Raw genomic sequence first — 442,686 nt, 5'->3', positions numbered from 1 at the left:
TTATGCATGTACTTAGGTACATCCCAGATTGGATACTAAAGTACGCTTGTCAGTCCCTAGTATATGGTACACATGTACCCAGGGCATAGGTACCCCAGAGGTCTCCCAAGGGCTGCAGCATGTATTATGTGCCCCATGAGAGACCATTCAAAATGGAACTACCGGCTGCCATTGCAGCCTGTTTAAGTGGGTGCATGCATTGCTTACTTAAGATATAGGTTTACAATATCTAAGGGTCACTGCACTTAAAAACTATAAGTCACCCTTATAGCAGACCTTTACAATCCTGAGGGCAGGATGCTTGGTTCTAAGTGAGCGGGTGCCCTGCATGAGCAGGACACCCCTGTAGCCTACGGAGTCCATTCTCCCGGGTTGTCAGTGAAGCAGCCATATACTTAAATAGAGGGGCATTACGCGTACGCGTAATGAACATCTCGTAAACGGCTTCAACCAACCCTATTGTGTTTGGTGTCAAACATGTTGAAATCATACCCCCACACCTGTAACCGGTGTGGGAGGTATGATTCCACCCACCTGGAAGGCCTTTGTGGGGCCCTCAGTGTTCCTTGTACCAGCCTTCTAGCTACGAACAGCACAAAACTGTTTCTGCCGACCAGAGACACATTTCTGCCCTCCTGCTGCTGAACAAACTCGAGCAGGCAGAACAATAGGCATCCTGTCACAGGCAGGTGTGACCAACTCCCAGACAGGATTTAGAGTATTAGGGCTGGGTGGATGCACTTGCCAGCACCTGAAAACCTGCCGGAGGAGCACATTTTGTATTCCTGTGCATAGTCCAGTCAAACCAGTCCTGGGAGCCGTGGGCTCCCGCTCTGGCGCGAAACTGGACAAAGGACGTGGGAGTAACCTCCCCCTGTCCAACCCTCCCTTGGGAGGGTCCCCTGAATCTTTCCTACCCTCTTCTGTGGGTACTTAAGGGCTTACCTGGTTGCAGGACCTTAGATTCGTCGAGGACAAAATTCAGAATAGAAACCACTGCACTTCGACTATCTGGGCACTCTGGACTTCGCTGCACTTCGTTTAGGCCTGGCTTCATCTCCCTTCCAGTCTGTTGCATCGTCTGTGCCTGTGTAGGCTCCAGGAACCTTCCAAGGCCTGTGAAGCATCAAGGACAACCAAAATTATCTCTCTCGGAGTGAAGGAGTCTATTTACTGTCATTTCTTTGCTAAAGTATTGTGTGCTTTATGTCTATCTCCATGTAGGAGATACTGTAACCTACTAGTTAGTGTTATATAATATATATTTTTTATAACTACTGTGTGGTTCTCTTTTCATTCAACCTATACTATAAGATTGCATTCTGGTAAAACAGACTGCTTTACACTCCTTCAAGACTAAGCCTGAAGGCTGCTCTCCGCAGCTACCACTTAGATAGCTTTCTAAGGTTGTCTGAGACCTCTTAAATCACCATAAGGGTTGTCTGGATTGGTGCAAGGTGCCTATTCGCATTAGTGGAGATCATATACCAGGCCTGCCTCTCACAAGGGTCAACATTGATTTGCAAATGGCAGTATCCAAACTGAGGTGGCATGGTAAGCAATATAAAGATGAACTGGGATGCAGCCTGAGTATTTACCGGTGGCTGAGATTATTTCAAGCATTCTATTAATCTCTTTTTTGTATTTTTTAGTGTGTCATCCAAAGTGAAGTGGGTATGCCCAGACATGGGTCCTGTGCACACTGTGTCACTGGAAGCAAGCTATACCTGGCTGATGAACCCTAACCAGGGTGAAACCAGCCCTGGGCTTCTTGTGTTCCGGTTCAGAAGGACCTGGCCTGGCTATTCAGGCTGGACTGTTCCTGCTGGAGCCAGGTCAAGACTGATTTGCATATGGGCAAGGCCAAACTGAGGTGGCATGCTGTGCAAAATAACAATGGATAGGGATGAGGCCCGAGTAATTACCAGTGGCTGCAATTAATTCAAGCATTCCATTTATCTCTTTTTTGTATACTCCAGAGGAGATCATGGCTCTGCTGAATATGTTTAACACTGTACTCAGAAATATTGAATGAATCTGTCCCAGGTGTTGGTCGAGTATCCTGACCTGGCACCGAGTCAGATGGAGTCACAGGAGCAGGGACTTCCATATGTTCCTCCAATCGTAATCCAATACCATGTAAGGTGAAGCCATCGGTTATGGGGACTTGCTTCTCGACCAGTGATGATGAGATTCATGTCGTCTTTTAATGTGTTTTTCTAGAAGATTTGGAAGAAGGTGGCGACTCTGGGGACTGCAACATTGGGCGACTTACAGCATCCACCTTGTTCCTCACGCACTCTGGCCATAAAGAATAAGAAGCCAATATGTTTGAGTTCTTTGCAGTGCATCTTCTGGCACCGAGTCAGATGGAGTCACAGGAGCAGGGACCTCCATATGTTCCTTCAATTGTGATCCAATGCCATGTATGGTGAAGCCATCGGTCATGGGGACTTGCTTCTCAACCTGTGATGATGAGATTCATGTAGTCTTTTAGTGTGTTCTCCTAGAATATTTGGAAGAAGGTGGAGACTCTGGGGACTTCAACATTGGGCGACTTACAGCATCCACCTTGTTCCTCACGCACTCTGGCCATAAAGAATGGGAAGCCAATATATGCTTTACAGTGCATCTTCTGGCACAATGCAAAGGTACCAATGTCATGTTCAGATCCTAGCACCAAAGACAAATGTCAGACTCCAGTCACACAAATCAAATCAGAAGTGTGCTTAACAAAATAACCCAGGTTGGAGTTGTGATACTGCGATGAACAATAGGTAAATGCCTTATCCTGAAGGTTACTCGCTTACCTCAGAGCAACAGTGCAGCTAGATAAAGGACAAGACTGACGTGAGTAGGCTCCTTCCCAACCACACTCGCTGGACAAGTATAAATGGTGTATTACACCATATGATAGAGATATCTTGCCGCAAATTCCTTATCTTTGAATTTCCCAGGCGTCAAACTGGATCCGGAAGATTTTTCTTCGAGCAATATCCCTGCGCGCCGGTAGGTGGCGTTGGTCAGCTTGATATGACGTCATCTGCACCACAGTGACATCTGCGTCACCCATGTAAACTTGTATGTAGACTTTCTATGCTGGGAGCGTGGAGCCATGAAGTGCACTGACATTGGTCCTAAAAAGTCCCAATTGTCTAGATGAAGTTTACATTTTAACACCATGAATAAATATAGATTGTTAGTTTTTTTATTATTTATTGATGAACTTCACATTTTTCTTTTTTGCTTGTGATGGTACTAATGCATTAAATGGATGCATTTAGGCGGATTCTAAAACATCAAGAGGAAATAATGTCAGCAAAAACATAAAAGTTAGTCAACATTTGTTTACTGGTCTATGTGTAAATATTTTAGCAATTGTTTTACATATGTCATTTTGTATCATTGATGCATGCCCACTATTGTAATGATCTTTATTAATCAAACAATAAAGTATTCTTCTACCACTGACATTGGTGTAGTTTGAACAATTTGGGTCCTGACATGAGAAACCTGTCTGTAGTGAGGGGAGGATGGGCGGGTCGGTAAGGAATCTGCGACTAGATCATGTCTCTACCAAATAAGGCGCTACTGAAGGTAAGTAATTTGTCCATCTCATAGAGACATCTAGCCGCAGATTCCTTACCTTCGAATAGATACCCAAGCAATGCCATCCCCTCCAGGAGGGACTGCAGACAAGTTTAGGCCAGGAAATCTTGCAGGACAAAGCAGTCAAAAAAGCTGTCCGTGCAGACTTGACTGTCTAGACAGTAGTGCTTGGTCAATGTGTGCAGGGATGCCCAAGCTGCTGCCTGACAAATGTCAAGGAAGAATGGAACTCCACGTTGCAACACCGAGGTAGCAGCTTTAGCTGTGGTAGAATGACCCCTTAGGCCTTCATGCGTATGCTTTTTGGCCAGAGCATAGTACATTTTGATGCAGAGGACAACCCATCACAAGATAGTTCTCTTCTGTAAAGCAAGACCTTTCTTCATGCCAACATACCACACGAAGAGTTGATCATCCACCTGAAACTCTTTAGTGCTGTCAAGTTAGAATGACCACGCTTTTTTTGGGTCCAGATGGTGGAGTCGCTCCTCTTCTTTAGAGGGGTGCGGAGGAGCGTAGAAAGTGGGCAAGGTGACAGATTGCCCCACATAGAATGGTGTGACCACTTTCGGGAGGAAAGAGGCCCTAGTGCAAAGCACCACTTTGTCAAGAAATACTGTCAGGTAAGGAGGCCTGGATGACAAAGCCTGCAATTCGCTCACCCTCCTGGCAGATGTGATTGCCACTAAAAAGGCTGTTTTGATGGTAAGCAGCTGAAGTGGGCAGTTGTGCAGAGGTTCAAATGGAGCACACATAAGGAAGGTAAGAACCAAATTTAGGTCCCACCGAGGAAAAATGAAAGGGGAAGGTGGGAACATTTGTACAAGGCGTTTGAGGGATCTATTTGCAATAGGAGATTAAAACAATGGGCCAAGAGACACAGGTCCTCTTGGCCCACCCTGTTTGTTGCAGTACCACATGGCGGTGGTGTTGTCAATTAACACTTGAACCCACTTTCCCTTGATTGAAGGAAGAAAGGCTTTCAATGCCAAATGAAATGCTCGGAGCTCCAGTAATTTTAATGTGGAGTCCTTATTCTGCAGGATACCAGAGTTCTCTGATCTCCACCTCTGCCAGATAGCCCCCCCGTCCCAGGTTTGGCAATCTGTCATTTCCGCGCGATCTGGTTGGAGAAGGGAGAGGGGTCTGCCTCTGACCCAATCACAGTTGATTAGCCACCACTGCAGGTCCTGTGCAGTTGCCTCCGAGATCTGGACAATGTCAGAGAGATTCCCCTGATGCTGTGCCCACTGGAACTTTAAGTCCCACCACAGAGCTCTCATATGCCATCTGGCATGTGTCACTAGCAGAAAGCAGTAGGCCTTGAGGCCCAGCAGCCTCAGTCATTCTCACTGAAATCCAGGATAGAGGCTGAAATACCTGTATCATAGATCCAATGAAAGCGAGCATCTGAAAGATCAGGTGTGACTTCGGCATGTTGACAGTGAACCTCATTGAATGCAAGAGGTTTGCTGTAGTCTGGAGGTGGGAGACGCCGGTCTGGGGAGAGCCCGCCTTCAACACCCAGTTGTCAAGATAGGGGAAGACTGGCACCCCTGATCTGCCCAGATGAGCTGCGACAACGACATCACCTTGTTGAACACCCGAGGGGCGCAGGTAAGGCAAAAGGGGAGCACGGTGAATTAAAAAAGCTCATGGCTTAAAGAAAACTGCTGGTAGCGCCGATGAGGAGGCAGGATCCGAATGTGAAAATAGGCATCCTGCAAGTCCAACGGTAACATTCAGTCTTCTTTTTGAGGAAGTAGTTGAGGGCTCACAGATGTAGAATAGGACAAAGGCTTTTGTCCTTTTAGGGACCAAAAAGTAGTGGAAATAACAACCACAGCCTACTTCTTTCTTCGGAACCCTCTCCATGGCTCATTTGGCCAAGACAGTCATGACTTCCTTCTAAAACAAAATGAGGTGATCCTCCGTCAGCCAGTCATAAGTTGGAGGCATGGAGGGAGAGATAGTTTCGAAGGGGAGGGAGTAGCCCCTTCGGACTATCTCGCAGACCCACCTGTCCGAAGTGATGATCTGCAATTGGTCGAGGTGATGGCTAATCCTGCCCCAACAGGCCACCCGTAATCTGCAAGGACTGGACTGTAAATGTAAATGTAAATGTATAGGCATTTATATAGCGCACTACTTACCCGGAGGGTCCCAAGGCGCTTCGACCGCTGCGAAACCCTGCCTGGCTTCTCTGAGAGATGGTCCCTTAATGGGTATCTCCAGGGTGGGACCAGGCATCCCCGGTGGTCTGGTGGGGTCGTTAGTGAAGATGAGGCAAGCTAATGCCCAGAGTTGCCGAGTGTGAACGCTGATCAGAGTGGGCACCGAGGCGAGAGAATTATCGAGTCCGCTGACCCTGGTCCAGAAACCTGCCGCGCCGGGATTCGAACCCTGGTCCCGGGCCGTCCTCTGCTCTCGGGTCTGCCGTTTGGAGACTGAGGCTGTAGAGAGTGTGGGGGATTTGTAGCCATAAATGGGGTGAAAGGCAGACGGATGACATGTGGCCACTGAGAAGCCCAAGACTTGGCCATAGTCTGTGAGTCTTTAAGTGCTCCAGCGCCATATCGGTCTGGTCTCCAAGGAGACGAGTGCCATCAAAGGGCATGTCTATGAGAGAGGCCTTGACAGCCCCTGAAAAGCCAGAAGTTCTTAACTAGGAGTGGCGTTGAATAGCCACGTCGATTAAATCACTCTGCCCAGTGAGTCGGTTGTGTCGAGACCACAAGAATGGTGAACTTTGGTGCATCTCTCCCATTGATACTGCCTGGAAGAGGATGGCCGAGGCATCCTCCTGGACCTGGGACAGCCCTTGCACAACCGTTTCCCACAGCAAGTGGAAGTGACGGCCCAATAGCCACGCGGTATTCACCAACCGTAATGCAAAACTTGCGGAAGAAAAACATTTCTTACCCCAAATGTCCATCTTCTTGGATTCCCTGTCCAGGGGTGCGGAAGGGAACGCACTGTGGTAGGTAGAGGCTTGGACCACCAAGTTCTTGGTGGTAGGGTGACTTGTAAGGATATTTGGGTCGCCAGGAGCAGCGTGCGATTATCCTAGAGGAGTCCCAGTGCTAGGCTTGGACTAGGTTTCCTGTAGGATTTTAGTTAAGGCCTCAATGAAGGGTTCCGCTGAGAAGACACTTGGCTGCATGACCTCTGTCAAGAAATTTGTCTTGACTGACACAGAAAGGAGCTGAAAGTCCAGGACCTCAGCTGCCCTTTGCACCTCCATAGCATATGATGCTCCCTCCTCCATAGCCAGGGCAGCGGGAGAAAGCAGGGTAGAAGCTGGAGAGGTATCCAGTCCGCTGATCTCACCCAATTCTTTATACCAATCCATGTTTTGATAAGGCTGGTCTTGTAAAGGGTCCAGCGACTCCTCCCAATCTTCCTCCTTTCCTAGCCCTTTTAGAATAAGGCTGAGGAACCGACCTAAGACCTAAGAGTTTTGTAGGAGCTGGTATCAGCCTCAGTAGTCGCTGATCCGGCTTTGGGTCATTGGGAATGAGAATGGGGCTGGCACCGCCGTGGGGCGCCGGTGGTGTCAGAAGTTTCTATGTCGGGGCCCACAAAGGTTGCAATGGCACAACCAGTGTCAGTCGGGATCCATTCGTGCCAGGGCAAAAGCAGTCAGCGTGGAACCCGATGGAACTCCCTCTGAGCCTCCGGGTCCCGAAGGTGGGCCAGCAGGGTGAAGCCACCGGAATATGAGGTACATCGCATAATAACATTCTTTGAGCTGAGAGGGGGTCGCTCCAGCTCTCAGGAAGGCGAGGAAGTGTAGAGCAGACCCAGGGCGCTGGTTCAGAGGAACGAAGCCTAGAACACTGATACGGATGGGGAGAAGTCTTCGTCTTCTTAAGTTTTTTGTGCTTCTTACACAACCAACTCACCGATTTAGATTGGGAGGATGAAAATGTAGGATTTCCAGAGCAATGCTCGGACCTTCCTCTCGACCATAAACAAGACCTCTGAGTAGAACGATGTGGTGCTGAGTACCGGGCCGCAAGCAGCTTTAGGACCTCTCCCTCAAAGCTTTCAGAGCCATGGCCTGGCATTTGGAGCACGACTTTGTGGTTGCACTCCAGGCACTAGAGAAAAAACAGGTGTGGGTCTGTCACCGACATTGCGCTGTGACAGGCAATGCATGGCTAGAAACCAGAAGTCTTCTTGGACATGAGGAAAAACTACACACCAAAAAAGGGGTTGACAAAATGTCGAGAAACGCCTGTCAAAAAGTGACAGAGGGTGGTTCTCTTCACGGATCTGCACTGGATGGCACGGAAAGAAAAGAAATGACATCAGCTCACTGAGGTGGTTCCTATATAGGTGACGCAGACATCACAACTGCGCTGACGAGGCCAGCGCGTTACAGGGAGCCGACCTACGCCAACTACAGGCAAGCAGGGGTAATGCTCGAAGAAAAATCTTCCTGATTTAGTCTGACGCCTGGGAATTTCAAAGGTAAGGAATCTGCGGCCAGATGTCTCTATCAGATGACATATTACACTATTGACATCCTTGCCCCGGATTAAGGTCCCTTGAGGTGCCTTAGCGATAAGGGAACCTAATTCATTCAAATTAACGTGTGATAATGGGGAGTTGCATAGCTATTGATAAATGGTTAGGTCTACTTCAAGTATGTTTGCAACTATCACAAATCAACCCTGACTCATAGCAACTCTTAGTAAGCATAAAATGGAAAGGCTTCTTGAGTTGGATAGCAACCCCTCTAGAGCCTCTAGTGAACCACGCATGGAAAATGCATCGGTACTCACAGTTCTAAAAAAGTGCATTGTATGCCTAATGGGTGGGTCTGTTGTAACATTAGTACCTTGAAGAGAGAATCAATAGCAAATTGCAAAACATCACCCCTCTTGATCCTGTTGTTAAGCCCCTTAACATTCTGGGATATTATTCTGAACCTGTGAGGGTCATTAGTCATCCTGCTTGTCGAAATAGGTTATTTAACAATAATAGCATTTAATTGTTGAAGGTGGTAAGTATCCACCTCAAGTAATAATCACAGTCCTTGTCAGGATGAACCACTAAAGGCACTAAATACACTTACGATCAACCTTCTGGTAGCTATGGCACAGACCAGACAGGCTTAACTTAGAAGCAATGTTTCTGTAGTACTAAAACAATAGTAAAGTTAAAATGCAATTAGAAACAATTGAATACAATTTAATAAATAGAATGACACAAAAATGTCAAAATAAGGGAAACCAGAGATATCAATTTTTAAGTAAAAAAATCACTGAGAAGCACATATGCCAAGGATATTCAATGGTTACAGTAGATCGGGAAATAGGCGCAATTTGATGCTGACAGCAATGGAGCGCAAAGTGGATACACCAACCAGGTTTGTCCTAGTCACAAATGTTACCTTCTAACTTTAGTCCTTTAAGTCCCAATCTACTACACAAGTACATTTCTTAAGTACCATAGGATCTCAGGGGAGGCACTTATCAGTTGCCACTGATCAGCAAGGCAGTTGTAGGAAAGGCCTCTTGTAGCTTGTTGCTTCCCTGTGTATTGAAAAGGTCAGCCTTATGACCCTTGGAGTCCACTTCTTTATCCTGAGTACAAGTAGGAGAGCACATCTAGTCTCCCAGGCTCTTCTCAGGTCTCCAACAGCAGGTTCAGTCTTCCAATGTTCTGAGGGTAAGAGGTGTGTATGTGTGGGGAGTGTACTATAGTACTCCTAGTGTCTTCACCCAACAAACACTAAAATCTAGTTTGTGACACGTCCTGTACCCACAACAACCTCAGAGATAGACGTCTAGTAGAACAAAAGTGGAGTTTTCAGCAACCAGACAGTAGATACACATGAATTGTTTTGAATTGTTTCACTCCTTTGAAGTGCGCCCCAAATGTCATATGTAAACCCAACACATTTTTAAAATAGGCTTTGACACTGTAATGTCAAAAAGATGCCCACTGTGATTGCAGCCTGCTAGGTGGGGGGGAACAAAATAGGGGCCATGCCGAAGTGTCAGGTACCATTTGCTTGTGACAGAGGAAGCTTCATTGAAATGTGCCCCAGGTGTCCAATGAAAAAACCCAGCACACCGGCCAGGCAGGATGTGACATTCAAAGAGGACTTGCCACTTTACTGTCAACAAGGATCCTCACAGCCCCACCCTTCATTTCTGTCATGTTCAGATGGGCAATGTCTGCCCATTGAGGTAAGCCTATTGTTTTGGTTCTGGGAGCACGTTGCAACTTCATTCATGCCTATTCAAATGCTAAATACTGGCTGACAGATGTTGGAGGGAAACATGCAGCTTTAGCTTCCAGGTACTTCTGCAGGGAAAAGGTCACTTTCTGAGAGTCATCTTTCCAAAATATTTATTAGAAATATGACTTCACCATCAAATTGAGCTTATAATAAATATTTCAAAAACTCTAAAAATTAAGGCAGACCCAAAGTAGCAGCAGCAAATAAGAGACAGGCACTCCTCCAATTGGGGTAGTGTTTCTGGACTCATGGTGCAATATCAGTTTGGGCTGGACTGTTCCCATGATGAGCTGGGTGAAGACTGATTTGCATATGGCTGGGTCCAAACTGGGGTGGCATACTGAGCAAAAGAACAATGTATTCAACACAGGTCTCTTGCCTGGGGGTGAGTGGTTGAAATGTTTCAGCACTACGTCCATCATCTTGTTGTGTTTGCAATATCATCTTCTAGCAGGCTGAGAAGAAGCAGAAGGCAAGTGAGCTGGCAATGTACTAAGATACAGGTTTTGCTGAAGTTATCAAGCAGTGGAAACCTCACCTTACAATCCTGGATCACTTTGGAGCAGTGCAGGTTCAGGTTGTAGGGGACAAAAATTCTCACCATTTGGTCCTGGATCGCCTTTGCAGGTTAAGGGATTGAGGTGTTTGACCAGTACAGGATTATCTATATATATGAAAACGAAAGTATGTCTGTCTGTCTGTTTGTCCTTTATGCATTACTACACCATTCATCCGTTCGCCATGAAACTTTGGGAAGTTGTTGAGTACACTCCCGCGAAGGTTTCTGGCATACAATTTTTTTTTAAATATCGCCCCCCAGGGCCCTCATAATCTTTTGAATACTGATGTAGGCACAAGACGGAAAAACAAACAATCGTTTATCCACAAGCACTCAAATAAATAAATAGAATTAAAACAGCACTCATCCGATCGCCAGGAAACTTTGGGAAGTTGTTGAGTACACTCCCGCGAAGGTTTCTGGCATAAAAATGTTTTAAATATCGGCCCCCCAGGGTCCTCATAATCTTTCGAATACTGATGTACACACCAGACGAAAAAACAAAAAATAGTGTATCCACAAGCACTCGAATAAATAAATAGAATTAAAACGACACTTTGAAATGTTTTCCATATTAAAATGAATACGTTTCAATAAAAATGACACAATGTAAATTGAATGTTATCATGACGAGTTTCCTTGAATTTCCTTTCTTCGGAGATCGCAGCGACGGGTAAGCTAGTGATATATAAAAGAGGGCCTGTGCCACAAACTCCCTTAGCTAGTGTTCATGGTGCCAGAAAACAAAGCCACACACCGGCTAGCAGTCCTTCTTATAGATAGGAAACAATCCAAACAGTTGCGAGGGATAGCCGGTGATCTGCAGCCACTCTTCACCAGTACACTGTGGCAGCACTTTTCCCAGTGTGGCGCTTGCCCCTCTCCAACACAGTGTTCGTAAGCCTTCTTCCCTCTTCCAGCAAAGTCAATTTGTCCTCTATCGCCATTTAACACCCACATACCTTCAAATTCCCTCATTTCACAACCCACACCGGTGTCCCCACCACATCCTCACTATATCTTACTGCTCCATTCTCTGCAGGAAGTGCCACCCTGAAGGTGAAGGCTGGGAAACTTAAGCAATTTGTCCTGACATGTAGTTTCAAAATAGGCATGACTTTGTGTGGGAAGATCTTCTCTCCATCACTGGCTTAGTACTCATGTGCAGCAATCTGACGAATCTTGCTCATAGATCTATTGGAGCAAAAACATGTTTCACATACATTGAAAGTGAGAGTTGTGTGCAAAAGGAAAACCATCAAATGTACATGCATATAAGAATTCTCCATTACCATAATATAGACTTAATCACCTACAAAGGCAGGCAGGCAGCTTTTGCAAACCTGGCAGCTACTTGCCCTAATAAAATCTTTATATTGATTGACTTTTGTGTTGATGATGGAATGATAAGTAGAAGCATATCCGAAAGCACCTCCCAGGACTGTAAAACCATTAAAAAAGAGAGCTGGTCCTATATTTTACTGATATGGGCAGTCTAGCAAGAGGGTCATTATGGTTATTTGGAGACGGCTTAGTTGCAGAGTGAATGTATAAAACCCTAACTGGCTCTCGAGTAGCTCAGCCTTCTCCTGAAACCGTGGTTGGTGCCCTCTACTGTTTAGAGTGCCTCTTATTTACCACATAGCACATCTGTATGACCCCAGACAATGGTGTCTGCTTAACTGAATCAGATAGAATTGAGCAATGTGTGAATCATGGACAGTAGGACGCATCAGATTGTGACCATCCAGCTGGAATCACCCACATCTAAACTATGTGAGCCTGCTTTTGAGCAGCCCTCAGGTAGTGTTGTCATTTGCAGACAGGGAGAGCTTTAAAGCTTAAAATGTTCTCTTCCATATGTTCCAGACCATATAAATATCTGGGCTTCCGTTGACGATGTAAGTGCTGCCTCTTTCAATTATGTACCAGACCCTAGCAGTGTCATGGGTGCATATGCTGCTGTAGGTTAAGTTACTCTTTTGCATACCCTCTGCATTCAGAAATCAGTATCATCCAACAACTGAGACAAGTATTACTTTTATGTAACATTATTGAGCTGTTTTCTTTGAACTAGCAATGCTTGTTAGTTTCTTTGAGGTTGTAAGTAGCAATGCTTATTTGTTTCTGGATAGTCGTCGAATTATCATACCACATGTTCGAGGCTGACTCACGTTCCAAGGCAGATAGAAACGTCTTTTATTGTACACGTGCATAAAGAGGCTACGACAAGACTGGAACTATAATAACAAAGTCCTCGCATGCAGAGACGCTTCGCTTCGTGTTTTGGCGTAATCACGAGCATTTCTCCTCTGCTGATCAAGACCCGCCTGGATTTCCTATCTTCCTCCTGCTGGCTTTCCTGAACTCCCGGTCCTTCCCGCTCCTGCTGGCTTTCCTGAACTCCTGGTCCTTCCCGCTCCCGCTGGCTTTCCTGACTGGTCCTCCCTGCTCCCGCTGGCTTTCCCGAACTCCCGGTCCCCAGAATCGGATCCCTCTTACCTGACCTCGTCTTTTCCACCGAATTGCCGAGCAATTCCAACGCCTTCTTGGATTCTATTACAGGACCGGAGGCTTCAGATTATGCTTCTCAATCTTTACTGCATAAAACACAGCAGCCAATGAAAATGGATATTTTCACAAAAAACAGTAAAAAAACTTCATTTCCCATGAGTACACATGAGCATAGGCACGCCCCCATAGTCCATAAGAACCCCTTGCGTGCTCCCATCATCCTCTTTCTTTGCTGATCACAAGTCAGAGTTAAGTGCACCTCCCCTCGGGTCCCCTCAACCTGTTTGTGGTTTGGGATATTGTTTGGGGTTTTTCTATTGCTGTGATTTGATGCTATTGCGGGATCTCCCGCTTATGATTGAGATCTTATTGCGTTACCATTTTGTTATTGTTATTAGTGCTTTTTGTTCAAATTGCACTCTCTGACTTAGTCCATTCTAATCTCGCTTTGTTTTCGCTGTGGAGCGTGTGCTTTACGCGCTTATACAGACGGTCTTTGACCGGCAAGGTCCCGTCGCGCTTTTCAGTGGAGCCCGTTACCGGCTGCCTGAGGGCGCGCATGGGCTCCCCTGATACGCCCTGACGTTTAGACCGGGTGGCTCTCGGTCGACGCGCGCGTCCAAATCGCTGACCAAATTGGGCTATTTTTGGAAGGTTTTTGGTCGCTTTTGGGCTGCGCGCCTCGGCGCGATACCCTAGCTTACAGGAACGCACGTGCTCACACGTTCCACACACAGACGTGCTCCTTGTTAGATCGCCAGAGATTTTGGTTGGAAAATAGTGGTGGCCCAGGGTGTGCACACGCTCAGGAGATCTAAGGGCCGGGGTCACTGACCTACTTGACTACAGCTTTGCTGAGGGGGTTTGGGTAACGTTGCCGGACTGTTAGTTTGTACTAGTGTGCTTTGGGCTGACCCCCCCCATTACCCCCCTAGTGTGAGACATTCCAGAGTGTTCTCCCTCGTACCGCAAGGTGTATTCCCGCACCATGGAGGATTGGGTACGGTACCCAGATGAAGAAAATGCCGATTGGGAGGAGATTGTTGAAGGACAGCAAGAAGCTGTCTTGGAAGACAATATTGTGGAAGCGCTGGATGCCTCGGTCCAAGCTTCAGTGAACCGAGCCATGGAGACGAAGGTCCCTCAGACAGTGCAACAGGCACTTGCGGTGGCCCTACGCCCTCTACGGAAACAACTAGAGGGTTTTGCGAAACGCCACGGATACACTAAAAAGAGAAAAGGGAAGCAAGCAGCCTTTTCTTCTGCCGCCGCAGGTTCGGCCGACCAGCAATGGCCGCATACGCAGTCTTTGGCTTCCCTGCCGACGAAAGGGCCATCGGACCAGCCCCATGCCAGTGATAAGGCGAGAACCAAAAGATCGGCACCGACGGACACCGATACCACCACAACCAATACCGATACCGACACGGACACCGACACCTCGGTGGAGCAACCTCCCCCTCCGAAAAAGGCTAAGGTTGTCCCTATAACGGCGGAGGACAAGGTTGCCAAAACCTTCAACTTTGACCCTTCGGATATAGTACATCCGCCGTCTTCAGACTGGGTACCGCCGCAAGAAGTTTCCGAATATCTTCATGAGAACCTCAGGAAAAGCTTCGACAGGGAAGTCCGTAACAGGTTGAGGTCGGAATGCCCACGCCCAGATATCCCGGATGGTGTGGCTGACACTCCGGAGATAGACGCCAGCATGCTAACTTTCTTGAGGAAATTTTCGAAGGACCCCAAACGGGGATTGGACCGGGCTTGGCGAGGATGCCAAGATAAGATGCTCGATGTTGTGGGGCCTCAAATCTTGGAGATGGCCCTGGTGGCCAAAGAAGGGGTGACTCCTGTGAATCCGGACGTCTTGGCTGGCTGGGCTCAGCGCGCTATTTTCTTGGTGGGCAAACTGCGCGATCTCTTCCGAGAGGCGCAAGTCCTTGTTATTAAGGATGCACAGTAATCTGACTGATCTTGCCGAAGCTGAGCCAGACCCTCTGGCAGGGTTTTTTTTGTTCGGAGACCTCTTCGTCAAGGACGTCACTAAATACGTAGGGACCTTCACCACCTTGGACAAGGCACAAAGTGGAATTAAGCGAGCCCTAAATCAAGGGGTTTTCAACAGGGCCGGGCGAGGCGGGGGTCGCTCGTCAGGCCGAGGTTTCCAGCAAGGCTCCCAAAGAGGAGACTTTGGTCACGGTCGTGGAGAGTGGGACTCCACCCGCGGTGGCACCTTCTACCCATCCAGGAGGAGGTTCAACAAAGGACGTTTCCAGTCGGGAAACAACAGAGCGAACTTCAAATCAAACCAGAATACCGGTGAGTGTAACAGATGTCTCTCTACTTCCATTGGGGGGGCGCACACAGCACTGTCTACCACAGTGGCATTTCTTGACTCAGGACGCTTGGGTGCTGCAGACCATTCAGGGGTTTCAGCTGGAGTTCTACTCTCGCCCAGCGCAAGCGTTCCCCCCTCCACCTCTCCATTTTTCCCAACTAGATCACAATTTCATAGACGAAGAGGTAGCAGACTTGCTGAAGAAAGGCGCCATTGCTCGGTGTCTGAGAGGCCCTCGCGGTTTCTTCAGCAATGTCTTTATTGTTCAGAAGAAAGGAGGTGGCAACAGGTTAGTGCTCAACCTCAAAGAGTTCAATCAGTACCTGACGTACAACCATTTCAAAATGGAAGGTATTCATTTGTTAGCAGATTTATTACAAGAAAACGATTGGTTGGTCCGTCTGGACCTCAAAGATGCATATCTTTCTATACCGATTTTTCCTCCACACCGCAAGTTCCTGCAGTTTCTCTGGAACGGCCACTGCTACGAATATTTGGCCCTTCCTTTCGGTCTCTCCTCGGCTCCCTGGTGCTTCACCAAAGTGATGAAACCGGTGGTAGCCTATCTCAGAGAAAGAGGAGTGCGACTGATCATTTACCTGGACGATATTCTGATCATGGCGCAAGATCAGTTCGTCCTACAGCAGCAGTTGACCATGACTACTTCGCTGCTCCAGGACTTAGGGTTTGTGATAAATCTAAAGAAGTTAGTTATGGTCCCGACACAGATGATAGAATTCCTGGGATTCACGATCAACTCTCAGACAGCACAACTGTGTCTGCCCCAAGCAAAATTGAGGGATTTGAAGAAGGAGATTGTGAAACTACTGGACAGGCTAGTGGTCACGCTGAGAGCGTTGGCCAGAGTAGTGGGGATATTGACATCATCTATTCAAGCGATATTCCCGGGACCCCTGCATTACAGGGCCCTTCAGCGACTGAAGATCAAGCATCTTCAGAAGGGACTCTCGTACACGGACTCGGTTCCCCTTTCGGAGGAGGTCCGTACCGAGCTTCAGTGGTGGCTAGGCCACGTGGACGCCTGGAACGGCAGGGCGATCTTCGGATCACAACCAGAAGTGGTAATAGAGTTAGACGCCAGCAGGTGGGGCTGGGGCGCGCGTTGTGGAGAGGTTTCCACAGGCAGCAGATGGCCGACGCAAGAGCTCGAACTTCACATAAATTGTTTAGAACTACTAGCAGGGTCGTTTGCGATTCGCACGTTATCCCCGAGGCAGACATCGTGTTGCATTCTCCTCCGTCTGGACAACGTGTCAGCGGTGAGATATATGAACAAGTTGGGCGGCACGAGGTCGTCTCTTCTAGTCCAAATAGCCAAAGACTTTTGGCACTATTGCCTCCAGAATCAAATCTCGGTAATTGCAGAATACATCCCAGGTCAGGCCGATCAAGTGGCGGACTGGAATTCCAGACATTTGAGGGATTACAGCAATTGGAAGCTGCTTCCCCAGGTATTTCACTGGCTACAGGCGGTTTGGGGTCCTTTTCAGACGGACCTGTTTGCCTCCAGATTGACTTATCAGATTCCCCGGTTCTTCAGCTGGAGACCGGACCCGATGGCGGCAGCGACCAATGCCTTTCTGCAGGATTGGTCTCAAGGGATTCAGTATGCCTTTCTCCCGTTCTTGTTGATTCCCAGAGTGATGACTCAAGTGATCAGACAACAGGTGGAAATAGTCATGGTGACTCCGTGGTGGACGTCGCAGGCATGGTTTCCCATGTTGTTACAGTGGAGTCACGATCGTCCACGGTTACTACCGGACTTGAAATGGTTGTTGCAGGGCCCTCGTCAGGAGCAACATCCGTTGCTGTTGGAGGGCAGGCTGTCACTGATGGCATGGAGGATTTCCGGGAACAGTGGCAGTTGCCGGGAGTTTCGAGCAACACTGCTGAGTTCATCAGGCAGGCATGGGCACCTTCCACCAGGAAACGTTATTCCGCAGCCTGGAAGAACTGGGTGGATTGGTGCGTGGGACGACATCTGGATCCCGTGGGGGCAGAGCTACCCCAAGTTTTGAATTTTCTGTCGGAGAAAGCTGCCGACGGTTTAGCGTACCGTTCGGTCAATAATTTTCTTTCCGCTATCTCGGCGGGGCATGCTCAGGTTGTCGGGAAACCGGTAGGCATGCACCCGTTGGTTTGGAAGTTATTGAAAGGAATCAGGGTGGCTAATCATCCCAAACCCAAGTATACCGGGTTATGGGACGTTTCTTTAGAGATCTCATTATTTAACAGATGGCCGACCAATGCTCTTCTGTCTAGAAAACAATTGTCGGCGAAATTGGCCATGTTGCTATGCTTATCGTCTTGCAGAAGGTCTTCAGACGTGAGAGCACTCGACGTAACAGGTAGAGTGTTTACCCCAGAAGGGGTTTCTTTCCATATTACAGGTCGCTCTAAAACATTGTCCCGACATATTTCTTTAAATTCTTTCCCTGATAATGAAAAATTATGTGTGGTCCAATGCTTGAAGGTTTACGAGGAATGCACTAAGGCCTTGTGGCTGAACTCAGTTGTTGATTACGATACAAAAGCCCTTTAAGCCGGTGGCAGCTGCCACTATTGCCAGATGGCTTCGCTTCATTATGAAAGAAGCCAGTGTTGATACACAGATCTTTGGTGCTCATTCAGTGAGAGGCGCTATGGCGTCAAAATCATATGGTTTGGGTTCTACTATCCAAGATATAATGCGTTGTGCAGATTGGTCTTCTGAATCAACGTTTAAAACGTTTTATTATAAGCCGGTGGGAGATATTACTTCAGTGGTATTTAATCAGCGTTAAACTAGCATAATCTGAAGCCTCCAGTCCTGTAATAGAATCAAAAATTTGCTAGCATTCGCGACAAGAATTTTCAATTCTATTAAGGACACGGAGGCGAGGATTATCCCACCCGGCTTAATGTATAGTATGTAATAAGCTTGCCCACCCTATTATCCAGTGATTACGGTGGTGTTATTCCTTTCTTTCACAATCTGATAAGAAGTCGGATTGAACGACGTCGAATGTCAGGATGTTGACCTACAGATGTTCTTCCACGTTGGAGGAGTTGTGACTGTTCAAGTTTTCGTTGGACTTGTTTCGCCTCAAAGAAAGAGGATGATGGGAGCACGCAAGGGGTTCTTATGGACTATGGGGGCGTGCCTATGCTCATGTGTAAATGAAGTTTATTTACTGTTTTTTGTGAAAAAATCCATTTTAATTTGGCTGCTGCGTTTTATGCAGTAAAGATTGAGAAGCATAATCCTCGCCTCTGTGTCCTTAATAGAATTGAAAATTCTTGTCGCGAATGCTAGCAAATTTTTGATTCAGTTCCCTTCGTCCTGTTTCCGGTTGGGCTTAGCGCACAGACTTCCGCTCCCTGAAAAAACAGTAAGAAAGAGTTACTTAGCAACGAACAATAACACCATCGAGCATTGGTAAAGACAAATTTGAATTATTGAATCTAGTACAACAAGGACATTTAGTTTGCTGTAAATTCTGCGAGAAAGGTTCTAAATGCAAAAACAATGTTTAGGCATCTTTTAATATTTTTATGAAACACAGTGTTTGATCAAAAAGCTCAAGGTAAATGCACCAGTGACTAAAACTGCCATAGAAGGAGTTGATGTACCAGTTGGAGTTAGTGCATTTAAGAAACTGGTAGTTTAGCGCAGACTACTTATGTACAGGAGAATGTGCATTAGTGTTTAGACTTGAAATTCCTCAAGAAAGGATATTTGTATGTTTTCTCTTGTTTTATTCTCATTACATTATAGAACCCATTTAAGGATCACCAATTACAATTGCAAGGTAGGACTTATTCAATGCATGTTTTTTTTAGTTATAACTCTCACTAATGACTAACCATTGTTCATATAGAACCCTTAACGTTCTTTGCTAATTTGATCTTGTGTTGTCTCTCAAGGTAACAATTTGAACCAAACATCTGGCAATTGTAGAAGTGTGTGAAAGGGCTTTCACAGAGATGGTATGTCAAAATAATGTTTAATAATAAGTGATGTTATGATTTTTAAGGTAATCCCTATTCACGTAAGCCTTTGTTAATTCAGTGACGAAACATTAGAGAGTCTGCAGTCATCCAGAAGCCCTGAACACTTTAAGAGAAAACTTTGCTGACATCTCAGGAAGAGATCCAGTGTTTGTCTTGTTTTCTCGGTCCACTTCCACTTTCCCTTGGGGATTAACCACCTTAGTCAAGTGATTACTTCCTTGCTAAGTGGTTAGTTCACGAAGGAGTTGGGAGTTTGCGTCGCCAAGAAGGAAACAACAGGAACCTCGTGAGCACTCGCATAACAAGCAGATGAGAGTGGAGTGACTCAGCTAAAGGTAAAACTGACCATGTTCATTACTGTTTGCGCACATTGATGCTCATTAAAGCATGGGGTTCTTGATTTTTTTTTGGGGGGAGGGGGGTCCGTTGATGCATGTACTGTGTGGACACATTGATGTTTGTTACTGGGGCGGTTGATGGTTGATTTCAGCAGTCACTGATGCTAATTATGGAATGCACTGGACAATCCTGGTGCCACAGATGCTCCTTGCTTGGGGCCCTGATGCATTTACTCTATGAGGCCATTGACCCTTGCTACTGCCTAAGGCTGACAAAACTAGTTACAGTCCATTGTTGGTAAATGCCACTGATTCTTGGTACAGCCTAGGACCACTAATACTCACTACTGGCTGGGGTCTTTAATGATGGTTACTGGTTATGGCCATTGATTGTCATGTCTAAGGTCATTGATGATTGTTACCGCCTGGATGTTTGGTACAGCCTCTGGACGCTCATAATTGCCTGGCCCATTGATGCTCATTACTGTGTGCTGCCACTGGCGCTTGATTGACGCTGGTGCGCGTAATGATTGTTGCAGTTTGGCGGCAGGGATGCATATAACTTTCAGGGATTTTTGTTTTTTTGTTTTTTTTGGAAAACCTTTATTTTAGCATTCAATAAAAATACAAGCATGGGCCTACAACCGCAGGGGCCGGCCGCTAAACAAATTAAGACCGCCAATATCACAGTACGACACAGCTCATCAGCCGACAACCCTGAGGTCCGGCAGCGATTCTGGATAAAACTTGTATTAGAATGCACAACTGGATCCCAGGATGAGACAGAGGTTCCATTTTATATTATATAAGAAGGATCGGGTGCCATACAATCAAACAGAAGAATGCGGGGGACAGGGCAAGAGACAGGATATGCAAGTAATAACTGCTATAATGGAGCATTGGCGCCAAAGCATATGGATCGGTACAAACGGCAACACAATATACATTCAATGTTGCGCGCCAGTTCTCAGGGCCTGCCCACCCGGGAATCAGGATATCATAAAAGAATAAGCACTAGATACAAGTACACGATAAGAATCCGAATGATTCGTAGCTATACTAATCCTTTAAGGAAGAGAAAGGGAAGGAAGAAAAAGGCCATAGAAATAAAAAAAGCAAAATAAAAAACCCTTTCCAGCCCCCCACCCTGCACCCCTGCAAATGGCTACAGCCTGACCCCACTAGCAGCGTGCCTGTCACCCCTAATAACTAAAACCCTAAAAGTAGGAAAAAGAATGGAGGAGGGCTTATCCGTTTGGGCTCCCAGCCCCTTAGTCCTCCCGCCAGAAACAGACACCCCCTATCACTAAAAGACAAACTTATGACAACACTTATAGAAAAATTAGGGGGTACCGTGATACACCGCCCAGCCTCCTAGATCAAACAGTTGCAGGTCAAACACTCGTGGAAGCCACTCCAACCCTTCCCGACCTAGTTGATCTTAACTTGGCCCTTCCGAACCAGCACACGAACCCCCCCCCAGCGAGACCCAAAGGCACACAAAGAAGTGGTAAAGGAGAAGGGAGTCATCAAGAAGCAATCCATGGCAACTCGTAGGCAGTGAGTCCACAAGAACTGCAAACGCTGAAAAACTCTCCCTCCTAGATGAACAGTCCCAAAGTATCTTGCACCGGATTCGTAAAATCACCAAGAAAGGAGAAAACGACCACAAAATGAATGGGAAGTCACAAACAAAAGTCTCCGGGAGGGGAACGCCTTTCGATATCTCCAAAGTCGATAGTGGTGGAAGGTTCGGCAATACACTGACGGCCTCGGGAACACCGTCTTCCAGGGCACCATCCGATGGTTTCAATACTGGTTTCCTCATGGGGTTCTCGCACGGAGTCAAAATGGCTGCGGTTTGAATGGCTGCAGATTGCTGTTCCAACAATAAGGCTGGGTCCGGTTCCACCAGGAGCATCTCAGATAGGCGCGTGTCCAATTTGCTCAATAAGCGGTACAAAAGGGGTTGGTGATGGACGGAGCTTCTGAATCAATCAGACACTCACACCCAGTCAAGATATCTGGGTTTAATCCATCACCGTTCTTTAGCCCACTCTGCCACCCCAGTTCAGACATGGCTATATGCAAATCAGTCTGATCGCCATAAGTGTGGCAGAGTATACTCAGACGTGAGTCCCTTGCTCACTTTGCCACTGGATTCAAGCAAGCCGGGCTGAAGAAGGCTGGAATGCCAGAAACCGGTCTCAGGATGCTTGTTTCCAGTCCAGGGAAGACATTGCTTGGCAGTTCGGGCTGCACTGTTCCCATGAGGCACAGGGTCAGACTGATTTGCATATAGCCATGTCTGAACTGGGGTGGCTGAGTGAACTAAAGAATGGTGATGGATTAAACCCAGATCAGTTGACTGGGGGTGAGTGTTTGATTTGTTCAAACGCTCCGTCCATCATCCCCTTTTGTATCGCTTTGTTCGCCCTAAGTGGGGCAGGTTATGCTCAGACGTGAGTCCCTTGTTCACTTGGCCACTGGATTCAAGATAGCCTGGCTGATGAGGATTATGAATCCGAAACTGGTCCCAGGATGCTTGTTTCCGGTCCATGGAAGACATTGCTTGGCAGATCGGGCTGCACTGTTCCCATGAGGCACAGGGTCAGACTGATTTGCATATAGCCATGTCTGAACTGGGGTGGCTGAGTGAACTAAAGAATGGTGATGGATTAAACCCAGATCAGTTGACTGGGGGTGAGTGTTTGATTTGTTCAAACGCTCCGTCCATCATCCCCTTTTGTATCAATTTGCTCAATAAGACATCCACATATGAGCGAAACACCCAAATTTCTGCCAGTATTGACCTCAGCGATGGCTCATGCACCGTTCGATCCATAGTCTCATGCCCGACACCAATCACAATCACCTCCCCGGGTGAATCTGGCATCCTCGGGGGGGGGGGGACAAACAGGATCACGAACGTGCAGATGCGGAGGGTGACCAGTTTTTATTCGCAGCCACGGACAACCCGGTTAAGGCCGCAGGCCAGAGACCCCGACCCACCGAACCCCAGCGGGCCCAATACCCGGTCCGCGGGACGGGGCCCCCCACCCGCAGCAAACAGCAAGCAGAATCACACCTCCATCGATGCCGAGCAATAGAAACATTCGCCGCCAAATTCGAGCTTAAACAAAGCCTCCAATCCGATTGACCAAACCCAGCCTGGGTCTCAGGGTCGATGTTGTTGCACTGCAGCCCGGCTGTGAAAGTACTCGAGGCCCCGGCTTCACCGCTGGAGTAGGCCGCAAACTTCAACTCGATGGAACTTCGTCAAACAAGCCGATAAAAGTTTCCGGATTTCACCATCGGGGTGCGGAACAGTTCATGCACACAGAGACTAGGCGTAAAATCAGGATGATGTACAGGATATTGAGGCGGGTTACGGAGGTCGGCGGAGCCGGGAGCCTAAGCAGCCATCTTGTTTGCTGACGTAGCTCCTCCTCACTATCAGGGATTCTTGATCTTCATCGCTACTTGGTACCACTGGTGCATTAATTGTGGGACCATTGATCCTTGTTACAGCCCAAGGCCCTTAATGCTCATTAAGGCACAAGACAATTGGTGATCTTGATATCTACTGCCATTAACACAAGTCACTGCCAGGGGCTATTTCTGCACATGGCTATCTGGAATTAGACAGGACCTCAAAAATGTCAGAAGCTTTGACTACGGGAGCCGTGAATACCCAGTATTAGTTTTGAAAGTAAAGTATTTTGCCTTTCTCTCCAATTAAAACAAATATATGACATAATTATACCTCAGCACCACCCACTAGTTTGAGATCTGGCAGGGCGGTATCATTGTACCTTGCAGTATGCCATTTCATCTTACTTCACCGCCTTCGTATCCCAGGAGATTTGCATCAAACTAATGTCTATATCCCAGTTATTGGCTTATACTGACTGAGCCAATCATAATTACTGCAGTAAGAAAGCATGCATTTTGATTGTTAGATTTTTCGCTAAGTGGGGACTTTTGCACCACTGGTCATGCTCAGATAAGCTAAGATTAAGTAAGTTGTCCTGATTTTTTCAGTACATACTAAGCAGAATGAGTTGATTATTGCAAACTATTTTGCTTCACGGAACAGTCCTTGACCTCTGTCAGCTAATAAAGTCTTTGCACTTGCATGATCCTCCACTTATTGGAAGAATTGCTTCTTCAATATTACCACCATGTATGTATCACTGGTGATTTTTGGCCTATGAGCAAACCTGATTGTACGGTTTGTACTTGCCGACTTGAATCTTTTTGTAAGCTTGTAGAAAGTTCATATGCATTGCTAGTAACGTTTTTCATACCACAGGGTACTACTTACAGTTTACGTCTTTTCTGGCTTTACAAATTGTTGTACTGTTGCAGCTGCATGAGTGAATTTGTTTGTACCACATGACTAACTGAAATATTGCATTATGCAACCGGACAAGGCATTGATTTGTCATCTGCAATGCTTCTGCATAGTATGGTAAATATTCTTCTCTTTATGGCTGTAACTCACTCCCACTTTTATGTAGAAGGATGTTCAATTATTGACGCTGTCTTTCCAGGTGTGTGAAATTTCCTCCTGTTGATGGTGCACATCTGTACTGCATTGAACCAAAACAAATGTCAACAAAAAGAGCTGAAGAGGAAAATCAGAAAACTGTACAGTTAAATATTATATTCATTAACAAATATCTTTGGTGTCCAATGAGCCATACCTGTATGCAGATTTTTGTATTTTTATATCATAATTGGTTTCAAAGTGTGCTATCATGCAAAGACTGTAAAGGAACCAATTGTTAACTTATCATCCAAGTAATTGATCTTTTTAAACATGTAGCTTTGGGAATGATATAGTGAATGCTTGTTATTATACTTGTACCCACATTCTCTTGTAGATATTGAGTGGTCCCTTGGAGTTCAACGGTTCATATGACTCACTGGAGCCACTGATGCATGTACTGCCTGTAACCACTGAGGCATATGTCTGAGATAATTGGTGTATATACTACTTCAGGCGATGATGGCATTTCTACCCGGCACTATTGATGCTTTGCCTGGGATATAGATGGATAGTGCTGTCAGAAGGTACTGAAACATACTACTCTCTTTGAATATTACAGACACACAGTCTCAATACATAATTACGAATGCACATCAATCTGTAAGGTCCTCCGGATCATAGTATAACAAAATTCTACCATGTAATCTGGTGCTCTCCAGGCAAAGATCCTACTGCCACCTTGGAGGAAACACACTCTAAAGAGAAACTTTACTGTGGGGAAGTGTGGCTCACTGGTTAGAGGAGGCAGACCTGGAAGCAGAGGTCAGGCCGGGACCAGGGTTCAATTCCCGGCTCGGCAGGGTCTTGAGTCCTAATAATGTCCATTGACTTGACAATTCTCGCTCCGGTGCATACTCGACTCACGGGTTCACACTCTGCGACTCTGGGCAGTATCTTGCTTAATCTCCACAACGGCCCCTCGCGGCGGGATGCCTGGCTTTCACCTTGCGGATACCCTGCCGGGGTTATCTCATAGAGGAATACAAGGACGGGTTCCCTAAGCAAGCGCTTAGAAACCGCTCGGTGATTTGCGCTATATAAATTCCTATACATTTACATTTACATTCTCTGTAGAGATACACATGTAGTAGTAACAATATGAGACCCAACCTTAAGTGGAAATAACCAATACATTAATTGGCACATTTCCCTACACATATTTTAACCTTGTCAGGCTGACCATTGAATAAAATTTTCTTTATGGTACAGTCCTTTGACAATTTTAATATCACATATTTTTTCACATCACTGTCACAAAAATCCAGCTTCGCAGTAATCTGGCGTTATAGCACACCAGGGAGGCACCCGGCTTCTCCTGGTGGGCCCGATGATGAAGCATGTCACCACCCAGGGTGGTGAGTGAGGGTTTCTAATAAATCCCTAGTGATTTCCAATGTGAATTCTACAGGAATATTTTCATCTCTGATTTTGTGCTAATTTCCTTCTTTTTGACACTCTCTTGTTGTTTTACTGAGATACACATGTATACACAAATGCCGAGACACACCAAAAGCAGTCCATACTGTTTACAGGGCAGTGACCATATTAGTAATCACATGTGGTTCGATGCTCCTCGGAACTATAGGCTTATCAAGGCTTGCATCGACCATTTGCCGTGATACTGCACGGGTAGACAGCGACTACTTACCGCTCTTCCCAGGGCCAATTTACATTTTCTGCATGCCTGGGGGAATAAGCCTTCTCTTCTTATTTTCATTATTCTTGAAGGATCTCCAGGACACGGGTAATACGCATACATCTCAAGTGCATATTCTGCATACCGGGCGACAGGAGCCTGAGGTACTATTTACTTGCTGCACGGAGGACCCTCTTGGACTTGGGCGAACATATACAGGTGTACTAGAGTCAGCCTTTTGACCGCACCTATAGACTAATTGCGAGTGCACGATATCTCAGTGCGGTTGTTTGAATCAGCTACACGATTGCTCCAGCAGGATAGGCGGGGTATCGCCTTGCCTCAAATGGGAGCTATTCAGATTTTCTATTTGCTCGTTACATGGTGAGCTAGATCACATCCGAGCCAGTCCGACTGACTCGGTCGTTGCATTCCGACCGACGGACTACGATGTTCGCGGTCGGAATGCAAACCATGTGGTTATTCCGAATCAGTTCCAACTGGCCCTCAGAGTATTCCTGTCAGTCGGAACTGGATCGTACACCCCAATGGGCAGCGTTTCCGACGGAGGGATTACGATGCCGATTTCCAACAGCCTTTCCGAGTCGGTCTTTCCGACAAGAAAAGGCTTTCAGGAAGTGACTTTAGGATCCCCGGCAGGGCCACCTAGGCCCAGGTTGATGGCCGAGGGGGTACCCAAGAGACCTCCCTGTGAAACCCTGCACTGTGTGGCAGGCACTGTGGGGTGCCTGCAACAGGGAGCAGGGTTTTTGGCAAAAAAAAACATTTCCCCTTAGGAGCCTATGTCACAGCCTGTTGTCGGGCAGAACATGAGCTTCCATAGGGAACAACTGGACTTCGACCGAACAGTGTTCGGTCTCATTGCAATTCGTCGGTCAGTTCCGATTTCCAAGACGGTGTCGATCGGAGGTTTTCTGACCGACATTGTAATGAGGCCCATAGTGTCTAGGGTCATAGATTCAAGTTCTGCATAAGGTCACTGATGTGTATATTATCTGCACTTTGTATCTATATTCAATTAAAGACTATTGATGCATATATTCTATAAGATCATTATTGCTGGTTCTGCCCCTCGGAGGTATTTTGCCTGAGGTGATATATTTTGTACATGTGATGCACATCTATATAAGCAACTGTAATTTGGAAATTTTGTATTTGTGTCTATTTCTGTATTGAAATAGTGTTCTTTTGTGGTCACTGAATCTGCATACAGAACAACTGTGGCAGATATAAAAGCTGTGCATTTGTTGAAACAATGCCAATGTTCTGATGACAGAGTAGGTCATTTAGATTCAGTTTTTTAGATTTAGCGAATATACAGATTTCTGGCTCAAGCGTTTCTAATACGTACGGTTATGTATATGTGTCACGGTCAGAATAATCTTTATGCTCAGATTTGGAAAACATTTAAAAAATAGGATCAATAGCGTGACTACCTGCACTCCCCCTAATCTTTCTTCTTCTCTCTCACATTTGCATTTTCCACTTTTCTAAGCTTTGAATCGAAGTTTTGGTATTTGTACTTCAAATTTTGTGTTTTTTGTCCTCCTGAAATTCACCTCAATTATTTCTTCCTTCCATGTAAACTGAATAAAATAGTATTGGAAAAAACTGTGCTAACAATCTCTACTCAATATTTACAGAGGACATTCAGAGGCTATACCATTTCTTGGAATCTTAGGGGCTACTCAAGATGACACAAAAAGAATTCTCTTTAAAAGCACGTTCTAATCATGCACCAGTGGACACTCCATTGAATCGCCCCACCCTGTACCAAAAAAAGACTCAGTGGTCTCCTCACATGATCCTTTTAGCCTGAGAGACTGTAACTAATGCAACTGAACATTTTTAGGTCCCACCTAGACAGCGCCTGCGCTGTCTCTTAGAGACATGCTATATTCAGCAAATGTGTATTCAACAAGCCCAACACTTCCGGTTGGTTAGTTGGCCTGCCTTTCTAAATTCCTTTACTTTGGTTGGTCAATGCTGTCCATCTGTCCTGCCTTTGTATGCTTGGTTCCCTCCCATCGGACATCACCATTTGTTTTTTTTGGTTGGCCATCTGTTGCCTCCTCGCTCGCACACCCTCCCTCCCGTCATTGTTGCCGTCCTTCCTGCGCTGCTGCTGACGTAAAGCACAGTATTTTGGTAACTTTACCAACAGTAACGCATTGTATTTATTGCTTGCTCTGGCATACCCCACCCTTCTGCACAACACAGCACTGACTTTTGTGTCACATACGGCATGCCGCGCTTTAGCTTTAAACATCTAAATCTAAAGAGCGGTTTGCCGCCATTGCTACAAAAGTCAATCAATAAACAAGCATGCAATAGGTCTCACATTTGTAAGAGTTGGAGCTATTGGCATTGTAAATGACAATGCCTTTTATTTGTGTGTTTTGAAAACCTGCATGTGGTGCGTAAGCATGCACTTTGTACTTCTAGTCCTTGCTTATGAGAAGCAAGGCTGGCACTAAGATACGCAGTTACTTCCAGCCTTACTTCTCGTTAGCAACAACTATAAGTACAAAGTGGGTGTTTATTCACCGCTTGGAGGTTTTCAAAACACATAAATAAAAGGCATTGTCATGTACAATGCCAACAGCTCAAACTCTCACAAATGCGGGGCCTAATGCAATGCATATGATAGTTTTTTCCTTCTGTCAAGAGAATGAGCAGAGAGGGGTCGAGTGAAGACACCGGAAAGGCAGGTGAGAGGCGTTAAGAAACAAGCATGGGGTGGGGGGAAAGTAATTAAAACAAGCAGCGCCATGGCCAGGAAAAGGGCGAAAGAAAAGTATTGCTTTTATTTAATAGGAAATTTAGTTAGCTGTCGCATGTAGCTGGTGTTTCACACACTGAATTGGACACGCTGGCAGATATTTCATAATGACATGCACACTTATATTGAAAATAACACTACAGACAGGAGGTGGTGTTGGGGGGAGAATGTGAAGTTAAAGCAGCGCTGTGGCATGGAGAGGGGGAAAGGAAATAAACATGCTGAAATGCAGTGATCCTATTTCATTATTAAGTCACTTACTTTAGCATCTAGCTGCCGCCCTTTGTTTTTGACATGCTGTGGGTGTCCGTTATGCATCCGAATGTGGCTGTGCAGCAGGGAGAGTGCGTTCTGGCTTAAACACTCAAGAAATGCTTAGGACCGGAAATGAGTCCTCAGGCAGGTAAGTAAGCCTGGGGTTTCTGAGAGAGAGTGATAAGCTGTGATGGAGCCATGGCTGCTTGTCCTGAGCAGCGAGGCCCTCTACTTGCTGCAGGCAAGAGAGCACTGATATGTTGAAAAATAAACAATAAACAGAGTGTAGGAGATGCGGCGGAATGAAAGTTTTTACATGTGTGCGTACTCGTCTCCCGCTTTTTTCTATCTCTTCCCTGCACCTGTATTTCTCCTTCCACTTTTTTTTAGGTTTTGACTAGCAAATGCATGCGTACGAAGTACGCATGCGCTAGGAAAAATCTTATGATCTGTGTGTGGAGTCGGGTCTACGCCCCCTCCTCCCATTGGCTAGCTCCATAAATGGAGGCTAGCCATTGGGAAAGGGCTCTGTCCGTCAATCTCGGACCAGATTCGGGGGCGTTCCCGAGAATTTTTGGCTTTTGGCGACGTCGCGCTACGTCAGCCAAAAGCCCTCGGGAACGCCCCCGAATCTGGTCCGCCATTGACGTGTTTGTGCGGCGACCGGCTCCTCGTCCAGCACGGCATGAAGGTGGTGGGCTGCGCCCGCAGCGTGGACAAAATAGAGGTAAATGATCATCACGCATCGCATTTATTTGCAAACCTCCAGTCTCATCACGGGGCTCGTCTCCCTGTGCTTACGTTTTCGAGGAAATGGGGGACGCGGGAGGTCACCTGTCTCTGAACAAAGTGAAACCGCTCTCGGCTTCACTTTTCCCCGTCGCGGCTCTTTAACCACATTTTCCATTCACGGTGCGCACGGGTTTTCTGCCAGAGTTCGCTGACCTTTGCTGTTAGGGTTCACGTGATTTTTCTTTTTCTCCTAGCTAGGGATCAAAGGGGGTCAGAGAGCTTCGCACCCTGTCCACGATTGATCCATATGATGTGTCGGGATTCACGCAGGCTTTTCCTGTGCGAGTCACATGTTTTTTTCCCTCAAAGGATTTTCTCGGTAGGGTTCACCGCCTCTCGCTGTCAGGGTACAAAGCAGTTTCCTGCCAGGTTCGCACAAACACAAAGAGATCCGATCTGCTCCATTATGCATGCAATCCGCCCCCTTTTATTTCTTTTTTTTAATATCAAAACAAGTGTTTTAGTTGATCCGCGAAGGGAAGTTTATTTGAGATGCCCTCATTAGAGTCGTGTATATACATATGCTTAGTCAACATCGGGGTAAGCTGAGAGGACAGGAGCCCCCGTAAAACTGAAGGGGTGGGCGTCCGGGCTTCAGACGAGGAAGGGCGCACCTGATCCCGCGGGCACAGCCACGTTTGGTGCTCCCTGTTGGCACTTGGCGTCACTTATGTTTCCTTCTGTGCCCTCTACTGTGCTTTTGGGATGGCAGTTTAGCTTCTTCCCTGAGGTGCTTAGCTGTTTAATTATTTCGATAATTGCTAAACGTTAAAAACACGCATTTACGGCTAAATTAAAGCTATTGCTTGCTAAACTCTGTCTGAAAAAATAACTTCAACCATAAATATAGTGTGCATCGCTTTTGGCAACCTTAGCTAGAGTAGGGTTGCTACCTCTAACTTTTGAGACGAGGTTTTAGAGCAGTTTTAATTGTTGTTTGGTTCAGATTAGAGAAACCGAGGAGCAGGTAGAAGTAATTTGTTACGTTTCTTTGCAGTTTGATAACGTGCTGAACTGTTGCTTTAATGGCCACCAGCGTAGAATGGCGTACAAAAGGGTAATAGAACAGAGGAGGTGCAGCCCCGGCGCACCCCTATTCTGAAATACTGACTTAGTCACTCATGCAATCACTTGCATCAACAATCTGAAGGGTTCAGTCTGGGGGAGTTTTCTCAAATGAATGTCCAATGTTTCTATATGTTATTTCTATAGCACAAAGTAAGCCAAAAGCCAGCGGAGCATTGTGCATTGAAAGAAAGGTGATGGAAACGTGAGAGTGACTGTAAAAGTCAGGAGTTACATAATAGTGAAAATAAAATTAGCGGGGCTCAGTTGCTATTAGTTTTCTTTCATGTGGACCTCTGCAAATATTACATAGAAGCAAACATTCTATAGGTTTCTTGGCTCAATGGAAAATGTGTTGCGATGTTTTTGACACGCAGTGAAATCGTTTTATTTTTTTCCCCATGCCGCCCTCAGAATGTGATATTTCTGAACTGCCACTTTCTGTTTACTCGTGTCTGCTGTTCAAGTAGGGAGCAGTGCAATACACAGAAAATAAATCTGATAAAAACATGAATGTCTGCACTCCGATACATGGCTATATGTCACTCTCCATGTACAGGGGATGCTGCACAAATCACGTATAACCGCTGCGCTGCAGAACTTAAGTGATAAATCGATGTGTATTGTGTCACATACAATCAAGTGTTTGCTTTATCCACGAGGAGGAAAAATCCGCTGGAGAATACATGGCGGAAATGCACGTTCGCTGCTTTTCACTGTACCTTTTTCACCATAAGGAAATATTTCCCCTGTGGGTTAATCCATTCTAATTCACATGTAAGAAATACGGTGAGGCGGTTAAGTCAGGGGTGTAGCTTAAGATGGGGCGGGGGGCGAGAGGGGGGGTTACACCCTCCCTAATATAATGTATCTCCTAATAGAATGGTAGGGGTGCTTTCAGTCGGGTAGGTTGAGAATGAGATGCCAGTTGGATTTCAGCAGGAATTTCTACATACCCACAGACAAAAACGCATAGGCACTCCAGTTTTGAAAGTCTTCAAAAATGGACGCCTCTCACTTTTTGTCATATAATTTATTTAAAAATTTTATAACGGCAAGATTGTCAGAAAATTTGAATCCCCCACTCAATGGAACGGGGAAGGGGACATGCGCGCGGGCTTGGACTCTTCCCACAGGCAGGCAGCGGAAGGATGGAGGGATGGACACGTGAGCTGATGAATGGATGGATGAACGGCGCATGCTTTGATAGATGAGTGGCAGGAAGAATGAGCGGATGGGTGAGTGGGTGGGAGGATGAGCGGATGAATAAGTGGGTGGGAGGATAAGCGGATGAATAAGTGGGTGGAAGGATGAACGGAAGGATGAGTGGGTGGAAGGATGAGTGGGTGGAAGGATGAGTAGGTGGAAGGATGAACGGATGGATGAGTGGGTGGATGGATGAGTGGGTGGAAGGATGAGTGGGTGGAAGGATGAGTAGGTGGATGGATGAGTAGGTGGATGGATGAGTGGGTGGAAGGATGAGCGGATGGATGAGTAGGTGGAAGGATGAGCGGATGGATGCGTGGGTGGAAGGATGAGCGGATGGATGAGTGAGAGGATGGATGAGCGGGTGGAAGGATGAGCAGATTGATGAGTGGGCGGATGGATGTGTGAGCGGATGGATGAGTAGGTGGAAGGATGAGTGGATGGATGAGTAGGTGGAAGGATGACTGGATGGATGAGTGGGTGGATGGATGAGGTGGTGGAAGATGAGCGGATGGATGAGTAGGTGGAAGGATGAGCCGATGGATGAGTGGGCGGATGGATGAGTGGGCGGATGGATGAGTAGGTTGAAGGATGAGCGGATGGATGAGTGGATGGATGGATGAGTAGGTGGAAGGATGAGTGGATGGATGAGTAGGTGGAAGGATGAGCAGGCGGATGGGTGGGTGGAAGGATGAGCATATGGATGAGTGAGAGGATGGATGAGCGGGTGGAAGGATGAGCAGATTGATGAGTGGGCGGATGGATGTGTGAGCGGATGGATGAATAGGTGGAAGGATGAGTGGATGGATGAGTAGGTGGGCAGCTGGAGGGAGGGACGAGGGAGCGGATGTATGATGAGGTCGGCGGGCGCCTGCTTTGATAGATGAGTGGGTACCAGAATGGACAAGTGGGCAGCTGGGTGGGTGAATGAAGAGATTGGCAAGTGCATGCGTAGATAGATGAGCGGGTGGATCAGTGGCTGGGTGTTCAGATGGGTTAGATGAGTGGTTGAATTTGCTATTGTAAATGACAATGCCATTTATTTATGTTAAAAAAAAACAAATAAAAATAATGTCAAGAGCAATGCCAATAGCTCTAACTTTAACAAAGGCAAAACCATTGCATTGTAAATGCTTGTTTTACTTGCAGTACTTACATTTCTTACACTCGATTTTTTGTGTATTCATTAATGCACTGCATGGTGCGCTGTTAAAAGAAAAGAAAATAAATGATACATTAATTTATGTGAGATTTGTTAATGCGCACCATGGGGGTTGCTGTTGGGAAAAAAAGGAATGATTTACAAGTTAATTTAAGCAATATTGATAAATGCATAAAGTAACTATATAAAAAAAACTAGCAGAACACCAGTGGTGGGGTGCCTGGGAGCAGCGTGGGAGCGAAGAGAGCTGCGTTACGTCCCGCTCACATCCTCACATGTGGAGGAGCCAACACTGCTTCTGCTTCTTGTGCCGTGATCTTAAAAAAAGGCAAGCCGCGGAGAATGAAAGGCGCGTACTGCCATTGTGAAACTGAAAGCGACTGAAAACAAACACAAGAAGCGGCTGCCACTCCTGAAGCGCAAGTGCGGGGCTGGTTGAAAAAAACATGGTTAATTAAAATCCATGGGGGAGGGGACACAAGTCTAAGGCACTGCTTTAAAGAGGCAGTGGTGTGTCAGATGGGTATAAAAGAAGCGGCTGCCATTGCTATGCGCTCACATAGCATGTTGTGCTGCTTCTGCAAGACATTAAGTAAACGCCTCTGCTAAACTATTAATGAAGCTACAGAGTAAGGACACATTTAAGAGGGGCTGTCCTTATGGAAGGTAACAACAGGAGAGAGGGAGGTACTAAGGAGGGACTACTTAACCTATTGACAAATCAAAAGCCATCGTTTACAAAGGACAGGAAGAGGCGCCAATTGTAAAGATGGGCGAAACATAGGCAGTGTTTAATGCCCATATCCTGAATACTACTAATAAAGGGGTGTCCCAGTATCGTGCAAAACCAGGGGAATATCAACAATATGTGGACAGTGGTTCTGCGATGGGGTAAGAAATGTCTTTAAGGAAATAACTTTGTCTTCTCAAATGTAGGACCATCAATCAATAATACACACAACACAGTAGACAATATCACTGTGGGGTCTTCATCAGGACTGTAAACCAAGAGTATATATGGCCTGTCTGAAAAATTCTCAGGGAGCTGTGTATCTCGACAAATAGTTCAACACACGCTTGGAAGGAAAATGTTGATGAATCTGATAGCAGCATGGAGGGGTTGCTGCTTATATAGGGCGCCACACCACCACTTCTGGACCGGTGCAGAATCACTGGAGAACCACATGACACCATCTACTGGCACATTGAAGCACTGCTGCCAATATGTACAGACCCAGTCAGTCATCTGAGGAAATTCTTAAAGAGAGTAATCTAGTGTAAGCTAGAATATAAAACAGAAAGCGCGTTACTGAACATAAATAACTTGTTTGTCTCCATTATAAGTAACCCAAATCAGAAGCAGAAAGAGGAGAAGCCTTCACACCCTGATACCCATCAGTTTGAATGCAGGACCTCTGAGGCAATACAGGGGGCAGGCCATGACAAAGACTATTCCTGCACTTCAGAGTATACTGCTATCTCCATAATTCCCAAACTATCTAATTAGAGAATCCACAGATTGTGAGACAGAGTAAAAGGTTTTCTGCACATCTAAACAAATCCCTGCTACATCCTCCAACACTGTGTTTATTTTCACACAAAGCCCTAAGGAATGCTAGCAATACACAATGCAAGTCTTGTGGGCTATCTCAGTCCATTTTGTACAGCATTCTTTCAGTGGCAATCCAAGAGTAATTCCACTTACTCACTCTACTAGCACACATTATCATCTAATATGTATATATATATATATATATATATATATATATATATATATATATATATATATATATATATACATATATATATATGTTATGCTAATGTAGCTAAGGACACGGCTGCATAAGTATTTTTTTAACTCTTTTTATTAGGTCTATACTCATCACATAGTACAAGGCATTGTTACATCTTTGATCAAGGTACATAAACGGTAGTTACAAAGTGCACCGCTCTTGAGTTGGAGACGGGATACCATCCCGGCCACAAAAGGCTTAGACAGAACTTAAGATGGGTGCAACCTTTAGGCCATTCCCCCATAGAAAAGAACAGGGAAAAAGGTCTGTTTAGCGATGTGGGATAAAAACACATGCTGCCACCACTACCAAGCGCACATCATTCAAATCTATTATACTACATACTGGTTATCCTTGTTACTCCCTTCCAGCTCAGTCATCCGATTCAGGCAGAGCTAGGGGTGTTTATACCTGTGGTTGAGATATCCTTACCTACCCAGGCCATTTCCATTAATATGGTTAGTAAATTGAGGCGTGTTTCATATTATAGGCGATTTCACTACTCACATTTTAATTTGTAGGGACTTCAAAGCTGTGTCCAATATCAAGTCTCGACTAGGATTGATAGGATACTGCCACGGCCAGCTTAAACATTGGTGATGCTTCCCACCGCCATTGACCTGCTTCTTCACCGATTTCTCCACTTCCATCCTCCAAAGCTTGCCCTCCCTCCCAAGTAATTTTACTTGTTTCATAGCGCTACTCATAACCCAGTAGAGTGTCCGAGCCCTTCACGTCACATGCATAATATAGAGACAATTAATCCTATTATCTATAAATCAGTATATAGGAATGTCATATAAGATAAAAAAAGGACTCCAATGTGTAGTATTCATTGATCCTCCGTACGCCATTGTAATTTTAATGAGTGCTTAGCCTGGAGAAGCATGAGCTCGGATTTAAAAGTAACACACTGGATGGAGTTGGCTGTACCCATAAGGATGATATCAAGAAAAAGTAATTAAAATAATTTAGCACCGGATTAACAAAACTAGCCGTGGCTCTAGGAGGGTGAAGTATGGTGGACTTTATCGGTAATCTTCCCCAATCGCACTGATAGCTGTGCTCTGTCCTCGCAGCTATGTGCAGGTATGATCAGATCCTCTTTCGTCTGTCAGTGCGTAGTCTCCACTCACAGATGTCATACATGAAAGAAAAGGGGGGACAGTCCGGTACGTATTTTGGAGGAGTGATGTAGCACATCGTCACCAAACAAAATCATCTGCTTAACTAATGCCCATAAACGGCTCACCCAGGTAAGTATAAATGTTTGTTTCCTGTTACTTCTCTAAGGAGGCTTGTGGGAATGTGCACGTGCATACAAACATGTGGATGTTCCACTGCAGAGAATGGTGTGGCGGAAAGTATACCAAGCATACTTGCAAATTACCTTGAAATGCTACATAGTACTTTTAAGCACACTGAATTATGGTTATTGTATTGGTTATCGTATTTAATGCCTTGAGATATACTTGGAGATGCTCAGTACAAACACAGCGTTACACGGGGGAACGATCATACTGGACTGCTGTTAAACCTGCTACTGGAAGGACAGCACCACATGTTTCACAAATTTCTGCCTGGGTGCTCATATGCTCTCCAGCATGTTGTCCCCCCACTGTGCAACTGTGAACGGACTGTAACAGTGAGCTACTGTCTCGGCGACATTATCTCTGTACAACTTGAACTGAAAGAGACAACGGACTAAGTATCAGAACCCAGTAGACTTTGCAGAAGCAAAACGGACGGTGATCCCAATGCCCGCCTACCGGTGCCGCCGCGCTCTCACAGAGCAACGTCACCAATAGGGGGAAAGGGGAATGGGAGAAAAGAGAGGAGACACTTCTTCTTCAGCTACCACCCTCGTGCTGCTCTCAGGAATCTTCTATGTGGATGTTATTGACTGCCAAGTGGGCGCCTAATACACAGAAGGGAATAAAAACAAATACTACACATGCGGACTGCTTATGTTAGACTCTATTGATTCTCAGTTGGACCTTTTCCCTACCAGCAGTAGCAGACGTCTAAGCCTCTCTTGTATATTTACTGTATTGTCGGTATGAGGATGCTCAATCTGAGATAGTGGAGTATTCCTGCAACTAAGAGAAGCTAACATGAGTTGTGTTCAACTAAACATTTCTATCACCAAAGATAACGACTATTTCTAAATATACCTTCTATCCCAAATTGTATAAACGATAGTTTAACACAATGTAGTTGTTTTAGATTGGTCGTAGTGTCCTCCTGATAAATTCTTGTCTTTGGCCAGTGCTTGATAATCCTCTGTGCAGATGCGCGCAAAAAGGTACCAGGGAGGGAAAAGAGGAAGGTAAGAAAAGGGGTAAGCGCAAGAGAGGGTTCAGCAGTACTACTTAGCAAAAGGTAGGAAGCGTTCTGCTAACTGGCATTAGATACTTTTGTAGTTAGCGTTACTGTCTTGGAAGAGTCTTACTTGAAAGAGGATAGTTGTTCCAAAATTTGTTCACTCCTAGTTGAAGCGCCGCAGGATGTGATGTGAATGCTCGTTAATGGATGCAGTCGAACTCTGAGGAGGATAGAGCTAAACGCAGGATACTTGAATCCATAGGAGAAACTGAGAAGGTACTCAGAATTTAACCACCTGGTCTGGAGAACTCTGTAACTTCGGACGAACTGACAAGGAGAGAAATATCTCTCTGGAATAGGAGGCAAGACCGAACTCTTGGCAACGTCGTTGTCACGTCTGCTCCGGCTCCACAGGATCAGGGTGATGCTCAATGGGGTCCACCCCCTGACTTCCCCACACTCTGACTAATAAAGCACACAGAGCATAGAGGTAATCAAGTGAGGGAAGGGAAAGGGTAGGATCTGTGGTGGAAAGGGATTACCTGAAACAACAAAAAACATAACATAAATACAGTATGATAATCCGGTCTACTCTCGGTTTGGTCTCGCTAGAATCCTGAATATACCTTTATAGGTTTCTCCCAAGAGGCTTTTCCCAATTGCTCTCATAAGATACCTCTCTTACGGTTATTGGAACAACACCGCCTGAAAGAAACAATACAACTCCAAGGAACAAACTTGAGATAAGCAGCACTCAAATCCTTATTCCATCATACTCACATTCATTCCCCAAGTTTCCCAAAACAAAAATAGGACAAAAAAGCAAATATCCAAATGGCAAAAAACGTTTCTTGCTCAGCCGAGTGGAAAAGAAACACCAATGCCCGCCGCAGCCGCGAAGACCAGGAAATGTTCTTGCTCAGCCGAGCGGAACACTACAGATAGCCCGCCGCAGCCGCGAGCGGGTTCGAAGAATCAACAGGTCGCGTTTTCCAACAGTAACACGAAGAATCAAGGGGGCTCCACTTACCAACAGTGCGGCTGTTAGTAAAGTTACCGGGCAATCCAGAAACACGTACAACGCGATTGCGTTGCTACGTGATTTTTATGATGGTTGGATACTCCCTCCCAGAAGGCCTTCTGGGTGATGTAGTCCAGGACATAACTGTTCTATGTAGGCGCCATTTGCAGATTCAATCCCTGACAGTCGTCACAACTAACTGAATCTACAAACGGGAATCTTCTTAATCCCTAACTGCAACTCTAATTACTCAACCAAAAGCTGTTCTCTCCTTAGCAGAGGAGAAACAGTAGAAGCGTGCATACTCTTAATGAACTTCAGTTGAAGTGCGCAGTGGAGACCGCGCGCACTTCCCTTAACCACTAGACTGTACAGGTGCTCACTAAGTGTTCAGATAACAGCGACTAATATAGCGGCCATCTTGTAATGTCCACTTGCCTACCCTAAATCATACCAAAGATTAACCAAACTTGGTTTAACAATGACTCTTGCCTTTTTCAATGTACTGAATGGATTCTGACTCATTACTGTGGCAACCGTGTATTTCCTGACAGTACCCCCCTCTCAAAGACCGATTTATCGGTTCAGGTTTGAGAGGGTGTTGTGAATGAACTCGTCTTTTTAATTGAGGGGCATGAACATTATCAGCAGGATCCCATGATCTATCCTCAGGACCATACCCCTTCCAATCAATCAAGTAGAAAAGTTTTCCTCTAGTGAGTTTAGAAGCTAAAATTCCTTTAACTATAAATTCAGGATGCCCATTGATCTCAAGAGGTTCCGGGGCGTTTGATACTCTAACATGTGGTGCAGCTTTTTTCAAAAGGGAAACATGAAAGACAGGATGGATACCTAACTTGGGTGGCAATTTCAGTTTCACAGTGACGGGTTCCAAAATGTGTTCAATAACATAGGGGCCAACAAAGCGGGGTTGAAATTTTCGATTACCCTTTATATGCACATTGCGAGAGGGTAACCAAACCTGATCTCCCACTTGATACTCTGGTGCTGGTTTTCGATGTCTGTCTGCATATCTTTTATAGTTTATTTTAGCCTTAGTTAAATTAGATTCTGCAGATTTATGAAGAGTCACATCTTTCATTAAATCTCCCACTGCCAGTACTTCTAATTCTTCCTGTGTGTGAAAAGGGTTAAGATGGCGACCGAAATTCAAATAAAAAGGAGAGTAACCTGTGGATACACTTTTTGCGTTATTAAATGCGAATTCAACCATCCACAATAATTCTGACCATTTCCCACCCCGATCCATGAGGAACAAACGAAGATACTGCTCTAACTCTAGATTTATCCTCTCTGTTTGGCCATCAGTCTCGGGATGATAACTGGTAGAATATCTAGCCTCTACTCCTACTCCATGTAAGAAGGCCTTCCAAAAGTGGGACACAAACTGAGATCCCCAATCTTAAATTACTATTTTGGGAACTCCATGCAATTTCACAATGTGCTCACTAAATAATTTTGCCAATTCTTTTGCTGAAAGGACCCCAATTAGTGGAACAAAATGACTCATTTTTGTGAAGGTATCTACAAAAACCAAGATAGTATTGTATCCAAGGCTCAGAGACAACTCCACGATTAGATCCATCGTCACTGTATGCCAGGGATGGGGTGGAGTGGGCAAGGGTTGTAACATCTCATGTGAGGCCTGTCGACTGGGTTTACTTCGAGCACACAATTCACAGGTCTGGACATATGGGCCACCAAAAATAACGCTGCACCAAATCTAAGGTCTTAGAGATTCCCTTATGTCTAGCTAAAGCTTGATCATGACACACATGAAGCGCCTTTTCTTGCACAATTTTAGTAGGAAGATACAAAGCTTCTTTATAATAGGGTAACTGATCTTGTATTTTTCTTTCTGCTCCTTGAGAGGACCAATGCGTCATTTCTTCAGGAGTTAGACAACCACGAACTTCATCTTGGAAATTTCCAAATGAAATGGTACCAATGATTTTGGATTCTGGAATTATTGGATGTGGTACCACTGGATGTTCACACTCGTCAGTTTGTAACCGGGACAAGGTATTCCCTTTTCCATTCTTGTTTCCTGGCCGATATGGAATAACAAAATCGAAATCAGCGAAATATAGCGACCAGCGCAATTGTCTTACAGTGAGAGTTTTCTCTGTCTTCAAAAATTGAAGGATTTTATGATCAGAGAATACTGTAACAGTATGTTTGGCTCCCAATAAATAATGTCTCCAATCTTCAAATGCATGTTTAACTGCCATAAGTTCTTTTTAACCTATAGTGTAATTGATCACCGCTGGACTCGATTTCCGAGATCTATATGCGACTGGATGCAACTGCTCCGTATTCCGATGTCGCTGTGAAAGTACCCCTCCAATGGCTTGATCGGAAGCATCCCCGTCCACAAAGAAGGGTTCATTGGGATCGGCATGGAACAAGATTGGGGCTGAAGTAAAGCTTTTCTTCAGGCATGTAAACGCTTGTTCAGCTTCTGATGTCCGTTGAAATTTCACTCCTTTCTTTAGTAAACGAGTGATGGGAACAATCAATTCTGAAAATCCTTTAATAAACCGCCGATAGAAATGCGAATCCAAGGAATCTCTGAATCTGGTTGACATCTTTTGGGGAATCCAACTCTCCACTGCTTGCACTTTTCCAGGATCCATAGTTATGCCTTGTGAAGATAAGATGAATCCCAAAAATTTCACACTGGTAGAATTGAAAACGCATTTCTCAAGTTGGACGAAGAGTCGTGAGTACCAAGACGTTCTAGCACCGTCCTAACATGACCAGGGTGGTCTTGAGGATCTTTAGAATAGATTAATATGTCATCCAAATAAATGACAGCAATCTTGTCAATCAAGTCCCCCATTACATCATTGATGAAATGCTGGAATACTGCGGGAGCATTGCAGAGCCCAATAGGCATCACTCTATATTCAAACAAGCCGAACTTCGTTCTGAAGGCTGTTTTCCATTCATGACTCTTCTTCATGTGCATCAAATGGTAAGCCCAGCGCAAATCTAGTTTGGTAAAAATACGGGCCTCCTTTACTTGATCCAACAAAACTGTGACCCTGTTCAATGCTCGATAGTCTATGCAAGTTCTTAGAGTTCCTTCTTTCTTTGAAATGAACAATAACGGAGATGAGACAGGAGATTGTGAGGGTCTTATAAATCCATTCGCCAGGTAATGATCTAGATATTCCTTAAGATGATGGTTTTCAGCTTCTGTTAGAGCGTAGATTCTGCTACATGGAAGGACCGCTCCTGGTTCCAAGGCTATTACACAATCATAAGAACGATGTGGCGGTAAATGCTCTGCTTCTTGCTCACTAAACACCTCTTTAAAATCTTGATATTCCATTGGAATTTCCATTGACTCAATCACCCCAATTGACTATCCTCCAAAAGATAACAGCGAAGCTTGTGAAGGTTCTGGAATCTCATCTGTAGGACGATAGCAATGTTCCAAACAAAAGGTAGATTGCATCTTCAATGTTTGATTCTCCCAATCGATGGTAGGATTATGAATCGCTAACCAAGGCAACCCCAAAATGAGTTGGAATTGGGGTGCATCGATCAAATTTAATTGTAGAATTTCTCGATGACCATCAGACTGAATTAGCTCCAAAGGTTCTGTTTGACTAGTGATCGGACCGGAAGACAAATTAGTACCATCTACTGCTCTAACTGGTTCACTTCTTTCCTTCTGGATAGCTTGGACTCCAATTCGTTGAGCATATTTGATGTCACAGAAATTTCCCGTAGCTCCTGAGGCTAACATTATGGTCACTCCAAAGATGGTTTGATTTCGAAACTTAAGGGTCATATGCAGAATCAAATGAGGAGCCAACGTCTGTAGGGTGTTAATGATCAAGTGAGAATCTGAGATCGTCTTTTCTTCTTTTGCCATCAGAGCGACACCTTTTACTGATGGTTCAAGGCGTTTCCCTTCACCGGGGTCTTTGGTCGTTTAGGACATTCTTTCACGAAATGTCCTGGTGATCCACAATATAAACATAACTTTTTCAACCTACCCTGTTCCTTTTCTTCTTTACTCACGGACGGCTCCAATTTGCATTGGTTCTACCTCGGAATTGGATCCAGCAACTTTTCCTCCTGATTTAATTATATCAAAGTGAGGAAAACTCATCTTAAATTCTTTTTTCTTTTCACTCTTCCGTTCCGAGCAGCGAAAATCAATTTCTAAAACTAAATCCACTATAGCTGAGAGCTCAGTAGGACAGTTGGGGATTTGTGCCAAAGTATCTTTGATCTCATCTCGTAGTCCGCGATAAAAGAGGGCTGCCCTCTTTTCCTCCTACCAGTTAGTTTCAACAATCAGTTTGTTAAATTGAGTTAAGTAAGAAATTAGGTCACAAGAACCTTGACGAAGCTCTAGCAATTCGTTATCAGTGGCCTGGGATATCCTTCTTCTATCAAAAATTCTGAGAAACTCGGTTTTAAATAAATCAAAATCATAAAGGAAAGGATAATCTCGGGATACCAATGGCATCGCCCATTTAGCCGCATCTCCCCCAAAATAGGACAAAACAAATGCTACTCGGGACTGGGCATCCAGAAATAAGGTGGGACGGCACATAAAATGCAACGAACATTGAGTCAAAAATATTTGGGCCTTCTGAGGATCTCCTTGAAACCTTTCGGGGGGCGCTAGAGGTATTAATGGTGATACCGAATGAATTACCTGTGCTACTGTTCTGGGATCAGTCTCTGGTGAGGTTTTAACTGAAGTGTAGGAAGTGGCAGCAGGGTCTCCCATGGCCAACCCATCAACCCTTTGTGGCAACAAGATGGTTTCCTGACGTGAAGCTATTAATTCTTGTTTTACATTTTTATTTTCTTCCCTGACTGCCCCAATCTCTCTTCGAGTTCCTACTAGCATGTCACCTAATTATTTTAGATTAAATCCCTCTGCCATTCTGCCTGGGCGAAGTAGTTTCGTGGGCACTTCAAACTGTCAGAACACAGTAGACTTCACAGAAGCAGAACGGACGTTGATCCCAATGCCCGCCCACCGGTCCCGCGCGCTCTCACACAGCAACGTCACCAATAGGGAGGAAAGGGGAAATGGGAGAAAAGAGAAGAGACACTCCTTCAGCTACCACCCTCGTGCTGCTCTCAGGAGTCTTCTATGTGGATGTTCCTGACTGCCAAGTGGGTGCCTAATACACAGAAGGGAATAAAACAAATACTACACATGCGGACTGCTTATGTTAGACTCTATTGATTCTCAGTTGGACCTTTTCCCTACCAGCAGTAGCAGAAGTCTAAGCCTCTCTTCTATATTTATTGTATTGTCGGTATGAGGATTCTCAATCTGAGATAGTGGAGTATTCCTGCAACTAAGAGAAGCTAACATGAGTTGTGTTCAACTAAACATTTCTATCACCTAAGATAACGACTATTTCTAAATATACCTTCTATCCCAAATTGTATAAACGATAGTTAAACACAATGTAGTTCTTTTAGATTGGTCGTAGTGTCCTCCTGATGAATTCTTGTCTTTGGCCAGTGCTTGATAATCCTCTGTGCAGATGCGCGCAAAGGTACCACGGAGGGAAAAGCGGAAGGTAAGTAAAGGGGTAAGCGCAAGAGAGGGTTCAGCAGAACTACTTAGCAACAGGTAGGCAGCGTTCTTCTAACTGGCATTAGATACTTTTATAGTTAGCGCTACTGTCTTGGAAGAGTCTTACTTGAAAGAGGATAGTTGTTCCAAAACTTGTTCACTCCTAGTTGAAGCGACGCAGGACGTGAAGTGAATGCTCGTTAATGGATGCAGTCGAACTCTGAGGAGGATAGCGCTAAACGCAGGATACTTGAATCCGTAGGAGAAACAGAGTAGGTACTCGGAATTTCACCACCTGGTCTGGAGAACTCTGGAACTTCGGACAAACTGACGGGGAGAAAAATATCTCGCTGGAATAGGAGGCGAGACGGAACTCTCCGCAACGTCGTCACAACTAACTGAATCTACAAACGGGAATCTTCTTAATCCCTAACTGCAACTCTAATTACTCAAACAAAAGCTGTTCTCTCCTTAGCTGAGGAGAAACCGTAGAAGCGTGCGTACTCTTAACGAACTTCAGTTGAAGTGCGCAGTGGAGACCGCATGCACTTCCCTTGACCACTAGACTGTACAGGTGCTCACTAAGTGTTCAGATAACAGCGACTAATATAGCGGCAATCTTGTAATGTCCACTTGCCTACTCTAAATCATACCAAAGATTAACCAAACTTGGTTTAACAATGACTCTTGCCTTTTTCAATGTATTGCATTGAGTTGGACTCATTACTGTGGCAACCGTGTATTTCCTGACACTAAGCAGTAACAGACTGCAGTGACCCTGACCAGTCCTCAAGGCTGAAACCAGCTGTGGCCGGAGGAGAAGAAACTGAACCCCGAATGGAAACGATGTTTGGGGGGGGTCGAGTTTAACCCCGCCCCAACACCCACCCCTGTGTATGTCAGGGGAACGGAGATGTGCGTCTGTCCTAAGCAAGATCTCTGGAGGCGCCCCAACGGACCTGAAAATGGCGGCCTGCTCTCCTACTGTCGGATTTTACTCTATTACACTCACCCACTAGGGGACTTACGGACCACTGGCTCTTCCCTCATGCCGCACGTCTGCATAACCTTCAATTTGTCATAGATAATAATTAGAACTAACTGTTTTGGAACAGCACAGTCTTAACCTCCTTGCTTGAACACAAGATGGCCGCCACAGTGAACCTCACCACAATGTACTTCTACTCATGGACAATAAAACAACTGGTCATCGACCAGACCTTGATCATAGCCCTCATCCGACCTGGATCCTGCTCACCCATCAGGACATTTTCGCTGTGAACTTTTCCTCGACCGTCGAGACCTTGCTACCTGACCGATACCTGGTGGAGGACCCCGATAGCCAAATAAATAAATAAATAGGGGAGATGGGCTGTGGATTCCCTCTTCGGCCGTCACCTACCCAGCCAGTCATTGGGCAGACCTACTTCGTCTTGCCTGCCATTTTCTTCCACCTCCCCTTTTTTCCCGACCTCTTACCCCTCTCCGCACAATTTTTTTCTCGTCTTACCAGACCCTGATCATAGCCCTCATCCGACATTGATCAGAACCCCTATCCTGCTCACCCATCAGGACATTTATTCTGTGATCCTGGCCTCGACTGGTGAGACCTAGTTTTTTGACCGTTGCCCGGTGGAGCTACCTCGATAGCTATAGGGGAGATGGACTGTGGACCCCCTCCACGGCCGTCACCTACCCAGCCGGTCATTGGACAGACTTTCCTTTGTCTCTCCTGCCATTACCTTCCTCCTTCCCCCTACACCCCTACACCCCTACACCCCTCCCCCTTACCGCTCTATTTTTCCTTCCTCTATGCTCCTTTAATGTTTTTCGTATAACTGATGTAACCGGTAACTGTTATAACGGTGTAATAATGTGAAACCTAATGTAAAGCGCTCCGATACCCACGGTTCCAGCCAGCGCTATATAAAACTCATTAAATAAATAAATAAATTAGCTTTAAACAGCATAACAACTACCAACACTGAATAGCAGTATTGAATATGAGCTAAGGATATACAAGGCTGCTACTGTCACTATCTGTTAATATTTCATCAACATGCCGGTGTCAAAATTGAAATACCAACTGAACTACTGCCAGAATATGGCATGGTGATGCTGCAGATCTTATTAATGGTCAAATATGCCTGGGTTCTTATAATATAAAATCAGTGCCCTACTATCACAGTATGATGTACGCACCCTGATGCAGCGTGCCAAATAACCATGGAAACTAATTAAATTAATGATTGCCCTTTTCGAATTCATCAGCCTGTTGATTGAGCTGCTCAGAAATAATTTTCATGATGTCAGTTTCTAGATTACCCCTGAGAAGCCGTCATTATTAAAATGACGTTTCCACAATTACTCTAAAGCACACATTAATGCTAGTTTCCTTTTACCAAGCAGGAAGATGCACCAAGCGGCTCGTGTCTGCCCACCTTCAATTTTGTACCAAGCACACATACATGCCCTAGAAAATGCCTATGCGGGTCAGCACTTAGAAGCACACACCTACACAAGCGCCTCAACAACCGGTAGTAGTGGGGTTTTTAAATGTATGTTTGCATCTTTTTTTTATAGCACAAACTTATCGCTTACATGAACACCAGATTCCATTACACAGAGTCACATTCATTTTCAGGCCCCGATTTGCCCAGAGTGACAGCATGTTATATAGAAGTTTAAATCCGGACACTTGCTCAACTTCTTTTCACTCTATGGAGACAACGCTTCCTATCTTCTCCACAGGTGCAAAAGCAAGCAGTGGCATATGGCTGGGGCCAGACTTCTGCACAATTATAGCTGCTAAATCTCACTTCAACTATGAGGAGTACAGTGCTTCAGAAGAAGAGACATACATTGAAAGCCAAACTGCAGCCTTCATGTGTTCTGTACTTTGTTGTAAAGCATTAACTTAATATGTAGTTCTTCTTGTTTAACTAAATGACTGCACTACATTCCAGCTGAATTGTTTTATACGTTCTTGTTGAGTGCAAAATTGTTCACAAGACGAAGGGTGTGTTTTCTGTATTAAGGGGGGTGGAGGTTAGGCCTTTCATTAACGTCAGAATCCTCTTGAGTCACCTTCTTGCTTCTGTGGCTGTTTATGGAAATGTCAGCAACCCCAGCTCAGTTCATTAAGATGTTATGATCGAAAGGCTGCCTGATTAATAATGTTTTTTAAGGGGGGGGTTGGGGGGGGTGGCCAACAGACAAGCCAACAGCCGAGCAAGATGGCCGCTCACTAGAGCAGCTCTGGCAAAATGCGCCCATTAATTGTATAAATCCATAAAAGTATCCGGTGATACTCGAGCAGCAGTAGCTGCAACCGGAACCTGTTGGGATCACTTTCAGAGAGAAAATGGGCAAATCGAGCGCTGAGATCAGTTCAAGTTCGCTAGAGGGAGGCCAAGCAGTTAGGACCAAAATGTGGAGGAGGGGCGCCCACAAGGCCAGCTTACGGCGGGTGAGTGAAGACGGAAAGTGGTGAGACTCTGCAGTGCGATGACCCCGACCGTCAGATAAAGCCAGGACCCGAATCGAGAGCGGGTGAGCACACAGAGGTGGGGGCTGCTCGGGGATACGCGCATAAGGACAGAGTGCGATCCACAGTGAGAAGGGTGATCGCAATTGAACAACGTTGGGCCGAGGCTGTGGGGTAACAAGGTGCGCATGGAAGTTGCCTGGCGGCCTCCTCGCTCGCAAAACATGACTGCAGCTTGCCCATAAGTGAGGAATGTCACCTGTTAAAAGGGGGAAATAACCTCAAGGCACTAGAAAAATGGTACAACGAGCAGACAAGCCAGGAAGACTCAACCCATACCGCTGATTTCCTAACGCGGGCGCACGTAATGCGGTCCCAAGGGACAGAAGTAAACTGTGATGCATAAGGTGCTGTCGAGGCAACTAAACTCTGCTGTGGTTGAACGATCCCCTCCTCTAATCTTGGGAAGTAAGCAGTGCCACAAGGGGGAGAAATCCACAGCAACACGGCCACAAGTGGGACAGATTCGACACGGCCTGGGGAGCTGGGGAATCGAGAGGCAGCGATATACGCTTGGCATTACGCGAAGGAGAAGGTGGAGAGACAAAGGGGACTCTAGAACCCCCAGAAGCAGTTCTGTAGGAAATAGAGAGCAGACATAGGCCATAATCGACACATCTACAATCACAGACGCGTGAAGGTGCCACACGGACATAGGCATTGCCATAGTACGCAAATCGAGGTACACCAGTGAAACCCGACAGGCCAACGAGGGCGGAAAGCTCCGGGCAGGCGGCGGAGAGTAGCTGGGACAGCAGCACCGCCCAGATGGACTTGAGGCTCACCAAGTTCCAAGATGGCAGGAGGGAGGAGTGGCAAAGAGGTAATGCAAACTAAATTAGAAAAATACGCCTGGCAGAAAGGAGCTGGAGCACATGAGAAAGAGGCTGCCGAAACGCTAGCAAAAATGCAAGCGCCAGATGGGCAATCAGAGCTGACATTGCAGGATTTTATGACAGTAATTACCACGGTAAGAACGTTGTTGGAGAACCGAATGAACTGTGTCTCAACCAAAGTTTCTTAGATCAGGGCGGACAGGAGGAACATGAACACTAGAATTAAAGAAGTAGAATCCACAACAAGTTTCCTAGTTAAAGACACATCAGCCTTCAAGAAGCAAGTAAGTGACGTCCAGACCAGAAACGACAAAACTGAAACATTGCTGGATGAGTACAAAGGGAGGTCCAGAAGGAACAATGTACAAATCCTTGGAGTGCCGGAGCGCTCAGAAGGGCAAGCAATTGACCTTTTTGTTGAGGAGTTGGTCAGGAAATACCCACAACCCAAAAGTTTGTCAATTTTTTTTACTATTGAGCGGGCGCACAGGGTGCCAGGAGGCAGACCAAAACCAGGAGCAGTCCTAGACCAATATTGGCTCGAGTATTTAACTATCGAGACCGAGACGTCGTAATGCAAATGCCCGAACGGCACAGGCAGTTGATTTCGACATCAGTAAAGTCAAATTCTTTCCCGACTTTACGCTCAAAGTACAGCGTCAACGGTGCAGCTTCCTCGACGTGAAAAGAGCCCTATGAGAGAAAGAAGTAAAATATGCACTGATCTTCCCGGCCAAACTGCATGTGGAGGCAGAAGGGAAAGTATGGTTCTTCAGCAGCCCAGAGGAAACTTGGGACTGGCTGGAAGGATGGCGTACTGTGAAGAAAAAGAATCAAGTAAACCAACGGAATAGATCGGGACAATCAAGAGCAGAGTAAGGGGGCTGCGTCTGGAGAAGACCACTTGGAAGAGGATAGACATGACTAATTGGGTAGGACTTTTGACCATTACAGAGGATGATATACTAAAGTTTCCCTTTTCGAACTTATTACAGCTCTAGTCCCCAGTAGAGTGTAAGCATAGATAAACCTGTGGAATCAAGAGAGACTGTCCCCGAGAAGATATCATGGGTGAAACGCAACGACCCGACAGTCAAGGTTCCAAACGTCTGGTAATTGTTATAATGTTCACAACAAAATGATTGTAAGCAGGCACAGGGCTGGGCCACGCACCAATAGTTCAGGGGTAGGTGAAAGGCACTCTGCAGAGTTGGGGAGTCGGGTGGTTTTAGACCAGTCATGTGGGGGGGGGCAATGTTTGATGGGGGTGGGATTTCATGTCAACCATCCTACTTAAGGCATTGACGGAATGGGACAGTTTACAACCCAAATCACATCGAGACGGGAAGGGGACAGGGGAAAATTTGTTGAATACTGTATATAGTTTAGATGATACAGAGATGAGACTTTTGACAGGGATTGGTAAGATTTTAGCATGTTGAGCCAGGATGCAAGCGCTAGAGGGTATTGGACTGACGGTGGTAGTTAAAGATCCAGTGAGACTGGAAAGGGATCTCCTGATGAGACAAGGTACCAACACTAATAGAAATGGGTCCACGACTACAACAGAGTCTTAAGCTACTGTCCTGGAACGTGAATGGTCTGGGCAACAAGATAAAGAGAGGCATTGTGTATTAATATGTAAAGCGCCAATCCCCAGATGTAATTTTACTCCAGGAGACACATCTCACTGGGAATGCATGTGGGGCAATGACCAGGTGCGGTTATAAACTGGTGGCACATTCAGCTCAGGATCCCGGGGGAGGGGGGTATGGGAATCATGGTGCGGAAAAACTTTCCGATGACGATTGTTCGCGTAAGAACAGATAACCTGGGCAGATTTGTGGTGATCTCTGGGAGGGCCGCATATTGAACCTGGTATCTGTGTATGTGCCGCCTGGCCTCCAGGCCCTAGCTCTTAAGGACCTGGGCAACCTCTTACTAGCACTACCAGAGGGTGGGCTCCTTATACAGGGTGACTTCAACTCAGTCATCTCGGGTCAACTAGATTGCTGACCATCAAGGGAGATTGCTGACCCTCGATGGCTTCGCAAGATTCTGTGAATGCTTCCTGTCACCTCCCAAAGAACTGTAGTCCAGGCATTGATCACCTCTCGCCTGGACTATGGTAATGTTCTTTATTTGGGTGCATGCCAGGAGGTTTTAAGAAAGCTTCAGGTTGTGCAGAACTCCGCGGCTCGTATCCTCTGCCATGTTCCGAGAAGTGCCTCCATTTCCCAGTCCCTCCTTGACTTACACTGGCTTAGGCTCACTAGTAGAATCAAGTTCAAAGCTCTCCGTTATATTTTTAAAATAAAACTAGGATTCGCGCCATCTTATCTTCAAGAACTTGTTCATCCTTATGTTCCAGCTCGTACTCTCCGTTCTTCCACTCACTGTGACTACGTAATCCCTTGATTCAAACTAGTGAGAATGGGTGGTCATTCCTTTTTAGGTCTCGCCTCTCAATGCGCATGTGCATGGAGCAGAGCGAGACCTGTGGCTTTAAACAGACTTTACCCAACTGGCGATTTGGTGCTGTGCCCGTGCGGTTTTAGGTCAATGCGCAAGCGCATTGACCTAAAATGCGAGTGCACAGCATCAAATCGCCAGCCATCTGTTGCCCAGCTTGGTGCCGCTCCACCCCCTGCGGCATCAAAGGCTTTCACGGCCGGCCGGCCGTGCTTTCAGTTTCATGGCCGGCCGGCCGTGTGAAGAGCATTTCAAAGGCCGCTCTCCCTGCTCCTCCCCCAGCTGCGGCCGAGACGCATTTCTCCTCCCTCCTCCCCCCTCCCCATGCACCCTCAGTGGGCTGAAGAATTCCTAATCCTCCCATTGGTTTAAAAAAAAAAAAAAACTCTGCTCACACATTTACTCGATGTTCCGCTTGTTATTTTGGGTGGGACTCTTACCTTTTCAGAGTTTCAATATATTAACAGGAGTAAAAGGGTTTCAAGGGACTTCTGTAAAGTGAAAAGCTACACCGCGTTGTATTCCCATTTACCTTTGTATTACTTTTCGATTGGAGCTCAGTTTTTTTGCTGCTCAAAATGCACAATTTACAGAGGAACCGTTCTGTGACAAATATAAGCATTTTATCACTGTCAAATTTGCACCGGGCACAACACTCCTCAGTCAGTCTCACTGATGATTCCTAATCCAGAGAGACTGGCCAATCACACTCCCCTTTTCAATGTTTTTGCAAGAGTGAAACTATCACACTTCGGATCGCTCTCAGCCGACTTTACGACAAAGAAATGGAAGGAAGGCAGTCGCCATATAAAAATCTGCACAAGACTACAAGTTTTAATTTTGTGGCTTCTTAAATCTTCACATTGTTGCGTTCAAGCATCTCATCCAAGAGTTAAATACAAAATATGTAAGTCAAACATTTCTAGTGCCGCTGTCAATTACAACTCAATTACTCCGGTCTCCACCAAATGTGGTTAGCAAAATAACTCGGTTTGTGAAATACAAAAAAAGATGTTCTGTTGAAAATGCTTATATTTAGAAACTACGCAGTTTGTTATAATTACCACGTTATGAGTTATACTCCACCCTTAGTACTACAATTCCATCATGGCTGCTCGATTTTCAGATACGAAATAATGAACTTCCTCTCTCGCAGCCAACAACTGTGAATCCCAGCATCGCACTTTCGTTATAAAGTGGCCATTTTTCAGCAGTGCGATGTCTACATACAGAAGGACAACGTGAGATACAATTCCTTGTTATGCTACGTTTATATAACTGTGCTATTTCAGAATCCAATGCACATTTAATGAGAAAATTAGGAATACGGATTTACAAAAAAATACCAATTATAAGTGAATAAAAACAAGTATATATTTTGTGACAATTCAAAATGTTATTTCGTTAGTCCTACTCATGAAATATTTTTGCTAGACAGTGCAGAAGTAATATGCTGGCTGCTCAGAACAAAAGCTGTTCTTGTCTAATACGGCTGCCAGGCGCCGAGCCGATGCTTTTGGCTTTTTGGTGGGGTATTCTAACTAAAGCTGGAAACGTCAAAACAGGGGCGTCGGGATGACCTGGTTCGATGCTGGCAGAGTGCTTTCTGTCTCAAGGAGATTAGCGTACATCCACCTGTCTTGGCACCAGTAGTGTTCAGTTTTAAGCTGCTGCTCAAAGATTACTTGAAGGTGAGGATGATTTTATTTATTTATTTATTGGGGCTACGTCACAAGGATGCTGTTGGTTGAAACTGGATACATGTTGCCGGTCGGTTGGATCAGTTGAAAGGATACTACTTTCACTGTTATTTATTGTGGGTGCTCTGTGGGCACTCATTTCCTATTAGGTCTCGTTTGGTGGCTTGCTGCGGGACAGGCTTCCTCATATTACACACAAAGTTTTACTCTTTAGCATTCGCCGCGCGCCATTCTTTATGTCAGCACCGCTCTGCTTTCACTTTCCAATGTCTTCTGCGCACTGTTTATTGACTGCTCTAGCTTTCGTGGTGCGCCTATTTTTATTTCGGGGCGGCGCTGCTTTCACTTTCCGTTATGTCTGCGCACTGTTATTGACTTCTCTAGCATTTGCAGAGTGCCTTTCTTTATTTCAGCATGGCTCCACTTTCACTTTACTTTTTGTCTGTGCACAGTTTTTTAGGTCTCGCCTCTCAATGCGCATGCACATTGAGCGAGACTATAGGGGCTTAAATAAGGTTTACCTACACTGGCGATTGACTGGCGATTTGATGCTGTGCCCGTGCGCTTTTAGGTCAATGCGCAAGCGGATTGACCTAAAATGCGCGTGCACATCATCAAATCGCCATCTGTTCCCCAGCAGCACTCCTCCCACACCTTTGAAGTGAGGCTTAGCTTCACTTCAAAGGCACCTGCTGCTTCACACTACGGCCCGTGTCTCTCCCCCATCGCCGCTCTCCCGGCTCCGCCCCCTGCAGCGGCCGTGTCGCATTTCTCCTCCCCCCTGCCCACAGCAATGCCCTCCGTCTTGTTCGTCTTGTGTGCAAACTTCTTATCTTTTGCCTTTTGAAAGTATCATGTAAAATAATTATTTTCACAATGTTTTCAGAGTACGTTTCAAAACCCTCAAATTTAATTAGCTGCTTAGATAGCCGTTCAATTTAGCTCTTTTTAAAAAGCGCGCATGACACTTCTTTGCTTACTTTCTGAATCTGCTACTTAGCCAGCACCTCCCCTCTCTCTCACGGACGCCAGGCCGTGTTATTTTGCTCGCATTTCTCCTCCCCCTCCCCAGCCGCCAGCACCTCCCCTCTCTCTCACGGCCGCCAGGAAGTGTTATTTTTTCAGCCTCCCCTTTTTCATTTCTCTCTCCTACCTTCGCCCATTTCTCCCAATCACTCTCTTCTCTCACTCTCATACCTCGATGTCAGTCTCTACTTTCCCGCTCCATTCCTCTCTAAATGTAAACAGAGACCCTCCCACACACACACACCACCACAGTGCCCGAACCTCCAATGCTCGTCGCATTTCTCCTCCCCCTCCCCACCCGCCAGCACCTCCCCTCTCTCTCACGGCCGCCAGGCCGTGTTATTTTTTCAGCCTCCCCTTTTTTTTTTTAAATATATTTTTATTGCAGAGTTATAAACAGCAGGAAAAAAGTAATCAGCCAGTACATTTGTGGGCCCCTCCCACTAGTAACAGTTCACAATTGTACACAGCCATTCAGCCCGCATCCCGGAGGCCGGGCGGCATATCAGATCGCTCCGGAGGAGCACAACACAGTGTACGTCCCATTGGGACCCTGGCGAAAGGTCGTTTTAAGTATCTGCTTTTACCCCCCCACCCGCAACAACAGTCCCGTCAGCCAACTCCGAGGTATCAACGTAATCGCCCCCATCGGGGCCTGCTCTAGGCTATTCGGGCCTTCGTGCCAGGCCGTTCCAACCACTCAATCCGCCCGCCACTCAATACCCCCAGTCCCAGTAGATCCAGGCCTCCACCAGCAACCCTCCAACGGCTTCCGGCCCTCCCCAACCCCCCCTACAACTAACCCCCCCAACGCCCCCCCCCCCCTGGCAACTGCTAAGGTGCGTGCTTCGCTCTACTGAACTGGATGGTTCCACTACAGTGCGTGATGTCATACTCCTGTGTTCGCCCCGCGGTGTCCAGCGGCTTAGTCCTCGCCGTCTTCATCCTCAACCAAAGCATCCCGCAGAGCCTGTACCACTAACTCCCACGCACGCGCTGCATCCAGAGCCTTCTCATTCCCCAACTTCACTGCTTGCTTCATCCGGAGCACACTCTCGCAGTCAGACCATCGCAGCAACTCATTCTTCCACCTACGCAGTGAGGGACCCCCCCTGGCCTTCCAGTGCCACGATATTTCCCTTTGAGCCAATATCAGACCCAGATCTATAAATTTACTGGTCACCTTGGTGTGCTTAGTATGTGGGAACCAGAGCAATAGACACGTCGCCATGTCAAAGTCTACCTCCCTGTCAGTCACTTCATTCAGGAGGTCCCCTACCTCCGCCCAATAAGTTCCCAGTTGCGGACACCCCCAAAACAAGTGGTCCATGTCCGCCCCTAGGGACGAGCACCGGGGGCAACAGGCATCCGGCACCCTAAAGTGCCGCTGTAGTTTTTCTGGAGTTAGGTAGGCCCTATGGAGCACATAAAAATGGACCTGCTGAAAGCGCGCATTCCTAGTGCCCTTCCACGTGCGTCGCAGGATATGGCCCCATGCCGTATCCGGTATGGGCCGGCCAACGCTCTCCTCCCACTTAGCCTTGAGCCCATGGAGTGGTTCCAGCCCATCGTTCAGCATCCTGTTGTGGAGGCACGTCACAGCTTTGAATGTACCAGCCGCCATCACCACATATTGGCATGCCATAGTCGTCGCGGGTTCCAGGAGCCCCTCCTTCCAGTGCTTTTGCACGGCAGCCACTATAGCCGCGTGCAGTAGGAAGCCCCCTTCAGGCAGTCCGAACTGGTCCCGGAGCACGTCGAACAGTGCCAACGCCCCATCTATATACAAGTCACCCACCACCTGCAACCCCGCGTCCTCCCAATCCATCAGCGGGGACCAGTCCCCTCCGTGCGGCAAAGCTGTCAACATCCCGATCGGGATCTCCGGGGCATAAGGCCGCGATGCTCTCGCTCTCCGAAGGCTCCTCTGCCAGCACAGCCGGAGCGTCCGCTCCTCCATGGTGAGGGCCCGTAATTCGAGCCGTTGCTGCATAATGATGTACGACAGCACGTGGCGCTGTATCCCCCGACCCCGGTCTTCCTCCGGCCCCCGGAACACCCTGGCTACATTCTGCGTCAGGACCTGCAACTGCGCCGCTAAGTAATATAGCTCAAGATCGGGTACAGCCATGCCCCCCTCCAGCTTGGGGCAAAGGAGCGTGCTCAAGGCTACCCTGCGACGACCATGCCCCCACAGAAAGCCAATAATCATTGACCGCAGGTCCCTAAACACCCCCTGGGGAATCCAAACCGGTAGCGTTCGGAAATAATAAAGGAAGCGCGGGAGCGCCACCATTTTCAACAATGCTATCCTGCCCAGGACTGTCAGCGGTAGGGTCGACCAGAAAGACAAGCTACCCCGCAGTGACCGGACACAACGGCCAATGTTGCCCTCCAGGAGGTCGGCGGCCGAGTGGTAGATGCGGACACCCAAGTAGACGATGCAAGAGGGCTCCCACGTCACACCCAGGTCGCTGCTAGGGGCTGGCGATCCCGCTCTCAGCGGAAACACGCAGGTCTTTGCCCAATTGAGCCTAAGGCCCGACAATCGGCCGAACTCGGACAGCAGAGCCATCGCTCCGACCAATGCCCCCGAGGTGTCTGCTAGGTACAGGAGCAGGTCATCCGCATAAAGCGATATATAACGCCATTGCCCATCCCCCACTACTCCCGCGTAACGGTCGCCGGACCTCGCATGGACCGCCAAGGGTTCCATCGCCAGGGCAAACAATAGAGGGGAGAGAGAGCATCCCTGTCGTGTTCCCCTGCCCACCGGATACGCGGCGGATACCAGGCCGCCCAATCGTACCCTCGCCGTCGCCGAGTTATACAAGACCCTCGTCCACCTCCTAAACCCATCGCCCATGCCAAACCGCTCCAGCACTCCATCCAGGAAAGGCCATTCCAAACTATCGAAGGCCTTCTCAATATCCACGGACAGTACCGCTGGCGACCCCTCCCCTTCCAAGATGGCGTCCATTATTCCCACTAGGCGGCGGATATTCATCGCCGTGCTCCTCGTGGGTATAAACCCGGCCTGGTCCCTGTGCACCAGGCCCGTCATGTGCGGGGCCAGTCTAGTGGCTAGGATGCGACTCAGGATCTTGTAATCCACCGTCAGCATGGACAGTGGGCGATAAGACCTCACGTCTGCGGCATCCCGGCCAGGCTTGAGGAGTGGTACTATCAAGGCCTCCCGCATGGAGGCAGGCAACACCCCCTTCTCGAAGGCCTCCGTATATACCACCAGCAGCCTGGGCGCCAGAGCGTCTACATAGTGCTGATAGAACTCGATTGGGAGTCCGTCCACCCCTGGTGTCTTGTTACGGGCCATATGTTTGATAGCCACTCGAATTTCCGTTAGCGTGATCGGGCTACCCAGGTCCTTCGCGTCGCCCTCGTCCAAGACCGAAAGCGGCCTCTCCCCCAGGTACTCCACGATGTCCTGCACCCCCACTCCCAGCTGACTCCGGTACAATTCCTCATAGTAACCCCGAAAGCGGTCCACTACAGCTGCCTGAGAGTACACCATCTCTCCCTGTGCGTCAATAATGCTGAGGATCGGGCAACCCCTAAGTTCCGGGCTAGCTAATCTGGCCAAGAGGGTACCCACCTTGTCCCTTTCTGCGTGCGCCCTAATCATGTACTGCCTGTAATCATAGCATCTCAAACGTTCCGTCTCCGCGGCTACCACTTCCTTCGCGTCCAGTAACTGGGCCTGTAAATCTGGCCTAGTTGGCCTGCGGCGTTCCAGGTCCCTCAAAGTCTCCTCCGCTTTCATTAGGTCATTCAGCACAGTCGTTCGAGCATTCGAGAACCTACCCAGGCACACCCCTCTCACCACCACTTTCATTGCATCCCATTCAACAGACCTGCTCGTCGCCGTTCCGTCGTTCACACCGAAATAACTATCAATGCCCTGCCGGACCGCATCGTCGAACACAGAATCCTCTAGCGTCTCCGGCCGAAGCCGCCATGTTGGAATTACTGAGCGCTCCCTCTGCCATTGAATATGCACCAACAGGGGGTTATGATCAGATATCGTCCTAGCAAGGTACTCAGCATGGGTGATCAATGGTGCAAGGGAGCCCCCACAAAGCAACGAATCAATCCTAACATGTAAATCATGTAAGGCAGAATAAAAGGAGTAATCCCTGGTTCCCCTGTGCCTCTCCCTCCAGACATCCAGCAACCCCCACCGTTCTTGCCAGTCCTTCCTGTGCGCGGCCAGCCTGCGCACAGGAGAGTCTACTAGGGGGGGATGGGACCTATCCAGAGCCACATCCGTAATTGAATTGAAGTCCCCCCCTAATACTATCGGACCCGCCAGGAAAGAGGCCAAGGACCCCGAGAGGCCATCAAAGTATCGGCCTTGGTCAGTGTTAGGTGCATAAACACAACATAAAACCACATCCCGTCCATACAGTCTCCCCTCCACCGCTACAAACCTGCCATCCGGATCTATTACCTGATTCAGGACCTGGAAGGGGATCCCCGCCCTCACCCAGATCAAGACCCCCCTGGCATACGCTGAATAAGTGGTGCCAAAAACCTGGCCCCGCCATCTTTTCTGCAAGGCAGCGCACTCTTTTTTAGTGAGGTGAGTCTCCTGGAGCATAGCTATCTGAACCCCCCTGCGTACCAGGTATGCATGCACTTTGTGACGTTTCACCATAGTCCGCAGCCCCCGGACATTCCACGTTAGGCATTTCAAATTAGGTAATGTCCCCATTCCAAGTCCGTGCAGTCCAATTCACACTCCAACGGTCCATGACCCCCCCAATGCAGTTGCCCCCCCCCCAACAACCCCAAAACTGAAACATTCCCCAACCCCCACTCCCCAGGACAGAGCATACGAACCCAATGGCCGCCCCCATCCAAACCTTGAACCAACTGCTCGCACACTTACCCTGTGGTCTCCACCACAGTCGGCCTTAAGGGCCTAGGGGGGGTGAGTCGCCGCCGACCCCAGCCAGCGGAGCCCGCGTCCGCCCTTCATCCCCTCAGATACACTCCGCTCCCCCACCCGGCAACCCGCCCTCCAGCAACAGGATATCACCCTACCATGAAGTCCCGATCAATACCAAAGTCTGTCTTAGCCGCAGATAATATTATCCGAAGTCTGTGGGGTCACTGTCGGCCCCTTCTGGCTCTCTGCCTCCGAAAGTTCCTCTCCTGTTCTGCTGCCCTCTCCTCCCGAGTCCGTTTCGGCTCGTTCACTATTCTGTTGCGACCCTGTAATGGCCGCCGTCGCCGCGAGTGCGTCCCTCTTCTCCGCCGCCATTTGGGCCTCCCGCTTCTCCCGCTGGCGCCTGTTGCGGGACCTGATACGTTGTGACTGCCGCACCCGGGGCTGCTTGGGCTGGTCTCGCCTACTTTGGTGTGTCCTGTCCGTCCCCGCTCTGTACAACTCAAGCCAGTGCCAAACTTCGTCCGGAGTATGGAAAAAGTGTGTGGTGCCATCCATGATAATCCGCAGCTTGGCCGGGTAGAGCAAGGAGTACTGAATGCCTTCCTCCCTGAGCTCCTTCTTCACAGCAAGGAACGATGCCCTGTCCTTCTGGACCGCCTGCGTGTAGTCCGGAAATATCGTCACCTTGCTGTTCTCCACCCCGTAAGGGCCCGACATCCTGGCCCGCTGGATGAGAAGGTCTCGGTCTTTGTAATGGAGGAGCCGCACCACCATTGGACGGGGGGGGCGGCCAAGCCCCGGCGGGCGAGCGGGCACCCGGTGGGCTCGCTCCAGAGTGAAAAATGGAGTAAGCCCCTCCGGCGCCACCACAGTGCGGAACCAGTTCTCCATGTAGGCCACCGCATCCTCCCCCTCAATCCGTTCCGGCAGGCCTACGACCCGCACGTTGTTCCGCCTATTGCGGCCTTCGGCATCCTCCGCCCTCCGTTCCAGAGTATCCAGCCGGGCCAAAATGTCTGTAATCCTGTGCTCCGCGGTCACCACCGAGGGCTTCAGGTCCAGCAACAGTTGGTCATGATCCTTGACCCGATCCGCCAGCTTCGCGTGATCCGCACGTAGCAGCCCCAGGCCCGTGGCCACTTGGGCAATGTCGTTATGTAACGCCTCCTTGGTGGAGGTGATCGCCTCAAGGATGGCATCCAAGCGCCGGTTCAGCCGCTGTTCTTGGTCAAGCTCCGGGGAGGGACTCTCACTCAACCGGGTCGATGTCGCCGAGTCCCCTTCGCGGCTCCCGGGTGTCGGCCCTCCGATCGCCGCCATGTCAGGGCGCTGCGTCACAAGTCCGGCCACCCTTTCTGTGGGGCGCTCTCGTGGGCCCGTGCCGAGCACCGGGCACCAGGCAGCACAATGTCACCGCCAATGGTCTCAGGAGCAATGACCAGGCGGATGAGCTCCGGTCCGTCACCCCCACTAGTCCGGTGGGGGGAGGATGAGTCACGGGACGGCGGCCGACGAGGGCCCCGGGTCCCCTGGGTGAATCGGGCAGCGTCCCCCGGTCTCAAGGCTTCGCGCCGCCAACCCCAGTGCGTCGGGCAGTCGGGTGCAGGGTCCCTCTCTGCTTGGCGACAGCCGGACTCAGGGCTGTAGTTCGGGACCAACCGATCTCCTCGCCGCCATTTTCTTCACACCCTGGTCTACACCTCGGCCGCCTCTTCCTCGATCTCCTCGGGGCCAGCAGTCCCCCAGCAATTAACCGATTATGTCCAGCTGTCCCCCTACACTTCAGAGGGCAGGAACGTCTTCTCCGGGTCGCCTGGGGTCCCGAAAAACAGGAGAATTAGCGGGAATCCGCGCGGAGCTACGAGCTCACGCCGCCATCCCGATCGGCGTCCAAGCCACGCCCCCTTTTCAGCCTCCCCTTTTTCATTAATTTCTCTCTCCTAGCTTCGAGCTGCTTAGATAGCCGTTCAATTTTGCTCTTTTTAAAAAGCGCGCATGAAAACTTGTTTGCTTACTTTCTGAATCTGCTACTTAGCCAGCACCTCCCCTCTCTCTCACGGACGCCAGGCCGTGTTATTTTGCTCGCATTTCTCCTCCCCCTCCCCAGCCGCCAGCACCTCCCCTTTCTCTCATGGCCGCTAGGCCAAGTTATTTTTTCATCCTCCCCTTTTTCATTTCTCTCTCCTAGCTTCGCCCATTTCTCCCAATCACTCTCTTCTCTCACTCTCATACCTTGCTGTCAGTCTCTACCTTCCCGCACCATTCCTCTCTAAATGTAAACAGAGACCCTCCCACACACACACCACCGCCACAGTGCCCGAACCTCCAATGCTCGTCGCATTACTCCTCCCCCTCCCCAGGCGCCAGCACCTCCCCTCTCTCTCACGGCCGCCAGGCCGTGTTTTTTTTTTCTGCCTCCCCTTTTACATTCATTTCTCTCTCCTAGCTTCGCCCATTTCGCCCATTTCTCCCAATCACTCTCTTCTCTCACTCTCATACCTCGCTGTCAGTCTCTACTTTCCCGCTCCATTCCTCTCTAAATGTAAACAGAGACCCTCCCACACACACCACCGCCACAGTGCCCGAACCTCCAATGCTCGCAGCCTCCATGGTCCAAACACACCAAGCAAATCTAGAGGAGGGAGGTTTTAGTTTGAATGACTAAGTGCTGTGGCAGCACCCTCTCTTTAGTGTTGCATTCCAAATGCTATAGGTGTCACATTCGCGAAAGTTATAACTATTGGCATTGTAAATGACAAAGCTATCAATTTAGCTGTTTTAAAAACCAACAAATAAATAAAATATTTGTCATTTACAAGACCAATAGCTCCAACTTTTCTAATGCGAGACCTATTGCATTTCCAATGCTTGTTCTACCTAGGTCCTAAGATGTGGAATTCGCTACCTACTTTTCTGAAAAATGCCTACACCTACTCTAGCTTCTGGAAGAACCTTAAGACATGGCTTTTCTCGCAGTAAACTCAGTCGGTCTCCTCCTTCAGGTTGTCCCTTGGCGCCGGGAAACCCTACTTGGTAGCTGCGCGCATTATAAATTGAATGAATAAACAAAAAAAATAAATACCATCTACTCGTACACAAATCTACAACTTCCTGGGAGCGATGGGTTGGTTGACACTTAGGGGGTGCTCCATCCTATGGAGAAACAGTATACATTCTACTCCGGAGCCCACCGCAGCATACCTCGAATAGATTATATCATAACACCGGCAGACCAGCTAGACCAGATCAAAGAGTTAAGCCACCTAGCAAGGGGCATATCAGACCACTCTCCAATTTGGGCTCTGATAGAGGTGGGAGAGCTGCGGGCGGGAAGGGTAGCCCCAGTAAACCCATGGTTTCTTAGGAGCCCCCTGAATAGGGAAAAAAATCATAAAGGAGACAACTTTATTTCAGGGAAAATGTAGAATCAGTGGATTCAGCACAAACACTTGAGGAGGCATTCAAAGTAGTTATTAGCGGCCACGCCATTTCCCTGATCGTAGGAACCGGGAAACAAAAGCAGGCGCGCTAATCAAACTAGAAACAGAAATACTATAATTGGAAAAACAACTCCTGGAAACGCCTACAGACGAAACTAGACACACCTTAAAAATCAAGACCAATGAATATTCTGCTCTAGTGATGGATGCAGCAAAATCACAATACAGGGCAACTCTTAGTAGAATCTACGAAGTCTGAGACAAAGCCGTGAAACTGTTGGCCTGGCTGGATAGGAGAGAACAAGCCAACAGACTAGTGGTAGAACTAATAGACGATTCTAGCAAACGCCTTACCTAACCACAAGAGATTGCGGAAGAATTTGGAGCATACTACAGCCAACTCTAAAAGTCCCATAACCCTCAACAGTGGAAGAAGCAATCTCCTTATTGTCTGACATGCCCCTGTCCGCACACTCCGAAGACTATTGTTCAAGTCTAGAAAAAGACCTAACAAACTTAAGAGGTAGAGAGAGCAATTAGAAAGCAGCAAGTGGGAAAGGCATCTGCCCCAAATGGCTTGCCTATTGAGCTGTTTCCGGTACAAAAGGGGGTGGTGATGGACGGAGCATCTGAATCAATCAAACACTCACACCCAGTCAAAAGATCTGGGTTTAATCCATCACCGTTCTTTAGCCCACTCTGCCACCCCAGTTCAGACATGGCTATATGCAAATCAGTCTGACCCTGTGCCTCATGGGAACAGTCCAGCCCGAACTGCCAAGCCATGCCTTCCCTGGACCGGAAACAAGCTTCCGAGGACCGGTTTCTGGCATTCCAGCCGTCTTCAGCCTGGCTTGCGTAAATCCAGTGGCAAAGTGAGCAAGGGACTCACGTCTGAGCATACCCTGCCACACAATGGCGGCCAAAAGCGGTACAAAAGGGGGTGGTGATGGACGGAGCATATGAATCAATCAAACACTCACACCCAGTCAAAAGATCTGGGTTTAATCCATCACCGTTCTTTAGCCCACTCTGCCACCCCAGTTCAGACATGGCTATATGCAAATCAGTCTGACCCTGTGCCTCATGGGAACAGTCCAGCCCGAACTGCCAAGCTGTTTAAGCTAGCTCCCAGCAAGGTGGCGCCCTACCTAATAACAATTTTACAAGAGAGTAGAAAGAAAGGATCTCTCCCTATAGCCCAGAGACTGGCCATTATAGTAGTTATTCACAAAAGTGGGAAGCCTAAGAATAAATGCTCCTCATACAGACCAATATCGTTGCTCAATGCAGAAGCCAAAATCCTCGCTAAAATACTGCCCACCCTCTTGCTTCAGGTCATACCTAAATTGGTGCACCCGGATCAATCCAGTTTTATCACAGCCAGAAACACGGCTCTTAATCTACGGCAGTTGCACGGGGTGATGGCACGAGCATATACAATATGTGAAGACACAGTGGTGGTATCCCTTGATGCAGCCATGGCATTCGACACGATCGAATGGCCCTACATATTCTCCGTTCTAAAGAAATTCGGACCCGAATTTTTAAGTTGGGTCCAATTACTGTACAGGGACCCACTGCTCACGTAGTCATAAATAACCGGAAGTTTCCAGTGTTTACCCTCGGGAGGGGAACGAGACAGGGGTGCCCCCTCTCACTGTTGCTCTTTGCCTTGATGTTAGAGCTATTGGTGATGTGGATAAGGAGGGACCCAATCATGAGGGGGCTGAAGTGGGCTGAGGAATGGGAAGACAGCATAAAGCCATATTTGGATGACATTCTGTTATACATGGCATCACCCAAGACCTCACTGAACAAAGCTTTGCATATTTTTAACAACTTTGGGAAATATTCGGGGTACACAATAAATTGGGCAAAATCAGTCATCTTTGTTCTCAATGGAAAGCTTCCCTCCATGCCCAGAGGGACGATTATCAAGGAAGCATTAGAGGGATTCAAAAAAATTGAAAACTATGTCACAAGAGACCCGACGAAATTCTATGAGCAAAATCTCCTACCACAGCTACAAAGACTTAGAAGCGACGTTCATCACTGGAAATCACTCCCACTGTCCCTGCTGGGGAGAGCAGCGCTTTTTAAAATGATGTCCCTGCAGCGATTTCTGTACGCCCTGCAGAACTCCCCAAATCTAGTAAAAGCAGAATATTTTAAAGCCATAGCAGCCGCCCAAAGAGAACTTATTTGGGAAGGGAAACCACCTAGGATATCAACTCTAAAGCTCATATGGGGGTGGTATGAGTGGAGTTGATCTTCCAGACATTAAACGATATTATTGGGCGGCGCAACTCGCGATTAATCGAAGTCAACATAGACCCCCAGGTGACCCTGAACACCAGATGGATAGGTGGTTACTACCGGAGGGAGATTTTAGAAGAGTACTTTACTCCAAACCCACTGAATTGAAACTGTCAGGCCCCACAATGTATGCGGGCCAGATATGGCGGACAGCCACATACAGCTTGGGCTGGGAGGACAGGGTTATGCAATTTACCCCACTATGGGACGCAGACATATTATGTAATTTAAGGAACACTAAGGGGTTCGACCGGTGGGACTCAATTGACATCTCTAAGGTATGGGATTTATGGAAGGCGGGAGAAGTGGTGGCTTTCACCCAGCTACAAACTGAATACAACCTTGCAAAAACAGAATACTTTAGGTACTTACAGGTCAAGCATGCACTGCAAGCAGCTATTACAAAAAGGGAAACACTCCTGGAGTCCTCCCCTCTGGAGGATAGGATTTTAGATGGCTACATGCCGGTAAATCCATCTCACAGTTCTACCAGAAGTTGACCAACAACATGACTGACCCTCTCACCCAGCTTCGAGCTAGCTTGGAGCAAGTGTAGCAGAAATGGAGGAGGAAGACTGGCTAGAGGCAATCGCCTCCCCCAGAGAGATTACTATCTCCTCCAAGTTGAGTCTGGTGCAGCTTAAGGTACTCCATAGGATGCATCTTGCGGGTTCGGCGTTGGTAAAGATGGGTTACAGAACTGATTCAGGGTGCAGGAGACGCTGCGGGCAAGAGGGTACTTTTATACATGTGATTTGGAATTGTCCACACATACAAAGTTACTGGGCTACACTTAGTTGAAATGCATGGAAGAAGTGATGGGGGACAAGTTAGAAAACAGTATAAAGATGTACCTCCTAAATATATGGGGTCCAAGTGATTTAAATCCTAAGGAAAGAATATGGGAGGTATTGGGACAGATCATAGCCAAACGTAACATGGCAAAATTGTGGGGGCCCAGGAAACACCGCTGCTACAAGAATGGGAGAAGGATATGGACTGGTGCATGGTGACAGAAAAGACAATATATGAATCCAGAGGATGCCCCAAGAAGTTGTTACAGATTTGGGAGAAATTGAATTAATGTAGAGGAGGAATCTGTGAGCCCCCCGCAGATGGAGCTGGAGATGGACCCGGGGTAACTCACGATGAAATATGCCGAACATGGAATTGGCAAAGAGTGTGAATGATTTGGATCTTGTGTTACAGCGTAGCAATAAGACTGCATCCCTGAACATTAATGTTTGTATAGTGGTTAAACTGTGTAAACCTGATTTGCATATGGCTGGGTCTAAATTGGGGTGGCATGGTGAGCAAACAAACTATAGATTTAACCCAGATCTATTGACTGGGGGTGAATGTATGATTCATTCAGCATTCCGTCCATCATTTGCTAGCATAGTATTTTTCGCCATATGTGGGATGGGTATGCCCAGACGTGGGTCCCTTGCAGACTGTGCCACTGGATTCAAGCTAGCCTGGCTGATGAAGGGTGACATACCCTGAAACCAGTCCCAGGATGCTTGTTTCCGGTCCAGGGAGGACCTGGCTTGGCAGTTCGGTCTGGACTGTTCCCACGAGGCATAGGGTCAAGACTGATTTGCATATGGCTGGGTCTAAACTGGGGTGGCAGGGCGAGCAAAAGAATGATGGATTTAACCCAGATCTCTTGACTGGGGGTGAATGTATGATTCATTCAGCATTCTATCCATCATTTGTTTGCGTAGCATTAAACTGTGTAAACCTGTCATCAATAGAAAGATTAATAAATGTTTTTTCTTATAATCTGAAATAAGCAGTAGCTTAATGTTAATAAATAGTGGCAGTGGCATGTGTGTGGCTTCGGTGTTAAGAGTTGCCAGCTTTGGCCCTTACGCCACAGACTGCCTCTTTCCACATCACAGCGCTGTACAAATAAAGTGCCTTTTATTCTGTGCTCAAAGGCGATGGTCCTGTGTAATTTAACACCTTAACCGTTAAAAAACACGTAACTGTATTTAGGCACAGAAGATACAGTGCTTCCATTCATTCCACACGTATGAAACACCCTGCGATGTGCACATGATCGCCTTGTCGCCTCATTCCTCAGTTGTGAGCGCTTAACACGCTAATAATATGTGCATTCAGCAGTTATTAGTGTACCGTAGTAGGTTTTCCATAACCGAGTGCAGGTTCGAGCTTCACTGGGACGGGGAAGACGCCGGGCAGCCCAGGCGCGCTGCAGCTGGGCCTGGACGAGATCACGAGAATAACCAGGGTGCACGCGACGTTGAGACAACACGGAAATGACCCAACGGCTTCCGCGCCTCTCCAGCGGACCTTACGTAAAAGCGTACTCTGTATTTTCTTTATTTTGGAAAGGCTTTGCTTGTTTTTACGGTCTTGCGGAGTGTCAATGACTTGGGCCGCTATGAGCGGTTTTAAAGAGCCTCACAGAAGTTAATAAAGGAGTCGGGAGTCCAGATGCCTTTGTTCCGTCGCGCTCATTCATGAAAGCCTCTGAATTTTGCAGCAGTTTGTATATAAGGCGCAGACTTGACCCGAAATTATCTGGTCACTTTACACATCCATTTTGCGTGGGCACACGAGATTACGTGGTTTACCGAGAGTCGAAATATGTTGAGTCAGCACCGAGACTCGAACCGGGTTCCCCTCACTAGTTAATTTCATGAAATAATTAAATGTTTACGGTGACTTCGGCACTGAAGCGATTGTAGAACAGGGAGTGAGCCTGACAAAGTCTGCACTACCGCAAAGGTAATTATTTACCTGTAGCTTCCGGTTGGCGCCTGCGCCGTCGGTCAGCGGTTGCCGTTGCGCCAAATCTCTCAGAGGGCTCAGGTAGCCCGGCTGCTGTGGGATGAAATTCCCGCAAGCGCCAATGGGGCAGCTCAGCGAGTCGTGAACAGCTCCATGGGTAGAGCAGCTGGTACAGTACTCCACTCCATAGGTAAAGAGCAGAGTAGGCGTTTTGTTCCATGGTAAAATACGTTTATGGGGAGCTGTTCTGCGAGTGATGTTGTGGGTCGCACAAGCCAGAGCAGGGGGCGAGGCCTGGTTAAGTAGGACATATTGCCGAGGATGAAGCAAAGATATGGAGCTTTCTCCAACCGACGGAACACCAGCAGAGGGGCGGAGACCCGAGATGCCCCTCCCTAGAGGAAATTCCAGCCCTGCCCAGGAATCACAGCAACTTCTCCAAAGTGCACTAAAGCAGCAGCTGCGAGAGCAGAAACTGTCACATCTCCCGTCACAGTCTTACAACCTTAACTGCGATCAATGGAAGGCTGCAAACAGCTGCTGAGACTCTGCGTCCTGTTACTCCTTCAGCCCTTTGGGGGGCAAGCAGGTAAACGCTGTGGCTGTAGAGAGCGAGGGGCTACAGTTTGTGCAGGGCGTGGGAGTCAGGTTGCTTTATTTATCAGAGAAGCCTGCTTTCAGTGTTGGCATTGGGAAATAGACTTTGATAATCAATAATGGGAGTCAAGGTTTGGCAGAGGACAGGGGGTGGCGTCAGTGGGTGCGGAGTCTGGCAGTTAAATTATAAATGTTCATGTTTTTTAGAACTGGAAAATATGGTGCAAAGAATTTGGCTACAAGGACAAATGTGACCGTAAATCTGTTCAGCTTAATTGTTTTCAGAAGAGGCGGCATGTTAAAATATCTACTGGGTTAAGACATTTGCTGCATAGATCTTTGTGTGTCTAGCGAATTTCAGGGGAGGATAATAATGGTAAGATTACATTGTTGGCAATTAATTGCAGCGGCTGGAGTGATCTGTGTTTTGTCTAGTCTCAGTTTTGACTCATACAGTAGCATATAGGGTTAATGTTGCTGCGGCAAAGCACATTGTGTAACCTGCAGATCACAGATTTGTATTTTATGAAGATAGGTAAATGGTTTACTGCTTGAGCAGTTTGTTCATACTATGGGTTACAGATGTGAAGGGCCCTGAGCTAGGCTACTATCCACTATATCAGTAGCCAAATAAACAGATATGTTGTAAGGAAACATAAATACACATCAGTGCAGAGTCCTGATGAACTAGCTACATATTAATTAATTAATTAATTAATTCCCCTTCACTCATTTCGCTTTTTCTTTGATTAAAAACTGTTTTCTTTTATAATCCTCTTTCAAAAAAAAACTTTTTTACTCATTATACCAGTACTTTCATCTACAATTTCTTTACAGTGATAACTTTTTAATCACATTGAAAAAAGTATACGTTTCACAAGTAGTTCTTGATACTCTGATACATACAGTCACAGCCAACACATGCTTTGCGGCTCACCAACCTCTTCTTTAGGACTGGCTTGTATGGGAAGATATATCAACCAGTCTTGAAAATTCAGGAGCTGTTGTCACAATCCCTGGGTATGGTAAAACTGTTCTATGTGGGACAGCTAGGTCCAATGCAGACAAGTTGTTCTGGCACTGTTTTGGAGATGGCAAGGCAGTATTTGAAATATGTCTTGAAGGCCATAATGGATAGAAAGTGCTCCTTCTTTAGCTTTGGCCTGGTTAGCTGGACGCTCTCAGTGGTATATCAGGGAGGGGGTTCTCCAACTGGGCCGCTGCCACTCTCAATCTGACTTTTTGTTTTTCTCCTGCATTTGCTGCATCTGAAGACATGTTGCTCCGGAGTCCTTTTTGAATAAAAATATCCTGTATGGTCTTCAAGATTCTGACTGTATCCTGCTGATGTGTGTGTGTGTGTGTGTGTGTATGTGTTTCCTATATTTGTTTATTGGGTTACTGCTTGACACAGAAACTGCTTTGTTACTTTCAGTTCATAAGTTGCAGTCCTTCTAATATCATACAGTGTTATTGTTTTTTTTTCTCAATCTGTTATTATTTTCAGTTTGCAAAGAAAAGTCCCTTTGGATAGTAAAAACGTTTTGCTGGTACAGATAACCCTTACCCCAACCACTGTATTACGATTTAAATCCTAATTTAATGTTTCTCCCGACTATGCACTCAACATATGTCTACAAGTATAGACGATATGTGACTGCCACACCATATAGCTCTCATTGTCTTACATAACATTTATTATACATTGATTTACCCACTTGTATGATTTATTGTCTCTCTCTCTCTCTCTCTCTCTCTCTCTGACACTCTACACTGAAATAAGTAGCACTATAAAATAAATAAATTAGTAAATGCATTTAAAATAATTATTTTTGTAATTACTCTTAGTCAGAATCAGCTGGCATTCTTGAAGTAGAAGCACATCTCTTACATGGGGGGGGGGTGAGTTCAACAAAGTTATAAACCTGCCTCCAAACAGTTGTATCTCTTAAGTACTTGTAAATTTATATATTGCACAAATGCAGAGGCACGTCCAAATCTGTGTAACAGGCATTGACCACCATAGTAGGAAAGAGGAAGTCAATAAGTCGATCTTAATTTCCTTCCTTGTGTCCTTTCTACCATTTCAAAAATTCCAATACATAAGAAACATGCAGCAGACACGTGTTTATGCCGAAAGGACTTACTCAAGGCTGCAAATAATTATAGTATATATGAAAATAATTTGTGATATAACCATTCCGATTACAAAAGGTAAAACTATCACAAACATAATAGCCCAAGATATTGGACTTATGTTCATTCATTACCAAAAAACAACCCAAGTATAGCACCATGATGAAAAGAGGCTACTGGATAATATATTGTAACCACTGGTCAACAAGATATTGTTGCATATATACTACAATGTAGATTTTCCTAAGAAGTTATGACGGAAAGTCTTAATTTTATCAAAGACATGGAGGCGAGTATTATGCCTTTCTTATCTTGCTTCATTTTCCTTAGCAGCCAAGATAAGTAAAAACTACAGTTCCCGGAGGGCCCAGAGAAGCTAACTGGCCAATGTGAACATAAACAGAAAGACACATCACACCCAATCATAGAGCATCAGTCAGGATAACGTCACCATCTGACTGCGAACATTCCTCTTTTCACTGGCGAGCAGCTCAGATATAGTCAATAAACAGAGGAGAAATCGAAATCACAATAGCAAGGGCTAAAATCCAGGTGCAAAATTCTTGACCAACATCCAACCAGGGTTGACGAACTGTGGGAAACTCAGCAGAAGGCTTGAAACCAGAAAGAGAGGCATCCAGGCGAAGCTGAAGGTGTTCTTGTAAAGGATCCGTTCCATCATGAGGATGCAGGAGGCAATGCTGGAGCCTCTAGAGGGAGGAAGAAACACAAGTTAAGAGTGTTGCAGCGGTATAATAATCGCCTCCGTGTCTTTAATAAAATTAAGACTTTCCGTCACAAGTTCGTAGGAAAATCTACATTTTATGACAAGACCGGAGGCTCCTATCATGCTTGTTTAAAGCATATAAATTACTAAAGAAGCAGCAGTAACAACAGGTTTGCAGTAAAACATACACAACAATTGTCATTAGACCAATCTGCTGACCTCAGAATGTCCTCCAGGCGAGAACCCGCCCAAAAAGCTTTGGAAGCCATGGCTCCCCTGGCGAAATGAGCTCAGAAAACGGAGACGTCAGTGCCTGCAATGGACATAACCCAGCGGGCTAGAGTAGCAGAGGAAACGGGGCGGTGGAGTTTACGAAAAGAAATTAGCAGTTGGGAGTGCAAGGACATTCTGAGTTCAGAAGTTCTTTGTTCGTACACCTTGAGGCATTGAACAACACATAGCTTTGGGTGGTAAGGGAAGTAGGGATAAGAAACAGAATTCAGATTTGTCTTTGTTCTCCTATTAATGTGGAACATAACACCTGTAGGGGAGAACTGTCTGGAAGAGATGTCCAGGGCTTTAACATCTGAAACACGTTTTATGGAGACAAGGCAAAGTAACATTGTAAGTTTAGCTGATAACTCAAACTATCTCTCTAAATGTTATCTGGCCAATCAGAAAGCAACTTAAGAACAACATTAACGTCCCATAAATTAGAATACTTAGCCAACGGAGGTTTGGAAAACCAAACTCCTCTCAGTAGACGGCAGATCAACGGATGAACGCCCACGGGTTTGCCATCGATGGGGGAATGGTTGAGAGAAATGGCAGTTCTGTACAAATTGACTGTCTTGTAAGACTTACCTGCACTGGCTTCAGAGGCCAAAATGTTTACCACAAAATTCAAAGGGGCTGAAAAGGGATCGATATGTTTCTCCATACACCAGCTTGCCCATAAAGACCAAGCGGATCTGTAGGCTTTGGAGGTCCCGGGGACCCAGGCTTTGCTGATCAAGAGAGAAGCCTCTTGTGAAAGGAGGATGTCAGGAGGGACAGGCTGGAAACCTTCCAAGCCGACAGGACTAAAGAATTGTCCAGAATGAGACTGTGAGGAAGACCTTGAGGGTTCAGCACTAAATCCTCGTGGGATGGTTGAAGAACCGGAAAAACTGTTGCCATCCCCAGGAGTGATGGGAACCAAATCTGAGATTGCCAGAAGGGAACCACAATGACCAAGGACGTCGATTGGCGACGTACCTGGGAAAGAACCCTGTTGATCATGAGGAAAGGAGGTAATTCATTGTTGAGGTGAAGGGACCAATCCTGCAGGAAAGTATCCGTAGCCAGGGCGGAAGGGTCTGGTCGCCAACTGAAGAAACAAGGTAATTGAGTGTTGAAGCGAGAAGCAAAGAGATCTATAGAAAAGGGACCCCATTTTTGAGATAGGGATTGGAAGACGGATGGCAGAAGCTTCCAGTCGCTGGAGTCTCGCAGAAAGCGAGAATGCCAATCTGCCACGAATTGAGATCCCCCGTGAGATATTCCGCTGTCAGGGATAGTTTGTTCGACAGACAATACTCCCACTGGCTCTTTGCCAATTCTGCAAGCGGTTTGGATTTTGTGCCACCGAGATGGTTGATGTAGGGGACCGCAGAAACATTGTCCATCTGTTTTTGGAGATGCTTTGAATTGCAACGTATCCTGCCAGCATCTCTAAACAATTGATGTGCAATTTCGACTCCTCGCAAGACCATTTACTGCCAGTCGATTTTGGACCACAGAGGGCGCCCCAACCCGACAGGCTGGCATCTGATTCTAACACAAGATCTGGGGCCGAAGCAAAGATAGTTCGCCTATTCCAAGCATCTAAATGGTCGATCCACCACTGAAGCTTGTCGCAAGACTCCTGATCCAGTGCGATAACATCGCTGTAGGCCAAGCCTTGGCGCAGATGTCTGATTTTTAAACATTGCAGAGCCCGATAGTGGAGAGGGCCGGGAAAGATGGCTTGAATAGAAGCAGAAAGAAGACTGACAATCCGTGCAAGAGTTCTGAGGGAAAATTGGGAGGTCTGAAGCACATGAGAAATATCTGATTTGATGGTCGAGACCTTTGACTGAGGGTGTAAGAGAGAAGCCGAGGGGGAAACCACTAGGAAACCCAAGAACTCTATTTGCTGGGTAGGCAGAAGAACTGACTTCTCGTGATTGAGAATAAAATCCAGATCCAGAAGCAGGGACTGAGTGGTTTCCAGATTGGACAGAAGGAGCTGTTTGTGCGAGTTCATGACCAAGATGTCGTCCAAGTATATGATGAGTCCGATCCCGAGGGAACGAAGGAAAGCCACCACAGGTCTCATGATTTTTGTAAAGCACCAAGGTCCTGAAGAGAGACCAAAAGGAAGAGAGGTCAACGATAGGTCACGCCCAGCTATTGGAACTGCAGAAACTTGGTATGAGCCGGGTGAATAGGGACGGTAAGATATGCATCCTGCAAGTCCAGGCGAATCATCCAATCGTGGGGACGAAGGGTATCTCTCAGATGCAGGATAGTCTCCATTCTGAAGTGACGATAGACCACAAACTAGTTGAACCACTTCAGATTTATCATGGGCCGCATCTTTTTGTTCTTTTTCTTAACCAGGAAAATAGAACTGAGGAACCCTGTCGGATCGAAAGGAGCCACTTGTATGGCCTGCATTTGAAGAAGACATTGCACTTCTAGAGAAATGAGGTGAGACATTTTGGTCGAGAAGACCAGAGGAGGAGGGAACACAGTTTGGGAATGCAGCACATAAAGCTCTATAAGTAAAATTTGAAATGTATTTAGTACCCAAGGATCGGCGCTGATAGTTAGCGATTTTGGAAGAAACAGTTTTAAACGTCCTCCTACTGGGGGAGGAGGAGTAAGACGTACCTTGTTGATTGTTGTTGTTGCAGAAGTTTTTCTGACCTTGACCCCTGTAATCACGTCTTCTTTGTGGGTAGAACTGAGGCTTGTAGTCCTTGGAACCAGAATTGTAGGAACCTCTGGAGCCTTGATTGTGGTAGGGGCGGCCGGAAGAGCAACTCCTACCTCTGCCAGCCCTTCCAAAAACCAGAGGGTAAAAACTTTCTTTTTATTTTTTTTATATTTCTTTTTATTAAGACAAGGCATCAAGAAAGACATTGTTGCATTTTGCAGAAGAGGGTCTGCAACAACTTCAACATATGATACAGAAAATATTGGTCGGGGGGGCATGGAACACCAATATCAGGCAGATTAACATGTAAGGGTCATGGGGAAAGAGGAGTATCAAAAACAACAGTTGCAGGTGGTACACAAATATTTCCTCTGTATTGGGTCCAGGGTCCCCAGATATTATTCCACTTTCTAGGGCGACCCCGTGCCAGATAAACAGTTTTTTCACGGAACATACACCAATCCATACTTTCTTTTCACCCTTCTAGCGTAGGTGGGCTGGCCGCTCCCCACTGTTGTGTTATGTTCCGCTTTGTAATCATGGCCCCTAGAGTGACCCATCGAGTTTGTGCAGTGTTCAGGTCTGTCGGCTCCCAAATATTCAATAAACATCTCCTAGCTTCCGGTAAAAGACCCACACCCGGTACTTCCTGCATGACGTTATGGACACTGCTCCAGTAGTCTATCATGTATCGGTATTCCCACAGGATATGAAGAAACGTCCCCAACTGGCCGCAACCACGCTTACACAGACCATCTTCCGTTAAACCCATTTTAATCAGACGCGGACCAGTGACATAGACCCTGTGCAGTATTTTCAATTGAACGAGCCTCAATCTCGCCGGGATCACAACTTCCCTAGGGGAAGAAACTGCTGATTGCCATTCCTTGTCATCAATTTCGATACCCTCCTGCGTCCACTTACCCCTTAAGTCTACTAAGAGATCTGCTCTATGGTTTATCAATTTTTTTATAAATGAGAGAAATGGTGCTATCGGGTAGATGCCCATCCAGTATTCGATCCTCTAATAGGGACGCTTCCGGTATCTCTTACCCCATCTGAGAACACCGACCTCAAGGCATGTTGCACCTGTGCCTAGCGAAAGTACTCCGTCCCACTCAGTTCATATTCGGTTTGTAGTTCAGTTAACAATTTAACTCTTCCCTTCTCCCAAACATTCCCCACAGTGGTAATCCCTATCAAATCCCATCGATCAAAGCCCTTCGAGTTCCACAACCTGCCCAGCTTATCAGATCCAAATAGCGGGGTAGCCATAGCCAGACGGTCTTTCCATCCCAGTGAACAGAGAGTGTCGTAATCCTATGCGCACCGCAACTCTAGTAGGTCACGTTAAACCTTTCTCTATAGTTTTGGTGTACAGCGCTCTACTGTAATCACCGCCAGGGAGCAGCCATTTATCCATTGCATAACCCAGATCCATATTGGACCCATAGGTACCATGATTTATAGCTCCCAGCTGTGAAGCCCAGTAGAATCTCTTAATATCTGGGAGCGCAATACCTCCGTGGTACCATGGGAGCGTCAACTTGGCTAACGCTATACGCGGTCTGCCTTCCCAAAGTAGGCTGCGCTGCAGTCCCTCTACTTCTCGAAAATAGCTAGATGGTACCACATCTAAGGTATTCATGGCTGCCTCCGAACTCTGAGTCAAACATTGTGAGGGTGCTCCCCCAGGGATTCCTTTTTCAGGGACAACATAGGCCTGAAGGGAAAGGTGGCGGGCTTGCCATTGTGCACAGAGACAGGTTTGTTTGTAGGACATCAGAGGGTGGCATCTCTGATTGTGAAAGCTTAAAGTTCAGCCTACAAATCACCCCGAACAAATCTGCTTCGGGCATCTTGGTATATCGACCCCGGGCAGTCCAGGTGAATTTGCGGGTTCCCTAATAGAGACCACCATTCCTCTTGTCTCAGCAGCCTCTAACTATATCTTACTGGGGGACTTAAAGTTTCATTTCGAGGATCCTGGCGATAAGATGGCAACGGAGATCAGGCTCGACCTCAAATCGCTTGAGCTGACCCTAAAAAACAGACGCCACTCACATTAAGGGACACCTTCTAGACCCTATATTCACAAACATTGCACATTTAGAATGTAGCACCCCCCTGCCGCTGCCCTGGTCCGACCACTTTCTGGTCCCGTTTATTTGGCAAACCAATACGGAGTCTCCTTCTATCCCGACATCACGCTCACTAGAGAGAGCATGGTCCAAACTCCCGACAGAGAGCTGGACCCTCAGACTGGAGCAGACAGCCCCCCCCCCCGACCCAGACCCCATAGAGGCGGACAAAAACTTCTCCAAGTGGTTGACCAACTCTCTGGACGATGCCCTTCCCCGGAGAAGAATAGGAAAGAAGAGTAGTGTATTCAAATCACCTTGGTATACACCGGAACTCAGAGGCCTAAGGAAAACCGGCAAAAAATTGGAACGCACTTGGAGGAAAGACTGGGCCTCTCACTCTAAAGCAGACTATCTGGCTGCGATAAGGACTTATAAGGCCTCTTTGAAAATGGCCCAAGTTTCTTATTATGAGGAGAAAATTAGAACCTCCTCCAACTCGTCGAGAGAAACTTTCCGGATAGTGAAATACCTCCTTAAAATACCTAATCCCCCGGCCATGCAGGATGTGGCTGGAGTTAGATGTAATTAATTAGCGGCCTTCTTTGAAAATAAAATCCAAAACATATTAAGTACCTTACCACAAAGCTATGTGGCTTTTGACCCTGTTCGATCGATTTCTCACAGTTCTCCCCCCCTCCTTGATGCCTTTTCTTCGGTGTCCAGGGAGGAATTCCAAAAAACTCTTACTTCCTTGAAAGTGGCTCCCCTTGCGATCCTGCGCCGATGTACATCCTGAAACGAGCTTCAACTGTTATCTCACCATTTGCTACGGACCTACTTAATGCCTCATTTGCTCAGGGAATAGTCCCCCCCGCCCCCCGCTCCCCCAGCTGGAAGCAAGCCATGGTAAAGGCTCTATTAAAACAACCAGAGCTGGATCCCTTATAACTGGCCAATTTCCGGCCAATCTCCTTGCTACCAGGCCTCAGCAAGATTGCTGAGAAAATTGCTAAACAGCAGCTATCTTCCCACCTGGAATCCAATGGGCTCTTATGCAACTCCCAAACGGGATTTCGCCCAGGTCAGGGCACTGAGTCCGCCCTGATAGCTGTGGTCGAGGAGGCAAGGTGCATCTTGGATTCAGGAGGATCAGCGCCGGTGATCATCCTTGAACTGAGTGCAGCCTTCGATACGGTAGACCACAGGATCCTAATCCAACGCTTGACCAGGCTGGGAGTCACTGGAACGGCGCTGCTATGGCTGACATCCTTCTTGAGTGACCGAACCTTCCAGGTATGGGAAGGCAATGTACGCTCTAAACCAACCCCCCTCCACTGTGGGGTCCCTCGGGGCTCTTCGTTGAGCCCTACTCTGTTTAACGTTTATATGGCCCCTTTGGAGGAGGTGGTTACTCCGTTTGGAATTAGAGTGGTCACTTACGCAGACGACACCCAACTAGTCGTCTCACTTTCCCAAGAGAAGCACTGCACGGAAAATCTCTACTTGTGCCTCTCAGAAATATATTCATGGATGAGCAGATCGCGACTCAGGCTGAATGGAGCAAAGACAGAGCTTATGCTCCTAGGTCATCATATAACATCTGTACCCAGCGCCATCTGGCCCGCCTGCCTGGGGGACCTTCCTACCCCTAAGAACGAACTAAAAAGTCTGGGGGTCTGGCTAGAGCAAGACCTGTCATTTAAGACCCATGCAAAAAAAACAGCGGGCATCTGCTTCGGCCTACTTCGATCTGTCCGGAAGATTCTCCCTCTCTTACCAGCCCACTCAAGAAAGCTGCTTGTCCAAGGGCTAATCTTGTCTAGATTAGATTTTAGCAATGCCCTCTTTCTAGCTGCCCCAGCAACCACCATTAACACCCTTCAACGTGTCCAGAACTCAGCGGCCAGGCTGCTTACTGGCACTTCCCCATGAACCTCAGCCAAACCCGCTCTCAGAGCTCTCCACTGGCTGCCAAATCGGGAGAGGATTAAATTCAAGTCCTATTGTATCGTTCATAAGGCATTACAGGGGAAGGGTCCCCCCATCTTAGGGAGTCTTGTCTATTCCTACAAGGCCACCAGGACTCTTCGCTCTGCTCATGGAAACCTAGCCAAAGTTCAGAGAGTTAAGAAGGCCCGAACAGGGGGACGCCACTTTTCTGTCAATGCGGCTACCCTGTGGAACGCTCTCCCTGTTAGACTCCGCACTGAAACTAGCTATCCTAGGTTTCGAAAGCTTCTTAAACTTTTCTGTTCCCCCAAGACTCCTAAGGCTTTTGTTCTCTCCTCAGTTGTTCTCTGTTCTATAGCGCTGGGACGCTCCCAGGCAGCCATGCGCTTTATAAATCTAATTTAATTTCATTCATTCATTTCATAAAGAAATCTGGGTAGGGACATCATTTTAAAAAGGGCCGCCCGTCCTAATAGGGACAATGGAAGTTTCTTCCAGCCAGATACATCGATTTTCAGCCGAGTCAATAGAGGAAGGAGATTCATGTCATATCGGAGTATGGGATCCATTGAAACATAAATCCAAAGATATTTAAACCCTTCCTGAGCGATCTGAATGGGACAATTACGAGGCAGGACAGGGGTATCACCACACAATTCATAGATAGGATTTTGCCCAATTTATTACCAATCCTGAATTCCTACCATACGAAACCAAGACATCGCAAACAACATTAAGGGATTTCCTGGAAGAAGTCAAATTAAGCAATATATCGTCAGCATATAATGAGATACGATCTTCAAACTGCGGGGACCAACGAATACCCTTTATCGAGGGCTCCCAACGAATTCAGGCCCCTAGGGGCTCAAGAGCCAACGAAAACAAAAGGGGGGAAAGCGGGCACCCCTGTCTAGTGCCCCGCCCAAGACAAAATGGCGCCGAGACATGATTGTTCACAACAATCTGCGCAAGAGGCTCGGGTATAACAAGCGCACCCAGTTAATAAACTCAGGACCGAAACCGAATTTAGCCAATACAGCCCAGAGATATGGCCATATTATGTCCGGTTCTCGCAGTGTATGCACCCTGGTTAGAACCTCGTGCAACCGCCTTTGGCTCAATGCCGTATTCCTATGTGGGATAAATCCAGATGGATCAGGATGTACTAAATTACTTATGACCTTGACCAACCTATTAGACAACACTTTAGCCAATATCTTGGGTTCCGAATTCAGCATTGAAATCGGTCTATAAGAAGCGCAATTGGATCTCGGCTTCCCCTCCTTAGGTATCACTACTATCGTGGCCACTCTCTGGTCTCGGGGCAACACCCCACATTCTCGAGCTTCCAATAACATGTCCTTCAAATAGGGGGCAATCTTATCTGGTCTAAGTTTATACAACTCGATCGGGAGACCATTGGGACCCATTGCTTTCCCAGAGTTCAAAGAGCGCACTGCCAAGGCAATCTCATTAGCGGTAACTTTACCATCCATGAGGTCACGATCCTCCTCCTCCAAACATGGAAGTTGAATATCCCTCAATATTAGGCGCAAATCTTCCTCCGGTCTATCTGAGACAGAAGTGTAAACTGTACGAAAATGATCCGCAAAACCATCTATTATCCCTTGTGGGTCAGTAACATAAGTCCCTTCCTTCGTCTCAATCTCAGGAACCACCCGATCCGCTCTGTCCTTCCTATCCAACCAAGCAATCGGTTTACCGGCCTTGTCCCCAACATCATAAAGACGCCCTTGCTGTTCTCGGCTCAAGGCTTTAGCACTGTCTGTGACCAGCGTCCTGTACTCAAGCTGCTTAAGTTGCAAAACATGTAACCTAGACCGGGTTACTTCCTATTCTATTTCCATTTCGATGTTTGCTATCTCTGATTCAACTCTGACCACTTCTTTCTCTTTCTGTCTGTTGACTCCCGCGAACAGGGACAAAGCTTGACCCCTAATCACCATCTTAAAAGCCTTCCACAGCGAAATTGACGAGGAGACCGATCCCTCATTCTCCTGAAAATAGTGCTCCAACGTTTGTAACAGTTCCTTACGAATTTTAGGATTACGCAAGTGTCACGGGTTAATGGGGGTGATGCTACCACCTGAACCTAAGGTCATCTCAAATTTGAACCAGAGCGGCGAGTGATCAGAAATGCCTCTAGCTAGATGTTTCACTTCAGTAATATACGACGCCTGGGCCGCCGATACTAGGGCATAGTCGATTCGAGAGAGGCTACTATGGGCACCAGAGTGGAAGGTATACTGTCGCTGAGTAGGATGAAACAATCTCCAGCTATCCACCAGACCCAGAGTCTCTAAAAAGTCAGGTAGCCATTTCTGTGTCCATCCCACATCCTTGGGCGGAAACCTATCCATGGTGCCGGAAACCACAGCATTGAAATCCCCGCCCAGAATCAACAAACCACTAGGGAGGTCTAAAACAATCTTACCCAAGTCAATATAGGTAGTGGCTTGCAGGCCCGGGGCGACATAAATAGAGACCAAGGAGAGGGTGTATCCCTCCCAACGTCCCAACACTGTTCTATATCGACCCCTCTCGTCTGCAATTACGGAGTCAACTACAAATGGGAGAAAGTTACTAAGAAGTATCCCAACTCCCCGGGACCCCGAAGTTAATCCGGCATGCGCAACCATCCGTTAGCCTTTCCTGTGCATCGCCTTACATGCATTTCCTACCAAGTGCGTTTCCTGGAGTAGGACAACATCCGGAGAATGTCTTTTAAGGAATTGCAGGACCACACTGCACTTGATTTTATCGCCCAACCCATTCACATTCAAACTCAAAACTCGCAACCTCCTACCCCCATCACAAAACATAAAGAAGGACCTACCCCCCTCCAATCCTCGCAACATCAATAAGCAATCTCTGAATACGATGCCTTGGAAAAACACAAAGAACATGAAAACAGAACAAAAAATAAACACCCCACCTCTCCCTCCCACCAAACCTCCCGTTTTGCACTACCCCCCCTCCCTGCACCCCTGCTTACGACTCTCAAGCCTCCCCAACTTGCAGTGTGCCTGTCGCCCCCACATCTAAGCTAAACTACCAAAAAAGATAAATCTGAGGAGGGGAGAGACCCACCAATAGCCTACTGACCCCCCATATTTAACTGTATTAAAATCTTTTTATCGAAAGAATACAGAAGTAGTCCGTCCCCAATTGCTCCCCGGTTCCCACAGCCATAGTACTTATTCTTGGTTGTGCGAGTCCCCTTCTTCATCTCCACTCTGTCTCTGGGGTTCATGCTGAGCAGTTAAAGTGTCCAACCAGTCTGCTGCGACCTCCGGCTCATCAAAGAAATTAACTTTCTCATTCTGTTCAATTCTCAGCTTGGCCGGGTATAGCATGGCGTACTTGAGTCCCTGGTCACGAAGCTTTCGTTTAACTCCCATAAAGCCCATTCTCTGCTTCCGGACTGCTTGTGTGAAGTCCGGAAAAAAACTGATGGATGAGTTTTCGTACTTCAAAGGGCCCCCAGATCTGGAAGCCTGGAGGACCGCATCTCTGTCCCTAAAATTAAATATTCTCGGTCGAGGCGGGGCACCGACACGCGGTCAACATTCGTGAACTCTGTGCGCTGTAAAGAAATTGCTAAGGCCTTTGGGCTTCAGATGATTAAGTACAAAATCCTTGACAAAGAGATCCGCGGCCTGCCGCTCTGCCTTTTCCGGTACCCCAATAAGACATACGTTGTTCCTCCGGGCTCGTCCTTCAAAATCCTCCAATCTACGGATAGCCAGATCATTTGAGATCTGTAAATTCCGAACCTCCGATTGCAGTTCGGTTACATCGTCAGTGAGACTAGCAGTCTTGATGTCAAGTGATTTAACTTTCTCACTTGTCTTCGTGAGGTCTGTCCGAATCAAATTTACCTCAATTGATACAGTGTCCAATTTATGAGCCAGGGTTTCCATCTGTTGTCCGAGAGAGGACTTGATACCATCAATGGCGACCATCACGTCTTGTAGCGCCAGCTCCGCTTCCAGCACAGAGGTTTCTTTCGCTCCTTCTTGCGACTTTCCGAGTCCACCAGGCGACCCTTTAGTCTGTGCATATCGGTCCATGTTGTTAGTTTGGGTATACCTTCCGCCTCTAGTGTACTTCAGTTGTCGCTTATCTCCCTCCGGTTTAGCCGCCATTGTGGGACAACATTCGTCGTTCGATTTGAGGTGGAAGCGATGGATAGCCTTTGTATTTGGACCAATATCCTACTACCGACTCATTAGGAATGCCCGGCAGCCATCCGCATCTCCATGCTGTCGGCAAAGGGCTTAAGCCTCGGCGCACTGACTGGTGCGACACGCAGCAAAAACCTTCAATCTCGATTCCACAATTCTGCACTCTGTTAAAGCGCATTCATAGTAGGACCCTCTGCCATCGATCAGGGTATCAGCTATTCGGGAGTGGGTCTCAGTGAGGTATCAGGGAGTTCCAAGCGAGATCGAAAGTGAAACCAAATTCAGAGTTGCGAGGCCGAGCCAGTCACTTCCGGTCTTCAGAGCCGCTGTTGTCGCATTACAACTCGGGCACAGCGCCAACTCAATCACCGGGATTCCAAGAGACACAGGCCTCAAACTGTCCGGACCTCCAACTCTGGTCCCCGGGGCACACTCGGGACACGGTTTTCAGCATTCAACACTCCTTCGGTTCCGCTGCAAGAAGCACTCCACAGTAAACAGGATAAACAACAGGATATATTTGGGGGGCTACGAGGGTCTCGGGAGCCCTAAGCTCACGCGGCCATCTTGGATGTGCACGAAGCTCCTCCCTCAGGAAAAACTTTCTTGATAAATTGCTGAGCCTTGTCCAAGGAGGCGAAAGTAGACACAAACCTGCTGAGGTCTTTGACAAGCGAATCCCAAAAAGAAGGCCTTTGGCTTTTATTCTGGGGCCTTGAGGGGCCAAATTAGCCAATTTGGGATCAAGTTTAATAAGAAGGCACTTGTGGCATTTGTGTGTGATAGCGGCATTGGCGTTTCCGAGCAGACAGAACCCAGTTAGAAATGTCATCCGCCTACGGACCCACCACATCGAGTAACTTGTCCTGACAGGTGGACCAAGCCTTGTCCACCCCCCTGCGTGGGTCCTTGCCGAACTTAGAGAAAAAAGTGAGCAAGGGCTGATCAATGGAAGGAACCATGGTAACCTTCTCTGCCAAAGAGGGTTTAGGGCATTCAGACTTTAACCTCCACCTAACTGCCAAGTCCAAAGGCAGACAAAGTCTGGCCGAAATATATTCGCCAACATGGGGGGCAGGAAACCATTCAGTGGAATTATTGTGGCGAATGGTGGAAGGATCAAACATAGGCACACCTTCAGAATCCATAACGGGTTCAAAAGAAAAGTAGTCTGACCTGGATTTCTTACAAGGAGTGGAAGGAGGGTCAGAGACATCAAACAGGTCAAAAAGGTAATCAGCGTCACCCATGTCGTCGTCAGTGTACAAAATAGTGGAAATAACCAATTTCTTGGGAACCTCTGTATGCTTCATTTTAATTTTGTATTTGCCATCTGAACCTGTTAACCCCTCCTTAACAGGAGGCCTGGGAGGCGCATAGTTCTCAATCAAGGGCAAGGAAACCTCACCATCCAAGTGTGACGCCTTATTGGAAGAATGTAAAGCAGCAGAGGAAACCACCTTTCTTCTTCTGCTATCCCCCGCAGACTGGGCAAGTGCTTTGGACAGTAGACTTAACATGGAGTTCTCCATGCCTTTAGACAGGCGCTTCATAGAAGTCTCAACCGCAGTTTCTACCGAATTAGTAATGAATTTATTTAGAGAGAGGGAGACAGAGAGAGAGAGAGAGGGGGTGGAGGGAGGGAGACAGAGAGAGAGAGAGAGAGAGAGAGAGAGAGAGAGAGAGAGAGAGAGAGAGAGATGTGTGTATGCTGGGTCTGGTAGCTCAGTGGACGAAGGTGTCTGCTGCAGGAACCTGTGTTCAACCTCATGGTCACAGTTATTTTTGCTGCTCTAGCCCCGCCCCTCCCCCCACTGACCCCGCCCCCACAGGTGCAGCCCTCCGACATAAACGACACTGTAAATTTGGCCCCCGAGAGAAAGTTTGTGAGGACCCATGATCTATAGTTTCACCATTGTAGTTTGACATAGTAATGACACATCTGTGACACCGAGAAGTCCAAAATCCGCCACCAAGATTGTGAACAACGGAAAGGTTCAAAGAAGATTATTTCCATAACATGCTATACTGGCAAAGTGTAGAATAACCACATCTTACCTAGAAACACTAGTAGAGCACGTCGTAATTTCAGAGTCAGTATACTCAAACTATCTCAATCACTTTGGCAATTAAAACCTAGTGTGTATTTCGATATATAGGTCCAAATGAATGTACAATATATGCTGTCATAAAAAGAGAATGGTACCTTACAATCGCAATACGAACATTCCAAAGTACATCTACTAAGTAACCTATTAATCCAGAACACCTATCATGACCACTCACTCCAATATCAATTTGCATGACGCGCATATACAGTCAAATTTTTAACCCAATATTAAATTAAGACTTTGAATAGTCACTAATTAAATGGAGTATCCAAATATGGAATGATACATGTAATCACACCCCCGGGGACCGCAGTCAGCTGAAAAGCAGCTGGGAACTGAAAAAACAACTATTATAGAACTATTATCCCAAAGGAGGGGGGGTCCATAAACGAAGGAACAGCAATCCGCACACTCCCTCCAGATCTCGCCGCCACTTCCCGCGTCGCCAGCCCGGCGTCCCAGACGCCGTCCTCTCTCGGGCAAACACCGTCGTCCTCGGGGGTAATGCCGGGCTCTGAAGCAGTACAAAAGAGGGTGGTGATGGACGGAGCATCTGAACCAATCAAACACTCACACCCAGTCAACAGATCTGGGTTTGATCCATCACTGTTCTTTAGCCCACTCTGCCACCCCAGTTCAGACATGGCCATATGCAAATCAGTCTGACCCTGTGCCTCATGGGAACAGTCCAGCCCGAACTGCCAAGCCATGCCTTCCCTGGACCGGATTCAAGCTTCCTAGGACCGGTTTCTGGCATTACAGACGTCTTCAGCCAGGCTTGCTTGAATCCAGTGGCAAAGTGAGCAAGGGACTCCCGTCTGATCATACCCTGCCAAACGTATGGCGAACAAAGCGGTACAAAAGAGGGTGGTGATGGACGGAGCATCTGAACCAATCAAACACTCACACCCAGTCAACAGATCTGGGTTTGATCCATCACCGTTCTTTAGCCCACTCTGCCACCCCAGTTCAGACATGGCCATATGCAAATCAATCTGACCCTGTGCCTCATGGGAACAGTCCAGCCCCTCTGAAATTAACATACATACATACATTTGCACTTGTAAATAGATATACACACAATACTAAAACACCGATTCTTGATTATTTTCCTATAGAATCAGAAAATTGTCCTACGTGATACATCGTGCCCTGAGGAAGACCTCACATATAATAAGTGGTCCATATTCCATCGAGGTCGGAACGCGTTGGCATTAAGTATAGAGTATCAGAGCGAAAGATTTTTGGATTGAAAATGCTAAAATTAATGCAGTGGAGCTAGATCACTCAGCTCATTTACCTCTAAGAAAGCTCTGAACTCTACAAGGACCAAAATAGTAAAAATTACCAAGAGAAATTGACTCTAACTCTGGTAGTTCAGTAGGACTCTGACCTGAGAATCTGCAATAGGGTCATGTTTTTTGTTTCTTATTGTATTGTTTGTTTGTTTTTATAAATGAAATGTAATCACATTTGATGTTTGTCTATATGTATAAATTTGCACTTACGTGTTGTTGAGAGAGCAAGATACTTTGTATATATTGTTGAGAGAGCAAGATACTTTGTAAATATCCTTGTGCAAAAATTAAGACATGAAATGTCTAGGTATCCCATGTATATAGAGTGCAAACAAGCTTACCCTAAGAGAAATAATGGAATAAAGAAAACAAAAAAGTAATAAAAATTACAGAGTCAATAAAAGGGACTTCTGTGCTCAAAAATAAGCGTGTATGATCAATGGTGTCAGAGGTAAAACTTTTGTTAAAATTTGTTGACTAGATTCTGGCCTCTGATTTCCTTAACTGAATCACGCCCCTTCAGTTGATATCCACTTATGTAAGTGTAGCACCCTGCACTAATCCAGACCTCCCATATGATGATTTTTGTGGTCTTAGGCAACCTTAGAAAGCTTTCCAAGTGCTAGCTGTGGAGAGCAGCCTTCAGGCTTTTTTTCCAGAAGGAGCGTAAAGCAGCTTATTTGACCAGTACCTAATCTTATGGTATAGGTTAAGCGACAAAGAATCACACCGTATAGTCCTAAAAATATATATTTATTATAAATACTCACAGACAAATTGCAATATCTCCTGCCTGGAGATATAAACACAATGCCTTCTCTGCTCAATTTTGCCGTCAATCTTGCCTACCTGCACAGCGGGACGCTGCTGAAAGCCGCGGAGGAACTGCTGGACGGTTGAGGATTCCGAGGGCACGCCGCGTAGCCTCTGTCACCGGCCACACACTGTGGAGGACTGCTACCCCCAGAATGCATCACTTTCCACACAGCTGCCCTGAGTGCCGCGAGTAAGGGGGAGGCGGGGTCATTGCGCTTGCGCTTATAGCGCTGCCTCTCACCCCGCGGTGCGGGACGAAGCCCGGACCAAGGACGGGCCAGTCAGAGGCTGGAGGAGGCTGGGCCACGGTATTTACATTTGCATGGTAACATCTAGCCGTACCACTGTTGATCTCCGTATACATTGTGATTTTCCACTCAGTTGACTATTGTTAGACTGTATATTTGTAAGCAGCTTCCCCACAGGAACTTGGTTATATCTGAGAATATACCAACTTGCCTCAGAGTCAAAACATTGAAAGTGATTGAGGATGAGCAAGCAAAAACCCCTTACGGGGCAGGGGGTAGTTGGGACCCTCGATGCTTTTTTGCAAAGGGCTGAGTCGGTCCTAAGGTATGAAATCATCCTAACTAAGCGTAGGCTATTACTCGAGCCACAAGTTGGTTCCCTGAACCCATTAATTCACCACTCAGAAGTATTAGCTCCTCCGCCAACGGGACGCCCTAAAGCCTGACCCACCTAAACATGCCTCATTGCTGACACCGCCCCACGGGGAGGATACTATGCCGACACCCTCAGCCCCACCTGTGACTGCCTGGGAAGCACCTAACCAAGCTATAATAAATAATCCCAATGTTCAAACGAGAGGCCAAAAAATGAAGATCAGCCAGGGCAAAGGATTAGTGCCCCCATCAAAATAAAAAAGACGTGGGCAGGGACTGAACACCCATAAAAATACGCATTACAGGCAAAATAATATAGGGACAGAGCCAGAAAACCCAAGAGAGCATAGGGGCCACCCTTGTAATGGGGGAAACACCCAATACGATCCAGCCAGTCATCTGGGAAAAACTGGAGGGTATCTTTTCAACCCTAATTAGACCAGTGTTAACTAAGTTAGCTGCTATAGAAGAAAGGCTTCAGAGCCTTGAAGGGACCATCAAACGCTCATTGGAATACCCACATCCATCTGTACAGATATCGCGCGAGTCTGAGTTCACTCCCAATAACCCTCTGTGTTTCCATGACCCGAGCATCCAGCATAACACATATGTAGTTAATACCGCCCCGGCAGCGAGGCCTACAGTTACTTCTGAACGTGAAGTAGTTCGAATGGCTCCCAGCATATAATCCACCAACCTCCCACAGAGATTGGTGGAGTAAGCCGCAGTGAAGGGATTCCTGCGTGCCCCTCTACTCGGATGATTCAGGTAAATTCTATCAGGCCACAGACCAAGGAGCAAACTAGGGGGCTCAATGGGAGTCAGAAAGACGACTATCTATCAGAGCCGACCTTTTTACATCTCCCACCAGAGGCTACACCTCATACTTTTGTTCTAACTAACATACCATACCCTCTCTACAACAGGGAGCTTTTGAACATTCGTCCTTCCTGAAAAACAAGGCACTACACGCACTCGCTATCAAGACGGTCCATACTAATGCTCTATTCTCAGAGTTTAAGATGGCTCGCCAAATTCCCTGGGTAGGCAATGCATCCAAAATCATAGCAGGGCATGGTATTGTGAGTACCTTTAGATCCCCGCAACTGGTCAGAAGTATTCTTGAACTGTCCAGGCGCCATATGGCTAGAAAAGGGGGGATGTGTGTGGTTCTTCTAGGCATTTTTTACCAACCTTCTTTATGGTCTGAGCAGGCCCTTGTATCTGATACCAACAGTAGTATCCCTTATTACAGATAGGGCATCCCAACTTTTAATTCCTTTGACCCTCTCTATAATTTAGACGGGTTAGATTGACTGGTGTCAACTTCAGGTAGCATCGAAGGCATGAGGGAGCTACAATATAGTAGTTCCATGGAGATTACTCAACATATGGGCTCCCTGTGGAATGTGAAATTAACTAGGGCCCCAACCCCTAAATATCTAGAGGGATGCACAAACCACCTTCTTCAGGACAACAATAATTTTTATCTCTCTAGAAAGGTATGTAATATTCACCAGCTTTTTCTTATCTTTATTTGAGTGAGTGACACTATTGACAATCAAATAGCCAGGTCATTGTGAACGTGAAACTCCTTTTTGTATTTTATTTTGGTGAACACATGGTTGCGTGAGGCCTGACCTTATAATGCCAGTTAGGATCATACTTGATTGTTACAAGGATATTTCATAGATATGTTTTCCTTCCAACTGCAAACACAAGGAACACGTAGGACGCAGAGACAAGTATTACGAGAATACACCACAACAGAGGAAAATGAAATTGGTGTTGTGATTAACATCTAGTGACATTTGGAGGGATGGTCAGTCCCCAGCAGCACAGCTCGGGATCAGAATTTTAAACATAGGATTCTCTTAATGCTTCTCGGCCATCAAATTGGTAGAATACCGATAGACCTACCGGAACAATGCTTTAGAGGAGTGTAGGACGTTGTATCTATGAAATATCTTTGTAACAATCATGTATGATCCTAACTGGCGTTAGGAGGTCAGACCTCAAACATCCATGTGAACACCAAAATAAAATACGAAAGAGTTTCACGTTCACAATGACCTGGCTGTTTGGTGGTGTATCTCACTCAAACAACAAAAAGCTGGTGAATATTACATGCCTGACTAGAGAGATACAATTATTGTTGTCCTGAAGTAGGTGGTTCCCTGTTGTTGTTACATTTGAGGAACAACAAACTATTTTTTAAAAAGTGTTCAGATATTTTAAACAGTTGATTCCTTCAAATTACCTAGCGTTTTGAATGATAAATATGTATATCTTGTTTTTGATGTCTCTCTCTATATAAGATTTTAATAATATCTGTAGAATGTATCCTTTTAAATATTTGTATTAAGATGATTTTTACAATTGTATAATTTGTTTTATGAAATGTTCTATCAAAACGATTTTGTATAATTGCCTCTTGGGTCCTTTTAAGACTGACAGTGAGAAGTATTTGGTTGTGAAGACCGTGGAGTGTGACTTGTCCGATTGTTAATTTCTCTAAGAGTTCCCCTTTTGTTGATACAGTGCAGTATAAGGAACCCTGTTTCTTGGAGTAGTGGGGCCGCTCTCCTGTTTCTGGGAGAGAGTCAACAAGCCTTGGAAATGGCAAGTCGGCACAATTCACAGGGGTAATGCTCCAAGGACAAAAACAACAGTTGATGGACAGAATGCAGAACAATGTCATACATTCACCCCAAATACAGAGTTCTGGGCCTAAATCCATTGTTTTTTTGCACTCCACACCACCCCAGTTCAGACATGGCCATATGCAAATCAGCCTTGACCCTGTGCCTCATGGGAACAGTCCAGCCCGAATTGCCAAGCCATGTCTTTCCTGGACCGGAATCAAGCATCCTAGGACCGGTTTCTGGCTATCAGCCGTCTTCAGCCAGGGTAGCTTGACTCCAGTAATGCTCAAAGGATACTTGCTTCAAACTTGCTGTGAAGACAGTGCAGACCTCAAGGGAGTTGCAGAACCACCACCTGTGTTGCTGAACCTTTGGGAGTCCGTAGGAGCTCAGGAACAGCAGACCGGTCAGCTTTGTTGCAGTGCCTACAGATGCAGGGGAGTGACTCTTTCGCTCCAAGGGAGATTCCTTCATGTGTCTTGGATGTCCACAGGCCTTGGGAAGACCCTGTATGGAGCACAGCACACAGACTTTACAGAATATAGCAGGTCGACGAGCCCAGGAGCAACAGGAGTCTTCCCAGTTGCAGCTTCGGGTCCCAAAGTGAAGTCCAGTGAGGTCCTGAGTGCCCAGACGGTTGAAGTTGAAGTGGTTTTGGATCTGAATCTTGTGCCACGACGAATCTATGGAATCCACCTACAGGTAAGCCCTTACATACCCTAAGGAAAAGCTTGGGACGATTCAGTGGTACCTCTCAGTAGAGGGGCTGGACAGTGTATAGGGTACTCGATGTCCCCTGTCCAGTTTCACGCCAGAGCAGGATCCAGAGCAGGAGTTGCCTCCCTGAACTGGTTTCAACTGGGTTATGCAAGGATGGCACCAAATGTGCCCTTTAAAGCAGTCTAGTAGCGCTGACAAGCGCTTTCACCGTGTCCCAATACACTAAGTCCTGTCTGGGAGGTGGTCACACCTCCCCTGACAGTAAACCTATTGTCCTGCCTTTCCCTGCTCGAGCTTGGCTCAGCAGCAGGAGGGCCGAATCGTGTCTCTGTTCGGCAGTAGCCATAATTTGCTGTTCAGATTCAGAAGACTGGTACCGGGAGTAGAGAGGGCCTTCTGGAGGAGCTTTACAGTGCATGGAATCATACCTCCCACACCTTTTACAGTGTAGGGGTATGATTCCAACATGTTTGATACCAAACACGACCGGGTTTGTTATAGCCAGTTTAGAGCTACCCATTGCGTTATGACGCTTGCCACTCTATGTATCATAATGCCTGATGCACTTACAACCCAGGAGAATGGACTCCTATGGTCGTCGGGGTGTCCTGCTCTTGCAGGGGCACCCTCACACTTTTAAACGAGCACCCCGCCTTCAGGATTGAAAGGCCTGCCTTAGGGTTGACTTATAGGTTTTAAGTGCAGTGACCTCAGATATAAGGAAACTTCTATCTGTCGTAAGTGGTGCTAGCACCAGGTTATGCAGGCTGCAATGGCAGGCCTGTTGTCACAATCTGAGTTGTCTCTCATGGGTGGCATAATACGTGCTTTAGCCCATGGGAGACCCCTAGTGTACCTATGTCCTGGGTACCTTAGTACCATATACTAGGGACTTACAAGGGTACACCAGTAGCCAATCTGAAGTGTACCTAAGTACTCACCATAACTGATTAGGGAATAAGCACCGAGACTGGGGTCCTCATTAGCAGGATCCCAGAAAGACTAGTCAGTAAAACCTAATGACTCCAGCAAAAAGTAGGGGTGACCATGAAAGCAGATCCTACTTTCCTACAAGCAGGTTTCCACAGTATTCTCCAAAAATCGCATGCCCTTAACCTGTTTGGTCTCTCCAGTGACTGTTGAGCAACTCGCTCGCCAATATCCCATTCAGTGGGCGAACACGTCCATACCTTATTTAGGAGTCCAACTCCTCCCTACAGTAAAAGCAACCGCGTCTCTTAATCACCATACCTTACTCCGGCAAATAAATCGGGATCTGCCCCAATAGAGGCAGTATCAGCTGTCCTGGCTAGGTAATAGCTGCCCTAAAGATGACTTCCTTCCCAAAATGCTATTTCTGTTCAAAACTCTCCCAATAGAGCCTCCAACGGGCATGATACTGTCTCTGCAAGAAGAAATAAACTTCTTTGTCTGGGGCACACGCAAGACCCCAAATGAAAACAACCAGTGTTACAGACCTCCAGGTGAGGGGGTCTGGGCATTCGAAATCTCCTACATTCTTGCGAGGTGGCCAAACTCTCCTATATATGTTGGAGTGGACCAGGGAGGAATCAAAGAAACCTTGGCTGATCTTGGACATAGGGTTCACAGGCTTACACATTTGGAAGATCCAGTTTCTCTGCAATTCACAGCTCCCATGGGGTCTGAATTCTTCAGCGATTACTAAGGCCATGCTTGGGTGTGGGAGCTGGTGGCATCGGCAGAGGTTTATTGTCGATTCCCTCCTCTTTAACACCACTATTCAACAACACCGATTTTACTCAGGGACTTGACCAAAGAGCGTATCTGCTTTGGCAACTTGCTGGGTGCCGCTCTATCTGTCCTTAAGAGAGCCCTCTCCCCTTCGACCAGCTGCGTAAATACTATGCGCTGCCAGGGGGGAAGATCTGGGGGGCTTGGAATAGTTATTGCGGCGAATTATGTACACCCCCGGTGCGGCACAGGGAAGGAGAAGCACAGGTATCCCCATGATTCCAAATGTTATACATACTGTATTTTATGATTCTGTATGTAAGACAAACTAAACCTCACGATGATGTCAATTGTTGATCATATAACAACATCAAAAGAGTGACCCAAGTGCTACAATGATTTTATCATAAAGCCACTTAGAGCGAAGTATATTCCCAGTGGGAAAACACAAGTGAGAGAAAACACAAGTAAAAAAACTTTATTTTGAAGAAGAACCCTCACTCACCACCTAGTGGTGACATGCTTCATCATAGGGTCCCCACTGGGGAGACCGAATGTCCCCCCAGTGTGCTACAACGCCTGATATACAGCGGAGCTGGTTTTTTGGAACAAAGAGGAAGTGTGGTGACAGTGAATCTAAAAAGTAACAGCAGTACCCTAAACAATTTTATTAAATGGTCTGCTGTTACCATTAAAAACAAGTGAAAAGGACACCAAGTGGTCTTACAATTTAAACCACCCGCCATTGGTTTAGCGTGTTTTTCTTTTTTAAACAGCACAGGATTGGGCAAGGGCGGCCGCATGTCCCGCCTTTGCAACGCCCATTCCCGGCCTTGTCCAGCACGCGTAGCAGCGCGCGTTCGCCTCGCTGCCGCGCTCCCTCGCCCCCGCTCCTCTGTGGTGCGCACGCTGCCATAATCTTATCAGGGCCCGGCTCTCCTTTCCCACAGAACCCTCTAGGGGAAGCGAGCACAGACCTTGACTAACTTTAACGAAGGAGCTACAGTCGCCCCTAGACCGGACTCATATTCTACTCTTTCTGAAAATGCACACTTGCCTAAATGCAAGACGAAACACCAGAACGCAAGAAAACCTGAACAAAAGCAGTATTTGGCATAAAATGGTGGCTTGAAATCTCCGCTCTCCATGCTATCAGCAGCTTCTTATACACCGACCTCCACTATCTAAAGCCAACCATACACATCCTTTCACAATCAACACCCCAAAACATAAAACAACCCACATCGTTCCAAAGTGCTACCCACTTCTCTGCACCTTAACAGGACAAATTCAGTGCCACTCCTATTCTATCTTCCCTATTTCAATTGCAACCATCACATATCCAAGTTGCACCCGATCCCTTTTCTACTGTGATCATCAAATCGGTACCATTTGTGATCCTCGCTAACTCAGCCTCCACCCACAAAGCTGTCCTCGTTGATTTTGAACCCAATGTGCATTACCCCAACGTGCCCAAACTTCACAAGAAACTGCAAGTCCAACAATCACCTCTTATTTACAGAGCACCAAAGAATGGACTAGACATATGGGGGCGCAGGCCCAGGGCTCTCTCATGCCTAAGAGTTCACAATTCATTGTCTGCTGCATAGTACCAGCTTGCACCCACCATGTATATGGACGTAACTCCAGCCAGGTAGATCGGGGCGGCACTAAGCAGCGGGGGTGGTGGTCTTAAACACACATACCCTGACTGCCGCCTTCTTCCGTAAAGCCGCCATGTTGGCCCCTCGGACACTCCCGGTTGGTCAACACACCAGCAAGGACCTCTTGGCCGAATCCACTCTGACTGCAGGGAGTGCCCGCGTTCACTCAAGCTCTACTGGGCGGGGGAAATATAAGATAACACGTATATTATGAGGAAGAAGGGTTCCGGTCGGGCGGTGACTCCACTCAACAGCCCCTAGCAATCTGGAAGGGCTTTTTTTGAGACGCCGACCCCCTTTTCGTCCTCCTTCCTATCAATGACGCGAGGGCCTCAACGGCAGAGCCTTGCGCGCATGCCCAGATGAGCGGTGCAGTTTCCAATAGGGGTAGGTAAGGGTATTGTGCAGAGGGCCTCGAGTCCGACACACATGCGCTTCTGCTCTGTTTCCATTGACCTAGCGCTTGCGCGCTCCAAAACTGTGAAAGAGGGTGAATACAAAAAATGGCGATCATGGGCGGAGCAATGTGACGTCACGATGCCCGTGAAAGTGGGGCTGACACCTGGTGGCATTGCAGTAGCATTTCTGGCCTACACTTGTTTTCCACTCACTTCATCAAGATTTCAAAACAATTAAATACCACAAAACATGGAAATGCCAATTTCTTACTCCCTTAATGAGTTAATTCCACAGAACTTCCTTCATTTCACACGAGCCACTAAACTAAGATAACAGTGGGTGTTTTATTTCAACTGTACCTTGACAAACATTAAAAAGCATTTGCAATGCAATAGGTTTCGCATTATAAAAGTTTGAGCTGTTGGCATTGCTAATAATAATGCAACACTAGAAGCTCAAAGATTCAGTAATGTGAGACCTATTGCATTGCAAATGTTTTTATTTTTTATTTTATTTATATAGCACGAACTTGATTGAAAGCAACTAAATCAAACATCAAAAGAGCCATAGGGCAGAGATTAGATTCTGATGTGTAGTTCATAAGATATATATATATATATATATATATATATATATATATATATATATATATATATATATATATATATATATATATTAAATGTGATCAACAACAAGAAGACTACATCAAGGGTCAATATGGACACTTTAAAAATGACTGATGTTTATTGGTCCATTTGTATTTATTAATTGTCCGTTTAAATGCAAAATGTGCATTGCCTACATTTAAAACATCGTAATCACGCATTTAATTTGTTTTCCGTCTCTCAATGCCCGGACTGTATCATTTAAAAAAATGTCTTCTTTTTCTCAAGTTTCAAGTTCCAATTGTGTTATGAGCCGTTCCTATTTCTACACTCTCATAATCCTGGAAGGGGGGGGGGGGGTGGCTCCGTCCTTGTCCTTGTCCTTGTCCACGTTGGTGCCAGTGTTCCTGAAAATCCCTGTTTCTAGAGCAGGAAGCTCTGTAAAAAGGCATTTGGTTACGGTGTGCTCACGTCAGTCACATCCTGCTCAGATCACTAAAGCATGAAAATGCTTTGAATGCAAAACAGAATTCCTTAGCAAATATATTCGGCCCCACACAGTCTCTTTTATCCCACTTAGAAACAAACATTTGCAATGCAATAGGTCTAGCATCATTCAAGTTTGAGATTTTGGTGTTGCATTATTTAGCAATGCCAATAGCTCAAACTTTAATAATGCGAGACCTATTGCATTGCAAATGTTTGTTAGAATTGGCCCCAAAACATCTGAAATGGGAATAAAACGAGAAGGTTGAGGGAATATTCATGAAAGGTTAGTACAAATAGAAAGGATTGTGATCTCTTTACACCCTTGCTAATAGAGAGACGCTTCAGGGACAATTCACAAACTCATTTAAGATTATGAAAAAGAATACTGGCACACTTTTTTACACACTACAAAATGCTTTTATGAAAAGGGCTTAAAATATTTGTGAGATGATATTAAGGCAATGACATACTGGTACCACACCCATGAAAACCACGTTTGGAACCCCTTCTATGGCTCACAGTGGATGTAGAAAGGGATGTTGTTCAAAGTCCTCTTAACTGTCCACAATGCCTACTTTTTTATTTGAAAAAACTAGCCCCGTACTATCTTCCAAGCAGGCTCCATTTTCAGCAACGTCACACTTCATCTATTGAACCTTCAGACAAATGAAGCACAGAGGAATGTTCTTTGGAATCCGCGGCCTGAGGTTGTGCGGTGCACTGAACCCTGCGCGGTTTAGGATCATCTACAGTCGGGGCCACTGGAATTATGCGGCTGGGGAGGGACAAATTATGTGCCAGGGTTGAGTAAATTATGCGGCAAGAAAAGGCAAATTATGGGACATTATGCTGCAAATTTTGTGATTGTATTACTTCATTATTTTGTCATTTTTACACTTAACACTGGGAATAAATTGCACATCATTAGTACTAGTTTAACACCCACATAAAGCAACAAGCTACAAAAAAGTGACCAGTCAACCTTTGCAAAGGACCTTCCACTGCACAGCAACAAGTGTCGCTGTGTTTTTCCTAACTTTCGAACCGTTTGAACTAGAAACACTTTTTTTTGTTAAAATCTGCAGATTATGCAGCAGATGATGGCAAATCTACAATTATGAGAAAATCACTGTGGCTGCACAATCGCATAATTCCAGTGGCCCTGCCTACAGTCATACATGTGGGAGAGGTGATCAAAGAGTATCGGACAGGAGCTATCCGTTCACTGACTGAACTTCAACTTCCCGATCAGCTCTTCTTCCAGACGTTTAGCTCGTGTTCATCACTTTGAAGGGTCCATTATTAGTACTATGTACAGCCCTGTAACACATTAGCAAAATTAATATCTACATAAACTGAACAATATTGTAAAAAACAACATGCACATGTAACATATGTCACGTGGGTCTTTGATCTTATGGTCAATTGTACAACATTAGGGTTATTTGTATGGTTGTCAAATCGTATTGCGTGTTTGTCTTTATCCATTAATTCCTGAGAACCAGTTTCAGAATCTCTCCTAACTGGTAGATATTTAAGGAAGGACTTACATTCTAATTTTTCATAATTCAATATTACAATCTGTGCTTTTAGAATTTCTCGATCACACCCTTACTGTTTGTTATTAAACTGGCTATACCTTTGCACCCTGGTGGTAACATTAGGGCTTTTTTCCAACTTTTTTTTATTTTATGCTTTTATTTTTATTAGCGGTGAAAGTGAAAGCCATATATGTTTTGGTAACCTGCTTAAAAGTGTTTATTGAAAAAAATCTGGTGTATCATTGTGACGCAGTGGATTAGAAGTACTTTTCTTTTCATAAAGTGTTTGGGTGTTTATTTGGTTTTTAAGATCTGTTGCATTAATGTGAGAATATTACTCCTCTCAAAGCCTGTTATAACTGTTCCAGCAGATACTTTTACTCCCTTGCTGGAGCATAATTCCCCCAGAGTTTCTCCTATTTTTGACATTGATTCTACCAATTTTCTTACTGGCCCTGGTGTAAAAAGTTTTCCTTCTTGGAAGTTTACTGCTATTGAGAGGAACCTAGATAATTCACATTGTTTTGACACTATACTCTATTGTGACATGTTATGCTCAAGGGCTGTGGAATTCCTATAGCCCTACGCCCAGGACATATTAGTTGGGGTCAAGTGCAACAAGTTTTCACGTGTAATTTGTCCTTGAGACAAGTAGGTCCAACGCCCTTCTGCACAAAGCCTTTGGCCGGCAGTTTGCAGTACCACGTTATGGATCACGGAAGGGCACTGTCTGCAGTTAAGATAATATTTTTGTCCATATGTTAATGCTGTTCAAACTTGTATTTATGGTCCATTGATTGAAAGCCTTTATTATTAGGGTGAGCACTCTAAGTAAATGTAAGCTCTGACTACTACTGACATTGATTCCAGTATAAAAATGTGTACACAAGTTATCAAAGTCTAGCAATGTGAGGCTATGTATAATGCTCCCAGAACACTCTCTGATTTGATGCATATATTTGCAGAATCTTAAAAACAAGATTGATGATTCTTTGCTTAAAAAAAAATGTTCATAAAAAAATGAAAGCACGGAAAAAAAAGATTTAGCTAAACTACTGTAAAATTTCAGGTACCATTTCTTTGCAGCAGAATTTAGTAACATATGTTGATGCATGGAAGTATTTCCCAAAAATATTGATAATGGAAAATCAGTGTAACCATTTTCAATAAGATTATGGGAAACACAAATAAGCACTGGCAAAGCCAGTAGGTCCGAAATCTGTGGTCATCTTTTTAGTTTTGTGAACGTGTGACTTGTTTTTGCATGGTCTTTGTAAAATCTTGTTGGTGTGGGAGCTGGCGAGCCCTTACCATTATAACAAACATTGGCAAAAGCAAAAAAAGTTTTTGGTTTAACAGTAGTTACTGGCACTGAACAAAACTACTTTGTGTGCCGATACACTCCTTATGAAAGAGCAGAATGCTGTCACTCACAGGGAAGCCAGCTGATACAGAGAGAGAGAGACACAGAATTTTAATAAACGCAAAAGGTCATGGTCAACGCCAGACCAAATAATGGGCCAGATTATTACAGAAAGTCTCAAAAGTGCTCCCATGGGTTATGTCCTTGCATTAAGTGCAGCTAAACGGCTTTCATGTATTTCCAAAAGTTTACAGAAATAGGACAAGAAATAGTACTCCTAGAAAAAATAAATGTGAACTGCATTTTAGCATGAGCAAATATGCATGTGTAGATTTACTGATGCGAAAATCTTGAGTGTTTGCAAGTTCACTTTCCTTCCTACCTTTTACATCTGCCATTGTCAGGAGTAAATTTCCAACATTTCTCAGTATGTGAAAAGATTAGAGAAGAGTTGTTGAAAACCCTTAAAACATAAAAGTTAGTAGGTTTGCACAGACTCAAAAGGTCATTCTAACCGTGGAACTATTCCTTACCACTATCTTCAGCCCAAGTATGTAGATCTGTGGAAAAGTGGCAACGTAAGGGGATTACAAGTATTAAAACACTATGGTATGAGCCCTGGTATAATCAGAGAGGCTACATGATAGTTCTTCTATAATGAGATTGCTGCCTTAGTTTGTCTCCGCACTACATGACACCAAAGGGAAAAGTGGATTTTGTTACAAGATTAGAAGATTTATCAAGCAACCTGCCCCATGGACTAGTAGATATTTTATCAAATTCCACACCCCTGTATGCGGTTAAGAGACTTGGACGAGTAATACCTTTCATGTAAATGGCTATCAATCTTATTGTGTTCCCCCTTTACCCTCCCTGGCTTGCCGTTCCAAACGGGGGATTGGGGTGCTTATCTCTTTGCAGGTTAAGTACATTAAAATCACAGTATTACAATCAACTCCCTTGTATCAGATCTTATTTACCTTACAAGATGGTTTAATATTCCTCCTGATCAATTATTATTTTTTCTTTTTCTCTAATTTTCCTATTGACCTGCTTTTGAATCTGGAGAGTTCCATATCCAAATTTTTTAGATAACCGCTCCGCCAGTGTAATTATTGTATGACTGGGTGATTTTAATGTAACTAAATGCCCTTTTTCTGGAGACACTGTATGTGGCATAAGGGTTGGCATGATGAAGATCTTTCCAATTTTATGCACAATCCCTCTGGAGATGTTTTTTTTTGTTTTGTTAAATTTGTACTTTATTGCACATTCAATGTAAGCACACAGCACTCATCGCCTACAACCCGGAGGCCGGCGGCAACAGTAAATAGCGTCCAGCACAGTGTTCAGTAGCATCATACACAGCCTTAGTGCCAGCATCCCGGAGGTCTGGCGGCGCATAAAGAAAAAGCGTCCTACATGAATAGCACTGCCGTGTAGTAAGAATGGAGTGGATAATCCGTGCAACGGTGCTCAGGACCACAGAGTAATGTGCAAATGCAATGCAGCTGGTGAGACTGTGCAGAAGAAGTCCTGAAACCATTGAAACAAGTTTCCTAAAGAAAAGCACAATAAACCACATCCCAACAAACCCCCTACCCCCCCAAACAACCAGCCTACCCGTACCTGTGTCCACCCACCCACCTGCCATATCTGTAGAGTCTGAAAGGTAACAGTGCGCCTACGATCAAAGAACCCATAGGCCCGGAGTGCAAATAATCCCACTAAGACAGCCACAAAGTACCACCCTCCCTATGTAACCTCCCCAGGGACACCCCCCCCCCCCCACACATCACAGCCAACAGCAACAATGGACCAGGCGGCCACCTCACAAAATAGAACAGTCAAACGTGTAGTATGTCCATCTCTGCCGCCTCCACCCCTCCCTCCTGTATCTCATCCAGCTCCTCCGCCTCAGGCTCTGACTCTCCGCCCCCCTTGGCACACCGATATTCCCTATATAGCCCCCAGAAATTCTTAGGGCGACTCTTCGGGGGGAGCAGTTCATTATACACCTCCGACTGCGTGCAGCAGTACAGCAAATCCGTCTCCCAGCGCCTCTTAGTAGTAATTGGCCCCCTCATCCTGCACAGCGCAACCAGGCGCTTGGCAGTCAGCAGCGCAATATCCGCCAAGCGCCGCACTGCCACCGGCAGTGGCTTAGAAAAACCCAGCAGCGCCAGTGCCAGGCACGGCAGGATCTCCGTTCCCAACATCACGCTAAGGTCCGAGAATACCCCCTGCCAGAATGTATGGATACTAGGGCAAGTCCAGGACATGTGTAAGAAATCAGCCGAGGGACAGTGGCACCGCTCGCATTCCGCCGAATCCCTCAGTCCGTGCCTATGCAATCTTTCCGGTGTGTAATAGACCCGCTGCAGATACTTAAAATGTATCAAACGATGTCTGCTATTAATTGAAATCTTCCTAGTGTTCGTGCAACAGTAGTGCCACATTTCATCCGAGACCGTCAACTGGAGATCACACTGCCAAGCCAATCTAGCCTTGGAGAGCGGGTGCTGTTTGTGCCGGTCCCCCAATTTCTTAAGATTCGTAACCAGCTTACTGGACGATGGGTTCTTGATAACGTATGATAGCTCCGGCACCTCCTGCGGCTCCGACATGTCCGGGCACAGCAACACCTGTAGCGCCCTACGGACCCTATGATATTGGAAACTGTGCAGCAGTGTCTTCCCAGGACGGGATTGTAGGACCTGATGCAGCGTCTTTACCGTGCCGTTCAAGAAGAAATCCCCCATCTTCTCTATGCCCAAGTCCCGTAACGCTTTAAGAACCCCCTTCTCTGTCAGTGGGGCCAACCACACCGCCCATTCCACACGCATGAGGGGTGAATACAGCAGCTCGCTATCCCGGGAGCGGACTAGTTCATGCCAGGCGTGGTTCGTAGCCGCAATGGAGTCTAAATTTCCAACCCTACGATCAACAGGGCTGCATATTGTGGCCGGGAGAGGAATGGGATCCGCGAAGAGGCGCTCAAGTTTCACGTGCGGAATGCCAGGGTCCCCATGGATCCAAGTGTGTAGATGAGCCCCCTGCGCTATTCTATAGTACCCCTCTAGATCTGGAGCCCCCAAGCCCCCTCGTTCATAGGGGAGCATTAGAGTCTGCCATTGGACCCTCGGTTGTTTGCCCCCCCACGCAAGCCTGATGAGCGTCTGCGTGAGCTGCCGGAAAAAAGCCTTGGAAAGCACCACGGGGATATTAGCGAAGAGAAAGAGGAACCTGGGGAGGACCACCATCTTCATTATCGCTATTCTGCCCATCAGGGACAGCGGAAGCCTGCACCACACCTCCACATCATCCACCAGTCTAGAGTACGCGACACCATAGTTCTCACGCCCCAGTATCTCAGGATCAGTGTGGACACGGATCCCCAGATAGCGGATAGAATCCGTGGTCCACTGCAGTGGGTATTCCGAGTCAAACGGGAGGGTCACCGGGGTCAGGGGCAACGCCACAGACTTGTTCCAGTTGACCCGCAAACCAGACAGGGCTCCAAACCTCACAACTTCCCGCAAGACAGACGCCAAGTTCTCCTCTGGTTCACGAACATATAACAGGGTATCGTCAGCGTATGTCGATATGCCGATCTGATAGGTAGGAAAGTTGATCCCTTCAAACCCATGGTATTCCCTAATAGCGCAAGCCAGCGGTTCCGCCACTAAAGCGTACAGAAGCGGGGAGAGGGGGCAACCCTGTCGGGTGCCTCTGCTGATCTCAATCGGGGCAGTGACAGAGTTCCCTATCTTCAAGCGCGCAGTCGGTTTATAGTACAAGGCCCCTAGCATCTGTAAAAAAAGGTTCGCCCAGCCCATACTTACGCAGAACCCTCAGCATAAACGGCCACTCCACTGAGTCAAAGGCTTTTTCCATGTCCAGGAAAATAGCAACAGCCTTGTTCTCCTGCCGGACATGCTGAATGGTGCCTAGCACCGTACGGATGTTATACGTCAAGTTCCTAGCGGGGACAAACCCAGCCTGCTCCGGAGCAACCAAATCTGGGACAAGCAGAGCCAGACGCGCAGCCAGGACTTTTGCGTACAGTTTGGCGTCTACATTAATCAGGGAGAGCGGCCTATACGAGCCACACTCGTTGGGGGGTTTCCCCGGCTTCGGGATTGTAATGAGAAGTGCCTCCCTCATAGATTTCGGCATACTACCCTGTTGGCAACTGTCATCAAAAAGCAGCATCAAGTGTGGCATGAGTTTGTCTTGGAAAGCCTTATAAAAGGCCACCGTAAGCCCATCAGCCCCCGGAGCGCTACCTGACCTCATTCCCTCTAGCGCCTCCGAAATCTCCTCTTTCTGAAACGGTGCCATAAGAAATTCTCTCTGCCAATTGGCTAGGAAGGGCATCTTAATGTAGCTCAGGTAGTCGTCTATTTCCTCCTCTAGGTGACCTGACCGTGATTTGTACAGTTCGGTATAATAAGCATGAAATTCCGTCAGTACATCCCTTTCCTCCGTGACCACCTCCCCACCAGATGTTAGTAATTCTTCAATCACCAATGGCGGTCTACTATTACGCATCAGTTTAGCCAACAGGGAACCAGGGCGATCCCTTTCCCCGTAGGTGCGTGCCGTGGCATACTTCCCCATATGTTGTATCTCCCTATCCGCCTCATCATGGAATTCCGCCAGAAGGGATTTAAGCCTCTCATTCGTGTCAGTGTCCTCTGCACCCCCCGTTTGTCGCTCCAGATCAGATATCTGTGTTTCCAAGTATTTCAATCGCTGCCTGATAGCTTTGAGCACCCCTGAGTGTTTGGCCATTGTCATCCCACGTATGTACACCTTGAACGCATCCCAAAGAACCTGGATACTATCCACTGACCCCACATTAGTCGTGAAGTAAGTGTCTATATCTTCAGCTAATTCCCCTCTGAAAGCCTCATCCAGGAGGGAATATGGGGGGAACCTCCAAGTGAACGGGGGAATTCTCCTAGCCGGGGCCTCTAGCAGCATAAGCAGTGGTGAATGGTCAGATAACGTGCGGGGCAATACTACACATCCCTTCACTGAGTTAACGAGGGAGCGGGAGGCAAACCAATAATCAATTCTCGTGTGTATGTTATGATAGGCTGAGTAATGAGTGAAACCCCCCTTCCCCGGGTGTCTATGACTCCATACATCCAACAAATCAAGCTTCACCAACTCCGCCTGCATAAGTAACGCCGAGGCCGCCGGGCATTTGGAGGCGCCAGCCGACCTGTCCAGCTCTGGTTTCAGCACAAAATTGAAATCGCCCCCCCACAGCAACCTGGAACCCTCATACTGTCTACATAGGTCCGCTAGCGAGGTATAAAAGGAAGGGGTATCGTAATTAGGGCCATACACATTCACAACCAACAAATCGTGGCCTTTCTCCACACAACGGGCAATGGTGTATCAACCCTCCGGGTCCACAACAATCTTGTGAAGTTTCAATTGCGATTTGGGATTAGCCCGCGTAAGCACTCCCCTTGCATGTGTAGTAAACCCTGCAGCAATACAATCACCCCCAAGACCCCTGGATAACAGCATAGGACTAGATAGAGGCAAGTGGGTCTCCTGGAGTAGTGCAAGGTCAACCCGATGGCGCTGTAAGTATGCCAGTACCTTCCAAAGTTTACGAAAATCATTCAACCCCCTCACATTCCAAGTTAGCATTCTGATAGAGTTGGGGCCACTCTCCGGCCCTAAAACCTCAACGTCCACCATTGCAGAGTAATGTGTCAGAAGCAGTACCTGAAATATCCGGATTTCCGTGGGAGCGAGCGGCCAGTCTTCTACGATGCTAATTTCCAGATTCCCAAACACCCCTGCACCCGGATTGCTCCAAGCCCAGGAATGGAAGGGAAAGGGGAAGTGGATAACAAACAACAAAGAGAGTCTTCCACACTGGTGTCTTCGTAACTACCTCTGGAATGAGTAGCTGGGGAACACCTGCAACAGGGAGCAGAACATTACTAACGTTCTAACACTACGTGAGTAATCACACTCTCACTCACTCAACTCTCTCTTCACTCATACCTGGTTAACGTGTGGAGTTAGCTTCTCTCTTACTGAGTCCAAATAAGTTCATATGATGGTTGGAGACTCTTGTTGCTTGTGTAGTGTGGCGGAAATGGTGATACGAAGAATAGAGGTGGTAGACAACAGTATTACCATATGCATATAATAAATACTCTCATTTACTTGTAGAACCACAGAAGCTGACTGAAACTCTCAAAAGTCTTTTTCAGGAAAACTCTGAATGTGCCAAAGCCGTGATAGTTCTGCACAAGAAATCGGGCTTCACTTCTGACTGGAAAACTCTGATGCAGACGAATGAACCAACTGGCACAGGGCAAGGAAAGCACCAACAAAGTCTAAATAAATGGAATGTTCTTACCGCAATATGAGGATATGCGGGAAGGTATTTGCCCACTGGGATGAAACTCTGACGAGGAACTCTGACAGAACAAGTCCGCACTGCCGAACACTGGCACACAGCAATTGACTTTCACTCCGGAATGCAGAAATCTAACGGGAATGGAACGTAAACACGCTCCCAAGGTTCCGAAATATAGTCTCTGTAATTTCCGACTGGAAAGGGGGTAAAACTAGGAAAATACGCGGTGAATTGACCGGAGCCAAAATCAGGGCGTCGAACTGCTGGAAAGGGACAGTTGAAGTGCGCCACATAGAACGTGCGGGATTAGGAAATGGCGGACTGCTGGAAAAGGCTAGAACGCTAACCTTATCAAATGGTAGCACAAACCGGAGGCGTACTATGCCTCAATCAAACAGTGGTCATGGGCTAATTTCTGAAGGGAACCCCAGAGTGGAAACAGCCGCCAAACAGGAAATCTTCCCCTAGCTGCAGGGACAGACGGAGGTCTCTTAATGGGGGCCGGCATGGTCCTGACAGTACCCCCTACCAAAGCCCCCTCCCTGGGTTTTTGGGGATGAATCTTGTGGAATTCGGTGACCAGTCTTGGGGCATGAACATTACAGCTGGGTTCCCATGACCTTTCCTCGGGGCCATAACCCTTCTAGTCCACTAGGTAAAAGATTTTCCCTCTCTTGAGCTTGGAGTCTAGGATTCTTTTAACCTCGAATTCTTCAGAACTCTGAACTTGAACTGGAGCTGGTGGTTGGACACGCCTGAAGTTTGGTGGGTTTCTCTTAATCAGTGACACATGAAACGTTGGATGGATCTTCAAGGACTTTGACCCTGACACTCACCGGATTAATCATTCGAACCACAGGGTAGGGACCTACAAACCTAGGTTGGAACTTTCGATTCCTTCTCAACCGCATATGTCGAGTGGAAATCCACACCTTTTCTCAAGATTCATACATGGGACTCTCTTTTCTTTTCTTATCTGCCTGCACCTTGTAAGCATCCTTGGCTTTCTTGAGGTTGGAAGAGGCTTCCTGATAGGATTTCTGTAACTCTTGTATCACCTCCTCCGCTGCAGGGACCTCAACGTCTACCCGACCCACTAGCATATTGGGATGCCGACCTGAGTTCAAGTAGAATGGGGAAAACCCAGTAGAAGAATGGACTGCATTGTTGTACGCGAACTCTGCTGTACTCAACAAAGAGGGCCATTCCCCCTCCTGATCCATCAAATATAGCCAGAGATATTGTTCTAAGTCCTGGTTCACTCGTTCAGTCTGTCCATCCGTTTCTGGGTGGAAACTGGTGGACAAACGAGAGTCGACTCCCAGACCCTTTAGAAAAGCCTTCCAAAATCGAGAAACAAATTGAGGTCCTCGATCTGAAATAACCACTTTTGGAACACCATGCAGTTTAACAATGTGTTCTACAAATAGGGTAGCTAACTGAGACGCTGTGGGGAGAGACTTCAAGGGGACAAAAACAAATCCACCACCACCCAAATGACTGAATACCCCTGGCTGGAAGGCAGGTCTACTATGAAGTCCATGGAGACTGAGTGCCAGGGGGACGGGGCTACAGGTAGCGGCATTAAAATGCCCTGCGGGGACTGCCTCAAACTCTTGCCCTTAACACACGGCTCACAAGTGGCGATGTACTGCCTCACCTGAGCGTCCATGCCTGGCCAGATGAAGGTTCTCTTGATTAATTCCAGAGTCTTCTTTGCTCCTCTATGGCCTGCTAATGGGTGGTCATGAAAATGCTGAATGACTTCATTTTGCAATTCCTCACCGGGAACAAACATCTTTTCTTGCCAGAAGGGTCTTTCGTTTCTCACACTGCGATCTGGACCTTCTGATTCCCAATTAGAAAATTCAGCCTTGGCAAACTCTTCCTTAATTCGGGTCTCCAAATCGTCTTCAACTGCAATGGCTACTATCTTTTCCTCTGGAATGATAAACCCTTCCACTTTGGTTTTGGCTTCTTCTCCCATACTCAAACGTGAAAGAGCATCCGCTTTTCCATTGGAGGACCCGGGCTTGTAAGTGAGGACAAAATCATAATCTGCAAAGAAGAGCGACCAGCGCAGTTGCCTGGGGGTTAGCGTGCGAGCTGACTTGAGAAACTGTAAATTTCGATGATCGGTAAAGACGGTGACCACATGTTTCGCTCCCAACAAATAGTGTCTCCACACCTTGAAGGTCTCCTTGACTGCCAAAAGCTCTTTATCAGCGATGGAGTAGTTGATCTCTGCTGGAGTAAGTTTTCGAGAATGGTATGCCACCGGGGGAAGTTGTCCGGTGTCCTTCTGGCGCTGCGACAGGATCCCTCCTATGGCCAAATTGGATGCGTCAGCTTCAATGAAGAAGGGTTCACTCAAATTAGGGTGTTGTAGCACTGGAGCTGTCACAAATGCTTCCTTTAGCTGCTGAAAAGCCTCCTCCGATTCACGCTCCCAGACGAATCGTACATCTTTCTTTAGAGGACGGGTAATTGGGCTCACCTTCTCCGAGAAATTCAGAAGGAAACGCCTATAAAAATTGGCGAATCCCAAAAAACTTTGAATCTCCTTCACGGATCTTGGTGCTGGCCATGACTTGATTGCCTGCAACTTAGAGTCATTCATGGATACTCCTTCCGGGGACAAAACAAAACCCAAGAATTCCACTCTGGAGGAATGAAAGACACATTTCTCAAGTTTGACAAACAGATGGTTCTCCAGCAGACGTTTCAAGATGGCTCGTACATGATGAACGTGTTCCTCTAAACTGTTGGAATAAATAAGGATGTCATTGATGTAGACCACCGCAAAGCGGTCCAGGCACTCTCGAAGCACGTCGTTTACAAAATGCTGGAAAGCAGCGGGGGCGTTACAAAGCCCAAAGGGCATCACTTGGTATTCATACAAACCAAACCTGGTTCGAAAGGTAGTTTTCCACTCCTCTCCTTCGGCCATGCGCACCAAATGATAGGCCCCTCGTAAATCCAATTTAGTGTACACACACGCATTCTTGACCTGATCTAGAAGTTCCGAAATGAGGGGCAGTGGATAACGGTTCTTCTTGGTGGCCAAGTTCAAGGCCCGATAGTCAATGCAAGTTCTCAAGGTCCCATCCTTCTTGGGAATGAAGAAGAGGGGCGAGGACACTGGAGACTGAGAGGGGCGGATGAACCCATTGGCTAGGTTTTGTTCAATATAGTCCTTCAAATGGAGGTTCTCAGGTTCCGACAGAGCGTAGATTCTGCTGCAGGGTAAGGACACCCCAGGCTCCAATTCTATCCGACAATCATATTCTCGATGAGGTGGCAATTTTTTAGCTTCTTTCTCATTGAATACCTCCTTCAGATCCTGATATTCTTCTTGAATCTCTGGAGCCTCCAACGCACACACCATTTGAACCTGATTGGCCAGATTTTGCGACAACGTGGAACTTGTGTTCCCTGGCGCTGGCTGGAAACAATGCTCTAAACAAAAGCCTGAATTCATTTCTACTGAACGTCGCGACCAATCTATCCGAGGATTATGCTCGGTGAGCCAGGGCAACCCCAGTATGAGTTGGAACTGAGGAGCATCGATGAGATTGAATCTAATGAAACTTCGGTGCTCACCGGGACCCACCACAGTCATCAATTCAGTATCAAAAGCGATTGGTCCCGACGACAACTGGGTGCCATCCACTGCTCGCACTGGTTCTGGTCTTGACTTCTTTTCGAATTGTATTCCAATTGATTTGGCAAACTGGATGTCGCAGAAGTTCCCAGTAGCCCCCGAATCAACCATCACAGCAACTTCCTCCATCTGAGTTTTTCCAAATTCTATCTTACACAGCAGATTCAGATGCGGGGCTGCGGATTGCAGAGTATTAGCTAAAAGTTGTGGCTTGGGAGTTGGCTCTTCACTCGCTCCCACCAGTGCAACTCCGTCTACTGGTGGAGCCGATCTTTTACCCACGTGCTGGCCTTTGATCTCTTCGGACATTCCTTGACAAAATGGCCCGACTGACCACAATACATACACAATCGACCTTGACGTCTCTTTTCTCTCTCCTCTTGAGTAAGAGGGCCTCGAATCGTTCCCACCTGCATCGGCTCTTCCTGACTTTGACTTTCATGGTTTTTAGCTACCTCCGGCCGAGACCGATCAAATCGTGGCGGAAGAGTACGGACATCCTTTCTACGTTCACTTCGCCTTTCTGCAAGCCGCTGATCAATCTGCAGTACTAGATCTATGAGTTCCGATACATCTGTGGGTCTTTTGGGAATCTGGGCCAGACCATCCTTCAACTCATCTTTTAGGCCTCGGTAGAAAATGGCCGCCCGCTTAGCCTCGGGCCAACTCGTCTCAACGATCAATTTATTAAATTGTGCCAAATAAGCCACCAAGTCTCGATTCCCTTGCTTCAATTCTAATAGTTCATTGTCGGTGGTCTGTGAGACGTTTCTTCGGTCAAAGATTCGCAAAAACTCAGCTTTGAATTCTTCAAATTTATACAACACTGGATCGTTGCTTGCCACCAAAGGCAAAGACCACGCTGCAGCATCTCCGCTCAGGTAGGACAGCACAAAAGCCACTTTAGACTGATCCTCCTTAAACAGAATGGGCTTACAAAGGAAGTGTAAAGAACACTGAGTCAGGAAGATTTGAGCCTTGTGGGGATCTCCCTGAAATCTCTCGGGTGGGGCCAACGGAATGGTAGGGGACATTGCGTGCACCACCTGTGCGGTAAACTCCGTAGAGGAGGAGGAGGAAGGAGCGGGACCAAAGGCAGATGATTTCATACTCCCAAAGTTGGGGCGCGGGCTTTCTGCCAGCTCATCTAATCTCTGACGCAAATAACTAGCCTCCTGGTTAGATTTCCTAACTTCCTCCCTAGTCTCGCTCAACTGTTTCTGTAGTCCCTCTAACACGGAAGCCAAAGCTTAGACATCCAATCCTTCGGCCATCTCGCCCAGACGGAAGATAATTGAGGCACTTCAATCTGTCAGAAGCAGTACCTGAAATATCCGGATTTCCGTGGGAGCGAGCGGCCAGTCTTCTACGATGCTAATTTCCAGATTCCCAAACACCCCTGCACCCGGATTGCTCCAAGCCCAGGAATGGAAGGGAAAGGGGAAGTGGATAACAAACAACAAAGAGAGTCTTCCACACTGGTGTCTTCGTAACTACCTCTGGAATGAGTAGCTGGGGAACACCTGCAACAGGGAGCAGAACATTACTAACGTTCTAACACTACGTGGGTAATCACACTCTCACTCACTCAACTCTCTCTTCACTCATACCTGGTTAACGTGTGGAGTTAGCTTCTCTCTTACTGAGTCCAAATAAGTTCATATGATGGTTGGAGACTCTTGTTGCTTGTGTAGTGTGGCGGAAATGGTGATACGAAGAATAGAGGTGGTAGACAACAGTATTACCATATGCATATAATAAATACTCTCATTTACTTGTAGAACCACAGAAGCTGACTGAAACTCTCAAAAGTCTTTTTCAGGAAAACTCTGAATGTGCCAAAGCCGTGATAGTTCTGCACAAGAAATCGGGCTTCACTTCTGACTGGAAAACTCTGATGCAGACGAATGAACCAACTGGCACAGGGCAAGGAAAGCACCAACAAAGTCTAAATAAATGGAATGTTCTTACCGCAATATGAGGATATGCGGGAAGGTATTTGCCCACTGGGATGAAACTCTGACGAGGAACTCTGACAGAACAAGTCCGCACTGCCGAACACTGGCACACGGCAATTGACTTTCACTCCGGAATGCAGAAATCTAACGGGAATGGAACGTAAACACGCTCCCAAGGTTCCGAAATATAGTCTCTGGAATTTCCGACTGGAAAAGGGGCAAAACTAGGAAAATACGCGGTGAATTGACCGGAGCCAAAATCAGGGCGTCGAACTGCTGGAAAGGGACAGTTGAAGTGCGCCACATAGAACGTGCTGGATTAGGAAATGGCGGACTGCTGGAAAAGGCTAGAACGCTAACCTTATCAAATGGTGGCACAAACCGGAGGCGTACTACGCCTCAATCAAACAGTGGTCATGGGCTAATTTCTGAAGGGAACCCCAGAGTGGAAACAGCCGCCAAACAGGAAATCTTCCCCTAGCTGCAGGGATAGACGGAGGTCTCTTAATGGGGGCCGGCATGGTCCTGACATAATGAGTGAAGCAAATTTGCACAGGTGGCACAGCAGACACAGTCCTGTAGTAGGCCGAACAAAACCCTCCCCCCAACAGTCCCCACTTAGCGTATGCAACATGTTCAACAAAAGAAGAAGAAAACAACCACCCACCCACCCACAGCCGACCATCCCCAACCCGGTCAGACAGGTCCCGCCACCACCCACCATCCCCCCCCCCGAAACCACCAACTGACTCTACAGACCCAAGGGGCCCTCAAAAGAGCCAAAAGCCGAAAGCGCAGGGGCAGAGGTTCCCAGCCAGACAACAGTACGATTGAGTCTAGGACCTTAAACCTCAGCTACTCCTCCACCCCGCCACCCACCAGCATTCGGCGCACTCACCAGCTCAAATCCTCACCATCAAAAAATGTAACTCCCGCACGCGGGAAGGCCCCCCCCCCCCCCCCCCCCCCCCCCCCCCCAAAGCAACCGGCAGTCCGTAGAGCGTGCTGCCACCAAACCCACAGTACAATCATATTAGTGCAGTGAGCTACTGGGAAGATCTCACCCCAAAAGTGTGACACAGTGGGCGCACATCGTCTGTACAAAAGTCAGTAATTCGGTAGGGCCCAGTCGACCCAGAAAGGAGACCATACACTCGTTTACTCCTGGCCGTCCATGTTAGAAGCAGCATCAGCGTCCTCTCGGCGACTCCTCGGACTGTTGCGTTGTTCCTTGGCCCACTCCTTCAGGGATTTTTTCAGTTCCGCAGGGTCAGTGAAGAAGTGCGAATTTCCCTGCCTGTTAATTCGGAGCCGCGCAGGGTACAACATGGCATAGTCCAGCCCAAGGTCTCTCAATTGTTTCTTATACGGGGCGAAGCGCTTCCTTTCCTCCTGCACTCTCGCCATGAAGTCCGGATAGAGGGAGATGTTCATGCCCTCGAATTGCAGATCTCCTTTCTCCCGCGCCAGCCGAAGCGCCAGGTCCCTGTCACGATAGTTCAAGAGCTTCGCAATAATCGGTCGCGGTGGGAGTCCTGGTTGCGGCTTCGGCCCCAGAGTGCGATGAGCCCTCTCAACGATAAACATAGGGGAGAAGACCTCCTCCCCTAACCGGGTCCGAAGTAGCTTCTCCACGAACAGCTCCATTTTACCAGTGTTGGTGGACTCCGCCACCCCAGTAATGCGAACGTTGGAGCGCCGCGAGCGTGCCTCCAAGTCCTCTGTCTTGTCTTGAATGACTTGGAGTAGCCTTCGGAACTGCTTTCGATCTTTATCCCATTCTGTCTGGGCCTCCTCCGCCTCCGTTAGCCGCCTTACCGCCATATCCAGCCGTTCAGCATGCTTATCGACTCTCTCGGACATGCGGTCCATCCGGTATGTCAATGCATCAATTTTAGTGCCAATCGCCGCCATACTGTCTTGCAAGCCTTTCTCCATCGTCACCAACATTTCGCGAATGTCCGCACACAGTGAGCTTTCGGAGGCAGTAGGTCGCGGCGAGGCGTCCGGGGCCGGTCCTTCAGCACCCTTCGCTTTCCGCTGATCAAACGTTAGTTTGGGCTGGGTTTTGTCGCCCTTCCCCATAGCGTTCCTGGTAGTCATCCAGTCGAGGCGCCCAACCGCCAGCAATACACCACCAGCAGATGTTAGGAAGGTAGATAGGAGGCACTGAGGCAGCAGGCTCCAAGAGACAAGGTGTTGTGCAGCAAAAAATGATTCCAAGATGGCGGCCGATCACGCTGCAGTACGAGTAGGCCCAGTCGCCAGAAAGGTACACCGTCAAGCTCTCCCCTGCAACCACACCACACCAAAGCCGGGCAGATGGGCCACCACCACTCCAGAACACCTCACACTCACAATCCGACAGTCTTCTGTAAGTGGCGCGGGGTCCAGGGACAGGCTGATAGAGCGATCTCCCAGCAGGTCGGCGGCCAGCCAGAAACTTCCTTCAGGGGCCCGTAGCACCGCTAACACCAGCACCTCTGCTCTCTCCGAAGCTGCACAAACGAATGCCTGTTCACCACTACGTTGCTCGGAAACAGGGCGTAATATCACCAGGCAGGACCAGTTGCTCGGCTGCAGGGTACGTTGACCGGTCCCACTTCAGCACATCAAACCGCACGTAGCGTGACGCAGCACGGTCAGCCTCTCAGGATAGACCGTGGATTACGGCCTGGTCCGCCGCGGCACCGTCCACCAAGCAGCAATGCACCACCACACCGGATTTCGACCGGGGAAAGGCCCTCCGCCAGGCCGGAGCGTAGGTAGAGAGTCCGCCACAACTTTTAGAGCTAGTTAGGCGCCAGAAGGATGAGTTTGACGGAGTTTAACGGGGCTCAGGCGAGGAGCTCCGCGCTCACACGTCTTTCATGGACGCCGGCAAGCTCCGCCCCCCTCCCTTCTGGAGATGTTTTAAAATCACATCATTGTTAAATATAATTTATTTAATTTGGATTTTGTTAAAGATCGGGCAGTCCAACCACTAACCTAATTGGAGGGCTGACAGGTCATTGATTGAGTTCATTCTTTTTTCTTCCCATCTAGCGCATTTACTGTTGAGTCAGTTATCCTGCCTTCCATTAGCGGGCATAATCCTGTTATTATCTGCATATTGTGTCCAGAGTGCTATGATAATTTATCCCTTTCTATCCCTCCCACCTGCCTTTCCCGATACCCTACTGTATTGTTGCAACAAAGGGGCTACGGCTGAAGTGGAGAAATATAAACTTGGACAAATTCTTTGCAGATATGGTCAACTCTGATAGAGAGCGTGTGATGTGCTTTCTCTGAGGTATCAGACCCAAACTCCATATTCGAAAGTTTTAACAATCTCTGCGCCTCACTATATAGCCTGATGTCTGAAGAAAGTAATACCATGGAAGTTCCCCTCCACATAGATGGTTCAGCTGAGACTGTTCTGTTGCCTTAAAGGGATTGAAGCAAGTCCTTCAGGTTGCCCCTAGAACCTTAGAAGCCATTAGGTATGCAAGGTGGGTTTACAGGTTTACAGGCTGACCCTCGAGGCAAGAAGAAAGTAAATCAGAGAGATGGCATGGGAAGATCTGCAGCTTACTGCTAAATCTAGATACTTGAAGGCATTTTGGGATGTCATTGGCAGTGGTTGCTCCATCTCTCTACGATTTTCAGCTCTGCTGATTATAGCTTTCCAAGTAATCCTCCTTGCAAGGCAAATTATGCTGCCTACCTTGGAACAGTTGCTGCTTTCACCATGACACAACTTGATGTGTCTGAGGTAAATTTTGCTATTTTAAATAGCAGCCCAGTGCCCAGAGGTGGCAATTGATGTTTTCAAATGTAGTGTACCATTCTGGTCCCCCATATCGACAAATCTGTTTTGGGCCATTCCCTTTGCGAGATTACCTAACCATTGGAGGTGTTCCACCATTGTCCCTGTATTTTAGAAGGGCGACAGGGGAAACCCTGCAGGGTACCGCTCGATCTCACTTCTGAATACCTCTGTTAAAATCTTGGGTAGGGTGATTCTCCAAAAGTTAGAGGAGTCGGCGGAAGACAAAGGGTTCTTGTCAGAGGTACAATATGGTTTTCGCCATGGTGTGGGCACAATCAACAGTCCCTCAACCTGCTCCTGATCACTGGGAAGTATGTAAGGGCCAGGGGTGGTGTCCTGCACCTGGCCTTTAGGAACTTATCTAGTGCTTTTGACCTTGTGGACCGGGGTAGGTTGTGGGCTTCGATGACCGATGCCAGGGTTGACAAAGGCATAATCAAACTTCTAAAACGCATGCATTGGGACAGTTCAGCACAGTTTTCATATAGCCTCTCTGGGGACTGTACTTCTAATTTTAAGGTTACCAAGGGGGGTGGGGGGCGCTAGAGGGCGCCGGGCAAGATGGCCGCACGCGAGTGAGGCTCCGCCAAGACCATTCAAAATCCGCACATTTATCCTGAATTGCCCAGCGCCTTCGCCCTGTACTCTGGCTGAGCTTGCCCCGCTGCCATCGGGGGCTCCCTGGGGCGTTTTGTTCCTCGACTGAGGCTGAGCTGCGCGCGCCCGGAGCTGGACTGTCCTGTGCCGGGATACCGACAGCGAAACTTCGGCGATAGCGGAGGAGCCATCCCGCTACAACCCGGGCCCTTGACACCGCTGCTGACTGCGGGAGTGGCGCTTTGGAAGCGACGCCCTGTACCTGCGGAGGCGGAGTAGCGGCGGTGCCTGCGGGATCTCCCCGGAGCGGCACCAGAACATCGGGCGGCCTGGACTCCGCCCTGCTGGTCTCGGTGAGTGGGGCGGGGCGCTACGCAAGCCCGGGGCTGCGGAGGTGGCGCCGGGCCGCGCTAGGCCGCGCCGTGCGAGCTGGAGCTGGGGGGGCAGGAGGAAAGGGCCTGCTGTGAGTCGTAGTGGCTGGGCCGGACATTTGGAGCAGCGGGACCACGATCTGGGCTGCCGGGGTGCAGTCTCCTTACCACGCACAATTGAATGAGAGGCCTGGGTGCACTGGGAGTTGCGGGCCTGCCGAGCGCCCGCCATTTTGAGACCTCTTCCCTCCTGGCTGCTGGACATTGAGCTCTGGTGATCGGCGCATCTCTAGTGCTAGTAATCCTGCACGTCGGCGCTGCCGGGGAGGGGACACGGGAACTGTGGCCCTGTCAACGTGGCCACTTCACTACTTTGGGATCTGTCGCGTCCCTGCCCTTAACTGCACTGTGTGGCTGCTTGGAGAGCGGTTTGGTGCGCTTTTCACGCCGGGTGTGGTGGACCAGCCTGGACTAGGTTGGAGGTGTCTGCGGGGCCTGGGCCTACTCCACCGTGAGGGGCAACTGGTGGGTGCTCTGCAACGGAGTTGGGAGCCTTGTCTGGAGTGACTGCTCTGCATAGCTGTGCCTTAATCTGTGCTTCACTAGCTCGCCAACATGGGCAGGCCGGAGAGAAACCAACCTAAAATCACCTTCGAGGCGAAAAAGACTGCGCTTATGTCCTCCCAGGCACCCACCGACTCTGACCAGGGGGGGGCTGTCGGGGGTACCCCAAATCTGGAGTCTACACTGGTGGCTATGCAGAAGACTCTTCAGTCCATTGAAGGCACCATGGAGTGAGTGAATCACCGCCTCGACCAAATGGCGACACAATTTGACCGCCAAAACGAGCGGATGGGAGAGGTGGAGCAGCGGGTTTCCGCCACGGAAGATGGCCTGGCCACGGTCTCGTCTAAAGTTTTCAGTATGGAAAGAGTGCTGGCGGTCATACAAGCGAAGAATGAGGATTTAGAAGGGAGGTCCAGAAGGAACAACGTTCGTGTCACGGGCTTGCCGGAATCCACGAATGTAGGGCGTATGGAGGATTACATGGAACGCATGCTCATCGACATCTTTGGGGCTGACCAACTGTCTCGTGTCTTTATAGTGGAGCGTGCACATCGATCCCTGGCTAAGAAGCCTCCGCCGGGGGCGCCGCCGCGACCAATCGTGGCTAGGATCCTAAACTACAGGGACCGGGATACTATTCTAAGGCTCGCCAGGGAAAAGGGCTCCATAGAATACCAGGGTAACAAACTTGAGTTTTATCCCGACTTCACCATGGCGGTGCAGACTGCACGTAAAGAATTTGCTGTGGTGAAACAGCTATTGAGAACTGAGGACATAGCTTATGCCATGTTATATCCAGCACGCCTTCGGATTGGGCCTCCTTCGGATAACAAGATTTTCTCTTCACCCAAGGCGGCCATGGACTACGCTAAAAAACTGAAAAAACGTGCTAATGGACGTCGTGATGGAGATGAGGAGAGGCAGGACGAGGTTGCCTGAACTGCTTTGCGCTGCTGGCTGCGGTAGGGGTGAAACTGTGGAGTACTGCACTGGGTCGCCTCCACTATTGCACATTTATTGTTTGCTGTCAGCCATCCAGGCGTTTTAGTGCCTGTCCCACTTTGTACTGCTGCTATGTATACTATGGGGGGGAGAGTGCTCTGGTCAGCGCTGACACTGCTAATGTCGACATATTCCTATAGTTAGGGCTCTTTTCCATTTGAACTTAGATGGACACGGGCTGGTGGAACTTTGCGCGCCTATGCGCTGGTCACGGTGGACATTCTTGGCCTCAGGCGCTGCTCTATTGGTTGTGTGCACCTTCAGGGGCGCCCAGTGCAATGTGCTGTTCTTAGATTGCTAACATGTTTATTGCTTTGACCACGGGTATGGGGTAGAGGGGTTGGGGTTGTTGTTAACGGCAATGGTCTGCGCTCTCTTCAGTTCTGGCGAGAGTGGTGTGCCACTACGCCCCCAGACATGGGAGATCCCCAAATACGGTTGTTTGCATTGTTGGGGGTTGCAAAGGGGGGGGGACACGGGGCGGCTTTGGCAAATTGGGAGTGCTGAAGTGGATGGCAGGATGGGGGAAGGGCTGTTAGGGTCTGTTGGGGGGTTGTTTCTTTTCCTGGTCAAGGGGAAGGAGTCTGAGAAGTCTATGGGCTGTGAATGGGGCTTCAGGTGGAGGTTTGGGAACTGTTACAGTGAAACTCATGTTGCTACCAGGTCGATGAGAGTTGAGGGCTGGTCTAGTGGGTGGGGGCTGGCGAAGAAGAATTTACTTTTGGGCTGCTTGAAACTTTGGCGATATGGATAGGAGGGGTACTCTCACTTGTGTTACATGGAATGTGCGGGGACTCAACAAGCCGCAGAAGACTCGTCAAATGCTTGCCTTTTTGAACAGACATGGTGCACAGGTGGTGTTTCTACAAGAAACGCACCTTAAGGGTAAGGCGGCTGAAATGGTGGGCAAACAGTGGGCGGGGGTAAGACTGGCTACGGCATACTCTTCCTATGCCCGTGGGGTGATGGTTCTGATAAAAAAGAATGTACCGTTTGAAGTGATTCACAAGGAGATTGACCAGGATGGCAGATATATCATAGTACAGGGTAAACTGTGTGGTACGTTGATCACTCTTCTAAATGTTTATGGCCCTAATGTAGACGAGCCTGATTTCTTCGTTGCACTCTGGAACAAACTTTATAGCCTTCCACCATCGGCTATTCTCTGCGGGGGGGGACTGGAATGTCACGTTGGATTCCGAATTGGACAGGAAACATGACCGACCCTATGAGCTCAAAAGAGAGGCGGATGCGGTGTGTGAAGGTATGAGTGGGCTGCAACTGCTGGATGTTTGGCGATTGCGGAATCCTGGCAGGCGGGCGGGAACATGTTACACATCGGCACATGATACATGGTCGAGATTAGACTACTGGTTGCTGACCCGTGATGTGAGTGGATGGGTGCTGGGTACCGAACATCTGCCCCGCACGATTTCCGACCATGCCCCTGTTACACTGAAGCTGCAGATACCAACGCATACCCCTGCTCCATTTACTTGGCGACTCTCCCCTGGGGTGTTGACTGACCAGGTGTTGTGTGAACGTCTGAGGCAGATAGTTGAGGAATTTTTTGTGAATAATGTGGGCTCTGTTGACAATATGAGCACGTTGTGGGAGGCCTTTAAGGTAACAGATAGACGTGCATGTATTGGGCTGAGGTCCGGGGTGCTCACGTCCATCAGGGACTCTATGTCCAGGCTCGAAAGAGAATTGTCGGTTCTGGAGCGCCGTCTGGAGGAGGGGGCGGAAGTCGCGTTACTAGCGGACGTTAGAGCAAAGGTCACGGAATATAATGGCTTGGCCGACCAAGAGGTAAAATTCCTGTCCAAACGAGCTACAGCCAGATATTATGGAGAAGGGGGCAGGCCGGGAAGGGGGCTTGCTGATCGGATTAGGGAACCCTGGGCACGTCACTGCACGGTATTGGAGATTGAGGATCAGGGGGTTGTGGTGACTAAAACGGATGGTATACTCGCCTGCTTTTCGAAACATTATGCGCAGCTCTATGAGCACAGGGAAACGGCGGAAGAGGAGGAAGTGAATCGATACTTGGAGGATGTGGCACTGGTATGGCTTTCCAGGGGCCAACAGGAATTCCTAATGCATCATGTTACTGAGGCGGAGTTTAGGGATGCAATCGCAGCTCTCCCGAATGGGAAAGCGGCTGGCACGGATGGCTTGCCCGCCGAATTCTATAAAACATATGCAGATTTGCTGATTCCGCAATTGGCAATGGTCTTGGAAGAAGCTTTTGAGTGCGGACGGCTTCCAGAGACTATGAGGGAGGCGCTATTGGTGGCACTACCTAAGCCGGGGAAACCTCTGAACAGGTGCGATTCGTACCGTCCCCTATCACTCATGAACACTGATGTAAAAATAATTGCCAAAGTGTTAGCCACGAGACTGCAGTTACTTCTACCGGTTATGGTACTGCCAGATCAATCGGGATTTATCCCCCTCAGGTCCACCACTCACAACCTGAGGACGCTGTTTGCTGTCCTACACCTCCTTAAGCCAGAACTGGCCGCGGCGGCAGTCATGTTTGATGCCGCCAAGGCCTTTGATTCAGTAGCATGGAAGTATATGCTGGCCGTTCTCCATCGGATGGGGGTACCTTTCTTTTTCACGTCACTGATTGCCCTGTTGTATACTGCACCCACGGCAAGAGTTAGGGTCAACGGTCATGTCTCCTCCTCCTTTCCGATTCAGAGGGGGACGAGGCAGGGCTGCCCTCTCTCGCCCCTGCTTTTTGCCATCATGATGGAGCCGTTGGCCTGTATCTTACGGCAGAAGTATGCCGAAGCAGCATTGAAGTTCCCTCTTAGATCGTTGGCTGTGTCAATGTATGCTGACGACATGGTCCTATATGTCAGGGACCCGGCACTCCACCTAGAAAACATACTCCGAGAGTTCATTAAATTTGGCCGTCACTCCGGACTGACCATAAATTGGGACAAGTCTGTAGTGTTGCCTCTCACGGATGCTACACACCGGGTTCCATTGGAATTCCCGCTGGAATGGGCGACGGAATCGGTTCGATACCTGGGCGTCTGGGTACATAGGGATTGTCAGGAAGTCATACGGGCCAACTATGGCGTTGCCGTTTCCAACTTGGAAGACCAGGTGGCGCGATGGTCTCGTCTCCCACTGACCCTGGCGGATCGCGTGTCCTTGATAAAAATGGTAGTGCTGCCGAAATTTCTTTATCTTTTTACGAACATTCCAGTCCAGCTGAGATCACATTTCTTTGCAAAGCTGAGATCCCTTTTGATATCTCTCACCTGGGCCGGCAAGAAGCCACGGGTGACTTGGGAGGTGCTGATCAAGCCATATGACCTGGGAGGGTTCGCCCTGCCGGATATGAGGCTTTATTATCTTTGCGCGCAAGCACACTTTGCGAGTTACTGGATGAATGCTCCACCGTACACCCCGCACGTAGCACTGGAGGCAAGTGCGGTTCTGCCGTATCCATTGAGGGCCATGATTGTCAACAAGCACTTGGTGTTTGAGAAGGGGGAGATTGATACTGTGCGACTCACGGCGACTGCATGGGAAAGCCTGGGTAGACGAGCTGACAGGTTGCCGCTATACGCTCCGGCTATGCCACTACTTTATCACTCAGATGTCTCCGTGTCGGGCGAGACTGGAGGGTTACAGATCCTGCGGGAGGCTGGGCTGCAAACTATGGGGGACCTGTTTCCAGGGGCATCGTTTCTCTCCTCTCAGGAGATGACAGCCCGCTCGACGAATGCTACTATGTCCACCTTTGTATATGTCAGGCTTCGGGCTGCCGTGCGTGATTTATACCCGACGTATCCGGAGGAGCCGCTGGCCCTCCGGGCCCTACAATTGCTCTACACGGCCAAGGACAGGACTAAATTACTATCCAAACTATATAAAGCTGCGCAGGAAGATGAGGGAGGGGGTGCGGCCCTGGCTAGGGCACGGTGGGATAGGAGTCTCCCGGAACCATTGAGTCATGACGAATGGACTGAATGCTGTGCTATGACTGGGGGATATGTGATCAACAGCAATTTCCGCCTGCATTATAAATTTCTACAACAGTGGTATTATACGCCGGTTCAACTGGTTCGATATGGACTCCGGTCCACTGCTCAATGTGTCCGGTGTGGAGCTGAGGACGCTGACTTTGTGCACCTGGCCTGGGGATGCTCGCGTGTCTATGACTTCTGGAAAGAGGTGACTGAAAGGCTGACTGTCATGGCGTCGACTGAAGTGAAGCTGGATGTGCGCCTGTGTCTTTTGGGTATTGCTTCTGGTGTGGCTGCGCCGTCGCGACGGCTGGTGGTACTGGCGCTTCAATTGGCTAAAAGGAGGGTTGCTATGGGATGGGGAGGGAGGAGAGCGCCTGATGTGCAACTGTGGCTGAATGATATGGCCTACTGCAGGGACCAACTGAACTGTTATTATGAGGAATTACCTGCGGCATCTCGCCCAAGGGACGTGTGGGCTCCGTTTACACTTTATATGCTGTCTTTAGCTGACACTGACAGCGAAAGGAGTGCGGCTGATGCACTGTCAGAAGGAGAGGATGGAGCTGCCTGAGAAGTTCCTGTGTGAGGGTAATATGATTGAACTATGACTTGTGTAGGGTATTCGCGCAGCGGGCCTAACAGGGGGATTGAAGTGGGTTGCAAGATTGGCGTGGCATGACTGCCTTGCAGAGCCTCGCGACGGCTTCATAATGGCTACAGGTTATGGGTGAAGGTTCCCTACCCCGGGGTTGCTCTACTAGACATCTATTGATTTGGCTGCCTCTTTCACACTATGCCTACAGGACTTGGACTACACACTGAAACCAAGATCAGGAGGGAGGGGGGGGGTTGGGATTTGTTGATGTTTACTTTTATTTGAGAAAAACTGAAAATTAGGCCGAGATCACATGGGGGCGATACGGCCACAATCTACGGGTGTGCTATGAACATTGCATCTGGATCAACTGTGGTGCCTTCGTGAGCTGTAACTTTCTGGTTCCTGCATGTGTGCTGCTGGCGTACATTGTAAAGCTCATATGACTCGTATGGTACACTGATTGCGGCCGGCCCTAGCAGTGGGTTGTAGGCACACCGCTGTGTATATGAATAATGTGCAATAAAGGTCTTCCAAAAAAAAAGGTTACCAAGGGGGTGAGAAAGGGATGCATTTGGGCCCCTTTTCTATTTCTTTTTTACATTAATTTTCTGGAGGGGTTTTTACAATCAAATGTTAAAGATTTGCCTAACGTCGGAGATAGGTTTGTGCCAGTGTTAATAAACGCTGATGATGCAGTGCTGTTGTCTCGTCTTGCTAATGGGTTGCAACTTTTATTGAATGCTTTTATGACCAATTTAGGCATAAAGGTCAATCATGCCAAATCTTTTACTACAACCTGTGGCCCCAGGAACACCCGCTCACGCAGATTTGTAATGGATGAGACCACTATTGTGAAAGTTTTCAATTGTAATTATTTGGGGATCCTAATATAAGTCCATTTTAACTGGGACATGTTATTGGCTCAAAGGGCGCTCAAAATTGTTAATGTGATTGATGCAATTTTCTTGTTAGCCAGAAAACTCAAACGCAAACCAATAAGGGACTTAACTTCTTTATATAAAACCAAGTGTCAATCTTTTGGCACCTATTGGGCAGGTGTGTGGGGGTATATACATTCTATCCGTTTACAAACTGTAGGAATACATTTCTTTTCATAATATTGCAGTTCCTTTTTTATTTTTTATTTTTTTTTATTCATCATCATCAAACATAAAGCATTTCATCTTTCATATTATTTCCGTCAGTTTATGGATCACAATCTTAAATGAGTAGGAAAAAAAAAAAGGATACATACAATATATCTCTTCATAATAAAATGAGAAACTAAACAAATTATCCACTTGCTATTAGACTACAGAAAAGGTGAAAGAGAGAATAAAGGGGAAATTATACACTTCTTTAGTCATTTTCCAACTTTTGTTTCCAATCAATTATAGGAGCCCATAACCTATTCCCCAGTTGCTTTATCTTCCGACCCTTTTTATCGTACATCGCTTTTTCTAATACATATATCGCTAACAACCGCGATAACCATTGTTGAAATGTTGGCGGATTTTCGTCTTTCCACATTGTTGCGACACATAACCGGCTTAATGCCATTGCTAAATATATGAATTCATATTCAGGTATTTCTACATCATCCCTAGTGACCCCTAGAACCATTACTTCGTTTGTTATATTGATTTTAATCCCTAGTTCTCGATCAAGGAATTTCTCTATTGAGCTTTTAAATAAGTCTAGGGCAGGACATGCCGCAAACATATGTATAGTGTCTGCCTGTGAAGCTTGGCATCTAGGGCAGACAATCCCCGTTGTTCCGCCCCATTGAGCGATTCTGTGCGGTGTATAGTAGAGCTCAAACAGGGTCTTGTATTGCTGAGCTTGTAAGTTGGTTACTTTTAGCACTGAGTTTAATAGTTGAAATGATTTTTCGACTTCATTGCCAGTTAGGTTTAGCTTAGTATTCCATTTCAATACAACTCTTCCGCAGTCATTCTCCTTGAGCTGATTCAATTCCCCGTAGATCTGGGATATCGAGCACCCCTTTTTATCTCTTAAAAATTCCATGATTTCCTCTCTCTTATAATTAATATCCCCTCCCTGTTTTTTTGTCAAGGCTGATCTGATTTGTAAATACTTGAAAAAGTCTCTACGATCTAAGTTATATAGCTGCTGTAAATACTCAAATGTCATAAGGCCTGTCGTATCTATGAGATCGCCAATAGTTTTTACACCCAATGTGTCCCATTTCTTCATTACTTGATCATGGAATATCGTTGGTAAAAGTTGCTTCTTAAATAAAGGCGTATAGTAATTCATTCTCCCCATTTTTATTTTCTTCCTAAGGGCAGACCAAATTGATATTGCTGATCCAATGTAAGGAGCCACTTGTTAGATCCCTTGATTAATAACTCATATGTGTCAGGGATACTATCCCCCCCTCTCCATTGGTCCTCCATATTCCCCCCCACTAACCCTCTGAAGTACTGCAGGACAGCCGCCCAGTAGTAAGCCTTGAAGTCTGGGAGCGCAAGGCCTCCTCGTTCCCTTGGTAATGACAGGAATTTTAGTGCTCGCCGTGTATTGCCCTTGGCCCATATAAAGCGGTTTACAACTCCCTCTATTTCACCGAACCATTTGTTGTTAAATTTCAGCGGAATGGTTCGAAACAGATATAGTATCTTAGGCAGAAATATCATTTTTATTAAATTGCAGCAGCCTATTATTGTTAAATGCAGATTATTTAATCTGTCTAGATCCTTTTTGGCCTTTTTAATCAGCGGTCCCAAGTTCATTTCGACTATCTTAGAGAGATCTGAGGTTATCGTTATACCTAGATAAGCTGCAGATTCCGTTATTCTTTGATCTGCCATAGTTATTTTTTTATTAATTACAATTTGAGTTTTGCTTTGATTTAGTTTATAACCCGACAGTGCCCCATATAAATTTGCTTCTCTTTCTTTTTCCAATATTGCTGTAGCCGGCTCAGCAGATGTTACAGCCAAATCGTCAGCATACCCTAAAATTTTAGTTTCGAATCCATTCAGCAAGATTGGTTTAATATTCACATTTGACTCTAACTTTCTGATGAAAGCATCTATGTAGAAGGCGAAGAGCAACGGGGAGCAGGGGCACCCTTGTCTTGTTCCTCGTCCAATATTTATAATCCCACTCTGTTCTCCCATTATCCTGAGTCTTATCGTCGGGTCTTTATATAGGGCACTTAACGCTTTGATGCAGACATCGCCAATGTTTGCCTTAGCCAATGCCGTCCAAAGGAAGCCCCACGAGACCCTATCAAATGCTTTTTCGGCATCTAGCAATATTAAAGCCATAGGGTCTCGTGAGGCTGCCGCCCCATCAAACATCGTGCACACTCTCCTAATGTGATCTGCCGTGCCTCTACCCGGGATGAACCCGTGTTGTCTAGGGGATATAATTTTGCCTATGACTGAACTTAATCTGTTGGCCAAGATCTTAGAATAAACCTTTGTATCACTGTTCATCAGGCTTATAGGCCTATAGGACCCAGGTTCTGTTGGAGGTTTATTTTTTTTCGGGAATACCACCATTGTTGCCTCCCCCCAAGACTCTGGAGGTGTTGCTCCTTTCTGTATTGACCCCATAAGCTGATAGAGATCCTCTGCAAAGCTGGGTAAGAAAATTTTGTAAAATTCCAGCGGGATAAGATCAGGGCCCACAACTTTTCCAGCGGGTAGATCTTTGATTGCTATTTGTATTTCTTCTATTGTGAAAACCATTTCCAACCTTGCTTTATCCGCTGCTGTCAACTTCTCGACTTGTGCATTTTCTAAATAGCTTTCTATCTCCCCACTATCTGCATCAGTGTCAGGATTATATAAATTCTGATAAAAATCCTGAAAGATTGAACAAATCCCTTTTGGTGTGGTGGCTGATAGCCCTCCCTCTGAAATAATTTGTAAAATTTCCCCTTTTGTTGCCGCCAGTCGGGTTCTAATGGCTAGTATACGACCAATCTTTTCACTATACTCGTACTGTTCCTGCTTCCATGCCATGTACTTTCCTGCTGCTTTAACTGCGAATGCCTCGCCTACAAGTGCCTTTGCTATTCCCAGTTTTTGTAATGTCTCTGTTACATCATGTTTGGCTCTAATTGCTTCCGTTAGTTCTTCTTCAATGTCAGCTATTACCCTTAGCTTTCTCTCTATTTCCTCCTTTTCTGTCTTAATTCTCTTCATAGAGAAACTAATAGTTTCCCCCCTTATGCCAGCCTTCATGGTATCCCAGACTGTTGCGGGAGAAGCGGAGCCTCTATTCAGTCTTAAAAATTCTTTTAACCAGCAGTCCATCTGCGCTACATACTTGGGATCGTATAGCAAGGCTCTCTCGAAGGGCCAACTAAATTTTTCCATTTGCTGATTTGTAACAGAGATATCCAGGACCAAAGGATTATGATCTGACATCACCCGTGGTAGCTTTCTTATCTTGATACTAGTATCAATGCAGGTGAGATCAGAAAATAATCCAGCCTGGCAAGAGATTTATGTGGCACGGAGTATTATGTACTCCCTCCTCCACCAGTATTTTGTTGTTCCCATGCATCGACAAGTCCGTTGTCTTGCATCATTTGTATTAGAGCCCTGTGACTTCTCTTTTTTCGGCCCGAGAACCTAGCAGGATCGTTTTTCTACAGCCCATGAAGCCCATTGATATTCAGATCGCCACAGACTATGATGGGTATGGGCCAATTTGCCAGTTCTACATTAACATGGTCTAGGGTCTCTGGGTCGTCTGCTATTGGAGCATAGATAGAGCAAAGAGTAAAGCTAGATCCATATACTTTGCATTCAATCATAGCCCATTGGCCATATGGATCTGCTTTTTGCTTTTTTACTGTTATGATCCTGCCCCGTGCCAATATTGCCACCCCACGCGACCTTTGCCCTTGTGTGGTACATGTTAATAACTGGTATCCAAGCTGTTCTAGCAGAAATTTGCGAGATATCTCAATATGGGTTTCTTGTATACATACAATATCTGCCTGTACTGATCTTAGATATTCCTTCATCTCTCTTCGTTTTCTGGCGTCATTCAAACCACATATATTAATTGTGACTATCCGCATAAAAAAAATTACATTTTTCCCCCATTTTCCTTTTCCCCCTTCCCTCTTCCCCCCCTCCTCTATATGTTTTCTTGATGATGATGATTTTTTTTCCCCTTTCCCCCCCCCCCCCCTACCCCCTCCCTCCTGCTGAGGCAAGTAGACCTAAAGTCTCTGTGATGGTGTCTGACTACCAGTCTCCCTCAGCCCTGCGTCCTTCTGTATATGCTTCTGGTGTGCTATACTATTGTGCTATACATTATTCACCTTCCCCCCCCCCCACCACATCCGTGCTTCTCAGCTGTGTGCATAAGTGACCCTGGCATTATGTATTATGCATCCATTTGTTTCTCAATTTTCATGCCCTAAAAAAAAAAAAAGGGGATCATGCTGTAGTATTTACTGGGCCACTTGCTTTTAGTGTGTCTATATATGCCTTTGCTTGTACTTTGGAGGTGAAAACCCTGACCGTGGATTTATATATAATCTTCAACCTAGATTCATTAGATATGCCTGTAGTCCCATTTGATGGCATGGTTCCAATAGTTCTCTCATTCTCCATCGCCTTTCAACTGTCGTATGACAGTAGTCCGGGGTTGTGAAAAAAGATTGGTCATCAAATGACCGCTTTGCATTTGGTCTGGCTTTGGCGTAAATTTCCTCCCGCAGTAAAAAATTCCCGAAAAATATCAAAATCGCTCGGGGCCTCTGCTGTTTCTGGGTTCCTCCCTGGGTTGGGGTTGGATTTTTCTTCATGGTCATGGGAAATCTATGCACTCGTTGGACTTCCCTATCCCAATCCCAGTGGCTCAGTTCCGGGAATGCGCCGTTCAATAGCTTCAGTACATAGGCTCTCACGTCATCCCCTTCCTTTCCTTCCTCTATGCCCAGGATCCTAAGATTATTTCGCCGCTGGCGATTCTCCAGATCTTCCAGTTTCCATTGGATGTCAGTTAGTTGCTGCTCATGTCCCTTTACTTTGGCTGTATCATTTACTTGCTGATCTTCCAAGGTGCTTGTGCGATCCTCAAGATGAGATACCCTTGTTTATGTGTCTGCGCAAATCTTAGCCACTTTTTTAACTGAGCATTGCAGGTTCTTGGTTGCCAATCGGTTTTTCTTCCCCTCAATCTTTGTTGCTTCTTGCAACTGCTTTATTGAGTCCAGTATCTGCTGCAATGGGGGGGATCTCGGCTCCTGACCCGGCTGTACCATCCTGTAGCATATGTTCCGGATAGATGCCCCGCGTGGCGGAGTAGTCCCACTTTAAGGTGTTTGCGTTGTTGGCTCCACTGATACGTCGTTGCCCACTGGATGTTTTCTCTTGTGACTGCGTATCTCTTTGTCGCCTTGACAACCTTTTTCTCCTGGTGACTGTATCCCTCTCATTGGGGGAGGCTCTACTATTCCCTGAGCTAGAGCCGAGGCTTGCGTCTGTTAGGTTCTCTCCCTCGCCTGACCCAGATGGGGTATCCTCAGATCCGTCAGTGACTGAGTAAAAATGGTCCGGTATATCTAGATTATCCTCCACACCACTCGGACCACTGCTTGCTGTGAGCTCCTGGATCAGAGTTTCAGTTCTTAGAACCCCTGCATCATTTATATCCCGCGGAGTGGCTGCCTCCATCTCCTCCACTCCCACTTCTAGACCATTCTCTTGGTTTTGCGTTGGATCTAATATTGATCCTTGCTCTCCGCTTTCCTTATTTAGTTCATGGGCCTCCACCATCTCCCCCCACTGAGTCTCTAGGTCAACTTCCTGCATATAACTGACTGTAAGAGGATTTTTTTGCATATTTGCGTTGTCCTTTCGTGTAGCCACAGTCTTCTCTTTTTTTTTCTCCAACGCTCGTGGGGTTTTCTCAGCTATGTGGACAGCATCAATTGCGTCAGATGTGCTACATGGGATATTTTGGACCACCGGAAAGATATTATTGCAGTTCCTATGTGTCCTTCTAAATAAATCTGCCATACTTTGAGGACACAATCAAATTAGCCCCCTTTCAACTTTGGGTTAAACTCTGAAATTCACTTCACACTAATTTTTCCTGTCTTGTCTTAGGTTATGACCAAAATATCCCCTGGCTGACCTGTGTTAAAACTTCTCTTATAGGTTTGGGTGTGCCACAACTTTTTTTATTGGCGTAATGAAATTGACAGTAACTCAAAAGGCTTGGTTCAAACTTTTTTTTTTTTTGGCAACAGTAATATAAATTGCTCAAACAAAATTCTCAGATATAGCACGGAGGGTTACCACATGGAGATCGCCTTTTCAGTTCAATCTGGATCTTTTCTGGAATGGGTACCTAACCCGGAGAACCGTTTTTTTTGTTGCACATTTTAAGTTAAATCCTGTCCGTTTTTGGATAGCTCATCCTTTATAAGAAGATGGTTTCCATACCTCTTGTGCTGTACTTGTAACAATACTAGTCAGAAATCGTGTTTACATTTTATGTTTTTGTGTAGTTTTTATTCCGTCTCCGGGAAAATTCTGTATGCCCCATTTTACGTTTGGTTGGTGGTCGTTCCGCTAAACAGTCTCAGTCATTTATTTATTTATTTTATTTATTTAATGCGATTTTATATTGCGCGAACTTTACCCGAAGGTGTCAGAGCGCTTTACATAAGAACCAGTTGCAGAACATAAGGACTAAGGATTACATGCGTTACATATAAGATACAAACAGAAAACAATTGCAAATGTACAAGATGTAAAGTCACACAAGGAAGAGATACAAACAGAAAGAAAAATTGCAAATGTACAAATAGTAAAGTCACGGAAGGAAGAGATACGAGTGGATATACTCAAGAGTAACATAGGAATTGTAGAGAATACAAAGGTCTACTGCATATACTAGTGATTAGAATGTTTATCCTCTGAATTTCTTTGCCATACCTTAATCAGTTAAATTTGTGCGTCTATTAAGATCAGGAAAGATGTGCCAATGAGTTGTGCTCGACCGGAGTCCTTTAAAAGTTTGTGCTGTACATTTGAATTAACAGGTTGTGTATGTAATTTGCGCTGTGCATCTTTTATGGCCTTGCAGATTAATAAAGTTTTATCTGACTGAGATTGACCTGAATCTGACCTGAGTGAGAATGCATTTGTTATTTACGAGTGGAGTTATATTTTATTGATAATGTCATGGTAGTCTGTTTAAAATAACAATCGAAACTGCTGCAAAATACTCACCCAATCGCATTATTACTACTTCTACTTGTAAATTTGTAATTCAAAATTCCAGCCAACTAAGATGCTGTCCCTTGTTGCAGGAGTTCGCTTTGCCACAGTGTACTGGATGAGAGACACTCAAACAGCACTGGTGAAAGATGTGCTAGACAGAAACGGAGATGCCTATGGTTTCTACAACGACACCATTCAGTCCACAGGGTGGGGAGTTCTGGAGATACGTGCTGGTTATGGGTCCGAAGACAGAAGCAATGAAGAGATCATGTTTACAGCTGGATATCTGGAAGGTTACCTCACCTCAATGTGCGTACCACCCAGAGTCAGTATTTCTTGGCATTCTGTTTTGCAATGTCAGTGGTTGGTTTGGTGGGCTAAGACTTCTTATAATAGTAGTTTATGTTCCCCTTTGTGTTCTGTCATAGGTGCCTACATCTCAGCTCTACTGGATTTGGGCCTCCTATCATGGGAAACCTGGAAAAGCATTCTGATATTACCACTGACATTCTGATATTCTCTTCATAGCAGTAAAAACAGGTCATAAGTTCAGTTTATATAAAACCTTCCAATAGTTTTATTGATCTTCACAGAATATTTCCCACCACAGTCGAGCCTGATTATGTCATGAGTACAGATGTTAACTTAGACAAAACGTGATTCACTCCTTGGCTGTTGGCTGGTGAGTGGTCTTAAGAGGTTTCTTGTATATATGAGAGGTTTGTAGAGCAATAATGCAGTTGTTTCTTTAGGTCTTTGGCGTTTTGTCATTTTCGAGTCTTGAAGGCTATTTCAGGAATAGCTAGGCTGGGAGCAAAACATGTTACCTAAATGAATACCTGTTCTCGGTAAACAGACATAATATCGATTCCAAAATATCGATTGGACAAAATATCGAGTAAAAAATATAGACTGGACAAAATATAGACTAGACAAAATATAGACAACAAAAATATCGACTAGAATAGCCAAAATATCGAATCAAAAATATAGACTAGACATAATATAGACTAGATAAAATATAGACAACAAAAATATCGAAAATAAGGTAAGTTATTAATATTTAATAATATTTGTGTAATATAAATCTGTAGCGGGTTGTGGGTTTATAGGGGAATAGGGTGGGAAGTAATTTAACTATAAATAATTAATTATGTAAATTTAATCTAATTGTTAATTAAATAATATTTGGTAATTAATTAAAACATAATTGTTAATTAATTTAAAATGAATAATTGATTAATTAATTTTTAGTAATTGATTTTCTGTAGCGGGTTGTGTGTTTACAGAGGATAGGGTGAGAAGTAATTTAATTATAATTAATTAATTATGTAAATTTAATCTAATTGTTAATTAAATAATAATTGGTAATTAATGAAAATATAATTGGTAATTAATTAAAAATAAATAATTGATAAATAATTAAATTTTTGTAATTTATTTTCTGTAGTGGGTTGTGTGTTTATAGGGGAATAGGGTGGGAAGTAATATAATTTTAAATAAATAATTATGTAAATTATTTATAGTTTTAAATTAATTATTAATTGGTAAATAATTAAAATATAATTGGTAATTAATTTAAAATAATTAATTGGGAATAGTAATTTTTACCCCTACGCTATCCAACGCTTTCCCTACTGTTGCACCCACTGGAGTGGGAATAGTAATTTTTACCCCTACGCTATCCAACGCTTCCCATACTGTAGCACTCACTGGAGTGGAAATAGTAATTTTTACCTCTACGCTATCCAACGCTTTCCCTACTGTAGCACCCACTGGAGTGGGAATAGTAATTTTTACCCCTACGCTATCCAACGCTTTCCCTACTGTTGCACTCTTTGGAGTGGGAATAGTAATTTTTACCCCTACGCTATCCAACGCTTTCCATACTGTAGCACCCATTGGAGTGGAAATAGTAATTTTTACCCCTACACTATCCAACGGTTTCCCTACTGTAGCACCCACTGGAGTGGGAATAGTAATTTATACCCCTACGCTATCCAACGCTTTCCCTACTGTTGCACCCACTGGAGTGGGAATAGTAATTTTTACCCCTACGCTATCCAACGATCTCTTTAATGTAGCACCCACTGGAGTGGTTACATTAAATTTAAACCTTTTGCTATGCTATGGTAAATATAATCTATATGTTTTATTAATAACATATATTTAAATATATATGTATTATTATTATTAATTTTTAAAGTTACATTAATTATGTAATGATGTTACATTTATTTAATAATTTTAACTATGTTTATATTAAATATATTTAATATTATACTCGTTTTAACTTATTTTAAAGACATTAAAAAAACGATATTTTGACAGTCTATATTTTTAACACTCGATATTTTAAACTCGATATTTTTGTACTTACCTTAGTGAAGATAGAAAGTCGATATTATGTCCCTCGATATTTTGGCATCGATATTATGGCAACTCGATATTTTGGCTGTAGATATTATTTCAGTGATCCCCTGTTCTCATGTCATATTAGACTGCTCATGAAAACCCTCTGTGAAGTTCATTTGTAGGTAAGGTAGGGAGCCTTAAATAAAAAGCACCGTAGCAGCTCTCTTGCGCTCTGTTTTCCCTAAGCAGCACTTCAAAATTCTTATCAATATTTATAAATTCTCCCTGTGGCCAAAGTGGGGCAACATAGTGGGAAGAAGTAATGTAAAATTCCTCTTTTGAAGAACACCATCAGGTTTTCGATAATGACGACAAACCCAATAACAAACCTTCAGCCCTGTGAGTATGTCATCTCCAATGTCTGTCTCCTGAACGGGGTCCCTCCGTTCATGTGGTTAATTTAATCCTTATACAGACATTGCTAATAAGTCCACACATCTAGTTAGCCTGCTTCTCCTGTACTCCAGAGCCATACATACCCTTCCTTACCTAGCCAATCAGCTGTGTACTTCTTTCTTAGGAAACATCTTTTCCGTGTTATCTCCTGTGTGTACCAATAAAGTGTGCAACATGTTCACAGCTATGTCTCTAAGGTTTTTGACTGTCTTAGCAACATATCCATAGCTTTTCCTCTTCATTTGGGCTCTCTTTAATTTTGATTAACTCTCTAGACCTATTAGTCTTATTAAGGACCACAGGATAAGAATAGGGCCCCAAAGATAGAGCAACAGCACCCTTCGACCCTGGACATCCTCTCTTTTTGGGCACAGGGATAAAGGCTGCCTTGGTTGGGCATGTCTTAAGAGTATGCATGCTAGCTCCTACTCCAGGATAATAGCTACCTTTAAACAATGTAATTGCTGTCAGCTGGAAAATTATTCAGTCAGTCATATTCGCTTTATTCAACAATTTAGTCATCAAAGCAAAGATACAAAATATAAAATCATAATCCATCATTAACAAAGGATTTAAAAGGAACCTTCCGTTAAAACTGTAAAATCCATAAGTCAGTTAGAAAGCATCAGACTTTAAAATACCTATACATACAAAATGCATTTAAGATTCCTCGTGGAACTTACTACGCTTTTCCAGACTAGTTCATTAACTTCATGTCAGTCCCTTACCATGCAATCTCTTAGCGTTAATAAATGGAAAGTGGGTCTGAAGTTCATGTGAAAGACTAATAACCTTGAAGCAATTACAGATCTCTACCCTACAGAAATTGCCCGAGATCTAATGGGCCATGCCCATCCCAAGACTTTTGCCAGGGCAATGAAAAATAGATTACTGCGCTCGGAAATAATGGCACCTGAGAGCAACGTGATTCCTTCTAGTTCCCAGAGATTTGCAAATCGGGGACAGCCACATACGACGCGGGGCAATGTAAGCTGGACAGACAAATAACAGGTGGGCCATGGACTCCAAATGTGCATGGCAAATGGGACAAGAGGTGTCGCCTAGTAAATCCCATCTTGCTGTAAACAACCTTACTGGTAGTGAGCCAACTCTTAGTTGAAAATATAGCTTTCTATCATGTGGCTTGGTTATGATGTTCCAGTATGGTTCCAGTTTTGGAGAAGTGCCCTGTAAGTGATGAAGAATCACTACTCCTGTAGATGTTTTCTGTCACCCAACCCCAATACCTTTTTTTCAACGGCGCTTTCGGAGGAAACGTAGTACTTGCTGGATTCTCCCATAGTATTGCCATACCAATACTTGTTAAGATGATTCTAAGTTCCTGCAGCCATTTGATTTTTTTATGGCAGTCTGCTCTAATTAAATCCTTAAGGCCCGCAGAATAAGGTGTCAATTCCGGTGTTCTCCAGATTCTCTGCCAATATAACAAGGGGCTCAATCTGGCTATATCGGCCAGAGACGTGCTTCCTAGGTCATAGCAATGGACGTACTGGGGAACTTTGCAGGTTAGTAATTATATGTAGGAACCTATTTGATGCTGTAGTTAGTTTAGAGAGGTTCTCAAACCCCCAGAGCTCCGCCCTAAATAAAGCGGAACTGACAACCTTTGTATTATATATTTGCAATACTGGGTTAACTGGTTTAGTTAGAGATGCATTAAACTCCGTTTGTAGGGTTCCAGCCAGTTGTCGATGCTTCAATGTGGACATTGCAAGTTGCCAGTTCCACCTCATGACTTTCTGCAAAATAACCCCTAGATATGTGAAGTCATTTACCTGTTGTAAGGGCTGCTTATTCAGCAGTATACATCCTCTGAGTGATCTATGGGGGTTTAAAGTCATAAATGTTGTTTTTGATATGTTGAATTCCAAGCCCCTTAGATGGAAAAACTCTTCAAAGAGTAACAGGGCTCATTGTAGACCGCTCAGTGTTATAGCGATAATCGACGTATCATCCGCGAACATTAGTATGAGGATCATCACACCGGCCAAGACGGGGTTATCAGTGCGGGTAGCTTCAGAAATTTTGCAATCCCATTGATGAACAAAGAGAAAAGTGTTGGTGCCATTGCGCAGCCTTGCCGCACCCATTTTTCTACAGAAAAGGGATTTGTAGTCTGTCCCTGTGAGCCCCACCTGATTTTTGCGTAATTACCCTCATGGAATTTCGCAATGAAGGATAATATTACGGGGGGCATCCCCAAATCTTGCAGTACTACCCATAGTTTGCTAGGACACGGTCGAAGGCTGACTTAAGGTCCACAAAGGCAGCATGTAAGCTGCCCTTGTCCAAGACCATGGTCTTCCAGTATAGCAACATGAAGCGAAATATCTGATCAATAGTACTGGTACAGACCCGAAAACCTGCCTGGAGTGGAGATAGTATATCAACCCAATCCTGAACCTTGTTTAATTCAAGCTGTCCCATGATCTTTTGGAGGGAATCTATTAGGCTAATTGGCCTATAGTTTCCAGGATGAGATTAAGACCAGGGGTTCTCAGCTTGACAGAGCCATGTTTACAGTATCTCAGGAAGGTCTATAAGACTTTACTTTGTGGATCTCATATGCCGAATGAACTCCCATGGAACGATTGCACTCAACTTTAGCTGCTGATGTCTTATCATTTTCATTTCCGCATGGTTTTGTGGCTCAGGGCCTTTTGGTCATAGGTGACAGATAATTCTTAACCCTGTCTGATCATTACACTGTCTATATCTCTACTATGCATTCCTCCATGCTGCCTGCAGGGACCAACCTGTCAACCAAATGGCCAGGCCTGGACACCATGATTCTGCTCTCTTTTGGAAGAAACATTTGTAGTGCCCTCTGTTTATAATTTCCGTGTCAGAATAGTAGGTTGGTCCAGGTCTCTACATGCCTGGCAGCGTCTTAAAGGGCCATTGACGTTTTAATCAGTAAGAATGCCACAGAAATACTTCCTCTATCAAACGTTGTTTGTTTAGTGACCTGTCCAACTTTTTTAACATATTTTGGTTTCAGCTTCACATAATTCTGAATCTCTCACTTCTGCTCAATAAGTAGCCTTCAGCAAAATCACACTTTATTAATCTCACATTGGTTTTAAGTACTTTAGAATATTTATAATCCACCCACCTTCTCTAATCATGCAGTATTAATTTCATGTCCTTCCTCTCTACTACTTTGCCCTTTATGTCTGCCTTCTCACTTGTTGATTACATTTCTTTACACTGCTTTTTACTGCAGATAACTTTTTCAATCCTGTTCTGTTTCTTTTTCATTTTTGTCCATCCTGTCCATTTAAAATTTGACTTAATGCTGCCCTTGTTTCCCTTCTTGTAGGCCTTATCTTTCACGTATCTGTGTGTCTGGCTTAATATAATGAGATCTCATAAACATTTCAGGAATGTAACCTTATATTTAAAAATATTCTGTCAAGTAGCATTTCATCCATATTACTGCCATATGTTCTGTGAGCAGATGGGCACTACCGACCTGCGGCTCCCTTACTTGGAAAGGCCCTCTGCTGAATGTTGCGACATTGCAGGTTTGAACCTTAGACAGTTTGAACTTTTAAGTAATTGATCATCCTTACAGCAAAATCAAATCCTTTGATAGAATTCCCATTCCATATATTGGAGCTTCAAAGTGGACACTATCGTCTGCCTGGAGAATGGCGCTTGATGTTCCTTTTAAGATACAAACTAGAGTGATGGTCTTCCAAGAATGTATATCACCTCTTTCAAAGTCTTACACATGAGTTTCAGAAATTACACCAAATGATTGCATGGATGCCACTAAAATGGCACTATTGACCCACATTCTTTGACCAAAAGTATTTGAAGGAACTAGAATTAGATTAAGTCCTGGAGGACATTCCTCTCATGGGCGTCAATAAAGTTGAGAAGAGATTAATAAACTACATTTTATTGTCGGCAAAGACAATCCTAGTGACCTACTGGAAATTATGCTTGTACATGACTTTCATAAATGGAAAATGTTACACTCGCAGCTATCTCCCAATGAAAGGATGGGATTTCTATAAAGTTCTAACAGCCTGTGGGAGTAGTATGACAGCTTTAAGTGACCAGTGTCTGGGTATTCCTCTCTAACTGGAGGGGTGGGGGGCAGTGTGCCTGAGTACCATGTAACGTTTTGGGATTGTGGTTCGTGCAAGTTCATTGGCGATTCATTCCTGTTAAGACTATTCTCAAATGTGAATGTTAAATTAAGGTATAGTTTTTATTGACATTTCCAAATGTACATCAACATTCAATTGTGAATGTTGCTATTGTTGGAAATGTGGTTTGAGATTTGGCTCTGAGTTGGGGGGCATTCTTTGGTGGGAGGAAGTGGGGATGATCATAAGCTATTTATCAGTTTTTGGAGTATAGGGTGCATTACATTAAATATGATTGTCGGTATGTACGTGGATCAGGGTATACATTGTTCAATATAAAGGGTATGAACTGTTCGTTTGGGGGCATGCACTCTTAAAATAATTCCCTTTGAATCTTGTATGTGCTTCTTATACTCTTTATTCCGGCCTGGTGCTAACCAATGCCTTTTAATTTTAAACATATAAAAGAATTACTTATAGCGGCTCTGAGCAAGCTGTCTTTATCTAGTGTTCTGTTATATCACTCACATTGTTGCTTCCACTTACTATACCATACAGCATGGGGTAATGGCCACCACTCCCCTACAGTTGGCAACATTCACTGTGAGTGATGGTGCTCTGCTCTTTCACAAGTAGCACATTCTAACACAGTGTTGTTCCCTTCAGTGCCTTGGGCTACCGTGGCAAATTGTTCATTTTGAGACCAATAAGTATTTTTGCTTTTAGCCATTTAAACAAATTTAAAATACAAAAACTAGCATGACCTACCTCCTAGTCACAAGTTGTTAAGTTTGTATGATGTACCATAAAGGATCACACATGTTTCGTCAGTTGTATATGTTTGCCGCCATAGTAGTTTACAGAACCAATTTGTTGAGTCTTAACTTTGAAATTGTCCTTTATCACAACCTTGATCAATTAAACGTAGCCCTCGTATGCTTTTTTCTGTTCAAATACATGTTCTTTTTATCATTTTGTACTAAATAACCATGGCCATCATTGTTGAGTGAAACACTTTGGAAAAGTAAAAAATACATAAGAAATTACACCGAGACCTTCCTTGATCTGGAAAAGGTCTTCTCAAATGAGAAAACCACGTCTCCATGATCCCAATTGTTTTGAATTCTCTTCTTTCTGCAGGGACATGCAAAGCCACTTTAACAACCTGTTTCCCCAACTGATAAAGAACGCCACTGTGCTAGAAGCTGTGAAGAATTTCCTCTGGTGAGTGTTTGAGCAAATTCTAATTTTCAAAAAAATCACAGAACTGGAATTAGTGATCTGATCCAAGAAAAAGCAATCATTTTCTAGAGAATTCATAAAGTAAATGGACATAAATGCGAAAGAACTGACAAAGCTAAAAATGGAAATATTGCACCTTTAAGCTATGTTGCAGCTTCCCAGTTCACAATGCACTGCCTGGCAGTTAGAATGTACTATTTATGGCTTTGCAGGATTCTGATTTAACTTAAATCTATGTACGATTGGTAAGGTTGGGAAGGAGAGTGAGCTGTCTGATAATCAATATTATGGATATAGCGTTTGCCTCCGAGGCCTCTCGGACAGTGAGCAGTTGCCTTGAGATAGGACGGAATGTTGTGATCGTCATCTTTTTAGTTAAAATATCAAAGTTTGAAATGTATCCTGGAACTGAGAATAAAAATAAGTACTCTTTCCTTCTTTATTATGGCATCTTTATTGATTGTCACAAACACTGAATAGAACTGCAAGTTTGTACCCATAATAAGAGGTAGTTGAAAATGGGCTGACCATTGGACGTGTGATCAGAGCATTGTAGCAAAATCTGTTGTGCTTTAGTCACTTGGGCATCAGTGTTAAAGTCTGAATATAGAAAGTAGTGTCTAAATTAGTGTACACCTCCCGGTGGCACGCATTGAATATTTCGTAAAGTTAATTTTGTTTTTGTGAAGCTGCAACAGCTGCGTTTCTCTAATGGAATGACTCCCGTGCTTCACTCCATACATAGCTAGAGTCATGAAATAATGTAATTGGAAAACCCATCAAATTCGAAGTGAACATTTATTTTAAATGATAGAAAAGAGCAAGCTATCTTAAGCAGGGCAGATATAACACCCTAAACCACAATTAGTTGGTTGCCTCACACGACCATTCACAACATCCTTGTCAAAAGTGAGTGGGAACAATGTTTATTTATGGGCACTAGTGTTATGATACTGGTGCAGGTCCATCATTTGTGTTAAAAAAAGCACTATGTTCAGACAAATGGCTCACCTCAGTACTTCCATCTTTTTATCCTTGAGAATTATCAACGAGTTCCTTCTAACAGCCTCTCTGTTTAGTATCTCCTTAAGGAACAGTGCCATTTCTCTCCCCATCGCTACAGTGTGGAACAGTCAAACCATGAATCTGTAGAATGAAAATCCATGGAGAAATATAATATAAAGTAAACAGCCTTCCTAGTCTGAGTTAGCCGTGCCTCCTATTTCTATTCTTGCGTCTTAGTGGTTCTTTGGTTTGGATACCTACTGTATGGGTGTAGTTAGTATTAGTACTAGTTTAACTGCATTTCATCATCATTAAAATGTAGCAGTGTTCTGTAACTGTACAATATGTTTTGCAAGCCCCTCAATGTAGGGTAATAGGATTGAAAGACGCTGTCTCAGTGTTTACAAACATCTTGTTTTAATGTTCTATCAGACCTGGTAAGTTTTCTGGCACAGAAGATCCATGTCATGTGTCTTTGAACTTGGATTCAACCCAATTCTTGAACTGAACGGAGTGCTAGACTCAGTTGGGGTTCACCCAAAGTGATACTCTGCTTAGCTTGGTTGACTACCATCCTCAAGCCCAAGCTATGAGACTTCTAACGGTTGATGGCCACTAATTATGGTAGTGGAGTACTCGTCTTTTTACCAATACTCTGGTATTGCAGACCATTGTTTCCCTAAAGAGGTAATCTATGCATGTGAGTGTTTGCATATATGCCAGGTTTCGGTTCACTCTGTATGATGTTGCCCGAGACTGCTATTCTTTCCTGCAGAAGAACTGGCTCACTTCACTTGGAAATGGAAACTGTTTGTTGCACATGAATCGGTGATGGAAATGCTGGAGCACAGAGGTCCAACTTGGTTTTTGGTTAATTTCCAGCTTTGCTTTGAGCTGCAAATCAGAGGATAACTTGAAGTTCGTCATCATGTGCTTACTCAGCAAATCTGAGAACCAGGAACAATATGTGTCGGAGCCTGCAATATCTACGTGAGAAGTATAGAATTGTGTTCACTCTAACACTATGTTGTTCAGTCTGACGAATCTTCTGGGGGATTTCGGATGGAAAGGAAGGGGTGAGGAAAAACTAAGGAAAGGGAGAAAAACTTAATGTCTTTGCTTTATGAAAGTTTGGTCACCTGCAATGAAACCACTCAATTACAACTTCACACCATACCTGATTTTGTATAACTAAAATTGGCATTTGGTAGTATGCACTGTCGAAATTACAGTGTGTGGCTTAGCATCAACTTGTTCACTCTGAAGTCTGACACACTCTTGAAAATACAGATTTGCTCTGTTGGAAACGAGATCACTTCTCTGGCCTGACACTCGGGGAGCTTTAAAAAATTAGCACATTCTTGCTTCCTAGGATCTGAAGAAAATCAATCTGGCACTACTGGGGACTTCTGGATGAAATTCACAGGCTGGCTCCTTTGGTGACTGCTGTATTTACCTGTCTTAGAATGCAAAGAGTTGGAGCTTGCGCACAACCATAGTTTGTATTACAGTGAAGTGTTCAAAAGTTATTTTCCTTGTTGGGTGCACCTTGGGGTGCCGTTTCCGTCCTGGAACAACTAGAAACTAAATATACTTTTGGGCTTCCATAAATCCTGGTGCATCCCCCTTAGGGCACTCTCTTAGTAAACAATTGTTTAGTCGATTATTTCATGAATTTATTAATTCATTCCAATGTTAGTTATCTCCTTGAATTTTAATCCTGTATTTATTCATGAAGCGCATGTATAATCATCTCCCATTTGTAATGATCTCCAATGCATTTCTAGCATAACCTGCTCTTCATCAGGGAGTATTTTCTGTAAGTCAAAATATAACGCTTATTGATACAAGACAATGTTTATGCAAACTTCTATGGTGTATCTATAGTGTTCTAAGTGTGATGTTGCCTATAACCAGAAAAAAATTGCCAAGACATCGATCAAGTCGTGTAAAGTGCAAAAGTGAGGTAAAGCTAATATAGTGAATACGCGAGGTGCTCTTGGTATGTGCATAAAAACGTGATCATGCAGATGATACTCAGAACTTCTCCTTTTGGAGTATTTTTCAAGATAATTTCTGGAAAAATAGCAACATAACGTTAGATGGGCGCCCTGTATTGGGTGCAATAGGCTGAGCTCATAGGTCTCCACAGTCGCTTATACGATGTTTTTAAAAAAAGGTTGGTAGTAACATCACGGTATTGAAAGATTGAAATGCTTCGCTGGTATAAACAGACAACTACTCAGCCTCGCGCTCTTATACGCGCTTCAAAAAATTCAAACTTTACAATGCCCCACTTACTTTCTGACCGGTATTAGATGTTCGAGCGGCAGATGTTCGTGGCGAACGATCTGAAGAGTGTGTATTTACTCTCCAAAAAATTCTCTATTGTCCGCCGTATTCACAAGTTAGCTTTGTCCACCCCTCGCTGTTCATTCCCCTATACTACGTCATCACGCTCACGCTACACAGACAATCCCCCCGTAGGATGCTCGAGCTCGCTCGCCGCTGTGCAGTACGACAATGTTACGCATCACCCCTTTTAAATGTCACCAGCCACCACTGCTAATCTGTGAACTCTCCTATTATATATATGTTTTCACTGTATATAGCTTGCCGCACCCTGTCCTTCCTCCTTTAACCCTTTCGATGCTCATGACGAGCTCAGCTCGTCATGAGGCACAGTTGAGAAGTGCTGATGACGAGCTGAGCTCGTCATGAACAATGAGGATTCATCAAATGGCAGCACAGGAGGGGAAAATGCACAGCAGCCATGGCGTTAAACAATCCGGGTTTTGCTGATCCTTGTCTTCCTCCTTCACCCCTGTTGATCCCCGATCCACGCACCTCGCGCTTGTGTCTTGTGCTTAACAGTCTGTGCAGTTGACATCCCCAAGGCGCCTTGCTAAGCCACGGTGTTGCGGCCAGTGGATACCGCACTGACGTCCCGACACAGCAAAGGAGGTCAGTTACAGTAAACCATATGAAGCATGTGGATTACTATAGACATCACCGATCTGTCTGTGTTTCAGTATGATATGCATTTTAACCACTGCACATGAGTTTATGAAATCCGTGGTTTATAATGTGAGGAGAAGAAAATCAGCAAGTCACAGATCGACCTGTTTTAGATCTTCATTGCAGAGGAGTCAGCATTGGAGTCACTGATGGGGAAAGTTTGTCTGCACTTGGTCATCCACACAGCACCTGCTCGGGCCTGCTCGGGCCTCAGTGATTGGGTGTAGCGACGGCTGCTTCAGAGGCCTGCACATATTTGTTGAGCAGGCTGGGGTACTCCTGGCAGAGGTATATTGGGACCTGGAAGGATCCGGCGAAGCCAGAATGTGGCATTGGCAGCATAAGGTAATGCTATTCCATATTATTAATAAGGTGTTCTGCGTACCGCAGCTGCTTGATGGCTCGCACTGCAATTACCATATTACTGCCACCACTACCTTACATTGAGAATATCACCACGAGTAGTTGCTTTTGGGGGCTGGAAAGCCAACCTCCAGCCTAAAGATCAGTTATGTAGGCTAACATGAACTTAATGCACTTTCAGCAAGTTCTGAATATGTAGGCAACATGCCATAGCAAATAAAAATAAAACTTCAAATCCCAGAATGCAGTAAGGGGTTAGCTACAAGAGCACGGCTGGCTAAAGTTCTAATTCATAATAATGACAAAAGGGTTATGACCTTTCTATCATACACAATGCTGAAGCAAAGGCACCAGTCAAAAGATTTTAATTTCTTATAGTGGCAGAAGTGGGCCATGACTGGTGTAACCATCTGAAAGTAAAAGGAAACTTTACAGAAGCAGGACACTGCATTTGATGTTTGGAGGCCCATATATTTTCTTTTTCAAAAGGTATTTTAGTTACATGGAAAATATGCATATTACTTTGACGATGGGGGAAGTCATTCAATCAGAATCCTTATTTTTCATACAGTGTGAGTGTGGCTATCAGATAGCTGTCATGTGGCAGTGAGGTGAAAACTGTCTACCATTCCTAGCTTTACAGCTAACAGCACTGTACATTCTGGGGTCTGTATTTTTCACCTTTCTCACTGACATATTGGCTGTTGATCCTATCAGGCCAGTGCTAGTTGGAACTGCTGTATTAAATGCCTAAAGTCAAAGCACACAGTGATTTATTGCAGCTGCACGTTCATGTTATAATGTTCTATATTATCGATGATGACTGTAAATGTGCTTCTTAAGCAGCGTGATGCAACTCCTAACTGCCAAGCAAGCAAGTGCTAGCATTCAGCTATTTCTACACAGTTTATACTCTGTATGTGTGCAGAATGGCACAAAGCATAACCGCTGGTTTGTATAGTGTCACTCAAAGGCAATGAAATGTCACAAACAAGCATACTGAGCTAAATAATTGTCACAAATAAGCAATCTGAAACCTTAGCAGCTATGTTGCCGCAGCGCCAGCTCACCAGGCTCGCAAAGAAGTGCATGAGACTGAGTGAAGGTACAATCTCCTAGGTGCACTTGCTATGCTATGCTATACAATTTGTTTTTTAGGCTAGCACATGGCCATGAATGATCAGATTGATGAGATAATATACTGAGCAGCTGCTGTGACTGCCTGCCCTCTGTTACTGAGAATTGCAGTCATTCAGTCTGTCTCTGGTTAGTACTCCTCCAAGATCATCTTAGAGTTTCTCGTTGCTCAAACAGGCGTAATTTCTGATATCTATATATTTCCCTCATCTTCCTTGCTTGATTTTGCTCGAGAGAAAGTGTCACTCATTGTCATTGAAATGTCTCGCATAATTACATTGAAATTATGAAAATGTCACACAAAGAAATCGGAAACATTGGCAGCTATGAGCACCTATGTCTTTTTGTTTTGCTTCGGTCACTGGCACACTTGAGCAGAAACATTCTTGGTAACATAGCTGTGGGACATTGCCTTAAATTGCTAAGAGTATGGACAATGTGTCTTACTGTGGCACACTAGTGACTGTAAAGCATATGTTTCTGTTCTATATTGTATCTTTATCAAAAGAGAGAGAGAGGACTAGAAAGCTAGTCCGTATCCCCAGGGTTTATATCAATAGGGACTAGCCTATTTGTGAATTAACTCAAAAGCTGTATGACAGAACGCAAATCATTATGTTTGTTCATGAAGCCCTCACCCACCAACCTGGTTGGTGGCATGCTTCATCATTGGGCCCACCCAGTGACACCGAGTGTGTCCCGGGTGTGCTTCGACACCTGGAACAGCGGAGTAGGTATGTCACTGAGAGTGCAATGCGGTGAAGTGAAGGTGAACGTTTAAAAGCTATACAGGGATCCCAGTACCCTGAGGCTAAAATTATACTTTAATAACTGGGACACTGTTAGCATTAAAAGACGGCTGCTGGATGTATTAGGAGTATATATTAGGTTCTCCTGCATTCAAGTGTGGTCTACATGTTTCAACCAGGCCTTGTGATTAAAACTGGCTTTCCTCAAGCCCAAAATAGTGGTGGTGCAATTATCTTAATTTAAGTGAGTGTGTGATTGGTCAATGTGAAGCACTTGCTAAAGTGCTCTCTGTGTGCGGGGGGGATTCCCTCTCAAAGCATCACTAGACATACAACATGTATGACATTACAAACATACACAAAAGAGTCTTAGTATGGTATTACATATTCACTAAACACTCATTGCCGATTTCTATTGTGCAGTGTAGACAATATGAAAGCGGCAAAAAGGTGTAGCCATATTGGTGGTATGGCTAGGGTGGAAGTTAACGCAAGAATATTAACGTTTTAGTGGTGGGGTAGGCATCGTTAGGATTGATTCTACATATGTTCTATATTGACCTGAACAGAGAGTCATGATAGCTTGGGAGCACGTAAGGTCTCTAGACTACATGTGCATGCCAAGAGACTCAAAGCTTTTTTGATCTCCAAATATTGTTAAGTTTACGGTCAATGTTTGAATTCCGCAAATCATCTTTGCATTTTGGAATTAGCTCGAACAAAGTGAACTAGTCTTAAAAGTAATTTTTCTGCACTTTTTAGAGTTTGTATTATGTTTTCTTTTTTAGTACTGGAGGCTATCTGTTTTTGAATTGTTTCTTTCGCAGTTTTCTAATTTGTGGCACATTTTTATTTTCTATACTCTTGTATGGATTTAAAAGATTTAACTAGGAAAGCTATTTTGGGTTGTTTGCTCTACACCTAGAATGTTGCTATAAAATGTATCAGCTTTGTTTTACGGGAATTGTGGGTGTTTCCTGTATTTACATATTCTTTAAATATTCCGATCATTCAGTGCCTGCACAGCCTGGCCTTTCACCCTTCTCAATTATTTGAACATACAGACATGTCTTGTATACACTGTACACTAGATGTAAACTACAGCTAAGGTCTACGTATAGAATATGTAGGCAAAGTACACATATTTACATCTATATGCAGCTCCTATATACACTGATTGTCATACCTTGTGTGCAGTAAAGATGGGTACCACTATGCACGCTTGTAAAGCATGTATATGGTTATGAACTGACTCACTAGGATTATGTACCAGAACATATTAATACTTCTTGCAGAGCATGGCTAACTGTTGTTTTAATATAAACGATCATAACATAGAAGTTAAGAAAGCAAGTAGTGGTTGAAGGAAGTGTCTAATTGGCTGTAGTGTGCATTTTCTATCTCTGCAGGGAACAAGATCAATGGATGAGGAAACAAATTGAATCCCAAAAACAGAATTCACTCTGGAGACATGCAGGTTACATCGCTGCCCAACTGAATGGACTTTATGCAGGAGCTGCAGAGCAGGCTAGGAGAGAAGGGAAGAAGGTAAAACCTACTCTAATCTCCAGGGTTCAGGGCCACCAGCACAGGCTGGGTCTGAATTGGAAGTGTGGAGAGCCCTCCTCTTCATGGTTAGAAACACCAGGATTGGTAGTTGCTCAACTTCATGTATCTGATTGCTCCAAAAAGTGCAGGCTAAACAAGGCAGCAATGCTTTGAGAAAGGCAGTGGAGAAAATAAATGACCAATTTAGGTGCAAGGTGAGAGTAGTTGGTTGTGGCAATAATAGTGTGCTTGCCGGGTACATACCAGCAGACATTTACCATTGTTCTCTTTTTCATTCTTTTAGAAGTGTCTCTTTTAATGCTTTATTCGAAGCTGTGTGTTCGAGGCATATGAGCTGTAGATCATATGCTTTAGCATAGATCGCCATCTGGTGTTGGGTCTGGATGCTTGCACTTTGTTTTTGTTTGACGAAGTCTTGTAGTCACAAGGTAGCTGAATCCTCCTTTTGGTATTAGTGCACATGGGCATCAACTCCATCCTTAGATTGTTTTTTCCACCATCGGGTTCAGATGTGTATTTCTGCATTCCGGTTCGGTACAGTTTTCGGGCCCCTTCTACCCGCAATCTACTACCCTCAACGGTATTGATATCGATCGTCGACCCCACAAGATGCAACATCAGAGCGACTCAGTTCCGTACATCTTCGGAGAAGATTCCACCACCCAACACCAAACTCACGGGCCAGAGGAAGAAGAGCAGATCTCCGTGTCCGAGGCCGACTCTGACATGGAAGAAGACATCACTGCGGGTAAGTGTACCGTGAGTACCGATTCCCCTGTGCCCATTCAACATGAAACAAAGGCTCTGGTCCATCCTACGCCCTCGCGTTCAGGTTGGCACTGACAAAAAGTTTCTGATGCCCTGCCCTCCAGCCCAGCTCCGAAACAAAAAGGGAAGCCTTCTGGCTCAGGCTCGAGCCAGCCCCACTCTCATGTCGAACGGACACCTTCGGCACCAAGACATAAGACCAAGCATCTGTTGGTCAACATACCTTTGGGCCCGAAGATTCCACTTTCGACACCGACAGGCTCGGAGCAAAAACCCTCCAAAGCCAAAGACTCAGAGCCAAAATCCTCCAAGGCCAAAGACTCGGAGCTGAAACCCTCCAAGGTCAAATACTCGGAGCCGAAACCCTCCAGGGACAAAGACTTGGAGCCAAAACCCTCCAAGGCAAAACACTCGGAGCCCCAACCTTCGACGCCCAAAGGCTTGGAGCCGAAACCTACGGCGCCAAAATCACCAAGTAAAGAGAAAGCGACTCTCCCCAAAAAGCCTCCGTCCAATGAGCCACCTTCTGACCTGAAACAAAAAAAGCTAACGATAAACCCTAAAACAGGACATATTCAGGTAACCCATCCCAAAAAAATGGAAAATTGACCTACCAGAGGACTAGCATATCCCTCTTAAGAAGAAGAATTGGGTACTAACCCTTCTCCTCCTCCTCCTAATCCTAACTTGTTTATTGCACCATTCAATTCACCACCAACACCAATTACACCTGACCCACAGGATGAAGGGGATGGGGATAAGGATCAGGATCCACCACAAGACACTGACCCTTGGGAGGATTACCACACAGATCCAAATACAGATGCCCCTGATTTGTATCCCTCCAGACCCTCCCCACCTGATGTAAAACCTTCTTAACAGGGTTGCTCATTATCATGTACTAGAGCTTCATAAAGAGCCTTTAGAAGAGGATTTTCTCTTTTAGACATTTACTTCCTCACAAAGAACTACTCTTACCTTTGCAGTGCTAAAAGGCGTGTTAAAACACACAGACGAGGTATTTAAAGATCCTGTAAGGGCAATAATAATCACACCTAGAGTGGATAAAAAATACAAATCAGCTCCTACCAATCCTATTAAAGGTCAGCTGCCCTTAGACTCTCTGGTAGTCTATAACACACGAAACAGAGCTAACTCACAGGCCACTGGAGAGACCCCTCCTTCTGACAAGGAGTCCCAGCTTATTGATGCCTCAGACAAGAGTGGCTTTACAGGTGGCTAACAACTAGCACATTGCCAACGCCCAGGCGCTGCTAGCTCGTTATGACAGGGCTCATTACGATGAGCTAGAAAAACTCATGCAACATTTGCCTGATGAATATAAATCTAAGGCTAATGACCTTATTCAGGAAGGTGAACTCATTACCATTACTTCCATTAGATGTGCACTAGACGCAGCAGAAACAGCAGCTCATGCAATTAACACCAGTGTACTATTACGCAGACACGCTTGTCTCAGAATTTCTGGATTTAAGCCTAAGGTGCAACCCTCTGACAAAGAACATCTTTTCGCCCCAGCTGTTGATACCTTGCTGGAAAAGATGAAAAAAGACACTGCGGTCGCAAAGTCCATGGGGGCTTTGCAGTTACCTGCCAGTAGGGTTTCTTTTCGCCGCTCCTTTTACAGGGGTGGTTAAAAACAGTGTCCACTGAGAATACTTACTCCTCTTACAAGGGCAACAACCCATCCCCCTCATCCAGAGGTTATTCTAGAGGTTTTAGAGGAAACAATGGTAGGGGGAGAGGAAGAGGTAATTCCACACGCACTTTACCGCAAACAAACAGTGATTTCCTTCCGCTACCCCCTGATCACTCCACTACTGTCGGGGGACGTCCCTCCCAATTCTTATCTGTCTGGAGTTCAATCACTTCAGACAAGTGGGTGCTACAAATGATCCAAAATGGCTACTGCCTGGAGCTTACAAGCACTCTTTCAAATATTCTCCAAGAGCACATGCAATGTCACTGAAACATCTCACCCTTTTAAAGGAAGAAGTTCTATCTCTGTTAGAAAAACATGCTATAGAGCCAGTCCCATTAATATATCAAGGGACCGGGGTATACTCCCTGCATTTCTTAGTTCCCAAAAAGGACGGCTCTTTCAGGCCTATATTAGACCTCAGGCAGCTGAATCTGTACATACAGTAGGACAACTTTCACACTTCAACAGGTGCTCCCACTACTCAGCAAGGCGACTTTCTGTCCACTCTATACTTAAACACGCCTATTTCCATATTCCCATTCCCCCTGCTCACAGAAAATATCTCAGGTTTGTGGTAGACTTACAACATTATCAGTTCAAAGTTCTCCCATTCTGAGTAACTACAGCACCCAGGGTTTTCACCAAGTGCCCGATAGTAGTCACAGCTCATCCAAGAAGACAGCACATTCATGTCTTCCCTTACCTAGGCAACTGGCTGATAAAAGCTAAATCACAACAAAGCTGCCTACACCACACTCAAAAGACAGTCCAACTGCTTCACGAATTGGGGTTCACTGTAAACCTCACCAAGTCTCACCTCTAACCATGTAACACACAAGTGTATCTAGGAGCCACAATAGACACTTGCAAAGCTCTTGCGTACCCCAGCCCATTCAGGATTTGCAACATGCAAGCTCTAATATCACAGTTTCAGCCTCAACACTCATTACCAGCCCGAGTGTTCATGCAATTGATCGGAATGATGGCTTCTTGCATTTTAATTGTTCCCTATGCAAGACTTCAAATGCGTCCTCTACAGCAATGCTTAGCACGTCAGTGGAAACAGGCTCAAGGTCAGTTATCAGATCTGGTGTTGATAGATGGCCGTACTCATCGCTCTCTGCAGTGATGGAACATACAAACCCTTCCAAGGGTCGGCCATTTCTCAATCCAGTTCCACAGATAGTGTGAACAGCAGACGCATCCCTCAATGGTTGGGGAGCTTACTAGGAAAAACATACCATTTAGGGCATGTGGACTCTGCAACAACAACAACTCCACATAAACCATTTAGAACTGCTAGCAATTTTTCTATCATTGAAAGCGTTTCAACTTCATCTAGTAGGCAACGCTGTCCTGGTCCGCACAGACAACATGACAGCGATGTACTAAATACAAAAGGTAGGGGGGGCGCACTGTCTCCAGCTCTCACAGAGCACCGATAGGCCATACCTCAAAAGCTACATCTCCTTGCAGAACATCTTCCAGAAGTAAAAAACCAAATTGCAGATCTGCTCAGTCGTCAACGGCAGCAGATCCACGAATGGGAACTCCACCCTCAAGTTCTCCTCCCATTTTTCCAAATGTGGGGCTTCCCAGGGATAGATCTGTTCGCCACCCACCTAAAAGCAAAATGCCCAAACTTCGCGTCCAGGTAACCACACCCATTGTCCAAGGCAATGCACTATGGATGAATTAGTCAGGGATATTTGCTTACACTTTTCCACCTCTCCCACTCATTCAGTTAGTGGTTCGGAAACTCAAACCGCACTCCCTGACTCTCCTACATGGGCCCGACAACCCTGGTTCACAATTTTGTTGGATCGATCAGTAGTTCCCCCACGAAAAACTACTCCTTTCCCCCAAGTTTCTTACTCAGAACCATGGAGAGATAAGACATCCAGATCCCAGTCAGCTTAAACTTGCGATCTGGCACTTGAAATCCTACAGTTTGGCTACCTTAATCTTTCGCCACCCTGTATGAATGTTATCAAAGAGACTAGACGCCCTGCCACAAGAGCATGCTTCACAGCACAGTGGAAGAGGTTGTCATTTACTGTAACAACAATCAGATCGAACAACTAGATGCTTCAATATTAAACATCATTTTTTATCTATTACACCTACAACGCTCTAATTTAGCATACAAATCCAAACGCTTACATCTCGCTGCAATAGCTGCATATCTGCAAAATAGACAGCAGTTGTCTCTTTTTCGAGTGCCCGCTATTAAAGCTTTTATGGAAGGACTTAAAAGACTCATTCCCCCCAGACTTCCACCTTCTCCAGTGTGGAATCTCAACATAGTCCTTACAAGACTCATGGGTTCACCCTTTGAGCCATTGCACAAATGTGAAATACAATTTCTCACCTGGAAGGTAGCTTTCCTAATAGCCATCACTTTTCTAAGAGGAGTCGGTGAGCTTCAGGCAATAACCATTGAAGAACCATTTTTGGAAATACACCAAAACAAAGTGGTTCTTAGTACTAACCCCAAATTATTTGCTAAAGTCACCTCTGCCTTTCATATCAACCAATCTTTTGAGTTGCCTGTGTTCTTCCCTCAACCAGATTCAGTGGCAGAACGTGCTCTTCACACATTAGATGTTAAGAGAGCATTACTGTACTACATAGAAAGAACAAAACCGTTTAGGAAAACCAAACAACTTTTTGTTGCTTTTACTCCAGCACATAAAGGCAATCCCATATCAAAATCAGGCATTGCAAGGTGGGTAGTTAAGTGCATTCAAATATGCTACATTAAAGCTAAATGCACATTAACAATTCCGCCTAGAGCGCACTCTAAATGCAAACTAGGGGTTTCAATGGCATTTTTAGGAAACATACACATAGATGACATCTGCAAAGCTGCAACATGGTCTACACCACACACATTCACAAAACATTATTGTGTGAATGTGTTAGCGAAACAACAAGCTAGTGTTGGCCAGGCAGTTTTACAAACGCTATTTCAAACCACTGCAACAGCTACAGGTTATCCACCGCTTCAGAAATAACTGCTTTATAGTCTATGCTAAAGCATATGATCTACAGCTCAAATGCCTCGAACGGAAAATGCTACTTTCCCAGTATGCATCTGTTCTTGGCATATAGAGCTGTAGAATCATATGAGCTCACCCACCTCCCAGGGTACCTTTACCTGTTGCAGTGATATCTTACTTGGATACAATTTACATGGACATCTATCTTTACTACTTTACTAACTTCATCATCACCCTTTATGGCAAAACAATCTAAGGATGGAGTCGATACCCATGCCCACTATCACAGAAAGGAGTCACCTACCTCGTGACTACAAGACTTCTTTGAACAAAAACCAAGTGCAAACATCCGGACCAAACATCAGATGGTGATCTTTGCTAAAGCATATGACTCTACAGCTCTATGTTCCTAGAACCTATGCATACTTGGGTAAGTAGCATTTTCCTTTCCTTTCCCTGAAATTCTGTTTTGAAGATCATAATTTATTTTCAGCCTCTATTTTATACATTGATTCATTCATTAAATCTTTATTTTGTTTGAACATCCATAAAAGAATACAATAATCATACAGATATCAATAGAAACTGCCATAAAAGAATACAGTAGTAATACAGACATCAATAAAACATTCAATGTCTCAACTACAGCAGCATCCAATAAAAGGGTGTACAGTAATAATACATGCATCATTAATAAACATTCAGTGGGTCAATTACAACAGCATCGACTGGCATCATACAATAACTGGGCACACACTTAAAAGTGTCACAAAAGAGAACTACTGACCATATCGCTTCCTAATGTAAAGTGCTTCTCAAATACAATTTATAGCTGCTAGGCAAACGTCTGCCGTTTCTAAGCTGGTTACAAATATATAGCCTTCAAGATAGGAGTTAAAAGAGGAAATGCACCGAACTCGGACTAAAAACTTTATTTTCAAAGATTTGTTAAGTGCACAAAAAGTAGACCGTGCAAAGTGCTTTGACTCGAGGTACCATCACACGGACATGGTGAAAGTTTATCCAGCCACCCGCCTTGAACTGGAAATGCTCCTAAGATGTGTACAGTACCCAAAAGTATCCTTGTCAAATAAAATCTGTATTGAGTATTTTCTATCAAGCCAAGATAAAATCTCACCTCTCAGTTGAGAACGACATGTTCCAAATTTGCAGAAAGTTTGCGTACTCGCTTGTCTTGTGCCTGTTCATATTAGGCAGACTTCACTAAGGCTTTCGTTGCTCATGGTATTTGAGTTGGCCCTTTAAAAAGCCAGCTGAGTCCCAGCCCCCTAAAATTGCAGCTTATATATGTAAGTCAGGGAATCCTATCAGCGAAATCCTGGGCCAAGCAATCCTGAAGGATGAGCCTAGAGAATCCTAATTCTGCTGTCTTCCAAACCTTTATCCATAGAAGTAACAGAGCCAAACCCACACAGTCTTCTAGTAATTGTAAACCCACCTCCGAATACCAAACAATGGTCGAAGCTACCTGTGGTACCATCAATAGTCTCTGAAGAAAGCCATTTCTAAAAATGTGAGGTCTGGTGCAGTCAAAATACCCCACACCACCGCCCCATATGAAGCTATGAAAATACATTTGGCATTAAAAAGAGCTATCATTTCTTCTACAGGTCTATGACCCAATTTTACTGCAAATCGGAAGATTGATTCTGTAGTTCTATTGGTTTGTGAGCCTTTAAGATTAGCTGTGGGTCCCAACTTAGCTGTGAGTTAAAAAGAAGTCCCAAATAACAGAAGTTAGACACCTTAACTGCTAGTTGCCTGCGCATCCAGAGGGCGGGGCACAGAACACCACTGCTCAGAGCCCCGGACAACGGACAAGGTTTGGGGCCTGGCAGCAGGGCCCGCAATTGTGAACCCTTGGGAGAGAAAGCTGCCTGGGCCATTTCCAACTCCCTCTGTAACTCCCCAGGGAGGTGTACTAGTGGCAGCGGTACTGGTGGCAGCGGGAAGAAGAGAGTGAAAGAAACAATCAGTTGGGGAAAAGTAGGTCTCTCTTGCTCGCTTGTCGCTTCTGTGCCGACCAATCAGCCACTAGCCACCATCTGGGCTGTATACTAGCCTCATCTCAGACAGCCTAGCCCCGATTTTATACAAAGAATCATTTTTCACCTTTTACCCTGTATCAAGTTGCTAAACAAGCTCAGTAGCCCAGGCCTCCACTGTTTCAGTTTCTTTAAACATCTCCATGTTGTTGAAAAACTGATATTCATGGGCCAGTTCACAAAACATGTTTTAGTTATATATATTTTATATGTTAGGTCATAGATGGAGCCGAGTGCTGTATCATGAAATTAGTTTATTGGGCTCTGGTGCGTTACAGGAGTCCCCCTGCACTGCAACATTTAGTCTTTCGTATTCTCCAAGAGTATAATTTCATTGCTTAATCCAACACAGTTTACTGCTTGCAATCACAAAGAGCGTATAGGGGCAGATTTACAGACGGTTGTGATGGAGGATACTATAAAAAAATGGATACAGAAATGGATATTTATTGCACTTCAGATGTCACTATTAGCTTGGCTTTAATTTCTGCTTTAAATTTCACTTTTATCCATGGTGTAAGATGTTGGTGTAAGTGATTATAATTGCTGTATAAATGTAATCAGTCGTAGGTGCCTGCGAAGATCACTAGGGGGCAGGAGGAAAGCAATATGAAGCTCATGGTGGAGGGGCAGAGGACAGTGAAGGCGGAAGCAGCACACTGGAGAAAGAGCAAGACATTTCATGCAATCCTGTGGAGTGCTTAAAGTAAAAGAACAAGCATTTACAATGCAATGGTTTTGCCTTTGTTAAAGTTAGAGCTATTGGCATTGCTCTTGACACTCTGAAGCTCCACTCTGCATTCTGAAGCTCCACTCTGCACTCTGAAGCTCCACTCTGCACTCTGAAGCTCCACTCTGCACTCTGAAGCTCCACTCTGCACTCTGAAGCTCCACTCTGCACTCTGAAGCTCCACTCTGAAGCTCCACTCTGAAGCTCCACTCTGAAGCTCCACTCTGAAGCTCCACTCTGAAGCTCCACTCTGAAGCTCCACTCTGCACTCTGAAGCTCCACTCTGAATCTGAACTCTGAAGCTCCACTCTGAATCTGCACTCTGAAGCTCCACTCTGCACTCTGAAGCTCCACTCTGAATCTGAACTCTGAAGCTCCACTCTGAATCTGCACTCTGAATCTCCACTCTGCACTCTGAAGCTCCACTCTGAATCTCCACTCTGCACTCTGAATCTCCACTCTGCACTCTGAATCTCCACTCTGCACTCTGAAGCTCCACTCTGAAGCTCCACTCTGCACTCTGAAGCTCCACTCTGAAGCTCCACTCTGCACTCTGAAGCTCCACTCTGAAGCTCCACTCTGCACTCTGAAGCTCAACTCTGCACTCTGAAGCTCCACTCTGCACTCTGAAGCTCCACTCTGCACTCTGAAGCTCCACTCTGAATCTCCACTCTGCACTCTGAAGCTCCACTCTGAATCTCCACTCTGCACTCTGAAGCTCCACTCTGCACTCTGAAGCTCCACTCTGCACTCTGAAGCTCCACTCTGCACTCTGAAGCTCCACTCTGCACTCTGAAGCTCCACTCTGCACTCTGAAGCTCCACTCTGCACTCTGAAGCTCCACTCTGCACTCTGAATCTCAACTCTGAAGCTCCACTCTCCACTCTGAATCTCCACTCTGAAGCTCCACTCTCCACTCTGAATCTCCACTCTGAATCTCCACTCTCCACTCTGAAGCTCCACTCTGAATCTCCACTCTGAAGCTCCACTCTGAAGCTCTACTCTGCACTCTGAAGCTCCACTCTGAAGCTCCACTCTGAAGCTCCACTCTGAAGCTCCACTCTGAAGCTCCACTCTGAAGCTCCACTCTGAAGCTCCACTCTGAAGCTCCACTCTGAAGCTCCACTCTGCACTCTGAAGCTCCACTCTGAAGCTCCGCTCTGAAGCTCCACTCTGAAGCTCCACTCTGAAGCTCCACTCTTCACTCTGAAGCTCCACTCTGAAGCTCCGCTCTGAAGCTCCGCTCTGAAGCTCCGCTCTGAAGCTCCACTCTGCACTCTGAAGCTCCACTCTGAAGCTCCACTCTGCACTCTGAAGCTCCACTCTGAAGCTCCACTCTGAAGCTCCACTCTGCACTCTGAAGCTCCACTCTGAAGCTCCACTCTGCACTCTGAAGCTCCACTCTGCACTCTGAAGCTCCACTCTGAAGCTCCACTCTGCACTCTGAAGCTCCACTCTGAAGCTCCACTCTGCACTCTGAAGCTCCACTCTGAAGCTCCACTCTGCACTCTGAAGCTCAACTCTGCACTCTGAAGCTCCACTCTGCACTCTGAAGCTCCACTCTGCACTCTGAAGCTCCACTCTGCACTCTGAAGCTCCACTCTGCACTCTGAAGCTCTACTCTGCACTCTGAAGCTCTACTCTGAAGCTCTACTCTGAAGCTCTACTCTGAAGCTCTACTCTGAAGCTCCACTCTGAAGCTCCACTCTGAAGCTCCACTCTGAAGCTCCACTCTGAAGCTCCACTCTGAAGCTCCACTCTGAAGCTGCACTCTGAAGCTCCACTCTGAAGCTGCACTCTGAAGCTGCACTCTGAAGCTGCACTCTGAAGCTCCACTCTGAAGCTCAACTCTGAAGCTCCACTCTGAAGCTCCACTCTGAAGCTCCACTCTGAAGCTCCACTCTGCACTCTGAAGCTCCACTCTGCACTCTGAAGCTCCACTCTGAAGCTCCACTCTGAAGCTGCACTCTGAAGCTGCACTCTGAAGCTCCACTCTGAAGCTCCACTCTGAAGCTGCACTCTGAAGCTCCACTCTGAAGCTCCACTCTGAAGCTCCACTCTGAAGCTCCACTCTGAAGCTCCACTCTGAAGCTCCACTCTGAAGCTCCACTCCTCTGAAGCTCCACTCTGAAGCTCCACTCTGAAGCTCCACTCTGCACTCTGAAGCTCCACTCTGAAGCTCCACTCTGAAGCTCCACTCTGAAGCTCCACTCTGAAGCTCCACTCTGCACTCTGAAGCTCCACTCTGAAGCTCCACTCTGAAGCTCCACTTTGAAGCTCCACTCTGCACTCTGAAGCTCCACTCTGAAGCTCCACTCTGCACTCTGAAGCTCCACTCTGCACTCTGAAGCTCCACTCTGCACTCTGAAGCTCCACTCTGCACTCTGAAGCTCCACTCTGCACTCTGAAGCTCCACTCTGCACTCTGAAGCTCCACTCTGAAGCTCCACTCTGAAGCTCCACTCTGAAGCTCCACTCTGCACTCTGAAGCTCCACTCTGAAGCTCCACTCTGCACTCTGAAGCTCCACTCTGAAGCTCCACTCTGAAGCTCCACTCTGAAGCTCCACTCTGAAGCTCCACTCTGCACTCTGAAGCTCCGCTCTGAAGCTCCACTCTGAAGCTCCACTCTGAAGCTCCACTCTGAAGCTCCACTCTGCACTCTGAAGCTCCACTCTGAAGCTCCACTCTGCACTCTGAAGCTCCACTCTGAAGCTCCACTCTGCACTCTGAAGCTCCACTCTGAAGCTCCACTCTGAAGCTCCACTCTGAAGCTCCACTCTGAAGCTCCACTCTGAAGCTGCACTCTGAAGCTCCACTCTGAATCTGCACTCTGAAGCTCCACTCTGCACTCTGAAGCTCCACTCTGAAGCTCCACTCTGCACTCTGAAGCTCCACTCTGAAGCTCCACTCTGCACTCTGAAGCTCCACTCTGAAGCTCCACTCTGCACTCTGAAGCTCCACTCTGAAGCTCCACTCTGAAGCTCCACTCTGAAGCTCCACTCTGAAGCTCCACTCTGAAGCTCCGCTCTGAAGCTCCGCTCTGAAGCTCCACTCTGAAGCTCCACTCTTCACTCTGAAGCTCCACTCTGAAGCTCCGCTCTGAAGCTCCGCTCTGAAGCTCCACTCTGCACTCTGAAGCTCCACTCTAAAGCTCCACTCTGCACTCTGAAGCTCCACTCTGAAGCTCCACTCTGCACTCTGAAGCTCCACTCTGCACTCTGAAGCTCCACTCTGAAGCTCCACTCTGCACTCTGAAGCTCCACTCTGCACTCTGAAGCTCCACTCTGCACTCTGAAGCTCCACTCTGCACTCTGAAGCTCCACTCTGCACTCTGAAGCTCCACTCTGAAGCTCCACTCTGAAGCTCCACTCTGAAGCTCCACTCTGCACTCTGAAGCTCCGCTCTGAAGCTCCACTCTGAAGCTCCACTCTGAAGCTCCACTCTGAAGCTCCACTCTGCACTCTGAAGCTCCACTCTGAAGCTCCACTCTGCACTCTGAAGCTCCACTCTGAAGCTCCACTCTGCACTCTGAAGCTCCACTCTGAAGCTCCACTCTGAAGCTCCACTCTGAAGCTCCACTCTGAAGCTCCACTCTGAAGCTCCACTCTGAAGCTCCACTCTGAAGCTCCACTCTGATTCTGCACTCTGAAGCTCCACTCTGCACTCTGAAGCTCCACTCTGAAGCTCCACTCTGCACTCTGAAGCTCCACTCTGAAGCTCCACTCTGCACTCTGAAGCTCCACTCTGAAGCTCCACTCTGCACTCTGAAGCTCCACTCTGAAGCTCCACTCTGAAGCTCCACTCTGAAGCTCCACTCTGAAGCTCCGCTCTGAAGCTCCGCTCTGAAGCTCCGCTCTGAAGCTCCGCTCTGAAGCTCCACTCTGAAGCTCCACTCTGAAGCTCCACTCTGAAGCTCCACTCTTCACTCTGAAGCTCCACTCTGAAGCTCCGCTCTGAAGCTCCGCTCTGAAGCTCCACTCTGCACTCTGAAGCTCCACTCTAAAGCTCCACTCTGCACTCTGAAGCTCCACTCTGAAGCTCCACTCTGAAGCTCCACTCTGCACTCTGAAGCTCCACTCTGCACTCTGAAGCTCCACTCTGAAGCTCCACTCTGCACTCTGAAGCTCCACTCTGAAGCTCCACTCTGCACTCTGAAGCTCAACTCTGCACTCTGAAGCTCCACTCTGCACTCTGAAGCTCCACTCTGCACTCTGAAGCTCCACTCTGCACTCTGAAGCTCCACTCTGCACTCTGAAGCTCTACTCTGAAGCTCTACTCTGAAGCTCTACTCTGAAGCTCTACTCTGAAGCTCCACTCTGAAGCTCCACTCTGAAGCTCCACTCTGAAGCTCCACTCTGAAGCTCCACTCTGAAGCTCCACTCTCCACTCTGAAGCTCCACTCTGCACTCTGAAGCTCCACTCTGAAGCTCCACTCTGAAGCTCCACTCTGAAGCTCCACTCTGAAGCTCCACTCTGAAGCTCCACTCTGAAGCTCCACTCTGAAGCTCCACTCTGAAGCCCCACTCTGAAGCCCCACTCTGAAGCTCCACTCTGAAGCCCCACTCTGAAGCTCCACTCTGCACTCTGAAGCTCCACTCTGAAGCTCCACTCTGAAGCTCCACTCTGAAGCTCCACTCTGAAGCTCCACTCTGAAGCTCCACTCTGAAGCTCCACTCTGAAGCTCCACTCTGAAGCTCCACTCTGAAGCTCCACTCTGAAGCTGCACTCTGAAGCTCCACTCTGAAGCTCCACTCTGAAGCCCCACTCTGAAGCTCCACTCTGCACTCTGAAGCTCCACTCTGAAGCTCCACTCTGCACTCTGAAGCTCCACTCTGAAGCTCCACTCTGAAGCTCCACTCTGAAGCTCCACTCTGAAGCTCCACTCTGAAGCTCCACTCTGCACTCTGAAGCTCCACTCTGAAGCTCCACTCTGAAGCTCCACTCTGAAGCTCCACTCTGAAGCTCCACTTTGAAGCTCCACTCTGCACTCTGAAGCTCCACTCTGAAGCTCCACTCTGCACTCTGAAGCTCCACTCTGCACTCTGAAGCTCCACTCTGCACTCTGAAGCTCCACTCTGCACTCTGAAGCTCCACTCTGCACTCTGAAGCTCCACTCTGAAGCTCCACTCTGAAGCTCCACTCTGAAGCTCCACTCTGAAGCTCCACTCTGAATCTGCACTCTGAAGCTCCACTCTGAATCTGCACTCTGAAGCTCCACTCTGCACTCTGAAGCTCCACTCTGAAGCTCCACTCTGCACTCTGAAGCTCCACTCTGAAGCTCCACTCTGCACTCTGAAGCTCCACTCTGAAGCTCCACTCTGCACTCTGAAGCTCCACTCTGAAGCTCCACTCTGAAGCTCCACTCTGAAGCTCCACTCTGAAGCTCCACTCTGCACTCTGAAGCTCCACTCTGAAGCTCCACTCTGCACTCTGAAGCTCCACTCTGCACTCTGAAGCTCCACTCTGAAGCTCCACTCTGAAGCTCCACTCTGCACTCTGAAGCTCCACTCTGAAGCTCCACTCTGAAGCTCCACTCTGAAGCTCCACTCTGAAGCTCCACTCTGCACTCTGAAGCTCCACTCTGAATCTGCACTCTGAAGCTCCACTCTGCACTCTGAAGCTCCACTCGGAAGCTCCACTCGGAAGCTCCACTCGGAAGCTCCACTCGGAAGCTCCACTCGGAAGCTCCACTCTGCACTCGGAAGCTCCACTCTGCACTCGGAAGCTCCACTCTGAAGCTCCACTCTGCACTCTGAAGCTCCACTCTGAAGCTCCACTCTGAAGCTCCACTCTGAAGCTCCACTCTGAAGCTCCACTCTGCACTCTGAAGCTCCGCTCTGAAGCTCCGCTCTGAAGCTCCGCTCTGAAGCTCCGCTCTGAAGCTCCACTCTGAAGCTCCACTCTGAAGCTCCACTCTGAAGCTCCACTCTGCACTCTGAAGCTCCACTCTGAAGCTCCACTCTGCACTCTGAAGCTCCACTCTGAAGCTCCACTCTACTCTGCACTCTGGCACTCTGGCACTCTGGCACTCTGGCACTCTGGCACTCTGCACTACGGCATGCGCCCGCTGTGTACTCTATACACACAGTCCAGTCTGTCAGTAAGATCCTGCCTGTTGGGATGAGGCGAGTGACCTCACATTGGTAGATCACCCCTGAGGTGCGCCAACTGACCTGTGGCCTACACACCGTGCACACAGCACTCTGGGACAGAGGCTGCACCCACTGAGTAGTTACTCTGGGAGTAGACCATGGGTGGAGGGCCTGTGTGCCCGGGTGTGTTTGTGTCCTTGTACGCACGCACCGTGCTTTGCAGGGCCTGTATACACCATGCCACCTGTCGCACACGGGAGCTTGCCTCTTTTCTCTCACGGAGTGATACAGTGTGCAGTTTTCAGACTGTCAGACCTGCTCATTCACTACTGTGACAGAACTGTAGGCACGCTCTTGTAAACTCGGAAATTCACACCCGACAAACATGCAGCGCCACCAATGTGGGGTTACGGCCAGAGATGCTGATTTTCAGAAGTGGGGAGATAGGTTCGATTCTGGGCATCGTGCGCTTCTGGGCAAATCACTTAAAGTCCCGATGCTTAACAAACAAACTCGGAAATTCACACCCGACAAACATGCAGCGCCACCAATGTGAGGTTACGGCCAGAGATGCTGATTTTCAGAAGTGGGGAGATAGGTTCGATTCTCCGCAGCTGGGCATCGTGCGCTTCTGGGCAAATCACTTAAAGTCCCGATGCTTAACAAACAAGAGGCGGCGGGACTTACGGCTTGCTTGCGGCCCGGCCGGACCAGATTCGGGGGCGTTCCCGGCTTTCGCCTGACGTCGCGTGACGTCGGCAAAAGCCAAAGAATCTCGGGAACGCCCCCGTGTCTGGTCCGGCATTGACGGACAGGCCCCTCGTCCAATGGCTAGGCTCCATTTATGGAGCCAGCCAATGAATGACGAGGGCCGACCCAAACCCACACACAGTACTCATTAGGTTTTTGCCTGCGCAAAAAAGATGCGCAGAGCGCCACTCTGCACTCTGAAGCTCCACTCTGAAGCTCCACTCTGCACTCTGAAGCTCCACTCTGCACTCTGAAGCTCCACTCTGAAGCTCCACTCTGAAGCTCCACTCTGAAGCTCCACTCTGAAGCTCCACTCTGCACTCTGAAACTCCGCTCTGAAGCTCCGCTCTGAAGCTCCACTCTGAAGCGCCACTCTGAAGCTCCACTCTGCACTCTGAAGCTCCACTCTGAAGCTCCACTCTGCACTCTGAAGCTCCACTCTGAAGCTCCACTCTGCACTCTGAAGCTCCACTCTGAAGCTCCACTCTGAAGCTCCACTCTGAATCTGCACTCTGAAGCTCCACTCTGAATCTGCACTCTGAAGCTCCACTCTGCACTCTGAAGCTCCACTCTGAAGCTCCACTCTGCACTCTGAAGCTCCACTCTGAAGCTCCACTCTGCACTCTGAAGCTCCACTCTGCACTCTGAAGCTCCACTCTGAAGCTCCACTCTGAAGCTCCACTCTGAAGCTCCACTCTGAAGCTCCACTCTGAAGCTCCACTCTGAAGCTCCACTCTGCACTCTGAAGCTCCACTCTGAAGCTCCACTCTGAAGCTCCACTCTGAAGCTCCACTCTGAAGCTCCACTCTGAAGCTCCACTCTGCACTCTGAAGCTCCACTCTGAAGCTCCACTCTGCACTCTGAAGCTCCACTCTGAAGCTCCACTCTGCACTCTGAAGCTCCACTCTGAAGCTCCACTCTGCACTCTGAAGCTCCACTCTGAAGCTCCACTCTGAATCTGCACTCTGAAGCTCCACTCTGCACTCTGAAGCTCCACTCTGAAGCTCCACTCTGAATCTGCACTCTGAAGCTCCACTCTGAAGCTCCACTCTGAATCTGCACTCTGAAGCTCCACTCTGAATCTGCACTCTGAAGCTCCACTCGGAAGCTCCACTCGGAAGCTCCACTCGGAAGCTCCACTCTGCACTCTGAAGCTCCACTCTGAAGCTCCACTCTGCACTCTGAAGCTCCACTCTGCACTCTGAAGCTCCACTCTGAAGCTCAACTCTGAAGCTCCACTCTGAAGCTCCACTCTGCACTCTGAAGCTCCACTCTGAAGCTCCACTCTGAAGCTCCACTCTACTCTGCACTCTGCACTCTGCACTCTGGCACTCTGCACTACGGCATGCGCCCGCTGTGTACTCTATACACACAGTCCAGTCTGTCAGTAAGATCCTGCCTGTTGGGATGAGGCGAGTGACCTCACATTGGTAGATCACCCCTGAGGTGCGCCAACTGACCTGTGGCCTACACACCGTGCACACAGCACTCTGGGACAGAGGCTGCACCCACTGAGTAGTTACTCTGGGAGTAGACCATGGGTGGAGGGCCTGTGTGCCCGGGTGTGTTTGTGTCCTTGTACGCACGCACCGTGCTTTGCAGGGCCTGTATACACCATGCCACCTGTCGCACACGGGAGCTTGCCTCTTTTCTCTCACGGAGTGATACAGTGTGCAGTTTTCAGACTGTCAGACCTGCTCATTCACTACTGTGACAGAACTGTAGGCACGCTCCTGTAAACTCGGAAATTCACACCCGACAAACATGCAGCGCCACCAATGTGGGGTTACGGCCAGAGATGCTGATTTTCAGAAGTGGGGAGATAGGTTCGATTCTGGGCATCGTGCGCTTCTGGGCAAATTACTTAAAGTCCCGATGCTTAACAAACAAACTCGGAAATTCACACCCGACAAACATGCAGCGCCACCAATGTGAGGTTACGGCCAGAGATGCTGATTTTCAGAAGTGGGGAGATAGGTTCGATTCTCCGCAGCTGGGCATCGTGCGCTTCTGGGCAAATCACTTAAAGTCCCGATGCTTAACAAACAAGAGGCGGCGGGACTTACGGCTTGCTTGCGGCCCGGCCGGACCAGATTCGGGGGCGTTCCCGGCTTTCGCCTGACGTCGCGTGACGTCGGCAAAAGCCAAAGAATCTCGGGAACGCCCCCGTGTCTGGTCCGGCATTGACGGACAGGCCCCTCGTCCAATGGCTAGGCTCCATTTATGGAGCCAGCCAATGAATGACGAGGGCCGACCCAAACCCACACACAGTACTCATTAGGTTTTTGCCTGCGCAAAAAAGATGCGCTGAGCGCCACTCTGCACTCTGAAGCTCCACTCTGAAGCTCCACTCTGAAGCTCCACTCTGAAGCTCCACTCTGAAGCTCCACTCTGAAGCTCCACTCTGAAGCTCCACTCTGCACTCTGAAGCTCCGCTCTGAAGCTCCGCTCTGAAGCTCCACTCTGAAGCTCCACTCTGAAGCTCCACTCTGCACTCTGAAGCTCCACTCTGAAGCTCCACTCTGCACTCTGAAGCTCCACTCTGAAGCTCCACTCTGCACTCTGAAGCTCCACTCTGAAGCTCCACTCTGCACTCTGAAGCTCCACTCTGAATCTGCACTCTGAAGCTCCACTCTGAAGCTCCACTCTGAATCTGCACTCTGAAGCTCCACTCTGAAGCTCCACTCTGAAGCTCCACTCTGCACTCTGAAGCTCCACTCTGAAGCTCCACTCTGCACTCTGAAGCTCCACTCTGCACTCTGAAGCTCCACTCTGAAGCTCCACTCTGAAGCTCCACTCTGAAGCTCCACTCTGAAGCTCCACTCTGAAGCTCCACTCTGAAGCTGCACTCTGAAGCTCCACTCTGAAGCTCCACTCTGCACTCTGAAGCTCCACTCTGAAGCTCCACTCTGAAGCTCCACTCTGAAGCTCCACTCTGAAGCTCCACTCTGAAGCTCCACTTTGCACTCTGAAGCTCCACTCTGAAGCTCCACTTTGCACTCTGAAGCTCCACTCTGAAGCTCCACTCTCCACTCTGAAGCTCCACTCTGAAGCTCCACTCTGAATCTGCACTCTGAAGCTCCACTCTGCACTCTGAAGCTCCACTCTGAAGCTCCACTCTGAATCTGCACTCTGAAGCTCCACTCTGAAGCTCCACTCTGAATCATCTGCACTCTGAAGCTCCACTCTGAATCTGCACTCTGAAGCTCCACTCTGAAGCTCCACTCTGAAGCTCCACTCGGAAGCTCCACTCTGAAGCTCCACTCGGAAGCTCCACTCGGAAGCTCCACTCGGAAGCTCCACTCTGCACTCTGAAGCTCCACTCTGAAGCTCCACTCTGCACTCTGAAGCTCCACTCTGCACTCTGAAGCTCCACTCTGAAGCTCCACTCTGAAGCTCCACTCTGAAGCTCCACTCTGAAGCTCCACTCTGAAGCTCCACTCTGAAGCTCCACTCTGCACTCTGAAGCTCCACTCTGAAGCTCCACTCTGAAGCTCCACTCTACTCTGCACTCTGCACTCTGCACTCTGGCACTCTGGCACTCTGGCACTCTGGCACTCTGCACTACGGCATGCGCCCGCTGTGTACTCTATACACACAGTCCAGTCTGTCAGTAAGATCCTGCCTGTTGGGATGAGGCGAGTGACCTCACATTGGTAGATCACCCCTGAGGTGCGCCAACTGACCTGTGGCCTACACACCGTGCACACAGCACTCTGGGACAGAGGCTGCACCCACTGAGTAGTTACTCTGGGAGTAGACCATGGGTGGAGGGCCTGTGTGCCCGGGTGTGTTTGTGTCCTTGTACGCACGCACCGTGCTTTGCAGGGCCTGTATACACCATGCCACCTGTCGCACACGGGAGCTTGCCTCTTTTCTCTCACGGAGTGATACAGTGTGCAGTTTTCAGACTGTCAGACCTGCTCATTCACTACTGTGACAGAACTGTAGGCACGCTCCTGTAAACTCGGAAATTCACACCCGACAAACATGCAGCGCCACCAATGTGGGGTTACGGCCAGAGCTGCTGATTTTCAGAAGTGGGGAGATAGGTTCGATTCTCCGCAGCTGGGCATCGTGCGCTTCTGGGCAAATACCTTAAAGTCCCGATGCTTAACAAACAAACTCGGAAATTCACACCCGACAAACATGCAGCGCCACCAATGTGGGGTTACGGCCAGAGATGCTGATTTTCAGAAGTGGGGAGATAGGTTCGATTCTGGGCATCGTGCGCTTCTGGGCAAATCACTTAAAGTCCCGATGCTTAACAAACAAACTCGGAAATTCACACCCGACAAACATGCAGCGCCACCAATGTGGGGTTACGGCCAGAGATGCTGATTTTCAGAAGTGGGGAGATAGGTTCGATTCTGGGCATCGTGCGCTTCTGGGCAAATCACTTAAAGTCCCGATGCTTAACAAACAAGAGGCGGCGGGACTTACAGCTTGCTTGCGGCCCGGCCGGACCAGATTCGGGGGCGTTCCCGGCTTTCGCCTGACGTCGCGTGACGTCGGCAAAAGCCAAAGAATCTCAGGAACGCCCCCGTGTCTGGTCCGGCATTGACGGACAGGCCCCTCGTCCAATGGCTAGGCTCCATTTATGGAGCCAGCCAATGAATGACGAGGGCCGACCCAAACCCACACACAGTACTCATTAGGTTTTTGCCTGCGCAGAGCGCCACTCTGCACTCTGAAGCTCCACTCTGCACTCTGAAGCTCCACTCTGCACTCTGAAGCTCCACTCTGCACTCTGAAGCTCCACTCTGAAGCTCCACTCTGAAGCTCCACTCTGCACTCTGAAGCTCCACTCTGAAGCTCCACTCTGAAGCTCCACTCTGAAGCTCCACTCTGCACTCTGAAGCTCCGCTCTGAAGCTCCGCTCTGAAGCTCCACTCTGAAGCTCCACTCTGAAGCTCCACTCTGAAGCTCCACTCTGAAGCTCCACTCTGAAGCTCCACTCTGAAGCTCCACTCTGCACTCTGAAGCTCCACTCTGAAGCTCCACTCTGCACTCTGAAGCTCCACTCTGAAGCTCCACTCTGAATCTGCACTCTGAAGCTCCACTCTGAATCTGCACTCTGAAGCTCCACTCTGAAGCTCCACTCTGCACTCTGAAGCTCCACTCTGAAGCTCCACTCTGCACTCTGAAGCTGCACTCTGAAGCTCCACTCTGCACTCTGAAGCTCCACTCTGAAGCTCCACTCTGAAGCTCCACTCTGAAGCTCCACTCTGAAGCTCCACTCTGAAGCTCCACTCTGAAGCTCCACTCTGAAGCTCCACTCTGAAGCTCCACTCTGAAGCTCCACTCTGAAGCTCTACTCTGAAGCTCCACTCTGAAGCTCCACTCTGAAGCTCCACTCTGAAGCTCCACTCTGAAGCTCCACTCTGAAGCTCCACTCTGAAGCTCCACTCTGAAGCTCTACTCTGCACTCTGAAGCTCCACTCTGAAGCTCTACTCTGCACTCTGAAGCTCCACTCTGAAGCTCCACTCTGAAGCTCCACTCTGAAGCTCCACTCTGAAGCTCCACTCTGCACTCTGAAGCTCCACTCTGAAGCTCCACTCTGAAGCTCCACTCTGCACTCTGAAGCTCCACTCTGAAGCTCCACTCTGCACTCTGAAGCTCCACTCTGAAGCTCCACTCTGAAGCTCCACTCTGAAGCTCCACTCTGAAGCTCCACTCTGAAGCTCCACTCTGAAGCTCCACTCTGCACTCTGAAGCTCCACTCTGAAGCTCCACTCTGAAGCTCCACTCTGAAGCTCCACTCTGAAGCTCCACTCTGCACTCTGAAGCTCCACTCTGAAGCTCCACTCTGCACTCTGAAGCTCCACTCTGAAGCTCCACTCTGAAGCTCCACTCTGAAGCTCCACTCTGAAGCTCCACTCTGAAGCTCCACTCTGCACTCTGAAGCTCCACTCTGAAGCTCCACTCTGAATCTGCACTCTGAAGCTCCACTCTGCACTCTGAAGCTCCACTCTGCACTCTGAAGCTCCACTCCGAAGCTCCACTCTGAAGCTCCACTCTGAATCTGCACTCTGAAGCTCCACTCTGAATCTGCACTCTGAATCTGCACTCTGAATCTGCACTCTGAAGCTCCACTCTGAATCTGCACTCTGAATCTGCACTCTGAAGCTCCACTCTGCACTCTGAAGCTCCACTCTGAAGCTCCACTCTGCACTCTGAAGCTCCACTCTGAAGCTCCACTCTGCACTCGGAAGCTCCACTCGGAAGCTCCACTCGGAAGCTCCACTCTGCACTCTGAAGCTCCACTCTGTACTCTGAAGCTCCACTCTGCACTCTGAAGCTCCACTCTGAAGCTCAACTCTGAAGCTCCACTCTGAAGCTCAACTCTGCACTCTGAAGCTCCACTCTGAAGCTCCACTCTGCACTCTGAAGCTCCACTCTGAAGCTCCACTCTGAAGCTCCACTCTACTCTGCACTCTGCACTCTGCACTCTGGCACTCTGCACTACGGCATGCGCCCGCTGTGTACTCTATACACACAGTCCAGTCTGTCAGTAAGATCCTGCCTGTTGGGATGAGGCGAGTGACCTCACATTGGTAGATCACCCCTGAGGTGCGCCAACTGACCTGTGGCCTACACACCGTGCACACAGCACTCTGGGACAGAGGCTGCACCCACTGAGTAGTTACTCTGGGAGTAGACCATGGGTGGAGGGCCTGTGTGCCCAGGTGTGTTTGTGTCCTTGTACGCACGCACCGTGCTTTGCAGGGCCTGTATACACCATGCCACCTGTCGCACACGGGAGCTTGCCTCTTTTCTCTCACGGAGTGATACAGTGTGCAGTTTTCAGACTGTCAGACCTGCTCATTCACTACTGTGACAGAACTGTAGGCACGCTCCTGTAAACTCGGAAATTCACACCCGACAAACATGCAGCGCCACCAATGTGGGGTTACGGCCAGAGATGCTGATTTTCAGAAGTGGGGAGATAGGTTCGATTCTGGGCATCGTGCGCTTCTGGGCAAATCACTTAAAGTCCCCATGCTTAACAAACAAACTCGGAAATTCACACCCGACAAACATGCAGCGCCACCAATGTGGGGTTACGGCCAGAGATGCTGATTTTCAGAAGTGGGGAGATAGGTTCGATTCTGGGCATCGTGCGCTTCTGGGCAAATCACTTAAAGTCCCCATGCTTAACAAACAAACTCGGAAATTCACACCCGACAAACATGCAGCGCCACCAATGTGAGGTTACGGCCAGAGATGCTGATTTTCAGAAGTGGGGAGATAGGTTCGATTCTCCGCAGCTGGGCATCGTGCGCTTCTGGGCAAATCACTTAAAGTCCCGATGCTTAACAAACAAGAGGCGGCGGGACTTACGGCTTGCTTGCGGCCCGGCCGGACCAGATTCGGGGGCGTTCCCGGCTTTCGCCTGACGTCGCGTGACGTCGGCAAAAGCCAAAGAATCTCGGGAACGCCCCCGTGTCTGGTCCGGCATTGACGGACAGGCCCCTCGTCCAATGGCTAGGCTCCATTTATGGAGCCAGCCAATGAATGACGAGGGCCGACCCAAACCCACACACAGTACTCATTAGGTTTTTGCCTGCGCAAAAAAGATGCGCAGAGCGCATCTTTTTGGCGAGGCAAAACCTAAAAAAAAGTAGTTCCTGGAATGCAAGCACTGGAAGCAGTGAAAGAATATAATTCAATCAGTTAGAACACTGTGATTGAAAAGCAGTCCAGTGGGACATAAGCAAGGAGATGGTCAAAAGGCCACTGTGTGTGTATTGAAAACAATAGGTCAAGCCAACAGATAGCTAAAGCAATCTGCAATCGATACGTAAATAGGAGCCGGGGGGAATCATGCCTCAAAATTCTTTGAACTTTTTGGAAAGCAAAACTACCAGTTCTACCTACAAATGCATATCTGAAAGATGGCAAAATGCTTTTCTAACAGACTTCATTAAATGCTGTTGTCTTCAGTGAAATGCCTCAGAAGGCAATACGCAGATCTATAGTTGACATCCGCCATTTGCCACTTCCAAAGATGAAAAATCTAATGCCGAAGCTCTACTACTTTAAATAACACACTGAAATAGTCCGTGTGATACATTACTCAGATTGTGCCTCAAAAGATCGCTCACTTCACATCCTTTCTGTATGTGATCCTAGATGTTCTTCTTTAATCATCTACTTTAACTTCTGTCTGACACATGCAGCTGAACTCTGGATGCAGTCTCACCTTTTTTTACCAAAGCAAAGCGTTTTCTTTCTTATTGTATTGCTATTCCTTCTTTACATCATTGATAAACCTCCAGACTGTCATATCTTTCATTCCTAGATAATACACATTGTGGACATCCCGGCAGTATTTTCTGTCTGTTACTCCCTTTTGGCCTGCCAATTTCCTCCGCTCAGACTTTTAATTCTTGACCCCTTCACATCGAGAAAGTGACCCCATTGCTAACATTTACATTTACTAAAACGTTGATCCCAAAAAAAACCTCCAATAAATGTAGTGCTGTTCTTCTGTCAGTTTTCCTCATTTTCCTTTTCAAATTTTTTCTAATTGTTTGAAATGCTTCTGTTTTTTTTCCTGAACATCTCTGGTCCCTTTCAAACTACTTGCTTCCTCTGAGGCTCCTATACACACTTATCACAAGGCATGCAGAATAGATGGTAGTACTTAATACACCTGATAAATACTTTTACCCAAACGTTGGGTGTTGAAATGATTGCAGTTAACAACTTTTTTGCCCAAATAGAGTAAGAATATAGAAAAATGAGAAAAGAGGAAAGCAAAGATGATATGGGAAAACTGGAAGGAATTCAGGGATCATGGAGAAAAGGAACCAATACCTGCTGGAAGATTTCCTCTTGATCTTGTAATGTATCAAGCTCAGATCCGGAAAAAGTTTTACCCTAGTCAATTTTTGACTAACTTTTTGCAATACTTTTTGATCTACTTTCGAAGTCTCTCGACTCCGACGGTGCCGGTAGGGAGACCCGGGTGCAAGCCCTGCGCCGACTGCAACCGACTGATGTCGGTTACTGACCTCCATCGCCGGTGCCTGCACTGTCTAGGCCCGGACCACGACGACAAGTCCTGCTCCGACTGCCAGACCCTGTTGTCTAAAGCTAGACGGGAGCGGTCCTGTAAGCGACTCGAGCTCGAGGTCCCGTTCCGGAAGGAGGTCGAGGGACCGGTCGCGGGGCCGGAGTCACCACAGTTCTGGGAGTTGTCATCGGTCTTCGGGCTCGAAGTCCTCAGGTAAGAGGCACAAGAAGTCGAAGAGGCACCATCGCTCTTCTGACTCCCCCCCCCCCTCCCCCCCCCCCCCCCTCCGACGCTCGCACGATGCGGCCAGGGGTTCGGGCGACGCCGCCCATGCGGCTGCGCTGGCGCCGCAGGCGTCGCGGCCTGCTCCATACCTGCCGGTCCCTGGGCAGAAGGCGACGCTGGGAGAGATTGATGACTTCCTCATGGCCATGAGGTCGCTCGCTTCCCCGTCGGGTTCCGCTGCGCCTTCGGGCCAAGCAGCCCCAATTGGGTCCCCACGCCCCGGCGCCGACAGGTGCTCCGGCCCCGGCACCGCAGGGCCCCAATGGATCCGGATCCGGGTCGCCGCCGGTCGACCTCGCCGGTGCCGGCCCCAAGTGTGTCGCCCCCGGCGCCGTCCCAGGACGACACCGTCCCTGGTCCTACCCTCGATATGGGTCCGGGTTCGGAGCGGCACCGCTCGACGCTGTATTCAACGCCGCTAGGAGATTTTTACTTCTATGATCCGGCCCCATCCTTTGAGCCTAAGTACCAGGCGATGGGTGACGAGAGTGATTGGGAGGAGTCTGAGGACCCTCTGGCACATGTGTCAGTCTTCTGCGGACTGGACAGGAGAGCTTGGGGAGACCAGTGGTCTGGACACTTCGCCCAACACTGGTTTAGTCTCCCCTCCTAGCGTGGCTACGGAGGAGGGGGCTGCCTATATCGTGGTGCTGATGAGGGCGGCCAAACCGAAATAAAAGGGGAAGATGGACGGAGCATTTGAGCAAATCAAACACTCACCCCCACTCAAGTGCTCTGGGTTTAATCCATCACCATTCTTTAGCTCACTCAGCCACCCCAGTTCAGACATGGCCATATGCAAATTAGTCTGACCCTGTGCCTCATGGGAACAGTCCAGGCCGAACTGCAAAGCCATGTCTTCCCTGGACCGGAAACAAGCATCCTGGGACCGGTGTCGGATTCATAATCCTCATCAGCCAGGCTATCTTGAATCCAGTGGCCAAGTGAGCACAGGACTCACGTCTGAGCATACCCTGCCAACTTAGGGCGAACAAAGCGAAACAAAAGGGGAAGATGGACGGAGCGTTTGAGCAAATCAAACACTCACCCCCAGTCAACTGATCTGGGTTTAATCCAGCACCATTCTTTAGCTCACTCAGCCACCCCAGTTCAGACATGGCCATATGCAAATCAGTCTGACCCTGTGCCTCAACAGTCCAGCCCGAACTGCCAAGCCATGTCTTCCCTAGACCGAAAACAAGCATCCTGGGACCGGTTTCGGATTTATAATCCTCATCAGCCAGGCTATCTTGAATCCAGTGGCCAAGTGAGCAAGGGACTCACGTCTGAGCATACCCTGCCAACTTAGGGCGAACAAAGCGAAACAAAAGGGGAAGATGGACAGAGCGTTTGAGCAAATCAAACACTCACCCCCAGTCAACTGATCTGGGTTTAATCCATCATCATTCTTTAGCTCACTCAGGCACCCCAGTTCAGACATGGCCATATGCAAATCAGTTTGACCCTGTGCCTCATGGGAACAGACCAGCCCGAAATGCCAAGCCATGTCTTCCCTGGACCGGAAACAAGCATCCTGGGACCGGTTTCGGATTCATAATCCTCATCAGCCAGGCTATCTTGAATCCAGTGGCCAAGTGAGCAAGGGACTCACGTCTGATCATACCCTGCCAACTTAGGGCGAACAAAGCGAAACAAAAGGGGAAGATGGACGGAGCGTTTGAGCAAATCAAACACTCACCCCCAGTCAACTGATCTGTGTTTAATCCATCACCATTCTTTAGCTCACTCAGCCACCCCAGTTCAGACATGGCCATATGCAAATCAGTCTGACCCTGTGCCTCATGGGAACAGTCCAGCCCGAACTGCCAAGCCATGTCTTCCCTGGACTGGAAACAAGCATCCTGGGACCGGTTTCGGATTCATAATCCTCATCAGCCAGGCTATCTTGAATCCAGTGGCCAAGTGAGCAAAGGACTCACGTCTGAGCATACCCCGATGAGGGCGGCCAAGGCCTTGGGCCTTGAGCTCCCCGTCGCAGCTGTGAGGACTAACCTCCTCACTGAGGTCCTTAAACCGCAGGCAAGCTCGGCCGAGCCTCTGCTGCTGTTTAATGAGGCCTTATCAGACGTTTTTCTGGGCACTTGGTCCAAGCCCACCACAGGTCAGCCTGTGGATAGGAACGTGGCCAGGCGCCACCGCCCGGCTCCGGACAACCCTTGCTTTCTGTCTACCCAACCCACTCCCAAGAGCCTGGTCATCCAGGCCTCTAATTCCAATACCGCATTCCCGTTGGCTCCCCCTGACCGGGAATCCAAGAGATACGAGCAATATGGAATAAAGTATTCTCATCCCTGAGTTTAGGATTGCGGTCAGTCAACACCGCATACCTCTAGGGCCGCTACACCCACTCTCTGTGGGATACGGTCGCGGACGTGCTGCCAGAATGCCCGGTGGCGGTCCGGGCTAAACTCGGCCAAGCTCTTGTGGAGGGTCGAGATGCGGTTCGTTATTCTATCCGGTGTGGGCTGGACACTACTGACTCACTAGGCAGAGCGATGGCAACGACGTTGGCGATTCCTCGCCACGCCTGGTTGAGGTCTGCCAACTTCTCGGCTGATGTCCAAAACACACTTATGGACATGCCGTTCGATGGCCGTCACCTCTTTGGCGACAATGCAGACCATGCGCTTGAGCGCTTTAAGGACTCCAGGGCTACGGCCAAGTCCTTGGGCCTCTCGGCCCCGCGCCAGAAAACGGCTGCCTTTCGCCCCTTTTGTGGCCAAGGAAGGGGCTCCCCCACACGTCATGCCAGCCACGGGCATCAGACTACTAATCCAGCGCGGTGGCGGACATGGAAACCACCGTGGCGGCGGTTGGGGACAACGGCGAGACCAGTCCACACCTACCCCGGCAGCATCTGCCTCAAAACCCTCCTAGTCTGAACTTTCCGGCCTATGTGACGCCAGTGGGGGGCAGGGTTTGCCATCATCACCACCACCACTGGCGCAGTGTCACATCGGACAGGTGGGTGCTGCAAATCGTCGAAGGGGCTACTCCCTCCCCTTCAAGGCGTCCCCTCCAACACCATACCACTGCAGTACCGTCGGGGGATCACTTGAAACTTCTGCAAGAGGAAGTTGCGGCCCTCTTGGCCAAGGGGGCCATCGAGCGCGTTCCTGGGCCAGAAGTAGGGTGTGGTTGTTACTCCCACTACTTTCTGGTACCCAAGAAGGGCAAAAGGGGCCTACGCCCTATCTTGGACCTACGGAACGTCAACAGCTTCCTCCGTAAGGAGAAGTTCAAGATGCTGATATTGGCTCAGGTCTTAGCTGCCCTAGACCCTGGAGACTGGATGGTAGCGTTGGACTTGCAGGACGCTTATTGTCACATCCCCGTCCTGCCGGCCCACTGGCGTTACCTGCGGTTCACGGTAGGCCACGAGCACTTTCAGTTTACTGTGCTCCCCTTCGGCCTTATCAGCGCCCCACGGGTGTTCACGAAAGTGATGGCGGTGGTCGCAGCTCATCTGTGCAGGTTAGGGGTTTCAGTTTCCCCTACCTCGACGACTGGTTGTTGAAGGCGGGCTCGCCCCAGACAGTCGTCAGCCACCTCCAGACTACTACCTACCTCCTGCACCTGCTGGGGTTCTCTATCAATGTGCGTAATGCAGGAATGGCCATAGCTGCCTCACGTTGTTTCAATTGTGCTGCTAGTAGACGACCTCCTTTTTCTCCTTGTTCATAATGTCTGCCCTTTAGGCCTTGAAGACCATATTCAGCCTTGGAAGTATATAAGTTGTTCAGCCTTGGAAGTATATAAGTTATTAAGTGCTAATTTAGCAAGTTCTAGTTTTCGACGGTTAGGTTTTGTGGGATGAGATGTGTATAAATTTGTGAGAGAAGTAATTTGAGTCTCCAATTCAGTACGACGAAGGGACACAGACTTATTGGCCTCCGCATCATCTCTCATCACTTGATCATGAATAGTTGCTTTGGCAGCTGCCCAGACAATTCTACAGGAAGTAACCGATTTACTAAATAATCAGAAATATGGGAACGGAGTAAAATTTTACCTTTGGGAGGGCGGTACCTCTGTATATTCATACGCCATGGTTTACGGCCTGGGGAAGTTAAACCTATTTCTAAAGTAATAAGGATAGGGGGATGGTCTGATATTGCAGCTTCTAAGACATGGGATTCAGTGGTAACTGCAACTACTTAATTTGAAATAAGAAAATAGTCTATCCTGGATTTTGTACCATGGGTAGAGGAAAGAAAGGTGTACTCCTGATCAGAAGGGTGACAAATACGCCAATGGTCCACTAGCCTGTGATCTTATATCTGAAAGAAACATGTTAGTGATAGATTCCTTACCTTAGAATTACCCCCAGGTGTCAGACTGGATCCGGAAAGTTTTTCATCAGCAGTACCCGGCGCCTAGGTAGGAGTCGTCGTGGGGCTCTGCGTGCGTCGTTTGCGCCGGGATGACATCGCGGAGCTACTGAGATGCGCCCACGTGCACTGACAACAGTTCTTTCTTTTTCCGCGCCAGCAAGCGCAGATCCAGAGAGAGCGGTACCCCCAGTAAATTTTTAGGGGACTTTTGTCTCCAATTTTTTTTGGGGAGCCTTTGACTCCTGGTGTGTAGGGATGCCCGGTTTTAAATCTTGCGCGGCTTGTCGCCGCATGATGTTAGTGACGGACCCACATCAGAAGTGTCTCTTATGCCTTGGGTACGACCACGACTCTGAGTCGTGCCCCGAATGCCAGGCCTTGACTCCGAAAACTTTGCCGGAGCGGTCCCGAAGTTGCGGGAGGCCCGAGAGTTGGCTCCGCGCCGTTCAAGGTCCTGGTCCCGTGGGAGGTCGAGGAACCGGTCACGGAGCCGCCATCACCATTGTTCGACGAAGTCTCCGCACTCGGAGTCAGGTAAGGCAAAGCACAAAAAGTCGAAGAAGCGCCGTCGCTCTTCGGCTTCCCCTAGCCTGTTGAGCGACACGGCTGAGGGTGCGGGTGACACCGCCCTGTGGCTCCGGCGGAGCCTACGCAGTTGCCGATGGCCTACCCGTCCTTTCTGGGTCCATCGGTGACTCCGGCCCAGCTGCAGGAGTTCCTGTCAGCCATGGCCTGCGTCTTTGGCCAATTGGGCTCCGTCGGCATGCCTTCTGGCCGGCGGGCTCGACTAGGGGTCCTCACTCTTCTATGTCGTCTTCTCCAGCCCTGACGTCATCGACGACTTCGGTCTTAATGCCGAGAGACCCCCATGGATCATTGCATGGATTCCAGCCGATATCGGTTGGCCTAGTACGACCTCCACCGACATAGACGAGGCCGTTGCCGCCGTCCGGCAACTCCCCGACCGACGCTGCCCCCGGCTTTCACCCTGACGTGGGGATGGTGCCGGACTGGTGTTGATCAATGCAGATTCCGGCGCCGATGGGGAATTTCTATCTCTTTCTCCATCCACCTCCTTCTTTTCTGCCTGCCCGGCAGTTTGTGGAGGACACGGAAGGACCGGGAGGGGTCTAAGGACCCTCTCGCAGCCCAGTGCGAATTAGACCCGGACTGGGAGGAGGATTTGGAGGATGCAGGTGACCTGGATTTCACTCCAGAACCTGGCACACTGTCTCCCCCTACCATGGCTACGGAGGAGGGTGGTACATATTCTGTGGTGTTGCGTAGGGCGGCCGAGGCTCTCCACCTCGAGCTCCCTACTGTGGCTGTCAGAACTAACCTCCTGACAGAAGTGCTTTTGCCGGCGTCTTCCTCTACGGAGCTGCTGCTGCCCTTTAATGACGCACTTTCGGATGTTCTTTTGGGCACCTGGTCCAGGCCAACACAGGGGCTCCTGTGTATAAGAAGGTGGCCTGACACCATGGCAGGCTCCGGGCGACCCCATTTTCCTCTCCCAACAGCCTACCCCTGAGAGCTTGGTTGTCCAAACCTCTGCGTCCCCAAGCTCATTCCCTTCCGTACCTCCGGACAGGAAATCCAAGAAACTGGAAGAATTTGGAAAGAACGTTTTTACTTCCACCAGTTCAAGTCTGCGGTTTGTGAACAACGCCTGCCTCTTGGGCCGTTATTCCCATTCTGTGTGGGACACGGTTGCGCAGAGGTGCTGCCTCAGTGTCCGTAGGAGGCCCGGGCGGTGCTCTCCTAAGCTATTGTTGAGGGGAGAGACGCAGCCAAGTTCATGATTCGTTGTGGCCTTGACACCGCCAACTCGCTGGGCAGGGTGATTTCCACGACAGTGGTGTTACGCCGCCACGCCTGGCTGAGGATGACTGGCTTTTCCGGGGATGTCCAGAACACTCTGATGGACATGCCCTTTCATGGCACTCGCCTTTTTGGTGACAAGGCTGACAGTGCGTTGGAGCGTTTTAAGGACTTGCGGGCTGCGGCCAAGTTCTTAGGCCTTTCGGCCACAAGCACTTCTTCCGCTTCTGCTTTCTACTCCTTTCGTGGCCAAGGAAGGGGTGCCCAAACACATTCGTTTCAGAGCCTCAGGCCTGCCCAGCAACAGTCTCAGCGCAGCCGCGGACGTGGGACTTGTAGAGGTGGGTCACCAGGCGAGCGGGTGGGTCAGTCCACCACCTCCCCTGCTGCAACTGCCTCCAAACCTTCCCACTTAGGTGTTTCAGGCCCACCAAATGCCAGTGGGTGGCAGGATTCACCATCACTTTCCCCACTGGCACACCATCACTTCTGACAGGTGGGTTCTGCAGATAGCCCAACGGGTCCACTCCCTCCCCTTCGAGAATACTCCTCCAGCCATGCCACCTCAGTCCTGCCACATGTAGGGGGAACACTTGGCACTTCTCCAGCAGGAAGTTACGGCCCTCTTGGCCAAGTGGGCCATCAAACGCATTCTGACGCCAGAAGTAGGTCGTGGTTGTTACTCCCACTACTTCCTGGTTCCAAAGAAGGACAAGGGCCTGTGTCCTATCTTAGACCTTCAGAAAGTCAGTTGCTTCCTCCGGAAGGAGAAGTTCAAGATGCTCACACTTGCTCAGGTCTTGTCTGCCCTAGACCCGCAAGACTGGTTGGTAGCGTTGGACTTGCAGGACGCTTATTTTCATATCCCCGTCCTGCCGGCCCACCGGCGTTACCTACGGTTCATCATAGGTAGGGCTCCCGGTTTTATGGTATTTATTTTTTGGCCATTTCCGTCTGTATTTATCCATATTTATTTTTTGGGCATTTTATCTGTATTTATCCACAATTTTTTTTTTGCAACAAGCAAAAGACGCCGCTTCAGCTAGTATTTTTCCACATTTATTTAAATTGACCCCATATTTATGATGGAAGCACAGATCCCTGCTTAAATCTTACTTTGGGCTCTTGTTAAATGGCGTTGCTAGTTCATAGGAGATGGAATAGGGTTTCCCAGCACCTGCATACCCTAACGGGTAACCAGAAACGCTCTAGAAATGTACCACTGATTGATTGACTGTAAGACGAACTAACAGCTAGGTTCAGAAAGGGCGGATTTCCTCCTTCCCGAGCACATGGCAATAAATATGTTGTTCCAAATTCTGTGATAACAGTGACGCTTTGGAAGTCAGACATATAGTGCTTTATAGCGCATTGCGCCTCGGGACTGCTATTTCTAGGACATGCAAGTAACATGTCTATGTTCTCTTCCCCTTTTGCTCTGTGCCCATGGTCTGCTCTCCACCTGCTACCCTTAGGCACTTGGTTTTATCAAAATAAATTCTGCCAGGTACATGATGCCTTCTTGAACAGTGGCTCTCGTACCAGTGCCAAGGTTAGCCCTACTATTGACCCAGAGTATGGAAAATTGGCATCCTATAGCACAGTAGGTTGGTGCGCCTGTTGTGTACACCAAGTGAGAAACACCAAGTGGGAACTCAGGCCATGTGATAAATTTTTTGCAAGGCTATTCCTCCTTCCAAGCTGCCCAAGGCTACTCCTCCTTTCATCTTTCCAAGATGCCTGGTACTTTCATGTGGTTTATTTTGCTGAGAAATAACATCCCAGCATGTTCCTTGGAGCTCTAACACTCCACAGCCTGCCAGGCTCTCAAAGGGTGTGACAGTTCAGGCGCGCAACAGCCATTCGCTGAATGGGATTCAGCTCCCCCCTTCCCTGTAGTGTGTTGCAGCCTGGGCGAAACAGCTTCCTGGACAGACACACAGCTGCAGAGTACTTCACAGCTCTTTAAAAGACCATTTATGCGTTAACGAGGCTTGTTGTTTTTCACCCCTTAGAGCCCCTGCAGCTAAGCTCTGCATATTGCTGGAAGAGTCAGCCCTCCCCAACCCCTGAAATGTTTAGTAGCCCCTCCTGAAATGTGGCTCAAGCTGCGCCTCTACTCTGACTGTCAACCTCCAAGAAACCCTTCCAGCATTCCTCTTGTGCCTTACAAAGCAGGGAAGGGAGGCGTGCCATGTTGTACTTTCCAACCACATTTCGACCCCCCCCCCTCGAAAAAACGGACTCAAAAGAGAAATTTCACAATTTGGAAACGGGACTGCTGGTGTAATGGGTGTCGAGGGAGATAAAATGAAGCCCCCTCACAATTATTATCTTGTCGGGTCCCTCCAGAAACTTCACATTCTCCTACAGAAGGTGAGACTCGCCGATCTTCAATACAGCTCTCCCCGCAAACTTCTCTGCGATCAGAAGCAATTAATCCTGCCATCTTCCAGGAAGGCCAGTGGTGAAATAACAGTACACACCGAAGTACAGCAAGCAACAGTGGGTATCCAGGGAGACAGGAGGGGCCCGGCCTGGCTCCATACTGGGGCGAGCGGCACAGGGGACCAGCAGAACTGGGCTAGGGAAGGGCGCAGCTGGCAAGCGGAGGCTGGGGTGCGAGGTGCACGAGGCCGTCTGCTACTAGGTGCACGAGGGCATGCGAGAGGCCCTGGGAGAGCGGAGTAGCGGCCCCAGCTCTTCCTGCTCCTCGCCGATACCTGCCGCTTTTCCTGCACTGCTGCCCTCTTACACTGGATACGTCCAGGATTGGCTCAGGGTCACAGCCGTCATTAAAAGACCCTGAGCCAATAGGTCAACAGTAGGTCACTAAAAGACCCTGATTGGCAGGAACTGAATGGAATTCCAAGCATCAGAAACAGATGCGTGGTGTGGCAACTCTGAAGCACGGCAGCGCGACAAAATGTACTAGTATTTCGCCGTTTCTAAATATAAATACAGACAAAGGAAAAATAGTTTTCCGTCTGTATTTATATGTAGAAATCCGTATAAACGGAAAACCGGGAGCCCTAATCATAGGCCACGAGCACTTTCAGTTCACTATGCTTCCTTTTGGCCTTACCAGAGCCCCTCGGGTGTTCACGAAAGGGATGGGGGTGGTGGCAGCTCATCTGCGCATATCAGGGGTTTCAGACTTCCCCCTATCTCGACGACTGGTTGTTGAAGGCGGGCTTGTCCCAGGCAGTCGTCTCCCACCTCCAGACTACAGCACACCTTCTGCATTTGCTGGGGTTCCCCATCAACGTGCCGAAGTCGCACCTGATTCCCTCTCAGAAGCTCCTCTTCAGCATAGCGGTTCCGGACACGTCGCAGTTTCAGGTTTATCCTCCCGAACAGCGAGTCTGGGACATTCAGGCTATGATTTCGATCTTTTGGCGCTTGTCCTGGGTTTCGGTCAGGATGACCTTGAGACTGCTGGGCCTCATGGCTTCCTGCTGACCAATCATGCCAGATGGCATATGCAGGCTCTGCAGTGGGACCAGAAGTTCCAGTGGGTGCAGCATCAAGGGGACCAGTCCAAGTACGTCCAGATCTCGGAGGGCATTGCACAACAGTTGCAGTGGTGGCTCACAAACCAGCGTTGGGTCAGAAGCAGATCCCTCTCCCTTCCACAACCGGAGCACACAGTGGTGACGGATGCATCCCTCTTGGGATGGGGTGGCCACATGGGAGAGGCAGAGATCAGAGGCCTCTGGTCTCCGGCATAGTCCAGGCTCCATATCCACCTTCTGGAGCTCCGGGTGATCCTACTTGCACTGAAAGCATTCCTTCCCTCTGTCAAAGGGAGAGTAGTGCAGGTGTTCACAGACAACACCACTGCCATGTGTTATTGCAACAAACAAGGCGGGGTGGGGTCGTGGACCCTATGTCAGGAGTCTCTGCGTCTCTGGACATGGCTGGAACGTCAAGGCATTTCATTGACGGTTCAACACTTGGCAGGTTCTTTGAACGCGAGGACGGACGAACTCAGCAGCAGGTGCATGATGGATCACGAATGGTGTGTTCACTCGGAGGTGGCGCAAGGTCTCTTTCAACAGTAGGGAGAGCCTTGATTAGATCTATTCGCCACCGAAGAGAACGTACAATGTCATCACTTCTGCGTGTTGGAATTTCCAAGGCGGAACTCGCTTGGCGCCGCTTTTCGTCACGAGTGGAGCTGCGGTCTATTGTACGCCTTTCTGCCTATACCACTTCTGCCCAGAGTGCTGAAGAAAATCAGGCTCGACCGGGCTCAAGTCATTCTTGTGGCTCCAGACTGGGCTCAAAGAGTTTGGTATCCCGAGCCACTCAGTATGAGCATGGTTCCCCTGATCCGACTGCCTCTTCGGGAGGATCTTCTGTCACAGCAGCAGGGGACGGTCCTCCACCCGAACCTGTCCAGCCTCCTCTTACATGTGTGGAGATTGAGCGGCGACAGCTGATTTCTTTTGACTTGCCTCCTGAAGTCTGTGATATCATTTTGGCAGCCAGGCATCACTCCACTAAATCGGTGTACGTCTGCAGGTGGAACAAATTTGTGGCATGGTGCACAGCAAAGGCTGTGGATCCCCTTTCTGCCCCTCTTTCAGAGGTTCTACTGTTCCTTCTTTCTCTGGCCCAGCAGGGCTCTGCTCTGGGCACTATTAAGGGCTATCTTTCAGCAATTTCGGCCTTTCTCAGGCTCCCTGGTCAGCCCTCACTTTTCAAGTCCCCTGTTGTAAATAGATTTCTCAGAGGCATTATTCACCTTTTCCCTCCTATTCCGTTTGTGATGCCAGAGTGGAACTTGAATCTGGTTCTATTTGATGTGCGCTCCCTTTGAGCTGTTTCACAACTGTCCTCTTCGTTTATTAACTTTGGAAACTGTTTTCCTGGTTGCCATCACCTTCGCTAGGTCCGTGAGTGAGCTCCTGGCTCTTTCTTTTAAGCCTCCTTTTCTGTCAGTCCATCCGGACAAGGTTGTGCTTCACACTCGTCCTTTCTTCTTGCCAAAGGTTGTTACTGCCTTCCACATTAGGCACACGATCACCTTGCCCACTTTCTTTCCGCCTCCGCACCCTTCCAGAGAGGAAGAGAGGCTCCACCGTCTGGACCCAAAACGTGCGCTCTCATTTTACCTGAATTGCACACAACGGTTCCAGGTGGATGACCAACTTTTTGTTTGCTACGAAGGCGCCAAGAAAGGCCAGGCTGCACACAAGAGGTCTATCTCCCGCTGGGTCGTCTTGTGTATCAAGGGCTGTTATTCTCTGGCTAAAAAGGAACCTCCGATGGCGTTGCGTGCCCATTCTACCAGGGCGACAGCAGCTACTAATGCATTAGGACGTTGTGTCCCCCCGCAAGACATCTGTCAGGCTGACACTTGGGCCTCGCTGCACACTTTTACTAAGCATTATTGCCTTGACAGTCAAGTCTCGAGAAACCGCTTCTTTGGCCGTTCTGTTCTCTGTGATTTTCTGGTGTGATCCTTGTTTGCAGACCCACCACCGGGGTTGGTATTGCTGGGGTATCTATTCTAAGGTAGGGAATCGATCACTAACGTGTTTCTTTCAGATGAACAAGTTACTTACCTTTAGTAACAATATATCTGTAAGAAACATTAGTTAGTGATAGATTCCTTACCGCCCCACCCATCCTCCCCGTTCTGCGGACTGATTTCTAGGGTTAAGGTCATCCCTTTCAAGGCCCTAGTTTCAGTGCACCAGTGGTCAGTATCTTGCAGGGCTCTGCGTTCCTGGCACGGAAAGTCATGTACAGAACTGACGTCCGCGCGTGTGGGCTCGTCTAAGTAGCTCCAGCGACATCATCCCGGTGCCAACAACGCAGGCGGCGCCGCACGACGATGCCTACAGATGCGCAGGGGTACTGCTGACAAAAAACTTTCCATATCCAGTCTGACGCCTTGGGGTAATTCTAAGGCAAGGAATCTTTCACTAACTAATGTTTCTTACAGATATATCGTTACCGAAGGTAAGTAACCTGTTCGTTATGTCGCCCAACAAAGCTGTCTCCCTCATGACACCTATCCAGGGCACCTGTTCTGTCAATTATAGCATCCCGGGCAAGGTTCGAATCACTGTCAATGACATAACTGGATGCACCAATTTCTATCAGCAAACGGTTCAGACTGAGAAAGAAAGTGTGTTTGGCTCCTGTAGGAGCATAAACTGAGCCCACACAGAGGACCTAATCTCCTATTTTGAGCTTTGCAAAAATATATCTACTAGCTGGATCAGTCGCAGATGTGTGAATTAGAATAGCTACACCACACTTCCGTGTATTGTTCTCATTAGGAGGGATTTGTGTTGTCAGCCCACAGTGAATTACTGTTCCCACCGATAACAAGTGAGTTTCTTGCAGAAGAGCAATATCAGTTTTTTTTCGCTTGTAGATAGGAGAGTACTTTCTTGCGTTTAATAAAGTGCGTAAGACCCTGAACATTCGAAGAAATAATGCATAGTGGATGAGAAGCAGAGGAAATGTTCACAGCCATGTGTATGTTATCAGAGAAGAAGTCAAAGTAGGTGTATAGGCGTTAAGACAAGAATCAGTGTAGGGGATAATAAGGGGTCAAAGAAGTAAAGAAAACGGTTCCAGGCGAGAGAGGTGTAAGAGTCCCTTTTTAATGTTCAGGAGAATAAACAAAGAAACAAAAATAGAAGAAATTAAATAATAAAAGGACTAGGAATAAAGGAAAGAAAGAAAAAGAGAAATAAGGGTAGATATACTGCACAGGAAAAAGTACAATATAAGGGGAACAGAACTGTTCTCTGTGGGTTCTAGCTTTCGGGTCATGTGCGCCGGGGGAACGCGACACAGCGCAAAGCATGGAAAGTGTCATAGGTATGGCAAATTATAAACAGTATTAAATGAACTTGATAATTATGAAAATGAGTAAATATGCAGGTATTATGAATTAATCTGAATACAGTGTACCAAAGTAATTTATTAGGCAATCAATTTTGACCAATTGTACTTAAATAGAAATCGAAAAAAGATAAGGAAAGAATGACGAGGGTAGAAGGAATAGCAAAAGAAAAGAACAACCTATTTAAGCTTCCCACTGTTATGATCTGAAAGAATCTGAAGAAGGAAAGAAGTAAATCTGAAGTATTTGAAATTTAAGATATAGCCTATATAAAGGACAGTTCGACTGCACATAAATAATAATAACAATAATTTAAACATCAATCTAGGTGAATAGCATATTATCGAAATAATATAATAAGGAGATAATATCAGTAATACTTATTGGAAAGATAGATAAAAAAGAAAGTATAAAAGAAAAGTAAAAGGAAGTAGTATAAAGAATACAAATCATAACCTTAAGACAGTAATTTATATTCGTAGTATTTCAAAAAATCGAAGCAATATTAGTAATAATGGGGTGAACAGAGAAGATAGTAGAGGAAATATATATTAAATACAACTGTTGTGATACCTAAATACAATATGCCAAAATAATCTATTACGTAAACAATTTAAAGTAAGTTTACGTAAATAGAAATAGAGAGGAGGAAAAAAGAGTAGATGGAAAGGATATAAAGAATGATGAAAGAAAAGAAGGATAATACTCATCAACTTCAAACGTTGTGCTCTAAAGTGGTTTGGAAAAGTAAAGAAGGAAACCTAAAGATTTAGATCATTTGAAATTGGAGATATAACTTATGTAAAAGGCAACTAAACAGTACCTAGATAACATTAACAGTAATATAAACATTGGTCTAACTAAATAGTATCGTATCATATCTATAATATCTAAATTACAAAAAAAAGTAAATATTATAATAAGGAAGCAATATAAGAAATACTTATTATCAATAATTAATAAAAAAAAGGGGGGGAAGAGAGAAGATCTAAGAGGAAGGTGCAAGAAAATAGTACGAAAAATATTATGCATAACTGTAATATGTGTGAATACTAAAAGAGAAAAGTTAAAGAAAGGTCAAGAATAAATTCACATATTTTAAAAGAGTCTAGTACAAGCATTATACAGCGAGTAATGCAGCATTGAGTACATAAATATGTCGATACTTATCAGATCATGACTTCAATAAGTAGTAGAATATAACTCTCCTATCCGTTCTTCAAAATTTCAATAGTAAAGTAGTAAATTAAGTTCAAGGAACATGGTCGTCAATTGATGGTTGAGGCTTGAGTGGAGAGCGTGATTTGTCTCTATCTCTTTCCTGCGTTAGAGCAGCCACTGCCTGTAGAACTTGTGTTCTATCACCAATAGAGCATTTGTGCCTGTCTGGATCTCCTCCCCTATTTTGGGAACTACCTGGGTTACGCTGGATTTCAGGAATCTTTTTTGAGGTTGGTGAGGAAAATGAAGATTGGATCTCTGGTAGGGAGTCGGTATGCTCCATATGTTGAGGAGAGATGTTGTCCAGGAAGCGTTGAAGGTCATCCGGATTAAAAAGTCTTTGGATACTGCATCCTTAGTAATTTGCAGTCGTGCAGGTTCAAAAAGACCATATTTGATGTCTAATTGACGTAAGTGAGGTCGGAAAGCAAGAAAAGCTTTACAACTGTCATTTGTTTCTCTTGAAAAGTCTGCAGACATTCGAATTTCATGACTCTCAAATAAATATGGACCATGTGTACGTGCCGCTACGTTTAGCTGTCGAGCTTGTTCGTGACGCAGGAAGCAAACAATAAGTGTACGTGGCTGTGTAATCCTTCCTTCTTTAGGAGAACCAATACAGTGTGCTCTCTGCCTTCCGGAAATCCAAAGAAGCGCACATTGTTCCGATTATTTCTATCTTCCAAATATGTCACTTTGCTTCTTAAGAAGAGAAGTTCTTGGTCTCGGTCTGGTATATTATGGAGATAATTCTCAACTTTAGTTACACGGTCATTGAGACCATCAAGTCTATTCTAGAATCCTGCAATGTCAGCACGTATGGATTTAGTCTCCGCCGCAAGAGCAGATATAGATGTCTCCATACCTTCCAAGCATCGTCCAACAGCAGTAATCTTGTGTAGTATTCATTCCATAGTAGGGTGCGGTGCAGACACCATTATAGGATTAGATGACGTTTGAGCCGTGGAAGTAGCTTTGCTGGTTTCTGAGTTAGAGCAACTCTGGCTTAATATTTCATAGTAGGTGGGTTGTTTTGAAGATATACTGGAAGCTTTTCCAGAAGGCATTCTAGATTGTCGTGTAAAAGTCTTTGACGAATAAGTAGATTCTTTACTGCTGTATGAGTTTCTTGGGTAGGGCTTTTGGTACTAGAGTAAGGATATCACAGCTGTGTCTATGATTTTATACTGACACGCATAAAACACGTCAGAGCAGCATCAGTAGTAAACACCGTTGCATATGATAACGTTTTATTAGCATTATTCAGCTTGCACTCTAACAGCAAAATGATAAAATATCAAACTGGCATATTCACTTCAATAGTTAAATTATAGTGTTTTGTTACCTCCTCAAATTTATATCATGCAGTGAAAGTAAGTTCAGGCTCATAAAGCTCCACATAATATGCTGCAAATTAGTGAATCAGCCCACTCTTGTTACTTGACACAAAAGAAGAGCGCACTAAAATAAGGAGTGTTATTAGGCATAGTCTGTTTTAGTGATAGAATTTCAGAAGGATTTGAAAAAGTTTCCCACTAGAACAGTTTAAACTTTCATATAGACAGTTGTAGACGATGTATAAATACCACAAATATTCCTTTTAAGCTGCTGAAAGTGCACAATATGACTGACTGAAGTCAGTCAGTCAAGTAAGCTTTATTCGGTTGAAACAAAGCAACCATAAAAGCACAGTACAAAAGACAAAATACATCAGATACAATAGATAAAAGAAGCAACACCAATAAAAAAGTAATTACATTGAGGCATCAAACATAACTCATTAAGTATAAAGGAGAAGCACCCCTCAATTCTCTTAGTTTAAACAATGTGCTCCTAGCAGCTTTTCAATACAAAAAAATTCCTCCACTTCAATTCTCCTAATGTAAACAATAGACTATACAAATACAAATCGTTTATGCAGTTCATCATGAACAGGCCCCAACAGCAATGGTAGACTCTTAGCAGCATTACATATAGTATCGTTTGACTTGGACAATTTATAGTGACAAAGTTAAAAACAGATAGGCTTCAGAATGTGCAAAAGAGCAAAATGCATAGATGCCTACTTTAGTAAGGGCCGTCCCTGAGCTTAGAGTCGCTGGTTGTCATTATCATTATTAACAAACCATTCAGAAATCGGATTAGCAAGTCAGTACACCAGATCAATAAATGAGAATAACGCAAATCGATTATGAATGGGTATGTTGTAGCTACTGGATACAGGGCCTCTGCTACCCATACAGTAGTTCTTTTCTACATTTGACCTTACAGGAGGCAGGTATGTGGTTCTAGGGTAAACGTGGCATAGTTCCCAGGTTACTATTGGGCCGTCACCTATTTGTGGCTGCCAACTTTGCAAATATGGAACGACATGGGAATCCCTAAAATTTACTGTAACCAGGTCACCAGGTATGTCTTTCGGTAGAGAGCCTAACCACCCCACCCTTCTGACATTTAAGATTTTTCCGTAGATGTTCGGTGGAAGGGGTCTATTTTTGGTTAGCCAGAAAGATACCTTATTTACCAATTCCGGTTGTCCTTCGATTTTGCCATTGGTAAGTTCAGGGACGCCTGAGAGGATGCACACAAATGGTGCCGCCTCCGGTGGCAGATCTATTTGTTTAAGCTTTCCTTGCATGTTACCATATTTGAAAGATATCCCCTCTGTGGGCGTGGATTCTTTGGACAGCCCTACTCTGGTAGTGGGTCTCTGGACTAATGGGGAGTATGATGTTACATACTGAGTATTTAATTTTAATTATGTTATTGGGGCAACTGAGTGAATTTAGGCAGTATTACTTTGTGCAGGGGTGTTGGGGGAGTCAGTAGTGACTAGGGACTCTGATTGCTTATATCCTACCATTCTTTTTATAAGTATCGAATTTGCCCTGGTTGTTTCCTCTATACTTGTGATCTTTTCCCCTATTACCTTGATTCTATTTGCCAGCAGGGATATTAAGGATTTGACCAGAAGTTCAATCTGGACCAGTAAGTCAGATGATATAGTGGATACAGGGGATTCCAGGATTGTACATGCCTTGGGTGTTTTTGGGGTGTTGCTAATAACCGAAGGGGGACTTAAATACAATTTTTGTTTTTTTTCTAGTCTTCCCCTTTGTTTGGCACCTTTGCGCTTTCTAGTAGCAAAGGGGACCGGAAGGTTCGCTATCAAGTGGGTATAGTCTTTAGCTCGTAGTGAAGGGGGGGTATCAAGATGGCTTACATTCAGTTCAGATGATGTACTAAGCTGGGGACTTGTGTTTCCCGTTACACATGTAGGAGCACCGGTTAGCTCGTTTCCCTCCTCAACATTGGTGCATATAGTTTTACCGATCTGATCTAATTCCTCCAGTAATGTAGAATTTTGAGTTTGGTCTGCTGCTACCAGAGGAGATTGGATACTAGATGTGGGTGCTATGGAAAGACTTTGTTCTACTCTCTCTATTTCGCGTTTGATTGCCAATTTTGTCTTAGTTAAATAGTTGTCCAATGTCCCCTTCCGTGGCCCCCCTGAGAGATGGTATTTTTTGGAACCCCTTTACCAGTCATAGTGCGGCTTGCTTATGTGTATGTAGCAGTGTGGAGATAACAAGAAAGACACTTGAGCTGGTCGGGCGCGTAACTTAATGACCAAGAGTAGTCCTTTAGGGTGAGCCAAAGTGTAGGTAAATTCAATCAATATATTGGGTTAATTCGGTTTACCTCCTTTTTCGTACGAAAATCAGGCGAGAGTCAAATAGGGTGGCCCTGCCCGGCCTCTGAGAGCCACAGAGGGCCCTCCCTTTGCCCAGGCTTAGCCCGGCGCAGACCCGCGCGCGATCCCGCGACGCGGGGGCAGTTCTCCCTCTTATGCGCCTCCTGGCACTGAAAGTATGGGCGTCGTCGGCTTCCGCTGCTGTGCAGGCTGGGACTTGTGGTCTGGGACCCTGGTCCCCCTCCGCTCAGCGGCCGCTCAGGCGTGGTGGTGCGGCGGCGGGAGGGAGACGAGCAGACGGCAGGACTGGCGAGCAAGGAAACAAGATGCAGTGTCCCTTCGGGTAATGTACAGCGACACCCCTTTCTTGCAGTAACCCCCCAGACTGAAGTAGAATGAAGCATGTAACTTTTCTTTATAAAGTTGCTGGCACAAATTACTGAAGGGCTAATGTTGTAGAACCGGAAGTCTAATGTTATAAGTAGCTCACATAGATTGCCTCATCAGCATAGTTTCCGTGTTTTGTGAGGTGTTATTCGTTCAATATATGAGTCAATTCATTTCACAACTGTAGACTTCCACCGTTATTTACTTCGGCGCTGCTGCTCGGGGCTCCCAACAGCGCTGAGCTCCAGCTCTAAGTGGCCATCTTCTTGCGTGGCCAGACCACGCCCCCCCCTGCCCTTCTGATTATTGATCACTGCTTCCCAATTGCCAAAAGTACCATAACCTTTTCCAATACTGCACAACCCTTGAAGGATACTTTTCCTTCCAATTGAGTGAAATACATAATCTAAATAGAACTACAACAATATATCCAAATGTCCTAAAATTCCCTGATATATTACCATCCGTCCCCAGCATAACTCACTGACCTGCCAATTGCATAATACCTGCTAAGACTATCGAAATTAGTTTTTCAATTTCACAGCAATAATTCCACTGCTTCGGGCAGCTCATTAACCTATTTATATGATTGACTAATTTTCTGTCACAACCTGGACATTTGGAATGTTCATTTAAATGTAAATGTAAATTGATACTTGTATAGCGCACTACTCACCCGCAAGGGTCTCAAGGCGCTTGTACGAATACCGCTGTGGAACCCATCCTGGCTTTCCCTGTGAGGCGTCCACTCCTGGGCACCCCCAAGGTGGAGGCCAGGCATCCTTAGCGTTGTGGGGGCCGTTGTGGAGATTAAGCAAGCTATTGCCCAGAGTTGCAGAGTGGGACTCCATGATTGGAATAGGCACCGAGGCGAGAACTATCAGGTCCGTGGAATTTTGAGCCCAAGACCCGCCGGGGCGGGGATTTGAACCCTGGTCCCGGGCTAGACCTCTGCATCAGGGTCTGCCGCTCTAATCATTGAGCCACACTTTCCACTGCATTTTCACCTCTAGAGCGTTTTGGTTGTACAGCAGAGCCTATTAATCACTTAAGATTATTGAAGCCGCAAATATGAGCACTAAACGAGTCATTTTTTATAGCTGTTTTAGTGTCGCTCAAATTCACAGCATGTCCTAGTTTATTGTTCCATTTTTCTTTGTGTTTATTATTATTATTATTATTGTTATTATTATTATTCAGCATTTATAAAGTGCACAGCTACCCTAGGTCACCCCCAGCGCTAGCGGCTGAACAGAGAAAAACAAGTTGGGTATGGGGCCAATTGTTGAAATAACCAGGTTTTAAGAAGTTTACGAAACGGAAAAGGGTGGAGTTTGACGCAAAGGTGTGCAGGTAGTGTGTTCCAGAGTTTTGCAACATTATAGGAAAAGGATCTTCCTCTGCTTCTTACCCTCCTAATTTTGGGAACGACCGCAAGATTGAGATTAGCCGATTGCAGGCCTTTCTTTGGGCGATAGAGGGTGATGAGGGAGCTGCTGATGGCAGGGCCAGTTCCCCACATGGTCTTATGGGCCATGCAGAGAGCCTTGAATTTTACTCTTTCGGGGATTGACAGCCAGTGTAGGGTCTTTAGGGCTGGCATGGCTGACTGAGTTTTGGGAATCCCGAGCAGCATCATGGCGGCACAATTCTGTGCGACTTGGAGCTTCCTTAATGTTGCTTTGAGAGCTCCTAAGTAGAGAGAGTTGCCGTAGTCCAGTCTCTATAGGACCAAGGCCTGAATCAGGATTCTTTTTGCAGCCATTGGAAGGAGAGGTTGGACCTTCCAAAGTAGTTTGAGTGTACCAAAGCAGGCCCCTGTCACCCTCACTGCTTAGTGGTCAAACTTGAAAGAATTGTCTAACCAACCGCCCAGACTTTTTATCCAAGTTTTGGGACTTGGGCCATATCTGTTTAAGATCCATGCTGGAGTTGTTACCTAGGAGCATAAGTTCTGTTTTCCCTCTGTTAAATTTCAGACAGGAGTGATCCATCCAACAGGCCACTTTCTCCAGACATGTTTCAAAATCGGAGGGGAAGTTACGGGGACCATTAAGAGTGATGACCAGCTGCGTGTCATCTGCGTAGGTGACAATTTTTATCCCATGAGGCAAGATGATATTAGTGAGTGGACGCATATACACGTTAAATAGTGTGGAGCTCAACGAGGATCCCTGCGGGATACTCATTTTCAAAAGACGCAGAAAAAAATTGTCATATCCTACATATATTCAACGTCCCATTTCGCCCCAAAACATGTCTCTACGCGGTGTTGAACTAACGGTGTAATTTGTTATCCCAAATTTATTCAAGAAATCTCTGATTTGCATATACTTAAAGAAATTGTGCTTCAGAATAAAAAACTAATTTTCTATCTCCAGAAAAGAGTTTAAAACTCCATCTTTTATTATCTGTCCTAGCCGTTTTACTCCATATCTTACAAATACCTTATAATATGAATTATGGAAATTCTCAGTAAATGCTAATAAGCTAGGTATAAGCGTTCATATCGGAGACTGTATAGTGGTGTCTGATTGGCCTCCATATTAAATAGGCATCTTTGCAACCATCAATCTGACACTTTTAAAATATCCTGGATCAAAATGTCAAAGCAGTGCACCGTTATCAGTTATACCAAAACACATCTGATACTTCATTTGGCATCTCCCTGTGTCATGCTCTGATATTAAACTGTGCATTTTTTAAAGCCCTATAACAGTATTTACAATCAACACCATTTTACCTTTCTGCTGCTTCTGCACACAACACATAACTGTTGTTTTAGCTTTCAGCCTAGTAGAGTGTTTTGATTCACACAAGAATAATATGGTGTTACTCTGATATCAGCTTTGCTTAGTGAGCTGTGTCTGTACAGTGAGTGCTGAAGCCTTCAAGGATAACTCGACACAGTGGTTGTTGTGAGGTCTGATCTTCGCACCTTCCTAGACATAACATACATGCAGCTGCAGCCAAATTCTGGCTTTAGGCGCGTTTTATATTGCTTTACACAAGGGCATACACACACACACTTGATGGTGCTTCGCATGCAGAGAGCTGGTAGAAGATGATGTGAACCCTTACCACTAGGATCTTGAGGTATGGCGTATGGGGCCGCCCTGCTAAAACCCAATGAGACCTTCTTAGATATTATATAATATACTAGCTAGGGAGGGTAAGAATTAGGTGTAGTTTAACCCTATTCATTTTAGCGTTTGAGCATGCCATCACCTTTTGTATTCTATGGACTAGTAACTATGCTGATTAGTTTGCTTCTTATAATATGTCTGCTTGTATTAGCTAAGATACTGCCTTTGAGAACACTGCATTAGTAAATAAATATTTCAAATGTGCACGCATCCTCATTTACTCCTTGTTCTGGATTGAAATGATTGTATAACGAAAGAGTGTTCATGTGTTCCACGTTACCTGAGGTATTCTAAGTCCCTGTTCTGGTTTGTCTAAGCATTGGGAGTTTGTAATAACCAATGAGACACTGTAGCTAGTCTGGTAGGGGATTTTGGGTACTAAGGTGAGTTTTGGTACACCCTAATTCACTGAGGTTCCAAGTATCTATGCACAGTTCTGTAGGAGAACGGAATCCCTGCGACAATGGTTATTGATTATCCAACTGATCTAAGGTAAATGTCAAAAAAATGTGGTGACCCAGGGCATCCCTGTCCAGTTCCTCCAATAGTTATCAGTTGTGAGGCCATACCCATAGTTGTTACCTTAGCCATAGGATACAAATAGCGAGCCTTTGTCTTTGTGGAGATTTACATTTGTCTAAGCACCGTCTATAGGAATCTCCAGCAGACCACTTTTTTAATATTTCTAAATGTTGTGATTTACTTTACAAAAGAAACCTTTCTTCTGTTTTTCTCGTAGGCGCTGTCCTTTTTTGCTGTTCAGTTTCTGAATGCAGTGGGTGATCTGCTTGACCTGATCTCTATGATGTTCCCGGCTTTCAGTGTCGACTGGCATTCACTTAGCAAGGAGCAGGCAAGGCAATACCGATGGGAAATTGGCCACTGTTCTGCACTCATTAAGGTGAGCTAGGGAGCATGGATAACATTGACTGGGCTGAGATTATCAGATGACTCTGTGTCACCAAAACACTTTTACAATCCTGACCTTTGATTGTACAAATCATTGCTTTCAGGTGCAACAATAGTAACACTCTCACAATGCATTGATTTTGTAAAATGAAAAGCAACCTGTCCCGTTGACATGTTATCTGATAACTCTAACCTTTCCACCCTGATTTGCCTATAATTTGCACAGCTTACTCGTTTTTCACTATGAACTGTAGGCACTTGTAAGGAGCTCAGGCATTCCCATACCATGTGCTGCAACCCCCAGTACCGACAATGCATTGCCTAAGATCCAGTTGTGAGTTCCATCGAGATGGGTAATCAACATAGGGCTTGGGCACTGTCATTTGTGATGCCATCTTTGGAGTCGTGTAGGATCTTATGAGCTCTGTATTGGGGGAGTCGCAGTTGTATAAAAAAATTCGAACTTGAAAAATTAAGTGAGCATTACATTTTGAATCCTGGCCATTTGAGATCTTTAGGGAATTATTTTGTTTTCTATGTTTGTTCCTTGGGTTTTGATATGATATACTTGCACATATACCTCTGTGTTGCCTATATCCATGCCATCAGTGCTTGAGGAACACAGGCTTTGGCCAAGCCCTGTAAGCACTGGGTGTTCAATGTGGCCTATGGCCATATGGCGATATGTGGTGCCTGGTTGTCACCCAGCCCCCCCCCCCACCCCCCCCCCCATTAGATTCTGTAGGGCTAGGCTTCCTGGCTGTACCCAACGGACAACAGAAGTAGAGTGTGGCCTTTGGTCCCAACCTTCTCCCAACTCTACTTCCTATTTTGTCTGTTAGGCATGGGAATACCCCCACCAGTAGGCTGAGGCCATCAGCTACATCTTTGGCCTGGCCTCTGCCTGCACTACCTACCTCGAAAGCTTGTTGGGATTTGTCTTCAGCCACCTCTAGGTGGCTGTAAGCTTTGGAACACTTCCTTTGCCCTGTTCCATTACGTTCAGTATCCTCAAAGCTTAAAACATTTCTTTCATTGTCAGTAAAGGTCTGTAGAACAGAGCAATCTTTTGAGACTTCAGCAATGTTTGTGATCGAATTGGTCTGTTTTTTTATATTGTGTTTTGTGAAAATATATCTAACAGAGATAAGCTTTTTATACCTGATCTTTTTTATAGCAAAAATAAAGATTTATGACTTTCTTAGATTACGTTCTGAGTTTCTAATTGGTGCTGGCTACGTGGATGTTGATTGGAGGCAGTAAGCGAGTGGTGTGCATATAATAAACATAGCCCAAAGGGATCATTGTTTATACTGTTTTTGTGAGCTACAGAAATGTAACTCGCCTTCATCAAATCCCAAAGCAAGGCTTAGGAACTCACCCATGGTGTCTCTGATGAGATTACACCACTGATGACATCACCTGCCATGTCAGCATTGACAGGACAGAGTTCTTTCTCTAGGTTTAGTTTGGGGGTATCTTTATATTGAAAGGGCTGCTGCTTTCTTCTTTTTTACAATTATAGCATTTCTATAGTGCTTCATATCCCCGATGGGGTTTCAAAGTATTCTCATGTGCATCAAGTTACTGGGAGCTGTTTCAGAGGGTGTAGTTTGAAATGAGATGGTTCAGGTTGAGAAATAATTATTTGCATTCGAGCAGGGATCAATTGCCTTATCTTAGCCATGTGAACCGGGCAGAAGTCTTAACCAGTTTGAACTTTTTTGAAGGACCGGTTGTTCAAGATCAGCCCTAACCTAGATCCAAGAGCCCTATCTTAGTGGTATATAGTTATTGTTGATGGGAGAAGAGGGGTTTATGGCCGTGAATGGCAACATAAGTTATGTACTGTTCTCAGAAAGTGAAATGTGTGGGCACAGCAAGCCAACCTAACGACTGAAGGATAGTTTAAATATGAATATCAATGTTTGAATTAAGGACTCACAGGTGTAGTCTGCATACCCTGTAGCTCATGAATCACATGAACAGAGGCTCCACGATACTCACGTTGGCATAGTCTAGATGCGAGAGCAGAGTGTTGATGGTGGCTGAACATTTTGAGGAAAATTTAGTTATCAGGGAAGATATATGATAGGCATCTCATTGTGTAGAACCGTAAGTGGAAGAGTAAAGTTACCATCTGCCCCTAGATTCCTTAATTACTGTGAAGAGGAGTCCAGTTCCTTTGGCCATCTGAAAGCCAGGTTGCAGGTAATCTATTTAGCACAGGCTCAAATCTCACACTATTGACACGTACATTAGCTGAGACATGCATTGCCCAAATGAGACAAGAATCCGTCAAATTGGTTTTCAGTTTTAATATAATTTACGTATCACCTGCCAGAATATAGCATTTTGAATTGAGGAAAGCCATGAGGTCCAGTAGAGTGGTAATGTAGATAGTAAAAAGAAGGGATGAGATGCCAGACCTTAATGAGGAAGTGATAGTATGAGAGATCTGTTAGAGAGGAAGGAAGCAATCCAGCAAAAGAGTGTGTTCAGTACTCCGTACATTACAGCGCTGTGAAAGAAAGAGAAAGGAGATGCAAATAGATGGTGTTTGAGAGGAATACGAGTTTGTGGAAGCAAGAGTTGAAGGGTGAGAGATTGCAGGAGCAAGGAGAGGCGAGTAGAAGGGCTGTAAAAGGTAAATGGAGGTTGAGATCGAGGTGGGAGTGATTAAAGGGGTGACATATATTTGTGAAAAGCAGAGGTGCATGTGTGTTTATAGTGATAGTGGAGGAGGAGAGTGGTAAATAGAGGGATAAAAGGATGATTTACGACTAAGAATGGAGTGAATGCCAGAGAAATGGGAGGTGGAGCAAGGAGGTTTTAATTAATGGGAGAGGGATGTGAGGTGGTTGAAGGTGAAAATGGACAGAAGAAATATAATCATGTGAAAGCAAAGAGTTGTCCGTAGTAAAGTCAACGGTTATAGAAGGCGAGACGAGAGAAGGTGGTGAGTATGGAGAGTAAGGGAAGATGAAAGGAAGCAAGAGGAAAGAGAGAGGTGAAAGATAGGTAGTGTGAATATGCATGAAGAGGAAAATATAGTGTTTGGTAGAGCAGGATGGAAAGCGGGAATAGGAGGTGCATGTAGGGAAGCAGCCATGAAGTAGGTTTGCCGTGCATAGTAAGCATTATTTGTGTCTTGCTGATGACACCATAAGACATAGACCCTGAAGCAAGCAATGGCTCACGTAAATCAACCAAAAATACTGGTGGTTATAGAAACATCCAGATGCTTTCAATTGAATCTTAAATGTACAGAATTTGACCCTGGGCGTGTGGAACCAGATTTTGGAATTACAGATATAGTTATTATTAAGTGTGACGAAGATGGTTCCCTAACTCTGAAGCACTTCCATTCCTTGTAATGTGGTTTAGGTAAAGTTTATTAAAATTTTGAGATTTGTATTGTAGCACCAGAAGCTTCAGCTACTAGAGCCACGTAAATACTTAACCAGGCAGAAGTCCATTGAAATATGATCATTGCATCTGAGTCAGTGAAATTTCAGCTCTGAAGTAATTTGGGTCTTAGCTAGGTTGTGGTCCATTTTAGGTTCCTGGGATTTGAGATGTGGTGATTAGATCTGGAACAGTGGAAGCACAACTACCAGGACAAGTTGGATATTTGATTGGTGAAAGAACACTGGCGGATTCATTTTGAGCTGGTACGGAAAGGATTCATTATAGTGTGTCTGTAGTGGCAGGATAGTTCTTTGATCAGGTGCACTCAGTTCCTTGGTATACAATGGGTCTAAATGTTTGAAATAAGAGTGTGGTCCTTAAATGTTTGACAGCAGAATCTGAGCCACCATGCCTGCTTGGATATTTTGTTAGGTAGAAGTCTAGAGGTTCCAGTTTTTAAATTGGGAGTATTGAACTAGAATTGAATAAGCAGATGCTCCGGTACCAAACAATCGTGTGATTATTAGGTCAAGGACCGATCATTTTAATTAAAAGAGATATTGATTGGAGTCTGGAGCAGGAGGTGCCCAGCTTCAAGGGATAGTTGTTGCTGACAGTGCACATTTATGGTGGAGCTTCTGGTTATACAGTTTGGTAGAATGATGTCTCCCCAAAAACAGTGTAAACACCCCTGTTGTTCAATATCTTACACTATAAGCTATGAAGCCAGAACCCAGGAGTATTAAGCGGACAGAGTGCTGGCCGTTATAGGCTGGTGAGCAGCCGATAGAAAGCAAACTGGTTTCACTACCTTTAAGTGCAGAGCTAGCCGAAACTGCACTTTGAAGTCCTCTTTTTCCTGCGAAAATGGCACCTTCAAGTAATTTTTCATTGAACATTGACAGAGGCTCTAACAGAAATGATCTTTTATTGGAGGAGTTCCAAACTAAATGCAGAAACCTACTTTTTTACCTCCATAATGAGGTGCTCTCTCCCTTCTGCACAATACAGTGCAGCAAGTTCCCTGGCTGCACCACTTTGCCTGAACCAATAGTAAATGTGCCCCTCTGTGTGTAATACACATCAGTTTGAAGCAGATTCGTCTCTTCACCGGAAAATATTAGATAAGGTCCTATGACAAGCTGCAGGCGGCCTATATTGTGAGTTTTCTGCAAACCGGCATCTATATATTGAGGGTGGTACAGATATATAATTTTCAGATATTTCAGCCGTGCATATACAAAAGGGCTGAACACAACCATACCCTGCAGGAAAGCTAGCTCCTACAAGAGTTTTCTCATAATCTTTTATAAATGGAAACATTTCACACAATCGGCCCGATCTGTGCGGCTATTGTTTTATTTATTTATGTTTTTATTGTTGCATCATGGCCCTTTCTGCCTGTTTAAGATGCCATGCTGCACAGTAGCTGCATGTAAATTGGTAGCTGGGCAGTACGTGTGCATTTTATTTTTTGCATGGTGATATTGATTATTTGGGTGTCTTGATCACTCTGCCCTATTTTAAATATAATGGTTCTGTCATTGGCAACCCATGTCATTGATTCTGGTTTATATGCCTCAGATTAGGTGTAGGTGGAAAGTTAGAAAGATAGACCACGCTTATGTCCTTCTATGCAATTCACCACAATTTTCACTTTAAGATTTTCTTTACAGTTCGGTTTTCTCTAGTGTTTTGAAGAGGTAGTCTAGGTTACACACAGTCTTTTGTTGCAAGGGACATGGCTCTAATGTATGGAGCTAGAATAAGGATGACCAGTTTTTCACCATCTGATTGAAAACGAAAATCTTGGCTTTAAAAGGATTGAGCTTTAGCATGTTTTGACTCACTGAATGCTAAGCTTGGTTATACATGCCTGATACCTGCCAGCTAAGTCACTCTCCATATGCCAGAGTCTGACTGAAATTACGACATGTCTATGAATCCTATCTTTCCAAAGAGATGTACCATGGGCAGCATATATGTTACAAAAAACACAGGGGGCAGTGCTTACCCGTGGATAACGGGCATTTCTAGAGAAACCCCCCCTGTCTGAACCAATCCTCTTGCCCTTAAAGCAAGGCAAGTCTTAGAAGCAAACCCTTCTGTGGAATGTCCCGTTGGAGGTTATCGTCTGACAGCTACCATCCCAGGAAGTGATTCCCTCGGCAGAGTGTGATTAGAGCTATTTAAGAAATGGTACAGATCAACTCAGAACATGTGCTGGCTATGAAATAGATGTTCATCTCAGCTCGGAGCACTGCATGACACTTCCAATGTCTCTCCATAGTGGGAAACATATGCTCGCAAAAGCTGATTATATTAGCTATTGGCCTTTTTCATGAGTAAGCAGAATTAATAGAAGCACACCCTTTGTATGAACGCTAAAACTGAACTCATTATGTAGTTTCACCGCTTTTTTGCCTATCTGCATTTCAAAAGGCTTTTCAGCCTTTCTGATTTCGAGTGATATATAGTTATTGTGACTCTTTTTAAGTGAATGTAATTTGTAGGGCCTGTATCTCTGGATATTACCAGGGTTGTGAATTTCATAAAGCTGAAGCAAGGGAGAAACCAGAAAATTTTGAAACTAATTTGCATGGAGATATCGGAGGGACACTTAGTGATAGCCACAGCACACAACCATTTGTCTAAGCTTCCAGGCGAAGGATACGTATAAGACGGATAATGAATACAGCAAACCTTCTGTGGGACACAGTTCTTATGAATGGCTTAACATGTTCCTGTCAGGATTCCTGTCAATTCCTGTCTAGGTTGTAGATGTGAGGTAGTTCCTTAGTAGAGAATGTCGCCACAAAAACTGAATAGAAGCCACTACACAGACTGTTATCATATGCCACAAATATTGCTTGTTGGCATACACCAGGTGTAAAAGTGATGTCAGTTTTGAAAAGCCAAATCTACAGGACTTCAAAGTCCTTTGTGCAAAAATGCACTTTAAGAAGTACCAGATCGTTAGTAACAATGATGTCCAAATTATCCACATTCAGAAGGACACAGTTTGTGTGCTGGCAGTCTCATGCATTATAGGTGTACAATGCAGATTGAAACGATGAAGAAACAAGAATCATATTAAGGAATGGGGGCAGTGTAGGGCAAGACAGAATGGTGGCAACATGGGAGACGCAGTGTGGCAAAGTATTGTATAGTATTGTATAAGCTTTATTTCGACAACTCTAAATAAAATAAAAGCTATAAAAAACGCCAGTAATATTAAAATAAGTATAAAAATAGACAGTTCATAAGGCAGCATATTACAATTAAATACAACCAGTAATTCATCTTTATGCACGGCTGCAGCGAAAGAGCAGTATAAAATCCAGCGGATCAATGATTAAAAAAACAATTAGTACAACTTTACAATAGAAAAACATCCTTTAAAACGGTATGCAAGGGGGAGCATCACAGTGTTTTCACATTCGGGACCCCTTCAGTTGGACCTAGTTCACAGTACCCAGCAGGCATTATTATTGCTTTTCCAGCCCCTTCAGGACAACATTGTAAAGTAGTTATGAACAATAAAGTGCATGTGCATAGCATACATGTGAGACATAGATTATCATCCTGTAAGCCCTTGGGCAACTGTGTGTAATTCTCGTCCTGCTGGGTGCGGTGGTGTTCCTATCTGAACCTTTCGTCTTATGTGCCATACATGGCTTAAAACCTGGCCACTCCGCAAGCAAAGAGTGGCTTGAATTTGATCTTAAAATGTGCCAGGCATCCCGGTGGTTCTGTGTGCCTAGTTGCCGGCAGATCGGTTTTAGCCATTTTGTCCTAGATTTGGCGTAGGCCTGACAAGCAACATAACATGGGCAACACTTTCCACTGGGTCCTTGCAGCATAGGCAGTCTTTTGGTGTTGGGTTACGTGGGTGCCAGTTAGTAGTTGCCACAAGGACAGGAAGTGTAGGTCGAGACAGAATGGTGGTAACATGGGAGCAGCAGTGTGGCAAAATCCTAAATAGAATAGAGAGCAGTGAGCTGCAGTCTTGTGCCCAGTGGAGCAACATTGGGTTATTATACATATGGAAATATGTATTACTGACCCGAGAGCAGACTCTGCAGGGGCTGATATGATGGTCAGATTTATGAAACTGTCAAAAAAGAGTTGTTACAGGTGTTATTTTTTTTTCAAACCTTTATTTTTCCATTTTATAACTCAATACAAAAGACCGGACAGCAGGCAGTGGTATGTACGGTGGATGCAATGCACATAAATAAAAACATGTACAGTTTTACGCTCAGCGTCATTATTATGAGCACCAGAAACAGGAGGCTCCACAGGAGACATCGGGTTTCACCATCCGCACATCCCGTCATAGACTCCCACCCAGACATTTCCCCCCACTATCTTCTGACTCATCACACTGGTACAAGTGTTATTGGCGTGGAAAGTGAATATCCCCATTACCTCTTAATGGTTGTCCCTTTCAAAAAAGGACCTGTGTGAGTGAATTTGTCCAGGTTACAGTAACGTCTAAACCTTTTTGAGACAGTTTAAGAGTTTAAACTGACATCTTCCATCATAAGCTACATTTCATGATTGATTGTGCTTGGTTATTGGACCCTCCACTTACATATGAGAAAATTTCTTCAAGGAAATGTTATCCCTTTTTAAGCTCAGCCTCTTTCATTAATGCAACAGTTGCTTGAGTGATACATGGTAGGCTGCGTTTTCATTCATTGTATAGATGGCATTCACAAACCATTCATTCCGTTAAGGCCATAATTACAAGTTGTATGGTACTCGGGCGAATTTATCGTACAAAATAAAATGCACGTAGGGCCCATTTTTCTAGGTAAAAAACCACAGGGAATCCCCTATACATGCGGTTTTATCACATACATTTACCACCTGCTCTGGGCAGGATGTAATGTGTACAGGGGTCAGTGCTTGGTGAAGTGTGGGGGTGGAGCGTGGTAGAGGAGGAGTAAAGGGAAGGGAATTTGTTGTTTGGTTGGGTTTTTAGCAGGGGAAAGCATCACCCAGTCAGGGTAAAAAGTGGCACAAGACCTGGATGTTGATGCAACCAAAGTCTCACGAGATTCTTCTGGCTGTGTTTTTCGGGTCATGTTCTTTCAGAACTGGTAAATCCAATAATCGGGTAGAGCGAAATTAACGAATGCAATAATGTCCTAATTTCATTCTGTTTGACTCGTAGTCCGACCCAAAGACCTCTAAAAAAACAGACATTTAATGCAATTGTATTTAATTTATTCATTGGCAACCGCAATTTGATTTCTTTTTCCTTAAGGTTCTTCCTGGGTATGAGAACATCTTGTTTGCTCACTCCAGCTGGTTCACCTATGCATCAACCCTCCGGGTGTACAAACACTGGGACTTCAAAATTACTGATCCCGAAACCAGCACTGCAAAGATGTCATTTAGCAGCTACCCAGGTACAGAGCCTGCCCAGACTCCTGCCATAAATGTTACTTCAATAGAACTGTTTCTCTTCTTCCACTGGGCTGTTTTGTGTGCAGTGATGACCAAACATTTGAGCTTGCTAAAAATTCTACATAGGTCTCCATGTTATAATTCTAGTATGTCCTACCTCCGGTGTGTTGTTTGATGGGATGCTAGGGTTTGCATTCAATGCTTGTTAGATGTATGTCATCGGTTTTGCAGAGCCTGACAAGCTTATTGATGCTGTGAATTAAGGGTGATGGGGACCGGGAAGAGCCGGAGAAAAACACTAAAGTAAGTGAAAAACCATACAAAATACAATCACAATTAGTCAGTCAAAGCAGGAGAATTAAACACTTATCTGAGGCTGCTGTAACAGCAAAGAAAGAGGCGCGCAGAGCTTCGACTGGGACTATTGAAGGACAGACGCTGCTCTGATTGGAGGATCTGTTTGTTTTGTTTTCCCAAGGACTGATGGGAAATGTAGTTTACTGTTGCTTATGTTTTGAATGGCTGCTGTTGAAATAAAGCAAGGGAAAAAAAGCCTATTCCTCGCATCCGGACCTGACAGAATTGGCAAATGCGGATTAAATCCAATGATGCTGACAACTGCAGTGTGCCAAAATGACAAGGCCTTCGTAAGCTGACTGGTGGTGCTCATGCAAGTGAGAATCTGTAAATAGGTGGCGACAGGAGTGATGTAGAGTATCAGACAAGGCAGGAATAGTCAGTTCCAGGATGGCAGGTCCTGTTTGTAAGGCATGAGGGCTCCACTAAACGAGATCACAACTTCTACTGAGGAGTACCACAGCTCTTCTGGAAGTTCTGACTGCGTACCAGCTGTCTGTCGGTGGTGCAAGGACAAGGGAGGTAATAAGGTATCCCACAAGTTTAACCTGAAGTGGCACTCCATGTGCAGGACAGTGTTTGCGCAAAGAAGAATGCAGAGGTGGGTGGTTTAGGGATGAGAGTTGTAGAGTAATCCGGTTAGGTGTTGCAGGCATTGTGTACACCAGGGAAGGCAGGTGCTCTCTTCAAGATATTATGGCCTCACCACTTGATATCACTTTTGTACTGTGTGGTGACAGTCAATGTGGTATGCTGCTGACTAAGCCAGTGTGGCAATTCAAGTCATCCCCTTGCCACAAGTAGTTGAAGTACAAAGTGGCAACAGGCAGCTGTAGATTGAAAATACTTTAATTGCAGAAGATCCCAAACATCTATCAGGAGAGCTTCTTCCAACTGCAGGTACATTCAAGTAATCACATTCCGACACCAGAGAAACCCACAGCATGTAACATCGTAGTGACCCCCTCCCCCCACAGCAGTGCCTGCTCAGGACACATCTGTGATTACCAGAGAATCATACTCATGAGGAATACCACAGAAGTCTTGTTGATCCCTACAGCCTGGTAGACTTACACCAGTGATCTGAGGTGCCACTGGTGTGAGGCAGGAAGACAATCAGGCCAACCACATAGGCATGGTCCTGGAGTGGCACTTCATGCATCAATTGTAGTGGTCTAGTTCTAGAAGTACAGCTCAAATAGCACTTGGTGCCAGAGTGTACCTCAGATGCCCTGAGCACCATACATGTTGCTGGCACTGCATGTCCTGTGCTGAGACCTTGCTGCTCTTTTCAGCCTCACCACAGTGCTGCACACAACATCTCATAACTCCTTCCTCGGGATCTAGTGCTGTGATTGGGGGTGGTCTTCTTGCCAATGTGGAGTTAGCAAATAACAAACAAAATGTCATCACCAACAGTGTTTATACCACAAACACTGAATGGTTGTCCAGGGGTTGATGTAGAAATGACAGACACTGGCTGCAAGGCCATTTGGCATTAACATATTTAAAGTATGTTGTACTGTGCTGTGTTCCAAAATGTGATTGACACCCTAGCAAAAAAGTCATAAGTTACCTGATCCATGACATGCTATGAAAGGCAGCATCTCCCCTCAGATTGCTTCTAGAGCCTCCTCTTGAAAGGTTCACCTAACCAATCTCATACCATAGTTTTGCTTTGCCTCAATATCTAATGTCTTTGTCAAGTGACGTGGGTATTTTCTGATGACAATGGCTATATTCTTTGGTGCATTTAGGCCTGTTCTCTGGAATACATATATTCTAGAGCACATAGATGGGCATATTCTGCAGGACTTTGCTGTGCTGTCATATAGAAATGGATCATGCTTGGGCGCTGGTGCAGGCACTGTGCCTGCACTAGTGAAGGCAAGACTTCCTATTCTTTCCTTCTAAAGAGAACTTTATACAAAAGTAAACTTAGGAAATATTGTCCCAGAAATGGTAGTGAGTGCTTGAAGCAACCACGTAGCAGAAGTATAGGAGAAAAATACCATAGGTGAATTACAAAAGGATAGGGGCACACACGTAGTGATGCAGAGAAAATTGGAAATATTGTTGGTGTGCAGTAAATGGTTAATAATGGGCAGATACGTTTGAGGGGCAGTCCTTGATTTGCCGTAGCTCTGCTGGCTTCAAGGTGATATGCTGGCATCCAAATAAATTAGAAGGTATGTTCCACTCATGACTAGATAGTCCTGCCTGTGGACGTTCCCTTGTCAATTTGTTTTCAACTCTTCAGAGCTGATATTTCAAGCTAAATTCTTTTCACAGCTAAATAGAAAATTAAGGATGAATCCTTGTATCGTTTCTGGTGTTTATAATCCACTGTATCATCGATTATACAATAAAAATGGACCTAAAAATGACCCTAAAAGTTTCCTTTCAACAATTTAGGACATTAATTAAAGGTTCTTTGTGTGTGGAATTCGGCAAATGCCATTTCGTTCTAGTGTGGAAGCAATCTCCCTTAAAAAGAGGTTATCCAGTATTGGATCTTTCATAGATTCACATGCTTGAGTCCTTCACCGTCGTCAAAGTGGGAGTCTCACCGTACCATAGTAAAGCAGTATGTATAACTATTATAGGCAATAATGGCACTAGGCCATCTGTTTCATAGCCCATCTATGTCCTTTTTAGGTCGAGCTGGTTAGGTCGAGCTGGAGAACAATGCGAAGCATTGTCCAGCTCGACAACTAATGTTGCCCGTCTCCTGGGAATCTGAGACAGGGGTGGGGCACGCGCGGCGATTGGTGTCTGTGGACGCGCACGTCTAGGCTGGCGCCGTGCACATCCCCTTCCTCAGATTCCCACCTAAACCCGCAGGCAGGCAGGCACACACACAGACGCAGGCACATACAAGCGCGCGCACACATACACACACGCACCCCCCCCCACCACGGGCTCACGCGCACACACACAGCCACGCACGCGCACCCCCACCCCACTCACGGGCTCACGCACACACACAGACACACTCAGACACATCCCCCCCCCCCCCCACCTCCCACTCACCGGGCTCTTTCCGCGTGTTCCGTGTCCCTCTTTCCCTCGGCAGCCATTGGGTCAGTCTTGGCATGGAAGCTCCACAGCGCTGGTCTTCACCCGGGCCCCCTCCTGGCACCCGGGACTTCAGCTGCCGGACTTAGTTCTCCATAACAAAGAGCGCGCATGCGCGGGCAGCCCCCGCCCTCTCACTCTCAGCCCAGGCTGCATTCGGTTTTGCTGTCTTCCGTGTTCGCTGGCAGCCTGTTCCTCCTGCCCAAGTCGCACACCGGACATAATTGTAAAGTCTTAAATTTGTGGCCGAAATACTAGACCCAGTGGGTACCCTCCACCATACCGCCCTATGTCAGAAGAAAATCCGCCTTACAATTGCTTACGAATTTAGCACTTCAAATACACATAGGGGGTTTTTTGTTACTACCAATCTCCGAAACAGACACGGAGTGTTCTTCTGGAACTTGGAAAGTTCACTTAGCTCCTACTGTCTATCTCTAGTGTAACTTGTGCCACAGTAGTGACGTACAAGCTCTCCCTTCTCGCGCGGTTGTGACATATGTTGATTCCAGTATCTCCTAAGGATCCGTGAGTTTTTAGTTGCACGTGCTCTGAACGGGTTTGTTTACAGTCGTCGGGCTGAGGCTTACATTCGTGTTTCACCACGAAGGGGCATCAGTGTCTTCAGGGAAGGAAGGCTGTGTCTTTCACTCCGTCCCTTTAAGGGTGTAGAGTCCTGCTTGACTCACCTGCTGCCGCCACCTTTTCACACTAGATTAACGCTGTTTATAACCTAACTGTTCTCCAATTATTAGTATCTGGCAGCAATGGTGTGCCCAGAGCTGGCAGCCTCCTAACGAGGCGCTGCGCCGTTTATACCCTGACTGTTAATCTGTGCTGTCCGGTGAGACTGGACTATAAGCATGGTCAGTGCCGCCCTGCGTTCTGCAGGTTTGAACTGCACATCTTTATAAAGTGAAAGCACAGGTTACAGGTGATTTGACCAGAATCACACAATCGGTTGGTTGAAGTGCTGAAGCTGCGATTAGAACCCTGGTCTCCAGAGTGCAAGGTCAGCATCAGCAGCTAAGACACTGGACTCGGACCGTTCCAGGCTGTGCCAATCAAGCATCCTACCTTGAAGGAGCTGGTTTCATGACCCACCTTGGAGGTACCGGTTTCATGACCCACCACAGGCACGGGGCTGATGCAGTTATTATTCACACAGCTCTGATGATGCACCTCATGCACGAGGCTGACACAGTTATTATTCACACAGCTCTGATGATGCATCTCAGGCACGGGTCTCACAGCTGTTATTATTCACACCGCTCTGATGATGCACCTCAGGCACGGGGCTCACAGCTGTTATTATTCACACAGCTTTGATGATGCGCCTCGGGCACGGGGCTCACAGCTGTTATTATTCACACAGCTCTGATGATGCACCTCAGGCACGGGGCTGCCGGCAGTTATTATTCACACAGCTTTGATGATGCATCTCAGGCACGGGGCTGACGCAGTTATTATTCACACAGCTCTGATGATGCACCTCAGGCACGGTGCTCACAGCTGTTATTATTCACACAGCTCTGATGATGCACCTCAGGCACGGGGCTCACAGCTGTTATTATTCACCAGCTCTGATGATGCACCTCAGCACGGGGCTGACGCAGTTATTATTCACACAGCTCTGATGATACACCTCAGCACGGGGCTGCCGGAAGTTATTATTCACACAGCTCTGATGATGCACCTCAGGCACGGGGATCACAGCTGTTATTATTCACACAGCTCTGATGATGCACCTCAGGCACAGGGCTCACAGCTGTTATTATTCACACTGCTCAGATGATGCACCTCAGGCACGGGGCTGACACAGTTATTATTCACACAACTCTGATGATGCACCTCAGGCATGGGGCTGATGCAGTTATTATTCACACAGCTCTGATGATGCACCTCAGGCACGGGCTGACAGCTGTTATTATTCACACAGCTCTGATGATGCACCTCATTGCGAAAGTTAAAACTATTGGCATTGGAAATGACAAAGCTATTAATTTAGCTATTTTCAAAACCAACACATAAATAAAAAAATTGTCATTGACAATACCAATAGCTCAAACTTTCCTAATGCGAGACCTATTGCATTGCAAATGCTTGTTTTTAAAAGGGACCGTATCTGAACTATGACCAATTGGGTGCTAGCACCCTCTAGAACAATCCCTAGAGAGGCGGAGTCCCTCAGATATTCACTCCACGTCCCGTTTTAAGGGAGTCTTCCGGAGCTCCACTCAGTTTTCTTCAAGAAAGATATTGAAAGCTTTTTCTACTACAACAATTCCTGACATAAAAGCCTTTTTAGTCCCTGGAAGACCTAATGGAAGAGGAAAAGGGTACATGTGGATGACACACATAAGGACTGCCTTTCTTGCCTCTCCCCTCAGCACAAGATAAAAGAGTATGAGATGTGTCGCACTTTCCCCTCAAAAACATTGGAGGACAGGGAGGGGAGGCTGCTCTTGTGGCTTCCAAAGCCAAAACTCAGAGAACATCTTCTAAAGAAGACAGTGATACCATTTCTAGGTCTCACACAAGATCTTGGTCCCTTTAAGGGACTTCTGAGGAGAACAGGAAATCCATTAAGCCTTCCCATCAGGCAAAGGAGAAGAAAAAACAATTCTCCTCGGACAGCCTTATCTGCGCCTTCTAACAGGGATAGAGATCCCTCTCATGCCTCCTCCTCAGACCTGATGACGAGTAAATCCTTTGTCAAGGCCCCATCAACAGCAACATCGTTGATGGTGACTGTTAACAACTGTCTCGTAGTCACATTGACGGCTAAAATGATGACGACAACCTCCATAGACACACCGATCTCGTCGTCGAAAATTGCAGCTTCATTAAGGGGTTAACATGCGACCCCCTTGAGACTACCACCGTCGGCAATGACACAGTCACGATGCCTCCGTCGACAACATTCCCATTGCCTACGATTCTGTTTACAAGGGGTGCAACATCAGCAAAAATATCAAGACGGGCTCCTTACATTGCTGTGACGATGACACCATCGTTGAGGTTCAAGATTACAAAGATAACCTCATTACGTCCCGAGGTTACTTCGCCCAGCAAAGTGTCACCTCTGCCTCCAAGCCAATTACTGGACTAGAAGAGCCCACCTATGACGACCCTTTCGGATCAGCTCACAGCCCTTCAGAGCTGCACGTGAAATACCAGGACGAAGATGATGACTTTGATGAAGAAGGGCAATATTATCAAGACTATATGCCTCCTCCTACTCAGAGGCATTATGAGCCCTTCATATATTACCCAGATCCTCCACCTAGACAGGATGACACACAAGTGCCTAGATCCTTGTTCCAGAATCCTCAGGATATTCTCACTGACTACGGTAAGCGTTTTACACAACCTCCTGAGGAGCAACCAGTGGCACCACCACAACCTGTATCTCCTATTATTCCAGCACCTATCCCTCCGCCCGCTACTTCAGTAAGACGCCTGCTTCCCATATAGTAGCACCCCCAGGGGACGATCCATCGTCATCTGATGACAACCAAGAGGAAGGAGAGAATTCTGAGCCTCAGCCCCCACTAGATGACTGGCTTGGCTACGTTATATTCACACCGTCCCCATCTCCTCAACAGCTTGTCGATTTACCTCCAGAGGACAGCAGATGATTTCATAACCTGGTGAAAAGAGTGGCAACCAGGTTCTACCTTGTATTATTGGTTAAGCAGTCGGACTGTTTCCTTTATGATTTCAAAGAACAAACAAGAAAGTCTTGTTTTGACGAGAAGTACAGAGGCCCAGAGGATTTGCATCCCTGTCAGGACACACCTAAACTCAATTCTGTAATTTCTCAAGTGGCACAGCGTAGATCCAAAAACCTGTCCTCTCCTATATCTGCGCCATCCGACAAAGAAGAATGCAGTTTAGACAACATAGACAAGTGGTTTTCCACCATGTCTGCCATCACAGTTTGTGTGGCCAACTCCCTGGCTATTCTGGGCAGCTATGACTGGCAGAAGTGGTCAGATATCAGTTCCCTCATTGACCTCATCCCAGAAGACAAAAGATCTGAAGCCAAGAGGATCTTGCAGGAGGCCAAGTGCAACTCCCCTGAGATTATAGATTGCTCCATGGACATCGCCTCCACAGGCTTCTGTTAACTGACAGGCACAGCTGGTTTAAGGTGCCAGGGAGGGCTTAAAGTGACTTCTTATAGGCCGAATTCCAATCTAAGATACTTAACATTAAATATGATGGGGACTCACTGTTTGACAAGCACATTGATGACGCTCTTCTTGCCATTAAGACAGATATTGACACCGCAAAATCCCTTAACATACTCCACTACAGGAAGTTGCCCTTCCTGGGGCTGCGTGGACGAGGTTTCTCAACCTACAGAGGTGGCTACCAATGCTCCCAGCAATACCAGTTCTACCAGGCCCAATACATGTCTGAGTACCATCAGCAAAGATACTGGCAACCAACCACAGCAGGGTTCTCCAAGCAAGGCCCCCACAGAAAGCTGTGTAACCACAACATAGAAAAGGGACTGTGTACTCTGATTGCTGTAAACAAAAAGAAAGAAAGCTACCAACTCTGAGCCGGGCACAGGTGGCAAACAGTGACCTCATCCATGTACAAGCTACACTTCCTTCTCAACCCGTAGGTGCGAACATCTCCAATTACCTCCATCATTGGAAAAACATCACCTGAGACTTATGTTGGGCCTATTCACCTATGGTCATACTCTGGAGTGTACAGAAAGACCACCAAAAACTCCTCAAAGGTGAGCACCCCCCCCCTTCATCTTCACCTATTAAGAAAGGAGGCCCTCATAATGCTTCCGGTTGCTCAAAAGGAAAGAGGATTCTACTCATGCTTTTTTCTCATACGCAAATGATCTGGGGAATGGAGACCCATCCTAGATCTTGGGGAGCTAGAAAAATTCCTTTGCAAGCAAGCTTTTTGGTTGATTGCTTTCTCCAGCATCCTTCACCTCCTAAACAGCGGAGACTTTATGACATCTTTAGACCTAGAAGGACCATATTTCCTTATCGCCATTCATTCAAAACACTGCACATTTCTCTGCTTCACTGTAGCTGGTACCCATTACCAATTTGGAGTCCTCCCACTTAGCCTCATGTCAGGCCCTTACATATTCGCCAAGTGTTTGGCCCCGGTAGCAGCTGCTCTCAGGAAACAAGGTAATTCGGTATTTTCCTACCTAGACAACGGGCTGCTAAATGCTTCAATGTCAAGGCAAACTGTCAGAGCTACGTAAGCATGCCTGTCACTGTTTCTAAAGCTTGGTCTCACTATAAATCAATGAAAATCCTCCACTACTCCCAGTCAGACAATGCAGTTTCTAGGAGCTGACCTGAATACAACTCATAACAAAGCCTTCCTCTCCAAGGAAACTACCAGACTTGGCTCACAAAATCTCAAGAGAAAAGTATGTTTCAGTGAGGCTGTTCAACTTGCTACTGGGCATGAATTCTTCCGCAATCACCTAATTCTGCTGGCACGCCTCAAGGTAAGACCATTGCAGAAATAACTTTGGCTCCAGTGGATTCAATCAGAAGGTTCCGTTGAGGATTTGTTAATCATAACACCTAAGATTATAGACCCTCTAGCGTGGTGGTCTCACAGATATCCAAAGGACACAAGGTCTCACATTTCTGCAATTGGTACCAGATTTTGTAGTCACCACGAATGCTTCACTAGAAGTTTGGTGAGGCCACTTGAAGGACCTACAGATTCAAGGAAAGAAGTTGACTCATCAAAAATGTGTGCACATCAACAACGTGGAGGCTTTTCTTCCACAAATAGCTGGGTACTCAGTGCTGGTCCATACAGACAATACGACCAGCATGTATTATTTCAACTAGCAAGGGGGTACCAAATCTCTTGCACTGTCTCACGAAGTCCAAGAGCTTTGGAGTTTGCTCACGGCCCACAAGATATCCCTGTAGTCCGAACCCTGGCGGACACTCGCAGCAGAGCCAAGGACACCTGCCATGAAGGAAACTAGACCAACTACAGCTTCTCAATATCTTCTTGCTGTGGAGGAAACCAGCACTGGATCTGTTTGCGACAAACCGCAACACCAAATGCCAGTTTTGCACCAGATAATAATTCCCTCCCATAGTTATGTGGGAATGGGCTTACAATGGTCCTGAATTTATGCATAGGCTTTTCCCCCTTCCCACTAATTCCCAAGGTTCTCAGCAAAATGAAAGCAGAGCACTGTTGCCTCATTTTGATCTCTCTGAAGTGGCCCAGGCAACACAGGTTTACGGAGCTCATCCTCCCTCCTGTCAGAGACAAGTCCAGTACGCCTTCCAACAACATGAACGCTCCTGACTATGAACCTGGGCCAGATATTACATCCGGAGCCAGCCTCTCTCCACTTGTACCCATGGCTCCTGAGTTCTGTGAGTTCAGTGACTTAAAGATCACTCAAGAATGCAGAGACATCATATTCAAAGCAAGAGCTGAAGGTACAAATAAAATGTACAAGTTAAAATGGAAAAGATTCTGTTCATGGTGTCACCAGAATGACTTACACCCATTTAAAGCCTCTCCTGATAAGACTTTGCCTCCGCTCCTCTTGCTTGACAAGTTAAGCCTTGTTCATGCATCTGTCAAAGTTCACCTTTTGGCTCTCTCAAGGTACATACGCTCTACACAGACTCAATTTCTCTGTTCAATAAGAGTCATAAAGCAATTCACGAAGGGGCTACTAAGAGCTTTCCACTGGTGCGAGCTTCTCCCTCATAATGGCACCTCAACATGGTCCTCTCACAATTAATGAAACATCCTTTAGAACCCACTCACAAGGCTGACCTGAATTTTCTCATGTGGAAAGTAGCTCTGTTACTTGCTGTTACATCTATGAGAAGGGTTAGCGAGATACAGGCCTTCACAACACAAGAACCTTTTCTATGTTTAACAGAAGAGTTCGTACTTCTCAGAATAAACCCAAAATTAATTACAAAGGTTCCGTCTCAATTTCATCTCAATGAGCCTATCATACTCCAAACTTTTTCCCCCAGTCCAGATACACCGGCTAAAAGGGCTCTCCACACATTGGACATTAAATGGTGTCTCAGGTTTTACCTCAACCGAACTAAGCATGTTCGCAAAACGTATCAGCTTCTAGTCTCTTATGTATAAGCCCATCAAGAAACTGCAGTAACAAAAGCAACAATAGCATGAAGGATTTCGGCAACAATTCAGTTTAGCCACTTAAAAGTGGGCAAACCCCTAATGACGAAAGCTAAAGCGCATTCTGCAAGAGCAGTTTCCACCTCAGCTGGTCTGTTAGCAGGTATTCCGCTGGAGAAGGTATGCCGTGCTGCAACTTGGAAGAGCACCCCCACGTTTACGCAGCACTACTGACTAGAATCGACACAGTGTGTTTGTTATAAACAAGGGAACCCGCAAGGTAGGAAGGACCCTGGGTATCAACTAGTTATGACAAACAATAGGTCTGTCAAACAATTATAAGTCAAAGAGCAATGAATATAGACCAGAATCAGTACTATATTGAGTTAGGATGTCCAGCCGGACATTTGGATTTAATAATTTCAAAAGCGATTGTTTGCGATAAATCAGAACGTAATTCAGTGGGACACAGTCCTGTATCCTTCAAGAACAAGACATAAAGACAATCGCAAATAAACACAAATTTTTTCGGGCAACACAAAAGAGCTTTTCGCCAATGCAAATTGTGGGGGCAAGCTTTTAGAAGTAAACAGAAATGCACTTGCTTTAACAAATGAGTCTAACGTGCATGCTGTTTAAATAGTCGACGACGTTTCGATCTATAACTAGATACATAGATCATCATCAGAACAAGAGTGTTTAGGAAACCTGAAATTACGCAGCCTGTAATGAGAAATGAAACGCTGTAGGCCAGGCCTTGTTATGCCATCTATTCCAATAAATTGAGCCTCTTTAAATAGAGGTCTTTATTCATATTAAATTCAAATGCTTTTCAGACTGATATATATAAATGTGCTACTTGACTGTTCTATTAACATTTATTTTGCTAAATATTCTAGATCTGAACGCTTGAAATCTCAATATAGGTCTATGTTACATATTATTGCTTTGTAACCCACCATCCTCTAAGGGTACTTAAACTACCTAAAATACTGCTTGCTATTCTGATTCAAGCATGTGAATCAATGAAAGATACAATACCGGATAAGAAAATAAGTTACTTACCTGTAACTGCATTTATACAGTATTGGTATATTTCAAAGATTCACATGCAACCCACCCTCCTCCCAGGAGGCTCCCTTTAGGACTAGAGATGTTATTCTCACTTGTGCTTGAAAATTTGAGGGACTCAGACGCTCTTGGGAGTGTTTTTAGAGGGTTCTGGCACCTGATTGCTCATAGTTTAAGTTTGGTCCTTATTTAAAAAGGACATAGATAGACTATTAAACTGATGGCTTGAGGCCATTATAGACTATGATAGTTATACATACTGCTTTACTATGGTACACTAGGATTCCCACTTCGACAATGGGGAATGATTCAAGCATGTGAATCTATGAAAGGTACCAATAGTGAAAACCTGCAGTTAGAGGTAAGTAACTTATTTTCTTTTTGGCCTAGCTGATTGATGGCTACTGAAGTGATATATATATATATATATATTTTTTTTTTTTTTTTTTTTTTAAATAAAGAAGTTTAATCTGATGAGAGGCTGCACTTGGACCTGGATTTTTTTTGCAAAATTGTGCTCAGCCTCTAAAATCAACTTCAATCATGCACATTCATGAAGCACTAAACATAAAAATCCAAGTAAATTCCCATCTGATAATAGTTTCCATACCTTCCCTCATTTTCTGTATAGGCTTCCTGGAGTCTTTGGATGATTTCTACATTCTGGGAAGTGGCCTTGTGATGTTGCAGACCACAAATACCGTCTTCAACAAGACTCTCTTCAAGGAGGTGGTTCCTCAAGCACTCTTCAGCTGGCAGAGAGTCCGTATTGCCAATATGATGGCCAAGAGTGGTAAAGCCTGGGCGAAGATTTTCTCAATGTACAACTCTGGTAAGTGGCATGCGAACTGCAGGGACGTGGAACAGTTTTTTTACTATTGGTGTCACTGGGAATCGAAATTTGCCTAGCTCCGTAACAGTAAGTTTCAATTCTATTAAGGACACGGAGGCGAGGATTATGCTTTTCTTCCTTCACTTTATTAACAATATCCAAAACACAGCAGCCAGATAAGCACTAACATGACTTGTTTCTGATAAAAATATAGAAAAACGTCATCTGCACATTGGAAGTGAACAATCCAGTGAATAAACATCAAGTCCCATGAGTCCAGGGGGTAACACTACAACATAGTCTTTCTACGCTGTCCATAACTGATAGAAAGCTCCACCATCTTGTGAAGACCTCCTCTTTCTTCGCGCGAGTCACGCCTTTTCTTCATTGGTCCTGTTTGGCTCCGTCATGCCCTGCAAAGTATGAACAGCCCATGAGTGCCCTGCGGGACATTGCTCAAAGAGGCAAGACTACATTTGCAAACCCGTAACGAGCAGTTAGCATGTATTATCCCAGGAACTAAACTAGTTACTTACTTCAGTACGGGTGGGTTTGCACCTTCTGTGCAACGGGAGGGATAATCCTCGCCTCCGTGTCCTTAATAGAATTGAAACTTACTGTTACAGAGCTAGGCAAATTTCGATTGTGTCAGGACCGGAGGCTCCGATTATGCTAGTTCAAAGCTTACTCACCACCAATTGAGCTACATCCACCACTGGTTTAAAATAAAACCTTTTAAAGGTGGAATCCGAAGACCAATCTGCTGTGCACATAAGGTCTTCCAACCGAGCTCCCAATGAGAAAGCTTTCGAGGCCATTGCCCCTCTACCGAGTGTTCCCCAAACCGTTTTGTATCAATACCCACTTCCTGCATGACCTATCTCACCCATCTCGCTATTGTGGGGGAAGAATCAGCATGGCGCGGTTTCCGCAAGGCAATAAGGAGTTGCCGTTCGCCCTAGGGCGGAATTCAACAGTCATTTCCTCATAGGATTTCAGGCAGTTTACTACACAGAGTTTGGGCACATCCGTGAAGGCTGGGTAAGAGATTGTCCTGGAATCTGATTTGGTACGACGACCAAGCGTAAACGTGACCCCTTCTGGGGAAAAAACTCTCGCCGTAATGTCCAAAGCCCCGACATCTGAGACCCTGCGACAGGACACCAGGCACAAAAGCATAGCGAATTTCGCCAAAAGCTCTTTCAAAGATAGGTACCTATTAGGTTGCCAAGACATAAAAAGGTTTAGGACCACATTGACATCCCAGAGGATTGAGTAGCGAGGCTCCGGGGGCAACGACAAGCGAATGCCTCGAAGGGGCCTACAGACAAAAGGATGCTCACCTATCTGGGCACCATCCACAAGAGGAGTGGCATGCCGATATCGCCGATCTTATCGCGTTGATAGCTCTGTAAGCTAGGCCATCTGTAGCCAGTTCGGCCAGAAAAATCAACAGGGGTACGACTCCCGTGACCACGGGATCGAAATCCCGTCGAATACACCAACGCATCCACTTGGTCCATGCAGACCTGTAGCGTTTAGAAGTGCTGTCTGCCCAGGCCTTTGCCAAAAGGTTCTGAGCCTGTCCCGAAAGGTCCGGGAGCGACCAGCGTCTCCTGAAAGTCTCCATGCCATGAGGTGTAGAGAACCCTGGAGAACGAGGTGGTGATGCTCCCCGGCCGGATTCAGAAGAAGATGAGGAAACCGGGGGAGTAGGATTGGAGAATCTCAAGAAAGTTCCATCAGAACTGGAAACCAGACTTGAGACTTCCAAAAAGGCACCACCACTTCCACCTGCAAGAGGCGGATTCGGGCCGCCATCCTCACAACCATCGCAAACGGGGGAAAAGCGTAAATCGTTTCCAGACTCCAGTCCTGGAGAAACTCGTCTGTGACCTCCGACAGAGGGTCCAGCCTCCAGCTGAAATAGCGTGGAAGCTAGTGCTCCAGGCTGGACGCAAAGAGATCTACCGAAAACTGGCCCCAGAGGTCGGCCAACCATTTGAAGACCTAAACATACAATTTCCACAGGCTGGAGTCTCTCAGATGCCTGGAGTGCTAATCTGCCACCTGATTGGCCTGACCCGGTAGGAATTCCGCTGACACCGAGACCTGGTGTGCCAAACAATATTCCCAAAATTCTTTTACCAGGTCCGCCAAGGCCCGGGAACGGGGTCCCCCTAAGCGGTTGACGTTCCGTACTGCCGACACGTTGTCCATTTTTAACAACACGCACAAGGTTGCAGGATGTCTGGTCCACAGCAGACGGCGAAGGACCCCGCGAGGAGCTCTAAGCAATTGATGTGCAATTTCTGCTTCTCTAACGACCACACGCCGCCGGTAGAGTATTCTCCGCAACGGGCCCCCCAGCCGGACCTGCTGGCGTCCGACTCTATCACCAGATCTGAGGACGACCCGAAGATTGCCCGACCATTCCAGGCCTCCATGTGTTGCAACCACCAGGCCATCTCCTTCCTGGCGTCCTCCGACAAGGGTACTGACTGATAGTACGACAGCTCCTTCCGAAGGTGATGTGCCTTCAGGCGCTGCAAAGCCCGGTAATGAAGTGGACCCGGGAAGATCGCTTGAATGGAGGAGGAAAGGAGACCGACCACCCGCGCAATCTGGCGGAGCGACGTCTGCTGCTTGGAGATGGTCTGCCGTAAGGTGTGACGGATCTTGGCCATCTTGTGTGCCGGCAGCCTTAACGAAGAAGTCTCGGAATCCACGACGAAACCTAGAAAAATTAGGCTCTGGGTCGGAGAGAGCACAGATTTGTCTTTGTTTATGACAAAACCTAAGCTCCCCAAAAGGGCAACCGCCTGACGCAGATGGGACAGTAGCGTCCTTGGGCACTGCGCCATGAGTAGAATGTCGTCCAGATACACGATCATCCGTACTCCGCGCCCTCTCAAGGACTCCTGCACCGCGTGAAGCACCTTTGTAAAACACCATGGTGCTGAGGAAAGTCCGAAAGGAAGGGCGGTGAATTCCTACACCTGGTCCTTCCATAGGAACTGGAGGAAACGGCGGTGGGGCGGACGGATCGGGACCACCAGATAAGCGTCTTTTAGGTCCAATCTGACCACCCAATCCTGAGGTAAAAGGACGTCCCGCAAAAGATGGATGCCCTCCATCTTTAAGTGCTGGTAAACCAACCACCCGTTGAACTCCTTGAGGTTGATCACCGGTCTCCGACCCCCGTCTGTCTTCTCCACCAAAAAGACGTTGCTCAGGAAACCATTGGGGTGCAACGTTGATCGACAGATGGCTCCCTTTTTTAACAAAGCGGTCACCTCCTCGTCGATCAAGTGTGCATCGAGGGCGGAAAGAGAAATGGGACGTGGGCGCGTGACCTGCCGGGGCTGGTCGTAAAGCTCTATATGAAAACCCCTCACGGTCTGACGAACCCAAGCATCCGCTGTGAGTTCTGACCAAGCATCCTGAAAATTTGCCAAGCGCCCCTCAATGCGCACCTGCTCCGTGGGTATGACACTCACCTCCTGATTGGCCACCGCCGGAGTTGTTTTTGAAGCCACCGCGGCCTCGAAAGCGTTGCCCTCTGGTGGGGTAGAAGTTATTAAAGTTGGCTGAGGTCTGGTACTGGCCTCTGCCGGCGGAGCCTTGTCCCCTGTTATTGGTCTGCTGACCGCCGCGGCCGGTCGCGTGGCCCCTTCCACGACCGGCCCCTTGGGAACGACGGGTCTGAAAAACCCTCTTGATATTGGATTGGGCCTTGTCAAGTGAAGTAAATGTGGCCACAAACTTCCCCAACTATTTTACAAAAGGGTCCCTAAACTAGCCACCTTGGGCCACTGCACCTGCCTCGGAGGAAGCCAAGTCACCCAGCTTAGGGTCCTGTTTAATGAGTAGGAACCGTTGACGTTCCGCCGATAGGGGGCAGTTGGCATTGCCCATAAAGGCTATTGCCCTCTGCGCCCAGTTCGACAGGACGTCGGGGGAAATGACGGACCCCGTCGCCTTCGCCTCCTCAGCTATGTCCAAGATCTTAGTCATTGGACCAATGGCATCAAGGAGTTTATCCTGGCATGACCGCCAGGAACGATCTATCCCCTTACCAGGATCCCTGATATACTTGGCGAGGAAGGTCGCCATTTTGGAATCCAGCTCAGGGGTCAGGGCTACCTTTCCTTCCTAAGTGGGGCGTGGACACTCCGCTCTAAGGCAACCCTGCGCTTCTTTCTCTAGAGGCTTGTGGAGGCGTCCTGCTACGAACGTGGCCACCTTGTCCTCAGGTCCCCATGCTGCGGACCGCGGATGAATAATTTCATCTGGATCTAGCATGCCAGAGGCATCCTGGGGCATAGTGCCCGAAGAACTAGCCGAGCGCCAGGACCGCGACGACCCCTCATCATCCGTGTCAGTAGGGGAACCCCCATCCTGGGATGGGGAAGGGGGGGCCGTGGACATCGCGGGTTCAGGTAGCGGGGGAGGCGCAGAGGAGGATGGCACAGACTTGGCCAGGAACGCGCTTTTCAAACGTTCGAAGGCGTCCTTATCCACCCCCTGTGCCCCCTCCGCATCACCTTCCCCACAAACCTTCTTGGGTGGAGGGGGATCTTCCCCCGGGGCGGGCTGAGGCGCATGAACTGGGGGGCCCCGTGAGCCTGAGCCATCCTGGCGCACTCAGTGATAAGGCGCTTCATCAGGAGCTCCTCCATCGGAGTTACAACCTCCGTCACACACCTAAGGATGGAGGAATCCACTGCCTCGAAAAAATCATCATCATCTAAAGGTAAGTACTGCGTCACCTCCTCCTCTTTGTAATAACTGTCCTGCTCCATGGCCCTGAATCCACTAGGTATCTATATAACAGGTATATATGCCCAAAGGACGGCTCGCAGTAATCTCCCTGCACAACAGTATAATATCTGCACAGTATAAGCTTCAGTGGTAATGTAACCAGGCACAAAAGGTGGGAATTTGCATCAAGAGGGGACCCCCTCCCACTAATTGGGGTCTATGAGCTGACCGGAGGACAGCAACTATATCCAGCACTGAGTAAAAACCCAGACCATAGGCTGTGCACTAGGCCTCAGCGCGCGGACCGTCAGACTACTCTGACACGATCCAGCCGGCTCCCTGCGCGCGTCTTCAGGTGCACAATATCACCGTCGGCGATTCAAGGCAAACACGGAGTACAGACCCCAGCGGGGCGTGAAGAGGCATCTCAGGGAAATACAGACCCCGCAGGGCGTTCAGGTTTAGCGGCTCGGGGCAGGCTCCGGCAGGCTCGTTTCCCCCTCAGCGAGGCTCCGTTTGAAGGCGCCGTGCTGCGGGAGCAACGAGACACGCGGGCGCCCCCTGGCGGGCCCGATCAGCACTGCAAAGTTGGCCTGCCGCGTCAGGAGTACACAGACTCTCCCGCGGCCATAAGAGGGGACCTGAAACAGCAAAAACACAAGCAACTCAACTAGACCATTGTGCTGCTCCAAACCGGCCCCTCCATAACAAAAGAACAACAACAAATCAAGCAATTCATGCGAGAGAAGGAAAATGCACTTATCTTGCTGCGCTGCAGCGAAGAAAGAAGAGGTCTTCACAAGATGGTGGAGCTTTCTATCAGTTATGGACAGCGTGGAAGGACTATGTTGTAGTGTTACCCCCTGGACTCATGGGACTTGATATTTATTCACTGGATTGTTCACTTACTATGTGCAGATGACGTTTTTCTATATTTTTACCAGAAACAAGTCATGTTAGTGCTTTTCTGGCTGCTGTGTTTTTGATATTGTTAATAAAGCGAAGGAAGAAAAGCATAATCGGAGCCTCCGGTCCTGACATAGAATCCAAAAGTATTGTGCTCCATCTGGATAACAAAGTAATATTTATTTTAAAAGGAATATGTGTTTCTGGACAGAAGGACAGAAAATAGAGAACATTGATATCTCAACAAAATAACAATCCACTAACACAGTCAAAATCTAGCTAGCCCTATAATCCTTGTTGATTGTATCTTTGTCCCTAATAATGTTCGGCACTCCACTACTAGTCTGCAAGGTTGTTACTAAATACATTCTTCATAGATACATACAACTTAAACATTCTGAAGTAGTTACATGTTTCTGACTAGACTAGAGTTCCTCTGAACTGCTGTTAATCAAACTATTCAGTCAGTGTTGTCTCTGTGAAAGTCTGAGTGTCAAATTCTAAAACTGAAATCTTCAGACATGGCTCCAAGTCAAAGCCTTTATTCACAACATTCAGTCACAGTCCTATGGTCGTTTTCTAGACATTGCTTTTTTATTATTCACCAAACAATTATACAAATTTCTAACAAATCCAGTCACATTAAGATAAAACCAGGTCTGTTGTTCTGATAACCCGTACACTATCTGTTTCATTTTGAATAAAAACAATGAAATATGGTTGGTACAAGACTCTATTTTCAATGTGTACAGTTTCAGTGCTTGTTAAATCCCAGTTTACCAAAAAGGGGTTTCATCTGAGTGACAAGCCATTTTTCTACCTAAGAACTTGAACACAGAAGCAGCAGTGGAAACTGTATTTTTCAAATGTGGCCGGCTGCTACAAGGTGACTAATACTCACTATTTCCAAACACTGCTATGTACACTCTGTTGACAAAACTGAGTCTCAGGTGGGGCCTGGCTGCCCGCAAGGATAGGGTTTGTTTTTTTAATGTTTTTTTTTGCAACCATTTCTATCCTTTTTCTTTTTTTATTCAGGGGGAGGGGGAACTACTCTTTACGCTTAAACACAATGAAGATCTCAGGATGAAGAATAACAAAATGTTTCATACGTTTAATTGTAATTTTTAATTATGATTGTATTCTTTGGTGATAACCAAGTCCCAAACTTCCTGACAAATCGGTGGTGTTTCAGGGAGCGTGCAGCAGGTAACAGGGCTAGGTCTGGTGTTGGTGCCCTGAATTGTACAGGGCTTGTGGCCTTTGTGAGAAGCAACAAAATCATTCCATAGTCTGTGATTGAATGCTTTCATTGAACATTTTTTTTATTATCCTACTTGTAAATATTTTTGTTAAACATGTTTCAGAATCTCGCTTCATCCATGTATCAATTTTTACCTTCCATCTAATTACGTACAAGGGGTCAAAGAGGTCAGTGCTCCAAACAGGTTTAGATGAAGTAGTAGTGGGCACAGAAGGGATGATGCCTTGGCAATTAATGTGTAAAAGTTTGTTAGAAGTTGATAGAAGAACAGTGTTGTAAACTGGAAAATTTGTGAAAGAGATTGTATTTGTATTTTGTGTCATTTTAATAACTTTTACAATTTATAAAAATTTTGACTTATTAAATTAATCAAAAAGTGTGTAATTCTGATTTAATAATATGACAAAATAAGTTCAGATTAAAGGAATTTGAAAACAACGTTGAGTAAAACCAATTACCATCAACGGAAAAAACAGGGATGAGATTCTTCCACCAAAACCTATTCTGGTTCCATTATTCTTTTTTAAATTTATAAGAAAATGTCCACTTCATTGCGGACAGATGTTAGTTCCCTAGATAATAAAAATACAAAAGATGCTTTAGGATCCATTACAAAGTGGCAAACCTTTTTCTCAGAGGAGAAGGAAAGGCAGAAATTAACAGGTTTCCAAGGCTTACCTTCTCTATAAAAAGCCTGCCTATGAAAGTCCCAGATACAGATCCCACACAGTGGTCTTTCTTTATTAAGGTCCCAATCATAGTCTGTGCATAGGATTGAACGCCCCTTGACTTGTAGCCATGTGCCCTTATATTCCACTTTCATGTAGCTTGTCTGTTATTTGTGGATGTTTTTATTTTGTTCTCGCAGTTTTTTATAGCACGAACTCAAGCCGAAGGTACTGGATCGCTTTACATGATCACTAGTTACATTACACCATGTCACACTCTTTTATCGAGTGTTGGATCTTTCATAGATTCACTTGTTTAAATCATTCCCTGTCATCAAAGTGGGAGTCGCCCTGTACCATAGTCAGGCAATATGTATAACTATCATAGGTATAATAGGCCATACGTTTAATAGCCTATCTCTGTCCTTTAAAAAAAAAATTGCACTATGGGCAATCAGGTGCTAGCACCCTATAGAACACTCCCAAGAGAGGCTGAGTCCCTCAGATTTTCACCGCACGTCTTGTGTGAAGGGAGTCTCCCGGAGCTCTGCTCAATTTTAGTTATCTTCAAGCAAGCTATTGAAAGCTTTTTCTACTACAACAGTGTCTGACAGAAAATGCCTTTTCTGACTTGCAAGACCTGCGGGAAGAAAAGAGTACATGTGGATGACCCACATAAGGATTGCCTTTACTAACTACACCCCCAGCAGAAGGTAAGAGTGCAAGATTCGTCGCACTTTCTATTTAAAATCATTGAAGGACAGGAAGGGGAGGCTTCAAAAAGCCGAAACTCAAAGAACATCTTCTGAGGAAGACAGTGATACATCTTCTAGGTCTCACACGAGAGCTAGGTTCCATAAAAGGACTTCTGTGGACAGCAGAAAATCCCATCAGGCTAAGGACTCTTAAGAAAAAGGAGAAGCAAAAACAATTCTTCTCAGAGACTGCCTTATCTGCACCATCTACTCCTAACAGGTTTAGAGGTCACTCTCATGCCTCCTCCTCAGACCCGTTCATGACCAGAAGTAAATCCTCTATCAGGGCCCGTCGACAGCACCATCACCGTTGACAGCAAGATCGTCGACTCCACTACAATAGTCCCGTCATCAAGACCGTTGATGGCTAAAACGACGACAGCCTCTATATACGCTTCCATCTCGTGGATGAAAATTGAGGCATGAACTAAGGTCCCGTCGATAATGTTCACGCTACTCATTACCAATTCAGAGTTCTCCCTTCATCCTCAAGTCAGACCCTTAAATATCCACCAAGTATTTGACCCCGGTAGCAACTGCTCTCAGGAAACAAGGCCATCTGGTAATCTACTACCTAGACGACGAGCTGCCTAAAGCTTCAAATCCAAGTCAAACCTTCCAGAGCCTGCCTGTCACTGTTTCTCAAGCTGAGCCTCGCTGTAAATCGAAAGAAATCCTCAACTGCTGTCAGTCAAATAATGCAGTTTCCAGAAGCCAGCCTGTATACAACTCAGAACAAAGCCTTCCTCTCCTTGGGAAGACAAAGGAGACTTGCAGACTTGGCTCACAAAATCTCAAGAAAAAGTATGTTTTAGTGAGGCTGTTAAAGTCGCTACTGGGAATGATTTCGAACTCAATCAACCTAGTTCCGCTGGCACGCTTTAGGGTGAGACCATTGCAGGAAGAACTGCAGCTCCAATGGATTTAATGAGAAGGGTTATTTGAGGTCTTAACACCTTGGGTGCTCATGACGAGCTCAGCTCATCATGAGGCACAGTGGCGCTCTGCTCATGACGAGCTGAGCTCGTCATGAACGTCGCAGAACGCCCACGCGGGGATAATTCCCCTGCTGTGCTGAGCGTTCCGTGGAAACGGGCGTGGCCATGACAAGCTCAGCTCGTTATGAGCACAGTGCCATCGTGCAGCCAACCGAGCTGAGCTAGTCACAAGCACCGCGGCGCAGCGCCTGCCCCCTCCCCCTAGCAACGCAGGGGAATTAGCCCCGCGGCGAAGGGGTAAATAACCATAACCCCATGGATGAAAGACACACTATCGTGGTGGTCTCACAGATCTCTTCTATCACCAGGCTTCACTTTTCTGCCATTGGTATCCGATTTTGTCATCACTACGAATGCTTGACTAGAGGGCTGGGGGGGTCATTTGCAGGACCTACAGATGAAGGAAAGTGGATGACTCATCAAAAGGCAATGCACATCAACACCCTAGAACTGAAAGCCATTTTACTCATCCTGCAGGCTTTTCTTTCAGGGATAGCAGGATCCTCGGTGCTGGTCTGTACGGAGAATATGAACAGCATATATTATATCAACAAGCAAGGGTTTACCAAATCTGTACCACGGTCTCACAAAGCCCAAGATCTTGGGAATTGGCTCACCGCCCACAAGATATCCCTTACGGCCATGCACATGTGCGTAGTACACAACACCATTGCGGACTCTCAGCAGAGCCAAAGCCATTTGCTATAAGTGGGAACTAGACCAACTACAGCTAGACAAGATCTTCTAACTGTGATGGGGAACCAGCACTGGATCTCTTCGCAACAAACAGCAGCATCAAATGGCAGTTCTACGCCAGTCAATATCCCCTCCCATAGACGTGGGAGAATGTCTTTTCGATGAGGTGGCCTGGAATTTATGCATAGGCTTTTCTCCCTTCCCACTAATTCCCAAGGTTCTTAACAAGATGAAAGCGGAACACTGTTGCCTCATTTTGATCGCTCCCAAGTGGCCCAGGCAGCAGTGGTTTACAAAGCTCATCCTCCTGCCAGATACCAGTCGCATACAGCTTCCAACAACGCGAACGTTCCTGACTAGGTACCAGGGCTGGATATTCTGTCTGGTGCCAGCCTGTCTCCACTTGCATGTTTGGCTCCTGAGCTCTAGTAGTTTAGAGACTTAAAAGATCACTCAAGAATGCAGAGACATCATATCCAAAGCAAGAGTGGAAGGCACAAATAAAACGTACAGGTTAAAAAGGAAAAGATTCTGTTCATGGTGTCGGCTCAATGACTTAAACCAGTTAGGCCCAGATCTTTGTACTGGGGTGAATGTAAGACATTGTTCTGCATTCTGTCCATCAACTGTGTTTTTTGCAATTTTCACCCCGAGTGGGCTGGGTATGCTCAGACGTGAGTCCCAGGCTCTCCACATCACTGGAGTCAAGCTATCCAGGCTGAAGAAGGCTGATAGCCAGAAACCGGTCCTTGGATGCTTGATTCCGGTCTAGGAAAGACATGGCTTGGTAGTTCGGGCTGGACTGTTCCCATGAGGCTCAGGGTCAAGGCTGATTTGCATATAGCCATTGTCTGACCTAGGGTGGTGTGGAGTGCAAAAAAACAATGGATTTAGGCCCAGATCTTTGTACTGGGGTGAATGTAAGACATTGTTCTGCATTCTGTCCAACTGTGTTTTTTGCAATTAAACCAGTTTGAAGCCTCTACTGAACAGATTCTGTCTCTCTTCAACATGAGTCCTAAAGCACAAGGCTGACCTAAATTTTCTGACTTGGAAAGTTACTCTATAACATGCTCTCACATATACGAGAAGGGTTAGCAAGATACAGGCCTTCACAACACAAGAGCCTTTTCTACATTTCACAGAAGAGTTCATACTTCTCAGCACAAACCCAAAATTCATCTGATAGGGATCTCCATGTATTGAACATTAAACAGTGTCTCAAGTTTTACTCGCACCGAGCTGAGCATGTTCTCAAAACGGATCAGCTACTAGTCTCTTATGGACAAGGTATTTAAGGGACTGCAGTAACGAAAGCAACTATAGCACAATGGATTTCGGCAACAATTACTTTTCGCACCTCCAAAGCAGGCAAATCTCTAACAATGAAAGCTAAAGCGCATTATATAAGAGCTGGGTCCACTTTGGTTACTCTTTGTTTGCAGGCATTCCGCTGGAGAAGATATGCTGTGCTGCAGACTGCTATATATATTGCTACTTGATTGATTAGCGTTTATTTAGCTAAAATGTATAGATCTGAATGCTTCCAATCTCAATAAAGGTCTATATATGTAACCTACTGGCTGTCAGCAGTAGCGAGTTTAGGTAGGACCATTTTTCCATAGAAATAGCGTTTTATGACTTGCCTATATCTTTACCGCCGGTTGACGAATCTGCATGAACCTTTCCAAAGCAAGTGTCATAGTAAGTCTTGTTGTGCATGGAAAGTATTGGGGTGATCAGTCAAGTGGGGGCTGGGAAAAAGGGGGTTAAAAAAGGTGAGTTTCCCATGTTAATTCCCGTAGGAGGCGTAGTCGAACCTACAGCGTGAACCGCTGGGCGGAATGCACCAAATTTGGCAAAAATGTAGATTTTGTTACGTAGATTGTGCTTTTAGTTATTTATTGCACATCTGTTCAGTAGTTCTTGAGAAATTTAAGAAGAAAAAGTTAATGATATCTGTGGTCAAGGATATTTCTCAGTGACATTGTGATTAATCGCTATTAAACACTTCAACCAGGAACCTTGGGACTCTGCTTCACTGAGTCCCAAAACAAAACAGTGAAAATAAAGAAAAGGGGGCAGGGCAAGAATACCCTGACCCTCAAGCCGTGGCCTTGTAGTCCCTCAGGGACCCCACCATGGAAAAGAAGCTTTCAGTAAAGAATTTACAGAGAGGTAGTGACAAATCGACAGAAAACATTTTTAAAAAGCTCCCGGTTGGGCCAAGACCTGGCGGCTTATATAATAGTAAGCGGGGGCGTGTAGATCCGCTGCAGCCCCGGAAGCCTCCACCTCCCCAGGGCAATGATCTTATTGAAATGCAGGGGGGCCACATTCCCCCGCAGCCCCAGGGACCCGCCACCTCCTCAGGGCAATGATCCTATAGAAATGCAGGTGGCCCGCGCAGTCCCCTCAGCCTCAGGGACCACAACTTCTCCGGGGAAATCAATTATAGAAATGCAGGGGGGTGTTAGGATCCCCAGGAGGTTTCTCCCTCGTAACTATCCAACTGCTAGCATTCTTATTTACAAACACCCCAAGAGAGGTGTTAAAGTCTTAAAAAGGAAAACCTGGAGTACGAGTTGGCAGCGCAGGAATTCAAAGATGTCTGCCAACTCGCCTTTCTTAGCAGTGTTCAAGTGGTTAAATTCCAATCACGATTGGAATGTGAAGCATGCGCTAAACTTCTAACGCGCTCTTCACCTGAGAAGATTCATGAAGAGGAAGCTTACGACCAGCTCTCAGCTGCGGAAGTTAGAGAAGGGTAGAGGCGGCAGGCGGCCTGTTAGCTCTGCCGGTCTTACTTTGAAGAATTATTGTCAGTGACAAGGTCAGTCAATTCTGCGCATGTCTAGGTGTGTTTCCAGTGCTTATGAGTTAACATGCACATGCTTGGTCTGTCGAGAGCAGCGTCTCGCTCTCTGAGCAGGTCCAGTACCTAGGTGAAGTAAAAGACGCTGGCATCACGTAATTAGACTCCACATCTTTAAAATAAAATATCTCAGCTGACTCACGTATACGAGGTCAGCCTAAATTCTAGTGAGGGTATTATTAAAGGAAAAAATGATGAATAAATGGAAAGCGGTCACTTCAGCCTCAACAGTTAAAAAAAAAAAAAACAGAGACAGAGAGCAGCATTCAAGAAACCTAAATATTATAGTAAGACCATCCGAAAATAAGTGGCTAAGTGAGCGACTAGAGAGTTTTAAGAAAAGATGTAACTAGTGCTGCACTTACTTTAGTCCTCCTGAATAGCCGGTGGAATACTCGCAGAGTAGTCTTCTTTGCAGTATCACAAGGAAACCTGCAAGAGAAAAAACAATGTGATGTTATTAATGCATGATACAAGTATGAAAGAGTATAATAAGTAAAAGATTGTTATTATGTTTTCAGCTTAAAAAACAAAGAAAGATTGAACAAGACATAAGAAGATTGCAGAAGATAGAATAAAAAACAGCAATCAGAGCTCTACCGATGGCTGCCTCGTCTTATCCCCATCCCCTTTCCCCCCTTGGCGCATACCTGTGTAGGAGACTTGACTACCTAAAAGGGGTGTTCCGGGAGGGGCATTGCGAAATAGGCGTTGCTCTGCTCCTGTGCAAGTTGGCTAACCATCTAGAGGTTACCCGTTCCTGACAGGTGTGCAACCCGGGGACTGCTACCTCAACAGACAATTAACTTACAGAAATGCAGGGGGTGCCCACGTGGACCACCCTCCTCAGACCCCCACTACGCCGGGGCTCAAATGATATAATGGACAGGGTCAGTTGCAGGCCCCAGGGACCACCACCTCCCCAGGGCTAAAGTAAAAATTGGAGGGGGTGGTTCGGCCCCTGTCCTGGAGCCGTACATGGCCCTGTGGACCCCCCTTCTCCCGGGGCTAGCTCCTGCTATATTCTGGGGTGCCCACCCCGGGACATAGCTGTTTGCCATGGGTTGGCAGGAGGTTTACCGCTCCCGCCAGCCATAGCAAACGCTCCGCTTTTAGGAAGCGAGAGCAGAAAAAATGCTCTTGCTTGCTAGAGGGGAGCACAATTGCCTTTACACAGAGGGAGCTGCATGTTCAGCAGCTCCCTCTGTGTAAAAGTAATGCCGGATCTGCAGAGAGCAGGCAGGGACTGCAGGGGTTTTGAGGCTCCCCGCGGTCCCCTGCATATTAGGTGCTCTGGGTGGGTGTAGGGCACCCATAACGGAGACCTGGCCTTGTGGGATGGGGTCACCAGGGCTGAAATCGGCCCGGGTAGGGAGGCCGCGTGATCTCCCTTCCCCATTCAAAAAAAGGCCTGGCCCCTGGGAATGGGGTCCCCGGGGACGAAATAAGCCCAGTGAAGGGGGGACACACATCCCCGTCCCTCATAAAAAAAGTAGTAGTCTGAGGCCCGCCCCTTTTCTGCACCATTCTTCACATGCAGCTGTCGGTGCACTTGTGAGGGTTATTGGGGGCCAGTAACCCCTTCTGTTACCTCTAGTAATTCCCAGACAGCAGGATTACTGAGAGGTCTTTGGAAGCCGCGGGGGAGAAAGGGGTTTCTCCACCACTCTGCAAAGGCACTTTCTGGCGCACTGCTGGTTAGGGAATTAAGTCCACTTTACTTCTAAGGGTCCTTGGGGGGGGAGGGGCAACTACTCCTCCTGTTAACTCCAGTAGGCCACACACTGTGGGATTGCTAAAAGGTTGTCGGTGGCCACCCCCCTTTCTCCACCACTCTTCAAACTTGCCTCCAGGCACACCACTCTTTGGGGGATGAAGTCATCTTAGATGCTAAGAGCCCTTGGGGGGCCAAGAAGCCCTCCTGGTACCAACAGTGAGTCCTGCACAGCAGGATTCCTGAAAGCACTCCCTTCCTCCACTACTCTGCAAACTACTTAAAAAGCCATAGAACTTCTCTGAAAAAACAAAGGTTACAGGGATATTATAGTTAGGAAATGGAATTTATAAAAACCTTAGAAATTCACTGAAAAAAACACATTTACAGGGATGTTATAGTTAGGAAATGGAATAAAAATAAAACCTTAGAAATTAACTGAAAAAAAATAATTGAAAGGGACGTTATAGCTAGGATCAGATTTCACTCGTACAAAACCAGTGAAATTCAGCAGTTCCAGGTAACTGAGCGAACTATTACTCGTGCCCCGCAATGCACTGCTTATGACTTCACATATTGGATACCTCTTGACATTGTCAGTGACATCACTGATGACATCATCCTCAGAATTGCGGACGCACCCACTCACATCCCATAGAACCTTTCATACACCCACTCAACCATTCACAAACCCATACCAGTTCTTACACACCCACTCACTGATTGATAGATCTAAACACACATCCACTCACTCACCCCTACAGCCACTCATACACCCACCCACTCATTCACGAATACAACCTATGACATATCAACTCATACACCCATACAGCCACTCACACACTGAGTCAGTCACCCATGGAGCTACTCACACAGCAACTCACTCACTATACAATCACTCAGCCACTTACCCATACAGATACACACACACCCACTCACTTACTCATACAGATACTATCACATACTCACTCACCTATAAAGTCACTGACATAAGCACACACTCACCCATGCAGCAAATCATATACCCCATCACTCACCTATTCCGTCTTTCACAAACCCAGTTACTCATTTATATGCATCTGAAACATCCACTCTCACACACAGGCATACACACACTCCCTCACCCATACAGCTCCTCACACACACACTCATTAACCCATACAGCCACTGACTCACCCGCTCACTCATCGATACAGGCAGCCACACACACCCTGACCTACCCACACAGACGCTCAGACACCTGTTCAGGTTCTCAGACAACCAATCACTCACCAATACATCTACTCACATATCTACTTACACACCCATACAGCCACTTAAGCACCAACTGAGAGACTAATGCAGACATTCACACAACCAGTCACTCACCCGTACATTCACTGAGATACCTAATTACTTTTTCAGTCGGTCATGCACTCACTGAATCATCCATACAGGCACTCATACACCCACTAATTCACCAATACACCTTGTAATATATATTTAACACTCATAAACATTTTTAAAAAACTCTCACAGTCACTGGCTGATGTCATCAGTGATGTGTTTTGAGATGTCATCAGTGATGTAATATGTGAGGTCATAAGCAGTGCATTGCGGGCCGTTAGCTATAGTTAGCTCAGGTTACTATAACTGCTGAATTTCACTGGTTTTGTATGAATGAAGCCTGAGCCTAACTATAATGTCCCTCTAACCTTTGGTTTTTACAGTGAACATCATATATATTTTATTTATATATGGACTACTATGAAGGTGCATTGCTTTGTCACCCACCATACTCTAAGGGTACATAAATTACCTACAATACTGCTTGCTATTCTGATTCAAGCATGTGAATCTATGAAAGATCCAATCGTGGATTAGAAAATATTTTGCTTACCTGTAACTGCAATTATCCAGTATTGGTATCTTTCATAGTTTCGCATGCAACCCATACTCCCCTTAGAGGCTCTCCTTATGACTGGGGATGTTATTCCCACTTATGCTTGAAAATCTGAGGGACTCAGCCTCTCATGGGAATCTTCTAGCGGATGCCAGCACCTGATTGGTCATAGTTCAAGTTTGGTCCTATTAAAAAAAAAAAAAAAGGATATAGATAGGATATTTAACTGATGGTCTTGTGCCATTATAGCCTATATTAGTTATACATACTGCTTTACTATGGGACTGTGGGACTCGCACTTCAACAGGGAATGATTCAGGCATGTGAGTCTATGAAAGATACCAATACTCGATAACTGCATTTACAAGTAAGTAACTTATTTTCTTATTTTTCAGGCATGGGAAGATTAAATGATTTGCCCAGATTTACCGAAACACAAACCTGTTCCCCAGGTCTAAAGTCTGCAGCTCTGGCCGTAAAGCCACAACTTCTTATGTTGCATCTTTACGTCTAGCTTCTGCTGGGTGATAAGGATCTACCTAAAGTGCATTATTATCGAATTATTAGTGTTACTGGAGAAATCTGTCCAAAAGGCCTGGATGTGGCACAATTACCAGTAAGTGTCAATGGGTCTATAATTGTGGCGTACAGTACTCTTTACCTGCTCCCACTACCATCCAACCTTCCCTGCCTCTTGGAGTTGGATGTAAGAAGTGCATGGATACATACGGGATTGGGGTTCCCCAGTTTGGGTTTCACTGAATGTTTATAGGCCAGGTTTGTAGGGTGCTTTAAGAGAGATGGTGATTGCTAGTAAGTATGTGGTCTCCCATTTCCTTCATGCATGTTCCACTCTGCTGCACTAGCCTTTGTAAGCCAAGTGCTCTGTGATTGGTTTAGATCACAACCTTTCAATGGAGCACAATTTGTTCTTTGTTCTTACATTTCCTTGAAAGGAAACAGCTTCTGCCATTCAACCAGTGATCTGAGAGATGTGAGAAATGAATAAGAGACGGTGGCTATGGGCACGCGCATTGCAGTGCATCTTCAAAAACAAGATGTGCTGCCTGCCTCTCCTCACATCCTCTGTGTATCTCTGCCAAAGAGAATTAAGCCCAGCAACTGCTCCTGGTTGGAGACTAAGCCTGATATTCGTATGCACTGTACATTATGGGATGCCTGCCACCCCTAAGGAAACCAGAATGACTGTGCGCCATTTGGTAAGCTGCTTTCCGTAGAGCTGTGCAACACGCTCATGTGAGATGTATTGATGCTGATTGGAAACAGCACTCACCACCCCCTATAACCGATCCACCCTCCAGCAGTTTGAGTGAAAGTTTTAATTTGAATGATCTGTTGGTTTTGGGCCTGCTACTACGGTTTGTGATATCTAAACTAGCAAAATTAACTGGGTTTTCAAGATAGCCTTTCTATTTCAAGGATCTCTGAACTCTAGTACAGAGCAAAGCATTGATCAGGGTCAGGATGTTTCGGTGTCCTGTCCTAAAGGAGTTGAGATCATTATCAGAAATTGAGGAAATAAAGACTGCTCGTGCAGACACCTGAGAAAAATGAGGAGAATGTCTTGTGAGCTTAGAACATGCTTGCACTCTTTGAAAGAACGATCTGCACTATGAAAACTGCTGCATTCCGTGAGAGAAGCTACATCCCTCTGATATGGCCCATCTAGGTTAAAACTGGTCGGGGTTGCTTGTGTTCCTGTTCAGAGAGGACCTGGCCTGCAGTTCAGGCTGGACTATTCCTGTTGCACCAGAACCAAGACTGATTGGCATATGCCTTATTACTGTCTAAGCTGGCAGAGAGGGCAAAAAAAGTATGAACTGGATTGTGGAACTGACTAATTGATCTGTGGCTTGGATTAATTCAAGCAATGCACCAATCACTTTTTTAGGTCTCGCCTGTCAATGCGCATGCGTATTGAGCTTGCGAGACTATGGGGGCTTAAACAGACTTTAACCAACTTGCGATTCCATGGCGATTCCTTGCAGTGCCCGTCAAATTGAAGCTCAATACGCAAGCGCATTGACATTAAAAGCGCGTGCACATGAAAGCGACAAGGCTCCCTCCCACGGCTATCCCCACCCCCAGCCACCAGCACCTCCCTTCTCTCTCCCTGCACACAGCCAGGCTCGCATTTCTCCTCCCCCTCCCCAGCCACCAGCTCCTCCCCTCTCTCTCCCTGCAGTTTCACGGCCGTGTCTCGTCTTAAACCCTTAAACCTGCACAACTAATTTTTTGCACACTGAAACAGACTATTTTTTAAACAAAATTCGCCAGCCTTCGCCATCTGTTCCCCAGCCCCCAGCCGCCAGCACCTCCCCTCTCTCTCCCCGGACACAGCCAGGCTTGCAATTCTCCTCCCCCTCCCCAGACGCCAGCACCTCCCCTCTCCAGCACCTCCCCTCTCTCTCCCTGCACACAGCCAGGCTTTGCATTTCTCCTCCCCATCCCCAGCCGCCAGCACCTCCCCTCTCTCTCCCTGCAGTTTCACGGCCGTGTCTCGTCTTAAACCCGCATTTGACATCTTCGCATTGAATAATAAAAGATGTTGGAAACATCATGTTCTTAAAAGAATTTGTATTAACTAACACACATTAATTAGCCTTGTACCGAAAACAAAAAATACACTACCCTAGATGTGTGGTAGTGAACAGCAGCGTTCCAATGCTGGTGAGCACAACAAAATCAAAATAAAATGGCAGCCCTCTATCTGTTTCGTGTGCCTTGATGGGGTGGGGGGCTGAGGGGGCTTTCAATGCAGCTTCCCTTTGCAGGCTCAGTTTGAAGCCCTGGTCTAAACTATGCAGCCTCGGCACTGTGAGCACAACAAAATCAAAATAAAATGGCAGCCCTCTATCTGTTTCGTGTGCCTTGATGGGGTGGGGGGCTGAGGGGGCTTTCAATGCGGCTTCCCTTTGCAGGCTCAGTTTGAAGCCCTGGTCTTAACTATGCAGCCTCGGCACTCGATACAAACGGAGTAGCAGCAGAAAGGAACGGGCTGCAACTTGCAAAACTCCACAACTCCAAGCGAGCATGCACAACTCAATTCGCCAGCCTTCGCCATCTGTTCCCCAGCCCCCAGCCGCAAGCACCTCCCCTCTCTCTCCTCGCACACAACCAGGCTCGCATTTCTCCTCCCCCTCCCCAGACGCCTTCACACACTCTCCCAACCTCACACACCCTCACACACTCAATCCCTCACACACCATCACTCACCAACACACCCTCACCCTCACCCACAACCTCAACACCCTCACACACCCTCAATCACCCTCACACCATCACTTAACATCACCCCCTCACCCTCACACCCCCTCACCCACCCTCACCCACAGTCACACACTCAACCTTCAAACTCGCACACCCTCACTCACTTTCACACCCTCACAACACTCACCCTCAAACTCTCACCCTCACTCACCCACACCTGTCACACACTCTCACACCCCATTAGCCTCACCCCCTCATGTTCACACACCCTCACCCCTTCACTCTCACAACCCTCACACCCTCACTCATACTCACTCACCCTCACTAACCCTCACACACCATCACACACCCACACACCCCCTGACCCTCACATCCACTCACACTTACACCGTCCAAGTCCACCCCCCATTAGCCTCACCCCCTCATGTTCACACACCCTCACCCCTTCACCCTCACAACCCTCACACCCTCACTCATACTCACACGTCACCCTCACTCACCTTCACACCCCCTGAACCTCACATGTAAATGTAAATGTATTTGAGCTTATATAGCGCACAGCTACCCACAAAGGGTTTCCCGGCGCTTGCTTAGGGAACCCGTCCTGGTATTCCCCTGTGAGATAACCCCGGCAGGGTATCCACAAGGTGAAAGCCAGGCATCCCGCCGCGAGGGGCCGTTGTGGAGATTAAGCAAGCTATTGCCCAGAGTCGCAGAGTGTGAACCCACCGGAGCGAGAATTATCGAGTCCGTGGAATTTTTTGAGCCCAAGACCCGCCGAGGCGGGGAATTGAACCCTGGTCCAGGGCCGATCTCAGCTTCCGGGTCTGCCGCCTCTAACCCCTGAGCCACACTTACCACATCCACTCACCCTCACACTCACACCGTCCAACTCCACCCTCACAACCCTCACACCCTCACTCATACCCACACCGGCACCCTCACTTACCATCACACACCCTCACACCCCCTGACCCTCACATCCACTCACACCGTCCAACTCCACCCTACAATATGACTGCGCATCTATGTTAATGCAAGCGAAGCTTTTGCAGTGCGAATTGATGTGTACCTTACAAAAAAAAGAACACTTTTTACATGGATAATATAAAAAAAGTTACTGATGTGTTTGTTTTTGGATTCAGCGCTAACAACAGCATCAATCAACATTACATAGGTCTCTATTAGCTTCTCAAACAACGCTTCACAACTTTAATACATTTGAAGTGTACAATATTCACGGAGAAAAAAATGAACACTTATAGGCATCATCACAACAACTCACTCACACCCACTCGCACCCTCACCCACCCTCACCCTCAGCCTCACACACCCTCACTCATCCTCACCCTCCCTCACACACCATCACTCACCAACACACCCTCACCCACAACCTCAACACCCTCACCCTCACACACCCTCAATCACCCTCACCCACTCACCATCACACACCATCACTCAACATCACCCCCTCACCCTCACACCCCCTCACCCACAGTCACACACTCAACCTTCAAACTCGCACACCCTCACTCACCTTCACACCCTCACAACACTCACCCTCACTCACCCTCAAACTCTCACCTTCACTCACCCACACCTATCATCACCCACTCTCACATCCCATTACCCTCACCCCCTCATCTTCACACACCCTCACCCCCTCACCCACACTCATACTCACACCGTCACCCTCACTCACCCTCACACACCATCACACACCCTCACACACCCTGAACCTCACATCCACTCACCCTCACACCGTCCAAGTCCACCCTCACAACCCTCACACCCTCACTCATACACACACCATCACCCTCACTCACCCTCACACACCATCACACACCCTCACACCCCCTGACCCTCACATCCACTCACCCTCACACTCACACCATCCAAGTCCACCCTCCAAATCCACCCTACAACACCACCCTACAACTCCACCCTCCAAAATGACTGCGCATCTATGTTACTGCAAGCAAAGCTTTTGCAGTGCGGATTGATGTGTACCTTACAAAAAAATGAAAACTTTTTACATGGATAATATAAAAAAAGTTACTGATGTGTTTGTTTTTGGATTCAGCGCTAACAACAGCATCAATCAACATTACATAGGTCTCTTAACTTCTGAAACAACGCTTCACAACATTAATACATTTGAAGTGTACAATATTCATGGAGAAAAAATGAACACTTATAGGCATCATCACAACAACTCTCACTCACAACCACTCACACCCTCACCCACCCTCACCCTCAGCCTCACACACCCTCACTCATCCTCAACCTCCCTCACACCCTCACACACCATCACTCAACATCACCCCCTCACCCCCTCACACACCCTCACCCTCACACACCCTCACCCACAGTCACACACTCAACCTTCAAACTCGCACACCCTCACTCACCTTCACACACTCACACCCTCACAACACTCACCCTCACTCACCCTCAAACTCTCACCCTCACTCACCCACACCTATCATCACACACAATCACACCCCATTACCCTCACCCCCTCATCTTCAGACACCCTCACCCTCACACCCTCACTCATACTCACACAGTCACCCTCACTCACCCTTACACACCATCACACACCCTCACACCCCCTGACCCTCACATCCATTCACCCTCACACTCACACCGTCCAAGTCCACCCTCCAACTCCACCCTAAAACACCACCCTACAACTCCCCCCTCCAACTACTAATCTACCCTCCAACTACTAATCCACCCTCCAACTCCAAACGTAAATAGCATTAGGTAACATTTAATTCAATAACTAAACATCGGATTACACACTTGTAGGTATTCAAAAATGAAAACTTAATGCATTGCGAGGACAGTGCACCAATTAATACATAAAAATGCAGAAAAGGATTGTAAAATATAACTTTTTTAAGAAAAACAATAAATGCAAACAAAATAGGGAAACATCTGAATACACAGCGAGTAATAGACCAATTAAAAAGGGGACAAAGACATCTAAAGGACACAAATTCACAACATAAAGCAGTTACTAAAGTAAGGGAAAATAAATAAACCATTAAACAATGGCGGGAAGAATCCACAAAACAAAGAAAGTGCGTAATCACAAGAGCACGAGACCTCACATCCTAATTGCAATTCTTCCAGAAATACAATAAAGTATTCCACTCAAACTACACAACAAAAACAATACAATTTTTAAAGGTGGCTTCATACTTATACTTTGCCACAATTAATACGCATCTGTAGTCGAACATTTAAAAGGAGGTAAACATTGTCTCTAATGAGCAAACACATGACTGCGCATCTATGTTAATGCAAGCCAAGCTTTTGCAGTGCGAATTGATGTGTACCTTACAAAAAAATGATAACTTTTTACATACATAATATAAAAGAAGTTACTGATGTGTTTGTTTTTGGATTCAGCGTTAACAACAGCATCAATCAACATTACATAGGTCTTGATTAGCTTCTGAAACAACGCTTCACAACATTAATACATTTGTACAATATTCACAGAGAAAAAATGATCACTTATAGGCATCATCACAACCACAACCACTCACACCCTCACCCTCAGCCTCACACACCCTCACTCATCCTCACCCTACATCACACCCTCACACTCTCACAACCTCACACACCCTCACACCCTCAATCACACTCATACCATCACACACCATCACTCACCAACACACGCTCAGCCTCACTCACAACCTCAACCCCCTCACCCTCACACACCCTCACTCACCCTCACACACCATCACTCATCACCCCCTCACCCTCACACCCCTTCACACCCCCTCACCCACCCTCACCCACAGTCACACACTCAACCTTCAAACTCGCACACCCTCACTCACCTTCACACCCTCACAACACTCACACTCAAACTCCCAGCCTCACTCACCAACACCTATCATCACACACTCTCACACCCCCTTACCCTCACCCCCACACACACTCACAACACTCACACCCTCACTCATACTAAAACAGTCACCCTCAATCACTCTCACACACCATCACACACCCTCAAACCCCCAGACACTCACATACACTCACCCTCACACTCACACCGTCCAAGTCCACCCTCCAACTACACCCTATAACTACAATACCACCCTACAACTCTACCCTCCAACTACAACTCCACCCTCCAACTCCACACATAAATAGCGTTAGGCAACATTTATTTTAATACATAAAAATCGGATTACACACTTGTAGCTAGTCAAAAATTAAAACTTAATGCAACGCAAGGACAGTGCAGCAATTAATACACAAAAATGAAGAAAGGGATTGTAAAATAAAGCATTTCTTTCACAAAGATCATAAATGCACACAAAATAGGCAAACATCTGAATACACAGCAATTAATACAACAATTTAAAAGTGGACAAAGCGAGCTCAAAGGAAACAAATTCACAACATAAAGCACTTACTAAAGTAAGGGAAAATAAACCATTAAACAATGCCAGACAAAATCAAAAACACAAAGTGCGTAATTTACAAAAGCACGAGACTTCACAGCCTAATTGCAATTCTTCCAAAACTACAACAAAGTATTCCACTCAAAGTAACAAAAGAAATCTAAACAATGCATTTAAGTATTCAAAAAAATAAAGAAAATAAACCGCATACATAAATATACTCGAAACGAAATAGCCCTTAGAAGTTCAAAAAACAGTTCATGTACGTCAAATAACAAACAACAGCTAAAAAACATGAAATTAGAGTTGTCGCTAACATATACATTACATATCAACGTTAAAAAATGATTTACATTTTCTTTAAATAAAAAAGTAACAAATAGTACAATCGCTAACAAAAAATTTATATAAATACACTCATAAACATTAATTAATTTATACATACTATAGATACTACATTAAATTAGATAAAAAATAACTTAGAAATTAAATCTTACCTGTCAAACGACGCTGCAACAGCACACAAACAAGCACACGCCTTCCGCGCACCACGATTCTCGATCTTCTGGGGAATTCCACCGTCGACGTAAGCAAATCGGAACGCTACGTCAAAAACGTAGCACTCCGATTGGCTACAAATAAACGTCAATCAAAAGTAAACAGTGACAACACAAAAAAAACCTAGAACGCTGACGTACGTAGCGTCAAGGTGACGCATTGCGTCGGCCATTTTAAAATTAATACATTTAATACGGAGCCCACAGACACAAAACACACACATAACACTACACGTATTAAAAAAAACACACACACACACTTTAATTACATAAAAACATACACATAAGGCAGGACAATTCAAAAGGGAAGCTATATCACATTTTATTTAATACAACACATATTTTAAAAAAAAATTAAATTACTTATAAACATACACACCCTCATACCCTCACCCTCACACCCCCCTAACTCTCACACACCTTCACACACCCTCAATCACCCTCACACAACATCATCCTCACACACCGTCACACACCCACAACCTCACACACCCTCACTCACCCTCACACACCCTCACCCACCATCACACGCCCTCAGCCTCAAACCCCCTCACTCACCCTCACACACACTCACACCCCCTCACCCTCACACACCCTCGCTCCCCTCACACTCCTCACAACCCTCTCACACTCACTACACCTCACACGCTCACCCTCACACACACTCACCCCCCTCACCCTCGCACCCTCTCACCATCAACACCCCTCACCCTCACATACCCTTATCCTCATACCCTCACCCACCCTCCGTCACCCTCACACCCTCACCCTCCCTCCGTCACCCTCACACCCTCACCCACTCACACACCCTAACTCTCACCCACTCACACTCACACGCCCTCACCCTCACACACCGTCACACACCCACACCCTCACACCCCCTCACTCACACTCACTCACCCTCACACACCATCACACACCCTCAGCCTAACAACCCCTCACTCAGCCTCACTCAACCTCACTCACCCTCACACACCGTCACACACCCTCACACTCCCTCACCCTCACACACCCTAGCTCCCCTCACACCCTCACACCCCTCACAGCAATCTCACACTCACTACACCTCACACCCTCATCCTCACACACCCTCACCCCCCCTCACCCTTGCACCCTCTCACCATCAACACCCCTCGCCCTCACACACCCTTACCCTCATCCCCTCACCCTCACATACCCTCACACCCTCACCCTCACACACCCTTACTCTCACCCTCACCCACTCACACACCCTCAGATTCGCTCACTCACCCTCACACACCCTCACTCTCACACACCGTCACACACCCACAACCTCACACCCACTCACTCACCCTCACACACACACACCGTCACACACCCTCAGCCTAACACGCCCTCATTCACCCTCACTCACCCTCACACACCATCACACACCCTCAGCCTCACACCCCCTCACTCACCCTCACTCTCACACACACTCACACACCCTCACCCTCATACCCCCTCACACACCCTCGCTCCCCTCACACCCTTCACAACACTCTCACACTCACTACACTTCACACCATCACCCTCACACACTCACCCCCTCACCCTCGCACCCTCTCACCATCAACACCCCTCAGCCTCACACACCCTTACCCTCATCCCCTCACCCTCACACACCCTCAGTCACCCTCACACCCTCACCCTCACACACCCTAACTCTCACCCTCACCCACTCACACACCCTCACACTACCTCACTCACCCTCACACAACCTCACCCTCACACACCGTCACACCTTCACACAACCTCACTCACCCTCACACATACTCACACACCCTCACACACACTCACACACCCTCACCCACCCTCACGCACCCTCGCTCCCCTCACACCCTCACAACACTCTCACCCTCACTACACCTCACACACCCTCACACACACTCACCCACCCTCAGCCTCGCAACCTCTCACCATCAACACCCCTCACCCTCACACACCCTTACCCTCATCCCCTCACCCTCATTCACCCTCAGTCACCCTCACCCCCCCTAACTCTCAGACTCACCCCCTCACACACCCTCACACTCCCTAACTCACCCTCACACACCCTCACCCTCACACCGTCACACACCCACACACTCACACTCCCTCACTCACCATCAAACACCCTCACTCACCATCAAACACCCTCACTCATCCTCACACACCCTCACTCATCCTCACACACCCTCACCCTCACACACAGTCACACACACTCAGCCTCACACCCCCTCACTCACCCTCACCATCACACACACCCCCTCACCCTCACACCCCCTCACCCTCGCACCCCCTCACCCTCACACCCCTCACACCACTCACGCTCACACCCCTCACCCTCACACTCCTCACCCTCACACTCACACCACTCAAGCCACAGATGGGTGTGCGATGGGAGGACGCTCAGCTTGCAGGGCTGTGCTTCTCTCCCCTGCTGCACTCTCCTGCTCTCTAGAGATGTGGCATAACAACAAGAGCTGCCATCAAAGTCACGTAAATACAAAACATGTTGCATTCCAAATGCTATAGGTGTCACATTCACAAAATTTAAACTATTGGCGTTGTGAATGACAAAGCTATCAATTTAGCTATTTCAAAAATCAACACAAAAGAAAATTCATTTACAAGACCAATAGCTCCTACTTTTCTAATGCGAGACCTATTGCATTTCCAATGCTTGTTTCCTTAGACTAGACATGCAGCATTTAGGCTACCCCAAGACCGCCATGTGAAGTGATTTTCTGCCCTTTCCTCGTCTACTAACAACAAGCATTTACAATGCAATGGTTTCGCCTTTGGAAAAGTTAGAGCTATTGGCATTGATCATGACATTTCTTTTTTTTTTTTTACTTCTAAATAAATGGCATTGTTATTTACATTGCCAACAGCTCTCTCAGCCCACACAGCTCTCTCAGCCCACACAGCCCTCACAGCCCTCACAGCTCTCACAGCCCACACAGCTCACAGCCCACACAGCTCTCACAGCCCACACAGCTCTCACAGCCCACACAGCTCTCACAGCCCACACAGCTCTCACAGCTCTCACAGCTCACACAGCTCTCACAGCCCACACAGCTCTCACAGCCCACACAGCTCTCACAGCACACACAGCTCTCACAGCACACACAGCTCTCACAGGGGGAGACCAAACCATATACTATTTTTTTTGTTTAAATTTGTTTATTGAAAAGGTATATTTTTTGTGGACATTTTTTTAACACGGTTTTGACATACACTTGTTTAGTTTACAGGCACACGTGTATTGTACAATGGGTCATATAATACAGTTAATAGTCTATCAAGGGCATGTATGCTCTGTCTGTGCGTGAGTCACGTGGTATGTATCAGATGTGTCAAAATTTCTGTGAACAATGATTACAAAGAACTGGGCTAGACTGATGTTGTATCACTTGCTGTACGCGGCTCCTCCCACCAGGCCCCCTTCTCTGCCACCCACCGCAATGCGTGTTGTGACTGTATGCACTACATTAAGCCTTGAGCTACAAGATTCCAGCCGCAACTGATTAGACAGATTTAACGTGTCCTGGTTAAACACGTGAGGCGTCCAGCCAGCAGAGCAGCCCAGGTCCCTGGACTGTGGTATACATGACAGCGTCCGACTTGGTGTGCATGTGTCGCTGAGCCTCCACTGGGTGACTGCGTCAAGTGGAGGCCTCGGACAGTTCCGAGTCGTCTTGCCACGGCCTCTTGAAGTCCAGCAGTATTACGTCCCATGCCTCTGCTATTGAGAGTGCCCGCAAACCCAGCGCATCTTCTCGGGACAGCGCCACACTCTCTGCCTGCGTCCAGCAATGATGAGGTACATGCCATATTGCATCCGCATTTTATTAAAAGGGCTGTTCGACGCCCCATGAGCAAAACCGAATGAGAACACAAATGGGACAATATATAACCAAAACGCCCTTCAAAATAATGCTAAACCTTGAAAAACACATGCCAGGCAACGTCTGAATGGGGCTGACCCAAAGACCACTCTCTCTCTGTACTTCGAATTGTACTTTTTTTGGGAATTGATGACCCGAGGTCTTTGTGACAGACCCTTTTGATCCTGATGAGAGCTGCCGGCCAGGATTTAGAGTCATTGACAGATCTGTGTGAAGTAAACAGATACAACCTCTGCATTTCACCTTGTTGCCATCAGTTGTTTATTGCAGACATGCAGCAATGTTTTGATGTAGTGCCTGTGACGAATGGCTATGTATAACTGCTAGAGTATTTACAAGCAAAAACGTCATCGCATTCCCCGGGGCTATTACCTACCTAGTTAGATGCCTGCCGGTGCCCAGTTTGTGGAGCGGAAACTGGCATTCCTAGGAATGCGCTTGGGTCCTTCCAGGATGGCCGCTGATAGTAGATATATTGACAGAGGGCTGTAATTTTTGGATTTAAGAAAGCCTTTGTGTGCGCACATCTCTACTTTGTGAACAAGAGAAGGGCGCATTTCAACAGCTTCTCATCATGGCTGTAAAGTAAAATAAGTGCACACGCGAGGACGACTAGCCATGTGCCTTTACGACAGACTAGACATCCAAACCTCTGTGTACACTGGATAAAAAAAACGGTAAATCCGAAATTAACATTTTTTGACTCCAGCAATGATGAGGTACATGCCATATTGCATCTGCATTTGATTAAAAGGGCTGTTCGAAGCCCCATGAACAAAACCGAATGAGAACACAAATGGGACAATATATAACCAAAACGCCCTTCAAAATAATGCTAAACCTTGAAAAACCCATGCCAAGCAACGTCTGAAGGGGGCTGACCCAAAGACCACTCTCTCTCTGTACTACGAATTGTACTTTTTTGGGGAATTGATGACCCGAGGTCTTTGTGACAGACACTTTTATCCTGATGAGAGCTGCCGGCCAGGATTTAGAGTCATTGACAGATCTGTGTGAAGTAAACAGATACAACCTCTGCATTTCACCTTGTTGCCATCAGTTGTTTATTGCAGACATGCAGCAATGTTTTGATGTAGTGCCTGTGACGAATGGCTATGTATAACTGCTAGAATATTTACAAGCAAAAACGTAATCGCATTCCCGCCCCCTCCCCTGTGTCCCCCGGGGAGGGGGGCGGAACGGACACAGGGGAGGGGGGCGGAACGGACACACGGACAGCGGGAGGGGGGGCGGGAACGGGCACAGGACAGCGGGAGGGGGGGGGCGGGAACGGGCACAGGACAGCGGGAGGGGGGGGGCGGGAACGGCGCACACAAGCAAAAACGTCATTGCATTCCCCAGGGCTATTACCTACCTTGTTAGATGCCTGCCGGTGCCCAGTTTGTGGAGGTACTCAATCATGAGATGTGTTACGGGTTCTTGAGTCATGTCGCCCCATAAGATACATAGTGCCTGCATTCGTGTGTCATACAGGAACAAGCAACGGAGAGTGAAAGGGGAGGGGGCGGAACGGACACAGGGGAGGGGGGCGGAACGGACACACGGACAGCGGGAGGGGGGCGGTAACGGGCACAGGACAGCGGGAGGGGGGGCGGGAACGGTGCACGGACAGCGGGGGGGCGGGAACGGCACACGGACAGCGGGAGGGGGGCGGGAAAGGGCACAGGACAAAATACCGAAACTTACAAAGTGAAAACACATTTATAAACAAAATGCTCCTTACCTGATCGCTTCGTGGGAACTCGAATCTTGCAGCCAACTCCAACAACAGACACTTGTAAAAGGAAGAAAACAGGCCGACTCGAAGAAAAAAAATAACACCCATCCACCGCCGCAATGACTAACAGAAGTGGGTGGAGAGGGAAAAAATCGCGGGAACGCCCCCGAATCTGGTCCGGCCTTGACGGACAGATCCGGCTCCCAATGGCTAGCCTCCATTTATGGAGCTAGCCAATGGGAGCCGGGGGACGTTCCTGAAGCCCCTATTGTAAACAAAAGATTTCACCTGCGCCGAAAAGCTGCGCACAAGTGCGCAGCCTCCGGCCAGGGGAAACCTAAAAAGGAGGTACTTGGCGATTCTGTGAGCTGTCAGTTGTTTCTGGTTCCTGTCAGTCCAGTGACGCAGGCAGTATTCAGAGAGGCCCCCATTTTCCACCAACTCCCAGGGGCTTCAGAAAACTGGTCTGATAGATGTTAAAGCAGATGAAAACTATCATAATGGGGTGTGGCCTATGAGGGAATGGAGTAGAACATGCTTCGCCTGCTCTCTGACTCCCCGAGGCCCAGTAAAGCGCCATTGACTGGCTGCACCTGGGCATAGAGTGTATATCTTGCGGCCACTGGACTCCTGCCGCTCCCCCTCCCCCTTTTACTGTGGGGCAGTTCACTCGCTCTCCTGTCTGGGCCTGGGCAAATTACGGAAGAGGCCTGCTTCTGGGGAGACCCGACCTTCTTCCTGGCCCGGGGCCTGCCCAAACTGCAGCTGGAGAAGGGATCGAGGACCTACTGACTCCCTGGGCATCCCAGGTTCCGCGACCGCAGAGGGGGAGGGGTATCCTGCGCTGCGGCTGCCTGCGGGGACTCCCTGAGAGTCGCAAGCTTCTCTGGTGCGCCTCCGGCCTTTAGTCTGCGGCCCGCATCCCGAAGCTCTGCTCTTTTGCGTGTTTGGCGTTGCACTGGGCCTGGAGAGACGACGGGGCGAGATGAGCAGTGGCCACACTGATCTCTGCGAGTGCCCGCGACTGACGCCGCACCTCACACACTTGGCACAAACGATGGAGGCAGCTTCCTTAGACACACTGGCAGTTTTCTGAGCGGGCCAGGCCTCAAGAGGGGACCCAGCTGATTCTACCCACGGACACCGCTTATGCAAAGCCTGAACATTAAATGTGATTCTTGTTACACCGTGTGGGGTGTAGGATTTCCGGACTCCATGTTTGTGGCTTTAGTGGGGGGGCCTCTTTGAAAGCCAGAGTGACATCTTGTGCTGGAGCAGACCAGGGCCCTTGGAGGACTCAGCTGGCCTCACCTGCAAGACTCGCGCGGGTAAGGCCTGCGCACATCGCCGGAGTCTGTGCATAATGTGGGATGGGGCTCTTTTGCTCTTAACTTAATGACTCGGTGACTGTTGAGACTACTTTGGGGGAAGATAGTAGTCTTGTCCTCTCATCTCTGTCTGCAGAACCACAATAATTGCCCAGCAGCTCCCATCCCAGGGACGCTTACTGTTCCAGACTTAGGCTCATTTATTTGTTTATTGGTGGAGGGGTGATGGGGCGCAGGGTTCTGTGGGCTTCTGGCATTGCAGGGGATTCGGAGCAGGTCCCCCTCACGTTCTACATGCTAAGGATTCTCCGCCCCTGATGCCCAGATGCACACATGTGCTTCACCGCCCTTCAGAGCCCCTACCGGCCTGCTGTGGTGAATACAGTTCAAACAGCCAGAGTCTGAAGTGGAGCAATGTGAGCTTCATAGCCCCACTTGCCTCACACTGGACCCGACTCTCCGCACCATTATGCTACGATCTAAAATTGCAAAGGACAATCTAGTTGTCTCACAAGAGTAAGGCATCCTTGGCGGACTCTGAAGTGCACCCCCCACCCCTCTTGCTGACACCAGCGGCGGAAGCTACATCCTCAGCCCCCATTACTTAGGGCTAATATGGACCACTTCTGACATCCTCTCACTCAAAGACGAGTTCATATCCAGCCTCCATGACATCCGTAGAGAAATTGGTGAGCGTGGTGATGATTTTGAGTGAACATTGGTGCTGAGGATCAGGAGGTGCTGTGGAGGCAAGTAACATCCCTGGTGGAGCAAAACATCGACTTACAAACCAAACAGGAAGATTTTTGAAAATAGAAGCTGCCCCAACAATATTTGTTTTCTGTGAAGGGAAGTGATCTCATAGCCTTCACAGCGGAACATCTGCAGGCGAACCTTGGAGACAACCACTCTTCCCTGCCTGCTATTGATAGGGCCCACCGGTTGACCGCCGCCAATGGATCCACAGATGTAGTCCCTGACATCCTGACTAGAGTACATTTCTTCACAGATAAAGAAGCTATACTACGAGCATCTAGGGACAAAACTGAATTCACGCTTTGAGGACATGTTGTAGAACATTACCAGTATCTCTCCCCAATAACATTGAGAAAGCGGAATGATTTCAAGCCTGTCTTGGACAAGCAACGTGCCATGGGGATACGCTATTAATGGGGCCACCCCTTAGCTCTTCTGTTCACATGGGAAGGTAAACCTCGCTCACTGGGTCCCTAACAGTAGCAAAGCATTTGTTGGGCCTCACAGAAGACTCTCAGAAGGATGATGTCCCCCCATCCCAAGAGGGATATCAAGACCAAATGGACCACAGTGAGACCGGTCCAACAAACGACAAGCAGAGGCGTCCTCACTAGAGGCTAACCATGCTATTATCCATCATCTCTGCAGTATTGGCGGGGGTGTCTCCCCTGCTCGCGCGACCACAGACTCCCTTTGAGATAGATATTAGCCAGATTCTCCACTTTACAGTATATTTTTTACAGGGTGGTAAGTGACCACCTCTTATGAACTCAAGCAATCACTCATCAGAAAATCTCATTGTTGAGCGGCAAGTGCCTCTCAGCTTCAGGACGTAAAATGTGTATATCTTTTGGGTTTGTTGACCCTTCTTTAGAAGGCTTGACCAAGCTTGTGTGTTCAGCAACATTAAGGCCGCCAAAAGATCTATAAGATCACCCTTCAGATGTAATTTATGCCACAATTGTCATAGAGGGATTATATCAAGGTATGGGGTAGATGCCCAAAACAAGCATACATTGAACCTTTTCTTCCATTGATCTATTTGTTCACTATACAAGCCAATATAAATACATAGGCTGCACATATGTAGGCTTTTGACCCATACCATTAAAAAGATCAAGATAAAATTTGGAAACCATTTCTGTATTAAAATTAGTACGGTACATTTATCTGTTGGGCCTGATTTACAGCCATTTTTGGAAATTACAACTGTTCTGCCTCACCCATTGTCTAAATCCTGTCCTTGTTTCTGTTATTTAGTAAATGCAGGACCAAGTACAGTACTCCACATCATGTTTTATTACTTGATTAATAATAGCATAAGAATATGTATGTCACAACTTTATTTCTAAGACTTTTTTTCTACTTCAGTAGAAAATCCTGTACTTGGATAGGTTAAGAGAGATTTTTCATCGGTCAGAGTAATAACTGGTAACATATTCTAGTTATTTCTCTGAGGTTACAGCTAATCCTTGCGCAAGTTACCAAAATACCCAGAAGTCTCTATCCCAATTGTTCAAAGCATATAATTCCGTTAGTGACCTGTAATTACTTATTTACATAAAGATTACGCAACATTAAATCTTGAGGTTGCAAATATGAATGCTTATTGCATATTCCCCTCTTTATCTTTCATCCTTCTTAGTTATTTTTACTTTGCCACCAGGAAATCCAAGTAAAATGGGCCATTTCCGTGCCCCTTAGCTCATTTCAGTGGTAGAGGTGTGGCGCAGCAGCCAAAGCAGCTGAATTTGGAGCGTGGGCTCACAGTTTGATCCCCAGCGGCAGCTCAGCTCATCATCATGTGACTCTGGGCAGTAGCTCCCTTACTCTCCCCAACAGCCCCTAGTGCTTGGATACCCTTTAGGGTTATAAATTTGCGCTTTACAAATCTGGAATTATTAATTCTCAGTGGTTCCAAATTTTTCCACTCCATTTGTCATTCATTAGTCAATGTAATTTAACAAGTACTTTTAAATAACTCAATCCTTCCCTAGGATAAATGCGTCATACATATCATATTTTAGGCTCAGACCTTCGTCCGCAACATGATTTCTTTTGTCTTTCAATTTTAGTTTTTATATTCTTTTGCTATGTATTAAGGAAAATCAAAGGAAATCTTCATGAGAAATGGGATTTCTTTCTCTCCGCTCGATGATTGTTAATTTATTTATTTATTTAAAGAGTTTTATTTAGCGCTGGCTAGACCCCGAAGGTATCAGAGCGCTTTACATGAGAATCAATAATGTAACAGAAAAAGATCAACAATTATACAATACTTCAAAAAATAGGCAATACATTAGGGGAGGAGAGAAAGGAGAGAGAAAAGTAGGGGAGGGGGCAGGGGAGGTGAGAAAGGGAGGATATGGGAAGAGACAACTAGAAGAGACGAAAGGAAGTCTGTCTAAAGACCGGCTGGGTAGGTGACGACCAAGGAGAGAATCCACGGCACATCTCCCCTATAGCTAAACCAGGTAGCTCCATCGGGCATCAGACAAAATAGTTCAGTCTCAACACATTGAGAGAGGAGAGAAGGAGAGACATAAATAGAGGGAGGATGCGGGAAGAGACGACAGGAGAGACGAAAGGAAGTCTGTCTAAAGACCGACTGGGTAGGTGACGTCCAAGGAGGGAATCCCCGAACTATCTCCCCTATAGCCAAACCAGGTAGCTCCATCGGGCATCAGGCAAAATAGCTAGATCTCAATTGACGAGGGAAAATTCACAGATAAACAGGTTGGGGACTAAGGGCCAGGACAGGTGAGGGCAAAGGTCAGTAGCAGGAATGTGGAGAAGAGTAGAGCGGGTAGGGGTAGGGGGAGGAGTGAGATAAGGTCAGGAATCTGGAAGCAAATTGTATCTGGACTGAACCCAATGGCTGTAATCAACCATTAATTTTTTTACCATATTTGTAGGCTAAATGTGCTGACTTTTTGTAGCCAACGGTATAATTTCCCCTAGGTAGAAAATTAACATTGTGAAAACCGTCCATTGTTACTCAGCTCTTTGAAACTTAAAGATAGTTTTACATTTATAGTAATTTTAACATTTAAGTCCCCTGGTAAAAAAACAGTGCTATTGTGTGTGGCTCGTTCATCAGATTGAACATAACTGTATGCTATGCTACTCTTTTGAGTTCTTGTAGAAAAGCATGGTAAATTGACAATAACCGTCAGTCAAAATATGTTTTACTTTTACTCACAAGCTCCGTTCATTGTATCTCCTCGGATGTAATACTAGCACATATACTCATGAAAACTCAGAAGTCATGATCCGGTTTGTTTCTTTGAAATCCTACTATGTAACAAGGTTAGGTTAGGATTAGATCCCATTGTTCCTGATCTTCAGGAGTCCATTAGCACCTTATAAATGTACTCTCCTTCAATCCCAAGAGTTCTATGCACTACAATGTTTGGGAGATAAGCCTAACCCTTGTGCTCCATGGCCAGTACTAACTAACTGAGCTTGCATGTAGACTCCTGTTCAGTTTTACTTCTAACTGCAATGTCACGAAGTACTTTTTTGAGTGACTTGTCAAATGTGGGTCGAAAAATGCACGATGCTTGGTTAAGAATTATACTATTTTTTTTCAGAAACTTCAAGATCCCATTAGATCTGTTTATTCAATACTTTAGCACATATTTTCTACTTGTAAAGAACTTTGTGTTACAGCCTCCCATCTTGTCCCTTCTTTCCTAGCACCACAAGCATCTATGGTATTTAAAGTGAACACCCACCAGTTGTTAATGTTCTTTGTATTTGTTGGCAAGGTGATAGTCCTTTGCTATCTAAATCAGAGTCTTATTCTCTTAGATTCCCAGTCACCCAGGCCTGAAGCAGGATCAATCTAACCCAAATATCAATGTTAGTTAATTTGGCAGTACCTCTCCAAACCAAAAAGATAAACAGCATGAAAATAACAAAAAAAAGGACAAAATATACCAAAAATCACTAATCGACCATCCATTCCAGGCACGAGGAAACTGGAGGTCTCCTATCGATAAATCGAATTAACCTCTCGAGCAAAGGCCTCAATTTTTGTCCTGTATCTAAAGACCCTAATTTTGCCAACATAATAACAGGTAAAAAAACCTCTGTGAGAAGATGCAGACTTTCAGAATACTTTCACAATTATTCTGATGTTGCTCAGCAAAGCTACGTACAAGATTCATTTAAAAGGCTCTGTCTTTATAAATCACACATTCCCCATGTGGTAGAAATCTCCTTGAAAAATACATTTTGCCCATCCACTAATCCATTGAGATATCAAGAACCAAGGAAGTTATGAGTACAATATCAAACACAAAAAACAGTGTACCCTCTTCAGCAGGTAATGGATGTTATTATAAAACCAGGAGAAAAAAGTCAAAAATGGTACTGTGGGATCCACAAAAGTAATGAATGTAGTGAAAAGTAATGAGTCAACTAACCTATATCAATACTTATAAACATATAAAAATACATCCCTAAGGAGACTTATAGTGGGACATTAATGTGGATATAAAGTACAGGAGCTTATGACACATTGATGAAACAGCAGATATGCTTGTTCATCAGAGACCCAAACACTGGATGGTATATATGCTAACTAACTTATTAAAATGAACAACCCTGTGCGACCCATCATTTCTGGCAATAATAGAGGACCTGACCACATATCTTTATTTTTTGACCTGCATCCTCTTTCCATTATTTAGGAACTTCCATCTATTCGTAAAGATACCTGTCACTTTCCTTTGCATTATTAAAAAATGAAAGCAAACTTACACATTTGATGACGACCCTTTTCCTAGCTACATCTGATGTTACATTTATTACATCACTTTCAGGTGGTCTTATAGCAATTTAACTAGGTAAACACAATAATCAAGAGTGCTTATCAACTTAGCAAGTCTTGTCCTTAAATCCAGCAACTTTACTTTGTGTTGAAAACTATCTACGGATACATGACAATTGTTTGGAGAGTTCATTAGCAAACTAAAACCTCTTATACTTCCTAGTTTTAGTATCAAACCTGGGCGGTTAAGATACATTATGGCATATTTCTAATCTGGAATGCTGGAAGAATTTACTACTCACATGAACTGTATCCATCCTACCATCAACTTCACTAGTAGCAATATTAAGCACAAGCCACATCTCCCTTTTTTGGGTGCGCTACTCACCATTTGCAGACATAAAACTTACAGCAACTGCAACCTAACAGATGCTCATATTTAGTTAATCTAGGCTGCATGTCATCCACACCACATTAAACTCAACATTATCTACAGCCGCGAGGATCCTTGTAATCCACAACTACAGAAACTTGTTACTGTTGACAATACATGACTAGCCTTTGCATATAATACAGCAGCAAATGTGCAAATATTTGTAATCACCCAGGGTTAGTGCCTATTTGGAACATCAACAGCAAAAGCAGAATTCACATAATGTAATTTGTGGTAGACTATCATAGATCAGCTCCCATCTTCAAAATAATTATGCAAAGTATATTATGGAACTTAAATAGTACAATCATTTTTTGGAGAGCTAAAATCAAAGAATCTGTAACAAATGCAAGGTTGGATTGCTGTGATTTTAAACCGTGCATCTAATGTGAACATCTTTTGTAAACCTCGTCAATCACATGTTATGTTATAGTAAGAATCTATGACATAAAGCATCTTACAGGACGACCACATGTCATTTGTGTGATCTACTGTCTGGGACAAGCCTGTAAAAAAAATATGAAAAAAGTAAACTACATGTGTATACGCTTTAGAAATCAGAAAGCTGGCAAACTTAATTAGAAACTTGACCAACCTATTGACAGTCATTTTAACTTTGCACACCATTTGGTCTCAGACATGGGAACTTACCTTGCAAAACATGTATTCAAGACATAACTAGGGGACTCCTGACAATTGTCTTGATGTAACATGTTGCAAGGTGAAAGTATTATATGGTATGGCAGGGGCGCGTTACCGTTTAATACTAGCACAATACACAAAGATGGACCCCAGGTACTCTTTCAGTTCACTATCTCTCAGTCCCGGTAGAGTGGCATAGAACATACAGGCTATTTGGAGAAACTTGTTAAGCATTTCACATCACCATCATGGACGATAACTAATTGACACTACTTAAGAGAATTCCGGCACCAATTTATAAAAATATCTCAGATTTTTATATATTTTTAGACCCCAAAACAAAATCAATACATACAGTATAACAGGAGTTATCAATTTTAATCCATTAAATAAAGCAATACTTTGCATTGTGAAAACATTAACGTTGCGATCAATGGGGAAAAACAAATATATGCAGTTAGTTAATTAGAGAACGACGTCAATCGAACCTACTTAGAGTTAAGGTCTCATGAGTCCCTGGACCAGTTCATGACAGCTAGCACAATTTTACTTGGCTCAGGTGAGCGGGGTGCAGAGGTGCACTTTAGCTGTAAAATTGAACTGTCAATCAGGCTTGCGGTGTTGAATTGGTTACCTCAGCAAAAAGGACTTGTGGGGCGAGTTGAGCAAACCCCTGTGGACCCTTTGGAATTCAAGCAAGCAGCTGCCCCATCACAAGAAGTCTCCAGGCAGATCCAATCTACCTGGCTTGGAGTACTCCAGTGCAAAGGTGCCCTTGGCTTTCAGTGGTGCTCAACCGGGTCCGTGGCCAGAGTAGCTGGCAGGCATGGCAAGAGAGAGTAAAAACAAATGCAAGATCTTTTTGATGGGGGCCACAGGGGTGGCCAGTTGTTCATGTAGGGGAATCTCTTCCCTTAAAGCATTGAGTAAAGCAGGTTATAGTTGGACTGACCACCAACAACCCTAGGTACCTGCAAGCACTTTGGTTGAGGAAATCTTTATCCAGAGGACCAAGGGAACAGTGTTGAAAGCTGAGCCTCGCTGAAGGCCAGGACTACAGTTCCCAGAAGTCACCGGTCCACGGACTTTGAGCGGCCACGCCGAATGACTTGGGGAACAGGACTTCAAGGTTGTGGACTTTTGGCTTGTGCCTGCAAACGGCAGGGGACTAGTGCATCTAGTCCTAGGGAGTTCTTGTGAAGTTTTTATGTTGCAGAGACGTTCACCTTCCCTCTGGGACTGGTCTCTGGTCCTGGGCAAGTCATAGTCCAGCAGGTGCAGCGTGGCTGTCACAGGTGAAGTACTTCATGCCTTTCCTTTTGTGCAGCCATGCTCTTGTGTGGACAAGCGTTTCTTCTTGTTTCACTTCAAATCTATGCTTCTAGTCTAGTGTCTGGGTTGTCCCTTAAATCTTGGATTTAGGGGGTGTTAGTTCGTGTGAGGACTAGTAGCCGATGGGCATCTAGTCCTGAGGCTAATCTGCTCCAGTAGTGACGTCATACTTTGGGTGTATGTCACTAAAACTAGTCAGAACCTGATTTCTAGCCTAAAGTCAAGATGGCCAAATCCATCCTCAACTGTATACCTCTGCTGCAACACCCTAGAGGTGTGGTCAGTCTCATGGAGGTGGACACGTCCTGCATAGCTAATTTCCCATCTGCCCGCGAAAAAACAGTGCATGGGGCAGAGGGAGGCTTTGTCTAGTGGCGCCAGTAAAGCCTTTGAGGCTCACTGCTGCACCTGTCTTAATCACTAGCCATCCTGGGTGGGCGTAGGTGTCATCTCCTGCTCACTCAGGTCTTTGTCTCTGGCCTCTGGGAGCAGCACACACTCCCCAGCATGAGGTCAGACTTCTATCTTGGCAGCTAACCTTTGAAAAAGCCCACCATGGCACGAAAACACTGGGTTAACTTGGTGGATTCTGTCTAAAGTGCTACCTGGGTGCATGCTGTTTAAACCTCAACACCACCATTGTGTCGGGGGTTCAAAAGCACGATATTTGAAACCGGGCCATCATGGAGCTGGACATATAGGTAATGCCCATATATGCCAGCCCATGTTATCTGATGGTCCGCCAGTCACTTGCAGTAGAATTAAGTTTAGAATGCTACCACCGGGCTATATATGTTTGCACATATACTTCCACACATGCAATATAATATACCCTGCCTCCTGGGCTATAGGAGACCTACCTCAAGGATGACTGACCTATATAAAAAAAATGCGGTGAGGTGACCCTGTCACACATGGTGTGTGCAGCGTTGAATTCTAGCAGGCAAGATGCTCATGCAGGGCTGACATGGCAAACCAGCAAACTTCGATTTTACTCTGGTCATTCAGGGTGGCATAATAAGTACTACATCCCTGGTACCCTTTTTACATCCCTGCCCTGGTTAACTCTGGTACCATATACAAAGGCCTTACAGGGGTGTAAAAGTACTTCTGTAGTAGGGGATCTCTGTGTATAGTCATAATCTAGTGAATATTCCCGCCCATGTGCGTGGACCCCGGCAATCAAAAATAATCTCTTAAGTTGTCAAAATAATGCAGAAACTGCAAAGACACTTAAGAGAGAATTTAAAGACAAATAATGCAGCCTATATCCACAGGCTACACTGTCCAGTACTTCAACTAGAAATTCCACCAAAAATCACCACACACAGCACAGCCTGCTAGTTTCTACCATAGAGAAACTTGCCTCCCCCAGTCAAAGACCCAGGAATGATAGAGAGGAAGGTAGGGACAGACAAGCCCCATAGGCTGCCATTATGTGGCTTAAATAGGATACTGTGCCTTTAAGAGAACTTTCCAGAACTTCTCCCAGTATCCCAGAATGCATAGCAGGTCCCTCTACTTTCAGTTCTTTTTTCCGGCTCCTGCTTACAGGACCCTGGCATTGAGCTCTCCCTTTTTCAAGGGTTTATTGAATTCGTTTTTGCACTTTTAACTTTTAAAAGTGTTGCAGTTACTGCTTGGTGCTCTCTTCTCACTTTTGTGCTGTTTTTTAGGCGTTTTGGGGCTCCGAAATGCCTGGCCTTTTTGTTAAGTGCCCAGCATGTGAGAGGAAGAAGGCCAAAAGCGACCCCCATGATGTCTGCATCGTGTGCCTTCCAGAAGATCATGGCCCTGAGGAGTGTGTTATCTGCCAGCAACTTTCTGCTAGGACCCTCAGGGACAGATTGAAGATCAGGCTGGCTGGCCTGGAGGATAGGCGTCAACGTGCTGCAGGTGGGTCTGGGCAGCCTGGGAGGGATCCCTCTGCCTCTGCTGAGGCCCCTGGGGGGCTCCCCGGGGGCAGGAAGTCCAGCCAACGGTCCCATTCTCCGTCGGCATCGATGGCATCGACGACGGCGTCGAGAGGGATGACGACGGCGTGCTCCCCTTCTCCCCGGGGCTCCGGGTCGAGACGGCGTGACGGTTCGACAGCGAAGGAGAAGCCGCCGTCGACGTCATCGTCTTCGTCGACGTCGAGATCTTCCTACCGACGCCGAAGGCACAGTGACGTGTATCGACGCTCGCCGTCGAAGCGGCGCCGACGCTCGCCGTCGAGGCGACGCCGTCGGTCGTCGTCGAGGCGACACCGTCGATCTCCGTCGAGGCGACACCGCCGATCGACGTCGAGGGGCTCCTCGACGTCGGGAACATCAAGACGACGACGGCGCTCGTCGTCGAGGGCGGACCGCCCGACGTCGAGAGGACGACGGAGGTCGACGTCGAGGAGTCGACGTTCGACGCCGAGGAGGAGACGGTCGACGCCGAGAAGACGGCGCTCGACGCCGGAGGCCAGGAGACATCATTCGACGCCGGAGAAGCGTCGTTCTGCGTCCAGCAGACAGCGGTCAGCGTCGAGGAGCAGGTCACCCGCTCCAAAACGGCGGAAAAGGGACTCTAGTCCCAGGAGTCACGCTGCTTCCAGCGGTGGTCGCAAGAGGAAGAGGTCGCCTGCGGATGGGGATGGCTCTCCCCACCCCTCGCCTAAAGGGACACCGGGCTCGGTGTACTCGGAGGTGTACACTCCGTCCCGGCCCAGGACTCCGACTCCTCCCCCCCGTGCCTAAGGAGGACCCTCCGCCCAAACCACCACTGCCTTCGGGGGACCCTTCTCCACCTCCGGTCCCTCCGCATGGGCCCGCACCGCAGCCGAAGGTTCCTCCGCCGAGGTCCACTTCCCTGCCGTCCCTGCCTGCTCCTACCAAGGGGACTCCGAAACCGAAACCCCGGGAGGAACCGAAGACACCTCGTGATGAGCCGAGGAAGACCCCTCCGCGCAAACCAAAGCAGCGCCCACGAGCTGGCAGGTCTCGCTCTCGCTCTGGGCGGAAGGAGAGATCGAGGCGCAGATCATCCACGAGATCGAGGCACCGCCATAGGAGGCGCGAATCTCGCTCACACACGAGGTCCTCTGGGACCAGGGATTATTCACCTACCCTATCGGGGTCACCGGACACCAGAGTGTCCCCGATAGATGACCTGGTGGCCTTTCAGGACGTACTGTTGCGGGGCGCAGCAAAGCTCGGCATATCCCTGACGGTGCCTACACCGAAGACATCGGTCATCTTCGAGACGCTGCATCAGAAGCATCTGTCTCGTCCTCTCCTGCCCCTGGTGCCGGGCCTGGAAGAACCTGCTATGGCTCTGTTTCTCACCCCGGCTGTGACGAGGGCGGCTCCGTCGAGATTACTAAAGAAGTACCGGGCTCCCGACTCGGATCCGGCCTTTTTGAGAGCTGAGCCTCCGCCTGACTCCGTCATCGTCACGGCGGCCCGCAAGCAGCATGCCACCACCCCGACCTCCACGGTTCCCCCGGACAAGGAATCGAGATGGATGGACTCGGCAGGGAGGAAAGTTTGTGGTACTTCCGCGACCTCCATGAAAGCAGCGAGTGCAACGGCTTTGTTGGGTCGCTACGACCGCGCCCTCTGGGACTCCCTTGAGCGCTTTGCGGAGCATTTGCCCCGGGAGCAGCGTGAAGACTTCATGGAAGTCCTGAGTGAGGGGATGCTGGTGGCCAACCAGATAATCAGCGCGGCTGCGGACTCTTCCCTGTTGGCGGCTCACGGATTTTGTCACGGGATCAACCAACGGCGCCACGCATGGCTCCGGCTTACGTCCCTGAAACCGGACGCACAGCAGAGGGTGGCCAATCTGCCGTTTTCCGGTGAGACCCTCTTCGAGAAACATGCTGATGATGAAATGGCCCGCATGAAGGCGGAGGCCGAAACGCTGACGGCTGTGGGCCTGGAAAAGCCCAAAGAGACCAAGAAGCAGTACCGCCCCTTCCAACGGCGGTTCGGCGGACAGGGCCGAGGACGAGGACAGGCTTCGGGGCACTCACAGCAGCAGCAGCAGTTCCGGAAGCCGTTCCAGAAGCGGCAGAAGGGCAGGGGAGGCCAGCAGTCGGCTCCGGCGCCCAAGGGCCAGGCGGGGTCTAGGCCCTAGGAACTTACTTCCCCCGGATCCGTTACCCACTCCGGTAGGGGGAAGCATCCAACTTTTTCTGGCAGAGTGGAGAAAAATTACTCAGGACAAGTGGGTGCTGAATATTGTTTGCAATGGATACAGTCTTCGGTTCACCAGCCCTCCTCCAGCTATTCCCCCGGTCGCCTCGCAGTTTCAGCTGCGCGAGCTTCAGGCGGAAGCGGATATCCTGTTGAGAAAAAGGGCGATAGAAGACGTACCTCGGTCTCAGAGAGGAAGAGGTCTGTACTCCCGGTTCTTCCTGGTTCGCAAGAAGGACAAGAATGAGTTCAGGCCCATTCTGGATTTGCGACAGGCAAACAAATGGATTCGCAGAGAAAAGTTCCGCATGCTGTCGTTGCATCAGATTTACCCTCCGTTGCAACAGGGAGACTGGCTTTGCGCTATAGACCTACAGGATGCTTACTTCCATGTGCCCATTGCACACAAACACAGGAAGTTCCTGCGGTTCCAAGTCGGCACCAATCACTATCAATACACAGTACTCCCATTCGGACTGAAGTCTGCGCCGAGAACATTCTCGAAGTGCATGGCGGTAGTAGCAGCACACCTGAGGAAGAACAAGGTGTTTGTCTACCCGTACCTGGACGATTGGTTGATCAAGGCATCCTCCTTCTCGGAAGCGCGAGCACACTTCCAGAAGACGTGCGTTCTCTTGAACAAGTTGGGGCTGCACATCAACATGGCCAAGTCTGTCCCGACTCCGGTCCAATGCATACAGTACTTGGGAGCCTCCATCAATACGCTGTCAGCAAGCGTGTCTCCTTCGGAGGAGCGACGATTATCACTCCTTCGGAAGGCTCAGGCTCTCATGACGTCTCCATCTACAACAGTGAGGACGGTGTCTTCTCTACTGGGATCGATGGCCTCTTGTATCTTCCTGACGCCACACGCACGGCTGCACATGAGACCATTGCAGGAGTGCTTGGAGGACCAGTGGGATCAGAGGAGAGGATCTTGGGACGACAAGATTCGACTGTCGCTGCATGCTGTTCAGTCTCTGAAGTGGTGGTGTTCGGCGGAGAATCTCCTCAAAGGGGTTCCCTTTCACAAGGACATACCCAGGCAGACTGTCGTGACGGATGCGTCTCTTCTGGGATGGGGAGCGCACTCCGGGACTCTACAGATTCAAGGCACGTGGTCACCGACGGAGGCCACGTATCACATCAATTTCCTGGAACTCAGGGCTGTTCACTTGGCGCTGAAGGCCTTTCTTCCGTCCTTCCAGACCAACTCTCTGCTTGTACAGACGGACAATACCACCACGATGTATTACCTCAACAAGCAGGGGGGCTCGAGATCGCGCACTCTGTCTCAGGAGGCGCAGACGATCTGGCACTGGCTCCTGGCCAGAGGACTGACGATTACGGCCACCCATCTACCAGGTGTGCAGAATGTTCAGGCGGAGGCACTGAGCAGGCTGCTTCAGGAAAACCACGAATGGGTCATAAACGACGAAGTACTAGGAGAAGTCTTCGCAAGGTGGGGAACTCCAGACGTAGATTTGTTCGCCACCGCCGAAAACAGCAAGTGCAGAGACTTCGCCTCCAGGTACTTCCAGCAAGGGACGCTGGGGAATGCGCTATGGATCGACTGGACGAACAGCTTTCTGTACGCCTTTCCTCCCATTCCCCTGATTCCGGCGGTACTCATCAAGCTGGCCCGGTCCAGAGCTCGGATGATACTCATCGCCCCGGAGTGGCCCAGGCAGTGGTGGTTCACGGACCTACTTCACCGGTCTCTCCTTCCTCACATTCGGTTGCCGTGCAGGCCGGACCTTCTCACGAAGTTCGGGGGACGGATGTTACACCCCAACCTCTCGTCTTTGAGTTTGGCGGCATGGCTCCTGAGATAGTGCAATATGGCCATCTGAATCTGCCCGATGACTGCATGGACATACTGAAGGAGTCTAAGAGACCTTCCACTCTGACTTCATACGCTTACAAGTGGAAGAGGTTTTGTATCTGGTGCCAGTCTAAGAACCATGATCCTACGACCTGCAAGGAGGATGTCATCCTTCCTTACCTTCTACATTTGGCGCAGTCTGGACTTAATGTTCATTCCATTAAGGTTCATCTTGCTGCATTGACTGCCTACAGGAAATGCCCTTCACAGACTTCCTTTTTCCAGATCCCTGTGATCAAAGATTTTCTGGAAGGTTTGAAGAAAGTATTCCCTCCTGTCAGGCTTCCCTCGCCTTCATGGGAATTGAATGTGGTGCTGTCCAGATTGATGAAGGAGCCTTTTGAGCCTATTCATAAGGCTTCGTTGCAGCACCTGTCCTGGAAGGCGGCGTTCCTCGTGGCCATTACATCGGCCCGCAGGGTGAGTGAAATTCAGGCGTTGTGTTGTAATGAACCTTATACTGTATTTCATGCTGCTAAGGTTGTTATGCGTACTCACCCTAAATTTCTTCCCAAGGTTATTTCTGATTTTCATGTCAACCAGACGATAACTTTGCCTACGTTTTTTCAAAACCCTTCATCCCCAGCGGAGAAGTCTCTTCATTCCCTGGATGTTAGGAGGGTGTTGAAATTTTATCTGGATAAAACCAAGGATATTCGTAGGTCTGACCAGTTGTTCATCAATTATGGGTCGGTCAGGACGGGTCTTGCGACCTCGAAGCAGTCCATCTCTAGGTGGATTGTGTCCTGCATTCAATTGTGTTACCAAAAGGCTAATAAGACCTTAGGAGGTAAGCCTAAGGCTCATTCCACCAGGGGCAAAGCTGCCACGACAGCTCTGCTCCGTAATGTGCCGATTGCGGAAATCTGCAAGGCAGCCACTTGGAAGTCGGTTCATACCTTTGCTAAGCATTACTGCCTGGACTCTGACGCCAGGGCAGACGCTCAGGTTGGGCAGGCTTCTCTGCGGAATTTGTTCGCACAGTAGTGGCGTTATGTGTTTATTCTCCACCGCTGCTTTGGTGTGGGGATGGGCTTGCCATTCTATTCACTAGATTATGACTATACACAGAGATCCCCTACTACAGAAGGAGTAGTTTCTGTCCTGTAACTCCAGTTCTGTAGTAGGGGTATCTCTGTTATAGTCATAAGCGCCCGCCCTCCTCCCCGGTGGAGATTTTCATCATGTAAAGAATGCGACAGGTCTGGCATGCTTCGCCTTCAAAAAGAACTGAAAGTAGAGGGACCTGCTATGCATTCTGGGATACTGGGAGAAGTTCTGGAAAGTTCTCTTAAAGGCACAGTATCCTATTTAAGCCACATAATGGCAGCCTATGGGGCTTGTCTGTCCCTACCTTCCTCTCTATCATTCCTGGGTCTTTGACTGGGGGAGGCAAGTTTCTCTATGGTAGAAACTAGCAGGCTGTGCTGTGTGTGGTGATTTTTGGTGGAATTTCTAGTTGAAGTACTGGACAGTGTAGCCTGTGGATATAGGCTGCATTATTTGTCTTTAAATTCTCTCTTAAGTGTCTTTGCAGTTTCTGCATTATTTTGACAATTTAAGAGATTATTTTTGATTGCCGGGGTCCACGCACATGGGCGGGATTATTCACTAGATTATGACTATAACAGAGATACCCCTACTACAGAACTGGAGTTACAGGACAGAAACTACTCCTTGCCAATTTGGTGTACCAGTTCACATTTACAGTTTAAGGGAAATTGCACTGGTGGTGGGCTTATTAGCAGGCCCCAGCACACTTCCAGATCAATTTCCACAGGATCTAGCAGCTAAAATTAGGTCAAAAGGTGTGGGCCACCTGCAAGCAGCACAGTTTACTTCTTAACATTTGAAATCCTTTCATCCAGATGGACTAACCGTCAGTGACAATGGTACTTGATTATTGCATATCTCGATGTACTTCACAACTGAATTGATTCTACATTACAAACAAAATCTTTATTCATGTTTTTTTTAAATATTTCAGCAATATCAGCAGAGCAGTCACTGAGCAAGCTCATTTGTACTTCTTATGCAAGGCAAAGCTGAAGCACTGTTATTTGTTTGCAGCATAATATAGGTGTAATTTACATGTTTTACACACTCCTGCCTTCTAGTGTTAGGCGTGGATATCTCGAGTTGTTGTTCTTAGATGTAAAAGGTTTCAGTGTAGAGGTCACTGATGACTCACAATGCATTATGTCAAAGACTTTATACGGCTTTTTTTCGGCCATTGAGTTTTGCCATGCCTTTTGCACTCCAGGACCATTGAGCTGCAGAATAGCCATTAATTCAACTTCAGATATCAGTGTCTCCTCCACTGAGTTAAGAAGACACCAAAAACAACCAGTCCAGAATGGTGGGTTATTCAATGCCAGGTCATCTGAAAATGACTTGTGAGGGGTGGATTAAGGTGAACAAACCCTTCCAGATTTGCTTTAAAAGTAACAGCAAGTTCCTGTAGTCAGACTACCTTATGTTCAGTAATCTCTACCTATTCTGAGACAACAAGGAATCTAATGGATCGGCTTGTCAGCTCGCAAAAAACAGTAAGACCAATCCTTTACTCTAGGGCTCACTCAAATGCAGCGCCAAAGATCTCCTACGCCATCGATTGAGACCGGCAAAGTGGACCCATACTCTTAACTGAGAGGGAGGTGCCAATCTACAGTCCTCCGTGAAATCCACCGCCAAAAAATATATGCAACCTCCACAGTTGTCTGGAATCCAGGGCAAGTATCCACCACAAGCAAGGTGGCTTCAAGCCCAGAGACTGCACTGAACAGGCCTCAACAGTCTCACCAAAGAAACCAGGCCACCTTGCTACTCAGCCTCATTACTGAGAGACTCCTTGGCTCTGAGGTCCTGAAACCCCTGTCTCAGAACCGAGGTCAATACCAAAATCAGCTTTGAAACCATTCTCAACACCAGATTTGGTGCCTAGTGCACCTATACCATAACAGGAACAGCCAGATATTAAATGCAAAGGATCTATGTCAACCCTTTAACAGGCTACATGCTTTCCACAGAATAAGCCCACTGGCCAGGTACATCCAAAGAAGAAAGCTTAGGTTTAAAGCGGTCATATCGGAGGAGCTTGACGGATACAGAACATGTTATGGGCACCCCTTACATCTATGAATACCGCATTCCTCAGACACTGGAGATGCTAATTTTGTTTTATGCAGCTCAATTGGCCCACATTTGAGCACTTACTTTCCTGTCCACTGCAAACCTTTTAATGGAAAGCAGCCTTCCTTGTTGCAATTACATCCATGTTGCATTTACTTCCTTGTGTATTTAGTGAATTGGAAGCCCTAATGGTGAAAGCAACTTTCATTCAGGCCCAAAAGATTGGGTCGTTATAGGAAAAAACCCTATTTTTTGTCCCTAGGTTGTCTCCCCGTCCCATGTTTATGAAACTATTGACTTACCAATCTTTTTTCCACATCTCAGTCTGTTGGAGAAGCAGCATGCGCATTGCCATCTTATGTCAAAAGAGCCCTTATTTATTACATTGACTGTACAAAATTAATTTAAATAACAAAGCAACTCTCTGTAGCTTTTGTACAGCCCCACTTGGCGAATCCTACTTCCAAGTCAGGGTTTGAACGATGGCTAGTTAACTGTATTCAATTTTGTTATGCCAAACCTAAGCGTACCTTTCATATTGTACCTACGTTTTCATTCTGCGACCAAAAAAGGGCTCACCATGGCCTTTTTCGGAAACATATTGCTTGCAGATATCTCTAAAGCTCATATGTGGTCTATTCTGCACACCTTATCAAAGTATTATTGTGTAGACCTATATGCCTGACAAGAAGCAAACGCCGGGCAGACTATCCTTTATACATTATTCCGAACAGCTTCATGTGCTCTCTAACCCATTACTTGAGAGGGAGAGTACTGATTTTGAACCTATGAAAATCATGTGATCTACAGCTTTACATGCTGCAAATTTAAAATGTTACTTATTGGTAACTATTGGTTTTCAACGTGTAGTGCCGTAGATTCACTTGTGCCCTCCCACTTTCCCAGATGTGAATTTAATATTTCAGATGTCCTTCACATATTAAACACACATTACTATTATTTCACCAATGCACCAGTACACATACGCTTTCCTGCTTCCCTTCCTTCCTCAATACCGTTTCACCCTTTGAAAGGGGGGGAAGGGGTTGTGGCTGGGAAACAATCTAGAGTGGTTGTTGTTCTAGTGCATTGTGCGTTTCTGGGAGTCATTACGAGTCACCTTGAAACCAAAACCTTTTGCTTTGAAGAAGGTGATTACACCTACTTGGTGTTCACTGTTTTGTAATACTATTTAGGAAAATGTTTTGGTTCATGGATCCGCCGGTAGTCAAGGTGAGCTTATAGTCACTTAGATCAAAGCATCTCTTTGGCCGTTCACCTAAAAAGAAGATATGCACCGGGTTCTGGATATTCAAATATGTAGCATGCAGAGTATTTGAGTGAGATTAGCACCAACAGCACTGCTGGAGTGGTAACAAGGAGGTAGATCCCTGGTCCTGATAAGAAGCCAAGGGGGTGGCTTGAAGCATGTTGGCCCTTGAGAAGGCAGGTGCATAGTTATCCACCATTCCCCCTCCCCTTTTTAATCATAATGACTAGAGCAGCTGCGGACTGTACAGGTAAGGGCGGTGGGACTGGGTTCGGGGGGGATTCGACAGTCGTCCATAAGGGAAAATGTAATCATTATTCAATTTTTGCCTGTAGAAATCCCCCCACCGCTCTTAACCTGCACGGACCGCAGTTGGACTGGAGGCCAGAATAGATAAGTTTACCTACTAGCCAGGTATCTTTAAGCTTTTCTTTCCACATAAACCCCACACTCCTTTTATCATAATTCTACACCATAGTAATACATCTATGTCCGCTCTCACGTAATTCATAGCATCCTTCGTTCCTCAGCAGAACGGGATGGACCCAATGGTGAAGCATGCCACCAAGGGGCAACCCTGGTGGGTGAGGGTTATATAAGAAAACAAGTGTCTTTTCTTCACCTTGTGAAGGGTTATTTCGCAGCAAACTGAGTGGCTCTCTATATTTTGGTTACTTATCAGTAGGAGGACAAACTCCTCTCTGTCCCTCTATCTCTCCCTCATTTTTGATAGCAGTATAATTCTCTGTCAAACAAACGGTGCTTATTAGATAAGAAACAATTTTACAGATTGACTGACAACAGTATTCTTTGTGTGAGGTGGTTACTTGGCAGCTCTGCTGTTCTGTTGTATTCTGTGCATAAGGCGAGAGTGTCCAGCATTTGGATCTGCAGGCCAGAGCCTTGCCAGTTTTTTGGGCTAGCCACATTTTACATTTACATGCAATGCATGAAAATGGTAATCCTTTACATTGTTGGTGCCTGGACAAATACAGGCAGTTTAAGAAACGTTTCACTCCTCCGTGAACGAGTTGTTGAAGTAATGCTGGGAATGTCCATAATTTAAGAAAATCATGCTTTCACAGAGCCAATAGATCCAGCTATTTTATTTGTGAAAGTGATTCTTGAGTTTGCGAATTTGTGTGTGTGGCGCTGATGGATGCACGAGTGAGTGTAATAATGAGTCTACTCTTGGATTAAGGGTTGAGTACATGGATGGATGGACGAGTAAGATATTGAATAAATGGGTAAGTTCATGGTGAGCAAATTCATAGATGGTCGAACAAGTGAGTACGCTGATATACATTACAGGATGAATTGCTGAGTGGATTAATCGATTAATGATTTGATTATTGATGGGTGCAGACCGGTTATAGCAATCATACAGACTGAGGTCTCATACATCAGTAGAAATAGTGTTATAAAAATATCACAAAGTGTATCAGACCACATTTGCAAAATTACGTGGGAGACTTGGCTGTGGGTGCTCACTCGCACCTTTGCTTATTAATACTTGCACATGTTCAGATTTGCAGACATATCGACAAAAATATTGTATTTACTAATATTAATGCAAGCACAATTTTCTGTGTAATTTGCAATGTTTATGTTGATGACACTATACCCCTTCTGATCCTTCCTCTGCAGTGATTTCACTAGCTGTTTTTTCTTTGTTTTGCTGCAATCTTCACAGTAGTACACTACCACTGCCTATTCCTAGATATCCCTCTGAAGTCAGTATATTGGGGGCAGTACCTTAAGCCTTTACAAGTGGTCCCTCTATAGTCCATAGAAAGGGTGCAGTACCTCAGGACTTTACTAGTGGTCCCTTTGAAGGCCGAAGAAAGGGTGCAGTACCTCAGGACTTTACTAGTGGTCCCTGAGAGGTCCACAGAAAGAGTGGAGTGCCTCGCAGAAAGGATGCAGTACCATAGGGCTGTACTAAATGTCCTTCTAAGGTCCGCAGAAAGGGTGCACTACCTCTGAACTTAACTAGAAATCCTTCTGAAGTCTGCAGAAATTACGTAGTACCCGTCCTCAGGACTTTACTAGTAGTTCATCTGAAGGCCGCACAAACGGTGCAGTACCTTAGAGTTTTACCAGAAGTCCCTCTGAAGCCTGCAGAGAGGGTGCAATACCTCAGGTCTTTACTAGAGGTGCCTCTGAAGTCCACAGAAAGGGTGCAGTACTTTATGCCTTTACTAGTGGTCTCTCTGACATCTGCAGAAAAGGATGTAGTGCCTCGGATATTACTAGTGGTCATCTTGAACTCAGTAAACTGTAATGTTGGAGTACCATAGGTCTGTCATTACTAAAGGTCCCTCTAAAGTCAACATAAAGGGTGCACTATTTCATGACATTGCCAGAGGACTCTCCCAAGTAAGCTGAAAGGATGCTGTGCTTGGGATCTTTTCTAGAGGGTCCCCCAATGTCAGCAGAAGGGTGTAGTGCCATAATGCTCTGTTCACTCAGAAGCCTCTCCATACCACCCATCAGGAAAAATAGCAATGTGTAGTCCAATCCCGCTCACCCCCAAATTGTCAAATTTAATGTCGTCCTGCTCTAAGAAAATTATCTGCGTTCAATAATTTGCGCCTAGTACCTTTCTAATAATAATATTAAATAAAATATAAGCCAGTGATCCTACGGGACGGAATTGGCTGTGGAACTAGCATGGCCCGGAGTGACTGGTGGAAGAAGCATCAAGGAGCTCATGGGGCAGGTAAGTCCCAGTGGCCCCACAGATGCTGCATTCAGGTCCTTGATTGTGCTTCATGTCATTTGCATAAGCGTAAACTCTTGATTACTATAAAGCACGACCATGTGTATGAAAGAATGTATACATATGCACAGCAAGAACCTGTGTCTACAAGAACACCCGCCCCTATATTATTAATGCTTTCTTAATTAACACATTTTGAAATAAAGTATGGGGATCCCTGATAATCGCCCAAGTGAAAAAAAAGAGGTATACATTTGTTTCTGAATGACTTTTCAATGCAGTAATGCCTATATTATGATGTGACTGTTTACCAGCGTATAGGCTATGGGTATGATCTGCCCCTTTAAACCTCACTTGTAACTTCTGCCAGGAACATACAACAACCAGTACATGATATTGGACCTGAAGAGGATAACGCTGAAGCAGAGCATCGCAGATCAGGCTCTTTACATCGTCGAGCAAATCCCCACAAGAGTGGAATATTCAGACCAAACCGAAATCCTCAGGAAAGGTGAGGCTCTATAGGTTTCATTGATAAATTATATTTGGCAATAGGTTACTGCTGTTAATTTTCTACTTACTTTTGATATGCTAATGAACATGTTTTGTGGCCTAAAAGAAATGAAAATGTATGTGCACAGTTATCACATGTCCATCTTTTTCACAGTGAATGGCTGGCACAATAAATTTGTGATAAATCCACATTTTTAATAGGTAGATTTTTAAGATAGGCATTTGCACAAATACAGAATTAGTGGTGGACATAAAATAATTTTTTTTATTTAAGTGGGATTTTGGTTGTATGTCACTATATGGAGTGCCGCTATATTGTGGGGCTCCTCAATGTTACGACATTACATTGTCTGGGGAGGGAGCAAGTTAAATCCATACCCCTCCCTGTATTTTTTAAATCACTCTTACAGATTTCTTAATTTATTAACCTAGATTTAATTAGGCAAATGAGATGGCAACAAGTTCGAAAATGTGTCTTGAAATGGGTGGGTTTTGACAGAGGAAACTTTTAAGTAGGATTGTGTAACCGTGATTTGAGTCCTTAATTATACTTGTTTGGTGGCGCATAACTGGAAGTGGTGGACTTTTAAATGTAATTAAACATTTGGTAAGTTCATGTACTTACATCTGGGATTTCAACCATTAGCACTGGTTTATCGATAGCCATAAGACATTCTGATGTGCATGATAGACTGACATTTTTCGTTGCTTCCAAAGACAATGCTTGTTTCCACATTACGTAGGGTCTGAAGCTCACTCTGTAGGAAAATATAGGTTAAAGAGTGCATAGCAGTAGAATTTATTTGCATAAAGATTTTAACAACAAGGCTTGTGTCTTTTTTGGCGTCTGCATGTGTGTATTTCTCAGTTCATCCCCCGCTACTGCTTTCATGGCATCCCACACAATGGCAGGTGAAGCTGATCCTTTATTTACAACAAAAAAGTTGTCCATAGTGGCGGACATAAATGCATAATAAAGTATGCCTAATAAAAGAGAGTGGTCAAAAGTACATCTACCTGGAAGGTCTAATTTACTTACATCTATATAGATGATTTTGACCAAGGGGTTGTGATCGGATAGTGTACATGGAAATAGCTTAGTTGAGATATGGAGAGTCAGGGCTTGTGAATTAAATATCTTGTCTAGTATAGAATGCTGTTTGTGGGGGGCAGAGTAAAACGTAAAAACGAAAATGCTAGATCCTGTAAAGCACCAATTACTGATCAACCCATATGACTGTATCAAATGTAGCAGTGCAACCCATGTTTTGTTTTTACGATGATCACTACTTGTATTAGTTGAATCGACTCAACAACAAAGGGTGCCATCAGTGGATTGCCCCAGGATGCAAACTCGATAGGAAGCTGTTGGAATGGAGCGGGGTAATCATTATTGGCTCAATACAATGTACATAATGTGAATGAAATGCATCTACCCATTAGGTTAGCTATTGTCCATCTTCCAGTCCTATCCCTTTTAAATTTTAAGTCCAGATGTTACCATGTATTCGAATGACCACTTCTCTACTTGGTTTATCATCTCCAGAAACACATATGTTAGGGTGTGCAATTTTTCTCAACGTTGGTCAGATGAATCTTGTAAATGCAGATATCAGGCTGCATATATAATAAGAATTTTCAAAAGAGGCTGTAACCCATTGACATTCCACCATAATATGCTCAGCCCTTGTGTGTGCTATTTGCTATTGACATAACTAATTGATATGAGATGAAATGAAAAATCCTTACCTCTCGTACCATCCAAAAGCTTTAGCTGTTTTCACTGTGATACCTCCCCTCCAGCGCTTCCACTCCATTCTGACCCACCACCCCATCTTTCCTCCCACACACACAAGTCCCCCAAACCATCCTCCTCACCTGTACCCCAACCTGTTGGGCCTGATGTGGCAGTCCACTTCCAAAAAACATCCCTTCAACTTCCCTTTCCTACCATGTCCTTGCTTTAACCACCAAAGTGTGAATAGCTATGGTGAGTGATGTGAAGACACTGGTCCAGACTCACCTAGCAAATTTTAAATATTATCGGATCTAAAGTGTGATGCTAAGAGTCCTTATGCTCTACCCACTCACCCCATCTTATCTGTTTTAAAGAAGAGAGGGTAGAAATAGAAAAAGAAAGGGAAACCATTAAAACAAGAACTGCAGAGATAGCTAAGATCCTATGCCACAACCATTATCAGTTTGAGAGTTGTGAGACCATTGTGCTAAAAGGTTTTTAGCGTTGGTCTCTGTTGCACAAAAGTCAGTGTGACCTTTAAAATGAACGCTGGACCTCTACATCCTGGAATGAGGGTATCAGGCAGCAAGGTTTCCATCACCAAGTTACTGCTGCCGGACATAATCCGATTTCACAAAAAATAATTATGTTACCCACTTTGCCTGGATTGTTGTGTGGGGTCTGATATAAGAGTTGGTTAAACATTAAATTACTAACATACATTTTAATAGCTCTAGGTCAGCCAACATCTTATTCACCAGACTGAGAAATGGTTACTATATCAAGTGTATTACGAACACTCGTGAGTCATCCCCTCACTGCCTTCCGGAATACCAAGGATTCTGAGATTTTGCTGCATCCGGTTTTTTAGATCTTCCGTTTTCAAAGAGAGATCCTTGGTAGCTACTTCATAGTCATAGGTTTGCTGGTCTATAACCTATGTTTTAGTACTTTGTTGAACTCATTCATTCTCTTGCCCATTGAAGTTAGCTGTTTTGATATTCTACTAACTCCAATTTTTGTTTTCAAATGCAGGATTTTGAGTGTGGCAGAATATTTTTGTACTAGTCTTGGTGCAGGTAGAGAAGCTTGTAGATTAAAGATAGAGTCAAATGATCTTGTTGATTTTGCTACTGCTGCGGAGTCTCCATTACCTCCCCACTAATTGGTACCTGTTGTCCCTTATGTACCTCGTGGTGCTGCATTAAGGTTGCTTCAGCAAGATCATTTGTGAAAACTCCCATTGTAACTTAGATCCTTGATCCTCATTCCCTCTGTTGCTTCGTTCTTTTAGACCTTTTTAGTTCCAACCTCTTGTAGGTTTTATCTATTCTATGCATTACTCTTCTCAGCTTTCTCCGGTTACATAGTCTATAAAGTCTAAATTGGGTGAATCGTCACCTGAGGGCTCAGAAAGAGAAAAGAAAACTCTGGAATTTCATTAGATACTGTGTTCTGTGATGCAACTAGTGTCCTGCCCAAGCTCAAACAGATCCCATCACCCATCCTAAAACCAGAAGAAGTTATACTTGCCATTACATCACAGGTACCCAACCTGTCCTTTTCTTCAGGATTGTAAGGTGTTTCATCTAGAAATGTCTGACGAGGAGAAGAAAGCCCTTTTCAGGGCTTGTTCCACGTGTGGCAAGAAAAGGCTGTATTTGGAAGACCAGCATAAGGACTGCATTTATTGCCTGTATCCAGATCATAAGGCTGCAGACTGCAAGATCTGCTGCACCTTCTCTTCGAAGACCCTCTGGGACCGTGGGGGTCGCCTCCTCACTTGACTCCAGAAATTAAATTCAAGGAAGGAAACTCTGTCAAGTGACAGTGGGAACTGTTCATCTGCAGCCTCATCTAGAAGGTCAGTCAAAAGGGGTAGGGCGTCCCCTTCACCTTCTTCAGAACGTCCAGTTAAGGCCTCGAAAAAGACCCCCGTGAGCCTGAGAGCAGGAGTCCTAGTAAATCTCCTCACCACGGTGTAAAGGAGAGGGAAGGACTATCTACAGCTACAGCAGTGTTGGAGGCTGCTAAGACGTTTAAGAAGCCCTCTTCTCTGTCATTTGAAAAGTCAGAGAAAGGTTCCAAGTCGTTGACGACGCTGCAGAAGACTCTGTTGACGAAGGCTTCTAAATCGCAGGTGGGAAAAGTTACAACGTCGACGGGCTCGTCAACGACGGTTACAGCGACGTCGACGAGGATGTCGACGAAGATATCGACGACAAAAGCGACGAGGATGTCGTTGACGGCGGTGGTGACGACTGTGTCGACTAGAGATTCGACGACTATGACAACGACGACGGCAGGAGCGTTGACAGTCTCGTCTATGGCACTGTCGACGATGCCCATCTCGTCATCAACGATTCAACCGTCGACGGTGGATCTTCCGTCAACGACCTCGTCGACGAGTTTTTCTCTGACAACACCTATCAACGTCGACGGAGAGGATTACTATTTCCTTGAAAAGGATAACACCGGACATGACATCTCCAAGGAGGGTTACCCCCTTGCCTCCCACACTGTTACTTGAGGAAGAAGAGGATTCTGATGGGGATGATCAGGACTCTTTTGGCTATGCACATACAGCCAGATTCATGAAGCCGAATTCGGCTCGCAAAGGGCCAGATTCTGAGAATATGGCCCTTTGCGAGCGCTATTTTTGCATTTGGGATTCCTCATCCCAAATGCAAAAATCGCATTTTTAGAAATCGCATATTTGCGAATAATTGCATTTAAGGAATCTCAATTTAAAAATTGCGAAATCGCTATTTTGGGCCGCTATTTACCGCGAGGTCAAACCTCGTGGTAAATAGCGAAAACTTAGAAAAATGCATTTAAATGCATTTTTCTAAGTTGCATGTTACACACACACATGTCCTTTGGACATGTGTGTGCGCAACACCAATGTAGATTACATTTCAAGGGTGCTACAGGGTGTCCTTTGGACACCCCTGGCACCCTTGAAATCGCATCCTTATTTGCGATTTGCTAATTGCTAATCGCAAATAAGGAATGTGTAGGAATCGCAATTTATTTACCGATTCCTACATGATTCCCGTTTTGCAAGTCCTTCATAGCGATTCCTTAATAATCGCTATTAAGGACTCGCAAAACGGCACTATGACGAATCTAGCTGATAGTCCTTCTCAGTTGTTGGTGAAGTGCAAAGAGACTGATTTTGAGGGCGAGTATCTTCATGAAGGCTCTTACCAGCAGTCTTATCGACGTCAAGAGAGCGCAGGCCAGGAGATGGTGTCAGTCCCTTCTTCCCTCTTGGCAGATCTCCATGGCATGTTACAGGATTATAGGGCCAGGTTTTCTAAGGCTCCGCCTCCTGTTCCCTCTATTCCCGGCAGTACAGGCTATACCTGCTCCCACGGCTTCAATAGTGGTTTCTCCGGACACTTTCCGACGTACCTTCCTGCCGAGGGAGGAGTGTGCTGCATCGGCTCTCCAGCGGACCTGTTGTTGCCTGTTGTCCAGCGGACCTGTTGCTGCCCCCACGACTCGCCGGACCCGCTTCGCGGGTCCCGCAGCGCGTCGCTTGTCGAAGGATTGCCTTGAGGAGCCAGTGAGGAGGAGCGCGGGGGTAGGCAAGAGAACCAGCGGGGCTGCGAGCTAAGCAGGGGACTCCAGCGACCAGGAGCCCCTGCGCGCCCAACTAGCAACACCTGGGCTGCTCTCCCCGCTGGCCACGCCCCCCCGCCAACGGACCAAAAAGCTGCTGCTGTCCCTCTGTCTGTGGGACACTTTCCGACGTACCTTCCTGCCGAGGGAGGAGTGTGCTGCATCGGCTCTCCAGCGGACCTGTTGTTGCCTGTTGTCCAGCGGACCTGTTGCTGCCCCCACGACTCGCCGGACCCGCTTCGCGGGTCCCGCAGCGCGTCGCTTGTCGAAGGATTGCCTTGAGGAGCCAGTGAGGAGGAGCGCGGGGGTAGGCAAGAGAACCAGCGGGGCTGCGAGCTAAGCAGGGGACTCCAGCGACCAGGAGCCCCTGCGCGCCCAACTAGCAACACCTGGGCTGCTCTCCCCGCTGGCCACGCCCCCCCGCCAACGGACCAAAAAGCTGCTGCTGTCCCTCTGTCTGTGGGACACTTTCCGACGTACCTTCCTGCCGAGGGAGGAGTGTGCTGCATCGGCTCTCCAGCGGACCTGTTGTTGCCTGTTGTCCAGCGGACCTGTTGCTGCCCCCACGACTCGCCGGACCCGCTTCGCGGGTCCCGCAGCGCGTCGCTTGTCGAAGGATTGCCTTGAGGAGCCAGTGAGGAGGAGCGCGGGGGTAGGCAAGAGAACCAGCGGGGCTGCGAGCTAAGCAGGGGACTCCAGCGACCAGGAGCCCCTGCGCGCCCAACTAGCAACACCTGGGCTGCTCTCCCCGCTGGCCACGCCCCCCCGCCTATCACATAGCTGCAGTGTCAAAAGGAGTACCTGACTCCCGCTGCGCGGGAGCGCGCGGGAGCGACCGGGAGAAGCCCGGGACAAGGGCGGGACCGTCTTAGGCCGTCAGTGGCCGTGGGAGGCCGGGCCGGGCCCCCCCTCTTGATCCCCTCCAGCGCCACAACCTAGGATATGCCTACGCCCCCTCCACGGGAAACTCCCTCCAGGGAGGGTGCCTCCGGTTCCGGGACACTGGACAATTATTTCAAATCCAACAAAGGTGAAACGGACTCGGAAGGTTCACTTGAGAAACGTAGGGCGGAGCGTAGGCGCTCCATTGAATGTATGAAAACCAGGCCTCTGCTAGATACTATCCCCCACTCCATTACCCAAGAGGTAGGTGCGCTATCCACTAGCTTAGACACCTCAACAATAGAGGACTTCCCTGCTTTACTAAGGGAAGTTTCTTCGACCCAAGGGTTACCATCTGATAAAAGCGTAGAGGCAGCCCCCCTAGAGATCTCCCACACCCCTGTCGACCTGATAACTCAAACCCAACCAGTACCAATGGCCAATAAGAACAAGCCCAAACTAAAAGTCATGGCAGAGATACATAGGCCCCCGCCCAGTAAACGGGCTCGGAAATCAGCGGGGGGACGGGGGAAATCTAAAATATCGCACTTGGATTTTGGTAAGAGTAATACTAACACTATCACATCGAAGAAGAACACGGAGATAGCCCCACCACCTAAGCTTTTAAATCCTAGCATAACTACAACTCTTAAAGAGTCAGAGGCTGACACACCGAATCTTAACCATCCATTCTTTACTAAGGGGAGCATCGAATTCTTACTCCGCTCCCTCCTGCAGCCCATCACTGACAGTCTAAAAAAAGTTGAGATTAGGCTCACCTTACTAGAGACTTCTCTCACCACTCTGAATTCTCTAGTAAGCAAACAGACAAAGTTAGGGGAAACCCACTCCCTGGGCAGGGAACCCTCTACAACAGAAACTGCAGCTAATGCTAGCAAAGCCCCCCCAAAAAGCAAGCCACCGGCTGCCCCCCTGCAACCTCTTATGTCTGTCCAACTCCAAGCACGGCATAACAAGTCAAGCAACAGACCCATTGACCCAGTGGCTTTAGCCCCACATAGCTCACAAACAGAGTCCACTGGAGCAAACCAAGATCGGGTTAATGACCCCCCACTCACGCCAGGTTGCCCAACTCCTAGACCACGGAGGCCAGATCTTCCACCCGAGGCCAATAGACTAATGGTGGTCTTAGCCGGTGCCCCCCATCTAAGACCAGGAGAACACGAGGACTATCAATCCCTCAAGAAAAAGGTTATCAAATGGTTAAACTGGAACCGACCCCTGCCATCTCACTTTAATAATGAAATTATTATGGTGAGGAGGGTTCCATGGCTGGGGAAGACCAGGAAAACCATAGTGGGGGATTGCATCATGGTAACCTTTAAAGACCCAGGCACGGTTCGACACATTTGTGAAGGAATGAACCGATCCCTTGATTCCACGATACAAACCCTCCCAGTATCCTTTTTCTTTCCTCCAATTCCTAGGCCCCAGGTCCAATCATATGATAAATGGACAAGGGTGGATTATAGACGCAACCATAAAGGCTTTGCCCAACGCCCATATTACCAACCACCGGACACACCCTTTTGCGATTTCAATCGCTTTAACTGTCTTAATGGGCTAGACGGGGTCGACTGACTCACCGCCCATAAGTCTGCGCTAGGGGTATCGGGCTTTTGTGGCCCTCCGGACCCCCAGATGATGTGCCCTGTTGCAATTCCTGGCCCACTGAGCGATCTATCCACCCCAGAACATGGCCAAATTGAATTCTTCAACCCTACCACTAATGGAGTAGTTACTGCAGAGAGAATAACTGGGGTTCCCTTCCCTGAGGGCAAGGGGGAGTCGGGATCCAGGGAGTCACATGCTCTTCTTGCTGTCTCAGCAATAGGCCCTGCAACACATGTGGAATATGGTCTTGCCCCCTCCATTCCCCTTGCCATGACACCTCCAACCACTGAACACTTGAGGATAATCTCCTGGAACATCGCGGGACTAACCAATAAACTGGAAGACCCTGCCTGGGGAAATTACATAGAAACTGGTGACATATGTATGTTCCAGGAAACCTGGGCTAGAGAGGACTATGAGTATCCAGGGTATGCATCCTTTTTTATTCCAGCCAGGTGGGAAGGCAAAGGCCGACCTTCAGGGGGTCTTGCGACATGGATTGCTGTTCACCTGGGTTGTGTGGCAACACGGCTCCCATGCAGCTCCGACGACATCCTCGTGGTCACACTGACATGGCCAAACAAAGTTAGCCTTCTGCTGGTCAATATCTATTCCAGGCCAATGGGAAAGGCAAAAGAATCACCGGCTTTTAATGAACTGTCGAACTTTTTATCTGAACTGTCGACTGATTCTTACTATGTGGTGGGTGGAGACTTTAACTCCCACTTTGAGCCACTCCCCGGCCTCCAGGAAGGATTCCTATCAGAAGAAGAGGATAGGTGGGCTGTACCAGGGGCTGATGTGACCCCGCCGAAAGCTTGGACCCCGCTAGCATTACAAATTACGGCTCTCACGTTAAGGTATGGTCTTAGAGCGTGCAATGGGCGAACCATCTCGGACACACCAGGCAAAACCACTTATAATCGCCAAGGAAGGGAGTCACACTTAGACTATATTCTGGTCCAACTACCGAGGTGGCCATTAATACAGGATTTTAGGGTTATCGACAGGACAGACAGTGACCACAATGCACTTGAGTTAGACCTCGCCCACCCAGCACCCCAGGGTCTAGTGACCCATGAGGTAGGGAACCATCCCCCTCTCCTTATAGACAACACCAGGAGAAGAATTAGGTGGGAGCACATGGTCACAAATAAGGACAAAATCCCTCTGCTCTATGAAGAGATTACCCCCATCCTGGAGACTGTTGGGGCCCTCGATAGTGTGGCAAACCAAACAGACATAAGGTGTAAACTGTCTGACGCCCACAAAGAACTCATAAAAGCGGCGGCATCCCATCTGACACGTAAAACACAAAAGCCAAGAGTGAGGCCCCTAGGTAAAACACAATGGTATAACACAGCCTGTAGACAAGCTAAAACAGAACTCCTGGGAGTTATTAAAGAGGGCATAGGAGGGGAACGCCTTAAGCAATCCAGACAAGCCTATAAGAAGCTTCTCACACAAGCCAAAATAGAATGGGAGGAAAATCAGTGGGAAGAGCTCACAAAGGCCCTAGCAGTACAAGATCAACGACTGTTCTGGAGAATGGTTAATGGGGGATCAGGGAGTCTTCGCTCGGCAGTGGAGCCTAACATAGCGCCTGGAGTGTGGCAGGCCCACTTCGAGTCGCTATATAGCGCCGAGCCTGGAGAAATTCCTGGGATAATTGAACCAGTGAGACAGGGCTTGCAGGCGGACCAAATAACACTGAGTGAGGTAACAGCTGCCATCTCAGGACTGGCTCCGGGGAAGGCGCCTGGGCTGGACGGTCTGCCGGGAGACCTGTACAAGCAGGAGCCCACCGTCTGGGCGCCCTACCTCGCAGCCCTTTTTAATGGTGTCCTTAGCGGGATGGAAATCCCCAGTACTTGGCTGGGGGCTGAGGTGGTCCCGATTTTCAAAAAAGGATCCCCCCTGCTCCCAGCCAACTACAGACCAATCAGCCTGATAGATGTAGCACAGAAGCTGTTTGGCAGGGTCCTCTTGAACAGGCTCCAGGAATGGATAGAGGAGGTGGGCGCCCTCAGTCCATACCAGGCAGGCTTTAGGAAAGGGGTATCAACCGTGGACCAGGTCTTTAGACTAAATCTGATTTACTGGAGGACAGTAAGGTTTGAAGGCGGTAGTCTGTACACGATTTTCGTGGACCTAAAAGCCGCCTTCGACCTTGTACCCAGGGGTAAACTATGGGTCATCCTAGCAGGGATGGGCGTTCAACCAGATATCCTATTGATCCTGCAGAGGCTGCATCACAATAATTATGCCCAGGTGAGGTGTGGGAGGTCGGGGGAGCTGACCGATAGATTCCCCGTGGGCAGAGGGGTGAGACAGGGATGTGTGCTGGCGCCGACCCTGTTTTGCCTCTTTGTTAACGGGGTAATCGCCCATCTAAACACCACCGACTACACAGATGCCCCCAAACTGAATGGCAACAGTGTACCCGCAATAATGTTCGCGGACGATACACTGTTGGTATCCAAAACACCCATGGGCATTCAAAAGATACTTGACGCTTTTGTGACCTTCTGTCAGGATAGAGGGTTGGAAATCAATGCCTCAAAAACTAAATATATGGTATTGAACCCAAACACTAAACAGCGCCCAAACCCCCTACTGGGAGTAGCACGACTGGAAAGAGTAGACACGTTCGAATATCTTGGCGTGACACTCAATGAAAATATGACCTGGGAGAGCCATCAAACTAGGGCCAACCTTAAGTTAGCACAAACCACCGGGGGTATCTCCCGGATGATGACCGGCTCGACCTACCGCCCTCTGGGGGCCCTAATTCAGATATATAAGGCACAGGCAAGGGGGGCTATTTTGTACGGGGCTGAATTGTGGGGGCACATCCCATGTCGGAATTTGTCACACACAGAAAATAGGTTTTTAAGGCAAATTACCGCACTTCCCCCCAGCACACCCCTTCTCCCCCTGAGGCTTGACTTAGGGTTACGACCACTGGCAGACGAGATAAGCCTAAGACCCATTGCCTTCTGGCGCAGGCTATGGAGCAGCAATAATCTCGCCGACTATAGGGCGGAATTGGTCGAATTATTAAAACATCCTAAGGTGCTCAGTATCCCCTGGGTCCAAAATATCCAGTCAGTTTGCATTGATATGGGGCTCCCTGAATTGTGGACTGAACCAGCAGATACAGCACCAAGAATCTCCAGGACACAATTGGCGAAGCTGTACCACGAGCACAAGAGGGTAAGGGCTATAGCTACTCAGACGGAGGGGTCCCTATCCTCTATATTCCTGCAAACTAAGGATCTTTATGCATTTGAGAAAGCTTTGGACCCTGTCTACCCCATACTTTCTAGAAAGCTATTCCTCCAGTGGAGATACAGCACACTCCCATTACGGTCCTTTTGCAGCACCTGGTCAAAAGTCCCGTCCACCAAGTTCTGCCCTCTTTGTGCTGACAAAGAGGAGAACGATTTACACGTGATCTTCTTCTGCCCAGCATACAAGGCAGCAAGAAAATACTGGCTACTGCCCTTGATCAAGAATCTGGGTGGCAGGGAATACGGACCGATGTATAGGATTTTGAAAAGTGATGCTTCCGGCCCAATTGTCTTTGCACTCTCCAAATTCTTTACGAATGTTTGGCACACGCGTAGTCGTCTTTTAAAAATTGCTGGGTAGATTGCAGAATTGCTATTTTTTCTTTTAATAATCATTTGCATTGTCTGGCTTTGATTTTAAATGTATGCATTGATGTTTTTATGACTGTGTCGGAATCTATGTGATTGTATTGTACATGTTTCTTTTATGACCAAACGGTCGAAATAAAGATTTCTAAAGTAAAGGTTTCTCCGGAAGTCCCATCCCAGGTTTTTTCTCAGCCACAGACACCTGCTCCAAGTATACCTCCAGTGATCCAGGACGTTCATGATGATTCCTCGGATGGGGATCAGGAAGAAGATAACAGGCCTAACCAAGGTTTGGAATGGGATGATTACATGATCCCGGACCCAGCGGCTCCTAGTCCGGACCCAGTGGACTCTCCCCCGGGGGATATTGGTGGTTTTCACAAGCTGATGGAGAGAGCATCTAGTAGGTTCAAACTGCCTATGCCTTCTGTACAAACAGAGTGCTTCCTCTATGATTTTAAGGAACCCTATAGGAAGGTGACCTGGTCAATACCCATTGTTAGCCATGTCTGGGAGGAGGGTCTAAAGGCAATGAAAAACCCATCTACGGTAATTTCAGTTTTGCCATGGCTGGCAAAGAAGTTCAAGGCCCCTGAGGATGGTCCGGCGTCTTTAACTGGACAGCCGAAACCGGACTCTGTAATATCGCAAGTGGCACAGAGGAAGTCTTGTAATCCTTCGGCACCCCTGACAACTCCTCCTGATAAAGAGGGCAGGTGCCTTGATAATGCGGGGAAGAGATTCTCCTCTATGGCAAGTCTTCTGGTGCGAGCGGCAAATGCATTGGCTATCCTTGGCAGGTACGTTCGCCAATTATGGTGTGATCTATCACCATATCTGGACCAACTTCCCCAGGAGTCCAAGAGGGAAGCCAAGAAGATACTGCAGGAAGAGGAAGCAAAATCGGCAGAGGTGATAGACTGTGCCATGGATATTGCCACTACGGCTTTCCGTTCGCTGGCTGGCGCAGCGGTTCTTCGTCGCCAAGGATGGCTCAGGGCGACGTGGTTGAGGCCGGAGGTCCAAAACAAGATCCTGGACCTCCCTTTTGATGGTGAGGCATTGTTCGGCAAGCACATAGATGATGCCCTCCAAGAGATAAAAAAGGATACGGAGACGGCTAGGTTTCGCTGTACTCTTCTGTATCGGAAGGCTCCTTTCAGGGAAGCTAGAGGAAGGAGTACTACTTCATACAGAGGTTCGTACCAAAAACAACAGTGCTCTTCTTATGGATCAATGTCTCAATCGTATCGACAACCTTACCTGCAAAAACAAGGCCAAACCTAGTCTTTCTCTACGTCCAATGCTAGAGAAAAGCAGAATTGCCAGGGACGTGATTCTTCCAAGAGACAATAGCGGTGTTCTGGCTCTGACTGCTGTACCCATCTTCTCAACAACATCTGTGGGAGGTAGGGTGTCTCAATACCTCCACAACTGGAAACGGATAGCACCAGACCATTGGGTGCTCCACATCATTCAAGAGGGCAATACATTGGAGTTTACTCAAATACAACCTTCCAAGCCCCCTGCTGCCATTCCTTCAAAACATCTGCATCTCTTGCAGCTCAAAGTTCATCAGATGCTCCTCAGGGGAGCTCTGGAACTGGTCCCCTTATCTCAAAGAGGAGAAGGATTCTATTCCAGGTTCTTCCTGGTAAAGAAGACGCTGGAGAAGTGGCGCCCCATTTTAGATCTCAGGGAGCTAAACACTGATTTCATTTCTCAATCCTTTCGGATAGTTTCGCTCCAGGATATCTTACGTCTCCTCAATCCAGGAGATTTCATGGCCACTCTCGATCTTGAAGATGCGTATTTTCACATACCCATGCACACAGGAGGTTTCTTCGATTCACAGTAGCCAAGAGCCACTTCCAATTCAGGGTTTTACCTTTCGGGCTTTGCTCTGCATCAAGGATCTTTACCAAGGTGCTGGCACCGGTGGCAGCTTTCCTAGGAAAACAGCATTTTCAGGTCTTCCCATACCTGGACGACTGGTTGCTGAAGGCACCGTCCAGGGGGGCTGCGGAAGAAACAGTCAAGGCATGTACGAACCTATTCAGAATCCTGGGTCTCACTCTCAGCAGGGAGAAGTTGTCTCTCCTCCCTTCCAGGACAGCACGTTTCCTGGGAGCTATCTTGGACACGACTCTCGGCAAGGCCTTTCCATCCCTTTGAAATTCAGGAAAAACTGAAATCCATGGCGCATTTGTTAAGAAACAAAGTGTCTTTCAGTACGCTGTTACAAATCCCTTCTAGGAGTGATTTCTTCATGCATTCCTCTGATACCGCACTGTCAAGTCAAGTCAATTGAGCTTTATTTCGATTTAGAATATAAATCATAAAAAGCGAACAACAATCGTATAACAATACATTTCATTTACAATAAATTCAATATGTACAAATAAAAACAATCATACCAAGTCTTCCACGTACAGAGCTCAGTTAAAAAATGATGCAATTATTCTATATTAAAAAATGGGACTATACGTGAGTTCTCGCTTTTGAGTTTTAAAACTTAATTGATACTTTTAAAAGGGTGCCGAAAGTTCAATAGATGACTCGTTATTAAAAGTAGAAAAAGAAAACAAGTAATTAGCTTAAAAACGCTCTGTGTCTGACCGTGCATTTCAGAAAGTTCACAACAAGATAAGTAGTCATTTCACCATCCAACTGCTGCAGAAATAAAAATGCTAGACGGCATTGTCTGTATCCAGTTTGTTTTAGTAGTGGGATCAACCACGTTTTCCTGAAATCGTGGAAAAGTTTGCAGAAGAGGATGGTGTGCATGGTCGATTGAGGGGAAGTATCGTCACATGGACACAACGGGAGGTCTTTGGCCCAATTATTTCTGGTGGGGAATGTGACCAATCGATGGAACAAGTTCAGCCTAAACCTTACCAGGAGATACCTATCGTAACCTGAAGTGTTTAATGTAAGGTATGGCTGGATAGAGGTGGTCGTTTGTATTTGTAATGAGCGTGTTACTGAAGGTTTTATTGCCTCTTTTGTTAGTCTCAATTCCTCTAAATGGGATAAGCATTTCGTTTTTAGTGCCTTTCTTGAGACTTCGGCCATTGAAGAGGGATCATAATAGTACCTCGCCCATCCTAGATCTTGCAAAAACTTTTTTATATAGCACAGCCACCTGGAGTTGTGGGCACTGCAGATTGCGGATGCAATCTTTTCAGGAACAGCTAGACAGGCAATGGAGACAAGTTCACGGCTCATTCGACGACAAGGTGGTGATTACTGTGGCGACGAGAAGGGCAGCCCTGTGGTGGACGAAGGAAGAAAACCTATCCCAAGGTCTATCCTTCGTAAGCAATCCAGCTCCTCAGGTGGTAATGACAGATGCCTCGCTGGAGGGCTGGGGTGCGGTGCTTCAGGATCTTCATGTCAGCAGGCATTGGTTGCCACAGCACCGTCATTTTCACATCAACCTCCTGGAGCTCAGAGCAATCCGGCTGACGCTGCAGGCGTTTCTTCCAAGGCTGCAAGGGTCGGCGGTTCTCGTCCGCACGGAGAACACCACGGGCAAGCACTACATAAACAAGGAAGGGGTTACCAGATCTCTTCCGTTATCTCAGGAAGCCCAACAAATTTGGGAGTGGGCGATACTACTTGGAATATCGCTACAAGCAGAACACCTACCAGGAGTGCTAAATGAGAAGGCGGACAGACTCAGCAGGCTGTCGTCAGTCCGCCACGAATGGGAACTGAACCAGACGATCTTGGAGGAGATTTTTCATAGGTGGGGCAAACCCTCAATAGAACTCTTTGCCACCCCGATCAACAGAAGATGCCAGTTTTACGCAAGCAGGTTACACCATCGAGGGTGGCTGGGAAATGCGCTTTCGATAGCTTGGTCAAGAGCATTTGTGTATGCCTTTCACCCCATTCCGGTGATTCCAAGGCTACTCAAGAAGATCAAGGTGGAACAGTGCAAGATGATCCTAATAGCTCCTGCTTGTCCGAGGCAGTTCTGGTTCACGGAGCTGCACCTCCTTTCTATGGCTCTTCCACTTCCTTTGCGGGTGATCCCGGATCTTCTCATGATGTCCCACGGTCAGATTTGGCATCCGGATCCTCGTTCCTTACACCTGACAGCATGGCTCCTGAGCAGCAAGAGTTCATAAACCTTGACCTCTCGGATGAGATAAGAGAGGTTCTGTCTCAAGCTAGAGCCCCTTCCACTAACAAGACTTACCGTTTGAAACGGAAAAGAATTTGCGTCTGGTGCCAGAAGAAGAGTGTTGACCCTTTCTCTTCTCGGCCTCATCAGATTCTTCCTTATCTCCTGTCATTGGCTAAGGCAGCATTGGCTCATTCATCCATAAAAGTTCACTTGGCAGCAATTTCTCGCTACAGGCGCACTGCATCTGGACCTTCTCTCTGGTCATCCAGAATTGTCAAGCAGTTTCTCAAGGGCCTGTTTCGAGTCTTTTCCCCGGTGAGGCTTTCGCCTCCCACATGGCATTTGAATTTGGTTCTCACCAAGCTGATGAAGAATCCTTTTGAACCGATTCATCGGGCAGACATGACATTTTTTTCGTAGAAACTGGCAATTCTTGCTCTCACATCGGCAAGACGTATTGGGGAATTGCAGGCTCTCACAATACAGGAACCTTTTCTCCAGTTCAAAAGAAATACTGTGATTCTAAGAACTAATCCGAGGTTAATACCAAAAGTACCTTCAGACTTTCATCTCAATGAACCAGTGATGCTCAAGTCTTTCTTTCCTCATCCTTCCACGCCAGCGGAAAGGTAACTACATTCACTGGATATACAGCGGCGCTTGAAATTTTATCTGGATCACACCAAGGGATTTCGTAAATCTTCTCAATTATTCATCGCATTTAGTGCTCCTCGCTAGGGCCTTCCCCTGTCAAAGCAGGGTATTGCTAGATGGATCTCCAGTGCCATTCTGCACTGTCCCTCGGCAGCGGGCAAACATCTAGAAGGCAGAGTTAGAGCACATGCTACAAGATATGGGGCTTCCTCTACGGCTCTCTTTGCGGGAGTGCAGATCAAAGACATTTGCAGAGCTGCGACTTAGAGAAGCACGCACACCTTCACCAAGCATTACTGCCTGGAATCCTTGGCACAGGAGGACATGGCTGTGGGCAAGGCAGTCCTGAGGAACCTCTTCCTTTGAGCGGTGAGCTTTCCCTACTATCCCGCCTTCCTATGATTGCACATTTTGTATCTAATGATCACACTGATTACTGTTTCAATATATATTTATTTCTTATGAAAGTATGGATACTGAGGTATTTCAATATTTCTGACACAAAATGTGCTGTATTGCTTACTGCTGGCTACTCTGATACAAGCTATGGGAATCTATGAAAGTTCCAACACTGTGGCAAGAAAACAAGTTACTTACCTGTAACTTTGGTTCCCCAGTATTGGTAACTTTCATATATTCACATGCAGCCACCCTTGTCCCCTGGGAAAGCTCGGCCTTTAGCAGATGTGGTTCTGTGGGGTGAGGCTGTTCTGATTGGCTGAGGTGGATATGCTACAAAAGGGAATGAGGCCTAGGCTTTTTTCTTTCTCTTTTGTACCTACTGCTATGTTATTTTGCTACCGAGACTCCCATTCCGACTTTGGTTCCCCAGTATTGGTAACTTTCATAGATTCCCATGCTTGTTTCATTCCCTGTCGTCGGAATGGGAGTCTCGGTAGCAAAATAACATAGCAGCAGGTACAAAAGAGAAAGAAAAAGGCCTAGGCCTCATTCCCTTTTGTAGCATATCCACCTCAGCCAATCAGAACAGCCTCACCCCACAGAACCCTACTGAGAGAACATCAGATCTTCTTAGCCATTGTGTAACAGTAACCACATCTGCTAAAGGCCGAGCTTTCCCAGGGGACGAGGGTGGCTGCATGTGAATCTATGAAAGTTACCAATACTGGGGAACCAAAGTTACAGGTAAGTAACTTCTTTTCTTATTAGGAATGTCCCTGGTAGCCAGGGGTTGTCTATTTCAAGCTGAGGTCAGGGCGGAGTCTGTATTGGTCATATCCAGGTTATTGGATGGAGAAGGCTCCCTATTGGACACCAGGGATGCTGTAGATATAGTGTGAATTGCAAAAAACACAGTTGGTGGACAGAATGCAGAACAATGTCTTACATTCACCCCAGTACAAAGATCTGGGCCTAAATCCAACAATTTTTTTGCACTCCACACCACCCTAGGTCAGACAATGGCTATATGCTAATCAGCCTTGACCCTGTGCCTCATGGGAACAGTCCAGCCCGAACTACCAAGCCATGTCTTTCCTAGACCGGAATCAAGCATCCAAGGACCGGTTTCTGGCTATCAGCCTTCTTCAGCCTGGATAGCTTGACTGCAGTGATGTGGAGAGCCTGGGACTCACGTCTGAGCATACCCAGCCCACTCGGGGTGAAAATTGCAAAAAACACAGTTGATGGACAGAATGCAGAACAATGTCTTACATTCACCCCAGTACAAAGATCTGGGCCTAAATCCATCATTTCTTTGCACTCCACACCACCCTAGGTCAGACAATGGCTATATGCAAATCAGCCTTGACCCTGTGCCTCATGGGAACAGTCCAGCCCGAACTACCAAGCCATGTCTTTCCTAGACCGGAATCAAGCAGCCAAGGACCGGGTTCTGGCTATCAGCCTTCTTCAGCCTGGATAGCTTGACTCCAGTGATGTGGAGAGCCTGGGACTCACGTCTGAGCATCCCAGCCCACTCGGGGTGAAAATTTCAGTTCGGGCTGAACTGTTCCCATGAGGCACAGGGTCAGACTGATTTGCATATAGCCATGTCTGAACTGGGGTGGCAGAGTGGGCTAAAGAACGGTGATGGATTCAACCCAGATCTTTTGACTGGGTGTGAGTGTTTGATTGATTCAGATGCTCCGTCCATCACCACCCCCTTTTGTACCGTAGATATAGTGTGAGCACCCTCAGTAATGGAGCTTGTCTCTGTTAAGACTTAACCCCTTTGTACCCCCGACCCTTGGGAAGCAGAAAGGGAAAAGCCATCTTTAGTTGTGCCAGTTTCTCCAGCTACAAACATTTTTGCTGTGTTGTGAAGCCTCTGTTCATTTATGTCCTGTGCATTCATTTTGAACTGGTTAGTAGTTCTATTTTCAGTTGTAAAAGCGTTCTGTGTAATTTCAATTGTACTCGCTCTCATGCTTGCTTTAGTGCAAACTAGAACTTTCACCCCAACCGTGCCCGAATCTCTTGCTCGTTCACCAGCAGGGGGCTCTGATCTCACTCTGTTAACCTCCAAAGGTCCTGTTTCTGTAAAGCCACATGAGGAAGCAGTGGGAGTGGAGGCCAAAGCTGGTCCTTGTCAGCTTCAGCTTTGACCCAGCTACTGCCCCACGGGTGTTGAAGAGGTCAGAGCTTCTTATTCCAACTCAGCTACTGGCGGGCTGAATCCATGTGCCCCGTAGCCCATTGCTTCTAGAAACCGTGGGAATGTTAGCAGTGTGCCTACAGCCTTTAGACACCATTGACTGGAAGAATCTGGGTGCAGGAGAGCAGTGATGAAGGAGAAGCTGTTTAACGCAGGGATGATGAGGGAATATATCACCAGGAAAGCTAAAGACTGCTCTACAAACGAATCAGCCTTTCTGTTCCATACATAGCTTAGTGAGGAATTTGTAACATTGCTTGGGCATCTGGGATTAATGTCAAAGCCCATTGCCAATGCCAGTTTATGGTCTGGTTCTGCTGGTAGCTCCAAGAGCAGGGTGGCACTCCTCTCAGCCAGAAATTATCTTGGTGAGCGTGAGCAGATCAACTTATTAGGCCAAAAAGCTAGAAGCTCAGATCTCTCTATAGCAAAACGTTGATCTAATTAAAAGTAAACTCCAATAATCTGTTTGGGATAAGGTCATTCAGTTGTCTCATAATATTAAATTAAAGTTCTCTGATAATAATGAAGACATGGCTCACCTTTTGTCCTCACATTAAAGAATCAGCTAATAAAAATGTTAATAAATCCAATAAGGATTCCAACATTAAATTACAGATTGGGTCAGAAAAGATCCTGCAGGTCTTTAAGGAGTACTATGGGATGGATGAGGGGATTGGTGGGCGGGGGGGGCTGACAATGTTGACCTTGCACAGAGGGAGAAGGTCTCCTTATATACATAGATGACTTGCAGCTTTACATGCCTGTGGCTTCTCAGATCAGGATCACACACGCTACTTGGATGGCAGTCAGATGGTATGGGCCTATCGTAGACCCCCCTCACTGCTGGCACCTACGGCCAGAAGAGGAGGAAGCAGTGTCACTTGCAATGCACTTACCAACTCTCATCAGTCTTGTAACTTGGTGTAACAGACTTCCTCATCAGTTTGTTCCGGGATATGTCTCATTCCTGGGGTTACATTCATGGATGTATTTTGATAGTATGGGCTCCTGTGTCTGCCATATAACTTAAACTTTTTTAATGGTATTATGCATATATATTTTGGAGCTAATGTCTTTATTCCACAACACAGTCCAACTGTTGGATGCCTTCTACGTAGGTATTGAGAAAGTAAAGTGTGACCAAAACACGTGTTGGCTATATGGATTATTAGCTTTTTTCTTGTGTTGTTTTGCACCAAATAGAGATCAGTTTCAAAGTGAAAAACTGTTGAACTTTGGACTTTGTTGGAACACATTGTGAATTGGGTGCTCTGTTGCCATTTCCTTGTATCATGTGTTTAGTAGGGGCCATTGAGTCTTTCGACTTGGATGACATCCTTAAGTATCATTGGGTCTTTACAGGCCTTGTAGTAGCACTGTTCTTTATTTGATTTGTCTTGATTTGCACTATAACACATGCCCCTACTGTGACCATTGGATCTACAGAAGTCCATTCCACAGCTACCATATTTTGTATTGTTCTTCTTTACTTCACTGATCACCGAACGTCTCTGATGCCCTCCTATAGATGTTCGAGAAATTAGGAGACTACTTGAATATTAGGTGAATTGATGCAAGTCAGTGTTCTTTAACATTGGAGAGTGGGAACAAGGGTTGGACATCCCTGCCCCTCTGAAAATGGTAATGGATGGTTTTAAATACCCAGGTATCTATGTTCTATGTTATGCCGAGCCTGGAACAATTCTGAGTTTAAAACCTATAGACCCAGCTAGTGACTTGCAAAGTGACGTTGCCAGATGGGTTAAGCCCCTGCTGATGCACCTTGGAAAAGCAATCATTTTCCAAAATGATCTGCCTCCCAAAACTCTGTTGCATAATGCAAAACATGCTATTCCTGATCCATGAATCCTGCTCTAATGGGTTTGAGAAAGTGATGCAAATGTTGTTATGGGACGGGGCAGGCCCACTAATAGCTCTAAGAACCCGATTAAGATCGGTGTACAATGGTGGGATAACCATCTTACACTTCAGGGTAAACTACTGACCTTCCGCCCTCCGATGATAAACGTTTGGCTTTATGGCCCGGGAGATGACCCAGAGTTTTGACTGGGTAGATGGTTTATGGTCAAGTTCACCTTGAAGCACTATATACATGATGGAAGGACTAGATTGAATCTCTTGGCACTGGCACAGGTGGTTCTTACTGCTTGGGATATAACAAGAGCCCTTGTGGAATCGAACGGGAGGGTCACAATAGACACTCCACTATGGGAAGGTGCTGTGTTAAAGGAGGTCTGCAAACTACAAGGTTTCACCTTCTAGGACTCTCTTGAGAGTTATCTACTGGGAGGCCTGTTGGGGAGGGGTTGTAGTCTCCTCCATATACAAAATTATAATAAATGAAATCTCCGATCTCTTGGAAACCTTCAACAGTGATGGGAATGAGATGTGAGGGATCTAGAGGACATGATTGGGAGTCGTCCCTGACGCACCCCCGAGATGTCGCCATTAGGGCAAGATTTAGTTTGATTCAACTTAAAGTCTATACTGATAGGGCTAAACTCTACAATATGGGGTAAACTTTCACACCTGATTGTCTGATATGCTGAGGTGCAATGGAATACTTCTACACACTGTGTGAGTGCCTGGAGATCCAGGGATATTGGGAGATGATGCTAAAAGAACTGGGGGGGCATACGAGGGGAGGACATCCAGCATAATCCCTTTTGTTTTACTAGGAGTCCCTGGAGATATTGATTTATCTTCGAGAAAATTATTGTTCTCCTCACTGAGTCTGGCAGTGGCTAAAATAGATGTAGCCCAGATGTGGGAATCGCCAGCTTTACCAACCAAGATCAAATGGATTGCTGGAATGGATGCGTGCATGGGGCAGAAAAGAGCTTGAGGGTTTCCCACTAATTTTAAGAAGGTGTGAGTTCTGTGAAGGGAATTTTATGACCTGTGAACTGATAGCTTACAGTATCCTCTGCTGGGAGAAGTGCACACTGAATAACTGGAGAGATACGATCCACCACAAGACTGGGGTTACGATTGATCTGTTGATCAGAGACCTGCTGTGGTGGGGTTACTTGGCCCCAAAGGGGGTGACCTCTGGATTGTTTATCCATTAGCATTTTGAATCAGCTAAGCCCGTTCAGCAGGATTTAATTTGTCTATTTATGACTGTCATGTTGTATGCTCATTTTATATGTTTGTACAAAATGCTAGTAAAAACAAATGGTTAAAAAAAGACTATTATAGAAATTTAGATGACACAGAGACCACAGCCCCTTTAGATCAGCCTAATCAATATACAACCTCAGTGATCCCAAATGTAAATGCTGTGACTGATCGCAGTGTGCTTGAGTACCCATTCTGGACCAAGGAAATCATTAAAGCTATTCAGTCACTGCCTGCGAGTAAGGCAGCTGTGTCAGGTGGTGTTCGTCTGCATTCTATAATGTTTTAGCAAGTATTCCCTCTAATCACTTCTAGGCATTACTTGAGCTTATAGAAGAAGGTGGAGAGATACCTCTTTCCTGGTGTGAAACCTTTATTACTGTATTTCCCAAAATGGAAAAGACCCTCAGTTCTGCTCTTTCCATTGACCCATATCTTTAATCAACTGCAATGGCAATAGGTATTCCAAACTTATAAGTGAATTGTATCGCAGCAAGAACAGCAGGCTGGGTTGATAGTATGCAGCATGTTTGTCCCTCAGTGTGATACAACTCTGCATACTCATATGGCCATCTTCCTTCTTGATGTTGGAGGCACTCTGTGTCCCAGCAGGGATGATTACTCTGGATGCAGACACAGCCTTTGGCAGGGTTTCCTTTCCCATTTAATGGGAGACCTTGTCAGTCATGTGTTTTAGTATAAAAACGCTGTCCAGGATACTTTTACAATACTCAAATCTCTGTGCCATTATAATTAGTATGAGAGCGATCTCCGATAAGGTATTGATAAGGAGAGGGGCCCGCCAAGGATGTCCCCTCTCCCAGGTATCATTTGCACTCTACCTTGAACTCTATCTGCGACATCTGAAGATCTCAAGCCACTTGCAGCTGCTTAAAATTAATTCAGCTGCTTTTAACCTGGCCACTTAAACTGATGATATCGCTACTATCTAGCCGCAGATTCCTTACTTTTGAACTTCCAGGCGTCAGGCTGGATCCGAAAGATTTTTCTTAGCAGTACCCCTGCGCGCTGGTAGGTGGCATCAGTTGACTCCGGCGATGTCGTCAGCGTCGTGTTCTTCATCGTTGTGACATCCGCATTGTCAATATAACCGCCACTCCGGGACACTGACGTCAGTTCTTTTCTTTCCGCGCCAGCAGCGCCGATAGGTTGAAGAGAGCTACCCCTGTTATTTTTTTACACTTTTTTCGACTTTTTGTCAACTTCCTTGGTGTGTTAGGAGTCATGTCGTGCAAGAAGACTTCGGGGTACAAGCCGTGTGGCGCCTATCACTGCGCCATGTTGGTGACGATCCCCAATTTAGTCTGTCTTTGGTGCCTGGAGCTTGACCACAACTCCAAGTTGTGCTCCGACTGCTGGGCCATGGCACTGAAGGCATTGAGGGAGCAGTTCCTAAAGCTTATTGTGGCCCGGCGAGCAGCACCGTGGATGTCACCTCGTCTGTCTCGATCCTGGTCCAGGTCTCGGTCGAGAGGAAGATCCAAGCTCCGCTCCGGTGAATCAAAGTCGTCAAAGTCAGGTAAGAGGCCCAACAAGAAGTTGAAGCATGCTTCAACTTCGCCCCGCCCGTCTCAATACCCGGTGGATGAACCTTGGCATTCAAGGCCCTGCTCTGCGGAGCGGGTGCCTGGGTCGGCTCCGCGCTTCACTGCCTTTCCAGGGCCGGGAGCAACCCCCGCCCAGCTGAAGGAATTTTATGACACCATGTGTGCCATATTTGGGCGGCCTGACCCTGCTGCTTGCCTTCAGGCCCCGCAGGCTCAGAGGACTTAGGGGCCCATGCCGGCAGCTCCAGCCCCGGCGCCATTGCCTCCAAGTGGACTCGTTCCCGGGTCCGAACCAATGCCGGTCGAATCTCCACAATGACCTTACCGGGAGTCTCGTCCGGCACCTCCCTGATCCTCATTCTCGATGACATGGAGCTGGTTGGGCATCCTCCGATGCAGAGATCAGCATGGACGGATCCGCACGGCTCCATGCTGTTTACCCTGCCCTATTCTGATGGGTTAGGGATGGAAGAAAAGGATTGGGAAGGGTAGCAGGATCCCTTAGAAACCCCCCACCAACAAGATGTGGACTATACGAGGAACTGGATGATGCCAGTGGTTTGGACACCTCCCTAGACTCTGGCTTCCTTTCCCCTCCTACCGTGGCTACAGAGTATGGAGCATTTTTTGCCCTGGTGATGCATAGGGCTGCGGAAGTCCTCAACCTACAGCTTCCTACCATGGCGGTCAAGAGTAATGTCTTGACTGAGGCCCGGCAGCCTGCATTGTCTAACTCAGAACCCCTACCACCTTTCAACGACGCCTTAACAGAAGTCCTACTGGTAACCTGGTCCAAACCCAGCACGATTACCCGTCGCCATCGCCCTGCACCGGGCAACCCACTTTTCCTCACCACACACCCCAGCCCCCAAAGCTTGGTGGTCCAGGCTTCCACTTCTCAAGGCGTATTCCCTTATGCACCCCTGGATAGGGAACCTAAAAGACTGGAGAACTTGGGAAAGAAAAAATGTTCTTCCGACAGTCTGGCATTGTGGTTGGTGAGAACACTGCATGCCTTTTGGGCCGTTACTCCCATTCCATATGTGATATGGTAGCTCTAGTGCTGCCCAGAGTCTCGGAGGAGTACCGGGCTCTACTCTCCCAAGCTAACTCAGACGAGAGAGATGTAGCTAAGTTTGCCATCAGATGTGGCTTGGACACAACACACTCGCTAGGTAGAGCGATTTCCACAACAGTGGCCGTTCATCGCCACTCCTGGTTGAGAACATCTGGTTTTTTGGGGGATGTCCAGGCTAACCTCATGAACATGCCCTTTGATGGCTCTCGTCGCTTCTGAGACAAGGCGGATGCTGCCCTTGAGTGCTTCAATGACTCGTGGGCTGTGGCCCAGTCTTTGGGCCTCAGCACCACCCCCAGGGCTTCATCCCCTTTTCGACTCTTTCGTGACTACGGAAGGGGCTATCAGCCGCACCAGTCCTATTCCAGCCAGCGGGCCCGCAAGTTCAGCAACCTCTGTAGGGCCGTGGACGCAGTTCACCCCGGCCCTGTGGGTCAGGAAACTAGAAGTCGAGCCAACAAACAGGGCGGAGTGGGGTTGTGGACTCTTTGTCAAGAGGCACTGCGTCTCTGGACTTGGCTGGAACAACAGGGCATTTCACTGGTGGTTCAAAACCTGGCTGGACGAGCTCGGCCGAAGGTGCGTTGTGGATCACGAATGGCTTATCCATTCGGAGGTGGTACAAGGCCTCTTACAGCGGTGGGAAGAGCCTTAGTTAGATCTGTTCACATCCAAAAAGAACGCGCAATGTCAGCAGTTTTGCACGTTGGAGTTTCCAAGGTGGCTCTCACTCTGCATTGCTTTTTGCCGCAAGTGGAGCTCAGGCCTCCTATACCCCACTCCTGCTCAGAGTGCTCAAGAGGATCAGGAGCGACCAGGCACAAGTTAATCTTGTGGCTCCAGACTGGATACGGAGAGTTTGGTATCCCGAGCTTCTAGACATTGAGCATCAATCCTCCCGTCAGGCTGCCCCTTCGGGAGGATTTTCTGTCGTAGCAGTAGAGGAGGATTCTCCACTCAAATCTGTCCACTCTCCGCCTCGTTGCATGGAGATTGAGCGTCAACAGTTGACAGCTTTTGACCTCCCTCCCGAAGTCTGTGAGGTTGATTTGGCAGCCAGGCCTCCCTCCACGAAATCAGTATACGCCTGCCGATGGAACACATTTTGTACAGACCGGTCTATTGTCCCACTATCTGCTCCCTTATCTGAAGTCCTTCTGTTTATACTGTCTTTGGCCCAGCCGGGCTCTGCTCTGGGCACATTGAAGGGTTACCTTTCAGCCCTTTCTTCTTTTCTTCATCCAGCTGATCAGCCCTCTTTTCAGATCTCCTCTGTTGCAGGGATTATTGAAGGGGTTAACTCACTTGTTTCCCCCTTCATCTTTTATTATGCCATAGTGGGACCTTAATTTGGTTCTCACCTTTCTGATGTGTGCACCGTTTAATCAGCTGCATAACTGCCCTCTGCGGTTGCTCACCATCAAGACAGCTTTTTTGGTTTTCAATAACCTCTGCCAGGAGGGAAAGTGAACTGCAGGCATGGTCTTTACATCCTCCTTACCTGACTGTCTTTCTGGACAAAGTGGAACTCCAGACTGGGGCATCTTTTCTGGCTAAGGTGGGAACACCCTTCCTTCTGGGACAGTTTGTTACCCTGCCCACCTTCTATGCACCCCCACACCCTTCCAAGGAAGAGTAGCATTTCCATCGTCTGGACCCAAAAAGAGCGTTATTGTTCTACCTCGATCGAATCAGAGAGTTCTGGTTGGATGACCAACACTTTATAGGATACATGGGTGCTAAGATAAGTGGTGCTGTCCAGAAGAGGACTATGTCCCTATTGGTTATCCTCTTTATAAAAATCAGTTATGCCTTAGTGAAGAAGGATCCTCCTGAAGGGCTTAGGGCCCATTCCACCAGGGCAAAAGCTGCCACCTTCAGCGTGGTGTTCCCTTTTTCCAATATCTGCCAAGCTGCCATGTGGGCATCTCTGCACACCTTCGCCAGACACTACTGTCGCTCAGTTTTGCAGGATTTTCTGGTCTAAGCCATTCCGCAGTCCATCCAGGGATGATATTGCTTGGGTATCTGTTCAAAGGTAAGGAATCTGCGGCTCGATATCTCTATGAAATGAAATGAAATGAAAAGACAATTTGTAAAGTGCGGTGGCTACCCTAAGGGTAGACCATCTAGCAGATGGAAAGTTACTTACCTTCGATAACGCCTTAACTGGTAGAGACATGATCTAGCTGCAGATTATTTACCGACCCGCCCATCCTCCCCGCACTGCGAAATTGGTTTTAAGTGTTGGAGATGTTCCCCTTCTGGGCCCTTGCTGTTCATTTTTTAACACACCAAAATCAGTCATTTCATGGCTTTGCACTTCTGGCGTGGAAAGTCGTGAAAAGTACGAACGTCAGCGCCCCAGAGTATCAGTTATATTGACGTCGTGGACGTCAGCACGACGACGAACACGACGTCCCGTGGAGTCTACCCACGCCACCTACCGACGTACAGGGGTACTGCCAAGAAAACACTTCTGGGTCCAGCCTGACGTCTGGAAGTTCAAAGGTAAGGAATCTGCGGCTAGATCATGTCTCTACCAGATAAGGTGTAACCGAAGGTTAGTAACTTGTCCTTTAATACCATTTAGCAAATGGCTATTTCTGAGCTTGAAAAAGAAGCTATCAACTTTGGAGCAGTATCCGTTATAAACTCAATCTCTCTAATACCCAAATTCTCTATAATCAACCTAGGCAACATACAGGTAATTGTTAGGGTGATTCGGCCACCTATTTCGGTGTCCAGGTATCCCGTTCTATCCTAGATCTAAAACCACTGAACTATAACATAACAATTTCCATATCAAAATAAATGTTTGTGCAATGGAACAGACTACCCTTTGGTTTTATTGGTAAATGTAATTTAATAAAGATGGTGATTCTTCGGAAATTCTTGTATTTGTTCAGAACAATACCATTGTATCTATCCGCTTTCTTCTTTCAAAACGTTGACAGCTCTTGGAGCTAGTCTATCTGGCAATACGAACACCCTAGACATTCATTTCATTTCCTCCAACTTCTGACTGACCGGAATGGCGTGTGTCTTCAAAATCTTATAATATATTTTAGAGCTATCTTTGCAGACCGACTGTTTAATGTCAATATTTATCATGAAACATGATATCTACAACCTCTCTTCATAGTTGGGCTTTAGAATAGTTTAAACTGATCCCGATTTTTTCAAGGGCCCCTGTTCTAAGACCCTGGCTGTATTTGTTTCAATTTGAACCATATAAAGGACAAAATGCCCATACCTCATATCACAGTATATACGACCCTTTGGATAATCCAGACCTCCCCTCCTTTTCACTTGCTTTTGTTTTTTGTTTTTTGTCACCAATAAGTGGGCAAAATCTAGCCTTCAAAATTTACGAGTTATTTGAGAGTCAGCAATTTCATCCTTTGTGTCACTTAAAATCCCAACACACTATACCTGACACAGATATACAAATGAACCTTTCTTTAACAAAATTATAGTGAACCAGTCATTGACCAAAATACCATGCATCAAACTAATGTACAATAATCAATAGAAGGAAAAGATTGGCAAATCTGCGTAGACTGTTTACCCTTAGTCAAGTAGACACTTGATCACATTAGCAGCAAATTGGTCCTGTAAAATATCCATGCAGGTTGAAATGTCTCATATTACAGAATCTTAGAATCAATAATTGCTGTGTTAATGTCTTCCTAATTAAATGACACCATTATAAGGTCTTACAGGATGTCTATTACACTCCTAACAGATTATCCAAATAGGATTGTTGCCATAACTCAAACGCTTCTGCTGTGGGGAGTCCATGGCTTACACAACCCATATTCGGGTGAAGTTGAGCTATACAGATGCTCATATGTCCAACCCCTCATCTCATAATACTCTATTCTTCTGGAATGGTCCCTCCCAAATTTGCAGGAATTGTATTTTTTAGGATAAACTCTGAATAACTATGCAGAGTTCATCTCTGGCTGGACTCTAATCTTCCTTCGGTTGGTCCTTGATGGAATCAATTTTCCAATGTAAGTGGATGGGAGCCAGCAGCGGATCCTCCATTAGGATGTAGGAGCCTCACCCCACTGCTAAAAAAGGCTGCAAAGTTGAACAATAAAATGGCAATAAAATGTATTTATTTCTATTTTATTTTTCACTGCTCCCGAGCCGAAGGGTGTAGCCATTCCTGCAGATTTGGCAGTAGGGGAGGAGAAGTATATGCTTCCGTTTAAAGTGCGCATGTCACTTAGGTCGGCTGTCTTGCGACGGGCAGCATGACATGCACACTTTAAACTTCTCAAACCCATGCTGTCTTAGACAGCTGGGTGGAGAGCAGGCACAGGCCCCCAGTGCCTGAGGGAGCAGAGAAACGTCTGGAGTGGTTAAGGGTGTTGGCTCTGAAACCACATGCTACCGACTTAAGAACACTGAGAAGAACCATAGGAGGTGAGACAGTGGATAAGTCTTTTATCTTTAATTATATAACCCACTGACAGGCCTGTGAGAAACTCTCACTGTGTTCAGCCCTAACCCCAGATCTCTCAGTCATGGCCCGTTATAAACACTGTTTATAACGAGCCATGATTGACAGCTTTGGCATTGACCCTAAAGGCATTCTCACTGTCTCAAAGTGCCTGACTGTGAATCAAAACGATTTATTGTTTGCCTCACCACTTATGCATGTCATCAGCCGCCACTGGTTGGAGCTATCTGCCATCAATGGCTACCTGGAAAGAAAGCGCCTGAAATAAATGTGGGCCCCAATCATTAACTGAATTGAATCTTATAACTACTAGTTTATGGGAGAACCTGGCATTGTGCTAGGTACTGCAGCTCCAAGTGGTTTCTCTTGCTCATAGCTTATTCTTTCTTTCTCCCTGGTTTACTTGTCGTATTTATTGACTGTTTCATTGTAACATTGTTGAAGTGGTGTGTGTATCACTGGTGCATCATCTATGTATTCTCTTTCCTTTCAAACAACAAATAAATAAAAGAAAAATGCTTAGGTCTTTTTGCAACATCAATAATTATATTCTCCGTGTAACCTGAGCATTTGTAAAGCCACACATTAGATTGAGTTATTTGAGGAGGGACAGTGGGATTCCTGTTTGATTACTACAGTCTAGCCTGTTTTGACTAATAGCCTTGTTTTCCAGTCTCAGAAGAACGTCTTCAAGCTCTAGCTAATAAAACAGTAAAACCAAATAGTGATAATCTTGCAAATACACTAGCTTTCTCTCACTTGGTGGCCCGTCTGCCCCTGGATACCGCTTTCTTATACTACAGTGTGCTGCCCGAGTAAAGAAAAGCAGACAACAGACCTCCATTATCATATTAAAATAACAATGTGTGTATTTGGAGCGTTTTGCAAGCAAGATGCATGGACCTTTAAATTCCAGCTAAATTGAAACATTTCTGATTTGTACATGTGACCTTGCAACATCTGTTAATCTTCTCTTGCTCCTAGGTTACTGGCCTTCGTACAACATCCCATTTCATGAAGTTATCTATGAGATGAGTGGCTACCCAGATATGGTTCAAAGATATGGTGTTGATCTGTCCTATGACCTGGCCCCTCGCGCCAAGATCTTCCGCCGTGACCAGGGGTTGGTGACTGACATTGAGTCTCTAAAGCGCATCATGAGATACAACAGTATGTGAAATGTTTCCTAGTCGCATGTGGGTCTCTTACGTTTTAAGTTATTTACCCCCCTTTCTTCCTCTATAAATATGTTTCTCGGTCACAGAGGCTTCATCCTTACGCTTGTGAAGAATATTTATGCTTCTCAATAAAAGTCTCTAAATCTACTGTTTCCCTACAAGGCATTTCTCCTTATTACTGTATAGCTTCGCACTCCCAGATAATTGAGAATACCACCCTCCCACACGGAGGCAAAATATGACAAAGCAATAAAAATAACACAACACCACCTGGAAAATGGATTTCACTTTATAAAATGAAACCAATCAAAGACCGTATTCAGAATGAGGCTTGGGGTTTTATTTATGCAATGCTCTCTAAAAGAAAGGCTTTCTCAGATGCAGATGTCAAATGAACAACATTCAAGTGTGTGTGTGTGTAAGCAATAATAACACACTCATAAGTTTAAATGCATAGAATAAAATACATGAAATGCAAGCAGATAATATGATATAAAACTCGAACAGATAATACTGGACATCATGCAAGAAATCAGAAAGATATATACACTAAATACATCAGACGATTAACTAAGATGTGCACACAGACACTCACACATCACAAAGTCAATACTCAAAGAAAACACCTCCGATGATTATAGCCACTGGAAACTTAAATGTGCACATAGACAGTCAGGTAAGTTGCAGTCCTATGAGATATACGACTGTCACCCAAGGCACAAGACTGTTGCTGGAACCTCCAGCCTTTCTCTTATGAAATAATTCTTCACTCCTTGTTTATTTCATATTTAGCATTTATTTCATTTCATTTGCGTTTTCGTGTTGAGTTCACACGGTTATTTCATTTCTTTCCAGAAAAGTATATACTTCATCCAATGCATTTCGGCGGTTAAACAGCCTTCATCAGGGAAACAATCTGTGAAAGTCAAACAATAATATCTCTAAGTATACATTACTCATATGGTCGCTTGTACCTAATTAATTACGCTTATACTCTAACTGTTGTTAGCAGGTTCCCCCTCCCCGCTCTGGCGTTCTCATGTCGTGTGTGAGAAAATGCTATGTCTCCTGATCGTTGTTACCCCACTGAACTATCAACCCGATTGACTTCGCCACTGCCGTTCCATTTAGAATTACTACCTCTCAGGGTGAGACTAATAAATACCGTTCCTTGACGGGTTGCTGGTCTTGCCATATGCGTGCGTCTAAACTGGGTCGCTGCCGCTAGGCCTGCCGTTCTCCCTGCTCACCCACGCTCTCACCTCCATGTTGTGTTGTGCAGCTTCACTGATCCCGTGACGTTCTGCGTGTTGCGCGCTGTGCGTGATTCCAAGTTTAAGGTGCTACGTGCCTAATTGCGCATGCATGTAGGTGTCTACATCGCGATCCGGTTCTGGGGCGGGTTTTTTCCCCGATGACTAAGCTTTATTGACAATCTAATGTTTGCGGAGGAGTGATCGATTTAAGTAAAACCCGGTCACACCCCGTACCCATGTGCAGGGCTAGTGCAAAATGCTCTATTCCCGTTGTGTGCATTCCAATTCCAAAACAATCATAAATACAGATATGTTACTGTTCATGAATAAGGTTATAAACAACAAGTAAATTCAGTCCTGTCGTTTAACCCATAAGGTTTCAAACTATTCAAGTGAAAAATCCAATAATTTTCACGTTGCAACAAGTCTTTCTTATTCACCGGTCCTCCCTTTCTGTTGACCACTTCCAATACACATGCCCGTAATTGGCTTATATGGTGTTGCTTTTCCAAAAAATTTACCGCCACTGCTGATTTCACTGAGTTCGGGCGAATATTACTTTTATGTTCGGTCAATCGTGTCTTAAGTTTTCTTTCAGTGTGACCTACATATACAGATCCACATGGGCATTTCAACATGTATATAATGTTTGTGGTGTCGCAGGTCGCATTAACTTTAAGACTGATTTTATGTCCTTTCATTGGGTGGATGACAAAGTTACCTTTCATTATATTGTGGCAGTTACTACAGTTTAAGCACGGTATGGTTCCTCGAAAGATCGTTTGCTCGTTGGATTCCTTAGGTGTCTTCAGAAAATCTGCCAAGTTTTTAGCTCTAGTGTACGCAAACAATGGTTCGTTGGTGAATATGCCATTGAAGTCTGATTCCAGTATCAATATAGGCCAATGTCTTTTGATCATGGCTTTAAATTGGTGGCTTAAGTTGGAATACTTACTGACGCATGTGATGCGATCCTCTTTTGGTCGAGTTTTGCTGGTTAGAAGTTCCTCTCTTGTTGAAATTGGGTCCTTTGAAGCGCTTGTTCTATGGTCTGTTCCGGATATCCTCTCTCTTGAAACCTTTTAGTCATGATTGACATTTGTTGCTCTAATTGGTCTTGTTCCGAGACCACTCTTTTCACCCTGAGAAATTGAGAATAGGGTAAGTGTCTCTTGAGAGCTGGAGGATGATGGCTCTCATATTTGAGAAAGTTATTTCTATCGGTCTTCTTCCGATATAGTTTTGTAGTGAAATTGCAACCCACTTTGGTTATTTCAACGTCCAAGTATTGAATGCGTTCTTCACTAATTTTCCACGTGAATTTTATGCGATCATCCTTGGTGTCCAGAATCTCTATTTGTTCTTGGAGTGTTTGACTGGTGCCCTTCCAGACCACAAACATATCGTCTATAAATCGGACATACATATTGGTGTGTTCCTTCCAAATGTGATTATCATAAATATGTTCATCTTCAAATGATGCCATGTACAGGTTGGCATACGCTGGAGCTGCACAATTACCCATTGAGGTACCGCTTTTCTGGATAAACCATCTGTTTTCATAAGCAAAGTAACTATGCATTAGAGTGAACTCCATAAGTTCCATTAAGAACACCTGTAAATCATGTGGGTAATCACTTCACAGTAAAGCTTTCTCTATGGCCTCGAGGCCTTGTTGGTGCGGTGTAGAAGTATACAAGGCTTTCACGTCAATGGTTGCCATTGTGAGATTTTCATCACTTTTCATTTCCTTGAGTTTCATCAAGAAGTCAGTGGTGTCCTTTATGTATGATCTGGTCTTTAATACTAATGGTTGGAAATGTTTATCCAAAAATTTTCCTATGGGTTCATGCAAGCTTTTCTTTGTGGACACAATAGGACGACATGGTGGTCTTTCCAAATTCTTATGTACTTTGGGTACCATGTATAGGACTGGACAATTTGGGTTGTCTTGAGTCAAGTATTTTTTAGTTCTTTTGTTTATCACTCCTCTTTCATATGCTTTTTGAAGTACAGTTGGTAATGTTTTCCTTATTTCTTCAGTGGGATCTACATATATCTCCATATATGTGTGCTCATCATCCAAATGTTCAGTGACAGCCTCTTGATAGTATGTTTTGTTGAGGATTACCAGCGCTCCCCCTTTATCCGCCTTCTGGCAAATGATATCCTTATTGTTGGCAATGAATTTTAATGTTCCAAACTCTTTCTTTGTCATGTTCATCCTCTTGCTTTTCTTTTTAGTATTCAGTTGACTCATATCCTTTTTGCACAGTTGTTCAAAAAGATCAATTGTCTTGTGGCTAATTGGTGCCATATACATACTGTGTGCTTTCAGGCCTCTCAGTTCATCCGGGCCTGGAGTTCTAGTGTCCGTGATAACGTTGTCAAAGAAATGCCGTAGCCTCATCTTCCTTGTGAGTTTAAACAAACTAACTTCTAGCTCTAGTAAGTTGGTATGTGCCGTGGGTACATACCACATTCCCTTTTGCAGTGAGTTTATTTGCACTGGGCTTAACCGAAAATCTGAAATATTTATGACCAAGTTTTTGTCATCCCTTAGTGTTTCTTCGACTTGTCCTTCTTCGACATTACGTTCCTGGTTTGCGGTTGTCCTTTTTCCTGGAATCAGACTTCAATGGCATATTCACCAACGAACCTTTGTTTGTGTACACTAGAGCTAAAAAGTGGCAGATTTTCTGAAGACACCTAAGGAATCCAACGAGCAAACGATCTTTCGAGGAACCACACCGTGCTTAAACTGTAGTAACTGCCATAATAAAATAAAAGGTAACTTCGTCACCCACCCAATTAAAGGATATAAAATCAGTCTTAAAGTTAATGCGACCTGCGACACCACAAACATTATATACATGGTGAAATGCCCATGTGGATCTGTATATGTAGGTCACACTGAAAGAAAACCTAAGACACGATTGACCGAACATAAAAGTAATATTCGCACGAACTCAGTGAAATCAGCAGTGGTGGTACATTTTTTGGAAAAGCAACACCATATAAGCCAATTACGGGCATGTGTATTGGAAGTGGTCAACAGAAAGGGAGGACCGGTGAATAAGAAAAACTTGTTGAAATGTGAAAATTATTGGATTTTTCACTTGAATAGTTTGAAACTTTATGGGTTAAACAACAGGACTGAATTTACTTGTTATTTATAACCTTATTCATGAACAGTAACATATCTGTGTTAATGATTGTTTTGGAATTGGAATGCACACAACGGGAATAGAGCATTTTGCACTAGTCGTGAACATGGGTACGGGGTGTGACCGGGTTTTACTTAAATTGATCACTCCTCCGCAAACATTAGATTGTCAATAAAGCTTTGTCATCGAGTAAAAAACCCGCCCCCAGAACCAGATCGCGATGTAGACACCTACACGCATGTGCAATTAGGCACGTAGCACCTTAAACTTGGAATCACGCACAGCGCGCAACACGCAGAACGTCACGGGATCAGTGAAGCCGCACAACACAACATGGAGGTGGGTGAGCAGGGAGAACGGCAGGCCTAGCGGCAGCGACCCAGTATAGACGCACGCATATGGCAAGACCAGCAACCCGTCAAGGAACGGTATTTATTAGTCTCACCCTGAGAGGTAGTAATCCTAAATGGAACGGCAGTGGTGAAGTTAATCAGGTTGATAGTTCAGTGGGGTAACAGCGATCAGGAGACATAGCATTTCCTCACACACAACATGAGAACGACAGAGCGGGGAGGGGGAACCTGCTAACAACAGTTAGAGTATAAGCGTAATTAATTAGGTGCATGTGACCATATGAGTAATGTATGCTTAGAGATATTATTATTTGACTTTCACAGATTGTTTCCCTGATGAAGGCGGTTTAACCGCCGAAATGCATTGGATGAAGTATATACTTTTCTGGAAAGAAATGAAATAACCGTGTGAACTCAACACGAAAACGCAAATAAAATGAAATAAATGCTAAATATGAAATAAGAATTATTTCATAAGAGAAAGGCTGGGGGTTCCAGCAACCGTCTTGTGCCTTGGGTGACAGTCGTATATCTCTTAGGACTGCAACTTACCTATCTATTGAACACACTCCTGGCAGGGAGTGATACCCAGGAGCATGGATAAAATTGGAAAACATTGTACAAAGAGGCTGTGCACGAACCAAAACATTTGCTAGTTTGCACATAGACAGTCACACATCACACTGGCTGTTATAGCCATTGGAAACTTGAATGTGCACACAGATAGTCACACATCACAATGGCAATAATCAAAAATAAAACACATCACAGGTGCATACTTCATCTTAGCCCACTCCAGACTGGGGGATTCACAGCTGGGGTCAAGAGGCTCAGCAACCAGATCGGTGCACTGAAGACGCGTCCGCCGTTCAGGCTCAGATCCCAGTTTCTAAGTCAACAAACTCCAGCTTCATAGTCTCAAAACACACTAGAAGGTTCCGCGAGGCTTTCCTCTGCGCCAAGGAAACTTACTGGAATTGGGCACTTTCCATGCAAGCATTCCAAAGGCAGAGGAGTTCTCATGTGCCTTCTCCATTCTCTCATGTTCCAGCCTTAATCTTAATGAAGCTACGAAAGTCTCCGGCAGTACAGTAAAAAAAAAAACTTTGAACGTGAATAACCTAAACAACTTGAGCAATCTGGGGGCCTGCCTGTGCGCGTTAAAAGCGCAAGCTAAACCGAGTCAGAATTCAAAATGGCATGAGGGCTTGTCAAAGCCAATAGTAAGAACTTCATAATATTTCCCAGTGTACAACACAATGCACATTTGTGCACCACTGCCTATAGCATTACACACTTCATCTCCCAGTTTACAACACAGTGCACATTTGAGCACCACTACTTATATCACTGCACTTCGTGACCAAGAAGTACATTCCACATCTCTCTCTCTCTCTCACTCTCTCTCTCGCACTTTCTAATGCACATCCCACACGTTCTTGGCAAGGCTGTTCTACTCTATGAAAGAGCCCACTCTAAAACTACAAGATTACACAAAAGACATCTTCAAGGATAAAAGCACATGCAGGGAAAAAGGATGTCGTACATTCAGGCTAGGGTCAAATAAAACACCAAAAGTCAATTAAAACAATTTTAGTCAAAGGTTATCATGTGGTTCAAAACATAGGTGAGCCTCTAGCACTACAAATGTACCCTACATGTAACAATGGCTATACAGAAAGTCGGAAACAAACAGAGAGAGGAGATGGAAGAGAGGAAAAGGGAATGTCTTTTGGGAAGAAATAGGAGGTATGGCCTCACAATGGGAGATTTTAGAGAGCATGCACAGGATCCAAAGTGGAATAACTGGGTGTTTGAAAAGCAGAGGGGGGATAACAACTGGAGAAGAAGTACAAGGCAAAGCTTCTCAAAGGAGGGAGGGCTGGAGCAATAGAGCAATACGTGACTAAAAGGTTTGATATTTGAATGAAAAGTACAGATGTTGAACTGGGAAGTATGGGGTTTGGAATAGGAATTTCTCAAAAAAAGCCCCCTAATACGAAACTTAGCATCAGCAATATCATTATGCCTAATTGAATTACTGTTAAGTATATTTCTCAGTGAAAAATATTCTACTTACTAAACCTCATTACCTCATAGTCCGGCTCAGGGCCGGACTGGCCATAGCGGGCCCTGGGCATTTCCCCAGTGGGACGCTAGGGTGGGGGCTGGTTTTGGGCCCCTAGGAGGGCGTTTTGTTACCGGGGTTGGCCATATCAGCCCCCTATAACAAAATCGGACAAAACCGGCCCTCGCAAACTGCTCGGCTGCACTCCCCCTTATCCAAGGGAGGGTGGGGTGGCTGAGCAGTGTGCCTGGCCGGTTTCTGTTTCCAGTCCAGCCCTGGTCAGGCTTCTCGCAATACCAAGCACAGCCAGCATTATGCCAGTAGAAGGTGGTATGTTGTTATGGATACTGGCACTGTGCCAAGAAAGGCAAGCTTTAGGCTAGTCTTGAGTATCCATAATGTCAGAGAAGCTAGTGGGCACCGAATGTTATTGGTGCATGCAGGTGGCAGAGGTTAGGTGATTAATATATAGGGACACTGTCATTCCAGAATTAAATGACCAGGCACACACACTCAGTCTTTTACTAAATACCCACACCCACCAGAATCTCTGGTCCAGTCAGCAGCTGCTCTATCTTGTGCCTTATGCGCCTTGCTGCCCGCAGCCGTATGGGCATGTATTTCAATGGCAGTTCAACTAAGTGTGTAGGGTGTGCAACGCAGCCATTCGCCATGCCTCTGGTCCATGCTGCAGCATGTGGGTAGAGCCATGTGAGAAGAGAAAAAAATGTTATGGAGAGAAGGGGCATATGTGTTAGTCCCAGCAATCTACTACAAGCATTAATGCTCCCAAAATGCAGACACTTGATGGTCCTTTCAGTCTGTCACACTTTCATAATGTGAACTTATCATTTGCTGCCATTGTCAAGGTCTAGAGTTGTGCAGTGCTGCTTCCTATTGTGTGCAGGTGAAGGTCCCACATGCTCTCATTCTGAGTGACAGCAGGCATTTCTTGTGCTTTTCTTGTGGGGTTCTTCCCCATTAACCTCAAGTGCAGAGCAACACCCTCCCAATGTGAGCCGCTCTTTGCTCTAGCCCACCCTCTCCATGTGAGCCTTTTTGCTGAAGCTCTTCCTCCCCATGTAAGACTTTTAATTTGCACTTACCCGTTTTGTGTGAAACTCCCAGTATTGCTACTCCCACGCTCTATTTGTTGGAGCTCAAACCCTCCATGTGAGTCTATTTTCCCTTTTTTACTATATCCATGTGATCCTTTTTCTTCTCTACAGCTCACCTTCCTTGCGTGTGCCCCTTTACTTTTGACTTTACTCGCAGTCTTAGTTTGACCTGTATATGATTAGCACTGCTTTTTCTTTTGAAATTACTGGACAGTCTTTCATTTAGTCCCTCAGAGCTGTTTTCCTATTTCTTACAGACTACAGGAAGGACCCTTACACAGAATTTGATCCCTGCAACACCATCTGCTGCCGTGAAGACCTAAATCCCTCGCTGCCAATCCCTGGAGGATGCTATGATACAAAGGTAGAGAAAGTGGTGCTAAGGTCTTGCACAGCTGACCACTGGATAATCTGTGTACCTTTTACTGTATCTCAGTTACAAGGTTAGGTTTCTAAATGGAGAGCACATTGACAGTTGAACAGGAATTGCTGCTCAGTTCTTCCAGACCTTAAAGCATAGCGACTTGGTTTTTGGTCTGATGGGAAGAAAATCAGACCGCACCAACTGTTATAAGGATTGCTTGATGATGGGTGGAGAACAGAGCATTTTAGATACACAGGTCCATGTATGAATATCTCACCCATTCAGATTTGGTCTTTTGTTCTGTTATATGGTGTACAAGAAATGTTAAAATGCATGTAAACTCTGGTTTGAATAAGCTACTAATGCAAGGGCCTGAGAAGCTCGAGAGCTTTGGAAGAACGCTTAAGCTGCACAAGAAATAGTATTACTTTTTTTTTTTAATAGTGTGAATGGGGTTCAAGGACTTGTAGCACTTTAAAAGTGAAGAACATATTTACACACTAAAAAGCTGTTGGAGTATAATGTCGAAAAGACAATGTACTTGTGAGAGAAGTTTGCAGAGACAGATGTCCTATGAAGTTTTAATGAGAAAATGTGCATATAAGTTGGGAAGGAAAATAAAAGTAAGTAAAACATGTTGAGGGAGACAACCAACCAATGAGAAAGATCAGGGCTATTGTAGAGAGCTAGCAGTGGTCATAATGGAGACTGTTTATATTAAAATAGGATAGTAAGTAAGACAAATAGGAGGTAGAGAATGGGGTATGAGAGAAGCATGAAAGTTACATACAAATGAAAAAGTTACGATTGTGAGATCTTTTAAGTGGTGCCAACCTATGTAACAAGGCAAATAATGAGATTTGTGCACAGAAACTTGTAAACTTTACAGTTAGTATAGTAACGTGTACTAATGTGTGGGTAATATAGGGACGGTTTATGCTGCAAGGTTTTCTGCTTTCTATATAGGGGTGTTGATTCTAGCCAGGCCGGGGATCCTCGTAGAAGTCAGAAATACACATATTGATGATGAAGGCTGCTATGTCATCTTATCAGGGAGACTCAGTGGACTCTGAATACTGATTGGTAGCATTTACACCCCGAATGTGCGACAGGCACAGTTTTTTGCTCCCCTCACCCCAGTCCTCTCGCATGAGATACCAATACAGCAGGGGTGACGATAACTGTGTTGCAGATGTTGCTCTTGATAGATCCACCGGTCCTCTGGTGGATTCACCAATGGTGTGACTAGTGCAAAGTTTCTGAGACTGGCTGGGACACTGGGACCTCAGGAATCTGTGGATAGAGCATAACCAACCCAAGACAAAGGTAGTACTCCTTCTTCCCGTTGCAAGAATTATATGTTCTCTAGTGGTCTCCGTGCGACTTGCTGGTCAGGTCACACACTAAATACCTGGGCTGCATGCTATCTGACCATAACCCATTACTGATGGAGGACCTTTGGGGAGGGTGTATGATGTCTATCCCTACCTGGACATGGTCATCCAATTATCTACACAAACCCACCTTTAGGGACCCCCGTAATGGACTGATTGCAGACGGTTACCACTAATAAGCACACAGCTTCCCATACAGACATCGAATGGGAAACCTTTAAAGCGTAATTGGGGGCATTGCTTCAGTCAATCCGTGGGCATGGAGTGCTCACTCCAGTCTGAATTTTCCACCCTGGGAGATGTTATTGGATGCTTAGAAACCAAGGCTCATGACTGCTCTGAGATTATATCCTCCCTGAGGGGGGAATGGAAGAAGCACCCCACATGCTAGAAAAGCTTCGATCCTTGATTAGGTGTGACTACCTAACCACCACTCATACGGAAGGTGGGTGAGCAGGTAAGCTGCTGGCATGGCTGATTCGTCCAGTGGCACCCTATTACACAAATCGCCAGGCTAGCAGGGGAGATGGTCTTGTCTCAAAAAGATATTAATGATGTGTTCACATATCATTATAGGAACCTGTATGAGGATAGGGACCTCACACTATAGAAGACTCTGAACTTCTTGCTGAACAGGATGGGCTTGCCACAGCAGCCTGCAGAGGACCGGGAAGTACTTGGTGCCCCCATCTTAGAACCTGAAATTAGAGAAGCCAGTAAGGGCCTCACCTAGGGCTAATGACCTCACGGACAAATTCTATCAGACCTATACCACCTATCTAGTCACAAGACTAGCTGAAATGTACATGAACGCCTTAGACTGTGGGTACTTACCAGACAAGAGCAGAGAGGCTCTCATAGTGATGCTACGGATGCAGCAGCTAAGCGCCCCTGTCTGTGTTAAGCCTAGGCTATAAGATCCTTAGCAAGATCCAAGCGATTTGGCACCAGCCCTATCTTTCCACCCTTTTGAACGTAACACCTTTGTGAACGTAACACTTCCCTTAACATCTGGTACTTCTACTGCACCTTTGATGAAACGGTTAGGGCCTGGTTCACCGAGGCACTTTTCCTCTGTATTGACATGCGGAAGGTCTTTGATTCCCTGCTGTGATATTATCTACAGGTGGTTATGACTCATATGTACCTTGGTGAGAGCTAGAACAAATGGGCCACAATGCTGTACTGAACGTGCGGGCACGGATACTCACTGGCCGGTGCATCTCTGCCCCCTTCTGGATCTACTGAGGCACACAACAGGTTGCCCTCTCTCACACATGCTATTTGCAATGACATTAAAGCAATTTTCCTCTCTGTTATGTCTGAAGGGTTGGGACAGAGGAATTTCTTTACATGGCAGAAAGCATGTGATCTCGCTATAGCTGATGACTTGCCTGAAAGAGGCCCGAACATGTGTTCCATGGAGTGTTGGCGTGCTGGATAATATCTGGCTAGCCTCTAGCCTCTGTACAAACTGGAAGAAATCCTGTTCTTTCCCAGTATTTGCGGACTCTCAAAACCCTTGAGTCAGTGTGCGCCTTAAGATCCAGTGGGACCCCAGCGTCCTTAAATATTTGGGGGTCAAGGTATAGCATGCTGAAACAGATATTATAGAGGGTAACCTTGGAGGCATAATGCGTAGACTCCGAAGTAACATAGCATTTTCGTGGACACTACAAATTCTCATCATGGCTTGAACATTTCTGACAAAATTGGCAATATTGTCCAGAATACTACTTTGTGAACCTACTATACTAGATACAGAGAGCATGGGTTAGATCACTCAAGGTTTTGGTTCAGGAATTCATTATGGATGGGCAGCGGACCCGAGTGCCGCTGCGCATGCTCCAGAGGCCCTTGGCCAGGGGATGTCTAGGTGTCCCAGACTACGAGCCATACTATTTCACTGCAGAACTGCAGTGGGTCGCCCTCTGGCTGGCGGGATTAAGCCTGGCTGAATTAGGAGACTTCCAGGACCTAATGTGATACCATAATGCTCCGGTTCAAGTTTTCGCTGGTCCACATGCTAAACCTCTACATTGCTCTCTAGTGCTGGAGGCTTGCCTTCATGTGGCGTTCACCCTGCTCTATGCACCACAACACCATTAGTGGGGATACCAACCACCAGAGGAGGTTACTTTACCACCCGGCAACTAATATTTTGGACGAAGGTGGGCTTGAAGACACTTGGGGACTGCTATTCTGAGGGCTCTTTCCGAACACTGGAGGAGTTGACTTCTGAAAATAACGTAGTAGGCAACCAATTGTTAACTTACGGGGCACTGGCCTCACAATACTACACTTCCTTGGTGCTCAGGAACCAGAGCCCACTGTCCACAACCTTTTACAGACTCTACTGACATTTGGCCAGGGCAGTCACCTTGTCTCCTGGCTAAATTATAGAACCATGCTGGCCATGAATTATTTATTTACGTTTTTTTTAGAGCGTCTCAATCATCTCTAAGGGGATATCACCGCACTAGCATAGATTCCTGTCTTTTGTAGAAGCATTAGATAGCAAAGAAACCTGCGTCTTTGTCTTAAACAACAAAAAAATTTATTTCTTCCTTAACCCCAAAAGGCCTTTAGTGAGACGCAGATCTAATGGTTGCTTGTTCCACTGTACAGCCACCAGATGCAAAAATGAAAGGCCTCCTGCTGTTTTTTTTTTATTTGCCTAGGTTTTGCTAATGCAAGATTGTGGGGTTTCAGATCACGTGTGGGTGTGTAAATACTACTGTAGCCTGCAGAATTATTGGACTCATTTTATACCTTGCTTTGTGCGCATGACAGAGTAGTTTAAACTTCGCTCTTTGGCGGCTGGGCAATTAATATAGAGTTGCTAAACATGCAGATGCAGAGCTATATCTGTCTTTATTGCAAATCAATCTGGCCTCTGCGTTTTGTGTTACTTGAAGTTGTGAAAACAGAACGGCCATGCCTACATATAGAGCATTCCCATAGTCCAGTCTACTTGTTTTTAGAGCCTGAACTCAGGTTTTTCTCCAATTAGTTGGGATCCAGTTGAAGAGTCTCCTTAGTAATTTTAGAGTGGTAAAACATTTGCCGCAGGTGGCCTTCACTTGTTCTTGCATGGATAAAAAATTATCTACAGGAACTCCCAGATTTTTCGCTACGTTCTCGGGCTCTGGCGCAGCTCCCAATAGGGTTGGCCATCATGAGGAGATTTACCCAACCCACCTTTCCCCCGCCTCCGAAAAGTAGGATCCTCTACTCCTCAGCATTCAGTTTGAGGCAGTGGTCTGTTATACAGTTTGCAGTCTCTGATAGGCAGTTTCACAGTTTGTCTCTGGTGTCATCATATTCTTTATCCTGTACATATCATCAGGTGTATATCTTCTGCATAAGAACAGATGTTGAATCCCCACTTCTTCACAATCTTTGCTGGGGGGAATGTACTCATTAAAAGCGATGAACCTTGTGGGGCTGCACATTTGGCTCTCTTGGGGGCATGATTTAAAAGAGCCAAGCTGTACTGTGAGTTCTGTTTCTGAGAAAAAAACTAAACTATTGCAGAGTTTTAGAGTGGAGTCCACTTTTGTGTATTATTTTCATTGGTAAGCTGTGTCACATAGTATCAAAAGCAGCTGAAAGATCTAGTAGTATCAGGGCAAGGCTTTGTCCTGGTCTACTGGTAGTCTGATGTTGTCAAGCACTGCTAGAAGGGTAGACTTTGTACTATTCTTAGCTCTGAAACCTGTTTGATAAGAGTCTAAAAGATCATTGTTCTTTAGATAGGTGGTCAACTGGCCATTGACCAATTTTTCCAACATTTTGGACATATAAGGAAACTGAGAAATTGGCTGATAATTAAAGAGAATAAAAGATCCATGCCAGATTTCTTTTACCAGGGGGCGTTACCAATACTTGTTTCCAAGACTCTGGATACACTGACTCGGCTAATGAACAGTTGAATATCTGTGTTAAGCAAGGGCTCAGTGTGCTTGCTAAGCAAGAGTAATTAAAGTGAGGGACACAAGTCCAAAGGGGACCTCGATTTTACCTCTCGCATCAGTTTCTCCATCTGTTCTTTCGAGATAGATTTCAATGTTTCTAGATGAGAAGATGCATCGTGATGGAGCCCGAAAAGGTCCCAATTGGTTTCATCTAATGCTGGTTAAGTTTTAATTGTGGAATAGATTTTGGAAATTTTGTCGTTGAAGAAGTTACTAACTTCATCACAGTGTGCTGCAGAGGGGGTGAGTGTTTGAGAAAGCCAGGTAGGATAGTAAGTTCTTTCACTATTCTGAAAATCTCCTTAGATAAACTACTGTTTTCCTTGATTCTTTTCACAAAATATTCTTTCTTCATTTGTTTAACTCTTCTTTGTATGTTTTCCTATCTAGTGTATTTTTAGATTGTATCCACCTGTGTTCCAAAGATTTACCCTTCCTCTTCATAAGTTCAAGCGAGTACCATTTTTCTGAGGGAAGTTCTCTGGTTGACTTAATGGTTTTCCGAGGAGCACAATGATCTACGGAGTGTGTAATAGCTGCATTTAAATGTTCTACTTGATTGGCTAAAGACCTCTCTTGAGTGTAGATTGGTGGAAAAAAAACGATTTGCAAATGAGTCTGGATTTATAAGGCTCTAGGGTCTTTTCATGATCATTGAGGATTTGGTAAAACTTTTTCTCTACTGGGAGATTGAAAGAGAACAAGCTCGTGGAATTTTCAGCCCATGTTATAGGGTCAATTTCTGAGTTTTTAATGAATTCAGTATTAGACAAAAGAAGATTCAGTGTATGCCCTGCTGTATGGGTGGGTTCCCCGACTCACTATTGGAGCTGTAAAATCTGCATATCATTCTCTAATTGTTTGGAGAGAGGACCAGCTATATTTCCGAAATGTAAATTAAAATCACCAATAATTAGATAATGATCATGTTTCACACTCAGGAGAAAGAGTTGGGAGAGTAGATTGGGGCTGAACTGGGGATGATACCCTGGAGGTTTTGTAAATAACACCCCACCCCCAAAACATTCTCCGCTCTTTGATAGAGACCTGGAAAACTAGTATCCCTTATTCATCTAGAGGAGCAGCATATTATATAGAGCCTGTATAAGAATCATTAAAGAAAATTGCCATCGCCACTCCCCTGCGGTCCGTTCTTTCACACTTTAACATCTTATAGCCCGTGGACAAAGTGACCAAAATATTCGACAGGGTTGTGTGATTTAGCCAAGATTCAGTTATAAAAGCCAAATCAGGTTTAATATCTGAAATAATGTCCCAAATTTCAAAACAATGCTTGGGTAGTAACCTGGTGTTGAAATAAATGCATTCTAATGGTAGTTCTGAAGAGCAGCAAGTTCCCCTCCTTCACTGATTAGCTTCCCCATTTCCAGTTTGCGCAAGAGAATGGTCCTTCAGTCCTACCCGGTTAGCTCTTACAGCACGAAGCCTGATTGTTAGTCGAGATCTTTCCCATGTCCAGCAATAGTTCCCTTGCATAAGACATTACTACCTTGTTTTCTGTACTAACACCGATAGGGTCCTGGCCTCTGGTTCCGTTTGGACGCTGACGGGCGCACCGCCCTCCTTTTTAAGCCCACCTCTTATTACTGTCTAGACCACTGACCTTTTACAAGCGATCAAGACAGTACTTCCGGTTTTCATGTTTCCTTCTCCCCTCCTAACGGATAATTCGCAGCCTGCTCCCATGCTTCAGAGATTTCAAAAGTGCTAAAAAGCTTTTAAAAAAATGTAAGAATGGCAATACAATAATGATGTGCACCTCAGATCTCTGGTGCAGAAGAAAATAGCAGCAAGGTTTAAATCTAGTCAAAGTGCAATATTCACAACTAAATGTTTAAAATATCATCATTCCCAATAAGTTTTAAAGTGATTCGTGCCTCTCATGCCCACAAAACGAGTGACAGCAATCACCATAATGGTGAATGACTTACCAGCTCTGCTGGACAAATGGGAGACTATCAACGGTGGAACTTTTGCCAGGAAGGAATGGGACCAGACTCTTGAGCACTCCTACACTTTTACTGGTACCACATGATTTAAGTTTACACAATTCAATTACTTGCACCGTGCAACTCTCACGGCACATAGACCGAACATCTTGTTACATACCACTGACCTGGTTGGCCCCAAAGGCACCCTTACTGATGCAGATTTTTTGCACATGGTGTGGAGCTGCCCGATTTAAAGGGCGTTTCTAGTTGCAGGTCACAACAGATATGGTGCACGTGCTAGGTCTCTGACCCCTACTCGCAGTGGAGATTTTTCAGCTTGGACTGTATAACTGACGACCCAAGAGAAAAACTGGCAATAGATTCATGGACTTGACCCTGGGGTTAGCCTACAGTGGTATTGCACGCCACTGGAAGCCCCCGCATGGCCCCTCCATAGTAGATGGCGAGCAGAGGTGGAGAACTGGGCTATGGCTGAGGGTGCAGCCCTGTGTGTTGAAGAATACAGAGGACTATGTAGACAGCCTCTAGCTGATCTATGGATGGAGGTGGTCATTAGCTTCTTGGGGAATGACCCCCTAGGCCCGAACTGCTCCTTTTGGGGTGGTCCCTGGTCCCTTGGGCGGTGGGACTTGCAACACAGAACCAGAGACTGCCTGGGCGACATGCATGGGGGCACTGGAAATTTGTGCTTCACACATGGGGAACGCCTCCCTCCCCCCGTTTCCCCTCCCCCTCGCCACTTAAAGGAGCCACTTCAGCAAAGCCATTATTTGGCTTATTGATTGATTACAGTAGCAATCAACTCTGCGTAGTTCTTGTGTTACATGTTATGCTGTTCAAAGGTTATTCTTTATATGATAGGGATAGGAGCTGATCTGTGCCTCTGGATATTATGAGATATGTTGATAACTTATTAAAGTCTGCATCCCGGCACAGACATTACACAGTGTAACTGGAGGTACATACTGCTCTTGTTGTATTAACAAGTTGACATGCTTTGAGATTTGTGAAGTACACTTTAATCTGACTGAAGTTCATACGCCCTGTAATTCTTGTTTTGTGCAGTTGAATGTATCACCTGCAACTTGAAAATCGATAAAGAGAGTTAAAAAAAAATATGTGGCTATTACACTGTCATTTGACAGCATATTACCTACCGTTTTTTGTTCTGTATTGTATTGTCGTCTATGCCAGAAAACGGTTTCTGGATAATGATGAGAATGTTTTAGTTTTACCTCAGTTATTGGTGTCTGTTTTAATATCAGTCTGTTAAGAAGGCAATGGACAGAGCTATGTCATAAGTAATCCTCCCCCCTAAGACCGCCGAGCCTCCCATGCACCCACTCGCCCTTGCTAACCTCAAGCCACCTCAATACTCCCCCTCTAAGATCGCCGAGCCTCCCATGCACCCACTTCCGCTACCTCTGAGACATTTTCGCCCGCGCAAGCAACCCTGCCCCCTTTCAGAGGTCTCTTGCACTCACTTACAACTCCACCACTACCACCCCCACTCCATTGGACCTAACGGGAGACGAAATCCTAGCTATCCTCCAAGACCACAACCCTGTCCAAGACACACCTCGCCCTCTAGATATGAGTCCTGAACACCCTATCTGCACAGTCACCGTCAACCCTAACAGGCCAGCTACCCTTCACAACAGAAGTGTGGTTAAAAGCAATCTAGCGCCTGTACTCCTGTCCGTCCAGACCCCTGACACTCCCCCAGACCCCTCACTATCTGGCCTCTTAATCAATTGCCGATCGGCAGTTAAACATGCCTCTGATGTTGCTGACCTCATCCTGAACAAAATGTAGACCTAGCTATACTAACTGAATCCTGTCTCAATGAATACTCTTCCCCGGACCTATTAGTCCCTCCTAACTACAACATTGCTAGACTAGATAGGCACTCCAACACGAAAGGTGGAGGCATCGCCTGTATCTCCCGATCCTCCCTCCTGGTCTCGGAACTCCTAGCGGATTCCACTGACTCCTGAGAATACCTCGCCCTCTCCATTTCCAGCAAACCATTACATCTTTGCAATTTGCACATCTTTTACCACCCCCCAGACTCGAACGACTCTTTCACTGATCACCTCTTGGATATCATCACAACTAAGATTTCCTCTAATGCCAAAGAGAACTTCCTTGGGGATTTTAACCTGCACTGGAATGACCCTAAAGATCCCTACGCCAATGCCATCAAAGACCTCACCTGTCTCAAGCCTGCTCTATGCCAACTCACTCAAAAGGGGCCACCCTTGACTGGATCATCTCTAAGGAATCCTCAGTCAAACTTGTCTCCATAGACCCATGTGACTGGTCCGACCACCACATCATCTCCTTCGTTTTACCTGGGCCCTCAAGACAAAGACACCGCAATCGGTGATTCCCAAATGCTTGATCAGCACACTGCAAATCTGATTTCCCACCCCCGCATATAACCATGATCAGTGACATCAATGAACATTACTCAGCGTCCATATCGAACATTCTGGACGATCTGGCCCCTCTAAAACTAAAAAGGAGATCCCTACGACAATCTGAAAGAATCTGGAGACAGCACCCCTCCGCTGCGCATCTTAAACTTCTCCGTCAGGCGAGAAACTCCTACAACAAGCCCATCCTCAATTCAAAAAAAGAATACTTTAGATTGGAATTGGGGAATGCCAAGAACAGACCCCGCAAGCTCTTTGAACTGGTCAAACAACAATCTAATAAACTGGCTAAAACTCAGAAAGAATCTCCTAAATCTCTAATATCTTCTGAGGAATTCTTCTCTTTCTTCACTAATAAAATCACGGCACTAGGAATCAAACTCCATGCCGCCGCTCACTCTCAACCCCTTTCTGACCTCCCCCCTGTCCGCACTACCCTCACTGGCCCCACCTAACAACCAAGCTCGCTGGACCAACTTCGAATACTATGACGAAGACTCCATCTCTAAAATCCTCTCTACCTTTACATTTAACCCCAATTAACACTGGGGCTACTCACAAGGCGGGGCATCTGCTTGACCCCGTTTTCACAAACATCCCTCAACTCTCCTGGCTAGACACGACTCCGATTTGCTGGTCAGATCACTACCTTATTCATTTTTGCTTAAAGTTACCTACATCACCGATTACAAATACCATTCGGCCCTCATCTATGAGAAGGAACTGGAAACTTCTAGATGTGAAGGAACTTAATCGTACTCTAGAAAGCCAGCTTCCAGGTCCAGGCACGGACATGGAAAATATTGCTCTGGCCACCCACTCCTGGCTAGAAAACGCCGTCGAAAGATGTCTTCCCCTATTCCAAGAAAAAAGCAATATCCACCGCCCCCCGGCTCCTTGGTTTAATGATTCCCTTAAAACCATGAAATCAAAATGCAAAACCCTTGAAAGAAATTGGCGGAAAAATTACGCTCATGATAAAAAAATCACGTACCACAAAGCCAGGAATGATTACCACTCAGCCTGCAACAAAGCCCGAGCCCTTCATGTGGCTAAAACCATCAATACTGCGACAAACAAAGCGAAAATGCTATTCAACACGGTAAAAAACCTTGCAGGGGAAAAAACGGCAGCTTCAGCTCGACCCTTGGACAAAAAACAATGCCAAGATCTTGCCTCCTTCTTTAAAGAGAAAATCGAGAATATCATCTCTGGCATTAGGAGTAACCTCCCCACCCATGACCTTGGTGAATCAACTCCCTTCTGGCCAAACGACATTAACATAATTGAATCCTGGCCTCCTTTTACCATAGAGTCATTAGTCTCCACCCTCAAAACTGTTAAATCAGGTTCCCCTTGTGATCCGGTACCCACTTCTATTCTTAAAATTCTGGACGTCCCTGCTCTGTCCACTATTGCTGAAACTCTAAATTCTTCTCTTCAACTCGCAGTAGTGCCCTCAATGTGGAAACACGCTATGGTCAGTCCACTTTTAAAAAAACCCACTGCAAACCCGGAGCTCTCCTCAAACTACCGGCCGATCTCCCTCCTCCCTATTTTTTCAAAATTGTTGGAGAGACATATTCACTCTGCCCTCACCTTCTTCACCGAAGAAAACGGTCTTCTCCATCCCTCGCAATCTGGGTTTAGGGCCGGCTTCTCTACTGAAACCGCCCTACTAGGAGTTACCGAAAACATCAGGAGACTCCTGGACGAAGGCCAGACAGTCGCACTCATCTTACTAGACTTGAGTGCGGCTTTCGACACCATCTCCCATGCCAAACTGCTGGCCACCCTGGGGAGAAATGGCATCAGGGGCGATGCACTAAAATGGATTGAGTCCTTCTTGTCACAGAGAACCTTCCAAATCACATCCCCAATAGCCTGCTCGGATAAAATGAGCGCCCCCCATGGAGTACCACAGGGCTCCATCCTAAGCCCTCTGTTTTTTAATCTCTACCTCCGGCCTTTGGCTGATCTAGCGGATGAATCTGGCCTCACCCTCATGACATACGCTGATGATTCCCAAATCATCTTCTCCCTGTCAGAAGCTAACCCACTTCTTCCATCTCGCCTTAATCAAGGTCTCCAAAACATCTTCAGCTGGATGTCCGCACACCAACTGAAACTCAATGGAGATAAGACCGAGGTCCTCCTTTTGGGGAAAAACAAAGACCTCTGGAACGCTTCTCACTGGCCCTCTGAGCTCGGTTCCATCCCTACTCCCGCCACTCAAGTTAGAAATCTGGGAGTCATCATCGATAACACCTTGTCCATGAAACAGCAGGCAAACAGAGTGGTAGGCCTCTGCTTTACCATCCTAAAATGGCTAAGGAAGATCCTTTGGATGTTGCCCCTCGACACCCAAAAGTCCGTAGTCAATGCACTTATTACATCAAGGATTGACTACGGCAACATTCTCTACTTGGGCTCAAACAAAGCTGTCATTAACCGATTACAAGTGGTCCAGAATTCAGCGGCTAGGCTACTCTGTAATATCCCAAAAACCTCCAGTGTATCCAGCCACCTAAAAGACCTACATTGGCTCAGGGTGGAAAGCCGTATTAGGTTCAAAGCCCTGAGCTATATGTTTAGGATCAAATCTGGTACCGCCCCTAAATATCTCCAAACCCTCGCCACTCCCTACACTCCGGCGAGAGCACTACGCTCGCAAAATGCTGCAAACTTTTCCATCCCAAAGTTCAAATTTGCAAGAACGGGAGGTAGATCCTTTGCTGTCATAGGGCCCACACTTTGGAACAAACTCCCCCCCCATATCCGGAAAGAAGACAGGTATAACATCTTCAGAAAACAGCTAAAGACCTGGCTCTTCCAGAAATAATCCACCATCACTTACCTTCCTTCACAAACTTGCTTAATTTCTGTCATCGGCGCCGGGAAACCCTTGTTGGGTAGCTGCGCGCCATACAAATGCAAAAAATAAATAAATAAATAAATAAATACCTTAAACCCAAATAACCACTTCAATGACCGGTTACCATCCAACTGCCTCTCCGCTGTCTCCCAAGCCATTGTTCCTTGCTGGACTGCAATAATCAACGCCTCTCTTCAGCAGGGTTTGATCCCGGACCCCTTGAAAGCCGGCCAAGTCCTCCCTATTTTAAAAAGCCATCACTGGACCCTGCCTCCCCTGACAATTTCAGACCTATCTCCACTATCCCTCTGTTAGCCAAAGTGTTAGAGAAGTGTGTACAACAGCAACTAAGTCAGCACATCAACAGCTACCACCTACTTGATGACTTTCAATCTGGATTCAGACCGGGGCACAGCATGGAAACTACTATGCTCCACATAGTGGATGACTCCCTCCAAGCCCTTGACCAAGGCAAAACCTGCCTTCTAATCCTCATAGATCTATCCTCCACCTTCGATACGGTCAACCATGAAAAACTACTCAAACGCCTCAAACTCAGGATGGGGCTAGAGGGCGTTGTCCTAGAATGGTTTAGGGGCTTCCTCCATAACCGATCTCAGAGATTCCTCATTAACGGCAACTTATCAGCTCCCACCCCGGTCTTAGTTGGAGTCCCCCAAGGTTCAACCCAGCCACCCACCCTCTTTATTCTTTACTTAGAGCCACTCACTGAAGTTCTTCGTACCGCCAACATCTCCTACCACATGTAAGCGGACGACACTCAAATATGCATCAATATTGCCTCACTCGAGGAGATCCTTGCCCTGAACGAGACCCTGAAACTAACTATCCAATGGCTGGCCGCTAACCAACTGAAACTCAATGCAAAGAAAACCGAATTTGTCCTGATCTCCCCTTCAAAAGCCAACCCGGAGATTCAGTTGTGGATCAAAGCCATCACAGCCTTAAACTGCCCGCCGACCATTGTAGACTCTGCCAAATCTTTGGGCGTACTCCTCGACTGTAACTTGAACATGCAAGACCACATTAACTCAATGGCTAAATCAGCCAGATTTCACCTGAGCTACCTGTGGAAGTTGAAACCCTTCATCGATGCTCCTGGCTTAAAAATGGCAGTCCAAGCACTAGTCATCTCGCGACTGGAATATGGATGTTCCACCCTCTCAGGATTATCCAAGATCTCCTTTGCACCTCTAAAAGCCTGCCTCAACGCGGCTGCAAGACTGCTCACAGGCACTAGGAAATTTGATCACATCTCTCCACACATAAAAACACTATACTGGCTCCCTATGGAGGCCAGAATACAGCTGAAACTGGCATGCATCACACATAAGGCCCTATACACAAACTCCCCTGCCTATCTGGTACAGAAACTTGTGATATCTAGAGGAAGCAGAAACTCCCTGTCTGCTAGAAACCTCCTGCTCCAACCTGCCCGCTTTCAGAAAAAAAGAACCTAAAATAGGGCGTTCTCCGGAGCAGCACCAAGAATTTGGAACTTCCTGACATCAGAAAAATCCCTTCTCTACCACGTTTCAAGAAGGAGGCCAAAACTTTCCTCATGGGTAAATTCCTGGGCTAATGGCCTGCTCGCATCCACCGCAATGGGCCTGACTAATCCAAATCTATTGCTTCTTCCTCAGATTACAAACTCACCCAGACAAGAAAATGTAGGGCTACTGTTTTGACTGATCCTAATTATTACCGTACCCATGCATTTGTGTCCCCTTTTACCTCTATGCTCCTCAGCAACCCTACCCCGCTCCAAACTTTGTATATTTCTGTACTTTAGACTGGTTTATTTTGCTCACCGTGTAACCATGTAAAGCGCTCTGATACCCTCACGGGTTAAGTTCACGCTCTATAAAACATTAAAATAAATAAATAAATAATAAGTAGCTGGGGTGCCAAAGAGAGTATAGTGGTTGCCCTGGATGTGTGTTTCATTCCGCACATATACTGCATTTTCTGATCGGAAATCTCTTGGGCGGTCAGGTACCCAATTAGCCTTATTACAGTCTGTGTATTTTAATGCCATCTAGGTCAGTGTATTTCTACCTCGTATGCCTTGTGTTCATGTTGGGCAGAGACGAGGTAGAAAGCTGACTGTAGGAGTCCATAGTTTCAACCGACTGCCATATTGCAGTGATGCATTGAAGTAAATGTCTTTGTTCGAGCTTAGCATGTGAACAAATCTATCAGATTACTTTGTATGGATTGGTTATGTGGAAAAGGTACCTGAAAAGAGGTTATGCACTGCCTTGCTTGGTCATCTCCTGCAAGGAGAACAAGTGATGTTGGCCTACCTTAAATTGAGTCTCTTCCACCTGACGGCCCAGTAGAAGATGCATCATCAGGTCAAAGGTTTACATTGGTGGAGTCTGCTCTTGCTCCACTGATCTAAAGACCACACTTTCACGGAACTCAAAATCGAGTGGTGGAGAACCCCAGCTTTGTTGGTGCATGAGCACCATTGTTATACGCGTGGGCTCCTGCTCTGCTAGACTCAAACGCATGGGTGCTAAAGGGCGAAGAGTTCAAAGAATCTGTACTGTCTTCCCAACAAACTGCCCATCCCTTGTTACAAGAGGGCAGAGAGCTGCCCCTGAATTCTCAAAAGAAAGATCCTGAATGCAGCCAACTCTGTTTAGGTAACCCAGGCTTTGCAACACACTGCCTCTAGGAATCTGACCGTTTTCAATAGATTACATTGATTCTATCTACCACACCATTTTAACTGCACATTTTTATCAGGGTTAGGTTCATGCTATAAAGATGCATTACTTAAAGTAACGTTTTAGAACCTGGTCCCTCACCAACATTTTCTAATATTTTCGTTTCCTTGCTTGCAGGTTGCTGATTTTAATATGGCTGCCGCCTTTACGTCTTATGCCATCAATGGACCCACTGTGTCAGATGAACTCCCACCCTTCAGCTGGAGTCTTTTCAACCAGACAGTCCACGAGGGCTTGCCAGAAACTTACAACTTCAGCTTTGAGTTCATGCAGCCCATCCTGTGATTACAGTTTATGACTAAATATAGTGTACAGAGAGAACATATACACTGTTTATTTAAATTTACAAAATATATAATTATATTTCAAAACATTTGTTCTTGGACTTTACATTTCCCGATTTAATTTTTGTCCACGTCACAGCAACACCTGCACATTAGTGTGCTTTGGATGCTGGCCTTTTACCTCCTTTTTAAGGCATTTCTTCCTTTGGCTCAGGGATCACCATTCAAGTCCTGTATGACAACCCAACTAACGTCCATGACATCAGTAGACCGGGCGGTCTGGTCCTGGTGTTAAAAGGCCTTGCACCTGTGATTGATTGAATTACTGTGTATGTTCATAGTGGCAGCACACCTTGCGGACACACTGATTTGTCTTTCACTAAAGGACCACTGTTGAGAGCTGTATCCTGAAGTAACGGACATAATCTTCTCCACACTTGGGTGTCCATATGCGGAGTACTTCCAGGTGGTCTGAACAAGAAGTGACATTGTGTGTTTTTACCACGCATTTCCACCAAATAGTTTTTTGGGGAAGGTAGAGGGAATGCCTTAAGGTTCAGCTCATCACAGGACCTGATCTACACATGTCAGTTGCTCAGTGCAGGAGGATCAAGTTTAAGTAATCCCAATCGCCCAAGACAGGGCAATTAGGATTTGCCAGTCTGTTGGAACCCTCTTCCTATCCCACACAGGGTAGTCTTGCCTTTGCATAAGAATATTCGAGTCACCACTGATGCCCTGTCAACACATGCAGGGATTGAGAAATGTCAACCAGGGGCCTTCTCTTTACCACCAAAAGTGACAATTATGATCTCGGCTGTCCAGAAACTGGCTACAAAAGCTACAGTGGTCAAGATGTGTTTACTAGTACGAGTCTCTGGTTCAAACCCGTTCCATTTTTATCCCTGACATTCTGTGCTTCATGCTTGCCTTTGCCCAGCAGGTCTTGCTAGGCGTCACTGTGAAAGGGTGTCTGCCTGATCAACTCTCTTTGATTAGATAACCTCAGTGTATTGTTTTCTAAAAGTTCTGCTTTGATTGCTCCCACACCTTTTTTTGTTCCACAATGGGAATTTAATTTGGTGTTAACCTGCCTTACGGCTTCACCATTCAAACAAGTGCACATTTAATCTGTTTGATTGCTACCTTTGAATTATGTATTCTCAGTGGCAATAACTTGGACTCCTGTGTTTGGCAAATTAGAGGCCCTTTGAGATCTCTCACTATTCATTAGTTTCTATTACTCAGACAAGCTGTTTTTTGCACCTGCCTTTTTTTCTTACTGAAGTTTGAGTCTGCCTTCCATATGGGCCAGTCCATTATTCTTCCATCGTTCTTTCCTCCTCCTTATCTCACTAACAAAGAGGAGAGGCGGCGTAGTCAGGAACTCAGGTGTGCAGTATAGTACCTGATAGTGTTCCTTATAAAGTCGGCGATCAGATCTTTTTGGGCTTTGCCTGATGCAAGGCATTCACTAAACATAAATTTCATGTTAGCTCACCTTGTGTATAAATAATCTGCTACACCTTTGCTAAAAAAAAAAGGAGCCTCCAGCTGGTATTTATGCCCACTCCACAAGGGCAGTGGCAGCTTCTACTGCTTGCATGAGGGACCTTCCAGTGGATGATATTTCCTGGGCAGCCATTGCATACCCTTGCTAATAATTGTCTCATTGCCCAGGCACACAGCGATATATATTTTTCAAGGGCCTTTTGACTTGCGTGGTTATCTGATTCTACTCAGTTCTTCCTCCCAGATGGTATTTCATAGGGCCTCATCTCTAAAGTGATGAATCTGTGAGAGGAAGTATCCATTTGAAGAAAAGGTTACTTATCAATGGTGTCAATATTTCGGATAGATTCCTCATTTCCCTCCCTTCTTCCCTTTGAATTAGTGGCAGGAATTTCTGAAATCAAGTCTTCGCTTGTATGCAGATATTAGTAGTATTTTTTTCACTGCCCTTTAATCGCCTCTTTGCATGCCTCAGTGGGGTGTGGAAAACATAAAAAGTAAGTTACACCAGCAAACCAGCCGGTGCAATATGTCAGATGTCACATCCCACCAGTCCACCTGGCCTGGCAGTTCGGGCTGCTCTGTTCCTATTGGCACAGGGTCAAGACTGATTTACGTATGGCTGGGTTCAAACTGGAATGGCATGGGGAGCAAATAATGATAGATTTAGGCCCAGATCTCTGTACTGGGGTGAATGTATGGTAATTTTCTGCATTCTGTCCATCGATTGTTGTTTTTGCATTTGCCACCCCAGTGGGACAGGTATTCCCAGACATTGGTCCCTTGCTTTCCATGCCACTGGAGTCAAGCTATCCTGGCTGATGAGGGGTAAAACCCCCCAAACCAGTCCTAGGATGCTTGTTTCCAGTCCAGGGAGGATCTGGCCTGGCAGTTCGGGCTGGACTGTTCCCATTGGGCACAGGGTCAAGACTGATTTGGATATGGCTGGGTTCAAACTGGAATGGCATGGTGAGCAAAAAAAAGATGGATTTAGGCCCAGATCTCTCTACTGGGGTGAATGTATGACAATGTTCTGCATGCTGTCCATCAATTGTTGTTTTAGCATTTGTCACCTTGAGTGGGACGGGTATGCCCGGACGTGGGTCCCGTGCTCTCAATGCCACTGGAGTCAAGCTATCCTGGCTGATGAGGGTTGAAACCCCAAAAACGGTCCTAGGATGCTTGTTTCCAGTCCAGGGAGGACCTGGCCTGGCAATTCGGGCTGAAATGTTCCCATTGGGCACAGGGTCAAGACTGATTTCCATATGGCTGGGTTCAAACTGGAATGGCATGGTGAGCAAAAAAACTATGGATTTAGGCCCAGATCTCTGTACTCGGGTGAAAGTATGACAATGTTCTGCATTCTGTTCATCAATTGTTGTTTTTGCATTTGTCACCCCGAGTGTGACGGGTATGCCACAATGGTTCCTGTGATATCCTCTGTACTGCTGCTAAAATCAATGACAAAGCCTGCGGAGGAGCCCGCCCTTAACAGTGGACAGCTGCAACAAGAAACCATTAAGAACCCCTGCCTGGCTTTTTGAACCTATCTGTATCTGTCCTTGGCCGCCATATTTTCTGGAGGAAAGCTAGCTTGTGACTTCCCACAAGCAAATTCACCTGTCAAAAACTGAAGCTGTAAAATTAGATTTAATTCCCAAGCAACCACTCCCTATCCTGAGCACTACTTGTGAATAGGGGTCTAAGTAGTGGTTGTATGTTTACCTGGGCAAGGGGTGATGCAAAGCCTGGTCCACCTCTTCAACTGTCCTAGGCATTCCAGGCCTATCCTCTTGACTGCCAACCCAACTAGCACATCATCTGCAAGGATGTTCTCGGCACTAGAGGTGACCTGAGAGGTGAAAGACCCAAGGAAGGTAGTCTGTTCCACCACTGATCCAACAAGGAACAAAAAAGAACATCTATGCCTTCTGCTTTGGGATCTTGGCTAACAGTTGAGGAAATTAAGAGAATAGTTGGAACATGTTTATGCAGGAGTACCCAAACTAGGTGCAGAAGGGCAATATCATTCCAAAGTTTTAGGTAAATCAAGACTATGGAAATCCAAGTCTAGATGGATTTAGACTGATTGGCACTGCCCTAACCAACACTCTGGAAAAGACACTTGGAGTACATTTTGTTCCAGATTGAAATGCCCTTAACTGAAAATAGGTCAACAAAAAATAAAGCTGTGAACGCTGTTCATAAGCTGATGAAACGTAAGAGTGGAAATACGAATCCCCCGGTTCCAGTGCTTAAATTAAGCAGGTGGGCCCCATAAGCACTCTTTTTGGAGGGACCAGCACTTATTTCTCCTCATCAGACATTGACCCCGAACAAGACCAATAAAACCATTAAAGGAAGAAAGTAGGAGGATTAGTAAGACAGAAAGACTATGACAAAAGGAGAAAACAGAGATGAAAGAGAACCTGCAAGAATGGCATGAAAATGCTGCATGTGGCTGGAGGTGGTTGAAAGAGGCATGAGGAGGATTCAAGACTTTGCAGCCTTGGAATTTTGCACTCTGACCTTTAGTAGCTCCGGACGTTGATTTTTTAGCAAACCTTTGGGTCCACCACTTATTCTTTTACAAATTAAACACGGTCTGCTTCCGATGATGACAGAACCAGAACATGTAGCACTAGCCTGTTGGTCAACAGACTCTGTACTCCCTTCCAGATGCTTCTTTTAAGTCATAGCTTTGAGGTCATAGAGTTACCAGAAAACATGAACTGTGGGATGAGACCGTGCTTAATTTGAGCCGTTGAGGGACACCAGCACTCGTTTTTGGGGACCAGCACTTATTTCTCATCATCAGACTTTTCCCGAGAGCAAGAGAGGGCAAAATGCACAAACTGCAAAAAATGAGGAAGATAAAGACAGAAAACCAGTTACCAAGGTGGAAAGCGGAAACTTGTAAGAGCGACATAACGGGGCAGGGAGAGTCTAGGAGCGAATAGAAGCGGTTCTGAGGCAGATTCAGGACTACGCATCCTTTGTGTTTGCCAAGCTGACATCTTATACTGCCAGCTGCCGGTGTCTTAGCATCGCTTTGGCCACCAGCACTTATTATTTTACAAATAAAACACAGGGATGAGCGGAAAACCTGATCTTGGCCCTTTCCTGAACACTTGCCAACAACCCTATTTCTGAAATCAAGTTTTCCCATTAATTTAGAAAGGGAAGAATCCATCCTCCCACCGGCTTGGTGGCGCCCTCACCAGCAGGTACTCCAGAGTGCTAATTGGGCATTCCTTCAGGGAGCTGTGAAGAAAACTCTGGTCCCTGATCCCAAGGTTTTCCTCTATAACGGCCAGCACATCACTAGACTAGAAGCAGGACAAAGGGTGATAAGAAATCCTGTAAAGGCTTCTCCAGGATAAACATGTTTATGTCGAATCATGACCCTTGGATCTTTCAGTGAACAAAGAATGTGTGTTATATTTTTGAAGTATTTTATAGAGACCATACTCCAACTGAAATACAATTTCTTCCAGAAAGACACCCTAAAAGTGGCATTCATCTTTATACCTCAACATTCAATTCCTTTACCATATGTGACTTCTCCAGGCTTCTAGGCATCTGAAGAAAGAGCTGTGGCCATCATCCGATAACTGGCTAACAGCTCAGCGCAGACCCTCCTTGCCACCAAAGTCATAGAGTCTTTAAATCGTTAACCAGGCATTGGAAGGTCTAACTGGAATACGTAAAGGTGGTTATAGCCATCTTAAGAGCCTTGCACCTTCCTATCCAGTGAGTCCCTTAAATGTACCATTTTCCAGCGTGAGCATCAACTGGCCAGCCAGAGTAGATATAATTAATTCAACCATCAATGATACCAAAAAATCTTGATTCGTCACTGGACATATCTTAAAAACAATATTGCTTTTTGTACACAATATATAACATTCATGTTATTTCATAAAAAAATAAGCATAACATAACAGAAAAGCGTCTTCTCATTTTAGCAAATAAACATGACTCTGTGTTCCACTGGTCCCTTTTGCATGCTCCATCATTTTCAAGACCTGCTATATCTACAAAGCTGCTATGACTTGCACCCATGCCCATCTGTCCAACAAACAAACCATGTTGGTGGATACCAACATACATGCTGCCAGGACACCATCAGACTGGAGACAAAGAGATGTAAGAAAGAAACAAAATGCAAACAGGCCTTCTCCATCTACAGATCTTGGTCTGGAACAACTTCTCCTGTGGTTAATTTCGGCCAGTAGGTGCTGGTGGACCCCACCAGTATTTATTTCAGAGCAGGACTCCCAGACCTAGTCGGTATCCTTATTCAATTTGTTTTCCTGGACTGTGGAAGACTATTTGTCACTCACATTATTCCGAGTCCAGATATTTCATTCTGTGTGTCCCTCCTGTCGCTCACCTCCTGACTTTTTTACATTGTTAGGTTGGTTCAACTGAGGCAGTGATGGTATGCTGCGCAGGCCATGTACAGTACACTCCTTTGGCAGAGCTGCACGTGTGATTAGGTGGTGGTAGTAGGTAGTATAATGCGATGCTGTACTACATGTCTGATCCAGCAGGAACCCATCTTCACAGAATTTCTTGCTGCCTCCTGGTACCAGTCATGTCTGCCTTCCTCATCAGCTCACACAAGCTGAGAGCCAGGCCCTGGCAACCCGGGGCCAGACCAGGCAAATGCTAGTAGGCCACATACTTTCTCCAGTGAGGTGGTCACTCCCCACGAATTCTCTGGGCATCATTACATGGGGCACAGGCTTCCGGACCTGAGCAAAGCATAACTGAGCATTAATCAGTGCTGCTGCAGGAGCAATTAGCAGGTAGGTGAAACACTGAATCCTGTGGGTTCAATTACCACACCTATAGATACAGAACGCTAAGGGTCCAAAGACAGTTGAGGCAGCTAGAAGCATATGGGGGGATTTACAAACATGCACTGATCTTTAAAGGTGTTGCATGGTATTCCTGAGTTCCCAGACTGTATCCATGCTTCGTTTTCCCAGCCTGTCTACTCTACCTCATCTTGTAGAATTCTGAATGTAAAGTACCACACTACTGGCATGGTGTCCCAGATAACAATGAAACAGCCTCATTCTACAAAAAAAACGACCTCAAGGACCCCAGGTTTAGACCACCTCCAGGGTCTCAGACTGTGCTCTCGTTCCCTTTGGTAATAGTTTAGTAACAGGCTTCTGTTTTAATTTATTAATCTCCTAACTTTACTAATGCTATCATCGTTTTTAGGTCGAGCTGATGTGGCATTCATGCGAAGCATGAATGCATCAGCTCGACAACTTATGCTGCCCGTATTTAGGAGAGTGGACAGCTACCAGATGCGCGCTTTGACGAGGTCGGATTTCACCTCGGGAGCGAGCGTCTGATAGCTGCGCATGCGCGGTGCAAAGCCCTTGCTCACACACAGACACAGGCAGCCCCCACCCCTCTGCATGCACGCACGCACACACACACACACACACAGGCGCGCGCATGCACACGCAGGCATACGGCACACATACAGGCACACTATCCCCTACCTCGCATTCTCACTCAATCACACACAGTCACGCATGCACACACACATTCCCATGCGCGCACACACTCCCCCCTCCCCCCCCACTCCCCCAGGCATACACACAGGCACGCACGCACTTCACATCAGCCCTGGGCCCCACTCACCGACTGCGCTCTTCCGGCGGGGCTCCTCACGGCGCGGCGCGTCTCATCCTCTAAATCGGGGCTTCCTCAGGTCAGAGGAGCCCCGCAACAGGCGCCACACTCTTCCTTCTCCCCGGCCCCCTCCTGGGGACCCGGGCTACCCCGGACGGCAGGGCGCTCCATGTGCGGTGTACCGTAGTTCCAATCTTCCCATCGGAATGATCTTCCCCATGCAATCTGCGCATGCGTAATTCACCGCGCACGCGCAGATGCTACAATACGCCTTTCCCATGTCTGGATGATCTCCCCAGCACAGCCGCAAATTACCGTCATTGGTTCAATCAATCAATCACAGACATTTATAGAGCGCGCTACATACCCGTGGGGTCTCAAGGCGCTGGGGGGGGGGGGGTGCCGCTACTGCTCGAACAGCCAGGTCTTCAGCTTCTTCCTGAAGGAGAGGTGGTCTTGGGTCAGGCGCAGGTCGGGAGGGAGGGAGTTCCAGGTCTTGGCGGCCAGGTAGGAGAAGGACCTTCCTCCTGTAGTCGCTCTTCGGATGCGGGGGACGTCGGCGAGGGCGTGGTTGGCTGATCGGAGGTGGCGTTTGGGAGCGTAGAAGTTGACTCGGCTGTTGAGGTAGCTCGGGCCTTGGTCGTGTAGGGCTTTGTGTGCGTGGGTGAGGAGGCGGAAGGTGATTCTTTTGTTGACGGGGAGCCAGTGAAGGTCTCTCAGATGTCCGGAGATGTGGCTGGATCGTGGGATGTCGAGGATGAGTCTGGCTGAGGCGTTCTGGATCCGCTGGAGTCTCTTCTGGAGCTTGGCGGTGGTACCGGCGTAGAGGGCGTTGCCGTAGTCCAGTCGGCTGGTGACGAGGGCCTGGGTGACGGTCTTCCTGGTCTCGGTGGGGATCCACCAGAAGATCTTTCGTAGCATGCGGAGGATGTTGAAGCATGCCGATGAGACGTTGTTGACTTGCCTGGTCATGGAGAGGGAGGAGTCCAGGATGAAGCCCAGGTTGCGTGCATGGTCTGTCGGTTTGGGTGCGGTGCCCAGGGCGGGAGGCCACCAGGAGTCGTCCCAGGCGGAGGGTGAGGAGCCCAGGATGAGGACCTCCGTCTTGTCCGAGTTCAGTTTCAGGCGGCTGGTCGTCATCCACTCGGCTACCTCTTTCATCCCTTCGTGCAGGTTGGCCCTGGCGGCGGCGGGGTCGTTGGTCAGGGAGAGGATCAGCTGGGTGTCGTCGGCGTAGGAGATTATGTTGAGGTTGTGCTGGCGTGCGATGGCCGCGAGGGGGCTCATGTAGACGTTGAAGAGGGTGGGGCTCAGAGAGGATCCTTGAGGGACGCCGCAGATGACTTCGGTGGCCTCTGACTTGTACGGTGATAGACGGACTCTCTGTGTTCTTCCGTCGAGGAAGGAGATGATCCATTCCAGCGCCTTGTCCTGGATTCCGACATTGCTGAGGCGCTGTGCTAGGGTGCGGTGGCAGACAGTGTCGAAAGCCGCGGAGAGGTCTAGGAGGATGAGGGCCGCTGTTTCTCCGTTGTCCATCAGGGCTCGGATGTCATCGGTGGCGGCGATGAGGGCGGTCTCGGTGCTGTGATTGGCTCGGAAGCCGGACTGCGAGGGGTCGAGGGATCCATTCGTCTCGAGGAAGGCGGCCATCTGCTTGTTGACGGTCTTCTCGATGACTTTGGCTGGAAACGGGAGGAGCGAGATGGGGCGGTAGTTCTTGAGTTCGGTGGGGTCCGCTGTGGGTTTCTTGAGAAGAGCGCTGAGTTCGGCGTGCTTCCAGCTCTCAGGGAAGGTGGCGGTGTCGAAGGATGTGTTGATGATGTCTCGCAGGTGGGGTGCGATGACAGCGTCAGCCTTGTTGAAGATGTGGTGAGGGCAGGGGTCAGTCGGTGATCCGGAGTGGATGGAGTTCATCGTGCGGATGGTGTCTTCGGTGCTGATCGGGGTCCAGGCGTGGAGGGTGGTGGTGGGGGGTGGTTGTTCGGTCTTGGTGTTCGTTGGTTGGTTGTTGAAGCTGTTGTGTATGTCTGCGATCTTGTTGTGGAAGTATGAAGCGAGGGAGTTGCAGAGGTCTTGCGATGGGGTGATGTCGTTGTTTCCTGCGCTGGGGTTGGAGAGCTCTTTCACGATGTTGAAGAGTTCCTTGCAGTTGTGTGCGTTGTTGTCCAACCTGTCCTTGAACGCAGTTTTCTTGGCGGCGCGGATCAGCTGGTGGTGCTTCCGGGTGGCCAGCTTGAAGGTGGTCCTGTTGTCTGGTGTAGGATCCCTTTTCCAGACTTTCTCGAGGGCTCGGCAGTTCTTTTTGGAGCTCTTGAGTTCGTCGGTGAACCACGGGGCTTTCTTGCTGCCAGATCTGCTGGGCGGGGTTCTCAGCGAGGCGACTTCGTCCGCGCAGTTGCTGATCCACCTCGTCAAGCGCCACACGCTCATTGGTCACGGACCGATAAATTCTCCTTGACTGCTACCTCTACCAATAACAATTATTTAAATCTATTTCTAGTCCTCCGCGCTACCCTCCCACCCCTATCGAAACTTTTACACGTAGCAGTCACTTTTACACGTAGCAGTAACTTTTACACGTAGTAGTTAGAACACCGGCACACGGAGCTCGCTTGCAATGAAGCTTCATCTGCCGCGCTTTAACAATGATAGCAGGAGAAAGAAAACGCTCTGTGCTGTGTGTATCATTTCCATTCTGGTAGACGTGACAGGTCAGATGTAATGGCTGCTTTTATTGCAGCAACAAATAAATGGTTATTGACAACATACGCCAGTGTGGTACTGAGTGGCGAGCGGCGACGCACGCGGGGCGGCTCTGAGGTGGAGGCAGCGCGCGCAGGGGAGGGTAGCGCTTCAGTACGGTGTGAAGTGCGACATACGGGCAGTGCTGACTGACTGGGGCTGTAAACCGATGGAGGGGGCTGCTGAAAGAAGGACGGGACAACAATCCGAAGCAGGGAAGGAAAAAACACAACAGGAGACTGGTAGACAGGCGGCGCCCGGCTTCCGGCTTCCGGCTGTGGTAAGTCAACGCATGTACTGTTTAAAGTCGGCATGCATAGCATTAAAGCGATCGAGGAGTCGGTGTGGCTTTTATCGGTCTGAAGTGTCTAAGGAGATAGAACTGTACCCGGCAGCCGAGCGGTTGTCTTGTTAAAGGAGTCTAGTATCAACACAATTTCACAGGTTAGTTCCTTAAACTTCCTATTAATGCACATATGACATTTTTACATCCAGTCTCACTTTGATATACAAAACACTCCTCATAAATACAATAAATGCTTCTGCCCATCAAAACATGCAAATAAAGTATACGGTAGGTAAGAAATCCCCGGGTCCACTGCAGTCTAAAAACGGCCTTCCCTCATTCCTTCTGGCACTTTGTATATTATGTCATTAATAAAGAGAATATTTTCCCCTTTGTATTGTGACATAGTTTTTGAGTTGCACTGTTTATACAATTTGTGCAACTATTCAACAACACCTGGTTCAAATATGTTCTCTCAAGGTTTCAAGCTTTATTACAATGGTAACAAGAAGATGTTCATATTTCACTTCTGTTCTTGGATTTTCGTCACAATAGAATACACTGAACATAATCTTCACAAAAGTTATTAACACAACTTTATGCTATTGCCATTATAAATTACAATAACTTTTATTTAAGTATTAATTATTGAAAAAAATGTAAAGCCTTTGTTATTTGTAATATCAATACATGTAAGTCACGTAAATACAACACATATTACATTACAAATGCTATAGGTGTCAATTTTGCAAAAGTTATAACTATTGGCATTGTAAATGACAAAGCTATTAATTTTGCTATTTTCAAAACCAAAACATAAATTAAAAATGTGTCATTTACAATACCAATAGCTCAAACTTTCCTAATGCGAGACCTATTGCATTGCAAATGCTTGTTTTTAATGTTTTGAAACTAATATTACCTGGTGCACTGTTTCTCGGGCAAGGCCTGTTGCCTTGAGTATGATTGTAACCAACTCTGTGTTCTACCATGAAACTTGATAGTCTTGAAATTGAACCATAAATTGAGATGAGTACTTTTCTATATGTTCATCAATTATTTTCCCAGGTTGCTCCAGCTTCACAACCGTGCACTTCCTAGCGAGAATAAGCTAACTTCCTACTAAACTCTTTGCCACTCGAAAAAAAAAATAACTGTCATTAATATTCTTTGATTCCTTTGGTTAGCAATGCAGGTATTACTTGGTAAGAACTCTCAGTACCTTTCGCATAATCATGCATACATATAATGTGTACCATTATCTTGACATGAGAAGTCTTCCTGTTCCGTCACCGAACCAAATGCTATGTACAATGATTTCTAAATGCTTTAGCAACGCTTAAAGTCAAATGTTCAAAGTAGTGTAAAGTTGGTTTCTTAACGCAACTCGATACCCATAATACTTCTTTGTATTCATTTCTTCAGTACAAAATGAAATTCTGAATCCTAGTAGCAAGGTCCTGGCTTCAGCAACATTGTAGCATGATTGCCTAGCAAGGGTCTCTATAGGCTGTGAATATAACTTGTGAAGGGATGTGATTGAGGGGTCAGCATTTGTTTCCAAGTTGACTTGAGAGCGAATTATTGCAGTACTAAAGTTAAAGAAGCTTTAGGCATGACATTCTTTCTTTAGACATGCTAATTAGGATTAATTTGAAAATGTTCTTTACGGGAGCTTGGAATGTACTAGCAGACGTCTGGTATTCAGGCGCTGGATTCACCATGTTTTGCGCTTAGATTCAAATGGTGATATTTAGAAAATAAGCATTTGCAATGCAATAGGTCTTGCAATTGCAAGACCTTTTTCACAATTGGCATTGGAAATGTCAGTACCATTTATTTATGTCTTTAAAAAAACCAGCAATAATAAGTCATTGTCATTTACAATACCAATAGGTCAAAGTTTCTAAAATGCGAGACATATTGCATTGCCAATGATTGTTTCTCCAAGCTCTACAGCCTTTCCCTTTTGTGCCCATGGAAGATTGTTTTGCAAAAGACCATACCCAGGTGGCAGTCATTTATGCATACTCCTTAGGTAAGCTGACAGAATTTTGCTTTGACGGATACAACAGTTTTTTTTATTTTCATTCATACTTATCCATCTGTAGTCATCAAGGTCAAGGCTAAGGCTAATTTTTTTTTCAATTAGGACATTGTTCTATCATCCGTCTTTAATGGCGGGAGCTCGGTTGCTATACCTCGATGGTGATGAAGGCATACTTGGATTTTATTTTATTTTACAATTTTACAGAGTTTTATATAGCTCAAACTTAACCCGAATCTGGTATCAGAGCGCTTTACATAGCACGAGTTGCATTACATGAGGACACATTCATTTTTGTTAGGCAGGGGTAGATTAAGTGATTTGCCCAGAATCACGGGATGTCCTACATCATTGCTGAGACTCGAACCCAGTTCCCCAGATTCGAGGTCGACCACCCTAGCCGTTAGGCCAACTCCTCTCCTTACCTGGTTTCCATTCTCTTTGTTTCTTATGGTCATGTGCATAATGGACTATAACTTTCCACTACTATTTTCAGTGGATCTGTGCAGCTGGTGATGTCCCTTATGTAAAATCAGGCACTGATCCTACCTGTTATTGCCTACGGACATTCTATGTGTTGTACTGCAGATTCTTAGTTTTAGTGCCATGGGGTTTCATGGAGGATATCAGTTGTGCGGTGACTGTACTTCATCCTATGCCTTACCTTCCTCCTTCGATGTTCATGTGGAATTCTCTGCTGCCACTAGTCACCATCTACAGTGTCACAGTGGATGAAACTGATGTACCGGAATGCAGCCCGAGCACTTCCTTGTGTGTAAAATTAGTTCAAGCAGTCTTTCCACCACCTAGCTGTTTGTTACTGTCCAAGTCATATGTGTGAGGGGTATACCCAGATATTGGCCTCATGCTCACTGTACACCCAGACTCGCCTAACATATAAGGACTAAGAAGGCGATTGCTTGTTTTCCCACTTAGAGGGAAATTAGGCTTCACAGTTCCTACCGGAGCAGAACCAAGATGTACATATGACTGATCTTTCTGCAGTAGAATTATGGCTGAAAACCTGTTGATTAGTATGTGGCTCTAAGTGACTAACATTGGTTGAAATACTTTAACCATTCCTTCCATCACATTGTTGTTTGTGCCACTGTTGGCCTGTCAGTTAACAGGTCAGATACTTTGTCAATTCTCTGTCTGACACTAAACATGGAAGGTTGCAGCTTCGTATGATGTCAGTGTTTGTTTGTGACAAAGTTCTCGATCACTGCCTATTCAGTACTTTTGCTATCATAAGACCTCGGACAAGGAAAAAGGATAAAGTAGTAATGCCATGACTAAGTATTTTCACACTTCTACTTCCTTCTTGCCTCCCAGTTGCTGCATCAAATATTGTCACTGGTGATACTGCAGTGGTAGATTATGCAAGTTGAGGTCATAGAAGAGGCCCGTTTTTAATCTCCTCCAGGAAGGAGTGTAGTAAAGGAAAAGAAAGAAAGAAAAACATAGCGGGGAAACAGTGTTCAGGGTTTATTTCCTTATGTGCGTTAGCAACATGCTTTTCTTAAGGAGTTGGTGACCTGCAGGGTAGCATGGTCAACATTTTAGTCCGTTAGCATGAAGGGGAGCTTGCACCATGGAGGGCGCTGCTCAGCTGTCTCTCTAGGAAGTGCAATCGATGCACGTGCGTGTGGCCTTCAAAGAAAAACAAACAAGCACAAACACACGCGCCCTGCGCGGTGGGGGGAGAGGGGGGCGGGCGCGATTCACTCGCGGGAGTAATAATTGCTGCCAGATGGTGGCGCGCACCCCCGTGAGTGAATCTCCTGACGTGCACGCATTGCCATTGATGGCAATGAAACACGTGCACATGCTTGGCTGAAAAGCCAAAGCGAGAGGAAAAGGTATTATTGCCTTGCAGCGCATGCACGCTGCGAAGGCAAGACCTAAAAAGGCTCTTCACCTTGAGGTCTATGACCCGGCATGGCTGCATATTTCAGTGTACTAAATTCATCAAGGTATTCCAGTTAAATGCATACAAATTGTGTTTGATTCAGGTACCAGGCTCACTTTTTGCATATATCTGTAAATTCTCAAATATGACCATACAAACACATATCCTCATTCATAATTGTACGTAATGGACAATTATGCGTGAGAAAATGCTTTCCCATCTGCTCAATCACACTTTTATCTTTTGTTCCCTGCAGATTCCATTACATTCTGGCCATGTTCCATTCCGATTCTCACACTGCAAAAGGATTTACTACTGCATCTCGAAAGAGATAATGATTGGTTCCAGAGGAGGAATGGGTTGGTAAAAGGTTTCTGAGTAGAGTATATCTCTGGGAGTGTACAAACCTTTAGGGTATTCCTACCTCGAAAAACCTGTCTTCGCCCTTTGGAGTAGATTTAGTGATGATAAAATCTCAGTTTCAAAAAATCTTTTTACAGGTGTTAAAAACACTTTTTGTGAATTCTACCCCTGGTTTTGTACTTGCAAACAGCCCACTAGTGCAGATAAGCAAAATGTAACTGCACAAATAGCCTTGCGAACGGTGCCCAGCGAAGGCTTCATACTCCTTTGAGTATGAAAACAAGCAGTGAGTGCCTGATGTACTCTTCTTGGATTGGTATCTTAACAGAAAGAGTTCATCAGCAGCCATTCCCATACTTTAAAAGTGAAACACTTTTAAAAGCATAGTGTTGCTTAGTGTAGGATTCTTATCAGTCATATAAATGTTAGAAATTATATTCCACTACTATTATTGTTTCCCATAAAAGTGTACTAGCTTAGCATTCTAATAGAAAATTAGATTAGAATACCAAAGCAGTAATCACAGCGAGCAGGGGCCAGATCCAATAAGACACTCTCTTTTGTAGGCGAGGTAATACTCAGCACACTTTTACTGGCTAGTAAAAACGTGTGGACTGAGAGAGCAGTAGCATTCGCATTTCAAAATGGCGGGCGCAACTTGAGATCTATTTTAACGTGCCTAGATGTTGATTCTATGTCAGGACCGGAGGCTTCAGATTATGCTTTTCCTTCTACGCTGTTTATTACACATAAAAAACCATAGCAGCCCAGAAAAGCACCAAACAGCAAAAAGTTTGTCTTTTCATCTCCCAACAGCGGGATGAACACCATAAGTTTCCAAATGTAAGAAAAAACAAACTACAACTCCCAAGAGTCCAATACATTAGTCCTTCTACGGTGTTCAATCAGTTAAGGTAGGGCGACCATCTTGTGCTCCCTTCCTCTTTCTTCGCTGCTTCGCAGCCAGTTAAGTGCTTCTCGTGCATGCTCTCACTTTTGCTATGTAATTGTGGGGGTTCTTGTTTGAGATATTTCGTTTTCTTATTGGGGGCTCTTGTGTATGGTGTACGACACTTTCCTTTTCAGAGCCCTGATATCGTGGGGACGTTTCTCGCCCCTTACACAATTGTCCCCGTTTTTCTCTTTAGCGGTGTGACAGAGACCCCTAGGTGGCGCCATCGCGTCTCGTTCTCCTCAGCGTGGTTTCCACTCTCTCACGGGAACCGCGCTAAGGACAGGAGCTGCGCCGGAGCCTCACGATCCGCCTCACCGTGACGCCCTAGTTAAGGGCTGTATTTCCCCAGTTGTTCTACGCCCCTCGGGGTCCGTATTGCGGTAGGAAACCGCGCTGATGCCTGCGGGCAGTAAAAACAGCACCAGTGGCGGTTTTAGATGCTTTCAATGTGCCAGCATTCTTTGACTTGTGTTTCAGGCGCGCAGGGAGGCGGCTTAGACCCGGTCCAGTTTGAGGGTCTGCACGCTTGGGGTGGTGCTGCCTCGATTCAGTCTCCTGGGTCCCCCAGGCCCAAAACACTTGCTGGCCTCTGGTTAGCCTACATTTCCTGGCCTCATACTGCCAGTTTACCCCATATTTCCTGCCCCCCTACAGCCAGTCCACCTTATTTCTTTTTCCCATAGCCTAGGCCTGTAGTAAGGATGGCGGAAGGTTACTATGTGGAGGAGGAAGAGTCCCATCAATACCTGGGGGATGAGGAGTTTTATGCGGCTGTAGATCAGTCCATTTATAGGTGTGTGCAGGACATAGTGGGGCCCATGGAGGATAGACTCCCGGCCCGCATAGTGAAGGAATGTGCGAAGCTAGCGCCGGTGCAGGTAGGTTCTGTAACTAGCCCAACACTGTTGGAGGGCAACCCGCCTGCGCCTAAAAAGCCTTGCAGGGACGGGGCGTCTGGGGATGCGCAAGATGTGGACAAGGATGCCTTTGAGCGCCTTAGGGACGCTTTTTTGGCTAAGGCTTCCGAGCCTACCCACGCGCCGCTCCCGGCCCCGGGACCTTCAGTCCAGACAGAGACAGCCCCTCCTTCCCCGGGAGGGTTCTCCCCTGCAGACACGGACGAGGATGAGGAGTCTGTGCGGTCTTGGCGACCATCCTGCTCCGCGGCTGAGTTACCCCAGGACTCCTCAGGCATGCTTGAACCGGATGAGATCATCCATCCGAGGTCAGCGGCCTGGGCGCCTGGAGACAAGGTTGCGAAGTTCGTGGCGGGACGCCTACGCAAGCCCTTAGAGAAGGAAGCCCGCAGTTGTCTGAGGGGGGATTGTCCGCGTCCTACGCTGGAGGGTAAAGTCGCTATGACCCCGGAATTGGATGGCAAAATGGCCACCTTTATGGCAAAGTTTGTCAAGGACCCTCGAAAGGGGATTTACCGTTCTTGGCGGTCATGCCAAGACAAGCTTTTGGACACTATAGGCCCACTGACGAAAATATTAGATATGTCAGAAGAGGCCGAAGTATCAGGCTCCCCCATTTCCCCGGAGGTTCTGTCCAATTGGGCGCAGAGGGCGGTCATATTTTTAGGGAACACCAACTGCGCCCTCTACAGAACGTCGGCGTTCTCTGCTAATCAAATTGGATCCCAACTTGGGGGACTTGGCCTCCTCGGAAGCAGGAGCAGTGGCGCAGGGCGGCCTGTTTGGGGACCCCTTTATCAAGGAGCTGGAGAAGTTTGTGTCTACGTTCACCTCCCTAGATAAAGCTCAATCGAGTATTAAAAGGGTGTTCCAGGGGGGCCTGTTGTGGTAGGGGCCTCACGACCGGCTGCGGTGGTCAGACTCAACCCAACAAAGGGCAAGGCTCCGGCAGAGGCCAGTATAACACCTCGGCCAACTACAATAATTTCTACCCGACCAGAGGTCAGCGGTTCCGTGGACGTGGTGGCTTCAGATCCGACACAGGAGAAAGCGGTTCCAATGGTGAGTTTGATCCCAACAGACCAAGTTCAGATTGGGGGACGGCTAGCATTTTTTCCAGAGGCTTGGGCAGCAATTATAGGGGACACGTGGGTTCTTCAAACGATGCGTGGTTTCCATATAGAGTTTTACAATCGGCCCTGTCAGAAAAGGGCTCCGCGTCCCATTCTTTTTTTCCCGGGAAGATGCGCTTTGATCGACGAAGAGGTCTCGGCGCTCTTCCGCAAAGGAGCCATTTGACCAATCAACGCGCCACCCCTTCGGATTCCTCAGCAACCTTTTCCTGGTGGAAAAGACGGATGGGGGCAAGAGACCCATGATCAACTTCCGGGATTTCAACGGCTGGTTGATTTACCTCCATTTCAAGATGGAAGGTATCCATCTTTTACGAGATGTGTTGCTGCAAAATGACTGGATGGTCCGGCTGGACCTCAAGGATGCGTATTTAGTGGTGCCCACACATCCTCCTCACCGGCGTTTCCTGCAATTCCTCTTGCGGGATCAGGTTTTCGAGTTCAAGGCCCTTCCATTCGGGCTTTCCTCGGCCCCTTGGTGCTTCACCAAGCTGTTGCACCCGGCTGTGGAAGTCCTACGAGGCCAGGGAATCCGGATGAATGTATATCTGGACGATATCCTGCTGATGGCCCAATGCCCCAACCAGTTGATGCACCAGCTCAACCAGACGATCTCCTTGTTGCAGGGTCTGGGCTTCATTATCAATGAGGACAAGTCAATCTTTGCTCCTTCCCATCGGATAGTGTTTTTGGGTTTTAGTGATTCTGGGTTTCGTCGTAGACTCTTTGCAGGCATCCCTGAGCTTCATACAGGAACTGCGGCAGACGATCGCCAAATCGCATACTTCCCTGCGTCAGATCGCCAGAGTGGTAGGACTGCTATCGTCCTCTATCCAGGCGATCTTTCCGGGGCCCCTTCATTACCGTGCTCTCCAACGCCTCAAGGCTTGTCACCTCAGGAAGGAATTGCCTTACGACCACCTAGTTCCTCTGTCCGAGGAGGTGAAAGAGGAGATGTCCTGGTGGCTCTCTCATATGGAAGCGTGGAAAGTCCGGGCAATTTTCGGGTCAGTTCCGGACTTGATAGTAGTCAGACGCCAGCAGGTCAGGCTGGGGCGCCCGGTGCGGAGATTTCTCCACCGGCGGCGCTTGGTTGTTAGAAGAGCAACAACTACATATCACCTGCCTGGAGCTCCTGGCAGGTTCCTTTTGCGGTCCGTTGTTGGACCAGGGACTCAGCGCAGTCATGCGTCCTGTTGAGGATGGACAACGTCTCAGTGGTTCGTTACGTGAACCGTCTGGGCGGACCCCGGTCCCGGGCTCTGGCGGATCTGGCGAAGGATTTTTGGGAATATTGCCTGGCCCATCAGGTCATGGTGACGGCAGAATACCTCCCGGGGCGGGCCAATCAAGTGGCGGACTGGCACTCGAGGTACCTGCGAGACTCCCGCCTCTGGAAACTGGATGTGCAGGTGTTTCGATGGCTAGCAACCATTTGGGGTCCTTTTTCAGTGGATCTGTTTGCGTCCCGCTTGGAGTTCCAACTTCCGAGATTTTTCAGTTGGAGGCCGGAACTCCTAGCGGAGGCCACGGATGCGTTTCTCCAGGATTGAAGTCTGGAAAGGCCTTACGCATTCCCTCCGTTTTCCATGGTGGTGCGGGCAGTGGCCCACCTTCGCCGCCAAAGGGCGGAAGTGGTGATGGTGACGCCTTGGTGGAGATCGCAAGTTCGGTTTCCAGTTCTTCTGGAACTTTCTTGGGATTCTCCAATCCTACTCCCCCGGCTCCCTCGTCTTCTTCTCAATCCGGACGGGGACCCGCATCATCTAGTGCTACAAGATTCTTTCTGCCTCATGGCGTGGCGGCTTTCCGGAGATGTTGGTCGCTCCCAGGACTTTCGGACTCGGCTGAGTATTTCTTGTCAAAGGCATGGGCAAGTAGCACCACAAAGAGGTACCGATCAGCCTGGTCCAGGTGGGTTCGTTGGTGTCTTCGACAGCATTTGGATCCCCTGGTCGCGGGCGTCGTTCCCATTCTAAATTTTTTGGCAGAACTGGCAGCGAGCGGGCTGGCTTACCGGACCATTAACGCGATGCGTTCGCAATCTCTGCAGCTCATGAACCGTTGGACGGGGCGCCGGTTGGGGAACACCCGTTAGTATACAGACTCCTCAGGGGTGTGAGGCTCTCTCTACCCCCGGAACCGAGATATTCGGTCCTGTGGGATGTCAATGTGGTGTTGAACCTTTTTCTTTCTTGGCAGCACAACAGGTACCTTTCTTTGAAAGAGCTCTCGGTCAAGTTGGCTATGCTTCTATGTTTGGTGTCATGTCGTAGGGTTTCTGATGTGCGTGCTTTGGACATCTCCGCAAGAGTTTTTTCCCCAGATGGGGTTACCTTTACGGTGGGTAGGCGCACTAAGTCTGCAACGAGATCTATCACCTACCCGGCGTTTGTGGATGTTCCCAAGCTTTGTATTGTGCAGTGCCTTAAGACGTACGAGGAAGTCACAGTGGAATTTCGCCCGCCGGGTGAACGGCAACTGCTGATTGCCCTGCGGAAACCGCATAAGGATGTTTCTTCTCCCAATATAGCCTGTTGGGTGCGGTGGGTAATGCAAGAAGCTGGCATTGATACCAAGCAGTTTGGAGCTCATACAGCTAGGGGGGCCATGGCCTCGAAGGCTTTTTCTCTGCGAGCATGCCTAGAGGACTTGATGCGTGCGGCAGACTGGTCTTCGGACTCCACTTTCAAGAGATTTTATTTTAAACCAGTGGTGGATATTGCCAGTTTGGTGGTAGGTAAGCTTTGAACAAGCATAATCTGAAGCCTCCGGTCCTGACATAGAATCGAAATTTGCCTAGCTAGTAACGGTAAGTTTTAATTCTATTAAGGACACGGAGGCGAGGATTATCCCACCCAGAACTCTTTCGGAGATCCCACTTGTAATGGTGTAAGTAAACAGTCTTTGACTTGGTTATATCGAACTGTTGTTATAAGGTTATGGTGTTCCTGTTAAGGCTGTACTTGCTTGGAACAGACTAGTGGGGTTTTGCAACGCTTACGCTGTTGTCTTTTTCCGCTAGGTAACAAGGGTTCGAAGCAAGACCGTTGATTTCCTTGGCGTGACTCGCACGAAGAAAGAGGAAGGGAGCACAAGATGGTCGCCCTACCTTAACTGAGTGGACACTATAGAAGGACTAATGTATTGAACTCTTGGGAGTTGTAGTTTGTTTTTTCTTACATTTGGAAACTTATGGTGTTCATCCCACTATATATAGAGGTAGAATTTGGAACGGCTAGCAGTCTTCTTAACCCTTTCCCTGCGGGGTTTTTCACCTCCTGTGCGGGGGGTAGGGGCCGCGCGCGGCGCCGCCGTGCTGGTGACGAGCTGAGCTCGTCATGAGGCACAGCAGAGCTGCACTCATGACGAGCTGAGTTCATCACGGCCACACCCATTTTTAGAATGTTCAGCACAGCGGGGAAATTATCCCCGCGTGCGAACGTTCCAACGGCCCTGACGAGCTCAGCTCGTCATGAGTGCAGCTCAACCGTGCCTCATGACGAGCTGAGCTCGTCATTAGCACGCAACGGGTTAAAAATGTACTTTCTTGAGTCGGGATCATGGTTAGCCATTCCCCAAAGTGCAGCACCATAACAAGTTTCAGTAAGGCACTTGCTCTTGTAAAGGGTCAACATTTCCCTAATTGGTTTATTCCCCAATTTTTTTGAGAATCAAAGAATTGCCTCTGTAGTCTGTATAAACTTAGATTAACAATTAATATGAGATGGCCAATGGCCGTTTGATGTAAATAACACTCCTTAATACGAGAATAAATGTGTTTCTGCAATAGGGACCCTATTTATATGGTGTGTCCTAGTTTTTATCTTACCTTTTCCGCAGACCATCATGAATGTTTTTTTCAAATTGAGTACTAGATCCTTTTCCTGCATATATTCTGCAAGCTTCTCAATTATGCATTGAAGCCTGATAGCGATTCTGGACAAAAGTACCGCGTTGTCCGCAAAAAGTAAAGTGGGGACGGCATGGTTGCCAACTCTAGGGGCATCGGCCTTTAACTTTTGCAAACATTCATCTTCTCTGTTTATATATAAAGAAAACAGGAGTGGTGCAAGAACACATCCCTGCCTAATTGCCTGTGTTAGTCTAAAACGGGTAGTACACTCTCCTCTAGTCCGATATCGGACTCTTGTATCTAGTCGTTTAAATATTTGTGACAGATAGACAATAATATCGCTTGGGGCACCCATAATGGCCAAGGTTTGCCATAATTTCACATGGTTCAATAAATCTAAAGCACTTGTAAGGCCGACAAAACACAGGTGTAAATAACCCTGCTTTGCAACTGTATATTTACTAACTATTAAATGAAGATTGATGCACTGATCAATGGTCCCTATTTCCCTTCGTAATTCATACTGTGTATCTGTAAGGATTGCGTTATCAGTTGCCCAGATTTCCAATCTCTCCAGAAGGAATCTGCCCATCAATTTTGATGTAGTATCGAGAAGGGAAATCGGGCGATAGCATTTAGCATCCCCCCTATCACCCTGCTTGAAGATCCGTACTATAATGCTCTCTGTCAATGTTCTGGGCACCAGACCACACACTGCAGCATTACACACTCTTTGTGAAATTGGGGCCCAAAAACCTGTATCAGTCTTAAAAAGTCTACGGAGACCCCATTGGGTCCAGGTGCCTTACCATTTACACATCTATCTAGGGCCACTGTAACCTCCTCCAGAGCAATAGGGGCCAAGTTTGGAGGGCCTGTAGTTTTAAAATTACTATTGCCAGATAATACAAAAGTTTCATTGTCTGGATTGAAAACATGTCTAAAGTACTTTATCCAGTCCAAGGGCTGAACCAGGCACTCAATTTTTAGTGCAGAATAATCTTTAAAGTAGGGATGATTCATTGTTCTCCAGAATAAGGGGGCATCTCATGTATTAGCCGCTTGGACTAATTTTTCACATGCCTGATCTTGCATCTCCCTTTTCCTTTTACTGAGCGTTTGTTCATATAGCATTCTTTGTGTTTTTATTAACTCGCTGTCTCTTGGTCTAACTTTTGGGCATTTTTTAAAGTTTGATTGGATTTTGTACATTGACATTCGAACCAGCTAGCGTTTTTAAAAACTATCTTTTTATACTTAATTTGTAGACCTCCAGAAATTGCAAAAGTAATATTACAGAAGGCCCTCATGGTGTGCCAGTCAGAAGAGTCCCCAGTTTTACAGATCTCAATATCATATTAACATTCATGCACTGTTTTGTCTAAAAATTCGATTGGATTTACACCCGACCATTTTATGCTGATGCCAGTCTCTCCTTGAGTTGTTATATTAGGGGCTAAACAAGGCCCCTCCCGGGGGGTCGTATTAAGTCTACGGGGTCCATTAGGTTAGCGGGCGGATCGCCACCACCCATATGGCGGTGGCGATCCACCTGCTAAAAACCACCGCCCGCTCTGCATTTTCCCCCGCCACATTACCATGGCGGGGGGGGGCCCAGGCGGACGGAAAAACCGTCGACCGGGCGGAAAAGCAGCTAACATGGAGGCGGTGTCTGGGAGACCTCGCCATCGATATTAGCATTAGTGCAGGGTTGTGCCCGCCACAGAAAGGCATGCGATGTTTGCCATTGGGGGCCCTAAACAGGACCCCATAGATTCTGAGGGGCGGGGGTGCACATGGGGGATACCTGCCATGTTGTGCATGGAAGTGCACGACATGCCTTCCTGGCATTGTGGCGGGCGGTGCTGAAAGCTTCGCCCGCCGCAATGTCAGGAATGCAGGATGCGCTCTGATGATTGCTAAAATGGCTTTCTATCACCTCCGTTTTCACTACCTGTCCTTTTCCCGGTTCTGATATCATTATATGGTCAATAATTAAGGGCTGTTGATAGCCTTCATAAGTTGGTAACTGGGGTATTCCTTTTACTATGGACTGTTTCAATAGTTCTAGATTATATTTATGCATTGCACCAATAATAGCATCTTCATATAAATTGTGTGGGAAATGGTAAGAATTTTCGCCATGCTCACTCCTGTACCCACAGTGTTAACCTTCCACAATATCACATTTTTTACTGATCAAATCCCTGGCCTAGATAAAAAAAACAATGACTTCTGATATATTTTATAAATAAATCTAACTTCTTCTCAAGTGCCATTATAATCTGAAATATATGGTATTATCGAAAATGTTGTTATAAAAATTAAATTAATTATTAGAAAAAAATCACAAGAATTGGAAGAATTGTGAGTCAGTAAAAACTTTCTTTAAAGATAGGGGATGTGTAACATAAACCAAAACAGCAAGTCCTCCTTTAGCCCTTCCATTCTGGGAAGGAGTCACTATGGTGGCAACCCTGGTAAATCCATCAATATGAAAAGATTCTGTATGCCAAGGTTCTTGAAAACAAATAATATTACAATTTCTGAATGATTCAAGCCAGGCTCCATCATTCAGATAATTTATTATGCCCGCAACGTTCCAGGTTGCTAACTTCAGGTTTTTATGAGGTGATACTTTAATTAAGTCTAATTCTTTGTTAGTTAAATCATTAGTATTTGTTGCAATATAGTTGTAGCAGGCAGTATATTCTATGACCTGATGCAGTGATCCTGATTGTCTACATCTTCTAAGAGGTGAAAATCTGTTGGTCAATGTAAAGGGTATGTGCTAGTCCGCTGAGGGTGGTCCATTGACTAGATGGATAGGTTGCTCCACACCTGGTTTATAAAAAAAAAAACAAGCATTTGCAATGCAATAGGTCTCGCATTAGTAAAGTGTGAGCTATTGGTATTGTAAATGACACATTTTTTTAAATATGTGTCGGCTTTGAAAATATATAAGTTAATAGCATCATTATTCACAAAGCCAATAGCTTACACTTTCCTAATGCGAGTCCTATTGGCTATGGAAATGCTTGTTGGCAGCAAGCAAGGACAGTGCTGTTGTGGTGCTGAGTGATGATGTGGTTGGGCTGAGTGATGTGGTGGTGTATTAGAGTGATGTGGTGGTGTATTAGAGTGATGTGGTGGTGTTCCAGAGTGATGTGGTGGTGTCCCCGAGTGATGTGGTGGTGTCCCCGAGTGATGTGGTGGTGTCCCCGAGTGATGTGGTGGTGTCCTCGAGTGATGTGGTGGTGTCCTCGAGTGATGTGGTGGTGTCCCCGAGTGATGTGGTGGTGTTCCCGAGTGATGTGGTGGTGTTACCGAGTGATGTGTTGGTGTCCCTGAATGATGTGGTGTTGTTCGTGAGTGATGGAGGGTGGAGTTGGAGGGTGTGTGGTGGTGTTCCTGGGTGATGGAGGGTGGAGTTGGAGGGTGTGTGGTGGTGTTCCTGAGTGATGGAGGGTGGAGTTGGAGGTGGGGGTGGAGGGTGGAGGTGGAGTTGGAGGGTGGATTTGGAGTTGGGGGGTGGAGTTGGAGGGTGGATTTGGAGTTGGAGGGTAGAGTTGGAGGGTGGAGTTGGAGTTGGAGGGTGGAGGTGGAGGTGGAGTTGGAGGGTGGAGTCGGAGTCGGAGGTAGAGTCGGTGGTGGAGTCGGTGGTGGAGGTTGGAGGGTGGAGTCGGAGGTGGAGTCGGAGGTGGAGTCGGAGGTGGAGTCGGAGGTGGAGTCGGAAGGTGGAGTCGGAGGGTGGAGTCGGAGGGTGGAGTCGGAGGGTGGAGTCGGAGGGTGGAGTCGGAGGGTGGAGTCGGAGGGTGGAGTCGGAGGGTGGAGTCGGAGGGTGGAGTTGTAGGGGGAGGTGGAGTCGGTGGTGGAGTCGGTGGTGGAGTTGGAGAGTGGGGAGATTGCATGAAGAGAGAGTTAGGTGGGGTGAGGTGGCATAGAGAGGGTTAGGGGGTGAAGGAAGGGTGGGTGAGGAGATGGTAGAATGGAAAAGGGAGAACACGGAATGAGCAGAAAGGTGGGACACGGATACAACCATTGTGGTGAGAAAGAAAAAAAATACCTTAACGTATCACAATAGTGCCAGACATAAGAGATGACGTATTAAAACTCTGATGTTTCCTGGAATACCCCAGTGACTTATGAAGCTGAACCCCACATTAATCCGTAACCTGTGTGTCGTGACAGGGGTCATAGCTAATTGGCAGATCTGGAGATTCATCTGACATAAACGTATTTTGAGAAGGGACATGTGTATTACCTCCATCCTCCATTACATTGCAGTAACCCGAGTGCCTCACCAATAAAGCAGAAGTGCCTCTGGGAAGAATTCTTAGTGTTTTGCGATTGGACAGTGGTGTAAACATAATCCATGTGTACGCAAGCGAATGATGCTGATTTTTTTTTTAGCATGAACAGTTTGTTTGAAAATTGATGGCAACTGAAAATTGAATGCTGTAGAAAGCAGGTGAATCACTCCCTGTGCTCACTTGAAGAAAGTGTGTGGGTGTCCTGTCTTATTCCACGAGGTTCAATTCCATACTGTTTTTCATTAGAACCTTTCAACAACAACATGGATTCCTATTCAGATTTATTTCACATGGATTTATCTGACGTAAATATTCGGAAAATCTGACATAGATGTGACTCTTATGGATAACAGTTGGACTGCTGTTGTGCTCTAGTCTAGGCAGCTTATCAGAATGTCCCTATTCCTTGCTCCGTAGTTGCGAGACTGACTATCTTGTTGCAACTTTTTTTAAATAAAAAATATTTTCATGTGTGTAGATGTTTCCGGCTATACACAACTTGGAAAATGTGGTTTGGAAGACATTTAATTTTTTCTTCACGTCTACACCTTTCAAAAAGCAAAACTTGCATTTCTCATTTAACGAAAAAAAAATCTTCTAATTTAACCAAAGATACTGAAAATGTAACACTCAGATATCACTAGTTGCGTGCCACGCCTGACTAATTAAATTAATGCCTGCATTAAAAACGAGCATTGACAAAGCCAATAGGCCTGGTGTTAATGCCCCAACACACACAGAGTCCGGTTCCTGTGTCACTTGCACAATTGCGCATGTTTTATGAGCGCCTGGGAGAAGCGGAAATGAACCTTGCCAAAAAGTTTGGACGTACAGCAAGGAAAGAGTGATTACACGTCTTGCTGCATAATTTGAAAATCATTCTTTCAGGAAGTGCATGGTTTCTTCTTAGGACAAGTTTCCAAATGTGATATTTTTCTTGATTTATTAATACTAGCGAAAATGGCATAAACCACGTAAGAAAACATATCTTATGATCGATATGGGGCTGTGAGAGTTGTCAGATATGCTACATAGGTGTGCCTGAATGTATTATGTACGTTCACATCGCTAAATTAGTTTCATCGACTGACTTGCAGAACAAGAAAAGGAAGGGGCTGCAGCCTCGGCTCCTGGGCTCCAGGCTGGAGCGCTGGAGTGCCCTGTCTGCTGTTTTGCCCGTGGACTGAAGGATAGGACGGGGAGGGGGCAGGCGCTGGGGGATGGTCCTGTAAACGAGCGGTGGAATAAGAATCCTATTGCTAAACTCAAACGTAATAGGGACATCACTAGGAGAGGTTGCTGTATCTTACGGTGATTTCCAAACCCATATTAGTGAAAGATAAGGTATTCCTGTACTGTGCTGTTTTATGCTGAACGTTGGGATTCGCAAGCCTCTGAGAATGAAGCTTTACTAGATGTGACTCTTATGGATATAAGTTGGACCGCTGTTGTGCTCTAGTCTAGGCAGCTTATCAGAGTGTCCCTATTCCTTGCTCCGTAGTTGCGATACTGACTATCTTGATGCAACTTTTTTTAAATAAAAAATATTTTCATGTGTGTATATGTTTCCGGCTATACACAACTTGGAAAATGTAGTGGGAAAATGTGGTTTGGAAGACATTTAATTTTTTTTTCACGTCTACGCCTTTCAAAAAGCAAAACTTGCATTTCTCATTTAACGAAAAAAAATCTTCTAATTTAACCAAAGATACTGAAAATGTGACACTCAGATATCACTAGTTGCGTGCCACGCCTGACTAATTAAATTAAGTGCCTGCATTAAGAAGCAATGTCCTGAGCAAATGGTGGGGGCCTGAAGCAGTGGAGTGGGAGAGGTGAGGGGGGAGTCACCGGGAGATTAAGGGACAGAAGGCAAGCGGCCGTGAAGTGCAGACGGGGGCGGGGAGCAGAGCCTTTGAAGAGTGAGTGAAATGAATAATTAGGGGAGGAGAACTGGCAGGCTGAAAGGCAGAAGGCTCAGGCAAGCTCGTGTACGAGGCGTGCACTTCCCAAAATCCGCTTTGTGATTTCCGACATTAATTTCCTTTCAATTGTATCGATTTTCCTGTGTAATTTCTTGAATAAGGTTTCCAGATTTTGGGAGTAGTCAGGATTTGCTATACATTTGGTTTCTTGGGGTGCGGTTGTTTAAGAAACTTGTTTATTATAGGTTTTGATGGTTGTTTACTTTTTTTAGCTGGAGGAAATATCAAATTTGTACTATCTGTTAAGACTGATATCTCTAATGGTGTAGTCAATAGTCAATACACATGGGGCTTTTTGTCTTGGCAATGTTGTACCCTTTAGCGAAGTGTTTGTTTCCGACTCCAAAACAGCTATATCCATTCTAGTCTCTTCCGTAGCTGCATTTAAGGTTGTTTTTGTGGCTGCAAGGCGCTCCTCTACATTCACAATTTCGTTGTTAATCAATTCCATTGCAGTATATAAGTAGTTGGTAATTGGTGCACCTAATTTTGTATTTTTGTTTCTACTGCCTGGTGGAGCGGGTGCAAGTTTACGTTTTCCTATGATTAAGCAAAATTCAAACCACTTAAAAACCAGTTCAAAAAAGGTTTTACTTGCATATAATAAGTATAGTCTCTCTTACTGTGGCTCAGCAGTTCAGAATAAGAAGCCAAGAAGGGTGGCCCAGCCCATCCTCGGCCTGCCATGGACAGGCACAGACGGGCCCGCCCTTGGCCCGGGATTCGTGCTGCAGGATCCCCGAACTCCTTAAAGCGCCTCCTGGCACGATGGTGGAGTAACTCCGCAAAGCAAGCTGGATGGTAGAATCCTGCCCCGGTATGCCCCCGGTATGTTATGGTGGTGATGATGGGCTTCCACGCAGCGGGAGCCCCGAGCTCTTTAAAGTGCCTCCTGGCGCAATGACAATGGTGGCGTGATGCCGCAAAGCAAGCTGGGGGTTTGAGTCCTGCCTGCTATGTCCCCAGTATGTTGTGGTGGTAATGACGGGCTAAACAATACAAACTTTAGGTAGGAGGCTGTATTATGTGAAAACTCCTGCTTTCTGTTTAGGAGAAATATATAGAGCACTTTTGCATGGTAGTGTGGCAGATCCCACGACACAGCCACATCTCCGGACACCTAAGAGACCTACACTGGCTCCCGGTCAACAAGAGAATCACCTTCCGCCTCCTTACCCACGCACACAAAGCTCTCCACGATCAAGGCCCGAGCTACCTCAACAACCGCATCAACTTCTACGCTCCCAAACGCCAGCCACGCCCTCGCCGCCGTCCCACGCATCCGCAGAGCCACCACAGGAGGAAGGTCCTTCTCCTACCTGGCCGCCAAGACCTGGAACTCCCTCCCGGCCGACCAGCGCCTGACCCAAGACCACCTCTCCTTCAGGAAGAAGCTCAAGACCTGGCTGTTCGAGCAGTAGCGGCACCCCCCCCCCCCCCCAAGCGCCTCGAGACCCTACGGGTAGGTAGTGCGCTCTACAAATGTCTTTGATTGATTGATGTAGAAAAGGTTTGTGGTGATGTGCAGTTTTGTTTCTTTGGTCCTGAGCAGGATTCTGACATTTGTCAGAGAGCCTGCCCATGAATTGTTTGTGGCATTCATATGATCATGTCCTGCATTCTATATTTGGCAGGTAGCTGCTAAAAATAGTTATCAACAAACTTTCATCTGTAGTCTTTTCACTTTTCTGTATGGCGGTCAGATTCTTGTCTGTCGCACTCACAATTCCCTCTCATCGCAAATCTAACCAGCCAAAACCTGGGCAAATAATCTTTAAGGTACTTTGCTGTCATCAACTCATATTTAACTTGCATGTAAAGTAGTCTGATTTAACTTCTAGGTAAAGCAGTAAGGGCAGGGCCAGCTTTGATGGTTGAAGGCCACACAATATTTATACATTAAGATTTTGCCACAGAAACTATAAGCTTAGATAAACAGTTTTGATCCATTGGTGATGAGGATATGGGAAAATTACTTCTTCTAGTCATTCACTTCACCTGCAGATTTGGTTGCTTACTTAGACTAGCATGATCCTATTGCGATGGATTCAAAGTACACTACAAGTACAGGATGAACATTCTCTCTTTCTGTATATTTATCTAAGGTTTATTTTTTCTGAGCAGACTAATATCATGATACTTCATTAATTGTATTCTGCCTCCATTATCTCAAGGTTTTACTTAATGTACTTAACAATTAGGGTTGTTTATGTCTTCTTTCTGTTTTGTGTGTTCATTTCTTTGAGCTACTTGTTTATCTTTTTATTTACAAAGCCTAGGTTATGTCTAACCAATACTTTTTAAACTGTGCTTTTTTTTAAATGTTAAAGGTTTATGCCATCCGATAAACTATGTAAAATTTAGAATTATTTACATTCGAGTTAGGTGGATATCTGTTTTATTCACGAAACACATATTGCTGATGCTATTTTAACATATCTGACGAAATCCTGGATTGGTTCAATAGTTTCAATTCAGCATCTCAAGCTATAGGACAAAAAATAGTGTACATTTTGCCTCATAATAATGACTCCGAATGTCCCTTCTTACATGTTCAAATTGATAATTGTATCCTTCATCTGATTAATATTTATGCTCTCATCAAGGATAATCTAATATTTATCAGACAATGTCATTAGAAGTCCTAAATATTGGTAATGTTCTTTTGAATATTTTTAGAATTGTTAATTTGATCTTAGATACCTTCCTAGATAGAATTCCTGAAGTTAAATGTCATCCTTCAAAATCCTAATCTATTTAAGGCATGTTTTAAAATGATTGATAACTGAAGACTTGCACATCTCACCGCTAAAGACTTTACCTTCTTTTCCAATACTTATTACACATATTCTCACACTCAGAATGTACTATCCTCTAGGAATTTATTTTATCCTATTTTACATTAGCTGGTTTTCCAAAGGAACTCATTGATAGAGAATGAACTCTGAAGCTGTATAGTCATTTGATAAACAAAATAAAATATTAGCTGCCATGGCTGATTATTTTAATATTAATTCACCAGAAGAAACGTCTAAAATAATTTATTGGTATGCTTTTAAAGCATTTATTAGGTGTCACTATCTCCATTATAGTTCACAAAAATAAATTATTCTATTCTAAATTAAGTTCTCTCGAGAAACAAATTGCCAAAATGGCAAAAAGGTTTATTTTCTCGTCAAATAAAGATGTAACTACAAAACTTTTGTTAAGGATACAATACCCTTCTTATTGAAAGAGCTGCTCTTTTCATTAAATAAAATAAACTTTCAAATTAATGCCAATACATCTGGTCGTACCTTTGTAAATTATATCTGCATTAAAAGTGACGGAAGCCACATAAAATCTTTAAGGCGTTCTGATTATCAATTGATTCTTTCTAATTCTGAAATATCTAAGGAATTCAGGAATTTTCACTCTATCCTGAATATGCATCAGGTCTATCATTCAGTTGTGACAGCTAATGATTTGAGCTCTATTTGATACTATGAATGTACCTTACAGATGTTTTGATGCACATGGACAATATAAAACAAAATGAAATGTAATACATTGTAGTGCAGAGGGTCTTCTCTCCAAACTTTTGTTTGGATAAGAGATGTTTGAGATAAGTCGGTAGTTTGCAAACACTCAGGAGCCTTCTGTGGGTTTCTTCAGAATGGGGCGATGTGTGTAGAATTCCAGTGAGTCAGAAACAGAGTCACGTATACGGTAAACATTAATTATTATTCATAATCCCAGTTGTGAGGGTTGAGCCACATTTCTTCATGATGCTGCTGAACATGGCTCCACTGGAAGGCCAAAGGCCTTGGTTTTAAAGGTGTTTTTGTCACTTTCTCATCTGTGATGTATAAGAAGACACAGAGTGGCTATTGGAGAGGTGTTAAGATAATAAATTGGTAAGGTGCACATGCAGTGTTATTGGAATAGTAAATATTCGAGATTTTGGTCTTGAACTCCAGCAAGTCTTTAGTTGGACATTTCTTGGTAAATGTTGAAGATTTATTTTGAAAAGTCAGGGGTCTTGTTGCTGATTTTAGCCAACTGAACATGTTTTGTTTGCTTTACTGCCTTGAGGTGTCCCTTCCTCCGAATACTGCAAATGGTCTTGTCTGTTTCTGAAAGGTGATACATTTACATTCTATGCTTTCATTATAGCTATCTCACTGTAATACTAATTGTTGAGTGATATAATCTTTAGCTTTTGGTTCTAAAGCCATTACAGTGGCAACCTATCTAGAGTGATAGATGTTTTTGTGGACGGTATTCAGCAGGGTATCCTGGTGAAGCAGGCTGGCAACTTCAGGACAGCTGCTTTGAGGAGATCATGAAGTTATTTTCCTAATTGTAGTTTGTAGTAGTAAAGTCAGGAACTTGATGTAATTCTCCCTACCAAGATTCTTATATGCTTTAGCCTATGCCAATATGCTCTTTGACATCAGCTCTATAGTCACCTCTGTAAGTCCTTTCTCTTCCCACATAGGTGTGCAAGCTGTTGGTTAAGGTCAGAGCAGTGTAAGTTAATTACTCCAACCGACGGTATCTAGAGTGCACATTGAGATTCTTATCAACGTACACATCAAGTATAATCTTTTATTTACTCATTCCTACCCTTTCAACTCATGTGATAACAATACCCTGATTCACTGTCATGGGAGGCAGGGTTGCAGCCAGTTTAACAAACTTAAAGAATGTGCTGTTGCGAGGACCGATAATCTGCCTATCAGTGAGCTAATACAGCTCTTTTCTCAAAAGTGGAGAAGCCAAATGGACAACCTATTTGGTCTGTCTTTGGTGTTAGTAACATAAATGTAATAGTTTTTTTCATAACATGCATCTAATAGTATATTTTGGTTTATCTTTGTTAATAGTGGACTTCAAGTAAGCAATGAAGAAGAACTGTATGGTCTCCAACACTAAGAATCTGTGCTTGTACACCTTTTTTGAACAGCATCAAATAGATATGAGGATACACAATGCTGCTCTGGCAGCCTAATTTGGTGGTAACACAATATTTATAATGGATCATACATCTACTTTTGAGATCTGTAGGTCCAGAAATCTGCCATATGCTCAATCATCCTTGCTATCTCGTTTATCCGACGGTCGTTGTGGGCTACCCATAAGGGTGGCATCATTATGCTGAATACTGGTGTCATGTTATTAACCCATTTAGCTAATCGCCTCCTTCGTGTATTTCCTTGGCCCGATCTGGTCATATGTGACAGCTGTGTGACATGAGTCATGCGTGGTAGTACAAAAGAGAGATAGCAACTCTTGTACCATCCCAGGGGCAAGGAAAAATAGGCTGACCTGTCACACACAAAGAACAGGCCCTTGTATTTCACCAATTCTGGGCGTAGATGCTTGATCCACCCCTGACCCTCAACAGATTGATGTAATGTGTGCAGTTGCTGTTGCCTATGTAAATGTTTGGCCTTTTTTTCAGGGGCGGTATTTCTAGTTTTATGCAGGTTTGGGAGCGCTGCCTTCCTGTTCCTCTGCTTGTTAGTTCTTGCAAGATACACAGGGCCAAGGTATCATCACAGGGATTTCTGATCTAAAAAGGGTCCACTACCTGCTGTGTTACCCTTAATCTTGATATTCCTATGTCATCTGCATTCTTGTCCCCCAGATAGGGCCATGCTTCTGGATCATGTTGTACCCCCCTGCCCACCCCCATTCGCGGTGTCAAGTATTTGTCGAAATGTGTTAGCAATGATAATTCTCTCGTAGTGGGTTGCATAGCCAAACATGCTGTTATGTTGAGAACATCATTGGAGGGCCTACTGAAAGAGGTGTGTTTGCCTACGGCTGGTCATACTATTCTAACAGATTTTTTATGTTGGCTCAGGAGCATATCTCTTACCACAGCTCAACCTACATATTTCAGTACGGGCACCACATTGTAAGTTATTTTGTCCTCCGCATCAGCTGGCAGGTGTGTGCAGAAATAACATCCTGATACAGTTTCATTATTGTCAAATACATTTTCAACATATCTGTTCCCCTCATAGTCTTCCCATGCCACTTTCTCCTCTTCCCTTCCATGATCAACCTCTATCACATTTGTCAAGTCAAGAGATACTTTATTTGTGGCCTGATAAGGCCATAAATGCACAAATAAAACATTTAAAAATACAGTACAATCAGTACAGCTGTTCCAACATTAAAAATGAGCATACACATTAAAATTTTTGATCAATACAAAAGTTGTAAGGTATAATAAATAGCCTGAAAAAAAGTATCTCAGCCATGATATACAAAGTCATATATTAAAAAGGCGGAACCTCCGGTCACAATGAGGAAGTAAGATGAGTTGATTGAGCTTGCTCTTTCTTTAAAACTGCTCAGCGTACACACCATATTGAAAACAGCGAGACACTGAATATGCAATAGGCATACTACTATCATATTTTAGGATCCTAAAAGCCTGTGAACAGTGAGAAGTTCCAAGATTCCTACACAGCTGTCGTAACCAGCGGTGTTTTACTTCCTTATATGCTGGGCAAAAAAACAGTACATGTAGGGCAGTCTCTGTACAGTTATTACAAGTCGGACAATCGTTTATGGAACTGCCCCCCCACATATAAGTGACAGCACATAGGGGAAGTGTACCATGCCTAAACTGCAAAGATAGTTTTTTGGCAAGGGACGGCTGTATATCAAGTTACGAGCAGTGGCAATAGCGTAGGAGGCATGCAGGGACCCCGTGCCATCTATTAGACATGACCCATCCACAAAGAGATTACCATCTGCCTCAGGAAGGGCAGTGTCTCGTAAATCAGGGAACACCTTGGTCTGCCTATCCATAGCAAGCACACAATCTTGAAAATCATCATCAGCAGGCAGTTATTCATCATCAGTGGGAAAAAATACATGCAGTGTCAAATACTTGGGCTCTGGTCCAGGAGGGCAACTCTGTGTCCTGAAAGCTGAATTTAGACAGGTCCCATTCCATAGTATGGGGAAGGTATGGGAAAATGGCAGGGTCCCAGGTCCACAGGAGGGCAACTCTGTGTCCTGAAAGCTGAATTTAGACAGGTCCCATTCCATAGTATGGGGAAGGTATGGGAAAATGGCAGAGTCCCAGGTCCACATGTATTGTGCATAAATGGGATGAATTTGGGGGTAGTTATCAAGCAGGCTAGCCTTAGCAAGTCCCAGCACTGCCTTCAGATATGCCTTGTCCTAATATGTTGCTAAATGGGAGTCCTGCAGTCTACCCTCTAGGAGATCCATCAGTAGTGCAGTGCACCTTGCCTTGTCTGATTTCAAGAAGGTCTTTCGCTGAGTGACCTAAAATGGTGATGAGGGTGTGTAAATGAAGAGAAATGGAAGATTGTAATTGCCACCAAGATCTCCCCTAGTAAGTTCCTCATTTAGAAGTTGGCACAGCTGTGCGCGGCTCCTGGCCTTCTCAGCTGGAGACAACTGAGGTGGCTTGTTGCCTGTAGTGGAGTTTTGCTCTGCTGCAGTGTTATGGTTTGGGCACTGAAAGGGGAACTTCTGACATGTCCCATAATGATGTCCTCTAACAGAGAATAGGTGTCATCTCCTTCTTCTTGTGGTGCATCACACAATCCACATAAAAACAGGGAACGCCCCATTAATATCAAGCTGAAATGCACACCAATTCTCATTCCTTTCCTGATCTCCACTCCGTGCAGCTGGGCGCTTACGCAATGCCAACAATTCCTTATGAACCTTTGCCTTTACAGCAGTAGTCGCCCTTAAATCATGCAGGTCCAAATCCCACCTCCAAAAGGAATCCTACTCGGTCAGGCAAATTTTATTTCCCTTCAACAGTAACATCTGCCTCAAATACCCTATCTTCATCATGTCCAATGTGCCATGCACAGGGAACTCCAAATCCTTGTTCCTAGCTGTCAATCTGTGCCATTTTTCCAAACCTAAACATGCACTAAGACCATTACATATGGCCATCTGTTAAGCAGAACAGGTTTTGGCTGGGACAAGCTTACTGCTGATGGGGACAACCACAAACATTCTGGCTCTTTCGTATGGGGACAAATAAAATGAAATGAAAAGCTCACTTGTAAAACGCGATAGTTGCCCTCAGGCGTCCCAGCGCTACAGACGACACTTGCCTGTGGAAAACCATTGAGGATTTATTCGGTTTTGTTGAAGAGGAAAGATTTTAAGTGTTTGCGGAACAGAAGTAGGTTAGGTTCGGAGCACAGACCACAAACATTTTTGCTCTTTTGCTTTTAATAGATGCTACAAAAACAATCAATAAGCTATTATTTGTCTGATTATTGACTACAAAGCTGCCTTTGATAGCATCGATAGAGGGAAACTGTGGGCAAAACTAGACGGGTGGAAAATAACCCTATACCTTCTGAATCAGCTAATCTTACTTCACTCTAAGACATGGGTCCAAATCAAGTTGGGGGCCGGCGATAGTCTATCAAGGAGAATATCAACCACCAAAGGTCTAAAACAGGGCTGTGTCCTTGCCCCGACCCTGTTTAACCTCTTCGTGTCAGAGCTAGACAACTGCCATCACCACGCTCCGAAGTTGGGCGGTTTGACACTATCAAACTTATTGTACGCCGACGATCTGATATTGATCAGTTGAACTCCAGTCAGCCTGCAGCATTTGATAAACTACACAAGCAATTTTGCAGACAAGAACGGGCTAAGTATAAATCTTGAGAAATCTAAAGTTATGGTATTCAACCAGCAGCGCCCCAAAAACCAACCGAGATGGCTGCTGGGTGGCAGGCAGCTGGAGACGGTCGCGGAATACCAGTACTTGGGAATAATCTTTGACAGGAAGGGTAATTTTTGACAAACAAAAAGCGGCTATCAAAGGCAGAGGACCCATTTGGCTCTTACGCTAAAAACATCAAGCACAAAATAGCAGGCCCCAACCTAGTCCCTCTATTGGAAGTGTTTAGAGCACAGCTTTAATCTTCAATTACATACGGCAGCGAACCATTGGGAGGGGCAGACAAGCCAATTTTGGATAAGGTGGTCTTGAAAGCCATGAAAATAATATTTAATCTCCCGCCCTATACCTCTCGAGCAAAACTAAGACTAGAGTTTGGCCTTCAAAAACAGCAAATAACACGGCAGGTTGCCTATGCCAAGTGATGGTACAAAATAAAGGGAGCTAAACCCGGCTCATTAAACTCATACCTATGGAAGGAGACTCTAAGGAAAAACGATGGTCCTGCCATGGCTACCTCCAGTCAGGAATCATGCTGCTCACTCTACAGGAACTGTGGGTATCTGGTCTTTCCCATAACAGCTTCAAGGTTCTTGGAAAATAAATCTGTAAAGATTGTATCTCTTGAAAAAGACAAAACAGACCTTAGTAGAAGGGCTCGCAGCTGGTTTGTAATCCAGAGTTAGTCGAGGTGTACGCCACAACCATACCTAGAAACAAGCTTCTTGAGAATCATGAAGAAAAGCAACTTGGCTCTGAGGCTGGGAATCTTCCCCCAAAGCTGCATTTACCACCATGGAAACGCACACATCCAACAAACCATTGCAGACTGTGTGGTGAGATAAAAGAGGATGTTTACACTTACTGTGCGTCTGCAAGAGTTTAGATTTGGAACGAAGACAGTTTTTAAAGCCATGCCTGAATGTAAACCAGATACGAACATGTAGACAGGCGAGGACGGCTTGCTTTGAGGGTAAAGATGTCTGGTTGGCTTGCAGCTTTGTTCATTTCATGAACGCAGTAAAAACAAAACTAATTACGGCAGCACCCTAATAAATTTGTCACCAATTTATTCTCATTGACTGTTAGCTATTTACAGGAAGCTGGTCGTAATCGATTCATATCCTCTTGGATGACCAATTTTAATTCTTATGCTGGCTTGGCCAAGATTTTACAAAGACTTTACAGACACCTGCATTGGCCAGGGACTTTTTAGGAGATCGGTTTTCGAAGCTGACATTTTCTGTCTTTTAAGATGCATAAAGAATTTTTATCATCAGTAATACATTTTAGTTTTACATTCTCTTTATAGTATAGGAAATCACTTTAATTTTATAGAAAAGTGTTGTTTTACTCATTTTTTATATGTGTTTTACCATGTTATTGATTGCAAAGGTTTTTATTAATCGCTCAATAAAGTTAACATTACACTGCTGATCTTTACTCATGAGTTGACCCATTGTATATGATAAATGTCCCTACCACTGACAGAAGTTTCATTCACACTAGACAAGGGATACAATAGGATGTCTATGGGACTAGTTTCCTGAGCTCATATCCTTGGAGGATGAGAGGAAACCACATTAACAAACATATCAGTTGCGCAATATTATTAGTGGAAAGCAAGGTGAGCGCTCAATCAAACCAACATTTTGTGGACCAAGTCTCATGATAACAGTTCACCATGAAGCGCGCTTACTTGACATAAGTAGGAAGGAGTCTTTAGAGGCAAAAGGGTGCTGTAGGTGCTGGTCTCGCTGCATCCTTGCCACCGAAATAAAGGAGACTGAAAACAAAATGTCTACAACCTTATGTACAAATACATGGTGGGTTGTTGATCAAAAGATGCAAGAATTACACTAGCATTAAGCATACAACCAATCAAAGTACAATAACATCTCGTTGTACAAGCGTAATACAAGGTGGCAGTGGGCGTTATATCTGCATGCCAACTTCCAGTGCGTCAGCAGACAGTATTTTCACAATACTTGTACAATCGATATGGGTGGATGTGCTGGGCAAGTGAGTAAACGTGTCACATTAGATGTCCTTCAGCAAGTCTTGCATTACAAGCTTTTTAGCAGGGTACATTAGTTTATCCAAGGTCATCAGACCTATGTGCACATCTTGCAGGCTCTCTCATCGTTGAGTATCACAGGACATGACAAAATCCAAAATGGATTACACAATAGAATTCCAGCTGTGCATAGCCTTCAGGCATGGGCATCCGAGGACCATATACCTTTTCTTGATAGCCTCCTCTGTCACTTGAACAATTACAAGAAAGGGGGTAGCCTTGCTCCAGATTAATAGGGACAGAATCCCCTTGTTATCTAGTTGTTCTCACTCTGGTGCTGCCAGAGCCTGGGCATGGTACCTAGGGGCTTGAGTCTACAGCTGCCTTCCAGCCCTGCCCAATGGGCCTTTCCTCCAAGCCGTGCTTCCTGGAGAGCAGGCAGGGATGCAAATCTGACATTTCACACAGGGGGGGCCTGCTTGTGGGCTTTTTTGCCAGCCCTCTACTGTGATTGTGATGTCTGGGCTGGGCTGACCTGAAAGTCCAAATTATGGCTCATTTGCCTCCAAGCTGAATCAGGGCTCCAGGATGTCAGATGTGTTTGTTCCCTCTGATGGCTCCTCTTCACTCTGTGTGCACTGGTTACATGAAAGCCAGGTAAGCTTCCTCCAGTTCATTTAGGACAAGGTATGAGGGACCCCATTGTCCTCTGGTCCTCCGGTGCTGCGAGCGCCTGTGCTGGCCCGACCTGGGGACATAGTGGCCTGAGTCTGTGGCTGTCTTCCAGCCTTTCCTCCAAGCCCTGCTTCCTGGAGAGCTGGCAAGGTTGCAAAGCTAGCACTGTACTCTGATTAATTGGGTTCAGAAGTTCTGACTGAGCCCTGGATCAGAGGTCCAGCTGGTCCAAGGGTGGAAGCCCCGGGCTCCCTTCTTTGGGTTGTTGTGTCCCAAAGTGTCCAGGACCAGGTCTGAAAGCCAGGAAAGCTCTCTCTTGCTTGTCTGGGTTTAGAAACTCTGATTGACCCTGGGTCATACCCCCATGCCCCCCCCCTTGCCACTCCTTTATTTATTTATGTATTTAAAATAAACCACAACACGACCAGATGGCCTCCCTTTATGTCCTGGCATTTGGTTGTACACCATGCATTCTGATAGTGCTCCCAGATGGCCAGGCTCCCTGGAAGTCCCAATGAAGGCACATTTGACTCTTCAATCTTGGCCAAGGCTCCATGAGTACTGGGGCATTTTCTCCGACAGCCCTATCTGTCACTTGGTGTGCACTGATTACAAGAAAGAGGGGGAGCCTTACTCTGGATTAGTAGCGGCAGGGTACTTGGAACCTCTGTCGACCAGCGGTGCTCACCTGGGTGCTGTCTGGGTCTACAGCTGCCTTACAATCCTGTCATATGGGTCTTTTCTCGGAGTCTTGCTTCTCAGAGGACAGGTAGAGATGAGAAGCTGACATCCCCATGCAGGACAGTCTGCTCAGGGATGGTATAGCCAGCCCCTGTATTGTGATGGCTGGACTGATTTTGCTGTCCTAATGAAGGATCATTTGACTCTCCAAATCCAGCCAGGTCTCCAGAAGGCTGGATGTGTTTTCTCTGATCGGCCTCTTTCAATTGCAGTGCATGGATTACGAGTGCTATCCTTCCTGGATTATTAGTGACAAGATATGAGGGACATCCCGTGTCTTCTAGTCTTTCTAGCCATATGCTGATGGGGACTGAGTCTGTGGCTATCTATCCTGTCCGATGGCTCCTTGCTTCGAGTCTTGCTTTCCCAAGAGCAGACTGGGATGGGATTCATACATCCCAATGCAGGGCGGCCTGCCTGGGGCTGCTTTACCCAGCGCTATACTCTGATCGATTGAGCACACTTACTCCACTGAGGAATGGGCTGCTGGGGCAGCCTCAGCTGTTGTTTGAAGCAAAGAGCTTCCATCCTTCCTGGACTATCCAACTGGAGGGTCTGCGTGTTGTTGCGTTCACTCAGCTGAGTGAAGGCCAAGCAGCCGGACTTGTAAAGTGATATGACCAGAGTAGATGCGTGTGGGGATGCTAGTCCCAAATGCTGCCTGGTGGTCCGGGCCCCATGCACCTGTTTGTCCTTTTCCCCCAGTACATTTCCACAGCAGCTTCGAATGACCGTTCCGTGGGGTGGCCTTGGCTGCCCTGTGTCTTGCGCAGGCTATACCTGTCGCAATTCTCTCCCATGGCTCGCACCCCGCCCCCGCCTCACCCAAGCTCTTCTTCCGAGCCCAGCTGAGGCGGGCGGAGTGCATATTTGGAGAGGAAAGGGAAAGACCAGTGGGCCGCCACAGCCTCGACTTCCCAATAGTGGCTGGCTCATCAGTGTGGCTTCTGGGAATATCGCTCCTCACCTTGGGGGAGGAAGGGACGGCAGGGACACTCATAGCCTCTCAATTTTGGTCTTCTTTCCTTTCCTGTCCCAAGGTATCCTGGATCTTATACATACCCCTTTCAAGATGGCTGCTATATAATACTCCCCTATGGGTTTTCCCAATCAAAGATGGTGGTATCTATTCCACGTGTATCTTCCTGACATTTTGTCTATAAAAAAGGAAGGAATCCAGCTGCTCATTGCTTGTTAACACCTCATTTAATGGATTCGTAGTGCTCCTCGCTCCTTATCCTGGTATACGTTCTTCCTGTTTATTGCCAGTTTTCCTTTCTCCTAGTTAAGCTTAGTGCCTTTTTCGTGCCTCCTCTTCTTCTTCGGCAGCCCTCAAGTCCTAAGATGGTGACTGCACCTTTTTGTTCGGGTTGCAGCCAGCCAGTCATAGTGCATGCTTGAGCTTATGGATCTTTATATCCACCATGGTGTAACATATACATACAGTTTTTGATTCCTCACAAAATACTGAACGTATTTACACCAAATCACAATAAGCACACTTTCTGAATCTGTCTACCTCTCTACCAAATTTGGTGTCATTCTATTCTGCCGTTTTCGTGTTCTCTGTTTGAGTAAGGTTTGCGTTGTTGCTGCCTGTAACTACCTAATAAAATGCTTGAGATTAAGCTTCATCTTCTGTGCATGAGGAAAGTCAGCACGACTAATGCATGCATGTGCCTAACGTGTGTGTGACAGAAGCTTGTAACAGAATTGCAAGCAGGAAAATAACCATCCACTAAAGGAGGCAGCAGAAAAAAGATGCTTCAGTGGCCTGAGCTGCACACATCATTGGTTGGGAGAGTCTCCAGAGGATGGTTTGTCCAGGTAACTATTGCTAAACACAGATTATAATGGGACAGACTCTATTCCTTCTCATACCCAGGTATCCGGACTTGCACTAAAATGTGGACAGCAAAGTGCCATAATTCAAAATGCTATACAAGTATACAGCCAGTGGCTGAGGTGGGTTAATAAACTGATCCATGAGGTATACTCCGGTCGACAGAAACAAAACGTGAATGACTTTAATACAGACACATTCATGAAGAGAGCTGACTTAAAGCTACTCGATTTATGTGTATATCCATGCTTTTTTTTAGGATTATTTTGATTACAAATGGCTAGTGAGACAGCTACCCTCTCTTTAGGGCAGACTAAAAAATCACTGCACCGTAGAGCTTGGACGCGCACATGCCACGAGTGTTACAGAAATGTAATCATGCTAATGATGGTATGCAAAACCAGTTTGTTAGTAAAGGACATCAGAACATCGTTGAAGATAATCTGGTCATCTTTATTTTTACGGAAATTAAAACAGCATTCATATTCACCCAAAGTTAGTATTATGAGCGTTTTAATAAAATTATATGCGATTTACCCATTGGTCATTAACTTGTCTATATATAGATATTCAATGAAAAATAAAAATAAATTGAGGATAAGTTTTAGTTAGGAAAACGTTATTAATTATTTGTATACAAAACCAACTTAACTTACACAAACATTAGAAACTCTGAAGTTATAGTTATAACTTAGTTATTATTTGCGCCTCACCTAAACTTTACTATGACTCTTGCGCCTCTGTACCCAGTGTTGTGAACTTGCTAGCCAGACTCCCTTAACTATAACTTGCACCTTCCTCATGCATAGCTAATGCCCTTTCATGTTACATAATTTATACCACATTAAAACATAGCATTCATAGCAACACTCCTAACATCTCAAATTGCATCACTTATGAGAACACTGGGCATGGTAGCAGGGCAAGTTATAGTTCACATAGCCTGGCTAGCAGGTGTGGTAGAGTACAGTGGAGGAGAGTGGAATGACATAGAGTTGATTGTCTTGTCATAGAGTGGAGTGGCATGTCTTAGTGTGGAGTGGCATAGAGTGTCGTAGAGCTGAGTCGCTAAGAGTGGTGCTAAGTGCACTGGCATAGAGTGGAGTAATGAAGCAGTGTATCATAGAGTAGATTGGAGAAAAGTAGCACTAAGCATAGAGTGTCGTAGAGCTGAGTCGCTAAGAGTGGTGCTAAGTGCACTGGCATAGAGTGGAGTAATGAAGCAGTGTATCATAGAGTAGACTGGAGAAAAGTAGCATTAAGTATAGTATAGATTGGCGTGGAGTACAGTGGAGAGACGTAAAGTGGAGTAGAGTGACAGACAAGAGTAGAGTGGCATACAGTGGAATGGCATAGAGTATCGTGTTGCAGAGTGTCATGGCATAGAGTTGAGTGGCATGTTGTACAGTGTCTTAGAGTGGAGTGGCGTAGAGTGGAGTAGTGTATAGTGGCGTTGCGTAGATTGGTGTAGAATGGAGGGGCATTGAGTGGAGTAGAGTGTTCTACAGTGGTGTGTAGTGGAGTGGCGTACAGTGGCATTTCGCAGAGTGTCTTTTGTCATAAATATTTTTTTGATTTCAATAGGTACTGCAGTACTTTCTAGGAAATTTCACAAAAGTACAACAATACATGGAAAACTTACAAAAAAATTAGATCAACCAATAGAAATAGTTTGTCGTAGCTCTACAGTATTTCCTACACTTACTCATGTGTTCCTATACATTACAAAAAAAAGTAATACGCTATATTTCACATAAAAACACAGAACTAGAGCAAAGTGTGGTCTAAACAATAAGGCTGCCTTTTCATTTTGTAAGGGCTTTCATTAACCAATCCTATTGTGTTTCGTTATCACCAGGTACCGCAGTATACCATGGTCCAATATTTCACCAAGTTTTTGTTCCTTATTACTTAAAAACAATTAAACCAATTTAGATCAAATAATAAAAAGGACCCTTCCCGCACCATAATCAATATTCCTGCCAAATTTCATGAGTTTAGCCATTTTGCCTCAACATCGGTTTATAAAAAAATAGGGAAAATGCATGAGTGGAACATTTTTTGGGGTGCCCCCACTTTTTTTTCTTTGCACCCAACCTAAGCCTATCTCTAGGAATCCTAACTATACCTACAGAGTGTGTGTGTGTGTATATATATATATATATATATATATATATATATATATATATATATATATATATACACATACATACACACACACATATATACATATATAGTTACCAACCGCTCAATCAGTAGATTTGTGGAGCTCTACTTGTCACCTGTGAGGGTATCCAGGAGCTGGCATGGTTCAGTTCATAAGCCGAATAGTGTCGGGTTTGGCAAGCAAAGAGTGTCTAACCTTCTAGAAAACCCAGCGGGGATGATGGACTCGACGCTAGACCCGCCAATTTACTCCCACACTGCCCCTCAGAGAGGATATTAGACTCAACTTCTCTGATAAGCAGTGCACAGTGGAAAAGGGGACATGGGATAAAACAATCAACACTGCTGGGCGGCAGGTTCGCTGGCCAGTTCTTCCAGGATGTAGTACAATACCAAAGCACCCTAGACTGTAGTCCTGACCTGAAGAATCCTGTATGCAAAAGAAGGGGACAATAATCAGAACACAAACATACCATTACCATGGCTCCTAAACAAATATTCTCTCACTAGGAAGACATACTCACAATCCCAGCATGTACCAATATTGTATAAGGTAAGAGTTGCCACACGTTTCAGCAAGACTGTGGCCATTAAGCAAAGAAGGTCACAAACATCAATGAAGGTTTTCAAATGTCAGGCAATCACGATATGTCCAGCAACAGGGTCACTCTGCCACCGATAATAAGATCATGAGACCAGTCTTTAAATGCAGGCAAAAGGTCACATAACTTATGAAACAAGAATAAAACCAAACAGAAATGAAACAACAGGTGTTTCAGGCCACTTATCTGTCTTGATATCTGCTGCACTCTGTTATGTCACAGGAGCAGACACGGGAGCCCAGAGAACGTAGGCGGGATAATCACACTCCTGGGCAGCCTATGGGGACAGAATAAGGAGAGAGACAGACACCGTCGAGGTATCTGCCAGCAAGCCTGCCGGCAGGAGAGAACCAGAAAGAGCTCTTAGCAGAAAAGCGTAGCCCCGCTTTCCGCTTTTTAAATTACCCCTGTGGAGCACTTCCAGTGCGGAACCTGCGCAGGAAACGAAACAAGGAAACTGTAGGTCAGACTGAGCAAGGGAAAGCTGGTCCAAGTATCCACTCGGGAAACGGAAAGACAAGCACCATTTCCTGAACCAGGAAGGCTTTATTCCTTCCTGATGCCTCCCGGGTCACCTCCGGTGTGTACTTCAGGGGTTGCTAGGGATTGTAGTACAAGCTTCCCATTCATTCGATGTGCTAGAAGGGCATGTGTCAGGACATACCTGGGGGCCTCATTTATGACTTTTTGCCGTAGGGAAGCGCAGCAGGCCTTCCTGCTGCGCTTCCCTACGGCAAAAGAAAAGGGCAGAAATGCGCCGTATCTATAAGATACGGCGCATTCCTGTCCTTTTCCCCTCCGCCGGCGCACAATGGGCTGCCTGCGCCAGCGCAGGCACCCTTGCACAATGGTGCAAGGGTGCCTGCGTTGCGGGGAAGATTATTTTTGTACAGGAAGGGAAACCTTTCTGTACAAAAATAATCACAAGAGGCTTTTCCTCTTTCTATGTGTGCTGTAGAATGCAGCACACATCGAAAAAGGAAATACGAGGAGAAATAAAGACATTTCTCCCTGTAGCGCCTCCCTTACGAGCTTTTGGCACTGCTTCAGAGTTACGATTTCTCGTAAATCTGGGGCAGTGTCAAAAGGCCATGGATGTTGCTGGGAACGCCCCCAGCAACACCCATTGCACGCCCCTTTAACGCAGAACACTGCATTAAAGGGACTGATATTTATCAGGCAGCAGTACGCCACAAAAACTGGCGTACTGCTGCCTGATAAATACCACGCAGGCTTCTGCGCCACGGAACTTCATGAAAAGTGAAGTTCCGATGGCGCAAGGGGCCTCATAAATGAGGCCCCCGGACCGACCCCGCTTCACTCCTACTACAATCCTGACAGTACCACCCTGCAAGGACTGCCGTCTCGGCAGGCTACCAGGCTTGGCAGGGAATCGTGAATGGAAACACCGCAACAATTGGGGGCAATTAAGGTTTTGTGCAGGTTCCCAAGACCATTTCACTGGGCCGTAACCCTTCAAATCTATCAAGTACACGACCCTCCCCTTCACTAACTAGGAATCAAGAACACTCTGTACCTCATATTCTTTCTCTTCGTCTAGCTTTAATGGAAGGGGCTTATCTGGCAAGCGGATGAGTGCCTGTTGCCTGACAAGGGCGTAAGAGAGAAATGTGGAAGATGGGAAGAAGCCGTCGTAAGATTGAAAGTTTTCTGGCGTTTGGTCAAGGAGGTGCAAAGAATGAAATTTGACAGCAATGTACATTACTCTATGAAGATGATTCTTTTCGTTATTGTAACTGATGTTGCAGAGTACAGTTTAAGGCCCTCTGTCTGGTCCACAAATCCTTGTACGGTATGGGACCAGATGACTTTCCCAAACTCCTCCCTCGATATGTGCCATCGCGTACGCTGAGATCAGCCAATCACGATTTAATATGTCAGCCAAAAATAAGAAGAATGCGATGGGGTGGCAGATCTTTTTCCTACCAAGCTTCCAGATTATGGAACTCTCTGCCCCCTGCATTGCGGTCACAAAAGTCTAAATTATGTTTTAGAAAGGCACTGAAAACCTGGCTCTTTTCTTCGCTTTAAGATCTGCTCTCACCGCTCTCTCAGTCATTATAGCGCCAAGACGCCACGGCATTCGAGCGCTTTATAAGTACTTCAGTCAGTCAGTCATGAAGTGGTATGAAGTTATAAGGGCCAACAACTTAGTGATATCTTGTAGCACAATACTACTAAAAGTAGCAAGAAAGTCCAAAAATTAAACACATGATTAAGTAAACCAATACACAAATATAATAGATAAAAAGAAAGAAATCCCATTAAATCTGATTGCGCCTCTGTACTTATAGGTACTATCCACAAAGATAGAAATTCCTCGGATCTTAGCTTGTTAATAACTATCCACCATTTCACGAATCCCCACAAAACCTTCCAGACTATAGCATTTTCTACATTTTTAGATGATTCACATTTTTATGATGAATTATTATGGGGGTGCAAAGATAAAAGGGGGTCCCAAAATGTTTTTTTCCTACCAAAGCATTTTCCATAGATTATTTTATTTGACATAGCAAGAAAATGGCAGAATGCAGTTACATGAAATTCGGCAGGATTGTACATTATGGTGCAGAGATTATTCTTATCTGTTACCACTGTACTTTCGCAAAATTTCACAGTATTTTGTGACAATTCCGCGGTACATTGTCATAAACTTATTGAAAACTATATAGAAAAATATAAATACATTTCCTTATCTATTACCACTTTAATAAAGTGCGCGCTACTCCACTACACGGTATTCCGGTCTATGCCACTCTACTGTACACCAATCCACGCTAAACTATTCCACTGTATGCCACTCCACCTATACACTAATTCTCTCTGCGCCACTTCAGTGCACACCCCTCCACCCCCTTCTGTGATAGACCATTGGCCACTACTCCACTCTATGCTATTTCACACTGCCCCACTCCACTGTATAAAACTCAAATCTGCACCACTCCACTATATGCTATTCCACTCTATGCTATTCTGCTCTACACCACTCCACTGTACTACACTCTATGTTATTCTACAGTATGCCACTTCACTAAGCGCTGTTACACCGTATGTAACTTCATTCTTTACCCCTCTCCTGTATGGTATTCCACTCTACTACACTCCACAATACACCACTCCAGTCTACACCACTTCCATGTATGCTACTCCACTGTACAATATTACACTTTATGCCACTCCCTGTACGCTACTACACTACATGCAATCACACTCTATGCTACGCCATTGTATGCCACTCCAGTCTACACTACTCCACTCTACGTTATTCCAGTTTATGCCACTCCACTGTATGCTCCTCCACTTCGTATAACTCCACTCTACTATACTCTGCCACTCTACTAGGCTCTACTCCACTCTATCCCCGTACACTCCACTGTCCAGATTTGCACTCAACTTAATGCCCATGCACTCCATGTACAACACTCTACTTCACTCTACAAAACTTTGCAAACCTGCACAACACAGCACTCCTGTTAGAAATTGGGTTTCTAGTTGGGAAAGTATGCGCCTTGTCCAAGCAGGAACCACAGTCCTAGTCGAGTTAAATCAGCTACACACCTTAAAGTAACCTGTGTTCACCCTCTGGTAGCTTGGCACAGAGCAGTCAGGCTTAGCGTAAGAGGCAATGTGTGAAGTATTTGAGCAAAACTTCAAACAGTAACACAGTGAAACACCACAAAAAGACACCACACCAGTTTAGAAAAATAGAGAATAATTTTATAAATAAAGAAGTCTAAAACGTCAAAAATCCAATCAGTAGAAGTCAAGAAAATAATTTTTAAAGATTAAATCCCAAAATAGCACGTAAAAGCAGTAAGCCCTTAAAGACTTAATTGGTCACGCTGGACTTGGACAAATTCAAGAGTTCACGCCAACTGTGATGGAGCACTGGCCGGATACAGCACCCACGCAGGTCCCACTGAGCAAAAGTACCATGATCCTGGTCGTACACAAGGAGATGTGGGGTGCAGTTGAGCAATGCATCAGTGACCCCCATGCAGTTGGAGTGATGTGCCAGATTTCTCCACGCAACGATGGTGATGATTCAGATCCGTGAGCGATGCACCGGTTCCAAGATGCGGCACTGTCGAATGGGATGTGCTGGGTGTCTCCACGTTATTTGGCAATGCGACGTACGTCTCCACTCAGTGGCAGCTATGCGTCAGTCCCAAATGTGATGCGTCAATCTGATTTCTGCCACGGCAATGATCTGTTGGTTCTGAACGCTCAACTTTGTCGTTGAGTGGGTTCTGGCAGATGCAGCACTTTCCAGTCACTTCTAAAGGTCTAGGACTGCATTGGCACCACTTTGCAGAGCATGGCTCTCAGCAGACAGGGTCCAGGTACTGGTTGCAGGTTGAAGATAGAAGTCTTAGGTATCCCCAAGACTTCAGAAATCAGGAGGCAAGCCAACAAGCCCTTGAAGGTACTTAGGTTCTGGCATGTAGAGATGCAGGTCCCATCCTTCACTACCAGGCCAGAGGCAGTGTCATGAAAAGAGTTGCATACAGTGTCGTGTAGTGGACTAGAGTAGAGTGGAGTACAATGGCATACAGTATAGTACAGTGTTGTACACTGGAGTGAAGTGGTATAGACAGGGGTAAAGTGTCAGAGAGTGGCATAATGTGTAGTAGTTTTGAGTGGAGTAGCATACAATATGGTAGTGTGTGAAACAGTGGAGCAGCATAGAGTGGAATGTTGTATAGTAGCGTAGAGGGAGGTAAAGTCTTGTACAGTGGAGTAGAGTCGAGTGGTGTAAAGTAGTGCGGAGTAAAGTACAATAGAGTGTATTGGTGTATCGTAGAGCAGAGTGGGGTGGAGTGGACTGGCATAGCGTAGGTTGTAAACTGTTTAAATTGGAATGTGATTTCACTCCGGTGAAAAGTACTGTATCATGGAAAAAAAGCATTGTACATTGGAGTGTATGAGCATAGAGTGGAGTATAAAGGTGGACAGGTGGAGACAGATTGGAGTAGAATGTTGTAGAATGCCATCAAGTGTGGTAGACTTGTATACAGTGGAGCTGTATAGAATGGAGGAGAGTCTCAAACAATGGAGTGGCGTAGAGTGAAGTAGATTACACTGTAGTGTTGTAGAGTGGAGTACTGTAAAGTAGAGTAACACAGTGGAATAGAGTACAGTGGAATACTTTACAGTGGAGTGTAGAAGTGAAGTGGCATAGAGTGAAATTAATTTATGTGTGTTGTGCACACCTATATACAAAGACACTCAACTTTTTAGAAATTGTCCAGTGCATGCTGCACTGAATGGTATGCTGCCTCATATACGGAACTGAGCAACAATCAAATAAGGCCAAGTACCGCCGGTAACTTGGACTTCTGTGCACATAGCATCCGAAAATATCAAATACAGTGTAACATAGTAATCAAAGTGGAGTGAAATAGCGTGGAGTGGTGTACAGTGGAGTGGCATAGACTGGAGTAGTGTACATTGGATTAGAGTAGAGTGGGTGGTATACATTGAAGTGGCGTAGCGTAGAGTCGAGGAAACTGTTATAAAGTGGAGTGGCATCTCATACAATAGAGTGGAGTGCTCTGTCATACAGTTAGGGTGGAGTATAGAGTTTCAGGTAGAGTGCATGGGCATATAGAAAAGTGCAAATTTGGACAATGGAGTGAAAGGGGATAGAGTGGAGTAGAGTCTAGTAGAGATTTTGTTCCACAGGAGTACATAAGGAAGATGGTTTTTGTTTAGCTTATTGCCACAGTTTTATTTTAATAGCCAGAAAGCCTGCAAATAAAACTTATGTAGACTGAAATGCATACTATTGGTGATGTATTTGTTTATAGGTTAAGTAAAAAGAAATATTTCCTATTGTTTACTAGAGTAGAGGCAGGAACATAACAACCACCTCACCATTCAACCAGAAATACAAGTAGACATGATCCTAGTCTCCACACCTCAAAGTAGACAAAGTAAAAATGAAAAGGTATTCCAAAAATTAGTGCAAAGACCAGATTTAATTATATAAAATTAGCAATATATTTAGTATATTAAAAAACCTATTTGTAATTTTTCATACACAAAGATTGTAAAAGTTGGGCAAACACAATAAATCCAAAGCACTTAATACACTCACAACATCCTTACACAGTAAGGAAAACAGATACTTTAAAAATAAAGAGAGATACAGTCAGACAATACATTTTGTCATTAAGTTTAACACATTTGTTTTAGATACATTTATCCAGCCCTCCGGGTTGGAGAGGTAGCTTTTAGCCTTTGGCCTTTGTTTATAGGTTTCCATAAGCATGTGACCCTAAATGGGCCTTTCAGTTGTTCATGCAGTAAATCTGTAAATACTCTTTGGGCTTCCTTGCAGCTTTTTGTAGGATTCTGCTACATGTGAAGGCTAAATTGAATGAAATGCAGTCATTATTGTTATAAAAATGCAGAAGTTTTTTTCTAGTGGCCAATTATCATGTCCTCCAACTGGTGGTTTGTGTGGTTCATTGCTAGGGCACTTTTTCATTTTGTTCCACGGGGTGCATAAGAAAGATGTTTTTTGTTTGGCTTGTTGGGTTAGTTATATTTTGTGAGCCAGAGAGATGTATATAGTGTAAGATGTATTCTATTCGTTATGAATTTGTTTATAACATAAATGGGTCTTTCAGTTGTTCATGTAGTAAATCTGGCAGTCTAGTATTTTTTTTTTTTTGCTTCTTTGCTACTTTTAGTAGGATTGTGCTACTTATAAAGTCCAAAGTGAATGAAAGGCAGTTGTTGTTATTGTTATACAATTTGAGATTAATAATTTGTTCATAGTGACCAATTATCATGCCCACCAAATAGTAGTTTGCGTGGCTCACTGCTAGGTCAATGTTTCATTTTGTTGCATGGGTGCATAAGAAAGATGGTTTTTGTTTGGCTTGTTGGCCAGTTTTATTTTTTGAGCCAGAGAGCATGCAAAGAAAATTATGTAGATTAAGATATATTCTATTTGTTAAGTATTTGTTTATAGGTTTCTATTATCAAGTGAGCATAAATGGATCTTTCAGTTGTTCATGTAGTAAATCTGAAACTTTACATTTGCAATCTAGTTTTTGGGAACCCTTGCTACTTTTATGTAGTATTGTTCTACAAGATATCATTACATTTTTGGTCCTTATAACGTCGTAACCATTTCATAACATCACTTGCAATAGCAAAAGAAAATCATCTACATTGTCTAAAGGACATTGCTGTGGAATTTCATTACAATCCGTTCAGCCATTTTTTGCTACATAAAATACAAAGGTCTATGTAAAATGCATTGGATTTCAAGCATATTGTGGGGGCCCTGCTTTTTTCTTTGCACCACCTTGAACAAACTCCGCAAAACTTTAAACTATCTGAAAATGTAATGGATGCAACAGGTGTGCAAAGTTTTGTGGAGATTTGTCAAACGGGTACAAAGTTATTAAGGGACATTATTCCAATACATTCCTATCTCTGGTAACCTTAACTATAACTAGAAAGTGGCTACTGCCACCCTGTAATACACACACACTTACATATATGTGACTTTTCAGTGCACAATTATAGCAAGTTTCTCCTTGCACTTTCATTAACCTTTCTTGGCAACAATAAGGTATCACAATGCTTATTGAGTCTGACAGCTTCAAATCAGAAATTACATACTGTGAATAAATTAATAATGATATCATTAAACCTCAGAGTGAGTGGCATTGTTAGTTTTATTTATTTTGACATATTGTTTTAGACTTTATTTTTTGTTTTTATACAATGAAGGCAAAACAATTATAAGCATTACCAATAATTGCAATTACATTGCACAAAAGAGTGAGCACAGGACACTTTACACTATAAGTCGGAATTCAGTACGTGATGACTAGCAAGGTACAGTATGAACCAACTGTCTTCCACAATACAACGTATCCCATATTAAACGGGCGATAAACATATCCCCAGCCAAGGCCGAAGATGCCTCTCCATCATGCTGCACATTCCACTCCCAACCCCAAGACAGTACTAGCCACAGACCCCCATGTGGCCTACACGGCCATCCAATGCACAGGAAACCCTATCACACACTACCCTGATTTGGTTACCCCTGCGGAACTCTCTGCTGTCATTTCTATGCTCTTGCCAAGTATGCTTGATACTGTGCCCAAATGTCACGCGGTCTATTCCTAATCGGAATGAGGTCCCTATAGACATCTGGCATGGTGTTACAGAACATCATGTGTACATGCCATTCTTTTACTGTAGGGAGGGGCCCCTTCGCCCAGCGCATGGCAATCCTATGCTTTGCAATTAGGAGTGTCACCAACCTCTTTTGGGCTTTTGGAATCTCTCTGTCATAACACAAGAGCTCCAACAGAGGTGCAGACACAATCTGCTCCCTCGTTATCTCACTAAGTGCCTGAAAAATATGATCCCAGTTTATTTATTTATTCATTTTTTGAGTTTTATAGAGCGCAAACTTGACCCTTTAGGCTATCAGAGCGCTGTACAGGAATCAGCAGTAGTATACAAAAGACTTAAGGGGGGGGCTGGATTCATAGGGATATAAAGGGACAAATAAGTACAATTTACATTTACATTTTATGAGAAACGAAGGTCCCAAGGTACATGGAGGGATGCCCCTAAGGTGCCGGGAGGATAGTGTCCGGGTACTCCAGGGGATGCATTAGAAAAGAAATAGAGCAAGGTCTTTGGGTGAAATAGAAGGCAATATTTAGGCGAGGAATTTGCTCATTAGAAAGGTATTGGCATTATTTTTGAAGCGAGCCAGAGAAGGGATTCTTCTGATGGTGGGCAGGAGTGAGTTCCATATTCTTGGTGCGGCCCCAGAGAAGGCCCGATTTTAAGTTTTCTTTTTCTGAAAACGTGCAGGTTGTAGCAAGAGGTCTCTGGTGGACTGTGAGTTTCTAGTTCCTTCGGATAACACGAGGTTCTGGGCAAGATATGCAGGGGAGTTTGAGTATAATGCCTTTTGCGTGATACATGCTATTTTTTTTATTAAATCTTTTTATTAACACATTAACAAAGAGAAAAAAAAAGAAAAAGAGGCACTGGGTGACATCCAAGCAAACAATATCTGGTAATACATCTTCCAAATTGCAGAATAATAAACAGGCCGATACATGCCATTTTAAGTTGGATTCTGGCCTGTAGAGGAAGCCAGTTTAGAGCTTTCAAATGTGGTTGAACTTCCTGAGCCTGTTAGTAGCCTGGCGGCCGCGTTGTGTCAGGCTTTTAAAGGTGCCAGGGAAATCTTGGGTAAACCTGAGAGGGAAGATCAGCCATATTCCAGTCTAGAGATGACTAGTGCCTGGACTGCCATTTTTGGGTCGGGAGTATCAAGGAAGGGTTTCAGTTTCCTTAGATAGCTCAGGTGGAATCTGGCTGATTTGGCCATCGAGTTGATGTGGTCTCCCATGTTCAAGTTGCAGTCCAGGGTTATTCCAAGGAATTTGGCCAAGTCCACGATGGTCGGAGAGCAGTTTAAGGCTGTGATGGCCTTTATCCATACCCGAGTCTCAGGGTTGGTTTTGGGTGGGGAAATTAGAAGAAATTCTGTCTTCTTTGCGTTAAGTTTGAGTTGATTGGAGGAAAGCCATTAAACAGTCAATTTCAAGGCTACATTCAGGGAAAGAACCTCCTCAATAGAAGAGATCTTGATGTAGATCTGGGAGTCATCAGCGTACATGTGGAATGAGATATTCACAGTGTGTAGTACTTCGGCAAGCGGTTCGAGGTAGAGGTTGAAGAGGATTCGGACAGGGATGATCCTTGGGGGACTCCATCCGTGACCATGGAGGGAGCATACAGGTTACCGGCAATTGTTGTGGAGGAAGGACCTAAACCATTCAAGAACAGAGCCATCCATTCCTATCCTGAGTTTGAGGCGTTCAAGTAGTTTTTCATGGTTGACCGTGTCGAAGGCTGAGGATAGATCTAGGAGGATTAGGAGACAGGTTTTGCCTTGGTCAAGGGCTTGGAGGGCATCATCCATGATGTGGAGAATGGTGATTTCCATGCTGTGCCCGGGCCCGAAACCGGATTGGAAGTCATCTAGTAGGTGGAAGTTGGTGATGTGTTGGCTCAGCTGCTGTTGTGCACACTTCTCCAGAACGCTAAGAGTGGGATGTTAGAAACTAGTCTAAAGTTATCAGGGGAGGCAGGATCCAGCGATGGTTTTATTAAAATGGGGAGGACTTTGCCGGCTTTCAGAAAGTCTGGTATGGATCCCTCAAGAAGGGAGGCATTAATTATTAAAGTCCAGCTAGGAATGATGGATTGGGCAGCGGCAGCTAGGCAGTTAGAGCGGAGTGGGTCATTAAAGTGGCTGTTTGGGTTTAAGGTGGAAAGGATTTTTGAGGCGGAGTGTTCATCATGGATTTTGAAGTCGGTCCAGTGTGTTTGATTTTTGGATGAAGCCTGTGGAGGCGGCACGGAGGGAGGAGGCAGATCTGAGTTGAGGGTAAGTAGCGGATCTAAGTTCATTTCCTAAGGCTATGATTTTGTCAGAAAAAAAGGAGGAGAATTCCTCAGATTATATTAGTGACTTGGGGGTTTCTTTCGATGTTTTGGCCAGTTTGTTTGAATTGTGTTTGACCCGTTCGAAGAGTTTGCGGGGTCTGTTCTTTGCGTTCCCGAGTTCAGATTTGACAAATTATTTTTATGCGTTGAGGATGTTGCTATTGTTGGCATTTCTGGCCTGGCGGATAAGTTTTAAATGTGCGTCTGAGGGGTGCTGTCTCCAGATTCTTTCTGACTGCCGGAGAGATCTCTTCTCGCTGTTGAAGGACCCATTGAACCAGGGGTTTCTATCTTTAATTTGGGTTCTTCTTAGTTTTAGCGGAGCAAGGTCATCAAGAATGTTAGTTATAGTCACAGAGTAATGAGGCCACTGACTGATGTGATATGGAGGGGGCGGCAGAGGTCAGACTTGCAGCGAGCTGCCAGTTCCCTAGGATCAAGGTTCTTGGTGGCTCTAACCCAGCATTTAGGAATCACCTGTTGCGGTGCCCTTGTCTTGTGGGTGCCAGGTAGTAGGAAAGTGATAGCGTGGTGGTAAGACCAGTCACAAGTGTCTATAGCGATAAGCTTGACTGTTGATTCCTTAGCAACGATCCAGTCTAGAGTGGCGCCTTTCGAGTGTGTAGGGAGTGAGCAGACTTGGGTTAGGGCTTGGTCGGCCAGGAAATCTTTGATGGCGTAGACATGAGGATCCTTGGGGACATTCCAGTGCAGGTTGAAATCATCAACGAAAATGTCTTTGGAGTTGGAGGAAACCTTGGCTGTGATGATTTCCATGAGGTGGTCAGTAAAGGCGTCATTCGTGACTGGGGAGTGGTAAAAGATGTGCAGATTGCCCAGTATTGTTTAACAGCAAGGCAGTACCATGCCAGATGAGTGAACCCCTCTTCTCCAACTGCACACCTATGTCAACTTGGGCTGTCTCGCAAGCTATAACGAAACAGGCGGCCATGGTGTAGTATACCCCATTGACATATTTGAAGTGGATCAGTCTACGACAGCTGTTCAGAGATATTGTGTTAATAATCTAACAGCAGTAGGCCTATTATTTATTGGTTATATCCAGCCCAAAGGCTTGTTGCCAGTCCTGTGTTGCCTTTGCAATACCAATCAAGCGCACATTCTGAGAGTATGTGTGAAGCTTCGTGATAAGGTGCTGAGAGGCATAATTTTGCAGCAAATATGTCACAGCTGGCCACTCTTGGGGCTCCACTAATTCATTGCCCAGCCTCTGTTGTCATTGTGTTGTGAACATCTACAGGCACCACCATGTAACACACCTGTATCAAATAATCCAACACGCAGCTTTCACTGAAGAGTAACCTTGCTCTTCTGTGCATAGTGTAATTGTTCAGAGCCCTTCTCTCCCCCACCCACACTGATTTCCCCAACTTGCTGTGTATCAATTCAAAACCTTTCCCAGCCCCCAACTTCCTACAAAATACAGAATTTCTCAATGTGTACGGTATTAGTAGACAATGCCACTCCAACAATATGAAGAGTATTGCACTGAGATCTCGCCCTGCGATCCTCGGCCTAAGCTTGTACAGCTGCTAAGACTTTGTATAATTTCTTCTGAGACTCATCAAGTTTCAGTGCTCCGTCCATCCTCTCCTTGTGTTTGCTTTGTTCACCCTAAGTTGGCAGGGTACCCCGTAACTGGTACCAGGATGCTTGTTTCTGGTCCAGGGAAGACCTGGCTTGGCAGTTCGGGCTGGACTGTTCCCATGAAGCACTGATATGCATATAGCTGGGTCTGAACTGGTGTGGCAAAGTGAGCTAAAGAATGATGATGGATTCAACTCAAAATTCAAACTGTAAATTTCCGGCTAACTTCCGCAAGAAACTGTGGCCACCTGGCTCCCCCTTGCCTAGTACAAAAGCTGGCTGGGCTTACACCTTTGACAAAAAAAAACTGGCTGGGCTAAACATTTGGGGATATGGTTTGAGGAGAACCTGACTGTGAGAAGTTGGCCCGATATGCAACGTTCGCTATTCTAGCGACCGCTATGTATCGTTCCAACGACCCTTATGGTGTTTGGTTGTAAGTCAACCTATAGACCAGCTATCCTAGTAGCGTGGATACGAGCAGTCTAAGGCTAAAGACTCGAGAGGGCGCGTTAAGCCAGCTGTTTACCACACATGTACCCCTTGAACACCCAGTGAAAGGACACCACACAAGTGTTATGAAAATAAACAGTATATTTATTAAGAATCACAACAGCCCTGTACTCTTTATGAGGACAGGGTACTAAGCACAAACCAAATCTCTTTAGCAAATACTTCAAGTGCACAATTAAAACAAGTGTCCGAGGACACGGAAAGATTAAGGTCTCGGGCGGACCCGATAAGGCAAGTCGGAAGCGAGGGACTCAGGACCCTAGAGTAAGGAGGCTATGCAGGCACCGAAATGCCGAGTTACCTAGCCACGAGGGCTGCGGCTGCACAAGTCTTACAGGCGTCGGGGTCTTCGCTGACGAGCCAGGAGCCGGAAGAGAAGGAGTTGCTGGCCGGCGACCAGTGCTGAATAGTTCGTAGAGATCCAAGCCTGGATCGGAGTTTGATGAAACCTGAAAGCAGAGGGGACCAAGTTCGTACTACTAGCCAGTAGTCAGAGGGTACCAGGAAGGCACCGGTTGGCCGTCACCTCGACCAGGTGAGTGGGCGACGCTAGGCTCTGCAGTCTCACGGACCAGGAGGCGTTGTCGGCGACCACGGTGGAGGTGCGAGCTGTCCCACGAAGGATGATGCTGTCGGCGTCGCTGGGCCCAGGATGGGGCAACACGCCTTGGCAGATCTCAGGGCCACGTGGTGGGCCTAAGATGGCGTCTTGAGTGGACCAGGAGGGTCCGGGGTGCTTCTCGCAAAGATGGAAGCAAGGGCCAGTCTGGAGCAACCAGACCAGCAGTGATGATTCTCGGATGTCGTCACAGAAGGGCACAAGCCAGCGGCTAGTGACCAGACAACGTGCTGAGCAGCGAGCAGAAGGGCCCCACGCAGATCGTGGAGATGCTGGGAGACTGCACTTCGGTGCTGGAGCGGCTCAGGGTCGGGGCTTCTCGGACCCCAGAGCACTCACCAGAGAGTTACCTCGATGGTCGTGCTGGTTTTAAGAGCGTGCAGGTTCTGATGATGGCCGGTCCCTCGAGGTCTCGTCGCACCCACAGATCACAGCTGAGCTGATGACGTGGGTAGAGGTCAGAGGTGCCAGGGAAGCCGGTTCTCGTCGAGCTGGGCCGTCGGATTCCTTGAGGAAGGACTTACAGCAAACCGCAGAGTTCTTAGTTGGTGCCCGCTGATGCAGGGTGACTACTCCTTAGTCACAAGGGAGAAATCTTGAGAAGAGTCTTGAATGTCCTTTCGTAGAAAGTAGTTCTTGAATCAAAGATGATCTAATTTGGAAGGGTCCCCGCTCCGGTCTTTATTCGAAAGAAAGGGGTGGGTACATGACTAGGTCCTGCCCTAAGGGTGGGACCATGAAGGGGGGTAGTTACACCCCTCTCCCCTGCCGGACTTTCCCCAGGCCAGGGCTGTCGCCCCTGGAACTGGTTCTAACCGGCAGATGCGTAGTGAGCACCGGGGTGCCACTCCGCAGTCACCTTCTCGCCAAAGCCCTACCTACCCAGAATACACAAACCCTGTCTGGGACGGTGCGAACACCGCCCTCGACAGGAAACCATTTGTCCAAGTGCTCCTCGCTGGAAGGACTCCCAGCAGCAGGAGGTCAGACTCGTGTCTGTGGTGGCAGCATCCATTTTGTGGAGCTGAGGCTTCAGTTAACTTTAACCGGGGTTCACAGTTACGTACATGTCGTGTCCCTCTAGAAGGGTGGAATGCTAACCTCGTCGCCAGCATTGGTGAGAGGGCAGCACCCCGATTCGTATGACACCTTACTCGACATGTCTGGATAACGCGACAACGGAGTTATCGATATGGTACGCGTTATCATGGAACAGCTATTGGGTCTTGATTCCGCAAGCTGCAACCGGGCTCGGCTCGGGCCTGAACCTAGCTCACACGAGCCCACGCACTCTGCCTTCAGGATCGTTAAGGCCTGCCATAGGAGTGACTGATAGGAACTCGGGTGTCCATTGTATGGTTAGATATAGAGCTACTATACCTAAAGCGGAGGGTGGTTACACGTCTTCGCCCCAGCTGTCGTGCAGCCAGTTGTGTCAAATTTAGGAGGCCAGCCAGGGGTGGCATAATACATGCTTCAGCCCCTGGCGGCCCTGGGTACACCTATGCCCTGAGTTACAGGGTCTGATAAGGTGGCCCAGTACCAATTGGAAATGTACCTAGGGTACATGGAATCCATTTTAAAGAGAGAGCAGTAGGCCTGGGGTCCTGATTGGCAGGGTCCCAGGTCGACTATGTCCAAAACCAGCTAAAACACAGGGCAAAAAGTTGGGGGCAACCATAGTCAGGATGTACCTTCCTACACAACCCCCCCCCCAAACGAAAGGAGATAAAGCTATCCTTGTCCAGGTAAGCCTCTATTACCTAAGTGGCCATATAAGGAAGGACCAGCTCTGGCTTGGTTTCCCCCTGTGTCATGGTCCACTAGGCAACCCCTCACCCTAAGGGTATCTGAGGGTCTCCACCATAGGGAATCTCTGTCTCTGGTGTGTCTTGGGAAAGAAGAAGGCTGATGCTGGGATGGAGTACTGAAGTGAGGCTCCTCTACCTTTGGGCTCAACTTCCTCCAATCACCATTCATCATATGTGCCTTTCTTTCTTTAGCTGAGATGCACTGAGCTCTCAGGGTCAGCCTCTGGCTACCTAAAGCTGGAGGCTGAGTCCCTCTGTTTGGCTTACTGGAGGGACAGGTCAGGTCTGGGGTTTTTAGGCCCCATGTTTGGCTGTGCCCAACAGTGTCCAGCTGTGGGAGTTCCCTAACTACTTTTAAGGGGGATCCCTCAGGAGTCTGACTTATTTTCACTTGGCTAGGTTTACCAGCTTCAGTGATCCTAATCTGCTGATTAAGGGGTTCTTTTGGACAGGGGGCCCTTTTGAGTCCACCACTGGCCTCCCTGTCCTCTTCAGCCCTGGGCTGACTGAGGCAGGGTAGAGAGGTGCAGGTTACCTGCTCCAGACTGGGTCCCACCTGGGAAGGGTCCACTGCCATCAGGGGCTCTGCCAGGCTAGGCCTGACTACCTCTGGGGCAGTTCCTTCAACAGGGGTAGAGTCAGTTCCCTGAGGAGGCTGGCTCTCACCTAGTGTCTGGGAGGGGGAAGACTCTTCTTCCTCCTCAATGCTCTCGGTTTGAGTGGAGTGATCCATTGTTTCAGGCTTCACAACCTCACTATCTGTTTGAGTAGAGGCTGAGACCATTTCAACCTTGCCAACCTTTTCAGGAGGGCACTCAGTCTGTGTTTGGGCTGTGACAGTCACAGCCCTCCTATCCTGTCCTGGAAAGTCTGTCTGAGCCTGGGCAGTGGCTACCACTGCCCGTCCAACCTTTTCAGGGAGGAATGGTGCTTGGACTGGGGCTGTAGCTATTACTGCCCCACTAACCTGTCTGGATAGGCCTATCATTCTGGAATGAGTTTCTTGCTCCACCTCAGCCCATGCTGAGAGTTCCAGGTCATTCCCCAGTAAGCAATCTACGGGTAGGTTATCTGTCACTGCCACTCTCATGGGCCCTGTGACATTACCCCAGCTGAGCTTGACTACTGCCATGGGATGCCTTCTCTTCATTCCATGAATGTCCGTCACCTGATAAGTAAAACCAGGGGTCAGTTGAGCAGAGGGGACCAGATGGTCACTCACCATGGTGAGGCTGGCCCCTGTGTCTCTGAATGCCTCAACTTTCTGACCATTCACTAAAACTTCTTGTCTATACTTTCCCAAAATGTGGGGTCCAGTAGTGAAGTTGGCAAACCCCATGCCAGTCTCACAGACAAGAGTGTGGTCAGGGAACCTGGCTAAGCCATAGTCCTCCTGATTGCCCAAAGTAATGCCCACCACATTCTTGGGGGCACTCCCACCACCTGGGGGATTACCACTAGTGGTAACAGGAGGTTTAGGAGTATTACTTGGGGGTATGTTTTCCTTATTGCTATTTTTAGGGCACTTGGCATCACTTTTGTAATGGCCCACCTGTTTACAGGTATGGCAATAAGGTTTCTTCTGTTCTGAAGGAGTGTTCTGGGACCCACCACCCTTGTTGGAGTTTTGGGGCCCTTGGGAAGTCTTCTCTGTGGATTTATCCCCACCCTTCTCTTGAGGCTTGGTCGATTCCTTTTTCTGGTCACCACCCTGGTTTTTAGGCCTAACCCTGGTTCTGACCCATTTGTCTGCCCTCTTACCCAATTCCTGTGGAGAGGTCAGATCAGAGTCTACCAGGTGCTGGTGTAATAACTGGTTCTGACAATTATTTAAGATTTGCTCCCTTATAATTAGATTATACAATCCTTTAAAATCAGTAACCTTACTACCCAGCAACCAGCCTTCAAAAGCCTTAGTGGCACAATCGACAAAATCAGACCAATCTTGAGACTGCGTTTTCTGGGTATCCCTGAACAGCACCCTGTACTGCTCAGTGGTTAGGCCGAACCCTTCAACGAGTGTATTTTTCAAGATTTGGTAATTGTTAGCATCCTCCACCCTTGTGGTGAGGAGCTTGTCTCTTCCTTTTCCTTCAAAGGAGAGCCACAAGATAGCTGCCCACTGACTCTGGGGAACACCCTGCACAGTGCAGGCCCTCTCCAAAGCAGTAATCCATTTGTGGATGTCGTCCCCTTGTTTAAAGGGGGGCACTATCTTACCAAGGTGTTTCGTATCGAAACTCTTTTCCCTATTACTAGGTACATTGCTGCCACCAGTGGGGACTGCCCCACTTAACTGTTGCTCTCTAGCAAAGGCAAGCCTTTCTTTGGCCAGGGCAAGTTCTTCCCTTTCAATCCTTAGATTGGCTGCCCTTTCCTTAGCTTCGTACACTCTCCTCTGAGGGGACGTCATCCCTCTCTGAGAAGAGTTGTGAGAGCCATTGGTTTGAAGGGATCTGCCAGAGCCTCTTGACAGAGATCGGGCTCGTCCATTCCCAATGTTAAGCTGACCTGATAGTGGCCCCAGGGGTCCCCCAGTACCGCTATCATGTTTGCTTAAGTTGGACCTGCTTAGTCTGACGACTTCTACCTGTCCCTTATCTGCCTCATCCCCAGAGAGATCCTCATCCTCATCCTCCTCCACATCTTCGTTCTCAGTTGCGAGGTGGATGAGGTCAGGATCGTCTTGGGTTCCCTTGAGGGGAGGCATGTCTCCTTCTGGATTAGAAGAGCTACGAAGTTTCTCAGCTCTTCTGGCATCATAAGTCTCCAAGAGACCAATCAGAAAGGACGTTGTGGGGTTAGACCCCTGCTGAATCTTCCTGGAGTGACATAGTCGTCTTAACTCCTTGAAGCTCAGCACAGTATATCCTGAAGGGATGACCTGTGGCGGGTCAACTGACACAAGGGGAGACCCAGAGTTTCCTCCTTTGTCCGACATACTGTTTCTAGTGTGGTGTAAGTGATGCACCTACCTACACTACGTGTTTACCTACTGTACCCTTGCTAAGAGTTGTAGCCAAGGTGTGCTAAGCCTTGAGGAGCTACAACAGCTGGTTCAGTAGAACTCAGAGTATTCTAAGCTTTTAGTTATATGTACTAACAGTACTTGTGCGATCTTTCAACAAGATATTCTTAGGATACGTGTGGTAAAACAACAGCAAGCTCAAATCCCAACCGCTGCTCACCAATGTGAGAAGTTGGCCCGATATGCAACGTTCGCTATTCTAGCGACCGCTATGTATCGTTCCAACGACCCTTATGGTGTTTGGTTGTAAGTCAACCTATAGACCAGCTATCCTAGTAGCGTGGATACGAGCAGTCTAAGGCTAAAGACTCGAGAGGGCGCGTTAAGCCAGCTGTTTACCACACATGTACCCCTTGAACACCCAGTGAAAGGACACCACACAAGTGTTATGAAAATAAACAGTATATTTATTAAGAATCACAACAGCCCTGTACTCTTTATGAGGACAGGGTACTAAGCACAAACCAAATCTCTTTAGCAAATACTTCAAGTGCACAATTAAAACAAGTGTCCGAGGACACGGAAAGATTAAGGTCTCGGGCGGACCCGATAAGGCAAGTCGGAAGCGAGGGACTCAGGACCCTAGAGTAAGGAGGCTATGCAGGCACCGAAATGCCGAGTTACCTAGCCACGAGGGCTGCGGCTGCACAAGTCTTACAGGCGTCGGGGTCTTCGCTGACGAGCCAGGAGCCGGAAGAGAAGGAGTTGCTGGCCGGCGACCAGTGCTGAATAGTTCGTAGAGATCCAAGCCTGGATCGGAGTTTGATGAAACCTGAAAGCAGAGGGGACCAAGTTCGTACTACTAGCCAGTAGTCAGAGGGTACCAGGAAGGCACCGGTTGGCCATCACCTCGACCAGGTGAGTGGGCGACGCTAGGCTCTGCAGTCTCACGGACCAGGAGGCGTTGTCGGCGACCACGGTGGAGGTGCGAGCTGTCCCACGAAGGATGATGCTGTCGGCGTCGCTGGGCCCAGGATGGGGCAACACGCCTTGGCAGATCTCAGGGCCACGTGGTGGGCCTAAGATGGCGTCTTGAGTGGACCAGGAGGGTCCGGGGTGCTTCTCGCAAAGATGGAAGCAAGGGCCAGTTTGGAGCAACCAGACCAGCAGTGATGATTCTCGGATGTCGTCACAGAAGGGCACAAGCCAGCGGCTAGTGACCAGACAACGTGCTGAGCAGCGAGCAGAAGGGCCCCACGCAGATCGTGGAGATGCTGGGAGACTGCACTTCGGTGCTGGAGCGGCTCAGGGTCGGGGCTTCTCGGACCCCAGAGCACTCACCAGAGAGTTACCTCGATGGTCGTGCTGGTTTTAAGAGCGTGCAGGTTCTGATGATGGCCGGTCCCTCGAGGTCTCGTCGCACCCACAGATCACAGCTGAGCTGATGACGTGGGTAGAGGTCAGAGGTGCCAGGGAAGCCGGTTCTCGTCGAGCTGGGCCGTCGGATTCCTTGAGGAAGGACTTACAGCAAACCGCAGAGTTCTTAGTTGGTGCCCGCTGATGCAGGGTGACTACTCCTTAGTCACAAGGGAGAAATCTTGAGAAGAGTCTTGAATGTCCTTTCGTAGAAAGTAGTTCTTGAATCAAAGATGATCTAATTTGGAAGGGTCCCCGCTCCGGTCTTTATTCGAAAGAAAGGGGTGGGTACATGACTAGGTCCTGCCCTAAGGGTGGGACCAGGAAGGGGGGTAGTTACACCCCTCTCCCCTGCCGGACTTTCCCCAGGCCAGGGCTGTCGCCCCTGGAACTGGTTCTAACCGGCAGATGCGTAGTGAGCACCGGGGTGCCACTCCGCAGTCACCTTCTCGCCAAAGCCCTACCTACCCAGAATACACAAACCCTGTCTGGGACGGTGCGAACACCGCCCTCGACAGGAAACCCTTTGTCCAAGTGCTCCTCGCTGGAAGGACTCCCAGCAGCAGGAGGTCAGACTCGTGTCTGTGGTGGCAGCATCCATTTTGTGGAGCTGAGGCTTCAGTTAACTTTAACCGGGGTTCACAGTTACGTACATGTCGTGTCCCTCTAGAAGGGTGGAATGCTAACCTCGTCGCCAGCATTGGTGAGAGGACAGCACCCCGATTCGTATGACACCTTACTCGACATGTCTGGATAACGCGACACCGGAGTTACCGATATGGTACGCGTTATCATGGAACAGCTATTGGGTCTTGATTCCGCAAGCTGCAACCGGGCTCGGCTCGGGCCTGAACCTAGCTCACACGAGCCCACGCACTCTGCCTTCAGGATCGTTAAGGCCTGCCATAGGAGTGACTGATAGGAACTCGGGTGTCCATTGTATGGTTAGATATAGAGCTACTATACCTAAAGCGGAGGGTGGTTACACGTCTTCGCCCCAGCTGTCGTGCAGCCAGTTGTGTCAAATTTAGGAGGCCAGCCAGGGGTGGCATAATACATGCTTCAGCCCCTGGCGGCCCTGGGTACACCTATGCCCTGAGTTACAGGGTCTGATAAGGTGGCCCAGTACCAATTGGAAATGTACCTAGGGTACATGGAATCCATTTTAAAGAGAGAGCAGTAGGCCTGGGGTCCTGATTGGCAGGGTCCCAGGTCGACTATGTCCAAAACCAGCTAAAACACAGGGCAAAAAGTTGGGGGCAACCATAGTCAGGATGTACCTTCCTACACTGACCTTCTCTGTCCAGGTAAAAAAGCTAACAGGAACATGTTTTGGTATCCTGAAGACATTAAGGAAGTTTCTCCCTAAGGCAGCTAGGGAAACTGTTGTTCACGCTCAGATCCTCTCCCGCCTGGGATCCCGAGCCATCTTCTGAATAAACTTCAGATAGTTCAGAACTCTGCTGCCAGACTCCTGCTGGGTCTTTCCAGCAGGGGTAGTGTGCGAGTTCATCTGCGCTCTCTGCATTGGCTGCCAATGGAGGTTCGAGTAAAATTAAAAAAGTGCTCTTTACGGCCGGGGCCTACTTATCTCCAGAAGAGATTTTTTTTATGTTCCAGGTCGTCAACTGTGCTCGTCTTCACAACGGTTTGCGCAGACAGCTCGCTTTAACCATCAAAGGCTTGGAGGGAACTCTGCTGTTCGGAAAATTGCTCTCGCCTGGAACGCTTTTCCGTTCTTCCGTTGGCCCTACGTAGCATGCAAGATTTAGTCACTTTTAAGAAAAAGCTCAAAACCTTTCTCCTTTAAGGTGCCTTTCTACTTTCAACCGCTCGCGCCTGGACACTCCCTGGAGTAGCTGTGTGCGTTACAAATTTAAATAATAATAATAACCCAGATCTGTGATTGGGGTTGAATGTCTATTGAATGAAGCTATTGAATGAATTTTATCATGCAAAGATCGTTTTTTTAAAAACTTGGTGCATTTTACTCTGTTAATCTTTTTTGTTGTGCAGGACTATTGCGAGGGTATTTTAACTCCTTCACTTGCTCTCTAAAGCCTCTCCTGGCCCCTCTCACCTCGGCTGGTGCTCCGTTTGGCGAGGGTTGGCGGCCATCTTACAAGTAGTCCTTCTCCCCAGCATAACTGGTGGCAGCGTTCTAGCTGGGGGAGAGAGGACTCTGCATAAATTTAGTATGCCTTCATCAGCGCGCAGCGGTCACGCGTGGTGGGCGCGCCTTAGGCGCGCCGAAGGTAAGCCAAAGGTCAGCCCGTCTGCGCCCGTCCGCGCCTCGGACGCGGCGGACGCTGGTCGGGCTGGCAAACAGGCCCAGACCACAACTATAACTAATATTAGTTATACACGTTCGTCCTTGATATCCTTACGCCCATCATTAGATAAATGTCTGCCATGTGCTACTATCGACCCTGTTAGGCTCAGCTCTTGCCCAGCCTGCGGTTTTGCATGTGGTATCAATAACTCTACTTCACTGAAATCCAGCTTTGATGTAGCCTCTATTTCAGCAGCCCTAATAAATGCACGATCAATGTGTAAACATGCCTTAGAAACCTTTACTTTGTTGGAAGAAGGTACTCTGGACCTGCTATTTATTACGGAAACTTGGTTGGATGGTTCAAGTGCTCCTGACATCGAACAAGCCATTCCAAGAGTGTTCAAGATCCGTAGGAAGGATAGGTCTAGTGGTAGAGGTGGAGGGTTAGCAATCATTTTTAGAGAGTCTTGGGAGCTTAATGTGGAAGATTTAGATGATCTCGAGGACGGCGAGATTATGAATTTCTCGTTAGTTTTGTCCCCTCATTTCACTCTGGGTGGCTCCCTCATTTACCGTCCCCCCGGCCCCGCGGGACGATTCCTTAAAGCTCTCTTGGAGACTCTCGTCCCTAGAGCAGTAAGATTCTCTTGTTTCTTGCTGCTCGGTGATTTAAACATTCATGTAGATTGTCAGGAACGTCAGGAAAGTAAGCTCCTATCCGACTCCTTTGACCTGGCCTCTCTTACCCAATGGGTTTCCTCCCCTACTCATTCGGGCGGTCACATTTTGGACGTCATCTGTTCTAACTTTTCATTGAAGGTTGAAGCCCCCCAAATACTCACTTGGACTGATCACCAGCTTATTAGATTTTCTTGGTCAGCCTTGAAAGACTCACCTAAAGTCTACCTGAATACACGCCCCCCAAAAATCAACGTAGGCAATTTTTCTGCTTGGCTGGATCAGAATAGGCCCCAGTTGGGAGGAGATTTAGATTCTGCTGTGGAGATTTATGATAGGTGGATTCGAGCTGCCCTGTCTGTGTCTTCAAAGGCGACTGACCCCGGCAGAAGCAGGATGACTCCTTCACAACCATGGTATTCGCCCCATCTTCGAGCTGGTAAATTAGTCTGTAAAAAACTGGAGCGAGCTTGGAGGGTGGCTTATTGACCACAAGCTAAGGCATCTTACCGCTCTGCTCAGCGGGAATATTATGCCAATATCAAGCTGGCCAAAACTGAATATTTTGCCAGAAGAGGCGAATAACAATAGCCGTGAGATCTTTTCTATAGTAAAAAGTTTCCTTTCTCCATGTGCTGAACACATTTCTATCAAGCCCTCTACGGAATGGTGCGAAAGCCTTTCCTCCTTTTTCTTGACTAAAATTGCCAAAATCCAGCATAGTCTCAGAGCTATCGGTGGGGGGAGCTGGACTGAGGATAGGGCTGGATCTAATGTCGAACCCACACACACCATGGAGAGTTTTGTCCCACCTTCGGTGGAGGACACCTTAGTGGCAATCAAATCGTTAAAATCTGGTGCCCCTGGTGACACCTGCCCGGCCAGGGTGTTGGCTGAAGTGGCAGAAGCAGTGGCACCTGAGGTTTCTCAAATAATGGGTCTATCTTTTACATCAGCCAGGGTTCCTAACGAATGGAAACAGGCTAAGTTGCTTCCTTTGTTAAAAAAGGTGGGTGCAGATCCTACTGTGCCTAGTAATTATAGACCTATATCTCTACTACCAGCTATGGCAAAAATTGGGGAGAAACTAGCTTTCGCCCAGCTTAATGCCTTTGTAGAAACCTTGGAGCTCTTACACCCTGCCCAGTCTGGCTTCCGTGCAGCTTATAGCACTGAGTCGGCGCTGGTGGAGATTACTGAGGCCATTAGGGAGTGTCTGGACAGTGGCGGCAGAGCGGCTCTGATTTTATTAGACCTCTCTGCCGCGTTCGATACTGTCTCTCATTCACTCCTTCTTACCCGCCTAGCGGAGATTGGTGTGGTGGGCTCAGCATTGAAATGGGTAGAATCCTTTTTATCGGACAGGTCTCAGCAGGTCTGGATCCCACCTTTTTCATCCTCGGTCAGGCCCCTCACTACCGGGGTTCCTCAAGGCTCCACATTGAGTCCCCTGCTTTTTAATGTTTATCTTACCCCCCTCATTGTGCTTGCCGAACAAATGGGAGCAAAAACCATAGCGTACGCAGATGATACGCAGCTTTTATTTACCTGGAAGGATGCAGCAACTAACACAGAGGTTGTCCGTTCGTGCCTTTCCGCTGTGTTTAGCTGGTTAGCAGCTGCACAGCTGAAGTGCAACGAAGACAAGACAGAAATTTTGCTGTATGGTCAATTTCCATCTAACTTTAGGCCGTCTGATTTTCCCCAGCCAGGCTCAGTTACTATCGCTGCCAAGAATTTGGGAGTCTGGTTTGGAGAGGATCTGAGATTCGAGGCACACATAAAAAAACTTACTGCTGTGTGCTTCGGCTCTCTAAAAGCCATGAGAAAGTTCTTCCCGTATCTGCCATCATCAGCTAGAGAGTCGGTTGCTAGAGCTTTAATTTTATCTAGGATCGACTATGCCAACTCTCTTTTTAGCGGCACTCCAGCTTTCTTAGTTGCCCGACTGCAGATTATCCAAAATGCGACAGCACGGCTGCTGTATAACATTCCTAGCAGAGAAAGCGTGAGAGCACACCTAAAGGAACTTCATTGGCTGCCGATTGCTCAAAGGATAACTTTTAAAATTCTCACTTTAGCATTTAAGGCAGTCCATGACATGGGACCATTCTATCTAAGAAAAAGATTCAGCCGCTATGTCCCCACATGGCCGCTACGTTCAGCCGGCTGCAACCTCTTGAGTGTGCCCCGCTTCCAGCGAGTACGACTAGGAGGCTACTCGCTTGCTGTTGTCGCAGCTAGGACTTGGAACGCCCTTCCCCTCTCCCTGAGATCGACTGAAAATTTTGTTTCATTTAAGAAAGCATTAAAAACTCATCTTTTTAGAACAGCCTATTAGTGTTATTTTTCCTTTAGATGGCCACTTGCTTGTTTTCCTTTTTCGCGCCAGGATACTCTGGAGTAATGGAGCGCGGTATAAAACAGCAAATAATAATAATAATAATAATGTCTAAAAAGTTTCAGCGCTCCATCTCCTTGTGTTTCCTTTGTTTGCCTTAAGTTGGCAGGGAATGCCCCGATGTGGGTCCCTTGCTCACTTTGCCACTGTATACAAGCTCGCCTCGCTGATGAGGGGTGTTACCCCGAAACCGGTCCCAGGATGCCTGTTCCTGGTTCAGGGAAGACCTGGCTTGGCATTTCGGGCAGTCTGATTTGCATATAGCTGGGTCTGAACTGGGGTGGCAAAGTGAGCTAAAGAACGATGATGGATCAACCCAGATCTGTGACTGGGGATGAGTGTCTGAAAAGTTTTAGCGCTCCGTCCATCATCTCCTTGTGTTTGCTTCTTTCATCTCTGACACCCGTCTTTCCACCATATCCAGTTGTTCTGTGTGCTCATCAAGATGCTCCGACATTCTGTCCATCCAAAAAGAGAATGCACTTTTTCCCACCAATTTTGGTGAGGCTATGCTGCATGTCTGACAGTATAATCCGTAGGTCACTGCCAATCTCCTGCAGCCCAGCGCCAGCCACCACATCCTCCATCACGAAGCCACCTTCTTGGCCCTTGCCTGTTGCACAAGACAAACTGCGGATTGGGTTGTGTTTTGTTAGTTTTGCGCATCGTGCACCGTGCTCCAGTATTGTAGTACACCAAAGGCAGTTCCACACCTCTGTTCTGCTGTGCTCACCTTCCGAGGTGTACATGTGTAAGGGCGAATGGAGATTTAGGGGCACACTACCTCCACCTGTGAAGTGTTGCCCCTGTCAAAACACTGCACTACAATATGAGAGACCGCCCATGTTCATTGCATGTGGCCATAAGCCATGCCCCAAGTGCAAAAACAATCCTGGGCACCGATCACAATAGATTGTACTGGAAGATACTGCCCTGATAACACACAAGTACCCGTTCTTCTACCTGGCTATGGTGTGAGCTGTGACCAGCGTCCTGAGTGCTTCTAGCCCGCAGGCCAGTCGATTGCCAGCTGAGCCGATGTGGTCTACCACAGCATTTCAGGCCACTCCTCACCCCCGGTTGCATCTGACAGGCAAGGCTTCAGAAGTTTGCGGGCCGAGCGCGCCCGCCCTAAGCTCCCCTCTGGACTCAGCAGAGGCACCAGCACACAATTGGGAACAGTGCCGAGCGACAGCAGTCACAGCACCTCAACACCGTCGCCCTGCCCGCACCATCTCCTCCTGCATAACGCCACAATCTGACTGCACTGTTTCTATGTTGCTGCCAGGAACGCTGGACAGTGGACTTCTGCGCTGGGAAGGCAATACATCTGCACACTTTCGGCAGCCGGGCATGCTACGAACCATGCCGAAAACTTTCCCATAGGAGCTTAGGTCAAAACAGCACCAGAATGTGAAAGGATGAATTGCGGCCAAAGGAGCTCACCTAGGAGTCAGACATCTTCAGGCCAGGCAAGCTCTGCCCCCCCCCATTGTTTGTTTTATTTTTAGTAATATTCAACCGGTAGCAGTGTATTTGTCATTTTGACCACAGATAGCAGAAATTTGTACTTTGCCAATGTGTACAAGCAATGCTTCCAATTGCTATAAAATTAACCATTAGCAGTATCTATTCTAAAATATATTCCTAGTGCTGCTTAGCACAGGACAAGTACTGAGAATATGCCCTCTTGATTTATGTTGCTAGTTGCGTAGCCTGTATTGCTCTACAAAGGCACAAGTCTACACCCAATGTTAGCAATGAGTAGTAGAAACAGACAGCGTTTAGTTTTAAGCCCGCAGTTTGTGCATAGGTTGTGAATGGTTTTCTCAAACCTGTCCTCACACTGGGCACAGCTGTGTACAGTTTTTATGCGAAAACACTTTCTAAAGTACGTACATTTAATTCAGAATTTCTTCGAATTAGTGGAACAGATAGCATAGTTCAGAAAGTAAGAACTCACTGCTTACTGTTTCTGAGCTGTGCTGTCTTCAGCAGATGTACTAATTATGACTATACTCTGCACTTTACAAAGTGCAATTGCATAAAAATAGAGTCATAGCTGTGCCTTGGTTCAATCAATCAGGAGTTTGTTAAAGCGCAACTACTCAACCGTAAGGGTCTCAAGGCGCTAGGGGTGGGTGCAGGTTCCATTCCATCAAGGAGGGGGTCTGTCGAAGAGCCAGGTTTTGAGGTTTCTTGCGAAGATGGGGAGCGATCTTGTCTGTCTGAGGTGGAGCGGAAGGGCGTTCCATGCTTTGGCCGCGAGGAAGGAGAAGGAGCGGCCTCCCGATCTTTTTATTTATTTATTTGTGCGATTTTATATAGCGCGAACTTTACCCGAAGGTGTCAGAGCGCTTTACATAGGACCCAGTTTCAAACATAAGGACTGAAGGTTACAAGCCGACAAAAAAAAATGCAAATTTTTGACTTACATAAAAACCAGTTGAAAACATACGGACTTAGGATTACATACGTTATAAAAAAGGTACAAACAGAAAAAATTGCAAATGTACAAGAGATAAAGTCACACAAGGAGGAGATACAAATGGATAAATTCTAGGCATATACTAGTGATATCTCTATCTACTTAGGGAGGGGATACACATGGATATACTCTAAGAGTCACATAGGAATGGTAGAGAGCACAGCGGACTCCTGCATAAACTAGTGATTAGAGTTATCTCTATATACATAGGGAAGGAGTAAGACTGGATATACTCTAACAGTCACATAGGCGACTAGTCGTTAGAGTTATCTCTATATACACAGGGAAGGGATACACATGGATATACTCTAAAAGTCACATAGGAGACTAGTCATTAGAGTTATCTCTATATACATAGGAAGGGATATGACTGGATATACTCTAAGGGTCACATAGGAATGGTAGAGAGTACAACGGTCTACTGCATACACTAGTGATTAGAGTTATCTCTATATACATAGGGAGGGGATATGACTGGCTATACTCTAAGAGTCGCATAGGAATGGTATATGGTGCAAGGTCTAAAGCAAATACCATTGATTCGAGTTATTACAATAAGTCAAAGAGCAGAGTTCCATAAGTGTGGATGCAGTCACAGCACAAAGGGAGGGTGGGAGGGATGCAAGGGTATGGAGAGAAGGGTAAGCAGAAAAGGGAAGAAACATTTGAGGATCATCCACGGGGAAAAGAGTTAAGGACGAGGGAGTGGGAGGAGGGCTAGAGTCCAGAGAAAACTGTCCGAAAACAGCAGCAAGGTGTCGGTCAGGACAGAACAAAAGTCAAGAAGTCCAGGAGAGAAGGTGGGAGCCCAGGTGGGAGATGAAGTTGGAGGCCAGCCGCAGGCGCGTCGCCATCTTGGAGAGCCTGCGGTCATCCGGCTCGTTGGGCGTGAGAGTGCGCAAGGTGGTGAAGGTGTTGGTGCGGTCACGCGTTGGCCATGGGGCGCTGCCCAGGCAGGTTAAGAGCAGGCCCTGCATGGCGCCTATCTTCGCTCTGCGATCACTGGCGGCCGCCATCTTAGGTCCAGGCAAGTTGCAAGGAGGGTGGTGCGAGGGGGAGCCGCCGCAGCACTAGGGGCCAGTTGTGCGCCCCCTGCCCAGATATGTTAGCAGGAGGCTCCGCTAGGAATCAGCGAGCAGTCAGCGACCCTACCTCCCGGGTTGTTGTCGTCGGGTGGGCACCTCACAATAAGGCACTGCAAATGTCCGGTAGATCGTAGATGCAGAGGTAGATGCAGGCGAGGGTCACCGCCAAGGATCCTTGAAGAGGGCTCAGAGAGAGATTGCGGGGTCGCCTATGGGAGAGGAAGTAAGCGCTGGGGCCAGATGGTCAAGTAGAGGCGCCGACCGATAGTTGCATGTCACACCCGGCCGCCATTTTAAGGTCAGGCAGGCGTGGGGAGGCAGATTTCTGGTCTTTCTGGTGCGGGGGACCACGGCGTAGGAGAGCTGGGCTGATCGTAGGGTCCTTTGGGGTGCGTGGAATTTGAGCCGGCTGTTCAGGTATGCTGGTCCGGTGCCGTGGAGGGCCTTGTGTGCGTTGGTGAGCATCTTAAAGGTGATTCTCGCCTCGACGGGGAGCCTGTGGAGTGTGCGCAGGTGCTGGGAGATGTGGCAGTGTTTTGGCAGGTTGAGGACCAGTCTTGTGGCGGCGTTCTGGATGTTCTGTAGCTTGCGGATGATGTTTTTGTTTATTCCGGCGTAGAGTGCGTTGCCGTAGTCGAGTCTGCTGGTGACCAGGGCGTGAGTGGCTGTCTTTCGGTGTTCGAGGGGGATCCATTTGAAGGTCTTACGAAGGAGGCGGAGGGTGTGGAAGCAGGAAGATGAGACAGAGTTGATCTGGCGGTCCATTTTGAGCTCGGAGTCCAGGATGATTTCCAGGTTGCGTGCGTGGTCTGTGGGGGTTGGCGGGTTTCCGAGGGCGGTGGGCCACCAGGTGTCGCTCCAGGCGTCGGGGTTTGGGCCCATGATGAGTACTTCTGTTTTGTTGGTGTTAAGTTGTAGGCAGCTGTTTTTCATCCATTTGGCGACGGCTTCCATGCCTTCTCGAAAGTTGCGTCTGGCGGTGTTGGGCTCGTTGGATAGGGAGAGGATGAGCTGGGTGTCGTCTGCGTATGACACGATGTTGAGTCCGTAGGTTCTGACGATGGGGGCAAGTGGAGCCATGTAGACGTTGAAGAGCGTCGGGCTGAGGGAGGAGCCCTGGGGGACTCCGCAGGTGGTAGGTGTGGGGTCTGAGAGGAAAGGGGGGAGTCTGACCCGTTGCGTCCTGCCGGAGAGGAAGGAGCAGATCCAGTCGAGGGCCTTGTCCTGGATTCCTGCGTCGTAGAGTCTGCCTATTAGGGTGCAGTGGGAGACTGTGTCGAACGCCGCTGATAGGTCTAGGAGGATGAGGGCTACTGTTTCTCCTTTGTCCAGTTGATGCGGATGTCGTCTGTTGCGGCGAGGAGGGCGGTTTTCGTACTGTGGTTTTTTCTGAAGCCGGATTGGGAGGAGTCGAGGATGTTGTGTTCTTCAATGAATGTGGCGAGTTGGCTGTTGATGGCTTTCTCGATGACTTTCGCTGGGAAGGGGAGCAGGGAGATGGGTCTGTAGTTTTTGAGGTCGGTGGGGTCCGCTGAGGGTTTCTTTAGGAGGGGGTTGACCTCGGCGTGTTTCCAGTCGTCGGGGAATGAGGCGGTCGCCAGGGAGCGGTTGATGGTGTGGCGGAGCATGGGTGCGATGGTGTCGGTGGCTCTGTTGAAGATGTGGTGGGGGCAGGGGTCCGTGGGGGCCTCTGAGTGGATTGACTTCATTGTCTTCAGTGTGTCTTCGGTGGTGAGGGCTGTCCAGTCATCAATCGCTGGTATCCGGGTGTCGGGGGTGGTTGGTGAGGGTTCAGTGTGTTGGTTGTCTTCGTCGAAGTTGTCGTAGATGCTCTTGATTTTGTGGTGGAAAAAGGTGCTGAGTTTGTCGCAGAGGTCTTGTGAGGGAGGGATGTCGGTAGACTCGCTGGTGGGTTGGGCGAACTCCTTGATGATGCTGAAGAGTTCCTTGCTGTTGTGTGCGTGGGTGGAGATTCTGTCTTCAATCGCTTTTTTCCTCGTTTCTCTGATGAGTTGATGGTGGGCGTTGGTGGCGGCTCTGAAGTTGTTGTGGGCTTCTGTGGATTTGGTGTTTCTCCAGGCCTTTTCGAGGCGGCGGCATGTGCGCCTGGACTCTCGAAGTTCGGTGGTAAACCATCTGGCTTTCTTGGCACGGGTATTGTTGTTTTTCTTGAGGGGGCTATGGTGTTGGTGCTGTCCGAGATCCATTTATGCAGGGTTCGGGCTGCGGTGTTGGGGTCGTCCTTTTCCGCAATGGTTGGGGTGGAGTTGTTGAGTGAGGAGGTGAGCTGGTTGTCGGTGATTTTGGTCCAGTTTCTTTGTGGAAGCAGGTGCTGGTGTCTGTGGATGGTGGGTGCTCTGAAGGTGAAGTGGACGCAACGATGGTCGGTCCATGGGAGTTCGGTGGTGTGGCTGAAGGTGATGGAGTTTCCTGTAGTGAAGAGGGGGTCAAGGGTGTGTCCTGCTGAGTGCGTGGGCTCGGTCACGATCTGGCAGAGTCCAATGTTGTGGAGGTTGTCCAGGAGGCATGTGGTGTTGGGGTCCAGTTGATTGTCAAGGTGGAAGTTGAGGTCTCCCAGCAGGGTGTAGTTGGTGGATGTGCTGGCCTGCGGGGAGATAATGTCCGTGATGGAGTTGGCGAAGGGTCCGCGGGGTCCAGGGGGTCGGTAGATGAGGGTTCCTCGGAGGGTGGCGGTGGGGCTGACCAGTATCTTGAAGTGAAGGTGTTCCATCAGTTTTGTGGACTCGGCAGGGAGTGTGCTCAGGCGGAGGCTGGATTTGTGGACGATGGCGATTCCTCCTCCTAGGTGGGTGGGGCGGTCCTTCCTGGAGATCTTGTATCCTTGGGGGATGACTTGTTTGAGTGCACGCATTCATTAAAGGGACCTATATCTCATGCTAGGTCAGCACCTTTATACATATACCCAATGCTTAATTTGTGAAAGAAGGAGCGTCAGTTCCAAGGTTCTGCTCAGAAACAAGCAGCTGGTGCAATTAAATGTCAGCGTGCCGCATACCAAGGCTGGTAGTCTTTTATTTATTGCCAGACGTTCATGTTTCCTCTTCTCGTGAAGGTTTTGCCGTCTTTCTTTTCCTCTGTCTTTTCGTTTTGTGTGTTTTTCCATCTCTTGCACTTGGAAAACATCTGGGGCCATGTGTTGCTTGGTAAATGGTAACTCTCATGTAGGCTTTCCATCACCCTTTCATTATCTGAATTGTGCTTTCTATCGCTACCCCTGTTCATGTAGACTGGTCTGACCACCTCCTCATCCCATTCTCTCTTCACCTTACACACTCTATAACTCTTGGCCAACCTAAGAGGGCTACCTCCTGGTTCCGTGACACTAAAAATATTGACACAGTTTCCCTCTGTGATTCAGCTTTGCTGTCACTTCCAAGGTTAGACCCGAACCTAGATGTTGACAAACTCACCTACTAATGCCTCACAGTCCTTGCAGTCGAAATCAATAACGTCGCTCCTCTCCAAAGCAAAAAGAAAGCAAAAAGAAAAGGGCCATTCCCTCAGCACCTTGGTTCAACAAATCCCTCTATGAAGAAAGGAAGCACCTAAGACTCCTGGAGAAATAATGGAGGCAAGCGCCTTCCACCGATAATTTGACCATGCTTCGTTCAGCAAGATCTAAGTACCACAAGCACATCTTCCTTGGGAAAGCGTTGTACTTCAGAACACTCCTTGATTCAGCCAAAAATAGACCCAAAAAAAACAAAAAACTATTTGATCTCATCAAGAATACTAACTGCTCTCCTCCAACCGCCAAGCTGGAGGATTCTACAAAGAAAGCAGCGGATTTCGCTGTATTCTTCGATGAAAAAGTGAAATCACTGGTGGATCAGGTCGCTCATCCTATCCCTCCAGAGGAGCGCAAATCACTAGTCATTTGGCAGAACTTTGACCCCATCTCTGAAGATGCCCTCCTCAATTACATCCGCGAAACAAAGCCCTCCAACCATTCTCTTGACCCCATCCCTAGTGCCATTGCCATTGACTTCTATACCCATTCTCTTCCCTATTGGACCACTCTAGTCAACCTCTCCCCCTGTCAAGGCTCCCTTCCTGTCCCCTTCAAAACTGGGCAGGTCACCCCTCTGCTTAAAAAACCCACTGCTAATGCGAATGACCTTAACAACTTCCGCCCCATCACTATCCTACCCTTTCTTGCGAAGATCACAGAAAGATGTAGAGCGAAACAACTCTCTCATCATATCAAGGACAATGATCTTCTTGACAATTTTCAGTCTGGCTTCATCCAAACCTGCAGCACTGAAACAGCCCTGCTGCAAGTGATTGATGACGCGCTGCGGATACTCAATTCGGGAGGGTCTTGTCTTCTAATTCTCCTTGACATTTCTGCAGCCTTGACAATGTCAATGACAACACTCTCCTCAACACTCTTCAACAGAGAATGGGCATGAAGGGCACAGTACTTAAATGGTTTGCTTCCTTCCACTCTGATAGGTCCCAAATGATCAAAATAGCGAACAGTCTTTCACCTCCTTCGGCGGTAGGTCAAGTTGTTCCTCAAGGCTCTATACTTGCACCCACACTGTTCAATCTCTATTTAGAACCACTGGGGATCTCCTAAGTAAATCCGGGGTCCACTATCATCTCTACGCAGACGACATTCAAATCTACCTCAAGGTAGCCTCCACTCACGATCTCTCTGTCCTAAGCTCTACTCTGGACTCCATTCAAAACTGAATGTCAACACATCAACTGATTCTGAATCCCTCCAAAACTGAATGCCTCCTCCTCTCCTCCTCACTCTCTCCTCCCCCGGTTCAATCATGGATGGATCAGATGAATCTACTTAACAACAAACCCATCATTGTCGACAGCGCAAAATCCCTGGGTGTCATTCTCGACAAAAAAATCAATCTAATCTCCCACATCAACTCCATTGCAAAGTCTGCTCGATACCAACTGCTACAAGGGGCTTGATTCTAGAGGAAAAAATCTACTCAGTTAGGAGTGGTATTCAAAATATCACACTCCCGTGTATCAACAAGATATCACATATAGACAAACAACTTTGACTATAGAATAAATCAATGGAAGGAGAAAGAAACACGGAAAGAATATAAAGATGTATTCAAATTTTTTTTATAGGTTTAGTGGAATAATTCACAAAGTAAAAATATGGGGACATATGAAAAAATCAATTTAAGCAAGGAAGTTATGAACAGAAGTATGGACGATATAAACACAACAGTTCATAACTAAACATCAACTCCTGAATGATTACGACAGACAACCAGAATAATTAATAAACAATGGTTGTAAGTTTGTTCAAGCGAAACGTTGATGGAGATGATGAGCGTGTCGACGTTTCGGTCTATGATGCTGCCGTCATTTAGACCATCTTCAGGACCAAAAAATTCATTGCTGGTAAGACACCCCTAAATTAAGACATTAAATCATAATTATTATATTTACAGATTAAAATATATCTCATTAGTTTAAAAAAAACAAATATTTCCGTGTATCTAAAGCGATAGTATATAACCAGAGTTATGAAAAATAGTACCCCTTCCTGGTACTGTTCTGACAAAAACTCTTATTATTATCTTTATATCTGAAGTAAAACATCCACAGTATGCAAACATCAGAATAAGGCTAATTTGAAATGACAAGCAGTAAAGAAAAACATTTAAAAACCTAACTAAAATAAGTCATGGTTAAGTTTATAGGAGTTAAACAGTTCTCTTATAGTGAATCTGAGATGTTAGCAATAGACAAAAAAGGTAGTAAGACCATTTGTACATAAAAACAAACATGCCTAAAGAGTATGACAAAGTTCAATCAAGGTGGTCTAACACATTAAGGGCCCGATGTAGGTAGGCCGTTACCGATCGGTAACGGGCGAAAATACCGATTTTTGGCCCTTACCGATCGGTAAACAGCCATCGAGATGTAGGGAACAAAAAAAAATCAAAATCGGAGTGAAAACCGATTCGGAATGAGTACCGAATGGAAAAGAATCCGATACGTACATACCGAAAATCGGATATGTAACGAATCGGTAACACACCGAATCGGATGCAAACACCGATTCGGTCAATGTACCGAATCGGTAGACACACCGAATCGGAAAATAACCGATTCGGTCCATGTACCGATTCGGTAGTGACACCGATTCGGAAAATAACCGAATCGGTCCATGTACCGATTCGGTAGTGACACCGATTCGGAAAATAACCGAATCGGCCCATGTACCGATTCGGTAGACACACCGAATCGGAATGAAGCCGATTCGGTCCATGTACCGAATCGGTAGATAGACCGAATCGGACATGAGCCGATTCGGAGAACATACCGATTCGTATGAATCACCGATCGGGAAATTCCCCGATTCCGACAGATGGGGAGATGTAGGGAGGCACAGAAACACCGAAAACGGCTCAGAATCGGTAGAATTCACTCGGTATTTACCATGGATTACAATCAGGTGGTAACCAACTCCAACCCATATAAACAGCCCCAAAATGCATTGCAACTTGCAGGATGGCAGCTTTTTATGTCATTGCGAGGCGGCTACGGCTACAGCAGGAAGGACAGAGGGAATGGCTAAGAAATGAACAGGTCTACAGACAGAGGAAAACCCTGTTCATGCTCACAGAGGCAGAGATCCTACAGAGATACAGGCTGGACTCTGACACCATACTTGAGCTCATCAGGGATCTCAAACCATTCTTGGACCACCACACCCCAAGGGCACACGCCATCCCAGCACACATCCAGGTGCTATGCAGCCTACACCTGCTAGCGTCTGGCAGCTATCAAAGTGGAGTTGCGGCGGTAGGAGGGGTGAGCCAGAGCAGCCTGTCAAGGTTCTTCCACACATTCCTTGACGCCATGAAACACAGGATGGACCAATACATCTCTTTCCCTGCAACCCACGCAGAACTGCTACAAACTAAAGCTGACTTCTACCAGATGGCACAATTTCCCCAAATCATTGGTTGCATAGATGGCACGCACATTCCGATTTGCCCACCAGCGGACACAGAATACATATACCGCAATCGGAAGTCTACACACACCATCAACGTGCAGGTGATCTGCAATGCGAAGTGCACCATCACAGACCTGGTAGCAAAATTTCCAGGGAGTACCCATGACTCCTATATTTTCCAACAGAGCGGCATCTATGCACGGCTGATGGCTGGCGAATTTGGTGAAGGATACCTCCTAGGTGAGACACATCATCAGACCCCCATAACACACAGTAGCTAGGTGGAATACATGTATGCATGTGTGTAATGTTACCCCTTTCTCTTCCAGGCGACAGTGCATATGCCCTCCGCTCATTCATACTCACCCCCTACCTCAACCCCTCCACACCCAGCCAAAGGAGGTATAACCGGGCCCACATACGCTCAAGGAATGTCGTCGAACGGACCTTTGGCATCTGGAAAAGTAGATTCAGATGCCTGCACAAGAGTGGAGGTGCAAGGCAGTATACCCCCATCACCTGCTGCAAGATCATAGCTGTATGTGCAATGTTACACAACCTTGCGGTGAAGAAGGGCACTGAGGTGGAGTTGTCTGACTACGAGGACCATGACGACGACGAAGCTGTGCCACTGACACAGCCAGCTGGGGTGTGTACGCCAAGTGATGGCAGATACAGACGTGAGGAGATTACAGAAAACTATTTCTGAGTGAGTACAGATGCAAAGACAGCTAAATGGTTGTTGTGAAAAAACAATTTTAATACTGTTGCAACACAGTTACTGCACTGATGTGCAACAAAAAAAAGGTGTAATGGCAAAGAAAACAAAAGTCCAAGGTCCAGGTTGCCTCACCCGCCCTTGCAAGGCTATTTCTTTGACCGCTTGGCAGCCCCACTGGGGTGTCCCTCAGCCCCCTCTGAATGACCAGCGGCATCTGCGGAGCGCCTGCTGCTCCTGCGTGGCTCTGACGCAGCGCTGGCCGGGCTGCTGCGGCTGCTGCTGTCCCCTGCATCCCCCAGGTCCAGGGCAGGATTTGCGGCAGTGTTCGAGATGATCATGGCCTCCATTGCAGTCGTGATGCGGGCCATTCCCCTTGTCAACTCTGCCGTATTTTGTGTGAGGCTAGACTCCATGTTGGCACTGCGCTGGCAGAGTTGTGCCGTTGCCGCAGCAAGGCGGCTCATGGAGCGGTTCTGCACCCGGGCACCAGCTCTTGCTCCTCCATTCTGCCACACAACTGGGTTATGGCAGTGGTTAGCCTGCCCAAACCTGCTCCTACCTCCTTGTTAGAATCCACGAAGGCCTGAAATCCTTTTACCATTTCCCCCATCTGCAGGTTGTGCTGCAGGAGCTGGCGTTGGCAGGCCATCATGGATTTCGCCTGCTGCCTTTGTATCTTTACCATCTTTCCTTTGAGGCCCAGGAAGACACTGCCCTCCGGTGCTGGTGCTGCAGTGGTGGGGATGGCACGGCGCCGGGTACTGCTGCTGCCGGCCTGCTGAGTGGGCTGGGGTGCCACTGGTGGGGGTGTGGTGCTGGCCGGGGCCTGAGTCCCTGCTCCCAGGATAGGTTGTACTGGTGCCACAGCCATGGTCGTGGCAGGAGCTGGTGTAGGTGGAAGGAGGGCCCTTGTCGGGGAGTTCTCTGGGGAGAACTGCAAGGGGGGTGTGCTTGGCATTTGTGGGGAGTGCAGTGCTTCAAAGTCTATTACCAGGTCTCCCTCCATACCAAGCCCTATGGTGGGTTCGTCCTCCTCCTCCTCGGCAGCCTGGCTGGTGCTCGGCCCTGCGAGTGCAGTGTCAGATGGTGCTGCTGCCTCTGTTGACATTGTTTGTCCGCCTGATGGTGCCCCTAGGTACAAAGAAGCATTTGTAAATTGAGTGCCGATGTATTACAGTCAGTACAATTAAAGCATTCCACATGTCCTTGCATCTCCTTAGTATGTGTTCCACTGTTTCCTGTCTTGTGATTCTGCACTGCCATAGTTTGCTAACTTCTGCTGACTACATGTACCATGATGCTTGTCTCTTGTATGTTGGTTACAGTACTGTGCTGGGGTTTGCCTATGCATTGTGTCTAATGGGGAGGTGTCTGGTAGGGTGTGTCATGATGCTCATGCTTCTTACCTGTAGCTGTAGCTCTGGCTGAGCTGTCCAAGGTCCCAATTCCAGTTACGCTCTCCCTCTCAATGGTGGTGGACACCATTTCCTCAAGGTCTGTGAGGGGTGGCGCCGGGTTTCTGCCTCCACCAGTGACTCCAGCCTGCCTCTGGATGTCTGCCATCTTCCGTTTTGTGAGGCTGCGGATGTCATAGAAACGCTTCTTCAGCTCGTCCAGGGACCTGGGGGTGACACCCACAGCATTCACATTTTGGGCGATTTCGCTCCAGATCCTCCTCTTGGTGCTGTCTGGAACATTCAGGGACAGCTTTCCAAATAGCTGCCGGTGCACCCTCACCACCTCCTCAACCAACACCTGCAGCTCGGTGGTGCTGAACTTAGGCTTCCTCTTCTGTGAGGACTTCTGGCTCTCACTCTGGTTTGCCATCTTCTTCAGTACAGTTCACAACCTCCTACTCCCACTGCTGCTAACTGTGAGTGTTCAGCTCAGGCTGGCTCTCCAGAAAGTTCTTAATTAGCTGCACCTGCCAGGGTTGCCACTCCCTGTTTGGGTGGGGGAGGGGGAGCCACCTCATTGGCTGAATCGGCTTTAGCCGAATCGGCTTTTACCGAATCGGATATTACCGAATCGGTATAATCCGATTCGGTATTATCCGATTCGGATTTTACCGATTCGGTTTCCTCAATGCATTCCTATGGGCTTTTTGGCCATGGGTGTGTTTTCATAGCTACGATTCGTTAATTGCCGATTCGGATTTTACCGAATCGGATATTTCCGATTCGTTGGTAGCCGATTCGGCTATTTACGATTCGGTGGTAGCCGATTCGGTACTTTCCGAATCGGTCCGTGCCGATTCGGAACGTACCGATTCACTTTACCGATGCCGACCGAATCGGTATTATTTCGCCGTTTGTTTGCTACATCTCGTTTTCCGATTTCAGAATACCGATTCGGCCCGCCTCGGTCTTTTGAAATCGGAAAATCCCTTTTACCTACATCGGGCCCTAGATTTCTAAGGCTCAGACACAAAGAATATGTACATTGACTACATATTCTTTGTGTCTGAGCCTTAGAAATATAATGTTTGTTGTTATGTACAAATGGTCCCACTACCTTTTTTGTCTATTGCTAACATCTCAGATTCACTATAAGAGAACTGTTTAACTCCTATAAACTTAACCATGACTTATTTTAGTTAGGTTTTTAAATGTTTTTCTTTATTGCTTGTCATTTCAAATTAGCCTTATTCTGATGTTTGCATACTGTGGATGTTTTACTTCAGATATAAAGATAATAATAAGAGTTTTTGTCAGAACAGTACCAGGAAGGGGTACTATTTTTCATAACTCTTGTTATATACTATCGCTTTAGATACATGGAAATATATGTTTTTTTTAAACTAATGAGATATATTTTAATCTGTAAATATAATCATTATGATTTAATGTCTTAATTTAAGGGTGTCTTACCAGCAATGAATTTTTTGGTCCTGAAGATGGTCTAAATGACGGCAGCATCATAGACCGAAACGTCGACACGCTCATCATCTCCATCAACGTTTCGCTTGAACAAACTTACAACCATTGTTTATTAATTATTCTGCTTGTCTGTCGTAATCATTCAGGAGTTGATGTTTAGTTATGAACTGTTGTGTTTATATCGTCCATACTTCTGTTCATAACTTCCTTGCTTAAATTGATTTTTTCATATGTCCCCATATTTTTACTTTGTGAATTATTCCACTAAACCTATAAAAAAAATGTAATACATCTTTTTATTCTTTCCGTGTTTCTTTCTCCTTCCATTGATTTATTCTATAGTCAAAGTTGTTTGTCTATGGGAAAACATGGCGGCCGCCGGCTAGGGCAGGTCGCGTCTCTCCAGCGGAGCTCCCGTACCCCGGTGGAAAACGAAGCGGAAATTCGGCAGAACTTGAATCTCTTACCGCTTTGACTTTCCTGGGTGTCCTTTCGGTCTCTCTCCTCTTCCCGTCCGAGTACCCTTGCTTCGCTTAAGCCTCTCCGGCTATCGAACGCGGCACACGGTGTTGTGCGGCGGTGCCCGCGCTGGACTGTCTTGCCGCTTATGCCGCTTGAATTCTTTTGGGCGTCCTTTGGGCCCTTTCGGACGTAGCTCACAGTGTTGTGTGGTGGCATTCGCGGCGGCATCCACAGCCGCACCCACCTCGAACTCAGCCTTGGGCTCAGCAGGTCAGCAGGTCGGCAGGTCGGTGTGAGGAGTGAACGCCTGCCCGGCGGATGTGGGGCTCCGGGGTCCTACCTCCCACCTCTCTTCCGCGGTGGGCCGAGGCAGCCGTGGAGCTGCGAAGGAGCCGCAGGGCGGCGGCCCGTGGAAACCTCGGAGGCAGGGGCAGCTTTCATTCAGCCCAGAAGGGCTCGGTTGCGTTGAAGGGAGGCCACCTTCATCCACCAAAGGTAACGCGACCGGGGGTTGAGCCCCCTGGCACAGACAAACCAAAGTCACGGACACGTCGCCTTAAACTTAAACCTGAGGTAAGGTCTGCAACGGAGGAAGGAGCAGAACGTGCAGTGGACATCAGCTGTGATCGCGATCCTGATCAACTTTCAAGTAAGGTGACCGGGCGTGGGCGTGGGGGTGCCAAAGGTATTACTGAGGGCGGGCTCGGCGAAACAAGGGCTATAGACACTGCAGACACCCTTATAGACACTGTTATTGATCAAAGACCGGGTTTTAGCGCAGTGAACGAAGTAGAAGGTATTACTAAGGAGGGTACTCCAGGGTCTTCCATTTTTGTTTTCAATGGTAAACACACTGCCATTATCCCCCGGGTTTCTGACCCTAAGCTTGGGGCCAAAAAAAAACTCAGAAGTACTAACAGTAGCGCCGTGCGACTTACCCCCTCGCTTAGGACATTCTTCAAGGTACTGCCACAGGTCCTAGAAGTCATGTGTAGAGCGGGGGAGAATAGCCCTCAAGAAAAAGGGATGAGTGGCCTAGATAATACCCAAGGGAACGCGTCTCCAATCCTGGTGGTCTCTGAATCTGCTGATAACATTTCAGAGGAGTTAGGGTCTCTAAATTTACTTGCCAGAGGGAATAACGATGAGCCGGTACCCTCAGATTGTGAAATTCGGGAAGGGATATCTCTGGAGATACTCCTACATGAGATCAAGAGTGGATTTGCTGAATCTAAACGCAACCAGCACAAGATCAAAGCGGCGTTCGACGCCCTTGACAAGAGAGTAGACCTGCTTGCCGAGAGGACAGATACTCTAGAAAGTACCGTTGGTGAATTAAAAGCTAAATTGGAATTCGCACAGAAAAAGATACAATGTCTAAGACGCGACGGAGACGTAACAAAGGAAAGAGTGGAGTCTTTGGAAAACTACTCACGGAGAAACAATATTAGACTCCTGATGGTCCCGGAAGGAAAAGAGGGGGGAGAAATGAAAAAATTCATTGCCTCCTTGCTCAAAGAGACCCTGAATTTGGAGGAATCTGTTGAAGACTTGGAGAGGGATATTCAGCGAGCCCACAGAGACCCATTTCGCCTAAACCCGGGGAGATCAAAACCTAGAAAGATTCTAGTGAACTTTCTAACCTACTCCACCAAGAAGAAAATATTAAACTTGGCGCTTAAAGCTACATCTTTAAAAGCCCCAGATTTCTCCTTTGTTGTTAGGTCCGATCTGTCTAAAACAACCCTCGACAGACAGTGGGAGCTAGGCTAGAGAATGGAGAAATTCAGGGGTCTGGGGGCCACTGTTCAGATGAGGTTTCCCGCCTTCCTGAGGGTCATGTATAATAATAAAATGCATAACATCCGTTCCCCTCTGGAGGCGGACGAACTCCTAGCCTCTATTAGCGATCATGAGCAGGGAGCCCGATAGTTACATCGTTTCGGATTAGTGAACTCAATCTTGATAACTCCATTTGACAGCTTGTATAGTAGGAGCATAACCAAAAAAAGTAAAAAAGTATAATAAAAAAAAATCACGGGAGGGTTTTTAAAAAAAAATAAAAGAAATAAAGTTAAAAAAAAAAAAAGCAATGACACGGGTCGGGAATAGGGGGGGGGGGGGGGTGGGACTCATAGGTGAAGCTTTAAAAATGGGAAGAATTCTCCGAGGTTTATTTACTTCTGCTTTTACCAATTTTTGCACTTCTTCATACAGGATATTTTTCCTCTGAGATTCCTCCAAAGGTATTAACCTTGGCTCTGTCGGATTACACCTTTCATATTAACAACACGTAACAGGGCCGGGCGGGGGGGGCTCCTCAGAGAGACAAATCTGGCATCACCGGCCAGGTTAAGTAAGGGAGGGTTTTCAAGGGAGAGGGGGGTGGGGGTAGCGGTAAAATCGCAAAAAAATTTCATTTGTCAGACATCTGTCAGAAGCAGTACCTGAATGATCCGGATTTCCGTAGGAGCGAGCGGCCCAGTCTTCTACGATGCTAATTTCCAGATTCCCAAACACACCTGCACCCGGATTGCTCCAAGCCCAGGAATGGAAGGGAAAGGGGAAGTGGATAACAAACAACAAAGAGAGTCTTCCACACTGGCGTCTTCGTAACTACCTCTGGGATGAGTAGCTGGGGAACACCTGCAACAGGGAACAGAACATTACTAACGTTCTAACCACTTCGAGGGAAAACACACTCTCACTCCCTCAACTCTCTTCACTCATACCTGGTTAATGTGTGGAATTAGCTGCTCTCTTTCTGAGTCCAAATAAGTTCATATGAAGGTTGAAGACTCTTGTTGCTTGTGTAGTGTGGCGGGAAGTGGTGATAAGAAGAATAGAGGTGGTAGACAACAGTATAACCATATGCATATAATATATACTCTCATTTACTTGTTGAACCACAGAAGCTGACAGAAACTCTCAAAGTCTTTTTCTGAAACTCTGAATGTGCCGTAAACTGTTACAGTTCTTAATAGGAAACAGGCTTCTCTTCTGACTGGAAAACTCTGACACAGACGAAAAAAAAACAACTGGCCTAGGGCAAGGATAGCTCCACCACAGTCTAAGAGAACAGAATGTTCTTACCGCAAATAGGAGGATATGCGGGAAGGTACTTGCCCACTGGAATGGAACTCTGACTGCGAACGCTGACAAGGACGAGTCCGCCCAGCCGAACACTGGCATGCGACAAATTGACTTTCGCTCCGGAATGCAGGAATCCAACGGGAATAGGAACGTAACACGCTCCCTGAGTTCCGAAATAAAGTCTCTGTAGATACTGACTGGGAAAGGGGCAAAACTAGGAAAAATACGCGGTGAATTGACCGGAGCCAAAATCAGGGCATCGAACTGCTGGAATAGGACAGTTGAAGTGCGCCACATAGAACGTGCGGGATTAGGAAATGGCGGACTGCTGGAAAAGACTAGAACGCTAACCTTAGCAAATGGTGGCACAATCCGGAGGCGTACTAAGCCTCAATCTGACAGTGGTCATGGGCTAATTTCTGAAGGGAACCCCAGAGTGGAAACGGTTGCCAAACAAGAAATCTTCTCCTAGCTGCAGGGACAGATGGAGGTCTCTTAATGGGGGCCGGCATGGTCCTGACAGTACCCCCCACCAAAGCCCCCTCCCTGGGTTTCAGGGGATGAATTTTATGGAGCTCGGTGACCAGTCTTGGAGCATGAACATTACTGCTGGGTTCCCATGACCTTTCCTCGGGGCCATAACCCTTCCAGTCCACTAGGTAAAAGATTTTCCCTCTCTTAAACTTGGAGTCTAGGATTCTTTTAACCTCGAATTCTTCAGAACTCTGAACTTGAACTGGAGCTGGTGGTTGGACACGCCTGAAGTTTGGTGGGCTTCTTTTAATCAGTGACACATGAAACGTTGGGTGGATCTTCAAGGACTTTGGAAGAGCCACCCTGACACTCACCGGATTAATCATTCGAACCACAGGGTAGGGACCCACAAACCTAGGTTGGAACTTTCGATTCCCTCTCAATCGCATATGTCGAGTGGAAATCCACACCTTTTCTCCAGATTCATACATGGGACTCTCCTTTCTTTTCTTATCTGCCTGCACCTTGTAAGCATCCTTGGCTTTCTTGAGGTTGGAAGAGGCTACCTGATAGGATTTCTGTAACTCTTGTATCACCTCCCCCGCTGCAGGGACCTCAACATCCACCCGACCCACTAGCATATTGGGATGCCGACCTGAGTTCAAGAAGAATGGCGAAAACCCAGTAGAAGAATGGACTGCATTGTTGTACGCGAACTCTGCTGTACTCAACAAAGAGCGCCATTCCCCCTCCTGATCCATCAAATATAGCCGGAGATATTGTTCTAAGTCCTGGTTCACTCGTTCCGTCTGTCCATCCGTTTCTGGGTGGAAACTGGTGGACAAACGAGAGTCGGCTCCCAGACCCTTTAGAAAGGCCTTCCAAAATCGAGAAACAAATTGAGGTCCTCGATCTGAAATAACCACTTTGGGAACCCCATGCAGTTTAACAATGTGTTCTACAAATAGGGTAGCTAACTGAGATGCTGTGGGGAGAGACTTCAAGGGGACGAAATGGCTCATCTTAGTAAACAAATCCACCACCACCCAAATGACTGAATACCCCTGACTGGTAGGCAGGTCAACTATGAAGTCCATGGAGACTGAGTGCCAGGGGGACGGGGCTACCGGTAAAGGCATTAAAAGGCCCTGCGGGGATTGCCTCAAACTCTTGCCCTTAACACACGGCTCACAAGTGGCGATGTACTGCCTCACCTGAGCGTCCATGCCTGGCCAGAGGAAGGTTCTTTTGATTAACTCCAATGTCTTCTTGGCTCCTCTATGACCTGCTAATGGGTGGTCATGAAAATGCTGAATGACTTCATTTTGCAACTCCTCACCGGGAACGAACATCTTTTCTTGCCAAAAGGGTCTTTCATTTCTCACACTGCGATCTGGACCTTCTGATTCCCAATTAGAAAATTCAGCCTTAGCAAACTATTCCTTAATTCGAGTTTCCAATTCATCTTCGACTGCAATGGCTACAATCTTTTCCTCTGGAATGATAAACCCTTCTACTTTGGTTTTGGCTTCTTCTCCAATACTCAAACGTGAAAGAGCATCCGCTTTTTCATTGGAGGATCCGGGCTTGTAAGTGAGAACGAAATCATAATCTGCAAAAAAGAGCGACCAGCGCAGTTGCCTGGGAGTTAGCGTGCGAGCTGACTTGAGAAACTGTAAATTTCGATGATCGGTGAAGACGGTGACCACATGTTTCGCTCCCAACAAATAGTGTCTCCACACCTTGAATGCCTCCTTGACTGCCAAAAGCTCTTTATCTGCGATGGAGTAGTTAATCTCTGCAGGAGTGAGTTTTCGAGAATGGTATGCCACCGGGTGAAGTTGGCCGGTGTCCTTCTGGCGCTGAGACAGGATCCCTCCTATGGCCAAATTGGATGCATCAGCTTCGATGAAGAAGGGTTCACTCAAATTAGGATGTTGTAGCACTGGAGCTGTCACAAATGCTTCCTTTAGCTGCTGAAAAGCCTCCTCCGATTCACGCTCCCAGACGAATCGTACATTTTTCTTTAGTAGACGGGTAATTGGGCTCACCTTCTCCGAGAAATTCAGAATGAAACGCCTATAAAAATTGGCGAAGCCCAGAAAACTTTGAATCTCCTTCACCGACCTTGGCGCAGGCCATGACTTGATTGCCTGCAACTTAGAGTCATCCATGGATACTCCTTCCGGGGACAAAACAAAACCCAAGAATTCCACTCTGGAGGAATGAAAGACACATTTCTCAAGTTTGACAAACAGATGGTTCTCCAGCAGACGTTTCAAGATGGCTCGTACATGATGAACGTGTTCCTCTAAACTGTTGGAATAAATAAGGATGTCATCGATGTAAACCACCGCAAAGCGGTCCAGGCACTCTCGAAGCACGTCATTCACAAAATGCTGGAAAGCAGCGGGGGCGTTACAAAGCCCAAAGGGCATCACTTGGTATTCATACAAACCAAACCTGGTTCGAAAGGCAGTTTTCCACTCCTCTCCTTCGGCCATGCGCACCAAATGATATGCCCCTCGTAAATCCAATTTAGTGTACACACAAGCATTCTTGACCTGATCTAGAAGTTCCGAAATGAGGGGCAGTGGATAACGGTTCTTCTTGGTGGCCAAGTTCAAGGCCCGATAATCAATGCAAGTTCTCAAGGTCCCATCCTTCTTTGGAATGAAGAAGAGGGGCGAGGACACTGGAGACTGAGAGGGGCGGATGAACCCATTGGCTAAGTTTTGTTCTATATAATCCTTCAAATGGAGGTTCTTTGGTTCTGACAGAGCGTAGATTCTGCTGCAGGGTAAGGAAACCCCAGGCTCCAATTCAATCCGACAGTCATATTCTCGATGAGGTGGCAATTTTTTAGCTTCTTTCTCATTGAATACCTCCTTTAGATCCTGATATTCTTCTAGAATCTCTGGAGCCTCCAACGCACACACCATTTGAACCTGATTGGCCAAATTTTGCGACAACGTGGAGCTTGTGTTCCCTGGCGTGGACTGGAAACAATGCTCTAGACAAAAGTCCGAATTCATTTCAACTGAACGTCGCGACCAATCTATCCGAGGATTATGCTCGGTGAGCCAGGGCAACCCCAGTATTAGTTGGAACTGAGGGGCATCGATGAGATTGAATCGAATGAAACTTCGATGCTCACCTGGTCCCACCACGGTCATCAGTTCGGTATCAAAAGCGATTGGTCCCGAAGACAACTGGGTGCCATCCACTGCTCGCACTGGTTCTGGTCTTGACTTCTTTTCGAATTGTATTCCTATAGATTTGGCAAACTGGATGTTGCAGAAGTTCCCTGTAGCCCCCGAATCAACCATCACGGAAACTTCCTCCATCTGAGTTTTTCCAAACTCAATTTTACACAGCAAATTCAGATGCGGGGCTGAGGATTGCAGAGTATTAGCTAAAAGTTGTGGCTTGGGAGTTGGCTCTTCACTCGCTCCCACCAGTGCAACTCCGTCTACTGGTGGAGCCGATCTTTTACCCACGTGTTGGACTTTGATCTCTTCGGACATTCCTTGACAAAATGGCCTGACTGACCACAATACATACACAATCGACCTTGACGTCTCTTTTCTCTTTCCTCTTGAGTAAGAGGGCCTCGAATCGTTCCCACTTGCATAGGCTCTTCCTGACTTTGGCCTTCATGGTTCTTAGCTACCTCCGGCCGGGACCGATCAAATCGTGGCGGGAGAGTACGGACATCCTTTCGACGTTCACTTCGCCTTTCCGCAAGCCGCTGATCAATCTGCAGTACTAGATCTATGAGTTCCGATACATCTGTGGGCCTTTTGGGAATCTGGGCCAGACCATCCTTCAACTCATCTTTTAGGCCTCGGTAGAAAATGGCCGCCCGCTTAGCCTCGGGCCAACTCGTTTCAACAATCAATTTATTAAATTGTGCCAAATAAGCCACCAAATCTCGATTCCCTTGCTTCAATTCTAATAGTTCATTGTCGGTGGTCTGTGAGACATTTCTTCGGTCAAAGATTCGCAAGAACTCAGCCTTGAATTCTTCAAATTTATACAACACTGGATCGTTGCTTGCCACCAGAGGCAAAGACCACGCTGCAGCATCTCCGCTCAGGTAGGACAGCACAAACGCCACTATAGACAGATCCTCCTTAAACAAAATGGGCTTACAAAGGAAGTGTAATGAACACTGAGTCAGGAAAATTTGAGCCTTGTGGGGATCTCCTTGAAATCTCTCGGGTGGGGCCAATGGAATGGTAGGGGACATTGCGTGCACCACCTGTGTGGTAAACTCCGTAGAGGAGGAGGAAGAGGGCGCGGGACCAAAGGCAGATGACTTAATACTCCCAAAGTTGGGGCGCGGGCTCTCTGCCAACTCATCTAATCTCTGACGCAAATAACTAGCCTCCTGATTAGATTTCCTAACTTCCTCCCTAGTCTCGCTCAACTGTTTCTGTAGTCCCTCTAACACTGAAGCCAAGGCTTTGACATCCAATCCTTCGGCCATCTCGCCCAGACGGAAGATAATTGAGGCACTTCAATCTGTCAGAAGCAGTACCTGAATGATCCGGATTTCCGTAGGAGCGAGCGGCCCAGTCTTCTACGATGCTAATTTCCAGATTCCCAAACACCCCTGCACCCGGATTGCTCCAAGCCTAGGAATGGAAGGGAAAGGGGAAGTGGATAACAAACAACAAAGAGAGTCTTCCACACTGGCGTCTTCGTAACTACCTCTGGGATGAGTAGCTGGGGAACACCTGCAACAGGGAACAGAACATTACTAACGTTCTAACCACTTCGAGGGAAAACACACTCTCACTCCCTCAACTCTCTTCACTCATACCTGGTTAATGTGTGGAATTAGCTGCTCTCTTTCTGAGTCCAAATAAGTTCATATGAAGGTTGAAGACTCTTGTTGCTTGTGTAGTGTGGCGGGAAGTGGTGATAAGAAGAATAGAGGTGGTAGACAACAGTATAACCATATGCATATAATATATACTCTCATTTACTTGTTGAACCACAGAAGCTGACAGAAACTCTCAAAGTCTTTTTCTGAAACTCTGAATGTGCCGTAAACTGTTACAGTTCTTAATAGGAAACAGGCTTCTCTTCTGACTGGAAAACTCTGACACAGACGAAAAAAAACCAACTGGCCCAGGGCAAGGATAGCTCCACCACAGTCTAAGAGAACAGAATGTTCTTACCGCAAATAGGAGGATATGCGGGAAGGTACTTGCCCACTGGAATGGAACTCTGACTGCGAACGCTGACAAGGACGAGTCCGCCCAGCCGAACACTGGCATGCGACAAATTGACTTTCGTTCCGGAATGCAGGAATCCAACGGGAATAGGAACGTAACACGCTCCCTGAGTTCCGAAATAAAGTCTCTGTAGATACTGACTGGGAAAGGGGCAAAACTAGGAAAAATACGCTGTGAATTGACCGGAGCCAAAATCAGGGCGTCGAACTGCTGGAATAGGACAGTTGAAGTGCGCCACATAGAACGTGCGGGATTAGGAAATGGCGGACTGCTGGAAAAGACTAGAACGCTAACCTTATCAAATGGTGGCACAATCCGGAGGCGTACTAAGCCTCAATCTGACAGTGGTCATGGGCTAATTTCTGAAGGGAACCCCAGAGTGGAAACGGTTGCCAAACAAGAAATCTTCTCCTAGCTTCAGGGACAGACAGAGGTCTCTTAATGGGGGCCGGCATGGTCCTGACAACATCGTTCTAAATTTACAATCCTCACTAAACGCAATTCAGCCTCGTTTAATCTGCCTTGGGAGTAGTGTACTCTTTATTGATCTGATGAGTTGGTTGAGGGGGAACGACATTAGATGCTGGGGATAAAATGTTTGTCCTGGAATGTCAATGGCCTGCGTGTAAGGGGGAGGAGGCATAGAATATTACAGTATTTGAGGGACTCCCCAGCGCAGGTCATTGTCATCCAGGAAACACATCTTCTTCAGCAAGAAGTGAAGGATATGTTGAGGAATGTTAGATGGGTTGATAGTTTTATCTGTACTAACCACAATGCTAATATTTGGGGCATCCTCATCATCTTTAAGAGGCAAGTCAGAGCGCAGATTATAGATCATGAAGAAGATTTCAGCGGTAGGTGGCTATATGTTAAAGTAAGTTTAGAGGGCAGACCGTATAACTTGGTGGGTTATTATGGCCCTAATCAGGACGACCCCTCATACCTGCATAAAATCCAGAGCCACCTTTTAACAACTCACGATCCAATAATTTGGATGGGAGATTTTAATTTAGTACTTAATCCTAAATTGGACAAATCCCCCAACTCAAGGGCACTAACTTATGAGAAATCCAGGCAAACGCTTAGGGTGATCATGTCAACGCTTGGATTAGCAGACCCGTGGAGGGAGAGAGCGGGTAACGCACTTGGTATATCTTATCATAACTTCAAATATAACCATAAGTCTAGAATCGATTATGCCCTATTTAGCTATTCATTAAGAGATCTCCTGGAGGAACTAGTTTACTTCCCCTTGCATCTATCAGATCGTTCGGCCATCTTTTTTTCCTTAAAATCAGGTCAGCAAATCCCTCACACCTCTTGGTCATTTGACCATACTATTCTTTTAGAGGAAGAGGAAACTGACCTCCTTATTCAAGAAACTACGTTTTTTATGGACATTAACATAAACTCAGCTCAGTTGGACATCGTGTGGGAGGCTTATAAAGCAAATTTACGAGGTCACATCACCAACAGGGCCTCTCATCGAGGGAAAGTGTACAGGGCAAAGATCGCCAACATAGAACAGGAAATTGCTCTCTTTGACCAACGTATCGGTTCCGGATCTGGGACTAATGAAGAGCAGAAACAACGGAAGGAATTAAAGGGGAAGCTAGAAAGTATCCTCCAAGAGAGGGTCGCAAAGAGATGGGCAGCAAGCAAACTTTCAAACTTTGAATACGGAGAATCCTCGGGCAAGGTCCTCGCCTGGAAAATCAAATCTGACCAGGCCAAAAAACACATCAAACTTATTAGTGTAGAGGGGGAGACTAATGAAAGAACTTCCACCAGAGACATCGGGGAAGCTTTTCTTGATTTTTTTCAACAAATATATAAGGAGGAGATCTCGGACGACCCGGTGACTAGGCTCAGATGGTTAGAGAAGATAATTCTCCCCACTCTCACCCCGGAACAAAGTGACCGGCTTGACAGACCAATCTCGGAGATAGAGGTAAGCGAAGCTATCAAAAAGGTGAAGCGGGGTAAGGCGGCTGGCCCCGACGGTCTCCCCGGTGAGTTACTTTGGGTTTTGGCACCCGAAATTGTTTCAGTACTTACTAGACTCTTTAATGATATCTTAGTAAAGGGAGCCACCCCACCTAAATCATGGGGGGAGGCAACAATCGTCCTGATCCCAAAACCCGGGAAAGATCCGGCCAAATGTGGCTCTTATAGGCCAATTTCACTTTTGAATAGCGATTATAAGCTCTTTGCGGCGGTGTTGGCGACTCGGCTGGGACGCAAAGTTAGCTCAATTATCCACACTGACCAGAAGGGCTTCATTCGAGGTAGACAGCTCTCAGACCTCACCTATGATTTAATCGGGGCAGTGGACATTGCCTCAACTTTCTCCCTTCCTTTGGCCATTATGACCCTCGACGCAACAAAAGCGTTCGATAGAGTAAACTGGTCATATTTAGCTGAAGTCATGAGGAAATTCGCAATTGGGCCTAATTTTTGTAGGGCTATAGGTCTTTTGTATGCTAATCCCAGTGCGAGTATTTTGGTGAACGGTACATGTACTCAGCCCTTTCAGATTAGTAGGGGAACGAGACAGGGTTGCCCCCTGTCCCCCCTACTTTTTAATATCTATATTGAACCACTTGCACAATCTTTTAGGGATGATCCAAGAATCTCATCATTTGAATATGGAGGTTGGGCAAAAAGGGTAGGGCTCTACGCCGACGATATAGTAATTTACACTAGTGACCCAGCAACTGCCTTTCCCATAGTGGTCGAAATGGCCAAAGAATTTGGACATATATCGGGCTATGATATTAACGCTGAGAAGACTGAGCTCATGACGTGGAACATTGCTAATCCAAGCGTTGTGGTGACACCCTCAATTCGTTACCTCAGAGTTAAAATCACGCAAGATATAGACACCTTGGCTAAGGCTAACCTAGATCTGGTCTTCCAAGAATGTAGGGCCCTATTGAAATCCTGGGCGGGTCTTCGACTGTCAATTTTTGGGAAAGTCAATATAGTGAAAATGTCTATTCTCCCGAAACTTACTTTTATTTTTAATTCCATCCCTTTGGCTTTTGATTCTAAGCAACTTCATAAATGTCAGCAGGAAATTAATTCCTTCATTTGGGGCAATAAGGCTACAAGGTTGGCCTGGAAGAAATTAAGGAGGAGGAGGGAAAAAGGAGGGCTTGCTCTGCCAGACTTGCAGTACTATGCGTGGGCATTCCAGCTTTCCCACACAAGAATGCTCTTGAAGTCACCAGATAATTCTTCAAATGGGAGATTGTTTATGGCAATGCTGGTGGGGGCAAACCTTCCGTTAGACGGGTTTCTATTTAGGTTTGGGGACCGAAAGTTTTTTAAAAAGGTGAGGCTTAAGACTCTTTTAACAATATTGAAGTCCTGGGTGCAAATTAAACTTAGAGTGGGGCTGGCATATTTCTCCAACTATGCTCAGATATGGGACTCTCCTGGGCTCTCATTGTGTTTGCAAGACTCCCTGGCAGCCCACCTAATTGAAGCTGGGCTCTCAAGATGGGGTGAACTGGTATCTGGAGGCGTCTTGATAGAGTGGGAGGAGCTTAAGGAGAAAGTAGGGCCAACCTTGTCAAGATTTAAGTACATCCAAATCAGCAGTTGGGCCAGAGAACTAACTAGGAAAAATTCTAATATTGGGAGACTCAGCCCCCTAGAACAGCACTTAGTCGAAAAACAGACAGGAGGTAAGGAGGTTGCTTTTTGGTATTGATCCATCTTGGAGGAGATAGATGGAGACTTCAACCTCCCAATGGAGCTATGGGGAAGTGAAATCGTGTTATTGGACGAGGATTTGTGGATAAAATCCTTTTCTCTTTTGTATAGAATTGTCAAACCCGCCTGGCTGAGACGAAACCATTTGTTCACTTTACACCGGGCATACCTCTCCCCTTTACGTCTATCTAAATATCAGGAAGGGAAATGCTGTAACAAATGTCAACTTCCAGCAGCCTCAGATACCCACATGTTTTGGGAATGCCCCCACATAATTGCTTATTGGAAAGAGGTTAAAGTCACCCTGGATTCAATTCTCAAGACCAACATTCCTCTTACGCTATCATTAGTCATTTTTGGCTTTGATCAGAACATCATCGGGGTTGCGCGGTCTTTCTTATTCTATGCTATCCTTCTGGCAAGACGGCTGATACGTATACACTGGGTAGATACCACCCCCCCGCACACTCCGCCTGGCTAACGTCTCTCAATGAAACATCCAAGATAGATATGGCTAGATCCTGTAGTACCCAGTGCCTCACCTTTTGGAAACTCTTGATAGATTGGAAGTGAATCTTTTTTTTCGGCTCGTTGGGGTTTCCCCCCCCCCCCCCCCCCCCCCAAAGGTCCGATGATTATGCCCATCTACTCCATGGCTCAGTCTAGTGGAGTGTCAACGAGGTGCACCATATCTCCCGCCAATCCGTAATAAGTTCTGCCTAATTTGCGAAGCGGCTCAATTATCAGGGCCTTGCTCCCGAAGGGTGTGAGGTGGTTGGTGTGTTTTCTTTGCATCTATGGAACGAGTGTCGGGCAGATGAGGATTAAAGAAAAAAAGAAAAAAAAAGTTGTTTGTCTACATGTGATATCTTGTTGATACACGGGAGTGTGATATTTTGAATACCACTCCTAACTGAGTAGATTTTTTCCTCTAGAATCAAGCCCCTTGTAGCACTCTTTTGACCTTAACGATACAGCGCCCAAGCCTACAAGGGTATATTGGGTTTCCCCTGTTTTTATAAACGATACCAACTGCGCCTTCTTTGGGGAATTTGTCGCTTCTTCCCGGAGCAGGACCTTAAAACCCTAGTCCAATCGCTGGTCCTCTCCAGACTGGACTACTGCAATTCTCTTCTCACTGGCCTCCCCAAATCCCACCTGTCCCTCCTTAAATCTGTTCTCCATTCAGCAGCTCGCGTCATTTATGGGGCCAAAAGAAGCGACCACATCACACCCATGCTATCCTCCCTCCGCTGGCTTCCCATCGAGGCAAGATCTATCTACAAGACTGCCTGTATCACCCACAAAGCCTTGCACACCTCCTCTCCTTGCTACCTGGCGAATAAACTGAAACTCTCTGGAGGCTCTAGACCAATACGTAATGTGGAAAATGTACTGCTTGAACCTCCCATTTTCAAGAAGGAAAGATCGATGGCCCAATCTTTTTCTGGCAACGCGGTGAGAATCTGGAACTCACTTCCGCCTCAGCTCCGGACCACCACCTCCTCCCAGGCCTTCAAAACTGACCTCAAAGTTCTCCGCCTTCAAAGACACTTCCAAATGTAATTCACACCCTCTCTATTATCTGAAGGAAGACCCTCCACTATAGAGAATCCTTTTCTCCATTACTATGGAAGTGCCTTCCCAGTTTTTCTGCCATTTATTGCAGTATTATCCTTCTACCTGTCTTTGGTACTCGTTTGTAACATGCACACATCACTTTTCTCTTGTAACACACTGTTTGCTACCTCTTACATTTTGTTTGCTTTAGATACTTGCACAAGTGCCACCACTGGAAGACCCTCCACTATAGAGAATCCTTTTCTCCATTACTATGGAAGTGCCTTTCCAGTTTTTTCTGCCATTTATTGCAGTATTATCCTTCTACCTGTCTTTGGTACTCGTTTGTAACATGCACACATCACTTTTCTCTTGTAACACACTGTTTGCTACCTCTTACATTTTGTTTGCTTTAGATACTTGCACAAGTGCCACCACTGCCTATTTAACGTTTGTTCTTGTGTTTGAGTGTCTGACATATATTGCAGCACTATACCTCTACTTGTACTTTGTACGCTTTTGTAACCTGCACACATGTCACTTTTTCCTCCTGTAATGCACCGTTTGCTACCCCTTGTATTTTGTTTGCTCACAATTGTCATTTCTACCTCGTGTAACTTGCTTTTGTAATTTGTTCACTTGTAATGTTCTCCTCATGTATCAGTTCTGTTCCTATTGTGAAGCGCTCTGACACCTTCGGGTAAAGTCAGCGCTATATAAAAACCACATAAAATAAATAAATAAATAATAGATCACATAACAAGAACGGGGGGGGGGGGGAAGAGGCGTTGGGGGGAGGTAGAACAGGAAGTCTGTGCTGGCTAATGGAAAAAGGTGGGGGGAGGGATCTCAATATTCTCTACAGTTGTAGAGGTGTGTGTTTTGAGGTCGAAGCCTACCAAACAGTGCAGCTGTCGGGTTGCGAAAGACATCTTGTAGGCATTCTGAAGGCTTTCCTGGAAATCCCCCCTATTATTTACCATTGACTTTGTTTGCGGTTTGTGACTCACATTTCCTGACTTTCTATGTGCTTCCTTTATTTGTTTAAGGCTGTCCAGCATGTCTTTGTTGTGTTGCTCGCATGAGGCAAACCTTGTTCGCCATCACTCCTGGTATTCTTCTACGAGACCTCGCCTTATGTAAAAAGGCCTTTAAATTTTGTTCTTATCTTGTCACATTTTGGAAGAATTAAATGATTTCAAAATATATTTTTTTATAAATAATTTAAAAAAGCATATCATTTGTATGAAACTCTTTTGCTAGGATTCAAACACACAATAAGCTAACATTTCAAGGGCAAAAGACTTATTGATGCCCTGACGTGTTTTTGCAACAATGTTATCTATGTAAAAACACAGCAACCACCTCATATCGCCGGTACAAAGGTGAGAGTGCAAGATGTCTGAAGCAAGCAGCTGGTAGCAGCTAGTTGAGAGCTACAGTGCCGCGCACAAAAATAAAGTAATGCTTTGTTTACAGTGTGCTTCTAAAAGCAAATTACAAGGAAGGAATGATTTTAAAAATGAAAAAAAATGTATGGCATACAAATGCAACACTGCTGCTGAGATTCAGACACATAATGGCAAAAAGTATTGCCAGTGCAGGAGAATAACTAGCACACTATTAATTTGTATTTGCCTGAAGAAGGTTCGCAGCATTACTATCTATGGAACTGCTGTTTACTCTCCTGGTGACAAAAGAAAACGAGCTGAAGGAAGCAAGCAGCCTGTGAAATGCATGTCGTGAGCTGCTGGGATTTGCACCAAAAACAAATATATTGGCAAAAGCAAAACTAGCAACCAAAAATGAAATGAAAGGTGTCATTGGTTCAATATTGCCCTGGCACTGAAGTGTACTATTTTGTAATTGAGTATGCGCTTCTGGAGGGGAAAAATGCAGTCACTAAGTGTTGTGATTTGCGTGCTTTTAATGGAAGGTTGTAAAACTGTTTGTACTACGTGCAATCTCCATATCCAATGTACACTTTGAAAATGCTTTTTTGCTTTTAACGTAAATTTATGTCCAAATTTTCTGGCAGCCTATCTTATACTGTGTGTAATGCAAATTTAAAATAATGATTTACACATTCACAGTGATTCCTGTGACAGGCAAGCACCTCCGAGGACTAAAAATACACAAGTAACTGTTCCCTGCTGAACCAAACAGAATTCAGTTCTATGAGCTTCTGGTTGTACACACATACATCTGCAATGATCACATTAACCAGCTAAGGTTCCAAAACATAAAATAGAGTATTTCCCACTGATTTTTTTAAACGTAAATTAATTTTTCATTTAAAGTGTGTATTTTTTTATATGCAGTTACCTGACGGTAAAAGATCAAAAATAGTCATAGAATATGTTTTTGTTCTTTTTAGCTACTCCTTTGGTTCCACCTTCACTTTCTCTAACCACATCCCCATTGCACTCAGAATCACAGTATCCATACTTTTTTTTAATGCCCTTCGACCACTGAGCAAGCCACTGATCTCAGGATATGCTGTCCCGCAGTCCCTCACCTTCACTATGTACATTTGTTTTAGACATTGTATCAAATTAACCTGTGATCCATATTTACTTAACACAGTGTACTATTCATCTGACAGATTTGTAAAACAAACACTGTCCTCTGGTGCTGAAGGGGATTGAGAAAAAGAAAGAAATCTAGTCAGTTGCTTAATTGCCCAGTGTGTAACCAGGAAACCTGGGTTTAAATCCTGTCTCACCCTCATGACTAAATTGTGTGATATAAATCAAATCAAGTTATTTCATGGGTCTAGTTACTTGATAGTGACATTTGAGAGAACATTCAAGTAATTCAGTTCAAGGTGGATCCTTTGTAAAAACCTCACTAGCCCGTATTGTTCCTCCATCCATAAAAATAATATTGGCCATTACATAAGGGACACCTGACAATTTGTACACTTTGTTGACTCCTTGTTCAACTTGCCTAAACTCACAGAAAGTGAAAAGGCCACTTTACCTAATGTTTCCTAAACTGTTTGCCATGTGTATTTAAATGTTTAGAAACATAATCAAAATGTTACTTTTGCTTTCTCTCCAGGAAATATTGGCTCTATTTAGGTAGGAGTGATGCCCGTGACACCGTGCTCAAGGGCATCAATTTACCATTGAACAAGGACAAAATGTGCCATATGAAAGTAGCATACCTAAAGGAAGTGCTTAATTTGAGCCAGTGGTTTGCGGTGCTCAGTACTGGCACTTAATCATCTACACCGGCGCTTTTCATAAGCACCAGTTAAGAACACATTAAATTACAGGGAGATGAAGTGATTTGCTTAGAATCACAGGATGTTGAGCCAATGCCAAGACTCAAAGCTGGCTCTCCAGCTCCGAAGTCGGCAGCTCTTGCCATTATGCCACATCATCTCCCCACTTTCATGGTCAGTAGTTGGTTCTGTTTTAGGCTACACTAACAAGAGAAATGGGGTGGTGCAAGCTGCCGCCTGACGAGATCCCCAGCACTTATAATTTTTTTTTTTTTTTACAAATTAACTACTACCTACAGTCAATCTCATCACAGCACAGTGAATACGTAGTGCAATATAAAAAAATTGTAAACAAATGCATTAATAACCCATTCGGGTATGGCCTCTCCTCATTTTGTCCTGAATTTTTGTCCTGAATTATTGACCCTTTGTCATGACTTTTTTACAGCCCTGTCCTGAATTTGCCTTCACTGGTCAGCCCAATGGAAAGCTATCCTTCATGCAGCGCCAAGACTGATTACCAGCACGAAGAAATTCGACCGTATCACCACAGCACTAATTATTAACAAATGCAATCCCTTTAAGAATTTGACATCACCCTTCTTTCATATATTTAAAAAAAAATGACTGAAAATTCCTATTCCTGAAACTGCTGGCCATTATGTGAACTGATCTCTTGTGTCTCATCTGAAAAGTGGTCCCTACTATAAATACATGCAACTTACAGGTCATCTCAAACCCATCAAAGGACTGACTAGCTGTAAATTCACCATATCTTGATACTGCTCTCCATAAAGCGCTATAACATCCTCTTGGGTGAACCCTGCTATATACAAACATTTAACTACATAAAATAAATAGGGTAAAGAGAACAAAGTCTGGATAAAAAAAAGCAGACTCAAGTAGGGCAAGATGACGGGGGTGATATACGGTAAAATGGAGAAAATGCAACAAAAGGGAAAAAAAGATAATGACAAGTATGTAAGCAGGCAATAGTTATAGTGGGGGGCGAAATAAAAAAAATGAATGAGACCAATGGAAAACATCAGTGTGCACACAGGAAGCAGCTAAAACAGGAAAAAAACAAAGGGCGAAAAAGAATAAATTGGAAGAGAAACAGCGGTAAAGGGGGAGGAAGGGCTATGAACTATGACGAGTTAGAGAGACAGATTTTTAGAATAAGAAAAAGTCCCACTAAACAACCCCGTATTAGAGAGAAGGGGAGAGGACAAAGTAAAGAACTTAAAAGTGAGAATAGTAGAGAAGATAAACAAGAGCAATGTATGCATTTAAAGCGGAAAGCAGCAGAGGATGGAGCAAAGGTGAAGGGCGGAGCTACGAGTTCACAGAATGCAGGGCAGGGTCCTGTTGTGAAACAGAGAAGCTGAAAGCGCCGCGGAGCCCGGAAGTGAGGCGCAGAGAGGAGTCTGGAAATAATGGAGCTGCTGGCTGCTCTCAGGGGCCTGCTGGCCTCCTGCTTTCACGCCCCTTCTCTGTTCCTCTTCTTCATCACCTTCATCCTTTTAGTAGACTTCATGAAGCGCAGGAAAGGCGGGAGTTCCTACCCACCCGGCCCTTCGCCCTGGCCCTTCGTCGGGAACATGCTGCAGGTGGATTTTCGTAACCTACCAACGTCCTTCGATAAGGTAAACTGTGGGGAGGGGGAGGGGCTCTGGGAAGGGAGAGAGGCGAGAGGGCGGTGCCCAACCAGGCTTTAAAACTCGAGCAACACACAGGCTAAGACCGGGATAAACAAGCATTAGAAATGCAATCGGGCTCGGATTTATTTGAGTTTGAGCTAATGGCATTGTGCATGTGGTGTGTAGTGGAATTATGTGGGTTGGATTGTAATTGTAGCAATGGTGGCATGCTGTGCTTTAGATGAATATGTTTAAAAGTAAAGTGTACCATACTGCGATTGCTACAATAGTTAATTGTGGATGTGTTAACAATTGATGCGTGCACTGATGACTGGTGGTGTTTGGTGGAAGAGTGCACTGGCGGCGGGAGGTGTGTGTGCCTGGTGGAAGGGTGAACTGACGGCTGGTGGGTGGGTGTGTGCTTGGTAAAAGCGTGCACAGATGGCTGATGGTGTGTGTTTGGTGAAAGCGTGCACTGACGGTTGCTGGTGAGTGCGCCTTGTAAAAGAGTGCACTGACGGCTGCCTGGTGTTGTACGCCTGATGGTGTTTGTGCTTGGTGAAAGAGTGCATTGATGGCTGGTGGTGTTTGGCCCTGGTGAAAGCGTGCACTGAGGGCTGGTGTTGTGTTGTTGTGTGTGTGGTTGTGCTTGTAGTGGTGAGTCTGTGGGGGTGAGTCTGTGGGGGTGAGTGTGTGATAGTGAGTGTGTTGTGGTGAGTGGTGATGAGTGTGTGGTGGTGAGAGAGTGGTGTGTGTGTGGTATGTGTGTGTGGTATGTGTGTGTGGTGTGTGTGTGGTGTATGTGTGTGGTGTGTACATGGTGTGTGTGTGGTGTGTGTGTGTGTGTGGTATGTGTGTGTGGTGTGTGTGTATGGTGTGTGTGTGGTGTTATGTATGTGTGTGGTGGACTTACTTTGAGTGTTTCTTTCCTGCACACTCACACACTGCCCCTACACATTCACACACCGCTCACACTGCACACTCACACTGGTCACCCTGCATAGTCACACACTGTTCATCCTGCACACTCATCTTGCACACTCACACAATGTGCACCCTGCACACTTACACACTGTTCACCCTGCACACTCACACACTGTAAAAAGGAGCATGCTCATAAACTGCACCATGGCATAAGCACTCCTCATGTACAGTAATACAGAAGCAAACGCTATTATGCTTGATTAAATTGCCACCACAGGTGTAGCATGACACAGCACATACTTTGAAACACATAAAATATTTTAGAGCGCGCCTAGTCTGTGAGGTAGTACAGCGTTTTACATTAAAAAATGAGGTATTAGAAGCCGCAGATTGACACATGTCACAAAAGTACTTGGGGTAAACAGGTAAAGGAATATTATAGAGTGTTCTGGAGGTGAAACAAGGGCTGGGGAGGGTTCACTGGGGCTGGGGAGGGGGTAATATAGTTAACCACATCACAAATGAGAACACACATATCATATATTGAATAACACAAACATATATAACACCAAATGTCACAGATATATAATTATATGTACAATAACATTGAATGACACACATTTATCTTGATATGACTGGTCATGCTCTGTGGTAGTACATACATAATACATCATATGTACGTAGCATGACTTAAATATATATTTACTTGTACTCTGCCATAGGGTGACACAAATATATTATATATGCACCATGACACAGAATCAAAGAAATGTATCATAAATGCATTATGACTTGTACAATTATAAAAATATATAATTTGTACCATAAAATAGAATGACTTATATAATTAAAGGTAGCATGCTATACTAGGATACAAATATATGGTAGTGCACCGCGGCATAGAATGCCACGGCACGCCCTACACATACAAGGCAGGATGTACGGTGGTACAAAAAAATATTATACAAAGCGAGACCCACGTACCTATAGTATTAAAAGGAGGCCGTGGTATGGCGTGGAGAATATAAATAACGTCAGAAAACGACTTCGGAACTAGAAATACGGTACAATACCATACAAAAAACACGTGATGAAAACCATAAATCATAGCATATGACATACATATTTTACAAGTGTGCAGTATGCCGCCTTGAAAGCTCGACATACCAACACGAAATACGTCTTAAGATAACATGACACAAACATATTACGTGAAAAGAGGCAGAACATGACACAATTGCGTCGTCTGATTTAAATGTGTGCAGCATGGCATGACTTTACATGACATACATAGGTCATAAATGTGCGTTTAACACAAGATTATACGTACGTCATGTGATTAAAATAGCAAACAAACGCACAAGACTGAACTGTATTTATTAACATAGATAAATGACAATAACCTAATAAATATATATATATATTTGCTCAAATACATGACATAACTTTATTGTATTGTTGCAAAACTACTCCATCATACACAAATGGGTATGACATAAATATGTGTACCAGTTCAAAGATGGGAAGTGGTAAAATAGAAAAGGGTGCACGGATAAACTACAACACGGCCGAGCATGCAGAAGGTTGAAAGCGTATAACACCGCAGCCTGAGGTAACATGGCGGGAAACTATCATGCAATAACAAAACTAAGCCTGGCACGGGCATCATTCATGGCATAGTTAGAAGTGGCTAGAGTGCACAGCGGAGCACGACAGGAATATATTCTTATTATTACAGTACCACACCCGGGGTTAAAGCCTGTAACAGGTGCAGTGCATGAAGCAGAAAGTCAGAACAAGGCATAAAAAAGAATTCAATGAAGTGGGAGTTGCAGCGCACCACAGAACATAAGGTGACATCAACATGTCATAACAATTCTAGAAAAAATATTTAAATAGGAAACCTTAAAAGCAGGATACTGCGTGGCATTGAGTATACTACAGCCCAGCGAATGCAGGACAGCAGCACGGTGCGTTGTGGAGCCCTACGCTCCACTGCAACACTTATGTGGCTTGGAAAGAACTACCCCACCGCACAACATGCGACATAACGTGGCTGCAACGTATGTTGAACTTGATTACAGGTTACACGCACCCCACTCAAGTAACAAGGTTAACAACATGACGCGAAATGTGATATTATAGTCTAATGCTCAGCATAGCATAAGTTCTCACATATATAGCACTAGATGGTACAGCTATCAGCGTTCCTTACTGAAAAGGATGTGACATGTCGCCTCAGAGCACCTCACAGTTTACAGCAGAAGATGCCGTAGGTTCGGATTAGCTTAATATCAGCGGCAAACTTCATGAAGTCAATCCAGGGCCACTGCTGCAGCGTCAGGAAATAGGCGGAAGTAAGAAGTTAGTGAGGTTTATGATTGTAGGTACAATAATGCTAACGACAAGGGTGATAACAAAATAGGAATTGGAAGAACAAATACTCTCCGTCAATAAACAAGCAACCGTAAGAAGAGTGAGGGGCATTCGTGGAATTATATAACTCCTTAACAAATAAACAACTTGCAAACTCACCGAGAAGATTTATGATGAAGTGACGTCTACTACAGTTTTGCGATTCTTGTAACTAAATCCAGAGTGTGGCCTCTGTATATTCGGTGCTGATTTCCCTCAAGTGAGTTGTAAATAACACGTACACGCTGGTGATTCACAAGCAGTGATCTGACAGAGGCGGCCTGGGGTGCGCACCATGAGAAGGGAACGAGGCGGCGAGCAGTCACCTACCCTGGCTAGCTTGAATCCGGAGGAGTGCAGTGCACACCAGCAAGATGCACAACGGTGCACCCGAGCTGTCGGGCACACACACTGACCTCGGTTATTCTCTGAAGCTGGGCTAGGTAGATGAAGCTCTTCCTGTTAACGTGTGGCTAAAGACAGCAAACATGAGGCTAAAGACAGCAAACATGAGGAGACACCCAAAAGTTAGTCACTTTCATGCACCCCAAACCTGCATCTACCGCACCACACTGTAAATTACCACTGTCTTCTGGAAAACACCATGTCCTTAACTCGATAACGATAAACAATACCTTTTTTTTCTGACGTAAATCTCATTTTCGGTTATTGGTGGGTTACTTTTTTATCTTGTAGTACGGGTGGGAAAAATACTCATGTTTTCTCTCCTTGGAGACCATTCGGTAAACAGTAAAGTGGTCAGTACCTGTTACATTACTCCATAGGCAGACCGTGAAGTCTTGAAGAGAACACAGGAAAAGCACGAACGCGCGCCATTCACTGCAGACTGGTGAACGCGCCTACAACATCTGCATTACATTATCGCAGAACCCTGACAGCTCCTAATTGATATTTATGGACTGCCGTGCGCGAAACCGCACAGAAAATGCCAAAAATGGCGGACGAAAAAACATATAGCCTATCGCGTCAAGGCTACTAAAAAGACAGCACAGCGAAGACGAATTACTATGCAGATGACATAAAAAAAGCACGCGCACTAAGGAATGTTTCTGGCCCGAGCCCTAAAGAAACCTTTTTTTTTTCTCTTTAACAATAGGAGCTCGGAGCTCCGCCCCACTTCGTGGTGACGTAGGCCGAGCCCTAAAAATAGACCCGGGCACCAAAATAAAAGCGACTTCCCCGGCCCGTTAGCAAACAAGATAGCTTAAAAAACAAGCATTTACAATACAATGGTTTCGCCTTTGGAAAAGTTAGAGCTATTGGCATTGTAAATGACAAAATTTGTATTTATGTGTTGGTTTTGAAAACAGATAAATAAATGGCATTGTCATTTACATTGCCATTAGCTTAATCTCTCGCAAATGTGAGACCTATTGTACCCTACGGACGAGCTCAGCAGACAGCAATTATTACCACACTCACACACCCAGAGCCACACACACACACCCACCCAGAGCCACACACACACACCCAGAGCCACACACACACACCCAGAGCCACACACACACACACCCAGAGCCACACGCACACACACACCCAGAGCCACACACACCCAGAGCCACACACACACACACACCCCCAGAGCCCCACACACACCCCCCCAGAGCACACCTACACACACACACACACACACACACACACCCAGAGCCACACACACACACACACCCAGAGCCACACACACATACCCAGAGCCACACACACCCACCCAGAGCCACACACACACTCAGGGGAAGCAAGCACAGCGAGGGGGCAGGGAAGCAAGCACAGCGAGGGGGCAGGGAAGCAAGCACAGCGAGGGGGCAGGGAAGCAAGCACAGCCAGGTGGCAGGGAAGCAAGCACAGACAGGTTGCAGGGGAGCAAGCACAGCCAGGGGGAGGGGAACCAGGGGGTGGGGAGTAAGCACTGCCAGGGGGCGGGGAAGCAAGCACAGCCAGGGGTCAGGGAAGCAAGCACGGGCAGGGAAGCAAGCACGGGCAGGGAAGCAAGCACAGCCAGTGGGCAGGGAAGCAAGCACAGCCAGGGGGCAGGGAAGCAAGCATAGCCATGTTTCCAGTGCTTGGCTATTCTGAACAAACCATTGGTATCCGGCCTGCCACTCAAACGAAAACAACTCCCAAAATACCTTAAATAGCTAAATGAAACCTCAGAAGTAGAAACATTATGTCCTGACTACATGAGAGAGGCTGCAATTGTAACTGCGAGGGACAAATACCACCTGAACCACACAACGCGGATCCCCTACAAAACGACAAAGTTAAATTGCCCCTTTCCAACTACCTTGCCAAGTAGCGATATTTGCTTAAAATGTTGAAAGTGACTTTGCATGTCAGAGTGTATTGCTAAATATCTAAATATAAAAAAATACAAGCACACAGATGTAAGCACATAGACTCTGGGCAATAGTTCGCTTAATCTTCGTGACGGCGCCTTGACAGCGCAACAGACCTCCACGGCTACTACTTACACACAGGTACTACTCACAGGACACGTGGTCCCAGTACCTGTGCCTCACAGCGCAACAGCACCTCCACGGCTACTACTTACTCACGGGCACTACTCACAGGACACGTGGTCCCAGTACCTGTGGCTCACAGCACGGGCGCTCTCACCTTCTACTCACGGTGCGTGCATTTGCACAACCACTGCAGAGAGCCGACCGGACCGGCCACAGTACGCGCTGAGCCCACACAGACACTTCTTACAGCCAGACACTGGCCTCAGCACGCAAGCACAGCTGCCGCTCCCAGCACGGCCAGGACTGCCCAGACACTGCTCCCAGCACAGACCTCTGAGGCCGATACCTCTGCAGGAGGACAGAGCCCCACACGCAGGTATACTGCTGGAAGCACAGACGTCACTCACAGCAGCAACTTACAGCATTTACACGTGCTCAGACCTCTTTTGTATATACAGAATCTGACCACAGACGACCCTTTTTAGACACTTCTCTGCACAAGCAGAGAGTGTGCTGACTCCTCTGTGTGCACAGACGCCTACCTACCTCTTCAGACACAGACTTGTCTCTCAGCGTGGATCCCTCGGTCTCTCTCTCCCGCCAGCCCGCCCTCTCTCTCCCCAGACGCCTTTCCACGCACAGACAGACACTAACCACAGAAGAGGATTATGCCCACACCTCACTGTCTGCACGGACACCAGTGTGCACACATCCTTCTCGCAGCACCGACGCCGCCTCTGCACGAACCCTCCGTGCACGGATACCTCTCCCACCTCCGGAGCACAGTGGCGCTCTGCTTCGGTCGCCGGGTCTCAGGTGGCCGGCAGGAAGAAATACAAATCGAAATCTAATGTGATATTGAAAGAGTAACAACGCCCCCTGTCCCTTGACGGTCCCCTCTCTACTGCCACCAAACCACCTTGGGAAAACTCGGTAGAAAAGTTCCATTCTCAATTGAGGCTTTGTGTGGGAACTTGTGGATGTCAGAAAAATACAGAGAAACAAACTATTTTCGAAATAAAAAATAACAAGCACCAGGGGGCGGCTCTCTGCTGTCGGCCACCAGAACTCTTTCACCAGGGTCTACTCTACGACTAACGGAGCTGGAAGGAACAATGGCTCCCCGAAGCCACCGCTCTTCCGCAGCCTGACCTCCTACTACGATATCCTTGGTGTCCCCTGGCTCAGCCACTCAGTCCCAGATCAAGACAGCCTACTACTGCCAGTCGTTCCGCTACCACCTGGACCGCAACAATGGCGACGAGACACGGGCGCACCGCTTCACCGAGATTAGCGAGGCCTACCTCATACTGGGCAGCGTCACCCTGCACAAGAAGTACGACCGAGGAATCCTAAGCCAAGAGGAAGTGCGGGCGGCGGAGAAACCAAAGGGGAAGGTGGATGGATCCCAAGAGGACAGAGAGCACGTCCTCGTCCCGCCTCTCTTCCTCCAAGCCAATCTTCGACTTCGACAAGTTCTATCGAGCCCACTACAGCGAGCAGCTTGAACGGGAGCGGCACATGAAAAGGAAACGCGAGGAGCTACAAAGGCAAAACGAGACACGCAAAGACGTAAGACAAACAGGGAGACGACATAAGACGGGGTACACGTACAAACAGGGAGACGACATGAGACTGGGTAAACGTACAAAGGGAAAAGAAAATTATAAACAAAATGCTGCTTACCTGATCGCAAATAGAAACAACTTCCTGGCAACTTAAATCTCGCAGACCACTCCGGGTAAAGGCACTTCGAAAAAGACCAAAACATCACGGGGGAAAAAAAAAAACACCCGCCCACCGCCGCATGACGTTTTAAAAGGGGCGGAGAGGGAAAAAACCGCCGGAACGCCCACGAGTCTGCTACAGTTAATACCTCTACAAAAATACAATAGTACTCGCACTGGGGGATAGACTCCTTTATATTCAATATTCACACAATGTTGAGTTGGTAGATCAATCTACCAACTCAACATTGTGGGAATATTGAATATAAAGGAGTCTATCCCCCAGTGCGAGTACTATTGTATTTTTGTAGATGTATTAACTGTAGAAGACTGATCATATTAGTCTGTTTGTGTAACTCTCTAGGGGCCAGATGTAGGTAAGTAACATTTACCGAATCTTAATTACCGAAAATTACCGAATTTTACCGATTCGGTATTTAAGATTCGGTAAATGTGAGGGGTTGGTATGTAGGGAATCCAAATGTTCCCTTTTACCGAATCGGTAAAATTCGGTATTTACCGATTCGGTAAATACCGAATCGGTAAAGCCTATTGATTCCTATGGGCTTCAAAGCCCATAGAAATCAATAGGCTTTACCGATTCGGTATTTACCGAATCGGTCAATACCGAATTTCACAAGGGTGCAGGGGGTGTCACTTTGACACCCCCTGGCACCCCCAAAACAGGCTTGGGTGCCATGTGGCAGGCATACCTGCCCTAAGGGCAGGTCTGCCTGTCACATGACATAGGTGTGCATGCACACATGTGCATGCACACCGGAATCGGTATTTTACCATGGATTTGTATTCCATGGTAAAATACCGATTCTGTAAGCCATGTGCAGAAGGTACATTGCCTACCTACATAGCATTTTCGGTAATTTTACCGAATCGGTATATATTACCGAATCGGTAATTATTTTACCGATTCGGTACATATTACCGAATCGGAAAATTTACCGATTCGGTAATGATACCGATTCGGTAAAATTACCGAAAATGTGCCCCTACATCTCAATAGCCCTTTACCGATCGGAAACGGCCGAAAATCGGTATTTTCGGCCGATTCCGATCGGTAAAGGGCTACCTACATCTGGCCCTAGGAGTGGTATTTTCTATTAATACACTGTTTTTATCGATTTATTTGTATTGTATGATTGTCCTTTTTTAAATCTGTGATATTAGCTGGATTATGTTAGACACATGTATTTACATATGCAATACTTTTGTTTCTATGTACAACAAATACATTTGTTCTATTTTTATTCTATGGAAATTCTTTAGAGTTATAAGGCACTTTCTATTATGATGTATGACAAGTGAGTTGATTGAGAGGAGTGAAAGTGTAGGTAGGTGCATGCATCTTGTGTGCTTTTGAAGTTCACCCTTTGGGATTCTCTCATATTTCACTGTGTCAGTGCCCTAGTCCCACTGGTTCAGTAAGGGGCCCCTCTTACCTTCTAAACATAAAACCGGCCCCCAAAATGTTTTTAAAAAAGCGGCTCACACACTATGTCAGAGGAGCCCACTGCGCACTGCCTGATGCCCTATAGGACAGTCCGACCTTGACTACACCGCCCAACGTTTCCACCCTCCAAAAGGGGTCATTCTAGCTTTAGCTGTAAAATACGCCACCGAGTCTAACGTTCAAATTAAACTTGTTTATAACAACATGTGAAATATATGGACTCCTCATATTTACAGCTTTCTCAGGTTTCCAATGTCCATGCGAGGGTAGTTTACCTAGATGATGTTTGCATTGTGCAGTCTGGGACTTGTAGTCCAGTTTAACGCCTTCAAAAAATCAACCCTCCACATCCAGATGCAAAGCAAAAACCGGCATTGGTGCTCAACTTCCCATTATCACTTTGCAGGACACTTCCCACGCACTGTATGTGAGGAGAGGAGGGTAGGGAGCAATAAGTCATAGAGTAAATTTTTGGGGTTAGATTCCATAATCCATTTTCTAAATGAGACCCTTTTAAAAGATAACTCCTACAGTTATTGATCTGATTATTGTGTCCTAGTTCTTCTGAGTTCCAACCCATTTACCAGCCTTGACTGCTCGCTGTTGGCATGTTCGGACAAACGAGGTATTGAAAGGAGTAACTCTGTCATAAAGATGGAATGAACAAGTCTTAAAAGTTGACACACCAATGGTTAATAACAGTATCCACCAGGGATACTGCCCAGTGACCACCTAATGTAAAGAAAAGGTCTCACAATCTACTGCTGCTTGTTCCCCATTATATGAAAATATTGGGGGGCTTTGGATTAGGCACAATACAGTTAGCAAGTCTTCTAAAACCAAGCATTGGAAAAGCCAATCGGTTTCGCATTAGGGACTTATTGGCTTTGCCCATGCTTTTTATCCTTGCTGTACACCAACCCCAAAGCTGTGCAACATGGCTAAAAAGCAAAAAGTATCAAAAAAATGAGGCGCTATGACACAGTGGTTATATTTTGTAGGTGCACGTAGCACTCATGTGCAAGCCTGCAAAATTGCATTTATCAATTTGGATCGTTGAATTAAAAAAACGCTGTCATGCCAATAGGTCTGGGTTTAAAGGACAGTTTTATGTTAATGTGATGCATCAAAAAACAAAGTGATGGATGAAATGCTTGAATTAATCTCAGCCAGGGCTGGCTTCAGGGTCGTGCGACCGGTGCAGACTCAGCTGGCTCTGACCTCTGGAGTGGGAGGTGGCGTTTTGAAATAACTTATGAGTTTAAAAGCACCCGCTGCAGAGTGTGTGTGGGCCAGGTTTTAGGCAACAATACAAATGTCAAGATAACTCTGGTGGTTCATTTTCATGCTGAATAAAGATCCAGTTTTGTCTAATGGAAGTACTGAGTCATCATAAAGTAGCGCAGAGGGTTATAAGACTGCTACAAAGTATGCGTACCATGCAGATCACAGAACTGTATTTTATAGGGATAGCTGAGTGGTTTACTGCTTTTGTCATAGACATCCTTTTGTTTTTTTTTTGCAGTTCATACGTTACAATCCTGATATAGCGCAGTGAACTGTAATCAAAGAGCTGCATGCCATATGCAAGGCTTTGGGTTGGAACCTTATGTTTTCTCCAGTCTTTCGTTTTCTTAATGCTGCTAAAAAGAGTTAGTTTAGGTAGAAATACATTTCTATTAGTAAAGCCAAGCCCAACCACCGTGGTATGTTTTAAATCCAGAGTTAGTGCTTCTCCAGACCAAACACTCTTAAAATAAACTGCTTACTAGTCTGGATAACGTGATTCCTTCACCTTGAAATCCTCATTGTCTTATGAAACATTTCTCATAGGCTGACTAACACATGTATGATTAATTGTCTCTGTATAATGTGTGTGTGTGATTTCAAGTGCTCTGACAACCTACATGTGAATTTGTAGCGCTATAAAACTAATGAAATGCATTGGAGAGGGGGCAATAGACAGATTAGGATCATAGTTAGAGAGTGGTAGTGAGGAAATTCTTTGAGAGGAAGGTCATTGGCGGGTGCCAAAGAAGAGCCTGGTTCCAATGGCACTGTGAGCATGGGACTCATGTTTGGATATACCCGTCTCTCTTAGGCCATCAAAAAACAAAGTGATGGATTGAATTAATCTCAGCCTATGGCGATCTCTCAGAGCAACATCCCAACTCATTGGTTTTCGCCCACCATGGCACTTCAGTATGGACCCAGCCATATGCAAATCAGTCTTGAACCCTGCTCCAATGGGAATAGTTCAGCCTAAACTGCCAGGGAAGGTGCTCCTGACTGTGAGAAGTTGGCCTGATATATGATGCTCACTAGTTCTAGTGATCACATTGTATCGGTCCAAACAACCCTTATGGTGATTGGTTGTAAGTCAATCTTATAGACCAGCTATCCTAATGGTAGCATGGACAAAGCAGTCTAAGGCTAAACTATTTTGGCATGTGAAGCTAGCTGTTTTACCAAATACCCTTGAATACCAAATGAAAGGACACCACACAGGTTGTTATGAAAATAAACAATATATTTATTACTAACAAAACACCTCTGAAATCTTTATGAGATAAGAGGGCTAAGCACATGACAAGACTCTTAAGAAAAATACGATAAATTGCACAAATTACAATGGTGCCCTAGGGGCACGACAAACCATATACTAAGTAAATGGTATAGGGAAACCAATAGAGGAAATGAAGATGCCCAGAGGCTGAAGGATCACTGGGACTACACTACCCTAACCTTAGGTAAGTAGTAGGAGGCCCACGGGACGCGTGTGCAGAGTGTTAACTCACACGAGAGATGCGGAAAAAAGTCAATGGGCAGAACAAATTACGAAAAGGTAAGTAAAAGACAGTTACCACTAGTTACGACTAAAACGACAGGATACCTGGACACTAGGGGAGTCAATCTACCCTTGAGCACCGAAATGCTCTCGTTATCTCACCGACGGGCTGCGGGTGCATAGGTGCGAAAGTGTGTCGGGTTTCCGCGTCGAAGTCTATGGAGCCTTGAAGAAAGATGCTGCAGGCAACCAGGAGGAAGATGTCTGGTGCGATCCAAGGGTGGATCGAGGAAGATGGAGACCTGAAAGCAGAGGGGACAATGTTCAAAGTCACTAGCCAGTGACTGGAGTGGAATCAGGAAGGAACCAGATGCTGTCGTCGTGATCAGGTGAAGAGTGGACGCTTGACTCTGCAGCCACGTAACCAGGAGGTGTCTTCGACGACCAGGATGGAGGCACGAGCTGTCCTACGCAGGCTCTCGCTGTCGGCGGTGTCTGTTCCGGATTCGGCGTCAACAGGCCTTGGCAAAGGCAACCCACGCGGTGAGTGGAAATGGCATCTGGGATGCTTCTCCTTTGCAGGGAAGCAAGGGCCAGTCTGGAGCAACCAGATCAGCAATGTAGATTTCGTGGATCGACGTCTAGGAGGTCACTAGCCAGCCGGCAAGTGACCAGACAGCGCGTTGAGCAGCAATCCAGCAAAAGGGCCCCAAGCAGATCTCGTGGATGCTGGAGGGCTGATCTTCTGTGCAGGAGCTGCTCGGGGCTGGGGCTTCTCAATCCCCAAAGCACTTTCTCAAGGATGCCTCTGAAGTCGTGCTGGAAGCGAAGTGCAGTTTCTCCAAGATGGCCGGTCCCCCGTGTCTCGTCGCACCCACGGATCTCAGCTGTGCTGCAGATGTAGGTAGAGGTCGGAGAGGTCTGGAAGTCCGGGTCTCGTCGGGCTCTGCAGTCTGGTTCCACCGGGAAGGACGACAAAGTGAACCGCTAGGACACTTGATGGTGCCTGCTTGTGCAGAGTGGTCACTCCTTGGCCATAAGTGAGATTTCTTCAGTCTTCCGTGGAGCAGAACGTCGAAGTCCAGAGTTTCTTCTTTGTAGTTTCAAATCAGGATTAATCTAAACTGGAAAGGGACCAGGTCCTAACTTTTATTCTCCTAAAGGGGACTGTACTGCGACTAGGTCTCTCCTATGGGTGGGACCAGGAAGGGGGGTGGTTACACCCCCTATCCTTTGTCTGGTTTCGCGCCAGAGCTGGGGCTGGAGTGCCCCAGCAACAGGTTTGAACCAGGGTATGCACAGGGACACCTTGTGTGCCCCAGGCATGTCTCATTCCTTTCAGCCTGTCCTACCTCAATACACAAAATCCTGTCTGGGGTGGTGCTAGCACCTCCCAAGGCAGGAAACCCTTTGTCCAGGCCTCCCTCGCTGGAAGGACTCCCAGCAGCAGGAGGTCAGACTCGTGTCTGTGGTGGCAGCATCCATTTGGTGATGCTGGTGCTCTGTTTAACTTTAACAGGGGTTCACAGTTACATACATGTTGTGTCCTTTTAAAAGGGTGGAATGCTACCCCCGTCGCCAGAACTGGCGAGTGGATAGTATTCCAATTCGTATGACACCTTACTCTACATGTTTTGATAATGCTATGCCAAAGTTAGCAATAACCGCGAGGATTATAATGCACTTAAGAGTATATGGTATAGTGTTATCATGGAACAGCTATAAGGACATGGTTCCGAAAGCTGCAGATAGGCTCAGCTCATGCTAGAGCACCATCTCACATATTTCCAAGCACTCTGCCTTCAGGATTGATAAGGCCTGCCATAGGAGTGACTTATAGGAGTATATGTGTCCATTGTGGGTTAGATATAGGTATACTATATCTAAAGCAAAGGGTGATTACACCACCTTGCCCCATCTTTGTTACCAGCCAGTTATGTCTGTTTTGGATGGCCAGCCAGGGGTGGCATAATACATGCTGCAGCCCCTGGTACGCCTTGGGTGCACTTATGCCCTGGGTACCTATGGTACACTGTACAAGGACTTACAAGAGTGACCCAATACCAATTACATATGTACCTAAGGTACATGGAGTCCATTTTAACAGAGAGAGCAGGAAGCCTGGGGTCCTGAATAGCAGAATCCCAGGCCAACTAAGTTGAAAACCAGCTAAACACTAGGCAAAAAGTTGGGGGTAACCATAGTCAGATATCCACCTTCCTACACAACCCCCCCCCCCCCAACAAAAGGAGATCAGGCTATCCTTGACCTGGTAAGCCTATATTGCCTGAGTGGTCATATGAGGAGGTGCATGCACTGGCATGGTTACCCCCTATCGTGGTCCACTAAGCAATCCCTCACCCTAAGGGTATCTGAGGGTCTCCACCATAAGGAATCTCTACCTGTGTTTTGGCAAAGTAAAAGGCTGGTCCTGGGATGGAGTACTGAAGTGAGCTCCACTAATGTTGGGCTCAACTTCCTCCAATCACCACCCACCATATATGCCTTTCTTTCCAGGACTGAGTTGCAGGGTGCTCTGAGGGTTAACCTCTGGCTACCTAAAGCTGGAGGCTGGGTCCCTCTGTTTGGCTTACTGGAGGAACAGGTCCGAGGTTTGGCTGTGCCCCACAGTGTCCATCTGTGGGAGGTCCCTAACTAAGTTTAAGGGGGATCCCTCAGGAGTTTGTTTTATTTTCACCTGGCTAGGACTGCTAGCTTTGGTGCTCTTAATCTGCTGATTGGGGAGTTCTTTTGGACAGGGGGCCCTTTGGGGTCCACTGGCCTCCCTGACCTCTGCAGCCCTGGGCTGACTGAGGCAGGGTAGAGAGGGGCAGGTTACCTGCTCCAGGCTGGGTCCCACCTTGGAAGGGTCCACTGACATCAGGGGTTATGCCAGGCTAGGCCTGACTACCTCTGGGGCAGTTTCTTCACAAGGGGTAAGATCAGTTCCCTGAGGAAGCTGATCCTTTCCTAAAGTCTGGTGGGAGGGAGATCTCTCTTCCTCCTCAATGCTCTCTGTTTGAGTGGAGTGATCCATAGTTTCAGGCTTCACAACACTATTATCTGTGAGTTTTGGCTGTGGCCATCACAGCCCCACCAACCTTTTCAGGAAGGGACTCAGTTTGGGTATGGGCTGTTACCATCACAGCCCTGCCAACCTGTTCAGGGAAGGAATCTGTTTGAGATTGGGCTGAGACTGGCGCAGCCCTCCTGGCCTGTTCAGGGAGGACATCTTGGACTGGGGCTGTGGCCATCACAGCCCCACTAACCTTTCCATGGAGATTTACCATTTTAGAATGGGTTTCTTGCTCTACCTCAGCCCAGGCTGAGATCTATAAATCATTCCCCGAAAGACAATCAACAGGCAAGTTTGATGACACTGCCACTCTCTTGGGACCAGTGACACATCCCCAACTGAGATTTACCACTGCCATGGGATGATCTTTCTGCACTCCATCAATGTTGGTCACCTGGTATTTGGCTCCAGGTAAAATTTGCCTTGAGGGGACTAGACTCTCAGTCACCATAGTGATGCTAGCCCCTGTGTCTCTATAGGCCTCAACTTTCAGACCATTGATGAGGGGCTCCTGTCTGTACTTGTCCAAAGTGTTGGAACAAGCAGTGAAGTTGGCAAACCCCATGTCATTTTCACAGACAAGAGTATCTGTGGTAGAGGACCTGGTTAGGCCAAAGTCCACCTGAGTTCAGGTAAGTTTGATGACACTGCCACTCTCTTGGGACCAGTGACACATCCACAGCTGAGATTTACCACTGCCATGGGATGATCTTTCTGCACTCCATCAATGTTGGTCACCTGGTATGTGGCTCCAGGTAAAAGTTGCCTTGAGGGGACTAGACTCTCAGTCACCATAGTGATGCTAGCCCCTGTGTCTCTATAGGCCTCAACTTTCAGACCATTGATGAGGGGCTCCTGTCTGTACTTGTCCAAAGTGTTGGGACAAGCAGTGAAGTTGGCAAACCCCATGCCATTTTCACAGACAAGAGTATCTGTGGTAGAGGACCTGGTTAGGCCAAAGTCCACCTGAGTTCCCCAAGTATACCCAACCAAATTCTTGGGGGCACTCCCACCACCTGGGGGATTACTACTAGTAGTAACAGGAGGTGTTGGAGTGTTACTTGGAGGAATATTTTCCTTATTGTTGGCCTTGGGGCAACTGCTGTCAGTTTTCCAATGGCCTACCTGTTTGAAGGCATGGCAATAAGGTTTCGTTTGGTTATTGGAAGGATTCTGGGACCCACCCCTTAAGGGGAATTTTTGGGGCCCTGATGTGGTTTGATCTTTTGATTTATTCCCACCCTTCTCTTGTGGCTTGGTTGATTCTTTCTTTTGGCCACCACCCTGATTCTAAGGCCCAATCCTGGTTCTGACCCATTTGTCTGCCCTCTTACCCAATTCTTGTGGAGAGGTCAGATCTGAGTCTACCAGGTGCTGGTGTAATAACTGGTTCTGACAATTATTTAAGACTTGCTCTCTCATAATAAGATTGTACAATCATGTGCAATCAGTAACTTTACTTCCCAGTAACCAGCCTTCCAAAGCCTTAGTGGCACAATCAACAAAGTCAGTCCAATCCTGAGACTGAGTTTTCTGGGTGTCTCTGAACATCAACCTGTACTGTTCAGTTGTTAGGCCAAACCCATCAATCAGTGCATTTTTCAGGACTTGGTAATCATTAGCATCCTCATCTCTAACAGTGAGGAGCTTATCTCTACCTTTACCTTCAAAGGAGAGCCACAATATAGCTGCCCACTGACTCTGGGATACCTGCTGTACTTTGCAGGCCCTCTCCAGAGCAGTCATCCATTTGTGGATGTCATCTCCTACCTTATAGTAGGGCACTATTTTACTCAGGTGTCAATTGTCAAAACTCCTGTCTTTATCTCTAGGGATAATGCTGCCACCAGTGGGTTCTAACTCACTCAATTTCTGCTCTCTGGCAAAGGCAAGTTTCTCCTTGGCAAGGGCAAGTTCTTCCCTTTGGATCCTCAGAATAACTTCCTTCATCTTTGCCTCATGTTCTCTTCTCTGAGGGGAAAGTCATCCCCCTCTGAGAAGATGAGTGAGAGACATGGGAGTGAATAGATGTGTTAGATTCTCTGGAGTGAGATCTACCTCTTCTATTCCTAAGGTTAGGCCTGCTTGTGGATAGGTCTGGGGCTCCCCCTGTTCCATCCCCATGTAGGCTTAAGTTGGCCCTTGTGAGTCTGCTGACTACAGCCTGGCCATTGTCTACCTCTTCCTCAGATGAGTTCCCATCTTCCCTACCATCTAAATCTTCTGTTTCAGGGAGGTTAGACTCAAGGTTACCTTCTAAGGGGGGCATGCTTCCATCTGCTGCATCTGAGGGGCCTGGGTTAGAAGCCCTTCTAGCATCATATGTCTCTAAGAGACCTAACAGAAAAGGAAGGGTAGGGTTGTCTCATCTCCTGGAAGCGGAGTGCTGCATATCTGGAAAGGACCTGTGAAGGGTCAATAATCACAAGGGGAGTCCCTGTGTTCCCTCCTGTGATAGACATGCTTTCTAGTGAGGTGTAAGTGGTGCACTTACCTACACTATGGGTTTTCCTACTGATCCCTTGCTAAGAGTTGTAGTCAGGGTGTGCTACTCTCTTTCTACTACAACAGCTGGTTCAATAGAACTCAGAGTATTTCTAAGCTTTGTTATATGTACCTATGGTACCTTATGTGATCTTTCAAATGATACCTCAAGATTATATTTGGTAAAAACAACAGCAAGCTCAAATCCCAACCGCTGCACACCATTGTGAGAAGTTGGCCTGATATATGATGCTCACTAGTTCTAGTGATCACCTTGTATCAGTCCAAACAACCCTTATGGTGATTGGTTGTAAGTCAACCTTATAGACCAGCTATCCTAATGGTAGCATGGACAAAGCAGTCTTAGGCTAAACTCTTTTGGCATGTGAAGCCAGCCGTTTTACCAAATTCCCTTGAATACCAAATGAAAGGACACCACACAGGTTGTTATAAAAATAAATAATATATTTATTACTAACAAAACACCTCTGAACTCTTTATGAGATCAGAGGGCTAAGCACATGACAAGACTCTTAAGAAAAATACGATAAGTTGCACAAATTACAATGGTGCCCTAGGGGCACGACAAACCATATACTAAGTAAATGGTATAAGGAAATCGATAGAGGAAATGAAGATGCCCAAAGGCTGAAGGATCGCTGGGACTACACTACCCTAACCTTAGGTAAGTAGTAGGAGGCCCACGGGACGCGTGTGCAGAGTGTGAACTCACACACGAGATGCCGAACAAAGTCAATGGGCAGAACAAATTACGAAAAGGTAAGTAAAAGACAGTTCCGACTAGTTACGACTAAAACAACAGGATACCTGGACACTAGGAGAGTCAATCTACCCTTGAGCACCGAAATGCTCTCGTTACCTCACCCACGGGCTGCGGGTGCATAGGTGTGAAAGTGTGTCGGGTTTCCGCGTCGAAGTCTATGGGTCCTTGAAGAAAGATGCTGCAGGCGACCAGGAGGAAGATGTCCGGTGCGATCCAAGGGTGGATCTAGGAAGATGGAGACCTGAAAGCAGAGGGGACAATGTTCAAAGTCACTAGCCAGTGACCGGAGTGGAACCAGGAAGGAACCAGATGCTGTCGTCGCGATCAGGTGAAGAGTGTTCGCTTGACTCTGCAGCCACGTGGACCAGGAGGTGTCTTCGATGACCAGATGGAGGCACGAGCTGTCCCACGCAGGCTCTCGCTGTCGGCGGTTTCTGTTCCGGATTCGGCGTTAACAGGCCTTGGCAAAGGCAACCCACGCGGTGAGTGGAAATGGCGTCTGGTGCGGACCAGGAGGGTCCAGGATGCTTCTCCTTTACAGTGAAGCAAGGGCCAGTCTGGAGCAACCAGACCTGCTATGTAGATTTCGTGGATCGTCGTCTAGGAGGTCACTAGCCAGCCGGCAAGTGACCAGACAACGCGTCGAGCAGCAATCAAGCAAAAGAGCCCCACGCAGATCTCGTGGATGCTGGAGGGCTGATCTTCTGTGCAGGAGCTGCTCGGGGCTGGGGCTTCTCAATCCCCAAAGCCTTTTCTCGAGGATGCCTCTGAAGTCGTGCTGGAAGCGAAGTGCAGTTTCTCCAAGATGGCCGGTCCCACGTGTCTCGTCGCACCCACGGATCTCAGCTGTGCTGCAGATGTAGGTAGAGGTCGGAGAGGTCTGGAAGTCCGGGTCTCGTCGGGCTGTAAAGTCTGGTTCCACCGGGAAGGACGACAAAGTGAACCGCTAGGATGCTTGATGGTGCCTGCTTGTGCAGGGTGGTCACTCCTTGGCCACAAGGGAGATTTCTTCAGTCTTCCGTGGAGCAGAACGTCGAAGTCCAGAGTTTCTTCTTTGTAGTTTCAAATCAGGATTAATCTAAACTGGAATGGGACCAGCTGCTACCTTTATTCTCCTAAAGGGGGCTGTACTGCGACTAGGTCC

General features: G+C 46.5%; 2 protein-coding genes and 1 pseudogene across 3 annotated transcripts in view; all 3 read left to right on the top strand.

Annotated features, from left to right (window-relative positions):
* The first annotated feature begins 66,883 nt into the window (after nt 1-66,883).
* PLBD1 (phospholipase B domain containing 1) lies at nt 66,884-326,092 on the top strand. Of its 2 annotated transcripts, none has more exons than XM_086957557.1 (11): nt 66,884-67,426; nt 128,769-128,988; nt 136,752-136,835; nt 144,535-144,673; nt 191,368-191,529; nt 200,224-200,368; nt 212,644-212,844; nt 266,026-266,166; nt 296,367-296,552; nt 304,780-304,886; nt 320,417-326,092. In XM_086957557.1, the coding sequence occupies exons 1-11, from the start codon at nt 67,357-67,359 to the stop codon at nt 320,582-320,584; spliced, it is 1,623 nt and encodes a 540-aa protein (XP_086813683.1). In that variant the 5' UTR covers nt 66,884-67,356; the 3' UTR covers nt 320,585-326,092. The 2 variants fall into 2 exon arrangements, with proteins under 2 accessions (XP_086813683.1, XP_086813693.1); XM_086957567.1 differs by having other exon boundaries at nt 66,901-67,426; nt 128,769-129,004.
* Nucleotides 326,093-423,174: 97,082 nt separating this feature from the next.
* LOC147747984 (cytochrome P450 2D17-like) overlaps nt 423,175-442,686 on the top strand; it is a 227,496-nt gene continuing 207,984 nt past the window's right edge. The window contains exon 1 of the mRNA XM_086957545.1: nt 423,175-423,405. Within this exon, the coding sequence (XP_086813671.1) occupies nt 423,196-423,405 (210 nt within the window). The 5' untranslated portion in view covers nt 423,175-423,195. The remainder of the gene's footprint in view (nt 423,406-442,686) is intronic.
* Nucleotides 426,513-433,073, top strand: LOC147747987 (dnaJ homolog subfamily C member 30, mitochondrial-like; annotated as a pseudogene).

The sequence above is a fragment of the Lissotriton vulgaris genome, chromosome 1_1, assembly GCF_964263255.1.
Source record: "Lissotriton vulgaris chromosome 1_1, aLisVul1.2, whole genome shotgun sequence".
Taxonomy (NCBI): Eukaryota; Metazoa; Chordata; class Amphibia; order Caudata; family Salamandridae; genus Lissotriton; species Lissotriton vulgaris.
This window is presented reverse-complemented; position numbering and strand designations above follow the sequence as displayed.

Coding starts and splice junctions, on each gene's coding strand:
- PLBD1 (XM_086957557.1), top strand. CDS start 67,357: ATGGAAGGCTGCAAACAGCTGCTGAGACTCTGCGTCCTGTTACTCCTT. Junction 144,674..191,367: donor CTAGGAGAGAAGGGAAGAAG/GTAAAACCTACT, acceptor TTTTTCTCGTAG/GCGCTGTCCTTTTTTGCTGT. Junction 191,530..200,223: donor ACTGTTCTGCACTCATTAAG/GTGAGCTAGGGA, acceptor TTTTTCCTTAAG/GTTCTTCCTGGGTATGAGAA.